This window comes from Microtus oregoni, unplaced genomic scaffold (genome assembly GCF_018167655.1).
Source record: "Microtus oregoni isolate MIOR12 unplaced genomic scaffold, Mior012 000080F_ref0000499, whole genome shotgun sequence".
NCBI classification, from domain to species: Eukaryota; Metazoa; Chordata; class Mammalia; order Rodentia; family Cricetidae; genus Microtus; species Microtus oregoni.
Window position 1 is genome coordinate 1549221 of NW_024544538.1, and position 569804 is coordinate 2119024.

Consider the following 569804-nt stretch of genomic DNA (forward strand, 5'->3'; position numbering starts at 1 on the left):
CAAGTACACTATGGTTCTTCACCTATGCAGAGGTGGAATTTATTCTCCTAAGCCCCCGAGCATGCACTATCCTGTAAGTGTTTCAATCAAATGAAAAGAATACAAGTTTCTTCAAACCAATTCCAAACTCAGGCTTTTTCTGCTTCCTATTCTTCAAATGCTCCTGGTGGGAACCATGTGGCCAATGAACAGAAATCTAAGCAAAAGATAGAGGGCTGATTTAGATCTTTTAGTCAAGGTTCCTTCTGAACTCCTACATGATACCTAGCATGAACTGCCAATGACTGTAAATCTAGCTCCATCTTACTATAGCTTCATGAGGAAAATGAAATGAGCATTTCTCATATGTCCCCACCCAATTCATAGAAGTGTGAAATATAATAATGATTTGTTGTCTGCAAACACAAAGGCTTGGTGTCATCTACTAGATGACACCAAAATCTAGGCACTTTACTATTGTATATCTTTGTACCACATGCACGCTTAGTGTTATTTGAGGCCAGAAGAGAGTGTCAGCTGTGAGCTGCCATGTGGGTGCTGGGAATCAAACCTTGGTCCTCTAAAAGAGCAGCCAGTGCTCTTAACCACTGAGTCATATCTCCAGCCCCACTTGCTGCTCTTGTAAAGGACCCAGGCTCCATTTCTGGAACCTGCATCAGGTAGCTCACATTGCCTGTAACTCCAGTTCAGTTGATCAGATGCCCTCTTCTGGCCTCTTTGGACACCAGGTATACATGTGGCACAAACGTACACATGCAGGCACTCATACATACACACAAAATAGAAACAAAAAACCCTTTTAAAATATATGTTTTTACAATAGCTCCAAAGAAAATGAAGTGCTTACATATGCAAAATTAAACAGGAACTGCATTCTGAATAAATCTTTAATGTGACTAAAACAATCTTTTTTGAAGTAATTGGAAAGATACACTTTAGAAGATTCAACATAATAAAATAATGTCAATTTCCCTCTAAAATTACTTGTAGGGTATGGCAATCCCCATAAAAATATCTGCAAGGCAGCTTGTAGACACAAATGGACTTTTTCTAAATTTTATTGAAGAAGGAGAAGACCCTCTAACAGCTAAAGCAATCTTGAGCAAAGAAAACTGAAGAGTTATCCCTCCTCAGTACTGTCTGCCCAATATTGAAGGTTACTCTATAAGCACAGCAATCAAGGGCATACAATATTGACAGAAGGGTAGACACACAGATCAATAGAAAACTAAATAAAGATGCCAGGAAAAACCCACACACATACATCCACCTGATTTTTGACACAGAGACCAAACTATTTCAAAGGAAGAGGAGAACACCTTAAATAAATGGTACTAGAGCCAGTTAAAATTCACTTTAATATTTTAAAATGGATTATGAACTTCAAATGTAAGAGGTGAAATTAGAAAACTTTTTTGAAAGGGAGAAATTATTCAGGGTCCATAGATACGTTGCACTTGACACCAAAAGTGCAATCCACGAAATTTGGTAAGATATCAACAAAATAAAAATACTATTGCTCTGAAAAATGATATTATGGCAAAGCTAAAGAATAAGAGACAATATTTGCAGAGTGCATAGCTCATAAAGGATGCTACTTAATACATACAAGTACCTCACAAAACCCAATAGTTTCAAAAATAACAATGAAATAATAGGCATTTAATGCATGTGTTAGCCAGTTTTTCACCAGTGTGGCAAATACCCGAGAGAAACTATTTTAAATAGAAAACAATTTCCTTTTGCTTTCAGTTTCATAGACTTACAGTCCAGGGCCATTTGGATGTATTATTTCTGAACTTGCCACGAGGCAGGACATCCTCCCAAAGAGCATGTGGGAGAACAAAGCTGCTTACTTTATGGTGTCCAGGAAACAAGAAGACACAAAGGGACAAAGGGCAGGATCTTTCCAGGACATACCCTCAGTACCCTTTTTCCCAGCAAGGAGTCCCTACTTCCTAGTCTCTACAACACTCAGAAAGGCCATCATATTATGAATCTTTCATTGGATGAATCCACTGATTAAGAGCCCAATGACAGGATCCAATGGCATCCCTTCAAACTCCACATTTTGACACTACTACATTGGAATCCAAGCCACACATGAGAATTTGAGAGGACATCTCATATCTAGACCTTCCAAAAATGAACAAACAATGCACTAATACATAGATGAGAAAGGTACACGAGAACATGCTCAGAGTCATTAACTACTAGTCAAAAGAAAATAAAAATAAAATCAGAAGAGCTAAAAATTTAAAAATAGTAGTGATACCTAACTCCAAGAAAATGTGAAAAACTGAATATTATAGATGGCAATGTAAAATTATGTGGCTCCTATGGAAAAGCTTGCTAGTTTTTCAAATGTTAAATCTAATTTCTGTGTGGTCCATTGTTTTTTTTTTATTTCTATTACCCACTTTTTAAAAAGATTTATTTATTTATTGTGTATACAACATTCTGCCTCGATGTATGCCCGCACGCCAGAGGAGGGCGCCAGATCTCAGTACAGATGGTTGTGAGCCACCATGTGGTCACTGGGAATTGAACTCAGGACCCCTGGAAGAGCAGCCAGTGCTCTTAACCTTTGAGCCATCTCTCCAGCCCCATGGTCCATTGTTATATTAATGAGCCAAATACATTCTGTATATTGGTCCCCTGTTGTATACTTCTTCACAGCAGGCCAGGACCTGATAGCAAAGCCCTCCAGCATCCATCTCAAGTTTTCACATACGCTATTGTTTTCAATGTAGCACAGAAAAGGAATATTTTTATCTATTAAGACCCTTGCCTGCTGTAAGTATTCCACAAAACTGCCTCCAACATCTGATGAGTATGGGTAAGATAAACCATGGAGTTCTAAAGACCGTAAGCATCTGTTGCCTTTTGAAGGATTCTGAATCAAAGACAGTTTCATGATGCTGAGGAACATTACCTAGATATTTAACCTGTCTCTCTAATACCTATCTTTTCAGGGAATGCCTATGACTATTTTCTCATTAAAATAAAAAGCCATAAAAGCCATATATATATATATATATGGTATATATGTATATATGTATATATACCATCTATCTATGAATGTATGTAACCATCCATCTATCTATCTATATATCTATCATCTATGTAATCTATGGATTATGCATCTATCTATCTATTATCTATCTATATCATCTATCTAGTGGGGAGCTGTGCCATGACACACATGTGGAAGTCAAAAGAAAACTTGTGGAAATCAGTTCTCTCTTTATGTCATATGTGTTCCATGGATGGAATTCAAGTGTCAGGCTTGATGGCTAGCACCTCTACCCATAGAGCAAACTAACCTGCCCCCCTCATCTCCTCTTAATCCCTTACAAGGGGAAATTTGTTCCCAGAGATAGGCACATACATAGCAATGGTGTAACAATGGGCCTTTGATGATGGAGTGGAAACTGGAATAAAGACAGTTGCAGACCAAAGATTTCCAACTACCACCAGAAGGTAGAGATAGTAAACAATAATTTCTACTAAATTGGAGTCTCAGAGGGAGCTGACACTTTGATTTTGGATGTCAAGTCTCTAGAACTATGAACCAGCCAGTCTGGCACTTTGTCATGCCAATCTTGCCAAGATAGCATATCATGGAATAATAATAGTAAGAGAATTGTATGTCCTGGTTAGAGTTACTATTGCTATGATAAAACATAACCAAAGCAACTTGAGGATGAAAGGGATTATTCGGCTTATACCTCCATATCATTGTTCATTATCAGGACAGGAACTCAAGCAGGGCAGGAACCTGGAGCCAGGAATAGACAAAGAAGCCATGGAGGAATGATGCTTACTGGCTTGCTTCTCATGACTTGCTCAGCCTGTTTTCTTATAGAATTTAAAACCACTAACCCAGGGATGGTATCACCCAAAATAGGCTGGGCACTTCCTCATCCGTCACTAATTACTAAAATGCCCTACAGGCTTGCCTACAGGTTTGTCGACAGCCAGATCTTAAGTAGGCATTTTCTAAAACTGAGGTTCCCTGGTGTGGGAAGTCCTTCTGTATATGTGTTGCTTTTATTGGTTAATGAATAAAGAATCTGTTTCAGCCAGTGGCTTAGCCGAGTAGAGCTAGGCAGGAAAACTAAACTGAATGCAGGCAGAATCAAGAGATACCATGTAGCTTCCAGAGGGGCAAGATGCGAGCTGCCAGCTGGAACCTTTCTGGTAGGCCACAAGCCTCATGATAAAATATAAAATAATAGAAATGGGTTAATTTAATATGTAAGAGCTTGCTAGGAATATGCTATAGTGATTGGTCAAGAAGTGATTTAAGTAATACAGCTTTTGTGTGGTTATTTCAGGAGTCTGGGCAGCCAGGAAATGAACAAGCAGCCTCCTACAACAGATCCCTTTCCTCGGATGACTTTACCTTGCGTCAAGTTGACATAAAACTATCCAGCACATCACACTATTGATAAACATAACAATTTTGAGATGTACACTGAATTTTTAAAACATTCGATTTCAGAGAGCAGGGAAATGGCCCAGTTGGGAAATGGCTTACTGTGAAAGCGTGAGGATCTGAGTTTGGCACCTCAGTTCTCGAGTAAAAAGCCAGACTCCTCAATGCACACTCGTAATTCCAGTATTGAAAAGTTAGACACAAGTGAATTCCTGGAGCTTGCAGACTAGCTGATCTAGTCCAATAAATGAGATCTAGGTTCAATAAAAACACTTTCTTAAAAATAGAGGGACCATACATATGGCCTGCCATTCAAGTTGATAACCTTAGTGTGGTCCCTAGAACGCATGTAAAAGGTTGGATGTAGCAATGTGCATCTGTATCCTTAGCACTCCTATGGTAAGAAGGAAGGTGAAGACAGGCAGTGCAGGACCAGCTAGCATTGAGTATTCTATGCAACAGCAGAAATAACAAAGAGAGACTCTGTCTCAGCAAAGTAGAAAACAAGAACCAACACCTGAAAGTTGTCCTCTAACCTCCACATAAAATCTGTAACACACACACACACACACACACACACACACAAAACCAAGCACAAATAAAAAGAAAAATAAGTAAATGTAAAAATTAATAAAATGGAGAGCTCCCCGCAGATCAGCTCCACTGTCTCAGTGGGTGGATGCACGCCTCGTGGTCCCGAATTCTTTGCTCATGTTCTCCCTCCTTCCGCTCCTCCTTGGGACCTTGGGAGCTCAGTCCAGTGCTCCTGTGTGGGTCTCTGTCTCTATCTCTATCCATCACCAGATGAAGATTCTATGATGATATGCAAGATATTCGTCAGTATTGCTCTAGGATAGGGTCATTTCAGGTTCCCAATCCTCAGCTGCCCAAGGAACCAACTGGGAACCTCATCTTGGGCGCTAGGGAGCCCCTCTAGGGTCAAGTCTCTTGCCCACCCTAAACTGGCTCCCTTAACCAAGAAGTGTGGTTCCGTGCTCCCCTATCCACCTTTCCTTTATCCCAATTCTCCTGTTTCCCAGGTCCCCCCTCCTTCCCTTCTACCTTTTCTCTCCCCATCTCCCTTTACCCCCATCCCACCCCATCCCCAAGATCCCATTTTCTCCCCGGAAATTTGGTCTACTTCCCTTAGCCAAGAGGACAACTATATAGCTCACCAAGGCCAGCTGGACTGTGACCGAAAAAGCATGGGATAAAACCGGACTCTCTGAACATGGCGAACAATGAGGGCTGATGAGACACCAAGGACAATGGCAGGGGGTTTTGATCCTACTTAATGTGCTGGCTTTGTGGGAGCCTGGCCAGTTTGGATGTTCACCTTCCTAGATATGGACGGAGGGGGGAGGACCTGGGACTTGCCACAGGGCAGGGAACCCGGACTGCTCTGTGGACTGGAGAGGGAGGGGGGGAGAGGAGTGGGGGGAGGGGGAGAGGGGTGGGAGGAGGGGGAGAGGGGTGGGAGGAGGGGGAGAAGGGTGGGAGGAGGGGAGGGGAGGTGGGGGGCTGGGAGGAGGTGGAAACTTGTTTTTTAGTTTATGTTTTTTTTTCTTCTTTTCGCAATAAAAAAAAATAAAATAAAATGGAGAGCATTTGAGGAAGCTATCTGGCATCAATCACTGGCCTCCACATATACATGCCTATGCACACATGTGTACACACAAACACATGTACACATGTATTAGTAGCTTATCTTGCTGCTCCAACAAAATACACGACACAAGCAATTCAAGAAAATTGCAATGGTTAAATTTTTTCAACTCGACACCAGCCTGAAGCTTAATGAGGGATTCTCTTTATTGGTTTGGCCTATAAACACATCTGTGTGGGATTGTCTTAATTATTGATGTAGGAAGAACCAGTCCACTGTGAGCAACACCATTCCCCAGGCATGGGGTCCTGAACTATATAAGGGTGGAGAAATGAAGCAACTAAAAGGCAAGTGAGCATGTATGCATGCATTTACCTCTGCTCTTGACTGTAAATATGATGTGACCAGCTGTTTGTACTTCCAGTCTTTACTTCCCCTCAATGATGAACTGTAACCTGAAATTTTGAGCTAAAATAAACCCTTTCTTTACTAAGTTGTTTTTATCAAGATATTATGTCACAGAAACAGAATGAAAGTATACTAGAGGGGTTTGTGTGGGCTCCAAATTTGAGGATACATCCATTGTGAGTGGAAAAGCACCACAGTAAGAGCTTAAGGTCAGGTCACAGTGTATCTGCTGCCAGAAAGCAGACAGTAATGAACATTAGTGCTTAGCTCATTTTATTCTGTTTATTCACTCTGGGACTCTAACCTATGGCATAGTGCTTCTTACATTTAGGATGGATCTTTCCACTTCAATCAACCTAACTTAAAAGATCCCTCAACGACATGCTTTGAGATTTGTTTCCATGGTGAGTCTAAGTGGTGGCAATCTGACAACCTTCACAACTTTACCTTTTGCCAACTTGACAACTGAATACATTAAAGTCATAGCATTCCACCTTAACCCCATAGGCTCATGGCCATCTCATAACGTAAAATCCACTTAACAAACTTGAAAATCCTCAAGATTGTCACACAGTTCCATGCTGCTTAAAAGTTCAAAGTCAAAATCTCAGCTGAAACTCAAGGCAATGTGTTAACTGTGAGTGCCCACAAAATTAAGAAAAAAACCAACAAGTTACATTTATGTGGTTGTTTGAATGAGAGATACCCCTATAGGATCAGGCATTTGAGCATGTGATCCCTGGATGCCACTGTTTGGCAAGGTTTATGATGTGAAATCTTACTAGACAAAGTATGATACTAGGGGCAAATTTTGAGAGTATATAGCCTCTCCTTCCATATTTTTCTCTCTGTTTCATGTTAGTTTTGCTTGAGGATGCAATCTCTCAGTATCCTGCTCACCATGCCTTCCTGATTTGATGACTCTTATCTCTCTGGAACCCTATATATATTTGAATGGGAATGGCCCTCATAGGCTTATATTTTAGAATATTTGATTCCCAGTTTGTGGAACTAGCTGGGAAGGGATTAAGAGATATATCCTTGTGGAATAAGGTATGTCACTGGGGGTGGGCATTGAAGTTTCTCTCTGTCTCTCTCTCTGTCTCTCTCTCTGTCTGTCTCTCTCTCTGTCTCTCTCTCTCTCTGTCTCTCTCTCTCTCTCTCTCTCTCTCTCTCTCTCTCTCTCTCTCTCTCTCTCTCTCTCTCTGCCTCACAGTTGTGGATCAAGATATAAGTTCTCAGCTACTGCTCCACTGCCATGTCTGCCAGTCTTTTGTTATGTTCTTCACCATGATGACCATGAACTCACCCTCTGAAACTTTAAGAAAGTCCCCAATTAAATGTCGTCTTTTATAAGTTGATCTGGTCATAATGTTTTTTTTTCACAGCAATTGAAAAGTAACTAGAGAAACCATAAGTCCAAATATTCAGACATTTTCTTCTCTAAGTTACCTTCAATTGGGAAGTTTCATCACAGCAACAGAAAGGGGGCTAATAAAATCTTCCTAATATACAATGACACAGAATAAACATTCCCATTCAAAAAGGGAATGTAGGGATAAGTCCCGCCCCTTAGGGGGCGTGTTCGCCTCGGGCTAATGTCTGCCTATAAATTTGGCGAGCAAGCTCCGAGCGCTTGCTTCTGCTTTCCTGGTCTCCACGGGAACGGTGGTTCTGTAAGTCTATTTCTACATTAAAGCTATATATATATTTTTACACTCTGTCTGCATTCATTTACGCCGTTACATTTTGGCGTCCAACGTCGGGCTATTTTGCCCCCGACTCAAGCGGGTAGCCGCTAGCTAACACAGCACCCTCCCGGGTGCTGTTTTTCAGTTCGTGACTCCGGCCCCAGTGCCGAGTCCGAGACACACTCGCGACACAGGCCCATTCTGCCTGCCTTGGCTAAGTTTTGCAGCGGAACCCCACTGCCTGAATTAGCAGAAGCTCAAGTACTTGCGGTTTTGCAACAAAAGCTGCCACAGCGTCAGATTTGGTCTGTTACAAAGTGACTTGGCCGGTTGTGGTGGCGCACGCCGGTAGGATTTGCTGAAGGAGGCAGAGGCAGGAGGATCACAAGTTTGAGGCCGGCCAGGCAGTGGTAGAGCACGCCTTTAATCCCAGCACTTGGGAAGCAGAGGCAGGCAGATCTCTGTGAGTTTGAGGCCTGCCCGGCCTTGGTAGTGCACGCCTTCAATCCCAGCACTTGGGAGGCAGAGACAGGCGGATCTCTGTGAGTTCAAGGCCAGCCTGGTCTACAAGAGCTAGTTCTAGGACAGGCTCCAAAAACACAGAGACCACCACTGGCAGGAACCGATCTTTGCAGGTAAAAAAATTTTCTTTTATAAATAAAATGTCTGAACACATTACTATTCAAGAATTTAATGATTTTTTTAATTGTACCATGTGGGAGATTTTACAAGAGGTGTCTATCACCCCACATATATGGATCCTTCTGGGATTCGTAGTTTTCATTGGCACCAAATGGTTTGATAATAGAAATATGATAAAGTCTTTACGAGACGAATCCAGGATTCTTAAGGTAGAGATTGAACGCTTAAAAACAATTGAGAACGATAACAATCTTCTCAAGAATCAGTTTGAAGTTCTCCAGGCTGATAACAATCTTCTCAAGAATCAGGTTGAAGTTCTCCAGACTGATAACAATCTTTTCGAGAATCGGTTTGAAGTTCTCCAGGCTGATAACAATCTTCTCAAGAATCAGGTTGAAGTTCTTCAGGCTGATGTTAAGGAGAAATTCATTACTATGGAAGAGGGAACTGCTGATCTGGACCATAAGATTCAGTCCCTTTCTGTAGGAAATGAAACATTAACTGAGAGAATCAAAACTGCTGAATGTGACAATCGGATTTTGTCTAAAGCTTATGACAGATTGACGGAAAGATTGTCAATACAAGAAGGCACGGTTTATGCCATAAAAATTATGTCCAAAGATGAGATGTTATCTCTAACGGACAAACTTCATATTTTAGAATCCTCAATGAAGGCTTTGGAACATAATTCTGGACAGGAGATTCAGACATTGCAGAAAGCAATGGTGAATAGAATTGAAAAGATTGAGGAATTTCTAAATTCTGATGAGGAAGAGCAAAGGGTAGAAAGGAAAATTTTAACTACATCTGTGGGTAAGTCTCTCCGGGACAATTTCCACAAAGCTCTCCCTACAGCTCTACCTGCCTTTCCAGTAATAACAACAGAGAAGGTGATTGGTTCCAAAAACCCTAGGGTCATCAAGCAGGATACATGGGAACCTGTGCGTATGAATGATCTCAAGGAAATAAAACAGGCTGTCATGACTTTTGGGATGCAAGCCTCTTTTGTTAAGGAGATGCTAAGATCTTGGGCCACGACAAGCAGAGCAACCCCCTCAGACTGGCTCCAGCTGAGCTCTGCGGTACTGGAGAGTGGACCGCAATTGAAATGGAAATGCTTATTCAGGCAAGAGGCTAGACTCTTAGAACAGCAGGAAAAAGCGAAGGGAATTGACATTTCCCTAGATCAAATTCTAGGTGAAGGGCTCTTTTCCGATCCTCAGGAACAAGCTAATTTGGATGAAAACACACGCTCCATGTGTACTACAGCAGCCTTAAGGGCTTGGGACAGGGTACAAGACCCAGGACAGAGAATGGAATCATTTGTCAGAGTTAAAAAGGGTCAGAGAGAACCCTTTAGTGACTTTTTACAAAGATTAACTAAGGCTGTACAAATAGGAATATCTGACCCAGAAGCAAGACGTATAATGATTGAGTCTTTGGCTTATGAAAATGCAAATGTGGAATGCAAAAGGATTTTGGGTCCTTTAAAGCTCAGATCAGCGCCGTTGGAAGAATGGGTTTTGCATACACTCAATGTTGATACATTTGATTATGGCACTGAAGCATGGGTAGAAGAAGCAATTTCCAATGGTAAAAGGAGACACCAGAATACCAGATGTTTTAATTGTGGCAAAATGGGTCATATGAAAAGGAATTGTAGACAACGGATTTACAGAAATAATAATAATAATAACAATAATGCATCTTTCAGAAATAATAATAATGCAACTTCTAGAAATAACAGAAATAGGAGGACTCAGCCTTCAGGTTTATGTAGAAGATGTGGAAAGGGCAGACATTGGACGAATGAATGCAGGTCTACAAGAGATAGACAAGGCAACCTGATACAGTCGGGAAACGTGAGAGGAGGGGCCTCACAGGCCCCCATGGCAAACATGGTTCAGTCATATCCAGTTTCTGCAGAGAACGTGCCTCATCAGGACAATTAGGAAGCCCCATGCCTACTGTTACAAGCAATAATGATCAGAAAGATAAGTTACGTGTGTTTTGGCAAACTTCTATAAATGATCAAAGACCTAAACTGAGAGTGTGTGTAAATGGCATTTTTATTACTGGCCTGCTGGACACAGGTGCTGATGTAAGTATCATTACCCCAGAATCTTGGCATCCGTGTTGGCCTCTTCAGAATGTAAATGTTCAGCTCCTGGGAATTGGAACCCTATCTCGAGTAAGGCAGAGCACGAGATGGGTTGAATGTATAGGGCCAGAGGGACAAATAGGAAAATTAAAGCCATATGTAGCCAATATCGCAATGAATTTATGGGGTCGTGACCTATTACAACAATGGAATACACAAATTAACATTCCTGCTAAATCTAGAGCCTATATTTCTGAGAATAATATTAAAAGATATTACAAACGGAGAAAACCGGCCATTCGGGCTGTACAAGAACAAGCAATTGATGTCCCTTCAGAGATACCAACAGCCTTGCCTCTAAAATGGTTGACTGAGAAACCAATATGGACAAAGCAATGGCCTTTAGCTGAGGAAAAGTTACAGGCTTTAGAACAGCTGGTACAAGAACAATTAGATGCTGGACATATAGAAGAATCTACCAGCCCTTGGAATTCTCCTGTATTTGTGGTTAAGAAAAAATCAGGTAAATGGAGAATGGTGACAGATCTCAGGGCCATCAACAAGGTTATTCAACCTATGGGCCCTCTGCAATCTGGAATTCCTTTGCCCTCTTTATTACCAAAAAGATGGCCTCTCATAGTTATTGATTTAAAGGATTGTTTTTTCACTATACCTTTGCAAAAAGAAGATAGAGAAAAATTTGCCTTCACAGTGCCTACTTATAACAATTCTCAACCTTCGAGGAGGTACCACTGGACCGTCCTCCCCCAGGGTATGTTAAATAGCCCCTCCCTGTGCCAATATTTTGTGAACCAACCATTGCAAATAATACGCAAGAAATTTCCCAGATCTATAGTATACCATTACATGGATGACATCTTGTTATCCGATTCAAACATGGATACCTTGAACAGACTGTTTGAAGAAATAAAGATACTTTTACCTAAATGGGGATTGCAAATAGCTCCTGAAAAGATTCAGAAGGGAGATTCTGTTAATTATTTAGGTTATAAAATAGGTTTGCAAAAAATTAAGACACAAAAAGCACAAATTAGGAGAGATCGCTTACGGACTCTTAATGACTTTCAAAGACTGTTAGGAGACATTTCCAGTCTACGACCAGCTATTGGAATAACACCTGATCTAATAATTCATTTGAACAAAACCTTGGATGGTGATAAGGATTTGAACAGTCCCAGAGAATTAACAGCTGAAGCAGAAAAGGAACTGACAATGATTGAGGAAAAATTACAACAGGCACATGTGGACAGGGTGAATCCAGAGCTCGATTGTATTCTCGTCATACTACCATCAAAAATTTCTCCTACAGGAATTTTAATGCAGAGAGATGATATTATTTTGGAATGGATCTTTTTACCACATAAACCAAGTAAGAAACTGAAAACTTATGTGGAAAAAGTCTCTGAGTTAATTATAAAAGGCAAGCTGAGACTTCGTCAACTAGCAGGCATAGACCCAGCAGAAATTATAGTGCCTTTCACTGCTGAAGAACTAAAGAAATTATGGGAAGATAATGAACCATGGCAAAGAGCTTGTGCTAATTTTTTGGGAGACATTAATAAAAACTATCCAAAAAGCAAGCGGCTTAACTTCATAAAGAGAACTTCTTGGATTCTTCTTCGAATCGTCCGTGATGCTCCAATAACTGGAGCCCGTACATTCTATACTGATGCCAATAAATCAGGGAAGGCAGGTTACAAATCAGAAGACTTGGATAAGGTGGAACAAAGTCCGTATACTTCTGTCCAGAAGGCGGAATTATATGCCATTCTTATGGTGCTAAGGGATTTTAAAGAACCTATTAATATAGTTACAGATTCACAATACGCAGAAAGAGTTATTTTACATATTGAAACTGCTGAATTTATACCTGATGATACTGAACTAACCTCATTGTTCCTCCAGGTTCAAGATTTGATCAGGAACAGGCTTTGCCCTATGTACATAACACACATCCGATCCCATACGGGTCTGCCAGGTCCTCTAGCACAAGGTAATGCAGAAATTGATCAATTATTGATTGGTAGTGTGCTACAAGCCTCTGAATTTCATAAAAAACATCATGTTAATAGCAAAGGTTTGAAGAAAGAATTTTCAATTACATGGCAACAAGCTAAGGAGATTGTAAAGAAATGCCCTACTTGCTCTTTCTATAACCAAATGCCACTGCCTGCAGGGGCTAATCCAAAGGGCACCCAAAGGAATGAAATCTGGCAGATGGATGTGTTCCACTTTGCAGAATTTGGCAAATTAAAATATGTACACCACACCATAGACACGTATTCAGGTTTTCAATGGGCTACTGCCCTGAGCTCAGAAAAGGCTGATTCAGTAATCACACATTTATTGGAAGTTATGGCCATCATGGGTATACCTGCGCAAATAAAGACAGATAATGGTCCAGCATATGTATCTAAGAAAATGAAACGCTTTTTTGATTATTATAATATAAAACACATTACAGGTATACCAAATAATCCTACAGGTCAGGCAGTTATAGAAACATCAAATCGTACTATAAAGGATATGCTGAACAAACAGAAAGGGACTGAAAATACCCCCAGAAATAGATTACATAATGCTTTACTAACCTTGAATTTTCTTAACGCTAATGAGAAAGGAACGACAGCAGCAGAAAGACATTGGATAATGGAAAAGTCTGCTGAACTAAATCAACCGATTTATTTCAAAGATGTGCTGACCTCTCAGTGGAAGCCAGGAGATGTGCTACGTTGGGGAAGGGGTTTTGCTCTTGTTTCCACAGGAGAAGAAAAATTGTGGATACCATCAAAATTAATAAAGTTTCGATTTGAAGAGGAGAAACCTCTTGGAAAGGAGAAATGACAACTCATCCACAACGATGATATTCATACAGGTGGTAAGAAAAACATATAGAATGGGGGCAGGGTTCTGTTCTTATCTCCACAGGAAAACACTCATCTTTGAGAAATTCAAGGGACCCTGGATGTTTGGATACTGACAGATGGAAAAATACCTGCCCAATAGGAAATATCAAGACAACTGAATGGGTTGTGTAAGTAATATTAAACCATATTTCTAAATTTATAAAGCTGGTTTTGAAGTTGGACTCTGGCTCAGTCCCTCTCCAATTCCAAGCCTGTTAGTAAGAGAAAAACCCAGAGTTTCTGGAGTTTCTGTCTCATGTCAAGAGCCATGATATGGGACAGAAAGAAATATGAGTTTAGAAAACATCTTTGCTTTTCTTCATATCTATCATACTTTTCATTGAATATATCTATCATGTCTTTCATTGAATATAATATGTATGTCTATATGATTAATGTTTAAGTTTTTCACAATGAACAATGAGTTTTTCCTGAAGTGACATTTGAAGTTTCCAGGAAGAAGATGGGGCCCCATAACAACAACTCCACCTGGTTGATATGACGTCATGATACTGATAGCGCTACTACAAGACCTGCTTTGGGTACCAGCTGCACAAGACAGTTCCAACTTGGTTAGCTGAATTGGTGCACATCTTATACAACATTTTGGCCAGACCTGCACGAAAATACTCAGAGACTATTTGCAATTTTAAAAGACATTATCTTGAAATTTAACCATCATTTTACTTTCACAGGATCCCCCAGAAAGAACGTCGCCCCTATGACAGCTGGAAGTAATTCTAGAGAACGACGTCCCCTCTCCCAGTAAAGTTTGCCCTTGGGTTTAGGGACATCATTTAGGGGTTGATTATAATTAGTATATGATTGAGGGTTGGGGGAGGAATTTTATAAGCTCAGGGATCATTTTGAAAAAAAAAAGAGGGATGATGGGATAATAGACAAATATATTGGTATAGATTCTTGTATATTGATACAAAGTTAAATTATATTGACTATTGTACGCATGCATGTTTCTACCTCTGTTTAAAACATTTTTATGTATTGACATATATTGTATTGATATATATATATATATATTGTATATATTTACCATATTGCAGTGTACATTTCTACCTCTGATTAAGATGCCTTATATAATATTTGTGTATTGATATATATTTACCTACTGCAATGTATATTTGTACATTGTTTATATTTGGAGGTCATTGTCCTCATTTGTTTCACAGTCGTTTATTGTCTTAGTCTTTAAGTTAGATAGATATTGAGAATTATATAGACTAATTGTCATCTAAGTTTGTCATTTATAATTAGACTAATCAGGTTCTTTAGATATATAGAGATTATACTCAGTATAGATAGATAATCTTCAACCTCTTCAAAGAGCTGTAGAATATGGCCTTTAATCTAACTCAGAGTTTCGTGATAGTGAGACACAATTGCTCCTGGCAACACCGCTCTATTCCAGAGAGAATGTTGAGCACCAAAAACACTCCACCTGGAGCCTTTCTATTTTGGCAGAACTGGCCTTTGGGCAAAGAAATGCCCATACCTCAACCACTGACACAGATACAGAGCATGCATCAATGGATAAAACAGGACTGTCATATCCTGCCAAGACAGGGTAAGATAGTTTTGAAAAGTTCCTTGCCTTTAATAATGGTATGTCAGTTATGTTAGGCCTTAGCCAAAATTGGTTGACTCAACGTTGCAAACGAGACTTTGGGTGATTGCCCAGGTAGTCAGTTGTCTCTGTCAATTGTTGCACATTTTGGATATATCTCGTTTGTTGAGTAGTGTTTATTCCCTTCTCAGATCTTTGACTGAGTTGAAGATTATATAATTGTAGTTACTCTTTACATTATTTGGACTCCTTGAGATAGAATGTTTAGCAAAGCTTTTGTTCTCAATATTGTTTGTTATATTTATTATTTGTTGTTATTGTATGTAGTTGTATTTGGTTTAGTTCTGTCTTATTTAGACAAAAAGGGGAGATGTAGGGATAAGTCCCGCCCCTTAGGGGGCGTGTTCGCCTCGGGCTAATGTCTGCCTATAAATTTGGCGAGCAAGCTCCGAGCGCTTGCTTCTGCTTTCCTGGTCTCCGCGGGAACGGTGGTTCTGTAAGTCTATTTCTACATTAAAGCTATATATATATTTTTACACTCTGTCTGCATTCATTTACGCCGTTACAAGGGAAGAAGTGGGACATACTAATAATAGTATCAAAGCAAGACTGAAAGTGAACATGGAAAACACCAACATCTAAATCACTGTGGCGGACCTCTCGACCGGCGAGAAAGAACAACCACCACATCAGGATTCCACTCAGATCACGCTTTACTGGAGTACCCTTGATTGATGGGGAGCATGAAACAAGGGGGGCAGGAAAACAAGGGGCAAGAAGGGAAGGGCAGGGAGAGCATGAAGCGAAGGGGCAGGGAGCGAAGGGGCAGAGAGCTAAGGGGAGAGACAGCATGAAGCGAAGGGGCCAAGGGCTCTTAGGCAGCTGCTTAAATAGGGAAGTGGCACACTGGTCACCCTGTGATTGGCTGCCACCAACAGCTGACACCAGACCGCATTGGGATAGGCTCAAGGATCCTCATCCACCGCAAATGCGGGAAGCGGGTGACACGCAGCTCTCAAAGGCATAGCCAAATATGGAGTTGTTTATCTCCAACAAGACAGGATGTCGGTGCCATCTTGTAATGGCGATCCTGTCCGGCTCACTACAAATCACCATGCCCTGTATCTAAAGATAATGATAGAATCATGTGGATACCAAGGATCTCTAATATTCTCTTCTCTCCAAGTCTGCCTCCTCCAACACAGAGAACATCACTATTGGACTGGTGCCAGCACTTACATCAGAAGGTGCCCTCCAATCTTACTATCTCCCAAATCTTGTGGCTTCCACTAAAACTCAGACTTGACCTTTACATCTTCATACTGTGCCCTCTAACAACCTCCTTGCAGGAACTCCAACTCTGCTATACATCGCCTTGTCTCAATGGTTCTGTGGAACTACTGTGCAGGACCCTATGACCCAGTTCTCAATAGATTGTATGTATAATCCTATTTACACAGTAGTTTTGAAATGATTAAATCTTAGAAATAGAAGGCAGGTTGGGATTTGGGCCGGGATCATGAATAGGGCAGGGAGATGAGGAATGTAGTTACAAAAGAGCAAAACAAATGAGTCCTTTGGAAATGCTCTGAAACTTGACTGAGGTCCTGAATATATAAACATATATGTACATGATATGATTGTGTAAGACATAAAACATGAATGTATAAATAAAACTGAAGTTATAATCAAACCAGTGAATTACATGTCAGTATACTGGATGTAATATTATGGTTTACTCTCACAATTGACCATTTAAGAAACTGAGCAAAAGCATCAGTGAGCCTACAGATTATGCCTAACAACCAAATAATCCCACAACTACCATAATAAACAAATTCATTTTAAAGACCATCATAAAACTATTTGCTTTTAAAAAAATTAAATGACCAAAGTGGAAGCAAGGAGAACAGTCAGGATTGTAGCAGGAGAGACAAGGAGAAATGACTGGATTTCAGAGGGAAAGGATTTTGAAAACAGAACTGGAGTAAAGGGGTCAAGACCACGATGGGGAAACCCAAGGAAACAGCTTACCTGAGCTAGTGAGAGCTCACTGACTCTAGACTGAGAGTGGGAGAACCTGCATAGGACCAAACTAGGCCCACTGAATGTGGGGAACAGTTCTGAGGCTTGGGCAGTCTGTGGGACCACTGGCAGTAGGACCAAGATTTATCCTTAGTGCTTGAGCTGGTATGTAAGAGCACATTCTTTTTGGAAGGATATCATGCTCAGCCTACATATAGGGGGAAGGCCTTGATCTTGCCTGGAAGTGAAGTAAAGTGTCAGACTTTGTTGACTCCCCATGGGAAGCCTTACCCTTTCTGAGGAGTAGATGGGAGTGGGGTGGCGGAAGGGTGGAGTGGGAGAAGGGGTAGGAGTGGGAATGGAATAGCTATGTAAAAATGAGAAATGATTGCATTAAAAATTCTTAAAAAATTGAAAATTATCAATACTCAAAAAAGGGAAAAATTTTGCTGAGGGTTGCATGCAGGGTGGAAAAGAGGAGTAAGTAGCATTGGAATTTTAAGCTAGAGGTATCTGCTGATGGAGGAGGTTTGGTAGGAGGGGAAGAGGGAGAGGTTAAAATGCTAACATGTAAGGCCAGGATAAGATCCTCAAATCTACAAAAAAAAAAGAAGAAGAAAAAGAAAAAAAGAAAGAAAGAAAGAAAAAAGAAAAAGAAAAGAAAGCCTAAAAACCTAGACTTCAAGAAAGATTCTCAAAGACTGGCCCCCAAAATGCATCCCTCAAACTTTGCTACTCAGTTGTGAGACTATTCCTTGTTCAGATGATTCACCGTCTAGCTGCTATAAGGAATTTTTAATCTGCAGGTAGTGTCCTGGGGAGCATGAGCCTCAGGACTTGAGGTCATGTCACATCCCACAAATCTAGAAGAAAACATTCCCCCTTTCCCAGCAAACAAAACAATGGCTGCTAGTGCATGATGCAAAAGTGTCTGAGGGTAGATATTTTCTGGTAAATACTGTATAAAGAATGACTTCAGTATGCCTCTTGAATACATTTTTCCACTGAGGGCTTGCTTGCTTCCCCCAGGTCCAGCCTGTCAGTCTTATATTTGATAAGAGACTTCAGGAGAAATGGCCCTGGCTGCCACCTTCTCCATCATGTTGCTACCCCCATTTGTTGTCTCATTCTTGATTCTCTGCACTTGTATTAGAATTCTCTTTGGGGAACCCAATTAGGGCAAACTCATCAAGTAAAACAGATGTGCCCTCTGTATGAAGTACATATAGCAATGTTAAATGTGTTGGTATTGAGAAACACAAACAAAAAACTGGCACTGCTCCCATAACACCTGTCACTTCTGGACAGGACCACATAGGGGAGTGGAAAGGAGGGAGGAAGAGAAGAGGATTGGAACATTTGGGAACATAGCTGTCTCCCATGGCTGCTTTTCCATGACTGGAAAACCCATGAAAGCTAACGGCAAAAACTCCGTTTCCTAGGCCCCTAGTGAGGCAATGAGAGCTCTATGCCAATTAGTTTCACAGAGAATGAGAACGTTGCTCAGTTTGGAGAAACGAAGCATGGAAGGGGCTAAGATGGAGACAGGAGTTATTTCCAGTGGTGAGAGTATAGCTGTCAGTACTGGTGGCACGAAAATGACGGAGGGAATTGCTTTCTTTAGTTTGACTTCAATACTCAAACCTAATGATACTAGCGAGTTAAGAGAGACAAAGGAAGTAGTTTTAGGTGGGGACAGATCTTTTGATAGCCAGTCTTTTTGACTATCAACCTGGCTCAACCTGTTTGTGGTCTGGGACGCACTGAAACATTTAAAAACACTCTGTTGATCTTTGAACTTTTTTAGCCTTATACTGTGGTGCAAAGTCTAACCTCCTTGAGTCCACACAAAATACCTTCTCTAAATCATACTCAGTAGATTCCTTCCTGTCTCAGGGAGCTAAAGAAGAAAACTAGAAAGAGGACAAGGTTCTTCAATATATAAGTGAATTTTTAAAGATTTACTTACTTTATGCGCATAGGTGTTTTATCTGCATGTATGTCTGGGTACTATGCGAGTGCCTGGTGCCCACAGGGACAAGAAAAGGACACTAGTTCCTCTAGAACTGGAGTTACAGATGGTTGTGAGCCACTACGTGGGTGCTGGGAATCAAACCCAGTACTTCTGAAAGAGCAGCCTGTACTCTTAAGTAGCAAGCCACCTCCAGTCACAAATTGTTTTTAAAAGAAAAATTTATGGAGTCATCTCATTTCTCTCTCTTCTTCTGAGGATTCCTACTATGCACATAATTGTGGAATATTCCTTTATATTATATAAATATATGTCGCTGTGACTGGTTTAATAAAGAAGCTGACTGGCCGATATCTAGACAGGATGAGGTGGGAGACCCAGACTAAGGACACTGAGAAGAAGAAGATTGGAGTCAGAGGAGTCACCAGTGAGATACAGAGAAGAAGCAAGAGGTATAAGGTGAAAGAGAGATAATGCCACATGGAAGAATGCAGATAAATAGAAATGGGTTAAGTTGTAAGTGCTAATTAGTAAAAACCCTGAGCTATTGACTGAGCATTTATAATTAATATCAAGTCTCTGAATGGTTATTTGGGAGCACTTGCCAAGACACAGGAATAACTCTGCTTACAAATGATGGCCAAATATCTAGCACCTACATCCACATAAAACTTGAGAGAGCTTTAAAAAGGTTCTAAACACACAAAAGTTGAGCCAAATAGAGCTTCCTAGTCTCATGTCTCTCATGCTGCCCGCAATGCGTGATAAATCTTAAAAATAATCATAAGGGAAAAAGGCCTCAGCAGGGACATTTTAAACTGTAAAATATAAGGTTAATAGTTTACCCAAAGTCACATACTTAGTTTAGTCAAGTCACTAAATAAAATAAGTGTTAACATCAAGACACAGAGAAGAGATACATCTCTAGATTTTATATGATACTTTATTTAAAATGTCTAGTTGTCAATGAAAAAAAACAAATATAATGCATAGAAACAAGAAAGTATAATCTATATACCAAAAAGGCAGTCAATGAAAAATCTCTCTACATGTGCTATGCCTAATCTAAGCAATCCAGCTTCAAAGCAGTTATTATAAGTATGTTCAAAGAACTGAACAAAACCATATTTCAAAAGCTAAAAAAAACTATCACAATGAATTCTCATCAAATAAAGTAAATCAATAAGAAATATTAGAAAAAGAATACAATAGAAATTTGACAGTTGAAAAGCATAATCACTGAAATGAAAAATTTAATAGAATGGCTCAACAGCAAACTCAAAGGTAGATGATTTTTGGGCAGTCTGATAAACAGAAATAAGTAGCCAAAAGACAAACAACACTTGAAAGTCTTGTGAAATAGCCATACATACACCACTATATGTTGACTCACTTTTTCTGTGTCTCAGGAGTCACTCCCAAATAACCATTCAGAGACATGATATTAATTATAAATGTGTGGCCAATAGCTCAGGCTTATTACTCACTAGCTCTTAGAACTTAAATTAACCCATTTCTATTAATCTGCATGCTACCATGTGGTGTTGTCTCTCTTTCATATTATACCCCCTTTTCCTCTGTGTGTCTTTCTGGCAACCCTCTTACTCCACTCTTTTTCTTCCCAGTATTCTCAGACTGGTTCTCCCACCTAACTTTATTCTGTCCAGCAATTAGCCAGTCAGCTTGTTTACTAAACCAATCACAGTGACATATATTTACACAGTAGTGAGGAATATTCCACAATCCCCCTTTTGTCTAAATAAAAAGCAAAGTTTTAACATAGTAAAATTATATACAACAAAACAGTTAAAAAAAGTAAGACTTTCAGTTACAATATGCAATTCATTTGTATTTGGTAAATTTAGAAAAAATTCTACCTATCTTTGTGAGTCTAAAGTTTTATAACTAATTTACCTTTTACTCATAACTAAGGAAAACTTTAAGTTTAATTATTTAGTCTTTTACTCTATTAAGACCACAAAATGGTGAAATATTACCTAATGACAGGAACATCTGGCTGCCTGAACAGTCACCCAAAGTTCTTCTGTAATTTTAGAACATCCATCTTTGACCCACAGGACTAATATATCTGACAAACATTTTTGAGAAGCAGGGACTTTTGAAGGACTGTCTAACTTTGTCTTGGAAAAATTTGACAGTCACTTTCTTTTGCATCCTGTTGGTTCACTTGGGATAGTACACTTTCAGCAATTGAGGCAAGGGGCAGTTTCTTTGTCTAAATGGCTAGCTTTTGCCATAAAGAAAACAAACTCCAAATGGAGGTTCTTTGATGTCCATCATCATCTTTTGTAGTAATAAGGGGCGGCAGAGCTGCGTCCCCAGCACCCCGGCTGCCTGCTCGGCTAGCTTATGCCCCGAAATAACAACACACAAACTGTATTCATTTAAACACTGCTTGGCCCATTCTCTTCTAGGCTAATTCTCACTTATTAATTTAGCCCATTTCTAATCATCTGTGTGTAGCACCCCAAGGTGCGATTACCAGGGAGATTCTAGCCTAGTCCATCCTGGGTCGGAGCTTCATCCCAGGAGTGGGGCATGGCGTCTCTCTCTGAGGCGTCTGCTCCCGAGAGAGCTGTGGAGTCTCTGAGCTCACTTCCTCTTCCTCCCAGCGTTCTGTTCTGTTTACTCCTCCCAACTATCCTCTAACCAATAAAATGGGCCAGGGAAGTTCCTTTATTAGCCAATGACCTTCCTCCATCATTTCCCCTTTTTCGGTTTAAACAAAAAAAAAAAAAGGCTTTAACTTTAACATAGCAAAATTACATATAACAAAACAGTTATCAAGTAAAAGTTACAATAATCTTTATCATAACTAAGGAAAACTATAACTATAACTAACTATTCTTAACTCCATCAAAGACTCCAGAAAGATATAATATTACCTAAGTAAACAAGAACTAAGAAACTTCAAACTCTAGAAATGACAAAGACATCTCGCTGCCTGGACAGTCACCCAAAGTTCTTTTGTACCGTTGGGGCATCCATCTTCAGCCTTCAGGCCCATGGTATCCAGCAGACATTTCCATAAAGCAGGAAAATTCAAAGTCAGTTCAGTCATTATCTGTTGTGTCCTGCAGAATGTCTCGCAAACTCTTTCATGAATCAGGAACCCCGAAAGATCATCTCACCTTAGGCAAGTTCAGTAGTCCTCTCTCTGCGGGTTCTCTGTGTCCAGTTTATGGAATAGTCCAGGCAAGAGCAGTTTCTTGCCCAAATGGCTATCAAACTCCATAAGGTGCCTCTTCGATGCCCATCTTCCTCTTGAAGTACATTGGTGCTGCCAGGAGCAGAGTGTCTCATTGTCATGAAAAGTCCTCAGTTATTAAAACATTAAATGTCCTATTCTGTAATCTTTGAAAGACATGAAGAATGTCTATCTAAAATATATCTCTATATATCTAGAAAATCTAACTAACATGACTACAAGCTTTACTATTATCGATGATTATCCATTAACAACCTATATTTCTTAATTATACAGTACATATTTAAATGAACTACACAATCACAATACCTTAATCAAAATCAGAAACACTTATACATATAACAAAATTGACCTTAAATCTCTATCAATAAAGCAAAATCTATACTAATGCAAATTATTCATATCTATATCATATCCCCCTTTAAATGTAAAAGAACATTTATAACCATTTTTTGGGAATATGGGCGCAGTTATTTCTCTCCGAACTGCTTCCTGCTGAATGGGGGCGTTGTTAATTAGGTCTTTCATGGTATAACCTGTGTGCTAGTTTCATCTCAGTTGGCAGTTGAGCGAAGCAATTTTTTGAAGGCGTTCACACCAACCCTTCAGGAGGGCGTGGTCCATCATACCAAATCGGAATAGAAGAAATGAACAGTGTCTCATCCTCTGTGAAAACAAAATAAGAAACTCCTTTCCAAAGTATCATGTCCTTAGATCCAAATTTCAAAGTCAAGGCATCAAAATATCTATGTCGGATTAGTTCAGAAGCATTTATAAACAAATATCTTTTAGTAGCTTTAGCTCTTTCCTCAGCATTCAAACAATTCAAAGAGAGCACAATAGCATACAGTATCAAAATTCTCTGTGTATTTTCCATCTTTGTTCGTTTTATTTTAACCTCTATTTTGTTTATTTTTACTTTTAACTTTTTGCTTTTTGAGATAGGTTCTCTGTATCTTTGACCTGAAGTAACTCTGTAAACCAGGCTGTCTTTGAACTCTCAGAGATCCGCCTGTCTCTGCCTCCCAGGCATTCGGGATTAAAGGTGTACGCTACTACACCTTGAACTCACAGAGATCTGTTTGTCTCTGCCTTCTAGGCACTGGGATTAAAGGCGTGTGCTACCACACACAACAACTCTCTTCCTTTTTTTTTGTTTTTTACTTTAAGAACTTCAACTTTTAGTCTGTATATATTTTTAACACACTTTAAACCATTCAGAAATTTTCTTTGTCTTTGAATCTCTCCTTACTGTATATCTCTCTTTTTCTGACCACATGAATCTTTAATTTACCAAGCAATATCAGTAGGATTAAAGGCGTGGCTTTGCCAGCTGGATCCAGCCCATTCCTTAGCTTTCCAGCCTCATGGCTGAGGTACTGGCTGTAGCCAGCAAGCGAGCTTCAGCAGCCTGTGTTTGCAAACCGCAGGGACCGCCTGCATAAAAGAGTCAGAGTTTGTCCTGGCAGGACAGCCCAGAAAGCCAGCATTTTTAAACGGCGCAGCTTTTTTCTTGCTACGGCTGAAAACTGAAAAGCATGCGTTCAGCTTTTCTTCAACACCGTTTAAGTGTTTCGTGGCAGGACCTCTTAATGAGCTGCAGGCTTTGCAGCTAAAGCTGAGTCAGGAAGCCTCTCTTAGATGAGGCGCTTGCTTGCCTCTAGCAAGCAGAGTAGAACCGAGAAATTGCTGCTACCAAGAAACCAGGCACAATGCTTTCATTTTGTTCAAGAATTACTTCCCAAGCTGTCTCAGGCTTTATGTGGAAGCAGTTGTCCACATGGGTGCCATATGTAGTTATAGGGGCAGCGCCCCTAATACTACAATCTTTGAAGTAAATTGGTGGTGTCAAGAAAAGCTTTGTGTTATTAAAACATATTAAATGCCATATTCTGTTGGTCATTGAATTGTCTGAAGAACATCTATTTATCTAACTGTATCTGTTTAAACTTGAAATCATATCTAATATGACTATAAGTTTGATTATTGTAGATGACAACTAACGTATATTTCTTAAATATACCTTATATTTTTAAAAGATTTGCATGAACACACTATCCCACACGAGAGTAGAAACATATATATAGTTCAGAAAAATAACTTTAGATCTGTATCAATAAAATCCATATCAGCCAGGCGGTGGTGGCACATGCCTTTAATCCCAGCACTCGGGAGGCAGAGGCAGGCGGATCTCTGGGAGTTCGAGGCCAGCCTGGTCTACAAGAGCTAGTTCCGGGCCAGGCACCAAAGCTACAGAGAAGCCCTGTCTCGAAAAACCAAAAAAAAAAAAAAATCCATATCAATGTAAAATATTTAAGACTAGTAGTTGCTTTTTAGGTTTAAAAGTAGATTCAGTAATCTACTATTTTATTGCATCATTTCTTTTTTTTATTGCATCATTTCTATATTCTCCATTTTTCTTTTCAGAACAAGATCATTGAATCTAATCTGATTTGTTCAGCTTTTTTTCTTGATAATTACCAATAACAACTTGTAACCAATCACACTTAAATGATAATAAGCATCCATACGCCATCTTTTGGGAATATGTTTGTTGTTTTCTAGACAACTTCTTCTTTAGGGGTGCTGGTATCTTTGGACCCTGAGAAAAATTTGGATAATGATTAAGCCTTGGTTGCAGTAGTCTGTGAGGCTGGATCATCTCAACCAGCAGCTGTGAAGTTTTTCTGGATGTAGAAATCTGAGGAAACTGCAACAGAGGCATTCTTAGATGTTGGATCACCTGAGCCATCTGTTTTCATTGGTGTCTCATTTCCTTGTTATGAAAATACATAAACGTTTAAAGGTAACATACATATATCTGTGTTAATATAAGTATAGACTGTGTGGTACACAAAAAGTCAAAGATGATTTTTTGTTTTATATTTGAGAAGGTAATACAAGAATATGTTTGTTAGGTTTTTTTAAAGGTTTGTTTCTTTGTGTTTATAGTCTGGACTTCCAAGGGATCTTCCTTGATCAAACCTGGTCCATATCAACCTGGAATGAATCCACAGCCTCTCATTTTCTGTGGAAATAAAAGCAAAACCCCTTCCCCAAAGTAACTAATCTTCTGGCTTCCATTTTAAAATCATAATTTTTTTTTTAAAATATAGAGGTTGGTTTAATCTAGCATTTTTCATAATCCATTATGTTTTAGCAACTAACATTTTATTATTAACAATCAGAAAATCTAAAGACAACATAACATACAGAGTCCAGACTATGTATTTTCATCTTTATGTGGCTTATTTTCTTTTTTTTTACTCTATTCCTTTTTGAAGGAGTGCATTGTTATTTTTAAATCTATGATTATTTCTATCCTTTCTCTTTTTTTCTCCCAAGCCCATGTATATTTTTAAACACACTGTAATCCATTTAGAGGTTTTTTTCCATGTAGATCTGTCTTTACTCAGCATCTGTACTGTTTTTGTGATCACATGAGATGAATGTTATACTGCCATGTCAGTGCCCACCAGTGAAACTTACCTTAGTGCATGGCACCTGGTGACTGACTCCTCCCACAGACAGTTGCTATGAGATGCATCTCAGTATTGCATCACGCATTAGTCACCATAGTTGGAGGTCAGAGACTAACTGGTTATAAGTTGCATGTTTTAACGTTTTCACCCTTACCTTTAAATGGATATGTATCTGAGAGATTGCAAGTCCAGGTCAATGGAAAACTTTTTCAGGAACTAGTGTTTTCAGCTCTCTAATATTTCTGAGTTAATTATATTCTGTGGCATAGGATTCTTTCTTTTTATCTGAGATGAGTGTAAATTTAGCAGGACCCCTTTAACCTGTCTTTTCCATGATATTTTAAGGTTATAGCTGATTTATCTCTATCAGTATCTCTGATCAGTTCACTTCCTGATGCTATTTTAGTGTATATGTGTGCACACACACATGCATGCATGCATATGTGTGTGTTCAAAAACTTTCCAGGGCATGAGTTTCTCTAGCCTCTAATCAAAAACATCTTCCCCATCATTCTTTGCATCTTGACCACTTCTCTCATGAATAATATTACTTCCAGGATACCTCAACTACTTCTCTACCTAGATCCTTTCTATGGATTGAATGCTGTTGCCACTCATCAGTGAAATTTCTGCAGTATGGAGGTGGGAAAAGAGGATCTACTGATACTAAGCAACTTCTATTACCTTTCCAATATACTAATAGATCTTTCACACTAGGGACCTGGGAAAAATACAAGAGTTGCCTTCTTGGCTACAATTGTGCAGGTAGGGTTGTTCAGTCTGCTGAGAGAGTACATCTACACACAGCACTTTGGGGCATGGTGGGTGCCATCTCTGGCTCCTCAGATGCTATGTAATAGAAGTCTTTCAATTTTGGTTCATCCCCAAAGACTTGAATGTGTTTTGTTTGCAAATTTTAACTAGTTTCACAGTTGTCTCTCTACAGGAATAGATTACTTGAACTGCTCACACCAGGAAAGAAATTGTACAAACTTCTTATGCAAGACTGAGATTAAAATTACAGTTGAGGTCTTATGATTGAGAACCGGAACCAAAGTTGGATAGAGAAAGCAAAAGCTGTCATCATTATTAGTCTGGATCAATAGAGAAGTAGACAGGAGGAAAATTCAGCCATGTCATGCAAAATATATGTGTTATAGCCATCTTTGAGCTGGGTTTGCTTCTATTTTATCCTCACAAAATGTCACAAATGGCTGTTTGCATAACTGACAACAGATTTATAACCCATCCAACTGAAAATGCATCTGTCTACTCTGAAGCAGGATGCTTCCTCTGTATTCACTCCCATTCCCTCAGTAAATACTTTCCTGGCCAACACTGGAAGGAGGAAAAAAACCCTTAGTGGTTCCTTAGTCTGGTGTTTTGGGGGATTTTCCCCCACTTGGTTGGAGTATAAAATTGAAAACCACCTTGTAGAAATCAACAGAATGACATTGTGTTGCATGGAGCACAAGAGAGGATGAGACAAAACAAGAATTAGCTCAGGGCCTTGATACATATGTCCAAGTTCATCTTTTTTCTCTTAGAACACCACAATCTTGAGCAAGACATTTAACTTTTCATTTTCATCTTTTATCCTCTATAAAATGAGGTTAATGATGATTTAACAGTATTCCAGAGGTGATAAAAAATAATCTTGCCTCTGCTTATCTCTTTAACACATCTCAAAACTAATACCTTTTTTCATTCAATACACTCAAAACACACTGATTTTTTTGTGCTACTTGTACACATCAAGTTCTTTGTACCCTTGTTAACTTTTATAATATATTCTCTCATCTACAGTTTATCTTTGAAGTCCTTCATAACTTTAGTTTTTGATAACAGCTTAAATATAATTTCTGAAGAGTGTCATCTGCTGTGGGACAATTGTCTGTACCCTGTCACTTGTATTTTAAATAAACACTGATTGACCAGTAACCAGGCAAGAAGTATAGGTGGGTAACCAGGCAGGAAGTAGAGGTGGGGTGACAAGAATTCTGGGAAGAGGAAAGAGTCAGTCTGCATTCATCAAGCAGACACAGAGGAAGCCAGACACAGAGCAAGCAAGATATGATTGCCTCAGCAAAAAAGGTACCAAGCCATGTGGCTAACACAGACAAGAATAATGGGCTAATATAAGATGTAAAAAATAAGGTTAATAAAAAGCCTGATTTCTTTAGGACTTAATGACTGCAGAAGCCAGGCAGGAGAGAAACCTCAGTCAACAGAAAGGTGCCCAACATGTGGACAACTGTATCCACAGAAAACCTGAGAGAGCTTGGGAAGCAATTCTAGATGCAAAATAACAACATTAAGCACAGCTTCTTGGTAGCAATTTCTTGTGTTTTCTCTCTTTGCTAGAGGCAAGGATTCACATTTAAGAGAGGCTTCCTGACTCAGTTTTAGCTGTAAAACCTTGCAGCTCTTTTAAGAGGTTCTGCCATGAAACACTTAAATAGTGTTGATGAAAAGCTGACTGTGTACTTTTTGGTGGTGGCAAGGACCTTGAAATGCCATAGAATTGTGGCAATAAACATGGCTCTGAGGCTAGACTCAGAAAAAAAGCTAAGGAATGGGCTGGATCCAGCTGTCAAAGCCACAGTTTTAATCCTAGCCATATTGATTAGCATATTAAAGACTTGTGTGGTCAGAAAAATAGAGATATACAGCAAAGATAGATTCAGACGATGTAAACCTCTAAATGTTTTATAGTGTGTTAAAAAATATATGTAGGCTTGGGAGAGAAAAGAAAAAATGATAAAGTCCTTAAAATAAAAAAGAAATAAAGAGAGTCATTGGGTGGGGTGGCACACCCCTTTAATCCCAATACTTGGGAGACAGAGGCAGGCAGACCTCTGTGAGTTCAAGGTGTGATGACACACACCTTTAATCCCAGCACTTGGGAGATAGAGGCAGGCAGTTCTCTGTGAGTTCAAGGACAGCCTAGTTTACAGGGTGAATTCCAAGACAGCCAAAAATACACAAACACTGTCTCAAAAAGACAAAAACTAAAAATAAAAATAAAAGAAATACAGTTTAAAATAAAGCCATGTAAACATGAATATACACAAAGAGTATGGATACTGTATGTTATTGTGTTGTCTTTAAATGGTTTGATGGCTGAGGAAGGAACAAGAGTTGCTAAAAGACATTTGATTACAAATGCTGCTGGATTAATAAAACCTGTATATTTTAAAAATGCTTTGACTTCAAAATTTAAGTCAAAAGATATGTTACTTTTAAGAAGAGGTTTTGTTTTTGTTTCCACAGGAAGTGAGAGGCTGTGGATTCATTCTGGGTTAAGAAAAATCAGGTTTGATCAAGGAAGACCCCCTGAGAAATCTCTGATAGGAGGAATGGCCCAGATGTCTGAGTTCTACGTCCAGAACAGTTCAAAGACTGCTGCCTGAGATGATCAAGGCTCACAGAATACTCCAGTCAGGACTTGATCATAATTCTAAATTTTCTTTAGGTACCCATAAGATTATCAGCACCCCAATCAGCAGGAAGTAGCCTAGAAAACTATGTACACATTCCCAAAAATGGATTAGAGATTTTTGCCTTTGTTTAGATTGTTGGTTACAAGTTGTTATGGATAATGATCAGTAGAAAAGCTAAACAAAGGAGATTTGATTTAGAGTTTTTGTTTTTAAAAGTGTGGGGGGGGGAGTGTTGTGGGACAATGGTCTGTACCCTGTCACTTGTATTTTAAATAAATGCTGATTATCCAGTAGCCAGGCAGGAAGTATAGGTGGAGTGACCATGCAGGAAGTAGAGGTGGGGCAATGAGAATTTTGGGAAGAGGAGTCTGCATTCATCAACCAGACACAGAGGAAATGAGACACAGAGCAAGCAAGATGTGACTTCCTCACCAAAAAAGGTACCAAGCTACATGGCTAACACAGACAAGAATGATGGGCTAATATAAAATGCAAGAAAGAGTTCATAAGAAGCATGAGATACTAAGCCAATCACTTTATAATTAATGTAGACCTCTGTGTGATTTCTTTGGGACTTAATGACTATAGGAACCATGAAGGACAGAAACCTCAGTCAACAGAAATGACAATTCAATTTAAAATAAAACCAATCAAAAAATTGTACGTTGTGCTCATTCCATCTCATTTTATTTTTTTCAGGACACTTACCAATACCCAAACATAGAGACAATATAACTTAATTGGATAGTCCCAAATGCCCTAGATATAAATCCTGTTTCTATAAGTGTTTGCTTACAGTTTTAGAGGGTTAATTTATGATCATCATGGCAGGAAGCAATCAGGCATGATGATGAAGCAGTAGCTGAGAGCATTACATCATAATCTTTAGGAAACAGGCAGAGAAAGACAGAATGGGTCTGGTGTGAGCTTTTAAAAACCTCAAAGCCAACCTCCAGTGACATACCTCCTCCAACAAGGACCAAATTCAACAAGGCTATGACTCCTAAATCTTCTCAAACAGTTCAACTGGAGACTAAGAATACACATGAGCCTTATATTATCCTATTATACATATAATAATTATGCAAATTAGAAATCATTTTGTGTACTGCTATTAATCAGATTCCAGGATCTACTGTTGGGTTCAAAAAGCAAAGTTCAGAATAGTGTTTACAGTATGCTCTCTTGTACCTGGGTTGGGGGAAAGGTAAGACTAGGAATGTGGAGTTCTTTTTCTATTTGAAGATACCACTACAGTGACTTTGACAAGTTATTTAAACCACCCTTAGCTTCAGCTCCCTTGTCTATAAAGTAGGAACAATAACATTGTCTGCCTCAAAGTTCTGTGAGTTGGTATCTGTGAAGTTCTCAGCATGGAATGTGGAACATAATAAGGCTTTCTGTCAGTGCTAGCTCTTGTGGTGCCAGGATATAAGGTTGTGATCCCAACCTTATGGTAGTGATCCCTCTAGTCATCCCTGCCATATGATACTTACATACTGTTTAGTCCATGAGAGAGGACTGAAGTCATGGCATTGCCCCATCTGAGACAAGGTATAAAAGATATCATCTCCCTACTTCCCCCCACCCCCATGCTCCCAATCTTGTTAAGCGATTCTGCCTATTTCCCTCTTCCAGGTGGATCTATGTATGTTCTTCGGGTTGACTTTGTTACCCAGCTTCTCTAGGATCATGAACTATAGGCTCAATAGTCTTTGTTTTACAGCTAGTATCCACTTATGAGTGAGTATATACCATGTTCATCTTTCTGGGTCTGGGTTACCTCACTCAGGATGTTTTTTTTCTACTTTCATTCATCTGCATACAAATTTCAAGATGTCATTGTTTTTACTGCTAGGTATTAGTCCAATGTGCAAATGTGCTATACAACCTTTATTCATTCCTTGGTCAAGGGGCATCTAGGTTGTTTCTAGGTTCTGGCTATACAAATAATGCTGCTATAAACATAGTTCAACAAATGTCCTTGTAATAGGATAAAAGGGGAAGAGGAGGGGAGAACAAGAAGGGGAAGAGCACTTGAGGGAACAGAATAGTTGAGATGGGGGAAGGACAGAGGTGAGAGTAAGGAAAGATATATTTTAATTGAGGGAGCCATTATGGCGCTAGCAAGAAACCTGGCTCTAAAGAAATTCCCAGGAATCCACAAGGATGATCCCAGCTAAGATCCTAAGCAATACAGGAGAGGATGCTCAAACTGGCCTTGCCCTGTAGTCAGACTGATAAATATCTTAAATATCACCGTGGAACCTTCATCCAGCAACCAATGAAAACAGAGACAGAGACCAGCATCAAAGCTCTGGACTGAGATCCCAAAGTCCAGTTGAAGAGTGAGAGGAGTGAGGTTATGAGCAAAGAGGTCAAGGCCATGATGGGTACACCCACTGAAACAGTTTACCTGAGCTGATGGGAGCTCACCAACTTCAGCTGCACAGGGAAAGAAACAACATAGGTCCAAACTAGTCCCTCTGAATGTGGGTGACAGTTGTATGACTAGGGCAGACTGCGGGGCCACTGCCAGTGGCCCCAGGATTTATCCCTACTGCTTGTACTGGCTCTTTTGAAACCTATTCTCTTTGGATATATACCTTGCTCTGGTGTGGGACAATTCTGTATTCTGTCCATTATGTTTTAAATAAATGCTGATTGGCCAGTAGCCAGGCAGGAAGTATAGGCGGGAGGTGGGGCAACGAGAACAGGAGTATTCTGGGAAGAAGGAAGTTCTTTCCCGCAGTCCTGCCTAGACCATGGAAGAAGCAAGCTGTGACCTACCCCACCAAAAAAGGTACCAAGCCATGTGGCTAACATAGATAAGAATAATGGGCTGGTATACATTATAAGAGCTAATATGAAGCCTGAGCTAATGGGCCAATCAGTTTATATCTAATGTAGACTTCTGTGTGATTCTTTGGGGCTAAACGGCTGTGGGCACTGGGGAGGACAGAAACCCCAACAAGCAGGCCAACATGTTACATTGCTCAGCCTAGATATAGTGGGGAGGGCTTTGGACTTTCCCCAAAGCAATGTGCCTTACCCTCTCTGAGGAGTGGATGGGGGTCGGGTGGTAAGTGAAGGGAATGGGAGGAGGGGAGGGAGAGGGAACTAAGATTGTTATATATAATGAAAAAAGATTGTTTTCTTTTAAAAAAGTAAAATTAAAAAATAAAAAGACTTCATCTTTCATCCTTGGTAATTACCCTTAGGAAAGGGCAGTCATATCATATTGCCTTATGAAGCTATGAGATGATCACACACACACACACACACACACACACACACACACACACACACACACACAGAGAGAGAGAGAGAGAGAGAGAGAGAGAGAGAGAGAGAGAGAGAGGTAGAAACGATATAAAATCAAATGACTGGACTTGACAGTAGATTTGCTAGCCCTCATTGCTTCACTTCAACCTCATGAAAAATCTTTATCCAGAATTATTAAGCTAATCTACTCCAGAATTCCTGACTTCCAGAAGTGATTTATACTAATAAATATTTTAAAGTGATTTCTTCTGAACCAACAGAGTATTAATATAGCCATTAAATGACATTGTTGGTTTACCTCATTATTAATCATTACTGTTTGCTCTATCCCTAGGCCTTCTTTAGTGGATTTCCAATTTGAAAATGAGCATATGCAGTAAGTATGGCTCAAAATTTAACTGAAAGGCTTAAATAAGCCTTGCTTTATTGTTATTTTACTTATTGTGCTATAATGTAGACTACTGGACTAGGAATGACAACTGTGCTTACTGCGCTTGATATCTGAGTGATCTTAGATAAGTCATTTCATATCCTGGAACATTCTCATATCTCGAACAAACAAACTAATATCTTTCCTACCCACTGAAATGAATAATTATGAAGATGAAATGAGATGATAGATGGAAAACTGGTGACAGAATAAGCAAGTAAGGACAACATCAAATTTCCTCTAACACTTGTGTTGTTCTTGTCCTTCACAGCTATGTGAACAAACATCTTCTAAAATTTTAAAAACTTATTAGTATTATTAATTTCTATATGATATACGGAATTAGACTCTGCTGTAGTTTTTAATATAATTTAATATAACAATTTTTCATTCAATCCTCCCCAATTTTCCAATTCTGTAACTAGCAATTATTATGTCAAAGCAAAGATTTTTCCTCCTAATGTACCAAAACATTACTCTCTTCAAATAGTTGTGATTTCCCCCATCGTATTAATTCCTTTCAATTTAGGTTTGAGTATTCAACCCCTGTCACAAATGGATCAGTCCTGAAATGATGAATTCACCATTTGTGAAATTTTCTTGTGGTACAAGTACCTGCCCATAATTTGAAATAGATAGTTTCCCTTAATTCTCTGCTTGCCACATTCCCAGGCATGGTGCATGACACTGTTTCTTTTAAAGCTTACACCTTTAATCCCAGCACTCAAAAGGCAAAAGCAACTGGATCTTTGTGAGTTCAAGGCCACCCTGGTCTACAAGAGCTAGTTCCATGACAGACCTAAACTAGAGAGAAACCCTGTCTCAAAAAACTGAAAAAGAAAGGAAGGAAGGAAGGAAGGAAGGAAGGAAGGAAGGAAGGAAGGAAGGAAGGAAGGAAGGAAGGAAGGAAGGAAGGAAGGAAGGAAGGAAGGAAGGAAAAAGAAAAGAAAGAACTATCTTCAGGGACAGATTGAAGCATCAACTTTTTTCATTGCTTTTTATTGAGCTCTGTATTTTTCTCTGCTCCCCTCCCTTTTAGTCACACAGTGAAGAACTATGTAGCAAAGTTCTATATAAAGGGATTAGAAATCATTTTGTGTACTGCTTTTAATTTGATTCCAGGATCTACTGTTAGGTTAAAAAACAAAGCTCAGAATAGTGTTTACAATATTCTCTCTTTATATAGGGTGTGAGGGAAAATAAGAATATGAGTGTGGAATTATTTTTCTATTTAATAAGAATCCTGAAAAGATAAACAAAAACTTAAAAAATGGCTACCTATAAAAGGAAGGAGAGATTAGCTTAAGAATAGAGGAACATTTACTAATATAAACGTAACTCTTTTGCATGTTTGTCTTTGAAGCATTGTAGCTTTCATATAAATTATCAAAAATTTACATAAAACAAAATAGCAATGCAGTCACTACAATTAAAACAAAAATTAAATAGATATACTTAATTCCATACTGAGATGGAAACTTACCTTATTCATGTAAATAGAATCATTTTAGCCAGGTGGTAGTGGCACATGCCTTTAATCCCAGCACTTGGGAGGCAGAAGCAGGTGGATCTCTGTGAGTTTTGGGTCAGCCTAATCTACAAGACAGCCAGGACTGTTACACAGAGAAACCCTGTCTCAAAAACAAAACAACTGAAAGAGAGAGAAAGAATTGATGTGGGATTCCCCTCTCCACACTGTGAATATACTTTATTATCATCAGTTAATTGGTTAATAAAGAAGTTGCTTTGGCCTATGGCAGGGCAGAATAAAGTCAGGTGGGAAATCTGAACCAAGATTTATATAGATATAGATATAGATATAGATATAGATATAGATATAGATATAGATATAGATATAGATATAGATATAGATATAGATATAGATATAGATAGAGATATAGAGATATAGAGATATAGAGATATAGATATATAGATATATAGATATAGAAAGAGAGTAGGCAGAGTCAGGAAGAAGCCATGTAGCTGCCAAAGGAGGCAGATGCCATGTAGCTGCCCAAAAAGCAAGCGTTAACAAACTACAGGCCTTGTGATAATATATAACATAATAGAAATGGGTTAATTTAAGATATAAGAGCTAGCTAGAAATATGCCTGTGACATCGGTCAAACAATGTTACAATTAATATAGTTTCTGTCTGATTATTTGGGTCTTCGCAGCTGGGAAAGAAAGAGCAGTCTTCATCTACAGAGAATCATTTCAAGTGATTTCAAAATGTAATTTGTTTATAAATCCCTTAATGTATATACTTCAGGGACAAAAGCAGTTGTAAATATATTTTGAGATATTTTCAGTAACCATATTCCTTATAGTAATATTGATAATATTATGAAACTCTATGTCTTAGTCAGATAGCTATAAGAAAATATCAGAAACTAGGTAATTATAAAGACCAGACATTTATTACTAACAGTTTTGTTCTGGGAACATTATTATTAATATCAGTTATGGGGACAGATGGCGATCAGGATGTTAACATGACCTAGGTTTTGGTGAAGGGTCACTTATGTGTTGTAGACTAACAACTATTTGCTGTGGTATCCACAGCAGAAGGAGCTCTAGCTATCCATTTATCTGACTTATTATAAGTGAGATCATCCTGTTATTCTTCCATACTTCCTTCCTTCTTTCTTTCCTTCCTTTCTTTCTTTTTTTATTTCTTTTGTGGTTTTTTTAAAGACAGGGTTTCTCTGTGTAACAGCCATGGATATCCTGGAACTAGCTCTGTAGAACAGGCTGGCCTCGAACTCGCAGAGATCTAGTTGCTTCTGCCTTTCAAGTGCTGGAATTAAAGGCCTGTGCCACCACCACCCAGGGAGCTCATCTCATTTTCACAGCTTCACTGGAATGATCTAATTTTCTACCAAAGCCATCTCGATGGAAATTGGTATTTCAACATATGTGTTTCACAGAATATAATTTGTCAGTCATAATACCACAATAAATGTTTTAGGATAAAGTAAGCAAATAATTTTATTACTTTTATTAGAAACCAAAGTTTTGAGTATTTAAAACTTTTCCAGTCAGGCCTCACTCATAATCTATAGCCTTAGCTCGAAGGACAGGAAATTGTTACTAGATGGTATCTGTTAAACATGACAGTGATGCTGCACCCACTAGATCTTAACAATATGGTTGACTAAACAAGACCTTCATAATGATATCACCACTCCACATGACAATATGAATCAGAAAAATTTTGCAAGGCTCCACCCCTAAATAAATGACTCTTATGAGAGTGAGAATCAATGTTCTCCAGGGATGAGGTCTAATGTCAAGTACTCAGCAATAAACACATGAACATAAGAACATTAAATGGACTCAGTAAATAGTGTGTGTGTTGTGTAAAACAATAATAATGAATTTGAGAGAGAGTTGAGAGCATGGGTGGACTTAGAGAGGAAGTTGGAGGGTGGAGATGATGTAAGTGTATGAAATTCTAAAAAAAAAAAAAAATTTAAAAAAGATTTATCCACCCTTGCCAGGTTATCATGAAGCTCTCCAAACTCAACCATCCTGGCAGCACCAGAGGAGGCTGAGGCTTTCATCTTCTGCGCTCAGCAGTGATCTCATCCCATGCTCCATCACTGTCTACACAACCATGTGTGCACTTGGACTCCCACATGAAAGCCAGAAGAGACGGGCAAAACGTTCTTTAGCCCTGAAACAAAAGAACTGTTGTCTCGGGATCCTATATCCATAGGAAGCATGCTTCAGCTTTGAAGAGAGAATCAAGATATTTTCACTAGAAGGAAAATTGAGAATTTGTCTTTAAATTTAATAATTTTTAAGATTTATTTTCTTTTTAGTTACCTATATATCTTTGTGTAGGTATATGCATGTGTTCATGCAGGTGTCTGTGGAGCCTAAAAGGTGTGTGATTTCCTGGAACTGGAATAATAGGTGGTTGTGAGCTGCCCAGTGTCAGTGCTGGAAACCAATCTTGTGCCCTCTACAAAAGCAGTGTGCACTCTTGATCACACTGCCTTCTCTCCAGACCCTTGAACTTCAAATTGAAGGTATCAAAACTACCCTAGAAGAACAATCTTAAAAAGTTCTTTAAATGGAAAAGGAAATGACAAAGGAGAAATATCTTGGAAAATCAACAAAGAAACCACAAATGGGAAAGTGTGGATAAATATAAGAAAATTTTCTTATTCCTTTTAATTTTTAGATATGTGTAACATGTGATGGAAACTTTATAGCTGCATGATAGAACTTTAAATATGCATAAAATTATAACATTTGCATACCAGAGTAAGGAAATGACAAAGGAGAAATATCTTGGAAAATCAAAAAAGAAACCACAACTGGGAAAGTGTGGATAAATATAAGAAAATTTTCTTATTCCTTTCAATTTTTAGATATGTGTAACATGTGATGGAAACTTTATAGCTGCATGATAGAACTTTAAATATGCATAAAATTATAACATTTGCATACCAGAGTAAGGAAATGAACCAGCAAGAAAGATGGACAACAGAAGATATTGGGGGTTAAGTATTACCAAATTACATAATATACACATATGAAAGCATCATAATGAAGGCACATTAACACATCAGCAAAAATACAAAGACAATTATGTCATGAATTAAGGAGGACCTAGGAACAAAAGGGGAGCAAATTTTCTACAGTTCACCTGAACTGATTAAACTGTGGCGCGTGATCATGAAATTTACAATCAATTTTATGGTCTATAAAGTTACATTTAACATTGAATTCACAAATACAGGAACAATATTTATATTTAAACAAATTAAACTATGTATTTATAGCATGGAATTCTCTATGTTGCTAGATTTGATTGGCTGAAACATTTTAGGATTCTTTAATTTATTTCTGAAACAGGTGTTAGTTTGTAATTATCCTTTATTTATAATTTCTGCTGTAATTTTTTTTTTAGATTTATTTATTTATGTATACAGTACCCTGCCTGCAGGCCAGAAGGGGGCACCAGATCTTCAGTTTATGTTAGAACTCCATAAAAGCAAGTTCTAATACCAGTGGGAAAATGGCTCATCAATGGGGTGGATGAATTTGCCAATGAGAGTGAAGGCAAGCAGGTAAAAAAGGAAAGCTTCCTTCTTCCATGTCCTTTTATATAGACTGCACCAGAAGGTGTGGTTCAGATTTAGGGTGGGTTTTGTGGCTTCAAATAATCTGATTAAGAAAATCCCTCACAGCAATGTTCAAAGTCTTGGATTTTAGTGGATTCCAGATGTTGTCAAGTTGACAACCAAGAATAGCCACCTCACGGTTAAAAATACTTAAGATCATTTTGAAAACTGAATGTAATAACCATACCATTTAACATGGTTCCTTGTAGGGATAGGTCCCGCCCCCTGGGGGGCGTGTTTGCCTCGGGCTAATGTCTGCCTATAAATTTGGCAAGCGTGCTCCCAGCCTTCGCTTCTGCTTTCCTGGTCTCCGCGGGAACGGCGGTTCTGTAAGTCTATTTCTACATTAAAGCTATAGATATATATATTTTTACAATCTGTCTGCATTTGTTTATGCCGTTACATTTTGGCGTCCAACGTGGGCTATTTTGCCCCCGACTCAAGCGGGTAGCCCGCTAGCTAACACAGCACCCTCCTGGGTGCTGTTTTTTAGTTCGTGACTCCGGCTCCAGTGCCGAGTCCAAGACATACTCGGCCACACAGGCCCATTCTGCCTGCCTTGGCTAAGTTTGCAGGGGAACCCCACTGCCTGAATTAGCAGAAGATCAAGTACCTGCAGTTTTGCAACAAAAGCTGCCACAGTGGCAGATTTGGTCTGATACAAAGTGACTTGGCCCAGCAGTGGTGGCACAAGCCTTTGATACCAGCACTTGGGAGGCAAAGGCAGGCGGATCTCTGTGAGTTTGAGGCCGTCCAGGCAGAGGTAGCGCACGCCTTTAATCCCAGCACTTGGGAAACAGAGGCAGGCGGATCTCTGTGAGTTCGAGACCAGCCAGGCGGTAGTTGTGCACGCCTTTCATCTCAGCACTCGAGAGGCAGAGATAGGCGGATCTCTGTGAGTTAGAGGCCAGCCTGGTCTACAAGAGCTAGTTCTAGGACAGGCTCCAAAAACACAGAGACCACCAATGGCAGGAAACGATCATTGCAGGTAAAAAATTTTTCTTTTATAAATAAAATTTCTGAACACATTAGTATTCAAGAATTTAACAGTTTTTTTTAATTGTACCATGTGGGAGATTTTACAAGAGGTGTCTATCACCCCACATCTATGGATCCTTCTGGGATTCGTAGTTTTCATTGGCACCAAATGGTTTGATAATAGAAATATGATAAAGTCTTTACGAGACGAATCCAGGATTCTTAAGGCAGAGATTGAACACTTAAAAACAATTGAGAATGACAACAATCTTCTCAAGAATCAGTTTGAAGTTCTCCAGGCTGATAACAATCTTCTCAAGAATCAGTTTGAAGTTCTCCAGGCTGATGTTAAGGAGAAATTCATTACTATGGAAGAGGGAACAGCTGATCTGGATCATAAGCTTCAGTCCCTTTCTGGAGGAACTGAAACATTAGTGGCTGATATTAAGGAGAAATTCATTACTATAGAAGAGGGAACAGCTGATTTGGACCATAAGATTCAGTCCCTTTCTGTAGGAAATGAAACATTAACTGAGAGAATCAAAACTGCTGAATGTGACAATTGGATTTTGTCTAAAGCTTATGACAGATTGGCGGAAAGATTGTCAATACAAGAAGGCACGGTTTATGCCATAAAAATTATGTCCAAAGATGAGATGTTTTCTCTAACGGACAAACTTCATACTTTAGAATCCTCAATGAAGGCTTTGGAACATAATTCTGGACAGGAGATTCAGACATTGCAGAAGGCAATGGTGAATAGAATTGAAAAGATTGAGGAATTTCTAAATTCTGAAGAAGAAGAGCAAAGGGTAAAAAGGCAACTTTTAACTACATCGGTGGGTAAATCTCTCCAGGACAATTTCCACAAAGCTCTACCTACAGCTCTACCTGCCTTTCCAGTAATAACAACAGAGAAGGTGATTGGTTCCAGAAACCCTAGGGTCATCAAGGAGGATACATGGGAGCCTGTCCGTATGAATGACCTCAAGGAAATTAAACAGGCAGTCATGACTTTTGGGATGCAAGCCTCTTTTGTTAAAGAGATGCTAAGATCTTGGGCCACAACAAGCAGAGCAAGCCCCTCGGACTGGCTCCAGCTGAGCTCTGCGGTACTTGAGAGTGGACCACAATTGAAATGGAAATGCTTATTCAGGCAAGAGGCTAGACTCTTAGAACAGCAGGAAAAAGAAAAGGGAATTGACATTTCCCTAGATCAAATTCTAGGTGAAGGGCTCTTTTCCGACCCTCAGGAACAAGCTAATTTAGATGAAAACACACTCTCCATGTGTACTACAGCAGCCTTAAGGGCTTGGGACAGGGTACAAGACCCAGGACAGAGAATGGAATCATTTGTCAGAGTTGAATAGGGTCAGAGAGAACCCTTTAGTGACTTTTTGCAAAGATTAACTAAGGCTGTACAAATAGGGATATCTGACCCAGAAGCAAGACGTATAATAATTGAGTCTTTGGCTTATGAAAATGAAAATGTGGAATGCAAAAGGATTTGGGGGCCTTTAAAGCTCAGATCAGCGCCCTTGGAAGAACGGGTCTTGCATACTCTCAATGTTGATACATTTGATTATGGCACTGAAGCATGGGTAGAAGAAGCAATTTCCAATGGTAAAAGGAGACACCAGAATACCAAATGTTTTAATTGTGGCAAAAATGGGTCATATGAAAAGGAATTGTAGACAACGGATTTTCAGAAATAATACTACTACTACTAATAATAATAATGCATCTTCTAGAAATAACAGAAATAGGAGGACTCAGTCTTCAGGTTTATGTAGAAGATATGGAAAAGGCAGACATTGGACGAATGAATGCAGGTCTTCAAGAGATAGACAAGGCAACCTGATACAGTCAGGAAACATGAGAGGAGGGGCCTCACAGGCCCCCATGGCAAACATGGTTCAGTCATTTCCAGTTTCTGCAGAGAACGTGCCTCATCAGGACAATTAGGAAGCCCCATGACTACTGTTACAAGCAATAATGATCAGAAAGATAAGTTACGTGTGTTTTGGCAAACTTCTAAAAATGATCAAAGACCTAAACTGAGAGTGTGTGTAAATGGCATTTTTATTACTGGCCTGCTGGACACAGGTGCTGATGTAAGTATCATTACCCCAGAATCTTGGCATCCGTATTGGCCTCTTCAGAATGTAAATGTTCAGCTCCTGGGAATTGGAACCCTATCTCGAGTAAGGCAGAGCACGAGATGGGTTGAATGTATAGGGCCAGAGGGACAAATAGGAAAATTAAAGCCATATGTAGCCAATATTGCAATGAATTTATGGGGTCGTGACCTATTACAACAATGGAATACTGAAATTAACATTCCTGCTACTTCTAGAGCTTATATTTCTGAGAATAATATTAAAAGATATTACAAACAGAGAAAACCGGCCATTCGGGCTGTACAAGAACAAGCAATTGATGTCCCTTCAGAGATACCAACAGCCTTGCCTCTAAAATGGTTGACTGAGAAACCAATATGGACAAAGCAATGGCCTTTAGCTGAGGAAAAGTTACAGGCTTTAGAACAGCTGGTACAAAAACAATTAGATGCTGGACATATAGAAGAATCTACCAGCCCTTGGAATTCTCCTGTATTTGTGGTTAAGAAAAAATCAGGTAAATGGAGAATGGTGACAGATCTCAGGGCCATCAACAAGGTTATTCAACCTATGGGCCCTCTGCAATCTGGAATTCCTTTGCCCTCTTTATTACCAAAACGATGGCCTCTCATAGTTATTGATTTAAAGGATTGTTTTTCACTATACCTTTGCAAAAAGAAGATAGAGAAAAATTTGCCTTCACAGTGCCTACTTATAACAATTCTCAACCTTCGAGGAGGTACCACTGGACCGTCCTCCCCGAGGGTATGTTAAATAGCCCCTCCCTGTGCCAATATTTTGTGAACCAACCATTGCAAATAATACGCAAGAAATTTCCCAAATCTATAGTATACCATTACATGGAAGACATTTTGTTATCCGATTCAAACATGGGTACCTTGAACAGACTGTTTGAAGAAATAAAGATACTTTTACCTAAATGGGGATTGCAAATCACTCCTGAAAAGATTCAGAAGGGAGATTATTTTAATTATTTAGGTTATAAAATAGGTTTGCAAAAAATTAAGACACAAAAAGCACAAATTAGGAGAGATCGCCTACGGACTCTTAATGACTTTCAAAGACTGTTAGGAGACATTTCCAGTCTACGACCAGATATTGGGATAACACCTGATCTAATAATTCATTTGAACAAAACCTTGGATGGTGATAAAGATTTAAACAGTCCCAGAGAATTAACAGCTGAAGCAGAAAAGGAACTGACAATGATTGAGGAAAAATTACAACAGGCACATGTGGACAGGGTAAATCCAGAGCTCGATTGTATTCTCGTCATACTACCATCAAAAATTTCTCCTACAGGAATTTTAATGCAGAGAGATGATATTATTTTGGAATGGATCTTTTTACCACATAAACCAAGTTAGAAACTGAAAATTTGTGTGGCGAAAGTCTCTGAGTTAATTATAAAAGGCAAGCTGAGACTTCGTCAACTAGCAGGCATAGACCCAGCAGAAATTATAGTGCCTTTCACTGCTGATGAACTAAAAAAATTATGGGAAGATAATGAACCATGGCAAAGAGCTTGTGCTAATTTTTTGGGAGACATTAATAATAGCTATCCAAAAAGCAAGAGGCTTAACTTCATAAAGAGAACTTCTTGGATTCTTCCTCGAATCGTCCGTGATGCTCCAGTAACTGGACCCCGTACATTCTATACTGATGCCAATAAATCAGGGAAGGCAGGTTACAAATCCGAAGACTTGGGTAAGGTGGAACAAAGTCCACATAATTCTGTCCAGAAGGCGAAATTATATGCCATTCTTATGGTGCTAAGGGATTTTAAAGAACCTATTAATATAGTTACAGATTCACAATACCCAGAAAGAGTTATTTTACATATTGAAACTGCTGAATTTATACCTGATGATACAGAACTAACCTCATTGTTTCTCCAGGTTCAAGATTTGATCAGGAACAGGTTTTGCCCTATGTACATAACACACATCCAATCCCATACGGGTCTGCCAGGTCCTCTAGCACAAGGTAATGCAGAAATTGATCAATTATTGATTGGCAGTGTGCTACAAGCCTCTGAATTTCATAAAAAACATCATGTTAATAGCAAAGGTTTGAAGAAAGAATTTTCAATTACATGGCAACAAGCTAAGGAGATTGTAAAGAAATGCCCTACTTGCTCTTTCTATAACCAAATGCCACTGCCTGCAGGGGCTAATCCAAAGGGCACCCAAAGGAATAAAATCTGGCAGATGGATGTGTTCCACTTTGCAGAATTTGGCAAATTAAAATATGTTCATCACACCATTGACACTTATTCAGGCTTTCAGTGGGCAACTGCTTTAATTTCAGAAAAAGCTGATTCAGTAATCACTCATTTACTAGAAGTCATGGCTATCATGGGTATACCTACACAAATAAAAACGGATAATGGTCCTGCTTATGTCTCTAGGAAAATGAAACGGTTTTTTGATTATTACAATATCAAGCATGTTACAGGTATACCATACAATCCTACAGGTCAAGCAGTCATAGAAAGATCAAATCGAACTATAAAGGATATGTTGAACAAACAGAAAGGGGTGGAAAACACCCCCAGAAATAGGTTACATAATGCTTTGTTAACCTTGAATTTCCTCAACGCTAATGAGAAGGGAACAGCGGCTGCAGAAAGACATTGGATAATGGAAAAGTCTACTGAACTAAATCAACCAGTTTATTTCAAGGATGTGCTGACCTCACAATGGAAGCCAGGAGATGTGCTACGTTGGGGAAGGGGTTTTGCTCTTATCTCCACAGGTGAGGAAAAATTATGGATACCATCAAAATTAATAAAGGTTCGGTTTGAAGAAGAGAAGCCACTTGGAAAAGATAAATAACAATTCTTTCATAAGGATGGCGAACATACTGATGGTAAGAAATACAGACAGGTTGAAGGCAGGGTTCTTTTCTTATCTCCACAGGAAAATACTCATCTTCAAAGAAATTGAGGGACCCTGAATATTTAATTACTGATGGATGGACACATTTTGTAAGTATTAATTTATATATATATATATGTCTTATTAAACATTTCTTTATAAATATATAGAGCTGGTTTTGAAGTTGGACTCTGGCTCAGTCCCTCTCCAATTCCAAGCCTGTTAGTAAGATAAAAACCCAGAGTTTCTGGAGTTTCTGTCTCATGTCAAGAGCCATGATATGGGACAGAAAGAAATATGAGTTTAGAAAACATCTTTGCTTTTCTTCATATCTATCATACTTTTCATTGAATATATCTATCATGTCTTTCATTGAATATAATATGTATGTCTATATGATTAATGTTTAAGTTTTTCACAATGAACAATGAGTTTTTCCTGATGTGACATTTGAAGTTTCCAGGAAGAAGATGGGGCCCCACAACAACAACTCTACCTGGTTGATATGACGTCATGATACTGATAGCGCTACTACAAGACCTGTTTTGGATACCAGCTGCACAAGACGATCCCAACTTGGTTAGCTGAAATGGTGCACATCTTGTACAACATTCTAGCCAGACCTCCACAAAATACTCAGAGACTATTTGCAATTTAAAAGACATTGATCTTGAAATTTAACCATCATTTTACTTTCATAGGATCCCCCAGAAAGAACGTCGACCCCATGACAGCTGGAAGTAATTCTAGAGGACGACGTCCCCTCACCCAGGAAAATTTATCCCTGGGTTTAGGGACATCATTTAGGGGTTGGGAGGTTGGGGGAGGAATTTTATAAGCTCAGGGATCATTTTGAAAAAAAAAATGAGGGAATGATGGGATAATAGATTTATAATTGTGAGTTACTGCTTTTAGACAAGTATATTGGTATCGATTCTTGTATATTGATACAAAGTTAAATTATATTGACTATTGTATGCATGCATGTTTCTATCTCTGTTTAAAACATTTTTTATGTATTGACATATATTGTATTGATAAATATATATTGTATATATTTACCATATTGCAGTGTACATTTCTACCTCTGATTAAGAAACTTATATAATGTTTGTGTATTGATATATATTTACCATATTGCAATGTATATTTGTACAATGTTTATATTTGGAGGTCATTATCCTCATTTGTTACACAGTTGTTTATTGTCTTTGTCTTTAAGTTAGATAGATATTGAGAATTATATAGATAAATAGTCATCTAAGTTTGTCATTTATAATTAGACTAATCAGGTTCTCTAGATATATAGAGATTATACTCAGTATAGATAGATAATCTTCGACGTCTTCAAAGAGCTGTAGAAAATGGCCTTTAATCTAACTCAGAGTTTTGTGATAGTGAGACACAATTGCTCCTGGCAACACAGCTCTATTCCCGAGAGAATGTTGAGCACCAAAGACACTCCATCTGGAGCCTTTCTATTTGGCAGAACTGGCCTTTGGGCAAAGAAATGCCCATACCTCAACCACTGACAGAGATACAGAGCGTGCATCAATGGATAAAACAGGACTGTCATATCCTGCCAAGACAGGGTAAGATAGTTTTGAAAAGTTCCTTGCCTTTAATAATGGTATGTCAGTTATGTTAGGCCTTAGCCAAAATTGGTTGACTCAACATTGCAAACGAGGTTTTGGGTGATTGCCCAGGTGGTCAGTTGTCTCTGTCAATTGTTGCACATTTTGGATATATCTTGTTTGTTGAGTAGTGTTTATTCCCTTCTCAGATCTTTGATGGAGTTGAAGATTATATAATTGTAGTTACTCTCTACATTATTTGGACTCCTTGAGATAGAATGTTTAGCAAAGATTTTGTTCTCAATATTTTTTGTTATATTTATTATTTTGTTGTTATTGTATATAGTTGTATTTGGTTTGGTTCTGTCTTATTTAGACAAAAAGGGGAGATGTAGGGATAGGTCCCGCCCCCTGGGGGGCGTGTTTGCCTCGGGCTAATGTCTGCCTATAAATTTGGCTAGCCTGCTCCCAGCCATCGCTTCTGCTTTCCTGGTCTCCACAGGAACGGTGGTTCTGTAAGTCTATTTCTCCATTAAATCGATAGATATATATATTTTTACAATCTGTCTGCATTTGTTTACGCCGTTACAGTTCCTATCACATTATAAAGACATTAATAAACTGTGGTTGTTATTTCAAATGGATATTTTAAATCTTTGCAAATGGCAAGCAATTATTCAGTATAAAGGCTTATTCTTCTAGATATAATTGTTCCAGTTATTAAAATATGGGCTTTTGTCTTTAAATACTTTTTCTGAGATTTGGCTTCAAAATATAGGATTGAACCTTGGCCAAACATATTTTCATCATGTTGACAGTTCTCTGCTGCTTTCCCGTTCCTAGTCTTGTGGCAAGAGTCTTAATAAAGCTTTTATATTTCCTCAATACTGAATAGGATTCTTCACTAGTATTCTAATTTTATAGTGTTGGTTTACATAAATTATATTTTTAAATTATTTTTCTGCTTTCTATAAAAATTTAAAGTTATTGGAAAAAGTTCTTTGTAATATCCCATTATATTTTCTAATATAAAGAGTGCATATAGTGATTACCTATTCTTTTATTCATGAAATAGACAATTTTCTCTTTATTTACTTGGTAAGTCATGCTGGTGATTTATCTATATTCATTTTCTTGCTTTATGAATGAACATATTCTTATTTATTTATTTATTCCTCTTTTGCAATCCTATATAGGGTTATTTGATATATATCACATATATATGTGCTCATATATATGTTTTAGAGATAGATAGATAGATACATACATACATAGATACATAGATACATAGATGATAGACAGTTTCCCATAAATACTCTTTGACAGTGTTCCATTAATTTTAATCAAAACATCTTTTAAATGTAGTTATAGTTTAGAAAGTAACATTACACTGTTTTGATGAATTTTAATGAATTGCCGCAAGTGTCATCAAAACCACTATAAAAACAGAGGAAGATAATTGTGGTGATGCATACCTGTGATGCCAGCACTCAGGAATATGATACAGGAGGATCAAACATTTAAGGCTAGACTGGGCTACTTAGCAAGACAGTATGTATTAAGAAAATTTCATAGCCTGCTACATTCATCAATGAGTTTCCCTCAACTTCTACAACAGTTATAGTCTACTCTTAGCCAGATGAAATAAAAATCCCGAACCATACTCAATTATGTAAATACATCATAGGTTTCTTATGCATGACACCTTTTTGAGACAGTGTCATAGACATGAACCACCATGCTTGGCTGAATTATACTTTTGATAGATATTTAAATTGTTATTCATGTTCAGTTATTCTGAACAATGATTTAATGATTGCTCTGAGGATGTCTTGAGGTTTTATGCCTCCATGCATTAATTAACTAGGAGTGGATTGATAAATGATACATTAAGTATTTGTGATGGTCAATTTTATATGCCAATTTGACTAGATTACAAGTTGACCATATATTTGTCTAGACATTGCTTCTAGTTATTTATGGGGATATCTATGAATTAGACCAGCATTTGAGTCAATAGTTTGAGCAAGGCATCACCTTTAGTTGGACTGAGCCCCATACCATCTGCTAAGTACACAAATAGAAGAAAAATGTAGAGGGTTAATTCCTTCCTCTCTCCTCTTAAGACATTTGTCATCTCTTTCTCTTCAGGGGAGCTCTTGGATCTTAGATCTTTAGAATATTGAAACTTCATCAGCAGACCATTTTCCTCTGCCCATTTCTATGAGTCTCCGGCTTCCAGTCTGAGATGGAATTACATCAGTAACTCTGCTGGTTATCCAACCTGCAGATGGCATACTGTAGGACTTCTGAACCTCCTACAGCACATGAACTAGTTCTCATAAGGAATCATCTCCCTACTTATTTACAAATATGTCCTATTGGTTCTTTTTCCCTGGGGAATGCTAACATATGTCTAAAGTTGTAAGAAATAAAAAAGAAAAGAAAAGTGATTTCAACCATGTTTCACCAGCAATATATGAGATACAGTTTCTCTACAATCTCGGGAAATTTTGGCACTGACAATATTTTTAGCAATACCTGTATTGTTGTATGTAGAAACCTATAGTTATTACTTTAACTCAAGGGCTGATATTATTGAACAATTTTATGAACCCTTTACATTGCCTGCAAGCCACCCATAGGCCAGTTATTCGGTTGCTGTTCATAGGTTAAGACAGAATCTTACTATAGTGCCCAGACCAGCCTTGAAGTCATTAAGTTCTTGAGATAAACACATTTGTATATGATATATTTTTGAAGAATACTTCCTGGATTTAGTTTAGTAATATTTTATTACAGATTACTTTGTGTTGTGTTCATAATGAACGTTGGTTTGAAATTTATAATTCTTATAATGCTCTTGCCAAATCAAAGTTTGATGCATAATGTGAGGCCAAGCACAAATAAAACAGTTTCTGTACAGAAATACAGAAAACATACTAAAATAGCAACATTATTCTTTGTAATGTTGTACTGCACATAAAACATATTAATGATGAAGATGTTAAAGATTCATAAATAATACTATAAACTTACAAAGTAAAAAATGATATAAGATGTGTATATTGATACAATAATAAATAATGACAGCTTAGTTTTAATGGTATTGCTATGTAATAAAGTATAACTTCAAACTCAACCTTTCTGCCTCTGTTTCATAAACACAGGAATTAAAAGTGTGCATCACCATGCCTGCTTCTCTCTCTTCTTTCAGTTATGAGCTTTTTAAGTTACTTTTCTGAAAAATCATTTATTGCATTGCCAAAATGTGTACTTTTGGCAACCACATTACCTTTTTGATAATTAAAATATGTTTTATTCACCAATGATAGCCTTTGCTGCAGAGGTTGTGGAGGAAGGGGTACCCTCATCCATTGCTGGTGGGAATGCAAACTTGTGCAACCACTTTGGAAAGCAGTGTGGTGGTTTTTCAGGAAATTCGGGATCAACCTACCCCTGGACCCAGCAATACCACTTTTGGGAATATACCCAAGAGATGCCCTATCATATGACAAGGGCATTTGTTCAACTATGTTCCTAGCAGCATTATTTGTAATAGCCAGAACCTGGAAACAACCTAGATGTCCTTCAAAGGAAGAATGGATGAAGAAAGTGTGGAATATATACACATTAGAGTACTACGCTGCGGTAAAAAACAATGACTTCTCGAATTTTGCATGCAAATGGATGGAAATAGAAAACACTATCCTGAGTGAGGTAACCCAGACCCAAAAAGATGAACATGGGATGTGTTCACTCATAATTGGGTTCTAGCCATAAATAAAGGTCAGTGAGTCTATAATTTGATATCCTAAAGAAGCTAAATAAAAAGGTGAACCCAAAGAAAAACATATAGCTATCCTCCTGGTTATGGGAAGTAGACAAGATTGCCGGGCAAAAAGTTGGGATCTTGGGGGTGGAGTGGGAGGGGGGTAAGGGGAGATGGGGAGAGAAAGTGAGAAGGGGAGGATGGGGGGAACTTGGGGAAATGGGATTATTGGGATAAAGGAAGGTTGGATAGATGAGCAGGGAAGCACATATCTTAATTAAGGGAGCCATCTTAGGGTTGGCAAGAGACTTAGACCTAGAGGGGCTCCCAGGAGCCCAGGGTGATGTCCCCAGTTAGTTCCTGGGGCAGCTGAGGATAGGGAACCTGAAATGACCCTATCCTATAGCCATACTGATGAATATCTTACATATCACCATAGAACCTTCATCTGGGGATGGATGGAGATAGAGACAGAGACCCACACTGGAACACCGGACTAAGCTGCCAATGTCCCAATGAGAAGCAGAAGGAGGGAGAACATGAGCAAAGAAGTCAGGACCACAAGGCGTGCACCCACCCACGGAGACAGTAGGGCTGAACTATTGGGAGCTCAACAAGGCCAGCTGGACTGGGACTGAAAAAGCATGGGATAAAACGGGACTCTCTGAATATGGCGGACAATGAGGGCTGCTGAGAAGCCAAGGACAATGGCACTGGGTCTTGATCCTACTTCATGTTCTGGCTTTGTGGGAGCCTAGCCAGTTTGGATGCTCAACTTCCTAGACCAGGATGGAGGGGGGAGGACTTTGGACTTTCCACAATGCAGGGAACCCTAACTGCTCTTCAAACTGGAGAGGGAGGGGGAGAGGAGTGGGGGGAGGGGGAATGAAGTGGGAGGAGGGGGAAGGAAATGGGAGGCTGGGAGGAGGCGGAAATTTTTTTTCAATAAAAAAATATAAAAAAACCAAAAATTAAAAAATATGTTTATTAACTCTTTCTTCCCCCTTTATTGAAAATAGAATTATCATACAACATTATATATTCTGATTATAGTCTCCTTTCCCTCTAGTCCTCCCAGGTTCTCCCCACCTCTGCTTTCATCTGGATCCACTCTCTTTCGATCTCCAATTAGAAAAGAACAGGCTTCTAAGAGATAACAACCAAACACGACACAATAATATATAATAAGATAAAAGAAAAATCTTTGCATCAAAGTTGGACAAGGTAAACCAACAGAAGGAAAAGTACCGGAGAGCATGCACAGAATCAGAGAATGATTCTTTCATAAACTCAGGAATTCCATAAAAATACTAAACTGACCGGTGCTCCCATGTGGGACTCTGTCTCTGTCTCCTTTCATCGCCTGATGAAGGTTAATATTCATGAGGATGCCTATGTGTTTGTCTTTGGATTCACCTTCTTATTTAGCTTCTCTAGGAACATGAATTATAAGCTCAATGTCCTTTATTTATGGCTAGAAAACAAATATGAGTGAGTACATCCCATGTTCCTCTTTTTGGTTCTGGCTTACCTCACTCAGGATAGTGTTTTCTATTTCCATCCATTTGTATGCAAAATTCAAGAAGTCCTTGTTTTTTACTGCTGAGCAATACTCTAATATGTATATATTCCATACTTTCTTCATCCATTCTTCCATTGAAGGGCATCTAGGTTGTTTCCAGGTTCTGGCTATTACAAACAATGCTGCCATGAACATAGTTGAGCATATACTTTTGTTGTATGATAGGGCCTCTCTTGGGTATATTCCCAAGAGTGGTATTGCTGGATCCAGGGGTAGGTTGATCCCGAATTTCCTGAGAAACCGAAACACTGCTTTCCAGAGTGGTTGCACAAGTTTGCATTCCCACCAGCAATGGGTGACTGTACCCCTTTCTCCACAACCTCTCCAGCAAAGGCTATCATTGGTGTTTTTTATTTTAGCCATTCTGGCAGGTGTAAGGTGGAATCTCAAGGTCCAAATCAGGAGCAGAAGGAGACGGAGCACGAGCAAGGAACTCAGGACCACGAGGGGTGCACCCACACACTAAGACAATGGGGATGTTCTATTGAGAACTCACCAAGGCCAGCTGGCCTAGGTCTGAAAAAGCATGGGATAAATCCGGACTAGCTGAACATAGCGGACAATGAGGAATACTGAGAATTCAAGAACAATGGCAATGGGTTTTTGATCCTACTGCACGTACTGGCTTTGTGGGAGCCTAGGCAGTTAGGATGCTCACCTTACTAGACCTGGATAGAGGTGGGCAGTCCTTGGGCTTCCACAGGTCAGGGAACCCTGATTGCTCTTCGAGCAGATGAGGGAGGGGGACTTGATCGGGGGAGGGGGAGGGGAATGGGAAGTGGTTGCGGGGACGAGGCAGAAATCCTTAATAAATAAATAAATTTAAAAATAAAAAAAAATAAAAAAAATACTAAACTGAAAGCTATAATATATACACAGAGGAGCCATAATATATACACCTGGGGCAGACTTGAGTCGGCCCCATGCTTGCAACCACATTTTCAATTGATATAATGAAAACATCATGTATTTCTATGCCATGATAGTTCTGCAATACATTTTGATGTATTATTTTGAAATATAAATGATGATTCCCGAAAAACAATTTGTGTTTGACTATGTGTTGGTCTATATGTATGTAGATGTGTGTGTACATGTTTGCACATGTATATGAATGTCAGAGGTCAACATCAGGTGACATACCTCAGGAAACATCCACCTTGTTTGTTAAAACAAGGTCTATGATGACCTGTGAACTAGGCTGACTAAATAGACTGGCTGAGGATCTGCCTCCTCAGCCCCTGAATTGCAGGCATGTGTCACCATATCTATCTTTTTACCACGGGTTCTGGGGATGAAATTCTGGTCCACATGCTTGTATGGAAAGCCAGTGCTATCTCCCCAACTCCAAGACAGTATTTTGAGGTAGAGATTGTGTCATATTCCAGACTGGAATCAAACTCATAGTAGTACCCTGCCCCAGATCACCAGGTACTGGGATTACAGTTGTGAGTCACCAAGCCAATCACAGATCTGGTCTGTAAAAATCTAGTTCTTCATATGAATTAGCTTTTTTAAGTTTAAACACACACACACACACACATATGAAATGATGTGCTAGGTAGGGTTTTTAAATGGTCCCTAAAATATCAATGCTTTAACCCCAGAACCTCTGTCAATAAGTATGATATGGTGAGATATATTTATTATGGTTATGTCTTGTTCTATAGGACAGATGATCTTCAAATCACAAGATTATTCAGGTGAACCTAATAAAATTCTGTGAGCATTGTTGGAGGTAGCAATTTTTCTCAAGCTAGTAGGAGAATTGGAAGGTAAAGGTGTAGTCAGAGGCAGCTCATTCATTCCTGGTTGCCCTTACCTGAAATAATCATACAAAAACTATATTATTTGCAGTGCTATATGGCCAATAGCTTAAATATATTTCTAGATAGTTCTTATATCATAAACTAACCCATTTCCATTAATCTGTTCATCACCATGAGGTTGTGGCCTACTGGCAAAGTTCCAGAGGGCTCCGGTGTGGGTGTCTGTCTCCTGCAGAGGCTACATGGCTTATCACTGACTCCACCTACTTTCTCTCATTCAGTTTAGTTTTCCCACCTAGCTCTATTCTGCCCTATCACAGATCAAAGTATCTTCTTTTTTCATTAACCAATAAAAGCAACACCTATTCAGAAGGATTTCCCATATCATCTCCCCTTTTCTGTCTAAATAAAAAGGAAGGTTTTCACTTTATTTTTCTAAAAAAAATATTTATTTATTTATTTATTTATTATGTATACAATATTCTGTCTGTGTCTATGCCTGCAGGCCAGAAGAGGGCACCAGATCCCATTACAGATGGTTGTGAGCCACCATGTGGTTGCTGGAAATTGAACTCAGGACTTTTGGTAGAGCAGGCAATGCTCTTAACCTCTGAGCCATCTCTCCAGCCCAAGGTTTTCACTTTAACATAGTAAAATTACATATAACAAAACAATTATCAAGCAAGAATTACAGTTAACAATATTTATATTTACTTTATCTGTTATCATAAGTAAGGAAAACTATAATTATAATTATCTATTCTTCAACTCCATCAAAGACTCCAGAAGGCTATAATATTACCTAAGTTAATAGGAAGTGCATTGTAAGCAACTTCCAAAGCTCTAGAATTGACAGAGACATCTCACTGCCTGGACAGTCACCCAAAGTCTTCTGTATCATTGGAGCATCTATCTTCAGGCCCATATTACCCAGCAGATTTTTCCACTAAGCAGGAAATTTGAAGATCTATTTTGCCTTGTAATGGTAAAGATTGTCAGTTGCTTTCTTCTGTGTTCTGCAAAATGTCTGGCAGTTCTTTCATGAAGCAGAAACCAGTAAGGATCATCTCACTTTTTGGCAAGTTCAGCAGTTATTTTTCTGTGGGTCCTGTATGTCCAGTTCATATAGCATACCTTAAAGCAGTCCAGGCAAGAGCAATTTCTTGCCCAAATGGCTAGCAAACTTTACAAGAACCCTCTTCCATGCCCATCTTCCTCTTGAAGCAGACTGATTCTGCCAGGAGCAGATTGTCTTATTGTCCTGAAGTTCTTAAAACATTTTAAATGCCATATTCTGAAGGTCTCTGAAAGATTTGAAAAATACTGATCTAACTGAAATATATCTCTCTCTATATAGAAAACCTAATTAACATGACTACAAATTTGACTGGTACAGATAATTACATCTAGAAAACCTAATTAACATGACTACAAGTTTCACCATTATAGATAATTATCTATTAACCTGTATTTATTAATTTATACATTACATTTTAAAATGAGAAGCACAAACATAATACCTTAATCAAGAGTAGAAATATATAATATATAACAAGATTAACCTTAAATTTGTATCAATAAAACAAGAACCATAACAATGTAAATCTCTATAGCATATCTCCCTTTAAATGAAAACAAACAATTATAAACAATATTCTCGAATTTGGGTGTAGTTCTTTCCAAATTGCTTTCTGCTTTTTGTTGGGTGAAGTGATTTTTTAGGGGTATTCATGGCAACTTTTCAAGGAATCTTGGTCCATCAAACCACATTAGTCTGGAAGGAATCCACAGGTTCTCATCCTCTTTGGAAACAAAAGAGGTACCTCTTTTACAAAGCAACATATTCTTAGACCCAAATTTTGAAGTCAACATACACTTAAAACCTATATATTGGTTTATCTTAACAGCCCATACAACAAAATGTCTCTCTGTGCTTAGCTCATTCACAGTCAAAAACCTCAAAGAAAACATAATAACATATATAATCCAGACTCTCTGTGTATAGTCCATTTTTGTGTGGCTTATTTTTCTTTATTCCTTTCATCTTTGACAGTCTGTACTCTGTCTCTTTAAAGACTTTGTTTTGTTATTTTTAATAATTTACTTCTTTTTATAACTCTCTATATTCTTTTCTCCTCTCTCCCAAGCCTACATATATTTTTAAACACATTGTGACCCATTCAGAGGTTTATTTCTGTCTGAATCTCTTATTGCATATCTGTAATTATTTTTTTTTTGCCAAGAGCACTTTTTTTAAATGTTAAGTGGGCTTGGCTAGGACCAACTCCATGGTCCTGCCTGTTGGCTTTGCACAATAAAACATGTTGTAGGCGTGTTTGCTATCTCTGAGAGCCATGCACATTGCCCCATTTTCAGGTACACAGCAGGTCTATGTTGTCATTAAGCAAGTTGTAGCACTCTGTTCACAAACACCATTTAAATGTTCCATAGCCAGACCTTCTGAAAGAGTCAGAGCCATTTGTGCTGGTGAACTAGGGAACCACCATTTTTAAAGAAGCCACACAGATTTTACTGCACTTCCCTTAAAGGATCCATGGCACCCCTTGCAATACTGTTTGGCCAATAGTTTAAGTGTATTTCTAGCTAGCACTTATACCATAAACTAACCCATCTCCATTAATTTGTGCATCACTATGAGGTCATGGCCTACTGGCAAAGTTCCAGTGGGCTCCAGTGGGGGCGACTGTCTCATGTGGCAGCTACATGGCTTCTTACTGACTCCACCTACTTTCTCCCAGCATTCAGTTAAGTTTTCCCACCTATCTCTATTCTTCCCTATCACAGGTCAAAGAAACTTTATCCATTAACCAATAAAAGCAACACATATACAGAAGGACTTCCCATATCATAAAGGCATTTGAAATATGTGTGATGGCGAATTGACAGAAGGAATCCTGCTGTGGGGTATAATGCTCTGTGAAGGCTTCTGCACTCTAAAGTTGATTTGTCCCCATTTAGATGCAATTCACTAAGTCTTATCCACACTCACAGGGATAGAGGTAGCAATAACTAAGATCTATCTCCTGGAAAAATGAGTCCCTAAAAATTAAATTACATAGAACTATTTTATAAAGATGAATTGTCCCCACTCTTCTACTCATTTACTTAAATGTTTAGTTATACAAATAAAGACACAAATGTATTCACTTTGCATTTTAGACAATAATCTAGTAATTCTTTTTCTCAGAAGTTTCCATCTCTGGAAAATTGGAAGTTTGTTTTTTATTAGTCTCTGTGGTTCTTTGACATGAAGTCTTTTGTTGATCTTCCTTACTTTCTGGTACTACAAGATACTTTACATTGGTCTTGTACTTTCCTTCAACCATTTTTAAATGTAAAGTTAACCTACTCATGTTATTGATATAGGTGATCTGTTTATTTTCAAGTTTGTCATATAATTTTATTTTTCACTCAATGTGTGTTCAGCCATGTTAAACCAAAGAAGAAAAAGAATGGGTCCGTGGGAGTATGTATATACATTTGTTACAAGACATGGCTTATGCAGCTGTAAAGGCTAGATAAACAATCCTTGAATTTTTTTTTTACTTTTTTGTTGATTTTATTGAGCTCTATATTTTTCTCTGCTCCCCTTTCTTTCTCTCCCGTCCCCTTCAACCCTCTCCCAAGGTCCTCATGCTCCCAATTTACTCAGGAGATCTTGTCTTTTTATACTCCCTTGTAGATTAGATTCTTTTGTGTCTCTCTTAGGGTCCTCATTGTTGTCTAGGCTCTCTGGGATTGTGATTTGTAGGCTGGAAATCTTAAGTGTTTCATAAGAATAGCAATGATAGGCAGGTAGAGACTGATGTGGATGTTCAGAGTAGCTCCTTGTTTCTTAGAGAAATTTTAAGCTCAATTTACATTCATAAGTGATTTTAGTTAGGCTCACTGCATTTATCCATAGTAATCTCCTTTACTTGAAGCCAGTGGGTTAAAAGGTTAATTGCATGTGAAAGATTTTTTTAGCAACAACATCTAGATTAGTGTTTGAAAGAACAATAGGACTGCAGGTTATACAAATTGATACATCACAATCACGCTCTGCCTATTTTGTATTTACAGTGCCTATTTACTGGGAGCCCGTCTTTGTATTTAAGCTAATTTTTTCATTTTGTACCAGTGGATACCTTGATGCCAGTGCCTTCTGTAGTGCCCTGCTATTCTCTTCCTGCTTAATCTTCTATTATCCAAAATTTCAGACTCAGTGTTTGTTATTTTTTTATCCATGAATTCACTATGCAATAATAAAAGAAAGCTATTTAAAAGTACAATGAAAACAATTTTATTCAAGAAATTTGGCATGTAAATATCTGTAATCCCAATTCTTAGGAAATTGAACTAGAGAATGATAGATGATATGTTTAATGATAACCTGAGCTACATAATAAGACTATGTCTTAACATTCACTTTATTTTATTTTTTTAATTTACATGTTATGCCTGAATATACATGCTATACAAATATTACTCATGTTCTTTTATGCACATGTGTTCCTGATGCACTTAGAGGCAAGAAGGGGACATCGGATCCCCTGGAACTGGAGTTATGAGCCACCACATGGATTCTAGAATCCAAATCTGGGTCCTCTGAAAGACTATCAACTTTTCTTAACCAGTAAGCCACCCAAGGCTCAGGGATCTATGGAGAAGAGAAGCCACAATGATTTGTAAAAGCCAGAGGTAATATGCAACTCCAAGTGAATACTGTCTTCAAGACAACAGGGATATCATGTAAAATCACAGAGATGGACAGAATGTATAGGGCTTGCACAGGTTCAAACCAGACAGAATCCCAGGTCAAGAAGGATAAGTGGACACAATGACACACCCATAAACCAAGAAGCTATTTTATCTAATGGACTGACACTGTGTATCAACCACACTTGTGCTCAGGCCTCATTCTCAGGAGCAGTTGAATAACACAAAGCAAACTTCATGGCTTTTTTCTGTGCTCTGGTGTGTGTGTGTGTGTGTGTGTGTGTGTGTGTGTGTGTGTGTGTGTGTTTGAGAGAGAGAGAGAGAGAGAGAGAGAGAGAGAGAGAGAGAGAGAGAGAGAGAGAGAGAGAGAGAGAGAGAGTTATTTGGTTTGGTTTAGTTTGCTTTTGGTTTTTCTCTTTATTTTTTAATTTCTTTTTTTAAAGAAAACAAACTATATTTTTTATTTTACATACCAATCCCATTTACCACTCCCTCCCCTCCTCCAATTCCTTCCACCTAAGCCCTTCCCACCCTCGATCTACACCTCAGAGAGGGTAAGGCATATTGCTTTGAGGAAGGAAGGTCCAAAGCCCTCCCTACTATATCTAGTCTGAGCAAAGTTAGCCATCCAAAAGGAATGGCTTTCCAAAATTCCAGTACAAGCAATAGGAATAAATCTACCCCAGCCATACAACTGTCACCCACATTCAAAGGGCCTAGTTTGGAACTATGCTGGTACCTTCCCAGTCCTGCTGGATTTGGTGAGCTCACATTAACTCAGGTAGACTGTTTCAGTGGGTGAACCCATCATAGTCTTGACCTCTTTGCTCATATTCTCACTCCTCCCACTCTTCAACTGAACTTTGGGAGTTCAGTCCAGTGCTCCACTGCCTCTGTTTCCATGGGTTGCTCGGTGAAGGTTCTATGATGATATTTAAGATATTCATCAATCTGACTACAAGGCAAGGCCAGTTCAGGCACTCTCTCCTCTATTGCTTAGGGTCTTAGCTGGGGTCACCCATGTGGGTTCCTGGAATTTCTCTAGTGTCAGGTTTCTTGCGAGCCCCATAATGGCTCTCTCAATCAAAATATCTCTTTCCTTGCTCTCATCTCTGTCTTTCTTCCTTCTCAACTATCCTATTCCCTCAAGTTCTCTTCTCCCCTTCCCTTCTCCCCTCTTCTTCCCCTTTCACTTTCCCTTCTTTCTCACCCACCAACATGCTTCCAATTTTGTCAGGCGATCTTGTCTATTTCCCCTTTCTGGGAGGATCTGTGTCTGTTTTTCTTAGGATTCATCTTGTTTCTTAGCTTCTCTAGGATCAGGAACTATAGGCTCATAATCCTTTGCTTTACAGCTAGAATCCACTTATGAGTGAGTACATACTACGCTCATCTTTCTGGGTCTGGGTTACCTCACCCAGGATAGTTTTTTCTAGCTCCATTCATTTGCATACAAATTTCAAGAAGTCATTGTTTTTTACCTCTGAGTAGTACTCCAATGTGTAAATGTGCCACATTTTCTTTATCCATTCTTAGGCTGTTTCCAGGTTCTGGCTATTACAAATGATGCTGCTATGAATGCAATAAAACAAGTATCCTTGTAGTATGATTGGGCATCTTGTGGATATCTGCCCAAGAGTCCTGGGTCCTGAGGTTGGTTGATTCCCAATTTTTCGAGAAACCGCCATACTGATTTCCAGAGTGGTTGTGCAATTTTGCATTCCCACCAGCCATGGATGAATGTCCCCCTTACTCCACATCCTCTCCAGCATAAGCTATCATTGGTGTTTTTGATCTTAGCCATTATGACATGTGTAATACCCCATTTTTAAGTTGGATTGTTTGGAATTTTGATGTCTAATTTCTTGAGTTTTTATATATTTTGGAGATCAGTCCTCTGCCTGATGTGGGGTTGGTGAAGATCTTTTTCCCATTCTACTAGTAGGCTGCCTTTTTGTCTTATTGACTGTGTCTTTTGCTTTACAGAAGTTTCTCAGTTTCAAGACTACCCATTTATTTGTTGTTGCTCTCAGTGTCCGTGCTACAGGGGTTATATGTAGGAAGTGGTCTCCTGTGCCCATGTGTTGCAGACTACATCCCACTTTCTCTTCTATCAATTTCAGTGTGGTCGAATTTATATTGGGTCTTGAATCCATTTGGACTTGAGTTTTATGCATGGGGATAGAATTGGATCTATTTTCATTCTTCTACATGTTGACATTCAGTTATGCCAGCACCATTTGTTAAATATGCTTTCATTTTTTCCATTGTATAATTTTAGCTTCTTTGATTTGATTCCATTGGTCAATCTGTCTGTTTTTATGCCAATACCAAGCTGTTTTCATTACTGTAGTTCTATAATAGAGCTTTGATGTCAGTGATGCCTCTGGAAGTTCCTTTATTGTACAGGACTGTTTTGGCTATCTTGGGCTTTTTTTTCCATATGAAGTTGAGTATTGATATTTCAAGGTCTGTGAAGAATAATTTTGGGATTTTGATACGGATTGCATTGAATCTATAGATTACTTTTGGTAGGATTGCCATTGTTATACTGATTCTACCTATCCAGCAGCATGGGAGATCTTTTCATTTTCTGGTATCTTCTTCAAATTCTTTTCTTCAAATACTTGGACGTTCTTGTCAAACAGGTCTTTTGTTTCTTTGGTTAATGTTATCCCAAGATATTTTATGTTATTTATGGCTATCGTGAAGGGTGATATTTATCTGATTTCTTTATCAGCTTCTTTATCATTTGTATATAGGAAGGCTACTTATTTTTTTAGTTGACCTTATATCCTGCCACATTACTGAAGGGGTTTATCAGCTGTAGGGGTTACCTAGTAGAGTTTTTAGGATCACTTATGTATACTATCATATCATCTCCAAATAGTGAAAATTTGACTTCTTCCTTTCCAATTTGAATCCTTTTGATTCCCTTTTTTGTTTTATTGCTGTAGCCAGAACTTCAAGAACTATGTTGAATAGATATGGAAAGAGTCGACAGCCTTGTCTTGTTCCTTATTTTAGTGGACTCGCTTTGAGTTTCTCTCTGTTTAATTTGATGTTGGTTGCCGGCTTGCTGTATATTGCTTTTATTATGTTTAGATATGTTCCTTGTATCCTTAATCTCTCCAAGACCTTTATCATGAAGTGGTGCTGGATTTTGTTGAATGCTTTTTCAGAATCTAATGAGATAATATTATGTTTTTTCTTTCAGTTTATTTATATGGTTGATTACATTGATAAGTTTTCATATGTTGAACCATCCCTGCAGCTCTTGAATAAAGCCAACTCGGTTGTGGTGAATGATTTTTTTTATGGACTCAACAGACATCTATAGATTATTCCACCCAAAGAGGAAAGAATATACCTTCTTCTCTGCAGCTCATGAAACCTTCTCGAAAATTGACCACATACTCGATAAAAAGCTAACTTACACAATTACAAAAAAATATTAGTAACCACCTGTGTCTTATCAGATCACCATGGATTAAAGTTAGAATTCAACAACAATGCTACCCCCAGAAAGCCTACAAACTCATGGAAACTGAACAGTCAACTACTGAACCATACCTGAATTAAGAAAGAAATAAAGAAAGAAATGAAAGTCTTCCTTGAATTCAATGAAAATAAAGAAACAACATACTAAAACTTATGGGACACTATGAAAGAAAGTTCATAGCATTAAGTGCCCACTTAAAGAAAACAGAGAAAGCACATATTGGAGACTTAACAACCCACCTGAAAGCTCTAGAAAAAAAAAAAGAAGCCGACTCACCTAGGAGGAGTAGAAGACTGGAAATAATCAAATTGAGGGCTGAAATCAACAAAATAGAAACACAGAAAACAATCCAAAGAATCAATGAAACAAAAAGCTGGCTCCTGGAGAAAATCAACAAGATAGATAAACCCCTATCCAAACTAATCAAACGAAAGAGAGAGAACACGCAAATTAATAAGATCAGAAATGAAAAGGGGGACATAACCACAGACACAGAGGAAATTCAGAGAGTCATTAGATCTTACTACAAAAGCCTATATGCCACAAAACTGGAAAATGTAAAAGAAATGGACGCTTTTTTAGATAAATACCATTTACCAAAACTAAACCAGGACCAGGTGAACAATCTAAACAGACCTGTTAGTCGCGAAGAATTAGAAGCTGTTATCAAAAACCTCCCTACCAAAAAAAGCCCAGGACCAGATGGTTTCAATGCAGAATTCTACCAGAACTTCCAAGAAGACCTAATACCTATACTCCTTAATGTATTCCACAATATAGAATCAGAGGGGTCATTACCAAATTCCTTTTATGAAGCCACAATTACTCTGATACCAAAACCACTCAAAGACTCAACCAGGAAAGAGAACTACAGGCCAATCTCACTCATGAATATCGACGCAAAAATCCTCAACAAAATACTGGCAAATAGAATCCAAGAACACATCCGAAAAATTATCCATTATGATCAAGTAGGCTTCATTCCTCAGATGCAGGGCTGGTTCAACATACGAAAATCTATCAATGTAATCCAGCATATAAATAAACTGAAAGAAAAAACCCATATGATCATTTCATTAGATGCTGAAAAAGCATTTGACAAAATTCAACATCCATTTATGTTAAAAGTCTTGGAGAGATTAGGGATAAAAGGGTCATACCTAAATATAATAAAAGCTATATACAGCAAGCCGACAGCTAACATCAAATTAAACGGAGAGAAACTCAAAGCCATCCCGCTTAACTCAGGAACACGGCAAGGCTGTCCACTCTCACCATACCTCTTCAATATAGTGCTTGAAGTTCTAGCAATAGCAATAAGACAACATAATGGGATCAAGGGGATTCAAATTGGAAAGGAAGAAGTTAAACTTTCGTTATTTGCAGATGATATGATAGTGTACATAAGCGACCCCCAAAACTCCACCAAAGAACTTATACAGCTGATAAACAGCTTTAGTAAGGTGGCAGGATACAAGATCAACTCCAAAAAATCAGTTGCCCTCTTATACACAAAGGATAGGGAAGCAGAGAGGGAAATCAGAGAAGCTTCACCATTCACGATAGCCACAAACAGCATAAAATATCTGGGGGTAAATCTAACCAAGGAAGTGAAAGATGTATTTGACAAGAACTTTAAGGCATTGAAGAAAGAAATTGAAGAGGATACCAAAAAATGGATGGACCTCCCTTGCTCTTGGATTGGGAGGATCAACATAGTAAAAATGGCAATTCTACCAAAGGCAATTTATAGATTCAATGCAATCCCCATCAAGATCCCATCAAAATTCTTCACAGATCTGGAGAAGACAATAATCAACTTTATATGGAAAAACAAAAAACCCAGGATAGCCAAAACAATCCTATACAATAAAGGATCTTCTGGAGGCATTACCATCCCTGACTTCAAACTCTATTACTGAGCTACAGTAATGAAAACAGTGTGGTACTGGCATAAAAACAGAGAAGTCGACCAATGGAATCGTATAGAAGACCCGGATTTTATCCCACAAACCTATGAACACCTCATTTTCGATAAAGGAGCTAAAAGTATGCAATGGAAGAAAGAAAGCATCTTCAACAAATGGTGCTGGCACAACTGGATGTCAACCTGTAGAAGAATGAAAATAGACCCATATCTCTCACCGTGCACAAAACTCAAGTCCAAATGGATTAAAGACCTCAATATCAGTCCGAACACACTGAACCTGATAGAAGAGAAAGTGGGAAATACCCTACAACAGATGGGCACAGGAGATCGCTTCCTATGTATAACCCCAGAAGCACTGACATTAAGGGCAACATTGAATTAATGGGACCTACTTAAACTAAGAAGCTTCTGTAAAGCAAAGGACACTGTCACTAAGACACAAAGGCAGCCTACTTACTGGGAGAAGATCTTCACCAACCCCGCAACAGACAAAGGTCTGATCTCCAAAATATATAGAGAACTCAAGAAACTAGACTTTAAAATGCTAATTAACCCAATTAAAAAATGGGGCACTGAACTGAACAGAGAATTCTCAACAGAAGAAGTTCAAATGGCCAAAAGACACTTAAGGTCGTGCTCAACTTCCGTAGCAATCAGGGAAATGCAAATCAAAACAACTTTGAGATATCATCTTACACCTGTCAGAATGGCTAAACTCAAAAACACCAAGGATAACCTTTGCTGGAGAGGCTGTGGAAGAACGGGTACCCTCATCCATTGCTGGTGGGAATGCAATCTTGTGCAACCACTGTGGAAGTCAGTGTTTCGGTTTCTCAGGAAATTCGGGATCAACTTACCCCTGGACCCAGCAATACCACTCTTGGGAATATACCCAAGAGATGCTCTATCAAATGACAAAAGCATTTGTTCAACTATGTTCATAGCAATATTATTTGTAATAGCCAGAACCTGGAAACAACCTAGATGCCCTTCAATGGAAGAATGGATGAAGAAAGTATGGAATATATACACGCTAGAGTACTACGCTGCGGTAAAAAACAATGACTTCTCGAATTTTGCATGCAAATGGATGGAAATAGAAAACACTATCCTGAGTGAGGTGTCCCAGACCCAAAAAGATGAATATGGGATGTACTCACTCATAATTGGTTTCTAGCCATAAATAAGGACCACGGAGTCTACAATAGGTGAACCTAAAGAAGCTAAGGAAGAAGGTGAACCGAAGGAAAAACATATAGTTGTCCTCTTCGCTAAGGGAAGTAGACCAAATTTCCGGGGAGAAAATGGGATCTTGGGGGGGGGGTGGGATGGGGGTAAGGGGAGATGGGGAGAGAAAAGGTAGAAGGGAAGGAGGGGGGACCTGGGAAACAGGAGAATTGGGATAAAGGAAAGGTGGATAGGGGAGCACGGAACCACAATTCTTAGTTAAGGGAGCCACTTTATGGTGGGCAAGCGACTTGACCCTAGAGGGGCTCCCTAGTGCCCAAGATGAGGTTCCCAGTTAGTTCCTTGGGCAGCTGAGGATTGGGAACCTGAAATGACCCTATCCTAGAGCAATACTGACGAATATCTTGCATATCATCATAGAATCTTCATCTGGTGATGGATAGAGATCGAGACAGTGACCCACACAGGAGCACTGGACTGAGCTCCCAAGGTCCCAAGGAGGAGCAGAAGGAGGGAGAACATGAGCAAAGAATTCGGGACCACGAGGCGTGCATCCACCCACTGAGACAGAGGAGCTGATCTACGGGGAGCTCACCAAGGCCAGCTGGACTGTGACCGAAAAAGCATGGGATAAAACCGGACTCTCTGAACATGGCGAACAATGAGGGCTGATGAGACACCAAGGACAATGGCAGGGGGTTTTGATCCTACTTAATGTGCTGGCTTTGTGGGAGCCTAGCCAGTTTGGATGTTCACCTTCCTAGATATGGACGGAGGGGGGAGGACCTAGGACTTAACACAGGGCAGGGAACCCGGACTGCTCTGTGGACTGGAGAGGGAGGGGGAGAGGAGTGGGGGGAGGGGGAGAAGGGTGGGAGGAGGGGGAGAAGGGTGGGAGGAGGGGGAGAAGGGTGGGAGGAGGGGAAGGGAAATGGGAGGCTGGGAGGAGGTGGAAACTTGTTTTTTGTTTATGTTTTTTTTTCTTCTTTTCGCAATAAAAAATAAAAAAAAAAAGTTGGGTATTTTGGGTAGGGCTGATGGTGATGACCTTAGTCATGTTTATGTATTTTTAAGTTACTTTTCTGTTTTTCTTCTTTCTGTTGCTTAAATCGCTCCCCAGTACACCCTTTTTTCTCTTCAACAGTCTCTAAAATGTCCTTTTCTCTTTTGCTTGTCATGGTTTCCCAGAAGCTTTCATGCAGCTTCCTCCTGTGTTCCCATGAGCATTGTGATTCAATTTTCATTTTTGAGATAACACACGCCTTTAATCCCAGCACTCGAAAGGCAGATGAATCTCTATGAGTTTGAGGCCAGCCTGGTCTACAAGAGATAGTTCAGGACAGGCTCCAAAGCTACAGAGAAACCCTGTCTCGAAAAATAAAACAAAACAAAAAAATATATACTTTCATATGTCTGTGTTAGAAGTAATCATGAAGAATCCTGTGTGCCCTTTACCCAGCTTTCTTCAATGTTAATGAAGTATTAATGTTTTTAAAAAAAAAAAAAACTATTGAAAACAGACTAATTAGTACAGTCACATAGACACAGTCAAGGTACACAACATTTGTATCATCATGATTGGTCATGTTGTACTTTTATATTCGCCGTCTCTTCTCCTCCCACCACCCCATGTTTAATCCTTCCTAATCCTTAATTTTTGTATATATACATATATATGTGAATGAAATGATGTGGCATGTAATTTTGACTGGTTTAGTATGATTCTTTGGAGCTCTCTATGGAGTTTATTGTGTATACCAACACTTTGTTCTTTACTATTTTATTGTTTTGTTTTATATATATACAATAGCTTGCCAATTCACTCATTGACTATTATCTGAGTTCTTTCCAATTTTTAGCCATTACTAATAAAGTTTTTATGAGTATTTATGCGGTTGTTTCTGTGTGAAAATAAGGGTATGTCCAGGTGTGTGATTCCCAGTAATATGGCAAATGTTTAATTTATTTTCTACATACTATATGTTTTTATTGATTTGAATAAATACAACCAGCTGGACATCCTTAAGAGCATACCCATGCTTTAAAATAACATGATTTTTGTGAAACATGATCCTAATTAGTCTCACCAATAAAAACCAGGAGTCAGATATTGGGTAAAAACATGGAAGATCAAAGAACCGAGAACAGCTGCCAGACCCTGTCTCTGCTGTACCTTATTATTTCCCGGGATTAAAGGCCCATAAACCTCCCAAGTTAAACACTGCCTGGCCCATTATATCTAGCCTCTTCTTGGCTAAATCTCCTATCTTGCTTAACCCATTTCTATTGATGTATGTAGCACCATGAGGTGGTGGCTTACCGGGAAAGATTCTAGCCTACATCCATCTCGGGTCAGAGAATAAGGGTGACTGCCTCATTGCCTTCTTCCTCCCAGAATTCAGTTCTGTCTACTCCACCCACCTAAGGGCTGGCCTATCAAAGGCCAAGGCAGTTTCTTTATTAACCAATTAAAGTAACACATAGACACATGACACTCCTACATCACCAGACAAATTTCCTGTGGGGCTAAGGAGATGTGAGCACAACATCCCACTACTAGCCAAGAAGCTATTTGCAATTGTTGCTTTCACACAAGGAAAATTGATTTTTGTCAGTGAAGTGACACTGGGTATATCAACCAAATTTCAGAGCAAGCCCCAGGTTCAGGAGTGGTTGACAAACATAAATCAGACTACATGTTTGTTTGTTTGTGCTTCTTTTTGTAGTTGTGATTTCATTTTTTAAAAATTACAAAAGACGGTTGTCTGCCCAAAGAGCAATCAGGGTTCCCTTCCCTGTGGGAAGTCCAAGGACCACCTACCTCCATCCAGGTCTAGTAAGAAAAACAGAATCCCGAGGGCAACCTAGCAGGAGGGAGCTCCTTTGTTTCAATAGCCTGCCTGCAGCAAGCATGGTAGGAGCTTTGTTTATGAGCTACCCAAAGAGCACAGAGATCTGATCTCAACACCAGGAGAGACAACACTCGAGCACCAGGAGAGCCATCACTAGGGAGTGCCATCACTGGGAAGGTACATCAGTAGGCAAGGAGATCTGATCCTGTAAAAGAAGATACATAGGGAAGCATTCGGAGGAAGAGATGGGCAGGCGCCAATGCAAGAATTCACCCAACAATCTGAAGAACAACATGAAACCACCAGAACCCAGCGACCTCACAACAGGAGGACAGGAACACCTTAATCAAGAAGAAGTAGAAAAAATTGACTTTATGAAAGTGATTGATACCCTTAAACAGCATGTAAAAAATGCCCTTATAGAAATGAATGAGAAGTATAACAGAAAGTTTGAAGAATTGAATAAATCAGTGAATGATACCCTAGGAAACCAAGGAAAAACAATTAAACAGATAATGGAAACAGTTCAAGACTTGAAAACTGAAATGGAGGCAAAGTAGAAAACACAAACAGAGGGCCGGCTGGACATGGAAAATCTAGGTAAATGAATAGAGAATACAGAAACAAGCATTACCAGCAGAATACAAGAGATAGAAGAAAGAATCTCAGATTCTGAAGATAACATAGAGAAAATAAACACACTGATCAAAGAAAACAGCAACTCCAACAAACTCTCATCACAAAACATTCAGGAAATATGGGACACAATAAAAAAGAAAAAACTAAGAATAATTGGAGTAGAAGAAGGAGAAGAAGTGCAGCTCAACGGTACAGAAAATATATTTAATAAAACTATAGAAGAAAACTTTCCCAACCTAAAGAAAGATGTACCTATGAAGGTTCAAGAAGCATACAGAACACCAAATAGGCTGGTTCAAAAAAAAAATCCCCTCACCATATAATAATCAAAACACAAAATATACAGAATAAAGAAAGAATATTAAGAGCCGCAAAGGAAAAAGGCCAAGTTACTTATAAAGGTAAACCTATCAGACTTACACCTGACTTCTCTATGGAAACCATGAAAGCCAGAAGGTCCTGGATAGATGTACTGCAAAAACTAAAAGACCATGGATGCAAGCCTAGACTACTATACCCAGCCAAGCTTTCGTTCACTATAAATGGAGAAAACAAAATTTTCCAGGATAAAAACAAGTTTAAACAATACGTAGCCACAAATCCAGCCTTACAGAAAGTAATAGAAGGAAAATCACTAACCAAGGAGTCCAACAATGACCACAATAACTCAGACATCTAGAGACCCTTCACCAGCGCAACTCAAAAAAGGGAAACACACAAACTCTACTACTAAAAAAGTGACCGGAGTTAACAACTACTGGTCATTAATATCACTTAATGTCAATGGGCTCCAACTCACCTATAAAAAGGCACAGACTGAGAGATTGGATACGAAAACAGGATCCAACATTCTGCTGTTTACAAGAAACACACCTCAACCACAAAGAGAGGCACCTACTCAGAGTAAAGGGCTGGGGAAAGGCTTATCAAGAAAATGGACCTAAGAAACAAGCAGGTGTGGCCATACTAATTTCTAACAAAGTTGACTTCAAACTTAAATCAATCAGAAGAGATGGAGAGGGACATTTTATACTCATAACAGGAACAATTCATCAGGAAGAAGTCTCAATCCTGAATATCTATGCCCCTAATATAAAAGCACCCACGTACGTAAAAGAAACATTACTAAAACTCAAAGCAGCCATCAAACCGCACACACAAATAGTAGGAGACTTCAACACTCCTCTCACACCAATGGACAGGTCAATCAGACAGAAACCTAACAGAGAAATTAGAGAATTAATGGAGGTAATGAAGCAAATGGACTCAACAGACATCTATAGATTATTCCACCCAAAGAGGAAAGAATATACCTTCTTCTCTGCAGCTCATGGAACCTTCTCGAAAATTGACCACATACTCGATAAAAAGCTAACTTACACAATTACAAAAAAATATTAGTAACCACCTGTGTCTTATCAGATCACCATGGATTAAAGTTAGAATTCAACAACAATGCTACCCCCAGAAAGCCTACAAACTCATGGAAACTGAACAGTCAACTACTGAACCATACCTGAATTAAGAAAGAAATAAAGAAAGAAATGAAAGTCTTCCTTGAATTCAATGAAAATAAAGAAACAACATACTAAAACTTATGGGACACTATGAAAGAAAGTTCATAGCATTAAGTGCCCACTTAAAGAAAACAGAGAAAGCACATATTGGAGACTTAACAACCCACCTGAAAGCTCTAGAAAAAAAAAAAGAAGCCGACTCACCTAGGAGGAGTAGAAGACTGGAAATAATCAAACTGAGGGCTGAAATCAACAAAATAGAAACACAGAAAACAATCCAAAGAATCAATGAAACAAAAAGCTGGTTCCTGGAGAAAATCAACAAGATTGATAAACCCCTATCCAAACTAATCAAACGGCAGAGAGAGAATGTGCAAATTAATAAGATCAGAAATGAAAAGGGGGACATAACCACAGACACAGAGGAAATTCAGAGAATCATTAGATCTTACTACAAAAGCCTGTATGCCATGAAACTGGAAAATGTAAAAGACATGGACACATTTTTAGATAAATACCATATACCAAAGTTAAACCAGGACCAGATGAACAATCTAAATTGACCTGTTAGTCGCGAAGAATTAGAAGCTGTTATCAAAACCCTCCCTAACAAAAAAATCCCAGGACCAGATGGTTTCAATGCGGAATTCTACCAGAAATTCCAAGAAGACCTAATACCTTTAATCCTTAATGTATTTCACAATATAGAAACAGAAGAGTCATTACCAATTTCCTTTTATGAAGCTACAGTTACTCTGATACCAAAACCACTCAAAGACTCAACCAGGAAAGAGAATTACAGGCCAATCTCACTCATGAACATTGACGCAAAAATCCTCAACAAAATACTGGCAAACCGAATCCAAGAACACATTAGAAAAATTATCCATTATGATCAAATAGGCTTCATCCCAGAGATGCAGGGCTGGTTCAACATACGAAAATCTATCAATGTAATCCATCATATAAATAAACTTAAAGAAAAAAACCATATGATCATTTCATTAGATGCTGAAAAAGCATTTGACAAAATTCAACATCCCTTTATAATATAAGTATTGGAGAGATTAGGGATACAAGGGTCATTCCTAAATATAATAAAAGCTATATACAGCAAGCCGACAGCTAACATCAATTTAAATGGAGAGAAACTCAAAGCCATCCCACTAAACTCAGGAACACGGCAAGGCTGTCCACTCTCGCCATACCTCTTGAATATAGTGCTTGAAGTTCTAGCAATAGCAATAAGACAACATAATGGGATCAAGGGGATTCGAATTGGAAAGGAAGAAGTTAAACTTTTGTTATTTGCAGATGATATGATAGTGTACATAAGCGACCCCCAAAACTCCACCAAACAACTTTTACAGCTGATAAACATTTTAGTAATGTGGCAGGATACAAGATCAACTCCAAAAAATCAGTCGCCCTCTTATACACAAAGGATATGGAGGCAGAGAGGGAAATCAGAGAAGCTTCACCTTTCACGATAGCCACAAACAGCATAAAATATCTTGGGGTAACTCTAACCAAGGAAGTAAAAGATCTATTTGACAAGAACTTTAAGGCATTGAAGAAACAAATTGAGTAGGATACCAGAAAATGGAAGGACCTCCCTTGCTCTTGGATTGGGAGGATCAACATAGTAAAAACGGCAATTCTACCAAAGGCAATTTATAGATTCAATGCAATCCCCATCAAGGTCCCATCAAAATTCTTCACTGATCTTGTGAGGACAATAATCAACTTTATATGGAAAAACAAAAAAACCCAGGATAGCCAAAACAATCCTGTACAATAAAGGATCTTCTGGTTTCATTACCATCCCTAACTTCAAACTCTATTACAGAGCTACAGTAATGAAAACAGTGTGGTACTGGCATAAAAACAGAGCAGTCGACCAATGGAATCGTATAGAAGACCAGAATTATATCCCACAAACCTATGATCACCTCATTTTCGATAAAGGAGCTAAAAGTATACAATGGAAGAAAGAAAGCATCTTCAACAAATGGTGCTGGCACAACTGGATGTCAACCTGTAGAAGAATGAAAATAGAACCATATCTATCATTATGCACAAAACTCAAGTCCAAATGGATCAAAGACCTCAATATCAGTCTGAACACACTGAACCTGATAGAAGAGAAAGTGGGAAGTACCCTACAACAGATGGGCACAGGCGATCACTTCCTATGTATAACCTTGTAGCACAGACATTAAGTACAACATTGAATAAATGGTCCCTCCTAAAACTGAGAAGCTTCTCTAAAGCAAAGGACACTGTCACTAAGACAAAAGGGCAACCTACTGACTGGGAGAAGATCTTCACCAACCCCGCAACAGACAAAGGTCTGATTTCCAAAATATATAGAGAACACAAGAAACTAGACTTTAAAATGCTAATTAACCCAATTAAAAAATGGGGCACTGTACTGAACAGAGAATTCTCAACAGAAGAAGTTCAAATGGCCAAAAGACACTTAAGGTCATGCTCAGCCTCCTTTGCGATCAGGGAAATGTAAATCAAAACAACTTTGAGATATCATCTTACACCTGTCAGAATGGCTAAAATCAAAAACACCAATGATAGCCTTTGCTGGAGAGGCAGTGGAGGAAGGGGTACACTCATCCATTGCTGGTGGGAATGCAATCTTGTGCAACCACTTTGGAAATCAGTGTTTTGGTTTCTCAGGAAATTCAGGATCAACCTACCCCTGGACCCAGCAATACCACTCTTGGGAATATACCCAAGAGATGCCCTGTCATATAACAAAAGCATTTGTTCAACTATGTTCATAGCAGCATTATTTGTAATAGCCAGAACCTGGAAACAACCTAGATGCCCTTCAATGGAAGAATGGATGAAGAAAGTACTACGCTGCGGTAAAAAACAATGACTTCTCGAATTTTGCATGCAAATGGATGGAAATAGAAAACACTATCCTGAGTGAGGTAACCCAGACCCAAAAAGATGAACATGGGATGTACTCATTCATAATTGGTTTCTAGCCATAAATAAAGGTCACAGAGTCTATAATTGGTGAACCTAAAGAAGCTAAGTAAGAAGGTGAACCCAAGGAAAAACATATAGTTATCCTCTTGCCTATGGGAAGTAGACAAAATTGCCGGGGAGAAAATTGGGATCTTGGGGGTGGGGTGGGATGGGGGTAAGGGGAGATGGGGAGAGAAAAGTGAGAAGGGGAGGATGGGGGGAACTTGGGAAAACAGGATGATTGGGATAAAGGAAGGTTGGATAGGGGAGCAAGGAAGCACAATTCTTAGTTAAGGGAGCCACCTTAGGGATGGCAAGAGACTTGGACCTAGAGTGGCTCCCAGAAGCCCAAGGCAATGTCCCCAGTTAGTTTCTTGGGCAGCTGAGGATAGGGAAACTGAAATGACCCTATCCTATCGCAATACTGAAGAATATCTTTCATATCACCATAGAACCTTCATCTAGTGATGGATGGAGATAGAGACAGAGACCCACACTGGAGCACTGGACTGAGCTCCCAAGGTCCCAAGGAAGAGCAGAAGGAGGGAGAACATGAGCAAGGAAGTCAGAACCACGAGGGGTGCACCCATCCACTGAGACAGTGGGGCTGATCTATTGGGAGCTCACCAAGGCCAGCTGGACTGTGACTGAAAAAGCATGGGATAAAACCGGACTCTCTGAATATGGCGAACAATGAGGGCTGATGAGAAGCCAAGGACAATGGCACGGGGTTTTGATCCTACTTCATGTTCTGGCTTTGTGGGAGCCTAGCCAGTTTGGATGTTCACCTTCCTAGACATGGACGGAGGGGGGAGAACCTTGGACTTTCCACAGGGCAGGGAATCCTGATTGCTCTTTGGACTGGAGGAGAAGAGGAGAGGGAGGAGGGGGAGATGGGTGGGAGGAGGGGGAGGGAAATGGGAGGCTGGGAGGAGGCAGAAATTTTTTTTTCCTTTTCTCAATAAAAAAAATTTAAAAAAATAAATAAAATAAAAAAATTACAATAACCCTGAGGTTAGGTGGGTGTTGAGGTGAGAAGAATGTGTGAAGCATTGAGGGAGAGAAAAAAAATTTTACCAAAATTTTTGAAATTCTCAAAAATAAATAAAAACATTAAGAATTGACCCAATTTCTGGGCAGTGGTGACACGCGCATCTAATCACAGCACTCAGGAGGCAGAGGCAGGCAAAGTCTGAGTTCGATACCAGTCTGGTCTATTGACCGCATTTCAGACCAGCCAGGACTGTTACATAGAAAAACTCTGTCTCATAAAAAAAAGGGTCCAACAATGAGAAATCACAATAGCAAATGTCAACATGGAAGTGGAAGAGGTGGAACTTAAATATATTGTTGATGTGAATGAAAGTTACTGTATCCACTTCGGGGAAGCATTTGGTAAAATGTTCTAAAATAACCCTACACCATGATGCAGTAATTACACTTCTAATAGATTTCCAAGAAAAAAATGAGGTACATTGCTCTCATACAAATGAATAACCACCTACCTATGTTCATGCAGGCAACACTAATTGAATGTGGCAGGACACACAGACACACACAATGGAAATTTGAGGGGAACTTGGGGAAAAGGGGAGAGTTCAGTGTGGGGGAAAGGGGATATAATATAATAATGTAGTGACTATTTATAGTCAACTAACATTTTGTCTGTATGAAATGGTGAAAGAATACATTTTTAAAAGAAATGAATGCATATATAAAATTACACATTTAAGAATTATTTCTGTTGCTCTACTCATAAGAATCTCAAACTGAAAAAAAGAAAATTCCATTAACATATTAACAGTAATGGGACAAACATTAAAGTCACATGGTAGACTGTTATTGAATATTTGTTTAACCAGGCAAATATGTGTTACATTTTATTTATGCTGAAGAATATTACTTTAACTACGTAAAGGTGTGTTGTTTTTATTTATGCTGCATTTGTTTAACTATGTAAGGATGTGTGTTTAATGATATAAAGATGTGTTGCACATATACCCAAAAGTGGTATTACTGGGTCTTGAGAAAGGTTGTTTCTAATTTTCTGATAAATCGCCACACTGACATCCAAAGGGGCTGTCCCAGCTTGCATGCTCACCAGCAATGCAGAAGTGTTCCCTTTACCTCACAACCTCTCCAGCATAAGTTGTCATCAGTGTTTTTTATGACTGGGCCATAAGGACATGTGCTCAACTATGTTCATAGAAACATTATTTGACTTAGCCAGAACCTGGAAACAACCTAAATGCCCCTCGACTGAAGAATGGATAAAGATAATGTGTTACATTTACACAATGGAGTACTACACAGTAGAAAACAAATGACGACATTGTGAATTTTGCAGGAAAATGGATGGAGCTAGAAAACATTATTTTGAATGAGGTAACCTGATAGAGGAGGGTCATATGCCTATTGGTTAATAAAGAAACTGCCTTGGCCCTTTTGATAGGACACAGAAAGACAATTATTACATGTACTCATGCATATGTGGTTATTAAACATAAAGCAAAGAAAACCAGCCCACAAATCACAATCCCAGAGAACCTAGACAACAATGAGGACCCTAAGAGAGACATACATGGATCTAATCTACATGGGAAGTAGAAAAAGACAAGATCTCCTGAGTAAATTGGGAGCATGGTAACCTTGGGAGAGGATTGAAGGGGGGAGGGTAGAGGCAGGTAGGGGAGCAGAGAAAAATGTAGAGATCAATAAATATCAAAAATAAATAAAAATAAAGATATGTTGCATCTGTTTCACCTTGCCTGACTTGCATCTGTTTCACCTTGCCTGACTAAGGCATCTTATTCGTCCAATAAAGAGCTGAATGCCCAATAGCTAGGCAGGAGAAAGGATAGGCTGGGTTGGCTGGCAGAGAATAAATAGGATGAGAAATCTAGGCTCAGGAGGAAGGAGGAGAGCATAAGGGACATATTCAGGACAAAAAGCCAGGCAGATGCCAGCTAGCCAGACAAAAAGAAGCAGTAAAAGTAAGATATACAGAAGTAAGAACAGTAATAAGACCCAAGGCAAAGGGTAGATAATGAGAAACAGATTAATTTAAGTTTAAAGAATTAGCCAGAAATGTGCCTAAGCTACTCCAAGCATTCAAAACTTATAATAAGTCTCTGTGCCATGATTTGGGAACTAGCAGCAGCCCGTCAGCAAGCAAGTCTCCTGTGGCCAGGCCACTCCACCACCATCCCCAGCTGCATCAGAGGACCCTGGAGGCACACCCTCATGTGCACCAACTGAAGGAAGAGTAGCATCAGAGAGCCCCAGAGGCACAGCCCCAACTGCACCGATTGGAGGATGATTTGGGAGTTGGTTGGTGGTCCAAAAGAAAAAGCCTGCTACAATGGACTGTTACCCAGAATTTTTAAAACGTGATCGAATTGCACTGAAATGGAGAAAACTATGAAAAACTAATAAATATAATTTAGATAATTTGGAATAATTCTTTGAAAAACATTACTCACTAATAATAGTATTAGAAGAAATGGGAAATGTTTTTAGTCTTTTCTATTAAGTAATTCTGTTATTAAAATGCTTTCCACAAAAAACTTTCAGCCCCAAATGGTTTTGTACATAAATTTAATTTATGTTGATCTCTATGGGTATTCATATGATGAAGGAAATATCATTTTAAAACATACTCTCTTCAAAGCCAGAGGAGGAAATAACCTTTCTCAATTCACATTATGAAGTCAGTATTATTCTAATATTATAAGTAGATAAAGATATTATACAAGAAGTTCTCAACCTTCCTAATGGTGCAACCCTTTAATACAGTTCCCCATATTGTGGTGACCCCAACCATAAAATATTTCATTGCTACTTTATAACTGTAATTTTGCTCTTGTTATTAATTGTAATGTAAATATCTGATATTCGGGATATCAGATACGCAACACCTTCAGAGGGTCAAAACACACAGGTTGAAAACCACAGACATAGAGATACATGCAAGTTAATTCCAGAATTTGGTAGGGTGAGGTAGGAAAATAGTGAGTTTGAGGTAATTTTGGATGAAATAGGGACCTACTTCAAAAAAGCAGCAATAACAAAAAGATAATGTAATAAAATATTAAATCATTATTCTAAGAAAAGTCTTACAATTTTTCTTCTAGCAATATACCAAAGAATTCAAAGTAATAATAAGTCTCTATGTCGTGATTTGGGAGCTGGTTGGTGGCCCAAAAGAAAAGCCCTGGTACTGTAGACCAGGGAGTGGTCTTCCATGCTCCAGTTGATGGTCCTACACCCAAGTACAAGCACATGTGCAAAGCTCTAATTGAAATCACTGGGTTATCAAGATAAGAAAGAGGATGTGAAACTGGGAGTGGGATGTGGGGAGGTCTTGGAGAAGTTGAAGGGTTAATAATATATATATGGAGTTAATAACATACATACATACATACACACACACACACACACACACACACACACACACATACACACATACAAGTGGGGTGTCTTAGTTTCTTTTCAATTGCTCTAACAAAGCACCATGACCAAATCAATTCTTAAAAGAAAGTATTTAATGTGGGACTCACAGTTCCAGGGGGATAGAGTCCATGACTATCATGGTGGGGATCATGACAGCAGGCAGACAGGTATGACACTGGAGCCGAGACAACAACCAAACACGAGGCACTCTCATTCAGACCACCACATGGGTTTTATCCCATGAGTACAAGAGTATTTTAACATTTGAGAGGCAGTGTCATTTGCCATAATGGATTAAAAGAGAAAAATCTGTATAAAAAAATCTACCTAAACTTTTGCAGAAAAATGCTTGATCAAACTTGTAAAACTTATCTGAGCAATTCGGAGAAGGCAACTTCTTTAGCTTCATGAAGGACACACAGAGAGAGAAGAGGGAGAGGGAGAGAGTGTGTGTGTGTGTTTTTTAATTGAAGAAGGAATGCTTTCTTCCTATTATCAAGAAAAAGCAATGATGTTTACTAGCAGTGTTTTGTTGAGTATTGTACTCGTTGTCAGTCAGAGAGTGACAACAACATGAAATGAAAGGAATATATATTAGAAAGGAAGATGTTATTTGTGCACATTATAATAGTGGTCATAGAAAATTTGAAGCAATCTAAAGAAAAAACTAGTCAATCTACTTATGTGAATATAACAAGATCAACATATAAAATGCCAATATGAAACTATCATTCGTAATTCTATATAATAGCAATGAAAATGTAGAAGTGATCTTAGAAACAATTCCATTTACAATAGTATCTGAATATATATGGAAACATGAACAAATATTATAGAAATATTTTATAGGATCTATACAGTGAAAACTATAAAACATGGTCAAGAGAAACTCAAGCAAAACTAAATGAATGTAAAAGATTCCAGTTGAATGCATGAGAAGACTCAAAATTGTAAATATGTAAATTATTTCCCATCTTATTCACATTAGTCAAGAAAAAAGAAATTGATAATGTTAAAATGGATATTAGAATAGGGCCTGAGAAACATACTTTCTCATACAGTAACTTGTTTATTACAGACACCACTACCACTCAGGGGTGGACAGATAGTGCTAGGCGAAGTGAACCCTCATGTGGAAAAAAATGGCTCTAACAGCTCCCTTGCATTATAAACAAACATCAGTTTGTTCTAAGAAAAATAGAATAATGTTTTTATTTTATTCAAGAAAACATATTTCTTAAGAAGAACACAGAAAGTACCAAGAAAAAGTTAAAGATGGGCCAGACAGATTGATGGAGGTGGGTCTTGTATCTATTTGTTGTTTTCATTGGTTAATTAATAAAGAAACTGCTTGGCCCTCTGATGGGGTAGAATTTAGATAGGTGGAGTAAAGAGAACAGAATGCTGGGAGAAAGAAGCCGAGTCAGGAGTCGCCATGGTTCTCCCACTCCAGACAGACGCAGATTAAGATCTTCCCTGGTAAGCCACCTCGTGGGCTACACAGATTATTAGAAATGGGTTAGATCAATATGTAATAGCTAGCCAATAAGAGGCTGGAACTAATGGGCCAGGCAGTGTTTAAAAGAATACAATTTCCGTGTAATTATTTTGGGGCATAAGCTAGCTGGCTGCAAGGAGCCAGCGGCAGGAATGCAGCCCGCAGCTCCTGCTCCTTCTACAACAGATGGTTCAGTATTTAAGAGCAGTTTTTATTCCAGAGGACCTGGGTTCAATTTTCAGCTCATAGTGCCTCATACAGGTCTGTAATTCTAATTCCAGTGGACGTACTGCCCTCTTCTGGACCCTATGGGCACTGTATGCACGTGGTACACAAACATTAATACAGACCAAATACCAGTACACATAAAATAAAAATAAATAAATCTTTAAAAATAAATAAGAATTCAGTTTCGGGCTGGAGAGATGGCTCAGTGGTTAAGAGCATTGCCTGCTCTTCCAAAGGTCCTGAGTTCAATTCCCAGCAACCACATGGTGGCTCACAACCATCTATAAAGAGGTCTGGCGCCCTCTTCTGGCCTTCAGGCATACAGACAGAATATTGTATACATAATAAATAAATAAATAAATATTTTTTTTAATTGGGAAAAGAAGAAAAAAAACATAAACAAAAAACAAGTTTCCACCTCCTCCCAGCCTCCCATTTCCCTTCCCCTCCTCCCACCCTTCTCCCCCTCCTCCCACCCTTCTCCCCCTCCTCCCACCCTTCTCCCCCTCCCCCCACTCCTCTCCCCCTCCCTCTCCAGTCCACAGAGCAGTCCGGGTTCCCTGCCCTGTGTTAAGTCCTAGGTCCTCCCCCCTCCGTCCATATCTAGGAAGGTGAACATCCAAACTGGCTAGGCTCCCACAAAGCCAGCACATTAAGTAGGATCAAAACCCCCTGCCATTGTCCTTGGTGTCTCATCAGCCCTCATTGTTCGCCATGTTCAGAGAGTCCGGTTTTATCCCATGCTTTTTCGGTCACAGTCCAGCTGGCCTTGGTGAGCTCCCAATAGATCAGCTCCACTGTCTCAGTGGGTGGATGCACGTCTCGTGGTCCCGAATTCTTTGCTCATGTTCTCCCTCCTTCTGCTCCTCCTTGGGACCTTGGGAGCTCAGTCCAGTGCTCTTGTGTGGGTCTCTGTCTCTATCTCTATCCATCAGCAGATGAAGATTCTATGATGATATGCAAGATATTCGTCAGTATTGCTCTAGGATAGGGTCATTTCAGGTTCCCAATCCTCAGCTGCCCAAGGAACTAACTGGGAACCTCATCTTGGGCTCTAGGGAGCCCCTCTAGGGTCAAGTCTCTTGCCCACCCTAAAGTGGCTCCCTTAACTAAGAATTGTGGTTCCGTGCTCCCCTATCCACCTTTCCTTTATCCCAATTCTCCTGTTTCCCAGGTCCCCCCTCCTTCCCTTCTACCTTTTCTCTCCCCATCTCCCCTTACCCCAATCCCACCCCACCCCCAAGATCCCATTTTCTCCCTGGAAATTTGGTCTACTTCCCTTAGCCAAGAGGACAACTATATGTTTTTCCTTGGGTTCACCTTCTTACTTAGCTTCTTTAGGTTCACCTATTGTAGACTCCGTGGTCCTTATTTATGGCTAGAAACCAATTATGAGTGAGTACATCCCATATTCATCTTTTTGGGTCTGGGACACCTCACTCAGGATAGTGTTTTCTATTTCCATCCATTTGCATGCAAAATTCGAGAAGTCATTGTTTTTTACCGCAGCGTAGTACTCTAGCGTGTATATATTCCATACTTTCTTCATCCATTCTTCCATTGAAGGGCATCTAGGTTGTTTCCAGGTTCTGGCTATTACAAATAATACTGCTATGAACATAGTTGAACAAATGCTTTTGTCATTTGATAGAGCATCTCTTGGGTATATTCCCAAGAGTGGTAATGCTGGGTCCAGGGGTAAGTTGATCCCGAATTTTCTGAGAAACCGAAACACTGACTTCCACAGTGGTTGCACAAGATTGCATTCCCACCAGCAATGGATGAGGGTACCCGTTCCTCCACAGCCTCTCCAGCAAAGGTTATCCTTGGTGTTTTTGACTTTAGCCATTCTGACAAGTGTAAGATGATATCTCAAAGTTGTTTTGATTTGCATTTCCCTGATTGCTAAGGAAGTTGAGCACGACCTTAAGTGTCTTTTGGCCATTTGAACTTCTTCTGTTGAGAATTCTCTGTTCAGTTCAGTGCCCCATTTTTTAATTGGGTTAATTAGCATTTTAAAGTCTAGTTTCTTGAGTTCTCTATATATTTTGGAGATCAGACCTTTGTCTGTTGCGGGGTTGGTGAAGATCTTCTCCCAGTCAGTAGGTTGCCTTTGTGTCTTAGTGACCACGTCCATTGCTTTACAGAAGCTTCTCAGTTTAAGTAGGTCCCATTTATTCAATGTTGCCCTTAATGTCTGTGCTACTGGGGTTATACATAGGAAGCGATCTCCTGTGCCCATCTGTTGTAGGGTATTTCCCACTTTCTCTTCTATCAGGTTCAGTGTGTTCGGACTGATATTGAGGTCTTTAATCCATTTGGACTTGAGTTTTGTGCACGGAGAGAGATATGGGTCTATTTTCATTCTTCTACAGGTTGACATCCAGTTGTGCCAGCACCATTTGTTGAAGATGCTTTCTTTCTTCCATTGTATACTTTTAACTCCTTTATCGAAAATGAGGTGTTCATAGGTTTGTGGGATAAAATCCGGGTCTTCTATACGATTCCATTGGTCGACTTCTCTGTTTTTATGCCAGTACCACACTGTTTTCATTACTGTAGCTCTGTAATAGAGTTTGAAGTCAGGGATGGTAATGCCTCCAGAAGATCCTTTATTGTATAGGATTGTTTTGGCTATCCTGGGTTTTTTGTTTTTCCATATAAAGTTGATTATTGTCCTCTCCAGATCTGTGAAGAATTTTGATGGGATCTTGATGGGGATTGCATTGAATCTATAAATTGCCTTTGGTAGAATTGCCATTTTTACTATGTTGATCCTCCCAATCCAAGAGCAAGGGAGGTCCATCCATTTTTTGGTATCCTCTTCAATTTCTTTCTTCAATGCCTTAAAGTTCTTGTCAAATACATCTTTCACTTCCTTGGTTAGATTTACCCCAAGATATTTTATGCTGTATGTGGCTATCGTGAATGGTGAAGCTTCTCTGATTTCCCTCTCTGCTTCCATATCCTTTGTGTATAAGAGGGCAACTGATTTTTTGGAGTTGATCTTGTATCCTGCCACATTACTAAAGCTGTTTATCAGCTGTATAAGTTCTTTGGTGGAGTTTTGGGGGTCGCTTATGTACACTATCATATCATCTGCAAATAACAAAAGTTTAACTTCTTCCTTTCCAATTCGAATCCCCTTGATCCCATTATGTTGTCTTATTGCTATTGCTAGAACTTCAAGCACTATATTCAAGAGGTATGGCGAGAGTGGACAGCCTTGCCGTTTTCCTGAGTTAAGCGGGATGGCTTTGAGTTTCTCTCCGTTTAATTTGATGTTAGCTGTCGGCTTGCTGTATATAGCTTTTATTATATTTAGGTATGACCCCTGTATCCCTAATCTCTCCAAGACTTTTAACATAAATGGATGTTGAATTTTGTCAAATGCTTTTTCAGCATCTAATGAAATGATCATATGGGTTTTTTCTTTCAGTTTATTTATATGCTGGATTACATTGATAGATTTTCGTATGTTGAACCAGCCCTGCATCTGAGGAATGAAGCCTACTTGATCATAATGGATAATTTTTCGGATGTGTTCTTGGATTCTATTTGCCAGTATTTTGTTGAGGATTTTTGCATCGATATTCATGAGTGAGATTGGCCTGTAGTTCTCTTTCCTGTTTGAGTCTTTGAGTGGTTTTGGTATCAGAGTAATTGTGGCTTCATAAAAGGAATTTGGTAATGACCCTTCTGTTTCTATATTGTGGAATACATTAAGGAGTATAGGTATTAGGTCTTCTTGGAAGTTCTGGTAGAATTCTGCATTGAAACCATCTGGTCCTGGGCTTTTTTTGGTAGGGAGGTTTTTGATAACAGCTTCTAATTCTTCGCGACTAACAGGTCTGTTTAGATTGTTCACCTGGTCCTGGTTTAGTTTTGGTAAATGGTATTTATCTAAAAAAGCGTCCATTTCTTTTACATTTTCCAGTTTTGTGGCATACAGGCTTTTGTAGTAAGATCTAATGACTCTCTGAATTTCCTCTGTGTCTGTGGTTATGTCCCCCTTTTCATTTCTGATCTTATTAATTTGCGTGTTCTCTCTCTGTCGTTTGATTAGTTTGGATAGGGGTTTATCAATCTTGTTGATTTTCTCCAGGAACCAGCTTTTTGTTTCATTGATTCTTTGGATTGTTTTCTGTGTTTCTATTTTGTTGATTTCAGCCCTCAATTTGATTATTTCCAGTCTTCTACTCCTCCTAGGTGAGTCTGCTTCTTTTTTTTCTAGAGCTTTCAAGTGGGCTGTTAATTCTCCAATATGTGCTTTCTCTGTTTTCTTTAGGTGGGCACTTAGTGCTATGAACTTTCCTCTCAGGACTGCTTTCATAGTGTCCCATAAGTTCGAGTATGTTGTTTCTTTATTTTCATTGAATTCAAGGAAGACTTTAATTTCTTTCTTTATTTCTTTCTTAATCCAGGTATGGTTCAGTAGTTGACTGTTCAGTTTCCATGAGTTTGTAGGCTTTCTGGGGGTAGCATTGTTGTTGAATTCTAACTTTAATCCATGGTGATCTGATAAGACACAGGTGGTTACTAATATTTTTTTGTAACTGTGTAGGTTAGCTTTGTTACCAAGTATGTGGTCAATTTTCGAGAAGGTTCCATGAGCTGCAGAGAAGAAGGTATATTCTTTCCTCTTTGGGTGGAATAATCTATAGATGTCTGTTAAGTCCATTTGATTCATTACCTCCATTAATTCTCTAATTTCTCTATTAGGTTTCTGTCTGATTGACCTGTCCATTGGTGAGAGAGGAGTGTTGAAGTCTCCTACTATTAGTGTGTGCAGTTTGATGGCTGCCTTGAGTTTTAGTAATGTTTCTTTTACGTACGTGGGTGCTTTTATATTAGGGGCATAGATATTCAGGATTGAGACTTCTTCCTGATGAATTGTTCCTGTTATGAGTATAAAATGTCCCTCTCCATCTCTTCTGATTGATTTAAGTTTGAAGTCAACTTTGTTAGAAATTAGTATGGCCACACCTGCTTGTTTCTTAGGTCCATTTTCTTGATAAGCCTTTCCCCAGCCCTTTACTCTGAGTAGGTGCCTCTCTTTGTGGTTGAGGTGTGTTTCTTGTAGACAGCAGAATGTTGGATCCTGTTTTCTTATCCAATCTCTTAGCCTGTGCCTTTTTATAGGTGAGTTGAGCCCATTGATATTAAGTGATATTAATGACCAGTGGTTGTTAACTCCGGTCACTTTTTTAGTAGTAGGGTTTGTGTGTTTTCCTTCTTTGATTTGCGCTGGTGAAGAGTCTCTAGATGTCTGAGTTATTGTGGTCATTGTTGGACTCCTTGGTTAGTGATTTTCCTTCTATTATTTTCTGTAAGGCTGGATTTGTGGCTACATATTGTTTAAATTTGTTTTTATCCTGGAAAATTTTGTTTTCTCCATTTATAGTGAATGAAAGTTTGGCTGGATATAGTAGTCTGGGCTTGCATCCGTGGTCTCTTAGTTTTTGGAGAACATCTATCCAGGACCTTCTGGCTTTCATGGTTTCCATAGAGAAGTCAGGTGTAAGTCTGATAGGTTTACCTTTATAAGTAACTTGGCCTTTTTCCTTTGCGGCTCTTAATATTCTTTCTTTATTCTGTATATTTTGTGTTTTGATTATTATATGGCGAGGGGATGTTTTCTTTTGATCCACCCTATTTGGTGTTCTGTATGCTTCTTGAACCTTCATAGGTACATCTGTCTTCAGGTTGGGAAAGTTTTCTTCTATAATTTTATTAAGTATATTTTCTGTACCGTTGAGCTGCACTTCTTCTCCTTCTTCTACTCCAATTATTCTTAGGTTTGGTCTTTTTATTGTATCCCATATTTCCTGAATGTTTTGTGATGAGAGTTTGTTGGACTTTCTGTTTTCGTTGATCAGGGTGTTTATTTTCTCTATGTTATCCTCAGAATCTGAGATTCTTTATTCTATCTCTTGTATTCTGCTGGTTACACTTGATTCTGTAGTCTCTATTCGTTTACCTAGATTTTCCATGTCCAGCCGGCCCTCTGTGTTTTCTTCTTTGCCTCCATTTCAGTTTTCAAGTCATGAACTGTTTCCTTTATCTGCTTGATTGTTTTTCCTTGGTTTCCTAGGGTATCATTCACTGATTTACTCAATTCCTCGAACTTTCTATTATACTTCTCATCCATTTCTATAAGGGCGTTTTTTATATGCTGTTTAAGGGTGTCAATCACTTTCATGAAGTCAGTTTTTTCTACTTCTTCTTGATTAAGGTGTTCATGTCCTCCTGATGTGGGGTCACTGGCTTCTGGTGGTTTCGTGTTGTTTTTCAGATTGTTGGGAGAATTCCTGCATTGGCGTCTGCCCATCTCTTCCTCCCAATACTCCCCTTTGGATCTTCTTTTATAGGATCAGGTCTTCTTGCCCACTGATGTACCTTCCCAGTGATGTCACTCCCCAGAGATGTTTCTCCACAATGATGTTTCACTCGGTGCCCAGATCGAAACTCCGCACTGCTTGGTTAGCTCGCGAACAAAGGGCCCACCCTGCTCGCTGCGGGCAGGCTATGGGAACAAAGGAGCTACCGGCCACCCCTTGTCCTCCCGGTTCGGATTCGGTCCCAGCACCCTAGCAGGCTGAGCAGGGAGGTGCAACCACATGGTGGCTCACAACCATCTGTAAAGAGGTCTGGCGCCCTCTTCTGGCCTTCAGGCATACAGACAGAATATTGTATACATAATAAATAAATAAATATTTTTTAAAAAAAGAATTCAGTTTCATTTCAGGTAAGAATACTTTTTAATTCAAATAAAAATAAAAACACCAAATTGTTATAAAAGCTTAACAATGTTATTTTAAAAAAAAAAACCTGTCTTTCAACAGGCTGAAGTTTAACAAAATGCAAGAATAAAAAATGCAGAAATCATGATTTGTAAACTTGAAAGTAACTTATATGGTGTTACAGGTTCCAAAGCTGAAGGGGGGAAGCATAACAGCATGGATACAAGTATGGAATCGTTATGCTAAGTGACATTAGCCAGGCACAGAGAGACAAGTATCGTGGGGCCTAAAAATGGAGAATGCAGTCAGGAAATGATAGGCAGAGGTGATGAATGATCAAGAAATTACAGTTAAGAGTAAGAAGTTCTGGTGTACTACTGGACAATAGTGGCTACAGGTGATAATTGTGAATAAAGATGGCAAAACAGAATGAAGGATGTTGAGGATTTGTTGGAAGCTGCAGACCCCTGGCCCCTTGACTTTCTTTGCCGGCCTCAGACCCTTTGCCTGCTGGAGTGAACGGAGTAAACAGCTTGTTTTCCTGTGCCTGCAGCTGCTCTGAGCATGAGACCCTCATGGGTTCCTGATGGCAGGAAAGTGGGTTTCACAGCAGAAAATCCCAAGAGCTGGGGCGTGGCTATCTCTTAAGGATCCCTATATAAGCTTCCCTGGAACACAATAAAGTTGACATTCTTGTTTCAAGGATGACCTATGTCCCTGTGTCTCTGTCTCTGTGTGCATGTGTTTAAATCTCCAGCCCCTTTCCTGGCTCGCAAACAGTCCTGTAGTGCAGACACTACAAGTGTTCTCACTACGAAGAGTGGACAAACATTTAAGGAGATAAATAGGCTTAGCCTAGTTTAACCATTGCACACTGGGTACATATGCAAAATGTTACCCAGTATCCCATTAATAAGTGTATTTTTATGACTTTTTTTGCCTTCACTAGAAATATTATAGCATTTAAAACATGAAGACCAAAAGGTCTAGCCATAAACTAGAAGACATATAATCTGCTATGTATCCAGAGCATAGAAAAACAAAATATATGACCACACTAGAAAAAAATTGGTTATAAAGATGTATACCCATGTAATAAATCTGTCAAGGGCTATATATGAAATGTATGCATTCTCCATAAATAAGATACATATCAAGAAATAAGAAGAGGAATTATTTGAAATGATAGTGTTTTCATAGAAACTGTATATTAAGGAATATAAAATTATTGCAATCAATTTTGTAGAAGTGGTGAAAAGCATCATTCTGTTAAAATTCTGTAGTTTTTAGAAATGCTTTCTGAATTTGCTTAAAATAATTCAGCTTGGTGGAACAGGGTAGAAGAGAGGACATATGAAACAAGATTGACTCTGTGTGAATAATAATTACAAATTGATGAGTAAAAGAAATTTCATTATGTTATTATCTTCACTTCTCATTTAACTGAACATTTTCCATAATAAGGAAACCTTTCATCATTTGAAAAGAATCACGGGTTTTTGTGGCCACAGAGAGACCCTCTACTGATCAGCTTTGTTAGTAAAGAGAACAATCAGTGGTCTAACCTACTTGTCTCCATTCATGCCTCCGAATCTAGGACAGCTCCATACGACTCCGGGGTTGAGCACTCAGTGTGAGAGCTAGCTGGAGTACACCAGGTGCTCAATACTGACTGAGTGCCTTGTCCCCATTCCCTTCACCCAAGCTTTCCCCTATTTCTCCAGTTGGTCTTTGGTTTCCTAAAGAACACTGTGTTCTAAGGTGTATACCAATGTACTCTCCCACGTAAGGACTTGAGAGGGTGTAATGTATAGTTTGATAAAACACGATAACACTGTATGCTGGTTCTGGTTCTGTGCTGTGGGATGGCGATGCCCTTGTCACACAAGCTGTGGGGAGAGTAGCTGGTTCAAATGTACCTCCTGGCTAAAGAACTAGGTGCCTCTACGCAGATCACCTTTTCCTTTGGTCCTAGGTTTGAAGGTAGAGATGTCCAAGTCAATAGTATGGTGACACTTCTCCCTCCCTTTTCCACCACTCCATAGCCTCCTGGACTCAAAGTACCCAAGGTACCTTCTTACTGTCTTAAAGTTCATCATGTCATCACAAGTGTGATGGACAGCAGCTACAATCTATAGCGTAGTGATTAAAACCTCTAACAGCCTGCTACCAAATAACTCCAGAAGTTATTTAGCCATTCTGGGTCTCATTTTACATATTTGAAAAGTGGAGATTGTGTGCTAAGCGGTTGGTTGGTAGACTCAAATGGGAAGAACTGCATATAAAGTTCTTAGCACAATATTGGCATGGTGCAAGCAGCAAATATGAGCTTATAGACAAGGAACATTCCACATTCCTTGGGTCGTTTTCCTTATACACCTGCCTTTTGGGGTCCCTAGTTAATCCTAACACTCACTTACCCTCTGAGTGCCTGACCCCCGACTGCTTACCCACCCTGGGCCAACTTCATATTCCACCTTCCCCTGCAAACTTAACTATATCCTGACGCACTGCCTCTTTTCTCCACTAGGTGGCGCCAGAGAATGTCACAAACCCATCAGCTCCTCGTGAAACTTTGCGGAATGGTATGAATTTGGAGGTGGGCTTCCTAGAGGAGTAAATAGTACTTTCTTCCCTAAGGATATTTTAGGACTTTTGTTTAAGGCTCGCCTGAACTTGTGTTTCACTCTGTGGACCGTCTTAGCCCACAAATTAAGTTTCCGCCCTGCCTGGACTGTTCATTTATGTTGCTTCCTTTTTCATTTTCTTGGGTCCAGAGAGGCCTTTCATTTAGAGCAAGCACCCTTCCCCTTGAATGCTTTCAAAGGCTGCCTAAATTCCCCTCAGATCTCTTAAAGTACTTTCCCCAGGATCCGGCTATTCTGCCTGCACTTCTAACCATCTGCCCTCTTTCCCTAAGCCACTCACTCACTGCTGGCTGCCTGTAATGGATGGGGGTGGCATGGGAGAGGAAGTGTTTCCTTTAAGAAGTGTTTGAGAAAGACAATCAGTTAGCCCTGGTTGGCTACCTTTGTAGGGTGGTCCCTTGTTGGACAATATTATTTTAAGGTGTATTACTTTTGTTTATGCTGTGGAACATTTGCTTAATGATGTAAAGATGTGTTGCTTTTGTTGATGGTGCATTTGTTTAACTCTGTGAAGCTGTGATTCTTTGCCTGTCTAAAACACCTGATGACCTAATAAGGAGCTAAACGGCCAATAGCGAGGCAGGAGAAAGGATAGGCTGGGCTGGCAGCCAGAGAATATAAATAGAAGGAGACCCGAGGAAGAAGGGAACATCGGGGGCCAGCTACGGAGCAAACCATGAAGAAAGAAATAAAGAAAGGTATACAGAAATAGGAAAAGATAAAAGCCCAGAGGCAAAAGGCAGTCGGAATAATTTGTTAAGCAAAACTGGCAAGGAACAAGCCAAGTTAAGGCCAGGCATTCCTAAGAATAAGCCTCTGTGTATGTGATTTATTTGGGAACTGGGTGGTGGGCCCCTCAAAAGGTCCAAAGAATAAAGTATCACATGACAGTGCCTGACTCTCGAATACTCAAAATATTAGAAAGAGTGTTTTAGCTGACGTACAGGAAGCTCTTTTTAAAAACTCAATACTATCCGCATGTGGGACCCATCATTAGAAAGGCTCCAGGTAGGCTGAGAGAATCCCGAGGAAACAGATTCTACAATGTTTCACTTGTTACCATTTCTACAGCTATCCAGTGGGAACCGTTGCAGTTCCAGCCATGTAAGATTATTATAAAGAAAATCGGTATTGTTTGTAAAGTACTTGTAACAGTGCCTGGTGTGTAGCAAACGTTGTCCTTCATTTGCTAACAGCAATGCTACCAAACATGGAGTTAACATGTTTGTTTCTTTGAGAGACTTTAGGTTTTGCAAGGATGAGGATTATGGTTCTAGCCAACTAGCATGTTGTCTAGTAGACCAAAAAATCAGCATGTTTCCTGCAAAATAGGATCCACTGTCCTCTCATCTCCAGTACCAGCTGTGGGCCATATTTTGTGGAAGATATAAAGACAGCATGCAGGCTTGAAGCAGGCTGAGTACTTCCAAACCTGCCCTCTATCCTGCTTTCCATAAGTCTTTCCATCTTTACCTTTCCAGACTCATTAAATCCGCCTCAAAACTGAGATTATAGGCTGAAACTGCAATTAGGGGTCTTTGTAGCACCTCCCCCATGCAGTAAGAGTCCCCCACTACTTCTATTTTATTGTTTACTATCACACACTCAGAGCATGTGTCCGGCACAATTCTTTGGTGAGAGTGGGAGGCAAATCTCCAATTCCACTGTCCTTGTGATGCTGTCAATGATGTTCTCTACTGTCCATGACTGGTCGTACAATCTGACTGGCGCACCCTGCACACCTCTCGCTTCCTGTCTGTGTGTATCAGCATACTATGTGCTTCAGTCGGACAGCCCTATTAATTATCTTCCTCGCCACATAGTCAAATCCCCACCACACCGATGTCTTCCCAACTACACACACCTCCAGGAAGATTATGATGCCAACTCTCTGTGAATGTCTATGGTCTGTCCTGTTGCCTGAAGCCATGTTGTTCTCCATTCATGCTGCCTCCAAGGGCCACATTGATGTGAGTGTCCTGCAGTGCCACCTGGGACCAGGTTGGTGTCCATGGTCCCAGCTGCCTTTGAGGGCCTTATCTGGGTCTGTGGTCCTACTGCATCTGGTGGCCATGTTCATGGTCCATGCTATAGCCAAAAAATGGAGAAGCCCATGATCCGTGTTCTTCCCAACTGTAAAGAGCAAGAAAGAAGCTTTTTTATTTATTTTTATTATTTAATTAAAATTTTCTACCTCCTCCGCTCCTCCCATTTCCCTCCCGCTCCCCAAGGATCTCACGCCCAAGGACCTAGCTGGGGACATCTCCATGGAAACCTGGGAACACCTCTAGCGTCAAGACTCTTGCCAACCCTAAAATAGCTCCCTTAATTAAGATATATACTTCCCTACTCCCATATCCACGTTGCCTCCATCCCAACCATCCCATCCCCAAGCTCTCCCCATCCTCTTCTTGTCACTTTTTTCTCCCCATTTCCCCTTACCTCACCCCATCCCCACCCCCAAGTTTCCAATTTTTCCTGGCAATCTTGTCTCCTTCCAATATCAGGAAGATAACTTTATGTTTTTCTTTGGGATCACCTTCTTATTTAGCTTCTCTGGGATCTCATATTATAGGCTTAATGTCCTTTATTTTATGCCTAGAATCCACTTATGAGTGAGTACATACCATATTCATCTTTTAGGGTCTGGGTTTCTTCACGCAGGATAGTGTTTTCTATTTCCATCCATTTGCATGCAAAATTCAAGAAGTCATTGTTTTTTACCGCTGAGTAGTACTCTAATGCGTACATATTCCACACTTTCTTTATCCATTCTTCCGTTGAGGGGCATCTAGATTGTTTCCAGGTTCAGGCTATTACAAATAATGCTCCTATGAACATAGTTGAACAAATGCTTTTGTAGTATGATAGGGCATCTCTTGGGTATATTCCCAAGAGTGGTATTGCTGGATCCTGGAGTAGGTTGATCCCGAATTTCCTGAAAAACCACCACACTGATTTCCAAAGTGGTTGCACAAGTTTGCATTCCCACCAGCAATGGATGAGTGTACCCCTTACTCCACAACCTCTCCAACAAAGGCTATCATTGGAGTTTTTGATTCTAGCCATTCTGACAGGTGTAGGATGGTATCTCAAAGTTGTTTTGATTTGCATTTCCCTGATCGGTAAGGAGTTATTGAGCATGACCTTAAGTGTCTTTTGGCCATTTGAACTTCTTCTGTTGAGAATTCTCTGTTCAGTTCAGTGCCCCATTTTTAATTGGGTTAATTAGCATTTTAAAATCTAGTTTCTTGAGTTCTTTATATGTTTTGGAGATCAGACCTTTGTTTGTTACGGGGTTGGTGAAGATCTTTTCCCAGTCAGTAGGTTGCCTTTTTGTATTAATGACAGTGTCCTTTGCTTTACAAAAGCTTCTCAGTTTTAGGAGGTCCCATTTATTCAATGTTGCCCTTATTGTCTGTTCTACTGGGGTTATACATAGGAAGTGGTCTCCTGTGTCCATGTGTTGTAGAGTACTTTCCACTTTCTCTTCTATCAGGTTCAGTGTGTTCAGATTAATATTGAGGTCTTTAATCCATTTGGACTTGAGTTTTGTGCATGGTGATAGACATGGATCTATTTTCATTCTTCTACAGGTTGACACCCAATTCTGCCAGCACCATTTGTTGAAGATGCTTTCTTTCTTCCATTGTATACTTTTAGCTCCTTTGTCAAAAATCAGGTGTTCATAGGTTTGTGGGTTAAAATCCGAGTCTTCTATTGAATCCCATTGGTCAACATCTCTTTTTGTGTGCCAATATCAAGCTGTTTTCATTACTGTAGCTCTGTAATAGAGTCTGAAGTCAGGGATGGTAATGCCACCGGAAGTACCTTTATTGTACAGGATTGTTTTGGCTATCCTGGGTTTTTTGTTTTTCCATATAAAGTTGAGTATTGTTCTCTCAAGGTCTGTGAAGAATTTTGTTGGTGATTGCATTGAATCTATAGATTGCTTTTGGTAGAACTGTCATTTTAACTATGTTGATCCTCCCAATCCAAGAGCAAGGAAGATCCTTTCATTTTCTGGTATCCTCTTCAATTTCTTTCTTCAAAGACTTAAAGTTCTTGTCAAATAAATCTTTCACTTCCTTGGTTAGAGTTACCCCAAGATATTTTATGCAGGAAGATGCTCTTTGCAGTGATATCGATGACTACAGGTGCCCAGTTGAGAAAGAGGGACATGAAAAGCTTCTGTGACAATACCTATCCCCACTTCAACTTCAACCCCCCAAAAAGTAACAGCCTAAACAAGAAATGATCAAAAAGAGCTTTTAAAAACCGTGATGGGGATGCTGAAGTTAGCTCTCCACAATTGGTGGTTTCTGGCATGGGTGCAGGAGTGGAAGGACTCATTTCTATTTAAGAGGCAGACCACTGAGAATTCAATCACGCTCCAGTCGAAAAGTTATAGATAACTAGGTTTCAGTTATATATAACACAAATTGGACTTGAGTTGTTTTTATTTTAATTTTAATTTGGGGGGTAGTGTTGACAGAGATCTCTGTCCCACCAGGTCCCACAGCTGTTCAGTCCCAAACACACAGAAGTCTATATTAATTATAAACTGGTTGGCCTAATAGCTCAAGCTTGCTTATTAACTAATTCTTACATCTTAAATTAGAAAATAATTCTTGTCTGTGCTAGCCACATGGCTTGGTATCTTTTATCAGTGAGTCATTCTCATCTTGCTTTTTCTTGCTCTGCATAACAAGTGCAGACTGAGACTTTCCTCTTCCTAGAATTATTCTATTCTGGTTGCTCCACCTATATTTCCTTCCTTCCTAGTCACCCTGCCTATACTTCCTGCCTGGCTACTGGCCAATCAGCATTTTATTAAAGCAATACAACTAACAAACCTTTACAGGGTACAAGACCATCTTTACAGGGAACAAGTCCCACAGCAGGGGAGGTCAAAAAGGTAGGGGGCAGATATGGAAGGACAGGGAAATGAGGGTGACCGGGAACATGATGTGAAATTCCCAAAGAATAATAAAATATTTTTTAAAAAATTATCTCCCTGAACATGTTTCCCCAATTGTATAAAACAGATAATAATAATACAAGCCATCTTTTCAAAGCTGTAAACATAAAATGTGACACAATAAAGTCAAAGTAAGATATAAATCTCATATATATGATACAGAGAAAATAATATCGTATGAAGACATAGAGGCTTGGAGACTGAATAGCACTGGATTTTCAATCTGGTTCTGTATCACCCCCTTCAAGCTTCTTAGCTAGATTAACAAGTTTTCTTATCTCTATGATAGAGATAATACCACTCAAGTAAATGTCTTGAAGCTACAATGGGAGAATGTGAGTGAAAATAGGAGCTAGCAGAGTGGGATTATGAACATGTATCCCTGCCACTTGGGAGGCTGGGACAAGAGGATTATAATTTCAAAACTAGCCTGGCTGCAACATGAAAACCCTTTCAAAAAAGTGAAAACAATCAAACAAGAAAGAAAACAAGCATTTGTGCTATACTGGCTAGTCTATGTCAACTTGATACAAGTTGAAATCATCTGAGAGATGATTTCCTTGATTGGAAATATGCCTCCATAAGATTTGGGTATAAGGTATTTTCTTAATCAGAGATTGATGGGAGAGGGCCCAGTGTTGTGGAATATTAATTGAAGATGTATTACATTTATTTATGCTGTGAAACATTTGCTTAATGATGCAAAGGTGTGTTGTATTCTTTTATGTTGCATTTGTTTAACACTGTGAAGCTGTGTTACTTTGCCTGTCTAAAATACCTGATTGAGCTAATAAAGAGTTGAACAGCTATGAAGCATTTCAATGGCATTTGTGGGCCCTGGTGTTTGTGTGTTCACTCGAGGTCAGGAAGAAAGTAGCTGAGACCATGCCCATGGCTCAGCGTTCCCTGCCTGGGCAGGTGGTGGGATCAGATCTACTAGGCATGCACAAGCAGGAGAGCATGGCGATTCCTACTGCCATACACAGAGATGTTTCCAGGCTGTGCCGTGCTCTGCATAGCAGATTTGGCTGTTATTCAGACAAAAAGGGTTTATGTGCTGAGTGTAGCTTCTGCCTTGCCCCGGTGCTAGCACTGGTGGTGATTCCACCATTTTAAAAGTGGAGAGTGAGACAGAGCCAGCCTCCAGAGCAGCTGCAACCAAGCTGCTTATCATTTAAAAAAGCTTTTCAAGACAGTAGAGAATTACAGATTGGCACCCACATGGCCAACTAAACCCACTTAATACCCAAGAGAGTTTAAAAAGGAATTCTAGACATAAAAATACAGAGTTTAACACAGCTTTTTGCTGTTTGCTGGTGGTGTGCTGCAGCTCCTTTAAGAGAGATTTTCATGATTTAGCCCTAGCAGGAAAAACCCATGGCCGTTTTAAAATGTCAGCTTTCAGGGCTATGCTGCCAGTGGAGTGACCTCTGGCTCTTTTGGGAGATGGAGCATTTGAGTGGGGTTTGTGAGCAGCATGCTGCAACTTGCTTGATGGCAGCATGGGCCAGCTTTGTGCCTGGAAGTATGGCAGTGTGCATGGCTCAGAGGTGCAAGCAGCTCTGCCATGCTGGACTGGGTGGGGCAAGCAGGCAGTACCAGTACTGTATGTAGCCTAGTAACGTCACAGCTTAGATTCTTAAGTGCTTAGTATTTTAAGAAGGATTTCTTCTGGTCAGAAAATAATTACAGATATGTAATAAAGACAAATCAATGGATCATAATCTTGGATAAATGTACCATAGACTTGGAAGAGAAAAGAAGAGTATAGAGTCATAAAATAAAGTTAATGCTTTAAAAAGGGTAAAGTCTTTAAAGAGACAGAGTACAGATGGTCACAGATAGAAGTAAAGAAAAATAAGCCATGTAAAGATGGAAAATTCACAGAGAACCTGGATTATGTATATTATTGTGTTTTCTTTGAATTTTTTGATTGTGAAGGAGGTAAGTACAGAGAGACATTTTATTGTATGGGCTGCTAAGCTAAGCCAGGATGTATATTATAAAGGTATCTTGACTTCAGAATAAGGATAAGTTGCTTTAGAAAAGAGGTTCTTCTTTTGTTTCCACAGAGGATGAAAACCTGTGGATTGCTTCCAGACTGGTATGGTTTGATAGACCACACCCCCTGAAAGGTTGCTGGGAACACTCTCAAAATATCACTTCGCCCAACTGCTGTCTGAGATGAACCTAGCACACAGGATACACCATGAAAGACCTGATTAACAGCACTGGTGTAGGAGGTCCTTCTATATTTGTATTGATTTCATTGGTCGAATAAAGAAGCTGCCTTGGCCTTTTGATAGGGCAGCTCTTAGGTGGGCAGAGTAGACAGAACACGAGGCTGGGAATAAGGGAAGTGTGGCAGACGCCATGCTTCTCCTGCCCAAGACAGACGTTGGTTAAACTCATGCTGGTAAGCCATGACCTCATGGTGAACACAGATTAATAGAAATGGGTTAATCAATATGTGAGAGTTAGCCAATAAGAGGTTAGAGCTAATGGGCCAGGCAGTATTTAAATGAATACAGTTTCTGTGTAATTATTTCACTGCTAAGCTAGGCAGGTGGTGAGACACAGCCCACTGCTCTTCTTACAACACAGCACCCCCCAAACAGCAGGAAAGAATATGAACGAATCTATGCCCATATTCCCAAATGCTGTCTTTAATTGTTTACTTACATTAGAGAGGGATATGATATAAATATGAATAAATTGCGTTGGTATGGATCTTGGTTTATTGATTAAAAACTTAAGGTCAATTTTGTTACGTGTATATTTCTGATCTTGATTAAGGTATTATGATTGTGTATCTCATTTAACAAATGTAATGTATAATTAAGAAATATAGCTTAATAGATAATCATTTATAATAGTCAAGATTGTAGTCGTGTTAGTTAGATTTTCTAGATGTGTAGAGATATATTTCAGTTAGTTAGATATTCTTCAAATCTTTCAGAGACCTTCAGAATATGGCATTTAAAATGATTTAAGAACTTAGGACTTTTCATGACAATGAGACACGTCTGCTCCTGGCAGCACCAATTACTTCAAGAAGAAGATGGGCATCGAAGAGTCTCCTTAGCCATTTGGACACGAAACTACTCTGGCTTGAACTGCTTGACTGGAAATGCAGAACCCACAGAGAAATGACTGCTGAACTTGCCTAAAGGTGTGATGGTTCTTTGGGGTTCATGCTTCATAAAAGACTCTAGTAGACATTCTGCAGGACACAGAAGAAAGTGACTGGCAAACTGCCAATATAGGCTGAACTGTCAATGAAATTTCCTGCTTCATGGAAAAGTTTGCTGAATACTATGGGCCTGGGGGCTGAAGATGGATACTCCAATGATACAGAAGAACTTTGAGAGCCCGCCCACACTTCCTGGCCATCCTACAGGGGCTATACTGCCCAAACCCCCTCTCTCTTCCTATCCCACTCAGCTTACATCCAGATCCCCACACCCCCTGTCTCCCTCCCTCCTTTGGGGCATAGCGCCTCCTTGCCTAGCCTGCTAGGGAGCTGGGACCGAATCTGAACCAGGAGGACATAGGGGTGGCCGGTAGCTCCTTTGTTCCCATAGCCTGCCCGCAGCGAGCGGGGTGGGCCCTTTGTTCGCGAGCTAACCAAGCAGCGCAGAGTTTCGATCTGGGCACCAAGTGAAACATCATTGTGGTGAGTGAGTGCTGCGGCAGCTGGGATCATACCTCAGCCCACCCACACTTCCTGGCCATCCTACAGGGGCTATACTGCCCAAACCCCCTCTCTCTTCCTATCCCACTCAGCTTACATCCAGATCCCCACACCCCCTGTCTCCCTCCCTCCTTTGGGGCATAGCGCCTCCCTGCCCAGCCTGCTAGGGCGCAGGGACCGAATCTGAACCGGGAGGACATAGGGGTGGCCGGTAGCTCCTTTGTTCCCATAGCCTACCCGCAGCAAGCGGGGTGGGCCCTTTGTTCGCGAGCTAACCAAGCAGCGCAGAGTTTCGATCTGGGCACCGAGTGAAACATCATTGTGGTGAGTGAGTGCTGCGGCAGCTGGGATCATACCTCAGCCCGCCCACACTTCCTGGCCATCCTACAGGGGCTATACTGCCCCAACCCCCTCTCTCTTCCTATCCCACTCAGCTTACATCCAGATCCCCACACCCCCTGTCTCCCTCCCTCCTTTGGGGCATAACGCCTCCCTGCCCAGCCTGCTAGGGCGCTGGGACCGAATCTGAACCGGGAGGACATAGGGGTGGCCGGTAGCTCCTTTGTTCCCATAGCCTGCCCGCAGCGAGCGGGGTGGGCCCTTTGTTCGCGAGCTAACCAAGCAGCGTGGAGTTTCGTTCTGGGCACCGAGTGAAACATCATTGTGGAGAAACATCTCTGGGGAGTGACATCACTGGGAAGGTACATCAGTGGGCAAGAAGACCTGATCCTATAAAAGAAGATCCAAAGGGGAGTATTGGGAGGAAGAGATGGGCAGACGCCAATGCAGGAATTCTCCCAACAATCGGAAAAACAACACGAAACCACCAGAAGCCAGTGACCCCACAACAGGAGGACATGAACACCTTAATCAAGAAGAAGTAGAAAAAACTGACTTCATGAAAGTGATTGACACCCTTAAACAGCATATAAAAAACGCCCTTATAGAAATGGATGAGAAGTATAATAGAAAGTTCGAGGAATTGAGTAAATCAGTGAATGATACCCTAGGAAACCAAGGAAAAACAATCAAGCAGATAAGGGAAACAGTTCATGACTTGAAAACTGAAATGGAGGCAAAGAAGAAAACAAAAACAGAGGGACGGATGGACATGGAAAATCTAGGTAAACGAATAGAGACTACAGAATCAAGTGTAACCAGCAGAATACAAGAGATAGAAGAAAGAATCTCAGATTCTGAGGATACCATAGAGAAAATAAACACTCTGATCAAAGAAAACAGCAAGTCCAACAAACTCTCATCACAAAACATTCAGGAAATATGGGACACAATAAAAAGACCAAACCTAAGAATAATTGGAGTAGAAGAAGGAGAAGAAGTACAGCTCAACGGTACAGAAAATATACTTAATAAAATTATAGAAGAAAACTTTCCCAACCTGAAGACAGATGTACCTATGAAGGTTCAAGAAGCATACAGAACACCAAATAGGGTGGATCAAAAGAAAACATCCCCTCGCCATATAATAATCAAAACACAAAATATACAGAATAAAGAAAGAATATTAAGAGCCGCAAAGGAAAAAGGCCAAGTTACTTATAAAGGTAAACCTATCAGACTTACACCTGACTTCTCTATGGAAACCATGAAAGCCAGAAGGTCCTGGATAGATGTTCTCCAAAAACTAAGAGACCACGGATGCAAGCCCAGACTACTATATCCAGCCAAACTTTCATTCACTATAAATGGAGAAAACAAAATTTTCCAGGATAAAAACAAATTTAAACAATATGTAGCCACAAATCCAGCCTTACAGAAAATAATAGAAGGAAAATCACTAACCAAGGAGTCCAACAATGACCACAATAACTCAGACATCTAGAGACTCTTCACCAGCGCAAATCAAAGAAGGAAAACACACAAACCCTACTACTTAAAAAGTGACCAGAGTTAACAACCACTGGTCATTAATATCACTTAATATCAATGGGCTCAACTCACCTATAAAAAGGCACAGGCTAAGAGATTGGATAAGAAAACAGGATCCAACATTCTGCTGTCTACAAGAAACACACCTCAACCACAAAGAGAGGCACCTACTCAGAGTAAAGGGCTGGGAAAAGGCTTATCAAGCAAATGGACCTAAGAAACAAGCAGGTGTGGCCATACTAATTTCTAACAAAGTTGACTTCAAACTTAAATCAATCAGAAGAGATGGAGAGGGACATTTTATACTCATAACAGGAACAATTCATCAGGAAGAAGTCTCAATCCTGAATATCTATGCCCCTAATATAAAAGCACCCACGTACGTAAAAGAAACATTACTAAAACTCAAGGCAGCCATCAAACTGCACACACTAATAGTAGGAGACTTCAACACTCCTCTCTCACCAATGGACAGGTCAATCAGACAGAAACCTAACAGAGAAATTAGAGATTTAATGGAGGTAATGAAGCAAATGGACTTAACAGACATCTATAGATTATTCCACCCAAAGAGGAAAGAATATACCTTCTTCTCTGCAGCTCATGGAACCTTCTCGAAAATTGACCACATACTTGGTAACAAAGCGAACTTACACAGTTACAAAAAAATATTAGTAACCACCTGTGTCTTATCAGATCACCATGGATTAAAGTTAGAATTCAACAACAATGCTACCCCCAGAAAGCCTACAAACTCATGGAAACTGAACAGTCATCTACTGAACCATACCTGGATTAAGGAAGAAATAAAGAAAGAAATTAAAGTCTTCCTTGAATTCAATGAAAATAAAGAAACAACATACTCGAACTTATGGGACACTATGAAAGCAGTCCTGAGAGGAAAGTTCATAGCACTAAGTGCCCACCTAAAGAAAACAGAGAAAGCACATATTGGAGACTTAACAGCCCACTTGAAAGCTCTAGAAAAAAAAGAAGCAGACTCACCTAGGAGGAGTAGAAGACTGGAAATAATCAAATTGAGGGCTGAAATCAACAAAATAGAAACACAGAAAACAATCCAAAGAATCAATGAAACAAAAAGCTGGTTCCTGGAGAAAATCAACAAGATAGATAAACCCCTATCCAAACTAATCAAACGAAAGAGAGAGAACACGCAAATTAATAAGATCAGAAATGAAAAGGAGGACATAACCACAGACACAGAGGAAATTCAGAGAGTCATTAGATCTTACTACAAAAGCCTATATGCCACGAAACTGGAAAATGTAAAAGAAATGGACGCTTTTTTAGATAAATACCATTTACCAAAACTAAACCAGGACCAGGTGAACAATCTAAACAGACCTGTAAGTCGCGAAGAATTAGAAGCTGTTATCAAAAACCTCCCTACCAAAAAAAGCCCAGGACCAGATGGTTTCAATGCAGAATTCTACCAGAACTTCCAAGAAGACCTAATACCTATACTCCTTAATGTATTCCACAATATAGAATCAGAAGGGTCATTACCAAATTCCTTTTATGAAGCCACAATTACTCTGATACCAAAACCACTCAAAGACTCAACCAGGAAAGAGAACTACAGGCCAATCTCACTCATGAATATCGACGCAAAAATCCTCAACAAAATACTGGCAAATCGAATCCAAGAACACATCCGAAAAATTATCCATTATGATCAAGTAGGCTTCATTCCTCAGATGCAGGGCTGGTTCAACATACGAAAATCTATCAATGTAATCCAGCATATAAATAAACTGAAAGAAAAAACCCATATGATCATTTCATTAGATGCTGAAAAAGCATTTGACAAAATTCAACATCCATTTATGTTAAAAGTCTTGGAGAGATTAGGGATACAAGGGTCATACCTAAATATAATAAAAGCTATATACAGCAAGCCGACAGCTAACATCAAATTAAACGGAGAGAAACTCAAAGCCATCCCGCTTAACTCAGGAACACGGCAAGGCTGTCCACTCTCACCATACCTCTTCAATATAGTGCTTGAAGTTCTAGCAATAGCAATAAGACAACATAATGGGATCAAGGGGATTCGAATTGGAAAGGAAGAAGTTAAACTTTCGTTATTTGCAGATGATATGATAGTGTACATAAGCGACCCCCAAAACTCCACCAAAGAACTTATACAGCTGATAAACAGCTTTAGTAAGGTGGCAGGATACAAGATCAACTCCAAAAAATCAGTTGCCCTCTTATACACAAAGGATAGGGAAGCAGAGAGGGAAATCAGAGAAGCTTCACCATTCACGATAGCCACAAACAGCATAAAATATCTGGGGGTAAATCTAACCAAGGAAGTGAAAGATGTATTTGACAAGAACTTTAAGGCATTGAAGAAAGAAATTGAAGAGGATACCAAAAAATGGATGGACCTCCCTTGCTCTTGGATTGGGAGGATCAACATAGTAAAAATGGCAATTCTACCAAAGGCAATTTATAGATTCAATGCAATCCCCATCAAGATCCCATCAAAATTCTTCACAGATCTGGAGAGGACAATAATCAACTTTATATGGAAAAACAAAAAACCCAGGATAGCCAAAACAATCCTATACAATAAAGGATCTTCTGGAGGCATTACCATCCCTGACTTCAAACTCTATTACTGAGCTACAGTAATGAAAACAGTGTGGTACTGGCATAAAAACAGAGCAGTCGACCAATGGAATCGTATAGAAGACCCGGATTTTATCCCACAAACCTATGAACACCTCATTTTCGATAAAGGAGCTAAAAGTATGCAATGGAAGAAAGAAAGCATCTTCAACAAATGGTGCTGGCACAACTGGATGTCAACCTGTAGAAGAATGAAAATAGACCCATATCTCTCACCGTGCACAAAACTCAAGTCCAAATGGATTAAAGACCTCAATATCAGTCCGAACACACTGAACCTGATAGAAGAGAAAATGGGAAATACCCTACAACAGATGGGCACAGGAGATCGCTTCCTATGTATAACCCCAGAAGCACAGACATTAAGGGCAACATTGAATAAATGGGACCTACTTAAACTGAGAAGCTTCTGTAAAGCAAAGGACACTGTCACTAAGACACAATGGCAACCTACTGACTGGGAGAAGATCTTCACCAACCCCGCAACAGACAAAGGTCTGATCTCCAAAATATATAGAGAACTCAAGAAACTAGACTTTAAAATGCTAATTAACCCAATTAAAAAATGGGGCACTGAACTGAACAGAGAATTCTCAACAGAAGAAGTTCAAATGGCCAAAAGACACTTAAGGTCGTGCTCAACTTCCTTAGCAATCAGGGAAATGCAAATCAAAACAACTTTGAGATATCATCTTACACCTGTCAGAATGGCTAAACTCAAAAACACCAAGGATAACCTTTGCTGGAGAGGCTGTGGAAGAACGGGTACCCTCATCCATTGCTGGTGGGAATGCAATCTTGTGCAACCACTGTGGAAGTCAGTGTTTCGGTTTCTCAGGAAATTCGGGATCAACTTACCCCTGGACCCAGCAATACCACTCTTGGGAATATACCCAAGAGATGCTCTATCAAATGACAAAAGCATTTGTTCAACTATGTTCATAGCAGTATTATTTGTAATAGCCAGAACCTGGAAACAACCTAGATGCCCTTCAATGGAAGAATGGATGAAGAAAGTATGGAATATATACACGCTAGAGTACTATGCTGCGGTAAAAAACAATGACTTCTCGAATTTTGCATGCAAATGGATGGAAATAGAAAACACTATCCTGAGTGAGGTGTCCCAGACCCAAAAAGATGAATATGGGATGTACTCACTCATAATTGGTTTCTAGCCATAAATAAGGACCAAGGTGTCTACAATAGGTGAACCTAAAGAAGCTAAGGAAGAAGGTGAACCGAAGGAAAAACATATAGTTGTCCTCTTCGCTAAGGGAAGTAGACCAAATTTCCGGGGAGAAAATGGGATCTTGGGGGGGGGTGGGATGGGGGTAAGGGGAGATGGGGAGAGAAAAGGTAGAAGGGAAGGAGGGGGGACCTGGGAAACGGGAGAATTGGGATAAAGGAAAGGTGGATAGGGGAGCACGGAACCACAATTCTTAGTTAAGGGAGCCACTTTAGGGTGGGCAAGCGACTTGACCCTAGAGGGGCTCCCTAGTGCCCAAGATGAGGTTCCCAGTTAGTTCCTTGGGCAGCTGAGGATTGGGAACCTGAAATGACCCTATCCTAGAGCAATACTGACGAATATCTTGCATATCATCATAGAATCTTCATCTGGTGATGGATAGAGATCAAGACAGTGACCCACACAGGAGCACTGGACTGAGCTCCCAAGGTCCCAAGGAGGAGCAGAAGGAGGGAGAACATGAGCAAAGAATTCGGGACCACGAGGCGTGCATCCACCCACTGAGACAGAGGAGCTGATCTACGGGGAGCTCACCAAGGCCAGCTGGACTGTGACCGAAAAAGCATAGGATAAAACCGGACTCTCTGAACATGGCGAACAATGAGGGCTGATGAGACACCAAGGACAATGGCAGGGGGTTTTGATCCTACTTAATGTGCTGGCTTTGTGGGAGCCTAGCCAGTTTGGATGTTCACCTTCCTAGATATGGACGGAGAGGACCTAGGACTTACCACAGGGCAGGGAACCCGGACTGCTCTGTGGACTGGAGAGGGAGGGGGAGAGGAGTGGGGGGAGGGGGAGAAGTGTGGGAGGAGGGGGAGAAGGGTGGGAGGAGGGGGAGAAGGGTGGGAGGAGGGGAAGGGAAATGGGAGGCTGGGAGGAGGTGGAAACTTGTTTTTTGTTTATGTTTTTTTTTCTTCTTTTCGCAATAAAAAAAAAGAAATAAAAAAAAAAAAAGAACTTTGAGTGACTGTCCAGGCAGCGAGATGTCTCTGTCATTTCTAGAGTTTTGTAAGTTGCTTACAATGTACTTCCTGTTTACTTAGGTAATATTATATCCTTTTGAAGTCTTTGAACTTCAGAAGTTGGAGTTGAAGAATAGATAGTTATAGTTATGGTTTTTCTTAGTTATGATAAAAGATAAAGTAAATAGACATATTGTAACTGTAATTCGTGCTTGATACCTGTTTTGTTTCATGTAATTTTACTATGTTAAAGCTAAAGCCTTCCTTTTTATTTAAACAGAAAAGGGGAAATGGTGTGGATCGTCCTTCTGTCTATGTGTTGTTTTGATTGGTTAATGAATAAAGGAACTGCTTTGTGCCCATAGCAGAGCTCTAAGGGAACAGAGCTAAGGTGGGGGGATTAAACAGAATGTTGGGAGGAAGAAGGTGGAGTCAGGAGACACTATGGAGCCGCTGCCAGTGTCAGACATGCTGGAACTTTGCTAGTAGGCCACCACATCATGGTGATATATAGATTAATAGAAATGGGTTAAATTAAGATGTAAGAGTTAGCCAATAAGAAGTTAGAGCTAATGAGCCAAGCAGTGTTTTAATTAATACAGTTTTCTGTGTGGTTATTTCAGGGCTAAGCTAGCCAGGAGGCCAGGACAAACAAGCAGGCCCTCCTCCCAGAGTTGTAGAATATTAATTGAAGATGTGTTACATTTGTTTATGCTGTGGAACACTTTTTAGTGATGCCTAGATGTGTTGTATCCTTTTATGTTGCATTTGTTTAACACTATGAAGCTGTGTTACTTTGCCTGTCTAAAATACATGATTGAGCTAATAAAGAGCTAAACAGGACATAGCTAGATAGGATAGGGATGGGTAGGGCTGACAGGCAGAGAGAATAAACAGAAGGAGAAAAAGATTAGAGGAAGAAATAAGAAAGGAGAAGGCAAGGAAGACATCATGGGCAAGCCACACAACCACAGCCAGATATGGAGTAAGAAGGAAAGAAAAGATATACAGAAATAGAGAACGGTAAAAGACCAGAGGCAAAAGGTAGAGGGGATAATTTACAAAAAGCTGGCTAGATATAAGTCAAGCCAAGGCTGGGCATTTATAAGAAAGTCTTCATATGATTATTTGGGAGCAGGGTCCCCCCCAGAATAAAAATAGTAAAGAAACAAAAACCAACAACATTTTGGCAAACCAACATGGGGCTCAAATTTCCATGGGGCATAATAAAGCTTTAAATCTCTGAAGAAACTCTGTCTTACAACAGAGCACTTAAACAGCCTTTTCCACACCGAATATAAATAAATAAATAAATAAATAAATAAATAAACTAAGTAAAAACCACTTGCCACAGTGCAGGACACTACCATTCCAGAGTTGGGGGTTGAATGCAGTCCTGGTCAAACACGCCTCCACTCAGGCCATGAGCTTTAGGCTTGGATCTCATGACTGCAAAGTGGGCAGAGCCAGCTGCCAAAGCTGCACGATGTCCTACCCATGCCACTTAGCAGTTTCTGATCACACAGACAAGAAGACTACAGATACACAGTAAAGAAAGATCGAGATAGGGAGAAAAAAAACCCTCTAAACAGGTTCCAGTGTGTTTTACAATGTGCATACGCTTGAGAAAGAAAAAGGCTATAGGTAGTCATAGAAAGAAATGAATATTTAAGAAATAATAGTAAAGTCTTTAAAGACAGTAAAAAGTAATATAAAAGAAAAATCCATGCAACAATGGAAAATAGACAGGGAGTCTGGGTGTTGTATAGTATCGTGTTGATTTTGAATTTTTGAATGCTGATAGAGCAAATGACAACCTCTGACAGACATGGGATTGTGAACTGGACTACTAAATTAAGCCAGACTATATGCTTTAGGAATGCCTTAACTTTAAAATGGAAATAAAAAGACACATTTGTAAAATGGAAACTAAAAAAAAAAATGCATTGCTTTGGAGAAGAGGTTTAGCTTTTGTTTTCACATGAAACAAGAGGTTGTGGATTCCTTCAGAGTTGATATGGATCAGGTTTGATGGGGGAAGACCTCCTGAAACTTAATACTTGCTATCTATCAACAAAGGTTACTGCTGGTCTTCCCAAGACTTGGCCATTATCTCTATTTTCTCAAGGACCCCTAAAGATGCCTTCACCCACAAACAACAGGAAGCAGTTTCAAGAAAATGGCACCCACATTACCAAGAGATGGGGTTTCCAGGCAGAGGGAATAAATAGGATGAGAAAAAGAGAAGAGGGAGGAGCAAGAAAAAGAAGAGGAGGATGTCAGCAGCCAGCCATCCAGCAACACAGTCAGACATGGAATAAGAAGGAAAAAAAAGATATATGGAAATAGAGAAATGTAAAAGCTCAGAGGCAAAAGGTAGATGGGATAATTTAAGTTAAGAAAAACTGGCTAAAAATAAGCCAGACGAAGGCCAGGATTTATAAGAAAGTGTTAGTCTCTGTGTGATTATTTAGAAGCTAAGTGGTGGACCCTCCCTCCCAAAAAAGTAAAAAAGAGTAAAAAAAGAAAGAAAGAAAGAAAGAAAGAAAGAAAGAAAGAAAGAAAGAAAGAAAGAAAGAAAGAAAGAAAGAAAGAAAAAGCTCAACCCATGGTGGTTGGGGTCATCCTGGACAGGTGTTCCTGGGTTCCATAGGAAAACAGACTGAGCCAGTCAGTAGGTAGCACTCCTTCATGGCCTCTGCATCAGGTCCTGCCTCCAGATTCCTTTCCTATTTGAGTTCTTGTCCTCACTTCCTTCAGTGACGAGCAGTGATATGGAAACTTAAGCCACATAAATCTTTTTCACCCAAGTCATTTTTGGTCATGAAGTTTCATCACAGCAATTATATCACCAACTAAACCCAGATCTTGATGAATAGTAACAGCAAGAGCACTGGTGGAGCATATTTCCCTGTGTTAGGATACAGATCAATATAGCATGGAGAGACATGGAAAAGAAGCTAGAAAGGATGCTCAGGAAAGGTCCATAACTGGCAAAAAGAGCACTTAACAAACAGCCGTTTCCATCCATTACAATTCTGTTTCCATTTTACCTTACTCCTACCTAGACAATGTGTAGAGAATTCTGTCCTTCAAGAAGCTTCCATCTTCTTTCCCAGGGTGGATATTCTCAACCCATCAGTTCTATGATTTCCCTTCAATGTTCTATGTGTGACTTACTACTACCTTAGCATACTTTTCTGAGACACCCAAGACATTCGTGGTCCAGATTCATATGTCTGTCTTTCAGTAATGAATGCCAGCACTTGGGAAGCTAAGGTAGGTGGGTTGCAAATTCCAGGTCAGCTTTGGCTACATTGCATTCTTCAGAGCAGCCTGGACAGATTGAGACTTTGAAAGAAAAAAAAAAGGTAAGGAAGGGAGTAAAGGAAGGAAGAAGGGAAGAAGTAGGAATCATCCTACTGTTTAAGTTGTAGAAATGTGATTCTTAAAACATTTCAATGACAACCTTATTGAAATGCAATTAATATAGCAGTACAGATAAAGTAGCAAGTTTCCTAAGCTGGATCATAGGCCACCCAGGCAGCCTCAAATAGAGGCCCTGTTTAACTCTGGCCACCAACCCTATACAGAATCCAAGATCTTTGCTTGGGTTCTAGATGTAGATAGACTTCTGATTCTAGACATAGAGATTTAATTTAAGTTTCGAAAAATCTCTCAAGCTAGCCAAAGATAGATACCTTAACTCTAACCATAAAATGAATCTCTTTTTTGGCCACACTCCAAATTTTTAACCCTGAGAAAATTGAGTTCTTAGACCTAGTCACATACAAACTACCAAAATGTGACCCACTTACATCTGTAACTGCTGAAGACAAAATTTCTAACCCTCACCTAATTGTAATCTAACTATTGTCATCAAATCTGAATCCAATGTAGTATCAGACATAGCCCCTAAACTTGCCCCCTGGCTTAATGACTACTTAAGTTACAGATTGACCTAACTTTGGAGTATAGTCAACATTACACACACACACACACACACACACACACACACACACACACACACACACACACACACACAAAGTGAGGGCTCAGTATGATACTGAGTGAGAGCTACCCTGAGCACACACTGACTTTCTAACTCAGTCACATCCTGAGATCTGATCCTGGAAACTAAACCAGCTACAATTTCCACAGACTTAGCACTAACGAGAACATAACTCCAACCTTGGCAAGAGAATGACTGACTACTAAACTTGGACTCAGACAGTGAGGAAAACATGTACAGAAACCAAACTCTAAACTTGGCCTAAGACTGCTATGATGATTGCCAAGAAGTGTAACTCAATCTTCTATAAAATCTAACGATATATTCTGACTCACACAACGCTTGAATATGGCTGCAGACTCAGAGTTAACCTTATTCAAAGAGAAAACTCAAACCTAGTTATAAAGGAGATAGTAAATCTGACCATGAAACAATTGACTTAGGGTAGTCTGAGCCCTATCCCTGGCCACTGATTTGTCTCCTAAACATTAAAGTCTCAAACTGCTCATAGGCTGGATTCCAAACTTTGACCACAGGCTGAATATGTAACTCTTATCATAGACTGAATTTATAATCTTACTTTCCAACCTGATCTTTCAACCTGAAAGTAAATCTAACTCTCACTCTCATCCCACCCCACCCCACATTCATAAAATAGCTAATGAGCAATCTTGCCTCTTTAAGATGGAAAGAACCCTATTTCTGGATAAATATTTGTTCCAGAGTCGATCTGAACTTTAACAAGCCATAGCTTTAACCTTGACCCTACTCATAGAAAAAAGAGTAGCAGAATCTAAATTGCTTGTCAGAACTGGGATGAGATGAACCAAAACTTTAAACATGACTTAAGTACAAACCTGACCAAGATAGACAAACATGTCTCATAATCTGAGCCTGAAACCTACCAACAGATCCTATTCTGTACCTGACTACTAAGCTCTATCACTGGCTGCATTCAGAGCACTGACCTGAGATGAAGCCTTTAAACCCTGCCCATAGTTGGAGACCTAAAAATCAAGCTCCATTTGTGGCTATAGAATGATTGCTAACACTAGTAGGCTAAATCAAAACCTGCTTCACACTACTAAAATGGCCAAGACTGACTGCTAATATTCATTGTAGAGTTTTAGGTCCGTAAATAAAAGTCATCCTATTTGTGGCCACAGACTAAGTTCTAGCACTAGTTAAAGATTGAGCAATCTGTCTGGCTACAAACCTGTCCCTAAATTGGGGATAGAAGCACTCATGAGAACCATCAGCACAAACTGAACTCTAATACTGATACCTGCATTCCTGCTACACTGATGAGAGCTTAAGTTTGTAACTGACAATGGGGCATGAATACTGTGAACTCTTACCAAGCCAGTAGGTTGATTCCCAAAACCTCACTATAGCAAAGTTTCTCAACTTGAATTCAAGCTGTACCCTATGGCTTTTAAATTCTTATTCCAGCCTTCCCCATAGACTGACATGAAACGTCACTGTGCTGAAAAAACAAACAAACAAACCGCTGACTCCTTTAGCTCTTAAAGTCTTCTACACATACACCTTACCCTGAGTATTGCTAACTCCAGAATCCTGGTGAAAGTTTAAATAGATAGCATGACCTTTAGCACTCAGTAAACAAAACTATAGATAATGTCAAAGTGGAGGCACTACCTCCACAGTCTAGAGGCCTGTGACTCTTAGAGTTGTTAACTTGACAGAATGAGTTCCTAGGCATGCCTGTGGGACATTGTCTTAATTTTATTAGTAGAAATGGGAAGACTTGCCCACTATTCCCTACTTGGGATCCTGGATAACACATAGGTGGAGAAAGAGGACTGAGCACTATGCACAGTTTCATCCATTTCTGCTTCCTGATTATTAGTGTGATTTGATCAGGATCTTTAAACTTTTGTTGCCTTGACTTCACCTGAACAGTGAGCCACAATAAATATCCTTTCTCCCTTGAATTGTTTTTATCAGAGCCACAGAAAAAGAGACTAACTCAAAGACCAAATAGAAATGAAAGAGGTCATAGTTATGAAGTCATACTTTGTCCACTGAATGAAGACCAATACTAGCCACTGAAACACTATTCCTGATGGGTGTAAAATCTTAACACTGACTAAATTCAGAAATCATAATTTGAACATAGCCAAATATGTACTTCCAATCTTGTTCATATTCACATTTGATATCCTGGTCACAAACTCATGTAGTCCATAGATAAAACATTAGCTGTGATTTAAGAACTCCAGGACACTCCTTTGGTTTTGGTGTAATTTGTCATCTAAAAGTCCAAATGTAAAAGGTGTGATTTCCCCAAAGTGACAGTACAGGGAGTTGAGGTCTTATGAGAGGTCCTTGGTGCTCTGTACAAAGCTGGTCTACAGACTGAGTCCTGGTGACAATCTAAGAATCATGGCTTTTACAATGAGGTGTAACCCAGACCATTCTGGAGTACTGTTCATCTCAGAATGAGGTTTAACATTAATCAAAAATGCATCTTGGTTCATGGGCTGAAATATGATCATAACTTTGGAGCCTAATATTGGTATCGAGTTGAATAGTAATATTTGCTTTATGGCTCACTACCATGGATCCACACTAACCTATAAATATAGCTGTAGTTCAACAACAACTCATACTGAGGCAAAATTTATGTCAAACACATTCCACATTATAAACCTAAATCTAACTCTGACCTGATGAGGTTTATACTGGCTCTGTCTGTAAAATTTTGAAAATTTCCATATTAACTGATCTCTGAATCCATTCAGCATTATTTGGCAGTATTTCAGAAATGGGCCACTATTTCATAAATTTTCACTGTTATACACCAATAGGTCAAAGAGTATCCTAACAATGAGCCAAAGTCTATCAGCTTTCAACATATGAATAGTCAAGCAGGAAGTGTAGGTATGGTGACCAATGAGGATGATGGGAAGGAAAAGCATGGAGTTAGGACTCACCAGCCAGACACTGAGGAAGCAGGAGATTAGCATGCCATGCTAATAAAGGTATCGTCATGTGGCAGAGAGCAAAAAAGAAATATGGGTTAACTTAAAGTGTAAGAGCTAGTAACAAGCCTGAGCTATCGGCTGAGCATTTATAAGAAATATTAAGCCTCTAAATGCTTGGCGGGTAGGAGAGAAACTTCTGTTTACATATATATGTATAATATATACATATTATATATAATATATGTATACATATACTTAGGCCAAGTAGTATTTATGTGCATATGTACATATATGCAAGTATATATACACTATATACCTACACCTATACATATTCTAGATGTGTCTACCATATCTCTATTTATATATGTCCATATGTAAATCATATTATATATATATGTGTGTGTGTGTGTGTGTGTGTGTATGTGTATGTATATCCATTGATTTTGCTCCTTTACAGAGCCCTAACTAATATACTGTCCTATTTGTATCCCCTTTATCCACCTCTCTTGTCTTATTCTTATTGCTCAAACTAAGATTCCAAGAATAGGGGGTGCATGAACATCCTTGTCTGTTGTATTACTTTTGTGGAAATGCTTCCAGTTTTCTCTGATTAGCATGATGTTGACTGCAGGTTTGTTGTTATTACCTTTATTATGTTGATATATATTTGGTAGATTCTCCAGGAATTTTATCGGATGTTGGTTTTATCAAAGGTCTTTTTTGTTTCTAATGAATCAATTATGTGGTTTCCGCCCTTGAGTCTATTTATGTCGTGGGTTACATTTATTGATTTACATATAATGAACACACCTATATCTTTGGGATGAGGCCAGCTGGATGGTAATGGATGAACATTTTGGTGTGTTCTTAAATTTGGTTTGTAAGTACTTTATTGGGTTTTTTCATCTATGTTCATTAGGGAGATTGGCCTGGATTTACTTTTCCTTCCTTCCTTCCTTCCTTCCTTCCTTCCTTCCTTCCTTCCTTCCTTCCTTCCTTCCTTCCTTCCTTCCTTCCTTCCTTCCTTCTTTCTTCATTTCTTCCCTTTCTTTTTTTGGTAAGGGATATTTATCTGGTTTTAGTATACTGTTAATATTGATTTTATAAAAATAATTTAGTAGTGTTCTTTCCCTTTCTATTTTATGGAATGATGTGAGGAGTATTGACATTAGTTTTTCTTTGATGGTCAGGTAACATTCTATGTTGAATCCATCTGGTCTTGGACATTTTTTATCTGGGAATTTTATTATTACTGCTTATATCTTGTTTGCTACTATGGGCCTCTTTATATTATTTCATCATGGCTTAAGTTTGGTAGGTCATATCTGTCTAGAAGTTCATCCATTTCTTTTAGATGTTTCTTTTTCGTGGAATATGAATTTTTAATGTCCTCATGATTCTCTGAATTTCCTCATTGTCCCTTGAACTGTCTCCCCCTTCTTCTCTAATTTTATTAATTTGGGTCTTATTTCTCTTTCAGTTGATTAATTTGCAATCCCACAAAGTTTGTTGGTTTTGAAACAGGTCACAATATGTGCTCTTAACTGGCTTGGGACTCACTATGTAAACCAGGCATGCTTTGAATTCCTAGAAGCCAACCTGCCTCTGTAATCTGAGTCCTGGGGAAGGTGTGCACCACCACACACCTGGCTTTCAGTTTTCTTTTGCTTTAAATATAGGCCCTTAGCACTATAAAATTTCTTCTTAGACTTCCTTTCATTGTGTGCTATTGATTTTAATATATTGTATTTTCATTTTCAATCAATTTTAATAATTTTCAATTTTTCTTCTTGAGTTTTTTTTCTTGACCTAATTATCATTCAATAGTGTATTTACTTTCCATGAGTTTGTGTGATTTTTATTGCTATTGATAGCTAACCTTATTACACTGTGGTTCAATAAAATACAGTATGTTATTTCGATTTTCCTTTTTTAAGACTTGTTAACATCTAAAATGTTAATTTTGGAATAATATCCATGGGCTGCTGGAAAGAATATGTAATCTTTAGTCTCTGAGTGTAATATTCTGTAGGAATCTGTTTGGTCTACTTGATTTCTGGTATCATTTAAACTCGAGTTTCTCTATTTCATTTTTGTCTTGATGAACTGTCTATTGGTGAGAAGTCACCCACCATGGAAGCATTGGCATTAATCTGTGATTTTAGATCTAGTGTGTGTTTTATGAAGTTGTGTCTACCTTTGTTTATCCACCCATTTATTTATTGCCCTCTTGTCACATAGTTTTACTTAAATGATATTTTCTTAAAGATAGATAAATTACTTACTATTGCAGATGTATTGTGTGTGTTAGAACCTATAGCTTTATATCAGTACATGGCACGCCCACTGAGTTTTGCCGCCAGAATGCAGGTTCACTGCCTATTAGTTTAAGAGATTGGTTTTTTCTGGGCTATCCCATATCACATTTTCATATTTAGTTATGACAAGTTCTAAGGGAAAATATAATTCCCAATTCGAAGTATGCAGTTTTTTATACTTTACTGTTTTAATTTAGTCATACATTTTCCCTTCTTCCCCTCTCTCCTTTCACCTTCTACCCTGTCCCACATGCTCCAAATTTACTCAGAAGTTCTTATCTGTTTCTCCTTCCTAGGTGGATCCTTTTATTTCTCTCTTAGGGTCTTCTTTGTTGTCTAGGTTCTCTGGGCTTGTTATTTGTTGCTCTCAGTGTCTGAGAAGTACACAATTTTTTTAAAAAATGACTCTAATAAATGGCAAACTTTGACAGGTATTTAATTTTAATTAATTAATTTGGTTTTTCGAGACGGGGTTTCTCAGTGTAGCTTTGGAGCCTGTCCTGGAACTAGTTCTTGAAGACCAAGGTGGCCTCGAACTCACAGAGATCTGTCTGCCTCTGCCTCCCGAGTGCTGGGATTAAAGGTGTGCACCACCACAGCTTAGCTTTAATTTTTATTTTTGAGACAGCCCTGACTGTCCTGGAACCACTCTCTAAATCAGGCTGGTCTTTAACTCACAGTCATCTGTCTGCTTCTGCCTCCCAAGTCCTGGGATAGAAGGTGTGAACCACCAATGCCCAGAGTTAAAATTTTAAGCTTAAAAAACAGAATATATATATAATTATTATATATCATTTATATTTATAATATTCATTTATATATATTTATATTATATTTATTTATATATATTTATATTATATTTATATATATTCTATATATTATTATATATTATATATAGAATTCTATATATAATATAGAATATATATATATATATATATATACACACACACACACACACACACACACACATTTGGTAGCACATGTGTTTAAATATGTGTCTCAAGAGGCTTAGGCAGTAGGATCCTTAACGGCTTCTTCTAGGCTAGATAGTAGCGTTTTGCCTGAAAAACAAAACAGAACAAAAAAAATCAACCATACTTAGACTTCAGTGAGAATGTCAAATCATAACACAATGTGAACTTAGACTTTCTTCAAAACATAAGCATTTTAAAAGCATTCAAAAGAGTCTAGAACATTAGTTTGCCTCAGCAAGCACTTTATACTCTAAGCTAGTCTGAGGGGCCAGGCACATTAAACTACAATACCCAGACTACTCTCTTGTAGCTGACCTCAAGGAATTAGCGGAAGCTTGGTGTTAGAAGAATTATGGGTGTCTCGAAGAACTATATTGACTTCATCTCCCACAATCCACTGGCATCCTTTGACTCTTTCCACCAATGCCAAGATTGCATGGTTGCAAGAAAGAATAGGATCCAGTTACTTTAAACTACATTTCCCATGAAGACATGCGCTTAGGCCTTAGACTTTCCTGTGATCAGTAGCCAATGGGAAAGGCCTCTGTAGCCACCCAGTAGATTAGAGTCCAGCCATTGGGTCCCATTGCTTGGCCTAGGCCGGTTAGCAGAAGGTACTGAGTTGGGAAGACAGTTGTGGGGCTTGCGGTGCTGCAAGGGCACTCCGGGTTCAGGAGCTTCCGAGCGGACCCGATTTTCCGCGGATGTTTAAGGAGTAGAGCTTCCGTAGCCGGGGAGCTGGAGGTCAGCGAGGCAGAAAGCCCGAGTGGCAGTGGCCGGGGACTGTGGGACCGAGGGGGCCTTGGGAGGAGGGTGCTTCCGGGGCTGCCGTCTTTGGCGCCTAACTCCGCCCAGCTCTGCCACTTCAGGAGTGGGGGATGTCCGTGGGAGTCAGGGAGTGGGCACCAGGTGGTGGAGCAGCCAGGAGAAAAACACGAACCCCACCCCCCTCTTTTGTTTTAGTTCCTACCACCACCCGCCCCTCTCTCACACACCTCTCAGCATGCGCTCCTTCATAGCTGTTTGGACTGAGAGAGTCTTCATTAAGTGGCAGCTGGTCTCTCTCTCTCTCTCTCTCTCCCTCCCTCCCCCGCCCCTCCCTCCCCCTCCCCCCTCCCTCCCTCCCCCCCCTCCCTCCCTCCCTCCCTCCCTCCCTTTCCCTCCCTTTCCCTCCCTCTCCCTCCCCCTCGCGGGCGCGGAAATTCCTTGCTATACCTAAAGCTTGATTTTTCTGTCCGTTTCAGCTTCCTGATGATGAGATTTTTAAAAAATCGACCTATCTCTCTTACTGGTCCTCTTCAACCAGTCATTGGAGTAGAAAATGTGTTCAATTTCCAGAAGGGATAGGGAGCAGAAGGAAAGAACCTTATTTTTGATGAATGTATAATTAAGGTTCAGTCCAGTGTTCTGGCGAGAGTTCTGGAGAGAGTTCTGGGCAATTGGACCTATTAAAAAACGTGGAGCATTTTAAAAGTTTCCAACGAAGACTAGTTAGCACCAGTGTTGCTAAACATTTAATGGGTTCACTGTCTACAAACACAGTAGACTGTGAAACACACTGCATTAATTATTGCATATTACAAATGCGTGCAAAAAGTGCTCAGGGCTTAGTGGAAAGGCATATAGATAGGAGGGAGTGGTTGATTTGTGAAAGTTAGAGCCTAACTCAGAACTTGTTGGAGTCTTGACATTTACCCTTCTTTTAGAACAATCCTAGTAAGCTTTGTGGAGGGGGTCACCTTTAATTTGGGCTCCCATGGAATAAAGGAAATTTGAAATGAGCAAAGGTGGAAAGATGCTTTCTAATACAGGGGTTGGCAACTAAGAAGGCATAGAAAAGGGGGGACTGTATGACGGGCACATCTGATTATATAAGAGCTATCAGCAGGGATATATCGGGAGATAGTTTTTGGGATCGTAGTAACATGAGAGGCTGAAGGATGTACAGAGTTTGAATTTTATTCTGTATTGAATAAAATTAAGATTGAAAAATTAAGACTGGGTGATTTTCCTTTTCATCCTAGGGGAACCTGATTTGAGGTCAATTCTCGGAGAACACAAAGAAGTGTGGTGGTATGTTCCAGGTGTGACTTTAATGTAACTAGAAGGAGAAACTTTTGTCTTGCAGATGTTTTGTTTATGACTATTCTTAGCCACAACCTGTACTTGTCAATTAGAAGGCAAAGTGCCATAAATATTTTCTTAAGAGATGAGTTTGCTGTCCTTGTACAGCAGATTATCTGGATTGCAATTTCTGATTAGATAATAGTAATGACTCTTTATTGAGCTCACATAATATCCCAGGCTTCATCATAAGCCCTTTGTTACATTATCTGAGTGTCTTATAAAGTGTACAATTTTTCCATTTTTTTCTCTAGAAGAAGAAACTAAAATGCAGATTTTAAGCCCATAGATTGGAGGTAATTGAGGTAGGGTTTCAGTGTCCAGACTTCTGACTTGAAAAGCCATGCTCTGTCCCCCGTGGCTTCCAAGTCCTCATGTGCATTTTTGTTCTTGATTTTCCAATTGTGGCAAGGGAAGATTACTGTAAGGTACAATTGGCCATCCTGGAAGAAACCCAAATGAGTCATTTTGCATTTCTATATCAGTGTTTTTGTTGTAAAATAGTTGCCAATACCAAATTTGCTTAACTGCTGTTATAACCATAGTTGATTATGTCTGCCAAAATTATAGTCAATATATCATTTTCTAAATTAGATGATTCTGTACGAAAGCTATGTCCTACCTCTAAGCCATTCAATTCTAGACAGTTTTTTGCATTGTATTTTATTTCAGCTTTTTCAAAGGGGAGCCAGGATACTAGATGTCCTTTGTGACCTGAGCACACATTAAGTGTAGAAGATGCAAGAAAATACAAGGTCCTGAACCCTCACTGGGTCTAGGGGACCACAATTCTGAGATACCATAGAGTAAAAAATTGTGGGAGAACAGAAACAGGTACAGCATTGTAGTAGGATAGAGGAAAGAGTGGCTAACCAGAGAAAGAGAGAGAGAGCTGGGAATTTTGTGAGGAGGTGACATGATAAATAATTCTTGAAGGGTAATGAATTTGGCAGGCAAAGAAAGGTAGAGAGAAGCCATTGGAGATATAGGAATCAGTCTGTAAGAGATGTGTTTATGGTAGAGTGGGCGTGGCTTTTTCTAATGTGAGCAGTTCATCCTAGCAGGGTCCTGAGACTGAGACAAGGAAGGTTCAAGCAAAGTATGTTGCAGAATTTTGAGAGTGCTTTTTGGAGAATCAACTGCAATACTAAGAAATATGAATGTGTTCCCACAGGCCCACTGATTCAAAATACCGAGCATGGACCAGCGGTAGTTACATTGTGCTTCCACTCACAGTTGAAGTTTCATTAGTTGCATAGTTGGATGTATCTGATAAAAAAAACTATTATTCATCAAACCTAAGGTTACGTAGGATTTAATAAAAATACAAAATACACTAGTCTTAAGTTGGTTTAAAGACAAATACTAAGTAATAGTATGAATATATTAAATATGTCCAGGTTATGTCCTCTTACACTTGGGTGTAAGAAATAAAGTTGTAGGCAATAGGAAAAAAAAGTCAACATTTTTAGGAAAAGAGAACCATGAGCAGATTTTCCCATTTGTAAGATAACAGTGGAAAGGATGCACTGGAGGGAGGCTTGATCAGTAGGGTGTTTCCTTCAGGGAGCTCATAAGTAGTGACGTGGGAGAGGAGGAAACAAACTTGAGAGATATTTTTTTTTTTGTTAGGATTAGTAGTAATGGGTACATGTAAATATTATTTTATTAGTATTTCCACTTGCTTGTTCTTTGTCTTTTATGATGAGCATAACATTGCCAGAGCCTGCTATTGCCTACATTAAGGTGGCAATGTAGGGGAACTGGTACTGTTCAGGAGAGTGGATTTGGGGAATTGGTACTGTTCAGGAGAGTGGGTTTGGGGAATTGGTACTGTTCAGGAGAGTGGGTTTGGGGAAGTGGTACTGTTCAGGAGAGTGGATTTGGGGAATTGGTACTGTTCAGGAGAGTGGGTTTGGGGAATTGGTACTGTTCAGGAGAGTGGGTTTGGGGAATTGGTACTGTTCAGGAGAGTGGGTTTGGGGAATTGGTACTGTTCAGGAGAGTGGGTTTGGGGAATTGGTACTGTTCAGGAGAGTGGATTTGGGGAATTGGTTCTGTTCAAGAGAGTGGATTTGGGTTATGCAAAAGCACCCCTTTTGCCTCACTGAGTGTTCCTAGAACGCTCAAAGTTCAATTAAAACATGAGTGTCTCTGGGAAGCCTTTCGAATAAACACTCCATATTTGCATGAATGCACACACAAGGCAAGGTTAGTATTTTCACTTCTGTAGGACCCATGCTACCTCTATTCCAGATGAGATCATACTGTAGTATGCCAGTGGTTGTTTCTTTCTTAGTAGATTGTGAGCTCGTTGAGGGCAGGAATCACATCTCGTTCATCTCTATATTTAGAGTACTTGGGACAGTAGACATCTAATAGTCGGTCATTATATGATGAAACGTAACAAATATTCACATGGATGCAGCTATGGAACTTGGTAGTACAGGATATTAACATTTTTTTGTTTATTGGCCGGGTGGTGGTGGTGTATGCCTTTAATCCCAGCACTTGGGAAGCAGAGGCAGGTGGATCTCTGTGAGTTTGAGGCCAGCCTGGCCTACAAGAACTAGTTCTAGGACAGGCTCCAAAGCTACAGAGAAACCCTGTCCTTTAAAAAACAAAAATACAATCAATCAATCAATAAAATGTAAATTGACAGATATAGCAGTTTACCGAGTGTGCTACCTTTACTGAATATCACAATTCAAATGCTCACACTTTCACCATGTGTTCATTTTTAGACATTCATGTTATCTTTTTCTTTCTCATAGTTTAAACCTGTTAGGCCTGCTTTACTTCTCTTGACAGGATTTCTCCTTTCTTATTACTTTCTTAGGAAACATCTTCCTCTCTAGCTACCTGGTCCTTTTGATTATCTTTGGCATTAGTCTTAAATGCATCTTCTCTTGGTTAGGCACATTGGTAGTGGACTGATAATTTTAGTCAGCTCTTTTTTGAAAGGGATTTGTCAATATGAGTCAGCAATCCTAAAACTGAACATAGTCTTTAACCGATTCTCAACTTCTAGTGCTGTATTCTGAGGAAGCAATCATGTTTCCTAAAATTTAGCTCCCTGATACCCTAGAGCTGTTTATTATAATGACAAAAAGAGGGGAAAATGGCACCATAAATACCCAGTACGGGAAGTTGGAATGAAATCAATTGTGGATCATTAAGTAGCCACATCATTGGATGTTACCAAAGTGTATTTCATGATGTGGAAACTTGTTTGTGATATATCCAGAGAAAATTCAGGCCATAAAACACCCAATATAGTGCAGCAGATTCCAGCTTAAACATATGCACAGATCTTATACATGCCACATAAATCTTTGTACGCACACAAAGGAAAATTACTGTACTGTTAAGTACACAATAGGGGTTTGCTACAAATGATAAGATTACACAATGACTTCTACTTTTTATCTTTTATGGTTATTGTCCTATATTTTCCAGGGGTACATTTGTTCCTTATTTTTAAAGATAATTCCATCATACTTTATTTTTTAATTTGGTAAGTTTATTTTAAAATAGTTATTCCTTGTCTACCACTATTGCCATTCCTTTGCCTTGGGGTGTGCTTACTAGCCAGCACAAATGCATCATTTCTAGCCTAGATTTCTATTGCCTCTACACCAGCTCTCTTCCCATCTGTTTTACATAGAAAGGATTTTTTTTAATGAATCACAAATATGATTCTATTCAGCCTTCATAGACATAGTTCAAAGGTCGCTTATTTTTTTTTAGAATAATATCCAGATGATGAAAGCTTTGCAAATCAGGTGTACTTGGATTCATTTTCTCCTATAACTTGCTTGGATTTATAATCTTGGGATTATAGGCTACTGTCAGGCAGATGTGAACTGTTTATAGTTGACCAAATGCTGATGTGGATTACATAGGCTGGTTGTTGTCAAACACACAAACTATTGGTATTTTATCATCAGAGCAAATATTAAATACATTCAGTAGTTGTTATTATTTTAAGCTGGGTGTAACAGGCAGAATTCTGTGAGTTAGAGTCCAGCCTGATCTACATAGCAAGTCCCTGTCTCAAAAAAATTACTACTATTTTACAGATGGGGAAGACTAAGTGAAAGAAGAAAAGTTATCATAATAAGGGACTTTGTTAAGAAAAACCATTAACACCTTGCAGTGGCTCAGTGCTGTGTACTTTCCTGAAATACCTGTTGATTTTCTCACTCTTTGTAGACTTAAAGTCCCTTGGCACATTACATGTGATCACAGCACAGCAAGAGCAGTCCAAAACTGACATAATTTTACTATGCAATGTTTCACATTGTGTTAATTATAGAGTTTTTCTTACTCACATAACACTCCATGGAAGGGAGTTGGAATAGTTCCAGTTTCTCTGTGTTTCTTTCTTGAAAGTCTGTGCCTTTGGGAATGGGGATCCCAGCAGGAGGCTAGAGAAAATTGTGGTAGAATTGAGTGTACAAGAAGCAGAGCATGTCATGGGGGCCAATGTCATTGGCTATATTTTTTAAGTGCCATGTAAATGCATTTTTCAGCAGTCTATCTCTAGGGAAGACCTTGGTTGAATTATACAGTTAATCCCATTTACAGAATATAACCCATGAATGCACTATATTCTTGTGTTAAGTGATTTTAGGCATATGTAAGGGATTACCATAACGACATTTGTATGAATGTTGATTATCAAAATTTTCCTTACAAAAGTAGAGAAAAAAAGTTGTCATACAGTCACGTAGTATCTTGTAGTGTGATTTCTTCTTCATTTTTCTTACAAATAATAAGCATTGCGCAAAAATGATCTTTAGGGACAGAAGTTAAGAGTACCAATCATCTGGGAATGGAATAATATTACTTTGCATAGACTACTATAACCCTTTTAAACCCATTAGTTTTACAATTAACATGCCTATATACTAATAAAAAAGAATCTGTAATTCTCCAGTTCAACATTGAAATTATAGTTAGGAATTCAAACTATTCGCTGAATTATTGCAGGCTTATTATGTACAATTACTGTGCTAGACTCTGTACCAGACACTCATAAATACTCCTTTTAATGCCTTTGGAGTGTGTGTGTGTGTGTGTGTGTGAGAGAGAGAGAGAGAGTGTGAGAGAGTGTGTGTGTGTGTGTGTGTGTGTGTGTGTGTGTGTGAGAGAGAGAGAGAGAGAGAGAGAGAGAGAGAGAGAGAGAGAGAGATTAGAGAACGAACATTCAAGAACTGCTGAAAGAGAACACTGCAACGAGCAAGCCCATCATCTAAATGAAAATTTTACCCAGCTGATAATGGGGCTGTGTGCCAAAAGGGGGTTATTTTTCTTTCCTTCTCTTCCCTCTGTGGGATCTAGGCAAAAGTGAGCTACCAGATAGCCGATAAGCAAACGATGTATTTGCCTGTCTCTAAACAGTATTACCTACGGAAGGGTGGGTTCCCGCGGCTCCAGCGCAGCACAGGCTTGCTGGTGCTGTGAGAATTATGATTGTGTCAGCTTTTCCAGGGTTCCTTTCTCTGCTGCACAGATTTGGCAGACACCTCAGACAAATTTTATGTCTCTTAAATCTTCCTCAAGCAAGGCTTGGCCCTTAGATTTATATGTACAAAAAAAAAAAAAAAACAAAAACCCAAGTGTTTACCAGTTTGACATTTTTGAAGATCAAAACAGACTCAGTTGTTTTTCTTTTTCTTTTTTTTTTTTACTTCTGCAAACCACCTCAGTTTAGTCTAAAGAAAAGGCTAATTGCTTTGTCCTACTTTTAAGAAGTAGCCCCAAGTATTCTTTAGCAGTGGCTGCTAATCATATACCTAAAGATTTACATTCCAGTCTTCAGCTTTGTTTCTTCTGTTTCTTCCCTACAAAGTATGGCATTTTGCTGGCCTTTTGTTTCCTTTCTACACTTTACTGATAACAGCATATAAAGATTTGTAAGATGGAGACATAGTGAAATGCACTGCTGATATAAGGGATATAGGAGGGACAAAGTCGGTGTTTTGTTTTTCTAGCTCTGTTTCTCTTCCATTTGTGATGTTTTCTTTAGTGGTCTCTTAAAAAAATACCATTCCCTGGCATAATAATGATAGGTGAGAATAAAAATTGGAGAACATTCAATGACTATCCATTAACAGGGCTGGTCCAAAGACATCTGTAGGCACAAATGAAAGTTTGGCTGTAATTCAGAGAAGCTGAAGCATTATATGGAGCATGTTATAGTAACAATATTGCTTCAGTGGTGGACTGCATAACAAAGATGGGGAACTCCCTGGTAAGACCCCCTCTCATCTGCTCCAGCTGCTCTTTTTAGCAACAACAACTGCCAGTGAGAATTGCCTGGGATGGAAACAATCCCACAAGAAGACCTCATGATATGTCCTTCTGCTCTTTCCTCTTCAGTTGTGTCCTCGGACACACTTCACTACTATTACATGGGCCGCATGGTGTTCCAATTTTCACATTTCAGGCGATGTCAAGGGCTGTGAAATAAATGTGTCATGAAAGCAGAAGGGGGACTGTTTGGGGACATGAGGAAGGGGACTGGCAAGGAAAGGAGATAAGCCAGCTAGTGAGCAAAGAATAAAGTATAATAATGCCACAATAATACCCATTTATTTCTCTGCTAACAAAACATTAATTTTTGAAAAGATGCTGAATTTGAAATCAAAGAACTTCTGATTTTCAAAGTCATTCATTTGATAAACATTTGATCACTTATAAAGGTCTGGACCGTATGCTAAGCACTGGAAATACAATATGTAATTATATGTAATTCCTGCCCACCTTAATGAGCTCACAGTCTAGCAGAGGGGATCGAACTCAGAGCAGTGACTATATTCTAATATACACAGGGTACTCAAAAAGAGAGATGTACACAAGGCTTCCTAGAAACACAGCTAAAGGAACTACTGCAGGGTATGGGCAACCTGTAGATCAAAACCTCGACTTGGCTGAGTCATAAGGAATAAATGGGAGCTGCCTATATTCTAAGTAGATAAAGAAGTTGCTAGCAAGCAGTCTTAGCAGGACAACCAACATGTAAAAAGAAGTTTGGATAAACTTGGAAAGTTTTGGTAAAGGTATGATGCTGTATGAAATCTACTAGGAATGTGACAGGATATAGACTAGGAATTTTGGAAGGTGTCCTGCGGTAAGTTAATGGGAGAAATCGGTTGCTACTAAGTGTGGTCATTGCCTCATAAGCATGCAGGGGTGAGACAGTGGAGGGGAGTAATGCAACTGGGTTAGAGGGCAGGGGGAGGCAGAGAAAGTTCACTTTGTAATGTAGCGGTTTTAAAGAACTGGTATTCTGATCACTTACCCCTGTCCAACAGTGCCACCACCATTAAGCTTTCTTTCAGTATATAGAGTAATATTGTTGCTTTGTACACACAGGACATATATTCCTGTACCCCTTTGTATGTCACTTAGTTGAATATTCAGTTTTTTCACCTCAAATCAGTGATCCTTGCAGCAATTGGTGTTTTTTTTTTTTTTTTTTTTTTTTTTTTGGTTTTTCGAGACAGGGTTTCTCTGTGGCTTTGGAGCCTGTCCTGGAACTAGCTCTGTAGACCAGGCTGGTCTCGAACTCACAGAGATCCGCCTGCCTCTGCCTCCCGAGTGCTGGGATTAAAGGCGTGCGCCACCACCGCCCGGCAGCAATTGGTGTTTGATTATCACAAAGGAAATCAGTTTCAGAGCCCAGCAGCTTCATTTCAAAAACATTATGTGAAGCTTATTTATTGCTGGCTGACTCAGCAACACTGAGGCAAGTTGAAGGCACAAGGAGAGAAAGGGACATAGGCTGAATATATGTAAGGAAAAGGCTGCCTGAAAAGTCGCCAGTGTCCACAGCGCTGGAAGTCTCTAAAGTCCATGTGGGAAATACAAGAGCCAGAGGTATATAGATATAAGCCAAGTGCATGTTGAAGGTACATTTGCCTAAACAAATTGTACTATTTAGCTAATCAGTTTTAGTTAATTTTCTTTCCCTGACTCAGAAACCATAAATAGCTTCCTGTTATCCTTAGGAGGAAGGCCAGATTTTCCAGCCTGGCATTTGCTGCAACTTGGCTCTAGTCTGTTTCCAATATTTATACTTCTCTCTTACAGAACTCTGCTCCAGCCAGTTACCCTTTCAGACAGCACTTTGGCATTCCTTTATCTATATTGTTAGCTGGCTCACGCAGGGACTATTAAAAACAAACTAAAACAAAACAAAACTCTGAGTCCCCTACAGTATCTTGAATATGGTATCTTGAATACTCTAGTGCATCTGTGTCTTTTCTGTTGGTTGATGATGATTATTCTCCTATCCTTGCTCCATTCTTTTCAATATCTACCACCATAGGCCTCTACTAAAATGGTTGCTGAAGCAGGCAAGTGTCATATATGTGTGAATTTAGCATTTGGGAGATTGAAGTGTAGTGATCACCATGACTCTATGGCCACGTGGTCACATAGTGAGTTCTCTGGCCAACTTGGCATGCATAATGGGATACTGTCTCAAAAAATAAAAAAGCAAATCAATCAACCAGTCAGTAAATACATGAGTAAAATTTTTGAAATGACAACTGAGCAACTGTAACTAAATGAAAGGGATCACCGCTCAACAAACTTTCAACTTTGTAGTGTGTATGCATGTGTGTCTGTGTATGTGTTGCACACGTTTGTACTGATGAGCGTACCTGTTTGCATGTGTCGAGACCAGAAGAAGGTGCCACTTATTCTCTTGCATCACTCTCTGCCTTATTACTTTGAGGCAGGGTCTCTCCCTTAACTTGGAATTCACATTTCCCAGCTATACCTGTAGGCAGAAAGCCCCAGTGAGCCTCCGAGTTTTACCCCACTCCCAAATCTATGGCCCCTGACACAAGCCATCTCTCCAGTCCTTTTAAGCACTTTTAAATATGGAGAAAATCAACCATATAATAATTCTTACCTACCATTCATTCAGAATCACCAATTTTGGTCTAATTGACTCATGCTTTTATAATGTATGACTATTTCCTTTTGAAAGTTTGAGGTTTAGTAAGCTACGCTCTTTATCCTTAACCTCTAATTATGAAAACTTTCAAATGTAACAGAAAAGTTGAAAAAAACTATGCAGTGAACACTCAGCATGTTATTGTATTTGGCTTTTGTGTTTATATAGTGCATGTGTGTGCATGCGTGTACGTGTGCACGTGTGTGTGCACACATTCATGAGCACATGTGTGCCAATGCACATGTATACAGGTCAGAGGACAACTTGTGGGAGACTATTTTCTTCTTCCACCATGTGGATTTCAGAGATCAGACTCTGGTCATCAGATTTGGTGGCAAGTACCTTTACCTGCTAAGCCATCTTGCCAGTCCCTGTATTTCTTTTTATTGCCTGCATTACCACCTATCTGTCCCTTTCAAACTAAGTTTTGTCATCAGTACAGATTTTCTAAATTCTTCAGTGTTTGTATCATTAACTACATAAAAAAATGTTTTTGTGCTCTGAAATCAATCAAACCTTCAATTATACCTTCATTTGCTATGCTGCCAAAACTCTAATCAGCCTGTGTGTCTTAGACCTGTGTTTCAATGGAGCATGTATCTCTGATTAATTTTGAGATGTCCCTCTCTTTCATCTAGTGGCAGTGTCAGGTGCATAGTCCATAAATATCACTTGATGTACTTGAGCCGAGACAGCGCTAGGCTAGGGCAAAGAATACTAAAAGTCAGCATACACGGAGGAAGGGAGGGGCAAAGGAGAGTCTGAGAAGGCCACAGTTGAATGGGAGGTGGTCCATGAGGACTTGAATTATTATGGGAAGAAGGATGCTCAAGTTCCCTAAGTAATCCTCCAAGTGGAGCCTCTATTTTCTTCCCTCTCTCTTTAGAAGCAGTAGTTCTAGGAAATGAGACACAATTGTTGCTTAGTGTAGCACATGGCAAGTCTCTTTGTTGTTTAAATACTACCAATTAATACATTCATTTTGCTCTCATTTATCATATGATGCAACTTAATTTTGGAGGTTGTAGGTGGACTACTGCTTTCATATTCTACCTGTGCTATGCCTAAGCACATCTGGGCTCCATAAACCTAGTTTTCTTTTTCTTTGTAACATTTCCCTTTTTTGCTGTGTTACTTAAAATACAAAGAGACCTCTAATCTGCTTTTATTGAGCAGAAATTTTGTGCCAAGTATTGTGCTAGCTGCCATCACATGTGACACTTTACAAAAACCAGACAACACACTTCTTTCTCCATTCACCAGACAAGGGAACTTGAGACTTAGCACTGCCAGGTCCATAAGCCAGGTCCATAAGCCAGAAGAAGAAACTCAAGTCTGTCTGCCTGGAGAACCTACATCATCAGATGACATTTTAAAACAGCAACAAAACAAGGGACCAGAGAGATGGCTTAATGGGTAAAGGTACTTGCTGTCAATCCTGATGACCTGAGTTCAATTCCTGGACCCCACATAGTGGAATGAGACAATCACCTCCCTCTGATCCCCACTTGTGCCGTGGTATTTGTCCTCCTATTCTCTCCTTCTTCCCCTCCCTCCCTCCCTCCCTCCCTCCCTCCCTCCCTCCCTCCTTCCCTCTCCTCCCTCCCCTACCTCCCCTTTTGTGTGTGTGTGTGCACGCGCGTGCACACACACACACACAGACAATAAAAAAGGTTAAAAAAGACAAATAAAAATACAAGGAAGTCTCTCTTTACTAGATGGGCTCAGCATGTGATTTATTCATTAGGTATTCAGTTGTATGATTGACTTAGGAAGTATGCCTTAATCATTAAGGTGTTGGTATAGTAAAGAATTCTGGTTGCTTGAGTTAAAAATCTTATAGCAGTTGAGTGACTAAGTAGTCAATCAATATAAGCTGTCCAATTTTCTTGCTTAGAAAAATGTATATAATACCTGAGTAACACTGGGTTGTGGGTACTGACTTGTGTAAGATACCTTGTTATGTCTAGCATACAATAGGTGATCACCATATTTTAGGTTGCTCTCCTCTCTTCATATTTTTGTTGGGACCAGACTGTTCACTTATAACTTTGACCTGAGGATAAGAAAGTAAGAAAGTGTGTCTAAATTATTTTTTAGAGTATACATATTTTAAAACAAAGACTGTTAGGGTGTTTTTTCTTGAGTCTGAACAAGACAAGCGACTAACTCTCATGTAAAACATACTTCAAAATAAGCTAGAGGTGTAAACTCATAAGAGAGTTGTGATCAGTGAGTGTCTCTGCTTCTTAACACTCCTGGCCAAATTGTGATGTCATTTAATTTTTCCCGCTAGACTAAATTTCATAGTTGGCAGCAACTATTAGGTTTGGGATGTTGGCAATTTCAGCGTAGGCATTTCCAAGCCAACAAAGTAAGGCTAAGAGAACAGAAGTGTCTTGAACAAGGTCAGACGGTTAAAAAAAGTAAAATGGCAGAGTCTGCCTATTCTGATTATCTTGTTTGTTTGTGTGTTTTTGCCTCTAAGCCAGCCTGTAAAGTTGCTCCTTACAGGACTTTCACTCTTGGTTCTCTCAGGGTTTTGGTGAAGTGCGAAGCATTCAGAAAACATGAAACTTGGTTTTGGTTCAAATTAGTTCATTACTTTTTACTTTGATTACACTCTTAACATTTTCAAGGTTTTGCAAATTAGTGTTGCTCCTCCCTGCTGAGGTCCGTGGTTTGGTTCAAACCCTTGGTTCTTTGAAATCTTCCCTGGGACTTTTGTTTTTGACAGATATACCTAGAATCCCAAATGATTAATGACCCTAGTTCATTTGAAAAGAACAGGCAGGCATGGGTGTGACTGCTGAGGGGAAGCAGCTTAGGATGCCCTTTATGCTTAGATTTTAAAACGTGAAGTCAGGAAGAAAGCCTTGCAGTAGGTTTTGATATTTCTTCTCCTCAGGATGTTTTTATGGTTTCAATTCCATTCTTGCTCACGTGGGTTGAAGGTGCTGCCCCCACCCCACCTCTTTTCTTTGGAATACTTTGTCAGTCGTCTTATAGATAGGGTCTTTACATTTTGACTTAAGGACCAATGCTGACAAACCGTTTTCCTAGTCCTTTCCCTTTTACTTTGTGTGGAACTTCTGAGGAACTTGAGGGGTTCGAATTTCAAACTTGGGTTTGTGGGAGTTACTTACAGTGTCCAAAGGTGTATCACCCTGATTCTAAAATAGACATTCTTTCTTTCCCCCTTGTGGAACCCAAAGTTTGGCTGATACCTTTCTTTGCAGCCATGCCAGAGGTGAGGCTGTGGTGGACAGTTATAGGTGGGAGGCCTCTGGAGGTCTGTATTCCACATGCTTGCTTTTCTGCATGCCAGGGGAAGTAAGCTTTGGTGTTGGAACCTCCAGTGCCTTTGCATCTTGTTTATCCACATAAGCAGACGGAAGGCGAGGTTACAGCTTCAGTTATAGAAACTGTCATTCCCAGTGCTTTAAAAGGGAAGCAGAAGAGATTTGCTCTGACCCAGTGTGTGATTAGGATGCTCACTTCTCTCTCTTCCTTTCTCCCTCTGCTGTTTCTTCTAGCTTTTCCTTCCCTTGCCCTTTAAATGGCTCATGGGGCCTTAGCTACTAGTTAGGTAACCCTTTGTGATTCATCTTTTCTACTTCCCCCATTGATTTAAAATAGATTTCAGATAAATATTTTACTGGCATTTTCAGCAATGGCAATGGTATTCGAAAGAGCAATGAGGAAGTTTTCTTTCTTATTTTAAGAGTTGGTCTAAACACTTGTTTGAAGACACAGATGGCACTGGAGGGGGCCAAGATGAGCTGACATCTGATATTTCTGCTTTTTTTTTTTGGCTGTTTCACATTTGTCCCATGTGGACAGACACACACTTGGGTAACTACCATACAGATGGAAATCAGGACATGTGGGATTTGGCTGAACTGGAGGTCCCCAAACATTGCCTGGATCATTTAGTACCCCAGGTGTGGCCACCCCAGGACTTCATGTGCTAAAATTGTGTCCCAGTATAAGCCAGCTGGTCACTGTATATATAGTATTAAGGCAGCTTGGAGCCTTAGAAAGCATGACTTTGGATTTTTACCTTGTAGATTTAGACTTAGTCTTTTCCCATATGCTGGGCATAGAGAATGAACCAGATAGATAGAAAGATTGAGCAAAAGGAGATGTTTATTTGTCAATAGTTAGCATTCTAGATGGAACATGAACTCAGATCCTATGAAGGAAAATGGACAGACTTTCTAGAAAGAGAGAATTAGGGGGCTCCAGTTTCTTTGACAAACTTCTAATGTACTATGGATATCACTTTAAAATGATTTTTTTTAAATCCCCTTTCTGGGGACTTCTGAGGATAAACAATGATTCTAATTTGAAGAATAAATAATGATTTAAAAATCATATTTGTCCTTTCTTTTTATTTTCCTTACGTGAGAGAGGTGCTTCACTTAAGTCATTGAAGCAGGAACTGGCTCATAGTGCGGTGATAATAACGTCATACAAGTGCCTGTCCCTGTACAGTTTGCAGAAGAACCATTATCTCATTAGCTTCATATGATACTCTTGTGAAGCAGTCATGACGTGTACCATCATCTCCTGTTTAGACATCCGGAAGCTCAGGTGCAGAGAAGTTATGTTCCTCATCTGGTGTCACCAGGCTGTAGAAATGGCACCCAGGTTCCCAGAAACCCGAGGGGTTCCTTCACGTGGCTCACATTTTCCCCATAAGAATGTACTTCCTTACTGTTTCTATTCATATATAATTTTAAAAATCAGTCTAAAGAAGTGTGCTTCACTTTAGCCGATGAAGAAATCAGACCACTTTCAGATAGTGTTTTCTTAAGGTCCCTTACCAATTGAGTCCTGCACATAGCTCTTGGCTTTTCAGCTTTATTTTAAATAAATTAGTTTTAGATAGCCATTTTTTGGGGGTTAAATAGATGCGCAGAAGTTGTTTGATCAATTGATTATAGGTGTGGAAGCTGCACCTGGAGAATGGGAGTAGCGATGGGAAGTTGGCTTAAAATAATTAGCTTCTTGTCTTTTTGTTAAGAGATGTCATGTTCAATAGAATTTAATTTCTTTATACTTCCCTTGCTCTCAGCCTTTTAAATATAATTCTTTAGGGAAAATGAGCAAATACTCATTCAGAATGTTGATTTGTCAGGAACAAGGGTAGCCAGAGGAAAGAGAAAGTAGAGAGGCGACTTTCCATACCCTGGAAGTGTGGCTAAGTGTTATTTTGTTTGGAGCTGCGAGCTAAGATTTCTTTTAAGGCATGCAAATCGTAAAGTTCTGATTTGTCAACTGCATGCTGTTTCTTTAGGCACTGATGTATGAAATCCCGAACGAATTCTCCAATGAACATACTGCTAATTGCTTCTCCACCTGCTCTCCAGCCTCCCCCACCCCACCCCCTCCACTCCCAATTCAGCCTATAAGTGTCCGTCATTGGAGATGGATGGTGACACATGCAGTAAGAGCAATTCATAAAAGGCAGCTCCAGCCCTTGTCTTCAAGGCTCCTGGATTTTCCACTGCCTGCTTTTGTGTAAGTGAAGTGGATGGAAGTGCCACTGGCATCAGAATCCACCTCCCCGTGCTCCGTTGCTAGAGCTCAGTTGCTCGGCTGGAGCTGAGCTTAACAGAAGCATCGGATCTGAGCGGAACTGTGGCTGTGGGGTTTTTTTCCCCCTCCATGGGGGGGTGGGTTAGGGATAGTGTGTAGTGGGGGCTTAGGGTGTTTTGGCTTTTCTTTTTGAGGAGAGAAGAGGGTCAGGAGTGAATAACTCACAGTAGGATACAGCGTGAAACAGTTCCCCGAAGAGTGTCACAATGTTCCTGGTACAATATACAGGTATAGTATGTTTTATTTTCTCTGAAATTTCCCTTTGGTTTCAAAGTGAATTTCTTTCTCTTATTTCTCGTCCTGTTCTACTAGCCTGAAAGATAAATGGGATTCTAACAAGCTAAACAAAATAGCTGCATAAAACTCACTAGCTATGCGTGTGGTAGATTGCTGTGTGAAATCTGGGTTTTCTGTTAAATTGGTAGTCGCGATCCCTTAATTGTTCACGCTTCTCTGCTGTATTCTTGTATTGAATTTCCCAAGTCTTACGTCTGCAACTGGTAGTATGTGATAATGCCTACACTGTTAGCACACAAGACAGTGTTTTGGAAGCAAAAAGCAATTTTGAAACTCTCAGTATGTTGTTTTGCTCTTGAGTTTTTAAGCTCCTGTATTTTTTTAATTGGTTGTATGGATTTCCATGTAGTTAAGAGTAAGGAAACTTCTAATGGGAAGCATTCCGGAGCACATCTTTTCCGTCAATTTCTTTTTCTTTCAGTATTGAACTCAGGCTGATTAATATCATGTATTATTGTTGTTTATTTTCATGGTGCTGAAAAAAAAGTGCTGGAAACAGCAAAGCTTAAAATGCCATCCAAAGCCATCGTATTGTAACATATCATCGGATCTAAAATGTTCCTTAAGTGCTTGCTTAAGCTTTCAGAAAAATATTGGTGCATAATAATGCAAACGCTGGGGCTCTGATCAGCCACTTATGCGTGCTGTTTCAAAGGCTTGTTATACAGCTGTTAGGCAAGAAGGACCCTTGCAAATAAGAAACCTTGAGAAAGTTTCACTTTCCCACTGAACAGACCAGGGGTTTTGAGTACTTTGGATATCATTTATTGCCAAGGATTTGCATCTACATTCTTGTTTCATTCTTTTTTTTTTCTTTTTTTTTTTTATTGCGAAAAGAAGAAAAAAAAACATAAACAAAAAACAAGTTTCCACCTCCTCCCAGCCTCCCATTTCCCTTCCCCTCCTCCCATCCTTCTCCCCCTCCTCCCACCCTTCTCCCCCTCCTCCCACCCTTCTCCCCCTCCCCCCACTCCTCTCCCCCCCCTCCCTCTCCAGTCCACAGAGCAGTCCGGGTTCCCTGCCCTGTGGTAAGTCCTAGGTCCTCCCCCCTCCGTCCATATCTAGGAAGGTGAACATCCAAACTGGCTAGGCTCCCACAAAGCCAGCACATTAAGTAGGATCAAAACCCCCTGCCATTGTCCTTGGTGTCTCATCAGCCCTCATTGTTCGCCATGTTCAGAGAGTCCGGTTTTATCCCATGCTTTTTCGGTCACAGTCCAGCTGGCCTTGGTGAGCTCCCCGTAGATCAGCTCCACTGTCTCAGTGGGTGGATGCACGCCTCGTGGTCCCGAATTCTTTGCTCATGTTCTCCCTCCTTCTGCTCCTCCTTGGGACCTAGATTCTATGATGATATGCAAGATATTCGTCAGTATTGCTCTAGGATAGGGTCATTTCAGGTTCCCAATCCTCAGCTGCCCAAGGAACTAACTGGGAACCTCATCTTGGGCACTAGGGAGCCCCTCTAGGGTCAAGTCTCTTGCCCACCCTAAAGTGGCTCCCTTAACTAAGAATTGTGGTTCCGTGCTCCCCTATCCACCTTTCCTTTATTCCAATTCTCCTGTTTCCCCAGGTCCCCCCTCCTTCCCTTCTACCTTTTCTCTCCCCATCTCCCCTTACCCCCATCCCACCCCACCCCCAAGATCCCATTTTCTCCCCGGCAATTTGGTCTACTTCCCTTAGCCAAGAGGATAACTATATGTTTTTCCTTGGGTTCACATTCTTACTTGGCTTCTTTAGGTTCACCTATTGTAGACTCCGTGGTCCTTATTTATGGCTAGAAACCAATTATGAGTGAGTACATCCCATGTTCATCTTTTTGGGTCTGGGACACCTCACTCAGGATAGTGTTTTCTATTTCCATCCATTTGCATGCAAAATTCGAGAAGTCATTGTTTTTTACCGCAGCGTAGTACTCTAGCGTGTATATATTCCATACTTTCTTCATCCATTCTTCCATTGAAGGGCATCTAGGTTGTTTCCAGGTTCTGGCTATTACAAATAATACTGCTATGAACATAGTTGAACAAATGCTTTTGTCATTCTTAAAAGAACATCTCCTGTGCTGAACAGCTAAAAGATCACATTCTGTTTTGATGCGTGGTTTGACAGTTGATTTTGCTCCTCATTAATGGGGCAGCATGCAGATGATGTGGAGAAGGGAGTGAGTAACAGTGTTTCAAGGCTACATTGAGGAGCATACAGTGAACCTTAGTCCCTGGACCAACAGCTGCTGAATTGAATTGTCTGCAGTTAAAGCAACAGCAGGTTTGTGTAGTCTCCCTGCCGCCCATTTCTTTGAATTTATGGCTTTGGTTTCCTTCCTGGCTATCAGCTGGTTTGTTTCTGGAAGTGTTGGAAAGTTGTGCTTGCTAGGTGTTTTCTCCATCTACCAGTGCAGGCACAACTCCCAAGGAACTGTATCTGGACATTTTAATGTGACAAGTTGCTGAGGTTGTTTTCCTCTGGTTAAATTCAGAGATGTCTTATTTTGTCATTATAAATTAGGTAGCTATATTCTCATGGAAAACATTGCTTTGCTCAATACATAGATGTTTCTTGCGTGCTGATAATGCTGGTGTAGATGTCTGGCAGTGAAAAATACTGGACTTTGTTATGCTCCTGGAATTGCTGTATCTGGGAACACTTCTTTTTTTTTTCTTTTTTTTTAAATTTATTTATTTATTAAAGATTTCTGCCTCCTCCCCGCCACCGCCTCCCATTTCCCTCCCCCTCCCCCGATCAAGTCCCCCTCCCTCATCAGCTCGAAGAGCAATCAGGGTTCTGGGAACACTTCTTTGTGTTAGTACAATGTTTACATTAAAAGAAATGGTGGCATCCCCTTACTCTCTCTCAATTCAAGGTGAGCACATGAATAATGCCAAATTCAACCAGGTGGCCTTAATGGCTACATTTGATTGGTGTGTTAGTAATGGATATGTTTAACTCTTTAATGGTTTTATTCTATTAAGGTTATATTACAGTTGTTAATTGTTAGGGTTACAGTGGATATGTAAAACATTTCTACAGTGATTTAAATCATACTCTCAGTTTAAGCTCGTAACAATTCTATGTGGCAACGGTAGTGATGTGATTTGTATTTTATAGGTAAGAAAGCCGATACCGAGACTCAGAGGATAAGTAACTGGCCTGAGGTCTTACACCTACTGAGTGGCAGAGCCTGAACTCATAGATTAAATCATCTGATTTAAAAAAAAAATGTATGCTTATTTTTTCTCCCTTATAGCACACTATCTCTTTAATAATAGGTTTCAGGTAAATTGGACTATGCTACAAGTTGAGAAGACTACATTTAGTTATTTCCAGAAACAGTCTATTCTTTTGTAACACACTAGTGTTCTGGCAAATTTATATACCAATATGAATGAAAGTAAAAATTGAAGTTTTGAGGAAACAAATCTTGTCTGATTTAAAGGTTAATGTAAAATATTTTTCCACCCAATAAGATAATTTGTTGTAATATTTTGCTCAGTGGACTTATAAATGGTTTTCATAAGTATGTATTTGAAAATATCCTGGCTATGAATGTGAACTGTTATGTTTTCAAAATGAGAATATTTTTGCACAGATAACAGAAAAAATATGTAGCTCACTCTTCCTTCCTCTTCCTCCTCCCTCCCTGCGCTCCTCACTTCTCTCTCATCAGTCTTTTAAAGTTCTCAAATAGATTTTTCAATTTGTTCGTTTTAATGAAAAGTCAGACTTTGTGTACCACCAAAGAAGGGAATGCTGTTTAAAGTTGCGTTCTAAATTCAGCAAAGGGACGCAGACATTGAGTAATTCACACTAGCTCTAGCTCTCGTCTCTGATCAAACTCTTCTTTCAAAGCCTTTCAGGAGACATTGCTCGTGGGGTCATTCTTACATCAGTTTATTGGAGCTCTCATGTCCTGGGGAAATGACTGCACTCATGCCATGCACAGTTTCCCAGCATCTGGCAGTGTTCAAGAGTGTTGTTGCAGCAGAAATGAGGAAAGCCAGGCATGGTGGCAGCACACACCTGCAATCCCTGTACTTCTGATGCAGAGTCAAAGGCAGAGGCAGGTGGAGAGGCAGAGAGGCAGAGGCAGGAGGAGTACCACATGTTCAAGGTTAGCCTGAAGTATAGAGTGAGACCCTTCCTCAAAGACTAAAAAACAAGAGAAAAGAGATAGGACAAATATTGTTATAATGTGTTCTTTCAACTTTTAGAAAAATAACATATGAGGATGGTAATGACTATATTGCCTCAGCCACCATGTGGTTAGAATTTATCTTCATCCAAAATTATGTCTTTAATATATATTAAAGTAAAGTAAAGCAGTACTTCCTCTATTTAAGGGAAAGGAGGACTATATGAAGCCTATTCATCTTTCTTTAAGCTTAAGTGAGATTTGGTAATTAAAAAAGGAGTTGTAGGTCAAGTTTGCAGAAAGGAGACATGGGGAATTGTAAACATGTGATTGGAAGCTCCGTATTAAAAAACGTCTTGATTTTTCAGTGGACAATTTCTCATGCCGTTAGAAGCTTTGAACAAAACCCCCTTCTTCACCTCCAATTCACACTAATTCCTTTTCGTGGGAACAAGCGCACTGAATTTAAATGAAAAGGAACTTATTGGAGGCTTTTAAAAGAAATTGGTATTTTTTTTTAAATTGGAGAAGGAAAAAGAGTCTTTGATCTGTATAACGTTCCCTTTCCTGTACTGGGTCCAAGCAAAACTACAAAGTCAGTTTCTGGGCTTCAGCTCTTCAGGGCTGTAAAGCTGGGGACACCTGTTAACTGTGTTCAGTGAAGAAGAAGGCAGGCCCAGCCTACTCGAGAAGATCACGGAGAATATTTACAAATGGAAATCCTTATTAAAAATGACTTAATATCCTCATTAAGAATAATACTCAAGGGGTGGCAACATGACTCAGCAGGTGAAGGCACTTGCCACCAAGCCTAATGAATTGAGTTAGATCCCTGGGACCCATATGACCGAAGGAGAAAATCTCCTGCAGGCTGTCCTCTGATCACCACATACTCCATGTGGCAATGTGGCATGCCTTCCCCCTCAAAGAAAAATAGAAATCTTTTTAAAAGGAATAATAATTAAGGCATGCTGTTTATGCAGGACAGTATACTTCAGGTGCTCCTTGGACTCCTGAACAGAAATATGACATCCTAGAGATAAAATACTCATGCATAGTATAACTCAATGTGTGTTCATCACTCATATATACATAGATGAGCTAACATTTTTTGATTCCTATTCTGTAGCAGGTTGTTATTTTAAATAAATAACTTGTATGTATGGGTTCATCAACATCCATAATAATTCCCTTAGGTAGATAGTAGTATTTCCATTTAAACATTTAAAAAACTGAGGCACATTCCTTTTTCTTGGATTGTTTGGGCGATTTCCATGGGAGCCCTTTGGTTAATAGCTCAATTGGATGGAACCCAGCACAGACTATTAAGTAACCTGCTTATCAGGTCTTAAAATTACTAGGCTTCAGAATTGTGGCCTTTTTTTTTAAATTGCTCTTTGAGACATAGTCTTACTATGTATCTCTCAGGCTGACCTCAGATGTTCTATGTAACACAAACTAGCCTAGATTTTATAATTTTCCTTTCCCCCCTCTCAAGTACAGTGTTTATCAGGTAGGCACCACCATATATACCAGTACTACTAGCCCCAAGATTTGATCACCGAAAGTTTGCCCCAGAGCCCTTGTTCTTAACCACATGCAATATGCAGGGAGTCTCCATATACTCCACTGAAGAAGCTGCGTGTGCACGAGTTAAAAGCTGATATTCAGTTGTCTGTGACTTCAGAAGGCCTAGGCAGTGCAGAGGCATCTGCTCACTAGACCATTGACACTTTGTTTTTAGTTTCTTTCTGATCCCCATTGTGGATCTTCTATGGACAGAGTCAAGAAGGACCACTGAATTCCCAGCAGTTTTGAAATGCTGCCACTCTTCGTGGTTTTCTTAAGATTTTCAGCTTTGTTTTAAAAAAGTCTTTCCTATTCTGTTGCTTTTCTCTTGATATTTAGCTTTTTGCAGTAAGAAACATTGCAAGTAGAGTCTATTTTTGCTTCCATGCAGCCAAATGACTAATCATAGCACATCATCTCTGCTTCTCCTACCTGCCCAGTACCTTTTATGCCCAGCTAGTACAGTGTTTCCCTAAATACAGATCTAATACTTAGCTGTGCTTCTCATTTTTTTTTTTTTTGCTAAAGGTTTTTTTTTTTTTTAACCAGAGACATTTAGGATGATCTGTAGTTATATCCCAGCCCCCCAGAATGCTTTTCTACCCGATGTTACAGCATACAACTATGTATATCCTATGTATTTATGAATTAGACTACTTCTGGGTCACCTGGTACCCTCTGCATTTTAAAGCTCTTATGCTTCTTCCATGCTATTCTCTATATTTAAATTACCACCTTTCACATCTTCAGCGACTGAGAATCACTTGACACTTAAGATTCAGCTCCAATCACACCTGCTACTGCATTATAGTACTTATCCTTGCTCTGTCTTCCTCTAGTAGACTGAGTTCTTGAAGTCATTAACTGTATTTTTACCCATCTCTCAGCCCACAGTCTAGTGTCTCACACAAAAGTATTGACTTATAATATTAGGCCACCTGCAGCGGTAACAAGATTTTTCTCCTCTCCTACTATCTCAAGTTTCAGAATCATTTCAGAGAGTTCCAGAAAGTGGGTTGATAGATACTTCTGCTTTGCACAGATATTCTGGGATATTCTGTTCAACAGATTTGTTCCTATTGCTTGATTTTTTTCTATGCTTAATATTTTCACAGATCCATTGTATCTTGAATGTTCCATTGTCTTTGGTGAACATTTTGTAATTTTACATAGAGGGAAAGTCTGTATTATGTATATATAGTAATATATATATATATACACTTGAAAATAAATTGATACGTATAATATATATGTACTTATAGGAAATAATACACACACACATAAAATGATAATTGGAATTTTCCCCATGGTATTATGTCAGGTAAAAACTTTAAATATTTAAATTACATTTATTTTTAAATTACTATATAAAAGCCATCCAAAAATGTTACCTACTAATGGGGTATTATCTAAGTAGTGTTAACACATCCATACATTGTGTAATGTCCAAATTATATTAAATATTTCTATTTCCACAAACATTTATCTTATCTTTCCTTTTAGGCAGAGGCGAGAGTGGGTTGCTATATAACCCAGAATGACCTGTAACTTGCTGTGTAGTCCAGAGTGACTTGTAACTCATTGTTTTCCTGTGTCAACCTACCAGGTGATGGGATTACAAGTTTAGGCACCATGCCTTGGCTCATTTATCATTTCTCTGTGCTGAAAACTCCTTCCATTTTTTTTTCTTCCAGACATTTCAGATATACAACACAGTTGTTACCTTTGGCCTCTTTATTATGCAACAGCACACACGGTGAAGTGTCTTTATCCCTGCTTATCACTTATCACTCACCAACCAATCCTCCCTGTCCTTTGCTCTGCTCTTCCTAGAATTGCTTGGTAACAAACATTCCATCCGAAACTTCAGTAAGATCAACTATTTTAGATCCCACATGTGAGTGAGATTATGCAGAACTTGTATTTTTTTGTCTGAATTTTTGTGCTTAACAAAAGGAACAAAAGGAAATCTTCAATTTCGTTCATATTATTGGAGACGAGAGCATTTTATTCTTGTTTGTAGCTGCATAGTATTCCACTGTATGTATGTACCACATTTTCTTTATCCACCAGTTGACAGAATCAGTTGGAATATTTTGATGTATAATCATAACATTTCTCAAAATGCAGAAATACATATTCCTAGATCCAGACCTACAGAATCATTCTTTTAGTAATAATAAAACCCCTCAAATGGTTCTTCTGCAAAATTGATTTTTGATAACCACTCTTCAAAGTGAAGCATAAAATGTTAGTGCAGATCTGTATTCTCTATGAATATGAATACTAATTACATTGTTTAAAACTGTAATTGAAATGGTTTGATTTTTGGTTTATCATTTAGTCTCTGATAACTAACCCAATACTATCTGAGAAAACTGTCTATGATGATAAAATATTCTGACCCATCCCTTCCTAACACAGTAGCCACTAAATGACATTTGACTAGTCAGCTTGGAAAGATGGCTATTTCAAATGATCACATTATTTTATTGGATTTTAATTCAATTGAAGTTTAAATAGTCCCATCTATTGAGTATGGTATTAGGAGTGAAACTGGAGAATTTTTGGTGATGGCCCCACTGATAATTGTATCAATGGTCAATCAAACAGAGATATTTGTTCCTTTGACATATAGGGAATTGCATTTCTCTTGATGGATAATTTAAATTTTAAATATGGCCTAAAATGCATTTTTTTCAGAAGTGATTTGACAAATTATGATCTCAATTAAATTTAAATGAGAGCTCTACTCTGCATTTCTCATCAGTACTGTTTTTCTCATCATACTGGGTGCTGTTGAGATCTGGCTGTAAGCCCTGATTTCTAAGCTAAAGTGTAGTTAATCAGAAGAAAGAGCTCCTGGCTCCGCTGCTTAGGTCATGGATTCTTGTATGCATTTTAGCTTTCACAGACCTTTCCACTTTCCTCTACTAGATTATTCCACCTTTCATATACTCATGACTCACTACTTTCCTGGTTCCATTTCTTCCCTGACAAACTTTCCTTGAACATGTATGCCCTTTCCAGATCATTTCACTACTTAAAATCTCATTAAAAGTTTGGAAGACTTTGAATGAGAAACACTGCTGTCTCTACGCAGACATGATATCTCTCTGTTTTTATTATTATGTGAGTTCATGCATATTAGTTGTTCTTGGTGGCTTTAAAAAAGAGCCCAGCTTCTAATCCATAGTTTTACAAAAACACACGGGTAATATACTTGAATATTGCTGCCTACTAAACTATATGGTAACAATTATGCCTGCTTGACCTGCCCTCTGTTGCCTGGATCCTAGTTCTTTATATTCTTTTTAATTGCAAAAAAATTTTGCACATCCTTAAATTCCCATTCTGTCCCTTGGCATTCTTTTTTTTTTTTTTTTTTTTTAGTTTTTCCGAGACAGGGTTTCTCTGTAGCTTTGGAGCCTGTTCTGGCACTAGCTCTTGTAGACTGTCCCTTGGCATTCTTCACTTTCTTTGTGGGCTTTCAGTTTTCAATGAACAGAAGATCTCGTCTCCTTTTTTGGTAACATTTAAATTCATTCACAGAATTTATTGTTGTTTCTGTCCTTACTGGGTTAGCCTAGGGAGGTTCAAACTAGTTCATCTTAAGGCTTTAAAGCATCACCCAAGACTCCCTACAATACTCATAAGTAAGTCCCTTTGTTTTGAGGACCAAAAAGACCAGCTCAGCTACAGTTTTGAGAAACTGTAAAATCAAAATACATTTAAATCTATAGGAAAATTTTAATCCCTTCTCTCTCCCTTCCCCTACACTACAACCCTAATTTCCAGTGACTTAAATAAAGATACTATGTTAAGGAATCAAGACCTTGGTTCTTTTACTTTAAAAAAGTTCTTTCCGACCAAGCACTTCCATGACTGAACCGAGTAGACAAGCAGCGTTTCTCAAAGGTATACTATAGGGCTTTGCTAGGATTCCTTCACAAATCATTTTTATTTACTCCTCAGCATTCCCAACTAATAATAGTTGTTCTTCTCATTCAAGGTTGTTAGAACACTAACTTGTTAACACCTCTGACTTTAAACTCCCCAAACTGTATTTCTTTCTTGATGACTCACTTAAATGACTCATTTAAATGTGAATGGTTGTGCTCTCTCCTGTGTGTATGCATTCCTAGGGAAGAGAAGGAGAAAGGGGGTAGGGGTGGGAGGAGGGTGGGGGATGGGGAGGAGGGGGAGGAGAAGGTGGAGGATGTGTTTCCTTGTGAAAAGCCCAGATGGGTTAAGGTGAGAAATGTAAAGAAAGCACTCTATTTAGCTGTCATCGAAGCAAATTTGGGATGTGTTCAGTCAGTGCCTCTGAGAGGTTGTAAAGAACATTTTGTTTAGATTCTTTATATAGTCTCCTCATTGCCACTCTGATCCTCTATCCTAGACTGCCAACTCTTCCCCCATAAAACTGTTGGCATTTTCTCAAACTCTGTCACATTTGGGTTTGGAGGTGGAAGAAGAGCTACAAAGAATGTCAATCTTTATATACTTGACTGAATCATAGAAATTTGCCCAGAGTATTCAGTGGAAGTTGTACAGTCTGAATTCACCTCAATTTGTGCTAGAGAATGAGAAGAATATAAAATAATTGTGATAATGCATATTTAATATTCAGAGAAGTTTCTGGAAGAGTTTTTTGACTTGTATGTTACATTTTATCTTAATTATTAAATATCAAATGAATTGATTTCAATCAGGTCACTGAAGATGCTTTTAGTAAGTCTGTGGGTAACAGACTTAGTATATCAGAGGTATGTAGTCAATTATAGCCAATATGCATTTTAATAACTGACATGGCCATAGATAGACAACTTCCTAGGGCCAAGTAATGAGAATCCCATTTTAAATCATAATAAGACCGTGCTGTGTAACATGAACGGGCCTGGCTTGTTTGTTTGTTGGGGTTTTTGTCTTGCCCGGTACCCCACAACTGTTTAGCCCCAAAGAAAATCACACATAGATCTCTATAAGTTATAAAGCTGATTGGCTCATTAGCTCTAGCCTCTCACTGGCTAACTCTCACATCTTGATTAACCCATTTTTCTAATCTATGTTAGCCATGTGGCTCAGTACCTTTTTCAGTGGTTGCAGATCACATCTTGCTTCTTCGGTGGTCTGGGCAGAAGTTGGAGGAATCAGCTTCCTCCTTCCCAGAATTCTCCTGTTCTCATTACTTCATTTCTATTTCCTGTCTGGTTTTCCCGCCTATATTTCCTTCCTGACCATTCAGCATTTATTTATAACATGATTGACAGAATACAGACAATTCTTCCACACCAATGCTGAACTTTGCTTTTTCTACAACTGATTCTTGAAATGAAAAAACAATAATTGGAATGCTTAAGATATCTAAGGAAAATAGTTTATAAGGGTGGGACACAAAGTAAATACAATAAATATAGCTTGTGTAATTAATGAATATTGGTGCTTATGGCTGTTTTTAATGATATGAGCAACAAAGAACACAATCTGGCAGAAAAGGGGATAAGCTTGGGCAGAAACATGATCATTGGTAAAATAAGCCTGGAATTCTAATAATATGTCTTATCTCTCTCAAATAATGTTCCCTGAGTGCCCTACCGATTGGCCCTTTGAACTTTTAACAAGAAGAAAACAAATGGGTTGGGACCGAAATGAGAAAGGCATACTTTTTGTCAAGTATTTCTATCTAGGGGCTGACAGTGTAGCTTAGTGGTAGAGTGCTTGACTAACGTGTGTGTAGCCCTGGATTCCATCCCCAGCACTTGCAAAGCAGCCCAACAAATCACCAAATATATCAGAATTGACACTCATACACAGGAGATGTTTTCTGTGGTATACAGTAGGTTAAGAGTATGTAAGTCATGTTCTGTATGTTTCAAATTAGGTACAAGAAAGGATTCGGAATGTTTTTACACTGAGAAGTAATAAATATTGGAGGAACTAAATATGATATAATATTCTGATCTAAACATTACACAAGGTATACATGTGTTGAACATTTAAATGTCTATTTTTAATTTTATCAATTAGTATCTGAGAAAGTACATCTATTTAAAATGAAAAGAATACTAACCCAACAACAAACTCTGTGGAACATTTTTTTGGCTGTCCTCTCATAGAGAAAAGCTGTAGAGAAGATCCTCACTCTAGCATGAAATATGATCTAAGGCAATGCCCTTCTTGGACCTTCTCCATGGAGATTTATTACTGGAAGGAAGAGAAGGGCTATGTCAGAACATTAGAACATAGTTCCAAGGCATGAACTTCAAGGTTGACAGTGAGTACAATTTCACTGTAGATGTTTTTCATTTCAAAATTTTGATATAGAATTTTTGTACCTGCCTAAGTTGTCAGTAAGCTAGGATAAGTCAGTACTACTTAACACCTATTATCTATGTTGATGCTCCTTGACCAATCTAGTGACAGAAATACTTGAAGCTGGTTTGTCATTTATAGTTCCCTAGGCTATTAGTCGGCTTTCTACTGGAACACTAAATTATCCATTGGTATTGAAAAACATGATAATTATATAAGCAGATTTCTCATGGTATCTGGATTTGAATTTTCTTTTTTCTTTTCTTTTTTTGAATTTTTTTAACAGAGAACAATTCTAAGGACTTTTAAAGAATAAAGTGGAGTAGAAATTGCTGCCCCATGAGTTTTTAAGTCTAGATATAGCTGCCAAATGATTTCCCTTCATGATCTCAAGTTAAAGTTCTCAACAGAGAATAAAAGCATTGCAGGAGGACCAAATGCCAGTTTCTTATGGCATTTGTGGCTTTCTGTCAAAAGATTTGAAATGCTCATACAAATAGTTCATTCTAGAGCTTTAGAAGCAACTTATAAAAATCAACAACTTGCATGTTCCATATCTGGGGAAAGGCCAGGAGTTGGTAGAAATGAAGGACATAATCCAGAGTGCTTTGCATTCATTAACTGTTATTAGTGTTAAGTACAGGGTAGGATGTTTTTCTTGTTGAAATTCACGTTACCTTTAAAGCTGCAGACTAAAAAGTAAGTGTAATTGAGTACATACCTTCTTTAAGAAATAACTGACCCGGAGACAACTTGTGTAGATTGGAGAAGGCTAAACCACAAGATCAAGTTTTATTATCTTATAAGAAATCATTATTGAGACTTATGTCTGGTATAAAAATATACAAGCATTCATTGTCTTTTGGCTATTGTTAAAATTATTCCATGGGGAAAATCTTACAGATGCAAGTTTTGATGGACTTTGTAATGTGTGAATTTTAATAAAATTGTAGGATTTTAAGAAACCTTTGAATTTTATTAAATTGTCTCTCCCTATCTATAATATATATACACAACGTATTACATGCACCCATCCACTTCATCCTTAATAGGTTAATACTGTTTATATCTGGAAACTTCTAATAATTGTGTTCTCCCTACTCTAAGATGAGAAATTTGATTTTTGAGTAGCTCTAGTTACTGAATATTTACATAAGTGAATCAAAATCTTTCCCTTTTCTTAAGCAAAGCCACACAAAATACAACATGAACTGATTACTCCGCTGTGTAGTGTAGCTCTGCTTCAGCTCGTCCCTAGGGACTGCACCAGACAGCCCTGCTGTGCTTTCGTACGGTATCCCTTGTGATGGATAGTGTTCATTGTTCATTTGGTGAACTCTAGAATCACTTGGAAGTTTGGTCTTAGGCATGGTTGTGGGGAATTGTTTTGATTGTCTTCATTGAATTGGAAAGATCTGCCCACTGTGGGTGTCACTCTTCCCTGAGTAGGATCCTGAGTCTCTAAGTGGAGCAACGGAATTAAGTAGTAGCATGCATTCATTACTTTTTGACTATGGAATTTCCTTTTGCCCTGACTTCCCTGCAGTTATGTTCAGTATTTTGGAACTGTGAACTAGAAGAAGCCCCTTTCCCTATAAGTTGCATTTGAAGCAATAGGAAAAGAAACTAAGACTTCCATCAGATGTTGGGAAAGAATTATGTATATGCTCCCCAAGTTACTGATTCTTTTGTTTTGAAAGCTTTGTTGAGGTTTCATTGACATACCAGACCATTCACCCTTTTAATTGTATAATTTAATCAGCGATCTTTAGTTTGTTCATAGTCGCCTAACTGTCACCACAATTATTTTTTATATATGTATTTGTGTATGTGTTGTCTGGTGTGTGTGCGCACACATGCATGAACTTGCCGTGGAGCATGGATGGAGGTCAGAGAGCAACTTTCAGGAGTTCTCTGCTTCTACCATGTAGATTTCTGGGAAATAAAAAGTTGTCAGGCTTGGCAGAAAATTCCTTTACCTTACTGAATCATTCCACTGAGCCCCCAAACTCTTACTTTTTGAACATTTCATCATTGTACAACGAAGTAAACCATGATCTCCTTTAACTATTACCTCCTAGCCCTCTATATCTCCCTGCTACCTGAATGGTAAGCAACCACTATCCCAATATGTTTGAATACAATTGCCTATTTTAGTTATCCCACATGAATTAAATCACGAATATGTGGCCCTGGCCTTATTTGTCTAGCTTGAGGTTTATCAATTTTTTTTTTTTTCAAACAGAGCCACTTCTATGCTGAGTTCTGGTTTTGATATTGGGATGTTAGCCTTCTAGAAAGTGTTTGAAGATTTCTTTCCTCTTTTGTTCTTTTGGAACAATTTAAGGAGAATACGTATCATTTCTTTAATATTTGGTAGAATTCAGGAGTGAAGGTCCTGGGTGTTCTTTTGATTGTGACTTTCCATTACTAACTCAAACATATTACTTGGGATTGGTCCATTTGGGTTTTCTGTTCCTTCATGATTCAGTCTTGCTAAGGTATGTATGTCTAGGAACTTTTTCATTTATCCTAGATTATTAGATTTGTGGACACATAGTTGACCATAATAATCTTTAATGCTGTTTTTCATTTCTCTGATGTCAGTTGTAATTTTTTCTTTAAATTTTTTTCTCCATTTTGTTCTCGTTTGACTAGCTAAAATTTTGTCTATTTCTTTTCAAAGAACCGGCTCTATGTTTCCTTGATCTTATATATTATTCTTTTAGCTCTATTTGATTTATATCTTCCCTGATCATTACTATTTTTTTTCCTTCTACTCACTTTGGGCTTAATTTATTTTGTTTTGATATTTCTTGTGATAGTTTATCTGAAATCTTTTACTCTCTTGTTATGGGCATTGATTCATAGAAATTCCTTCCTTATTACTTTTTTGCTATGCTCCACATGTTTTGGTAAGTCTTATCTCCATTTTCTTTTTAGTTAAAGTAATTTCTAAACTTCATTGTTGATATTTTTCTCCATTGGTTATTCAAAAGTAAGTTGATTTGATATTAATATATGAAATTCTCAAACAATAAAAAACTATAGAGCTATAGACATTACTTAAAAATATTTTTTAAAGTAATTACTAATTTACATGTATTTGTATAGTTTTCTGTTTTTCTTCTGTTCTAGATTTATTGCATTGTGGTCAGAAATATACTAAATATAATCAGTAATTTCTCTGTTGGCACCATCTCTCCTAAGTCTCTCTAATACACACACACACACACACACACACACACACACACACACACACACACACACTGTGCTGGGGACAATGTAGACACTGACACTTGCCTCATTTAAAAGATTATTGAGAATTGTTTTGTGTCCTATCATATGATATCCTCTGGATAATATTCCATATGTTGAGAAAAATGTGTTCTTCAGCTGTTGGATGAGGTGTAATTTAACTCTGATGTTTCTTTGTTGATTTTTCTGCCTTGGTGATCTGTTCATTGCTGAACATGGAATGGTAAAGTCCCCCGCTGTTTTTATGTTCAAGTCTCTCAGTTTCTTTAGGTCATTAATATTTGCTTTATGTATTTGCATGCTCTTATGTGTGTTAGATGCATATTTAGTCTTTTATTTCCCTTTGCTATATTGAGCCCTTATCATTCTATACTGAACTTCCTAGTATCTTTTTATTGCTTTTGATATGAATGCTATTTTGTCTTAGTACAGCTGCATTCTTGCTTTCTTTCAGTTCCCTTTGCATGAATCCTTCCACCCATTCACTTTGTACCGCTTCATTTTTAGTCCTTACCTAATTCCTTAGTTCTGGTGCTGCCAGTTAGTCATGTGGAGAGCTATTCAACTTGGTGTGTCTGTGGGGAGAGATCATTGGAGTGTCTTGGCGTCATATTTGTCAAGTTCCACTAAAACTATTTCTAGTGCTGATTTATGACTGCCCTTGTGTTAGTATCATCCCGTCTTGACTATTAGCCTTTGTCATAATATTTGAATTCAGGAAGTGGGAGTCCTTCAGCTTCTTTGTCAAGAATCTATCTTTCATTTCTCTGCTTTTCTTCTTCTGTATCTCATCCCTTTGTTTGAAAGTAGTTTCTGCATTTCTTTGCTTCTGTCTCGTAGCATTTCTATGAATACACACCCCTCCACCCCCAACACACATAACTTTACTGTTTGTTCTTCCAGTCTTGAGCTGCTGGGTTGCTGACCCTCTCCACACTCACACTTTAAAAACAAGGATTCAGTTGTTTTACAGAAACTTTCTAATTCTTTCATACCTCATGCTTCTGAGGGCACCAAATTCATCAGGTCATGTGTTCCCTAATTAGATATGACTTTTCTGGGAAAAGTCCAGGCTATAGCAAACAATACACTTATTAGAGACTAGAGAAAAGAGAACCAATCCCTACAAATGAACAGCATTCACTCAGTACTTTGGACCTTACTTACCTGTAAACCTGGAGTTGTGTTACTACCTTTAGCTTTTAAAAATCGCCTTGGCTTTCTTCTTCCTCTCCCCTACCCCCTTTCCTTCGTTGTTTCTATTAGAATTATAATCTACCATTCAAAGGAAGATTAAAATGAAAGTTCATAATAGTTTACAAGTATTAAGTCTAGACTAATGCTGAAATTATGTAGAAGAGACATGCCACCTTGGGAAAATATAGAAGTTGAGAAGACATAGCTTGAAAAATGCTTCCAAAAGATTCTTATATGCTCATTGGTAAGTACTATGTCATCCTGTTTGAGAATCATTTCAAAAATAAAAATGACTTTCTATTTCTAATGAGAAGTTTATATTCTTAGCAATATGCCATAGCTTGATATACATTAGTAAACACATTTGCCTTATAAAATAAAACAGAACAAACCTACTTTGGTCATTTCCACTCTTTGCAATTAATAATATCCACCAATTGTGATGCATCAATTGAAGGTTAAAATATTCTTACAAATAAGAGGAAATGATCATGCATTTCATTAATTCTAGCTAATAAAATAGCGAAGAAACACATTTGCCTCAGATAGCTAAAGAGCAGAAAAATGCATTGGAAGACCTCCCCTAGTATCCAATTCTTTTCCCACATAATTTCACCAACCGGTTGATGCTCTCTCTTTTTCTCTCTCTACTTTGATCTCATTCTTGTTCTAATATGCAAATGTTTCATGGAAAGTTTAAGTCGCAATCATATTTTAGCACTTATCACTTTAATCAAATATTCAGATCAAGTTCTATGAAAGTTTTCTGTTCCCGATCAGGTTAAAAAGGATACTGCACATTTTGTTTTCTTCTTTATCTGTTGGGGAGTACTTGGTGTGGGACTTTCAGAATGCTTCCTGATGTGAAGAACTCATTTCGGCCTGGGGAGATGGTTAGTAAACCGATTGCCGTGAAAGCATGAAGACCCAAGTTCTGTTCCCAGGCCCCTTTTAAAAATGCAATGTGGTAGCAGGTACTTGTAATCCCAGAGCCGGGGAGGTGGAGACAAGTGGACCTCTGCCAGCAAACTTGGTGACCTCCAGGCCAGTGAGAGAAACTTTCTCAAAACACAAGATACATGAGAAAATGACAAGATGACAGCCGAGCCATTTCTGACCTACATACACACACACACACAGACAGAGAGAGAGAGACAGGGGGACAGAGCGGTAAAGGGAGAGAAAGAGAGAGATGGTGCTCACAAACATAAGTCAAGAGTTGGGATAGGGTTAGTGTATATGATGTTGATTAGTTTGATCATTGGCCACCTTCTTCAGCTTTCTAAATCCCAACCACTTGACCTAACTCAAATCCTATACATCATAGAAAAGTCTCCCTTTCTTCTGATAGTCTACTTTAATTTCCCCCTTCGCTGAACTGTAATAGATTTATTTGCTGTTTGTACCCCCAGTCCAATATTTAATTGAGTATTATATTCTCCTGTTCTTTAGTAGGCTTATATGTGCTGAGCTTGTTCTTCTTTATATGAGACTGATGGTAGATTTGCAGTATAACTTACTGTTGGAGAAATTGAAAATAGATTTTAATATATTCTGATTATGGTTTCCCCTCCCCCAACTCCTCCCAGATCCTTCCCACTTCTCCACCCGCAAAATCCATACCCTTTCATTAAAATACAAGCAGACATCTTAAAAAATAATAAAACATAATTAGATGAAGTAAAAACAAACCAGAATAGGACAAAGCAAGCAAACAGAAGAAAAAGAGCCAAAGAGAAAGCTCTAGAAACATATACAGACATGGAGAGACAAACACTTGCATACATAGAAATACCATAAGAATACAAAATTGGAAACCATAATATATATGAAAAGGATGTGTAAAGGGGAACAAGCCCAGACAAAGCATTATGAGACAAAGAACCTCCAAAAATGCCACTGAGATAGCTTTGTGTTGGCCATCTACTGCTGGGACTAGGACTTGGCCTTAAAAGGATGGTTGGTATCTGTAGTAAGGAGGCCGCTAGTTAGTTTCTGGCCACTTAGCCCCAAAATAATCATACAGAAACTATATTACTTAAATCACTGCTTGGCCCCTTAGCTCTAGCTTCTTATTGGCTAACTCTTACATATTAGTTTAACCCATCTCCATTAATATGTGCATCACCACGAGGTTGTGGCCTACCAGCAAAGTTTCAGCCTGTCTGTCTCTGAAGGCAGCTCCATGACTTCTCCTCCTGCCTTTGTTCTCCCAGCATTCTTTTTTTCCATTTTTTATTGAGAAGGAGAAAAAAAAACAAGTTTCCACCTCCTCCCAGCCTCCCATTTCCCTCCCCCTCCTCCCACCCTTCTTCCCCTCCCCCCACTCCTCTCCCCCTCCCTCTCCAGTCTAAAGAGCAGTCAGGGTTCCCTGCCCTGTGGTAAGTCCTAGGTCCTCCCCTCTCCGTCCATTTCTAGGAAGGTGAACATCCAAACTGGCTAGGCTCCCACAAAGCCAGCACATTACGTAGGTTCAAAACCCCTTGCCATTGTCCTTGGCTTCTCATCAGCCCTCATTGTTCGCCATGCTCAGAGAGTCCAGTTTTATCCCATGCTTTTTCAGTCACAGTCCAGCTGGCCTTGGTGAGCTCCCAATAGATCAGCTCCACTGTCTCAGTGGGTGGGTGCACCCCTCGTGGTCCCGACTTCTTTGCTGATGTTCTCCCTCCTTCTGCTCCTCATTGGGACCTTGGGAGCTCAGTCCAGTGCTCCAGTGTGGGTCTCTGTCTCTATCTCCATCCATCACCAAATGAAGTTTCTATGATGATATGCAAGATATTCGTCAGTATTGCTATAGGATAGGGTCATTTCAGGTTCCCTATCCTCAGCCTCCCAAGGAACTAACTGGGGACCTTGGCTTGGGCATCTGGGAGCCACTCTAGGTTCAAGTCTCTTGCCAACTCTAAGGTGGCTCCCTTAACTAAGAATTGTGCTTCCGTGCTCCCCTATCCAACCTTCCTTTATCCCAATCCTCCTTTTTCCCCAAGTTCGCCCCATTCTCCCCTTCTCCCTTTTCTCTCCCCATCTCCCCTTACCCCCATCCCACCCCACCCCCAAGATCTCAGTTTTCTCCCCGGCCATTTTGTCTACTTCCCATAGCCAAGACGACAACTATATGTTTTTCCTTTGGTTCACCTTCTTACTTAGCTTCTTTGGGATCACCAATTGTAGACTCCGTGACCCTTGTTTATGGCTAGAAACCAATTATGAGTGAGTACATCCCATATTCATCTTTTTGGGTCTGGGTTACCTCACTCAGGATAGTGTTTTCTATTTCCATCCATTTGCATGCAAAATTTGAGAAGTCATTGTTTTTTACCGCAGCGTAGTACTCTAATGTGTAGATATTCCACACATTCTTCATCCATTCTTCCATTGAAGGGCATCTAGGTTGTTTCCAGGTTCTGGCTATTACAAATAATACTGCTATGAACATAGTTGAACAAATGCTTTTGTCATATGATAGAGCATCTCTTGGGTATATTCCCAGGAGTGGTATTGCTGGGTCCAGGGGTAAGTTGATCCCGAATTTCCTGAGAAACCGAAACACTGACTTCCACAGTGGTTGCACAAGATTGCATTCCCACCAGCAATGGATGAGGGTACCCCTTCCTCCACAGCCTCTCCAGCAAAGGTTATCCTTGGTGTTTTTGACTTTAGCCATTCTGACAGGTGTAAGATGATATCTCAAAGTTGTTTTGATTTGCATTTCCCTGATTGCTAAGGAAGTTGAGCACGACTTTAAGTGTCTTTTGGCCATTTGAACTTCCTCTGCTGAGAATTCTCTGTTCAGTTCAGTGCCCCATTTTTTAATTGGGTTAATTAGCATTTTAAAGTCTAGTTTCCTGAGTTCTCTATATATTTTGGAGATCAGACCTTTGTCTGTTGTGGGGTTGGTGAAGATCTTCTCCCAGTCAGTAGGTTGCCTTTTTGTCTTGGTGACAATGTCCTTTGCTTTACAGAAGCTTCTCAGTTTAAGTAGGTCCCATTTATTCAATGTTGCCCTTAATGTCTGTGCTGTTGGGGTTACACATACGAAGCCATCTCCTGTGCCCATCTGCTGTAGGGTACTTCCCACTTTCTCTTCTATCAGGTTCAATGTGTTCTGACTGATAGTGAGGTCTTTAATCCATTTGGACTTGAGTTTTGTGCATGGTGATAGATATGGGTCTATTTTCATTCTTCTACAGGTTGACATCCAGTTGTGCCAGCACCATTTGTTGAAGATGCTTTCTTTCTTCCATTGTATACTTTTTGCTCCTTTATCAAAAATGAGGTGTTCATAGGTTTGTGGGTTAAAATTCGGGTCTTCTATATGATTCCATTGGTCGACTTCTCTGTTTTTATGCCAGTACCACACTGTTTTCATCACTGTAGCTCTGTAATAGAGTTTGAAGTCAGGGATGGTAATGCCTCCAGACAATCCTTTATTGTATAGAATTGTTTTGGCTATCCTGGGTTTTTTGTTTTTCCATATAAAGTTGATTATTGTCTTCTCCAGATCTGTGAAGAATTTTGATGGGACCTTGATGGGGATTGCATTGAATCTATAAATTGCCTTTGGTAGAATTTCCATTTTTACTATGTTGATCCTCCCAATCCAAGAGCAAGGGAGGTCCTTCCATTTTCTCGTATACTCCTCAGTTTCTTTCTTCAATGCCTTAAAGTTCTTGTCAAATAGATCTTTCACTTCCTTGGTTAGATTAACCCCAAGATATTTAATGCTGTTTGTGGCTATCGTGAATGGTGAAGCTTCTCTGATTTCCCTCTCTGCTTCCATATCCTTTGAGTATAAGAGGGCGACTGATTTTTTGGAGTTGATGTTGTATTCTGCCACATTGCTAAAGGTGTTTATCAGCTGTAAAAGTTCTTTGGTGGAATTTTGGGGGTCGCTTATACACTATCATATCATCTGCAAATAACGAAAGTTTCACTTCTTCCTTTCCAATTCGAATCCCCTTGATCCCCTTATGTTGTCTTATTGCTATTGGTAGAACTTCAAGCACTATATTGAAGAGGTATGGAGAGAGTGGACATCCTTGTCGTGTTCCTGAGTTAAGCGGGATGGCTTTGAGTTTCTCTCTATTTAATTTGATGTTAGCTGTCGGCTTGCTGTATATAGGTTTTATTATATTTAGGTATGACCCTTGTATCCTTAATCTCTCCAATACTTTTATCATAAAGGGATATTGAATTTTGTCAAATGCTTTTTCAGCATCTAATGAAATGATCATATGGTTTTTTTCTTTCAGTTTATTTATATGCTGGATTACATTGATAGATTTTCGTATGTTGAACCAGCCCTGTATCCCTGGGATGAAGCCTACTTGATCATAATGGATAATTTTTCTAATGTGTTCTTGGATACGGTTTGCCAGTATTTTGTTGAGGATTTTTGCGTCGATGTTCATGAGTGAGATTGGCCTGTAATTCTCTTTCTTGGTTGAGTCTTTGTGTGGTTTTGGTATCAGAGTGAATGTAGCTTCATAAAAGGAATTTGGCAATGACTCTTCTGTTTCTATATTGTGAAATACTTTAAGGAGTATAGGTATTAGTTCTTGGAAGTTCTGGTAGAATTCCGCATTGAAACCATCTGGTCCTGGGCTTTTTTTTGGTAGGGAGGTTTTTGATAACCTCTTCTAATTCTTCGCGACTAACAGGGCTATTTAGATTGTTCACCTGGTCCTGGTTTAACTTTGGTATATGGTATTTATCTAAAAAAGTGTCCATTTCCTTTACATTTTCCAGTTTTGTGGCATATAGGCTTGTAGTAAAATCTAATGATTCTCTGAATTTCCTCTGTGTCTGTGGTTATGTCCCCCTTTTCATTTCTGATCTTATTAATTTGCACATTCTCTCTCTGCCGTTTGATTAGTTTGGATAAGGGTTTGTCAATCTTGTTGATTTTCTCTAGGAACCAGCTTTTTGTTTCATTGATTCTTTGTATTGTTTTCTGTGTTTCTATTTTGTTGATTTCAGCCCTCAGTTTGATTATTTCCAGTCTTCTACTCCTCCTAGGTGAGTCTGCTTCTTTTTTTCTAGAGCTTTCAGGTGAGCTGTTAAGTCTCCAATGTGAGCTTTCTCTGTTTTCTTATGAACTTTCCTCTCAGGACTGCTTTCATAGTGTCCCATAAGTTTAAATATGTTGTTTCTTTATTTTCATTGAATTCCAGGAAGACTTTAATTTCTTTCTTAATTTCTTCCTTAATCCAGGTATGGTTCAGTAGTTGACTGTTCAGTTTCCATGAGTTTGTAGGCTTTCTGGGGGTAGCATTGTTGTTGAATTCTAACTTTAATCCATGGTGATCTGATAAGACACAGGTGGTTACTAATTTTTTTTGTAACTGTGGATGTTTGCTTTGTTACCGACTATGTGGTCGATTTTTCAGAAGGTTCCATGAGCTGCAGAGAAGAAGGTATATTCTTTCCTATTTGGGTGGAAAGTTCTATAGATGTCTGTTAAGTCCATTTGATTCATTACCTCCATTAATTCTCTTATTTCTCTGTTAGGTTTCTGTCTGATTGACTGTCCATTGGTGAGAGAGGAGTGTTGAAGTCTCCTACTATTAGTGTGTGCAGTTTGATGGCTGCCTTGAGTTTTAGCAATGTTTCTTTTATGTACGTGGGTGCTTTTATATTAGGGGCATAGATGTTCAGGATTGAGACTTCATCCTGCTGAACTGTTCCTGTTATGAGTATAAAATGCCCCTCTCCATCTCTTCTGATTGGTTTAAGTTTGAAGTCTACTTTGTTAGAGATTAGTATGGCCACACCTGCTTGTTTCTTAGGTCCATTTGCTTGATAAGCCTTTCCCAGACCTTTTCTCTGAGTAGGTGCCTCTCTTTGTGGTTGAGATGTGTTTCTTGTAAACAGCAGAATGTTGGATCCTGTTTTCGTATCCTATCTCTTAGCCTGTGCCTTTTAATAGGTGAGTTAAGTCCATTGACATTAAGTGATATTAATGACCAGTGGTTGTTAACTCCGGTCATTTTTTTAGTAGTAGAGTTTGTGTGTTTCCCTTCTTTGATTTGTGTTTGTGAATGGTCTCTAGATGTCTGAGTTATTGTGGTCATTGTTGGACTCCTTGGTTAGTGATTTTCCTTCTATTACTTTCTGTAAAGCTGGATTTGTGGCTACGTATTGTTTAAATTTGTTTTTATCGTGGAAAGTTTTATTTTCTCCATTTATAGTGAACGAAAGCTTGGCTGGGTATAGTAATCTGGGCTTGCATCCATGGTCTCTTAGTTTCTGCAGTACATCTATCCAGGACCTTCTGGCTTTCATGGTTTCCATGGAGAAGTCAGGTGTAAGTCTGATAGGTTTACCTTTATAAGTAATTTGGCCTTTTTCCTTTGCAGCTCTTAATATTCTTTCCTTATTCTGTATGCTTTGTGTTTTGATAATTATATGGCGAGGCGATGTTTTTTTTTTTTATCCAGCCTATTTGGTGTTCTGTATGCTTCTTGCACCTTCATAGGTATATCTTTCTTTAGGTTGGGAAAGTTTTCTTCTATAATTTTATTAAATATATTTTCTGGACCATTGAGCTGCACTTTTTCTCCTTCTTCTACTCCTATTATTCTTAGGTTTGGTCTTTTTATTGTGTCCCATATTTCCTGAATATTTCGTGATGAGAGTTTGTTGGACTTGCTGTTTTCTTTGATCAGTGTGTTTATTTTCTCTATGGTATCTTCAGAATCTGAGATTCTTTCTTCTAATTCTTGTTTTCTGTTGGTTATCCTTGTTTCTGTAGACTCTGTTTGTTTACTTAAATTTTCCATGTCCAGCCTGCCCTCTGTTTGTGTTTTCTTCTTTGCCTCCATTTCAGTTTTCAAGTCTTGAACTGTTTCCATTATCTGTTTGATTGTTTTTCCTTGGTTTTCTAGGGTATCATTCACTGATTTATTCAATTCTTCAAACTTTCTGTTATATTTCTCATCCATTTCTATGAGGGCGTTTTTTACATGCTGTTTAAGGGCATCAATTACTTTCATGAAGTCAAACTTTTCTACTTCTTCTTGATTAAGGTGTTGATGTCCTCCCGTTGTGAGTTCGCTGGTTTCTGGTGGCTTCAATTTGCTTTTCAGCTTGTTGGGCGAATTCTTGCCTTGGCGTCTGCCCATCTCTTCTTCCAAATGCTCCCTTATGAATCTTCTTTTACTGGATCAGGTCTCCTTGCCTACTCAACGCTGGCTCTCCCCAACGTTGGCTCTCCCCAATGCTGTCTCTCCTGGCGCTAAGAGTTCAGGCCTCTGTGCTGGTGGGCAGGTCGCAAACAAAGCGCCTACCCTGCTTGGTGCAGGCAGGTGATAGAAACAAAGGGAGTCCCGCCCGCTTGAGTGTCCCGAGGATTTGGACCCAGTGCCCAGACAGGCTGGGCTGGGTGATGTTATGTGTAGAAAGAGGGCAGTGGGGCAGAAGTGGGAAGGGTTCTGGATGGGAGCTGGGTGGGTTAGGAAGAAAGAGGCGGTATGCAGGGAGTGGAGGCCCTGCAGAGAGCCCAAGAAGGATAGGGGGCCAGGGAACCTCTGAGCTCCCCTTCCGAGGCTGGCCTCCCAGCATTCTGTTCAGTTTTCCCCACCTACCTAAGTTCTGCTTTATCAGCAGGCCAAGCCAGTTTCTTTATTCATTAATGGCAATTGCAGCATACAGAGGGAAATCCCACATCAGGTATCCCCAGTGCGACTCTGTTAGAACAAACTAGTTTTTCATGGGGGAGGGGTGGTTATGGATTGGAAATAGCTTCTGGGTTAGGGATCTGGGCTTGTGTCCATTTCCGTCTCTTAGTTTTGGGACCCTGTCAGGCTCAGACCTATATAGGCCCTTTGAATGCTGCTTATACCTAACACTGTTTGGGTGACTAAATAGACTGGGTACTTAGGGTAAACCAAATGATACTTTTCTGCTAAAAGAACAAAGCAATCAAATGATTCCAAAGGCATTCTCATATATACATAGATCTGTGCCTCACTCAGCCATCATCAGAGAACCTTCCTCTTGCAGTAGATAGGAACTAATACATGATTATAAATTCTTGCAAGCTCTAGAGAGGTATCTTTCTTTCTGCTTTGATATTCGTCGTTACATGCCAATCAATACATTTAGATCTATGGAAAAAAAACAACAAACTACCGATGTAATTAATGTAATTCATTCAGTGCTGTTTTCCCCCTTAAAATGTAACTACATTTGCAAGAAGGTGCTATGAGTATGCTGTACAGAAATGCCTGTAGTCACTGCCTAAGTTGGCAACATTGTTTTATCCTATTGTTGTAAGCTTTTTGTAGTAAAGTGGGAAGTAGCTTTTCCTGCTACTAGCCATTTCTTGTGGCCTTGCTATTGGCTCCTCCTCACAGTGACAACTGGAAACACTTAGAAGGACCACCTAGTAGCTTCACATAATAGGGTAGGGACACTGAAAAAAAATCCAACACTCTTTTCATGTTTCCCAGATTTCTAAGATCTATAAGCAGACTTTTTATTTTGTCGTTCTTATTTCTTAAATTCTGTCTGTAGAACGCAAAGAAAACTGTTGACTTAGAATCATTTTAATTTTTTGACATAAATTCAAGAGAGCAAAATAAGAGTATCTTTCTAGAGAGCTATAGCGCCTCTTAATTTTCAGCAGTTGGTGGAGCAGTGAAGCACAGTAGCCATTGTCAGAGTGTGTGTTAAAGGAATTTATATATTTAATTAGTTTCCCTCCGCACTTCCCTACTTCTTCCTTTAACAGCAGGTAGAATACAGTGCTGATGATTGCTCCCCCCCCCGCCGTTGAAATTTAAAATTATGAGTGTTGTATAATGAAATGGTGATTTTTATTCTGTCCTGGTGGCAAAAAGGGATTTGCTGATGTGTAAAATGAGACAAAGATAAATAACAAACAGATGTTCTCACAAAATGTTCATTAAATCCCTGCCTAGTGGAAGATACTGGATTACATGTGTTCAAACTCTAAATGTGTTAGAGAATAAGGAGCTTTTATACCTTAATGCTCAATTTAGGAAAGACTATATAGCTTTCTCAGTAAAAATCATAGTAATCAGTGTCTTACAGTCTCTTCCTCATTTCAGTGAAGCTTGTCATCACTGTTTTTAAACTTTTCTCATTGCTTTTCATAGGTTCAATTATACAAGCAGACATCACTTTATTGGGGATTATGAAGCGGGGTTAAGTTTTTATTTGGCCCCACATAAGGGTATTTCACAGGTGGAAATTGCAGCTCACCCTTGGACCACCTGTAAATGATTAGGTGATGTGGCTATATAATAATGGTTTTAGGGGGATGGGGTTGCAAAGGGAGAATAGCAATAAAATTCTATTCTTTCCCTCGTTCTTCCATAGTCGTAGCAAATATAAGGGTTTCTGTCATTTTAAGTGATGGGTTGTCTTGCCATCCTAGGCAGATCAGGTAGTTCTTTTTCTTTTCTTCTTTAAAAATATTTATTATATTTAATTGTGTATATGCAGGTGGAGGGGTATGTGCACATGAGTATAAGTGTCTGCAGAGGCCAGAGGGATTGGCTTTCCCTGGAGCCAGATTTACAGACAGTTATAAGCTACCTGACATAGATAATTGGAACCAAACTCCGATCTGCTGCAAGAATAGTACATATTCTTTACTGCTGAGGCATATCCAGCCCAGAGTAGATAGTTCTTGCTGCATTGTATTGCTTATAGCAAGTCCTACTGGACACGGTTAAGTCATTGTTCTGATGTGTTAAGTATTAGGTAGTTGTTTTCTTCTGGTAAGTTTTAATATTAATTTTATGTTCCAGTGCCAATAAGGAACCCCTAGTTTTACCTGGGGAAGGTAGTGCTAGAGAAGAGATAATAGTCGGTCCTATTGTTGAGGAATGGTAAAAGTTCATTAGGAAAGGGAACAAAAAGTATTCCATCCGACGGAAACAGCATATACAAAAACGCAGACTCTGAAACAATATGAGAAACTTTTGAACTCTCAGTGATTCAGTTTGCTTTTGTGTCTCGGTTTCCTCATCTACAAATAGATGTAGCAATAAAACCTATCTTGTATATCTATAATGATCAAGAATATGTAGTTTAGAATAGTTTCTCATATATAAATGATAAAAAACCTTAGTTCTTATGACTTTGATTTCTGTTGTTTGTTATGTGGTTGGGAAAGTGGAGAAATGTCAAGTTAAAGTAATTAGTATGAGTAGAGGGCAAATTATTTACTTATACTATGCTAAGGATGGACACTTTCCCTTTTAGGTGATGGAGAACTATTATGGCCTTTGTTCAGGACTTGAAATATGTCCAGACTCGAGTTTTAGAAAGACTATTCTGTTCGCCTTCTGAATGATAAAACTGGATAGGAAGAGAACGGAGAAAGATTGGAAAAATGGAGTCAGAGAGGTTAGTTATAAGACTGTTTGCAGCCATAGATGTAAAAGATGGTGGAGGATCAACTCAGAAAAGTGGTGGTCAACATAAACGATAGGTAGAAAGTCTGAATGGAATGTCACAAATATGTTTTATTTTGCCTATAGTGTTGAAATTTGAATTGTTTTCTATGGAATGTATGGTCTCCCATTTGACCTGGACTCCCTATCTTATTACATCACGGATTTACAATGCCTGACTGGCCCTTTTGTGAGAGGGGAAGAAGAAAAAAAATTAAGAATGACCCCTAAAATAAAAAAAGGGAATGTACAATTGGGAAGGAAATGTACCAGGGGCTGGTATAGGGTAGCTGTAGAGAAGGAACAAAGGATAGATATGACCAAGATATACTCTGTATGTGTATGACATATTCAGAATGCTTAAAATGAGTCCTACAAATGCAAATTAAAACTACTTTGATATGCCATGGCCGGTTAATATCCATGGGAGGCCTGCCTCTGTCTGAAGGGAAATGGAGGAGGAGTAGATGGGGGTGGGGTGGTACTGGAAGGAGAGGAGAGGGGAAACTGACGTTGGGATGTAAATAAATAAATAAACAAACAAATAAGAAATGAAAGCAAAAAATAAAACAAAACTCTACTCTGAGATTCTTTATCCCAGTCAGAATGACTATCATGAAAACCAATGATGGGTGGGGATGTAGTTCACTTAGAAGATTCCTTGTTTAGCATTCATGAAGCCTTTGGATTTTGTCAACAGCACCCTATAAAACCAGATATTGTAACACTCCTTAAGTGGAAACCAGGGGATCATAAGTTCAAGGTGAGTTTCAAAACAAAATAAACAGGAAAGAAGAGATAAAGAAAGAGATGAGGAGGAAAGGCTACCATGTGACATTGACCTATGCCTTTCCTGGGTACATACCCAAAGAACTTCAAGCTTCTGCCACAGAGATACCTGCTCATTACTGTACTATACACAGTAGCAATGATGTGGAATCAACCCAAGTGTTCATCAGTGGATGAATAGATCATGAAAAATGTGGTACATCCATATAATGGAATGTTGTTCATCAAGAAAGAAAAATAAAATCATGGCATTTACAAGAAAATAGATGAAAGTAGAAATCATCTTAAGTATCCCAGACTCAGGGTGATAAGTTTATGATTTTTTCATATGTGTATCCTAGGTTTTTATTTAGATACAGATATACATGTGTGTGTATGTATGTGATATATGTCTTGAAACTAGAAAGAAAAGCATGAGAGGTGTCTTCGTCAGTGTTCTTTTGCTGTGAAGAGACACCATGACCATGGCAACTCTTAGGAAAGAAAACATTTAATTGGTCTCCCGCAGCAGGCTTACTTACAGTTTCAGAGGGTTAGTCCATTATCTTCATGGTGGGAAACGTGATGGCACACAGGCAGGCATGGTGCTGGAGAAGTAACTGAGAGTTCTCCACTTGGATCCACAGGGAACAGGAAGAGAGAGACAGAGACAGAGAAAGAGACAGACAGAGAGAGTCTGGAACTGTCTTGGGCTTTTGAAACCTCAAAGCCCACCCCAGTGACACACTTCCTCTAACAAGGCCACATCTCTTAATCCTTTCAAATAGTGACACTCTATGGTAACTAAGCATTCAAATCTACCAATCTATTTGGGCATTCTTATTCAAATCACCACAGAGGGGTAAGGATTTTCTTTACTTTTTATTTATTATTATTATTATTATTATTGTGTTTATTGGTGCTCTTGCACTATTATCACAGCAAACATGCAGGTCAACAGACAGCCTCCATAAGTTGGTTCTTCTATGTTTACATGGATTTCAGAGGTTGAAATAAGGTCATCAGTCTTATATATGTGTATATCTGTGTCATCTCACCAGTCTGAAAAAGATTTTAAGGGAAGATTGGGAATGGGGAAGGTAACGGTAATAGCATATGTATGGAATGGAAGAGGAGGGGTGGATGGGTAGAGAGAACTAGCAGGAGGAAGTGCAAGGATGGTGGATGGTAGGATCAGGGGAGGAGGAGAAGCAAAACAAATTTGAATGGAAAGTTTGTCTATTATATTTATAGATACCAGAAACAGGTCCGAAGTTGAAGAGCTAAATCTGCACTAAAGGTATAGATTTAGGTATCATTTCTTAGCTTATACATGATAGCTGAAATAATTTTGGCCAACCATATAATTTCCAGTTTACTAGATATATGCATTTATTTAATTTTGCGTGTATAGGCATACCCTTGCCATGGTTCATGTTTGGCAGTCAGAGTACAACTTCCGTGTGTCTGTTCTTTCTTTCCACCATAATGGTCCTATGGATTGAACTCAGGTCATCAGGTTTAGTGGCAAGTGCCTTAACCCACTGAGCCATGTCACTGGTAGCTCAGTATTATTCACAGAGTATTATAATTGGGACAGAAACTGTCTGCCTGAGGTACTTGACACATAGCTGGTGGTGCTCTTTTTGTAAGTTGTGGCCCCCTTTGCACATTGGGCCTGCTTGGCAGTCACAAGGTTGAAGTGCTCTAGAGGCAGGGCATATGCATTCCAGCTTGCCTTGGTGCTAGCCCAAGTCTCTTTGGTTCTTTGTTCATCAAAAATATGAACTGTTCCAACCACTTGCTCCCATCATCATGAACTTCCCCACTATGGACTGAAACCTCAAATAATGAGCCACATAAATTCTTCCTTCTTTAAGTTCATTCAGCTGTTTTCTCACTGCAATAAGAAAAGTAATGAACACCCAACAGATGTTTGAGCTCAGTAACAAACCAGTGAAGTTCCCAGAAGTAATGCTAAATGAAGAAAGAATTAGAGACATAATATAGACTATTTGTTCTCAAAAGTGTGGTTTATGGGTCCCTGGGATTCCCTAAGATTGTCCACAGACTTTGAAATGTCAAAACAATTTTCAAAATAATTTTAAAGTGCTTCTTGCCTTATTTTTTTATGTTTACAATTCACTGATGGTGCAAAAGCACACGTGAATAAAAGTGTTTGTGACCTGGCAAGAATCAAGGGATTAACACAAAACTGCATTATTTAGTAATTTTATTCTTGGCTATTGTGTATTCAAAATTAGGAAAGCAAAACTATGTTTACTTAGTTATATTGCTTTTTATAATCAACAGATACTGATATTATTAATTTTAACTTTATGTAGTTTTAATATCCTGTATATAAAAAATGAGAAGTACTTCTGATGCTTTGATGCATATTAGAAGATGATGGTGTCTCTGAGTGTAAATCACTTGCATGATTGAGTTAAAAACGCAGCTCACAGCTTTTTACTTGGGACTCCAGCTTCAGTTAAAACTGACAAAGCATGTTTATTGTGTGTTACTGGGTATTTGGCAGGCATCAAACCCAAAATAAAGTGGGAGTGTTATTTTTCAGGATAGCAACAAACAGTATTTATTTCTTGCCAATTTCAAATATAAACATTTAAGTGCAAGTTAGAGTTTTGTCACTTGTTATCTGCCATCTTGAACGTGACAGTTTCCCAATATGCTATGACTTTTTTGATGAGGCCAGTGATAATATTAAATAATATGATTTACAAATCTTGCATAATTAAATGTGCCACCATCTGAAAAATTTTCATAACTCAGCACATCAATAGTTGTCAAATGATCAATACATGCTGATATAAAATCATGCTTTGGAAAAATCTATTAAAGTGCAGAAATGACCAATGATTTTAATATAGCTAAGCCTTAAAAGTTCATTAATATAGATTCAGATTCTCCATTGCTCTAAAAGAAACTATTGTCAAATCTTCATGTAGTAACAGATAATACCAAAATTATATGAAAAATATCTTTAAATAGTTCTTTATTTTCTAATTATATATTTGTTTGAGGCTAGATTTTCTTTGCACATGTCAACCAAAGACCACAGAATAGGCTGAATGCCAATACATTAAATACATATATGAAATGTCATTATAAACAAATGTATATTAATGTATACTAATAAAAGCTTTTTAAGAATCATTAAAAGAGAATCTCATTGTTTTCAATAAACTTGAAACATTGTAAAACAGTTTATAGTTATTGTCCAGTGACTACTTGTGTTGAAAAACAAGTTATTTTTTATTTTATTTTATTTTTTTTTACACTCCCATTTTATTTTATTTATTTATTTTTAATTTTTTAATTTATTTATTTATTAAAGATTTCTGTCTCACCCCGCCACCGCCTCCCATTTCCCTCCCCCTCCCCCAATTAAGTCCCCCCGCCTCAGCCCGAAAAGCAATCAGGGTTCCCTGTCCTGTGGGAAGTCCAAGGAACCCCTACCTCCATCCAGGTCTAGTAAGTTGAGCATCCAAACTGCCTAGGCTCCCACAAAGTCAGTGTGTGCAGTAGGATCAGAAACCCCTTGCCATTGTTCTTGAGTTCTCAGTAGTCCTCATTGTCCCCTATGTTCAGAGAGTCCGGTTTTATCCCAGGCTTTTCCAGACTCAGGCCAGCTGGTCTTGGTGAGTTCCCAGTAGAACATCCCCATTATCTAAGTGTGTGGGTGCACCCCTCACGGTCCTGAGTTCCTTGCACATGCTCTCCCTCCTTCTGCTCCTGATTTGGACCTTGAGATTTCAGTCCTGTGCTACAATGTGGGTCTCTGTCTCTGTCTCCTTTCATCGCTTGCTGAAGGTTAATATTCAGGAGGATGCCTATATGTTTTACTTTGGGTTCTCCTTATTTAGCTTCTCTAGGATCACTAATTATAAGCTCAATGTCCTTGGTTTATGGCTAGAAACCAAATATGAGTGAGGACATCCCATGTTCCTCTTTTTGGGTCTGGCTTACCTCACTCAGGATAGTGTTTTCTATTTCCATCCATTTGTATGCAAAATTCAAGAAGTCCTTGTTTCTTACTGCTGAGTAGTACTCTAATATGTATATATTCCATACTTTCTTCATCCATTCTTCCATTGAAGGGCATCTAGGTTGTTTCCAGGTTCTGGCTATCACAAACAATGCTGCTATGAACATCGTAGAGCATATACTTTTGTTGTATGATAAGGCCTCTCTTGGGTATATTCCCAAGAGTGGTATTGCTGGGTCCAGGGGTAAGTTGGTCCCGAATTTCCTGAGAAACCGCCATACTGCTTTCCAAAGTGGTTGCACAAGTTTGCATTCCCACCAGCAATGGATGAGTGTACCCCTTTCTCCACAACCTCTCCAACAAAGGCTATCATTGGTGTTTTTTATTTTAGCCATTCTGACAGGTGTAAGATGGTATCTTAAAGTTGTCTTGATTTGCATTTCCCTGATCGCTAAGGAAGTTGAGCATGACCTTAAGTGTCTTTTAGCCATTTGAAGTTCTTCTGTTGAGAATTCTCTGTTCAGCTCAATGCCCCATTTTATAATTGGGTTGATTAGAGTTTTACGGTCTAGTTTCTTGAGTTCTTTATATATTTTGGAGATCAGACCTTTGTCAGTTGCGGGGTTGGTGAAGATCAGTGGGTTGCCTTTGTTTCTTAGTGACAGTGTCCTTTGCTTTACAGAAGCTTCTCAGTCTCAGGAGGTCCCATTTATTCAATGAGGTCCTTAATGTCTGTGCTGCTGGGGTTGTACGTAAGAAGTGGTCTCCTGTGCCCATGTGTTGTAGAGTACTTCCTACTTTCTCTTCTATCAGGTTCAGTGTGTTCGGACTGATATTGAGGTCTTTAATCCATTTGGACTTGAGTTTTGTGCATGGTGATAGATATGGATCTATTTTCATTCTTCTACAGGTTGACATCCAGTTTTGCCAGCACAATTTGTTGAAGATGCTCTCTTTTTTCCATTGTATACTTTTAGCTCCTTTATTGAAAATCAGGTGTTCATATGTTTGTGGGTTAATATCAGGGTCTTCTATTCGATTCCATTGGTCGACTTCTCTGTTTTTATGCCAAAACCAAGCTGTTTTCAATACTGTAGCTCTGTAGTAGAGTTTGAAGTCAGGGATGGTAATGCCTCCAGATGCTCCTTTGTTGTATAAGATTGTTTTGGCTATCCTGGGTTTTTTGTTTTTCCATATAAAGTTGATTATTGTCTTCTCCAGATCTGTGAAGAATTTTGATGGGATTTTGATGGGGATTGCATTGAATCTATAGATTGCTTTTGGTAGAATTGCCATTTTTACTATGTTGATCCTCCCAATCCAGGAGCAAGGGAGATCCTTCCATTTTATGGTGTCCTCTTCAATTTCTTTTTTCAAAGACTTAAAGTTCTTGTCAAATAAATCTTTCACATCCTTGGTCAGAGTTACGCCAAGATATTTTATGCTATTTGTGGCTATCGTGAAAGGTGATGCTTCTCTGATTTCCCTCTCTGCTTCCATATCCTTTGTGTATAAGAGGGCGACTGATTTTTTGGAGTTGATCTTGTATCCTGCCACATTACTAAAGGTGTTTATCAGCTGTAGGAGTTCTTTGGTAGAGTTTTTGGGGTCGCTTATATATACTATCATATCATCTGCAAGTAATGAAAGCTTAACTTCTTCCTTTCCAATACGAATCCCCTTGATCTCCTTATGTCGTCTTATTGCTATTGCTAGAACTTCAAGCACTATATTGAAGAGGTATGGAGAGAGTGGACATCCTTGTCGTGTTCCTGATTTTAGTGGGATGGCTTTGAGTTTCTCTCCGTTTAATTTAATGTTAGCTGTTGGCTTGCTGTAAATAGCTTTTATTATATTTAGGTAGGACCATTTAACTTAGAACTATAAAAAAATTTCCGCCTCCTCCCAATTCTCTCCCCCTCCCCCCATTCCTCTCCCCCTCCCTTTCCAGTCCAAAGAGCATTCAGGGTTCCCTGCCCTGTGGGAAGTCCAAGGTCCTCCCTCCTCCATCCAGGTCTAAGAAGGTGAGCATCCAAACAGGCTAGACTCCCACAAAGCCAGTACATGCAGCAGGATCAAAACCCAGTGCCATTGTCCTTGGCCTCTCATCTGCCCTCATTGTCTGCCAAGCTCAGAGCATCTGGTTTTATCCCATGCTTTTTCAGTCCCAGTCCAGCTGGCCTTGGTGAGCTCCCAAAAGATCAGCCCCACCGTCTCAGTGGGTGGGTGCCCCCCTCGTGGTCCTGACTTCTTTGCTGATGTTCTCCCTCCTTCTGCTCCTCATTTGGACCTTGGGAGCTCAGTCCGGTGCTCCAATGTGGGTCTCTGTCTCTATCTCCATCCATCGCCAGATGAAGATTCTAAGGTGATATGCAAGATATTCATCAGTGTGGCTATAGGATAGGGCCATTTCAGGTTCCCTCTCCTCAGCTGCCCAAGGAACTGGCTGGGGACATCTCCCTGGACACCTGGGAACTCCTCTAGAGTCAAGTCTCTTGCCAGCCCTAAAGTGGCTCTCTTAATTAAAATATATACTATTTATAAGCAATTTATGTTAACATGTACTGCATTTGTTGTATTTTAAGTAAATGAATACTTAAAATTTTGTGGATATAATTCATATAGAGTAAGTAGTAATAAATATAACTACCAAAACCCAAAGTATTTTTAAAAAATGTTTTGGAGCAGGGTGTGCAACAGCAGAAATTTGGAGGTCAGAGGACAACTTGCAGGAGTCTCTGCTTGCCTTTTACCATGTGGGTCTCAGGAATTGAACTTAGGTTATCAGTCACGGGCCATCCTATTTGGCTCCCCCAAACATTTATTTTGTGTATCCTTCATATTCTTGAAATATTAAAAGGGGTATCAGTATGAAAAAAGCTTTGGAAGTGCACCATTGTTATAGAATGCTGAAAGTCACAAGGAAAATTAGTGGGAAAGCTCTCTCATTGTTAGCCTCATTTTCTGTAAGGAAATGGAGATAATGTAAAATCAGAATGTGGAAAAATATCACTAGCCCTAGACAGCATTAAAGTAGAAAGTAGTGTGAACTAGAATGCTTAAGAGATCTGTTAGACATACAGACTTGAGCAATCTAGGACTTTGTAGCACAAGATAGTAGGGGATATGTTCTGATCATGATGATCAACATGTGCAAAATTCCAGAAATTAAGTTAGACACAACACTTGGGAAGAGCAAGTAAACTGTCTCTGAAGGAATAGTTTATGTTGGTGAACAGTGATAGTTTAGTTGAATAAAGAGTATAAAGCCGATTATTATCTTCTCCAGATCTGTGAAGAATTTTGATGGGATCTTGATGGGGATTGCATTGAATCTATAAATTGCCTTAGGTAGAATTGCCATTTTTACTATGTTGATCCTCCCAATCCAAGAGCAAGTGAGGTCCATCCATTTTTTGGTATCCTCTTCAATTTCTTTCTTCAATGCCTTAAAGTTCTTGTCAAATACATCTTTCACTTCCTTGGTTAGATTTACCCCCAGATATTTTATGCTGTTTGTGGCTATCGTGAATGGTGAAGCTTCTCTGATTTCCCTCTCTGCTTCCCTATCCTTTGTGTATAAGAGGGCAACTGATTTTTTGGAGTTGATCTTGTATCCTGCCACCTTACTAAAGCTGTTTATCAGCTGTATAAGTTCTTTGGTGGAGTTTTGGGGGTCGCTTATGTACACTATCATATCATCTGCAAATAACGAAAGTTTAACTTCTTCCTTTCCAATTTGAATCCCCTTGATCCCATTATGTTGTCTTATTGCTATTGCTAGAACTTCAAGCACTATATTGAAGAGGTATGGTGAGAGTGGACAGCCTTGCCGTGTTCCTGAGTTAAGCGGGATGGCTTTGAGTTTCTCTCCGTTTAATTTGATGTTAGCTGTCGGCTTGCTGTATATAGCTTTTATTATATTTAGGTATGACCCTTTTATCCCTAATCTCTCCAAGACTTTTAACATAAATGGATGTTGAATTTTGTCAAATGCTTTTTCAGCATCTAATGAAATGATCATATGGGTTTTTTCTTTCAGTTTATTTATATGCTGGATTACATTGATAGATTTTCGTATGTTGAACCAGCCCTGCATCTGAGGAATGAAGCCTACTTGATCATAATGGATAATTTTTCGGATGTGTTCTTGGATTCTATTTGCCAGTATTTTGTTGAGGATTTTTGCGTCGATATTCATGAGTGAGATTGGCCTGTAGTTCTCTTTCCTGGTTGAGTCTTTGAGTGGTTTTGGTATCAGAGTAATTGTGGCTTCATAAAAGGAATTTGGTAATGACCCCTCTGATTCTATATTGTGGAATACATTAAGGAGTATAGGTATTAGGTCTTCTTGGAAGTTCTGGTAGAATTCTGCATTGAAACCATCTGGTCCTGGGCTTTTTTTGGTAGGGAGGTTTTTGATAACAGCTTCTAATTCTTCGCGACTAACAGGTCTGTTTAGATTGTTCACCTGGTCCTGGTTTAGTTTTGGTAAATGGTATTTATCTAAAAAAGCGTCCATTTCTTTTACATTTTCCAGTTTTGTGGCATATAGGCTTTTGTAGTAAGATCTAATGACTCTCTGAATTTCCTCTGTGTCTGTGGTTATGTCCCCCTTTTCATTTCTGATCTTATTAATTTGCGTGTTCTCTCTCTTTCGTTTGATTAGTTTGGATAGGGGTTTATCTATCTTGTTGATTTTCTCCAGGAGCCAGCTTTTTGTTTCATTGATTCTTTGGATTGTTTTCTGTGTTTCTATTTTGTTGATTTCAGCCCTCAATTTGATTATTTCCAGTCTTCTACTCCTCCTAGGTGAGTCGGCTTCTTTTTTTTTTTCTAGAGCTTTCAGGTGGGTTGTTAAGTCTCCAATATGTGCTTTCTCTGTTTTCTTTAAGTGGGCACTTAATGCTATGAACTTTCTTTCATAGTGTCCCATAAGTTTTAGTATGTTGTTTCTTTATTTTCATTGAATTCAAGGAAGACTTTCATTTCTTTCTTTATTTCTTTCTTAATTCAGGTATGGTTCAGTAGTTGACTGTTCAGTTTCCATGAGTTTGTAGGCTTTCTGGGGGTAGCATTGTTGTTGAATTCTAACTTTAATCCATGGTGATCTGATAAGACACAGGTGGTTACTAATATTTTTTTGTAATTGTGTAAGTTAGCTTTTTATCGAGTATGTGGTCAATTTTCGAGAAGGTTTCATGAGCTGCAGAGAAGAAGGTATATTCTTTCCTCTTTGGGTGGAATAATCTATAGATGTCTGTTGAGTCCATAAAAAAAATCATTCACCACAACCGAGTTGGCTTTATTCAAGAGCTGCAGGGATGGTTCAACATATGAAAACTTATCAATGTAATCAACCATATAAATAAACTGAAAGAAAAAACATAATATTATCTCATTAGATTCTGAAAAAGCATTCAACAAAATCCAGCACCACTTCATGATAAAGGTCTTGGAGAGATTAAGGATACAAGGAACATATCTAAACATAATAAAAGCAATATACAGCAAGCCGGCAACCAACATCAAATTAAACAGAGAGAAACTCAAAGCGAGTCCACTAAAATAAGGAACAAGACAAGGCTGTCGACTCTTTCCATATCTATTCAACATAGTTCTTGAAGTTCTGGCTACAGCAATAAAACAAAAAAGGGAATCAAAAGGATTCAAATTGGAAAGGAAGAAGTCAAATTTTCACTATTTGGAGATGATATGATAGTATACATAAGTGATCCTAAAAACTCTACTAGGTAACCCCTACAGCTGATAAACCCCTTCAGTAATGTGGCAGGATATAAGGTCAACTAAAAAAATAAGTAGCCTTCCTATATACAAATGATAAAGAAGCTGATAAAGAAATCAGATAAATATCACCCTTCACGATAGCCATAAATAACATAAAATATCTTGGGATAACATTAACCAAAGAAACAAAAGACCTGTTTGACAAGAACGTCCAAGTATTTGAAGAAAAGAATTTGAAGAAGATACCAGAAAATGAAAAGATCTCCCATGCTGCTGGATAGGTAGAATCAGTATAACAATGGCAATCCTACCAAAAGTAATCTATAGATTCAATGCAATCCGTATCAAAATCCCAAAATTATTCTTCACAGACCTTGAAATATCAATACTCAACTTCATATGGAAAAAAAAGCCCAAGATAGCCAAAACAGTCCTGTACAATAAAGGAACTTCCAGAGGCATCACTGACATCAAAGCTCTATTATAGAACTACAGTAATGAAAACAGCTTGGTATTGGCATAAAAACAGACAGATTGACCAATGGAATCAAATCAAAGAAGCTAAAATTATACAATGGAAAAAATGAAAGCATATTTAACAAATGGTGCTGGCATAACTGAATGTCAACATGTAGAAGAATGAAAATAGATCCAATTCTATCCCCATGCATAAAACTCAAGTCCAAATGGATTCAAGACCCAATATAAATTCGACCACACTGAAATTGATAGAAGAGAAAGTGGGATGTAGTCTGCAACACATGGGCACAGGAGACCACTTCCTACATATAACCCCTGTAGCACGGACACTGAGAGCAACAACAAATAAATGGGTAGTCTTGAAACTGAGAAACTTCTGTAAAGCAAAAGACACAGTCAATAAGACAAAAAGGCAGCCTACTAGTAGAATGGGAAAAAGATCTTCACCAACCCCACATCAGGCAGAGGACTGATCTCCAAAATATATAAAAACTCAAGAAATTAGACATCAAAATTCCAAACAATCCAACTTAAAAATGGGGTATTACACATGTCATAATGGCTAAGATCAAAAACACCAATGATAGCTTATGCTGGAGAGGATGTGGAGTAAGGGGGACATTCATCCATGGCTGGTGGGAATGCAAAATTGCACAACCACTCTGGAAATCAGTATGGCGGTTTCTCGAAAAATTGGGAATCAACCAACCTCAGGACCCAGGACTCTTGGGCAGATATCCACAAGATGCCCAATCATACTACAAGGATACTTGTTTTATTGCATTCATAGCAGCATCATTTGTAATAGCCAGAACCTGGAAACAGCCTAAGAATGGATAAAGAAAATGTGGCACATTTACACATTGGAGTACTACTCAGAGGTAAAAAACAATGACTTCTTGAAATTTGTATGCAAATGAATGGAGCTAGAAAAAACTATCCTGGGTGAGGTAACCCAGACCCAGAAAGATGAGCGTAGTATGTACTCACTCATAAGTGGATTCTAGCTGTAAAGCAAAGGATTATGAGCCTATAGTTCCTGATCCTAGAGAAGCTAAGAAACAAGATGAATCCTAAGAAAAACAGACACAGATCCTCCCAGAAAGGGGAAATAGACAAGATCGCCTGACAAAATTGGAAGCATGTTGGTGGGTGAGAAAGAAGGGAAAGTGAAAGGGGAAGAAGAGGGGAGAAGGGAAGGGGAGAAGAGAACTTGAGGGAATAGGATAGTTGAGAAGGAAGAAAGACAGAGATGAGAGCAAGGAAAGAGATATTTTGATTGAGAGAGCCATTATGGGGCTCGCAAGAAACCTGACACTAGAGAAATTCCAGGAACCCACATGGGTGACCCCAGCTAAGACCCTAAGCAATAGAGGAGAGAGTGCCTGAACTGGCCTTGCCTTGTAGTCAGATTGATGAATATCTTAAATATCATCATAGAACCTTCACCGAGCAACCCATGGAAACAGAGGCAGTGGAGCACTGGACTGAACTCCCAAAGTTCAGTTGAAGAGTGGGAGGAGTGAGAATATGAGCAAAGAGGTCAAGACTATGATGGGTTCACCCACTGAAACAGTCTACCTGAGTTAATGTGAGCTCACCAAATCCAGCAGGACTGGGAAGGTACCAGCATAGTTCCAAACTAGGCCCTTTGAATGTGGGTGACAGTTGTATGGCTGGGGTAGATTTATTCCTATTGCTTGTACTGGAATTTTGGAAAGCCATTCCTTTTGGATGGCTAACTTTGCTCAGACTAGATATAGTAGGGAGGGCTTTGGACCTTCCTTCCTCAAAGCAATATGCCTTACCCTCTCTGAGGTGTAGATCGAGGGTGGGAAGGGCTTAGGTGGAAGGAATTGGAGGAGGGGAGGGAGTGGTAAATGGGATTGGTATGTAAAATAAAAAATATAGTTTGTTTTCTTTAAAAAAAGAAATTAAAAAATAAAGAGAAAAACCAAAAGCAAACTAAACCAAACCAAATAACTCTCTCTCTCTCTCTCTCTCTCTCTCTCTCTCTCTCTCTCTCTCTCTCTCTCTCTCTCTCTCAAACACACACACACACACACACACACACACACACACACACACACACACACCAGAGCACAGAAAAAAGCCATGAAGTTTGCTTTGTGTTATTCAACTGCTCCTGAGAATGAGGCCTGAGCACAAGTGTGGTTGATACACAGTGTCAGTCCATTAGATAAAATAGCTTCTTGGTTTATGGGTGTGTCATTGTGTCCACTTATCCTTCTTGACCTGGGATTCTGTCTGGTTTGAACCTGTGCAAGCCCTATACATTCTGTCCATCTCTGTGATTTTACATGATATCCCTGTTGTCTTGAAGACAGTATTCACTTGGAGTTGCATATTACCTCTGGCTTTTACAAATCATTGTGGCTTCTCTTCTCCATAGATCCCTGAGCCTTGGGTGGCTTACTGGTTAAGAAAAGTTGATAGTCTTTCAGAGGACCCAGATTTGGATTCTAGAATCCATGTGGTGGCTCATAACTCCAGTTCCAGGGGATCCGATGTCCCCTTCTTGCCTCTAAGTGCATCAGGAACACATGTGCATAAAAGAACATGAGTAATATTTGTATAGCATGTATATTCAGGCATAACATGTAAATTAAAAAAATAAAATAAAGTGAATGTTAAGACATAGTCTTATTATGTAGCTCAGGTTATCATTAAACATATCATCTATCATTCTCTAGTTCAATTTCCTAAGAATTGGGATTACAGATATTTACATGCCAAATTTCTTGAATAAAATTGTTTTCATTGTACTTTTAAATAGCTTTCTTTTATTATTGCATAGTGAATTCATGGATAAAAAAATAACAAACACTGAGTCTGAAATTTTGGATAATAGAAGATTAAGCAGGAAGAGAATAGCAGGGCACTACAGAAGGCACTGGCATCAAGGTATCCACTGGTACAAAATGAAAAAATTAGCTTAAATACAAAGACGGGCTCCCAGTAAATAGGCACTGTAAATACAAAATAGGCAGAGCGTGATTGTGATGTATCAATTTGTATAACCTGCAGTCCTATTGTTCTTTCAAACACTAATCTAGATGTTGTTGCTAAAAAAATCTTTCACATGCAATTAACCTTTTAACCCACTGGCTTCAAGTAAAGGAGATTACTATGGATAAATGCAGTGAGCCTAACTAAAATCACTTATGAATGTAAATTGAGCTTAAAATTTCTCTAAGAAACAAGGAGCTACTCTGAACATCCACATCAGTCTCTACCTGCCTATCATTGCTATTCTTATGAAACACTTAAGATTTCCAGCCTACAAATCACAATCCCAGAGAGCCTAGACAACAATGAGGACCCTAAGAGAGACACAAAAGAATCTAATCTACAAGGGAGTATAAAAAGACAAGATCTCCTGAGTAAATTGGGAGCATGAGGACCTTGGGAGAGGGTTGAAGGGGACGGGAGAGAAAGAAAGGGGAGCAGAGAAAAATATAGAGCTCAATAAAATCAACAAAAAAGTAAAAAAAAAATTCAAGGATTGTTTATCTAGCCTTTACAGCTGCATAAGCCATGTCTTGTAACAAATGTATATACATACTCCCACGGACCCATTCTTTTTCTTCTTTGGTTTAACATGGCTGAACACACATTGAGTGAAAAATAAAATTATATGACAAACTTGAAAATAAACAGATCACCTATATCAATAACATGAGTAGGTTAACTTTACATTTAAAAATGGTTGAAGGAAAGTACAAGACCAATGTAAAGTATCTTGTAGTACCAGAAAGTAAGGAAGATCAACAAAAGACTTCATGTCAAAGAACCACAGAGACTAATAAAAAACAAACTTCCAATTTTCCAGAGATGGAAACTTCTGAGAAAAAGAATTACTAGATTATTGTCTAAAATGCAAAGTGAATACATTTGTGTCTTTATTTGTATAACTAAACATTTAAGTAAATGAGTAGAAGAGTGGGGACAATTCATCTTTATAAAATAGTTCTATGTAATTTAATTTTTAGGGACTCATTTTTCCAGGAGATAGATCTTAGTTATTGCTACCTCTATCCCTGTGAGTGTGGATAAGACTTAGTGAATTGCATCTAAATGGGGACAAATCAACTTTAGAGTGCAGAAGCCTTCACAGAGCATTATACCCCACAGCAGGATTCCTTCTGTCAATTCGCCATCACACATATTTCAAATGCCTTTATGATATGGGAAGTCCTTCTGTATATGTGTTGCTTTTATTGGTTAATGGATAAAGTTTCTTTGACCTGTGATAGGGAAGAATAGAGATAGGTGGGAAAACTTAACTGAATGCTGGGAGAAAGTAGGTGGAGTCAGTAAGAAGCCATGTAGCTGCCACATGAGACAGTCGCCCCCACTGGAGCCCACTGGAACTTTGCCAGTAGGCCATGACCTCATAGTGATGCACAAATTAATGGAGATGGGTTAGTTTATGGTATAAGTGCTAGCTAGAAATACACTTAAACTATTGGCCAAACAGTATTGCAAGGGGTGCCATGGATCCTTTAAGGGAAGTGCAGTAAAATCTGTGTGGCTTCTTTAAAAATGGTGGTTCCCTAGTTCACCAGCACAAATGGCTCTGACTCTTTCAGAAGGTCTGGCTATGGAACATTTAAATGGTGTTTGTGAACAGAGTGCTACAACTTGCTTAATGACAACATAGACCTGCTGTGTACCTGAAAATGGGGCAATGTGCATGGCTCTCAGAGATAGCAAACACGCCTACAACATGTTTTATTGTGCAAAGCCAACAGGCAGGACCATGGAGTTGGTCCTAGCCAAGCCCACTTAACATTTAAAAAAAGTGCTCTTGGCAAAAAAAAAATAATTACAGATATGCAATAAGAGATTCAGACAGAAATAAACCTCTGAATGGGTCACAATGTGTTTAAAAATATATGTAGGCTTGGGAGAGAGGAGAAAAGAATATAGAGAGTTATAAAAAGAAGTAAATTATTAAAAATAACAAAACAAAGTCTTTAAAGAGACAGAGTACAGACTGTCAAAGATGAAAGGAATAAAGAAAAATAAGCCACACAAAAATGGACTATACACAGAGAGTCTGGATTATATATGTTATTATGTTTTCTTTGAGGTTTTTGACTGTGAATGAGCTAAGCACAGAGAGACATTTTGTTGTATGGGCTGTTAAGATAAACCAATATATAGGTTTTAAGTGTATGTTGACTTCAAAATTTGGGTCTAAGAATATGTTGCTTTGTAAAAGAGGTACCTCTTTTGTTTCCAAAGAGGATGAGAACCTGTGGATTCCTTCCAGACTAATGTGGTTTGATGGACCAAGATTCCTTGAAAAGTTGCCATGAATACCCCTAAAAAATCACTTCACCCAACAAAAAGCAGAAAGCAATTTGGAAAGAACTACACCCAAATTCGAGAATATTGTTTATAATTGTTTGTTTTCATTTAAAGGGAGATATGCTATAGAGATTTACATTGTTATGGTTCTTGTTTTATTGATACAAATTTAAGGTTAATCTTGTTATATATTATATATTTCTACTCTTGATTAAGGTATTATGTTTGTGCTTCTCATTTTAAAATGTAATGTATAAATTAATAAATACAGGTTAATAGATAATTATCTATAATGGTGAAACTTGTAGTCATGTTAATTAGGTTTTCTAGATGTAATTATCTGTACCAGTCAAATTTGTAGTCATGTTAATTAGGTTTTCTATATAGAGAGAGATATATTTCAGTTAGATCAGTATTTTTCAAATCTTTCAGAGACCTTCAGAATATGGCATTTAAAATGTTTTAAGAACTTCAGGACAATAAGACAATCTGCTCCTGGCAGAATCAGTCTGCTTCAAGAGGAAGATGGGCATGGAAGAGGGTTCTTGTAAAGTTTGCTAGCCATTTGGGCAAGAAATTGCTCTTGCCTGGACTGCTTTAAGGTATGCTATATGAACTGGACATACAGGACCCACAGAAAAATAACTGCTGAACTTGCCAAAAAGTGAGATGATCCTTACTGGTTTCTGCTTCATGAAAGAACTGCCAGACATTTTGCAGAACACAGAAGAAAGCAACTGACAATCTTTACCATTACAAGGCAAAATAGATCTTCAAATTTCCTGCTTAGTGGAAAAATCTGCTGGGTAATATGGGCCTGAAGATAGATGCTCCAATGATACAGAAGACTTTGGGTGACTGTCCAGGCAGTGAGATGTCTCTGTCAATTCTAGAGCTTTGGAAGTTGCTTACAATGCACTTCCTATTAACTTAGGTAATATTATAGCCTTCTGGAGTCTTTGATGGAGTTGAAGAATAGATAATTATAATTATAGTTTTCCTTACTTATGATAACAGATAAAGTAAATATAAATATTGTTAACTGTAATTCTTGCTTGATAATTGTTTTGTTATATGTAATTTTACTATGTTAAAGTGAAAACCTTGGGCTGGAGAGATGGCTCAGAGGTTAAGAGCATTGCCTGCTCTACCAAAAGTCCTGAGTTCAATTTCCAGCAACCACATGGTGGCTCACAACCATCTGTAATGGGATCTGGTGCCCTCTTCTGGCCTGCAGGCATAGACACAGACAGAATATTGTATACATAATAAATAAATAAATAAATAAATATTTTTTTTAGAAAAATAAAGTGAAAACCTTCCTTTTTATTTAGACAGAAAAGGGGAGATGATATGGGAAATCCTTCTGAATAGGTGTTGCTTTTATTGGTTAATGAAAAAAGAAGATACTTTGATCTGTGATAGGGCAGAATAGAGCTAGGTGGGAAAACTAAACTGAATGAGAGAAAGTAGGTGGAGTCAGTGATAAGCCATGTAGCCTCTGCAGGAGACAGACACCCACACCGGAGCCCTCTGGAACTTTGCCAGTAGGCCACAACCTCATGGTGATGAACAGATTAATGGAAATGGGTTAGTTTATGATATAAGAACTATCTAGAAATATATTTAAGCTATTGGCCATATAGCACTGCAAATAATATAGTTTTTGTATGATTATTTCAGGTAAGGGCAACCAGGAATGAATGAGCTGCCTCTGACTACACCTTTACCTTCCAATTCTCCTACTAGCTTGAGAAAAATTGCTACCTCCAACAATGCTCACAGAATTTTATTAGGTTCACCTGAATAATCTTGTGATTTGAAGATCATCTGTCCTATAGAACAAGACATAACCATAATAAATATATCTCACCATATCATACTTATTGACAGAGGTTCTGGGGTTAAAGCATTGATATTTTAGGGACCATTTAAAAACCCTACCTAGCACATCATTTCATATGTGTGTGTGTGTGTGTGTTTAAACTTAAAAAAGCTAATTCATATGAAGAACTAGATTTTTACAGACCAGATCTGTGATTGGCTTGGTGACTCACAACTGTAATCCCAGTACCTGGTGATCTGGGGCAGGGTACTACTATGAGTTTGATTCCAGTCTGGAATATGACACAATCTCTACCTCAAAATACTGTCTTGGAGTTGGGGAGATAGCACTGGCTTTCCATACAAGCATGTGGACCAGAATTTCATCCCCAGAACCCGTGGTAAAAAGATAGATATGGTGACACATGCCTGCAATTCAGGGGCTGAGGAGGCAGATCCTCAGCCAGTCTATTTAGTCAGCCTAGTTCACAGGTCATCATAGACCTTGTTTTAACAAACAAGGTGGATGTTTCCTGAGGTATGTCACCTGATGTTGACCTCTGACATTCATATACATGTGCAAACATGTACACACACATCTACATACATATAGACCAACACATAGTCAAACACAAATTGTTTTTCGGGAATCATCATTTATATTTCAAAATAATACATCAAAATGTATTGCAGAATTATCATGGCATAGAAATACATGATGTTTTCATTATATCAATTGAAAATGTGGTTGCAAGCATGGGGCCGACTCAAGTCTGCCCCAGGTGTATATATTATGGCTCCTCTGTGTATATATTATAGCTTTCAGTTTAGTATTTTTTTTATTTTTTTTTATTTTTAAATTTATTTATTTATTAAGGATTTCTGCCTCGTCCCCGCAACCACTTCCCATTCCCCTCCCCCTCCCCCGATCAAGTCCCCCTCCCTCATCTGCTCGAAGAGCAATCAGGGTTCCCTGACCTGTGGAAGCCCAAGGACTGCCCACCTCTATCCAGGTCTAGTAAGGTGAGCATCCTAACTGCCTAGGCTCCCACAAAGCCAGTACGTGCAGTAGGATCAAAAACCCATTGCCATTGTTCTTGAATTCTCAGTATTCCTCATTGTCCGCTATGTTCAGCTAGTCCGGATTTATCCCATGCTTTTTCAGACCTAGGCCAGCTGGCCTTGGTGAGTTCTCAATAGAACATCCCCATTGTCTTAGTGTGTGGGTGCACCCCTCGTGGTCCTGAGTTCCTTGCTCGTGCTCCGTCTCCTTCTGCTCCTGATTTGGACCTTGAGATTCCACCTTACACCTGCCAGAATGGCTAAAATAAAAAACACCAATGATAGCCTTTGCTGGAGAGGTTGTGGAGAAAGGGGTACAGTCACCCATTGCTGGTGGGAATGCAAACTTGTGCAACCACTCTGGAAAGCAGTGTTTCGGTTTCTCAGGAAATTCGGGATCAACCTACCCCTGGATCCAGCAATACCACTCTTGGGAATATACCCAAGAGAGGCCCTATCATACAACAAAAGTATATGCTCAACTATGTTCATGGCAGCATTGTTTGTAATAGCCGGAACCTGGAAACAACCTAGATGCCCTTCAATGGAAGAATGGATGAAGAAAGTATGGAATATATACATATTAGAGTATTGCTCAGCAGTAAAAAACAAGGACTTCTTGAATTTTGCATACAAATGGATGGAAATAGAAAACACTATCCTGAGTGAGGTAAGCCAGAACCAAAAAGAGGAACATGGGATGTACTCACTCATATTTGTTTTCTAGCCATAAATAAAGGACATTGAGCTTATAATTCATGTTCCTAGAGAAGCTAAATAAGAAGGTGAATCCAAAGACAAACACATAGGCATCCTCATGAATATTAACCTTCATCAGGCGATGAAAGGAGACAGAGACAGAGTCCCACATGGGAGCACCGGTCAGTTTAGTATTTTTATGGAATTCCTGAGTTTATGAAAGAATCATTCTCTGATTCTGTGCATGCTCTCCGGTACTTTTCCTTCTGTTGGTTTACCTTGTCCAACTTTGATGCAAAGATTTTTCTTTTATCTTATTATATATTATTGTGTCGTGTTTGGTTGTTATCTCTTAGAAGCCTGTTCTTTTCTAATTGGAGATCGAAAGAGAGTGGATCCAGATGAAAGCAGAGGTGGGGAGAACCTGGGAGGACTAGAGGGAAAGGAGACTATAATCAGAATATATAATGTTGTATGATAATTCTATTTTCAATAAAGGGGGAAGAAAGAGTTAATAAACATATTTTTTAATTTTTGGTTTTTTTATATTTTTTTATTGAAAAAAAATTTCCGCCTCCTCCCAGCCTCCCATTTCCTTCCCCCTCCTCCCACTTCATTCCCCCTCCCCCCACTCCTCTCCCCCTCCCTCTCCAGTTTGAAGAGCAGTTAGGGTTCCCTGCATTGTGGAAAGTCCAAAGTCCTCCCCCCTCCATCCTGGTCTAGGAAGTTGAGCATCCAAACTGGCTAGGCTCCCACAAAGCCAGAACATGAAGTAGGATCAAGACCCAGTGCCATTGTCCTTGGCTTCTCAGCAGCCCTCATTGTCCGCCATATTCAGAGAGTCCCGTTTTATCCCATGCTTTTTCAGTCCCAGTCCAGCTGGCCTTGTTGAGCTCCCAATAGTTCAGCCCTACTGTCTCCGTGGGTGGGTGCACGCCTTGTGGTCCTGACTTCTTTGCTCATGTTCTCCCTCCTTCTGCTTCTCATTGGGACATTGGCAGCTTAGTCCGGTGTTCCAGTGTGGGTCTCTGTCTCTATCTCCATCCATCCCCAGATGAAGGTTCTATGGTGATATGTAAGATATTCATCAGTATGGCTATAGGATAGGGTCATTTCAGGTTCCCTATCCTCAGCTGCCCCAGGAACTAACTGGGGACATCACCCTGGGCTCCTGGGAGCCCCTCTAGGTCTAAGTCTCTTGCCAACCCTAAGATGGCTCCCTTAATTAAGATATGTGCTTCCCTGCTCATCTATCCAACCTTCCTTTATCCCAATAATCCCATTTCCCCAAGTTCCCCCCATCCTCCCCTTCTCACTTTCTCTCCCCATCTCCCCTTACCCCCCTCCCACTCCACCCCCAAGATCCCAACTTTTTGCCCGGCAATCTTGTCTACTTCCCATAACCAGGAGGATAGCTATATGTTTTTCTTTGGGTTCACCTTTTTATTTAGCTTCTTTAGGATATCAAATTATAGACTCACTGACCTTTATTTATGGCTAGAACCCAATTATGAGTGAACACATCCCATGTTCATCTTTTTGGGTCTGGGTTACCTCACTCAGGATAGTGTTTTCTATTTCCATCCATTTGCATGCAAAATTCGAGAAGTCATTGTTTTTTACCGCAGCGTAGTACTCTAATGTGTATATATTCCACACTTTCTTCATCCATTCTTCCTTTGAAGGACATCTAGGTTGTTTCCAGGTTCTGGCTATTACAAATAATGCTGCTAGGAACATAGTTGAACAAATGCCCTTGTCATATGATAGGGCATCTCTTGGGTATATTCCCAAAAGTGGTATTGCTGGGTCCAGGGGTAGGTTGATCCCGAATTTCCTGAAAAACCACCACACTGCTTTCCAAAGTGGTTGCACAAGTTTGCATTCCCACCAGCAATGGATGAGGGTACCCCTTCCTCCACAACCTCTGCAGCAAAGGCTATCATTGGTGAATAAAACATATTTTAATTATCAAAAAGGTAATGTGGTTGCCAAAAGTACACATTTTGGCAATGCAATAAATGATTTTTCAGAAAAGTAACTTAAAAAGCTCATAACTGAAAGAAGAGAGAGAAGCAGGCATGGTGATGCACACTTTTAATTCCTGTGTTTATGAAACAGAGGCAGAAAGGTTGAGTTTGAAGTTATACTTTATTACATAGCAATACCATTAAAACTAAGCTGTCATTATTTATTATTGTATCAATATACACATCTTATATCATTTTTTACTTTGTAAGTTTATAGTATTATTTATGAATCTTTAACATCTTCATCATTAATATGTTTTATGTGCAGTACAACATTACAAAGAATAATGTTGCTATTTTAGTATGTTTTCTGTATTTCTGTACAGAAACTGTTTTATTTGTGCTTGGCCTCACATTATGCATCAAACTTTGATTTGGCAAGAGCATTATAAGAATTATAAATTTCAAACCAACGTTCATTATGAACACAACACAAAGTAATCTGTAATAAAATATTACTAAACTAAATCCAGGAAGTATTCTTCAAAAATATATCATATACAAATGTGTTTATCTCAAGAACTTAATGACTTCAAGGCTGGTCTGGGCACTATAGTAAGATTCTGTCTTAACCTATGAACAGCAACCGAATAACTGGCCTATGGGTGGCTTGCAGGCAATGTAAAGGGTTCATAAAATTGTTCAATAATATCAGCCCTTGAGTTAAAGTAATAACTATAGGTTTCTACATACAACAATACAGGTATTGCTAAAAATATTGTCAGTGCCAAAATTTCCCGAGATTGTAGAGAAACTGTATCTCATATATTGCTGGTGAAACATGGTTGAAATCACTTTTCTTTTCTTTTTTATTTCTTACAACTTTAGACATATGTTAGCATTCCCCAGGGAAAAAGAACCAATAGGACATATTTGTAAATAAGTAGGGAGATGATTCCTTATGAGAACTAGTTCATGTGCTGTAGGAGGTTCAGAAGTCCTACAGTATGCCATCTGCAGGTTGGATAACCAGCAGAGTTACTGATGTAATTCCATCTCAGACTGGAAGCCGGAGACTCATAGAAATGGGCAGAGGAAAATGGTCTGCTGATGAAGTTTCAATATTCTAAAGATCTAAGATCCAAGAGCTCCCCTGAAGAGAAAGAGATGACAAATGTCTTAAGAGGAGAGAGGAAGGAATTAACCCTCTACATTTTTCTTCTATTTGTGTACTTAGCAGATGGTATGGGGCTCAGTCCAACTAAAGGTGATGCCTTGCTCAAACTATTGACTCAAATGCTGGTCTAATTCATAGATATCCCCATAAATAACTAGAAGCAATGTCTAGACAAATATATGGTCAACTTGTAATCTAGTCAAATTGGCATATAAAATTGACCATCACAAATACTTAATGTATCATTTATCAATCCACTCCTAGTTAATTAATGCATGGAGGCATAAAACCTCAAGACATCCTCAGAGCAATCATTAAATCATTGTTCAGAATAACTGAACATGAATAACAATTTAAATATCTATCAAAAGTATAATTCAGCCAAGCATGGTGGTTCATGTCTATGACACTGTCTCAAAAAGGTGTCATGCATAAGAAACCTATGATGTATTTACATAATTGAGTATGGTTCGGGATTTTTATTTCATCTGGCTAAGAGTAGACTATAACTGTTGTAGAAGTTGAGGGAAACTCATTGATGAATGTAGCAGGCTATGAAATTTTCTTAATACATACTGTCTTGCTAAGTAGCCCAGTCTAGCCTTAAATGTTTGATCCTCCTGTATCATATTCCTGAGTGCTGGCATCACAGGTATGCATCACCACAATTATCTTCCTCTGTTTTTATAGTGGTTTTGATGACACTTGCGGCAATTCATTAAAATTCATCAAAACAGTGTAATGTTACTTTCTAAACTATAACTACATTTAAAAGATGTTTTGATTAAAATTAATGGAACACTGTCAAAGAGTATTTATGGGAAACTGTCTATCATCTATGTATCTATGTATCTATGTATGTATGTATCTATCTATCTATCTCTAAAACATATATATGAGCACATATATATGTGATATATATCAAATAACCCTATATAGGATTGCAAAAGAGGAATAAATAAATAAATAAGAATATGTTCATTCATAAAGCAAGAAAATGAATATAGATAAATCACCAGCATGACTTACCAAGTAAATAAAGAGAAAATTGTCTATTTCATGAATAAAAGAATAGGTAATCACTATATGCACTCTTTATATTAGAAAATATAATGGGATATTACAAAGAACTTTTTCCAATAACTTTAAATTTTTATAGAAAGCAGAAAAATAATTTAAAAATATAATTTATGTAAACCAACACTATAAAATTAGAATACTAGTGAAGAATCCTATTCAGTATTGAGGAAATATAAAAGCTTTATTAAGACTCTTGCCACAAGACTAGGAACGGGAAAGCAGCAGAGAACTGTCAACATGATGAAAATATGTTTGGCCAAGGTTCAATCCTATATTTTGAAGCCAAATCTCAGAAAAAGTATTTAAAGACAAAAGCCCATATTTTAATAACTGGAACAATTATATCTAGAAGAATAAGCCTTTATACTGAATAATTGCTTGCCATTTGCAAAGATTTAAAATATCCATTTGAAATAACAACCACAGTTTATTAATGTCTTTATAATGTGATAGGAACTGTAACGGCGTAAACAAATGCAGACAGATTGTAAAAATATATATATCTATCGATTTAATGGAGAAATAGACTTACAGAACCACCGTTCCTGTGGAGACCAGGAAAGCAGAAGCGATGGCTGGGAGCAGGCTAGCCAAATTTATAGGCAGACATTAGCCCGAGGCAAACACGCCCCCCAGGGGGCGGGACCTATCCCTACATCTCCCCTTTTTGTCTAAATAAGACAGAACCAAACCAAATACAACTATATACAATAACAACAAAATAATAAATATAACAAAAAATATTGAGAACAAAATCTTTGCTAAACATTCTATCTCAAGGAGTCCAAATAATGTAGAGAGTAACTACAATTATATAATCTTCAACTCCATCAAAGATCTGAGAAGGGAATAAACACTACTCAACAAACAAGATATATCCAAAATGTGCAACAATTGACAGAGACAACTGACCACCTGGGCAATCACCCAAAACCTCGTTTGCAATGTTGAGTCAACCAATTTTGGCTAAGGCCTAACATAACTGACATACCATTATTAAAGGCAAGGAACTTTTCAAAACTATCTTACCCTGTCTTGGCAGGATATGACAGTCCTGTTTTATCCATTGATGCACGCTCTGTATCTCTGTCAGTGGTTGAGGTATGGGCATTTCTTTGCCCAAAGGCCAGTTCTGCCAAATAGAAAGGCTCCAGATGGAGTGTCTTTGGTGCTCAACATTCTCTCGGGAATAGAGCTGTGTTGCCAGGAGCAATTGTGTCTCACTATCACAAAACTCTGAGTTAGATTAAAGGCCATTTTCTACAGCTCTTTGAAGACGTCGAAGATTATCTATCTATACTGAGTATAATCTCTATATATCTAGAGAACCTGATTAGTCTAATTATAAATGACAAACTTAGATGACTATTTATCTATATAATTCTCAATATCTATCTAACTTAAAGACAAAGACAATAAACAACTGTGTAACAAATGAGGATAATGACCTCCAAATATAAACATTGTACAAATATACATTGCAATATGGTAAATATATATCAATACACAAACATTATATAAGTTTCTTAATCAGAGGTAGAAATGTACACTGCAATATGGTAAATATATACAATATATATTTATCAATACAATATATGTCAATACATAAAAAATGTTTTAAACAGAGATAGAAACATGCATGCATACAATAGTCAATATAATTTAACTTTGTATCAATATACAAGAATCGATACCAATATACTTGTCTAAAAGCAGTAACTCACAATTATAAATCTATTATCCCATCATTCCCTCATTTTTTTTTTCAAAATGATCCCTGAGCTTATAAAATTCCTCCCCCAACCTCCCAACCCCTAAATGATGTCCCTAAACCCAGGGATAAATTTTCCTGGGTGAGGGGACGTCGTCCTCTAGAATTACTTCCAGCTGTCATGGGGTCGACGTTCTTTCTGGGGGATCCTATGAAAGTAAAATGATGGTTAAATTTCAAGATCAATGTCTTTTAAATTGCAAATAGTCTCTGAGTATTTTGTGGAGGTCTGGCTAGAATGTTGTACAAGATGTGCACCATTTCAGCTAACCAAGTTGGGATCGTCTTGTGCAGCTGGTATCCAAAACAGGTCTTGTAGTAGCGCTATCAGTATCATGACGTCATATCAACCAGGTAGAGTTGTTGTTGTGGGGCCCCATCTTCTTCCTGGAAACTTCAAATGTCACATCAGGAAAAACTCATTGTTCATTGTGAAAAACTTAAACATTAATCATATAGACATACATATTATATTCAATGAAAGACATGATAGATATATTCAATGAAAAGTATGATAGATATGAAGAAAAGCAAAGATGTTTTCTAAACTCATATTTCTTTCTGTCCCATATCATGGCTCTTGACATGAGACAGAAACTCCAGAAACTCTGGGTTTTTATCTTACTAACAGGCTTGGAATTGGAGAGGGACTGAGCCAGAGTCCAACTTCAAAACCAGCTCTATATATTTATAAAGAAATGTTTAATAAGACATATATATATATATAAATTAATACTTACAAAATGTGTCCATCCATCAGTAATTAAATATTCAGGGTCCCTCAATTTCTTTGAAGATGAGTATTTTCCTGTGGAGATAAGAAAAGAACCCTGCCTTCAACCTGTCTGTATTTCTTACCATCAGTATGTTCGCCATCCTTATGAAAGAATTGTTATTTATCTTTTCCAAGTGGCTTCTCTTCTTCAAACCGAACCTTTATTAATTTTGATGGTATCCATAATTTTTCCTCACCTGTGGAGATAAGAGCAAAACCCCTTCCCCAACGTAGCACATCTCCTGGCTTCCATTGTGAGGTCAGCACATCCTTGAAATAAACTGGTTGATTTAGTTCAGTAGACTTTTCCATTATCCAATGTCTTTCTGCAGCCGCTGTTCCCTTCTCATTAGCGTTGAGGAAATTCAAGGTTAACAAAGCATTATGTAACCTATTTCTGGGGGTGTTTTCCACCCCTTTCTGTTTGTTCAACATATCCTTTATAGTTCGATTTGATCTTTCTATGACTGCTTGACCTGTAGGATTGTATGGTATACCTGTAACATGCTTGATATTGTAATAATCAAAAAACCGTTTCATTTTCCTAGAGACATAAGCAGGACCATTATCCGTTTTTATTTGTGTAGGTATACCCATGATAGCCATGACTTCTAGTAAATGAGTGATTACTGAATCAGCTTTTTCTGAAATTAAAGCAGTTGCCCACTGAAAGCCTGAATAAGTGTCAATGGTGTGATGAACATATTTTAATTTGCCAAATTCTGCAAAGTGGAACACATCCATCTGCCAGATTTTATTCCTTTGGGTGCCCTTTGGATTAGCCCCTGCAGGCAGTGGCATTTGGTTATAGAAAGAGCAAGTAGGGCATTTCTTTACAATCTCCTTAGCTTGTTGCCATGTAATTGAAAATTCTTTCTTCAAACCTTTGCTATTAACATGATGTTTTTTATGAAATTCAGAGGCTTGTAGCACACTGCCAATCAATAATTGATCAATTTCTGCATTACCTTGTGCTAGAGGACCTGGCAGACCCGTATGGGATTGGATGTGTGTTATGTACATAGGGCAAAACCTGTTCCTGATCAAATCTTGAACCTGGAGAAACAATGAGGTTAGTTCTGTATCATCAGGTATAAATTCAGCAGTTTCAATATGTAAAATAACTCTTTCTGGGTATTGTGAATCTGTAACTATATTAATAGGTTCTTTAAAATCCCTTAGCACCATAAGAATGGCATATAATTTCGCCTTCTGGACAGAATTATGTGGACTTTGTTCCACCTTACCCAAGTCTTCGGATTTGTAACCTGCCTTCCCTGATTTATTGGCATCAGTATAGAATGTACGGGGTCCAGTTACTGGAGCATCACGGACGATTCGAGGAAGAATCCAAGAAGTTCTCTTTATGAAGTTAAGCCTCTTGCTTTTTGGATAGCTATTATTAATGTCTCCCAAAAAATTAGCACAAGCTCTTTGCCATGGTTCATTATCTTCCCATAATTTTTTTAGTTCATCAGCAGTGAAAGGCACTATAATTTCTGCTGGGTCTATGCCTGCTAGTTGACGAAGTCTCAGCTTGCCTTTTATAATTAACTCAGAGACTTTCGCCACACAAATTTTCAGTTTCTAACTTGGTTTATGTGGTAAAAAGATCCATTCCAAAATAATATCATCTCTCTGCATTAAAATTCCTGTAGGAGAAATTTTTGATGGTAGTATGACGAGAATACAATCGAGCTCTGGATTTACCCTGTCCACATGTGCCTGTTGTAATTTTTCCTCAATCATTGTCAGTTCCTTTTCTGCTTCAGCTGTTAATTCTCTGGGACTGTTTAAATCTTTATCACCATCCAAGGTTTTGTTCAAATGAATTATTAGATCAGGTGTTATCCCAATATCTGGTCGTAGACTGGAAATGTCTCCTAACAGTCTTTGAAAGTCATTAAGAGTCCGTAGGCGATCTCTCCTAATTTGTGCTTTTTGTGTCTTAATTTTTTGCAAACCTATTTTATAACCTAAATAATTAAAATAATCTCCCTTCTGAATCTTTTCAGGAGTGATTTGCAATCCCCATTTAGGTAAAAGTATCTTTATTTCTTCAAACAGTCTGTTCAAGGTACCCATGTTTGAATCGGATAACAAAATGTCTTCCATGTAATGGTATACTATAGATTTGGGAAATTTCTTGCGTATTATTTGCAATGGTTGGTTCACAAAATATTGGCACAGGGAGGGGCTATTTAACATACCCTCGGGGAGGACGGTCCAGTGGTACCTCCTCGAAGGTTGAGAATTGTTATAAGTAGGCACTGTGAAGGCAAATTTTTCTCTATCTTCTTTTTGCAAAGGTATAGTGAAAAACAATCCTTTAAATCAATAACTATGAGAGGCCATCGTTTTGGTAATAAAGAGGGCAAAGGAATTCCAGATTGCAGAGGGCCCATAGGTTGAATAACCTTGTTGATGGCCCTGAGATCTGTCACCATTCTCCATTTACCTGATTTTTTCTTAACCACAAATACAGGAGAATTCCAAGGGCTGGTAGATTCTTCTATATGTCCAGCATCTAATTGTTTTTGTACCAGCTGTTCTAAAGCCTGTAACTTTTCCTCAGCTAAAGGCCATTGCTTTGTCCATATTGGTTTCTCAGTCAACCATTTTAGAGGCAAGGCTGTTGGTATCTCTGAAGGGACATCAATTGCTTGTTCTTGTACAGCCCGAATGGCCGGTTTTCTCTGTTTGTAATATCTTTTAATATTATTCTCAGAAATATAAGCTCTAGAAGTAGCAGGAATGTTAATTTCAGTATTCCATTGTTGTAATAGGTCACGACCCCATAAATTCATTGCAATATTGGCTACATATGGCTTTAATTTTCCTATTTGTCCCTCTGGCCCTATACATTCAACCCATCTCGTGCTCTGCCTTACTCGAGATAGGGTTCCAATTCCCAGGAGCTGAACATTTACATTCTGAAGAGGCCAATACGGATGCCAAGATTCTGGGGTAATGATACTTACATCAGCACCTGTGTCCAGCAGGCCAGTAATAAAAATGCCATTTACACACACTCTCAGTTTAGGTCTTTGATCATTTTTAGAAGTTTGCCAAAACACACGTAACTTATCTTTCTGATCATTATTGCTTGTAACAGTAGTCATGGGGCTTCCTAATTGTCCTGATGAGGCACGTTCTCTGCAGAAACTGGAAATGACTGAACCATGTTTGCCATGGGGGCCTGTGAGGCCCCTCCTCTCATGTTTCCTGACTGTATCAGGTTGCCTTGTCTATCTCTTGAAGACCTGCATTCATTCGTCCAATGTCTGCCTTTTCCATATCTTCTACATAAACCTGAAGACTGAGTCCTCCTATTTCTGTTATTTCTAGAAGATGCATTATTATTATTAGTAGTAGTAGTATTATTTCTGAAAATCCGTTGTCTACAATTCCTTTTCATATGACCCATTTTTGCCACAATTAAAACATTTGGTATTCTGGTGTCTCCTTTTACCATTGGAAATTGCTTCTTCTACCCATGCTTCAGTGCCATAATCAAATGTATCAACATTGAGAGTATGCAAGACCCGTTCTTCCAAGGGCGCTGATCTGAGCTTTAAAGGCCCCCAAATCCTTTTGCATTCCACATTTTCATTTTCATAAGCCAAAGACTCAATTATTATACGTCTTGCTTCTGGGTCAGATATCCCTATTTGTACAGCCTTAGTTAATCTTTGCAAAAAGTCACTAAAGGGTTCTCTCTGACCCTATTCAACTCTGACAAATGATTCCATTCTCTGTCCTGGGTCTTGTACCCTGTCCCAAGCCCTTAAGGCTGCTGTAGTACACATGGAGAGTGTGTTTTCATCTAAATTAGCTTGTTCCTGAGGGTCGGAAAAGAGCCCTTCACCTAGAATTTGATCTAGGGAAATGTCAATTCCCTTTTCTTTTTCCTGCTGTTCTAAGAGTCTAGCCTCTTGCCTGAATAAGCATTTCCATTTCAATTGTGGTCCACTCTCAAGTACCGCAGAGCTCAGCTGGAGCCAGTCCGAGGGGCTTGCTCTGCTTGTTGTGGCCCAAGATCTTAGCATCTCTTTAACAAAAGAGGCTTGCATCCCAAAAGTCATGACTGCCTGTTTAATTTCCTTGAGGTCATTCATACGGACAGGCTCCCATGTATCCTCCTTGATGACCCTAGGGTTTCTGGAACCAATCACCTTCTCTGTTGTTATTACTGGAAAGGCAGGTAGAGCTGTAGGTAGAGCTTTGTGGAAATTGTCCTGGAGAGATTTACCCACCGATGTAGTTAAAAGTTGCCTTTTTACCCTTTGCTCTTCTTCTTCAGAATTTAGAAATTCCTCAATCTTTTCAATTCTATTCACCATTGCCTTCTGCAATGTCTGAATCTCCTGTCCAGAATTATGTTCCAAAGCCTTCATTGAGGATTCTAAAGTATGAAGTTTGTCCGTTAGAGAAAACATCTCATCTTTGGACATAATTTTTATGGCATAAACCGTGCCTTCTTGTATTGACAATCTTTCCGCCAATCTGTCATAAGCTTTAGACAAAATCCAATTGTCACATTCAGCAGTTTTGATTCTCTCAGTTAATGTTTCATTTCCTACAGAAAGGGACTGAATCTTATGGTCCAAATCAGCTGTTCCCTCTTCTATAGTAATGAATTTCTCCTTAATATCAGCCACTAATGTTTCAGTTCCTCCAGAAAGGGACTGAAGCTTATGATCCAGATCAGCTGTTCCCTCTTCCATAGTAATGAATTTCTCCTTAACATCAGCCTGGAGAACTTCAAACTGATTCTTGAGAAGATTGTTATCAGCCTGGAGAACTTCAAACTGATTCTTGAGAAGATTGTTGTCATTCTCAATTGTTTTTAAGTGTTCAATCTCTGCCTTAAGAATCCTGGATTCGTCTCGTAAAGACTTTATCATATTTCTATTATCAAACCATTTGGTGCCAATGAAAACTACGAATCCCAGAAGGATCCATAGATGTGGGGTGATAGACACCTCTTGTAAAATCTCCCACATGGTACAATTAAAAAAAACTGTTAAATTCTTGAATACTAATGTGTTCAGAAATTTTATTTATAAAAGAAAAATTTTTTACCTGCAATGATCGTTTCCTGCCATTGGTGGTCTCTGTGTTTTTGGAGCCTGTCCTAGAACTAGCTCTTGTAGACCAGGCTGGCCTCTAACTCACAGAGATCCGCCTATCTCTGCCTCTCGAGTGCTGAGATGAAAGGCGTGCACAACTACCGCCTGGCTGGTCTCGAACTCACAGAGATCCGCCTGCCTCTGTTTCCCAAGTGCTGGGATTAAAGGCGTGCGCTACCTCTGCCTGGACGGCCTCAAACTCACAGAGATCCGCCTGCCTTTGCCTCCCAAGTGCTGGTATCAAAGGCTTGTGCCACCACTGCTGGGCCAAGTCACTTTGTATCAGACCAAATCTGCCACTGTGGCAGCTTTTGTTGCAAAACTGCAGGTACTTGATCTTCTGCTAATTCAGGCAGTGGGGTTCCCCTGCAAACTTAGCCAAGGCAGGCAGAATGGGCCTGTGTGGCCGAGTATGTCTTGGACTCGGCACTGGAGCCGGAGTCACGAACTAAAAAACAGCACCCAGGAGGGTGCTGTGTTAGCTAGCGGGCTACCCGCTTGAGTCGGGGGCAAAATAGCCCACGTTGGACGCCAAAATGTAACGGCATAAACAAATGCAGACAGATTGTAAAAATATATATATCTATAGCTTTAATGTAGAAATAGACTTACAGAACCGCCGTTCCCGCGGAGACCAGGAAAGCAGAAGCGAAGGCTGGGAGCATGCTTGCCAAATTTATAGGCAGACATTAGCCCGAGGCAAACACGCCCCCCAGGGGGCGGGACCTATCCCTACAAGGAACCATGTTAAATGGTATGGTTATTACATTCAGTTTTCAAAATGATCTTAAGTATTTTTAACCGTGAGGTGGCTATTCTTGGTTGTCAACTTGACAACATCTGGAATCCACTAAAATCCAAGACTTTGAACATTGCTGTGAGGGATTTTCTTAATCAGATTATTTGAAGCCACAAAACCCACCCTAAATCTGAACCACACCTTCTGGTGCAGTCTATATAAAAGGACATGGAAGAAGGAAGCTTTCCTTTTTTACCTGCTTGCCTTCACTCTCATTGGCAAATTCATCCACCCCATTGATGAGCCATTTTCCCACTGGTATTAGAACTTGCTTTTATGGAGTTCTAACATAAACTGAAGATCTGGTGCCCCCTTCTGGCCTGCAGGCAGGGTACTGTATACATAAATAAATAAATCTAAAAAAAAAATTACAGCAGAAATTATAAATAAAGGATAATTACAAACTAACACCTGTTTCAGAAATAAATTAAAGAATCCTAAAATGTTTCAGCCAATCAAATCTAGCAACATAGAGAATTCCATGCTATAAATACATAGTTTAATTTGTTTAAATATAAATATTGTTCCTGTATTTGTGAATTCAATGTTAAATGTAACTTTATAGACCATAAAATTGATTGTAAATTTCATGATCACGCGCCACAGTTTAATCAGTTCAGGTGAACTGTAGAAAATTTGCTCCCCTTTTGTTCCTAGGTCCTCCTTAATTCATGACATAATTGTCTTTGTATTTTTGCTGATGTGTTAATGTGCCTTCATTATGATGCTTTCATATGTGTATATTATGTAATTTGGTAATACTTAACCCCCAATATCTTCTGTTGTCCATCTTTCTTGCTGGTTCATTTCCTTACTCTGGTATGCAAATGTTATAATTTTATGCATATTTAAAGTTCTATCATGCAGCTATAAAGTTTCCATCACATGTTACACATATCTAAAAATTGAAAGGAATAAGAAAATTTTCTTATATTTATCCACACTTTCCCAGTTGTGGTTTCTTTTTTGATTTTCCAAGATATTTCTCCTTTGTCATTTCCTTACTCTGGTATGCAAATGTTATAATTTTATGCATATTTAAAGTTCTATCATGCAGCTATAAAGTTTCCATCACATGTTACACATATCTAAAAATTAAAAGGAATAAGAAAATTTTCTTATATTTATCCACACTTTCCCATTTGTGGTTTCTTTGTTGATTTTCCAAGATATTTCTCCTTTGTCATTTCCTTTTCCATTTAAAGAACTTTTTAAGATTGTTCTTCTAGGGTAGTTTTGATACCTTCAATTTGAAGTTCAAGGGTCTGGAGAGAAGGCAGTGTGATCAAGAGTGCACACTGCTTTTGTAGAGGGCACAAGATTGGTTTCCAGCACTGACACTGGGCAGCTCACAACCACCTATTATTCCAGTTCCAGGAAATCACACACCTTTTAGGCTCCACAGACACCTGCATGAACACATGCATATACCTACACAAAGATATATAGGTAACTAAAAAGAAAATAAATCTTAAAAATTATTAAATTTAAAGACAAATTCTCAATTTTCCTTCTAGTGAAAATATCTTGATTCTCTCTTCAAAGCTGAAGCATGCTTCCTATGGATATAGGATCCCGAGACAACAGTTCTTTTGTTTCAGGGCTAAAGAACGTTTTGCCCGTCTCTTCTGGCTTTCATGTGGGAGTCCAAGTGCACACATGGTTGTGTAGACAGTGATGGAGCATGGGATGAGATCACTGCTGAGCGCAGAAGATGAAAGCCTCAGCCTCCTCTGGTGCTGCCAGGATGGTTGAGTTTGGAGAGCTTCATGATAACCTGGCAAGGGTGGATAAATCTTTTTTAAATTTTTTTTTTTTTTAGAATTTCATACACTTACATCATCTCCACCCTCCAACTTCCTCTCTAAGTCCACCCATGCTCTCAACTCTCTCTCAAATTCATTATTATTGTTTTACACAACACACACACTATTTACTGAGTCCATTTAATGTTCTTATGTTCATGTGTTTATTGCTGAGTACTTGACATTAGACCTCATCCCTGGAGAACATTGATTCTCACTCTCATAAGAGTCATTTATTTAGGGGTGGAGCCTTGCAAAATTTTTCTGATTCATATTGTCATGTGGAGTGGTGATATCATTATGAAGGTCTTGTTTAGTCAACCATATTGTTAAGATCTAGTGGGTGCAGCATCACTGTCATGTTTAACAGATACCATCTAGTAACAATTTCCTGTCCTTCGAGCTAAGGCTATAGATTATGAGTGAGGCCTGACTGGAAAAGTTTTAAATACTCAAAACTTTGGTTTCTAATAAAAGTAATAAAATTATTTGCTTACTTTATCCTAAAACATTTATTGTGGTATTATGACTGACAAATTATATTCTGTGAAACACATATGTTGAAATACCAATTTCCATCGAGATGGCTTTGGTAGAAAATTAGATCATTCCAGTGAAGCTGTGAAAATGAGATGAGCTCCCTGGGTGGTGGTGGCACAGGCCTTTAATCCCAGCACTTGAAAGGCAGAAGCAACTAGATCTCTGCGAGTTCGAGGCCAGCCTGTTCTACAGAGCTAGTTCCAGGATATCCATGGCTGTTACACAGAGAAACCCTGTCTTTAAAAAAACCACAAAAGAAATAAAAAAAGAAAGAAAGGAAGGAAAGAAAGAAGGAAGGAAGTATGGAAGAATAACAGGATGATCTCACTTATAATAAGTCAGATAAATGGATAGCTAGAGCTCCTTCTGCTGTGGATACCACAGCAAATAGTTGTTAGTCTACAACACATAAGTGACCCTTCACCAAAACCTAGGTCATGTTAACATCCTGATCGCCATCTGTCCCCATAACTGATATTAATAATAATGTTCCCAGAACAAAACTGTTAGTAATAAATGTCTGGTCTTTATAATTACCTAGTTTCTGATATTTTCTTATAGCTATCTGACTAAGACATAGAGTTTCATAATATTATCAATATTACTATAAGGAATATGGTTACTGAAAATATCTCAAAATATATTTACAACTGCTTTTGTCCCTGAAGTATATACATTAAGGGATTTATAAACAAATTACATTTTGAAATCACTTGAAATGATTCTCTGTAGATGAAGACTGCTCTTCCAAGAAGACCTAATACCTATACTCCTTAATGTATTCCACAATATAGAATCAGAAGGGTCATTACCAAATTCCTTTTATGAAGCCACAATTACTCTGATACCAAAACCACTCAAAGACTCAACCAGGAAAGAGAACTACAGGCCAATCTCACTCATGAATATCGACGCAAAAATCCTCAACAAAATACTGGCAAATCGAATCCAAGAACACATCCGAAAAATTATCCATTATGATCAAGTAGGCTTCATTCCTCAGATGCAGGGCTGGTTCAACATACGAAAATCTATCAATGTAATCCAGCATATAAATAAACTGAAAGAAAAAACCCATATGATCATTTCATTAGATGCTGAAAAAGCATTTGACAAAATTCAACATCCATTTATGTTAAAAGTCTTGGAGAGATTAGGGATACAAGGGTCATACCTAAATATAATAAAAGCTATATACAGCAAGCCGACAGCTAACATCAAATTAAACGGAGAGAAACTCAAAGCCATCCCGCTTAACTCAGGAACACGGCAAGGCTGTCCACTCTCACCATACCTCTTCAATATAGTGCTTGAAGTTCTAGCAATAGCAATAAGACAACATAATGGGATCAAGGGGATTCGAATTGGAAAGGAAGAAGTTAAACTTTCGTTATTTGCAGATGATATGATAGTGTACATAAGCGACCCCCAAAACTCCACCAAAGAACTTATACAGCTGATAAACAGCTTTAGTAAGGTGGCAGGATACAAGATCAACTCCAAAAAATCAGTTGCCCTCTTATACACAAAGGATAGGGAAGCAGAGAGGGAAATCAGAGAAGCTTCACCATTCACGATAGCCACAAACAGCATAAAATATCTGGGGGTAAATCTAACCAAGGAAGTGAAAGATGTATTTGACAAGAACTTTAAGGCATTGAAGAAAGAAATTGAAGAGGATACCAAAAAATGGATGGACCTCCCTTGCTCTTGGATTGGGAGGATCAACATAGTAAAAATGGCAATTCTACCAAAGGCAATTTATAGATTCAATGCAATCCCCATCAAGATCCCATCAAAATTCTTCACAGATCTGGAGAGGACAATAATCAACTTTATATGGAAAAACAAAAAACCCAGGATAGCCAAAACAATCCTATACAATAAAGGATCTTCTGGAGGCATTACCATCCCTGACTTCAAACTCTATTACTGAGCTACAGTAATGAAAACAGTGTGGTACTGGCATAAAAACAGAGAAGTCGACCAATGGAATCGTATAGAAGACCCGGATTTTATCCCACAAACCTATGAACACCTCATTTTCGATAAAGGAGCTAAAAGTATACAATGGAAGAAAGAAAGCACCTTCAACAAATGGTGCTGGCACAACTGGATGTCAACCTGTAGAAGAATGAAAATAGACCCATATCTCTCACCGTGCACAAAACTCAAGTCCAAATGGATTAAAGACCTCAATATCAGCCCGAACACACTGAACCTGATAGAGGAGAAAGTGGGAAATACACTACAACAGATGGGCACAGGAGATCGCTTCCTATGTATAACCCCAGAAGCACAGACATTAAGGGCAACATTGAATAATTGGGACCTACTTAAACTGAGAAGCTTCTGTAAAGCAAAGGACATGGTCACTAAGACACAAAGGCAACCTACTGACTGGGAGAAGATTTTCACCAACCCCACAACAGACAAAGGTCTGATCTCCAAAATATATAGAGAACTCAAGAAACTAGACTTTAAAATGCTAATTAACCCAATTAAAAAATGGGGTACTGAACTGAACAGAGAATTCTCAACAGAAGAAGTTCAAATGGCCAAAAGACACTTAAGGTCGTGTTCAACTTCCTTAGCAATCAGGGAAATGCAAATCAAAACAACTTTGAGATATCATCTTACACCTGTCAGAATGGCTAAAGTCAAAAACACCAAGGATAACCTTTGCTGGAGAGGCTGTGGAGGAACGGGTACCCTCATCCATTGCTGGTGGGAATGCAATCTTGTGCAACCACTGTGGAAGTCAGTGTTTCGGTTTCTCAGGAAATTCGGGATCAACTTACCCCTGGACCCAGCAATACCACTCTTGGGAATATACCCAAGAGATGCTTTATCAAATGACAAAAGCATTTGTTCAACTATGTTCATAGCAGTATTATTTGTAATAGCCAGAACCTGGAAACAACCTAGATGCCCTTTAATGGAAGAATGGATGAAGAAAGTATGGAATATATACACGCTAGAGTACTACGCTGCGGTAAAAAACAATGACTTCTCGAATTTTGCATGCAAATGGATGGAAATAGAAAACACTATCCTGAGTGAGGTGTCCCAGACCCAAAAAGATGAATATGGGATGTACTCACTCATAATTGGTTTCTAGCCATAAATAAGGACCATGGAGTCTACAAGAGGTGAACCTAAAGAAGCTAAGTAAGAAGGTGAACCCAAGGAAAAACATATAGTTGTCCTCTTGGCTAAGGGAAGTAGACCAAATTTCCGGGGAGAAAATGGGATCTTGGGGATGGGGTGGGATGGGGGTAAAGGGAGATGGGGAGAGAAAAGGTAGAATGGAAGGAGGGGGGACCTGGGAAACAGGAGAATTGGGATAAAGGAAAGGTGGATAGGGGAGCAAGGAACCACAATTCTTAGTTAAGGGAGCCAGTTTAGGGTGGGCAAGAGACTTGACCCTAGAGGGGCTCCCAAGTGCCCAAGATGAGGTTCCCAGTTAGTTCCTTGGGCAGCTGAGGATTGGGAACCTGAAATGACCCTATCCTAGAGCAATACTGACGAATATCTTGCATATCATCATAGAATCTTCATCTGGTGATGGATAGAGATAGAGACAGAGACCCACACAGGAGCACTGGACTGAGCTCCCAAGGTCCCAAGGAGGAGCAGAAGGAGGGAGAACATGAGCAAAGAATTCGGGACCACGAGGCGTGCATCCACCCACTGAGACAGTGGAGCTGATCTATGGGGAGCTCACCAAGGCCAGCTGGACTGTGACCGAAAAAGCATGGGATAAAACCGGACTCTCTGAACATGGCGAACAATGAGGGCTGATGAGACACCAAGGACAATGGCAGGGGGTTTTGATCCTACTTAATGTGCTGGCTTTGTGGGAGCCTAGCCAGTTTGGATGTTCACCTTCCTAGATATGGACGGAGGGGGGAGGACCTAGGACTTACCACAGGGCAGGGAACCAGGACTGCTCTGTGGACTGGAGAGGGTGGGGGGGGGGAGAGGAGTGGGGGGAGGGGGAGAAGGGTGGGAGGAGGGGGAGAAGGGTGGGAGGAGGGGAAGGGAAATGGGAGGCTGGGAGGAGGTGGAAACTTGTTTTTTTGTTTATGTTTTTTTTCTTCTTTTCGCAATAAAAAAAAAAGAGTATAAAGCCAAATTATAAAACTTTACATGCCAACATAAGAAATTAACTTCTTACTGCTAATAGGAATGTCTTAAATGTCCATGATTCAGCATGAGGGTACTATGCAAATGATATTTTATGAAAATTAATCCAGAAATAACATAAAGGTGAGATTGTAAAGAAAAAGATTAGAAATCAGTTAAGGGAGTATTATAGTCATTTATACAGTCAATGATTAGGATCTAGTAGTTGGAATGGAAATAAATAGTGGATATGAAAGATATTAGAATAGCCTTATGGACAGAACTTGATTGATTGGAAAGAGGATTAATTTTAGACTCTCCAACTGAGAGGTTAGTGATGCAGTCAATAAAAAAATGAAAGAACATTTGTAGACTTAAGTAGTTAATGATGACTGGCTTGTGATTTTATTTGTTATAAATCTGGGATTATTTTAGTAGAAATATGAATACTTAGGGTGTAATCATAGAGAGGTGATCATTGGATTTGAGAAAATGAATTAATTGTATGAGGAGCAAATTATGTAAATCAGGAGCCTACGAAATAAGTCATTATCTCATTAGGTTTTGATAGGGGCAGCCAGTGAAGAAGGCTAAAAACATGATTGGAGATTTTTAGAACAAAATAAAATTATATTGCAGATACCAATAGGAGAATTTCAAGAAGATTGTATGAGCTGTGTCAGGTTCTATACAGAATAGAATGTTTAACCTATGATATAAGGTCTCTGAAAGTTGTCTTAATATATCCTCTGTTTCACTCAATGATATTTCCAAAATGCCTGATTTGATACATGTAGTAGATTTGGTATGTGATAGATAATGAGAAAATAAATATATTTGGCTATCAAATGCTAATTTTTAAGCAAAACTTACAAACACATTAAAGAAAATTAATTGGGAATATCTTCAGATGCAGTCCTCTGTAGACACATTGATTGTGTCTGTTTGCTTATCAGGGCCTATTAGTGTAATCCAGAAGAGTGTCATTGAAATGCCCAGTGAATCTAAGGTAGATCATTCAGGTCTGTTGACTCCTATATAAGGCAACAGGAAGATGACTGCAAAACTCCACAGACTGCAGCACAGTCGGTGGTCTTACATTCGAGTCCTTCTAAGTTGTGCTCTTCATCCAGGTCTGGCATAACCTTATTCTTATGATGTCTTATGCATATATTATCCTACATCAAAGTGAAGAATGCCTTAGGCTTCAAACAGTTGTAATTACATTCATTAAGACATTTGATTTTAGCCTAAACTTCTTTTGATAACAGTTCATAGATTCTAGTTGTAAATTGTTCAGAAAACCAGTGTGTTGCTTGGGTTAAAAATGAATGTCTAATTTTTTTATTTCAGTTTTCATATTAATAACCATAATAAATATGAAAGGAAAATAAAATTTTTAGTAGAAAATAGAAGTTATCTGACTTTTTTTAATTTATAAGCCAATGATATGAGAATTAATGTTTTGAACTTGGATTTTATATTAGCTATCAACTGTTCTGTGACAAATAATGCCAAAGTGCAGTAGGTTAAAGCTGTAAACATTATTAATGTTTTTAAGGGTTAAGAATCTAGCCGGGCGGTGGTGGCGCAAGCCTTTAATCCCAGCACTTGGGAGGCAGAGTCAGGTTGATCTCTGTGAGTTCGAGGCCAGCCTGGTCTACAAGAGCTAGTTCTAGGACAGGCTCCAAAACCACAGAGAAACTCTGTCTCGAAAATCAAAAAAAAAAAAAAAAAAAAAAAGAATCTAGAAACAGTTTGGAAAAATGGTCATGTCCCAAGATCTCTCACGAGGATGTTGTAAACTGAATGCCATGGTTCTGATCTCATCTTGAAGGTTAACTGGGGCTGGAGAGATGGCTCAGCAGTTAAGAGCACGGGCTGCCCTTCCAGAGGTCCTGTGTTCAGTTCCCAGCAACCACATGGTGGCCCACAACCATCTGTAATGAAATCTGGTGCCCTCTTGAGGAAGAGATCTGGTTAGTTGTCCTTATCAACTTAGACTATAAAACCCAATATGAACAAGTTCAACACCACCGTATATGGGCTGCCCATGCATGCTTCAGTGTTGCTAGGGCATAAATTTCAATTTATTTAAAGGTTAGCTGGCTATGCTTTTAAAACTCAGAGCTGTGCTCCCTATAGTTCCTTATCCATGAACTTTTTCACAGGGTTGCTCAAAACATGGCAGGTATCACTTTAGAGACCATAACCCAAGAAAGAATACCCAAATTTCAAAATCTAGTCCCAGAAATGATATACTGTTACTTTGAAGTAAATCAAAGATTAGTTAATACAAACAAATTAGTTAATACTAGGAGGTGGGGATTATTGGTGGCCACCGTAGAAGTTGCCCAGTATAGGTTTACTTTTAAAGCACATAACTAGAGTTATAGAAAAGAAAACAGCTACAGACCCATTTTCTTTAGTAAATCCTTTTAAAGCCATTCTACCCTTTTCATTATTTTTAATTAGCATACAAAATAATAGGTTTTATTATGGATCTTTAGTAATGAAACCAGTACATATCCCGTGTGCTGAAGCATGAAATGTGGAATCCTCTGCTATAAAGAAAATAGAACTTAGAAAATTGCCAGATGCTCATATATATGTATGTATATAATTATATGTATGTATAGATATCAATATTTATATACACAAAGATATATGCACATGAATAACAACACATAGGCAGACTTTATATATATATATGTATATGTATATATAATTTTGTTTTATTGCTGTGTTAGAAATTGACCAGTAGTCTTCAGACACACTACACAAATGATTTACCACAGATCTATACATAAATTCTGTATCCAGTCTTTATAAAGGTAACTTGTATTTACTAAAATAGACTCAGAAGAGACTGAAAACAGAAAGAGATCATAATTATTTTTAATTTACTTCTGTACTTACAGTTCCCCCAAACACATCAGAAATGATTTAACAGCATTTGTAATTAAATTTTAATACTATTACTGAATTTATGTAAGTAAGCATGGACTAAGGTACAGACCACAGTTAAGTGTATCCATTGCATGCTGCTTTTAGTGGGTATTTGAATACAGAGACAGAGAAAAGTAGAAGGAAGTTACAAAAAGTTGAATTTTATACGGATATAGATTTGCTCACAGTTTGTATCTTTTCCTCTTACCTTTTCTTATGTTATATTTTAGCTTAATAACTGGAATTGTTAAATGCACATTTTTGATGATGGGATGGTAATTTGGAAGGAAGCAGAACAATGCTGTCTTTCAAAAGCAGATCTTTAAATCCAATTTTCAACTAAATTAATTTCGCTAGGACTAGGCTGTTCTTTCTCAATCCAGAAATTATAGGTATTAATTTATATTCACAAACTATATGCCATTTATTCCAAATAAAAGATATAACCCTGTACTTGTCTACAGAGAAAAGGAAAGGATTAAGGGAAGTAAAAAGTGTCTTATTAATCATAAAACCTATCTGTTTGAATCTGAGGAAGAAATTATGTGTAATTTCTAGAGCATGTATTTGTATATGTGCATTTCAAAAGAGATGTACTTTTGAATTGGTCATTCCTTATTTGGAAATACAGACATATGTGATATCATAAAGGAAAATAATAAGTGAAAATGGAAGAGTTTTGAATTTGGTTATCTCTAGTGGATCCTAGACTTAACATTCAGAATCCATGTTCAATTTAGATATTTGAGGATGATTCTTCGTTATTTGTGCTTAGGAGAATGTATAATTAAATATATATATATATATCTTTGTGTTTAAATTTTTTCCATATGAACATTCTTTTCAAATATGCTTATGTTATTTTTGAAAAAAGTTTGATGTGTTTTAAAACTGTTTTACTATATTATTTGAGAATTTCATACAATATAATTTGATTGTGATCATATTCTCTCCTCTCCCCAACTCTCCCCAGATCCTCCCCTACCTTCCCACCCAGCAAACTTCATGTCCTTTTCTCTCTTCAAATAGTCTGGTTTGTTGTGTTGTGCTCTTGGATATGGGATCGGCCCTGGAGTGGTTGTTAAACCCAGTGTCATTCCATCGAAGAACCTGATTTTCTTTCTCCCAGTAGCTGTCAATTGCCAATAACTAGTTATGCAGAAGTGGGACTTCTCGCCTCCTCTATGATGGGACTTTGTCATGTTTGAACATGTGTAGGTCCTGTGCGTGCTGTCACAGTCTCTACAAGTTTATAGTTACAACTTCACTGATGTGTCTGAAAGCACTGTTTTCTTAGAACTTATCCCTCTTCCATATAAATCCCAACTTTTGGGTGGAAGGGATGTGATATAGATATCCATTTAGGGATGGGTAGTCCAGTGTCTCTCACTCTCTGTGCATTGTCTGGTTGTAGGTCTGTGTAGCTCTTAATTAACAACTACTACAAGAAGCTTCTCTGATGAGATTTGAGCCATTCACTGATCTATGGTTCAGAAATACATTCTCAAATTTTCTTCAACTTCTCAGTTATAACTAAGATAGCTGTTCCATATTCTCTCATCTCCTATAGGTTTTGTACTTATCCTTTAAGTGATCATATATTTACTTTGTGCTAGGGACTATTTTATGTACTGTAAATATATATGGTCATCAAAAAAACCCCTAATTTATTTCTTAGGTTCTGAAAATGATAAAAGTTGAAAATATTACTCATATCCATACACAGAAACTCACATGTAGTCTTAAGTTTTTTATATATATATATATGCATATATATAATTGTAAGATGATAATTATATATGCTGGTTTTGTATATATAATTGGAAGAAACAGAGCAGACTTAGAGAAATTGAGAGCAATGGTAGGTGTACAGGTTATAATTTTAAGATGTCTGAGGTTGCTTCATTGGAAGGAACATTAAGCAGTTATTTGGGGGAGGTTGGAAGAGAATAGCTATCTGAGGGAAGAACAGTGAATCCAAGGACATACCCAGCAGAGACAGTCAAAGGACGTCCATTCAAGGAGCTGGTGTGAGTAAATCAGTGTGAGAAAGGGGAATATTAGGAGCTGAATTTGAAAGTCTGTATTTAAAGGAGCAGCTAGATTTGCCTTTTAATTTGAGTAAAACTTATAAGTAAGTCTGTGATGAATCTTGTGCAAGGAGTGATGTAATTTAGATTTAAAAGGAGTTTGGGGGAACTTTGAACAGTGGCTTGATAGGTAAGAGCAGTTGCTCTTGCAGTTTAATCATTAAGTGCTGAGTTTGCATCCATGTGGCCACATATGGGCCTGACCCCAGAACTCTGGGACTTGGAGACAGGAGGATTGCTGAGGCTTGTTGGTTGCCAACCTCCAGGTTTAGTGACAAATGGTGATAGCAGGCCATCCGAAGTCCTCCCTTCCCTCAGGCATATACTCAGTGCGCATACTCAAGAACACATACTGCCACACACATGTGTATACTCACACATTTACTCCACCCAACACACAATCCTGGTGGCTATTATTTATGTTGCTTAAGTCAAATAATTGAAGTGCAATTGATGAATAAAATGTTGCATGTATTCAATGTATACATCTTGATGATATTGGAGATAATTATATGCCATAAAATCATGTCAGTTTGTGCTATGAGCCTATCAATTATCCCTCAAAGTTCCCTTTTTATATTTATATGTGTGATAAGAATACTTACTAAAAGATACACTGTCTTAGCAAACTTTTAAGTCATTATTACAGTATTTTTAACAATTAATGCTATACTGGATCTCTAAGACTTACCCAATATTGTAGTACTGAAACTCTACCCTTGAGTTAATACCTCCTTTCTTCATCCTTCCCTCAGTCCCTAACTACCATCTTCTATTCTCTGCTTCTATGGGTTTTGCTAATTTTGAATCATCATAAAGCTGCTACCATGTGGTATTTGCCCTTCTTTGTCTGGTTCATTCATTTAGTATAATATTTTACAGGTCTGTTCATTTTGTTGCAAATGCTTGTATCCTTTTAAGACTGAATACTATTTCTGCTATTTTTCATCTATACAAATATAATATATATAGTCATAGTATATATGTACATTTTCTTGATTCATTCGTTCATATATGGGCATTGTGTTTTTTTCCAAGTCTTATCATTTGGGAAGACTATTTCAGAGATCCTAGCAGTATAGATATCTCTTTAAAGTGCTTATTTTAGCTCTTTTTTATGTATGTATAGAAATGGGACCAGTGAATCATAGCAGTTCTATTTTAATTGAGTGGGATTGTGACTCCATAGTATTTTCCATAGAGACTGTACCAATTTATATTTTAACTAGCAATATAAAGCTATTTCTCCTCCCCGTTATTCTTGATAACAGTTTTTATCTTTTCAAAATTATAACCATCCCTGTGGCTATGAGGTAATAACTTTATTGTGGTTTTGATTTGCATATTCCAAATGATCAGTGGTGTGAGTGAGCCCCATTTAGATATACCTGCTGTCCATTTTACCTTTTTTGGAGAAGTGTTTATTCAGGTTTCTTTTTATTTCCAGTTTTTAAGTCTCTTTTTAATTGTTGTTACTAGGCTGTAGGAGTTCTTTTTGTGTTTTGAATAATAATGTTTGTCAGATAGATGTTTGGTTTGCATATATTTTCTCTCATTCCATGGGTTGCTTTTTCATTTTATTGTTTCCCTTTTTTTTTCTTTCCCTTTTTTTGTGCAAAAGCTTTGGCCAGCTAAAGAAGAGATCATTAATGCCTTTGCAAGGTAGAAGCCAGGATACCAAATACAAAACCACTAAAATAATTTAGGCAAGAATTGATGGTTATAGGTGCTGTAGCAGGGAGGCTGCTTGTTTGTCCCAGCCACCTGACTAGCTCAGTCAATAGAGCATGAGACTCTTAATCTCAGGGTTATGGGTTCATGCCCCATGTTGGGCTCCAATTGTTGTAAGGGAGAGGACTGCTTGTTTGTCCGGGCTGCCCAGAACCGAAATAAGCACACAGAAACTATATTAATTAAAACACTGCTTGGCCCATTAGCTCTACCTTCTTATTGGCTAGCTCTTACATCTTAATTTAACCCATTTTTATTAATCTGTATATTGCCACATGATTGTAGCCTACTGGCAAGGTTCTGTCTCTGACTCTGGTGGCGGATCCATGGTGTCTCTCTGACTCTGCATTCTTTCTCCCAGAATTCACTTTTGTCTTCCCCACCTACCTACGTTCTGCCCTATCAGCAGGCCAGGGCAGTTTCTTTATTCATTAACCACTACAAGCAACACACAGAGGGGACTCCCACATCATAGGTGCAGGACTGAAACAACTTTTGATGTTACAACATGTAAGATTTGTTGGTATATTGGCTAGGGGATATTAAATGGTGATGCTAAGGATGAATCCTATAGCTTGTTCCTGAGGAAGAAGGTGACATTTACTAAAGTAAGAAAGACTGTAGGTAGATTAAGCTTAGCATGAAGGAGTTCACTTTTAGATGTGCCACTTTCAAATCCTTTCTAGATATCTAAGTGGCAATTAGGCAGTGTTTACATCTGGAGTATGGAGAAGAGGTCTATATTGGTACTATGCACTTAGCGGATTCATCATATACATGATTAAAGCCAAGAGTGTGAAGGCAAAAGAAGCTGTAAGGACTGACCCTGTATTAGTGTACTGTTAAAATCTTGTGAGCTAGAGGAAGAACCAGCAACGAATACTGAAAAGAAGTGGCCGACAAGGAATGTGACGACAATCAGTTGTATTTTGAAATTAAGTAAGTTGAATTATGGACAACTCTTCTATCTTGTATGTCACCAGTGCTTTATTCCTTGTTCATCAGCACTGTCATTACTTGTCTGACCTGCAACAGTCTCTTACCTGGTCATCTTGTCACCATTCTGTTTCCTCTACTGCATCCATACTGCCAGTCTTTTCCATCTAAAACATGAATTTAATCTTGTCACTCTTTTGCTTCACAGTAATCTATTTGTAGTTTATGTATATTCTGATGCTTTCTCTTTCACACCTCCATTTCTTCATGTAGGTCATTGTACCTTCCCTCTACATCCCTGATCAGCTGGCTAACTCCAAAGCAGTTTGATCCTTTAAGATTCAGTTTAGATTCTGTCTTATTTGTATAGGCTTCTCCAATCTTCCTTTTGTACTTTTAGTTTGCTTTCTGCATATTGTAATTCTTGCTATGATCTTTTAAAAATTAAATTAAAACTCTTTAAGAATGTTATGTGTAAACACTGTATCTACATCACTCCTATCCTTTCCTTCAATACTCCCCATCCTGTTCTCCCCTCCTCATTTCATATTTTTTTGTAATTATATATAATTATAATGCATATATGTGTGCATTTATATGCACACAATCATATACTACCTACTAAGTCCATTTAGCATTGTTCATAGGTACATGTGTCCAGGGTGAACTACTTGTGATTGGACAACCTATGCTGGAGCTTGTCTCAGGAGGAAGCTGGTTCTCCCTCTCTCAATAGCCATGGACCACCTGTAGCTCTTTATCTAGGGATATAGTTATCTGTGATCTGTTTCTTGTATTTTAGGTTGTTATTTCATGTAGTACAGTTACCATATTTTATTCATCTTTAAATGTTTGGCTCCTAGCTAAGAAAGTGAGTAGTTACTCCAGTGATGTTCATGCCACTGTTGTGCCATTGGACATGTCTTGTCAGACTAGTCTTTTTTGTAGCTTGCAAGATTCACAGTTAGGTAAGATTGATTGCCTCTTTTCTCGTACTATGCATTGCGCCTTTCAACTTCATGAAAGCTAGCCCATAAGAATGAAGCTTTCGGGTCAGTACCAGCTGGCTGTTTCCATGTCTCACCAGCACTTACCCATCGGATCATCCTCTACAAATATCTTTATTTTCCTCTCAAATTCTAATATTTTCAACTTATTGCACTTAGCAGATCTTCCAGTACTATATATATTGAATATTAGATAAATTGTGACAAGAGATACTGTTTCTTTATTAAGTCCTATTAACTATTCAGTGATTAACCTTTATATAAGATGTTAATAGGAGCTTTTTATAGATATCCTTTAACATGTGGAGAAAATTCTTTCAGTGTTCCTTTGTTTTTTAAGGCTTTTAAATAATGTATTAGTGATGAATTCTTCAAATGCTTTTTCTATATCAATTACTATAATTATATGTTTTTTTTCCATTTAGTCTTTTAGTATGGTGGGCTCACTGATTTGAGTTTTTAATATTGAACCAACCTTATATCTCTGGAACAAAAACTCCTTGGATAGGATACATATTTTTTTTCCATTTTCCCTTTTATTGAAAATAGATTCTTTTCTCATGCATTATATCCTGATTATGGTGTCCCCTTCTTCTGTTCCTCCCAGATCCTCCCCACCTCCTCTTATATCCAGATCCATCTCCTTTCTGTCTCTCATTAGAAACTAATAGGCTTATAGTAGACAACAAGCAGACATGACAAAATAAAACATGAGATAAAATAAAAAACATCACATTGAGATATGACTAAACAATCCAACAGAAGGAAAGAGCCCCAACAGTATGCACAAGAATCAGAGACCCATACACAGGAGTCCCATAAAAATACTAAACTAAAGCTATAATACATGCACAGAGGATCTGCTGCTGACCCATGTAAGCCCTGTGCATGCTGCTTCCGTCTCTGTGAGCTCATTTGTTCCTTGATTAGTTGATTCAGAAGGCCTTGTTCGCATGTGTCTCCATTCTGTCTGGCTCTTACAATCTTTCTTTATACTGTTCCTTGGGATTCCCTGAGCTCCAAGGGGAGATATTTGATGAAGACCGGCCCTTTGGACTCTGTATAATGTCTGGCTGTGAATATCTGCATCTATTCCTATCTGCTGCCAGAGGGGCCATCTCTGATGATGATGATATAGAATTTTACAAGGAATTTAATTTTAAGCTGGGTCTGGCCTTTCAGAGTTCAGGGCAGGAAAATTGCCATAATTTTGATAACTATCCCCCCCCCAAAAAAAAACTAAAATAGATTCTACTTCAAAAAATAAAAAAAGTATAAGGAGAGGGGAAGAGAATGTGTTGTGTGTCTCTGTGTGTGTGTGTGTATGTGTGGTGAAAGACTAGGAGGAGTGGAGGCTGCGGCCAGCATATGTTGTATGAGAAAAGAATAAATAAAAAGAAAAATGCATTATTTTTTATATTGGCATATATTCATTGCACATAGTATGGGGTTTCATAAAAATAGCATCTTTCAGTTGAATCTTGTAATTTGACCACATTCATCCCTTCTACTCCTTTCCCTTAGTTCTTCTTCTTCCCTTTCTGCTAGCCATCTTCTTTCTTCCAGTCTTTCTTCTGCTTTCCTGTTGTATATGTATATGTAGTTTTGTCTCTATATAAAGAATTCTAGTATCCACAAATGAATGAATACGTGGTATTTTTAATCTTTCTGCACTGGCTAATTTACTTAGTGTTATCTCTAATTATATCAAATTTCTAGCAAATGGTATCAATTTATGCTTCTTTGTGGATAATAAAACCACACACACACACACACACACACACACACACACACACACCTACTTACTGATTATAGTTAGTTTTTATCAATTTGACACAGACGTAGACATACCTATGAAAAGAATCTCAGTTGAAAAACTGTCTCCATCTGATTGGCCTTTGGGCATGTCTGTGGGGGAATTTTCTTGATTGCTGATTGATGTGAAATGGCCAGCCCATTGTGGACAGTATTATTCCAGGACTGGGGGTCCTGAGTTTCAAAAGGGAAGGTAGCTGAGCAAGCTAAGGAAGCAAGCCAGTAAGTAGCATCCCACCATGATCTCTGCCTCAGTTCCACCTTCAGCTCCTGTCCTGGCTTCCCTTGATTTCAGACTAACCTACAAAACCTTTTCCTCTGCAAATCACTTTGGATCATGGTGTTTATCATAAAAACAGAAAGCAAATAAGGACAGTGCTGTATTTCTTTATTCATCTGTTAGTGGACAAATAGGCTGATTTCATAGCTTGGCTATTAAGAATACTGCTGCAGTCAACACTGATGTACAGGTATGTCTATAGTATTTTCTCTTATAGTCCTTTGGATATATACCCAGAAATAGGATAACTCAGTTATATGATAATTCTATTTTTGTTTTTATGAGGAAGTACCTTATTGATTTCCACAGTGACTGGACGAATTTGCATTCCCTGGAACAATATATGAGTTTCTTTCCACAGTATTCTTATGAGTATTTGTTGTTGGTCTTTTCATGATGTTGGACATGGGGTGTTTTGACATCTCAGTATAATTTTTATTTGCATTTCCCTGATGGTTAAGGATATTTAACCTTTTTCGTATGTTAATTCACCTTTTGTACTTCATCTATTAAGAACTATTTGCTCATTTCATTAGCACATTTATTGATTGTGTTGTTTGAATTTGTGTTGTTCAACTTTTATGAATTTGTTATATATTCTAGGTAGTGATATTGTATCAGGTGTACAACTGGCAAAGACTTTCTCCTGCTATGCATGCTAACTCTTCTCTTGATTAATTCCTTTGTTGTACATAGTTCTTTAAATGTCATGTTATCTCATTTGTCAATGCTTGATATTATTGAAGAGTCTTGGCCAGAAATTTCTACATTTTGCTCAGAAGATAGGAGCATGTAACAATTTGGCCAGTTGCCACGGCTGCATTATAACATGTGATCCTTTGAGTAGCTGGACCCATTCCAAATGTAAGTCTCCCAAATGAAGCTCAAGACCTTGGATCACATTTGTATTTGGGTACTGTGAAAATTAATAAGAGGAGTCATAGATGTCATTTTTGTGAACTTGCCTACTCACTTTATTTCCCCCCAATATAACTTGGTGGCAGGTACGTTGATAGCAGGTACTTATAGGTGTCTCCGTAGACTGAAATCTCTATATTTGCCACAGTAGATGTAGAAGTGCAACATTTCCCATCAGATATCATTGGACCTTGGAGAAAAATGAGAAAGTGTTGAACATTTTTAATTTAATCTGTTAATTTGATAACTCTCCAAAGTTCTCTGTTACCAGACAGGGATAATAGATTTTTTTTAAAAAAAAAAAAACCCAGAACTGTTTTATACCCTCTGTTTATAAAAATATGTCTATATATATGACATATTCAAAATACTAAGATTATGCTAAAACAAAAAAAAATGGAATTTAAATTTGCCTCAGTCTCCTTTCAAGCATAGTAGCCTTAAAGGAAAGCATAATTGAGATTTGAAAGCATTGGTTATATACAACACTTGTCCTTGATAACTTATATCACCTGAGCCATAAAAGTTTAGAGCCATCTGTCCCTTTCCTGAAAGATTTCCTCAAGAACTGATATTGTGCTTTGAATGGGAAAAACTTTTACTTAAATGATCTGTCTCCAGTAAACTCTCAATCAAATTCCCTGCCATTGGTTCTGTTGTCTTAATTTTATTTAGGTGCTGGGTTGCTGATTTTGAATCCAGAGACCAAAAAAAAAGTTATTATTGGGATGAATTTAAGCTTCAGAGGAAAAGAAAACCAGTTGCCTTCTGCTTGACCTTCCTGCCTTTTTCCCACTGCTAACGGAGATGAGAGGGAGGAGAGAGAAATGCTCCTCATTTCTAACTTGATTTAACTACTTTGGAGACTTGCAGCATACGAAAGACTTCCAAATAAACAGGCTATTTGTAGGACGGAATTCCTGTTAAAGCAAAAGTCAGTCTTGCTTCAACAAAATGATATTTCAAATGACAAGGACTCATTTTTTATTTAGTTACTTCAATAACTAAAATAGAGGGGCTAACATGATTGGGTAGAATTTTTTGCTTTGTTTTTATTCTAATAAAATATCACTATTGTGATTATTATACTAGAATGAATAAATGGGGAAATGTGGTTATTTTTCCTGGCACCCTGTACATATATGAAAGAAAATATGGAATGTACTTTAAAATCTTGACTGTTTTGGATGAATTTCAGGGAATGTAGATGATCATTCATTTACTTATTCAATATTGATTTGAGTGCTTGTTTTTCAGGCAATACCATCAAAATAAGAAAGATATAGAACTAGACCTTTACTCCAGTGGCCCTTGATATTATCCTGTTCCTTGAAATCTCTTTTGAAGGCCTTCCTCATAGTCTTGATTTTGATTTCCCCAACAAGATAGAAAGCTCTTTTAAGGTAGAAATCTTATTTCATGTTTTCTTTGCTACTGTATAGTCAACAAATACTTACCAGACTTGATACAGCAAAGACTTTGGAAGATGTAGGTGGGAATATTTTAGTTTCTTATAGATTATGAGCATTGGAGGGAACCTTAAAAATTATGTGGCAAATAAATTTTCAGTGTTCCCAATCTGTGTAAGAATCTTTCAGGCTGTTTCCAGGGAGAAGGGGAGACCCAGTGAAGAAGGGGACATGAGATTGTTATGAAGACACTGTGGTTCAAGCATAAGAGTTCTTCTTTTAACTCTTTCAGAGGTAGGAGATTTCTTTTTCAAAAAACATTGAGCTAGATGTGATAGTACACTCAACATTTTGAGACAAGCTGGTGGATCTCTTTAAGTTCAAGGCCGGTGTACTTTACCTAGTGAGTTCCAGACTAGTCCAACCTTCAGAGACTCTACCTAAAAAAAGAAAAAGAAAAAAATTGAATAGTTCAACATCTTTATTCAGTCATCCACTGGTGTCAAAGTTTGTTGTATATTTTAGCTATACTCGGCAGTGCTGTAGTGCACATGGGGGCACATGTCTCTTTTCAGTATGATGACTTAATTTCTTTTAGGTATCATACATAGTATTTGTATCTCAACATCTTTACTTTTTAGATATCCCTAAGAATGTGAGTGATTTGTCCAAGGTCATGGATATAGTTCATAATATTGTTAAAACTACATGTTAGAATTAATATTTTGTGTTTTTCCCTTGATTATCTGTTGAGTAGTAGTTTTTACTTACTATGAAGAGATACCGTGACCAAGGCAACTCTTAGAAAAGGAAACATTTAATTAGGGGCTTGCTTACAGTTTCAGAGGGTTACTCTTTGATCACTGTAGGAAGCAGGCAGGTGTGGTGCTGGAGCAGTGGATCCGAGCTTTATGTGCTAACATGCAGACAGCAGGCAAAGAGAAAGTACAACTAGACCTGGCATGGGTTTTGAAATCTCAAACCCAGTACTAGTAATATTCCTCCTCCAACAAGGCCACACCTCTTAACCCTTCCCAAGTAGTTCCACCCCTTGGTGATGAAGCATTCAGATATGTGGAACTATGGGGACATTCTCATCAACCACCACAGTGCTTGTGTTCAATTTTGATATCCTGACTTGATTCCTGGGATCCGCATGTTAGGAGAATAAACTTGCTCATGCACATTTTCCTCTGACCTCCACATGTTTGTTACAACACTTCTGCATTCTCGGACATAGAATAGTATTTTAAGATTGTAGAGCCTTCATTTGACTTAATTGTCTCACCTTATTTCTACAGATAAATATTTAATTTTAGCCTTTTAGCTCTTTGGTATGGTTTCTCCTTTAGTTTGGCTGTTTAGTTTATTTCTTCTTCCTTCCCTCCCCTGTTGCTTATCTTCTCTGTATTACAGTTGGATAAACTCTCAGTCTAGCTTACCTGGTATTATTAACAAGGACTTTGAGATTTCCTCAAGGGAATGTCCTTTAATATCTCAGTTTCTCACATCTTGTAGATGGATCCTTAAGGAGTAGTTTGCAAGAATATTTTCTTTTGGACACAGATATAAGACTGCTTTAGGTAGGGGGCATTGTCATCAGCCTCTGCTGATAATACTTCTGCTAGTAAAATAGGAGAGAGGAAATAGGCTCTTTGAACTGACAAAACTGGATTTTTTTTCTAGAATATTCTTGAATATTCTTGATTGGGGATGCTTATTAGTGTTGTAGTACTAGAGAAAAATATTAGAATTCATAGATGAAACTTGTTTCCAGTTAGATAACAAAATAGGTTTCTGCTTGTTCATGCCAAGTTTGCAATCTTTAAGACTGCTTTCATAATTTTTGTTACTGCTTTTTGCTGTCACCCAGATGTTTCTGTTGTAGTAAATACTAAATATTTGCCTGTTATTTTAAACTAGATAGACTTTTTTGGTAATAGTATTTATTAACGTATAGGCTTTGATGATAGAATTGAGACTTTCTGAAAATACAGTTTATTAATTCTTTGAGAATTACATGCAATGTGTTTTGTTCATGTTTATTACCTTTCCTCCCCTAATTGTCAGATGCAGTCTTACCTCCTCATCCCCTCCCAATTTCATATTCTTTTTTAACAACCCATGGAGTCAAATTTGTACTGCCCATAATGTATTGAGAGTTTCTAATTTGGTCTTCTATAGGTGTTTATCTTTACTTCATGATATTGATAAATTATGGTTTTGTATATTCATAATGCCTTCCATATACATATACCACACACACACACACAGACACACACACACGTTATTTTTGGCATATTTAATTTTTTGAATCTCCGAGGTCCAGAGAAACCATGATCAGTGTGCTGGCTAGTTTTATGTCAACTTGACATCGGAGAGGAAGAAGCCTCACTTAAGAAAATGCTTCCATAAGATTGGGCTGCAGGCAAGTTTTATAGGGCATTTTCTTAATTAGTGACTGATGGGGGAGGGCCCAGCTCATTGTGGGTGATGCCATCCCTCAGCTGGTGTTCCTGGCTTCTATAAAAAAGCAGGCTGAGCAAGCCATGAGGAGCAAACCAGTAAGCAATTCCCCTCATGGCCTCTGTATCATGTCCTGCCTCCAGGTTTCTATTCTGACTTTTTTCTGATGTGGGATTCCCTTCTGTATATTGTGAATATCATTGTTTAATAAAGGAATTGCTTTGGGCCTATAGCAGAGCTATAGGGGAACAGAGGTAGGTGGAGAAAACTAAACAATGCTGGGAAAAAGGAGGCAGAGTAGAGAGAAGCCATGGAGCTGCCGCTGGAGATAGACGTGCTGAAACTTTGCTGGTAGGTCACAACTTCGTGGTGATACACAGAATAATAGAGATGGGTTAAATTAAGATGTAGTAGTTAGCCAATAAGAAGCGAGAGCTAACGGGCTAAGGAGTGATTTAGATAATACAGTTTCTGTGTGATTATTTTTGGGTCTAAGCTGTCAGGCGGCTAAGAAACAAGTGATCTCCTCCCTCCAACATCCTTCAGTGATGAGCTATGGATGTGGAAGTGTAAGCCAAATAAGTCCTTTCCTCCCCAATTGCTTTTTGTCATAGTGTTTCATCACAGTAATAGTAACCCAAACTAAGACTATGAGTTTAATTATTTTTCTAGACATGACAATAGATGATTTAAGTGTATGGAACTTTGACAAAATCAGTTAGAAACTTGGAATGTTCTCAAACAGAAAATTGATTTGGTAGCCCAGAATCATGCTAAAACTAGGATTTGTGCTGAATAATTCTATAGTAAATCACATAATAAAGTCTTTGAACAGTATATAACATAGGACAACAGTTGGCTTATAACATAGTGAAGAAATATTGATAGCACTATCTTAGGAATGAAGGTTATAGTTCTAAGTTAAATGGTCAGAGCTTACACTCTCTTTGAAGTTGGTATGTGTTTGGGTAAACAGAAGACCTTGCAACTTTGTCCACATTTTTGTTCTGATTTTTTTCAGGAACTTATATCTTCTGAAGGTTTTTCCTTTTTTCCTAGATGTTACCTAGTTGGTATAACTCGGCTATTTTGCCAACTTAGATATTTTTTATTAATTGTATTCAAAGCAATATTTGTCAGAAACTTAATTAATGCTTAGGTATTCAAATACTGTATTAGAATACCTAAGCATTAATTCATTTTTTTTCAAAATTGGAACTGAAGTCACCATGTGGTTTTTAGGATCTGAACCTGGGTCATTTCTCTATCCCCTCAAAAGTTTTATTTTTAATGTACATGTGAAAATACATTTTTTCCAAGTAGACAATCTGATATAGCCTTTTCAAATGATTTTAGGGCACTTTCTTACATCTTATTTCTTACAAAATCCTAAATTTGGCCTTGGGCCTGTGAGATGGTCCAAGATTATTTTCTTACCCACTTTTGTAATGAAATCCAACTTCCTTAATAGGGACTTGGTGAACAGTATCTCAGCTGGCTGATTTTGAAGTATAGATCTTTCCTCTCTGTCTAACACCCCCATCCATCCTCTATATTCCAAACATATCTTTAAGCAGAACCAGTATGCCAGAATTCAGATTTATAAAAGATAAGTGAAGGACAATTCTACATGAAGCTTATTGGTACAGGAATACTTCACTTCAGACAAAAACTCTGTAAGAAACTGAATATATAAATTCCATATTTGCAGAAGCAAATTTTACTTTAGAGTACAATATTAGCTTGACATTTTAAAAGGCTGCCATGTGGAATGGTTCTGTATTACAAATAACCTTGCCTATATTATCTGGTTTGTAGGCTGAAAAAGGGAATAATAAATCTTCTTAAAGTAGGACACACTGTATACCTATGCAGAGTTCCTATTTCGAGGAATTACTGCTTTGTTAACCCCCATTTCTTCTTCTTATCTACCCTAATACCTTGAGATTTCATTTTACTTCATTATTGTACTGATTCAGGTGGACCTTCCTAACTCCTCATCTCTGCTCAACTTAAATAAATTATATATCAAAATATAATATACATTTATATGTCAAATATAGGAAGAGTTTGTACAGGAGCCTTAAAAACATGTATCTTTCATTCTGTACAGTGCTTTCTAAAACCAATGGGAATAGTATGCATTGCTAAGATATACTTCTATAGATTGTTATTTACTCTAAATATTTTTTTTATTTTGTCTTTAACCTTTTTCATGTTATACTAGCTATTGTATCCACTAGCATCTGTGTAACTATGTTGAAAATTCTCTGACAAAGTGCCACTCTTCTTTCTTTTTTATACAGAAAGAGTTTAACCTATCTTCAGTGCTAATAAAGGATAATGGTTCTTTCGATTTGCTTTTAAAAAGGTATGCACTGGTAATCTCATTTGTTCCTCTCATTTTCCTCCTTGCTAGTTTGTTCCCTTTGCCCTACTTGCTCCTTTATGGGGAAGAATGCATCTGAGGCTTTCTTTGCTTCTACTTTTGCCATGATATGTAGACGAGTTTATGGAGAAATACATCAATTGCTTGCTGTGCATTTAAATTTTCCACTTCCTTGCTGCAATTGTGTGTTACAACTAAAAGACAAAGAGATAAATGCAGGGCCATTTTTGTCAGCATAAGTTTTTGAATGCATACTTTACCAAGCATACTTATCATTAAATATGGGAAGCAAAAATGGTAGTATTTCAACTTTGTCCCCAGAGGAACAGAAGGGTCAGTGTTTATGAGAACTAAATGGAAATGTATCTTTCCTTATCAATCAAGGAAATTAGGAGATGAGAATTGGCTTTTTAGGCCATCTGGTTCTTCCCCAGAGACTGGTAGATGATTGGTCCTTTCATTATTTTGCTCTTTGAGCTGGTTTTTGTTACATGTTTTCATAGGTTTGCAGTAACCTCCAATGATTCTATATCTATCATTTCTCCACTTGTCTTAACCAGAGAAATTCAGATTGAAGTTCATTTTGAAGGCGGTATCTCTCTTTGTTTGCAATTTTCAAGAAAGCATAGGGTACTGTGATTCAGACTTTATTTAAAAAGTAAATAAATTCTCTTGTATCTTATACTTTTTAAAAATTTACCTGTTCTGAAGTTCTCTTATATAATTTTAGTAATTTGGATATCATAAACTAATTCAACATTGTGGACTTCTTAAAATTGGACCTCAACTTCATTTTTACAAAAAAAAAATAGAATTGTTTTTATTGAGCTGTACTTTTTCTCTGCTCTGCTCCCTTCCTCCTCTCTCCTCTTCTATCCTTTCCCATGACCCCCACACTCACAAATTACTCAGGAGATCTAGTCTTTTTCACCTTCCTATGTAGATCCATATATGTCTCTTTTACAGAAGCTTCTCAGTTGTAGGAGGTCCTTTTTATCAATTGTTTCTCTCAGTGTCCGTGCTATTGGAGTTATGTTTAGGAAGTGGTTCCCTGTGCCAATGCATTCAAGTATACTTCCCACTTTCCCATCTATAAGGTTCAGTATAGCTGGCTTTATGTTGAGGTCTTTGATCCATTTGGACTTGAGTTTTCTGCATGGAGATAGATACTGATCGATTTGCAGTCTTCTACATGTTGATATCCAGTTATGCCAGCACCATTTATTGAATATGCTTTCTTTTTTCCATTCTATATTTCCAGCTTCTTTGTCAAAAATCAGGGGTTTGTAAGTGTGTGGATTGATTTCTGGGTCTTTGATTTGATACCATTCATCCTCCTGTTTGTTTTTATGCCAATACCAGGCTATTTTCATTACTATAGCTCTATAGTAGAGTTTGTTGTTGGGGATGGTGATGCCGTTGGAAGTTCCTTTTTTGTACAGTTTTGTTTTGGCTATCCTGGTTTTTTTTTTGTTTTTCCATATAAAGTTGAGTATTCTTTTGAGGTCTCTGGAGAATTTTGTTGGGATTTTGAAGCGAATACCATTGAATCTGTAGATTGCTTTTGGTAAAAGTGCCATTTTTACTATGTTAATTCTACCTACCCAAGAGCGTGGGAGATCTTTCCATTTTCTGGTGTCTTCTTCAATTTCTTTTCTTCAAAGTTTTAAAGTTCTTGCTATAAGGTCTTTCACTTGTTTGATTAGCGTTACCCCAAGATATTGTATGTTACTTGTGGCTATTGTGAAGGATGATGTTTCTCTGATTTCTTTCTCAGCCCATTTGCCATCTGTATAAAGGAGAGCTACTGATTTAAGTTAATCTCATATACTGCTACATTACTGAAGATGTTTTTGAGTTGTAGGCATTCCCTGGTAGAATTTTTTGGCATCACTTATATATGCTATTGTATCATCAGCAAATAGAGTTTGACTTCTTTTCTGATTTGTATCCACTTGATCTCCTTTTGTTGTCTTATTGCTCTAGCTAGAGTTTAAGTACTATATTGAATAGATATGGAGAGTGTGGACAACCTTATCTTGTTCCTGATTTCAGAGGGATCATAAACTATTTCAACATTGTATACTCCTTAAAACTGGACCTCAACTTCATTTTTAGAAAAGATAGAAATGCTTTCTTTAAAACACATTTCCCTCTGTCTTTATCCCACATTCCTGTGATGGTTAGTTTTAATTGTCAGCCGCCATGACTTAGAATTACCTGGGATGTGTCTCAATGAGGAATTGTCATAATCATGTTGGCCTGTGAGATATTCTTCTTCATTGGCTTAAATGAGGGAAAAAGACCCACTCTGAATTCGAGTGGAACCCTTTCATAGGCTGGTCTCTGGACTGTGTAAGAGTTAAAAATGAAAGCTGAGCAAGAAACATGAGTGCCTGCATGTGTTTCTTTCTGCTCTTAACAGTGGATGTAAACTGACTATCTGCTTCTAATTCCTCGCTTGACTTCCCTGTAATTCCAGGACTATAACCTGGAATTATAAGCTAAATAAGCCCTTGCTCCTAATATGCTTTTTGTTAGTGTATTTTGATCACAGCAACAGAAATGAAACATGCTCCCTCCCTCCTTGCCCACCTCTGTCTTTTCTTCAAAGTCTTGCTCTCTTTCTCTCATATCTATCTTTTTTCCTCTTACATGTATCCAAAGAAATATCATATGTCTTGGCTTTTACTCAACTTTTTTTTCAAACATCTATAGCAGATTATCACAGTGCTGTTATGATGACAGAAATTCAGGGTAGGAAAAGAGGGAGATGGTTTGGGAGAAGGAACTTGTATATGACAAGAAAACTGAACGTTACTGAATTTCCAAGATAGCAGGAAACATAGAGAACTTATTCTTAGTCATACAAATGAGGCTCACGAGGTCCCAATACTTCATTCCTAAGCCAGTCGACTTCTAGAATCTCTATATTTTTTCCAGTACTAGATGAAGGTAAAGGTTGTGGATATTAGGAGTGTGGTAAAAGTCTTGAATTTCCACCTGCACAGTAATTCGTTCAATTATTTATCTCATATTTGTTGGCAAACAGTGATGTGCCTGGCATTATACTGTGTCTTCTTTACCATGTAGTCCATGAGCTCCAGGAGCTGATAGTTCATCTGCCAAGCTTTAGTGGGCATCAGAAGAAAAGAAACAGGGAGTCATAATACAGCATAATGTTTGCATAGCAAGTATATGATATTATCTGAGTATATATGAGGCACTGCTATTGGAACCTTGGAGTCTAGAGATGGCTTTTTAGCAAAGGTTTCCCAAGCCGAGGTAGACAGGGTGTTTAAACCTCTTGTGATTGAGATTATATCCCAACTCCTGGAACTTAAGTGCACAGCAGGCAACTGACATATTTCTCCATAAACTGCTCTAGGCATCATGGTAAAAGTTGAAACAAAGAAAGCCTCAGGTGCATTCTTCCCCACAAAGAAGCAAATGGGGCCAAGGATTCAGCTAGAGCATGTATCGTAGTTAAGGGCTGAGTGGATTGGTAAGAGGTTGACAAGCTACAGAGTATGAACAAGCTATACAGATGAAAAGGAGCTAGGCAATGAAGGACTTTTTTTTTTTTTTTTTTTTTTTTTTTTTTTTTGCCATACCAGAGACTTTGAGGGTTTGTGGTCCAAGAACAAGAAACAAACAAGAATTTTGAAGTCAAAAGTGAGATTAATTTTTTTTTGCTTTAAAAGTATCACACTGCCTGGAACTGAGAGTTGATTGGTGACAGAAAGACATGTGAGGAGGATATTTAAATTGTTCGTCTTTGTTGACATGATGCTTACATGGAGAAAGGTCCACATTTGAAATAGAAGGGAAACATCAGAGAGTTTGGTTATTGAATGTGGTGAATGAGGTAGAAGATAGAACATATAGAAAGCAGAAACCAAGGATTCTTGAGCCACTATACCGTAAGACGTCCACATTGAGAATAATTGTGACTAAGGATACGAGTTTGGAATTATGAGCATTCATATAGAGATGATTTGAAGTTTGGGACCAATTATAGTCAGTTGGAAAATCACTTGCCCTTATTCCTTATTTTGTTTAGCACTCATTTATGAACCCGACAAACAGTATGCACCACACTCTACATAGCTACAAGAAAGTCCACAGACTCCTTGATGCAGGCCCAGGAGCCTTTGTGATGGCCAGGTCTAAAACCTCTGGATGTAGAATAAGAATAAAAGAGCCATGAAAATGCGACACGAGGAAACAGTATATAAAAAAATGGGTAGACATGGTGTTCATGAAGAAACCGACAAAGAAGTAGCGAAGAGTCAGCGTGTATTAAAGGAAGCTAGGGAAGGAAGAGTTTCAAGAAAGAAATACTGATTGATGGACTTTGGCATGACAGTTAAGAATAAGGCCTAAACGTTGATAACTGGCTTTGGCAGGCAAGTGGCAGTGACCTTTACAGGGGTGTCAGTAAAATACCGTGGACAGAATCCTGAATGCAGGCCTTAAGACATCGAGAGGAGGAAAGCAGTGGCAATAGGAAATGTGGTATTGGAGTTTGAGGGTAGGGGTGATTTTTGTTAATTTTAGACTGTATAGAGCATGCTGAATTTCTTTTGGTATTTCTTTTTTTTTTTTGGCATTTCTTTGAACTTCCTAATTTTCTGATTTCTTACCATTAAAAAGATAAGCTGCATAAGAAATGGAGGTTTATAGATGCCTACTGCTTATGTTGAATATTAATAAATGATGAATTGTGGGTTCATATTGTTACAACTGTGTATCTTTCTCAGTTTTGTTGAAGGTGTTTGTCTAGCCATAATCGATAACGCCTTGGGCTGTACTAAATTAGCTCTGTCATATGTATATCCAGGCTAGCCTGTCTGGATAAGGGAGCCAATAAGGCTGGCCTTAGACCCTAGAGTGGGGAGCCAGCTTTGTAATGCCCAGCTTAGTAATTATGGAAGCTTTATGTTTGCATGTGTGAACCTTAGTTAAGCTTTGTCATAGGTTTCCCCCAAACACCTGGGGCTTTGGTCTATGAAAACATTAATTTGTGTCTCCAGGGGCTATGCATAAATCAAACTGGGAACAAGGGTAGGAGGAAGGAATTTCTTTCTTTGTGCAAATCCCAGCTCCCTGTTAACTGTTTAATTGAGGAGAAGGAAAAAGTCCTATGGCAATTGCTGCATTCATGATGTGCTATTATCTTCTGCTTGATGTATTCTTGGTTGGTGTGTGTATACTAAGAAAGGCAGTACATACTGCCTCTCCCAAGAAGGCCCTGCTTTGTTGACCTTCAACAGAAATGTTGCCTCAGATTTCACAGTTCCTGTTCATTCAAAGGGAGGCTTAATGTGGGTTAGTGATGGTTATTAACTTAAACTTTAGTCCTCCTTTTTTACCATCTGTTGTGCAGTGGCTTGTCACTCACACATCAGGGACAATAGCAAAGCACCTACCTAGGGAAAGCTGAGTAATAACATAGGCCCTTAGGAATACTGCTGCGCCTTCCTCTCCAGCCTTGGAACAGATTATTCAGAGGTAACATACACCATCATGGAAGTAATTATCATATTAGAGTGAATTCAGGACAGGAAGTGAGCATGAGTCAGAATGCTTCGACCTTTCAAGTACCAGCCTAAAGGATATTGTTCTAATCCAAGCTGTCTCCTTCTCTCACTGCTTTGGTTGTATCTTTTAGCCACTGCATGTATCTAAGAGAATGCTAAATATTTACAACCAGGAGGAATCTTTGTTTCTGTAATTGCTGCCCTTTTAGTTTGATAGAGTAATAGATGAAACAAATAGAATACACTCTATAAAATAGACTAGGACTCCCACTCTGCAATTGTGTGTGTGCCAAACACAAGAGTAAATTCATGGAGGCAAAGCACTGTATTTTCTTATATAACATTTGTGTGATGCCACTGTAAGTGTCTAAATACTAAAATTCATATGCTATGACTTTCTATGATGTTTTCCAAATTAGAAGCCAAAAAACATCCATGGATATTTTTGTATTTTCTGGATTAATCTAAAATAATTGTAAACACCAACATTAATTCTTAGGGCTTCTATTGGGCAGTATAAGGAAAAGTGGAATGGTAATCTTAGTTAATGGACTGTTGCTGATTATATATTAAATATGTCTATTTTAGACTATTTTTCTTATAAAAATATGTACCTCCTTGTAAAAGAAAGGGTTTGAGGTAGGCTTAATACCAGTCATTGTCATTGTGTTTGTTGACTGCTTCATTACCACACCGAATCATTGATTTACATCATTTGGGTTTGTGGAGGTACATACTATGATACTGATAAATGACATCTCTTAATGCATTTCTCAGAACCTATTCCTGTTGTGAGATGAGATATGGCTGTGCTGGGTGGATAAAATGAATTTATGGAGCAAGAAAAGGGGAAAGAAAGTGACGTGTGTGTGTGTGTGTGTGTTTGTGTGTGTGTGTGTGTGTGTATGTGTGTGTAGTTAAAAGGGTTATGCTGGGTATCTTTCTCTAGGGCTGTTTACCGTATTTTTTGAGCCAAGGTCTCTTACAGAACCTGGAAATTACTGATGGGCTACACTGATTGGCCAATGAACTGTCAGGATCAACTTGCCCCTGCCTCCCAGAACAGAGATGGGTTTATGCCACCACAGTTGAATTTTTATGCGATTGCTGGGTGTTCAAACCCTGGTCATTTTACCCATGGAGTCATCTCCTCAGCCACAGAAAAGTTGATGTCCTGGGTTTTATCCTCGTACCCCCTAAAAGACTATTTAGTTTGTCCTAAGTATGAGTATTCACAACCTCCATGTATTTTTTATTTTTATTTATTTATTTATTTATTTGTTTGTTTGTTTATTTATTTATTTATTAAAGATTTCTGTCTCTTCCCTGCCACCGCCTCCCATTTCCCTCCCCCTCCCCCAATCAAGTCCCCCTCCCTCGTCAGCCCAAAGAGCAATCAGGGTTCCCTGCCCCGTGGGAAGTCCAAGGACCACCCACCTCCATCCAGGTCTAGTAAGGTGAGCATCCAAACTGCCTAGGCTCCCACAAAGCCAGTACGTGCCTATAATTAGTGATCCTAGAGAAGCTAAATAAGAAGGAGAACCCAAAGAAAAACATATAGGCATCCTCCTGAATATTAACCTTCATCAGGCGATGAAAGGAGACAGAGACCCACATTGGAGCACCGGACAGAAATCTCAAGGTCCAAATCAGGAGCAGAAGGAGAGAGAGCACGAGCAAGGAACTCAGGACCGCAAGGGGTGCACCCACACACTGAGACAATGCGGTTGTTCTATCGGGACCTCAATGTATTTTTGCAACATTTAGGTACTGTTGTCAAGCATGCTGTGAAGAGCAAGGTTAAAAGAAAAACGTCAAAGGGCTCTAACTCAGGTTGTGTGAATGAGCTGGGCATACCTGCTATGTTAGTAAGCATGTGTGCCCTTTCAAGTCAACTTGTGGGTTTACTTGAATGCTAATGATTCATCATAGACAGGCTTCATTTCTAATTTTTTTTTTATAAAAGACTGGCCTTCCCAAGTCTGAGGCTGGCTTCGAATTTTCTGTGTAGCTGAGGATGACTGAAATCCTAACGGCTCTGCTTTCACCTCTCTAGTGCTGAGATTCTAGGTGTTTAGTATCAAGCCTGGTTTATGTTGTGCCTGAGATGCAACTTAGGGCTTTGTGTGTGTTATGCACGCACTGTATCAACTTGCTACATCACCAGTTTTGATTTCATTTCTGTTACTCTGTAGATGAGCCCTTTGCATAGGGAATAAGTTAATGGAAAGAAGCCATTCCAAAGGCCTGTTGTGAGAAAAAAAATAGAGAAACCAGTGGACAATGTCAAAAGAAGTACACTGATGAAAACTGATGAGCCTCTGGGGTTCTCTTTTTTAATCACAATAATTTAAAATGAAAATGAATTAACTATCCATGTTTAAACTCCAACTCATTTTATCTTAATAATTCTTTGCATTAATTTGCCATGTATGGTGCTTCCTTTTCCAGTCCTGTGATAATGTCATATATCTATTTATTCAAGTACTTGTGTATTTTTATTAGTGGCCAGTTACAAAACCATCTGTGAAGTCATAGCATACTTGCCAAAAGCGTAAGAGTTGCATATAATTTAAAAACATGAACAACATGCTGTGAGAAAACTAACACAGAAATATGACTAAATAAATAGCTACCTCTTTTCTCCCTCTGCTTTAGTCTCTCTCCATTTTTCTTTGTCTACTTTTCTAAAATAAAATAAAGTAACTCAGGAGAAAAAAAATGAACTCTCTGGGAATTCCATCACTGTCACTGGCAAATACAAGGAGACACTATCATTAACCTCCTTTTGCTCAGTTGCTCTTTAGAGCTTTGACAAAGCAGCTACAAGTGTGGCTTATCGTTGCTTCTGTGTCAAACATGACAATAGGTAGTCACCTGGGAAGGCAACAGGCAGAGGGAAGCAAGCCAGGAACTGCTCTGGAGAGATAGGACTGTAAAATCTCAAGACTTGAACTGACTAGAGTCTCTGTAGGGAACCAATAAGTCTTGTAAATGTGTCCACTCTTTCTGATGACTCACTGATGAGTTTGATATTATGCATTATAACGGCATAAACGAATGCAGATTGTAAAAATATATATACAGCTTTAATGGCGAAATAGACTTACAGAACCACCGTTCCTGCGGAGACCAGGAAAGCAGAAGGGACAGCTGGAAGCACACTTGCCAAATTTATAGGCAAACATTAGCCCAAGGCTAACATGCCCCCTAAGTTGCGGGACTTATCCCTACATCTCCCCTTTTTGTCTAAATAAGACAGAACCAAATCAAATACAACTATATACAATAACAACAAATAATAAATATAACAAACAATATTGAGAACAAAAGCTTTGCTAAACATTCTATCTCAAGGAGCCCAAATAATGTAGAGAGTAACTACAATTATATGATCTTCAACTCCATCAAAGATCTGAGAAGGGAATAAACACTACTCAACAAACAAGATATATCCAAAATGTGCAACAATTGACAGAGACAACTGGGCAATTACCCAAAGTCTCGTTTGCAATGTTGAGTCAACCAATTTTGGCTAAGGCCTAACATAACTGACATACCATTATTAAAGGCAAGGAACTTTTCAAAACTATCTTACCCTGTCTTGGCAGGATATGACAGTCCTGTTTTATCCATTGATGCACGCTCTGTATCTCTGTCAGTGGTTGATGTATGGGCATTTCTTTGCCCAAAGGCCAGTTCTGCTAAATAGAAAGGTTCCAGGTGGAGTGTCTTTGGTGCTCAACATTCTCTCGGGAATAGAGCGGTGTTGCCAGGAGCAATTGTGTCTCACTATCACGAAACTCTGAGTTAGATTAAAGGCCATTTTCTACAGCTCTTTGAAGAGATTGAAGATTATCTATCTGTACTGAGTATAATCTCTATATATCTAGAAAACCTGATTAGTCTAATTATAAATGACAAACTTAGATGACTATTTATCTATATAATTCTCAATATCTATCTAACTTAAAGACTAAGACAATAAACAACTGTGTAACAAATGAAGATAATGACCTCCAAATATAAACACTGTACAAATATACATTGCAATATGGTAAATATATATCAATACACAAACATTATATAAGTTTCTTAATCAGAGGTAGAAATGTACTCTGCAGTATGGTAAATATATGCAATATATATTTATCAATACAATATATGTCAATACATAAAAATGTTTTCAACAGACATAGAAACATGCATGCATACAATAGTCAATATAATTTAACTTTGTATCAATATACAAGAATCGATACCAATATATTTGTCTAAAAGCAGTAACTCGCAATTATAAATCTATTATCCCATCATTCCCTCCTTTTTTTTTTTTTCAAAATGATCCCTGAGCTTATAAAATTCCTCCCCCAACCTCCCAACCCCTAAATGATGTCCCTAAACCCAGGGGCAAACTTTACTGGGAGAGGGGACGTCGTCCTCTAGAATAACTTCCAGCTGTCATGGGGGCGACATTCTTTCTGGGGGATCCTGTGAAAGTAAAATGATGGTTAAATTTCAAGATCAATGTCTTTTAAAATTGCAAATAGTCTCTGAGTATTTTGTGGAGGTCTGGCCAGAATGTTGTACAAGATGTGCACCATTTCAGCTAACCAAGTTGGGATCGTCTTGTGCAGCTGGTATCCAAAACAGGTCTTGTAGTATCATGACGTCATATCAACCAGGTAGAGTTATTGTTGTGGGGCCCCATCTTCTTCCTGGAAACTTCAAATGTCACTTCAGGAAAAACTCATTGTTCATTGAAAAAAACTTAAACATTAATCATATAGACATATATAGACATACATATATATATATTCAATGAAAGGTATGATAGATATATTCAATGAAAAGTATGATAGATATGAAGAAAAGCAAAGATGTTTTCTAAACTCATATTTCTTTCTGTCCCATATCATGGCTCTTGACATGAGACAGAAACTCCAGAAACTCTGGGTTTTTCTCTTACTAACAGGCTTGGAATTGGAGAGGGACTGAGCCAGAGTCCAACTTCAACACCAGCTCTACATATTTATAAAGAAATGTTTAATAAGACTTATATATATATATGTATATAAATTAATACTTGCAAAATGTGTCCATCCATCAGTAATTAAATATTCAGGGTCCCTTAATTTCTTTGAAAATGAGTATTTTCCTGTGGAGATAAGAAAAGAACCCTGCCTCCAACCTATTTGTCAAATTTATAGGCAAACATTAGCCCGAGGCCAACACGCCCCCCAAGGGGCTGGACTTATCCCTACAATGCATTGTATGGTCAAGAGGCTGCCATGCTGATTTTGATTCTATGTCTTATCAAAGTTAATGTGGAATTTTGCCCTGTGAAACTGAATTCTCTATAGTCTAGTTACATTTCACATAGTTTTTCTCCCAGTTCAGCTTTACTTAAATCACCAGTCGTATTTCAGAAACAATATATGAGGATTTTACATTATTAGGACCATTTTTATTGACCTAACTGAGGCCTTTGGTTTAGTCACCCATAAACACTTTCTTCAGAAATCCCATGATTCTGGGCTTAGCAGTGACCCTGTAAAATGGCTTTCTCTCCATTTAGTTCTTGCCAACTTAGTCTTGACCTGGAGGTCCAAAATCCTTGCAGACTTGTCATTTTTAGTGAAGATTAAGGGAAGTTTCTCTTTGGCTGATGGTGAAGGAGAGTTCAAAGACTGCTGCCAGCTCCATTTGCTATCACAGAAGGTTTCCCTTTTGAAATCCTTTCTCCAGCAGATGTACTGTATCGAGGGTGTATTTTATGGAGAATTTCTCTTTAGTTACTTATGGTATAAGTTATCTCCAACAGCAAACCATCTATGGTGATTCATGAGACTTACTTCATAGAACAGTAAAGTGGTGGAACCTTTACCTTGATATCTTTGTTTGATATGTGGAACAACTGAGGCCCAGAGAATTAAATGGTTCACATAATACCATGCAGTGGTTAGCTTTGGAGTTTAGATTTGAACCCAGTTCTTAAGATCCCCCACTTGGATGTTGTTTCTACTGCATTAAGCTACTTTCTGGCTAGCTAGTTTATGTCGAATTTATCTATTATACGTATGCATTTAGATGGCACAAGAATGTATGCTAGATAAAACTATTTGTTATGTCTTCTAAGGGTAGAAATATAGCTTAGCAGTTCACAGCAGACCCGGATCTGAATTCTTCTGCTTATTGTTGTATGAGTTTCTACACCTTATTTAATGTTTGACCCTCAGTTGTTTACTAAGCTAATAAGAGATGGCTCAGTGGTTAAGAGCATTGCCTGCTCTTCCAAAGGTCCTGAGTTCAATTCCCAGCAACCACATGGTAGCTCACAACCATCTGTAAAGAGGTCTGGTGCCCTCTTCTGGCCTTTGGGCATACAGACAGAATATTGTATACATAATAAATAAATAAATAAATAAATATTTTAAAAAAAGAGTATTACATATTATATGAGTATTTTATATACACTTGTCTAAATGATTGTGAATATTAAGTGAGGAAATATATGAGAAGCACTTTTCAAAGTGCCATTCAGATAGTAGGTTTTCAGTGAATGATAATTCGCTATGCTATTTAACTTTTTCATGCATGATTCATATGCACCCACTTCCCCATCTTCCGTCATTAGAATTCTCTTGGAAATATTAATTAGATTTAAAATAAAATTTGGTTTTTATTAAACTAGCAAGCTAATGTATTGAAAAGCAGCAACATTCTTTTCACTAAACCCAGTCTAGTATATCATTTTATTTTCTAAGCTAATTGCATCCCAATTTGGTTTTGTTTAGTATTGCATCTATTTCTACAAACAGGAAATTGTTTTCTGTATATATTGATTGGCAGGGAGGGATTTTATAAATGTTACTGAATTACACTAGTATTGCTGTATGGTGAGGGACACAATTTCATTATAATCCTCTGTTCCTTAGGTGCTTATCTTTTTTATAAAATTACCCTTTGGAATAAAAATTTTTCAGATGAGGTGGAAAAAATTGGAGGGTGTGAACAGCGGAGAAAATTTTTGTAACATTTCATTTGACTAATGATAATCACATTTTAAGGTTTTCCTATTTGCCCCTGTAGTTTCAAAATTTTGAAACCCCATAAATACCAAGAAATTCATAACACAGTGTTTTAAAAGAACATCTTGCAGAAATAGAAATCCCAGGGGAACGGTGTGTGTGTGTGTGTGTGTGTGTGTGTGTGTGTGTGTGTGTGTGTGTGAGAGAGAGAGAGAGAGAGAGAGAGAGAGAGAGAGAGAGAGAGATCAGTTTTGTGAAGATGTTGGAGAGAGAGAGAGAGAGAGAGAGAGAGAGAGAGAGAGAGAGAGAGAGAGAGAGAGAGAGAGAGAGAGAGACATCAGTTTTGTGAAGATGTTGTATCTGGCCCCAGAGGCTTTCTTTTTCAAATAACCTTTGACAGTACAGATTTTTTATAACAATATTTTCTTTGAAATTGGACTGTGATATTTCATATTCCCGACTATTCTTGATTTTCACTTTGTTTGAGAAGGATTTATCAGGAAGAAAAATAAATATATAGAAAGTAAACATTCTATAAAGGCTCTAGGGTTAAGGGAGACAAAAATTATAAATAGAATTGGAGGCTTACAGCTAATCAGAGACCCTCAAAATCAGAAGCCAGAGACTAGTGCCTTAGGGATTTTGATCAAATTTCTGTCGTCAGGATCTGAGAGACATGGGGTATCATTGTAATGAAAGCTCTCTTCATTAGAGCTAATCACAACTAGAGGGAATGAGAGAGATGACGCTGGCTGAAAGAGGTTATTAAGGTTAGGTATGGGGATGGAAAGAATTTAAGAAGCATCAAAAAAAAAAAACCTACACTGAGCCCTTGAGAAGCTAGAGAGTGCAATAAAAAAGAAGGGTTTCTTAATCACTTAGACTAGCTTTAGGTTATATGATGATTGCAGTTTTTAATAACTCAACTAAGCAATCCCCATTTAAAAATGTAAGCTTTGTGGCAGTCAGCCTTATTGTGTTTGCTTCCTGATGGATATCATCCGTAAGAGCCATGTGTGTGGTTTATAGATGGGCCAAGTTCATGTTTGCTGAATCTATAAATGAACTCTGTAGAAAGTCATGTTGGGGTTTCTTCTAAAATTAGATGAATTGATGACTTCACTGCCCTCGTGTATGTTTTAGAGTGAGGAGAAGAAGTTGAAGAAAGACCCTAAACCCAGTGTGGAGATCAAGCAATAATGGAGATCCTGGGCTCAGGGCAACTGAGGTTTGGGGTTCTTTAGAGAGTGTTTTATTTCTTTCAGTTTACTTGGCACAAAATTGGTTTTACTTTTAAGGTATCTGTCACTGGAGTCTGAGATATATTATGCTGGAACTAATAAGGAAGGAAGCTAAAGTGACTCCTTTTCCAATATCTCACCTGCTGTTAACAGCCTATGGCCATTTCTGTTCCCTTACATGATTAAAAACAGCAACAAAAGGTACAGCCTCTTACACATCAGAAACTTTTTGTTACGTGAGTCTATGCAGCTATTCTATGGCACTTTAATGCCAGCACCCAGTACTAAACAGGCTCTGTCTGTTGAGACTGGTGGTGGTGGCACACAGCTTTAATCCCAGCACTCTGGAGGCAGAGCCAGGTAGATCTCTTTGAGTTCAAGACCAACCTGGTCTACAGAGTGAGTTCCATGATAGCCAGGGCTGTTGAACAGAGAGACTTTTCTTGTAAAACCAAAAATAAATAAACAAACAAACAAATAAATAAATAAATGAAAAGAAAAAAGAAGAGAAATACCTGTTGAATATATGACCCTGTCTGGTCATGTGCTTTTGAAGGACACCTAGTATATTGCAGCACTTCTCATAGCCCCATTAAGAAGACAGAAGCGTATCAGAAAGAACAATTATGGAGAAATTAGAGAAGAGGAATATAAAGTAATTGCAATTTCATATGTGCTCAGATTCCTGTGTACTTTGGGAAATCTCCTAAGTGTCCCAGATGAGCTACAGCTCCATTCTGTAACAGAGTTACTTTAAATGTGCAGATGCGAAGACTCAAGAAAGTTCAGCAAATGGAGAAGAAACAGTGCTGGTGTCTGTGTCACTGTCCATGAATACTTATGCCTGAAATAACAGCATTTAAACATTCATGTCTTTTTTGAGCTCCTCTGGCCCATCAACTATAGGAGCCATACTCAAGTACATAATAAAGACTTTTCTGAGATTCAACCTCAAAATATTTGTGCATAACCAACTTTTTATTAATAAGGAATGCAGTAGAAAGGCAAATTTTCTTTCTAGATGAAATTTATGATTTGACTGCCAAATGAACTATAGGTAAGTCTGAGTTTCATGCCCTAGAAGCTAGGAAATAAACAATTATGGACAGCGTTTTTCTTAATAAGGCTAGATGTGTAGGATGCAAAACTAATACAGGAAATGGAGAACAAGAATGTCTGGCAGCTTGGTGCTTCCTGTGTAAAATGGCTCTTCTGGAACACTAGTGGGAGTCAGTAGGCTATAGTCATTGCAACAGCTTTCCTCTCAGTCTCCCATATTCCTGAATTTTCTTATGCTTTAGATTTTTGTTTGGTTTAGTTTTGCTTTTTGTTCTTACAAAGCCCACATTCCTGCCACCCCCCCCCCCCCGGGTGTGTGTGTGTACAAGGTAATGTCTGTATTTAGTTTCTGTCTTTAGGTGAATTTGTTTTCTCGAGTTACTTCTCCAACAGCTGACACGGTATTGTTTGGCAAATCGTTTATTTTGAACACTAGAAGGTTTCTGATGAGAGTTCTGTAAGCTGCAGCTCTAAATTGGTGTTGAACAATCGATAAACTACTTAGCAGAGGAATAAATGGCTTGAGGTAAAAATAACCAAGTAAAATATACCTACTACTTTCTGCTCAACTCTGGATAGTGGAGAAAGAAGACTCGATCAAAATACCTTTAGATGGGCTATAACCCTCAAGGTTCTTTTTGTCTTTGGAGTTAACTTTGAAGATTCAGCTTCTTTCTGTATGTGCCTTTCTCTGTCTCTCTCTCTCTGTTTCTCTCTCTCTCTCTCTCTCTCTCTCTCTCTCTCTCTCTCTCTCTCTCTCTCTCTTAGACAAGAAATACCATGAAAGCTGATAAGAGCATACTTGTTACCATTTATCAAAAGTTATCAATCTAAAATTACGTCTGATTCTGTTTTTAAAGAGGCCACAATTGCTTTTCTTTCTTCAGACTGTATTTAAGTAAAGTATAGTGGTAAAAGATTATAAAGTACCTTAAGAAGTGCGTCATGTGAAGTTTTTTAATGTTATAGTTTACTGGCACTAACGGACGACTCCCCTCCTCCTCTAGGTTTATTATTCTGAGTACTGTGTCTTTGTCTGCTTGACTATTGTTTCAGATACTATTCACTGAAATTTGGGAATTAGCCCATTCCTAATTCAGAAATTATTTAATGAGTACCTGTTTGGTGCCAGATGGTATATTAGACACTGTAAAAGTAACAGTAAAAAGGCATACAAGGGTCCCTTTCCTTGGTGAACTTTGAGATAGAGAGATAACATAGAAATACATAAGTACACATATAAATACGTACTGATTATAGGACATGTCAGCACAGCTGTGGTTGAGGGAAATGGGAGAACTTACTTAGTTGTCGTGGAATATTTCTCTGAAAAGATAAATTTAGGTAGAGACTTGGCAAGTAAAAATTCATTATGCACGTTTGCTATGGAGAGCAGGGAGACTGCTGTTCTGCAGAACAGAGGAAAGGGCGGCATTGTGGAGTGAACTTTCACAGCATCAGATGAAGCTAACAGAGGGGGCCACATCACACAGCGCATACAGGCACCAACATGTTAGAATTCTGCTCTAAGAGCAGTGAGAGCTCATAGAAAATTGGGAAAGCAGGGAAAGATTTGAATAACTTTTTTTTTAAAAAAAGTTCTTTTTAAAATAAAAGCTACATTGCTTTTGAGAGCAAGTTAAAGGTAAACAGGAATGGAATCACATAACCAATTACAAGGGTATTGATGGAGGAAGGTCATTGGCTAATAAAGAAACTGCCTTGGCCCTGATAGGACAGAAAATTAGGTAGGCAGAGAAAACAGAACAGAATGCTGGGAGGAAGAGGAAGAGACCTCAGACTCGATAACTCTTCTCTCTGGGCCAGACGCGATGAAGCTCTGACCCAGCATGGACGTAGGCTAGAATCTTCCTGGTAAGTGCACCTTGTGGTGCCACACAGATTATTAGAAATGGGTTAAGAGGCTGAAACTAATGGGCCAGGCAGTATTTAAAAGAATACAATTTGTGTGTTGTTATTTCGGGGCATAAGCTAGCCAGGCGACCAGGAGCTGGGGTGGCAGGAACACAGCCAGCAACTCCTACTACAGGGTATTTAATTATTGCAGGAGTCTAGGTAGGAAAGAATGATAGCCTAAATGGTATTAGCAAAGATGAAGAGAAATGGATTTAAAGTTATTTCGGGTTTGAATAAATGTTAAGATCTGCAAATGGTTATGATATACTTGGTGTTGAAAGAGTAGAGAAACCTGGGCTGTTTCATTAGAAAAGGGAGAATGGCATAGAATTCAAGAACAGATCTGAGTGGGGAATGAGGATGGTATTAAGGACTAATTTTTCCATGATGAAAACAAGAATATAGAGATGGGTAAGTGTGTAGACTTAGTGATGTGAGGATGAGAGTGCTTCTTCTTCTTATGTCCTTTATTTTTCTAATAAGTATAAAGAAAGATTATTAGTTAAAGCCTGCAAGTAAGAGTGTGTGTGTGTGTGTGTGTGTGTGAGAGAGAGAGAGAGAGAGAGAGAGAGAGAGAGAGAGAGAGAGAGAGAGAGAGAGAGAGAGAGAGAGAATGTGTGTGAGAGAGAGGAGGGGAGAGAGAGTGAGTGTGTGTGTGTATGTGTGTGTGTGTGTGAGAGAGTGTGTGGGTGTGAGAGAGAATGAGAGAGAGTGTGTGTATGTGTGTGTGCGTGAGAGAGTGTGTGTGGGTATGTGTGTGTGTGAGAGAGAGAGTGTGTGTATGCGTGTATGTGTGTGAGAGAGAGAGCAGAGAGAAAGTGTATGTGTGTGTGAGGGGGGGAAGGGAGAGAGGGGGAGTGGGGTGGGGGAGATTTAGAAATATTGAGGACAGGAGTGAAGGACCATTCACTTTGAAGCATGAGAAATCTAGTTTGATAGGAGAGTAGCATGAATGGGTAGAGATGAGTACTCAGATGAGGGGTGTTTGTGAACACTTCCAATGGAAGTGAAGGCCATCAGCTGACCTATGGGAATTTTCTCCAGTAAATTTCAGTAGCTTAATTTCTTTCTTAATTTTTTTCTTGACACAGGGGTGCTTCAGTAGTTCACTGTTCAATTTCTATGAGTTTGTGGCCTTTCTGAGAGTAGTATTGTTGTTAAATTCCAACTTTATCCATGGTGATCCGATAAGACACAGATGGTTACTTAAATTTTTTTTTTATATCTGTAGATGTTTGCTTTATTACCGAGTATGTGATCAATTTTAGAGAAAGTTTCATGAGGTGCTGTGAAGAAGGAATATTCTTTTCTGTTTGGGTTGAATGTTCTATAGATGTCTCTTAAGTCCATTTGATCCATGACATCTGTTAGTTCTCTCATTTTTCTTAAGTTTCTCTCATTTTCATTAAGTTTCTGTCTGGTTGTCCTGCCCATTGGTGACAGTGGAATGTTGAAGTCTCCTACTATTAGTGTGTGGGATTTGATGTGTGATTTAAGTTCTTAGTATGATATAATAGAACAGATACCTGACCACAGGGTCAGATGACCTGGGCTCTAATATGGGCTACTTGCAAACCATATGACCTTGGGCAAGTTGATAAGCCTTGCACTACTTCACTTGTCTCACTAAGAAGAAAGACTAAGTCTTTTAGTTTTTTTCTTTTGGGAAAATTTGTCATCTCAACCAGTTTCTTTTGTGTATCATGTTTTGGTTAAATGTATAGGACTGCAGCAACACTACTTGGATTTGATTTTATCGCTAATTGCCCAGCCATGTGACCTTGAGTAAGTTATTTCAGCATTGAGTACCAGAGTTTCTTCTTCTTTGCTATGGGCATAATAACAGAACATACTTTGGGAAGATCATTATGAAGATTAAATGAGTCAGTGTATGTGAAAATTGTAACGTCGTTCCCGTCATGTGCTATGTCATAAGTAAGTGGTAGCAATCTTCGTTACTCCTGTAAGAGGCCACAGAGGGACTGGAAGCCTGGCTTTTCTCCTACGTATGAACCTGTACCACCTGGCAGCATACTCATTTGTTTACTTTTAATTTCTTATTATTGTAATATGTGTGTGCATGCGTATGCATGGCATAAAACGTGTAGAAACCAGAGGACAACTTTTTGGAATAGGTTTTCTTTTTCCACCTTTCATATGGGTTCTTGGGATCAAACTCAGGTTTCCAGAGTACATAACAAGTGCTGTTACCTGCTGACCAATGACACCAGCCCCCTGGGACTTTTCCACCAAAAGATTTGAAATGTACTCAGTCTTGGCTTGTATCCACTGTCAGCCATTGAAATAGTGTTGAGACAGTGAGTAAATTAACCAGCTGCTACTCAGATTCCTCTTTTCTAAAATGAAGACAATAGTATAGTTTTCTGATAATGTTTGTGGCAGATTAAATGTGATGCTACAAGCACAGAATGAGATACTATAGGGTTTATGGGTTGGGTGTTTAATTACAGAAATTATTACTGTCAAAGTACTCTTTTTATTGCAACTATTGAGGAATAAGTGACTTCTGTTGTTCTTATGTTTATCCTATAGTGCAGAAAAGTAACAAATAGTCCAACTGGAAAAAATGACCTAAGCAATAAAGCAAGAACAGGTTGTAATTAGAAACTAGGGTAGAGCAGAAAGGCTAAACAAAGGGGTGTACATTGTTATTTGTTATAATAAGCATTATAAACAGTTTAGACATATAACATTGAAGTCTTATTTTAGAGATAAGACACCCACAGAGCCCTCCTGATCAGGCTTCAGGGCAGTGGCCATTCCTGTGAAATCCATGAACTTCTTAATGAAAAGGCATAAATCACATGAGGCTGAAAAATGTAAGAAAATGTCATTCTTCAAGACTGCAGTGTGAGTTGTACCTACATATATGAGTATGAAAACACCTTTCCAAGTTGGGAAGTTTAGGTTTTCCTTGTTTTTCTGGGGTGTGTGTGCATTTTTAAGCAAGGGAATTATGGTGCTGAAGAGATGACAGAGTGGTTAAGAGTACGTATTACTCTTGAAAAGTGACCAAGTTCAGTTCCCAGCACCCATGTTGGATGGTGCACAAGTGCCTGTAAATTCCAACTGTATTGAATCTGATGCCCTCTTTTGGACTCCAGGCACCTGTATTCACATGCACACACATGCATATACACATAATTAAAATAAATAAGTCATTGTGGGAATTAGCTCCTCATTTGAATGGTTTGGATAGTGTTAAACTTCATCATATGAGGCTAAATACGATCCAAATTAATATAGGTGTTTTCATTGCAACGTTACTTTTCACATGGTATTAATTACAAATATAGATTAGGCTAAAGGTGTGTTTTTTCTTCTTAATTGCATTTTAGAAAAATGTTAGTTTTAATTACTATAGTTGAGGCCTTGGCCACTCTTGTTAAATGCATTTCATTTTATTAGCCTGTTAATTTCTTCTAGTTAACTGAATGACTAATGTTAATGTAAAATTTTATCAGCTTCAAATAGAAAGTAAATGCCCATACCAGCCCTAATTTACCCTTGTATGTGCTTGTTAAGTCAGTAATTTGAACCAAGAAGCTAAATTACTTTTACTAGAGCAAAACATATTAGTCAGTATGAATTATGGGCTTTCTTTCTGTATCAGATATTTGCTCTTATCTGTTCCTCTCACTCTAAAAGGTTGTGCTAATAATTGTGATCTTACTAGGGTATACTGTTCTAGTGGCTGGAGCATCAAATTGGATATTGGGATACCATTTGCAGATGGTAAAGTTCACTTTACTTCTCAATCCATTTCCCCCTCAGAAAAATGACAGTGATAATATCTGCCCTCATGCATTTTAGTCAGAATTTGTAAAAGTAAATGAAACATGGATGGAAGCAGTTTGGGCATAAATTCATAACTGAGGGATTATTAGTCTTCTGGACTCATTTAATTATACTGACATTTATGTTCTTAAAAACCTCCCTCTCTCTTCTCATCAACACGTGCATAATTCACTCTATAATTGTAAAATTTAAGGAGACGTGCATATATAAGCCCTCATGTTACCTAATATACTTTTCCTTAACACCTTTTAAAAATGAGTGCTTTTCATTGTGTAAAATTTAGCTTTAATGCATTTTTGTCTGACCATTTATAAATCAAACCATCAGTTCATTAACATAGCCAACAGTTATTTATCACCTTCCTACTAATGTGCCAGGTGCCATTCTATGCTGAGGAAAAATTACAGTAATAAAGATTAAACAGACATTTTTTGTTCACAAGCTTATGATTGAGTAAGGAAAATCAGAAAATTACAGAAGAACTTTAAGTCCTAGAAGGGTGATTGTCGAGGGTAGAATACCTCGAAGGAATGCGGGCCTGAGATGAGAAGGTAGAAAGGCAGTTCACAGAATCGACATTCATGCTGAGCTTAAAGAATAATTGTAACCCAGCAGGGATGTGGGGAGGGACAGCCAGAGGGGACAGTATTACTGTGTGGTGCACTGGTGTGTAGATCTGATCACCTTTAGAAACCAGCCTATTTGCAGGTAACTGTGGCTCTGGCTAAACTAGAAAGAAGCTCATAGCTTTTCAAACGTTGTGGATTACTCACTTTTTGCCTAGATTCACTGAATGCATGAACAGCTTCTCTAATATGAGTTGGTTTTGTCCGTTAATTGATTTTCTGCTTCCTAAAAATCAAGCTCTCAATCTTATTATATAAGTCTTTCTTGTGATAATTTTGAAAACTGTTTATTTTTCTTATCACAACTACAGATAATTCCACATTTGCATTTAACAAATTTCTGTGCTTTTAATAAGTTTCTGCATTTTAGCTGGGTTAATTACTCTATTGGAGATTTGTGCCCATCAACACACAAGGTACAGCAAGCATATGTAATTTACTGATATTAACATAGTCTTATTAACCAATGATCTGTGTTATTTGGGCAGTGACCATTTATTTATACACCATTTTAAGACAATGCAAAAGATCATGTAATCCACTTTTTAAAACAGGTTAAAGTCACTTCCTTCCCCCAAATTTCTAGGACTTTCTGACTCACTGAGCTCTGCTTACCAAAAGTCCTTCCAATTAAATATTACAACTATTTCTTATTGACTTAAATTTTTCCTTGTATCATTTTCAAAGCGTCAAGCTAATCTCTTGTGTTTTTCTTAATCCCAAATTGTTTATCCTTAAAATTAATGCCTGGGCTCTATTCAAGAAAAGCTAAGTTCAACCGGTTTGTAGAGAATTTGGCTTGCAATTTACAAAGGCTATAAACTGAACTCTTGAGCTAATGGCTATAAAAACTATCACTGTTGTGTAACAAAATGAATGGTTTAATATTTGAACATATGCACGTGACAGTATATCTCATGAAAATGTTTAGTGCATCATTACATATGTTTATGTCTTTGGGAGCTATTTTGAAGGGCAACAAGTAGACTGAAGGCAGATCCACACCTCTTCTTCTGCTCTTCCAGTTCCAACTCCTGAACCCCAATCTCAACCCTAGCTCCATAGTAGAACACCTCCTTTTTCTCCCTGACCCCATCCTCAATGGGTCACAAAGATCTTCTCCTCCAACCTCCCTTTACCCAACTCCTCCCATTATCCCAGCCTCCAAAACCAGCAGACATTCCCTGGGAACACAGCAGCTGAGAGGACAGGAAACAGGTAAGCTAACTGAAGATGTTTGCCACTCCCTCCTCTCCTCCAAATCCCCTGCTGCAATCTCACCCTTAGTGCTGCAACAGAACCCCAGCTGCAGTCCCCCCAATGTCTCCTGTGTCTCCTACAGACCACCCATCCTAGCTTCCCTCCTCCTGTGCCTCTCACTTTATCCCAGTCCCCAACTCGAGCACACACACACCCTGCTAACACAAGGACCACTCCTTCCAAGCAACAAGTAGGATGGAGGGACTTTGGAGATTCAACCTAGGTAGGTCTTCATGCATGCCAGACAAGCATATTATTTTTGAGTGATGCCTACATCCCTGTGAGACTTGCTTTTGTCTTTTTGGTTAAGAGCCTAGTCTTTAACAGCTGAGCCATCTCTACAGTCCTTTGTGGAACTTTTAAAAGACATCAAAGCTCTAATGTTTGTACTGAATAAGCCGGTGGTTGACATAATAATGTCACTGGTTTTGTAATGTGAACCATTGATAGTTGTAGAGAAAATGCATTTCTCTGTTCTTTCATAAAACATTGTATTATGAAAAATTCAAATCAGAAAATAGGATGTGCAACTTTCCCTCTCTATTATATGTATATATGCATGAATCTAGCCATAGTTTTAATGTTTTCAAAATTTCATAATTCACTGTCTCATGGAGCAACTTGCCCTTTTCATTCCACATTGCGCGTTTCATACTTACCTGTATTACGTGCTCATTCTTTTCCTGGCCATTTTTAAAACTGCAAAGATACTTCATTTGATAAATAAGAGCTTCTCAATGCTTTATTCATTTCCTGTCCATGAAACATTTTTAGGATGTTTCTCTTTTTTTACTCTCATAAGAAGTTTTTAACTGTCTCTTGAATGTCCGTGAGGTGTCTTTTGATTTGAAGTAATATTGCTGGGTTGTGGCGTGTGCAGTTTCAATTCTACTAGCTTTCCAACTTTATACACCCACAAGTATATATTAACATTCCTGTTCTCCACATACTGTAGTCCTCAGCTGTTGCGGGAGATCCTACCTCTCCAGCCAATAGCCACTGAGATACCAGCCCATTGGGGCGTGGTCTCTCTCTTTAAAAAAAAGCAGCATCTTCCCTCCTTGCTCTTTCTTACTTCCTGCACCATTTCTGGGCGACTAGACTCCTTCCTGATTGAGCAGAGGGCTGTTGTCTGGGACGGTGATCTGTAAGTTTTTCCCCTTTAAATAAATACCACCCTATTAATCATAATTCCAAAATGCTGTGGGATTGTTTGTGACTTACGCCTTCACTCACCATTGTAAGATAGAGAAATCTTTTCAATGTTGTGGGTAAGAAATAATTAGTCATTGTGTTCTGATGTGCATTTCCTATTTATTAGTTAGGTTTAATATTCCATGTGTTTATTGAGCATATCCTTATCCTTACTCTGTTTAGTTGTTGGCCTTTTTCTATTGGCATGAAAGATATTACCCATTCTATATATTAATCCCTTACTTGAAAATATTATTTCCTACTCCTCGACATGTCTTTTAGCTTTACTTAACACTTCCTTTGACCAGGCCTTTGTTCTTTAAATATACAACTGGGTAGAAGAGAGTACATTCCCGTACAATCTACAATACTTATCATAAAAAATATAATGAAGCAACTTGAAGTAAGACAGTAGGTTATAGTAACATGATTTCACATAAAATAAATTTGGGTGTTTGGTTACAAAGGTATAAGTGTTTTCAGCAAAAAAAAAAAAATGTAACTTCAGCAGACCATTAAAGAAAAATCTAGCTGGGTGGTGGTGACACATGGCTTTAATCCCAGCACTGGAGAGGCAGAAGCAGGTTAATCTCTGTGAGTTTGAGGCAAGCCTGATCTGCAAAGTGAGCTTCAGGACAGGCAGGGCTGCACAGAGAAACCTTTCTTTAAAAAAAAAAAGAGAAAAAGAAAATATGAATATTAACATGTGCAATGTCCTGTGTTTAGTATTTAGTACTGCTCCCCAAATAAAAACTAAATAAAGGTACGGAAGGCCTGCACACAGCTAACAGTACTGTATTTTATTATTGTTTGTTTGTTGGTGTATCTGTCTGTCTGTCTGTGTCTATGTTTGAATGTCTGGATATGCACACATTTGCCACGCCACATATGCAGAGGCTTGAGGACTGCTAGTGGCAATCCATTCTTTACCTCCACTGTGTGGGTTCCAGGAACTGAACTCAGTTTATCAGGCTTGATAGTGTTTGGTTTTACCCACTGAACCATCTAGCCAGCCCGGGAATATCTTTAAAATTTTAAAGTTTTAGAAATTAGCTTTCATATTATTTGTGCTTTTTCAGTGTGAGACAAGAAATTAAGAAAAATTCAGTATATTCCCTTTAAACTAAAAGAAAATCATATCCTAAGAAATGTCAGTGTTAATACCCTTATTGATAATTTTGCACCTTGGACATGTGATTTTTTTACCTCTCCATTTTTCATATGTAAAGTGAGTAAATGTGGGCTCTAATATATATTCCACCTCCAAGTTGTGTGATATTTGAAACAGTGATGAGGGACTTGAAAGTATTCTTATTTCAAACTTTCGTTAAGAATTTCCCCAATTTCAAATCATGCAAATTCTCTCAAGAATTCCACTAGTATCTTAAGAAGGCTTCTTGGACACATCTACAATCCCACGTGAACCTCAGAAGTCCTGGGTAGTTACAAACATTCTCCATAGGTGCTTTTGAAGGCTTCTCATACACACCTACGGTCCCATGTGAACCTCGGAAGTCCTGGGTAGTTACAAACATTTCCCATGGGTGCTTTTGAAATGCCTAAGCCATGAAAAATCCTAATGTGAAAGAAAGACATGTTGGAGAGGATCACAGAGAGGATACTGAGGTTTGTTCAGGGGGGATATGTTCTGGAGTACTAGCACCATAGGTTGTTGATTTGTGTTCCCAAAACAAAGCCAGAAAAATATTTCTTTTTTAATAGGCTAGTATTTTATTCACAGAGTTTTTGTTTTGTCTTGAATTTTTTTATTTTTCGAGATTATAATAGAATTATATCATTTCTCCTTTTCATTTCCTCCTTGCAACTTCTTTCTTGTACCCCCTCCCTTGCTCTCTTTCAAATTTATGGAGTATCTTTCTTTAATTCTTAATTGTCATTAAACTTACCATGTTGGAGAGACTTCGTGGGTATCAGCACAATGTCCCAGCACAATTTCTGTTCCTCTGGCTCTTTTCATCTTTCTGCCCCTTCTTCTGCAATGATCCCTGAGCTGTAGGTACAGAAGTTGTGTTTTAGATGAACCTATTGAGACTGGACTCCACACCTCTACATTTTGGTAAGGAAGTAAGGCTTATTATGTGTGTATGGGCTTTTCAGTTATATGGTTTTCCTTGATATACATCCATCAACAATATCTGACATGCCCTTTGTATTTATAACTAGTGTGCTTGAGCTCTCTCTCTCTCTCTCTCTCTCTCTCTCTCCCTCCTTCCTTTCCCCTCCCTTCCTCTTTCCTCTCCTTCCCTTCCCCCATCCTATGCAAGACAATACAATAAATGTATAGCTGACAGACCAATAGATTAATCCACAGGAAGTGTAATGTACATGTCTACATGGAAAACCCATTTTGCAGAGCTGTAAGAAAACTTGTTTTTTGGAAAAGTCACTCGTAATCTGTAAAAACCTTGACTCTCTGAACATGGCGAACAATGAGGGTTGATGAGACACCAAGGACAATGGCACGGGGTTTTGATCCTACTTAATGTGCTGGCTTTGTGGGAGCCTAGCCAGTTTGGATGTTCACCTTCCTAGATATGGACGGAGGGGGGAGGACCTAGGACTTACCACAGGGCAGGGAACCCGGACTGCTCTGTGGACTGGAGAGGGAGGGGGAGAGGAGTGGGGGGAGGGGGAGAAGGGTGGGAAGAGGGGGAGAAGGGTGGGAAGAGGGGGAGGGAAATGGGAGGCTGGGAGGAGGTGGAAACTTGTTTTTTTGTTTATGTTTTTTTTCTTCTTTTCTCAATTAAAAAACAAACAAACAAAAAAAAAACAAACAAACCTTGTGAGGCCATGATTGTTCCCTTTGAAATGGGATTCATTCCCTGGGCAATGGAATGACCTCTTCATTCCCCAACACCATGAGGCCTAAAAGCAATAACATTCACTCTTTGTTCAACAGTCAAATTTACATGGAGACAATCCCAAAAAATTACTTGCTAGCAGACCACATTGAAATTTCTAGAAGACAGACACTGAACAGGAAGGTAGCATGCCCTGCCCTTATACCAGATATAAGCCTGGCCATGGGTGAAGTCCAGACACAGGGACATTTAGTAACTTTATCTAATGATTTGAAATGTCAGGTATTTCCCCTTGGATGCTGGTTTTTTCCTGGGTGGTGTCACCTGTTCCTGTTCCTCAGGGCTGCTATATCAGATTCTATCTACTCCTTTTTGTGATCCTGATATGCATGTGATATCATTGTTTTGACTATGGAATTTTCCAACTGTCTTTAAAAACTAAAAACCTCCTGGAGGTCACCCCTTATGCTGCTGCTTCTCCCTCTCTGCTTCTGCATTCAAAGGAATAAAGAACCTGCAGTGGTAATGTAAGTGACTTGGTTTATTTCATTTACCCTCAGATCCAACTAGCCAGTTGTCTCCTGCCATAGGGAATCTTTCTGGACCCTGAGCGGTCTAATTGGCTTAACCTCAAAAGAAACCTCGATATACAGAGATTTCTTAAACAGTTTCTCTGCTTTGTATTTTCCTAGTTCTTTCATTTTGCAGTTGTGTCGCCCTTCTATCTATTTGACAAAAGTCTGCTTTTGTTAAAGTTTAGTGGAGTGATATTCTTTGGTAAGACTTCTATGTAATGCTGCAACTGGCATCCACTTTAGGTAATTGTGAAACTGACATTCCATGTCTGGATGTAAAATACAGGATAGGAATTCCTATTACTTCACTAATACAATTTTTACAGTGGATTTAAGCTCCACAAGAACACTCCTTCTCACAGTTCCTCTTACCTGTGCTGCCCCCTCCCCTTTCCCTTCTTTCACCAGAAGAACCAGCTCATCAGACAAATGATGACTTCCCTTCAAGAATTAGTCACTTCATTCCTTTTATTTTTAAATAGTATTTATGATGGGCAAGGATTTAATGTTTTGAAATAATATACAAACATTATTTGATGACTAAATTGAGCTAATTAATTTTTGTGTGATGGAAAACACTTAAAATGTACTCTTATTTTCAAGAATATAATGTTACTTTGATAACCATGTTGAACAATGTATTTCTTGAACTTACTACTCTGTCTAACTGAAAGTGCATCCTTTGAACAAAATCTCCCAACCCTACTACCAGGCTTGATAGCTATCATTCAACTCTGTGCTTATGTGACTTTAACATTTTAGATTGCATGTGTGAGATCATGCAGCATTTGTCTTCATGCGCCTTACTATAATGTCTTCCAAGATCACTCATGGTAGCATAAATTTTAATATTTCCTTCATTTGGAAGATTGGGTGATGTTAAGTTGTTTTATAGTTACTACATCTCCTTTATACATTCATCCATTTATGGACACCGGTTATTTCTGCATCTTGGTGATTGTAACTAGTGCTACAATGATTATGACAGTGGACTTATCTGATATATTGATTTACTTTTCTTTGGATATAGATACAATAGGTGGATTACTAGATCATGCAGTAATTCTATTTTTTTGAGGAACTTCTGTGCTGTTTTACATAATGGTTATACTAATTTGCATTACCACCAACAATGTGCAAGAACTCACTTCTTTTCACACTCTAACTAATACATTTCACCTTTTTTGATATCAGATATAATTACAGATATGAGGTTATAATTTGTTGTCATTTTAATTTACATTTTCCAGATGACTGATGACATTGATCAGTGTTTTCATAAGCTAGTAAGCCAATTGCATGTTTTTTTTCTTGAGAAATGTTTTCTGTAGCAGAATAATAATAGTAGGTTCATTCTTGGTGGCAGTGAGCTCCCCAGTCATGGAATGTTGGCCATGCTTATAGTACAAAGCATGCATTTCTTTCTGTAGAGCAGACCTTAAAGCCAATCAGGACTTATTCGTGGTATTTTAAATCCTAAAGAGGAGCAAAACTGATTTTGACGGAGGGGGGTCAATTGCCAATGGCCTCCAAACTTGAAAGGATACTGACTTTTGTCAAATATATTTTTCTGTCTATTGAGATGAACTTATTTTTTTGTTAATATGGTGATTGTAGGTTTTCCTCTTAGATCCATGACTTCACCACCCCCCTGGTAATTGCCTAGATTTCCAGTACCAGGAATGTTTTCCCTTATTGAGTTGATACAAGTACAGTTAGAGAGATGCTGATTATCACAAAGATATGTATTCCACTTATGCCATGCTGGTCAATGTTGTGGATAGAACTAACTGCGTGAGCATTGCCAGCCCAGGTGTGAAACTTTTATTTAAACTGTGATACATACACACAGACTTACATGTGTTACAGATATTTTTAGGTAGATAGTTAATGATTCCTTATGACTTTTTTCAAACATCCTTATTGTTATTACATCCTTTTACTTATTCTGTATTTACCTCCTTTTCACTCTTTAATCAGAGTCACTCATTTTGCCATTTCTCCCTTTAAATCACTCGTAGCCTGCTATTTACCCCCTATCCCCACACCCGACCAGACAGCACTACTTTTTACCTTCCTGTGGCGATATACTCACATCGGAAGATTTGGAGCTAGGAGCCCCAAATAAGAGAGAAAATATAGTAAGTGTCTTTCTGAGTCTGGTTACCTCACTCAGTATGATCTTTTGCTAGTTCAGCTCATTCATCTGCAACGTTCATGATTTCTTTTTTCTTTATGGCTGAATATCATATTCCTTAGTGTATATGCACCATATTTTCATTATCTATTCATCATTGAAGGACATTTACGTTGTTTTCTATTTCTTAGCTGTTGTGAACGAGCAACTGTGAGCATGGCTGAACAAGTATCCCTATCCACAGAGTAGAATGTCAAGTCCTTTCAGCCCAGGCCAAGATGATTTATATGGAAGATTTATTTTTTAGGATTTTGCAGATTCTCTGCATCAGTTTCTAGAGTTGCTAGGCCAGTTTGCAACCCCACCAAGAGTGAATGAGGTTCCTCTTTTTCTCACACCCTCTCCAAGATTTATTGTCTGTTGTTTTGTTAATCTTTGCCCTTCTGACTTGGCAACATGAAATCAGAAAGTTGTTTTGATTTCAATTTCCCTAACTGCCAGGAACAATCAACACTTTTTGAGATGTTTTTAGCCATTTTTTTTTTATTTCTTCTTTTGTCAGCTCTCTCTTGAGATCTCAGGCCCATTTTTAATGGGTCATTTGATTGTTTCTGGGAGGGGTGATTTTTTTGAGACAGAGTTTCTCTGTAGCTTTGGAGCCTGTCCTGGAACTAGCTCTTGTAGACTAGGCTGGCCTCGAACTCACAGATTTCCGTGTCTCTGCCTCCTAAGTGCTGGGATTAAAAGTGTGCATCTCCACCGCCTGGCAAGGGTCATTGTACTTTTAACTTGGTTTTTTAGTACTTTATGTGTTCTGGACATTAATCACCTGTATGATGTGTAGCTGGCAAAGATTTTCTCCCATTCTGGACTTCCTCTTATTCAACTGATTGCTTCTTTACCTGTGCAGAAGCTTATTAGTTTTATGAAGTCTCACTTGTAACTATCGGGAAAATGGAGTCCTATTCAGAAAGTCCTTTCCTTTATGTATATCATGTAGTACACTGCCTATATTTTCCCACACTTTTATCATTTATTGCACTACCTATGTTTTCCTACACCTATATCATGCAGGACACTATGTATGTTTTCCTACACCTATACCATGTAGTACACTGCCTATGTTTTCCTACACCTCTATCATGTAGTGCACTGCATATGTTTTCCTACACCTATATCATGAGGACACTACCTATATCATGAGGACACTGCCTATGTTTTCCTACACCTCTATCATGTAGTACGCTGCCTATGTTTTCCTACACCTATATCATGAGGACACTGCCTATATCATGAGGACACTGCCTATATCATGAGGACACTACCTATATCATGAGGACACTACCTATATCATGAGGACACTGCCTATGTTTTCCCACACCTCTATCATGTAGTACGCTGCCTATGTTTTCCTACACCTATATCATGAGGACACTACCTATATCATGAGGACACTGCCTATGTTTTCCTACACCTCTATCATGTAGTGCACTGCATTTGTTTTCTTCTAGCAGCTTCAGGGTTTCAGGTTTCACATTTGTGTTTGAGTCATTTTTGGTGTTAGTTTTTGTGCAAGGTGATACATATTAGTCGAATTTCATTTTTCTGCCTTTGGAATCCAGTTTTTCTAGCACCATTTGTTCAAGGTGCTTTCTTTTCTCCAGCAGATGTTTTTAGCATCTTTTTCAAATATTAAGTGGCTAAAATTGTATACTCCTGCTCAGGCCTTTAATTTTGTTCCATTGGTCTACATGTCTGTTTTGTGACAGTTCTACGTTTTTTTATAACTATGACTGTGTTTTATAGCTTGACATCTGAAATCATAATCTCCAGCATTGTTTTGTTTGCTCAGGATTGTTTTGGCTTTCTAGGATCTTTTGTGATTCCATATAAATTTTAGGATAGTTTTTTTTTCTATTTTTATGAAGAATGAGATGGGAATTTTGATTGGGATTACACTGAATTTATAAATAGGCTTAGACAGAATGGTAATTTTCAAAATATTGTTTCTGTCAATCTTTGAGCAGGGATTTTTCCATTTTCTAGTGTGTGTCTGTGTCCCCTTTTTGCCATTTCTATCAGCCTGTGTTTGTGTTTCCTTTGGCATCACTCAGGCTTTTGTTCTGTTTAGTTCCTTCTCCTTAGTTTCATTTAGCTCTTTCTTTGTGTCTTCTTTGAACTCCTTGAATTCTTTGATGAAGTGTGTGATTGTTCTTTTTAATTCTGTTTCTTGGGGTTAATCTAGGTAATTATTTTTTAAGTTCTTTAAAATTATTATTGAAAATAGATTCTTCTTTCATACAATATATCCCAAGAAATGGCTAAGCTGTTAAAGGGTAGGCTCACAACAAAAAATATAATCTAGGTGATTCTTGTTGGCAAAAATTTCTACAGAACTGGATGATTTTAAAGGGAGGTTAGCCAGTAAGCAGTACTCTGATATGGCTTCTGCATCACCTGTTGCCTGCTTGAGTAACTATCCTGACTTCCTTCAGTGATGAACTGTGGAAGTGTAAACCAAATAAATCCCCCCCCCCAAAAAAAAGAGGAGTTACTTTTTGGATCTTTCATACTATTTGTGTTTTTTAAATAAGATCTGGGCATGTGTACTTTTGTTAGTTCTGTGTGTCATATAGGCAGAGCAGCTTGGCGTAGAAGAGAGGATGTGCAGGTCAGGTTGGGGGCTAGAGGTTAGATATGGTTTATGTAGAATGAAGTAAAGTGGACAGAGGGGACTGAGCTGATGTACAAGATGTGAGTTGTGGGCTAAGTCTGGAGTTTGGGGGTAGATATGGGGGGTATGAGGGTGGTAAAAATATGTGGAGGGTAGAATCAGGTGAACTCACTAAACACCAGAGAAGCATGTACAGAATGTTGCTGTGTGGATAGGTTAGATGTGGCATGGGAGGGACCTGTGGGTCAGGGAGGCAGGGTTGCTCCTGGTGGAAGCCTAGAGGCTGAGAGTAGTGCAGAAAGGTGGCCAGACTAGGCTGGGTCACTTGATAGGGGACCCAGGGTATCTTGAGGTTGAGGAGAGAGTTTGGAGGAAAGAATCATGTGGACTCACCTTGCTGTAAGCTGGAGAAGGATGTGCCTCTCTTCAAGTGCTTACAGAATATATAACTTTACTCTCATTAACTCTTTGTGTTTTATCTATTGTTTCACTGATTTGATTATTTATTGGCATTTTCTTTTATACTTCAAGGAACAATTATTTAAAAATCTTCACCAGGTATACTATATTTCTTCATTTCTTTGGGACCTGTTTTTGTAGTTTTATTTTCTTCCTTTTACAAGCTTGAGCTGTGAGGCAGTGTTTATATATTTGCAAAAATAGGCTTACTATACTGTTTATGATTTGAACTGTCATGGACCACCCTTCACCAATCAGTCAGTCCAAAGATTCTCGTCCTGGTATGATTAATGTGTCAGCTTGATGGAGTCCTCACGCAGGTTTGCTTGGTGTGTAGGTCAGCAGATTGATGATCTTGATTTCTGTGTCTTTGAGATTGCACTGACAGCCTGGAATCCTTGGCATAGACCATTTAGTTAGGTAGTCTTTGTAATTAAGTTGATCAGGTTCGACCTCTGTGGGCTCTAGGCTAAAGTGTAGATATATGCAAGTTGGGCCTCATATTAGGATGATTTTTATCCTGATTCTGAAAGTACCAGCTAGGTATTAGGATGAGATTTGTATTTTGATATACTACATCAAGCCAAGATCCCAAGTCCTGGGGAACTGGCTTAACGCTGAGATCTGTGTGTAACCTGCATCTGTGGGCACTGTCCCAGCTCTGATGTCTGCAAAGATGGGTCCTGGCGCCGAGTCTACTAGAGCAGATTTAGGAACCCAAGTCGTCTTTATTTCTGGGCTGTAGACGTTATCACAGAAAGTGGGAGATCAAAGACTCATTGCAGGCCTAATATGTGTGCCCAGAGTAATGATTTGATTCCCCCCATACCTGAGCTGTTGAACTAATGTTGAGGCAAGTAAAAGGCCTGGATATTTAGGGACCAAATTGGTTATGACTAGGGTCATCTGGATCTTAGAGTTAGAGAGACTGACCTGGCTGGCACAGGGCATTTGTGGATCCTGTATCTTATAGTTCTGGGCTGATGACTAGAACTTGAGTCGTGCTGGAGTAGCTCCTTGGGGGCCTTCCCGATGATGTGTTTTACTGAACCAGTCTTGATATTGGGATCTAGGGCAAAGTCTGACGCTCCCTTCTCTATCATTCCCCAGAAAAATGGTATCTTTCTCCATTCTGCTTTTGCTTGTTTAGGGGAAGGATGTTGGCAGTAATGATAATATGGTTCCTCTTATTCTCTCCAATGAACTTTTGAATTTTTGTTTTATGCTAGTTGCTATAATTTCTCATCTTATTGCCTGATTGCTTGTGTAGTTACTTTTGTATGTAGACAGTTATTCGAATTCATTATCTGCGGGGATGTGAGTGCTTAAAAGTCCTACTCACAATCCTTCTCAGGTTTCTTACTTGACCAAACTTTCAAGTGCACTGCCATTCTCTTAGAAAGAGCTCTTTCTTTCCTTTTTTTTTCCTGCGAGGTTTTTGTCTCATCTGTTCTGACGGTTGGTAAACATATACCACAGCCATTCTGTAACATTCTTGGGGTAGGGACTAAACTTGAACTTGTAATACAAGTGTACCCCTTTGCCAATTGTAGCTGTAATCTTTCTACGACTTCTCTGCTCACGGCTTTGCTATATAAAGTATGAAATGAATAGCACTAACCGAAGATATAACTTCATTGTGTCTATCAAAACAAACTCTGCTTTCATCCTATGCAAATGGCAGAAAACTTATTTGAAGGAGCATGAAAGTGAGTAACCTTAAACATATGCCTTAGCGTTGTTTAAAGGCTGTGAAACCATGAATTTTCATTGTCACTCTGGTAGAACTCAGGACAGTAGCAGTGACAGCTATCCTGGCAGATGCAGAACTGGCATTGTTACTTTGAGTAGTGTAGTGGAAACTCTGTCCTTGACAGTATTATAGACGCTGTCTGCAGTGAGTATCCCAGAATCAGCACTTAAGAAACTGGTGACTGGTTCACTGTGTTTCCAACGGCCTTACATACATCAGCTCCTCTTCTGTAATGGAATAGCTAGTTAAGCTACCAGCAAAGAGGAAACCAACTGTAATTTTCTTGATCTCCAGATAATGAAAGCATTGTATCCCTCTTAATAAACTTAATAAAACTCTCATGAACATTTTCACTTGCTCCTTTTGCCACTTTTATCACGATTTTTGATGATCATCTGGAAGAAAATAAGAACTTACTTCCAGGCCATAATATTTCAAATAAAAGTTCGACCAGCCTTAGCTAATTAAAAACAGCTAAAATTCTTCTGATTTTTATGTCACACACAAGAGCGGTCAGAAACCTCCTATAACTGTGTAATCTATGGTGTGCTAAATATATATAAAATTAGTAGGTGAGCTTCTAATTCTGTGAAGTGAGAAGCAATGTACAAAATAAGGTTGTATACATGCCACAGTTCAATAAGTAATAGGAACTTCAAGTGCTTAGAGAATACAGATTAAGGTGAGGTCTTTGTAATGTCCAGTTATTGTTGGAGGCGTTTTAGTCTTGTTATCCCATTTACCAGCTCTCCTAAATCACACTTGCCAGATCTTGCAGCATACGCTGTCTGCTACAGAAAATAGCAGATCTTTGAGAGTTTTTCACATTTACAAATTATTTTCAAAATGTGTATCTCTTGTTTTATACCTAATTGATCCAGTTTTATATGTGTTTTTTTATCAGTTCTGTGACTAAAGATTGGAACCTTTTCTTATATTAACTTAGTTCCCTAAATATATATATTTTCTGTTTTTATAAAATTATTGTTTCATAAATGCTGATTTTTTTCCATTTTGTCCACTGTCATATTTCCTTGACCTATCATATGATAATTACTCAACAAATATCAGTTAGTTGAACAAAAATAGAATCATTAAAAGTTTACTTGATAGTGTTAGCCTAGGTACTGTTGGCAGGGAAAAATGAATATCTCCTTTTCACTACTTTGCTATATATCTGATTATTTGATGATTATATTTTTCTTAGATTGTCTCATTTGGGTTCTACAAAGATTGTAAAGAAGCAACATACAAAATGAATACATATACATCATACTGTTGAACAAAATGATGGTGACTATAAGTGCATATAGACAAAAGTTGTTTGTTAGGGTATTATGTTTCTATGTTACATATTTATTAGTGAATATTCATTGAAGAAATAATTTTTTCCTTATGATATTTCTATTCATGAGTAGAAAATACTTTGTTCATACTTCACCCCCCTATTGCCCTCTCTTGCTGATCCCCTTCTTATTTTCAAATAGTCCCACTTTTCCTTCCTTTGTCATTATATATGATATATTATGTATTTATATATTTGATATATAATATATTGTATATATTTATATGTGTATGTATATAAATATTACCTTTAGATCTAGATTCTGTATGGGAGAGAAAACAAGGTATACATCTATATACATATTCATTTATATATATATTTACCTACATGTAGATATAAACATACTTATAAAATCTAGATTTGGGGCCTAGCAGATAGCTCAATAAATAAAGTACTTGCCATAGTAGCATGAGGACCTGAGTTTGGATCTCTAGCACCCATGTTAAAAGCTAGTTACACGTCCTTGGATCTTAGTCCTGAGGAGGCAAAGACAAGAATTCTTAGAGGTCCCTTGTCATCTAGCCTTGCAGAATTGATGAGTTACAGATTCAGTGAGAGACACTGTCTCAAAAAAATAAAGCGGTGGAAGTATGTTGGTACACACCTTTAATCCGCATAGTCTTGAGACAGAGTGAAGCAGAATTTTGTGGGTTCTTGGCTAGCCTGGTCTACACAGTGAGTTAAGGAGAGTCAGGGCTACATAGAAAGACCTTGTCTGAAGAATAGAAGTGGTGAGTAGTAGAGGAGGACCCTAGACAACAGCATGCACATGCATGCACACAAACTCCATCACAAGCATCTGTCCTCATCTAGATTCTATAAAGAGAACAAATATACAATAGCTATGTTCCAGAATTTGTCCTATTTCATTTAACATATCTATCTAGTCACTGAAAATGATAGAATTTCATTATTTATGGTTGAATAAAACTCTGTCATGTATATATGCCACTTTTGTGTTTAAGATATCTCAGCTGGTGTAATAACTTGACTGTTGTCAATAGTTTTGCAATGACCATGGATGTGCAAGTATCTGTGTGGAATACTGCTTTTTAGATTACTTCAGTTCTAAAGGAACCATATAAAAGGATTGCATGGAAATTTTAGTTTTTTCCTTTTCAGAGGAATCTATCTATTTCAACAGTAATTGTACTAATTTATTAATTCATGCCAGGACTGTCTCAGGATCCCTGCCCACTTCAGCCAGCATGTGGCCAGCATTTGTTGCTGTTTGTTTTCTTGATGACAGCCACTCTGACCAAAGCGAGACAGGATCTCAGTATATTTTGTTTAGTTGTTTCCTGATTTTTAAAAATATTTTCTTGGCCATTTTTACTTTTTCTTTTGAGAAGTTTCTGTTCAGTTCATTTGCCCTTAAATTTATTAGATCCCTTAATATTTTGCATGCTTATTTTTATGTTATTTATGATTTTAGATATCAATTCCTTGTGTGAATATATACCTGCCCAGTTTCCTCAGCACCATTTATGGAAGGGGTATCCCTTCTTCAATGTATGTTTTGGGTACCTTTGTTCAAAATCAGATAGCTCTAACTGTAAGAATTTATTTCTGCGTCATTTGTTCTATTCCATTGGTCAGTACATCTATTTTGTACTAGCACTGTGTTCTTTATGTTTTCGTAGTTATTGTGGCTCTGTAGTATAATTTAGATGAGCTATTGTGGTCACCTCCAGCACTGCTTCTTCAAAAAAATCTCTGTGGCATCATTCATGCTTCCAATCAAATCTTAGGGTTTTTTTTTCCTGTTTCTTAAATTTTCATGGACAATTTTATTGACTCTAAATTCAGAATTAAAACAACATTATGCAATATTTTCACTCTTAAATTACTCTTATAATACATTGTTTGTATTAATGTTTTTGCACTCCTTAGACCACTAATTGTTCTTCTTTTGCACAAGACCTTATTGAAATAGTTATATAATTAATCAGTCCTTATACACTTATTCTTAATTGCTTTTGTTTATGCATGGTCTTGTATTTGTTTGAATTTATTTTTTTCAGAAAATAATCTGTTATCCAGGCACACTTGCTCATAAAAGTGATATTCTTTAATAATAGAAAGACTTGAATGAAAAATGAAAGTGTCCAATCAGCTTCTTGGGAATTTTCCCCTTCTTTTAGTAGGTTCAGTATTAGCCAAATATTTTATCCTATATGCAGAAAGTTGCTGGTTTTGTCCATGATTCATAGCATCCTTTCTTTTTAAAAATTGTTTTTATTGAGCTATATATTTTTCTATGCTCTCCTCCCTTCCTTTTTCCTTCCTCCCTCTCCATGATTCTCATACTCCCAATTTACTCAAGAGATCTTGTCTTTTTCTACTTCCCATGTAGATTAGATCCATGTGTGTCTGTCTTAGGGTCCTTGTTGTTGTCTAGATTCTCTGGGATTGCAAACTGTTTTTCTTTGCTTTATATCTAAAAGGCACTTATGAGTGAGTACATATGATATTTGTCTTTTTGGGTCTGAGTTACCTCACATAATATGGTGTTTTCTAGATCCATCCATTTGCCCACAAATTTCAAGATGTCATTTTTTTCTACTGTGTAATACTCAATTGTGTAAATGTACCACTTTTTCGAATGAGGGGCATTTAGGTTGTTTCCAGGTTCTGTTTATGACAAATAATGCTGCTATAAACATACTTGAGCACTGGTCCTTGTGGCATGATTGAGCATCCTTTGGATATATACTCCAAAGTTGTATTGCTGGGTCTTGAGATAGGTTGTTTCCTTATTTTCTGAGAAATCTCCATACTGATATCCAAAGTGGCTGTGCCAGTTTGCACTCCCACCAGCAATGGTTGCTCAGCCATTAAAGGCTAGACTCACAACCAAAAATATAAGAGCATCCTTTCTTTAAAAGATGATGCATTATTGGATGCTTTCTTCTGGTGTCTGTGGACACATGCACAATGTGGTGCATAGACATACATGCAAACAAAACACCTCTTCACATAAAATAAAAATAAATCTTAAAGTAATTTAAGTCACTTAGCTTCTCTTACCTTTAGGGTTCTGTATTTAAACTGTTTGAGATTGTCTTCTTTGCTCACTTTAGAGAGTAGCTGTGACGTAGGTGTGAAGGAAAGTTAGAAAGATAGTAGTGATGGCTGAGCCTAAGTTGTTTTAGAATATTGTAATGAAACATCAATTTAATTGTAGCAGTGAATGAATGCTCCTACTTTTGCAGCTGCTTTGTGTTTATCCACAACTTGTATACAAGTCCCAGCATATTAGTGAATCTGACATGACAGTACATTTGATAATACAGCTCACCTCTATGCTGAAGGGCAAGAGCAGCATTTTTTTTTTTTAAATAAGGCTGCTTGCTAGAAGGTATCTGGGAAGCAGCTATAGATGTATTTATTGCCATTTGGAGCCAAATAATTTTGTTGACCACAAGGCAGAATGGTAGCAAGCTCAGATGGGAGAACTGTAGTCATTATCCAAAGGTCAGACTTGATAAGCAGAGTCTGCTGTTTCTTCCCCTAACTCGCATATGTCTGGAAGGGCCACGGGGTAGCAGAGGGAGCCAGAAATTTCACTGTCAAAAACATTTAAGAAGTTTTCTACAAACAGTCCTGGTTATATTGTGTGCTGAATAACAGAATTGTCTTCAAGGAGTTCTTAGTCTAAGGAAGTAAAGTAGCTGCAGGAGCTTCAAGCAGAGCCAACATCTGTCATGATTCTTGCCTCAATCTAAGAACTCCTTAAATGTCACTTGAATGAGTACGTGAATGAATAGGTGGACAGACATAAAATAAACGAATAATAACCTTTGAAAGGTCATTCCTCAGAATTACTTTTGTAGAAACTTGAAGTGACATCTTGAAAGCATTTAGGAATATAACTAAGTTATGCATCCTTTTCCACTTATTATATGAAATCTGAACACCCGAAACTCAGATTAACTGTGAGGAATAAATTATTTTTTCTAATTTGTATAAAAAACTAAAGCAAAACTTAAAATTAGTAATTCCATCCCTCTTATATGAAGTCATACCCAGACTAATTACTTTATTATTAAGTTATGAGTTCTAATGAATAATTTATCATGTTTTTAATCTACTTGATTTATTTCCTATCTAGATATCCTGAAGGTTGTGTTTATGCTTTCTCTTTCATCATTGGTGAACTACGCATCAGTAAAAATCATTTTTTCACAGTTCAGGCAGCATAGTACAGTAGGAACTCTCGGTCTTCTACATTTCATATCATGACCTAGTGTAAGTTGCTGAACTTCTGATCTACAGTTTTCTTCAGCAGCAAACAATTGACATTGATTTTTTCCCCCACCATAGGCATGTTGCGAAACAATTGATAAGCTCTAATGATCTATAATGATAACAGATACTTTTAGACTTAGAAATAATTTTTTCATTGCTCAACGTCTTTGGTTTATGGCATTTCAATATTGAAGGCCGTGTGCAATCCCTGAATTTTCACCACTGTTCGAAGATTTTATAGTATTAAAGTCTTGAACTCATAGTAGCTATGACTGCCTATATGATTCTTACACAATATTGGGTCCATCAATATTTCCTCGTGGAGGAGGAAGGGCTCACGAGACCCCCACCTTTGTGGAGGACTTACAAGCACTGAATGGTTGCTAAAGGGGGGAAAGGCATTTTCTTCAGTGCTGTAGCCACTAGTAAGTTGCCCAGGCTTCTGTAAGCAACCCTAATGAAAATCAGTGGACTACATAGGCACACATACATATGAACGCACACACACATACACACTCGAGTGGGGCTGGTTGAGAAGGGCATAATCAGGAAAAATGGGAAGAGTACAAGAGAGGCTAATAGGGTTTATGATCAACGTGTGTTGTATATATTTGTGGAAATTGTATAAAAACCCACCATTATGTATAATTAATGTATGTTAATAAAAATTTTTAAAAATAAAAAATTGCTCAAAATTATATTTCATATCATAGTTGACAAGATTATAAGGCATAGTTAATACTCTTTTGATTGTACTACTCAGTTGAAGACTTCTCTAAATTTCATAAATGACATATACTATGTCCTGCTCTGTGTTACACTGTTCTAAGTGGATTTGTTTCATTGATGGGCCCTCATAGCAATTGACATGTGCCCTAGTTATTAAAAGCTTTGCTGTAATATAATTGTCTCTCTTACTCAACTACAAAATGACCATTTACATTTGGAGGATCCTTGTAAACACAAATCTCTTCACTCTCCTCCAAAATATAGCTGTGTTTCAAAGCAATAAACAAGCTGCAATACTAGATGGGATTGTAAATTTGTCACCAAATGTTCAAATCAGATTGTCACAGAAGCCCAATCCCATCTCCAAGAGGAAGACAACTATTAAGAATGGGCTTTAGAAAAAGATATTATGTAGATGTGCTAAAATAGGAAACATAAGCTGATTAGGCAAAGTTCCAAAGATTCATTAGTTTATTAAACTAGATTGAAATGAATGTTTGAGAGATTTAAATAAATTAACCTTTAATGAGTATTCAGGGGCTAAGGAAAAAGAATGACAGAGGATTAGGAGTATTTTGTGTAATTTTTGCATAATGCACACTGATTAGTTTTTTTTTTCTGAACACTCATTGCTGTATAACAATACTAATAAATAAAATAGATTAAATCTAAAACATCTCTAGATTGTAATTGTTGCCTCCTCTTATGTGTACATAGATGCTGTGGTTGCCTTTAATAGCAATCCTGTAAGCTTGGCAGAGGGAAACAGGAATTTTTGTGTTTACGTCATTACATTTTGAAATGTCTCATATGTGACCAATGCTATGCTCAATTAGGATAATTTATTCCTGCTGTTCTGGACACGCTTTTAGCATTTCAGCATTAGATTCTTAATATTAATTGTGGCAAGTTAGATACAAGGTATATTAGCATTTAAACATCATTAAAAAAACTTTTTTCTTTGTACACCTTACCAAGTTCCGACTTATGATTAGCAAAATTCTTACGGATATCCTTTTTTTGAAGCTGTATTAGAATTCCTTTGATTTTTTTTTCGTAGTGTCTTAACTGTACTACCATTCAATCATGAACTGGCTGCTACGTAAGTGTTATGTAAGTGGTCATAGGACGACTTCTTAGTCCTCCTGCTCTTTCAAGCCCCTTTCACTGGAATTGATTTCAGTTTTCTATTTGTGTCTTCTGCTTAGCTTTTTTTCTAAAGTTCAGAGGTAGGAGACCCCATTTTTCATATGACAAAACTGATCAGGAATTGCTCATACTTTGTTACCCAATGAGTTGAAACAGCAGACATGAGCAGCTATTGTCCAATGAGTTGAAACAGCAGACATGAGCAGCTATGGTCCAATGAGTTGAAACAGCAGACATGAGCAGCTATTGTCCAATGAGTTGAAACAGCAGACATGAGCAGCTATTGTCCTTGTGAAGCATTCTTCCACTCTACTTCTCTTCCTCCTTTGATTTTTTTTTACCAGACTATTTTTAAAGTTCAGTGAGATCAATGAGGTAAACATATACATAAACTGTATTGCAGAGTTATTTTTATCAAGTACACTTGTAGTTTGGATGCAGTGTCTTCCAACATTTTGCATGATATTGTACGTTCAGTAAAGAAAATCAAGTTCTACTTCAAGACAGGAGGATTGATTGACCTAGAGTTGCAAAGAACATGAGATTCAAGGCCAGTTCCCAAAGGCAGCTTGGACTCTTTCCCTGGAAATGAAAACACTGACATAGTATTGCTAAAATAGTTTAGTTAATTGTCCAAGAGGAAAGGAAAAGACCTCAATCCTGAAAGCATACTTTGCCTAATTTTTCTTTGACACTTCAGTTTGTTTTGGTTTTGCCATTAATCCTTCTTTCTTTCCAAATTGCAAACTTGAAAAGCCTCATAAACTAGACAGGTTTAGGTCTAATGCGTTTATGTCAGACAACCGGTATCATCTCTTGCCTGTTGTAGGGAATGAATTAGTGAACTTCTAAGTGTTTTCTGGTTTCAACTTTAAAAGAAAATGAAAGATTGAGATCTTCATTTTCTGGCCTTAAATTAGAAAAAACATTTAGACAGGATGTTCTCATTTCTGCCTGTGCATTAGAGTCCCCTGGTGCATATTTAAGCTCCGCCCTGACCATTTTGTTGTGTGTGTGTGTGTGTGTGTGTGTGTGTGTAAATTGGTGTTCTTCAAAAAATCCCCCCAAGTGATTTTGTAGCCAGGAATGAATCATTTTGTGTTAAAGTCTAGGGACTAATGTCTGGGGACACCCCTAATAAATCTGAAGACTGGATTGAGGCAAATAAACAGGTGGCAAAAATGAAAAGATTATGGGACTTGCTTTTGTTTCTGTTTGCTTTATAATAAACCATACTTAGTCACATATGTGCCAAAGTCCACCATTGCCATTCAAAAAACCAAGGAAGTGGCCCTTAATAAAATAGATTTAATAAACATCAGCTATGATTGGCATCTGCCCAGGTTGCCACTGTAGAGTTAGGTTTTCAGAGCCTGGGTTCATTCTTACTTTATTTCCTCCTTTCCCTCCATCTTCCTAGGCAAGTGCCCAGTTTCCACAAATCTTAGCTTGTGAGTGTAACCAATCCAAATCTGTTTCCAAAGGATGTTTTCCTAAGCTTAAGGAGCAGGACTTTTTTTAAAAAAAAATAAAAATAAAAACCTAAAATGAAAATCTTAGTGGAAGATTTCAGTGGATTCTATTGAGAAGGAAATGAAAATGACCTAATACGAAGTAATGCCCTGTCTTTTGGTTCTCACTACAAGGTCCCAGTGACATTAGTTGGGCTTGGATGTTTAGGTCTTTTCAGTCACGGATGTCCTAGAGGTACTTTTGGAAAGTTTCTGTGCTTTTACAGCCAGACTTGGTTTGGTACATTAGCTTCATCTATTTAGTTGAATCAATTGTGCTGTACACCTGCTGCTTCTGGGTTACCTCACATTCTTAGGTGCAAAAAATCTAGGCAGTGTTTAAATCAATCTGCTATGATGTCTCATGATTCTAAAGCCTACCCAGTGATATTCTGTTGCAGGGGACACTCTTAAGTTGTGAGTGCTTGTGGGATTTAGTCAACCATGGTATTTTGGCATTCTGGTATTGAGTGATGTGATTCAATCCATCACTTTGCAGTCTCCTAGGAACCCCAGTGTTCTCTGTTAGTTGTCTCAGAACAGTTTCCTGACATGAATTTACTTTAAATTTAAAGATGATTACAGTACTTCTTCTTCAGTAGACAATTACATTGCTATATTCTTTGGCAGGAAGAAAATCATCATAGCATTATTTTCAAGTTATCCTTGAGTGTTATTAAAAGAAAAATTGTCAGTTTATTCCAACAGAGTATAATATCAAAAAGAACTACTATTAAAATGCTGTATTTGCTAATAAGACCATTTGGGAAGAGGAGAGAAGGAAATAGTTTGAAGAGAGAGAGAGCAAAGGAATCTATTAAGTATTACTGACCTTCAAAGACAACTTTGTTGGGGAATGCTATACACAAAATAAACCAACTCTACAACCTATTATTAAAATGCTCTTTCCTCTCCTTAGCCCAATAGTTTATCCTGCCTCTTACAATATTATACTTTTTATTCTGGATGGATTTGTGTCTTTTGACAGACTGTGTTAGGAATACATACTAAAGGTCAAGTGCAAGCCATTCCTGGTATTCTTGGCAGCCTTTATCCTATGGTAAATAAAGACTGAAAGCAGCTTTATTTTACAGCATAGTCATATAGATATGCCTCTCGATGAAATGTGCTTTTTCTCCTACTGATAGCCACACAAAGGTTGCAGCTTTTATATGTTTGAGGTATATGTATCTTTTGTGTGCATGGCAAATGCCAAGGCACATCTGTTGTTATCAGGGTTGGGTTCTTTTCTTTCCACTGTGGGTACCAGGAATCGAATTTAGTTCATCAGGTTTGAAAACCAAGCTCTTCTTCCCACAAGCCACCTTGCCAACCTAGGTTTCAATTTTTAGGATTCAAGGGTTTTTAATTGAGTCGTTCTGTCTCAAATCCAAGATCCAGTCAGTGGATTGGATGTTTCTAAAGATGATTCTTCTTTATAAATATTTCGAATCCCATTCCACTGAGTACTTGCTACTGCCATATTTCCACAATGTGACGGTTGTTTTTCAAAATTGTCTTTCTACCTCTAGTGCTTTCTAATTTTCATTACATCCTTCATCTTGGTATCAGATGGCATAGGTCCAATGTCACAGTGCCCACCTAGAACACATACAGATATCCAAAATGAAGTCAGATGGCCTGCTTTAAATGTTCTGAGAAAATACTCAGCGAAGAGAACCTTCAAGGGTGAGGGAAACTTCACCAGAGAGGTGATGTGTGGGGGGTTTAGAAAGGCAAATAACACTCTCCAAGTGGATAAAAGGGAACACTGATTTTCAGGCAGGGAATGTAAACACAGAAAAACATGGACATGAATGTGATTAGTATTTTTGAGGAATTTTGAGAAAGTTAGACATGAATGACCCAGGTTACTTAGGGAAAGGAGAAGGAGGTGAATCTAATGTACAATTCAGTCCAGATTGTATTTATGCTGGCCTTCCTTTTTGGCTCTGGTCTCCTTGAGGAAACAGACTATCTTATCATATCATAAACTCCTCAGGCCTTGCATACTGATGGACACACAGAATTGTTTTAATGAATTGGGTGAATGAGCAGGCAGACAATGGGTCCATATTAATTCATTAGCTCATTTATTCCAATACATATCGCATACCTCAATTAGACTTCAGGCAGAATAAAATTTCCCACTCTTTTATACAACAGCAGTTGTACTACTCACTTCAAAGGTAAATTGCTCTTTTTTTTTTTTTTGACAAGCTTCTCTTAATAAAGTTCTGCTTTCTTCCCAAGAATCACAGTCTAGCTTCTGCAGAAATGAATTTAACTTCAGCTCTGGCAGTGACTTCACTAAAGGAGTTATCACTTGTCAGCTCCCATATTGATGATACTCTTGAGATGAAGTAGTTCTAGGGAGGTATGGATCTCTAAAGATGCATTAGTATATTATGGGAATCTCTGTTTCTTCCTGTGTGTTTAATTCCACAGTCAACAAGAGCCATTTATTGTACATATTTGAAAAATGAATCCAAACGGTGATCAAAGATAAGGGATGCAGAAGGCATACCTCCAGAGCATCAGTGAAAGAGTATAGCAAAAGTTAATGGTGAATGTGGGGAAGATAAAACTTTTGAGAATGTAAATGAAGATTTACCATATTTATGCAGTTCTATCTTTAGGGAACGCTAAATCACAAACTCATCATTGGTTAATTAGGAGGAAATTAAAATTGTAGCATAGTGATTGGATAAATAGTTAATGACAGCCAAATATATGAGGGAAAGAAATCTGGTGAAATTCATATTTTTTTAGAAAGCAAAGATTGAGATGTTTTTCATGCAGTGCGCCTCTCATAAAGGATACCAATATCCCTCTAGCATTAACTGATGAAATGAACTCTCCAAAGATCAGAAGAGTTCCAGCTCACTTTCCCTTTCAAAGCATCTTACACTGAAATCCAGATTTATCTGACAGCAAGTTCAATTTCATTCACTCACAGGATGCGAAATTATGTTGCTGAAAGTTGTTTACAACTTATTTACTGGCATCTTAAGAATCTATTAGGGGAAGTTGGTGTTCTCTGTGTATTGTAACTGTTCCTATTGAAAGGGCTGGCTCAGCCTAGGTTCCTGACCAGATCTAGCTGATGAGCTAGTTTTCAAAACTGTCGAAGTAGGTTTTGCAGTGAAAACTCTGCTTGCTTTTGATAATTGCCTTGGCTTTATGAAATCAATCAGCCTGAAGGGAAGACCTCATTACAGATCTGACAAGGTAGACTCCAGTTCAATACCAGAACAACTCTCTTCCCTCAGGTTCAGAAATCTGCTATTATCTGTTTTATCAAACCAGAGAAACTCAAAATACAGTGGCTCTGAGCACATTAGCAAACATGAACTAAGCAGATAACCTGGTGGTCACTGTGTTAAGAACTTGCCCTTTCCTGTTACTCAGGTGGAAATTTGGTCAACAAGAATTGCTGCCTGACTTCAAGCCAGCTCAAAGCTGCACTGACGAATCACCATCATTCTGTACCAGCTCCCAAAGATGTACAGAGACCAGTGGGTACCCAAACTGTTCCCTGGGGCTAAACTACAGCAAACTTTGGACCAATGTTATCAGTTCTTCTGAGGAATGCCAGACTTTAAAGAAAATGATAGATTACCCATCTACCATCTGTCACTTTGAACTGTTCTATCAAATCAAACATTTTTTGGGCCTTGTTTTCATTGAGTAATGTGATTTTGCTGTGTTTCCCAGCATTAAATTGTATAAAGGAAAAGAGTTCTGAGGCATTCTTCTTCTGAAAGGGAGAGATCTGTCTTTGTTTTTCCTACTCAGGAAACTTAAGCACCTTAATGGATTTAGTTCAGACTCACTCAAATAATTCACCATTACCAGGCCTGTGGATGTCAGCCCCACAGGAAAAGCACAGACAATACCCCAAGTTAAGGGAAATAGGGATTTAGAGAAATTATTCTTGTCCATCACAGCTCCACTGCCACTCCAGTGTTGCATTAGTATAGCATCCTTTCTAAAGATACCACTTAATACAGCTTTGGGACAAGGCATTTTAGTTGTAATTTATTCTTACATTTTTGAAAGTCCATGGTGATGATAGGAATGATCTAAAGGTATCACAAGCCCCAAACAGTCATATTTTCAGATTCTTTACTAATGATTTGCTTTAATCACTACATATTACCTGGAAAAATTCATTAGAAGAGCACAAGACTAATATCTCTCAGTCCTTCAATAGGAATTAGTCTGGAGGTGTGACTCCACACTATACTACAAATGGATCTAATTCAATTTGTGAGGCAAATTCATATAAATTCCTGCTGATTTAAAAGACCATGTTAGTTACTTTTCTTGTTGCTGTGAGAAAATACTGGGCAAAACACAACTTAGAGGAGGAAGGCTTTACTTTGGCTAATGGTTGGTGGTTGCAGCCCATCATAATGGTGACAGCATTGAACATGAATGGAAGTGCCTGGTCTTGTTGCATGTGTAGTCAGGGGGCAGAGAGAGATGAATGCTGGCATTCTACTAAGTCTCTCATTTTTATTCAGTGCAGAGCCATGGACCATGTAATAATTATGCTCACATTTCAGGGTACGTATTCCCTCATCAGTTGAAGCTCTCTAGAAATGCTGTCACAGATATGCTCAAAGATTTGTCTTCGTGTTCTAAATCTCAAGTTAATAATCAAGATAAAGCATCATAAGAACTTTTTTAGTTTCTAATATGTACTAGACCTTAAGTGATTATTGTCCCTATAGTAGCTAATACTGATCGTCAATATCTCAGGATCTAATACCAGCAAAGTGACAAGCATGTCAGTGAGAAATTCTGTAGTAGAGAGCCCAATTGTTCATTTCCTGGCCGCCTAGACTCCATAAATAATTACACAAAACTATATTATTTAAATCACTTCTTGGCCAGTCACTTTAAGTGTATTGATTTCTAGCTCTTACATCTAGAATTAACACATCTCCATTATTTTATATTTTATCTCAAGGCTCGTGGCCTACCAGCAATGTTCCGGCTGGCTGGCTGCTTCCATCTGTCTCCTCCATGACTTCTTCTTGACTCTGCCTTCTTTCTCCCAGTATTTTGTTTAGTTTTCCCTACCTACCTCTATTCTGCCCTGAGCAGACCCAAGACAGTTCCTTCATTAACCAATGGTGTTCACAGCATATAGAGGGCAAACCCACATCAGAATTGCACAAATTAGATCAATTGAGGTAAAACCATGTACCTTAAATGTGCTTGTCAGTCAACATTTCATGGTCTGCCCTCCAGAACTATATAAAAAGGAAAAAGAAGCTGAGTCCCAGCATTCACCACTCTGTCCTGCCTGGTTGCTCATATAACTGTGAGCCAAAATAAATAATTTCTTCTTTAGGTTGTTTTTGTTTGGTCTTTTGTCCCAGCAACATATAAAATAACTAATATAGTCCCATTTAGTTTTCTTCATGTCCCAATATTGGAGAGACATTCCCGTCCCTGTATTACAGTACAGAACTAGAAGAGATAAAATGACTTCTCACGTACCTTATGAATGACACATTTAACAATTGGTAAATCCTTTAAATGTCACCAGTGCTACTGAAGTTTTCATGATATTCCATCTTAGTTAATTTAAATTTAAATTGTAATAGCTGCATGTGTCTTATGCCTACTGTATTAGAAAAACACATTTTTGTAATCTGTCTTTTTAAATTATATTTTTATAAAGTAGGGTAGGTATCTTACTGCCCATAGGAACTATTAAGAAATGATTCACATATGCTCTATTCTGTAGTGTTTTATTATATTGGTGTAATAGACAATGCAAAGACCATTTTGGCTTCCAGAAAAGAGAATGAAGTTGTGCAGAGTCATGGTCCACTAGTTAATTTTCCATCACTGTGACAAAAGAACATATCATTAACTTGAATTATGGAATGATTTGTTTTTGCTCATGGTTTTGGAGGTTTCACTCCATGGTCACTTGGTTCTATTGTTTTGGGACATGTGGCAAGAAACACATGGTAGAACAAGGCTGTATACCTAATAGCATCCTGTAGATAAAGGGGCTGTCACACCAACATCCACTTGAAATGAATCCCCCCAGTGTTGTAACTTCCTTCTTCTATTTATGATTACTCCAGCTATAGATCCATTGGTATATGCAATGAGTAACACCATTACTGTATCAAAAGAAGTATACCACAAAGAATGTTTAAAAACACACAAGTAATATACAGATTAAAATAAAAAGAAAGCTACAAGAATGTTTTGGATTTTAAAAAGCCTGTGCTCCTTTTAATATTGCTTATTAGCTGTATGACCTTTGATATTTTCCTTCAGTTCTGTAAGTCTCCCATTCCTTGTAAATGGGAATGATGACTAGGAAATAAAATAGATAATATGTGTAACTAGTGTATATAGTATACAGCCAATAATAGATTTTTATGAGTAGCTGATCTCTTTGCTTTGTATCTATTAGATTGGATATAAGCAAATGAGGAATTGCATTGCATCACCATGTAAATATAGCTACTGAAATAAACCTTAAAGTAATGTTGGTATTTTAAAGTTTGAAAATCAAAAAGAGGCAATGGAGTCTCACTGGGCATATTAACCACACTTAAGGGTAGGCCCCATCCCCAGCAGTGAATATCAAGTACAAAGTAAACTCAATGGTATTTTATATACATTTGGTCTCATATTGTTTTATCTGGACATTTTTTTGTCTTACTGACATTTTGTTTGTATATATGGTTTCTGGTTTTATGTTTTTGTGGCCTCTCTCTCTCTTTCTCTGTGTGTGTGTGTTTCACTGTGTGTGCATTTCTTTTCTTAAAATTTTATTCTACTTAGCTCATTTTGTTTTGTTAGTTTTCTGTGTGCTTTCTAAAGAGAGAGAGAAGGGTGTGCAGTTGTTGCAGGAAGATGGAAAGGATCTGGGAGGAGTTGGGGGAGGCAAACTGTAATCGGAATATATTGAAAAAAGTAGTTTTTCAATAAAAGTATTTAGCATAAAAAGTAGGCCGAGGAACATTGTATACTAAAGATATGGAGGTGTCAAAATAGATGAGATAGATTTATGTCCACAGGGACTCTATACCATCATGTTCAGCAACATCCAAGAAATTCCCAGGAAGGAAGGCCACAGTTCAGACTTACTGAATCTGAGTCCTAGGTCAACATACAATCTCCAGTGAATGCATAAACATCTCAAGCAAAGTGGGTTGGGTAAAGTTTAAGATGGGCATAGAACAGACTGCTGGGCGGTGGTGACGCATACCTTTAATCCTAGCACTCAGAAGGCAGAGGCATGCAGATCTCTGTGAGTTCCAGGACAGCCTGGTCTACAAAGTGAGTTCCAGGATAGCTACGGCTGTTACATAGAGAAACCTTATCTCGAAAAACCAAAACCAGACAATCAAAAAGCAACAACAAAGACGTGAATTGGATGGGACATTTTTATGACGATCCTAGTAACTTGACTGACTAGTTTGGGGAGTCATTAAAAGTTGAGGGACCATCTTTTATGAAAATGGCTAGTTACTTGTGTTGCACATTTGGGAAAACATGACTTTAGTGTAAATTTTGCTCTGAAAGTTATGTCCATTAGAAAGCAAGCAAGACCTTTATTTACAAGAAAAAAATATATCTCTCTCTGTCTCTGTATTTCTCTCTCTCTCTCTCTCTCTCTCTCTCTCTCTCTGTGTGTGTGTGTGTGTGTGTGTGTGTGTGTGTGTGTGTGTGTGTGTGTGTGTGTGTGTGAGTGAGTGTATGTGTGAGTGAGTGAAGATCCCTTTGGGCCTGCAGTTTCAAGTGGCTGTGACCATTCACACATGGGTACCAGAAATCAAACTCTGGTCCTCTGCAGGAGCTCAGTGTGGTCTTAACCATCTTGCTGTCTCTTAAGCTCTTCAAGGAAGACCTTTGCTTAAGAAAAGTTTGCCCTTTTTTTCCCCATCTCATCCCCATTATCTTTATTCACCAATAACTCATTAACAGCAGCCCTATTTTCATCTAAAACACACACACACACACACACACACACACACACACACACACAGCCTATTGCTTTCATAACGATTGAAAAGTAGGATTCATTTACTTGCTCTCAATTAAGCCATGGTTCTGAGAAATTGTTTTGACTGCTACCCTTGGATTGAAGAGTGATATTGAAATACAACCATTTTCAATACTGTGAATAATCCTTCAGAATTGTTAAGTAGAATGACAGGGTGGCAAAAGATATCAAATGTGGAGTCAAAGGTTTTTCTGGCCTATAAGACACAGAGAGTGAATGTATCGAGGGGATCCTATAGAAGAAGAAATATTACAAAAGGACCAGATGATTTCTTTATGGCATACCCATTATTATTTCCCACAAGTTTAAAATTAAAAACTGACTTATACAGACTGAACAAGTTATACTTAAGAATACATACATACAGGGCTGGAGAGATGGCTCAGCGGTTAAGAGCACTGACTGTTCTTCCAGAGGTTCTGAGTTCAATTCCCAGCAACCACATGGTGGCTCACAACCATCTGTAATGAGATCTGGCACCCTCTGGTCTGCAGGCATACCTGGAGGCAGACTTTCTATACATAACAAATAAATAAAATCTTTTAAAAAAAGAATACATACATACATACATATATGAATGCAGTAACAATTAAAACATGGGTCATGAATTTGAAGGAGAGCAAAAAAGGAGTATATGCAGGGTTTTGAAGGGATGGAAAAGAAAGGAGAAATGTTTTAATTTTAGCATAATCTGAAAAAAATCCCAATAATTTATAGCTAAATGTCTTGACATACAACTGTCAAGTGTGATTTCAACACTTGAGAGACAGAAGCAGAAGAATCAGAAATTTGTTCAAGGCCAGGCTATATAATGAAACCTCCATCCCAACCAATCGCATGTCTAAATGGGATTTCTAAGTAGAGCACTTGCCTATTCAATGAAAAGCCCCAGATGAAAAATAAAGAAAGCCAGCTAATTTGGAGGACCCCCTCCCAACTATCATAATGTCTCATATCTGACTTTAAACTGAAATCATATGGAAAATAGGATAAATTCACCAGGATGTTCCTGTTGCCAAAAAGCTGTTCTTTTTTTTAGCATTAATTTCTGTGTGAAGATTGCTGCCTTCAGTTAACAGATTTCACAGACCTTTAGTCATTTTCATGTAAAGTGAACTTATCCAGAGACATTTACTGTTAGTCTTTGAGCCACAGCTTTAAACAAAAAGTTGGATCCACGGGGTCACCTTTTAACCCTATAACCTAAAGCACCCATTGTAAGTATTAGAATGCATTGTGAAGAGTGTTCCAAAGTTGATCTGATAGTAGAATACTATAGACATTTCCTATATTGTACAGAATGAACTTTGTAACCTCAGAAGTTTCTTAGCATTTTCCAGTTCATCATGTCTGTTAGAATCTAGTAGAAATTGCTTTCGTAAAAGATTTGAAAGTAAACCCCATAGTTTCAGTGAGAGTTACAGTATTGTTGTTGCTAATATTTTTCTTTATATCATCATTGAAATTTAACAAGAGTCTTGGCATTAAAATTATAGATTTCATTTTAATATTTAAATAATTTTGTGATGTCTTTTCACTTAAAATATCACTTGACGTAAGTCACATATACATAGCACCGAAAAGACTCTATAGGGACCTATTGACTTACTAGTTTATTTGATGCTGTCTTTGGGGAAGACTGAAACAATACAGTAAAAATCGCTAGGAATCACAAGTGTCATAGAATTTTACTAGCTCTATAGCTCTTGCTCTCAAGCTACAAATCTTTGAAGACTATATTGGGTCCTAGATAATATAAAATGTGGATTTGTGTTGAATGAACTGGCTTACTGTGTGAAATGTCTCTGACTTTGACATGAGATCTTTCTCTATAAAAAAAAATAAGACCTGAGGTGCTGCACTAAATTTTCATGTATCTGGATCTTATAAGAGGTCAGTTCACAAAAAACTCTTGAAATCTCTGTCTTATTTGGTGTCAAAAGAGCTAGACATTAGTACGAGACATAAATCCTCCGAATCTCCGATGTTCTCTGCAACCAAATAGAACAAATGCCTATGAGCAAATACCCTCGAGTCACCAGACTTTTATTTTCTGTTGAACTCCTTAAACTTTTACAAAAATGGAAAAAGAGCAATGGAAAAGTAAATGAGGGAAGTAGGCTTGGTTTTGGATTAAGCCAAATTCAGCTTAGCTTCCCCACTTTATACTTCCTCAATATGAGAAATTAAAAGTTTAAAATCAATATTATAGTAGTTGTGGTCAATTTTATTGAGCTTACCATATCCATTCAACCCCAGCATAGAACCTACTCCCTTGACATCTCATGTGCTCCCTCCAGGAGGAAACAGATGTGTTGCTCTAGGGCGGAAGCAAGAAATAGGAAGGCAGTGCCATAAATTAGGCAATCAAGAATATATTTTTGAATATATTTGATTAAAATACATTTTAATGATCAATATGTGTTTATTGATCATTAGCTATGGGTCAGGTGTGATAGTGAATGTCTCACATCCATGATCTGGTTTTATATTTATATCAGTCCCAGGAGTTAGGTGTTTTCACTAGCGCCCACTGAAAGATTATGCCTCAGAAGTCCTAACCTACTTCATAAACAGGGAAATGGACTAATACATTATTCTTCAAATTATCAAGTGCAAGGCAAAATTAAAAGCTCTTATGATTAACAGTCATTAATCAGAACGTCCTAATCTCTGAGAATTTCTTTTAATCAGTATTTTACCCATCCTGTAGTATGTTACTCAAATGGTGGAGATGCGTTTAAAATCAAATTCTTTTAAATAATATTGCTCCAATCAGCATTAGAACTTTTCAGTTGTGGCATTATTCTTGGCTATCATCTGTCAAGACTTTAATCACATGACAATATAATGAACTTACCCCCACTAATAAGTTAATTTATTCAATATTCACTATGTATTACTGTGGTGCTAGGTAAAAAGGGATACAATTTTGGGGTGCAGAGTTTCCTTCAGAAGAACTTAACAAGTTTATGAGGAAAATCCTGTTTTAATTCACTTACAATAAAAATAATTATCACAAACATCTTTTTCTTAATCTCTGCAGCCACCCTGTGTAGTATTATCACTTATTATACACTTTATGAGACTAGGGATAAAAGAGATTATATGGTTAGCCAATCAGCTCTAGCTACTAAAGGAAACCAAAGATTTGCATTCTCAATGTATTGTGCATTTTCCTGTACAAGCATTCTGTTTTCTCTGGAACTTGATCTGATCAGAATGATAATGCAGAAGGAAATGCTAAGAAAGTTTTGAAATTGTTAAATCACTTTGGAGTGATTGAGATCCACACCACTGTGTCTACTTTGTTTGTTATTTTTAGTTCTAGTTATGATACATAATTAATGGGATGTAGCTAGGATATAAGTGAACAGTTGACTTAAGAAAAAAAGCAAGTTTGATCATTTCATGTACTTACATGTTGTAAACGAAGAATATTTGATAAGTCCCAAAGGCCATTTAATGGAGGTGTTCCTAGTGGAGTCTAGTTGCTAGGGAAAAAATATTACCTTTGATGTGGTCTGCAAACATTAACCTAAGGATATTTAATAGAAACAATAATGCAAAGCATTTTGCTCAGCATTCATATTACTGAGATTTGACTGACATTCACCTATCTTCCAAGCTCGTCATTGATGTTTTGTAACATTGTCTTAAGAATTGTACAGTTGTGGGTCATAGAAAATTAGAGATTAAAAAAATGAACCATGTTAGACCAGCCTGATTCCCCTTTAAATAGGAAGTAGTGGATAAAAGGCTTGGAAGAAATATGTTCACAAAGCTTTTCTTTCTGTATTTCATGACATTTTAATTGAAACACTTGAAATTCTGCATGCTGCTGCCAGAGTGAGAACTTAACTGTACTCGCCTCTTTAGGTGTGTCTAAGCTCGGTTTCTGGGCCACTAGCTTGAATGCAGCACAATATAGAATTGTCAATTTACTTAAAATATTAAGGATTTCTGTGATCTTTTCTGTAAGTTTTACAAATGATAGCATCCCTTCTTAGTGTCAAAGATTTTGACACAGCTCTAAGACTTAGCGAGTGGAAAACACCTTTTGGCATCCTGTGTGGTGCAGCAATGAATAGTTAAGTATCCATGCCTCTGAGAGCATTTGAACGTGATGAGAGAAATGCCAGCAAACCTGGCCTAGAGGCCCCCATTATTCTAGCAAGTAAACAACTCCCCACAATGTCCATATCTTTCTTTTTTTTTCATTTGCCATGAGCTTACAGTTTTGTTATTAGAGACCTTTGTGTTATCACTGGAGATGACTAACACCAGAAGTATCTAATGCTTGTATCTGCATCAATTCAGCAAGCCTCATAACAAAATAATAGAGAAGGTCTTAAGGGATAATTCAAAAATTCAAAGCTAACCTTTTTCAAAGAAAAGTAGGTCCAGCTACAGAAACATCTAAAAAAAAAAAAACAACTTCTATATTTTTTGTTTGAGATGAAGTCTTACTATGAAGTTGGTGGTAACAAACTTCTGTACTTACATGAAAGTACAGTATAAATATTGCCTTAGCCTCTTGAGTAGCTAGGCCTATCAGCACAAATCACTCCATCTAGGTAGTTCTGTCATTTAATAGAAGAAGTATAAAACAAAAGTGGGAGGATTCTTAACCAATGACAGTCACCATCTTATATTTTAATTTTGAACTTGTTAACAAATCTGCAAAAATTACAGAAGGCAACTGTCTTGAAGGATTTATCTTTTTACACCAAGACTCTGTTAAGACCTACAAGATTCCCCCCCCCCCCCCCCCACTAGTAGCTTCTATAATAAAGTCTGGGGATGATCCCAGTCCTTAATGGAGTCTGGACTTGGCTTTCTTTTTCTTCTTTAGGATTGAACCAGCTGCCCTTTGACCCTGCCAACAACAATGAACCCCTGCAGTTTGCTAGTGCCAGTGGCCCTCTGGTTGCAAATGGCCTCATTGAGAATGGAGGGGATTCAAGCAAGAAAAGAAAGAGAACAAATGCTCCTTCAGGTAAGCTAGGTGAAAATGCACTGTCTTAAATCAGTGCTATCCAGGCAATTTTTCCCCATAACCTGCTAGGTTGTGGGCACTGCGCCAGGCAGTGTAGGGATTGCAGAAGCAAGTCAGAGGTCCATGCCTTTTCATCTGATAGTGGGGCCACATATATGAATAGCTAGTATTATCATCAGTGCTGCAGTTGAATGTGTTCAAGGGAGACAAGCTGAAAAAAGGGATATTTTGATTTACCTTTAGAGATTATGGAGCGCTTCATACCGCATGTGACATTTTTAGCAGATCCTCGAAGAATAGGTAGATTTGAAGCAGGAAGAATAAGTAAAGAGTTTTGGTTTTTATAGAAAAGAAATTATGTGAGTAACTATTTCACTACACACTTGTCTTTTTATGAACATGGAACACTTTATCTCTAAATCAGGTAATTGCATACATTTCCATCTCTCCAACTCCCAGTATCTCTGCAATGTATATCATGTCCACACGAATACTGTTATTTTAAGACAGTATTTCACTATGTAGCCCGAGCTGGCCTCAACATTATCTGTCATTGTGACTGAGTTGTATGATCAGAGGTTTCACCACCATAGCAGGCCCCACATGTGTTTTATACCCTTAGAATTAATTAGAATACCCGAGAAACAGATTCTCCATACTCCTCTAAAACAGCACAATGGGTTGTTAGCATTCCCTGAAATCCTTTCCTCATTCCTCCTGTCTCGTCAGCATATTCTCATCTTAAATCTCTCCAAACTCAATGAGAAAACAGCAAAACCAAATATTAACTGATCATTTGATATTCAGGTTTCATCATTTATGTCAGACATCAACTTGAGATATTGGGGTGGGCTTGCCTAATAGACATGTTCATAGGTTTGTTTTTTTTTTACTATTACTTTTATTTGCATCTTCCAAAACCAAGTATGTTTATGAACACAGTATCATTTTCTGTCTTTTAGATCATAGTATATATTTGGAAAATGAAAGTACAGTATAAATATTGCCTTATGGAATCCTTAATATAAGACAGAGTTCTTTTTTGTAGAGTTTGGAAAGGTAAGGCGGATAGCCCAGGAGCTGTCTTGAGTTCTAACTCTGGAGATCTCTCTCTCTCTCTCTCTCTCTCTCTCTCTCTCTCTCTCTCTCTCTCTCTCTTTCTCTCTTTCTCTCTCTGTGTGTGTATTTGTCTTTCTCCTTCATTCTTTCTCTCAGCTTAGAGTGAGTTCCTTAGCTTCTCTGAGGTTCCCTTTTCTTCATGTGAAGCAGAAATGATGCTAAAGCTCTCTACAAGGGATTGTTAGGCAAAGTAGTTGAAATGATATAGGTGGTAGTTAACATCATAGCTGCATACAATGACCACTTAATGAATTCTTTTCTTATTACATATGAGCCTCATTGTTTTTTTTTTTTTGAGCCTCATTGTTTTAAGCATCAATATATTTCACTTTTTTTTCAACAGGAAATTGAAGTTTATTTAATATACACAAGTCACATCTGACACTGAAAAAATGAAAATGCTATTTACATAAAACAACAAGGTTATCTATTGTTGACACAAATTTGCCTCATCGTGTACGTGTGCTTGTGAATGTATTTGCCTTTTGAAACCACATTTCACATAGTTCAACTTGGATCAGTTAGGGACGTCATTGGTTATTTACTACACTTTAATAATTCTATTATAATTTTCAGAATTTACCAGGGAAGATTATACAACTTTACCTGTATACTAACTTGCCCTGGATTGTGTTGGTTTTCTAGTTATCACAGCTACATTTTATACAAGGCCTGTTCCCTTTCTGCAGTCTGCTGTCACTTAGTCTTCTCAGTGTTCTTTTTTAAAAAAAATATTTTACATACCAACCACAATTGCCCCTCTTTTCTCTCCTCCCATTTCCTCCCCCATCTCCCCTACATGTTGTTTAGCAATTCTTTTCCTTTTTCCAATTAGTTAATAAACTTTGAAACTATCAAACAAAAACAATCCTTAAAAAAACCTATCCAGCTTTCCAAGTGCGTTTCTAATGTATGTATGTTAAATAAGGGCAGAACTGACTGTCAGTAGAACCTGCCATGGAGAGTGTTCTCATGATTTATAACATCAACTTTAAACGTTGCTTTTGGCTGCAGGCTTTTTCATCACTTGTTTGTTTTTGCACTATAATCATAAGTGATGGACTAGCTTCAGGCAGTACCTTTCTAACTGTGGCTAACTCAAGGGGGTGGGTAAAAGGGATATGTATTAATTTGAATTGAGAACCAGCTTTAAAGAATTGACATTTCATTTCTAATGAGCTTATTCAATGCGAGCCAAGTTAACTGTTGCAGATAAAGGATTTTAACAGTAGATTACACTAATCTATAATTAGCAGAATCAATTTGCATTCAAATAATGAATATTCTGAAGTTCCTTAAAAACAGTGTATTCTTTAAAATACGTGGAATAAGCTCCTAGAAGGCTAAATTAACTTTCTTGAAATCCTGTTCACACTATTTGTTTAGTGAGCCCTTTCTTTGTTAAGTAGCACAAAGGTAACACCAACCTGGGTAAATGACCACAAATTCCAAATTGGTGTAGTCTAAATTAACGAGATTTTGCTATAGAAAAAGTCTCTAATAATAGTCCAGCTGGCAATACTGTGATATTTAGTGGGTGAGTTGCTTCATAATTTTATTTCTTTCTTGTGCGGGAGTAGACAAAAGGAAGGACGATGGTTTGTGAATAGGAACTTCTCCTTTTTGTCACTGTTTACTACCACATGCCAAAGAGGGAAGCTGGGGTTTGATGTTCTCATAGGAGCTACCAGACATTTCAGTTCTGAGCTACTACCTGTCTATCCTTTATATCCATAGCTATGAGACAAAGCTGACTCTTTCTTCTTCTCTGCAAATGAAGTGATGCTGAAAATCGACTTCACCTCCAGGCCCTCCTTATGCCTTTTCTTTCCTTTCTTTCTCATTCGAACTACATTGCCCCCTTTCAGCAAACTGTTGGTCTCCTTTTGTACTGAACCCAATGTCTTGAAAGTTACTGATGATTTCTGCTGTCGTTCTATTCTCTCAAAGATTCCTGTGGTTTGTTCCCCCAAAGGTTCCTATGCGAGAAGCTTGGTACCAAATATGGTACTGCTCAAATGATGAAATCTTTAAGAGCTGGACCATAGTGAAAGGTATTTAGGTCCTGAGAGCTCCCTCCCTGGTAAATGGATCGATACTGGCCTCTTAGAGTGGTCTTGCAGGAATAGATTGATTTCCACAAGACTATATTTTTATAGACGGGCATGCCTGGCCTCTTCCTGTTGTCTTGTTTTCTTGTTTGTACATACACCCCATCTCCACATGGCTGATTCATTTTCAGACTCTCTGAAATGTAATGATCTAGTCTGATGGAGTCACAGTACAGTTTGGACTTCCCAATCATCAGAATTATAAACCAAATAAACATATTGACAAGGTACCCAACCTTGACTATTTTGTCATTATGACACAAAAGGAATGGAGACAACCTCAGCAACTTTGAAGTTAATGTACTTCAGGCAGTTTTTGAAGGACATTTTTAAAGTTGATATTATTGATCTATACATTTTTCTCTGCTCCCCTCCCTGCCTCTCCCCTCCCCTTCAACACTCTCCCGTGGTCCCCATGCTCCCAATTTACTCAGGAGATCTTGTTTTTTACTACTTCCCATGTAGATTAGATCCATGTATGTCTCTCTTAGGGTCCTAATTGTTGTCTAGGTTCTCTGGGATTGTGGTTTGTAGGCTGTTTTTCTTTGTTCATGTTTAAAAACCACTTATGAGTGAGTACATATGATATTTGTCTTTCTGGGTCTGGGTTACCTCACTCAAAATGATGTTTTCTAGCTCCATCCATTTGCCTGCAAATTTTAAGATGTCATTTTTTTCTGCTGTGTAGTACTCCATTGTGTAAATGTGCCACATTTTCCTTATCCATTCTTCGGCCAAGGGGCATTTAGGTTGTTTCCAGGCTCTATCTATGACAAACAATAAACATAGTTGGGCATTTGTCCTTGTGACACGATTGAGCATCCTTTGGGTATCTACCCAAAAGTGGTATTGCTGGGTCTTGAGGAAGGTTGTTTCAACATTGCCATACTGGTATTCAAAGGGGTTGTATCAGCTTACACTCCCACCAGCAATGCAGGAGTGTTCCGTTTATCCTACAACATCTCCAGCATAAGTTATCATCAGTGTTTTTGATCTTGGCCATTCTTATAGGTGTAAGATGGAATTTCAGAGAGTTGTTTTAATTTGCATTTCTCTGATGACTAAGGATGTTGAGCATTTCCTTAAGTGTCTTTTGACCAATTTACATTCCTCTGTAGAGAGTTCTCTGTATATGTTTGTACTCCATTTTTTCCCTCTATCTGATGTGGAGTTGGTGAAGATCTTTTTCCATTTTGCAAGCTGCCATTTTGTCTTGTTGACCATGTTTTTTGCTTTACAGAAGCTTTTCAGTTTCAGGATGTCCCATTTATTAATTGTTTCTCTCAATGTCTGTGTGACTGGGGTGGTATTTAGGAAGTGTTCTCCCATACCAATGCGTTCAAGTGTACATCCCACTTTCTCTACTATGAGGTGCAGTGTGGCTGGCTTTATGTTGAGGTCTGATCCATTTGGACTTGAGTTTTGTGCATTGAGATAGATATGGATCTATTTTCATTCTTCTACATGTTGATATCCAGTTATGCCAGCACCATTTGTTAAATATGCTTTCTTTTTTCCATTTGATATTTTTCTTCTTTGTCAAAAGTCAGGTGTTTGTAGGTGTGTGGATTAATATCCGGGTCTTCAATTCGGTTCCATTGGTCCTCCTGTGAACGACATTTCTCAATGTATTTATGTACTGAAAGGTCAAGTCTGTACACTTAACCCCATTTGGTAGCATGTTCATTGACTTTTTTTCTCCCATTTTCAATGTGAGCCACAGTTTTAAGATCCAGGATGCTAACTCCCCATTGAGAATGAATCTCATCTTATCTGTTGCTGTAATTTGTTCTGGTAGCTTTTTACCAGCTTAGCCAGGGTGCCTTTGTCTTCCAAATTAAGCTGTGAAGGCAACAGTTTTACTGGTCTTCCTCTAGACCAGCCATCCTAGCCTGGTCTTCTCCTTGATGATGTAACAGGGTACCCTCATTTTGTGATACAAGGAAGACCCTCCCACCTTATGTTTCTCCACCAAGATAGTGACATTATAGACCCCCTGCTTGACGATCAGGAGGTCTCTTAGTGAGGGGACCCTTTTGCCAGAAACTTTTTCCTCAGCCCATGTCAACAGCTTCTAGTTTTCTCCTGATTTGTCTCTGGCCTCCTCTTATAGTCAAGTTTAAACAAGGCCTCTGTGAACTGGTTATCACAGGAAGATGAGGATGGGAGGCTGATATTTGAAAAATCAGATGAGCTTCCTTTGGGGATGGATGCCAGAGTTAAGGTGTATAAAAAGAGAGATCTCTACCCGTTTTCCACTTGCAATAATGATTGAATCCCAAGCGTCAGTTCCTTCAGAAAAATACTTCAGTTTATTAATGATCCATATCAGTGTGGTGATTCTCTCAAAGAAATTGCATATTCTATTAGTTTATACAGATGAGATACTAATACCCAGAAAGGAAAACCAACTTTGACCAACATATACTAGCATCACTAGAAATGTTTCATTAAGATAAGGACCCCACCCCCATCCAAGTACTAAACAAATCCAACCCTGCTTAGCTTCTGAGATTAGAGTTGACTGAGCATTCAAGGTAGCCTTAATCCCCAGGGCTTTCCTAGGGGATAGCACATTGGGGATTTTAAGTGAGTGTGCTATCTGCCTATTCTGCAGCCCCACGATTCAGGGCCATCAGACACGATAGGGACTCAAGTCAAAGCAGGAACTCAGTTTATTACTGTGAGTGTCAGTTTATATAGGTTAAGTGACATCGTGTGATGTGGGGGTACCTCTAGCCAAAGAGAGAAAGCCAAGCCCTCCCTCTGGCTGGAGGGGTGTCTACCTAGATGTTGCTGTCTAATCCTCACTCGGTAGCTTTGAGACTATCCTTCAAACTCGAGCCGGGCTTTTCTCTGTCCTACAGGCCATGATGTACAGGCCCTGAGATAATTTTGGCCCAACAGTAGTGTAGCCAGATGTTAACACAGTGGGACATAGGAACCCTGATCCTGACTGACCACTGTAGCAGAAGACCTGGTCCCATCCCTTACCATGGGCATGGGAAAGCTGGGCATCGAAGAGCTGACTTTGCTCTTTACCTCAGTGGTGGGTCCTAGCACCCAGGACTGACCAAATCAGTTACAACTACCCAGACACATATCCAAGGGCCTTTGAGTTGGCCCACCCCAAAATCTACCCTATCTCTGATCTACCAGAATACGTGAAAAGACCAGTCCTGTGGAACCATAGCCGTGGGGAATCACCATGACTCAGAGCAACAGCAAGATATCCAAGAGGTCCAGTATTGATGGGTATACCAGAAGCCAGAGGACTTTAACCAGACCAATAACTCATTGCAATGAACATTTGCAAATAAAGCTGAGTGGACAAAAGGGTCCACTGTGTGACACACTGCAGCTCCCAATGCACTAAGATGAATGAAGAGGTGTTGGAGAGGCGGGAAAAATGGAGGAGTGAAGCAATTATTTTGATTGTTCTATTTTGTTTTCACTTGATAGTTTTTAACTTTTATTTTGAGGGGACACTATGGGGGTGAAGGGTAGATTTGGAAAGATTGGTAAATGAGTAGAATTAGGGTGCATGATGTAAAATTCTGAAAGAATCAATTAAAAATTATGTCTAAAAGGTATGTATCTAATCCTGATCATAGATAGCCTACTATTCCAGCTTGTTGTGATAAACGTCATAACCAAAAGCAGTTTGGGGGAGGAAAAGATTTATTTGACTTGAATTTTGTGTCCTAGTTTATTGTTGAGGGAAGTTGGGGCAGGAACTCCAGCAGGAACCTAGAAATTGGAACTGAAGCTGAAATCAGGGAGGAACACTCATTAGTAGCTTGTTCCCAGGCTGACATTCACCTTCCTTTCTTATATAGCCCAAGGCCACTTGCCTAGGGTTAGTACTGTACACAATGGGCTGGGCCTTCCTATTTCCTCACAAATATGTCCCTAGGCCAGTCTGATGGAGGCAGTTCTTCACATGAGTTTCCCTCTTCCCAGCGTGTCAAGTTGACAATCATGATGAGCCATCACATTAATTTATCAAAAATTTCTGTTATAATTTCTGACAATCAAAGCAAGAATTCATGATGTGAAGAAAGTAAACATTTCCATCAATGGCAAATCTATAATAATACAAGGAAGTGAGCCTGCCGAGCAGCAAGAAAGAGCTTCCGTCAGATATAGAGAAGAACTGTATTGGAATGAGTTATCAAGGAAGTTGCTCAAGCTCACTTGGAAGGGAAATACAAAATTTGATGAAACACCTGTCTGCCTGGTAGTGTTTTTATTTCCTTTCTTCTCTAGAAAAAGAGCAACAAACCAGGGAACTTTTCAGTGACACTAAAGCCCTTTGATTTACCTCAGACTCACAAGGTTGAGACTTTTATTTCATATGGAGTTTGAAGTTCACAAATGAAAACATTGATTGTTTTTAAAGAGGGAGAATGTTACTACTTTTTGGCTGGGAGTGTGGTATTTCTAGCATGTCAGCTGAGTTATTATAGTGCCAAAGGCAAGAAGAGCCTATTGTTCCTTCCAGTGGAATTAAAATACAGAAAAGAATAGATTAATCGCCCAACTCAGTTTCTTTAGTCCTTTGGACATTTTTATCTGATTATAGTTTCAAAAAATAAACCCATTATCTTGATAACTGAAGGGATAAAAAAGTAACTAGACCACTTGCTTTCTCAGGTCTGATAGAATCTCAGTGTGAAAGTTTTTGTCTTCAAGGACTATCTTGAGGGGAGAATGAAGATGGCACAGAAAAGGCAGGGGAGAAAAATGCAAATATATCTCTTAAATTCTCTCAATTATTATACCAGCTTTGGAATGATTTTGTAATTTCATTGCATCAAAGTCTTTAGACTTTATAATTTCATTGCATCAAAGTCTTTAGACTTTGTAGCTTAGCAGACAGTGGTCAACTTCGTATGCTGATGATAAAAAAGCTAGTGGTAAAAACTGAATCATACTACTTTAGACTTGAAAACAACTTTGAATCCATTTTTACAAGTAAAGAATTGAGACCTGGAGAAGGCCTGAGGTCACATGGTTAATTCTGAGACCTGGATGTAATTATAGCCAAACTTATGTAAATATTTCAGTTTGGCTCACACTATGTGTTTTATTGTTGTTAGAAAACATAAAGTGCTGACTTCTATGCTAATACCCTTATATGATTTGTAACAAACTAAGCTAGTGGCATGAGAGACCCCACATCTCTTATGCTGCTACCCAGGGGAAAGCTCTTTGATTTTCAGATAGAGAAAGACTTTGTGATTAGGAAACACTTGTGAGGGAATTACTTCTGTCAAGATGGTACATGTGCAGCTTAGCAAATCACAGAAGAAATCCATGATATTTGCTTACTTTTGTGTCCCCACTGCCATCCCACCCTAAAGTCCCCTTCATCTATATAAAAACCATTTATAGGTATGATTTATCTGTAGGTTCAACTTTGTCGAATAATGTTGTCTAGAGCAGTGGTTCTCAACCTTCCTAAATGCTGTGATCCTTTAATACAGTTCCTCATGTTGTGGTGAGCCCCAACTATAACATTATTTCATTGCTACTTCATAACTATAATTTTGCCACTGTTATGAATTATAATGTAAATATCTGATATGCAGGATATCTGATATTTGATACCTAAGCAAGTTGTGACTCACAGGTTGACAACTGCTGGTCTATAGGCATCTCTTAACTTTTTAAAATCATTTTTGGAGAATTTTATATAGGTATTGTATTTATAGTATTTGCACCTCTCCCTCTCTCCCCTTCAACTTTTCCTATGGCCAAAAAATTCATGATCCCTTCTTTGATTGTTGTATATACATATATGTATATTATATTATGCCTGCATATGTATGTATAAACACAGCCTTCTGTGCCCATTGGTGATATTCATATGTATGTGTGTTTATGTCTGACTGCTTGGGATTGGATAACCTATGATTGGGTTCATCCCTGGCGAAGACTTGTTTGCCTTCTCTTAATTGTCTGTAGCTCCTACATCCTGGCAGATGACCTTCCACCCACCTTGGCATTTCCTTGTGCAAGGCTTAATTAGGCAGCCATATGTTTGAGATTTCATAGGTGTCGCTTTCCAGTCATATGTAGAAGTTACTAGCTCACACTAACAGTCCTGGCCCCTTGTGTCTTGCCATCTTTCTGGTTCCTCTTCTGCAATGTTCCCTGAGTGTTTGGTTTAGAAGTTATGTTATAGATGTATCAATTATGGATGGATATTCCCTCTGTTATAAAAAAAAATCATTGATGAGGTTGAGAGCTACACTCACCTGTAGGTATAAGGATGTGTATTTAGGATACAGTTAGAGGGCCACTTGATACATGTTTGGTTCGCTGAACATACTCAGCTACCCATGGCCAGTGAGGTCCTGGACCCTAGGAGAGAAACTACTACCCCTACTTTCAAATTTCTTGAGTTTTAGTCAGACTTGTTAAAAAAAAAGTCTTAGGTCAGTGAATCTCAATTTTAGCATAAAAGGGTTCTTACATTTTGGGAGGTTCTGTTCCTTTCTATTAGCTCTGCAAAGTTAAGATCTTTTTTCTTGCCTTTTGGGCCTGTAAGGATCTGATAAGCAAAAGGAACATACATAGATATTCAGTGAAAATTAGTTTGGGTACTGAATTTGTCACTAACTAGTCTTTTAACCTTGAATAGGTCATGGAAGCCATTTCTAAGTATCACTTTTTAAATCTATTTAATATGAAAAGCATCTTTAAAGGTGTCAAATACTTTTGTGGTTACTGCTCCGAACATAAGAGTTTGAGAGCCTAAAGGTACCATATTGTTTTTCTTTATTATTTTATGAATTAAACCAAGGAAAATAAAGAAACTTTGCAATAAACCAAAATATACTCCCTTAGTCTCATTATACCCAACCCATTCTGAGGAATGTAGCTTGAGCCAGAGGCTCAGTGAAGCCTTTAAACCCATCTAGTTCCAAATGTGTCCTTCAGTAGGAATCAGTATGCTCCTTGCCATCTCAGTGTCCTTGAGAATGGTTGCATGTACCACACTTAAATAGAAACTAGAAATTATTTGCAAGGTGGGCCTATGGGCATTTCTCTATATCCATGGTAGGGTGAAATTCTGGAGACTTTTCTCTGGCATTTTCTTTACTCCCTTACAAACAACTTGGAAGTTTCCTCCTCCCCATGAAATGATAACAAATGGGATAAAAGCCTCCATATCCCTAAAAAACAGACATTTACCTTAAGAATAACATGATTTGATTTTCTAAAACCTATCCTTAGGATTCTTTTATACAATGGGTTACTGACAATGACAGTCTATTGTGTTAGAAAAAAGAAATAGTGTTGTTCTAGTATACCTTTATTACATTTAGATTTTTTTCTAACTTGTGTCAAGACAAATTCTAGGTGAAACCAGCCTCTTATTAGTTCCACACAGTGAAGAGATTTCATTTTTATGAATTTCAAATACAGAACATTTCTGATGCCTTTTTAACATAATCGTTCATATGAGGTTGCAAATTTTAAAAGTCTCAACTACCTCTTCTAACAGATAACAATAAAAATACTTTGTAGAGGGCTGGTAATGTGACTTAACTTATAAAATCACTTGCTGCCACGACTGATAATCTGTTTGATCCCTAGGAAAATCTGAGTTTGATCCCCAGGACCTCTCACCACTTTAGAGGCAGTAGGACCTGGGAGAATGGAGCAGATCAATGAGGTAGACTAAAGTTTCATGCAGCATCCAACTTTATTCATAGCTTCAGACAATTGTACCCTGAGGGTTAAGGTCATACAAGTAAAGTTCTCAGGATTTCAAGCTGTATATAATCACAAGAACAAGCCATATGTGTCAAAAACTTGTTTTTCCATAGAGGCATAAAAAGGAATAACAATAGCCAGTTGCAATAAGTAATTGGAAGTAAATCAGTAAATTTTAGTCATCAGAAGTAAAGTCACTCCTACCTACTACACCTGGGAGGGGCATGAAAATACATTTCAAGAATAATTCCATGCTTTGCAGAAACTGAAATTGCCATACTCTGTCTTGTTTTCTTGACATGTTCTCATAAGCACTCAGAACTCAACAATCTCCTCACACGACTCAGTTATTGGACCATGTCCCTTCAAGGACCCACACAGTGGAAATAGAAAACCAATTCCTGCTAATGTTCTCTCTGACCCTCCACCTGCACCATGACACATGGAGCACTGGAGTAAGTAGGTATGCCTAGACAACTGTGCTTCAAAATACAAAAAGTATGCAAAGTAAGGCCTCGAGAAACTAAAATGCTTCTGTAGAGAAAAAAAAAATATTTATTTGAGTGAAGAGGTAGCCTACAGAGTGGGAAAAAATCGTTACTAGCTACATATCTGTCAGTGGGTTAGTGTCTAGAATATACAAAAAACACACAAAAACTTCAGCACCAAGAAAATAAAGAATCCAATTTAAAAATGGAGTTTGTAATTAAACAGAGTTCTCAAAGAAATAGAGATGCCTGAGAAGTGTTATTTTTAAATGTCCAATAGCACTAGCCAACAGGGAAATGCAAATTAAAGTCCTATATATGCCAAAAACTATATATCTCATACACATGAAATAAAATAAACAAATATTTTCAAAGTAATTATTCTGAGTGAGGTATCCGAGATCCAGAAAGATAGCCCGTACATATTCTCTCTCAAATGTGGTTGCTAGCTTTGAGTCTTTAGATAAATGCATTTTAATTGGAGTTTCCATAGAAATCAGCAAACTAGTAAAGGGGCATGGGAGCATTTCAAGGGAAAGGGTAAAAACACAAGTGGCATGATGGGAAAAAGGAATATAATGGAACATGGGGGATTAAATAGGGTGGGGCATGATAGAGAAACAAGTGGTATGAGGGATAGCTAACCCTAGAGACTTTTTGAAAAACCATTGTAACCCCATTACTATTAGAGCGTCCTTACATGCAGATTTATATGCATGTATGTTTGTTTGTTTGTTTGTATATAGGTGTGTGTGTGGTAATTTAAGTAATTATTCAAAAAGAGGGAGATCGTGCCACTCACAGGTACCAGAGTCTTAGCAAATAAAAATCCCAGTAACTGGTATCAGTTAGCTCTTTCTAAATTGTTGGTTAGTCGAATCCCACCCCATCCCCCAGGCATTATAGGTTCTTGCCATTGTTTTACCCTCTAAAACTTGATGGTAAGACCCTATTGCTGAAGACACCACATACATGAGACATAGGATATGGAGAAATCGTGCTGGTACTGACTCAGAAATATCACCCTTACTGGCTAACTTTCACAGAGCTGGAAGATGCTATGCAAATTTGTGGAAAGAAAATAATCATCCACCTTACCTGTCAATAAAAATTGGCATATCACGATATATTCACTGTTGCAATAGTGGCACAAATGTTATGGTAGTCACAAACTACTTTTTAATTGGATTTAAAGCCTACTCTACAAGAGGGACCTCATTCCTAGTAGTCATTAAATGAACCAAAATTCCATAACTGGCTTGGTCCTAGAACCTAGAGAGAACTAAAAACTATTATTCTGCTAAATAGATACAATAATAAGCTGCCTTCTATGTTCTTCATATCCATAGATTAGTGCATAGCTCAACCCTTATCAGAGACTCTTCTTTTAGCGAAGATGGCGATTAATGCAGTTGGTCAACATGCAGAGAATAAGAGACTGTCGAGTATTCAACTCTAAATATTTATCTCATCCCTTCCACCATGGCTCAGGTATCCTTAGAAGAGAAGCAATTGGAATACTGTAAGAGCAAGAGGCAGTGGGTGTCTGCAAGCGAAACAGTATTTGCTTGACATGACAATGCTTTTCCATACATGAACTTACCGCATCTTTGACTGCATGTTCAAGACGTGCACAAATTAGAGACAGCCAGTATACCAGCATGTATTGTAGAGGGAAGCAGGAAATCCCACCATGAATGACTCTTGGCATTCGGGGTATGGATAGTCCATTTTCTTCAGGGATGTGGATACTAAGAGTCTAGCCAGCTACTATAGGCTATCCTACAAACACACAAACACACACACACACACACACACACACACACACACACACACACACACAGAGAGAGAGAGAGAGAGAGAGAGAGAGAGAGAGAGAGAGAGAGAGAGAGACACTAAGCAGTGTTATGTCTCTATGTTTTTGTTTTAATTTATTTATTTATTAAAGATTTCTGTCTCTTCCCCACCATGGCCTCCCATTTCCCTCCCCCTCCCCCAATCAAGTCTCCCTCCCTCCTCAGCCCAAAGAGCAATCAGGGTTCCTTGCCCTGTGGGAAGTCCAAGGAACTCCCACCTCCATCCAGGTCTAGTAAGGTGGGCATCCAAACTGCCTAGGCTCCCACAAAGCCAGTACCTGCAGTAGGATCAGAAACCCATTGCCATTGTTCTTGAGTTCTCAGTAGTCCTCATTGTCAGCTATGTTCAGCGAGTCCGGTTTTATCCCAGGCTTTTTCAGACCCAGGCCAGCTGGCCTTGGTGAGTTCCCAATAGAACATCCCCATTGTCTCAGTGTGTGGGTACACCCCTTGTGGTCCTGAGTTCCTTGCTCGTGCTCTCTCTCCTTCTGCTCCTGATTTGGACCTTGAGATTTCTGTCTGGTGCTCCAATATGGGTTTCTGTCTCTGTCTCCTTTCATCGCCTGATGAAGGTTAATATTCAGGAGGATGCCTATATGTTTTTCTTTGGGTTCTCCTTATTTAGCTTCTCTAGGATCACTAATTATAGGCTCAATGTCCTTTGTTTAATGGCTAGAAACCAAATATGAGTGAGTACATCCCATGCTCCTCTTTTTGGGTCTGGCTTACCTCACTCAGGATAGTGTTTTCTATTTCCATCCATTTCCATGCAAAATTCAAGAAGCCCTTGTTTTTTTTACTGCTGAGTAGTACTCTAATATGTATATATTCCATACTTTCTTCATCCATTCTTCCATTGAAGGGCATCTAGGTTGTTTCCAGGTTCTGGCTCTTACAAACAATGCTGCTATAAACATCGTAGAGCATATACTTTTGTTGTATGATAAGGCCTCTCTTGGGTATATTCCCAAGAGTGGTATTGCTGGGTCCAGGGGTTAGTTGATCCTGAATTTCCTGAGAAACCGCCACACTGCTTTCCAAAGTGGTTGCACAAGTTTGCCGAGCTATAGAGATTGCTCAGTGACTCCCAGTGGACACTGCTCTTGCAGAAGATCAGAGTTTAGTACTATCTCCCAGATCAGTTGGCTGACAACCTGTAACTGCCACTTGACAGCATTCTATGTGTGTCTCCTTCCAGAGCACCCACACAAATGTGCACATAACCCCACTCAGGCACACACAAATACACAACACATAACTAAGTATAGAAAATACTTTAGATAAAACATGTAAATTTCATTAGGAAATGTGATATAATAAAAATCAGTTTTAATGAAAAAGAACATATGCAGTTGGTAGGAAAAGTCGGGGGGATAGAGGAGGAATTAAGAGGGAGAGAATATGGGTAGGTTTAACTAAAACATATATGTATGTATGAAATCATCAAGCAATAAATAAAATCATTAGTTATGTGGACGATTCTAGGACTGAATATGTTGAGAATGTTCTGTTAGAAACTAAGGTGGCAGAAAAAGAAATGATAAAAAATAAAGTAGTGTGTAAATATTGCCCTTTCTGTGCATCTGAACACAGAACAAAGAGACCACTGTATTTACAATTTTTTTCTCTGCTCTGTTTCCTGATATCCACTGCTTCTTTACTAGAATCCATTAAGATGAAATTCTTTGTAACTATAAGCAAAAGGACATTTGTGATTTTTCTTTAATTTTGAATTTCCTTAATAGTGTAAACTGTTGAGTTTAATATTTGTAGCCTAATTTTAAAATATTCCTCATATTCCATTTTGTATTTTAACCAAAAAGGAGATCTGTGCAAGTTGTATTATGAAACGCTGTGAGTGTTGATGAGAGTTACACACTAATCCAGTAGAGACATGCCCAACTGCAGAAACAAGTGCCCTGATTCACAGGGTGTGGCAATGCTTAGCAGGTGGCTTCCGCTGACTGCAGTCACTTTTCCTGCATACTGGCGTTAGTAATAATAGTAATAGCAGCAGCAGCAGCAACAGCAGCAGCAGTAGCTTATATTAAATCTCGATTCTATGCCAACCACTCTGGCCAAGTCCCTTACATATATAAACTCAAGTAGTCATTACAACAAACCTGTGAGATAGACCTTCATTCCTTTATTTGGGGGTATTTTTTTAATTTCAGGCTTGGACAGTGTCAAACATCCTCTGGACTTTAGAGGAGGCATGTTACCAGAGCATGTTCCGGGGTCTGGCTCTGCCCCTAGACAAGTTGCTGCAGGCTTTCTTAGTTTCCTTACCAGAAAATACCAGTAATCCAGGTGGGAAGCTATTTTAGAATTCCTTCAGAAATTAAAGAGTGTTTTGTACATTGCAGTTTTGTTCAATTAATATTTATTTAGTCTTAATAAGTGTGAGTCATTTGGTAGGCACTATGCTATTACAGTAAGCTGTGAATAAGACAGACGTTGTCCCTTGCCTTGTGACATCGCCTAATAAGGAAGACAGTCATTAAGCAAATAATTATTTGCACTCATGCTTAGTGCTATGAAAGAAGGACTACTAAAATAAATACATAGTAAATAAGAGTAAATATTTGCTGAGTGGGTATTGCATGCTGGGATCTATGCCAGGCAAAGAATTGAGTGGAAGTCCATAGTCATTTGGAGAGAGAAGGCCATCTCAAGAGCTTGTATATTAGTTTAAGGTGGGCTCAAAGGAACTTTGAGAGGATGAAGTAAAATCTATGAAGATGCTTGGTTCATATCACTGGCAAGCAAAGAAAACAAATTGTAAGTGTGCTTTCTTTCCACAGGACTAATTCCTGAAGGTCACGTAAGTCTTGAAATGTAAGGGGCATCCCCAGCATGAGAGTGTATGAGAGAAATGTTAGGAGGCTCCAGCCTTTCCTTCTCCAGTAAATACTAGGGTTTGAGTTTGCATCGGGATTTGGCATAAAGGTGTGAACGTGACAAGTCACAGCTATCCGCAGTTTTGGGATTTTTAGTTAAATGTCATTTCATGCAAATATAGCGGTTCTTCTGGCAAGCTGTTTTCTAATCTTGCTGTTTTTATTCTTCTCCATAATTAGCCTGATGTACAATGAACAGCCTGAGAAACATTGACTAATGCATCTGAAATTATCTCAGCAGGGGAGCCACAAGATTTCAGCTTCTCTTGATTTTGTGCCAGGTCTCTGTTAAGCCGCTCTTCCCACATTAGGTATTTGAAGGGAGAACTCCAGATCATTCAATCTGGGGCTTGCCATCAATTAAGACTGTTGTCCTTGGCTGTGGGATGCCACTCTCTGTGGCACAGCCTATAGAGAAGGATATGCCGTGACTCTCTGCTCTCCTGTCAAATGGCTTATTGGTTGATTGGGAAGCTGTGAGCTCCTGCTCAGATGGCTTAGAAGTGGTTTCTTCCTTGATTGGTGTGAGTCAAGTTGTAGGAGCTGAAGAACTTGACTCCTTGCTTTCTTCTTAAGTCCCTAGCTAGTAAAATTAAGGGTGGTTTAGGACGGCATGCACCGAAAGGTTAAAGTCGTTTCACTGTGACTCTGTGATGTCAGGTTCTGCACCCTTAGATTCAGTCAACCATGGATCAGAAATATTGACAAAAAGTATGTTAGGCTTCCAATATTGTTCAGTTTTAGAATGCTTGCCTAGAATGTGTGAGACCCTAAGTGCAATTCCTAGTACCTTACCTATGAAATACTGTCTGTACCGAATGACAGACTTCTTACTATTCTCTAAGCACTAGAGTATAACAACCATTTACACTGTATTACATACTAGAAATAATGTCATTGGCTTAATTGTCTATGAGGGCATGTGTAAGTCATATTCTAACATTGCACCATTTTGTTAGGAAATGGAACATGCTTTGGCATCAGTGGGGATCCTAGAACTAATCACCCTGCAGATCCCAAGAGAAGATACTGTTGCCGCTTTACACTCAGTGGAGTGAAGATACAGAAGCTCATGGAAGAACCATCGAGCAATAATAACCTTCAAAGCCAATATTTTAGTTGGCAGTTTTTATGTGTAGGTGGATTTGTCTTTGGGCTGCCTGTTCACATAAAATGACATGGAGACTTATTATTAATTATGCATACTTGGCCTTGGCTTAGGCTTTTCCCACTAGCTATTATAACTTAAATTAGCTCATATTTTTAAATGCACATTCCTCCATGTGCTTATTACCCCATCTCCATTTTGCCCATCTTGCTTCCTCTGTGTCTGGCTGGTGACTCTGCCTGTCTTCTTCCCAGTGCTCTCTCTATTCAGAAGTCCCTGCTATACCTCTTTCCTAGCTATTGGCCATTTAGGTTTTTATTAAACCAATCACAGTAACATATCTTTACACAGTGTAAAGGAATATTCCACAACACCTATGGGCATTGCACTGTGATTTATTGCTTTCCAAGGAATGTGATATTGTAAACCTAAGCTGTATTTTCAGAAAATACCCTAAACTACTTTTGAAGTAGATTGCAATGACAGACTAGTGTTGGGGTAACAACACTTGAAACCTCCAAAGCAAATACTGTGTGGACCTCAGTAAATATATTGGCGTAGGATTGGAGGAGATGGAGTAGGTACAAGAAATTTAGTAGATTGTTAGAGCTTGAAAAGTCAGAAAGCATAGAAATGGAAAGTATTTTGTCGGGTGGTGGTGGTGCACGCCTTTAATCTCAGCACTTGGGAGGCAGAGGCAGGTGGCTCTCTGAATTCAAGACAAGCCTGTAGTTCCAGGACAGCTAGAGCTCTTACACAGAGAAATCCTGTCTCAAAACACCAGAGAAAGAAAGAAAGAAAGAAAGAAAGAAAGAAAGAAAGAAAGAAAGAAAGAAAGAAAGAAAGAAAGAAAGAAAGAAAGAAAGAAAGAAAGAAAGAAAGAGAAAGAAGGAAGGAAGAAAGGAAGGAAGGAATAAATGGAAAGTATTAAAATTCTCTCAATTATCTATCTTTAAGTAGAGTATAATTATCCCACTTTTATACATAAGTCAGTTGTGATGCAGTATGGATAACTTTCCCAGGGTTAAAAAGAAGTTACTACTGCTACTGTTACTGCTACTGCTAACACACACACACACACACACACACACACACACACACACTGCTACACCTACATATGTAACAACAATTAATGAAAAGAGAGGCCATGCATTTGAAAGAAAGCAAGAGGGGTATATGGGATGGTTTGGCAGGAAGAAAGGGAAGGAGAAGATAATTTAATTATGCTATAATCTCAGCGTAAAAGGAATTAAAGAAAATGAATGCAACTCAGTTTTTCTTCTTTGTAGTGAAACCCTTTTTTCATTAAAGCATGGGTATTGCAAATCTGATTTTAACTTTAAAGTATTTATTGAGGTAAATCAAGTACATAAATCATATATGTGAACCAGTGAATTTTCACAACCAGCTTCTTCATGTAGCCAATGCCTGATACAAGCACAGATCTTTTGTGGCCTCAAGACTACCGTACCTTTTCTAGCTCACTTCCTCACAACTTGCACCCTTATCTCCATATTTTTAATTACTGTATTACCATGTTTGGGGGTGGGACATTCGTGGCTGGTATACTCAGTGAGATTGATCATTTGGACTCATGAGCAAATATGAGTGTACAGCCCAAGAAGTAAGATTGCAGAGTTCAAAGGCTAAGGGCTTAGTACATTTGGTGACTACAGTTCCCCTAATTGCTTTTGCAAAGCCTTCACCACATCATCCTCCAAACCTTGGTATCTTGGATTCTATGAATCTGGCCAGTTTGAGAAATGGTAGCTGCTCTTTTGCTTAATTCTTGTCTCTCTGATGAATAGTGAATTTCATCATATTTTTAAATGTTTACTAGCATTTGTGTTTCTTTTAGAACTCATTTGTGATCCCTTTTGCCATTTTCTATAGTTATTTGGCTTTTTAGTTTATAGATTTGTCTTTTATGTCATAACAATCAATGCTTTTTGTTAAATATGTTTCTAAAAGTCTTTCATTTTTTGTCACCTTTTATACACTAAGCCCTAACTCAGTTCTCTTCTATAAAGGTATTTTTTGTTGATACTTTTGTCATCCCTAAGTATGGTAAACCACATCCTCCAGATATTTGAGAGTACTCTGATCCCATTGACCCCAGAAGTCTACTAAGTACATAGATCAAATTATGTTTTCTGTGCTATTGAGTCATCTGGCCTGTGGTAGTTGGCAGAGAAGCTCCTTTACCAGACTAGTTCCAGATGCTCTTTGAGAGGAAAAATAGGGTAGCAGGACACACCTGCCATTAAAGCTTTGGAATTTGCTATGTGCTGAAGAGAATGTGACCAAGCATTCTAACATCATATACCCAGCTGTTTTGTGCTACAGTTCTCAGATGTGTACTTGCTGCTTGGAAGTTTGTGGTTACACAGAATGAGGTCTGGAAGAGCTATCTGGTATCTATTAAAGGAAGCTGGACTGCTTTAGGCACAGGGGACGTTCTCCTAAATTCTCATCCATATTCTTAAGGAGTAGAATATTATTGTACAAGATCATAAAAAAATCACAGCCAATACATAAAAAATTTGTGAAGAAAAGAATTTAAACCTGCCAGTCTAATATTTAGAAACTTACGTAAACAATTTAGAACTATACATAGAAGTAGGCAGTTAGAAACAAAGAATATAACTTATGTGTATTTGGTCAACATTACTATATGCCTCCTATGTGTCAGGTAATGCCTGATAGAAGAATAAATGAATGTGACAATTTCTAACGGCAAGTGAGAGATGAGTAAGATCTGGCTTCTGTATTCAAAGTATTTACACTTAGTAAATAGAAACTGTCCTCATCTGCTGATGAAAAATCTTTCCCTAGTAATTCTAAAGGGTCCACATTTGTTAGTGTTTTTGGAATTAGCGAGGTTATGCAAGAATAATAAAAGTAAATTCTCATGCCTTTAATAAGTACAAGTGTATTATATCTGTATTTTTCTCTCAGAAAGTCCATTAGTATGCCATTTTCAGGAAAATCAATGTGAGCATTCAGCTAAGTAAAAAAGATGCCTTGTCCCTTTTTAAAATTTTCTTTGACCAAGTGCTAGTGACATCTTTAAGCTGTGAAAGGGAAAGTGATGTTCATTTGGATTGATGGGTGCTCAGATGGTAAAAATAAGAAAACTGCGATATGACATTAAGCATTACAGAATGACAGATTTTTCACTGAGAAATGTTCTGGGGTGATAATTAGCTTCCTGTTGCTGAAGGACCATGGTTTGAGAAGAAAATATTCCCCTAGACTATGAAAAAGGTAGTGTTGATATTTTATTTTTAAAATTAATTCAGTAAACATTCGTTCCAATAATCAGGCTCTATAGAGTTTCATGCCAAGGGCATTTTTTCATTTTTAGTGTAATTTAAAACTTTCATAAGGATAGAGCAGCTTAAAAAGCAGCTGAATATTAGACTGACCATCTTCTTCCCCTCTCTGCCCCATTCTTTTGCCTCCATCCTAGCTGTATTTGGTGTCTTGATCTAGTGGGGAATTCTAAAAGTCAGACCTTCAAGAATAGCTTTATAATTCAGAATTTCATCTTCTGTGCACCCTGACTCCAGCCTCCCACCTATGTTTTTCTCAACTGTTCTTTGAAAGGATCAGGCTGCTCCTGCTTCCTACTGAACCCCAGAGTTATTTTTGCAAGTTAGCACTGGCATGGTAACTCAATCCCCTTCTTTGTGGAGCAGGTGCTCAGGTCTTTCAAATTTCACTGGCCGCTAGCGGTCAATTTTCTTCCAGGGCAAGATTTTATAGCCCCGAGCACCTCCAGAAGGGCCAAGTATTCCCCCGAGAGGCCCATATTAAATGGAAAGCTTAGCTGGGAGTAAGAAAAGAGCCAAAGCATACGAAAAGTTGCTGTAAGGGGCAGGACAGGGTGTTGGGAAAGACAGATGACTTAGAGATCATCTTTCAGTGATTCAGAGCCAACATGGCAAGGGGTGTAGTCAAGTATGTAAATATTTGTCATTGTAGCAGTGATAAAACAGTGAGTGGGGGGGAGTGCCTGAAGCAGAGACTCTTATTGGATACACTTATAAAAAATATTTCCAACAACTTTTGTGTGTGCAGTGTTAGGAACCTGCCCCCCTCCCCCAGTGTTAACTGAGCTGCAGTCCAAGTATCACATATAGTGCAGTGGCAGCACTGAATTGATCCCACATCTCTGGAGTCCTTACTCTCCCTTATTTTTCATCATTTACAAATATGGGCAGAAAAGAAGACAAAGAAAACAAATGGCCTGAGATTGAATACCTGCCTCCATTCTCACATCTTACCCTCAATATTTCAAATGTGTTGAATCCTCATATTCAAATACAAGTCACTCTTGTCTTCTGCTAGACATTTTGAACATTTCTTCTTTGAGTCCTGATTCAATACTGGATTTCTTGCCAAGAGTGTCCTATGTTTTCAGTTCAATCTAAATAAAAATCTCCTGGATTCAAATTCACATTTTCTCCTCTTACAACACATGGTGTTTTTCATGTATTGTTGACATGTATATACACATTTAAGCTCCAACTATCTTGTTTATAGTGAATATCTTCACAATATAGTAAATAAAGGTAAAAGTTTTTAGAATCTAAGAAAGTTTCAAGGAGGAGACTCCTGCAAATATGAAGCATGAGTGTCCTTATACAGGACACAGATAGCATATAAGAATAATAGAAAATATAAAAGAGTATTTAATAAGTGGAAGTGGGAAATAGTTTAGTTCATCACAGTTCAAGGGACTAGGAAGTCCATGATCTAGGACTGTATCTGATGAGGGCTCTCCACCAGGCAAAAACCACAAGAGAAAGGGGGAAGGACAGGAAGAGAAGAAGCGAGGCTGAATTGATCCATCTGTTCAGGCACTTGATTCTACCAACCTACACCTAAAATAACATTAATTCATTCAGGAGAGCAGAGCCCTCGTGATTTAGTCACCTCTCAAAATTACCAACTTCAAATAATGTTGCAATGTCAATTCAACATGTGCTCTTGATGGCATTCAAGCAATATTAAATACAAAATTTAAAGACTAAATTTTAAAAGCCTCAGTAGAAGAATGCTATTGAATATCTCACTAACTTTAGAAATCTGAATGTGATTTAAGGCACAAGACTTAAGGGTATTAAAATATTTGGAAAGGTCAGCAAGATGGTTGAGTTGATAATGGTGCTTGCAGCCAAGCCTGATGAGTTAAGTCAGTCTTTGGGACCCATACCGTGGAAGGAAAGAATCGATTCCTGTAGGTTGCCTTCTGATCACCAAAGGTGCACAAGGGCATGGACATGTCAACACACATACACAATTATTTTTGCAATTAAAAAATTTTGTTCACCATATTATGTCAGATATATCTTGATCTGTATAAAAAAGCAAGATACAGACTAAGAAAACATGCAAAACCAAAACTGATGAGATATTATGGAGTATATGTTAAGATGTTAAAAATTTATTAAGGGGGCTGGAGAGATGGCTCATTGGTTAAGAGCATTGCCTGCTCTTCCAAAGGTCCTGAGTTCAATTCCCAGCAACCACATGGTGGTTCATAACCATCTGTAATGAGGTCTGGTGCCCTCTTCTGGCCTGCAGGCATACATGTAGACAGAATATTGTATATATAATAAATAAATATTTTTAAAAAATTATTAATGGAAGCTGGAGAGATGCTTCTTACAAAGGACTAGGTTTCAATTTGCAGCGCCCATACTGGGTATCTTGACAACTGCCCATATCTCCAGTTCCAGAGAGATCAATATGGCCTCTGCTGGAACATGAACTCAGGTGCACACACCCACAGACAGACACATAATACCTACCCATAAATTTTAAAAAATATAGTAACAATAGATTATTTTTAAAAAGAAAGCACATGGCCGGGTGATGGTGGCACACGCCTATAATCCCAGCACTTGGCAGGCAGAGGCAGGCGGATCTCTGTGAGTTCGAGGCCAGCCTGGTCTACAAGAGCTAGTTCCAGGACAGGAACCAAAAAGCTATGGAGAAACCCTGTCTCGAAAAAAAAAAAAGAAAGCACAGGCAGGAAAATGGACACAAAACATAGATGTTCCACAGAATCTGGCTAGTTAACTTGTGCAGGGAGATTCAGCATCATTACTAGTCTGGGAAATATGCTTAAAATAATACTAAAATATTATTTTAAAACCAATTGGTTAAAATAATAATTAAAATGCGAGAATATCAACAGTGATTCCTGGCAAAAACAAAGTGCTAATGCCCTAAAGCATTTATTGTTTAGAAAGTATTAACTTCTCTGTTTATCTACAATGGTACTAACTACTTTCCACCCTTAAGAAAATTGAAGAATTTTCTGATTTTCATGGTTTAGAGGAGAAATTTCAGCTGAGAAAGGCAAGTATTAGAACTTTGCAATTTTGCTAATGAAATAGGAAGCCCAGAAATAAGGTGCCACAGGAATATGTATGTATGCATGCTTGCATGTATGTGTATTTGTATGTGTGTAAAAATATATAAAATTGCAAATTGCTGCAAAACCATTTAAAGAAGTTTTTGGCGTTGTCTCTGAAAGTTCAGCACTCATATACTAAGACCCAAATATTATACATCTTCATATATATACAGAAACTTTTCTTCATGTAAATCAGAATATATGAAACATTATGTTTATAGCAGCCCAGTTCATCTCACAACAGTCTAGAAGCCACCTAAATTCTCATCACCATTAATCTATTTATTATTTAATGGCATTTTGTATAGCCTTCATATGACACCCGCCCATAAAATATGGATCAATCTTATAACACTTCATGAAAAATAAGCTCTAAAATATTACATAGAGCATGCTATCATTTTATATCTTAGAAATTATGATACAGGGCACAGGAGACCACTTCTTACATACAACCCCAGCAGCACAGACATTAAGGACCTCATTGAATAAATGGGACCTCCTGAGACTGAGAAGCTTCTGTAAAGCAAAGGACACTGTTGCTAAGACACAAAGGCAACCCACTAACTGGGAGAAGATCTTCACCAACCCCGCAACTGACAAAGGTCTGATCTCCAAAATATATAAAGAACTCAAGAAACTAGACTGTAAAAGGCTAACCAACCCAATTATAAAATGGGGCATTGAGCTGAACAGAGAATTCTCAACAGAAGAACTTCAAATGGCCAAAAGACACTTAAGGTCATGCTCAACTTCCTTAGCGATCAGGGAAATGCAAATCAAGACAACTTTAAGATACCATCTTACACCTGTCAGAATGGCGAAAATCAAAAACACCAATGATAGCCTTTGTTGGAGAGGTTGTGGAGAAAGGGGTACACTCATCCATTGCTGGTGGGAATGCAAACTTGTGCAACCACTTTGGAAAGCAGTGTGGCGGTTTCTCAGGAAATTCGGGATCAACTTACCCCTGGACCCAGCAATACCACTCTTGGGAATATACCCAAGAGAGGCCTTATCATACAACAAAAGTATATGCTCTACTATGTTCATAGCAGCATTGTTTGTGATAGCCAGAACCTGGAAACAACCTAGATGCCCTTCAATGGAAGAATGGATGAAGAAAGTATGGAATATATACATATTAGAGTATTATTCAGCAGTAAGAAACAAGGACTTCTTGAATTTTGCATACAAATGGATGGAAATAGAAAACACTATCCTGAGTGAGGTAAGCCAGACCCAAAAAGAGGAACATGGGATGTACTCACTCATATTTGGTTTCTAGCCATAAACCAAGGACATTGAGCCTATAATTAGTGATCCTAGAGAAGCTAAATAAGGAGAACCCAAAGAAAAACATATAGGCATCCTCCTGAATATTAACCTTCAGCAAGCGATGAAAGGAGACAGAGACAGAGACCCACATTGGAGCACAGGACTGAATTCTCAAGGTCCAAATCAGGAGCAGAAGGAGAGAGAGCACGAGCAAGGAACTCAGGACCATGAGGGGTGCACCCACACACTGAGACAATGGGGATGTTCTACTGGGAACTCACCAAGACCAGCTGGCCTGGGTCTGGAAAAGCCTGGGATAAAACCGGACTCTCTGAACATAACGGACAATGAGGACTACTGAGAACTCAAGAACAATGGCACTGGGTTTCTGATCCTACTGCACGTACTGGCTTTGTGGGAGCCTAGGCAGTTTGGATGCTCAACTTACTAGACCTGGATGGAGGTGGGGGGTTCCTTGGACTTCCCACAGGACAGGGAACCCTGATTGCTTTTCGGGCTGAGGGGGGGGGACTTAATTAGGGGAGGGGGAGGGAAATGGGAGGCGGTGGCTGGGAAGAGACAGAAATCTTTAATAAATAAATAAATTAAAAAAAAAGAAATTATGATACAGGCAGCAGGATGAAGTAAGAGGAACTTGCCACAAGTTTGAGATAGCTTGTGCTTTGTAGTGAGTGCCAGGACAATATAGACTACAAAGTGAGGAAACCTATATCAGAGAACTCCCAGCCAAATTAATAAAAACATAATTTCAATGGTACATGTAGACTTAGTAGAACTATATAAAAAGAAAGGGAGTTAAAATGAATGTGGGTTTGGTATGGTTATATTGTCAATGAAAGAGGGTATATAGGATTGGAGAGAAGGAAACCTTATGCTTTGCTGTTGGATATTGATTGGCCAAATCTTAGATTTCATTCTGGATTGTTAGATTATGGGTATGTATTACCTTATTTAAAACAATTAGCTCAAGAAGGGACCAGTGATGACATGTCACAAACCAAGTGTTCTATTTCGTGAACTTGAAACCTTGAAATAAAATATAAATAAAAAAAAATGTGCTTAATAACCCAGTGCTTTTGATAAAAAAAAGGCTAGGTAAATGATGGTTTACATTAGTAACTTTTATTATTTCTCTTCCTATTTTTCTTCTTTTCTCAGTCATTCATTATCTTCCTATTGTGTCTGAGAATTAATGATTCTGAGAAATATTAATTTGCCCAAGAAAGTCCCAAATAACTGAGAAAACTGCGTTTAAAATTTAATATGTTCTAAATTGTCAAGCATTAGTAAAATCCATTAAGTCTCATTACTTGCGTTTTCCCAATTCTGAAAGTACCCTGCACACATACTTTTAAAATCTTACACCTCCCAAATCTTTAACCTTTGCATATTCTGACTGTAATACTCCGAGTCAGTAATAATGCGATAGTCTAATAGTGCTAGATGGTACTGAATTAGTGCACTTTGCTAGATTATGGCTTGTTGGGAAAAAAATACAAGAGAGTAAAAGCCTGTGCTCTTAGTCTAAATCTCTTAAGTCTGCTAAATAAGTTTATTTATTAGACTTCCTGAGTGCTTCTGTCCATTCTTGTCACATATTCTTCTATCTTTCCATCAGAGAGCTGAAATTTGAATGCCTCAAGGGGGAGATGAATTAGAGGTAGTTATTTTAGTGTAATATTTTGGTGTTGAGCTTCAGTGCATAAAAGGAAAAAGAAAACTGATTAAGAGAAGAAATGAAAGACCTGGTTGTGCTGTCATGTATGAGTATCTTTAAGGTTAACACAAACAGGAAGGCTTCTTTTCCCAGGTGAATGGAGTTGTTGATGTGCTCTTACTATTTTTAAAGTTTCTAGTGGAATTTAATCCAAATATATACAATAACATGTATGGGTTTTGAAGCATAAAAAATATTTCCAGATTTTTAATTCTGTATTATTTACATAAAGAATAAAGTACACACATGTTACTGAGAAGCCCACACAGGCAAACTTTTTCATCCATTGAAATTGGAATGAATATAGTACAGTCTCCAAGAGCCATATTATAAGAACCATGCTCCTTCTCCCAATGGGCAGGGTGATGATCTAATGAATCATGGTGTCATAGTGCTAAAAGGCATGATATTCCAAAAGATTTAATAATGGCTCCTATATCCTGGAGTTAAGCAACTCCTGTCTATTTGGAAGTAAGACCTGCTAAATAGGAGGGAATTAATGTCTGATGGAACTGTAGCTTTACTACTTGTGTGTGATTGAGCCAAGGAACATAGGAGAACCTACCCCCACTTTTGCTCATTATTTACACAGCTTAGTTATTTATTGGGTGCATGGTAAAGTTGTATTATAGTCATATCTTGATATCCTAACCATCAATAATGAGATCAAAGTTCTCATACATCAGCAGCATGGAAGAATTTCCACAAAATTACAGAATGTAAAAAAGCAGTTATATGTTATATTATTTTATTCATATTGCATTCTTCCCATGACATGAATGTAGAAATAGAACACACCGTTGCCAGAGATTAGGAGCTGCATGGTAGGAAGTAGGATTATTGTAAAGGGCACAAAGGATCTTTCTGGTGATGAAAATATTCTTCCATGATCAAAAAGCTCTCTTGTTTTGTGATATTATGATATTGTACGAAGCTACCATTGGAGGGGATGGGTAAAGAATATATAGTGTCTCCATATATTATTTATTATACTTGCAGGTTAGTCTGTGGTTACCTTACATTAAAACTTTCTTTAAAATGAAACTAAATAAAACAAATGAATCACCTCTCAAGGACTGGGATACTTAAGTACAACTGAGTTCCCATTCTGCAAGGCAATATTAGATAACTGAAACAATGGGAACTGGCCAGGACTGCGTCTGCATTGACAACCTTTTAACTTCCTTTCTGGCCATTCAAGACACACACACACACACACACACACACACACACACACACACACACAAACACACACACACACACACACTTCAACCACAAAATATAGTTTTCTCTGCTGCTGCTGCCTGTCAGGCCTTATTGTAGATAGTACAAAAGTGCAGAACATAGCTAAGGATATCTCTTAGGAGTACACTATGTACATTTTGTGGGGATCTGCCCCTAATCTTTGGTTATATAGTCTTGTTTTACCTGTACTGCTTGGGCAAAATGGATTCTGAATGGTTCCAGTGTGAGAAAATAAATTTGCACGGAAGCAAGCTGATCCTAGCAAGATTAGGAGAGTAAGGACATAACAGGTATTACACAGAGATGGATATTTCTAAATCCCCACAGATAATTTGATGTCCTTATTCCAAAGAATTTTGAAGAAAGCAAAGAGTGAGTAATTTAGATCTGAGAATTCTCCCAGGATGTGTGTAAATTGGTGCTTTTGTCACAGAATATATTCTAATATTTAGTATTTAGCTTTGTGCTTCCAAAGATGAAACTTAACTAACCACAGAGAAACATACATTATGCTAAGACATGTGGAAGTAACAGCTTTTGCCTGAGTAAATACCTTTTGTGTTTCCACAGACTTCTCCTTTTTTAAAGACAGTCATTGCCATTAGCCTAACCAACTCATGAGGCTGAATTTTTATGCTATGAGCTAAGGGCATACTGCTCTTCCATGTTTCTTCTTTTCTCGTAATCAGCCCCACATCCAAACAACCCATTCAAAAAATGAGAAGAGCACGCTGAAAGACTATGTTAACTAATATAATTTCTGTGTGTGCCAATGTGTATATGTTCCTGTGTGTGCAGGTGCACATGCGGATGTGTGTGCCTCCAAATGGAGACCAGAAGACAATTTTAAGTGTCGTTACTTATGTCTGATTTACCTTTTGTTTTCTCTTTTGAGGCAGCATTACTCACTGACCTTAAATTCAACAAATATGTCAGAGAGCCTCAGGAATCCTCTTGTCTACACCTCCAAGCACTGGAGTTATAATCATATTCCATCAAGCACACAATTTTATATGTGGGTTCTGGTGGTAAATCCCAAGCCCTTGTGTTTGTATGGCAAGCACAGATATCTCCTCAGCCATACAGTGGATATATTTTTGAATAGTATGGATGGTCCCTTCAGGATTTACAGCAGGCAGGGAAACAATATACCAAGAGACAAGACTGAAACTCCGTTCAGCCCAATTTAGGTACCAGTGCTGAGTCAAGCCTTTGAGAGTCTAACACTAGTTTATTTACTGTAGCCATATTTAAACACAGCACAATTTTGAGGAAAGAACGTTTTCTGATAGCAATTAACTCAGCCCAGTGAATACAACAAAGCTTAAGACATGTTTACATTGAAGCTCTTTGCAAAGTACCCATGACTCTGTCCAGAAGATGGATTCTTGTGGACACAGAAATAGTGCTTAGGATAAGGGTCTAGGGAGAATGACTGAGGGAGTCAAGATTTGACCTGGCCTTAAGAAAACATAGAAGTCACATAGGTTGTTATAAAGTACAGATGACATCTGTCATAATGATGAGTTTTGTTACCTAGAAGTAACATTCAAGGTTTTAGGGGGGGTGAGCTCTAGGATAAACAAACAAAATTGGGGGATATGGGTGGAACTTGGCCAAAAAGGTAGCAAAGGATTGCCAGGTTGTTAAACGATATCCATTCCCACCTTTCCAGGAGAAGGACATGTTACAGACCCCTTTCCTTTGAAGCATGCCTGTTTGTTTAACTTTCCTGACTTCTTAAGTGCTTATCTGTGTGCACAAGGACATGTTGCCTCCTACAGAAGAGAGTTTTGGCATGATATCCATTCAGTCTATAGAAAGTAGTAATCAGTTTGTCAATAGTCCATGTACACACACAAGATTACCAGAAACATATTTTCTGATGTCCTTTGTAAACTGCACAGGAGAAACAACTTTGAGAACAAAACAAAGCTTTGAAGGTTCAACAAATGATACTATAGATTTCCTCAGATAGGTAGATGATTTCACCCCACAGAGCATCCAAAGTAAAGTGCACGATCCATGGACTTAGAGGCAAGATACATATCTACAAACAGAATTTCCAGGTACTTCTCATACAGGTATTAATTTAAAGCGAAATACAACACATCTGTTTCATTCATTCATTCATTCATTCATTCATTCTTTGTGTGTATGCATGTGAATGTTTCTGTGGCATGGTGTGTTTGTAGAGGTCAGAGGATTACTGAGAGAGTTAGTTCTCTCCTTCTATGATGTGAATCCTATGAACTGATCTCAGTTCCTCTTGCTCATGGGTCCAGCTTTATGAGAGAAAACTGGAAACAGACAACTTATGAACTTCCGTTTAGGATTCCAGGACTTGGTAGCCAGTGTCAGTACCCACTGAGCTATCTTTCTGGCCCAACATCTCTTTTTTTAAAAAAATAAGGCATGTTAGCTCATCACAGTTTTAAGTCTATGTTTTATTTCAAGGTGTGTGTGTGTGTGTGTGTGTGTGTGTGTGTGTGTGTGTATGCAAATGTATAACCTGTCTCAACTATCCAATGTGGGAAGCATTGAAGAAAAAGATTTAGAATGGATGTTGTTTGCAAATTCATGTTGTTTTTCACTGCATAAGATGTGAATATGTCAACAAAATCACATAGATTTATACATATCAGGTCTGCTTTACAAGTAGTTGAAAATCAAAACTCTACTCTCACTTTTTTCTTGTCTTTGTAACTTTCAGTCCAGACATACTACTGAGAATAGAGAAATGTGCCTTAGAATTCATCTAAAACATGATCTCAGATAGCTAGACAACCAGAGTCAAATGACATTCTAAAACCATCAAACCATAAAGATCTTAGTGGTACGTCTTCATTCTTTAGACAAGAAAACTGTATGGACAGACTTTCCCAGAGTCACATAACCCTCTAGATACCACTCCAGTACTGCTTAGATAACTGTAAGGATGTCAGTTACAGAAGGTGTATAGTCACATGTCTTGTAACAATGGATATATTTGTTGTTGTTGTTTGTTTTGTTATAGTTAGAAATATTTTGTTGCTATGTAGTCCAGACTGACTTTGAACTAAATATCTTCCTGACTCAGCCTCCTGAGTGCTAGTAGTAGAGGCATGTGCCACCATAGAAGGACTGTATGGAAATATGCTTTGAGATGTGTCATTTGTCTATTTCGTCATTGTGTGACCATGATAGAATGTACTTACTCTGTCTAACATGGGTACAGTGTCATTAGGTAGTACACTCTCATGTCACTGCTGTTGTGTGCCATTTGTCATTAATATGAACAATATAATGTAGCACACGATTATAATGAGGTAACATTTGAATCAGGGGGCTTCTGCTGTACCAGGTAGTGCAACATTCTGAAAGCTTTGTTCAGATGTCTCCTTTAATTCTCTTAACAACTGTGTGAGCTCATTTATTTTCATTTTGTGGACAAAGCAACTGAAACACAAAGATATTAAATGACTCTGTTCCATAATGCAAGTAATTATTTATTTGTTATCAAGGACTTGAGGCTTAAGAATACTGGACTGTCAGGTAAAAAGCCAGTGATTATTCTGATAGTAATCAGAAAAATATCTTGATTGCCTGGTGCTTCACTGGTGGTGTAAATTCTAAGGACAATCCATTCCGTGTCTATATTAGCTATAGTCCATCCTTTAATTCCTATTTCCCTCAGAAGAGTTTCTCAATCTTAGTTGTCTTCTGGAAGCTTAATTAAGATGTAAATTCAGTGAAATGTTTACAATATATATTTTGATACATACATTATTCCACTAAAGGACAGCTGAATAACCACATTTGAAACATTAAAATTTGTATATTTCCATGTTTTAAAGTATCCAGTTGACATATTAGATTTATATTTCAGAAATCTATAGACTCCATTCATTTTTTGCAAGCCAAAGCCTGTCATTCCATTCTCTAAGATGCATGTGTTTAGCTGTCACCAGTTAAGAAGTAATTTATACTTCTGCTGTTAAAAATGCTACTGTCATTCAGATCAATCTCTATAGACCTTTCAAAATAGAGTACCACAGAGAGGCAGACACGCTGATATAGAAGAAGGAATGGACCATATAGACAGGGTCAGAAATAGACAGACAGGTAAAGATAGACCCAGAATAAGAGATAAACAGGCTGATGGAGGAAAAGTAAGAGGAAAACAGATATATGGAGAATCGAGCAGCAGGAATCAAGAGAGATAGAGGTATATCAAGAGAGATACAGAGGCAAAGACAGGGGTCCTGGCAGGAAGACAGACTAGTGGAATGCCACAGAGACAGAAAAAAAAAGATGGGTACAGACATAGAACAATGAGAGGTTGGATGCTGGTTGCTAATCTTGGTTGTTAATTTGACTGTATTTTGAATCAACTAAAACCCAAGATGCTGGACACATCTGTGAGTTTCCTTGATCAGATTATTTGAAGCAAGAATACCCAGCCTAAGTCTAGACAGCACTTTCTGTTGGCAGCCTAGATAAAAAGACACAGAAGGACACTTTGCTTTTTGCCTACTTGTCCTCACTGTCTATTTTGCTAGTATCAGAACCAGATTCTTCATGATTCCAGTGCAGACTGAAGATCATCAGCTGTCCAGAAAACCTCCAGGACTCTAGTGCTATACTGGGACTTCTGAGCCATCCAGCCTCATGGACTGAATAGATTTTCAGCCTTCCCAGGATGGGACAGCCATTTTTGGACTGTCCAGACTGCATCCTATATTGTATATATATTTATTCTCTCGGGTTTTGTTTTGTCTTTAGAGAATCTTGACTAATATGGAGTAGGGCAAGACACAGACAGTCAGGAGTAGCCCGAAATGGCAGGGTCCGCAATAGAGATAAATGAGCACAAAAGGAAAGAGACACAGACTGCAATAGCTCAAAATCTAGAGAGAGATGTAAGAGGTAGAAGACAAGGAAGGAAAATGAAGAAGAAATGGATAGAAGAGAATATGGAAAAGGAGGGCAGAGGAACAGTGATTTACACCCACATTGATAGACAGAACTTCAAATGAGAAGCAGAGGACACAGGAACACAGACTAGGTAATGAAAAGAAGAGAGGAGTTGGGTGTCAGGAGGGACACACAGAGCCAGGACACAGACAAACATAGAACCAGAAATTACCAAGAGAGAAGAGCAAGTGGTGAGGAAAGATCCTGAACACAGAATGTCAGAGATAGTTATGTAGGACAAGTAAAGAAAAGAGAGAGGGAAGGAGGGAGGGAGGGAGGGAGGGAGGGAGGGAGGGAGGGAGGGAGGGAGGGAGAGGGGGAATGAGGAATTGTCTAGAGAACCATAAAGAACATAATAGATACAGGCTCAAATTGAGGGACAGAGTAAGACACACACCTAGAGAAACATAGAAGAAAGCAGATAGCAAGACAGACCAAAAGAAACATTTACCGAGAGAGAGAGAGAGACAGAGAGAGATTTCCCATAACAAAAAGCTAACCCAGAGAGGGTGGAACAGACATAGAGTAAGACAGAAGTAGGGAATGAATGAACCGAGATAGATGGATGAAGAGACTGAAGAGATGACTAGAATGGGAATAGAAGTCAAGAAAACAAATGGAGGAAAGAACAACTAAAATGGAGGGAAGATGACGATGGGGTGCTGTGTAAGTATAAAAGAGAAATCATGGAGACTTACATATATATGCCAAGGGTCTGGAATCAAAAAACTCTTAGAGCTCAAAGACGAAAGTCTGCAGTTCTGTAAGCAGCTGTACCAAGGGTAAGAGTCTGGAAAGAAACGTGCATTATCTAATTACAGGGATCCATTATCCTCTCCTTTAGTATGCTTTAAGGTGGATCCCCCTTCCCGAAGAGTGTTCCTGCCTTCCTGAGCTGTGTGATCTTTTATCTGGGCAATTACCAACCCAACTGGAATGCTACTAGGTTTTTACTCAGGCCAGAGATTACATGCTCTTGACCAGAAGGAATTAGATTTCCCTGAATGAGTTTTCAGTACTGCTGTGGCAAAACAAGGCTAAGGACTTGTGCAGACATTTTTTGGGGGAAAATAATACATTCAAATTGCTAGTAGGCACATAAAGACTTGCCCAATGTCATTGATCATTAGCAAAATACAAATGAAAAATCACATTGAGATACTACTTTATACTCATTACAATGGCTAGACTCTAAAAGATGATACTCAGCTGTTTTGGAGGATATGAAGCACTGCTAAATCTCTAATATAAATTGTTTCAGTCATTTGCAAAACAATTTTATGTTTCCTTAAAAAAGGAACTTAGAATTGCCACATGACTTAACAATTCCACTCCTGTATTTCTAACCAAAAGATGAACACAGGTTCTCAATCAAGTAAATATAAGTGTGTGTTTACAGTGGCTCTATTGCCAATAGCCAGAACATTGGAAAAAGCCCTAATGTCTGTCAGTGGGTGAACAGATGATAAAGTTATATATTCATACAATGGCATATTATTTAGTCATAAAAAGAAATGAAATGTTGACACATGCTATATGGCAAACAAAACTTATCATACATAATTCTAAGTTATATAGCAGCCAGACACACAATTGCACATTCTATATGATTCCATTTATATGAAATAGCCAGAATCAGTAAATCCCCAGGCTAAAAGAAGATTGGTGGTTGCCAGTAGTTGGGAACAGGAAGGGAGAAACAAGCATTTCATGAGTGCAGGCTTTCCTTTGCAAGTGATGAAAATGTTGGAGGATTAGAGAGAGGTTGTCACCCTACAGCCTTGGGAATGTCCCTTAAAATGCTTCAGTTTCTGCTTGCGAATGAAGGTGGGTGATGGTCAAAACAGGAGGAAAACCAGCAAAGAGAAGTTAATGAACCAACTAGGAAACTGCTAAGAAAACAAGGAAAAACAACCCCTAGCATGCTGACATCGAAATAGGTTGATGAAAATGCAGATAGAGAAATTGCACAATACATGGAGAGTCCCCTCCTCCATCCCCAGTTTTGCTCTCCCTGCTACCGCTACTACAAATGTCTTTGCTTGTTGAGCGCTGGGTGAGGAACAGCAGGGAAAAGTTTTGACATTATAGGTGGATCATGGAAGATATTTAGGGAAAAGTGGGGCTGGCAAAAAATTGTTCAGACCCCACTTTTTTTCGTGCTGCACAGAAACTAAGTATGAACGTCTTTGCTTTTTGGAAATATTCCAGAACTCATGTGCTATTAATGTAGGGGAGTTCTTGTCCTATGTCAATACGATGAGTCTTTTTTCTTTGTCAATATTGTGGGGCTTGCCTTGTTTTTTTTTTTTTGGTTTCTGAGTAAACACATGAAATCTCTTAGAAGTCCATTGTTTGCAGATTTCCCATCATGCTCCCTTCTTCCCTAGAGGAAAACTCTTTGATTCTTTGATAAAGCAAACTTATTGCTTTTCTTTTTTACAGTCTTCTACTTAGTGTCTTGTTTTCATAGTTTAGAATTCATACAACTCTCAGGCAAGGTTCTCTAAGATTTTTCTATTTAATATTCGGCTGCTGCACAAAGAAGTTTATCATTGTCTTCATTTTTTAAAATAAAAATCGAGGGAAATATCTCTTCTTCCCATAGGCATTTTGTCTTAATGTTGTTGAGGGACGTTTAGTTTTTAAATAATTATGACTGGCACCTGAGAGTTGCCACGCCTTACTATACAAAGAATGTGTCAATAAATAAAAAATGGGGTCCAGAGGTTCGTATTTGCTGCCAGACCCTGAAGTGGTGGTAGGCAGGCCAACTGTGACCAGGAATAGAATCTTAAGCAGTAGGGTGTTTGCTACTTATCCTCTGGGAACTAGAAAGTGAGGTTGAGTCTCTAGTCTTAGGGATTTGTAAGGGTGGGACCTCCTGTCCTGCCACGTTCTTCAATGTGCTTTATAGAGGTTGTGCCATTCTCAAAAGCATTGTACAGGAAAGTCAGTACCCCAGAGAATCAAGAACCTCACATTCTCAAGAGCTAAACCTCACACAGCCTATTAAGAATCTAGTGAGAATTCTATATACTGAAACTTTATCCACACTTGTCTAAAGAAAACAAAGCTTGCCCCACACTCTTTGTGGAATTATTGTTATTTTAGCACTAGAGAGTTGGGAGGTTATCCAGCCTAAAAGTGTCTCCAGTAAGTGAAGCAATGAATGAAGCAGAAACCTCACTTAGTAAATTGTAAACCCAAGGCCAGAAAACTTAAGAACTTATTCAGCTTCTGTATAGTCCGCATTGTGCTAGATACATAGCTAACCTCTCTGTGCAGAGATAAGAGCGCTTACAAATGGTCGTAATGAAATAAATGAGACAATGTCATGACACAGTTTCTGATGCATGAGTAAGTGTTTAATGTGTCACTTTTTATTATCTAAGAAAGAAGTGACTTGGAGTTATAGCCTCTTGCTTGCTTGTCCAATTCCCTTTGAAAACCAAGATCCACTGAATATGTAGCAGCTATTCCTTTGAAGCACAGACCTCCTATGCCCTTAGTTGTTGCTTTTCTGAATTTGCATAACTTTGGGAGAAACAAGAGCCTAATGAGCATTTTCCTCAAACCACATCCCTCCACATTTGCTACTAATCTTTGTTATTGTCTCCAGGCCTTCTTCAGTGGTAGCAGCAGCCTGAGCTACAATCTGAATTGTCCACAGGCCTCCGCATGTTGAATAAACACATCTGTCCAAAGACCCCCACTTCTATCCTCTGTAATGCTGCAAGTCTGGTATGCAGTGCTGGAAATCTTTATTTCTGTAGCAAGTATAAGCTGAGGAGCTGTTTGCTACTGGTTGGGCCTAATTACTGTGTGCAAAGAGCTTGCTTGGCAAAGCAGCTCTTTGAAAAGCCCTATTTTGGGGGCACAGGGCCCATACATCAAGCTAGCATTGTGTGTGAAAACAGGTTTTCGGCGCATTGTTTCTTGAGTTGCCTGAGAAATAACATTCCAAACTCAGCCCGGGGAAATAGGATTAACTCTCTGCAAAACTTAGACTTCGCTGAGGCTCCATTTATCTACATGGATAATTACCAACTTGAACCGGGAAGTAAAGTCTGAAAGGAAGTTGGAACTATTGGTATTGAAAGGGTCTTAAGCTGAATAATTGATTCCAGCTTCTTATCATTCATTTTCATTTGATAATCATAAAAAGGATTATGGGAAATCAAAGTTTCTATTTGGTGCTAATGTCCATCTTGAGTATATGGGGGGAAACTTGTCTCCTGTCTTCGAGTAGAGTGCTAAAGCCTTATTATGTAACACTCATGGGCTTCGTTTGCAGGTCCCGTTTAAGTGATGAGTCACATATTTTTTATGCCTTGATCATCTGTCTCCCCATGCAAAGTAGATGTCTCAAATCATTCTTGCACCTTAACTTAAAAATTCAGGCTTGGTAGTCCTAGCTGCTATCATTAAACAACTTGGATTGAGGTCCAAATCAGGAGCAGGAGAGAGAGCACGAGCAAGGAACTCAGGACCACGAGGGGTGCACCCACACACTGAGACAATGGGGATGTTCTATCGGGAACTCACCAAGGCCAGCTGGCCTGGGTCTGAAAAAGCCTGGGATAAAACCGGACTTGCTAAACATAGCAGACAATGAGGACTACTGAGAACTCAAGAACAATGGCACTGGGTTTTTGATCCTACTGCAAGTACTGGCTTGTGGGAGCCTAGGCTGTTTGGATGCTCAACTTCCTAGACCTGGAAGGAGGTGGGAGGTCCTTGGACTTCCCACAGGGCAGGAAACATGGTCTGCTCTTTGGGCTGATGAGGGAGGGGGACTTGATTAGGGGAAGGGGAGGGAAATGGGAGGCGGTGGCGGGGAGGAGGCAGAAATCTTTAATAAACAAATAAATTAATAAACAACTTGGATTGATTCCATGCATGGTCCAGGCCCCTTCTTCACATTCCAGTTAGTATCTAAGAGTAAGAAATAAATGTAGGTAGCCCTCCTTGCCCATTTTCATTGTTTATAGCCCATGCTACACTCCTAATACTCTGAGTCTCTCTGTCTCTCTGTTGTTACAGATAAAAGACATAGCTATTTGCCCATTTCTTTTCTTTATCTGTTATTTTCTTGATCTTGTTTTCCATTATACTTACTTGAATTTAAAATATCAACTTTCACTTTGTAGTATTTGAATTTTTCTTTTTTTCTAAAATCATCTTTGTCCTGTGATTTAATTTTAAAACATTAATCTTTTTTATTATTTCCTTGCTTTTTTTGTGTTTCGAGACAGGGTTTTTCAGTATCTTTGGAGCCTGGCCTGGAACTAGCTCTTGTAGATCAGCTTGGCCTCAAACTCACAGAGATCCACCTGTCTCTGCCTCCTGAGTGCTGGGATTAAAGGCATGCGCCACCACCACCCAGCCTTCTTTGCTATTTTGAATGTGTTTTTTCGTGAGCATATATTCCCTGTTCATAATACTGGGTTTCATAAACAATTTCTTTTAAGTATACCATGCAATTTAACCATATTTACACGCTATGACCTCTTCTTTCTCCCCTCTCCTCCTCTCTCCCAATGTTTTCTTTCATTCCCACAGCCTCTTCTGCTTTCATGTTGGGTGTGTGTGTGTGTAGACAGATTTATGTGTATCTCTATAAAATCTAGAATCTAAAAATGAGAAAAAGCATATAATATTTGTTTCTTTTTTTAAATATTTATTTATTTATTATGTATACAATATTCTGACTGTGTGCATGTCTGCAGTCCAGAAGAGGGCACCAGACCTCTTTACAGATGGTTGTGAGCCACCATGTGGTTGCCGGGAATTGAACTCAGGACCTTTGGAAGAGCAGGCAATGCTCTTAACCACTGAGCCATCTCTCCAGCCCCATTAACTTAATTTTAATCATTTCCAGTTGGATCCTTTTTCTGTAAATGATATGACTTTTTTATGGCTGAACAAAACTTCATTGTGTATATATACATTTTCTTTTCTCATTCATCTGTTGATGTGCACCTTGTTTGATCCTAAGTTGCTTATTCCCAATAGTACTTTTAGTATCTCTTGGGATGTTGATTTGCTTCCTCAGGGTATATGCTAGCTTCCTGGACTCCAGATGTTTCTTCATTGCTGACATGCACATGATTGATCTCCTATAATGAAGACAGGAAAAGATCCTTTTTGTAGCCCGCGTTCTGGCTGTCAGTAGATGCTGTGCACAGACACAGCTCTCCTGCTTTGTTTGAGGCTTGAGATTGTACAACAAAATGCAACCCTCTTTTGCGTGCTTCCTTGATTAGATACTAGATTCACTTCCACAGTTCCCATCATGGAGTATGAGATTACCTTGTGCTTAAAGACTAGCTTAATTGTTTGATCTTTCTCTCATGGTAAGTAGTTCTGAACGTGGCAAGTCATGTTGAAAAGAAATAGAGATTTCTAGTCCATGTCAAGTTGGAGATGAATGCAAGGATATTTAGAAAATCTTGCCAATCACAGTTTCCGATAAACACATAGAACTGGTTTGCAGCTGCTGTTATACTAACCTCCATACCTAAAGCAAGGAGGCTCAACTCAAGCATAAAAGAAAGCAAAAGTAAGGTTCAAATAAAAGGGAGAATGGGGCCAAGTTTATGAGGACTCTTGTATGTGAAGTAATAACACAGTAATACCCCAGAAAAATGAAACTGGACAGGGCAACAAATACACCACTAGTTCATGGTTTTGTAAGCGTTCTTCAAGTGTCCAAGGGTTAGAAAAATGGGGAATACAAGCAATGGTTTCTGGGAAGACCATTGCTTTCACAGGAAGCTTAAGAGGAATGCAGTAGCTGGGGGAATGCACTGGCCTTTCATCCAATGTTCAGATTGTCACAGAAGCAGTTTCTGCTTGTTCTCGGAATAACTTTTCAGAAGCATGAACTTGTGATGTGTTTGATGCAAAGGCTATGTAATTCATCACAGGCTATGGAGAAATGTCAGGTTCAGACCAAAAACTTAATATTTGAAGTGACCTACCAAATTTTTCCTGGAAATATTTAGTACTTCATTATCAACTATTGTCTCTTTTCCTTTCAATTCTTTTATTCCATTCTGTTTACTTTCTTCTAAAAATATTTTTAATTATTTGAGAGTTTCACACAATATGTTTTGATTATATTCTGCTCCTTCTGACTCCTCTCAGATCCCCCCTTTTCCCTACCTGCCCACCTTCTTGTGCATACTGTCACAATCACCATGAATTCTTATGTGCAGCTGCCCTGTTGTGTCTAAGAAACACTGTAGCGATCCAATGCCTTTTGTTCTTACAGTTTTTCTACTCTCACCCCTTCCTCAATGGACCCTGGGCCTTGTGCAGAGGGTATGATATATTCTCTGCATATCGATCCATTAGGCTTCTATGTTGATTGCCATCTACTGCAGTAAGTTTCTCTAAGAAGGTTTGAGAGGTGTGCTAATCTATGGATTATTGCGGGAACTCCTTCCGCTCCTTCAGCCAATAGCTGTGGAGATGCCCATTGGGGCGTGGTCTCTCTTTCTTTAAAAAAGCAGCAACTGCCCTCTCTCACTCTCTGGCTTCCGGCTCCCCTTCCAGCTACTAGGCTCCCTTCCTGATTGAGCAGAGGGCTGTTGTCTGGGACGGTGATCTGTAAGTTTTTCCCCCTTAAATAAACAACCTCTATATTAATCATAATTCCAAACTGGTGTGGGATTGTTTGTGACTTACACCTTTAATGGATCCAATTTTAACCAGTCATTTCATTACTATGTCCATTTAATAGCACATTTAGTAGGTTCTCCCCTAAAGTTCATAACCTTTTTAGCCAGAAGTACTTGGCAGAGATAATAGTGTCTGGTATGATGCCATCTAGTGCAAAAGGTCTTAAATCCAATTATAAGTATTTGGTTACTCCTATAACATTCAGGCCACTCTTGCACAATAGGCATTTTTTATCAGGACAGTCATTTTTTGTAATTCATAGGGTTCACAGCTAGGTAAGCTTGATGATTACTTTTCTCTTTCAGTTAAGCTATAATGGGAACAATACCCCTACTCGACACCACATGTTATAAATAAGCCTCCAGTATCAGGAATAAGTTACTGTTTAGTTAGTTGTAAGCCCTTGTGGTTTCACAGAACTCCCCCTCAAAACAGTACAGCCTATTTCTGTTGTTCTTGGTCACCCTCTAGAACATGGCAGAAAGACCCTGGTACTGAAGACACTGTATACTTGAGTAATAAATCATGGAAAAATCCAGCTTGCATTGTCCCGATGACTCAACTTCCTATCTAGCCCTCATAGTTTCTTTACATTCTTAACCAGGATCCAGTAGAACCAAAGAATTTTTCTAAACTTTAATAATTTATTCTAAAGGAAGGAGGTGGGGTGTTCCATTAAGGAAGTTCCTTAAGAACATAACTGTCCTTCTAGCAGATCTTAGACTGGTCAGAAAATTCATCCATTGCTTTACAGTCTTCATTAAAGGTACACTTAATCTGAGAGCTCACCCGTGGAGAAATCTAGATCTTCTTCCTTCTTTATCTGAATCATCATAAATCACTGTTGCAGGGTTCTGCTCATGGTGAGCAATATTTGGGTGATATCACATCAGCTGTTTAGTCTCCTATATTTCTGATCTCTTAACAATTTTCAATCTTGATTAGGAAAACAGTGGAAAACCTATATATTTCTATGCCTCTGTCCTGCAATATTTCTTCAAGAATATTCTTCTTGTCTTACAGTCATACCTAGAGAAGAAGGCAGGAACCTCCAGATGCATCACTGTGTGTGCTAAAATGCTTAGGCTTTCCATTAGAATTATTCGTTTTAGGGAGTTGGAAACGTAGCTTAGCAGCTAAGAGAATGCTGGGATGTTTCAACTGTGTGAACTTTAATTAGTGACTTCTCTTGTTGGCCTGAGCTGTACATGGAAATAGTATCTTCCCATTGATATTCTAAAGTCCTTGCGTGGTTTAGATATGGTAATCTGATGGAGGAAGGTCATTGGCTAATAAAGGAACTGCCTTGGCCCATTTTATTAGTTAGAAGATAGGTGGGAGGAGTAAACAGAACTATTTTCTTCTATTTTCTTCTATTCCGATTTGGTATGATGGACCACGCCCTCCTGAAGGGTTGCAGTGAACATCTTCAGAAAATTGCTTCAGAAAACTGCCAACTGAGATGAAACTAGCACACAGGTTATACCATGAAAGACCTAATTAACGACGCCCCCATTCAGCAGGAAGCAGTTTGGAGAGAAAAAACTGCACCCATGTTCCCAAATATGGTTTATAAACGTCCTTTTACATTTAAAGGGGGATATGATATAGATATGAATAATTTACATTAGTATAGATTTTGCTTAATTGATAGAGATTTAAGGTCAATTTTGTTATATGTATAAGTGTTTCTGATTTTGATTACGGTATTGTGATTGTGTAGTTCATTTAAATATGTACTGTATAATTAAGAAATATAGGTTGTTAATGGATAATCATCGATAATAGTAAAGCTTGTAGTCATGTTATGTCATATGTAATTTTGCTATGTTAAAGTTAAAGCCTTTTTTTTGTTTAAACAGAAAAAGGGGAAATGATGGAGGAAGGTCATTGGCTAATAAAGGAACTGCCTTGGCCCATTTTATTGGTTAGAAGATAGGTGGGAGGAGTAAACAGAACAGAACGCTGGGAGGAAGAGGAAGTGAGCTCAGACTCCACAGCTCTCCTCTCGGGAGCAGATGCCTGAGAGAGACGCCATGCCCCACTCCCGGGCAGACACATGCCATGAATCTCCGACCCAGGATGGACTAGGCTAGAATCTTCCCGGTAAGACCGGTTCTCACAGATTATTAGAGATGGGTTGATCGGGATATCAGAATTAGCCAGTAAGGGCTAGAGCTAAAGGGCCAAGCAGTGTTTAAATGAATACAGTTTATGTGTTGTTATTTCGGGGCATAAGCTAGCCAGGCGGCTGGGGTGCCAGGGACGTAGCCCCACCGCCTCCAATTACTACAATAATCTACTTAAATATTGTAACATAGTGATGGAAACCAAGTTGAAAATAAGGCTTTGTAAATTATTATGTCTATGTGCCTCAACATAATCATCATCATGTGATTCAACCATTAAGATGAATTGATTTGGAAGTTTACATTTTTGTACTTCTTGATTAATACATTATCGTGAGGATTCAAAATTATTTCTTGCTTTCTTATATCCAGATGGTATTCTTATCTATCTTTTTGAATCCTTGGCATGTGTATGATTTTCAGAAATGTTTCTGCATGTCTGCATGTGCACATATATGCACAGAGATAAAGAGTTAAAAATTCTGTGTTTGGAGCATCTGCACTGATCTCTGTTTAATCTTCCTTAAATTAAAAGCAAGCAAGGATGATTTTTTGTCTTATGTTAACAGGTGTCATGACTCATCTAATTCAATTCTACCATTACCTCACTATAAAATTCTTTGTGGTACATTTAGGTCAAGTTTTCATCTAGCATGCGTCTAAATATTCCATGTAACTTGAAGAACACTGCAGTAGAACTACTCCTGTCTCCTTGGCCCTCATGCAGTCCTTATGGGGATTCCATTAGCTGCTATATTGACAGTAGACCATAGTTCTCATCATTTAGTAAACACTCACTTACTAAATGCAACTTATCATCCTTATCATTCAATGATTGTATTTCTGTAATTATTAAACATTTCTTTCTTATACAGTGCTGGATAGTTTTATATCAACTTGACACATTTGAGAACCATTTAGAAAGAGCGAACCTCTTTTGAGGAAAATGCCCCACAAAATTGACCTATGAACAAGCCTATGGGACATTTTCTTGATTTATGATTGATATGGGAGAACTCAGCTTACCTCTGGGGTGATAGTTCTGGATGCTATAAGAAAACAGAATGAGCAAGCTATGAGGAACAAGCCAGTAAGCAACTAAGTTCCTCCATGGCTTCTGCTTCAATTTCTACCACTAGTTTCCTGGCCTGACCTCCCTCAGAGATGGACTGTTATATGGAAGTATAAGCAAGTGTAATGTAAGTATACCTTTTCCTTTCCAAGTTGCTTTCATTGTATTGTATTACAGAAAACTAAACCTTAAGTAAGACTTACTTAACCATAAACTATTTCTTTTTTTTTTTGTGTGTGTGGGGGGGTTTGAGACAGAGTTTCTCTGTGGCTTTGGAGCCTGTCCTGGAACTAGCTCTGTAGACCAGGCTGGTCTTGAACTCACAGAGATCCGCCTGCCTCTGCCTCCCTAGTGCTGGGATTAAAGGCATGCGTCACCACCGCCTGGCCATAAACTATTTCCTATGTCAAAGCTTTGTGATATAAAACACATGGCAACAAGTCTAGTCTGTTCTTGTTTTTTAACGTGATGATCCTTGAAATACATACAATTCCCACAAACTCACATCTTTCCCACGGAAGCTAAAGATTCTGTTTACTTTAAATAGGGCACGTAGGAAATAGATTTCAAACACTTCTCACCAGTTAGTTTCCCCTAGTCGTGTTCCTCTTGCTCCTTTTGCTATCTGCTGCAATAGAATCCCGTGGCCAGTAGCAGAAAACAGTGGTTCTGCTCCTCAGGTTCTGGAGTTTACTGATGGTTTTATTTACTTATTTATTTATTTTTATTTGTCTTACTTTTTTGAGGCTCAAGCACAGTGTTGTTAGAGCTTAAGAAGAGAAAACCAGATCAAATAAACTGTAAATCTCAAAAACTGCCCAAAGAAGACAAATGGAATAGAAAAAGAGAGAAAAGGCCATGCCACTTTAGTTAAGCCAACATGGAGGTCAGCCACGTGGCAGGAAGGGAAGCATTAGAGAAAGAGTGAACAAGCCCAAAGCACCAGAGCAAGCATAGCTAGGCTCTGGCCAGCATCGAAAGCATTTATTGGCTTTTATTAACATAATCAAAGTTGTACCTGTTTTTAGAAACTGTTTTATAATATTGGCTCTTATTAACTTGGCAAACTGAATGACCTGTGTCTTTGTAACACAAGCTATGGTACCATAATATTTTCTTCATTTCATTCTTGGATGATCTGCTTTATTTTTCATTTTCATAGTTTCAGGCCCATTAGTTCAGCCATTCTGCCTCATAAAAATAGAGATATAATAATAAACCAAAAAGTTGAAATATTCCCTGTCTTCTGGTTCGGAATAGTTTTAGTATGCCATTAGTTCATGTGCTTGTTTTCTTAGCTTTACTCTGATCCTTAAGGAAGCCATAGGCAATAAACTTGATTTCCTGTGGACTCATTCTGTTTCCCATAGCCTTCAACCTCTGCTCAGTTCTGCTGTATCTTCTGAAGAAAGGATATTGCAGTGTAGTTGTCAAGACAGTGTGAGTAGTAACTACAAGTGTAATGTGTTTTCTAAAAACCACTGACTTAGTAGAAAGCACACTTGCCTTGAAGTACAGATGTTGCCACTTACTAACTCTGTAGCTTTGGATAAGTAATAGTAAATTAGTAATAACAATCTCTCTGAGCTCTGTGTCTCCTAACTTTACAATTTTCAAACTAGATAGTTTATGTACATACAGTAGTTGTGAAATGCTAATAAATAGTGGTAATAATTATTACTGAAACTCAGTAATGTCATCAAAAAAGTTTTCTCCCAATCTTTGTCTTATCTACCATTAGGATAAGCCTGCTTTTAATACTGTCATTCCAATAAAGCCATGCATTAAAATACTGAGCACAACATGGGCAAGTAGAGAGTACTATAAAACTATTGGAGACGAGATACGAAGTTATCAGTCCATACAGTCACTGCTTGAACACAGTTTGTAACAAGAATCTGAGTAACGAAGTTATATGATCTGCATTGCTCTGTCTTTTAAAGTAAGGTAGCTTTGCTGCAAAGCTGTCATTCTAGTAATCCTTTCAAAGAAAAAAGAATTAAAGAAAATCATCTTTCCTTAAAGTCATCCTCTTACACTAGCTTCACTGGTCAGCACTTACTTTCATAAGTGTTTGTATATCATCTATTTAATAAGTCATTCTTCAAGTGGTGACAGCCAACAAGCTCAGCAATTTTAGAACCCGAATTTCCCTCTGTTTGCAAACAAAGTTGTTATTTTTTGTCATAACCAATGGCTTTCTAGACTTTCTTTAATTCAAAATCAAAACTATAGCCCTGGGCAAAGGACAATTATCTATAAAGACTATTTTGATGATAATACTTTATTTACTCTAAATTTTTCCTTTTTCTGAAAGTAGAGGGTTTTTTTTTTTGCACATTATATATCCTGATTATGCTTTTCTCTCCCTTTGTTCCTCCCAGCTCCTCACCCCCTCACTCCACACATCCAGATCCGCCCTCTTTCTGTCTCTTAGAAAACAACCAGTCATCTCTTTTCCTCCTAATAGGTGGCCTTGCCCAGCCTCCATATTGTTGCATGAAGCTGCTTGTTTGTTCCTGGCTGCTCACCTAGCTTAGACCTGAAATAATCACATAGAAACTGTTTTAATAAAATCACTACTTGGCCCATTAGCTCTAGCTTCTTATTGGGTAAGTCTTACATTAATTTAACCCATTTGTAGTAATCTGTGTATCGCCACATGTCTATGGCTTACCAGCTAAAATTTCGGCATGTCTGACTCTGGTGACTTCATGGTGTCTCTCTCTGCCTTCCTTCTCCCAGCATTCAGTCCAGTTTTTCCTGCCTACCTATGTTCTTCGCTATCAGCAGGCCAAGGCAGTTTCTTTATCCATTAACCAGTAAAAGTAACACATAGACAGAAAGACCACCCACACCACCCTACGAGAACTTTTGCCTTGTCTTGGTATATCTTGTTTTGTCCTGTTTGGCTGTAGTCTCTTGGAGGCCTCCTCTTTTCTGAAGAGAAAATGAAGGGGTGGGTCTGTAGGAAGATGAGAGGTAGGGGGAACCTGGGAGAATGGAGGAAGGGATGTATTATATGAGAGAAGAATCTAATTTCAATTAAAAAGAAAACAAACAGGTTTCTAAGGGCTAAAAACGTAAAGTAAATCATTGTTAATGATTATAAGATAAGACAAAATAAGATTAAAAGTAAAACAATAAGATAAAAGAAAACTAACACATTGGAATTGGACAAAACATGGAGAAGGTAAAGAGCTCATAAGAAGGAGCAAAAAATAAAGGTTCACTCATTCCCACACTCAAGAAATCCATAGAAATACTAAACTGGAGGCAATAATATGTATGCAAAGAATCTGTAGGGGAAAAAAGAAGAAAACTATGTAAAGAAAATAAAAATAAGATCATTTTTAAAAAAGAAGATGAATTTTGGCACAGTATTATGAGACAAGGATCTGCCAAAGATGCCATTTTCCATTGGTGATCTCCTGGGTATACAACCTACCCTTAAATGTAATTTGTTTCTCCAGTGGAATGTCCTTTGAGGAAACTAATTTTTTATTTGCAAGTGGTTATCAATCTGAGGTTGCTTTCAGTTTAGGAATGGGGCTTGTGTCCATGTCTCCTTTCAGCTCTAGGAACCCAACTGGTGTGGGCATGTGCAGTTACTCTGAGTGCTGCCTCAGTCTCTGAGTTCATTTGTGTGTCAGTCATATTGATTTAAAGGCATCTCCTTTTTTTGGTGTCCTCCATCCCCTCTGGCTCTTACTCTTTTTCCAACATTCCTGTTAGGACTGAGTGTTTGTTTCAAGATCTCTCATTTTCTGCATAATATCGTGCTCTTGATCTCTGTGTTTGTTCCCATCTGCTGCAGGAGAAAGCTTCTCAGACCTATGAGAAAACCAGAATATCATTTTTTTGCTTTTATTACTTTGTTTTAGGGATTTGGGAGGGGCTTTTTGTTTGTTTGTCTTTTTCCCTTTTTTAAAATTAAAAAAAAAATTTCCATTCAAAAATTTATACTTCCTCCCCTCCTGCTCCCCTAGTCACCCTCCTCCCACCCCCTCCCTCCTTAAGAGAGTGCAGGGAACCCTGCCCTGTGGGAAGTCCAAGCCTCCCCCCCACACACACATCCAGGCCTAGAAAGCTTTGCATCCAAATAGACTAGGGTCCCAAAAAGCCAGTACAGGCAGTAGAAACAAGTCCCAGTGCCTTTATCAATGGCTTCTCAGTCAGCCCCCATTGTCAGCCACATTCAGAGAGTCCAGTTTGATCACATACTCGTTCAGTGCCAGTCCAGCTGGATTTGATGAGCTCCCAATAGAACAGGCACACTGTCTCAGTGAGTGAACGAACCCCTCGCAGTTCAGACTTCCTTGCTCATCTTCTCCCTCCTTCTGTTCTTCAACTGGACCTTGGGAGCTCAGTCCGTTGCTCTGATGAGGGTCTCTGTCTCTATCTCCATCCATTGCTGGATGAAGATTCTATGGTGATATTCGAGATAATCATCAGTGTGATAGTGGGGCAAGGCCAGTTCAGGCACCCTCTACTCAGCTGCCCAAGGACCTAGCTGGGGACATCCCCATGGACACCTGGGATCCCCTCTAGAGCCAAGTATCTTGCTTGCCTATCCTAAAATGGCTCACTTAATGTACATATCTTCTTCCCTGCTCCTATATTAGTCCTTCCTACATCTCTACCCTCCCACTCCCCCAAGCTCTCTCCAGTCTTTCCTTTCTCCCTTCTCTCTCCCCCTCTCCCCATCCCCTAACCTCACCCCCACCCTTATGCCCACCCCCATGCTCCCAACTTTTGCCTGGCAATCTTGTTTGCTTCCAATTTCCAGGAGGATCTATATATGTTTTTCTTTGGGTTCACCTTGTTATTTAGCTTCTCTAGGCTTGCAAACTATAGGCTTAATGTCCTTTGTTTATGGCTAGAGTCCACTAATGAGTGAGTACATACCATATTCATCTTTTTGGATCTGGGTTATCTCACTCAGAATAGTGTTTTCTATTTCCATCCATTTGCATGCAAAATTCAAAATGTCATTATTTTTTACCGCTGAGTAGTACACTAATGTGTATATATTCTCCACTTTCTTTATCTATTCTTCCATTGAGGGTCATCTAGGTTGTTCCCAGGTTCTGGCTATTACAAGTAATGCTGCTATGAACATAGTTGAACAAATTCTTTTGTAGTATGATTGGGCATGTCTTGGGTATATTCCCAAGAGTGGTATTGCTGGATCTTAGAATAGTAGTATTTGTTTTAGTCCTAGGTACCTCAGGGACAGGTCACCCAAGCCATGTTGCATCTGGGTTCCATCTTGTGGAGTGGAAGCAAACGTCTTAGCCAAGTGGAGAGACACCATTACCATAACAAGTTTTACAAAGGAAAACATTTAATTGGGCCTGGCTTACAGATTCAAAGGTTTAGTATGTTTATCATCGTCATGGGAAGCATGGCAGCATGCAAGTAGGCATGGTGCTGGCAAAGGAGCTGAGAGTTCTACGTCTGGAAAAGAGAGAGAGAGTAGGCCTTGCTTGGGCCTTTGAAACCTCAAAGTTCAACCCCAGCAACACACTTCCTCCAACAAGGCCACGCATACTCTAACAAAGCCACATCTGCTAATCCCAGTCAAGCACCACTCCCTAACGAGCAAACATTCAATTATAGGAGCCTGTGGAGGGCATTTTTTATTTAAACCACTACATCACATATTGGCTAGTTATTCCAACAGGCTTTGTGACACCTTTGCACTAGCACATCTTGCAGACAGGACCCCATTGTAGACACATTGGTTTGTGGCTGAGTTGGCGCTTTTGTTTCTCCTTTGGTAGCATATGAAATACCTTCCTGTACCAAAGACACTAACACATTAGAGTGAAGGCTTTATGTAGGCACCAGGTAGACTTCTCTATGTTCAATGACTTGTGTAGGTGTGGGGCCTTGACATCAGTTTCTGGAGAGCTACCTAGAGTCTTGGCAACAGCCTGGGTTGTTTGGCGGTTCTCATGGGACTCCTTTGGCTGAAAACTGAAGTAGATGATTTACTCTATATTTCATTGATGGTTAGAACTATGGAGCTTAACACGATGATTTTCTTATTTGGAAACAGTTTGTCTCTCTTGAGTTCCTCACATTTAAATATTACATTGTTCACTGTCCCTTCCCCCTTTTAATTAGTGTATCCATCTGTTTTTCTAGTACCAGAGGGAGGCTCATTGGTTGGTAATTACAGCAGTGTCCCTGGGCTCCTATTTTGAAAATGTGTTCCACATTCATGACCTTCCAGGCTCAGGTAACAGTTGCTGTCTTCCAGGATTCTCTTGCCTATCACTCTTGGTACCTGTCATTTCCTTCAGTTTCACTCTCGCACACCAGGGACTTACTTCCTTGGAATTTCTCAGGCACTCCTTAGAATATGTGACTCTTTGCCTGGATGTCTCTGACCTCTTAGGAGAAAGTGATTTATGCCCAGGGTCCTAAAGATAAAATGTCAGTTGGAATTTGTCATCCAGTAGAAAGAATGTGGGGGAAAGCTAGTATGCCAAGCATGCCGTCCCTTTAAGAAATGCTCCCTTGAAAAGCTGAGTGTCCAGTGCATGCAGAGAAGGATGAACAGTTCCCAGGGTTCAGCCACTTTTGCTATCTGTTAAGTTTCCTTCAACTGATTCCTGTGCCTCTTTCTCCACGGTTGGAAGACATATGTAGTTCCCTTAGGGCAGTCTCCTCAGACCAAGCATGAAGGTTCTGTGGAATCTGACCTTAACTTTCCTTGTCAACACTTTCCCCAACAGCTGTGATTATAGTAGGCTCCACATTACAGCCCCAGTGTACAGCGAAGGAAACTAATCCCCTAAGAGGTTAATTAAGGACCCCGTCTTCCAGAGAGTTAGTAGTATTCCTAGTACCCAGTCCCATATATCTGCTGATTTCAGAGCCTAGGCTCTTAGCCATTATTAAGCATACCTTCAATGTCATTTTATTGATGAGTGAAGAAAATGTGCAAAGAATGCCATCTTTCTGAACACTTCAGAATGTGGCTCGGCCAGACACTGTCCCACTTCCTCCGTTCACACCAGCATCCTCAGATGTTCATCCTTGTGCTTTATCTCATGATCTCTGAGCACTCTTTGGTCGCCTCTTCCTCTGCCAGTTAAGTTCACCCATGCCCTTCAGTGCCAAGTCTAATTCCATTTATTCCATGAAATACTTCTCTCTTTCCCATGACATTGTTATATTTATTGTTATGACTGCAGTGTTAATCACTTCATCACACACTGTTTGAATCTTACAAATTTCCTTGTGGTCAAGAATCACATTTTACATTTTTGCAAATCCCCACAGTACTTGTACAGAATCAGTTAAATGGATGTCCTATAAATATTTTTCTTTGATTATTTTTTTTTATTTTTTTTTTTAAAGATTTATTTATTTATTAAGTATACAGTGTTCTGTCTGTATGCATTCCTGCAGGCCAGAAGAGGGCACCAGATCTCATTACAGATGGCTGTGAGCCACCATGTGGTTGCTGGGAATTGAACTCAGGACCTTTGGAAGAGCAGGCAGTGCTCTTAACCACTGAGCCATCTCTCCAGCCCTCTTTGATTATTTTTATACATATGTAATGATCAATTTAAATTGAAGTCATCAAGCAATATGTATTTTTTTCAGAGTCCTCCTAGCCAATGATCCTAGTATGAGAAATGAAGCAAATGTAGTTACTCTTGAAATGAATGTAAACTACTATCCACTATCTAGATCTAGCACTTTAAATCTCTCATCTCCAACTGGCACTCTTGACAGCCCATAACAGGACGGCTGGGAAATGTATTGGTAAATTAGCCAAACCAATTAAATTGTCAGTTCTATTATCATTAAACTTGAAACATGTTATTGACTGTTCTAAGCCTTAGTTTTTTTGTCTGGTAAATGGAGATACTGTCTAGTCTCCTAACTTTATTGGATTCTTAAGAAAAATATAATTGAGAAAATATATTTATTGGCACATTAAAAGATGTACAGCACCATGCAGATCTGGTTATTTTAATTAGTATAGTTTCTAAGAATTTTAACATTGTTGAAAAAAAGAACCCCAATTGTCAATTATTTGTGAGAAATTCCATGAGTTTACTGTGAATGGGGCTCCAGCTTAGTCCTTTCTGCCAGTGTTAGGCTGGGCACACACAGCCTTTCACTGAGTTGGCTGGAATCCCTTCCGTGATAGAATCATATGTTCCTGATCTAAAAATTGACCAGCTCCAGCAACAAAGAGGAAAGCACTTTGTTTTCACTAGGCAATAGGGCAGCTCTCTGTGGATGCACAGTTGGGGCCTTTTGTAATCACAGTCACTTGCTGTGCTTCCCATGAGGTGAGTTAATGAACCACTAGAGAGCTGTTCTGAATTGAAAAGGTCATACCTGACGTGAGCCATTTCAGTGCTGGCATCCTGTTCCTTTCCCCTCTTCAAGGGGAAGATTTTATTTAAGACCATCTGCAATTTGCCAAAGACGTGAACTGTGTGAATGGCAAGATGACCCTTGCAAATACATGTCAGGGGAGAAGACTCACTAGGAATTATAGACTCATAAAAGATCACTCTGAGGTTAGAGAGTAAACTCTTCTCATCTAATAGATGAAGAAGCTCACATCCAAAGAAAGGAAGTGACCTAACCAAGAACATGCAGTAAGAGATGACACTTGGAAACAAGTTTCCCTAGGTCCTCATACTTCTTGTTGACTATACTTTCCTCCCCGTCGGTCATTTAAGTTACACATTTGAAGTGCTGTAAGTTGTTATGGTTTTGGTCCCTTTAAGAGACAAGCCACACCCATTCCCCTCCCCATCCGCTGAGGCAGGCTGATCTTCAGCTTCCATCCTGAGCTCGCTCTCTTTTCCATCTTCCTCTCGGAGAGGCAGCTTTGCTTCTGCCTCTCTCCCCACTTCTCTCTTCCCCCTTCTCTGTCTCTTTCTCCTCTTCTCTCTCTCTCTCTCTCTCTCTCTCTCTCTCTCTCTCTCTCTCTCTCTCTCTCTCTCTCTCTCCCTCTCTCTCTGTCCCCCCCTTCACCCTTTCTCCTCCATAACCCCCTGAATAAACATTCAACCTCACCCTGCATGTCGTGTCTATCCATCTATCCATGTTTCTGTCTTCTGCCCGCCCGCCATGTGTCTCCCTGCCTGGAACCAGCCATTGCTCAGGGACCAGCAGCCTACTCTGCCTGGGGCCCACTGCCTGCTGCCACTTGGCCTGCCACCACTGCTCTGGGACCAGCAGCTGTCTCTGCCTGGGACTGGCTGCTCCCAGGGCCCGCTGTCTGCCACCACATGGCCGGCCACCACTGCTCGGGCCGCCGCTCTGGGACCAGCAGCTGTCTCTGCCTGGGACTGGCTGCTCCCAGGGCCTGCTGTCTGCTGCCACATGGCCCGACACCACCGCTCAGGCCACCACTCTGGGACCGGCAGCCATTTCTGCCTGGGACTGGCTGCTCCCAGAGCCCGCTGCCTGCCACCACATGGCCCGCTGCCACCATTTGGGACCTATAGCATTTCTGCTGCCTACTGCTGCGGGGATCTTGGAGCAGTTTTAAAAAAAGAACAACATAAGTAGCCACATCCATTTTACTGGCCTTCTCTAAAATGGAAAGACGTCCTCAAAGCCACTAACCAGGAACAGTTAGAATGTCACGCCTGCATTCATTCAGAATCTGTCGTTTATAGGTCTGAAAGCTGTCAGTTGGATATCTTTTTTAAAATTTATTTATTTATTCATTCATTCATTCATTTATTTATTTATTTATTAAAGATTTCTGTCTCTTCCCCGCCACCGCCTCCCATTTCCCTCCCCCTCCCCCAATCAGGGTTCCCTGCCCTGTGGGAAGTCCAAGGACCACCCACCTCCATCCAGGTCTAGTAAGGTGAGCATCCAAATTGCCTAGGCTCCCACAAAGCCAGTACTTAAAAGCACTGCCATCGCCACAAAGAATTCAGCCACCCCTTCATTCACATTTATATACTGTACAATGTTTCTAGACTGTGTTCAGCAGTTCTCAAACTGTGAGTTGCAACCCTTTTGGAGGTCGCATATCAGATATCCTGCATAGCAGATATTTACATTACAGTTCATAATAGTAGAAAATTACAATTGTCAAGTAGCAATGAAAATAACTTTATGGTTGGGGGGGGTCACTAAAACATGAGGAACTATATTAAAGGGTTGCAGCATTAGGGAGCTTGAGAAACACTGGTTTAAGTTGCCAGGAAAATGTATAGGTACCAGCTTCATGAACAGTTGGATGGCATTAGGGATATATTACAATAAAAACTGTTATAGTAAATTTACATTTCAAGATAAATGCTGAGAAGCAACCCTGATGAAGCTCACTGGGTTACTATATTAGTCTCTAAAGGAACAGAACCAAAAATGAACGTATATTAAAAGAAGATTTATCAGGTTGGCAGAAATGATATGATCTGGATATTCTTTCTTCACAATGGGAAGGCTGAGAACTAGTAGTTACCCAGTCTACTGAAAGACCTGGATAAATCCAGACCCCCCCTAGCTGGAAAAAATAGAGCCAAAAATCTAAGCAGGGAGAGAAGAATCAGAAATCTAGGATTAGCCAGTTCAGTGAACTAGCTGAAGATAAAGTTAGATTGTAATCTTGAGAATAATCTTGAGAAACAGGGAGTTGCCCCCTTGTGATCATCACTGGATTTTTGGAATTTTCTATGACACCCTCCTTACCCCCTTTGGATTACTGGGCTATGGTTTCTTCCCTTAAAAACCCCTTCTCCCAGTTACTCGGGGTTGAACTCCTCCCCTGCATGGGTTATGAGTCTCGGCCCCAGTGCACTGGTTCCTGTCTTGTTGAATAAACCTCGTGTGATTGCAAAAAGGATGATCTCTTGTGAGTTACTGGGGGGGGGGGGGGGGTCGTGTTATCCCGAGACATGAGTGAGAATCTCCCCACACCGGGGTTCTTTCACTCCAGGTCTGGATGCCCAAATATCCTGATCTGGTACTGAAGGCCTAGAACTTTCTCAAGAGCTGCTGGTCTTTGGTTTATGTTGGAAGGCCAAAGACATTTTAAAAGTTTTATTGAAGCACATTTATATCTGTTCTTTTCATAGTATCCATGGCTGCTTTGACATGAGAAAGGAAGAGTTAAATCACTATAGCAAGAAACTGTGGACTACAAAACTTGGAACACCAAGGATTTGGCTCTTTGGGTAGAAGGTTGTCAACATCTCTATATTAGAAACTGAGACTTGAATGGAAACATGAAGTGTTTACAATTTTTAATAATATATGCAAGCATATAGCTATGATCCCATATTATCTCTTAAGATCTTTTTGGATCTATCTATCTATCCTATCTATCTATCTATCTATCTATCTATCTATCTATCTATCTATCTATCTATCTATCTATCTATCTATCTATCTAGAGAGTGTAGCACAGCATACATAAGGAAATCAGGACAATATGCAGGAGTCATCTCTCTTCTTCTACCATGTGGGTTCTGGGTATTGAACTTAGGTTGTCAGTCTTGGCGGCAAGCACCCTTACCCACTGAGGTATCCCACCAGTCCTTCTACAATATCTTTAACAAAATATTATGAATGCATTTTAGTGAAAAAAGGTGTTAAAAAATCATTCAGCCACAATACCTAGAAAGGCCTTGTATTAATAATATTTTGATGTATATTTTTTCTGGTGGTTTTTACTTCTCCATATATTTTTTCCTAAAATTAAATGAGTTATATTGTACACTTTATTTTGTAGCTTGCTTTTTTTCCACACCTGTAAACATAGATCCCCATCCTCATTTGCACTGGCTACAAAATACACTGTTGTGTAAATGCTTAATTATTGAATTAATCCTCTTTAATTAGATTTTGAGTTATTTTTCTTTTATGGCACTGCCTTAGTTGACAGCCATCATATGTACAGTTTTTTATACTTGCATTTGTATGTTCTTTTCCATTTTTTTTGAAATTATCAGTTAATGTAGAAAGAGAGCTAGAGAGAATAGAAGCTCACGTGCCTTCATGGGTAGGTTGAATTGGTGTAAGCGTCTGGATTAACATTAATTAACAGCATGTGCGTTGCAGTATATTTTCTGAAGTTTCCAGTTCACATTAAATACCAATGACAGGCAGTAATTCCCCCCTTCATGGGAATGTAATCACCCAAGCAATACTGAAAAGGGTGTGTCCACTTAAAAAAGAGAATACCCACAGTACTTATAGCAAGGTCAAATTTTCTGTTGGAGATGGCAGCTAGAAGAGAAGGGGGACACCAGGACGGGACAGTGCTCTCTGGAAATGGGCTGAACACAAAAATGAGTGTGAAAGTCTACACTTCTTAAGGCGGCCTCTGGAACACTTATAGCAAATGGGAAATGATGCAGAAGCAGGACAAAACTGCCTGTGCAGCACCCATGAGACAGCCAGATCCCAATGGCTGTAGCAGACCTTCTCCTGAGAGCTTTTCGGTTAAACTAATTCAGCCATGCTACATGTTCACTTAACCTCAAGGAACACTGCTGAGTGTAGTCACCTGCCTTCGTGTTTTCCCATAGATTTTGGAAACATGGAGGTAGTGTGTGGGAAGGCCTGAAATTTGGTGTTAATCAGGAAACAGAGGAGAGCAAAAAGAAAAAGTATTGTGTCTGAACAAACTCTGCCAAAGGTATGAAGCATTCTCCCCATCAGCTACATTAGAAGCGGCTGGTGTTTCCTCTTCTGCACACTCATCCATGTGTGAACAGTTAGCCTTTAAGACCAGATGCCAGCAGTGAGTTAGTGTTTCCTCAATCCTTCCACAGAACCTCTCCATGATAGTAAATTGATGCCCAATTACCCAGACATGTGGAGACAGACGTTCTGCTTTGTTTGTTTTGTTTTTCAAGTCAGGGTTCTCCTTAGCTTTGGAGCCTGTCCTGGAACTCACTCTGTAGACTAGGCTGCCTCTGCCTCCCCCTGCCTCTGCCTCCCCTTCCCGAGGGCTGAGATTAAAGACTTGTGCCACCAATGACCAGCTGCTTTGGCTTGTTTTGTTTTTTGTCAAAGTTGTGATTCTCAGTTTTCTCTCCATCCTCCCTTTTTATTCTCCACCTTGTATTCAGGTACAGAGCTGCCATATGTCCTGCTCCCCGCGGCCTGTCCTCTCCATAGGCCATGCCAATGAATACACCTTTTCCACCCTGAGACCCTCTCTGCTGAATTATCTCAAAGGAGATTTGGAAGTAGCAGCCAGGGTTGCAACAGCAGTGCTGCTTGGAGGATTTTTAGGAACTCTCCACATTGTGACTATGCCTGAGCTTCTTAACCTGCATTAATTATGTAATACACCCCACAGTTTCCAAATTTGTAAGAACTGTGGCTAATACCCCAGTGAGAGGAGGAAGTGCTGTCTCTGCGTGAAAACTCTGCTTTGCTTTCCTACCCCAGGGGATGTCTGCAGCACAGTGGATTAGCCTGGCAGGCTGGAAGCCTGGGAAGCTGGACCAGACGTCTGACCTGAGCTGCAAATGGGTTTCTGCTCTGCTCTGTCCTTGCACGCACGCTTTGCTCCCTTCAATTTTTTTTTTAAACTAAACTTTTAAAATTTGAGATGAAGACTCACATGCAGCTGTAAGAAATAGTACAGATTCCATATACCTTTTACCAATTCCTATCTTGCAACACAACCAGCATATTGGTGTTGTTGAGAGCCAAAATGCAGAACGCACCCCTCTCCATAAGGATCCCTTGTTCTGCCTCCCTCCACCTCACTGTCTACTAAACCTTCCATTTTCCAGAATTTTGGCATTTCGGAAATGCCATATGAATTATAATCTTCCTAGTTTTGTTTGTTTCGTTGGTTTGTTGGTTGCTTTGGTTTTGCTCAGCTTAATCTCCTTGATATTCATTTGGGTAACTGTGTGTGTCAGGAGTTGATTTTATTATGTTGTATTTTATTGCATGCATATGCTTCAGTTCAACCATTCACCTATTGAGGCTATCAGGATTTTTTTCAATATTTGCTATTATGAAGAAAGCTACTATACAGAACTACATGGAGATATTTTATTGAGGGCCTTGAGGATGCCTATGGCAAGCAAAGATCTGAGGGTAAAAAATTAACTCAAGTAGGTTACCTCTGCTTGTTCTTTTTTCTTTTTCCATGCTAGGGAAAAAGGTGAAATGAAGGGGCTATCTCTAGGAGGTTTTTAGTTTTAACAGACTTAGTTGGGAATTTCCATAGACAAAGACAATGATAATGTGCATATCAAAATCACAAAAGGGCAGGTAGAACCTGATAAAGCAGCAGTTCTGAATAGGTGACACCAGCCAGCATTCAAGGGGAAATAGCTGACATTCCAAACCATTAGATAAGGTTACTAAACCTCCCTGAATCCTGAATTTACCCGTTCTCCTCCCCCAATCTCTGTTGTGATAACCAACTTTGGGGACGCCCAGATTTGTTAGCAAAGGTGGCTCATGCTGCCTTTCTGCTCCGTGCCTGTCTTCTTTAGAAATTTCTACGCGGTCTGTTAGCAGGTAATTTTGTGAAATTGTCTATATATGTAAATTTGACTGCTAGAATAAGGAGTGAATGTTGTCTCTCTAAGGCCTCATAGGCATTTGATGTTGCTCTATTTTTTTTAAATTTAGTCTGGGAATTTAGTGCAGTTGCAGAGTGCTTGCCGAGCAGACCCAAGGCCCAGGGTTTGATCTCCAGCATCACACCAAAAGTATTCTGAGAGGTATCCTGTTGTTTCTTACTGTGATTGCGATTTGAATTTCCCTAATGGTTAACCATCCTGAAGTGCTATCCATTTGTATGCCTTCTTTGAAGCAATGTTTCATCCTGTTCATTGTTGATGTTCATCCTCTGTTGTAAAGAAAATTAGTGTTTTCCATTTGATGGAATCCAATTTTTTAAAATATGTTTTTGATACCTGGGTTTTAGGTGTCTTATCTGTGAAACCATTGCCTGGCCAAACATCAAGAAGCAATTCTCTTCTTCTCTTGTAGGAGTTTGATGGTTTCAGATCTTACATTTAAATCTTTAATTCATTTCTAATTTATTTTTGTGTTTTATTCAAATTACGAGTTCAATCTCCTGGTTTTTGCATGTAGCTTTTCCGTAATCCCAACACTGTCTTTAAAAAATATCATTTCTACATTGTGTGTTCTTAGTACGCTGTCAAAACTGCTTGACTATATAGATGCACAGGTTTATTTCTAGAATTTCTTTTGTGTTCCACTGGTCTGGATATCTGCCTTTGTTGTTGATGCTGTACATTTTTTGATTGGTTTAACTTTGTAATGTGTTTTGAAATGAAGAGATTTGATCCCTCAAATGTTGTTCTTTTTCAAGAGTGATCTATTAATAGTGCTATATAGTCTTTTACAATTCTATATGAATTATTTTCTGTTCCCATAAAAGATGCTGTTTGGGATTTTGGTAGAATTTCATTGAGTTTAGAGATTGATATCTGTGCTGTGAAAATGTTTACCATATTATCATTCCATTTGTATTTACCTTATTTAGTTCCTTTCATCAAAATTTTGCCACCTTGTTACATTTATTCCTACATATTTAATGCTTTTGATGCTATTTTAATAGTAATTGTTCTGCCAGTTCTCCTTTTTCATAGTTCATTGTGAGTGTACAAAAATATAACCAACTTTAATGTCAGTTTGGTATCCTTTAACTTTAATATATATGTTCATTAGTTCTAATGTGTAGGTTTTAGGACCTTCTACATGTACCATGTCCTGTGCAAATAAGGATAATTCTTTCCTTCCTTTTCTATTTGAGTACTCGTTTGTTTGTTTCTGGCTAGGATTTCCACTATTGTGTTGACCAAGAATTTTCAGAGTGGACATTCTTACTTATATACAGGAAACACTTTGGGTTTTCAGCAGTGGGTATAGTGAAGGCTGTAGACATGTCATATGTGTCCTTGATTATGTTGAGTTTCTTTTTGTTCTGTTCTGAGTTTATTCATAGTTTTTAAGATTTCTACTCTCTCTTTCTGTGTGTGTGTGTGTGTGTGTGTGTGTCTGACACACACACAGGCTCTAGCACACCCAGGTGCGAGAGGCACATGCATGCCACCCCATACATGTGAAGTCAGAGAATTTTTGCATCTACACTATCAAGGATACCATATTTCATTTTTAATTAATTTTTGTGTAAGACATATATGTTAATTGAGAAACAAGCACCAATATCTGGGGTTGGAGAGATAGATCAACAGGTAAGAGCACATGTTGCTCTTGTAGAGAACCCAGGTTCAGTCTCCAGCATCCACATGGTGTAGGAGGAGGTCTCGCTTGCTGTCCTGGCCCCCTGGCTAGCTTAGCCATGAAATAACCACACAGAAACTATATTAATTGAAACACTGCTTGGCCCATTAACTCTAGCCTTTTATTGGCTAATTCTCACATCTTGATTTAACCCAGCCAACAGAGACTCACAACTAGTCAAAGTGTTAAGGAGTATTCAATTCTCAGCCCTAAATTGGGTGCCTATACAATCTATTCCAGGGAACATTGCAAAAGAGGGGGCAGAATACTGTAAGAGTCTGAAGATGGGAAGAAGCACTATAAGATGCTTTCATGTGGTTATAACATAGCCTCTGCAAGCATGAACAACAGCAACAGTAACTGTCTGCCTAAGGCCTGTACAGAAAAACAATTAAAAGGCATGAGAATGGGAGGTGGCCTAGTTGGGAAGAAGGCTGTTAGCAAAAGTAACAATAATAAAAGAAGATAATGCAAAATGAATACGCCCACAGTACTTTGTATTTAAGTATGGAATTTTTAATTAAGCCAAAGAAAGTGATGCAGCAGAAATTTTGTAAGTTTGTATTTTTCAGTCAAAAATACTTTTCTTTGTGGGTTTTGTTTGTTTGTTTGTTTGTTTTTGGTGGGTTTTTTTTTTTTTTTTTTTTTTTTTTTGGTTTTTCGAGACAGGGTTTCTCTTTGACTTTGGAGCCTGTCCTGGAACTAGCTCTTGTAGACCATTCTGGCCTCGAACTCACAGAGATCTGCCTGCCTCTGCCTCCCTAGTGCTGGGATTAAAGGCGTCAAAAATACTTTTAAATGAATAGTAGTTAACACACATAGAGTATTTGCTATTCTTTTATTCCTTTAAAAGCTTTATTATGCTACTATACTTATAACATATATTATTATCATCATTTTACAAATGAGAAAATTAACCCAAAGAGGTTAAAGTCTTGTTCATTGATAGGAGTAAATCTAGGTGCTAAGCACAGAGGGAATTTTTGTTATTTTTGTTTTTAGAGACAGTCTTAATATATAGCCTTGGCTGGCCTGAAGCTTTCTATATAGACCAGGTTTTCCTTGAACTCACTAACTCTGTAGTGCTAGAATTACAGGCATGCATTACCACACCCATAGAAAATTATGGAATTCCCAGGTGATGGTGGCCCACACCTTTAATGCCAGCACTCAGGAGGCAGAGACAGGCAGATTTCTGTGAGTTCGAAGCCAGCCTGGTCTATAAGAGCTAGTTCTAGTTCCTGGACAGCGAAGGCTGTTAGACAGAAAAACACTGTCTCAAAAAAAAAAAAAAAAAAAAAAAAGAAACAGAGAAAAACTATGAAATTGATCTCAAGGCATATATGCCTTAATTGTAGGCTACTCTTTATGTTAATGCCATTTTCTCTGTTTCAGTCCACCTAGCCATTTGTGGAAACAATTTATAGTGGATTGAATTAGAACATCCCCTGTGTTCTATTACTGCAATAAAACACCATGACTATAAAAGAAAGTGTTATATTTGGGTATTGGATTCAGAGGGTTAGAGTCTCTGACCATCATGGCAGGAAGCATGGCAGCAGACAGTCATGCTTGCTGCTGATGCAGTCACTGTGAGCTCACATTTTGCGACACACCCATGAAGCAGAGTAAGAAAGAGAATTGTGGAATGGTGTGAGTCTTTTGAAAACTCAAAGCCTGCCCAGTGACACACCTCCTCCAACAAGCCCTCCCTTCCTAGATTTTCCCAAATAGTTCTACCAATGGTGTGGGGAGGGCATCTCAAATACTCACAGATAGGAGCTGGTGAAAGCCATTCTTATTCAGACCGCTGCACCTCCCCCCCCCCCAAGGTTCAGATGTTTGGATACTTGGTCCCTATTTAGTGGTACTGTTTGGGTAGGTTTAGAAAGTGTGGCCTTGCAGGAAGAAGTGTGTTATTTGGCAGACGTTGAGGTTTCAAAGCCACATTCCATTCCTCATGTGCACTCTTGGTGTTTTGTGCATGTGTTTTGAAATATGAGCTCTCAGCTTCAAGCTCCAGCCGCCATATCTGACTACCTGTTGCCACACTTCCCTGCCATTGTGACAATAGACTTTCATGTCAATGGAATCATATTCCTTCTATAAGTTACCTTGATCGTGATGTTTTATCACACCAGTAGAAAAATAACTACTTCACAGTTGGCTCTCTTCTATGTAGTCATGATAATGGCACCATCAAAGGCTTTAATTTTAAAGGGAGGGCACTATGTTAAGGGGAAACAGGGCTACACTGGTTTTCAGCAATATCAGTGAGTTGCTGAGGCTTTACAAAGAAGTCCAAACTGGAGCACTAAACTCCTACATGTCACTTATTCTCCCTGTCCCCACCTGCTCTTTCAGTATAAACTCAAGGTGCCCTGAAGCAGTATTCTTTGTCCCACTCCATATTTGGATCTGTGATCTCTCTGCCTGCACCAATATGGGATGAAAGAGGAAAAAGCCAATAAAGGTTTCCTGGAACTGGGATCAGAGTCAAGGTTGGAATGAGCAGAATCTGGAGGAGAAGCAGAGACTATAGCTTCACTGAATTTCTGGAATCCAGTGGGTTAGTGTTCTAGGAGGAGAGGAATACTATGCAGAATAGTTCCAAGTTCTCTCCTTCATCTGTGCTGATCAGGACCTTCACCTGCACACAAAAAGCCATGGAAATCTCTAAACTATCAGGATTCATAAGTACTCTGTCTAAACAACCTTTAGTGGAAGCTGCTGTGGCTTCCAAATGGCAGTTGTTTTTACTGTGAGGCCCATAACACATGGAGTGTGTATCACAAATGTTCTGGTGATTGAACATGCTGATTAACTATGAAGCTTTCTGTGTGTTTGAATTTGATCTGGGCCAGTACTTCGTAAATACTCCAGGGATTGATTTGTATCACATATGGGGAACATTGTAGCTGACTACCAGACCTTGAGATTTACAATTCCTTATTCATATCTATTTAATTAGTTCCTTCCATTTTTGCATTTGTTGAGCTTTGAGGAGGCAGAATTGTTGTATAAGTTAGTCTGAGCAGGGACACATAAAGAATATAAAAATAGATAGGTAGTGGTTAATTACTAAGTGTTTTAGAAAATGTTTTATGCAAAAAAGAATTCAGCTGTACAAATCCATGAGTAATATAAAAATTATGATGGTGATTTGTTACTGGTGAAAAACGGTTTTCCTCATAATACTTGCAAAAGATGCTGTCATGCAAACTCTGAACAGCTAACCTCTATGCTAAATGTTCAGACGTTTTTTCCCAACAGTCATGATACTTTCTGTTGTGTAAACATTGTTATATGTTTCTAAGTGAAGGCCAGGCGTAAGAAAAATGAAAGTAATTGATCTCTTGAATTGGAGAGAAGAAGCCTTGAGCTTTGAAAAGGAGTCCTGTCAGTCCTCAAGGATTCAGCTATTACAGATTCTGAATTCAGTCCTGGTCATTTTACTACAGATAGCAATATTTTTAGGTTGTCATAACACATACTTAGTTGGTGTAGAAAACTTGACCTGTGTAACTTCAGGTATTACTGCAATTGGTAGGGGACCATAAAGCACCTGAGTGCTATTGTCCTTGAGTTCCTCTGACTCTGCTTGTCTTTCCAATCTAGCAAGTTTTTTCAGCTTCATTGCATAAGTTCCAGCACCAAAGAAACCACACATGTTGTAACTAGGTTTATTTTCTCAGAAAGCAGAACAGTCTCCAGCCCTTCCTAGGGTAGGCAGGATGGAAACACTAGTTCCTTATTTTGTCTGTGAACCTCGTCTCTAGGAACAGATCTCTGTCCCTATCCACACTCTCCTAGAACCGTCTTTGCCCTAGGAATAATGAACATTGAGAGGCAGGGGAAGGAAGTCTTTACATTGGCCTGGAAAATTCATAGAGAAACCACACAGTATTTTGAATAACACAGGTTTAGCATAAATGTTGGCTTCGACAGAGGACTGTTAAGAATCAAAGATATCTACAAACATTATGCAATCAGTGGATGTAAGGCACAACCCCTATTGCTACAGTTGAACTAGAATATCTAGGATGAACCTCCCCTCCCCCCGTTAAGATCTAGATCTTATAAGAAAGCACAGTCAAGGCTCACTGGTTGGCGGCAGAATTGCTATAGCACTGCTTCAGCAAGACATTCTCGAATTGTGCGCTATAAGACTTCTGGGAAATCCATCCTCCATATACTAACTAGGAAAGTTGCTCATAGGGAGGTATCCCACTATAGGTATTCTGACATTGAACCCTCCGATTGAAGAGTCTTAGGAGAAGCATTTGGCTACTGGGTGCCCTGATCACCATCACCACAGGAGCTACGTGCTTGAGAAGTTTTTTGCGCTGCAGAAATTGGTACTTTTTGAGCTATTGTAAATGGCCACTGAAGATACTGAGTGCTTCCATTACAGAAACCAAAAGGAAAAGTCCTTTCCTTTCAAAAAGAATCTGTCTAGCACCCTCTACTGAAAAATCTTAAAGCTCTGCCAGATGGGAAAGGGGATGGATTTAGAGGGCTCATAATAGTTCTTCACCAAGCAGTCAAAGTGATTTTGGAGATGAGAGCAACAGTACTGAGATAAAAGTGATTCTCATATAGTATTATTCCATTAATTCTCGTTTGTGTTCTGAATGATCTCTCAATCTCTTGTAGATTTGGGACAAAGGGATAAACGTTAGTTACTCCTTATCTTTCTGTGTCTTTTTCACCCTTTCTGTAATGTTATCCTTGAGAGAAAATAGAATATAATTCACCTATGCAATCTCTCATGTTTTTATTGTCAAATCTCCAGGTTACTCTCAACTCTTCCAGCCACCTACCTGTACCAGTTGATTAATATTGGAACATTATCAAATTCCAATAGACATGGCAGAATTCATAGGTTAATTATATGCTCTGTGTGTGTGTGTCTGTCTGTCTGTTTCTCTGTGTTGAGTTTGGTGTGGGTGTGGGCACATGCATGACATGGCAAGCATATGTAAGTCAGAAGACAACCTTGGGTGTCAGTCATTTCCTTACACTTTACTTGACTCTTGTTTGCTGCTGTATGCGTGAAGTTAGCTGGCCCACAGCTTCTGAGGATTTCTGTTTCCACCTTTCATCTTGCTGTAGGAGTGCTGGGATTGCTAAAATATGCTGCAGTATCTAGCTGTATGTGGGTTCTAGGGATCCAAACTGAAGTCCTCATACATCTGCAGCAAGCGCCTTACCCACTAAGCCAAACAGTATGAACTTTTTAAACACAAGCTTGGGTTATAATTCTTTGTTTGCCATTTACTCCTATGCAGTCTTGAACATGTGACTTAACCAATTAAAATCCCCCCCATTAAACACACACAAACACACACACACCCCTAAATCACTACCTATAACTATAAATAGAAATAAAGTTTACATACAAATCAAGAGTGCCATGAGATTTCAGCATAACTAATCTACCAAACACAGTTCCTGGCACATGAGGCCAAATGAAAGAACTAGCTTCATCTTTTACTAATTTTTGAGCCTATGTTCAAATTACTTAAACTTGAGAGACTTAGTTTGCTTCCCCCATGAAATTAGAATCATAGTACTATCTACCTTACGAAGTTGCCATAATGGTTAGATGCATACAGAAAGCTTGCTACCATAATGGGTGCACATGAAGCACTTGGTAAGTGCTATATCTAAAGCTGTATGCAGAGGTATGCACATCATATTGTGCCATATATTTTGTTTTCATTGTCTTTCCTTCACCCACTCTAGCCTCCCTCTTGTGATGCCTCTATCTAGTGAGTAGAAGATAAGCATTATTCTTGGCCCAGTGACTGCCTGCTGGTTCAGTGAGCAATCCTCCCCACTACCATACACCCATCTCAACCCAGAGGCCCTTATCTTGAAGTGGAGGCAAAAGGTGGAATTCTTCATTCTGGCTTATGACAAAAAGGTCTCCATCCCTTTGAAAAGAATTAATTTCCTCAGTAATTATACTATTGCTTCTTTGAAGTATGTTACATGCCAAAGAAAGAAACAACCCACAGACCTCTAAATCGTCATAAAATCGAACTCTTCTACCAGTTATTAGAGAGAGACTGGGAGAAAAGAGGAAATGAGACTAAAACATATTGAAAGAATACATTTTTTTTCTAGTGTCAGCAGCATGAAATACCTCTGACAAACTTCAGACCAACTTAAAGGTTCAAATTTCTCCTTTACTGGAAAGGTCATTTATATTCATGTAATAAGCATTCCCATTGGTCTGTTGCATAAGTAAAATCTCCTGCATGACATTTTTGCAACTGAAGCTGATGCAGCTTAGCAAGAGGTAGATGTAGGCATGAGAATTGGAGAGGCCTGTAACTTCCCTATCACTCTCTTCCACTGGGCATGCATGTCAGAGCTCTTAAGTGTCATGTGAGCCCTGTGCAGGCATTGATCCTTTACATGAAACCTCAGCTTTACGAGGAAATCCCATAGGGAAAGAGCTTCGCTTCAGTGGAGTTCTTTTATTGCAGTTGATGGAGGGTAAAGAAGTTGTTTCTGGGGTATTTTCTTAAAATTCACTAATGAAGACTTTTGATGGTTCTTCCCCCTCTGCACCATGCTGTGGCATGCCATGTGAAGCTATTAATTAGTGTGTCCTCTAATTTCTTTTTGTGCGTGCAGCTTGCAACCTGAGAAGTATCCTATATAGTAAGATAATGTGATACAGTAACATAATGCTTCTGACTTTTTCCTTAATACCCACATGACAATTACTACATCACTTTCTTAAGTACCTTTTGGTATTTCTTTGAGAATTTTGGGAGTACTGTACATCATTTTCACCTGTCTCTCTCCCCACTTTAATTCTTCCTGTGCCTCCCACTCCCTCTCACATTCATGGCCTCTTCTTTAATCATCACTGTTACACACACACACACACACACATACACACGTTGAAAAGAATACATTTTATGTGCACAGCTTCTCTGTCATGTCTAGAATATACTGTCTGTCAGTAGGCATTCTGGTTCTATGGCTTTTACAATTGTTGCTCCTCCATTTCTGTTAGGTTTCCTGAACCTTGTGTGTAGGAGTTCTGCCATAGACGTATCAACTGAAGATTGATATATGGCCAATTATTCTTTACATTTTGACTGGTTATGAATCTCTGTAGTGGTCTCTGTTTGTTGCAAAATGAAGCTTCTTTGATGAGTGGCAAGAGCTATAATAATCTGGGGGTATAAGAACAAATACTTATAATGTAGTTAGAAGGTATATTGGTTTAGGAAAACAGTAGTAATAGCTTCTCCTCTAGGGCCTATGATCTCTCCAGCCATGGGTAATTGCCTATATTTATAGTACTAGGCATGAATCCCTTTCTACTGAATAGGCCTTAAGTTCGATTAAATAGGTATTACTTACCACCAAGAATAAAAGTGCCACTGCTCTACTATTGAACATCTTGCTAGACCTGTCATTATTGTCCTTGTAGGCTTTATAACTGGATAGGACTTTCAATGATTTTTCTCCCTTGGCTAGTCCTCAGAGAGGAGGCGACAAGGTCTGTTCCAGCTTAGTTCCTCCAGGTCCTGTGTCCAAACTGTGTGGTATCTTCAACGACAGGGTCTTTCCTCAAGTTCTGAGAGACAAATAAGTACAATGACAATAGCCTATATTGTTTGTTGGGTTTCTTAGCCACGCCCCACCCCTCAGAGACAGCTAAATGGTCTCCTCCAGAACCAGTGAGCTTGATTCCTAACACCCACAAGAACCTGTAACTCAAGCTCTTGGGGCTCCAACTGGCCTTGGGCACCTGCACTCACATGTACTACTTCTACACAGACACATCATCATAATTTAAAGTAAATAATAGATTTTTAAATATATTGAAAGACTTTCCATACTGGTTGTTAACTCAGCACATCTGAGTGTCCTCTAAATGATTCCTGTCACCAAGTGCATCATGCTATATCTCCAGGTTGCCTCATGTTACATTAACATCATAGTAACAGTATCTTCCAGATCCATATCTAGTGATAAAGTGTGCCTATTTATGTTTGGTTGCCAATGTCATCCTGATGTTCCAGTGTTTTACAATTTATTTCTGATTTCCCTGTTATTAACCATAATTTTTTGTGAACATGTTTTAGGCAAAATTAACCAACTTGTCAGGAGATTCCTTATAGCTGACTAATTCTTTTTTTTTCTCTATTCCAGTTTATTACTTTTTTTTTAATTTTTTTTATTGTGAAAAGAAGAAAAAAAAACATAAACAAAAAACAAGTTTCCACCTCCTCCCAGCCTCCCATTTCCCTTCCCCTCCTCCCACCCTTCTCCCCCTCCTCCCACCCTTCTCCCCCTCCCCCCACTCCTCTCCCCCTCCCTCTCCAGTCCACAGAGCAGTCCGGGTTCCCTGCCCTGTGTTAAGTCCTAGGTCCTCCCCCCTCCGTCCATATCTAGGAAGGTGAACATCCAAACTGGCTAGGCTCCCACAAAGCCAGCACATTAAGTAGGATCAAAACCCCATACCATTGTCCTTGGTGTCTCATCAGCCCTCATTGTTCGCCATGTTCAGAGAGTCCGGTTTTATCCCATGCTTTTTCAGTCACAGTCCAGCTGGCCTTGGTGAGCTACCCATAGATCAGCTCCACTGTCTCAGTGGGTGGATGCACGCCTCGTGGTCCCGAATTCTTTGCTCATGTTCTCCCTCCTTCTGCTCCTCCTTGGGACCTTGGGAGCTCAGTCCAGTGCTCCAGTGTGGGTCTCTGTCTCTATCTCTATCCATCACCAGATGAAGATTCTATGATGATATGCAAGATATTCGTCAGTATTGCTCTAGGATAGGGTCATTTCAGGTTCCCAATCCTCAGCTGCCCAAGGAACTAACTGGGAACCTCATCTTGGGCACTTGGGAGCCCCTCTAGGGTCAAGTCTCTTGCCCACCCTAAAGTGGCTCCCTTAACTAAGAATTGTGGTTCCGTGCTCCCCTATCCACCTTTCCTTTATCCCAATTCTCCCGTTTCCCAGGTCCCCCCTCCTTCCCTTCTACCTTTTCTCTCCCCATCTCCCCTTACCCCTATCCCACCCCACCCCCAAGATCCCATTTTCTCCCCGGCAATTTGGTCTACTTCCCTTAGCCAAGAGGATAACTATATGTTTTTCCTTGGGTTCACCTTCTTACTTAGCTTCTTTAGGTTCACCTATTGTAGACTCCGTGGTCCTTATTTATGGCTAGAAACCAATTATGAGTGAGTACATCCCATATTCATCTTTTTGGGTCTGGGACACCTCACTCAGGATAGTGTTTTCTATTTCCATCCATTTGCATGCAAAATTCGAGAAGTCATTGTTTTTTACCGCAGCGTAGTACTCTAGCGTGTATATATTCCATACTTTCTTCATCCATTCTTCCATTGAAGGGCATCTAGGTTGTTTCCAGGTTCTGGCTATTACAAATAATACTGCTATGAACATAGTTGAACAAATGCTTTTGTCATTTGATAGAGCATCTCTTGGGTATATTCCCAAGAGTGGTATTGCTGGGTCCAGGGGTAAGTTGATCCCGAATTTCCTGAGAAACCGAAACACTGACTTCCACAGTGGTTGCACAAGATTGCATTCCCACCAGCAATGGATGAGGGTACCCCTTCCTCCACAGCCTCTCCAGCAAAGGTTATCCTTGGTGTTTTTGAGTTTAGCCATTCTGACAGGTGTAAGATGATATCTCAAAGTTGTTTTGATTTGCATTTCCCTGATTGCTAAGGAAGTTGAGCACGACCTTAAGTGTCTTTTGGCCATTTGAACTTCTTCTGTTGAGAATTCTCTGTTCAGTTCAGTGCCCCATTTTTTAATTGGTTTAATTAGCATTTTAAAGTCTAGTTTCTTGAGTTCTCTATATATTTTGGAGATCAGACCTTTGTCTGTTGCGGGGTTGGTGAAGATCTTCTCCCAGTCAGTAGGTTGCCTTTGTGTCTTAGTGACCATGTCCTTTGCTTTACAGAAGCTTCTCAGTTTTAGTAGGTCCCATTTATTCAATGTTGCCCTTAATGTCTGTGCTTCTGGGGTTATACCTAGGAAGCGATCTCCTGTGCCCATCTGTTGTAGGGTATTTCCCACTTTCTCTTCTATCAGGTTCAGTGTGTTCGGACTGATATTGAGGTCTTTAATCCATTTGGACTTGAGTTTTGTGCACGGTGAGAGATATGGGTCTATTTTCATTCTTCTACAGGTTGACATCCAGTTGTGCCAGCACCATTTGTTGAAGATGCTTTCTTTCTTCCATTGTATACTTTTAGCTACTTTATCGAAAATGAGGTGTTCATAGGTTTGTGGGATAAAATCCGGGTCTTCTATACGATTCTGTTGGTCGACTTCTCTGTTTTTATGCCAGTACTACACTGTTTTCATTCTGTAGCTCTGTAATAGAGTTTGAAGTCAGGGATGGTAATGCCTCCAGAAGATCCTTTATTGTATAGGATTGTTTTGGCTATCCTGGGTTTTTTGTTTTTCCATATAAAGTTGATTATTGTCTTCTCCAGATCTGTGAATAATTTTGATGGGATCTTGATGGGGATTGCATTGAATCTATAAATTGCCTTTGGTAGAATTGCCATTTTTACTATATTGATCCTCCCAATCCAAGAGCAAGGGAGGTCCATCCATTTTTTTGGTATCCTCTTCAATTTCTTTCTTCAATGCCTTAAATTTCTTGTCAAATAGATCTTTCACTTCCTTGGTTAGATTTACCCCAAGATATTTTATGCTGTTTGTGGCTATCGTGAATGGTGAAGCTTCTCTGATTTCCCTCTCTGCTTCCATATCCTTTGTGTATAAGAGGGCGACTGATTTTTTGGAGTTGATCTTGTATCCTGCCACATGACTAAAGCTGTTTATCAGCTGTATAAGTTCTTTGGTGGATTTTTGGGGGTCGCTTATGTTCACTATCATATCATCTGCAAATAACGAAAGTTTAACTTCTTCCTTTCCAATTCGAATCCCCTTGATCCCATTATGTTGTCTTATTGCTATTGCTAGAACTTCAAGCACTATATTGAAGAGGTATGGCGAGAGTGGACAGCCTTGCCGTGTTCCTGAGTTAAGTGGGATGGCTTTGAGTTTCTCTCCGTTTAATTTGATGTTAGCTGTCGGCTTGCTGTATATAGCTTTTATTATATTTAGGTATGACCCTTGTATCCCTAATCTCTCCAAGACTTTTATCATTAAGGGATGTTGAATTTTGTCAAATGCTTTTTCAGCATCTAATGAAATGATCATATGGTTTTTTTCTTTCAGTTTATTTATATTCTGGATTACATTGATAGATTTTCGTATGTTGAACCAGCCCTGCATCTCAGGAATGAAGCCTACTTGATCATAATGGATAATTTTTCGGATGTGTTCTTGGATTCGATTTGCCAGTATTTTGTTGAGGATTTTTGCATCGATATTCATGAGTGAGATTGGCCTGTAGTTCTCTTTCCTGGTTGAGTCTTTGAGTGGTTTTGGTATCAGAGTAATTGTGGCTTCATAAAAGGAATTTGGTAATGACCCTTCTGTTTCTATATTGTGGAATACATTAAGGAATATAGGTATTAGGTCTTCTTGGAAGTTCTGGTAGAATTCTGCATTGAAACCATCTGGTCCTGGGCTTTTTTTGGTAGGGAGGTTTTTGATAACAGCTTCTAATTCTTCGCGACTGACAGGTCTGTTTAGATTGTTTACCTGGTCCTGGTTTAGTTTTGGTAAATGGTATTTATCTAAAAAAGCGTCCATTTCTTTTACATTTTCCAGTTTTGTGGCATACAGGCTTTTGTAGTAAGATCTAATGACTTTCTGAATTTCCTCTGTGTCTGTGGTTATGTCCCCCTTTTCATTTCTGATCTTATTAATTTGCGTGTTCTCTCTCTGTCGTTTGATTAGTTTGGATAGGGGTTTATCAATCTTGTTGATTTTCTCCAGGAACCAGCTTTTTGTTTCATCGATTCTTTGGATTGTTTTCTGTGTTTCTATTTTGTTGATTTCAGCCCTCAGTTTGATTATTTCCAGTCTTCTACTCCTCCTAGGTGAGTCTGCTTCTTTTTTTTCTAGAGCTTTCAAGTGGGCTGTTAAGTCTCCAATATGTGCTTTCTCTGTTTTCTTTAGGTGGGCACTTAGTGCTATGAACTTTCCTCTCAGGACTGCTTTCATAGTGTCCCATAAGTTCGAGTATGTTGTTTCTTTATTTTCATTGAATTCAAGGAAGACTTTAATTTCTTTCTTTATTTCTTCCTTAATCCAGGTATGGTTCAGTAGATGACTGTTCAGTTTCCATGAGTTTGTAGGCTTTCTGGGGGTAGCATTGTTGTTGAATTCTAACTTTAATCCATGGTGATCTGATAAGACACAGGTGGTTACTAATATTTTTTTGTAACTGTGTAAGTTAGCTTTGTTACCAAGTATGTGGTCAATTTTCGAGAAGGTTCCATGAACTGCAGAGAAGAAGGTATATTCTTTCCTCTTTGGGTGGAATAATCTATAGATGTCTGTTAAGTCCATTTGCTTCATTACCTCCATTAATTCTCTAATTTCTCTGTTAGGTTTCTGTCTGATTGACCTGTCCATTCGTGAGAGAGGAGTGTTGAAGTCTCCTACTATTAGTGTGTGCGGTTTGATGGCTGCCTTGAGTTTTAGTAATGTTTCTTTTACGTACGTGGGTGCTTTTATATTAGGGGCATAGATATTCAGGATTGAGACTTCTTCCTGATGAATTGTTCCTGTTATGAGTATAAAATGTCCCTCTCCATCTCTTCTGATTGATTTAAGTTTGAAGTCAACTTTGTTAGAAATTAGTATGGCCACACCTGCTTGTTTCTTAGGTCCATTTGCTTGATAAGCCTTTTCCCAGCCCTTTACTCTGAGTAGGTGCCTGTCTTTGTGGTTGAGGTGTGTTTCTTGTAGACAGCAGAATGTTGGATCCTGTTTTCTTATCCAATCTCTTAGCCTGTGCCTTTTTATAGGTGAGTTGAGCCCATTGATATTAAGTGATATTAATGACCAGTGGTTGTTAACTCCGGTCACTTTTTTAGTAGTAGGGTTTGTGTGTTTTCCTTCTTTGATTTGCGCTGGTGAAGAGTCTCTAGATGTCTGAGTTATTGTGGTCATTGTTGGACTCCTTGGTTAGTGATTTTCCTTCTATTATTTTCTGTAAGGCTGGATTTGTGGCTACATATTGTTTAAATTTGTTTTTATCCTGGAAAATTTTTGGAAAATTTTGTTTTCTCCATTTATAGTGAATGAAAGTTTGGCTGGATATAATAGTCTGGGCTTGCTTCCGTGGTCTCTTAGTTTTTGGAGTACATCTATCCAGGACCTTCTGGCTTTCATGGTTTCCATAGAGAAGTCAGGTGTAAGTCTGATAGGTTTACCTTTATAAGTAACTTGGCCTTTTTTCCTTTGCGGCTCTTAATATTCTTTCTTTATTCTGTATATTTTGTGTTTTGATTATTATATGGCGAGGGGATGTTTTCTTTTGATCCAGCCTATTTGTTGTTCTGTATGCTTCTTGAACCTTCATAGGTACATCTGTCTTCAGGTTGGGAAAGTTTTCTTCTATAATTTTATTAAGTATATTTTCTGTACCGTTGAGCTGCACTTCTTCTCCTTCTTCTACTCCAATTATTCTTAGGTTTGGTCTTTTTATTGTGTCCCATATTTCCTGAATGTTTTGTGATGAGAATTTGTTGGACTTGCTGTTTTCTTTGATCAGAGTGTTTATTTTCTCTATGTTATCCTCAGAATCTGAGATTCTTTCTTCTATCTCTTGTATTCTGCTGGTTATACTTGATTCTGTAGTCTCTATTCGTTTACCTAGATTTTCCATGTCCATCCGTCCCTCTGTTTGTGTTTTCTTCTTTGCCTCCATTTCAGTTTTCAAGTCATGTACTGTTTCCTTTATCTGCTTGATTGTTTTTCCTTGGTTTCCTAGGGTATCATTCACTGATTTACTCAATTCCTCGAACTTTCTGTTATACTTCTCATCCATTTCTATAAGTGCGTTTTTTATATGCTGTTTAAGTGTGTCAATCACTTTCATGAAGTCAGTTTTTTTCTACTTCTTCTTGATTAAGGTGTTCATGTCCTCCTGTTGTGGGGTCACTGGCTTCTGGTGGTTTCGTGTTGTTTTTCAGATTGTTGGGAGAATTCCTGCATTGGCGTCTGCCCATCTCTTCCTCCCAATACTCCCCTTTGGATCTTCTTTTACAGGATCAGGTCTTCTTGCCCACTGATGTACCTTCCCAGTGATGTCACTCCCCAGAGATGTTTCTCCACAATGATGTTTCACTCGGTGCCCAGATCGAAACTCCGGGCTGCTTGGTTAGCTAGCGAACAAAGGGCCCACCCTGCTCGCTGTGGGCAGGCTATGGGAACAAAGGAGCTACCGGCCACCCCTTTGTCCTCCCTGTTCGGGTTCGGTCCCGGCACCCTAGCAGGCTGAGCAGGGAGGTGCTATGCCCCAAAGAAGGGAGGGAGGGAGGGAGACAGGGGGTGTGGGGATCTGGATGTAAGCTGAATGGGATAGGAAGAGAGAGGCGGTTTGGGCAGTACAGCCCCTGTAGGATGGCCAGGAAGTGTGGGCGGGCTGAGGTATGTTCCCAGCTGCCGCAGCACTCACTCACCACAATGATGTTTCACTCAGTGCCCAGATCGAAACTCCTTGCTGCTTGGTTAGCTCGCGAACAAAGGGCCCACCCTGCTTGCTTCGGGCTGGCACAATGATGTTTCACTCAGTGCCCAGATCGAAACTCCGTGCAGCTTGGTTAACTCGCGAACAAAGGGCCCACCCCGCTTGCTGTGGTCAGGCTATGGGAACAAAGGAGCTACCGGCCACCCCTTTGTCCTCCCCTAGCTGACTAATTCTTATATAAACCAAGTATAATTAGTGATAGAAGAAGTAAACATGGGAAGTAGTAGCAAGATTAACTTGAAGAAAAAAACAAATTTTCCCAATAGCACTTCTACTTTTTAAGAATCAACAAAGATTGAGAGCCACAATTATGGTTATGCATTCCACATAGTCAATAGTGCCATCATCTTGAAAGAGAAAAATACAAGCAAATTGTGATGACTATTTGTTTATTATATGGTGGGAGGGGTGGCATAATTGAAGGGTCTATTTCATACCTCCCCTGTCATTAGGAACTTTTACAACCTAGCAGGGGAAATCTTTCAGGTACCTACTTGGCTATTCATGTAAGGCAAAATCCAAATTGCCATTTAGAAAATCAGACTAATGGCGAATATCTCTTAGAAAGGTAGGAAAACAGCACTTTTTCTGTGCTACAAAAATACTCCCAGTCTGAGAAATGCTCAGTTCCTGGGAAACAAATGAGAAGGGTCTCTTACTCAAAAATGGATTATCTCTGTAATGTTAAATGTGTACTGACTCCACGATGATAAATGAGACTTAATGCCATAAAACTTAACTGTTAAAAATAATCTTACTGACATGAATAGAGTAATATTAAAAACAGACCATTGCATTGAAGGTGGCCTTTTCTCCTGTGATGGAAACGAATTGGGTAATTTTTATTTCGTTATCATCCTCTATGAATTATATTTGCTAATAGAATATAAATATCATTGGTAAAGAAAAAAGAGTAGAGTGAATCTTTGTAATGAATGTGCAAATAAAGAGCACCGGATTCAGAAAGCTCCATTAATGTATTGCCTAAGTCAAGTCAACCAGGCTTTCCCACTCTGTGTCTAGTCATAGGCCTTTGTGTATATAATACACTTGTTAGAACACAATGACTGGACAGCTAATTCCTCCTGGGTAGTACTTTATTAGTGCTGCTCTTGCAGAGGTTTTCCGGAGACCCTACAGAGCTCGCCTGTGGAGAGTCTCTAAGCTTGTTTGAAGATGATGCATCCTCCCCTGTATGTTACTATCCCTCGTGCTTCTTAACTTTTGAATAATAGACTCCTGCTACAGACTCACTACCATAAGCTGGCATAAGAAAGATCATGCAGAAGGGTGTCATGTTTGTACCATTCCCCAACCTACACACCTAAGTTTGAAGTTGCATCTCTATGGAATAGAGAAGAGGTTGGCTAGTTATCAAACACTGAATTCATCTTACTCATTATCCTTATTCCCTAAATCATCAGTTCTGACTAGGTACTTAATATATGCCAAGTATATATACTAAGTGTAGCCTCTTATACTTTATTCCTAGAAGTCTGTAGCTCCTTTCCCACGTAGTTCTGTCAGTGCACTGGTATCCTGAAATACATCAACCTCAATTCTCCCTCTGATGAGCTTAAGTGGACTTTAATAATCGCTCCTAAATTGCCTTGTGACACTGTCATGTGAATAAACACTAGGGACTCTAGGTTAGATTATAAGCATCAAATTAATTTTATTGCAAAGGTCAGGGTGCTCACCTAGTGTTCTGTTGTGCTTGAAGGTTAGTCCCTGCATGCTTGGCCAAAACCTCCCTTTCTGAATTGTATTCAAAACAGATTTCAAGATACAAAAGGCTGTGGACTCTAACCCCTTGGAAATAGCAAGCAGCTGCAGTGATTTCATGTGTGTATATAATATACCATAATCTCCAGGAGATTATGGGCAGTGAGCTCAGCACCTTTTGCTCCCGAAGCAAATGTCTGCTCATCCTTTCCACCTAGCTGCTCGTGTCAGAGTTAAGAGATATTTCTTACCAAATGACTTCTAAGCTTGCTTGTCTCTAAGACGTGATGCCCCTGGGAAAGCAAGACCTATCGGTGAAGTTTGACTCAGAAAAGATATAATCACATTCAGATAATGCCAGACACCTCCATCCTGGTTCCCCTTAACCTTCATCTGTCTTCCCAATTTAACAGAGGGTTAGTCTTTACAGCTCAACTCCTTTGGCCAACCCTGTTATAATTCCATGTTCTCTGATGTATGTGTCCAATATATTCATCAGTTCAAGTTCTACAAGAAGCATTAATGTAGTGTCTTGTCATTTATACCCCCATAAAAATCTACTTAGGCTTTTTATGGAGTCTTGTTTGGCCTTGACTTTGTGCAAGAATTTGCCTACTCCTTCCTTATAAGTTTGCTTACGGAAGGATTTCTTTCTTCTGAGAGGCTCCTGTTTTTCCTGTCTCAGCCATTAGAAAGCAGCAGTCGAAAGGCTCGATAAGTATACGTTAGTTTATTTCTAACTAGGGAACACAATCCAAATGGATTACACTGGATTCAGAACTCAGATGTACCATTCTGTTCTTAGAAGTAAAAGTTTACCTCTGAGGTTACACTGTACTCTTCAGAAGTAAAAACACACTCCACAGTTCTGTGCTACAAGCTATAATACAATTTTGCCAAGTGTGGTGGTTAAGGATTATGTGCTTTTCACTGGAGTTGAGAGGGGACTCAAAACCAGCACTCATTGCATTCCCTAAATTATGCCCTCTCGAAATTACAGCCCCAAAGCCCATATGTCGGCTCTCTTCATAACCCAAATCCTGTTTTGGGATGCTGATGCCATCTCTTTTCATTTTCACTTAAATTCTCCATACCTTTCTGTTTTCCTCAGCAAAGCTCATCAATATCGATCTGCTTTCCAGGGATGCTTTGAGGACACAGTGCTGATAAGAAAACATTCTATGAGAGAATATTGATGACAGTTGTTTTGTAGGCAGAAAAGGAGAGGGCACTCAGTAGTAATTGGGGGCCATGTTTAGCTACACGACCACCCATTATCGTTAGTACTCAGATTGAATCTAATGCCTTGTAATAATGCAGCATGGGCTACACATGGAGAAGAGGAATTTATTCTCATGTGATTGTTAGCAATGACAAGCTGTTTGAACATACTCTGAACATAGTTGTATATGTGTCTTTTGTTTCTCTTCCTTTCTTTGTTTGGAAATATAATATTTATCATTTGCTTATCCTACTTTCTCCTTTTATGTTGCATGCTAAAATATTGTTTTTATTCCCTTTTTTAAAGCCTTATTTCTCAATGAACAGTTTAACCACAGAGGACGGATTTAGAAAAGCAGGTTAAGCAGCAAAGTCCAGTTTAAGCATTGTGGTAGATGTTATCACTGGGCTTTATTAATGGACCCCATTCTGGCTACATTGCACTTCTTTTCCTATGCATTTGTATAAAAGCCCTTGGCTGTCTCATTAACCCCTTTGACTGTGCTAACTCATTCCTGGGCATTTGTTGCCATAACTGCAGCTGTCCTTCAGCTGGAACCCCAATGCTGGCTCCTTTGTGGGCCTGTTTGTTCCAGGCGTCAGCTGTTAGGCGGAGGGCAAGAAACTGACAACCTCTGAGGTCAAACAGCCTGTCCTGTTTGCTTAAGCCCTGTCTGGTTTTTTTTGTTTTGTTTTTTTTTTGTTTTGTTTTGTTTTGTTTTTTTTCTCCCCGCAGCAGATGGGCATGTGGCTGTCTGGCCCCAGGGCTGGGAAACACGTGTGGGTACATGACCAGAGTTCATCCTCTCTCACCCACTCTGGGCACCAAAGCAGGTAGCCTAGCTCCATGTTCAAAAATATGATCAATAGTTCTTCTCAGTTGTCCAAATCTCTTCCTTCCACACCTAAGGCAGCTGTGGGGAATTGTTTGAAACTTATGTCTGTTCATAGAAATAATTGCCCGCAGTTTTATGGAGTGTCTCTTATGTGTGTTTCTGCCCATTTACAGATTTGATTATACCTTTTGGAGAAGCTTACCACTGCTTGCTCTCTTTCTCATAGATCTTCCTGGAGACACCCTTCTTTTTAAAGCAAATTGGAAATGTTGTGCAAATGGCTATATCCGTATCCCACTGGCAAAAGTTAGGAGTTGCAAAGGTTCCTTGGGCACAAAGTGATCAAGTGATAAACACATCTTACATTCATTTGTTTGAGATAGCAGCACTGTCCTATGAGAAATGATTACAATGAGAAAAGGCTTACATACTTGTAAGGTGCAATTACCTTTTGTCCTAGTACTAATGAAGACCAGAGCCAACACAACTTTCACACACAGAGACTGAGCAGGTATAGTAGGGACTGTAGGAAATATGAAGATGGAAAATTTCCACACAGACTGGGAACACAGCACTGGAGAAGAAATTTTAATTTTGTCCATGTTGTGCCAGTTTTGCTAAAAAGCCCATGAAAAATAACCTACCAATTGCCCGTGCTCATAAAATTCCAGTATAGCCTTTTACCTCTGTATAGCCTTTCACCCTGACCTTAATGGAATTGATAATATACCATCAGTAGCGGCAGCACAACTAACATCTAACATTCCCACGGTATATCACAGCTTTCCAAGTCTATTTACAGTTGACAACTCTTGTTTAACTATCTCAACAACCCTGTAAGATTGTTTTCAATGTTGCCGGTGCTTTTATGATGAAAAAAAAAAATCCCAGGCCCAGAGACACAGACAAGTGAGTTGTCTCAAGGTTATATAGCTAGTAAATAGCATTGTCTTCTGCCGCCAGACCTCTGAGGCACGCATGGTAGGCAAGGTACACTGCCTTGTCGCCATGCGATCCAGTCCACTGCTTCCTCTGCATTTCCAAATCTGCACTGAAATTCTGGGTAAAGGAATTCAGGCCCTGCAGGGATTCACTTTAAAAGCAAAGGGAAAGTAGCCACATTACTGGGGAATTAGTGCCTTCACATGTGGATTTGCTGCTAAATGATATCTTTGGCACTTGTGTTTGTTCCTAGATCACAAACTACTGATGTAGCTAAGAAAGGAAGGTTGGAGAGTGAAGAAGTAGGCAGAGCTTGAGAACAGAACAACTAACTGCGCTGGCTAGTTTTATGTCAGTTTGACACAGGCTAGTCATCTGGGGAGAGGGAGGCTCAATTGAGAAAATTCTCCCATTAAATTGGCCTGTGAGCAAGCCTGGGTGCATTTTCTTGTTTGATGATTGATGTGGGAGGGCCCAGCTCTCTATAGGTGGTGCCACCCAAGACCGGTTTTCTGGGTGCTATAAGCAGACTTAGCAAGCCATTCTAGTAAGCCGCACTCCCCCGTGACTTGTGCTAGAGTTCCTGTCTCCAGGTTCCTGCTCTGTTCAAGTTCCTGCCCTGACTTCCATTGACAGTGGACCTGTAAACTGAAATAAACCCCTTCCTCCCCAAGGTGCTTTTCACCATGGTCTTTATTTAAAGCAATAGAAACCCTAAGAGAAGCTGTAAGCTCTTGACAACTAAAGAAATTTTTAGAAATTAAGATATTTTTGAAGTTATACATTTGAGACACATAGTAGAACTGTGAAGATCAGCAAGGAATGATTAACACAAAATCCTAGTCATTTTTTTCTTAAACCACATGTTGGGTGCAGTTTTCACAATATTTTTTATAATATATACATATATATGTGTGTGTATATATATATATATATTCTAAATTTTCTTTTGTAACTGCTCAGTCTTTGATTAAAAGCTAGAATTCAGCACCAGTTGTACTCAGTGGGTTTTATTTTGTCTTTTAAGAAAGTAAAAACAAACCTAAAGTTAGGAGGAGGCTATACAGGAGATACTGAAATGAGTTGGAGAGAGTGGAAGTAGACGTGATCTAAATAATTATGTTCACATACCACAGAATAGATAATAAAAAACAGAAAAAGACAATGTGAGGCAGTAGAAACTAGGCTTTGATACACAGAAATAGATTTACTGCTCCTGAAAACGAGATGCATGTTGATAAAAAGCTTGGCCGGTTTACTCTGGCAGTGTCCCCAGTAACATACCAGGCAGATTCTCAGAAGTGCTGATATGTATGGACAGTATGATTTCCCAGAACAGTCTGAGTATTTACATGGCCCTGCCTCTTACTTTCTCTTTTTTCTCACAATGAACTTCTAGCTTCGGTGAGATAAGAACAGTTGCATGGTCCTTTGGGGATTGGAAGTTGAATGCCTTAACTGTAACCATGAATTAATACATTGTTTCCTAAAATCTGGTGGCTTTTCTTGGTCTTGGACCTGATAGAGAATGCAGTAAGTGGGTGGGCTTGTCTATTTATTTTCATTCTGGGTTGGTTTCTCTCTGGCCAATCTAGGCAACATGTGAGCATGAACTGTCAGAAATTACAGCTTTTCTTCCAGGTGGAAATAAGTGGATAAGAAATGCTCCCAGGCTGATTTTCTTTCCGAGTCATCATTTACAGGGAATTCACGCTTTGTTGTCAGTTTGGAATCAGATTTACTCTACCAGTCTCTATAAGGTTTGCTCCGGAGTTCATTGCCAAATTAGATGCCTTGTATTTTTTAATACCTTATGTCTCCTCCACATTGATGCCATTAAACAGAGAGAGAGAGAGAGAGAGAGAGAGAGAGAGAGAGAGAGAGAGAGAGATTTAAAAATGATGTCACTATTGGCCTAGAGATTCACTCAGGAAGAAATTTGGAGTTAACTTTAGAAATGCGTACAAAGAAAGTAAGAAAGTTAATAACTTGCATCCTTTGCTGTTTGAACTGCTGTTGCTGCATTAAAATATTAAAAACATATAAAATAGTTTTCAGGAAGGAAACAATTAGTATAGCTGTCTCAGAGTCATACACTAACAAACTAACAATGAAATTTCCTTGCATACAAATTGTTCCTAAAGTAGACTAATACAATGGGCTTCCTCTGCCCAGCTGTCAGGGAGGTCAAGGATCCGCCCTTAACCTCCCCTTAGCTTTGTTAGAAAGTTGGAAATAAAGAACAGTCCTTGCCAGCACTCTTCCAAGCATTGTCATGGATAATTAAGATGCAGGGTCAGAAAAGAAAGTGTGGATACAAATGCTACCCAAATTTTTTGAGGAATTTGAGCTTTGGAAATTATTCTGGTGAGGTTGGGGTGTAAGCTGGAGTAGAAGGTAACACTGGAAAGTGTTCACAGGATAAGCAGTACTTTTCTGAAATGTGTCAGCTGGGACTATTAAGGCAGCCCAGCATGTAAAGCACTCACTGCACCAGCCTGATGAACTGAGCTTCATCCCCAGAACCCATATGAAGAGAAAACCAACTCCACAAAGTTATACTCTGCTGCCGATACATGTGCACCTCCATACCTCTCACACACAATAATAATAATAGTACCTAGAGTTAAAATAAATAATAAATTAAAATGCATCAATAGGATGGGAAAATTTAAGTTAGTCTTGTTCTTGGGCAGTATAAAGACAAAAAGAGAAGCCATCCTGTTCTTTTGTTGATGTTGCTGTTGTAACCATATTCCCTAGTGTTATTGATGAGTGGTTCCTTCGTGTCGCTTTGCCATGAAGGAATCAAAGTAGTCTTCCTCTCCTCACCTCTGACACCCATTTTTCATAAGATAGCAAAGGCCAAGCTCACAACTATTACTACATTAGTAATCACTCATATTCTGCAACCACCTTATTGAGCTGAATACTACGGCACACCTTTTCACATATTTTCTTCTTTCATTTTCACTCCCCCTCTATGAGACAAGTACCACTGTCATCCTCATTTTTCAACTTATAATAAAGTGCAGAGACTGTAACTTACTTCGCAAGCCTTACACAGCTAATTAGTGGTAGGTCAGGATTAGAATTCAATTGTAATCCAAAGACTAATCGTAATCGCTGTTATAGCTGGAGTTTTCTTCAATCAGGGTCATACTGTATTAAGGATTGAGAGATCTCTTTTACTTTTTAAATTCATTCTTCTGTAATTTGATACATACATAGACAAAGTATTTCAGATATAGTTACCCCTCACTACTCCTTCTAATTCCCCAGAGTCACCCCTCAATCCCATATCCCCTCCTGACTTCATATCCTCTTATATATATACACACACACACACACACACACACACACACACATATACACACACACACACACACACACACACACACACACACATATATATATATATATATGCCACTGTGTACAATTTGTACTTCCCTTATATATAGGCATGGGTTTGGGGCCGTCCACTGGATAATAATGATCCTACAAGTGAGCATACCCCTAAAAAAAGACAAACTGTCTCCCCTAGAAGCTTTAAACTATGAATAGTTTAAAGTAGCCCCAGGCTCTTGAAACCCTCCCCTGTCCATATTATAATGTTAACTGGCTTCCCTTAGTACCTGTTTTGGACAGGCAACCCACAGCTACTATGAGCTCATGGGTGCAGGTTTCCTATCCTATCCAGAAGACACTATTTCACTGCAGTCTTCCCTGACCTCCATCTCCTATGATCTTTCGTTTCTCTTTTTTGTGTTAGTGTCTACGCCTTGGGAAGGAGGTATGGTATAGCTGTCTCATTTGTAGCTGATCCTTCCACTGACACTTATTTTCTGCAATTTGGTCATTGTCCAGTGCACAAAGAAACTTCACTAATGAAGTCTTTTTTTTTTTTTTTTTTTTTGATTTTTCGAGACAGGGTTTCTCAGTGGTTTTGGAGCCTGTCTTGGAACTAGCTCTTGTAGACCAGGCTGGTCTCGAACTCACAGAGATCCGCCTGCCTCTGCCTCCCGAGTGCTGGGATTAAAGGCGTGCGCCACCACTGCCCGGCTCTGATGAAGTCTTTTTAGCTAAATTAATCTTTAGATATAGAGATACTTATTTAGAGGGCAGTTTGATATTAAGTGCACGTTACAAACTAATAGCAATACGCCTAAGAGTTCCCTAAGCTTGGATTGTTGGCCAGATTTATAGTACCAGGCATGTGTTTCCTCCTGTGAAGAGGTCCTTACCACATAGCATTCATGCCACTATTGCACCCTTGGGCATATCTCACTAAGCTGATCATTTTATCTCCCAGTGTAGACAACTAGATACGGTTATTGACGACCCTTTTCCTACAGCAGCTTACATAGCACCTTAATGTACTGTGAAAGCTGGCCGGTAGAGAGGAAGCTTTCCCGTCAGTTTGAGCTTGATCTTTACATCCTGTAACCAAATTATGTGGTGTCTCCAGCAGTAGGGTCTTACTATCAAAATCTGGCATGATACCGAAGGCCAATAGCCTAGAGTCAGGTATGGGTATTCCTCCTTGAGTAATTAATTGGTCAGGGATGTCTGGAGATCCCCCAAACAATACAGTGTTAAGAGTTTTCTAGTTGCCCTGGCCAATTGCATGTTGATAGCTGATGAAAGGTATTCGTTTTCAGAGAAACAAAATGAGTTATTTTGACACATGAAAGGAGATAAGAGTGATGTGAACATCTGAACAGCAAAGGCTATCGCTTTCAGATTATTTGTCAAATGGGAGTAAAGTTTAGAAATTCCGTTTCTGCTGTTTGTGGAGGGAAAGGGGAAAAAGAAGTTCAGAAGGAGCCAGAGCTGCTGGCCCAACACAAATCCTACCATTAGTCACTGCCTCCCGTGGCTGTTTGTGTATATATAGCATTGCCCTTCATAGTTGAGAACGACACTGCTGAGGCAGCTAGTTCTCAAGCCAAAGTTCCCATTATCACTAGGATTTAACACTACACTTGTTTATAGTTATCATGGCTAAGGTCCCACCTCCCTGACCTAGACCATGGCCCTATGGTTAGTGGCCTTGCCCAGCAAATCAACAATATAGTCTCAGAGACAACCAACTGAAGAATAGAAAATAACCCCATTTGTTCAGCATTCTTCTTTTAGTGTAGAAGCATAGAGTCAGGTGTGGCCAACACATACTAACTACTCATGTTATTTTCAGCACAGCACTATGGAAGAAATGATTTTCAGTCTCATTATTAAATGAAAAAAATTAAACTCTGTGTTTCTCAGGAAGAGTTACCTAGGCTACTTAATCACAAGGCAGATTCTCCATCACCACCAAGATGAAAATCTCAGCAGTGGACCCTAGAAATCTCCACATTTAGCTCACAGTCCCATGTGTTCTGTTCCAAGCATTGGACTCGACATTCTTAGTGGTAGTGTAAAGCTCAGTGTTTAAACGTGTATGCTCTGGAAGCATACTTTCCCAAGATGGAATTTCACCTCCAGAATTATATATATATGTGCTGACCTAGGCAATTTCCTAACTTATTTGTATTTTGTTTTCCTTATCTGTAAAATTGGCATAATTGATAAATATTACCTGTGTTATTTGGTCCTTGAGAATAATATGTAATGAGCATAGGGCCGGAAATACATTTTTTTCTTTATTAAAGAATTTCTACTTTAAAAAATCATTAGCTATAAAACTATTTTTGCACAATTACCCCTTATTCAATATTAGAAATCAAAATAATTATCATTGGGGCTGGAGGATTGCTCAGTGGTTAATACACTTTCTTCATAAACATGGGAACCAAAATTCAGATCCTCATGTCCCATATAACTGCTGAAAGGGTATAGTGGGCATTGTGATCCACCTATACCTCCAGCCACAGATATGCAAACCAAGCAAGCTTACTAGCAAGAATAGTCAGGAGATGGAGACAGGGATAGCTGATTAGCAAAAATCGTCTATTTCTAGGTTTGACTGAGAGACCCTGCCTGAATGAAGAAGATGCTTTCCAACACCACCATTGGGCATCCACACGCGCACACACAAGTATGCATATCCACAGGCATTTACACACACACATGCAAAACATGTACATATAGGCACACAAACCATACACACATTTGAAAATGGGAGGGACGGTGACTGAATAATTGCCATTGTCTTTGTACCCGAAAGATTATCAGTATGTTCAGCTATAGGTGGATAACCTGATTAAAAAGTTTATCAATCTGTAAATTCACACAAGTAGTAAATATCAGAACTATGGTTAGAATATTTGATTCTGTCTGCCTCCAAGGTCTGTTGCTTCCACTCCACTGTGTTGTCTTCATAGATACAGCGTATAGGCTATGAATTCCCAACTGGGTGTGGGCCAAAACCTGTGGCCTGTTTCCTTACTACCACCACCCTACTCTCACTATAACTGTTGCCGGAGCACTTGCATACAAATATGAGTTTTGCTCAAACCCAACCCCTTCCCTCTTTTTCAGATCTTTCAATATCCCCCACCACTTCTACCTCCCAACCACATGCACTGTGCTTTCTTATGCCACTGAGTCCAGTTGGTGTTGCCAGTATGTACATGGATATAGGGCCCCCATCCACTAGCATGTGGACAACCTATCAGGGGCTGCATCCCTGAAGAAAACTGACCCTCCCCAAGAAGCCATCAGCCTCCAATATCTCCTTAACTGTGGGTAGGACTTCCTGAACTCTTGTCCCATTTATGCTGGAATTTTGGCTGGCTTTATTCTGTGCATGTCTAATAGAATTAGTTTAAAACCTGCTTCTCATAACTGTTCCAATACTATCTCTAGGACTATCCTGCTTGTTCATAAGAATATTGAATCACTGAGATGCTGTTTAGTTTGTGGAAGTACCTTATAGCCTAAAGTTCTTATCTGTATGTTTTAAGAATTATCCTATCTCTCACCATCCTGCTCCACTCACAACTGATGTGAGAATGGTTACTTACTGTAGAGACTAACATTAAGACCCTTTGCTCAACAAAAAAGACCCTTTTCTCCCCCCTTTTTCTTTCCTCATCCCCTCCCTCTCATTCCCCTCCTTTCCCTTCCCTCCTCATCCCCTCCCTCTCATTCCCCTCCTCTCCCCTTCCCTTTCTAGTAAGAATAAGTTGTGACATCCTAGTTCTCTTGAGTGGCTCTTTGATCCATCCTAGATAATACTCACAGGGAGTCAAAGCCCCTGGTTGTCTAATAGCGTCATCTGTCTTTGCTGTCTCAGAGCTTTGCCTTACAGAATTTATTGTCAGCTCTTTCAACCTGCATAACCATGATGCAAGCTGTGGCGTCACTGCCAGTGACATCTGCAACAGGAGAATAGGTACCTGGGGCTTCGGTGCATTGTTCACAAACAATGATGGATTGGTAATTTTCAAAGAAAATGAACAAGGACTCAAAATAACACTTGCAAAGCACAATATATTGCTTCATGAGCAATAAATACCAAGCAGAAGATAAATCCTTGAGCCTTAGGCTTAATGCAATTCGAAAACATGATTTATTCTGCTGCTTCCTTTCTATTAGCCAAAGAACTGAAAGCACAATGTTATTCAGTGCTGGGATACACAATCCTATCCTTACACCATAATCTATCAAAGGAAATATTTCTGTGTGCCTATTATGTACAGGGATCTGTGTGATGTGCCAAAAAATTGAGGTTTCCTCTGTGTTCTATGCAAACATTTTCTAAAGTTTCTCTCGCTTCCTTTCATCATAGTGGGATTCCTAATGCTATTTCCAGTACCACTCTCTAAACAGCAGTCTATCCGCCATCCATAATGCCTGTTCCCACCGCCACCACAGTAATGATTTCTTTGATGTATCACAGAGAAAGGGACAAACACTTTAATAGATTCCTGGGTGTCCAACCAGACTAGATTTAGTATTTATTGTATAGTAGCATGAGAGAGTAGGGCAAGAACTGTGGACATGGGATTGACTGTGCAAGTGATAAATGATTCAGGGTTGCAAAGAAACCAGGAGTATGGACCACTCTTCATTAAGAAACCACAAAATTGTGAACTATGGGGATGGCTCAGTGGGTAAATATGCTAATCACACAAGTAAGCAGAGTGACCCAAGTTCAGTAATGACCCTGGTTCAATCCCTGGAGCTTGCCTGGAACAAAGGTGCTAGATGAGGTGGCATACATCTGTGAGTCTGCCATGTCTACCACAAATAATAAATACATATTTTTTAAGGAACATACAAAATAGCTGCCATAGAGAAAAGTCTCTCAAAGTTGATACAATAGACATTTGGAGCCAGATAATTCTTAACTTTAGCAGACTGTCCCAAAAGACAAAAGATGATTCTTAGCTTCTCTGCCTCTATCCACTCACTAGACAGATCTCAGTAGCAACTTCCTGACTTCAAATGGTACAAACAAAAATGTCTCCAGATATTGTCAAGCTTTCATTGAGAACCACTAGAATAGAAGATGTGAGTTATACCGAATTGTCCAACCTCAAATTGTGTATAATTTCTTTGACTATCCTGGCTTAGTATAGCTTAGTAGGTAAGAGCAGAACTAGTGGAGTCAGGCTGTGTAAGTTTGTATTCCAGTTCCACTGAAAGCTCACTGTCTAGCCTCTCTTCCTATTAATTCATCAATACGATGGGATAATGAAAAGTTCTCTCATAGAGTTGCTTTGAGTTTTAAATTAATATACTTTTTTATAAAACGTCAGAACAATGCCTGACATACTAAGCATGATCAAAGTGTTAGGTGTGGTGATATTTTGTTTGTGTTTTAACAAATAAACTTTGTCTGAAGATCAGAGTGCAGCGCTAAGCCCCTGGAGGCCAGGGAGTGGCCTTTCATCCCAGGACTCAGGAGACAGGCAGATGGATCTCTGTTACATGAAATTGAATCAGTCTAAAAGAGAAACAGAGCTCACACAAAGGTGATCGCAGCACTTGGGATCACGGGCCTTTAATCCCAACACTAGGGAGGTGAAGACAGGAGTGATACTGAGAAGGCTGGGCAGAGAAAGGAATGTAAGGTGGGAGGAGACGGGAGAGCAGTGCAGTCTGAGGAGTCAGTCTGAGGACAGTCAGCCCATTTGGTCTGAGGATTCAGTAGAGGTAAAATGTCTCTCCAGTGGCTGGCTGCACTGCTTCAACGATCTGTTAGCTTTTACCCCCTAATATCTGACTCCAGGTTTTTATTAAGAGCAATTAGAATTTGTTTTATACTTAGGCCTATTATGGTTTCTGTTATATTATTTGTCATTTTTATAAGTACTGGTATGGTTCGATTATCTGGGGTCTCCTCTGTTTTGTACTATTTTCCTTCTGCAGACTAGAGAGCTAAGTCCACAGGCCAGAATCACACAGTATAAAAATATTTTGGATATCTTTAGACCTGTTAAGTAGACAATGCAGGTAATCCTCACATTGAACATTGCAGAGTTCTCTTATTTAAAAGTAGATTTATTGGTAGAAGTAACAAAAGTAAATGAGATTTATGTCCACTGACCAACTTCCACAAGTCATACTCTGACCTCCGTGAATGCATGGCATGTGCTTTTCCACACACAAACACAAGATAAATAAATACTATTATTTTAAAAAAAAAAGTATTGGAGAAGAGTAAATTGCCAAGAAAGTTTTTATTTGAATAAAAATATAGCTGAGCTGGGCAGTGGTGGCACACACCTTTAATCGCAGCACTCAGGAGGCAGAGGCAGGTGGATTTCTGTGACTTCTTGGCCAGCCTGGTCTATATGAGCTAGTTCCAAGACAGCCAGAACTATTTTGTAGAGAAACCCTATCTCAAAAAAAAAAAAAAAGAATATACATAAAGAGATGGTACCAACATATTCTACTTATTCCAAAAGAAAAAAAAGAGAAACATTTATAGCCATAAACTCCTCTATGATAGAATGTGTAATCTTCGTTTTCAAATAACTTTTACAGAATTGGGTAATCAGTGGTTCATAAACAGACACTGACTTGTTAGTTCTAGAGAGACATCAAGTTAGAGTGGGCAATCACTTCAAAAGCTTTCATTCCTTTGATACTTTCGCGCTCTTATTCCAAAGTGCTATATCTTCAATCCAGTCACCCCGAAGGCACTTATGAACAACTACTCTGTAACTTCTGATCTTGAGGAGTTGTCACACAGCAATGTAGAACTAGGGAAGATATTTTGAAGAGCATTTTTGCATCACTGGCATTTGCCTTCTCTCTAGCCTTTCTGTGTATTCTTGGCTGCTACTAGTAATTTATAGGAGTCAGAGGAAACAGAGCGACATCCCCCTCTGTGATGTGAATATTCCTTTCTTTTCTTTTTGGAGACAATTTGTGTGTGTGTGTGTGTGTGTGTGTGTGTGTGTGTGTGTGTGTACATATGTGCACATATGTATGCAAGTATATTTGCCTGTGCACATGCATAGAAGCCAGGAGAGAGCCACGTTTTTCCTCTTCTGTCATTCTCTGCCAGTTGTTTTGAAGCAGGGTGTCTCCATGGACTTGGGAATTGTGTTATCTTAGGCTGGAATTCAGCAAAAACCAGTAACCCCTTCCTTTCCACCCACGTTAGAACTGAAGATATAGGGGTACTCAGATGTTATGTGTGTGCTGGGATCTGAACTTTTGTTCTCAAAATTGCATGCTAAACACTCTTAGACAGTGAGCCACCTCTAGCCCTTTCTGTTCTTCTTGGGTGCTAATAGTAAATTATAGGAGTCAGAAAAAATGGCGGCATCCTCCTCTGTGATGTGAGACTAATTTGATAAGATACTTAAAGAAATTTCCAGATATCCATATTAGGCTTGAAAGAGAATTAGATTAAAGCTCAACTTTTCCACCACTTAGTGATAATTCTACAGATATATTTAGCATAGCGTGCTTTGTTAATGTGAACCATTAATCTGGATAGCTGGGAAGCAAAAGATCACCTAAAATTTGTCTTTGAATGAAAACTTTTGCAATCTTGCTTACATAAATGATTGTGCTGATATAGGCACATGGTTATAGGTAATAAGATCAGACTAAATTATTAGTTGCATAGATCTATCTCTGGTTGTAACTCTAAGCAAATTCCTACATATATTTAGTTGCTATTGAGAATTGGCTGCCACGCACCTGTAACCCAGTACTTACAAGACAAAAGCAGACAAATCTCTATCAGCTCCAAACAAGCCAGGGCAATGTAACGAGACTCTGTCTCAAAAACATTATTAAAAAGATCCCTCATCTCTTAAACCCCATCTCTGACCTAAAGGAGTGACTAGCTAGAAGATAGAAGTATAGCCAAGAGCTATAATTCAAGACAATCAGTAGTAAATATTGAGTTCTTGATTCCTACGCTTTTCTAACCTGATGATCTTCCAATTCATTATCTGGAAGAAAATCATAGCCTTTCTTAAGGACACATTGAAATGATCTTTTCCAGCAAAAGTTTCTCTGGCAACTCATCTCCATCCTTCCCAGCTCCAGATACGTATACCTAAACCCATTCCTGTAGCATTAACTATTCTCCTGGAGTCCATAGCACTCTACTCATTGTAATGCTTAATACAATAATTGATATCTGGTTCTTTGTGTATCTGTGCCTCCCACTGTACTGCAAGCTCTTCCAGTAACCAGGTTTTGTTCATCTCTGTATCCTAGTCGCTAGCTCAGAACCTGCTGTATAGCAAGACTCACCAAAAACTGGATTTGAGGAGGAGGGTTCTAAGAATAAGCAAACATATAAAAATCACATACAAGATAAAATGTAATGAGAACACATAGGAAGGAATAATTCATTCCAGTGAAGCGGCTTCACAGGAAAGGTTACGATATTTAAGATAACCCATGGAAAATGAGTAGGATTTGACAAGGTGGGGCTTAGGTGCTCCGAGAAGTGAGGAAGATGAGAAGAACATTTAAAACACACATGGGAATTTAGGAATGACAGTCATTGTGGCAAAATAATGCTACTAGTTCCACAGGGTCCTTATCTGTCCTTATAAACAAGTTTTTCCGGGAACTGTGCTCTCGAACATCTTAACAGGCTCTTTGATTAGTAGACATTTTGAAAAGAAGACTACTGTATTGTCCTTTAAAACTGACAGTTTAGATCATTATCCTTCTCTCCCTGGCCCCCAGATTTGTTCAGTTTAGAGAGGTTGGTATGTTGTAAGTTCCATTATTGGATTTCACATCCCATGTTGAGAAGCGTTCCCGAGTTGTTAGTTTTTCTTTTTCACAGGAAGACATAGCCATGCTGGGGATAAATAAAAGAGGCAAAATAAAAGCATTTTTGACACTGGGACCTAGCTCCTGGGGAACTGCCTGTATTCCCTGGGAGCCATTCTGCAGTCTCAAATCAGAGATCCCCTAAACACTTGCTGCCTGGAAATTGGAAATCCAGCTGGACCTAATTATTGCTTCTGTAAACTCTGGACCCAAAGGATGTTCGATGATATATGTTTGTTTTCTTACTAATATTTCCAGAGGAGCTATGTTTAGCCTTAAGTTATGTCTTCATAAGAGAGCACTGAACATGGGTGTGAGGACTAGATAGAGTTCTGCAGGCAGGGCAGTCAGCAGCTCAGGCTGTAATGTGGGATACTTATGGTCCTCTTCTTCTCTCTCCCCCTTCCCCCCCCTCTGTATGTGTGTGGGTGTTGTTGGAGGGAAGGCAAATTCAACACAGAAGAATGACAAAAACTGGAATCTCAAAACTAATGTCTTTGGACGTTTACTTGTTCTCACCAGGACTAAAATAGCACAAATATAAATAACGCAGCCAAGGACCATCCTGATGTTGCCAGCTTAGACGGACATGATGGACATTAATAAGCTACACTTAGAACAGAGTTGCCTTCAGGGGTCTGAGTGGCAGATGTTCATATTGGGCTGTAGTAGAAAGGCTGTGTGTTTTTCTTTTACCTGGAGGCTATCAGCTATCAGGGGGAAAATTCCCAAATTAAAACCCTTTTGTACTCAGATAACTTATTGACTATATCTTACCCAACTCAGTTATCACATGCCCTTGTATATATAACCCACTTCAGTGTCTTTTCTGGGGTGTCCTTTCCTTTTCTTTACTAGTTAATAGCGAGCTATCATTCAAAATTTACTCCATACAATTCTGTACTACTCTTTTAACATCCATTCTCTATAATTTCTACCTACTCAGACCACAGAACCTCTTTATTCCTTAATCTTGAGTAATCTAGTCTATACCACTCAAGTATTTCCTTGGCTCTTAATTGTTTCATTAGGGATAAGTAGACCATAGTGACTAAAATGTATGTATTTTGTACAACCTTGGGTAAAAGAGATAATCTTTAGAAACTTCTCATTTGTTACATGCAGATACAAATCCTCCCCACCTCATAGCTTCGTCCCAAAAGTTCAATGACAATGCCGCATGCCAGCTGCTTTAGTTGACATATGGTAAGCACGCAATAATGAGTAGTAGTGGAAGGCTGAGGTGGTGCTAGTCCTAACAGTCATTATCATTATCATCGTCATCTGTCTCCAACTAGACTTGCAGTCTTCATGGATAGGAGCCACGTGGACTGTCTGTGTTTTCATTGGTTCTCCCCTAACCCCCAGAATATTCTATTAGCTGATGATATATATGCTCAGCTCTTTCGATTGTACTACTGCAAGGACCTAAAATCTCATCAGGAATGTAATTTTCATATTTTATTGCCAACTACAGAAGCCCTTGGATGATTTTATTTTCTTGGTTTGTATTTCTGAGGAGTTTGAATAGAATCTGCTGAAGTAATATGCTAGTAGACAAAGGATAAGAAAATTCTTAATTATTCCAATCTCCTTTGATGTATACATTTGTGATTGGGAGAGACGGGGGAAAGGGTAGAAAGGAAATACACTAAAATGCCATCTGGTAAATTGTTTTCAAATTTCATGACTTCCTGCTACTTCAAGCTGTATTATTTCAATCCTTGTAAGAAAAGTAGCATTGCATTGAGGCCTTATCCACCACTTGTCCATTCACCATTTTTGTAAAGTGTTTGCCACAGTTTTCTCTGATAGCTAAACTAGATACTGGAACCTCAACACAACAAATTATTTGCCTTGTCATTTCATTTCAGCTGATAATACTAGAACTCTGAATGTAGATTCTGCTGCAATGACGCTGCCTGTGTCTGATCCAACTGCATGGGCCACAGCAATGAATAATCTTGGAATGGCGCCACTGGGAATTGCTGGACAACCAATTTTACCTGGTATGTTATTTTTAATTACAAGTACTTCTTTTTATTGAACATGTGGTAGTAAATATAATGGCTCGACACATCTTATTTTGAAGTTGACATTTTCTAGATTCTGCCCTGAGCAATTTTGTACTATAAGCTTTATAGGCTAGACGGCCAGTATGATGGCACTTTTTGTATATCTAGGGGTATATCTGATGCATGTTAGGGTTATTGAACTTGTAATGAAATAAAAGGCAACAGAATTTTGGCAAGTATTAACAAAGCTTGTCTAATTTTATAGACTTCTTACAGAAAACAAACATAGGCATAGAACAAGAACTTACTGAAACAGATCTTAAATCCTAGATTCCTAAAGGGAAGAACAGAAAGTGATAGGTACATTGGCTCCAAAATAATTTTGACAATAAATAACACTTTTTATACATATGTATACAAAAACGCATACATGTGTACAACAGTGGCCATGATGGACTAACTATATCTCCACTAAGTGTGAAGACAAAGACCAGTAAAATAGCTCAGAAGGTGAAAATGACTTTGTCCCAAAGTGTGATAGCTTGACATTGATTCCCAGAACCCACATGGTGGAAGGAGAGAATCAACGCTTGCAAGTTGTCCTCGTCACTTCCATATGCATGCCACATGCACACAAAACAGTAAACAAATGCTTTTTAAATGTTTATTATAAAAAAACAAAATCAGAAGAAAAACATCACAATATATAAAGGGGTTCATGTAGACACAAAAGTGACTTCCTGGCTAGTAAGAGCTAATTAATGCCATTTCAGGGAGCCTGGGGTGGCTTTTGAAACAGCATAAACATTAATCTCCTTAGATTTATTTAATTGTGGCCCTACATAAATGCACAACAAGACCTAATCAAGCTAGATGCTTGCTGCTCAAATGTGTTTTTGTATAGTCCTAGGATAGTTTTGATTCCTAAAATATGAGGTCCCATCCCAGACCTACTGAAGCAGAAACTGCAGTTTTACACGATGCCCAGACAGTTCATAGGCATGAGCATAACCATGATGATACCCTTTGCCGGATAATTAGTTCCTCCTTCAATTTCACAATTCCAGCCTGAATTTTCAATCTTTATGGATTAAAATGGAATTGATGACAATATTAGAAATAAATTAAAAGGTACTATTATGCTAACCACTGCAAAACAAATACAAAAGAGGTCAGTCAGGGAAAAACAAGATGTCTGAATAAGAAATTGATACCAAACCAGAAACTTCATTAATATTTGATAACTTTAATAGTTCCAGGAGATTGTATTTATGCTACAAGGAAAGAAAAATATTCAACAATCTTGCCCCATTGTGAACCCTGAAAACCACAGTAACCAATGACCTGGCAAGATGTGCGCACTGTTGCAATATTTATGTTATAAGGGTAACCGATGGATTCCAAACCTACTCTACAATACTGAACTCATGACTTGTACTGTTGTCTGGCTAAGTCATAGGCCCTAAATGCGAACATAATACTGTATTAGTCTGTTTAATGGGCATAGTATTAAACTACCCTGTGTTCTTACCTTCAGATTCAAAAGTTTGTGTGTACATTATCCCTCATCAGAGAAGAATTTTGTTTTTCTTTTTGTTTTTGTTTCTCAGTTTTTTGAGATAGGGATTCTCTGTGTGTTGCTCTGGCTGTCTGGAACTAACTCTGTAGACTCACAGAGATCATCCTGCCTCTGCATCCTGAGTTTTGGGATTAAAACCATGTGCCACCATTGCCTGGAAAATCTTTTTTTTTTAATTAGATAGCCATTAATAAAGAGACCCACGACCGTTCAGTGTACAGAGGGTGAGGGATCATGTAGTGCTCATCTCTAAATGGGATATATATATATATATATATATATATATATATATATATATATATATATCATAACTGCCCAAGGCTCAGGGATCATTGCAGGGGCAGGAAGATTCAAAGGTAGTGGATAGCCACATGCTTACTAGAAATGACAGAAGAATAGCACACATGAATACACTGAAGTGCTGACTTGTACAAGCTCAGGTAAGACAAAATTCCAACATGAATTGGATTGAGCGATATGTACTGGATTTGGACTGAGAGATTTGTACTGGATTGGACTGATATGTGTACTGGATTGGACTGAGAGGTGTGTACTGTACTGGACTGAGATATATACTGGAATGGACTGAGAGATGTGTTCTGGATTGGACTGACAGATGTGGACTGGATTGGACTGAGATGTGTCCTGGATTTGACCCCAGAGATGTGTACTAGATTGGACCAAGAGATGTGTACTGGTTTATACTGACTGATGTGTACTCATTTGGACCTAGATGTGTACTAGATTGGAATGAGAGATGTGTACTGGATTGAAATGAGATGTGTACTGGATTGAAATGAGATGTGTACTGGATTGAAATGAGATGTGTACTGGATTGGAATGAGATGTGTACTGGATTTGACTGAGATGTGTACTGGATTGAAATGAGATGTGTACTGGATTGGACTGAGATGTGTACTGGATTGGACTGAGATGTGTACTGGATTGGACTGAGATGTGTACTGGATTGGAATGAGATGTGTACTGGATTGGAATGAGATGTGTACTGGATTGGACTGAGATGTGTACTGGATTGGACTGAGATGTGTACTGGATTGGAATGAGATGTGTACTGGATTGGACTGAGATGTGTACTGGATTGGACTGAGATGTGTACTGGATTGGAATGAGATGTGTACTGGATTGGACTGAGATGTGTACTGGATTGGACTGAGATGTGTACTGGATTTGACTGAGATGTGTACTGGATTGGACTGAGATGTGTACTGGATTTGACTGAGATGTGTACTGGATTGGAATGAGATGTGTACTGGATTGAACTGGGAGGTGTGTACTGGATTGAACTAAGAGATGTATACTGGATTGGAATGAGATATGTACTGGAATGGATTGAGATGTGTTCTGGATTGGACTGACAGATGTGTACTGGATTAGATTGAGAGATGTGTACTGGATTGGACTGAGATGTGTCCTGGATTTGACCTGACAGATGTGTACTGCATTGGACGAGAGATGTGTACTGGTTTACACTGACTGATGCTTTCTGAATTTCACCGAGATGTGTACTGGATTGGACTGAGTAAGTGTACTAGATTGGACTGAGAGTTGTGTATTGGATTTTGCTGAGAGATGTGTACTGGTTTGGGCTGAGATTGGTACTGGATTGGACTGAGAGATGTCTACTGGATTGGAATGAGATCTGTAGTGGATTAGAATGAGAGATGTTTATTGGATTGGACTGAGAGGTGCGTACTGGATTGGACTGAGTGATGTGTACGTGATTGGACTGAGAGATGTGTACTGAATTAGACTGAGAGTTGTGTACTAGCTTGGAATGAGATGTGTACTGGATTCGTCTGAAATATGTACTAGATTGGATGGAAATGTGTACTAGATTGAAATGATACGTGTACTGGGTTGGACTGAGACCTGTGTACTGTATTAGTCAGAGAGATGTGGACTTGATTGGACTGGGAGGTGTGTACTGGATTGGAACGAGGTATGTACTGGAATGGACTGAGATGTGTACTGTATTGGACTGAGTTGTGTACTGGATTAGACTGAAAGAAATGTAATGGATTGGAATGAGATGTATGTTGGATTGGACTGAGAGATGTTTACTGGATTGAACCAAGATTTGTACGGGATTGGACTGAGGGATTTGTACTAGATTGGACTGAGAGATGTATACTCAATTGGACTGAGATGTGTAATGGATTGGACTAAGATGTGTACTGGAATGGCCTGAGATGCATACTTATTGGACTGAGAGTTGTGTACTGGATTGGACTGAGAGATATGTACTGCATTGTACTGAATGATGTGTACTGGATTGGTCTGAAATGTGTACTGTATTGGACTCATAGATGTGTACTGGACTCATCTGAGATGTGTACTTGATTGGACTAAGATATGGACTGGATTGGATTGAGAAATGTACTGGATTGGACTGAGATGGACTGGATTGGACTGAGATGGGTACTGGACTCATCTGAGATGTGTTCTGGATTGGACTGAGATATGTACTGGATTAGAATGAAAGATGTGTCCTAGATTGGACTGCCAAGTGTAGTGGATTGGACTATGTTATGTACTGGATTGTATTGACAAATGTCTAAGTGATTAGCAGAGCACACCACTGGATACATCTTTGATGGTTTTCACAGAGATGATTGACATGCAGGAGAGCTACTGAGGAGGTAATACCCATAATTAACATGGGCAGCACCATCCAATAAGCTGGAGGCCATTTGAAATAAAAGCAGACAAATCAAAATTCAGCCAGCAGTTGCAAATTCACTTTTCTGAGTGAGCCTACCTCATACTGTTGTCCAAGCACATTGGAATACTACCACTTTAGCATCTTAATATGGGTTTTTACTACTTACTCTCTAGGAATCTTCTGGCCTCTTCAGTCTTCAGCCGGGACCACATCATTGATCCTCCCTCTTTTTCTGCAGCTCAGTTTCTTTCATAGAATAGTTACTAGTTAACATATGTAATTTTTCCCCAAGCCTCTAGAAAGTGGACCAGTGAGAGGGGAAAGTGATAGAAAATGTGGTAAAATCACTGTCTTTAATTGCATGTATGGAAATGTTATAATGATCAAAGTGTTATAATGAAAACCCCTATATTTTTGCAACTATTTATACACTAAATAAAATGACTCTTATGGAACTGTTCTCTAAAGTACCCTTATTAATGGTTTAGTAATTCAGCTACCTTTCTTCCACGTAGGCATTTTCCTGCTGAGCCAGAATTCTGTGGTTTAGCCTGTCTCATCTGGCCTTTCTATGGTAATAGAATACACTTCGTCATAGATAAAAATCAGATGATACATAAGCTTTCTTGACATCCTCCTGAGAGTTCAAATCTCTACTGTCATGGATGTTGATGGATACATACTTGTCATTGAAGACAATGACTGACATAATTATATTCTTCAAGTGGGGAGCAGAAATAGGCCATCTCAAGTTTGGAGTGGATCTGCCTTCCATCTGCCTTGCTGTTTTGTGCAGCTGCTTTTCAATAAAATTAATTTACAGGGATGACAGGTCAGGATCACTTCCTAACACCTGTTTTCTGCAACAGCATTTGTTTTGCCAAAACATTCCAAAAAGACTCTTTATTTGTCCCAAGAATGAGGCAACCAGAAATGTCATAGCTTCTGGGGGAAAAAAAACAGTGTTCTAGTTCAGTCATGCCAGATAGAACCAACGATGAACCAATTGAAAATTACTCAGTGATTATTATTTGCCCCTGCTTAGTATTTCCATCTTAATTCAAATACTTTTAGCAGCTTCATAATGATCTGTGAAGTATGAAAGTAGGAGAAGAATTTCATTACGACGTCTTCTCTGGGAGAATATGGGAAAGAATGGAAAATGTGGGTCATGGATCTTACTCCCAGAGCAAGTTCAGGCCCCACCGTGGGTATTGTCGTCCAAAAAAAAAAAAAAAAAAAAAAAACAGTTATCCTTGAAATTGCCAGGTTAACTATAAGAGAAACAAAAAGAAGAATGGGATTGCCTGTCTCATGGCTAGTTCCATCTCTGACAAATCCTGAAAATGACTGGACTTACCTTTGTATTAATGTTTACATCTCCAACAGGTATAGGATGCTTTCAGTGACAAATGGGGTGAGATCCTGGGAAAGATTCCTTTACCAAGAGCCAATGATACATATGACAGTGTTCCAAATAGAATTAATATTTTTCCAAAACAAACTCAGAATCCTTCCGGTAATGGTAATCCTAAGACAACTCATGAAGTATATTTACACCTGGAGATGTTTAGTTATTCTCCAAGAGGCCATGCGTGTTCCCATGATTACACAGTAACTGGCAGGGACATCAAGGAAAAGCAAGTTGTCATCATTTGGGTTAGACATGACTGAAGTTCTATAGAACATAATGGAAAATATTTAAAATGTGTAGTTATTTGCTTGTATAAATAAAGAGGTACCCAACTTTAACAAAATCTGTAAGCTGTATGATCCATGTACTGTCATAGTTTTCCTCAGAAACAACCACATCATGATTGACTTGGGAGCCGATGAGAATATCAAGATCCACTAGGGCATAGGGGACAAAACGTAGATGGCACTGTAGAAGTTGAGTATTGAGACAACCACCAAAGCTGAAGCCTGGACAAACGTCCCTAGGACTGCTCCACAAGAACAGATAGTCATTTCACATCACAATATGTGTGGATAAATGCTATGGAACCGTTTTCAGACAGAAGTGTTCTAAACTATTTATAACCTTTAGAAAAATATCCAAAGATCATGAGCTTCAGAAACTTCAAAATAAAGATCATGGTCTTACATGCCTTTAATCCCAGGACTCAGGAGGCAGAGGCAGGTCAATCTCTGTAAATTTGAGACCAGCCTGGCCTACAGAGCGAGTTCCAGGACAGTGAGGGCAACACAGAGAAACCCTGCCTCGAAAAACCAAAGAGATAAAAGATCACAGTCTTAACTCGCTGAAATACATAAATGCACAATCAATCATAAGAAAAAAACATCTTTTTTTTTTTAAGAGACTCCCTACTGGAAACTATTAGGAAGGATCTGAGTGATACTGTTCGTTTATTTATTCACTTATAGAATAAATATTTACTAAAGCCTGCTATATGCAAAGTACTATTAGGAGCCCTAGAGAGAAAGCAGGTGAACTCAAAGATCCCTGCTCTGAAGTTGGCAGAATCACATTTTCTTCACCCAGTAAAATGTGTTTGCAGGTATAAGCTGCCTCTTGATTGGCAGTAGCTCAAAAACTTTCCATCTATTTTATTAGTTTGTTCTTTCACTTCTGCATTCATTTATTAATTCAGATACTGAGCTCAGTCCAAGTAGAGATTCAAACGGTTCAGTCCTTGCCTTCAGATCAGACTTTATTGGTAGGGGCAATAAAATGAATACCACTGTTGTACAATGTAGAAAGAGTCAGAGTAAAATATTGTACACAACTAGATAAATAGTGCTGGTCAGGGAAGATTCACGAAGGAGGTGACTTTTGCATCAGAGTTAACTAGGAGCATCTTGGGGACTGAGAACTAGAGAAGAGTCTGGACAGAGGAAATGGTGTCCATCATCAGAAATGAAGCAAGAGAAGGTAGTATGGAGATAGTAGTGAACTATCGAGTTTGAGTAGATCACCTCCTTCCACAAAGACCTTGACCCAGCTCATGGAAAAGATGACAGTATAAGAAAAATAACACTTCTACAAATAAAGTGAATCCTCACCTGGGAAAATATAAATAAGAATGGGAAGAGAAGACAGTGCAAGAAGGTTAGTTAAAAGTCGTATACATTAAATCCTAGGACTGCACTGTCTCCAAAGTTGAGAAAAAAAACTGACCAGGCAAACTGAATGAAAAAAAAGAGGAATGAGGGACCTGGTCGGTTATAAAGATAAAATACACCAATATTCCAGTACTTGAGGAAAAGGCAACATTTATGTGTATGTATGTGTGCATGTATATGTCTTTGTGGTATAGGAAAATTAGGGTGCACATGCTTGTGTGCTGTACAGAGGCCAGAGGAGATTATTGGGTGTTCTGCTCTATTGCCTTGTGTAATATGTAGGGGTTCATAATAAGTGAAATGCTTGAGTGCTTTCAGAGAACTGGCACATAGCCCCAGACTAGTAAATATTACTTTCACTAGTCTGCTGCAAAATATAAAACTGAGAAATATAATGAGTTTTTGTGAAGCTGAATTTGATTGACTGAAAAGAATGTTTTTTATTCCAAGAGTGTCGATTTCTTAAATTTTGTGTTTTAAAATGTTCTATCCCCTATGAGCTATGTGATTCACTTAGATTCCCTGTTATTTTTTCCCACATATCTTTTCTTGGCAAATTCAGAAGTTAGCAATATTAAATATATATGCATATATAATATTTTTATTCATCTCTAAAACCAAGATATTTATAAACTGTGCATAGAGTAGGAAATGCCCTCATTAGTTCTCCAAAGGTGTGCAAAACATCCTTGATTGAGAGTTTAAAGCATAATTTGTAAGGCATCAAATTTTCTAGAAAGACAAGCACACAGTGCAATTGAATTGGAAGGACTAGAGGAAAGATGGCTAGAAGGATAGTGTTTATAAACCTTGAACTACAAGAATGAAATCCCATAATAGGATATGTGGGACCAGAGCAAAAATGTAGGAATGAAAAGATCGCTCAGTGAGTGTGGTGATTTGAATTCATATGGTCCCCATAGACTCATGTGGTTAAATGCTCAATCCATAGGGATTGGTTGTTAGGTGTGTCCTTATTGGAGTAGGTGTGGCCTCATTAGAGGAAGTGTTTCACTGTGGGGGTGAGCTTTGAGGTCTCATATATGCTCAACCTATGCTCAGTATATGGTCTTTCCTTCTGCTGCCCGAGGATCAAGAGGTAGAACCTTTCAGCTCCTTCTCCAGTACCATGTCTGCCTACATGCTACCTTACTTCCCACCATGACAATGATTCACTAAACCTATGAAATTGTAAGCCAGTCCCAATTAAATATTTTCCTTTATAAGAGTTGTCATGGTCATGGTGTCTCTTCACAGCGATAGAAAACCAAACTAATGCAGTGAGTATAAGGCATTTGCCACATAATCCTAACCTAAGTTCAATAGCCCGAACCATGTTCTGGAAGGAAAGAACTGACTCCACAAAGTTGTCCTCTGATTTCATCATATGCACCATAGTAAGCCCCCACATAAATATTTGCAAATGCACATGTACACACACATTTTTTTTAACAAAAGAAACCCAAACCAGTCTGCTAGCTTATTTTCCATTGGCCATGAACCAGGCCTTATTCTACCTCATCTTGCCTAATGGGCTGAAATAGATATCCAGTGATCTACAAAGTCATGGTAGGTGCTGGTGGAATTTTGTATGCATTAAGCAGAACTTTGGGAATGTGTGCCTATATGAGGTCTAATAATTATTCCAGGAGAGTCCAGAATCATCTTACAATTTAGCCAGGCTGCTCTTAGAGATCTAAATTCTTTCTTTCTATTAGCTGCCTGCAAAAATATTGCAAAGGATCTGTATAGAAAGTCCGGACTAGAATCAGAAAATATCAACTATTATACCATAAAATGGGCATGTGTAATGCCTTTGTTTCCATCAAAGATGGGAAACTTATAAGATTTCTAGGATTTTATAAACAGGCCTAGTCCAAGAGTGTCAGTCACCCAGGTTTATACCAATAGACTCTTCCACAGAGCAAAAGTGCCGTGACGACAGTTGCCCTATAAGATCTTAGACATGATTACAATACTCTGAAAAAGTTCATTGTCAGTCTAATGCGAGGGTTTGATGCCTTTCTAGTTTTTGTCCTTTAAAAAATAAATAATTCTATTAACCCATCACACCCCACACCAACCAGACTGGATACTCTCCTTGTCTTTTTGGGGGTGAGATTATAGAAAATGTTTAACATGGTGCCTAGGATATTATAAGCATCCAGTCAATAACCATGTTAATGATAATTATTAATGGCAGTATTCTGTTTACATGGTTGTTTCCAATTTAGAATATGATTTTGCCATATTTATTTCGCCAATGTTTGCCACAAGACCTGACACCAAAATTTAGACAATGTAAAACAAATTAGAGAGAGACCGCTTCTCCCTAGGTAATCAAGATAGGATTCTGCTTGAGCATTGTCGAATGATGTTCAAGTGCTGTTGATGTTAATATAAGCCCTCCTTTCATCTTTATTTCCTTTACAAAGTTAAGGTATTACGGAGGAACATTTGTCTTCAGATTGACAGCTATTAGACCATATCTGGTGCCGTGGCTTCTTTGAGCAAAGAAACACCCACCAAGCAGCCAAAGTGCCCTCATATCATTAGCTGTTTCATAAACTCCATGGACACTTGAAGAAACTTCAAGGCAGTTATAGATGTTTGCTGCTTAAGCACAACTCTGGTCCAGAGAGGAATATCCCTATCAAGTTTGTTTTAAACAGCCTGCAGTAGGCTTTTTTCCACCCAAGAAGGAAGAGGCACACTTTCCATAGATGCCCAGGAGAAGGCCTGTAATTCGTACAAACACATTCATTAAATTGAATGAGAGACTCTTGTGATTAGGATAAGCATGGTTCCATATTTGCTTAAGTGCTAATGTCACTACTGGTCCTAGCACAGCCCCTTCATTTCCATGAAAGTGTACTTTGATTAATGCAAACTTCCATGACACATCCCCTTTCCAGTTATATAAGTGGATTGTTTGACTCACTTTTCTAGTAAGCCTGGAGACACCCTCCTATGCTGGTGTTTCAGCATTCAGCCCAATAAAGGCTTCCCTTGAGTTGTGGGGTTTTTTTTTTTTTGTTTTGTTTTGTTTTGTTTTTTTTTTTGACCCAATAGTCTTCATCAATAGTGAAGGCAAAGGAGAGGACAGGGCAGCAGCAGCAACATCAACAGCAATGGGAGAGCAACTGAAGAGTTCCACAGAGTCATGAAAACAGAAACACTAGAGCACAGAGACATCAAAGAAAAGCCGAAGATGAGAACCGGAGGGCTCTGATCATTAGAAGAGTACCAGAGAGCTACCAGCCTTTAAGGGCTAAGGACCTTGGATACCCTGAACCCAAGAGCTTCGTATAGGCCACTGTCAAAGCCTGGAGATCCCAACTCTCTGGACCAGAGAGTTCTAACAGTTGTCAGTGCAGAGCTGTGGGTCCTAGCACCTGAGATCCATGTGAGAGATTTAAAACTAGAAGGTACTGTCTGCTTCTGCTATCTGCTCTCACCCCCACCCAGTGCTGCTGTTAACCAAAGATTACAATAGCTGCATGTGTTAAAGGCCATGGGTGGCTGAATGCAGCGTAATAAGCTTCAATTTATGGCTAGAACCATAAGTGTATAGTTTCTAAAGCCTGGATCAGTGTTTCCTAACTCACAGTGATTATATCTCTAAATTTTGGTCTTCTACTCCAGCCCCTGGGCTATGGAAGCTCAAGGGCTCAGAACTACCAGCCAGAAAAATTTTCTCCTCACCTACCTACTATCTCTATCCTGGTAGAGCAAAGGACCCCCAGCCAACTGATTGGTAACAGATTGACAATTGGATGATTGGATAACAGCATAGACCTGACTCTGTGTCCATTCCCCCTCAATGGCTCATACATGTACAAAGTATCACTTAATATTACCAAATTTGGGAAATAAAAGTTGCTAAGTAGCAGGAAAACTAAATCTACACTGAAAAGTTACTTGAAAATGTGATGGATCTACAACTCTTAATCTGAGCAGAAAGCTTGCCCAACTAGCTCAGAATCGGCAGAATTTCAAATAGGGTGGGACTTTGAAAATTGCTTGACTCAAAAGGCGGTATACAAACCAATATTTTATGGCCTACCCAGCAGTAGCTGTGCCAAGAGTCAAGAAGGCTATAGGAAATGAGTGGCCAAAGAAGAAATAATAAAGGCAAAATTGAACAGTGAAATTTTTGTCAAATGAACTTTGGAGGTATACTTTGCCCTTTTGTGTGATTTCAAATCTCTTTCAGGTGTTGAAATTCCAAATAATAGGTGGCAATAATACATATGTTGGCAGTACTCCTCAATCCAGGCTAGAAGCCAGAAAAGGAGAAGGAATTTCTTTTCTGTTCTACTCCCAATGTGTTTTAAATTTCCCTTTGAGTTTTCAGATTCTGTAATACTCATATAAAAGCCTGTATCTCCTTGCTTTTCCCCAGTGGCATTGGAAATCTAGGTCCATTTTGTGTCTTAATGGTTAAATATAAACAAAATAATAAGTAATTGGATGGGAGTCTTTGAAATGTCATGCACAAATGCCCTCTAGCAAAGCCCACTTTGGCAGTTTAGCCTATGGAACTCGACGTATTGAATTAAAAGGAGGTTATCTATTCTATCTATAGCCAGATGTCATGAATACATTTGCTTTTAAATGAATTCATAAAATATTAATGTAATCCTACCAAACTGCAGAGTGGTGACTTCATCAGTCAGGAGTTATATTATCCTATATATTTGTTTGTCTCCATCTATTAGTAGACAGTCATGAAGACAGGCATTTCCTTCTCAGTGGAAGCAGCAGAACTTGTTTAATGAAGTGATGTGTCTGTAATCTGTGGAAAGGTAGAGTTGTGAGTGACAGAGCTATATGAATACCAATGAGGAGGCAAGCAGAACAATAAGAGGAAGACAAACATTTCAATGGCTGGGGAAATAGATGGAATTGTTTAGGTGGCATAGAGTCTAATCTGATCTCTTCCTAAAGAAAATTAACAGTTTGTAAATGGGTGAGATGATGTTAGCAATCTCTCCAAAATCTTCTGCACAAGGAATCAGATTTTACAAACGCACAAATGGCATTCTGAATCATGGTGCTCTTACTTGCTGTAGGCACAGCAAGACAGAGGGCCAGAGACCTAAAGTTCTCCAAGATGAAAAGGGAAACTAGACACCTTTCCCAGCCCCTGCGTAGGGTGTAACTTAAAGAAACCTTATCATAAATGTTTGTGGACTATAATAGTGAATGTCTGAATTAGTAAGTTTATCAGTATGTGTCTCACAACTGGCACAGAAGAAAGAAAAGTTGTCTATGCCAGGGGTCTTAATACCTAATTTGTTCTTTCATTGTTTGAGCTGAATTTCATTATGTGCCCCTATTGTTTACCAAAAAGAAAATGAAAGCATAGAGACATTAAGAAACTTTCCTCAAGGTCACATACTATTGAGTGCAAAATAATAAAATTATGAGAACCTCTGGAGACAGTTATATATAGGTGTGCATGCATGTTGAGTAGGTTAACCTATGAGAATTGAACCTAAGTGTTTCTATAAAATAAAAGAGCTCTTGAGAGAATCTTTTTTCTTCCTAAACCTCTCTAGATATTAGCACCTAAGGGAGACAGACATTAGAAGACGTGATGACCTAGCTTGCTTGGATTGTCCTTGCATAAGGGGATGTCCATGTGGTATTCACTTCCCTGTCTGCCCAGACACGGGGTTCCTTCAATTTTTGGCATAGTAGGACTAAAGTTCTGCCCCTTTTGGAACCACAGAGTCCCTCTGCTCTTTATATCTGCCTCCTCCAGCATCTTCAAGAACCACCCAAGATCCTTAGGGCCACCTTAAGGACAACCTTACAAACATTATTCCACTTAGCTCTGTGGCTAGCATGATGAAATCTTAGGGAGTAGGGTTCACCACTGCTAATGCAACTGTCCCTTCATCACCAGCACAACCTTTCACAGTGTCTCTTTGATTACAGTACACTGTATGCATATCTATACTGAGATAAGTATTGTAATGGGAAGTCAAAGAAACTTGAAGTCCCTTTTCTCAATATTTTTTTTACAAATCTCCAAGATTTTTTTTTTACAAAACCAATTTAGACAATGAAATTAGGACTACTCTTATATCCAAATGAAGCCCTTGTTCTGAGCCTGTACTGCACTCAGGGGTCATGCCAGGCTTTCAAAGGCTTATCTTGCCATCTTCTAAGTCTCTCTAGTGCTGAACACTGGCTAGGAGGTCAGTGCCGTAAAATCAGTACCAATCCAGAGTAGGATCTGTTTATTCTACCCACCAGAAGTACCTTTCTTGAAAATTATAAATTCCTCTTCCATATCAGGGATTGATCAGAACTGACAGTGTACCTGAGTGCAGAGTCCTAATTTCATTCTAGGTTCCTATGGGCCCCAGTTTCTATTTATCCCATTTGGGGGTACTCTCCAATTTTCTTGGTGTGAGAGAATTGTCTGTATTCTGTCAATCATGTTATAAATAAACGCTGATTGGCCAGGCAGGAAATATAGGTGGGAAAACCAGACAGGAAGTAGAAATGATGTAATGAGAACAGGAGAATTCTGGGAAGGAGGAAGTTGATTTCTCCCACTCCTGCCCAGATCACCCAAACAAGCAGGATGTGATCTGCACCACTGAAAAAAGGTGCTGAGCCACATGGCTAACATAGATCAGAAAAATGGGTTAATCAAGATGTGAGAGTTAGCCACTGAGAGGCTAGAGCTAATGGGCCAATCAGCTTTATAATTTATGGAGACCTATGTGAGATTTTCTTTGGGGCTAAACAGTTGGGGGTTACTGGACAGGACAGAAAACCCAAGCAAGCAGGCCTGGCCCTTCATGTTACATTTTCTATACTATATATGGAATCAACTAGATACCTCTAGAAGCTTCAGGCCATATACCTATGGAATCCTTCTAGATTCTGGTAAAGAAATCAATCCAGGGGCCAAAGTTGTATGTTTTGCAATGTATCACAAGAGATTGTGCCATCAGAATGATGTTGCTATTGATGTTGTTGTTGATTTGGATTCACATATATAAACCTCACAAAAATTGTTTGGGTACTGTCTTAGGGCTTCTATTGCTGCGATGAATCATAACCAAAAAGCAAGTTGAGGAGGAAAGGTTTATTTGGCTTACACTTCAATATTGCTGTTCATCACTAAAGGAAGACAAGAGAGGAACTCAAACAGGACAGGATCCTGGAGGCAGGAACTGATGCAGAGGCCATGGAGGGGAGCTGCTTACTGGTTTGCATCCTCTGGCTTTCTCAGCCTGCTTTCCTGTAGAACCCAGGACCACTAGCCCAGGGGTGGCCCCATCCACCATGGTCCGGCTCTCCCCATTGATCACTAATTGAGAAAATTCCTCACAGCTGAATGCAATGGAGGCATTTCCTCAACTGAGGCTCCTTTCTCTGATGGCTCTAGCTTGTGTCAAGTTGACACAACCAGCCAGTGCAGGTAATGCCATACTTCCTAGAGTCACACCTCTTTGTAAAACAAAAGCAATGGAAAGTAAAAAAAATTCAGTGGCAAAAAGTTTGAACAGATTTTAGACACAGAGTTAAGAATGCACCAGAATAATCTACAAAGGACACTTCAAGTGTGTAAGACTTAAACTTTGAAGCACAGGGAAAATTCAGAGACCTTCAGACCCTTCCAGCCAGGGAAAACAGCATGGAGAAAGACACACAGAGTAGTTATCTGTTGAGCCACTTCATGTTGTGCATTATGCTCAGCACATTTCATTCTTCATTCTCTTTACACCTCATGGCTCCCTGGAAGGTAGGAGATATAAACCATATTGCTGCTGAATGACAGAAAGGAGAACCTAAGTATGCCCCATCCCCACAAAGTGTATACTGTTATCACTATACTCGAAAAAGACAGTAAAGGTACAAGGGACAACAAGAAGCCTTGTCAGAATGGAGCCAAAGATGTGTACTGGAAACTGATGGATTACACAAGGCAGAGCAATGTTATAGACGATGCTGAATATCAAACAGACATGTCGAGACTATTTACATAGGCTGGGATCAAACAAAACAACTCCTACATCGTGAAAGAAAAGTGTACAGATACATGGTAATTAAGACTGAGAATGTTAACCAGAAAGAGGCATTTGTTTGTTTTGCCCTTGTCTTACAAAGACCTTTTGACTTGATATTTATAACATAACATTCTGCCTCCATTTGACTTTGTCTGCTATCATTTATTTATTTATTTATTTATTTATTTATTTTGTCTCCTTTTTCAGACTTCGATCCTGCCCTTGGAATGATGACTGGAATACCACCGATAACTCCAATGATGCCCGGTTTGGGAATAGTGCCTCCGCCAATTCCTCCAGACATGCCTGTAGTAAAGGAGATCATACACTGCAAAAGCTGCACTCTCTTCCCTCCCAACCCAAGTACTAGCCTGCTTTTTCTTTCTGTTGTTGTTGTTGTTTAGTTCCGCCTATTTAAGCCACAGTGTTTTAGAGTTCTTTTTCCAAAAAATACCTAAGGGCTTCATGGGTGTAGATACAGAAGCTTCACCTAGAAAGAGAAATGGAAAGTTGTTCTCTTACTGGGAGAGGCTGAATTTTATGTACAGATCAGTAGATGTTTGTATGCTAGCTGCAATACAACATTGTACAAGTGGTGCAGTGTGCTTAATGCCATGTGACAGGGAATTCAGGTGTTAGTACAGAAGGAGGCGCCCAACCCAAAGTGCTCACCACTGTCATTTGTAGGCTTTTCTTTTTATAACTGATCCACACACTAGTGATGGCAGAGACTGAGTATGGTCTGAGCCTACTTGAAGCCCTTGCCTTGAGAATGAGTCTAGTGCTACACTGGCCCCATTGCTGCCAGGTAGTCCCACGTCATTCCACGGACTGCTAGTCACCTTCTATACTACACTATACAGTGAGGTGAAATTCAGTTTTGTGGAAGGGCAAGGAATGTTGAGACTAAGTCAGGCTACTTGTAGCCATGTACTCATCTAACCCAATAGAAATGATCCAGAGAGTCCAGCTTGCTGGTGAAGAATAGGCTTCTCTCTAGACTTAACTTACATGTCTATAGTATTCAGATGGCTGTTTCAAGTCAAATTTAACACCGCCAATCCACTCTTTCTCCAGATCCATATTTTAAATGATTAAACGCTATCCCTAAATGTGATTCAAGCCTTATTAATAATGTTTTTCCTAGAGTCCTTGTATACTGCATGGACTGTCAAGGAAGCTGCTGCTGTGTTGCTCAGATTTGAGTTGTTGGTTTGAAAATCCATCTAGCTGTTTAGACCATAGAGCAAATGAACTTGCCTCTTCAAGACAAATAGGAACCTTTAACGTGTGTCTTCAGACAAATGCTTCATCGACTACCATAAATAGGAGTCAGTTCATCATGAATCAGATGCTGCCAGGGACCCTAATTCTATTTAGTGTGACTTGCTCATAACTGAGAGGGCTTTAGAATCAGTCAGAGGGCTTTAGAATGTGTCTTGTGTCTTGACAGGTCCCCTTGGCCACTTTTGCTAGTGAAAAATGATCTTAGTGCCTTCTGGGCTTTAACTGAGTTGTTAACAGGATACATCTTTTCAGACCACTAAGAAACCTAGGAGACCAGCATCCAAGAAGACTATTTAGAAATGAGTATTTTGTTTCAAAGAGAATTAGGGAATAAAGAAGAAAAGTCTTTTGTAGCCCTTTCTTGACAACTCACATAGCCATTCCTGGATTTTGGTTTTATGCATAGCAATGTCATTAAACCTTACGTCTTTCTTTTATTTCCACTGTCCTAACATATGCAATGTCCCTTTTCTCCCTTTCTTCCAGCATTTTGTGTTCAAATTATAGAAAGATGCACATCCCTAATAGTTCCTTTATCATGTAAAAACAACCCCTGAATGTAGGCATTGTGAGCATTAAAACTAAAAAGGCAGAGTCCTGCTGATTTAATCATTCATGTATTATGTGAGCAGCCTGTGCTAGACTTTCATTATTTTTATCAAGTCTAAGCTAACAGGATGGTTCATAACCTGTGATGTCCAGGGTGGATACAATAGATATTCAGTTTAAGGGTCCAGTTTCTAAGTCTCCAAAGGATAGCACAAGTGTCCTGATTTTTGGTTTTCTTTAACACAGAGACCACATTATTTGTCAGTGCATGCCTTAAAGAGATTGTAACTTCATATTCTGTAGTAAAAGAAATAAGTAAATTTCTCAAACACATTTTTTACCTTTCTCTTCATGCAGCCATGATTCCTCTGTTCTGAGTTGGAAGAGCCACAGAGTAAGAAGGCAGCATTTACCCAAAGGCCCAATCATTTAGTTCTTCATCGTTGTACTAAGGAAGGCTGATAGGGCAATTAATGCCAGTAAATGAGTGGCTTCTGGGGATGAATCTGCTTTAGAATTGAGTTCAAAAATAACAAACCCGTGAAGCTTAAATCAGACTGGCTTTTTTTATTTGCTTTTTAGAAATGGAAATTTTGTTTAAAGAGAGATACTCAGTTTAGTCATGTACAAAAACTCGGGCATCTCTTTCTTAATTCTTTGCTGAAAGTGTGGCAATTCCGCCATTTTTATTAACAGTGAGAACTTGTTTTGTAAAGGCACGACAGGAAAGCAGGCAGTTGATATAGCTTGAAGCCCTGATCATCTCTAGGGCCCACCAAGCCTAATTTATTATAAGGCCTTGATGAAAAGCCCCACTACTTCCTCATGCCTATCTAGGATATTCAAAGTCACCCTCAGCACTAAGATCCTAGTATTCATCTCTGTGTCTTTAGTCACCGCCCAGTCACCCTTCTAAATGCTTGCTCTTGGCCTTCCTAATGGTGTGACCCTTTAATACATCTCCTCATGGTGTGCTGACCCCCAACCCTAACATTATTTTTGTCACTACTTCAAAACTGTATTTTTGCTACTGTTATCGATTGTGATGTAGCTATCTTGTTTTCCGACTTCTTAGACGACCCCTGTGAAAGGGAGGGGTGACCCCGCAAAGGGGTCCCGACCCACAGGTTGAGAACCACTCTGCCTCATTACTGTTTGCAATTCTTCTTTTCCACTTGCCACACACCCACCCTTTAGTCAGGTTCCAGTGCTTCCTTAGCTCACAGCCTCACTCACCTCCCGTCCAGCTCCAAGTATGCTCTCCTCTTCTGGAGTACTTCAGCGTGGGAGGTGCTGAGATTAAATCTGTGGTAAACCCTTCTGAGACATTTCTATCTAGATCCTAAATCCAATGGAAACACTGGATTTTTTTTCCTTACTTTATCTCTCTGTTGTATTTAATACTGTTGCCCCACTTATCCTTCTTGAAAGCCTAACTGATTTAAAGGAGTAAGAATGACTCAGACCAACCAGAGATAAAAATCAAAAATAAATAGTAAAATGCAACATGATGAGGATTCCCAACATTTCAAAATGTAAAAAAGAAACAGCGGGCTAGGTTCTGTGGGTAACATGCTTGCCATGCGAGCCCGAGGACCTTAGTTCAGATGACCAGTACCTCATGAAAGCTGAATGATGTGTGACCTGACCAGAAGCAGGCAGATTCTGGAGGTTTGCTAGCCAACCAGTGTAGCCAATCAAGGAGCTTCAGGTTCCGTGAAAGCCCCTGTTTCCACAGACGTTAATAGAGGCGCATGTACCATTAAACCACGCTACCTGGTGTCTCAGTTTCTTTACCCGTAAACTATGATATTGGGTTAGATTAGCCTAGATACCTACATCTTCACTCAGCAGTAAAGCTATGACTACTACATTTTAAAAAATCTACCACAGCAAATATGTCTCTAGGTAAAACTCCTCAAAATATACTAGAAAATCAAAAGAGGGTTGGCTTGTAATAGATGGGGCTTTTTACATTTGCTGGAGCAGGCAGAATACCTTAACAGTTAAGTACTTGGTCTCGGAACTAACACAGGCCTTATTGCATAGCCCAGTTTTCCACCTCTTTTCAGCCATGAGATGTTGGTAAGTAACTGAACCTCTCCGATCTAGAGTAGGCAACGTAAGACGTAATCGAAAACTTCAGTAGAATTTACTAACGGGGAGAAGACTAAGCACTGGGCTCCTATTCCCAGGATTTGGAGTATAGCAAAAAGAGAGCTGCCTACAGCAAGCATACTTTCTCTACAGGATAGCTCTCAATGATTTACTGATTCTCTATCAGTGGGGCTCTCCGATGAGAGAACAGAGCTCCATCTCTCTAGCAAAGTCAGTTCTGTCAAGATTTTCACTTCCACTGTAACACCTTCTGAGGGCAGGTTACATTTTGAATCTATTGGAAGTAACAGTGAATGAGGGATGAATGATGACTTGTCACTTGCTGCCTGTGTGCACACACATGTGAAAACACCCAAGAACCAGAAAAGGCATTTTTTTTTCATTTTACCGTATCAAAAGAGACAGAACCCATTTTGCCTCTGAAGGCTGGACTCTATAAAGAGAATTAAAAATAAACGAGTAAATTGGGCATTAATAACAATTTTCCAGCCTTCTGATTGTTTCCAATTAGCTGGGATTACATTAAAAATGCATCTGACCTCCACTGATTGTCTGTAAGGCCTTCGCTCTTGGGCTGTCTAATAAAATCGACTCACAGACTTTGCATTGTATACGTTCTGACAAACCAACCAAGTATTCGCTGATGTTCCTCTGAAAAGTAGGATGTTATGCAAATGGTATTTACATCCTTTGTGCTGCTCTCTGCCTCCTTTCTCAAAGACCGTCAATGGATTCCCATCCTAATACTGATAATCTTAACACACTCCCCAGAGTGGCTGCTTGGATGTAATTAGAATTACTGGAAGCTCCTCCTTTTCCATCACCAAAGACTAGTTCTTTATTCTTCCAGTTATCTTGCATCTTTACATGAACCTTTCTCTGTCACCACACTGAGTGATGATTTAGGCACTACAGGGCCTACCCCATTACCTGGTGAATAAGGAGAGTTTAAATGTGTTCTCCTGTGGGATTCTCATTGCTGTGTACTGATCAGTGTATTCCAGTGGGTTTAGAAAATCGGGCCTGGACAACAAAGACATTGAACTGTTAATTAAAGAAGAGATACTATACTATCCATGAATAAAGACAGTGCAGCCTTTTCCCTGCTTACAGGGATACACCTAAATCCCGGCGACTGCTCTCAAAGAGGTAGTCTGCATTTACTTAAAGAGAGCAGATGCATCCCTGTCATCCTTCACATTATTCTTAGTGGATTTTATGCTCCATTATTTAACTGAAGTCACCACAAAAGAATCGCAGCATCTGAATAATGACTTCATCACAAAATGTTAAACCCCACAAATGTAGTCTGGGGATGGGCATTTGCATTTGGGGCATTATATGTAACTTCCAGAACAACTGCATATTCCTTAGTCTGTCAGTGGGCATAAACTAAATTCAGGTTGTGTAATGAAGGTGACTTTTGCTTCATAAAAGAATTATTTACCATGCAGATCCTTTAAAAGTAAGTTCCAGAAGCCTTTTTTATTCTAAAATAGGACTTCCAAAGCTTTTTGTTTAAAAGCAACTCATCTAAACAGATGGTCTTGAAAATTCTTTGCCTGTGTATACAGTGGCTTGGTTCTATTCTATGGTCAAAACTACAGGCATCTTCATGGCCATAAATTCCTCAAACTCAGATTTATCTGGGTAAATCAAGGGGGTTTGTATTTCACAGGTTCAGGTCCTCGCTAACACTGTACTCCAGTCATATGCTAGAGTTTTAAAAAGCACCAGATTGGGAGTTAAGACACCTGTGAATATTGACACTGTAATGACTACTATTTATTAGGAAGCTAAGAAGTGCTAGGGTTTGTACAACATGCAATATGGTCAATGTAGTATCAATAGTCATACAAAAAGAAGTTTAAGATAGGAAATAGTATCCCGATTTAATAGATTGAAAAGGGAATTTTCACAGGTTGGGTAACTTCCCCATGGTCACACAGATATTGAGTAAGACTTAAATGTGGGATTTCCTATTCCAAGTTTATGATATCTTTATCTGATGTGATGTCTTTGAATGAGACACTTCATTTAGTCAAGAATTTTCCTCTTTAATATCAGAAGTTCAGAATACTCAGTAACTTTCAACACTAAGTACATACTAAGTCTGCCTGAGAAACTTAAAAGAAAAAAAGCACAAGCAGCACCCTGAACCCTGATCAGCTGTTGGTATGGGGCCAGGCATTATGTGTTCAACTCCCAAGTGGATTCTTTCATGCTACCATAATTAAGAATAACTGGAATTAGGATGGCAATAGTATTTTCCAGTTGTTAAAAACCCCAAAGCCTAAGTCTTAAGCAATTGTCAACCCCTTTCTTCCAGAATTGCTAAATGTCATCACTTAGTAGTCCTAAGTAAGATAATTCAGACTCCTGCCCACTCTAACTTGTTCTCTTCCCCTCTAAACTTCTCATAGGGAACACACAAGCGAAAACTAAAGCAGTGATTTCTGAAAATTACAGACTTCAAAACTTAGCAGTTTGTAAGTTCTCCCATTGTCCACTTTATCAACTAAATAAGGGAGGAATGTCATCATGAAAACCTTTGTCTTCTCAGCACCCCAGTAAGACAGGCAGCAGTAGCAAAGCTAGGTACATAGAGAAACTGCTAACCAAGGAAGCTCTCAAATCAGCTGTTTGCCAGCTTGGATAAGACTCAGGTGGAGGCTTCATTCTCCTCTGTGAAAGAAACTCATTTATTTTCACAGGGGAGCTATAATCCCTGATTGTTGAGCTTCCAAATATTGAGCTGGGAGAATTGTTGAGAGCTGAATCAGAAGAATGGATTACACAAAATAAATCCTTGCAGACACAAACCAACACTAGGAAGAAGAAAGAAAAAAAACATAGCCAGGATGCTTTGTTTTGTTGGGCTTTGAACTGTAGGGTTTCGCTTTTAAAAATGCTTTTACACATATAAAGAGTAACGAGGAGCTGACAGATCCAACAAGCCGTATAAATACAGAGAGTGGAACGCACTTTTTATGCAGAGGAAGAATCATCTCATTAGAGGTTTTTTTTTTTTGAGGTTGGATATTTATTTAGTGAGTTATGAGGGAAAAGGAGAGAAGAGCAGAAAGAGAGGTAGGGAGAGAGAGAGAGACAGACAGACAGACAGACAGAGGGAGGAAGGGGAGAAGTGGGGAGAAGGGAGAGACAGAAGCTGTCTCTTAGAGAGGGAGATGGAAAAGCATTAGGGATGTTTTTAATGACTCTCTATGGCAAGATTTATCTCATTTTAGTTAATGGTTTTCCAGGCAAGTTTAGAGTTTCTGCACCTTTAAATGCTATAGGATTGGCTTTGGAACTCACTACTCCAACAAGAAATTAGAGAAAAGGTTTATTTGTATTTATATTTAAAAGTCCCTAAGAATATAAAAGTAATACTTTGTACTCTAATTTGTTTAACCAAACCCTTCTAACAGCTATAAATACTTTTGTAAATATTCACCTTGTAATTGTCAAATTAGTCACGAACCACCTCTTTCAATAAACATAAATAGAATGTAGAATCCACCATCTGAACTAAGCCGACTCTATCAGGGACTGTAGGTTTACAGGCTCGAATGTAATTAGTGAAGCTAAGGGAAATTTCCCCTACTTACTCCTCTTAATACAGATAACCAAAAAATTAACAGTACAGGCTTATCACAGCAAAAGTAAGGAACAAAACTAAAGCTCTCTAGATGGATCAGACAGAATGGGTCTTCATTCCGTAGCAACCACAGTCACAAAAATCATTGGATAAAATGCTTTTCAGGTTCATACAATAAATTTTCTGTGGAGCAGAGACAAGGCTAAAGTTTTTGAGGAGACAATATGACCATCTCTGAAAAAAATCCGATTTCAAAGAGGTCTGTCCCAAGCAAATATTTTTATTTCCAATTATTTTACCTTTTAATTTAGATCTCCCACCACCTGCAACACGAGAGAGGCCTCCAGGATGTAAGACAGTATTTGTGGGTGGCCTGCCTGAGAATGGGACCGAACAGATCATTGTGGAAGTATTCGAGCAGTGTGGAGAGATCATTGCTATCCGGAAGAGCAAAAAGAACTTCTGTCACATTCGCTTTGCTGAGGAGTTTATGGTGGACAAAGCCCTTTATCTGTCTGGTAAGTGTTGATATGTATTGATTGTACTCACCAGGCACAATGCAGAGATCTGAGAGCAGAGTATTTGGGTCATTAGCAGAAGTGTGTTAATTAAAAGGGATTCCCTCTACCATAAAAGACGGAAAAGGCATATTACCTTCTATCCAGCCTTCCTCCTTAAAGCCATCAGAAGTTCCAAACTGTCTGGGAAATAACTAGACTTTACATGTGGCATTAGAGATGTGGATGGTAGACTCTGCTCAGTGTGACATCCCAATTCTTCCTGCACACATGTCCCAAATACACAGTAAATTCTAGATCCCAGAATGCGCCACAATGTTTTATATCTTTGCCCATGCCAACCCAACACACACTCATACCCCAATGCTGCAGCTCAAATATAAACTCTCTGGAAACCTTTCTCTAATTTATCTGTCCAGTCTGTCCCAGGTTGGGGCACCCTTTCTGAGTGCTCCCACAGCACCTGGTACTGTATTCTAACATGACATCTATTACACCATTCTAGAACTCATGCTTCTACCTCCATCTGATAAGGCTCACTCATTACTGATAATGATGACTGATTTACAATTGCCATAGGGAAGGGAAAGATAATGGAAAGGGGAGTGAAAGAGGGATGGAAAGAATATGACTATTTCTGAATCCTAATAGAAATATCCAGAAAGGTCAGTTTTGAAATTGTATTTTACATTTATCTGTGGTTGTGGTCATGGTGGTAGTGGTGGCGGCGATGGTGGTGGTGGTGTGTGTCATGGCCTTCGTTTCGAGGCCAGATAACAGTTTACAGGAGTCAGTTTTCTCCTTCTATCACAACTCAGTCCCTTTGCAGCAAGTGCCTTTACTTATGGAACCATCTTTTAGGCACAAAAAGACTAATGACAAAGAGAAAGCATTTGCTGGCGAACTACTTTTGTGGTGGCTTGAATGAAATTGACCCCCATAGGCTCATATGTTTGAATAGTTGGTCCCCAATCAGTGGAAATATTTGAGAAGGATTAGAAAGTGTGGCCTTGTTGGAGTTTATATGTAATAGGAGGCAGGCATTGAGGTTTGAAAAGTCCATGACCTCCCAGTTAGCTCACCCTACCTCCTACTTAGAGATAAGACTGTAAACTCTCAGTTACTGTTCCATGCCTGCCGGCCTACCTGCCTGCCTGCTGCCATGCTGGCATCGTGATGGTCATGGCCTATAACCCTCTGAGACTGTAAGCCCCAGTAAACTGTTCTCTAAGTTTCATTGTCATGTCTTATCATAGCAATAGAAAAGTAACCGAGACAGCAGTGGAACAAAGAATCACATGAGCAGAATTAGAAAAGTAGAAAGTTATGGCAAACATTCAAGAGACTTAAGAGTGGGTGGTTTGTATATTAAGCAGGCATGAGAGACGGTTGGAAAACCTAAGTTGTTAGCCTACATTGAAAGGTTTAGAAACTGGGTTTTTACTCCCCAGGTACTAGGGAGTAAGGAAGACAATTTTGAACAAGGAGACTGGTTGTCTCAAGAAGATTAATCTGACATTTCTGTGTAAAAGTGGATTAGAGGGAAGAAGAGAAAAGAACGGAGGTTAGTTTGAAGTCTGCTGCAATAGGCCAGGGAAAAGGTATATAGAATTTGTAAAAGTAGGCTAGTAGCATGGGGAAAAGAGGGGGGCGGTAGATGCAGGATGCTCTTAGTACAGTTGCTAAGTGCTACAGAATCCAACTACTAAAGATTAGGCAGCACTTAGCAACAATAACAGAGCAGGCCACAATAGCCTATTTTAATAAGAATGTAAAGGTTTCGAAACACCCTAAATAGTTAGACATAAAAGAAAACATACTGTTTGGGAGGCACCCATCTGAACATGACTGAAATCTAGTCTCTGTTTACAGTCACTTCCTACAAACATCCGCACGACTGCCAAATGAAAGGAGATGACTGGCAATCAGTGTTGTGGAAAGAACTAAATTTTGCCCTTTAAATTTGAGCATTCTCCTGGGGAAGGTCACAGGTGCCACTAATCTCTTGAATTCTTCTTTTATTATAAATTATAAAAGAATGTGGTGAAAAGAATCAAAACATAAAAACCTTTTCTAGAAGATGTTGCAGGAATGTAGGAAGAATCATTTCCTTTTTTTGTGGGGGGGATCAAAACACCTTTGGATCTACTTGACCCACAACATCATAGCATCTTTGCTGTGGCTTCTAGGGCCTGAATATCCTCATCTCTTTTGTAATTCATTTGCAGCTCCACTTTTCTGATGGCTTAGATGATCAGTAAAATGAATGGGCATGCGAGTACCGCACCAAACAGGAAAGGGTCTTAAGTTGCTTGATAAAATATGGTTATTGTTTTTCTAAAAGAAACATGTGGCACCCTTTGTGTTACTAGGGGTCATCTATTATAACACTAATCGAAACATATAAGTATGATCATGGATACACATAATTCAAAATACAATTATATAATGTGTGATATGATACAGATATAAAATCATCACCATTAAAAGAATTAGCATACCCTCCACTGCCTAAAGCTTCCTTTGTCCCTCGTTTGTGATTCTTTCTCCCCTCCTATTTCATCTCAGGCAGTCACTTATCTGCTCTTTATCAGATTACTATGCATTTCTTGGAACTTCCTGTAAGTGGGATTATACATTATGTATGTTCTTCTTTCCCTTGCAGAGTCAGATTTCCATTTGGTATCATTTCCCACTGCTTGAATTTCCTTTAACATTTTTCATAGCACAAGTCAGTTCCGATGACCTCTTTCAGAATTGTATGTTTCAGAAAGAATTAATCTTAGCATTCAGGATACTAGGGGAAGAAAATTGGGAGTTTCAGCCCAGCCTGGGCTACATACCAAGAACCTATCTCGAAAGGGAAAAAAAAATGACTATTTTTCTTTGAGAAAGATGTGTTAATTATTTCTTTTGTTTTTGAGATTAGAATTATCTCATTTCCCCTTTCTTTTCTCTAAACACCCCATATACCTTTCTTTGCTCTCAGAGTCATGGCCTCTTTTTCACTAATTGTAGTTACATGCATATATGTATATACAAGTATTTTCTAAATTCAACTTGCTTTATATGCATAATGTTACTTGTATGTATGTTTTCACTTCATATTGGATAACCAACTGGTGGAAATACACACTTTTATACTCTTATAAATAATACTTTTGAGCTTTGCTCTAAGATGAAAGTATGAAGCCTGAGAAACTTTAGCCTTTTAAAGGTTGCTTTTTAAACACTTTCAGTAGGACCAAAGCAAACCTAGTGCTATCCTTCCCCCCCCCCCACGATTAAGGTAAATGTTTCTAATTACCCAGTACTCTGTTCTTTTATGAGTTTTTGTCCTCTGTCTGGTAGAGAAAGGGGTTATTTCCAGACTTATGTGAGCTCCAGAGATTGCGACTTCTAGCGTTCAGATGGTTTCCACTTTTGATAAATTATTGTGGTGGTCTTTGAAGATCTCTCCTACAGATACCTTAAGATTTTTTAATGTGCAGATTCCTTCCTTCTGATATTCTGCTTTATGAACTCTGTTTACCGTATTCTTCATAGAATCCCAGGGAAGAACAGTGGGCTGTATCAGAACTTCGCCTTCTGCATTAAGACCTGGAAACCTCTGGAATGTGGCTTGGGGCAATCACAGGGACTATCTCATGGGATCCTCTCCCACCACTCACTGTCTTCATTGTCCAGTATCTTAAACACTGTTGTTTCATGTGTTTACCTTTTTTCCAAGACAGGGTTTCTCTGTGTACCCCTGGCTGTCTTGGAACTTGCTCTGTAGACCAGCCTGGCTGGCCTTGAACTCACAGATCTGCCTGCCTCAGCCTCCCGTGCTGTAATTAAAGGTTATGCCACTGCCACCACCTGGCATGTGTTTCTTTTTTAAGGAGGAAGATAAATATGACCCCCTATTGCTTATCAAAGAACAAATTCTATATTGGGCCTTACTCAGCAGAATAGAAGAAAGCTCAATAGCTTTGCAAATCTAACTTTCTAGATTCAAGTTCTGATTCTGGCCTTTGCACTCCACTCCCTACCCCCACCCCCAGGGCAAACTGCTTAACCTCTCTACCTTCTCTGATGCTTGTCTTTCTCATTGGTAAAATGTTTGCTGAGAATGAAAATGAAGAATATTTTTCTGAGCTCCTGAATCACAAAATGTACTAAACAACATCTTAACTGTTTGTCAAGAAATTTTGCCTGGGTGATATAACTGGCACAAAAAAAAATAGGAGGAAGTTGGTCCTGATTTTCTAAATCCAAATTCTGTATGAATATTCTGATTACATCAACATCTTTTATTATCCCAAGCTATGAACCGCTGCATTGTATCCCCCCCCCCCCCCATCTATTTAATTCTCTCCTAGAAAGGAAAGTAGTCTAGAGTTACCAATTACATCCAGGAAACAATTTTTAAAAGTTAAATTACAAGCAAATATATTTATATTTCACTAAAATTCTATGGAATGATATAACTTTCATTCTTGAAGTTGTCCAAGAACATCATAATAGGGAAATGCCATTTTCATTCTTCCCAGTCCTTGGTACAATAGAAGGCTCATTCTTTCCTTGGTGGTGCTTTGTTTTAGCTTACCTTGTGTCTATTTGGAAATGTGTGATGTGGTGCTTGAGGACATTTGTGTGTGTGTGAATGTGAGCATGTGTGTCAGTCCTTATCCTCTACCTCGTTTGAGACAGGATCTCTTGGTCACTGCCATTTTCGCTTGCAGTTGAGCTCCTGAGGATTCGCAATGTTCCCCGCCCCATCTCCATCTCCCATCTCATCATAAGAGCATTTGGATTACAGACATTTGCTACCCTGCCTGGTTTTTATGGTGATTCTAAGATATGGGGATTTGACTCAGTTCTTCTTAGTTATGCAATGAGTACTTTACTCACTGAGCCATATCCCTGAGCTCTGATGCTCATGCTTAATGTCTTGTCAGGTGGCAAAGTAGAGAAAAGGAATCCTAAAAACAAGATCATCCAAACCCATAGAATAGAAAACTGTTACTAAACATGTGTTCTGCATGGTCTGGAAAATGATCTGTGATAGCCATACTTTCTGTTTTTAATCAATTAGTTTATTGAGTACATAATGAGTCAAAATAAAAGAAGAACAAATACCACCAAATTAAGTACTCAAAATATCCAACGGAAGTCCACTGGGAAAGCTCCATTGAGGCAAGTCAGCAGGAATTACTGATTGAGAGAGTCCCAGGCAGAGCAGAATGTTCTCTTAGAAAAGGACTTCAAGTAAAAGAACCACAGCACTAAGGTAACATGCTAAAAATGGAGTGTTACAAACATCAGCGGAGACAGACTGGGGAAACCCTCATAAGGCAGCCAGCTGAAGTTCCCAAATAAGATTCCTGGGGAGAGCATTAAAGTTCCGTGAGTGAGGCTTCCAAGATATATATATATATATATATATATATATATATATATATATATATATATATATATATATGCAACAGATAGAGATAACATCATCAAATTAGGCCCTCATAGCATCCATCAGAAACCAACTGGGGAAACTGGACCGTCAGCTGGAGTTCCCAGTTGACCTTTGTCTCCATGGATGAGCTTTCTGTGCTGCACTTATAGATCTTCTTTCTCACTGTAGATACTTTTATATCTTGGGATAAATAATAGTAACATTTGCTGGAAATCATTTACCTTCTAGCTGCTCTCAAGGGTATGTTGCTTTTTACTCTTGGACTGTTTGGCACTTCTTTTCCCCTCCCTATCATGGAGTAGAAGTGAACAGCCCAGCCCCAGACAAGAGTCTTTGGAGGACACTTTGAGACACATAGAGTTAGGTCTGAAATGGGGGAAAGAGAGGCAACTCCATTTCCAACTCCATCTTCTCACTAAGTTCAAACGACACAGTGTACATTACAAAACGAGGTTGCAACCTAAGTCTTGCTGATTCACCTTGATCCCACTAAGAGAGAATTTGGTATTATGTGACCACTTGGAACTACTCAAACCATCTCTAAGACACTGAACTTGAAAAAGTACATATAGTTGTTGGCTTACTAGTCTCTTCTTGCTTCCTCCACTTCCCATTTAATGTAGGTTACCGAATTCGCCTGGGCTCCAGTACTGATAAGAAGGACACCGGCCGGCTGCATGTTGATTTTGCCCAGGCTCGGGATGACTTGTATGAGTGGGAGTGTAAGCAGCGCATGCTAGCGAGAGAGGAGCGGCACCGTAGACGGATGGAAGAAGAAAGACTGCGTCCACCTTCCCCACCCCCAGTGGTCCACTATTCAGATCATGAGTGCAGCATTGTTGCTGAAAAACTGAAAGGTATAGAAGGCATTCAAGCTCCGTGATTGAGTTAACTTTTTCTTGGGGGATTGTAATAAATATCATTGTGCTGTTCAGAGTTACCCTTTCAATTTCTGGCTAATAGATTCTGCATTTCTTGTATTGGAAGGTTGCTAATAGTACCAAGTAACTTTAGAACCAACAAATGTGTCCATCCCATGCATGCCTCTGTTCCTTCATTGTCTCAAAGGCTGATACCTTTCAATTCAGACATCAGATAGCTAAGAAGAAATATTTTCCCATTTGCCACACTGGAAAATTTGAGGTGTGACTCATGGTTTAGGACCTACATGTGCCCCCTTTCTTAATGGGTACTAGCAACGTTTGAACTTTCAATCAGTGAGTACATCACCATGATAGAACTGGATCTAACCCTGGGAAATTCTAGTGAAGTCCTCATTTTAGAGATGTCAAAAGGAGCTGGTATAGTGGAGCATGCTTGTAATCCCAACACTCTGGAGGCTGAGGCAGGAGGATAACCAAGAATTCCAGGCCAGCCCGGGTTACAGAATGAATCCCTATCTCAAAATAAATAGACAAAAACAAACCAAGATGGCAAAATAGAGACCCAGAAATTAGTCACCATGTGTATGCATTGAAGACTTAGCTACTACCCAAGAAAGGAAGTCTTTACTATTGTTAAAGGCCAAGTTATTCCACAAAGCAGCTATGGAGACGTCTAGATATTGTTAAGGCAAACTCGTTTTTCTTTAGTTTTGCTCCCTACTCTTGCTTAAATCTTAGAGCCACTTTGCTAATTTGACATTAATCACCTTTCCTGTCCGCTTGTCTTAGTAACTCAAATCCAGTCTCTGCTTTTCCAAGTATAGTTGATTTCATTGATTGAATGCTGCTGTCCCATTGATCTTACTGATGACACTGACCCAGCGCGAATGTGTGGTGTGAATTTGCCCTGCTTCTGTGCTTTTCTCTTCAGCAAAAGATCCTGCTAATTCTACTTTCTAAATAAATAGGTTGCACTTGCCAAACTTGTTTACACCACATGTAAGAAACCTGTTTGGACTGACTTTGACTTTCTGCAAGGGAAAAACAGAAAGCGTAACATCCCGAACTGAACAGAAATAATGGTACATTTTGAAACACTAGAGAAGCTTTCACGTTGGTGGGATGCCAGTTTCCAAGACTTGTCTATTCACATGACACCAAACAAGAAACCTTACATTAAAAAAAAAAAAAAGGTTCCATGGCCCTCAAGAGAAGCACAAGCAGTGTCGACATAAAAGACGGTATCCAAGTAATGAAATGGAAAGCTGCTACACAGGGAAGACTCATCTACCGCTGTGTCTGCACCGAAAAATAAAGGGCAGGGGGCAAGCAAAGAAAATTGCAGAGCCAGATATTTCTGCTCGACTAAGAGCTTCTAGCCAGTGAGGGACATGAAGCTGTAGAATGTGGCTTCGCTTGGATGCTCTTAGAGTCTGTCTCACAAGTCTGTAAGAACAGAACATGTGAGTAGCTTGGGAGGGAGGCCTGGAAGGTATAGATGAGCTGTGCTCCTCTAACATTACAGGCTGACCCCTGGGGAACTGCAGACATCTACTGGAAGGCAGGGGACAAAGGATATGAGGACACATGCAAACAAAAGGATCAAAATAGATCATGACTGGGACTGAGTAGGAGTGCAGAGCTCTGAATTGGATGCCACAATGCTTTTCAAAATGGTCGAAGATTTAAGTGCTTACACATAAAGAGCTACATACTGAACTCATTCCTGAAGCTCTTTCCATAACTATAATTCCATGGATCCAGGGTAAAAGTCCTGACCTGTCCAACTTACATGCAACAATCTCACTGGCTTTTCCTTATTAAAATGCAAGATTATAGAATTGTGAGATTCCCCCATTGTTAATCCCCCAATGTGTATCTATGCGTGTGCCTGCATGCATGCTTGTGTGGCTCTGTCTCTCTCTTCCTCTCTCTCTCTCCCCATCTCCTTACCTCCCTCTCTCAAATAATCAGATAAATTAAGAAATTCTCAATACATTAAAACTATTGTATCATAAATATGTCTTTATTTAAGGGAGTGTGTGTGTGCGCGTGTGTGTGTGTGTGTGTGTGTGTGTGTGTGTGTGTGTGTGTGTGTGTACTGGGGATGGAAACTAGGGCCTCACACACACTGACTTACAGCCCGAGAAATTTTAGAAAGGAAAGAAGCCACCCTCTTTCTGAAACTCTTCTTAAGCCATAAACAGTCTTCCTAGGCTTTCATTATTTCTTTCTTCCCACTTTCTGCCTGTGTGTGCATGTGTGTACATGTATGTACATGTGTGTACATGTGGGCTTCCTTCCCGTCATTAATTCATTGAACTATAGTTGCCAAAATCTCTGATGCCCTCTTTGCCAGAATGTTGTAAAAACAGATCGAGATTTGTTCACTGCCCATCGTTTGTTTTCAGAATAAATTCTTTTGTTTCAGATGATTCCAAATTCTCGGAAGCTGTGCAGACCTTGCTCACCTGGATAGAGAGAGGAGAGGTGAACCGCCGCAGTGCCAACCACTTCTACTCCATGATCCAATCGGCCAACAGCCACATCCGCCGCCTGGTGAATGAGAAAGTCGCCCATGAGAAAGAGATGGAAGAAGCAAAAGAAAAGTTCAAGCAGGCCCTTTCTGGAATTCTTATTCAGTGTAAGTGGAAGGTGAAGTTGTGCTGAAAGCCTGAGAGAGCCCTCCGCTTAATGGCCACATGCCCTCCATAGGCCCCAAGGCCTTGCAAAGCTATCTATTTCTAGTGGCTAGGGAAACCTTCCTAGCTGCCTTCTGCTCTCCTTATATCAGCGGTTCTCAGCCTTGCTAACAACACTGCAACCCTTTAATACAGTTCCTCATGTTGTGGTGACCCCCCCAACCATAACATTATTTTTGTTGCTACCTCATAACTGTTCTTTTTCTGCCATTATGAATTATAATGTAAATATCTGATATGCAACTCCCGTGAAAGGCTCATCTGATCCCCCAAAAGGGTCACGACCCACGTGTTGAGAACCACTACCTCATATTGTCAAATGCCAAAGCTCTAACTTCACAGGATACATATCAGTACCTGTTCCCATTTTCTCTGGTTTAGCTTCTTCGGCTCTCTAGAAGCACTGAGATGTAGGTAGGCAACAGTTCATCCTTTTACAACCCTGGTCCTCAGTAGAGGATTAGAGACTTTATTGCTGAAGTTAGAATATGATGTTAGGATTTTATGGCTGTGTTTCTTCAGATTTACATGATTATCATCATGTAATATGCTGTTTAAGAACTTATAATAAATAAGATTATATTTTCCCAAGATGATTGCATAAAAAATAAATTAGCTACTTCTACATTTTCAGTTTAGTTTTCTTTATCTTCACTAGATATGATAGGCACCATAGAGGTGAGAAGCCATTCAAATGGCCACTTTTAAAAATTAGACCACTTCAGATCTATCCAAATTCTTAAATGAGATAGATCCGATAAACGCTCAAGTAATTTTTTTTTGTTCACCCTGTAGCAAAATTATATGATCACATCTTTTCAATAAGGAGCTATATTCACCTTAAGAATCAGGGCAGTTTTATGATTTTGCTTTTAAGCAATTATGGTCCACTCTTCCTACACTTTTCTCTTTGTACTTGACTCATACATAACTGTGTTTAAGGATTTCCTCCGCTTCCACTCATACTTTGGAAGTATAGCTAGCCATAAAATCCAAGAGGGGAAAACACATATCTCCAGGACTACAGGAGAAGTAGAAAAAGAAAGCAGCGAGATTCCTGAAGTCGTTAGAACACAATGAGAACATGACTGGAAAGAGAAATCCTGTCTCTGGATTTGTCTGCTGTGAGAAGCAGGGGTTCTTCTGCTTTTGTTTCTCCCAAATACTCATATCCAAGATCCTCTTCCTGTGAGCCAGAGAGATGGCCCCGCAGGGTAAAGTGGACGCCTCCAAGTCTAACAGTTCAAGCCACAGAACCAACATGGTGGAATGAGAAGACTAACTCTGGCAGCTTGTCCTCTGACACACACGCACTAAATAGCGGAATATCTCCACAGATTGGTGTGTGTTTCTCCTTTTAACATTTTAAGGGACCTTGAAAGATATTCTCTAGGACTGCATTCACAAAGATTTCTTTCATAATTTTTTCTCTAGTCAACAAGCCTATGTAGGTGTACTTAATACAGACTCAACCGTTTTATATTTTGATTTGATGCTTCTGGTTAAACATAACTTGGAATAGCAAAAAACAAATTTTCCTTGAAGTTAAACATTCCCCTTTATTTTAGAAGGCAACTTAATAAACAGAGACAGTGAATAGGAGTAACACATAATCATATATATGTATGAAAATGTTATAATGAAGCCCACTGTTTTATGTTATCTACAAATTAATTTACAATGAAAAGGACCCAGTAGTATAGTTTGTATCCATGCTTTGCAGAGTTCATAGCACTCAGCTAAATGTAAAATCTGAACTTAAAACACATTTATTTTGACTCTTGCTTTCTTTTTCCATAAATGAATACACAATTTTTGTATGAAAAACTTTGCTCATCATCTCACCCCAAACTGGGAATTTCTTCTTCCTGTATATTGATGTCTCTTTCCTTGAGTCTCATTTAAAATCATAGTACCTCTCCTGATTTGAATGAGAACTGTCCCCATAAGCTCATGTTTGTGAACTCTTGGTCCCCAGTTGGTGGTACTATTTTGAAGGTTGTGAACTTTTAGGAGATACAGCCTCACCAGAGGTAGACGACCACTGATAGCACTTGTGAGGTTCTCTAGTCCTGCCTCATTTCCCGTCTACTCTGTGCTCCCTGACTGACATGCACTGACCGCCTCACACTCCTTCTGCCATGCCTTCCCTGCCATTATTAAACTATGAGCCACAATAGGCCCTTCCTCCCTCCTTCCTTTCTTAAGTTGCTTCATAATTTTTCACAGCCATGAGAAAAGTAATAAAGTACATTGGCCCGTGTGATCTTATCTGAGTACAGTCACAGCCTGCTTTGTGTCCTAAGAACTTGATGAAACAAGCCTCATGTTTCTCTTTATTTCTCTCTCTCTCTCTTTCCATCCCTGGATGTTGATTTGGCCCGATCTGACTGCTGATTTGATGCTGCAGTTGAACAGATAGTAGCTGTGTACCATTCTGCTTCCAAACAGAAGGCATGGGACCACTTCACAAAAGCCCAGCGTAAGAACATCAGTGTCTGGTGCAAACAAGCTGAGGTTGGTAACTTTCTACTCTGGCACTTCCTCATGGGGACAGTTTCCTTCCTTAACAAGGTATTGATTTGGGGGTTTAACCAGAATTAAATAGTGCCAAGCTCCCATGGTCACAACAAGGCCCTAGTGAAACACTGAAATGTGTTCTATACCCTGTCAACATCCAGACCACCTACTGGCAAAAGGGTAATAAATATGCATGTGTTGTCTTAAGTGCATCCTGCTGGATAGAAATCTCGGTGAAAATGCAGCTGGGATAGTTGTAAGTTTACTTCTCCACACTAGCTGGTCTTGAGTACAGTAATAATTACTGACCTATCCATCTAGCATTAGTAATATTAGGGCTGTCTTCCATTTAGTAAAAGTGCATTGACAGTCGAGGCTAGCAGCTGTCTGCTGGTACTCTGGAGCAAAGACATTTCTGAGCTGCTTTTATCAGATCTGTCCAGCTGTCTTGTATATGCGGGAGATTTAAAAGGAAGAAAGGACTGTGATTTCAGATCAAGGTCGACACATACCCTTCTGCTTGTGCTCAACGAAATCTTTAGCAAAACACTACAATATGTGTAATATGATTAGGTTAATAGCCTGCGTCTAACGATAAAGTAGATGGGAGGTTTTGTTTCCACTGAACTACCTGTGGAAATAGTTTCATGAGTATCTCTGTGCCCATAGGAAGCCTCCTTCCCTCGGCTTGATTTTGTGTGTGTGTGTGTGTGTGTGTGTGTGTGTGTGTGTGTGTGTGTGTATACAGCAGCTTTTTCGACTTCACCTATGTTTTATTTGGTCATTCTAGTAAGAAATTCTATATTGTATTCATAGTTCAACTTCTCATGTTCATTGTTCTCCGTGCTGACAGTTGAACTTAGGGTCTTGTGTATTTTAGACAGACACTTTCCCACAGAGCTATAGCCTCAGTACCCAACACTTAACATCCATAAAGCACTGTACACTGGTTATATCGCCCAACTGTAAACCTTACAGTCAATGTCGTGGATACAGGCTACTTATGGATTGAGAGTCTAACAAGAATTCAAGTGTCAGCTTTTGTTACGTTTGTAGCTTGGTGGAATGAGCAAGTTATACAGCATCTCTTGATCCCCATTTCTTTGCCCATTAATTGGTGATGATAATATGAAACCACTTTTATAAGATTAAATGTTTAAGAAATGTATAAGCAGTTTGAAAATGTAAATGGTGTTATTTCAATTTATTATTAAACAACTCAATACAGGATATTGAGTAGGTGTAGAACCCATGCTTTGCATGTAGCAAAACTGAAATGCAGAAATGTTAAATGATTTCACAAAATTAAACAAGTAGGAAGTGAGTAGAAATTATTCTTCTCTGAGCTCTGCTACAGACTTCCATGTAGTTTTGGACAGATCTTCTAATCTCTGTGAGACTTAGTTTGCTAACCTTTGACAAGTCGGCAATATTCTCTCCACACTTTCCTTTTATGAATAGGTAAGCAATTTGTATGGGAACAGCTTCAAATCTTGACAACATTTAACGAAAAATAAACCAAACTCTGGTCCTAAACTTGTATCTGTAAGGCTTCAGTTCTAGCTCAGCAGAGAGAACTGGGAATCACTGGGAAATCTCTTGAAGACATCTATCCAGTGAGTGTTATAGAATTATAAAAGGCTAATAGCATTTTCATTAATTTTTGATCTCTAGTATCATGTTGGCACTCAAACATTTTCAATTTCAGAAACATTTTAGATTTTGAATTTGGTGGATTAGTAATTCTTAACCTACATTAAATATCTCCCTTCCCTTTAATACACATAAGCCTGCATACCTTTTAGATGGTCTAAGATCTAAGGCCCCCAGAATTTTTAAGGAAAGCCCTACAGAGAAGAAAGGGATTCACTTCCCAAGGCAACAGCTATCAGGCAATTAAATAGTCCCCAAAGTAGATGTGGTAGCACACACTTGAAATCAATCCCAGCAGGCTGAGGCAGGAGGATCAGACATTCAGTGCCATCCTAAACTATATAGTGAACCCTTATCTCAAAAAGTTTCCCCTAAGCCTGACTACCTAGGGAGTATATACGTTATACTTAAGCTAAATTAGGGTCACAGTAAAGATGGCTGTGGTGGTGAACTGGACATTTCTCCAGAGAGCTAGAGAATTGAGAATCATTGAGCCCATTATACAGTACTGTAAAACCTCCTAGGCAGGGGTGGTGGTGATAAGATGCTTGGGCATCATGATTTGCCAAGAGCTACACATTCCATCTGTGCCTTGTTGGTCCAACCTGCTTCCTGTGTATTTGATTAAGTTAACTCAAGGCCTACCTTCCTTAGTCCTGGTAACTAGAACTGATAGTGACTCATAGCTGGCTCATGACGTTCCTCTGCTTTTACATTCAACAGTGAGACATATCTCATGGCTTTCCTTTGAGATTGCCTTCCCTAAACCTCAAAGCATTCTTCCACTTTGCATTGCTGTCCCTTGAACTGTGGTTTGGTGCTATTATTTTCGTTTTTGCTTTCAACTCCACAAATTCTCTGCTGATAGCAGACCACTGAGAAGATTTAAGAGATATATCCTATGGGAAGTGAAAAAAGCTATCTTCTTCAGATGCAACTGCCTTTTAGCACCTCCACTGAAAATCAGAACAACTCAAAAGTCAGGTGTTTCATCAAGTTAGAAGTTTTGACAACTCCTTCTTAGTCGCCTCAGGGAACAAATCAGCTGGTGGAAGGCTCATGTCAGAAGGTACCCATTCCTTGTCTCACTGTCATGCATCTACCTGCATTTCTTATCCTGCTGAGTGAGGGATAGAGAAAGCATGAACTTAGGGGGAAAAAACCGTCTGTGAAGAACTTAGATACCGTGAAAGTCCGTGCCAAGCTGACGGGTTTGGAAATGAGTCTTTTTAATTGCATTTGCTTTCCTGGTTTGGCTCCTAGAAGTGAAATGCTAAGAAAAAGATGCTAAGAGGGCTGAAGCCCTCCTCTTCCTGTGAGTTAATGCCTACAGTCACAGTTGTATTTACGAAGGGGACTCCTTCCAACAGAATCATTTGAAAATCTGTGGTTTGCTCAAACTGACCCACACTCGGTGCTACAGCTTGGATAATGTATAGAAACTAGAATCATAGCCATAAACATTAAGATGACAGCTTCTTGCATCCTTCCTCGCAGACGATTTTACACCACTGAGCAGAAAGAAGAGGGCTTTGATGATTGTAATTGACAAAATACCCTTTTCCATTTACTTCCATTTCATAGTGTGAAGAACTGTTTGCAGATAGATAATGAAGTCATCTGTGCACCCTTGGTTTAGTACTCACTTGCATTAAGACTGGCTGTTGGCCTTCAGCCATCCAATGCACACTAACTCAATTTTGCATCAACCTAATTTGTATTTCCATTATTTGCCATACAGGAGGCAAACCTGTGTTTGTAAGTTGCTTCATTTTATTAAATGATATCTCAGAATCACATTGTTCTGTGAGTACATGCTACTTATTTTCCTAGCCTCTGTTCTTTCCAATCCCTCCTGACTCTTTTCCTACCATGGTTCTTATTAATACTGAGAAAATATAGGTTAGTAGGGTCTTGTTACACATTTAATAAGGAGTGTTGATATTCTGGTAATAATGTTCCTATCATAAAGCATGAGTAAGATCAATTAAAGTCCACATAAATTCTTGTGAAACTATGCTTAAATAATTAATATGTAATGATTTATGATTTGCTTACTTTGTAATAAATCAAAGATGTCAGTTGGCACAAAGTGGTTCTTTGCATGCATTTCCTTCTGTCTCTGGTTCATTTCATTCTATATGAAAGTGCTTTTTTTTTTTCTCCATTGTGGAGCAGTCAAAAAATCTAAGTTTCAGAAAGGGTTGCCACCATTAGAGCAGACTCTAAATTATTACAATGCCATTTCAGAAATCACTACCTGTTCAGAATGAGATGCGCCACATATTTACAGTGGGCAAGAGGGTGGCTTAGAAACTCTAGGACCACTTAGTTGTAAAAAATATTCTGCATGTCTCAGAAAATTCCGTGTAGTGACTAACACCTGCAAATTACTGAAAATGTTTTAGCATATCATTCCCACATTTTGGTTGCTGTACTATATCAAGATGTCAGAACGGAAAATGGAGCAAAACTGAGATACAGCTATTACTTTTGATGTCTGAGGTTCAGTTAGGAATCCACTCCCTACCCAGTCTTATATCTAAGCTATTTAGAAGGTCTTTGGGGGTGCATTCCACCTTGTAGTCTGTTACTCTGAAAGCATTTGTAAGGATTTCATTCTCAAAGCTTTTCTGATCCACCAGAAAATACAGAAAATGGATGCAGAGTACTTTAACAGTAAAGGTTTCCAAGAATTAACAAAGTCTCGCTTTTCTTAGAAGTAGCCTGTCATTTATCAAATGGGCCTTCTAAATTTTCTTTAATATGGTACCCCATAGCCTCTGCTGTTCTCTTTGCTTCTACTCCAATTGTATGACTTAGTATTGGGTATTTGTAGAAAAATAATGATATGAGCTTTAGGGGTTTTTTTTTTTTTGTAGCCAAGAATTGTATAGTGTACAGAGCAGTCCACTGAGTAACTTAGAAAATGTTTCCCTGAGTTTTTCATTATTCTCATTTCATTATTAGCTAAAATAACAGACGATTCTTGTCCCTGAGGTATTTTGAAGCATTTAGGTAAAATTTGCCCCAGGTGTGTTGTTATTTTTCTACGGGCATTTTGAAACTGTAAAAGATCTCTAGGTAAGACATATCATGTAGTTATTGACGTATTTGTATTTCTAAGATCTTAAGCTGTCTTGCCAAACTGGAAGCAAAAAGATGCTTTGTGGATGCTGGGAAGCTACAGGACCTGTCTTAGTTGTAAGATCTTGCTGCCCTGGGATATTTCCCTAGAATGAACACAATTTACTCTCATGAGAAATGTAATAACTTTATCAGCGTTAGTGACATGTGTGTGAGTTGAGAGTTGGTATCTGATTATACCCTGTGACAGCCTATGTTTTTATTAGAAATCAAGAAAGGACACAGCTTTTCATGATGCAGTAAACTGTACAATATTTGAATTTGCCAGTGTCAAACTTTATTATGATCACCTTCCAGTAACAGCCCTGCTGCTAACTGAAACTAAATCCTATGAGGTAGAGTGCTTTCAGAGGAATGAGATTCCCTTATTGTTCTTCATGCAGTGAGTCTGAATAAGACATAGCACATCTTTTTCATGACACACCCCTCTAAAGTTCACTTATCACAAGCAAGTCACTGTTTTCTTCTATTTTAAGTAAAGTCCCTGCAGTACATGGGAGGTGCTATATGAACATCTGATTTTTTTGTTACTTCTTAACAATCAGTGATGATACTAAATGACTCGCTTTGTAAAGAATCCATTTAGTGTTAATGGAAACTTAACTGGAACTAGAAATCATTTTTTTTCCTGATAAAGGAATGAAAAAATAGGATAGTGACAAACTATGACATAATAAATCCATTTGAAGGCCAGGTGTGGGTGGCACACGCCTTTAATCCCAGCACCCCGGAAGCAGAGACAAATGAATCTCTTGAGTTCAAGACCAAACTGATCCAGAGTGAGTTCCAAGACAGCCAGGACTACTTCGTGAGACCTTGACTCAAAAAGAAAAAGAAAAGAAAAAAGAAATGTATATAATGCTTATAAATGAAATAATTTATACCAGACAGCTATAAGTGTTTCTGATATTACAACCCAATAGGAGTTAACCTAGGTAGGGTAGTCTCAGCTTAAAATCAAGGAAATTAATACAATCAAGTGATGTCTAAATGATTTCAAATTGCTCTGATATTCATAGTTCTCATTCTTGTTTTGGTATAATGCGTATGTGTGTGTATGTATGTGTGTACGTGTTCACATGTATGTACATTTGTGGGTAAGAATGTGTTCGATCACAAGCATATATTTGAAGACCAGAGGTCTACACTGAATGTCTTTCTGAATTGTTTCTCTTTTCTACACAGTGGATTGCAATCCATTTCTGATGACTGAGCTTTCTAGTCTTAGAAGTGTAGTGTCAACAAGAGCTTCTTTGCCTTGGGCTAGTATGCGCGCGCGCGTGTGTGTGTGTGTGTGTGTGTGTGTGTGTGTGTGTGTGTGTGTGTGTCTAAGTAGTAGGTTTCTTGTTCTTATCACATCTTAGGTATCCTAGCTGTTCTTGTATGTGCTGTTTTATTATATTGTAGAGTGATTTTTTTATCACCTTCTAATCAATCCCTCATTATTCCACTCCTTTCTGTGGTTAAAAAAAAACTTCACATTAAGTATTTCTTGATTAAATTTTGTTATGCTGATTGAATTCTATCACCAAATGTTAATTCATTTCATTAAAAATTTTACTGTACAAAGATATGTGGAAGGAAATGGTAATAACATCATAAAGGTCTACAGTAAGAACTTTGTTTAATGTTGAAAATAAAGTAAGTTTTCATTTCTTAGTTCATTATTTCTGAATAGAAGAACTCTTGTCTTTTATTTTAAGCTAAATTAATCTGAGTTATTTTTAAAGTATCTGACCTTTTGATATAATTTCCTATCTTTTTTTTAATATGAGTACAATTTCTTTATGCCAGGAGGATAGTTAAATAGATACTTGATTATTTGTTTGCTGAGTACCACATCTGAATCACTTCAAGGTTGTTCTCTGTCATTCTTTTTCTGAAAAATGTAATCTTAACCTAGTTCCTGAGATATCCAATGATTTTGGTGGTTATCCTAGATATGAGTATTATAGTGTAAAAATTATGGACTCTTCTACGTTCTTCCAAAATGTTCACTTTGTGTTGTTTTGCTTAAATGATCATTTTCATTGTTTGTATTCAAGCTAGAGGTTTCTTGGATAGAAGTTCCAGTAACAGTTTAGCACCTTTAGCCTTAGCTAGGCTGCTTAGACTCTCTTGTGCTTTCTTGGTTAAAAAAGCATGCAAAACTTTGAAAGGATTTTAGATACAGAGTGTAAACAATCTCTCTGTGTGTGTCTTCCTTTCTCCCTTCTCCTTACCTTCCTCTGTGCTCTCCTTCCCCGACACATTTCTTCTTTCTCAGATTCCCTCCTTACTCTCCAGTGGCTGTTTTTCTTTTAACCACTCTCTTGTAATTATTTAGGCCACAAAGGCTAGGTTTTCTACTAGAAATTTAGCTGCCCTGTGACTAACTCTGATCTGCTCTCAAACCAAGAGGCTTTTGAAAACCTGGGAAACGTGTCCATAGATTGTTTTTTGTTTTTTGGGTTGTTTTTTTTTTTTTATTTTTGCTTCTTCCAAATGCCAGTTCCTCTTCATGATATACCTACTTTGTTCACTGTCTATTGACATCAAGTAGTTATGTATTTTGGTTTGTCCAAACATTATAGCTATTGTCCATGAAAAAGTTAGTCTTGTAGAAGGTTACTCTTAGCAGCTCATTTTTGCTGTATCTTCTAAAACTACAAAATCTTGGTTTAGAGTTCTGTTCAGGAAAGCTGTTCATGGAGGGGAAATAAGAAGCAGCAAAATTAAAGAACCCAACGTGGGAAGGTATAATGACAAAACTCTAAAGGGAAATTTCAGAACTCTACACAAGAGCCAAGTGTGCCTTTTAGCGAGACTGTGTAGTCTCAGTGTGCTGTTGCCTTTTTGTTTAAGAGCACCCTGAGAGTTTTTAAAATGTCCCCATACTTCCATCCATTTCCTCAACATTTTCTAAGTTTTCCGCCTAAAATACATATCTTTTAACCTTAGGAAATTCGCAACATTCATAATGATGAATTAATGGGAATCAGGAGAGAAGAAGAAATGGAAATGTCTGACGATGAAATAGAAGAAACGACAGAAACAAAAGGAACGGAGGAGTCAGGTAATGATCATTCTGGTTTGTTATATGTAATAAACATTAACTTGCAGTGGCAGTATTTTCAAACCTTTAAAACAAGGTAAGATGATATATACATCAACCCACCAGACTGGACACCAGATAGAAAACAAATTGATGGGGCTATATAAGTAAACACTGGCTAAATATCGAACCTCTGTATACAGGGTTTTCTGTTCTTCATGTATTTCCTTTTCATTTGAAGTGCCTAATTTAACATATGCACTTTTTTCCAAAAAAAATTAAACTCCCACTTGATGGAGGAAGGTCATTGGTTAAATAAAAAGAAACTGCTTGGCCCTCATTGGTTAGAAGATAGGTGGGAGGAGTAAACAGAACAGAACACTGGGAGGAAGAGGAAGTGAGCTCAGACTCCACAGCTCTCCTCTCGGGAGCAGACGCCTCAGAGAGATGCCATGCTCTGCTCTCCCAGGCAGACGTACGCGATGAAGCAGGCCGCCAGGTTAGACATGCTGAATCTTTCCCGGTAAGACTGGTGCTCACAGGTAATTAGAGATGGTTTGATCGGGATGTGAGAATTAGCCTGTAAGGGCTAGAGCTAAAGGGCCAAGCAGTGTTTAAATGAATACAGTTTGTGTGTTGTTATTTCGGAGCATAAGCTAGCCATGTGGGCAGCCGGGGTGCTGGGGACGCAGCCCCGCCGCCCATATTACTACACCCACTGGACATTTAGGTATCATTGTTCCATATTTGATTTGGATTTATTGATATTCTCTTCAACTGTAAGAAAACATCTGCCTAAATGCTAGATTACTTATACATTCTACCCAAACAAGTAACAGATAGATACATGACTTAAGTGTTAAATATATATATATATATATATATATATATATATATAGCGCAAAGGACATAAAGAAAAATACGCAGTTGATTATATAATTTAGGAGAAACTGTCAAGATTTTTTAAAGGCTTAGTCAGTGCTTAACATGCAACGTGAAGACCTGAGTTCAGATCTCTAGCATCTATATAAAAAATTAAAAGCTGGAACAGTGGCACACACTTGGGATTCAGATGCTGAGGAGTTGAAAACGAAAAGATCCCTGGAACCTGCTGGGCAGCCAATCAGTAAGCTTCACGTTTAGCAAGAGACCCTGTTTCAAACACAAGGTGGAGTGTGATGGCGCAAGAAACCCAGCATTAATATCTACTTACATATGTCCATGCACGTGCGCATCACGTACGCATGCACACCCCGAAACACACAGTTTAGAGAAGATTTTGGATTAGTGCATAGAAAATTAAATATTTCCATAATGTTCAAAAATTGAAACCTACCAAGTAATAAATAACCATCACAGTTACTTAGTAAATATATTGGGTACCAAATAGGAGTCCACAAAAGGTTGTCTGGGTGAAGGCTTTTATTCTAGTCAAGTTTTAGCAGGAGCTCACAGAAGCTACGGTGTTGATACCCAGTGGGACTATAGAGTAAGCTTCATGAACAATAAGACAACACTTTACCCATTAGTTCATCATAAATGACTCTGGATGGAAGATCATCACAAGACTGAATACCTGCCACCAGACCAGTGTTTCCGGTAAACCACTGCAAACAATATTAGGACTTTAATTATATGGAATACAGTTTTAAAAAAAGCATTAGGCTAGGGGGATGGCTCAGTTTATAAAAGCTTTTCCTTTGGCAAACACGAGGACCTGAGTTCAAATCCCCAACAACTACATACAAAGCCAGGCATGGCCTTGGATGCCTGTAACCCCAGCACTGTTTGGGGGCACAGAAGATCACTGGAAAATGATAGAGCTAAACACCCAACATCATTCTTCTCTGGTGTCTATGTATGCATGTGGCTGTGCACATCTGCACACACAGGTCATATATACATATACATTTTTAATAAAAAAAAAAAGCACTAGGCCTGAATTTCAAATATCTGAAGTGTAGTCTCAGATCTGGGAGAGAATTTCCCTCCCTGCCAATCATCTGCCATGTCATAACAACTAACTTGGATTTTGTGGTGGTCAGATTAATTCATCCAGTCATTTCATAGCTGTTGCATGCCAAGCAAGTTGTAAACATTAGAAATATAATAATTTAGTGTCTTTAATTTAATTTGTCATGTAGGAGTACATATCAATTGACCGAAACTCAAATCTGCATTTGGTCTCATGTAAGGGGTCTTAGAATCTTCACTCCATAAACAGAAATACTTACAGAAAAGAAAAAAACATCAAGCCAGACTTTTTAAAGCTATCCATTAGCTATTGTAATGAAATTTTCTCTATTTTTGTGATATACTTGATCCATAAACATAAAAACTATTGTCTGTGCTCAATACTTTCTATAAGCAGTGGTTAGCATTTTCAGAATATTGAATTGCTGCAAATAAATACTACAAACCTATAGCCAAAATAAAGAAAAGTCTGTAATAATAATGAAGCTATTCAACTTATTTAAGTGCTTCCCTAAGACGTGTTAGAGCAGATTAATTATGACTTATAGTGTTGCCTCCACTTCAGTATCTCCAGCATCACAGACACTACTTATACGTTGTTATAGTGGGATAGATGCAACCTAATTTTGAGCATCCACTTGATGGATTGCAGTTGAGTTAGTATGGGAGGAGAGGGGTATGTGGGAAATTCATACTGAATGCACTTACTAGGGATATATAATTGCATTTTGTTTCTGTATCTCTTCTGAGTTAAAAGCTGTATTGGCTACTGCACAGAATCTTATTCGTTCAGAGACTGGAAACTCCCTGACAGATCATCTTATAGCTATTTTCTTTCCTGTTCCACATGCCAGGATGCTGCTTTGTCAAATAAAGCTATCTACAATAGACTTAATGGAGCTTACCAAATAGCTTTTCTCCCAGAAGGTTTCAATTCATTTTAATTCAAGGACTTTTGTGCATTTTTCTTCCCCTCGATCGTATCTAATTCTGTTATCTCACTTCTGTAGTACTCTGCTGCAGAAATCCTGCTCTACGTGAGCCAGCACGAGTCTCCTTGGTTTTTATCTAAATCAGCTACATGTTTTAGCTATCACATGTTTCCAATTAAAAGCTTAAGCAAGTCGATCTCCACGTTGTTGCTTTCTCTCACTGTGCTTCCCAGACTTGAATTCCAGGGGCCCGTGGCGCATCCCTGGTTATCTTTTCCTTCTCAAACTTAGTAAAACTAGTCACATTATGTAGTGTCACAGAATTTCTGCTCTTCCAGAGACTCTGTATTACCCCATATCTGCGACACAGTCCTTGCAAAAAAAGAAAGGACTGCTTTGCTGAAAGCAGTCTTTTAAATGGGGAAATCAAATCAAATTGGATATTGTGAAATTGTTTCATTCTTTTGTTAATTGTGTGCCCAGTAAACAGAAGAGCCGAAAGGGACTGTTCTCTACATATCCCTTTTCCCTTCTTCAGATTAGATTAGTGCTCACCAAGACTGGTGCCCCTGAAAATCATTTTAGGTATCCTAAAGGGTACAAGCTGTCAGTCAGGAGGTACACATTCTAGAGATCCAGGGTGTACTACTCTCACTACAGTAAATCATGTATTTATATGTGAAATTTGCTGTGAGAGGAGACATTAAATGTTAGCAACTCCCCAGGAACTTTGTTCACAAGTGAGTATGTTAATTAGAACATACAAATCATTGTTCAAACCTTACTTCTCTGGAAAAGAAACATTGTAAACCTTGAGTATATACAGTTCTTTATCAGTCATACCTCAATAAAGCTGAAGAAAATTAAAATTAAAAATATTTATAAGATGCAGAGAGTCTGACCCAGAAGGTCTTTAATGGTGTTTCAGATGCTTCAATTATTTAGATTCTGGTGGTCTGGGGACCATTTGGGAAACAGTGAAATAGACTAAATCTCATTGATTGTTCTAGCCAAAATATTCTCTTCCTGGTTTCTTCTCATCATCTAGCTTCCATTATTCTCACTTTAAGAATTTGATCAATCGAGGCAGGTAGTGTTGGCACACGCCTTTAATCCCAGCACTCGGGAGGCAGAGGCAGGCGGATCTCTGTGAGTTCTAGGCCAGCCTGGTCTACAAGAGCTAGTTCCAGGACAGGCTCCAAAGCTACAGAGAAACCCTGTCTCAAAAAAACAAAACAAAAAAGAAATTGACCAATTAATTATTACAATGTCCTGCAAGCTAAGAGAAATATTAATGTAAATATAAATAAATCTGCATAAATTTAAAATAGTACTTGGTGCTAACCTAGAAAGTACTGAATAGAATCTAACCAGGGCAAGAGATATCAGTGTGATCCCAAGTAGTCACAGCCAGCAACAATTGCTCAGGCCTGTGAAAGGGGAACAGGTTTATATAGGAAGAACAGAAGTGAGAGACCATCCTAATGGTGTGGGCGCATAGAAGGAATAGGGAGTCAGTGATGGAAAGAGGCATAATGTCTGCTGGGGGATAAAAGACAATGGCACAATGGGTCTAAAGTCTGGAGGAGAATACATGCCAGGCTCAAGTTTAGCATAGTAAGCTCGATGGCACCATGAGCACTTGAGACCATAACACTACTATGATGAAAACATCATGAAATCTACATTGTAGGAGATAAGTTTGGAAAAAGGGAGACCAGCCTGATTCTGTTTTACAAATAGAGTCGTGAAATGATGAACACTTGGGCTCGAGTGATGGCACTAGGAAGGAGCAAAATGACAAAGAAAAGACAAGAATAGAAATATGAGATTAAAGATGCTAGGGTCATTCATAAAGGAATGGACTCCAAAGGCTTTAGTGTAAGGCTGGTGTATAGATGAAGAAAAGTAAAGATCACTCAGTGAGCTTCTAGTCTGGGAGACCAGGGAATAGTAGATGGATGTATTTGATCACTAGAGCCAGAATAGCAAAATACCATCCCGTGGTTGACTTAAACAGTCATTTTATTTTGTGTGTATACATGTGTTTTGCCTGCCCAACATGTATGCAGTGTCCATGGAGGCCAGAAGAGGGTGTTGGTTTCCCTGGAACTGGAGCTGCAGTTCGTTGTAAGTTGCTACGTGAGTACCAGGAATTGAACCCAAGCTCTCTGCCAGAGCAGCCCGTGATCTTAACTGCTAAGCCATCTCTCCTGCTCTATAGTAGTGACTCTCAACCTGTGGGTCTCAACCCCTCTGGGGGATCAAATGACCCTTCCACAAGGGTTGCATATCAGAAATCCTGCATACCAGAAATTTACATTATCATTCATAACAGCAAAATTACAGTTAGGACATAGCAATAAAATAATTTTATGGTTGGGGGTCACCAAAACATGAACCATATAAAGGGCCACAGCTTTAGGAAGATTGACAACCACTGTCCTATAGAGTTGTGTTTTATTTTTTTTTATTTATTATTATTATTTTTTTTTTTTTTTTGGTTTTTCGAGACAGGGTTTCTCTGTGGTTTTGGAGCCTATCCCGGAACTAGCTCTTGTAGACCAGGCTGGTCTCGAACTCACAGAGATCCACCTACCTCTGCCTCCCGAGTGCTGGGATTAAAGGCGTGCGCCACCACCGCCCGGCTAGAGTTGTGTTTTATAACATTTATTGTATTAATTTTATTAACACTAGGAACTCAAGGTGGAAGTATCAGCAGAGTTAGTTCCATCTGAAGGCTGTGGGAGATAATCTTTGTAGCCTCCTCCCAGTTTCTGCTGTTTGGCAGCAATCATTGGCATTCATTGACATATAGGTTTATTACCCCAATCTCTGCCTTTATGCTCACATGAAGTATGTCTTATCTCCCTGCCCAAAATTCTCCTTTCTGGAAGGGCACCAGTCATAAGATTAGGACCCACCATAATGACTACACTCTAACTTGATTACTTCTGTAAATGTCCTATTAGTAAGCAAGATCCCATTCTTAGAGCTTCAACATCTTTGGGATGACAGGGAGGAACACAGTGCGATCCTCAGAACAGAGCTTATATAGATGGACTGAAATTGAAGTATTTGTGTTGTTGGTATGGCTTACGTTGATGGGGAGGAGGCATGGGATTGGCAGGGTCTTGCTGAGTAGCCCAAACTGCTCTGGACACTGTGTAGCCCAAGTTGATCTTAAACCTGATGGGCTCTTCCTGTCTCTTTCTTCTGAGTTCTGGGATTACAAATGTGCCCTTTAAAATTAATTTTTGATGTTCAATAAAAGGGAAGGAAGTCATGAAGAATGTGACTTCTTCAGTACTTGAAGATGTGGCAACGTTTATGGGAAATTGTGGAAATGAAGTCCTAGATAAAAGAACAAAAGGGGAATCAAAGTTAGAAGATGATGAAAGTGGGGGAAGCTGAAAGTTATGTATGCAACCCAGACTTCTGTATATAGTAAGAGACTGGTCATTCATTAATCACATAGGCTATTTAGAAGTAAGACCATGGAGAGGGAGCGATAGATATTGAGTACATACTGTGGAAGCATGGAAGGAAGAAAAAGGAGCTGAGAGATCCCATCAGCTAGGACCAACATGATTCCATATTAATCTATCTGCCTAATTCCACAACTTCCTTTAAAAGTGCTCTGAGGCCCAAGAGAAAGAGCAGAGAGAGTTGAGTCAGGTTGTAGTAATATGAGCGGCGGGGCTGCGTCCCCGGCACCCAGCCGCCCCCATGGCTAGTTTTACCCGAAATAATTACACAGAAACTGTATTCTTTTAAACACTGCTTGGCCCTTTAAACTCTAACCCTTACTGGCTAATTCTGATATCCCGATCAACCCATCTCTAAAAATCTGTGAGAACCGGTCTTACCGGGAAGATTCTAGCCTAGTCCATCCTGGGTCGGAGCTTCATGGCGTGTGTCTGCCCGGGAGTGGGGCATGGCGTCCCTCTCAGGCATCTGCTCCTGAGATGAGAGCTGTGGAGTCTGAGCTCACTTCCTCTTCCTCCCAGCGTTCTGTTCTGTTTACTCCTCCCACCTATCTTCTAACCAATAAAATGGGCCAAGGCAGTTCCTTTATTAGCCAATGACCTTCCTCCATCATTTCCCCTTTTTCGGTTTAAACAACTAAAAAAGGCTTTAACTTTAACTTGGCAAAATTACATATAACAAAACAGTTATCAAGTAAAAGTTACAATAATCTTTATCATAACTAAGGAAAACTATAACCATAACTAACTATTCTTAACTCCATCAAAGACTCCAGAAAGATACAATACTACCTAAGCAAACAAGAAAAAAGCAACTTTTAAAACTCTAGAAATGACAGAGACATCTCGCTGCCTGGACAGTCACCCGAAGTTCCTCTGTACCGTTGGGGCATCCATCTTCAGCCTTCAGGCCCATGGTATCCAGCAGACATTTCCATAAAGCAGGAAAATTCAAAGTCAGTTCAGCCACTATCTGTTGTGTCCTGCAGAATGTCTTGCAGACTCTTTCATGAATCAGGAACCCTGAAAGATCATCTCACCTTAGGCAAGTTCAGTAGTCCTCTCTCTGTGGGTTCTCTGTGTCCAGTTTATGCAATAGTCCAGGCAAGAGCAGTTTCTTGCCCAAATGGCTATCAAACTTCATAACGAGCCTCTTCGATGCCCATCTTCCTCTTGAAGTAGATTGGTGCTGCCAGGAGCAGAGTGTCTCATTGTCATGAAAAGTCCTAAGTTATTAAAACATTTAAAATGCCATATTCTATAATCTTTGAAAGATATGATGAATGCCTATCTAAAATATATCTATGTACATCTAGAAAATCTTAACTAACATGACTACAAACTTGACTATTATGATTATCTATTAACAATCTATATTTCTAATTATACATTACATTTTTAAATGAACTACACAATCACAGTTCCTTAATCAAGATCAGAAACACATATACATATAACAAAATTGACCTTAAATTTAAATCACTAAAACAAAATCCATATCAATGTAAATTATTCATATCTCTATCATATCCCCCTTTAAATGTAAAAGAACGTTTATAAACCATATTTGGGAACATGGGCACAGTTTTTTCTCTCCAAACTGCTTCCTGCTGAATGGGGGCGTCGTTAATTAGGTCTTTCATGGTATAACCTGTGTGCTAGTTTCATCTCAGTTGGCAGTTGAGCGAAGCAATTTTTTGAAGGCGTGCACAGTAACCATTCAGGAGGACTTGGTCTATCCTACCACACTGGGATGGAAGCAATCCACAGACTCTCACCCTCAGTGAAAACAAAATAAGAAACTCCTTTCCAAAGTATCATATCCTTAGATCCAAATTCAAAATATCTATGTTGGATTAGTTCAGCAGCATTTATAAATAAATATCTTTTAGCATCTGTTGCTCCTTCCTCAGCATTTAAATAATTTAAAGAGAGCATAATAGCATACAGTATCAAAATTCTCTGTGTATTTTCCATCTTTGTGCAGCTTTGTTTTAAGCTCTATTTTGTTTATTTTTACTTTTAACTCTTTGCTTTTTGAGATAGGTTCTCTGTATCTTTGACCTGAAGTAACTCTGTAGACCAGGCTGTCTTTGAACTCTCAGAGATCCACCCGTCTCTGCCTCCCAGGCATTCTGGATTAAAGGTGTACACTACTACACCTTGAACTCACAGAGATCTGTTTGTCTCTGCCTTCTAGGCACTGGGATTAAAGGCATGTGCTACCACACCTTGAAGTCACAGAGGTCAGTCTCCCTCTGCCTTCCAAGTGTTGGGATTAAAGGTGTGTACTACCACACACAACAACTCTCTTCCTTTTTTTATGTTTTTTACTTTAAGAACTTCAACTTTTAGTCTGCATTTATTTTTAACACACTGTAAACCATTTAAAAATTTTTTTTGTCTTTGACGCTCTCTTTACTGTATCTCTCTCTGTTGTTCTGACCACATGAGTCTTTAATTTACCAAGCAATATCAGTAGGATTAAAGGTGTGGCTTTACTGGCTAGATGTAACCCATTCCTTAGCTTTCCAGCCTCATGGCTGAGGTACTGGCTATAGCCATGTTTACTGCCACAACTCTATGGCATTTCAAGGTCCCTGCCAGCAAGCGAGCTTCAGCAGCCTGTGCTTGCAAACCGCACGAACCGCCTGCATAAAAGAGTCAGAGTTTTCCCTGGCAGGACAGCCCAGAAAGCCGGCATTTTAAAACGGCACAGCTTTTTTCCTGCTACGGCTGAAAACTGAAAAGCATGCGTTCAGCTTTTCGTCAACACCATTTAAGTGTTTCGTGGCAGGACCTCTTAATGAGCTGCAGGGTTTTGCAGCTAAAGCTGAGTCAGGGAGCCTCTATTAAATTGCAGCTACCAAGAAAACATGCTCTTCTCTTACCCAAGCTTTCTCAGGCTTTCAGTGGATTCAGTTGTCCACACGTCTGGGTGCCAATCTCTAGTAATATGAGCGGCGGGGCTGCGTCCCCGGCACCCGGCCGCCCCCATGGCTAGTTTTACCCGAAATAATTACACGGAAACTGCATTCTTTTAAACACTGCTTGGCCCTTTAAGCTCTAGCCCTTACTGTCTAATTCTGATATCCCGATCAACCCATCTCTAATAATCTGTGAGAACCGGTCTTACCGGGAAGATTCTAGCCTAGTCCATCCTGGGTCGGAGCTTCATGGCGTGTGTCTGCCCGGGAGCGGGGCATGGCGTCCCTCTCAGGCATCTGCTCCCGAGAGGAGAGCTGTGGAGTCTGAGCTCACTTCTGCTTCCTCCCAGCGTTCTGTTCTGTTTACTCCTCCCACCTATCTTCTAACCAATAAAATGGGCCAAGGCAGTTCCTTTATTAGCCAATGACCTTCCTCCATCATCAGGTGACCATGAGTTACAGACTGGGATGGTCAGCTTGGTCAAAGTTTTTCAGGAGACTGAAGAAATATTGGGTGCTGAGGAGTTTGCAGTACAGTCTATCCAAAAGCAATTAACTGACTGAATGGAGTTGGCCACTCCAAGAGATTAAGGATTTAAGAAGGAGAACAGAATCTTGGAGTGATGAAGGGCTAAGAGGCAACTAACCAATGAGGATGAATTGTTTACTTGGCAGAGGGATATAGGTGTTATAGAAGGGAACCATGATGCCCCCGATGCATCCATGCTGGTAGAAGTCTGGTTAGAGAGAAATAATGACATGTAGAGGCAAAGAGAATAAGACTTTGTGAGATCAGAGAAACCACTTGAGATTTTGCCTGAACCACTTTACAGCCACCTCTATAGGTTGTACTTGCATCATCTCCCTGTCTGTTGTTTTTAGCTTTTAACCCTTTGAGAACTGCTAAGGCTTAGATTTTTCATGAACCTTGAGAAAAATGTTGCACATTTTCTTTCTATCTTCTTGTAGCATTTTTTTAACTTCTCCAGTAATAAAGTTTTCCAGGAATAGCTTAATAACTGAATGACCTTAGCATTATTTTTGGCTTTGTTTGTTTCCTTTACACCATTGAATATTTTTAATGGCACCAAGTCTGTTTTAGTTCTTCATTGTACAGAGACGTGTCTGAGATTCTGCTCTCAAAGGCTCCTCTAGGAGGATATGTTCACAGCTGCCTTCATATTTTCATATTGTCATGAGAACCTGGCAGCCTTCAGATCTAAGCAGCAATCGGCATAAAGAAAAACATTCTCCATGTAGGGAATAGTCAGAAAAGAGAAGCTGAAAGCTAACGATGGCAGAATAAGAATGCATCCACTGTACTATGCTCTACAATGTCAAGACTGGTGGGTTCACTTGCTCAAACATAGTATTCAAATTCAAAGGTAATATTGAACTTTTCAGTGTTCTGGCCATGTACAAAAGACTCCAACTTCAGGAACAGGCCCAATTAATATTAAGTCTTTGAAAAGAAAGACTTTGTGTTCTCATTAAAATGACACCTTAACTTTAGAGAGTAGAAGTTACATTTTATCAAGAATCCCTCCCCCCAGCAGTAGATGGTTACCTTGTTTGTTTGGTTGGGTTTTTTTCTCAGTAGCAGGTATAAACTGAGGAGATTATTATCTGCTCCTGCTTCTGTTAGTACCCGTCACTCTGCCCTTTCCCCCGGACAGTATACAAGCACTCTCTCCTCCTCATTTTCTTAAAGAGAATTTTTTTTTCACATTTAAAATTGAGATTATGCCTCTAAGTATTGTCCTGCATCTGCCTTTCCCTCAGTTGTGACACGTGAGCCTACACTGGCCTGTAGGACTGTAGTATGTGAAGAAACAAAAGGAGGAAGATGGAATGTTGCTATTTTGTTTTGAGCCATGTAGATCACCAAATGACATTCAAACCACAGTAGAAACAACTGTCCATCTATAGGAATCCCGATTTAGAGAGGAACCTGTATGCCCATGAGGAGGATGCTATGAGCTTGAGGTGCTGTCCTAGGTGCTGATTCAGCAAACAAACCAAATATTGCTTCCTCTGTTAAAAGGAAGCATTATTAACAGGTGGTTTATGTCCCTTTTCCTATAGCATTTTGTTCGTGTTCATACATGAATCACTTGTATCATATTTCTCTGGTGCTGTGAATGCCCGATGAAAAGTATCTCATGCCCCTGTGGGATGGCATAATAATGGATAAATAATATTTAGAAATCTAGAAATGCAAATCTCTACATAATGACTTTCTCTTCAAAGACATAAAATCTGTGTGGATACAGAAGTAATTAAAATCAGTTAGAAAAATCACACACAAAAAATGAATGTGCCCTCAGAAAGGGCTTTTGTAATTGATTAATTGAAATGTGAGCTCTAAAACTACTATATCAAGATAATTACATCACCATGCATTGAAAACAAATGTGGACACTAAGAAATTCTTTCTATTGCAGTGCCACCCTCTGCGTTTGGTAGACAATCTGACCATAGTAGCCTAATAACTTTAGGAAGACTCCTAGGCTCAAGACATTTAATTAAACTCAATTCTCCCTAAAGGCAGATTGTTTTTAGGAATGAGATGTGTCTTAGTTCTCTTTAAATCCAGACATGGTATAATATGCCTCTAATTTCAGCATTTGGGAGGAGGGGCAAGAGAAACGAGTTCAAGAACATAGGTGATTACATAATGAGGCCATTCCAGACTTCCTGAGATTCTGTGTGAAAACAATACGTTTCTTTCTATATAGAACTCATCTTTTAGTGTGGTAGAGATTGCGTTTTGGTCAAGTTTTTAGAGGTTTGGGTTCATCATGACAAAGAAGGCATAGCTGAGCTGTTCATGTCATGGTAAACAGGAAGCAGAGAGAGGAATGCTTGAATTGTGCCTTTCTTCTCTTGTGACTTCATGAGAGCAACCAGTCTACAGGAAGATGCTATTTCTACTAAGAGCAGAAAGGAGAGATATGACCAAAAGGAGCAAAATCCAACAGGACAGACATTAAATTCTGCCATTGGCAGCCCACACAGTCACTCTCGTGGGCTGTAGTTTTCCAAAATGAGCACTCCATGTTCATGACTTCTCAAACCACCTGCCATCTACTTTGCATCTTCACCTCCACTCTCATAGCTTCAAGCCTTTACAGGGGCTGCTGAACTCATCTTGACTGCCACATACTTCCGCTTCTCAAAAGCTTTTCTTTGAAATCTAGATTCTTCCATCATTTATTATACTAGATAACTTTAATTGTTTGATTTTATTGTTTTTCTTTTACTTTCTACCAAGCAAAACTACTTTTCCATAGATAACTGAAAAAAATTCACATCTTTGTCAAGTTGGCTTTTAACCTAGTTATACATGAAGTAATAAGAGTGGCGGGGGGCTGCGTCCCTGGCACCCCAGCCGCCTGCTCGGCTAGCTTATGCCCGAAATAATTACACGGAAACTGTATTCATTTAATCACTGCTTGGCCCATTCTCTTCTAGGCTAATTCTCACATATTAATTTAGCCCATTTCTAATCATCTGTGTGTAGCACCCCAAGGTGCGCTTACCGGGGAGATTCTAGCCTATGTCCATCCTGGGTCAGAGCTTCATGCTGGGAGCGGTGCATGGCGTCTCTCTCAGGCATCTGCTCCTGAGATGAGAGCTGTGGCGTCTCTGACCTCACTTCCTCTTCCTCCCAGCGTTCTGTTCTGTTTACTCCTCCCACCTATCCTCTAACCAATAAAATGGGCCAGGGCAGTTCCTTTATTAGCCAATGACCTTCCTCCATCATATACACTTAATGTACAGTTTTTTAGTTTGGTTCCAACTTGCTATCTCCTTTTCCAGATTTTATGTTTTATTGGCATTTGTAAGAGGTAGAATGGGAATATAGCTCAGTGGTGAAACTCTAGCCTAACAAATGCATGGTCCTAGGTCTGTTCCCTAACACCATAAAAAAGGAAAATGTTTCCTTTTATGTAGTAGGAAAACAGTAGAGGTTAATAGAATCACCTATTTTTACCATAGTCATGAGCCTGGAGTACAGAGAGTACTCAATAAATGTTTGTTGGAGTAATGAAAAATCCTCTAATTATTGCACATAGACTTTATAATTTTATCCTTGAAATTTTGCACAAACTAATAAATAATGAAGTTTCATATATGTATCACAATTACTAAGTGGCTGGCTCTATATAGGAGTAAGTTGTGTGGCTAATACTTTTGGTGATTGTATTTCAACCACAAATGGCTTGCAGGCACACTAAGCACATCATCGGTTTAGTTTACATGTATGGCTATTCTATACTTTTTATTTATTTACAGTGTGGGGTTAAATAACGCCAAGTCCTGAATACAGTGTGGATTCTTAGAAAGTATTCTATAAAGTGCTTACCTTGTCAATTAAATTGGGATATGGGCCACTCATTAAAAATAAATTGCTATGTAGACCAAACTGACCTCAACTTGAAGCCATCCTCCTGCCTCATGAGTCCTGAGAATGTAGATATATATGTACACTCATGCATGGCTAGGAACTTTTTTGATTTTCTGTAGTGACAATCTGTGTCTTAACTGGTGTATTTAGAGCAATGACATTTGAAGTGATTATCGGTATGATTGGATAAATGCCTACTATATTTGCTGACGTTTTCTTTGGAGTGTCCTTGTTCCCTCCTCCTAATTTGTACTCCATACTTTTTCTTCTTCACATGGTTTTAAGCATTTCCTATTATTTTTTCTCTTTCCTCAGTATATCAGTTATACATTTTCTATATGGTTTGAGATTATGCAAGTATCCTACAATAACAAAATATTTCCAATTTTTCTCTCATCCCATGCATCGTTGCTATTGTTCATTTCACATGTACAGAAGCATCCATAAGTGTGTGCACTGTTACTGCCACAATTTTGAACTTTATACTGTAAACCACTTAATAAGAAAACATAAAAGGTTTTATTTTGTCATCACAAACTCATCTTTTATGTTCTACTTTCCTGTGAATTTCTGAACTATGTCATTTTTGTTGCTTCGAACAGCTTCTTTAATATTTCTTTCAGGGTAGATTTTCTGTCAAAACTCACCCTCAGTTTTTATTTAGCTGAAGAAATCTTTATTTATTCTTAATTCCATTCGAACATAATTTTCACAGGGCAAAAAATTCTACACTGGTAACATTTTTTTTGCTAAAATATTTTCCTCCATTCTCTTGATTTGTGTAGTTCTGAGAAGTTCTATGTAATGTTTTTGTTTACTCCTCTCTACAGCTTTGTTCTGGCCTCTTTAAATAATTTCTTTATTTTGATTTGCTGAACTTTGAGTAGATTTGAGGGCATTTATCATTAATGCTCTATGAACTTCATGGATCTGTATGTAGTTTCATGTGTGACACAAGTTTGGGGAAATGTTTAGTCATGGTTGTTTCAAATGTTGCTTTTTCTCTTCTCTTTTGACTTTGCCATTTGTGAATGCTTACACTGTCTGTGTTTGTACCAGCTTGCTGGATATCCTATTATTTTCTTTTAGTCATTTTTTTTCTCCCTGCTTTTGTTGTCACCTCAATGCTTGTGTAGACCAAAATTCATATGCTGAAATGTACTCACCACTTAGCTAGTGGAATCTTATGTAACCCTGGCTGGCTAGGTCTACTCAAAGTTCTAATCCCCCTGCCTCCACCTCTTGGGTGCTGGGATTAAAGCTGTATGCTACAATACCAAGTTATATGTGGCACTGGGGATTGAACCCACGGCTTCTTGAATGCTAAGTAAGCCCTCTACCACTGAAATGCATCCCAGCCCTAAGTCTCAGTCCTTTGGTAACCCTGTGCCCATGGACAGTGAAATTCACCAGTGCTTCTCAAATTTGTTCCTATGCCCTTAACTGGAACAAGATGTCTGTAAGGGTCTAGAGCAGTGCTTCTCAACCTTCCTAATGCTGTGATCCTTTAACACAGTTCCTCATGTTGTGGTGACTCCCTACCATAACAGTATTTTCATTGCTACTTCATACTGTAATTTTGCCACTGTTATGAATTGTACAGTAAGTATCTGATATGCAGGATGTCTGATATGTGACCCCTGTGGGATCATGACCCATCTCTAGTTAAGTATCTCTCTTTCTTCAATTCATCACTGCTCTTTTAAAACTGTCAAAGGTTCTGATCAAAGTTTTTCTTGGGGATAGGTCTAGTTAAAAATAGAATGTTCTGGCATTTCAAACTTTAAAACTGTTCCTTCCCTGCTGTGACGCAGAAAGGTTTTTCTCTGCTATTCACTATGTGGACCTGGTAGAGCTCCTGGAGGGGAAACTCACGAAAGTGTACCCAGTACACACTTGTGGAGCTTTTAACTCATGGGCTTGTCCATACTAACCTTCAGTAATTCAGTTTGTTTCTCTACCCTAGTGCTGGTTCCCATGAGGGTTTCTGCTCATGGCTTTGCGGTTCTATATGATTTGATTTGTTGTGTTCAATGTTTCTCTCTAGTTTGAAGAGTTAATTTGTTGAATAATATCAGTTCTCTGAAGACAATAAGAAGAGTTGTTAAGACAGTCTTGGCAGCGCACGCCTTTAATCGCAGCCCTTGGGAGGCAGAGACAGACCCCTCTATGTTTTCAAGGCTAACCTGGTCTATATAGCTCCAGGCCAGCCAAGGCTGGCCAGCCTGGTCTATGTAGCAAGTTCTGGGCCAGTCTGGGCTATGATGAAAGACCCTGTATTAAACAAACAAAAGAACCAAAAAGAGTTGTTTGGTTTGGGTTTGTCCAGCTTCTTACTCACTGTCAAGATGCAGGGGAGGTGTCTTCATATACAGAATGTGGAAATGTCATCTTAGTTCATGTGCTTACTTCTCTTTTATGATATTAGTGAATCTAGGGTTTTAGTTACAGTGTTTCTCTTTCATCAAAGTTTTTGTGTAGGCAATTATCTGTTCAAGGCAACCAGTCCTGTATTTGGTCGCTACAGTGCTCTTATCACTTGCTCCATTTCAGTGAAAGTAATGGGTGGTACTTGCAAATAGTTACCTTTGGTTTGGAGAATGTGAACCACAATGAAAATAGTTGTGTATTGAAATCCTGTTAAATTTGTGAAAGCAAGACTGTCTTGCTTTTTGTGTCCATCTTTCACTACCATGAACAACTAAACTTGACCTAAAATTCCTTATGAAGCAGCTTTGTCTACACATTAATTAAAAGTACCAAGTTTTCATAGCACTCAGATGGACCACAAAACATCAAGACACAAGGTTTAACATTTTCCTTTTTCCATTGACTGTTTAGCCTTAGTCACACAGGCCGAAGCTCTGAAGGAGGAAAATGACAGCCTCCGTTGGCAGCTAGATGCCTACCGGAATGAGGTGGAACTGCTCAAGCAAGAGCAAGGCAAAGCCCAGCGGGAAGATGACCCAAACAAGGAGCAGCAGCTGAAGCTCCTGCAGCAGGCCCTGCAAGGAATGCAACAGGTATGGGCAGTTGGTTTTCCTGCACCGTCTAGAAGGATAGCATCAGTTCTTTGTTTGCAAAAAGATATGAAATTACTTCAGGCTATATATAGTACCGGGGGGGGGGGGTCTTTATGAAAAAAACATCAGTTACTTACATATGATAAAATGCTGATCAGTAAGTATTAAAACAAAAAAAATATAGTCTTTTAGAAAAAACAGCAAACATCTCACTCTTGATTTCCATGGAAATGGGGACCTTGTAGTAAGTATCAGTGCTTTGGGATTATAATACCAGTTTGATTTTTATTTTATTTTTACACTAATTTATGTGAGTTTACAAGCACATAATCCCAAGTACAGAAGTTAAGGTAGAGGGCCAGAGACAAGACTCCACGATTAAGAGCACTTGCTGTTCTTACAGAGTATCAGTATTTGGTTCCCATTACCCACTCTGGTCAACTAACCACCCACGCTGGTCAGCTTCCTGGTATCTGATGGCCTCTTTTGGCCTCCATGGGTTCATGTGTAATAAAAAATAAAATGGCAGTCAGGATGTAAAAAATAAATAAATAAATAAATAAATAAATAAATAAATAAATAAATAAATAGAATGAGCACTAAAGAATCATTTGAATAAAAAGAAATATAAATAATTAAATCCAGTGGAAACTACATTCAAATGAAAGCTTGTTAATAATAACCTTGTGGTCAGTATCTCAATGTTTGTTGTGGCCATCACCACAGTGAGCCTCCAATTTCAAATCTATCAACACCTTTGACTATAGAGAAGGACTGGTGCTTTTGAGAAAGGGTATGATCACATTCTGTCTTGACAGTCTACCAACCATCTTCCGTACATTTTAAATTGTGCAATACATTTCAACTCTATGCCTGGAAGTTATCTAGGGCAAACTAATTGCTGGTGGGAAATTATAAATGACGAATGGGGAGTCTCTTCTGGCACTAGCATCCCTGTGTTATTACTTCTGTCACCATTGTCGTCCTGTGTGACAAGTATTATCACATTAATATTTCACCTTTCCCATTAGCAAAATATGGGAAGTAATGCTTACCTTCCTTTTATTGTCAACACAGAGTTTAATTAGGATACATAAATTTTATCAGGAATCTTTCTACCGAAAACTGTGTCCCTGTAGCTGCCCTTCAGAAGGCTTTGACAACATCCATTGTACCTTGGTTTTTAGCTGATGGTCTTTTGCAAGTCTAAAATAAGACCTTAAACATTTTTATCATTGTTTCTCTCTGCTTATGTTGCTTTTGAAACCATTACAAATAAGAACAGTTCTGTTGCTTACATGCAAAGATCTCAGCAAGAAGTCTCTGCCTCCTAAAAATTAATTTCATTCATTTTGATTTTTTCCATTGGGAAAATAGTACTGTAGCCAATGAACAGCATTTTCCCATTCTATCTCAAAAGATTTATAGTAAATATAGATTTTGCCTAAGTAAAGGAGTGTCAGGGTTGCCTGGCCTGGCTTTAAATCTAATTCCGCTACTTTCTATCTGCCAATGGCCTTAGGAAAGGTCACATGAATTAATGCACATGAGTCCCTTAGCACAATGCTTACTTAGTTCATACTGGGAATTCAATAAATCGTATTTGTTGCCATTACCGATAACAATAAATCCAATTCCTTGGCTACTAGTATGGAAACTGACATGTGAAATTTGGACTCATGACTGTCTTACCTACACAAATCAAAGTTGGCATACCAAATGACATCACAAAAAAAAATGTTTTCCAACATTAAGTTCATGTCTCCGCAATAATTAAAATGCAGTTTGTACAGGTAACATGCTATGCTTACCTATGGCCAGGACACAGAAGAAGCTAAGCAATTGTGTTTATTAATTTCTATGGTCCTTGAAAAATACGAACAAGTTCAGAAGAAATATATAAGAACCAGATTTTTAAAGAGAGAAAAGTATCTTGATTTTCCCAAGATTCTTTTTCTCTACACGGAAAAAGTACTGCTTGTAGAGGGGGAAGTGGGCTGGTCTACCTGACACCTAACCTCAGGCAGGGAGTGTGCATGAAGTGTAGCCTAAGTGAGTGACGTCATTACCTGTAATCCCTCATGAAGCATCTGCTCCAAGTCCAAGAGGAATACAAAAAGAAAGAAGCTGAACTTGACAAAATCAAAGATGACAAGTTCCAGGTGGAAAAAATGTTGGAAAATCTTCAAGACCAGGTATGTGAGACCTACATCAATCTTTCCCTCTCCCCTGACCCCCTTTCAGTGATAATGAAAATGCCCTAGAAGTTTCCGTAAATACTGTTGGTTGGGAATTAAAAGTCCCTCTCTGTGGTAATTCTTCTATCAAGGTTTCTGCTTTTAAGTACTTAGCATTTCTAAAGGGTTCTAGTTAGGAGACCATAGGGAAATGATGCTTCCTGGCTTGCTTCTCCTGGCTAACTCAGTTTGCCTTTAATACAACATTAGGATCACCTGCCCAAAGGTAGGCACCACCCTCAGTGTGCTGGGCCCCCTTCCATCAATCAATCACTAATCAGGAAAAAGTGCCCTACAATTTTTCCTACAGGGCAGTCCCATAGAGGCAATTCCTCCTTTGAAGTTCCATCTTCCCAAATGAGCACACCTTTAACTGATCATTTAATTAAAGCGGAAACACAGCTAGAGCATTGACCCTTCTTTCCACCCACTCTACGTGATTGTGAGCTGCCACTGCTCAGCGGAACAGCCAACACCAAGTCAGGCTTGATGGGACACACCTGAATCCCAAAGCGTATGACATGGAGGCAGGGGAATCAGTTCAGTGTCATCCTCACCTACATAGCGAGCTAGGAGCCAGCTTGGGGTACATGAGACGTTATGCAGTAGAAAACAAATGACTCATTAACCAGAACTCCCTGCTGTGGATATTTGAGAAGGAAAAGAAAACGTAGGGCTTGGACCAAGGTCCAACATCAGCAATGGTACAGTTCCACAAGAGCTCTGCTGTTGGTCTTCCTTGCTCAGCGCAGGAAGCACATACAGGCCCGGGTGTGTTTACCAGCATGGGGATGTGCCCCAGAGAGCCATTAGGAACTGGCAAACTTGGTGTAGTTGAAACAAATGATTGAAAATGTTTTCTTTCAGAGGCCATTTGCAATATGCTTTTAATCCTTCCACATCATAAAATCAACTCCCTTTCTACTTTTCTGGGTGCTATTAAAGAAATGAGCACAATCCCAAAGAAATTCATTTATCAAGCATTTAATTGAAAAGTGCCAAAGCTGCTGCGCTATCAGGACTTTGCTCATGCTATCAGGCTTTCTAAATTGTCCCAGAGCTGCAACATAGCTCTATTTCTCTTCCTGTATAAAATGCACTGTGCAGCCAGAAGACCCTCGATAGACTAGGGGCTACGCCGCTCCTATCATGCTTCCCATTCCTCTTTAGATTGCCATTTCAAATTGACTTAAGCACATTTTTAGTATAGGCTCCTTTCCGCTTTGTGGGGAATTTTGTCTAAAGAAACAGGAGGTCAGTTGGCACAGAAGAAACTGGTCATATTGTGCTTAACTACAAGTGTTTCTCATCTTGAACTTAATATACCACAAAATAACAGTTAAAAAGATGAGAGAGAGCCAGCTGATAATCAGGAAACAATGGGTCAGATTTTCTTCTGTGATTCATGCAAAGCTTCTGTTAGAAGAATTCGTGACAAATCATTACAAAATGATGTTCTCTGTGAAACTGCTTTGTGGCCAAATATTTCAACCTGAAACAATTAGGAAGCAAAAGACCATCACATTGGACTACAAAAATAATTTCAGGTTGAAAGACAAGCAGTAAGTTTTAGTGATGAGGGCTCTGTTTGCTGCTTTTCTTTGGGTTTCCTGACAGTAAGCTGCAGTATGAGCTATTTGTTTTTGCAATGTAACGGTGTGACTTATTTCTCTTATACTGGGGGAAAGAATGACCTCCTCAAATCTGCTAGTGAATTTCAAAGAAATCAGTGTCTTCTGATATCCCTTCTAATTTGTTAAATGCCAGCATGATAAGTTTGAAATCAGGTTCAGTTGAGGACCTGAACTTAGCCATTCAAGATGGTTAAAACTTCTTAGAAAATCTGAATATTTTAAATCAAACTCAATCTGTTAAGTGTCCACACTTAAGAAATGGCTTCCTGGCTCACTTAAGGTTGCCAGGGCCTTAAAAGTAGATGCAGAGCCCCTGCCTTCAGAATAAGCCAGTGCTTCCAACCAGATGTGGCATAAAACAGATGTCTCGCAGCATTCATAGACCATTCACTTCATCCCGAGGCGGTATATAGCAAGCTTTGAAGACACCTTTAAAGAACACAGCAGTGCAGCCCCTGCTGAGAGCTTGTGGAAGGGAAGGAGTGCCGGAGTGTCCGAATCAAGCATGATGGCCCCCACCCCTGCCCAGCGTTCCCCCAGCGTTTTCTTTTACAGCAGTACAAGACCAAAACAGTGAGATTGATGCAGGAATTTCTTTCTTTCCTTCCTCTGAATGCCCTTACTTCATTTGTGCAGTATAGAAAGGTATTTTTTCTACACCCAAAGATAGAAAGATCCATAAGCAGTATAGGGACACTTTTCAGATTCATTACCTGCTGGGTATGGATTTTACCTGAGTGTTCCATAAAACCAAACTGCTACCCTCAGAGAAAGTTTCCACAACAAAAAAGGCAACTGACAATTGATACTTTTATATATTCATGGACATCTCTGACTATAAAGGCAAAAATATTTTAAGTGATAACAGAGAAGAGAAACAGTCTCTAGTCTATAAATAAAGGTTCTAATTTCTAGTCCAAAGCCTGCAGATACCAGAATAGATTGGACACATCACAGATTTTCTAAGCAGATGTGGGCCTTTCAGAGTATGGATCGACCGTGGAGAAAGAGGAGGCTATGAAAGAATATAACCTGATATGAAATGCTAACTCTCCCATTTCCATTTCCTAACTATACAATCAGAGCAAACTTATCCAATTTATCCTTTCATGTGTGATGGAGGTGATACATGTTTAACAATATCTAGTATGTATTACACAAAGTTGTTGAGTCTCCTTCCCAAGGTTACTTGTATAGAGCTAAGAATGATGGAGCCAGGAGAACACACTGGTCAAAATAAATATTTACATCTTTCTGCATTTTGAAATCATATAAAGATGCTTTGAAACAAGTGAGATGGCTCAGCTGGTAATGGTACTTGCTGCCAAGCCTGAAGAACTGCGTTCAGTTCCCAGGACCTACATGGTAAAAGGAGAGAATCAACAAGCTTTCTTTTGACCTCCACAGGTGTACCATGGTATACACACACACACACACACACACACACACACACACACACACCAAATAAATGTTTTGAAAGGGTAATTTGGATTATCTGGTGTTTTTATAATTTGAATTTTCAGTAATTCAAATTAGACTATGTTGTTTTGGTGATACTGTGTTGTTCTTTGGGCCTATTACTGGGCACAGTGTAATACACCTGTCATTCTAGCTACTCAGAGAGCTGAGGTGGAAGGATCACTTATGTCTGAGAGTTTCAGAACAGACTGGACAACATAGTGCGAATGCATCTCATCTTTCAATAAAAGTTATCTGTTGCGCAATTAATTGAAACCAACTCTTTGGCCAAATAAGGTGAACTGACCCAGAAAGCATGTTGTTCCTGCAGGAAAGCTGTGGTTCTAAACTGTGTGCATCAAGCCAGGAAAGTGACGTACCTCTTGAGAAGACGTTGGTTGGCACGCCTGTTAAATCTGAACGTGAAGCACTGCTAGTGGGTAAGGATGCCAACACACACACACACACAAAAATAAGGCACAGAGAAAGACAGAAGGGGGTTATTTAAGATTAATGTGTCTGCCAAGTAGAATGAAGTAGGATGGTGCAAGAACACAGAGTTCTAAAGGTGTTAGGGAAAGATCAAGGAAAATTTTCCTAAAAATTCTAAGAACAGCTCCAAGGCACTTCTGGCTCCTTGTTGCCACTGTCATGCCAAGCGTGTTGATGGCAGCATTATACTAAGAGTGGGGTCAACTGGAGAAGCACATTGTCTCTACAAGGAGACAGGCCCCTTTCCCATTCATTCAGCAGGCTAGTATAGACACTGCTGAAAGCTTTTCCAGATGAGCCTCTGTAGCAAGTGTCTGCCTTTCAATTTTTGTGCTATTGACTGAGCCATTTTTATTTACGAGGGATATTTGTTTTTACTTCTTGACACAGCCTATACTCTTTCCAATACTGCTTTTCCAGCACCAAGTATGGATCTGACCGCTTTATTCAGTTCTGATACCAACTATTCCATTCCACAGGTTTAAAGACCCAGTCTTCCATATCAGCCCTCACTTTAGATACCAGGCTCAAACATCAGATCCCAAATGTATTGGTCAACTTTCCTTTATAAAAGAGAAGGCTTATTTAGGTAGACAGTTTTAGAGTTTCACTGCATTATTGGTTGGCGCCATTGGTGCTCTGGGGCCTGTATTTAGGCAGCACATCATAATCCAAACATGAAGCAAAATTATTTATCTCATGGCCAGGACATATGAGAGACAAGAGGGAGGGAAGCACCAAGAACCCACGGCCCTTTCAAAAAGCATGCTTTCAAGGGTGTCCCACTAGGCTCCACCTCTTAAGAGTGTCCCACTAGGCACCACCTCCCTGTAGTGCCACAGGATGGAGACATGCCCTTTATCACATGAGCCTTTGGGCGTCGCTCTAATCCAGACCACAAGTTACATGCTCAGTCCTGTCTGGTTACAAAGTCGGAACCTTCCCAGCACCCCACCAGCCAAATTCTATAACTTGTTAGAACAGCTAGAACTCCCAGGAAGTACTTGGCTTAACTATTGCCAGCACGTAGGAGAGCATAGTTCGCACCCTGTGAGCCTCAATCCTTTGGGGGTTGAATTGGAAAACACAGATATTTATATTATGATTCATAACAGTAGCAAAATTACAGCTATGAAAAAGCAATGAGCTAGGTGGTGGTGGCACACGCCTTTAATCCCAGCACTCAGGAGGCAGAGGCAGGTGGATCTTTGTGTGTTCGAGGCCAGCCTGGTCTACAGAGTGAGTTCCAGAACAGCCAGCTGTCAGGGCTACACAGAGAAACCCTGCCTCAAAAAAAGAAGGAAAAGAAATAACAGCAAAAATAATTTTGTGATTGGGGGTGGCCACAACATGAGGATCTATATTAAAGGGTCGCAGCGCTAGGAATATTGAGAACCACTGGTGTAGAGAGTGAAACCCAGGAATGGAGAGTTGGAAGAGATACATTGGCTAAGAAACTAAGGGGAAAAGAGTCAAGCTTCTGAACCCTTTCTGAGCTTGCTATGCTACCTTCTCAGCACTTTTACGTGTTCCACATTTGGAAGGCTCTCTGATTTCCATCATGTCTTTATGGAGGTTTCATTATGTATGTGTGACTTGGGAGTGGGGAACCTAAAAACTCCATACTCTTGTTACATCTTAGCCTAACTGTTGTGTTGGCCAGTCCCCACCATGACACAAGTAAAGGGCTTCCAGCCACCACTACTATCTCAAGTAACCAGGCTAGCGGCATATGCTGTAATCTCAGCACTCAGAAGGCAGAGTCAGGGGGATTGCAAATTCAAGGCCAATCTCAGAAAACAAATTACACTGAGGTCAGCAAGGTGACTTGGTAGGTAAGGGAACCTCCTGCCAAGCTTTACCACCTGAATGTACTCCCAGGGATTTACAGGATAGAAAGAGAGAAGTGACTCTTGCAAGTTGTTTGTGGCCTCCACTTACATACGGTGGCTCAGCCCACATACACACAATGAGTAAACTATTAAATAAATAAATGAATAAACAATAAATAAATGTGCAATTAAATGAGTTTTTTAAAGGATCTGTGTACCAAAAACTGGGGAGAAACTATTAATTTTGTCATTATGTCATATTGACAAATAAGTCAGGAAACTGTCAATAATGTGTTAGACTCTGGTATGCTATAATTGCTCTTACTATCTTAGAAATTCCAAATTGTACAGTTAAAGAACTGGGCAGCCATAGTTGCCCATCTTGATACCTATATCTGTTTGCTAAGATTCAGCTCCTCCATCTTCAACCTGAACTTACCTCGAAGGTCAGTTCTGAGTACTAACATGATACCTATCCCAGATCACTTCCCACAGGACAGTAGTCAGCTACAAGGAAAGCAGCCAACACTTGCAGTACTAATCACAAATGCTTGTTGACTTCATGTTACATTTAGGAGCTAATGGAAAACTGGGGTTCAAATTATTTGGTCCTTTAGCAAGGGTTGGTTAATCGAAGCTTATTTTAAGGAAGTGAGCCATGTCCAAAACCCTCCATGATGACTGGCTTCTGGATATTTTGAAGGGATACCTGTCTTCTTTGGTAGTGGGTGTTAGACTCTGATAGAAGGTTTTGATATGTTAATAAAGATGCACATGAGGGATCTGCCATCGAGACTTTAAAAAGAATGACAACTTTTTAACATTTTCCAGCTTAAAAGTTTTTAACTAATTGTCATGGTAACAGAGAGGTATTGGGGAGAGAGGGTCTTCTCTGTAAATGGATAGCCCAAGAGAGAAGAAAAAAAGATTCCTTCAAGTGACTACCTCTTGCTTGACTTTTTAAAGAATGTAGCCTCGCTGATAGAGAAATCTGCTTTTTAAAATAAGTTCTTTGAGTGTTAGCTCACAAAACCTTATTAGTGTTTTTAAACCTCTGAACTTATTTCTTAGCATTTAATACTTTTGCTTAGCTATGACATTTAGGCTTTCTTTGAATATGGACTTTTTTTCTTCAGAACTGAAGTTTTCAACTCAAATTGGAGCTTAGAAATTCAATTTACCTGGTCATTTAAGAATAAAGTAATGATAAAAGTAATGATATCCCTTATGAACAGATTTTGTGTCTCACCCCGATTCCTCCCAGATTTTCCCAGCCACCCTTCGCCATCTAACATTTGAAAGGTTTTCATGAAAAATAATTGAATTTCAAGCTATAATTTAAACTTGTACTATGTCAGCCTCTGAAAGGACAGAAAAGTTGCACTTTCTAAACCAAGTCAATGCCCACTCCTATTTCCTGGCAGTTTTTAAGCTCAATTCTAGAAGATCTGATAAAAGGAAGTGAATTCACAAGCATTTAAAGCTGCATCTATACAATTTTTGAACAATTTTTTCAGTTGTTGCCAGTTAAGTGTTAGAACAATTAACGTGACATCCATGAGAATGAAGACACTGCTTGCAGCTGCCTCTCACCCCAGAATCAGGCATTTCTGAGAGCTGGAGGCTGCTGGGAGAACTCTGTTAGAGGAACACATCTGGGACCCTCAGCACACAATGGCAGTGACCACTCATGTCAGTGGGAAGAAAATGGGTGCCTTTCTTGATAGAGCAACTCACAAAATAAGGCCCCATGCAATCAGCAGATTCTTCTGTGAGAGGAGCTAGATTAATAGAGCAAAGTACGTGATATGTGTTTCCCACGAGACAGTCTTAATTCCTAAGAGCATGAAGTCGTATTTAATGACTGCTAACACACCCGTCATCATCAAATTGTTCTCAGTGATGACAAGTGCTGGGAGTGGCCTCACATGCCAGCTTCACTGTGTGACACAGCACAGTGAAAGGCAATGAGTGATAAGAACCACGGAGTTCACATGCCTGCTCTACCGCTTGTCAGCTGTATGCTGAAACTTTGTCTTGGTGCTGACATCTGTGAAGTGGGAGTTGGCAGTACCTATGCCACAGGTTGTTATAAAGATTAAATAAATAAAATATATGCAAACATAAAATACTGCCCAGTGTATGGATAGTGTGCATATGTACATTTTGTCTGTATGCATTCATTCACTGTGGAATCTCAAGGAATTTCATGCTGTAATGTAACCTCTGGGCTTTGTCTCTACAGGGATCATCTCCACATTCCTTCATGTTCACCCATTTGGAGCAAGCATTGAATACATCTGTTCCTACTTGCACCGTCTTGATAGTAAGGTATGTGGGGGACTCAAATGGAGACAGAAGGATGAAGAGTTCTTTCTGTGTAGGTAACCTTACTCCGTTCAAGCGTTAGCAATCCATATTACACTCTAAGCAAGTTCCCCTTTCTTTGTCTTATTGTGATTCATTGTCTGACATCCCTCTTAGAAATAGTGGCTTTCTGTTCTACTTTGCTAAAACTGAGACATTTCCTGAGTCTTGAAACTTTTGGTGCCAAGACCAAGGAAATCCCATGCAACTAGAATTAACTGGCTAGCCTACTCCTAACATATATTTTAGAATTTCTGGCTGTTCTTTATTTCCATGCACGCTACCGAATAGCCAGCAAATTAACCACTACTTTCTCTCTTAGCCATTGGACAATTGTTCTGGACCTCTAGCCATCAGCAAATTTTGATTTATAAAATTGTAAATCTTACTCCAGCTACCACTCCCACCATCACTACTGCCATTATCTGATCTGAAACAGTTGAGAAAAGTTCAAAACTGATGGAACAATATGCTGAGGGCTTCTGGAATGCCGATTGGGTAGCTGCTCATAACTGATCTGTGGGCCATTTATCTGCGTGTTATCCACAACGGAGGATCTCACGGATCATGTGAAGTGAGGGCAAGTGTTAATTCCCTAGAAAGTCAAGGGGACTTCATAGCAGCAGGGGTAGACTCTCAACTCTTCCTTGGAACAAATAAGCTCACAATATAATTTTTTTTCAAAGGTAGCATTTAATTAAGCTTCCCTGTAGACTGTCACCAAACTGGGCCTCCTGGGAAGTGCCGTTCAGTGTAGGTTCCTAACATTATGTTGTCTAAAATGTTAAATCAGAGAAACCTTTGTCCTCTTAGCAAAGGCACTGACCATTTGGGAACCTAATTGCTCTAAGCATATTCTGACTTCAGTGATACACTTTCCTCTATGACCTTTGTGTTAGTTCTAGACTGCATTACCTCCTTGTTTCCCTCTAGGAAGTAATTCTAGTTGGTATCCATATACCCGATTGGCAGTTAAAAGGATGCTGAAACAGCAGTATCGGGCATGTGTGTTCAGTTACAGCAGCAGGATATTGAGCTATATGTCAATAAAACTTATCTCAGGTTTTTAATATTTAAAAATAATATACATTGTTTTTGAATGCAAGCAATATAAAAACACAGTGAAGAAAAAGTAACATTTTCTATAGTTTCAATTCAGGGATAACCCCTGTTAGTGGTTTATCCTGTAATTTCAGACCCTTTTCCATAGCTATACTGTATCTGTATGTATATCGCTAGATCCATTATCTAGTCACATGTTTTGAAACGGGAGTTCTACTCTGCGGCCCTTCAATGTGCTTCTTTCACTTAAGTGGATCTACTTAAGCAGAAGCATTGCTGGGAGACGGCCACAGCTTCACTCCTAGCTTGGGCCCGACTATGCCCTAGCAGCTTTCTGCCAGAATAATGTCAAGACCTCCCAGCCAGGGCTTTGAAGGGTACCTAAGTTCTGTCTGGCAGTAACTCCAGGTGGTCATCAGCCAAGCCCTGTGCCAAGCTCACAATTACGAAGGTTGTTATGATTTTTAAAAATGACTACCAGAAGAGAAGCCCTTAAAGAGTCCACAGACTTGATTTTGTATGGAGGGTGTGTGTGTGTGTGTGTGTGTGTGCGAGAGAGAGAGAGAGAGAGAGAGAGAGAGAGAGAGAGAGAGAGAGCGTGCATTGGGGAAAAGAAAGAAATGATGTGTCAGAGTAGCAAGAGAGAGCATTCTTCACTCCTATTACTCTTCCTTTGTGGGATGATGCGTATGTGGAAGATTCTACTCCACTGACAGGCATTTCTGCCTCTGTCCCCTCCAAAAAGACTTTGTCGCTTCAGTGGGCCTAGACGTGCATCCACAGCACTGGGCTGCCCTCATTCCATTGGCTACATGCCCAAACTTCTCCATACAACTGCCATCAGCTCTTGTCAAAAGCAGTTCCATGGACCATATGTGGTGGTCCGGGCAGATGAACACTGGTGTCCAAAACCACTCTTAACAACACACAAATGCACAAGGTCAGGTGGATTCCCCTGCCACCGCCCTCAGCACACACACACATCAGCAGATGACCAGGGATGCAAAGCTGGTTCTGATTTGAGGGTGTCCTCTCTGTCCCACAGATCTGCACCAGTGACGTGGAATGTCTGATGACTAGACTCGGGCATACCTTCAGACAGGAAATGACCGGAGTTGGAGCCAGCCTAGAGAAGAGGTGGAAATTCTGTGGCTTTGAGGGCTTGAAGCTGACCTGAATCTCTTTGCCTAGCAGTTTAGGATCCTGAAAATAAATTTGTGCTGGACAAGTTTAGGATGTGATTTTGTATTCTCAGTGGTTGTCATGTGGACATTGCTTTCAATTTGTCGGTTCATTCCTGAGTATCTTTCAAGTTAAAGTAAGGATTCTAGAACAGCACCTCAAGCTACAGGTCCGAAAAAGAAATTGCCTCAAACCTCAAGTGGTGTAACTTCCTCCTAGTTCTGGCAATTGGTTATCTTTTCCTATAAGTAGTATTGAAAAATTCCTGAGGCTAAAAAGTATTTGGAATGTTTTCAGTGTCCGTTACTACTGTTGTAGACCTTGTACTTTTCAACACTGTTACCTGGTGACTTGTGTGTGGCTTGTGTTTCCAGACTTCTCTTCACGTGTTATTTACTACTTGTAAAAAGGAATAAGAAGAGTGTTAGAACTCTCTGCAACTGCCATTGTCTTTCCAATCCACAGTAAACAGTGAATGAAGAATCCATTCGAGTCTTCTACAGGGTGCTTCACCAGTTCACCTTTAAAACAAAAAAAGCATGAACTGTGGCTTTTTGTAAAAATATTATGAACCAAAAGTTGACTAACGTTCCAAAGTTATTTTCTCTAATAGATAAAAGGTCTATTTCAGAATTTTCAAACAAGAACTCAAGGTGGATTCGCGGAAAATCTCCAGTGTGACTGCTATTGTGTTTTTGCGTTTTGCAGCTACTTGTAAATAACCTGCTTTTAAAAGAGGGCATGTTTAGTTTTCTATGAATTAAAGTGCAGTCAGGTGTGGGCACGCGTGCACATATGGGCAGAAGGGATTTATTTTACTAGTCCTTCCCCTCTGGCCTTCTTCAAGTCTGTTGGTCCCTTTCTTCCTGCTGTTAATGTGTTGACTTGCAAACTGTGTGCTGCTGTAAATGCTGTTTACTTCATGCTAACTGTTTGTGAAGATCTGACATGAATATTGAACATAGTGAACTAATGAATAAATAACAAGTGGGGTGTGTGAGGCTTCCTGCACGTTCGTCAGCTCCACTCAGAATGCTGACTGACAGGAATACCTCTGGCTCAGCTGTGCCCATCTCTCCATTGCAATGGCCTTGCCAAGTTTAAGTGGACCATTCAGGAAGTCCTGCTTGATGGAAAAAGAAAAGAGCATAATTGAGGCTATTATCCTAAGGTAGAGATGGCCTTTCTTCTTTTTGTGGTGATGGTGATACTTCTAATTCCACAAGCATCCTCCCTGGAGTTAAGTTGAAGGTAAAAAAATAAAAAAAGCAAGAGTAAGCACAGGCAATGGGAGTATTTCCTGAAAATACCTTGCAAATTAGATGTGGGTGGCGTTCAAAGATGTTTTTTTTTAAATACAAATATTCCCTTTTATACCTCAGCTTTGTGTTATGTTTTGAATGATTTGCATCCTATGGGATTCTTTAGATCCTCTCAGGTTCCCTTTGAGTTACCAGGATGTTGGAAGAAGATGCCAAACTTGCTTGATGACTAGAAATAGCATTCCACAGCAGCCCATTCATCCTGAAAGTTGGCTTGCCCCACAAGCACCCCACTGTGGCCCCAGCAGGAAGCTAGAGTTATTTTTATATTAGCTTCCTCACTGGAGCTTCTCTGTCATCCAGGCTGCTGCTCAAGAAAGCTTTGATTCGTCCGCCTCAGGGGTTCCTGAAGTACCTTCTTTTTGACCATATCTGTAAAATCAAGAGAAAGTTTCCACTCGCCACTTGTTTCTTTAATAAGTTAAATAAAATTAAATTTCAAGGCAACAGCTTCCGATATGTGCTTATCTTCATTTAATCTCCTTTTCCCCTTGTTTCTCTTCTTTTTTATTGAGTCAGGGGTCTCACTATGTAACTCAGTCTGGCCTAGAATTTGCAGTCCTTCCACTTCAGCCTTCCGACACCTGAAATTCCAGGCATGCATCATTATGCCCATCCAAACTGTTTCAGTTACACATTCTAGCTTGGTCCAGGCATAATTCCTAGCATGCTTCCACATACTTGTTGTGATGGTAAACCAATAATCTTTAAGTAGTGTAGCTTTCTCACCAAAATCTCCTCACTGAATTCATTCACAACCTCAAGTGTTGGCTAAGAGGTACCCAAGGAAGGCCATCTACTTCCAGGCCACCCTCCCTTGGAGTTAAAACTGCAACATCAGCTCTTGTCAGAAGTTCTTGCCTGTTGATAGCTCTACAAATCTCAGCCCTCACATTTACTTAAGCCAGTTCCTGGAAATCTCGGGTGGTTTCTGTCTTTATTTTAGTCCATCCCATGAGTTATCTTTTCTGGAAAGTTCTGACAGCTATAGTACTATACAGCTGTTATAATATAGAGTACAATTGAGCATGGTGGTGCAATCTGTAATCCCAGCACTTGGGAGGGTGGAAGAGTGATTTAATTAATACAGTTTCCTTGTGATTATTTCGGGTCTAAGCTAGCTGTGTGGTCAGGAACCAATGAACAGCCCCTCCAACAAATTGGCCCCCAACACAAGAGGGCCCCAAATTCAAGGCTGTATGCCTTATATTCTTCAGCTATATGCCAAGTTTGAGGCCACCCTGGGCTACCTGAGACTCGGTCTTTAATCAAGAAACTAGAGAATAAAGTATACTTTCATAATCAAAATGCAGCACACACTACCACCACCACTACAATCCTTTCTGTTCATTATAGAAATTTATTAATGAAACTATTTTCTTTAAAATGTCTCAGTGCCATTTATGATTGTGTTGTTCCTCAAATATTTTGGAATATTGTCTTATTCTTTCATGAGAAACAGTATTTCTGAGTAATAATGAACATGAGATTTCTTTTAGATTTTCAAATGGATGTTTCATCTCCCTCCCTTGTCCTGTGACATCTCTAGTTCAGATTTTTAAATATTACCAAATTGTTTGTGTCGATACAAATGGAAAACGTTATTGTTCAGAAAAAAATAGATACATCTGTGTACAAGTTATATAGAATTTGAAAAATTTTTGCCCCCCAAATGTACGATTTGGATGTAGTTCACAGTGAACTGCATTATTTGAAGAGATTGTAGCTGACCCTCTCTTATGAACTTGCTTTGCACAAAACCACCTCCTACCCACATCTCTATTTTACTATTATTATTTATTTATTTTACTTACTGACCACAGTTTCCACTTGCTTCCTCTCCTCCTGTGTCCTCCCCTGCCTCCCTTCCACACATCCCCATCCATGCCTCCTCCTTTCCTACTCAGAAAATGACAGGCCTCCCATTGATATCAACAAGACATGGCATATCAATTATAGTAAGATTAAGCACCTCCCCTTGTATTAAGGCTGATGTCCTTGACCCCCTGGTTCCTACAATCCTTCCTCCCTCTCTTCTAAAGCACTCCCTGAGTTCGGCCTAAGGTTTGATTGTGATTTTCTGCATCTGTTTTCATCAGTTGCTGGATGAAACCTCTATGATTGCTATCAGGCTAGGCACCAATCTATGAGTATAGCAGAATATCACTAGGCATCGTTATATTGACATATTCCCTCCAGGAGTGTTTGGTTCCATCCTAGGTATCTGGGCCATCCAGCTTCTGAGTCCTGGTGCTCCAGGTAGTGTCAGAAGTGGGCTTAACTCTCCTGGCATGAGTTTTAAGCTAGACTAGTTGTTGGCTGGGCACTCTCTCTGTCTCTAAGCCACCCTTACCCCCAGCATATCCCATGGGCAGGACAGTCTTTATGTCAACGTTTATGCTGCTGGGTTGGTGTCTCAATCCCTCCACTGGAAGTATTGCCTGACCACAAGAGATGATCAGTTCAGTCTATATATCCCTCACTGCTAGGAGTCTTAGCTGAGGTTATCCTTGGAGATTCCTAGTAGATTCCCATTGAGCCAGGTTTTTACCTGACCCCAAAAGACTCCCCTTTCCAGTAGTCTCTTTCAGTGCTCTCCCCCTTCATGCCCCCCCCCAACCTGATCACACATGATCCCATCCCCACCCACCTGCAATACCCTCATGAAATCTCTTTCATTTCCCCTTCCCAGGGAAATCCAAGCATCCCCCTTGAACCCTCCTTGTTACCTAGTGGTGCGGGAGAATTGTCTGTAATCTGTCAATCATGTTTTAAATAAATGCTGATTGGCCAGGCAGGAAGTATAGGCGGGAAAACCAGACTGGAAGTAGAAATGATGCAATCAGAATAGGAGAATTCTGGGAAGGAGGAAGTTGATTCCTCTCACTCCTGCCCAGACCACCAAAGCAGCAGAATGTGATCTGCCTCACTAAAATGGGTACTGAGCCACATGGCTAACATAGATCAGAATAATGGGTTAATGTAAGCTACAAGAGCTAATGAGTAGCCTGATCTAATGGGCCAATCAGCTTTATAACTTATAGAGATCTCTGTGTGATTTTCTTTGGAGCTTGCTGGCTGTGTGGTACCAGGCGGGACAGAAACCCCAATAAGCCAGACCCCTCATGTTACAACCTAGTCTCTTGGTCTATGGACTGTAGCATGGTTATCCTTTATTTCAGAGCTAAGAACCACTTATGAGTGAGTACATGCCATGTTTGTCTTTCTGTGTCTGGGTTACCTCACTCAAGATGATTTTTTTTGAACTTTCAAGTCATTCTATCTTTAATAACCTGGCATTAATTTAAAGCATGAAAAACAAAAGTTAAGATTGTTCCTTTTACGGGACATGCCCATTACGATAGACTCAGTCACGTGGTGAGATAGGATTCCAAACAGTGCGGGAAGGCGTCCCTGCTCACGGATTGATGCATTTGGTTACTGATAATCAGCCTGCGGGCGGGCAGCACAGGAAATTAACGAACTCTCAGAGAACAGGACGCGGTTGCTGGGTCATGAGCACCTTGAAGCGTTTCTTGATGGTGATTCGGTGTCTTGAGTATTTGTCGTCAGGGGAAAAGCGAGCAGGATGGGCAGAGCAAGTCTGTTGTCCCATCGGGTCAAATTTCTTTAACGTATAGACGCGATCTCCCTGTTCGTTCAGGTAATACTGGAGAAACATGACTGCACTTCAGCAGGAAAACGCCAACTTGTCTGCAGTCAGTCGCCTTTGCCAGGAGTCTCAAGATGATTTTTTTTTTAATTCCATCCATTTGCCTTCAAATTTCATGATACCATTGTTTTTAGCAGCTGAGTAATACTCCGTTGTGTGATATACCACATTTTCTTCATTTATTCTTCAGTTGAGGGACATTTAGGTTGTTTCCAGGTTCTGAGTATTATGAGTAAAACTGCTATGAACATGCTTGAGCAAATATCCTTGTGGTAGCATGGAGCATCCTTTGGATATATGTCCAAGATTGGTATAGTTGGGTCTTGTGGTGAATTGATTCCCTGTTTTCTGAGAAACTACCGTATTGATTTCCAAGGTGGCTATATGAGTTTTTATTCCCACCAGCAGCAGAGAAGTGTTCCTCTTATTCTACATCCTCTCCAGCATGAGCTGTCACTTGTGGTTTTGATCTTAGCCATTCTGACAAATATAAGGTTGAATCTCTGAGTCATTTTGATTTGTATTTCCCTGATGGATAAGGACATTGAGCAATTCCTTAAGTCTTTTTGGCCATTTGAGATTCTTCTGTTGAGAATTCCGTTTAGATCTGTACCATTTTTTTTATTTTGTTTTTTGATGTCTAGTTTCTTAAGTTCTTTATATATTTTGGAGATCAGTCCTCTGTCAGATGTGGGGATGGTGAAGATCCTTTCCCATTCTGTAGGCTGCCAATTTCTCTTATTGGCAATGTCCATTACCTTACAGAAGCGTCTCAGTTTCCTAAGGGCCCATTTATTCATTGTCAATCTTAGTGTCTGTGCTATTGGTGTTATATTCAGGAAGTCGTCTCCTGTTCCAATGTATTCAAGGCTATTTCCCAATTTTGCTTCTATCAGCTTCAGTGTAACTGGATTTATGTTGAGGTCTTTGATCCACTTGAACGTGAGTTTTGTGCAGGGTGACATATATGGATCAGTTTGCATTCTTCTATATGCCAGCATATGTTTGGGACTTCAATTCAATTCCATTGATCAGTATGTCTGTTTTCATGCCAATACCATGTGGTTTTTATTACTATAGCTCTTTTTTTTATTACTATAGCTCTTGTAATACAGCTTGAGATTAGTGGTGGTGATACCTCCAGAAGTTCTTTTACTGTACGGGACTGTTTTGGCTATACTGGGTTTTTTGTTCTTCCATATGAAGTTGAATATTTTTTTCAATATAAATAATTGTGTTGGGATTTTAATGGGGATTGCATTGAATCTATAGACTGCTTTTGGAAAGATGGCCATTTTTACTATGTTAATCCTACTGATCCATGAGTATGGGAAATCTTTCCATCTTCTGATATCTTCCTCAATTTCTTTCCTTAATGATTTGAAGTTCTTGTCATACATGTCTCTCAGTTGTTTGGTTAGAGTTACACCAAGATATTTTGCATTATTTTTGGCTATTGTGAAGTCTATTCTTTCCTTGATTTCTTTCTCAGCCTGTTTATCATTTATATATAGGAGGGCTAGTGATTTTTTTGAGTTAATCTTATATCTAGCCAATTTACTGAAGGTGTTTATCAGATGTAGGAGTTCCCTGGTAGAATTTTTGAGTTTGCTTATGTATACTATCATATTATCTGCAAATAATGATACTTTGGCTTCTTCCTTTCCAGTTTGTATCCCCTTGATCTCATTTAGTTGTCTTATTGCTCTAGCTAGAGCTTCCAGAGCTATATTGAATAGATATGGAGAGAGTGGACAGCCTTATCTTGTTCCTGATTTTAGTGGAATCCCTTTGAGTTTCTCTCTATTTAATTTAATGTTGGCTGTTGGCTTGCACTATATTGCCTTTATTGTATTTAGGTATATTCCTTGTATCCCCGATATCTCCAAGACTTTCTTTTATCATGAAGGGGTATTGGATTGTCAAAGACTTTTTCAGCATGTAATGAGATGACCATGTTTTCTTTTTCTTTCAGTCTGTTTATATGCTATATTATATTGACAGATTTTTGTATGGTAAATAATCCCTGCATCTCTGGGGTGAAGCCCACTTGATCATGGTAGATGATCTTTTTGTTGGGATCTTGGATTCAGTTTGCAAGTATTGTATTGAGTATTTTTTCATCTATGCTTATGAGGGAAATTGGTCTATTATTCTCTCTTTTTGTTGAGTCTTTGTGTGGTTTGTGTATTAGGGTGACTGCCCACATTTCTTTAGGAAAAATGTGAACACAATGGGAGCGTCATCTCTCTCTCTCTCTCCCTCCCTCCCTACCTACCTACCTCCCTTCCCTCCTTTATTCCTTCCCTCTCTGTTTTTTTGAGACAGGGTTTCTCTGTGTAACAACTCTGGCTATCTTGAAACTCACATTGTACGAAGTTGCCTCGAACACACAGAGATCTTCCTACCTCTGCCTCTCACGTGCTGGGATTCAGGCATGCACTACCAACTACCTGGGCTGTGCTTCATCTTTTTATAGACAAAATAATAAGAATTAATACTTACCTCACTGGATAATAGTAAAGATTTAGCATCTACCAGTCTCCCAGCAAGTGCATGGTCCACAGTGAGTTCTCAATGGAGTAATAAATACAGTTGTGATTCTATCAAATTTCATACCTTCCCCTATATATTTTATTTTAATTTTATGTCCTTGATTCAAATAATAGGGCAGGCCATGTCATGTCACCTGACCATAACAAAGGAAATTCACTTGCTTGAACATATTCCAAACAAGTACATGTCCCACACATTTGCCATGCACTGTTGGATACCAAAGGAGCATGAATGACCCTTACATCAGGATGACAGAAAGGAGCCGTGCCTGGTGAAGCAGGGAAGTTGAGCAGGATGGTCATGAGTTCAAGGTCTTTCCTAGCCTACATAGCAAGTTCATGTAGTTCAAGTACATGGGCAGTTTAATGAGTTCCTGACTCAAAACAAAAAGTAAAAAAAAAAAAAAAAAAAAAAAAAAAAAAAAAAAGGCTGTGGATATAGCTCTGTGATAAAAGACTAGTCTTGCATTTGCAAAAGCCCTCAGTTCAAACCCACCAGTACTACAAGGAAAAGAAGAGGAGATGATGATAATGGACAGATAGCTTTTAAGTATGACGCCTTAAGTGGTTTACCAGAAGCCACATAATCTCAGTGGAATAAGTGCATGAATGGTGCAAAGTGGTAACAACGAATTATGACTGAAACCTGAATTTTCTGCACCTCTGTTCAACCAAAAGAATGCAAGTTCCATGGGAAGACGATGATCTGTATAGGTCCTATTCACTGCCATATCTATTGTTCTGATGTATTTCCAGTTTTCAGAAAATACCTAGTAAATAAGCACTTGCATATCATTTTTAATCCCCCAAATAATAGTGGTACGATTAAAAGCTAGCATTATTTAGTGATTTTGAAGCAGGGTATAAATAGATGGTACATTGATAGGGGAGGTGTGGCAGCGCACATGACACACCTGGGCGCATGGTACCTGCAGTCAGGCAACGGAGAGAAACAAATGCTGGTACTCTGCTGGCTTCCTCATTTTCCCCATTTGATTTTTTCTGGGTCCCCATCAAGCCCATTGGTGGTGCCACTCATATTCACACTTAGCTCATAAAATTGCAGGGGATTTCAGTGCTAGTCAGTGCTCCATCAAAGGTAGGTAATGCTGAGTGGCCTTACCATCTTCTAAACCTCAAGATCTATGATGTCATTGCAGTCTTCTAGTTTAACAGTAAGTTTTGAAGATCTCAGCTTGCCTAAGCATTATTTTTATCTGTAAGGAACATCGCAAAGGCACACTGGAGCAATTAATTATTGGAGCAACGGAAGGAAAGGAAAGAAATTGATTATTCGCAGGTATGAGCCCTCTAGGCTGGACAGCCTTATGGAGATGCTATTAGATCTTAAGTGGAAAATGACATGTATAACACATTAAAGAGCATTCTACCCAACTGTGTTCGTACTGAGTATATTGGAGCATTGTAATGCCCTAAAATTAATAGTCCTCTTTAGCACTAGACTTCTGAAATCTTAATTCACTAGAATTCCTCAATAAAAGCCATATATGATGCTTTAAAGGGTTAAAGCAATAGATGCATAGGTATTATGCCATTTGATCTTCACAGTGTTCTGTAAGACATCAGGCAGTTAGCTCTCTCACTGTTAAGGCAGCTGAGGAAAACCATTCTCTAAGAGCTGGAGACTTTAACATGGGTTGCACAGCCAAGTGGGGATGAGAACTTAGGATTGAAAACTGTCCCAACTCTCTATCCTACCTCAGCTCCAGCCTCAGCCTTAAGTGGCTAAAAGAAAGAATGCAAAATAGGGGGTCTTAAAAGTACTTATGGTACCATGGATCCCCCATCAGAGTGATCATAAAGGCATGAAATAAAATACATTAGAATGCAAAGGAAAACACCTACATTTGAGAAATACAGTTCTCAAAAATTTAAAGTGTGGACTTCATTTCATCACACATGTCAATATGTATCAATTACTTAGAAAAAAATCCTATTGCATAACAAACTAAATAAATGTTTATTGGGTAAAATAACCTCAACAATAAGGTTTATAACTGAATGAGATGCTGTTTCTGTACACAGTGGGAAATTCTTAGTCAGTGCGTAACTGGCAGGAGGCTCCCTCAAGCTTGTGTTTGTGTGAAAAGTGACAGATGAGCTCCAGTATGAGCAAGTCGAAAGCCCTGCGTTTAGGGGAAAATGAGCCAAATGCTATTCACAAGATGTTAGTCTGCAAACCATCAGTGCTAGGACAGATAAGGGATGTGGGAGCTGCCCGAGAGAAGTCCCTAAAGACATCTGCCCAGTGTGGGCTTGGAATCATAATAAGGCAACACATTCTAAATACAGGTTGTTTTTTTTTTTTTAAAAAAAAAAAAAAGGAAAGAAACAAAGCATGAGACTTTTTTTTTTATCCTCTCTTTTAAAACCTAAGTTTGAATCCACACAGTGCAGTTCATATGGCTGGGCCTCAAACATGGAATTCAGCATTTCAACTCACATGTTATTCAAGAGCTTATTCTGTCCAAAGCATTCTGGCAACCAGTGAGGAATGGAGAGATGGCTCTGACATGGACTTGGCCTTGAAGAGAGATCAAAAGATCAAGGATGTGTGTAGTTTTTAATATATTCATGAAACGTTTTCTGCCTCCTCTGAAACAGAGCCATTTACCTGGGAAGGAAAAAAAAAACTGTATTGTTCAATCCAGTGGAAAAAACTGTTCAATATGGTTCAGTGGGTAAAGGACTTGTCACGCAAGCATAAGAACCTGAGTTTGAATCTCCAGAACCCATTTAAAGCCAGATATGATAGTATATCTGTAATCCAGTATTACTATGAGATGGGAGGTGGACACAGGAGAATTCCACGAAGCTCATAGACCTGCTAGCCTGGTATACACAGAGGCCAAAACCAAAGAAACTTTGTCTCAAACAAGGTGGATGATGAGGACTGATGCATCAGGTTATGATTTGACCTCCCTGCGTGGACTATGGTGCATACACATCCCTTCCCCTACAAGCACGTGTCAGACACACAAAATAAACTAAAAAAAAAAAAAATGCTCCTCAGGTTATAGTAAGAGCTTATATCCTGCTAAGCTCATCATGAACTAAAACTACCAGTAAGTAAAATGCATGTGATCCCCTTTACCCACTGAACCCCCGACTAAGCCATACAGCTCACCACAGAGATTGGTTGTCGTTGACTCTCATGATAGCATTGTTGACTAGGATCTATAGCAACCACTGCCTGGCATCACAAGAGAGGATCCTGTTACCTGGCCTGTTACCAGCCATGAAAAGGCCAAAAGTCAAAATACCAATATAGTTTCTACTGAATATATATTGCTTAGACACTATCATAAAATGAAATATGGTTGCATTGGACTTTTGCTACATTGAAGACTACACAGTTTAGTCTTCTGAGCATGTGAGTTCTATGTGCAGCGTATACACACAAATCAATTTGTACAAATCTTCGTAAGACCAGCATTAAAACAATGCCTTGTTATTCATCAGAAAATGACATATTGGCATTTCACACACATATATTTACCAGGTACCTACACCACGACCCTTGCAGTACTGTTCTAAATGAAGAGATGTCTATTCTAAACGAAGACATGTCTGAGGTACTTGGTGTCTTTTCTATGTTGTTAAACAGAGAGGTCCAGACTTGTCCTGATTGTTCTATGAGAACTCTCTGTTGTGGCTAAGAGGATCCCTTCATAGATTACATGGTGACAAATGCTCTAATCTAACCTTGCAGTTTTCATATTCACCCTTGGCAGCAAGAAGTCACCTAGTTCTTTCCCTAAAGGGGCATCTGCTTTTATATTCAAAATCTCCTCCCTCTTGTCCCTAGAGAACTTGGGGTTCTTACCTGAGACATTAATTGAGGGAAAAATGTAAATTCGATGCTATCATTAATGGCTCATGTTTTTACAGCCAGTTCTGTAAACCTGCATACCCACTGTACTTTAGACCACACCTAAAGACAAAGCTTGAATATGGCATTCAAGAACTATCGCTATTGCTTCCCAGGCTTCACTGTAGTCTTAGTTTCTACTTCTATTACCCACACGTCCTACTTCAAACTGACTGAACTCCTTATTTTGCCCTAGCCCCGAGTCCAAATCTTACACTTCCTGCATGGCAACTATTCAATAAAATTTTCCTAGCTCCCCTCTCCCCCACCCATCTCTTAACTGGGCTCCTAGAGCCCCTTATCTGTATCATAAAATGCAACTACTCTGTGCATTGTAGCATACTCACACACGTGCTCTCTTCCTGGTACTCACCATATCTGATTCATTCATGCATGCATTCACTTGAGAAATAATTACAGGGACCTACAGTGTGGTAGAGAGCTATTTTTGGCATTGGGGATATAGCAGAAAGCAATAAACATCTTTGTCCTTGAGGTTTATCTATAACGAAAGACCTTATGTTAATCTGTCTGACCTGCTGTGATGACTTAGACTGTGTGACTTCTGGAGGCTAGAAAGTCCAAGATGAAGTTTCTGGCTAATTTGATTCTCTAGTGAAGGTTTTCTCCTGGATTGTAGAGAGCTGCATGTTTCACTGCATCACAGTTTCATGATGGGTGGGGGATGAGAATTAATGAATCTAAAATTAGGCTTTCAGACAACAAATTCACTAGGATTATGTTAATCTTTGAGTCCCTCCCAGATTCAAAACTATAAGACACAAATTTCTCTTGTTTATAAGCCTGTGGTATTTTGTCATATCATCTCAAGTGGACTAATATGCTTGCCAATATGGAAGCTAATTAGAATTCCAAGTTGTAGCACAGAGAGAAAGCAGCTGGGAGGCAAGGAGTCAAACAGAAAGATAATTTTTGCCAGACATGACAGTCAATGCTTGAACCACTGTAATGGAAATAGGACTTAAGAGGAAGAGGCAGATTTGAGAGAAAGTCTAGGGAAAAAGTAAATGGAGAAATGGTTCAGAAGCACAATTCAGTTTATCCTAAAGAAAGAAGTTGAGAATGTTTAAAACAACAGTAAAGTGATTACCAATATAAAGTACAGCAAAACTGAGAAAAAAATAGAATTGTTAAGCACAAAAAATAAACTTCTTGCAACTGGTAGCCATGCTAAGGAAAATAAGGGATTCCATAGCAAGTACAGGAATACGAAGAAAGTATTAGCCAGCATCCTCCTGAGAAACCAATAATATTCCATAGATGGAGGGATCTATCAATGTACAGATGTGAGGGAAAAATAGAATTGGTTCACATTATTTTGAAGATTAAAAATGCTGTCAATATTTGGAATTGGAAAGCAGAATGTCAGGAAAGCTGGTAGTATAGTTGTAAACCAAATTTTAATGCCCCAAAGCCAAGATAATTGATGGTTTCAGTTCTAGTCTGAGGACAGGAGCAGGACAGTGTCCCAGATAAGGAGACAGGGAGGGATAGCTAAGTCTCCGTCTATCTCTTTTTATTCCATTCACACCCTCAATGGGTTTGATAAAGCCCTTCCACATTGGGGAGGGTCTTCTGCTTACCCTGTCTCCTAATTGTTAATTTTGTTTGGACACATACACAGACACTTTTAGAAATAATGCTTAAACAAATATATAGCTACCACATGGCCTAAGTTAACACATAAAAGAAACTATTATAGTTTCACTGTAACTTCACACTTTCTAAGTACAGAGGCACTGGGACATATTGATGCTATTTATTTCAAATCTTTATTTAACATAAACATATATAATACATATTATAGTAACAAATATATTCTTGTTCTTCTGTTATCTGAACTAAACAAATACTAGGAAACATAACCTCTAGATTGAGTGCTGTGTGGCTTTTACTGGGAGATATCAACAACTGTCTGTGCACTCTAGCCACCCAAATCTAGCCTGGTAAACCAATGCCTAGTGGAGTTACAAGTGTGATGGAAAAATTAAAATGCTGCAGGATCACCAGTGGCAGCAGGCAGCAGAAACACTGCAGCTTCCCAAGCGGTGGCAGCAGGCCCTGAGAGCAGCCAGTCCCCGGCAGGGATGGCTGCAGGTCCCTGAGCAGTGGCTGGTCCAGGACAGGGAGACACATGGCGGCGACAGTGGATGAGAGACAGAGACATGGATAGGCATGCCATGCAGAGTGAGGTTGGATATTTATTTAGTGGTTATGGAAGGGAGGGGAGAAGGGGAGAAGAGCAGAGAGGGAGAGAGAGAGAGAGAGAGAGAGAGAGAGAGAGAGAGAGGTGGAAGCTGCCTCTTTAAGAGGGAGACAGAAAGGAGAGAGAGACTAAGGCTGCAAGCAAAAAGGAGGGACCTGCCTGCCTCAGCAGATGGGGGAGGGGTGGGCATGGCTTGTCTCTTAAAGAGACAGAAGAACAATTACATTCCCATCTTTTTTTATAATGAAAAGGCAGGAGGTTAGGCACCACAGGTTAAAGGAATTGGGGCCGCAGATTCTTAAGACTTCTTCTGGCTTGTTTGTGGGCATAGTCTTTGGGGGGAAGCTGAGAAGGCGGGGTGCTGGTTACATCCTGGCATAGTTGGTCTCTTTGCTCCTGTCTGGTATTTGTAGTATGGAAATATCTGGTGACTCTTACACCTGTTTAAGGTATTAGCAGAACAGAGGACAAAGTTAAATTAAGGAAAAAAAATTTAGGTATAACACGAACGGAAGCCTGCTTGTTGGGATTTTTGTTCAGCCCGGTACCCCACAACTGCTTAGTCCCAAACAAAATCACACATAGGTCTCTATAAGTTATAAAGTTGATTGGCCCATTAGCTCTAGCCTCTCACTAGCTAACTCCCACATCTTGATTAACCCATTTTTCTGATCTATGTTAGCCATGTGGCTCAGTACCTTTTTCAGTGGAGCAGATCACATCCTGCTGCTTCCTGGTCTGGGCAAGAGTGGGAGGAAACAACTTCCTCCTTCCCAGAATTCTCCTGTTCTCATTACATCATTTCTACTTCCTGTCTGGTTTTCCCACCTATATTTCCTGCCTGGCCAATCAGCATTTATTTATAACATGATTGACAGAATACAGACAATTCTCCTGCACCATTTAGGACCAGGGAATTGAGGGGGGTGTACCTGACCTGTTTAAGATGGATCTTTGAATTCGGCTCCCTAGAACTCACAAGAATTCTTTGGGTTTGTGAAAACAAGTTTTAGACATATACATTGTATAAACCGTAGCACATTTATGTCAGAATGACTGTGACAAATATTTTTGCACAATGAAAAGTATTCTTTTTTTTTTTGTCTTTTTTTTGTCTTTTTTTTTTTTTTTTTTTTTTTTAGTTTTTCGAGACAGGGTTTCTATGTGGTTTTGGAGCCTGTCCTGGGACACCACTGCCTGGCCTATGAAAAGTATTCTTAAGACTATGGAAGGCACAATGAGAGAGAAGTTTGATAACTTGTATTTGTCCTCACACCTTTATAACTTGCAGGTCTTGTATTTTGTTAAATATGTTTGGTGAGGTTGTCCTTTTAAAATGACAAAACCTCTCAGCTGTCAAATTACATCAGAGATCTTTGAGAAGGATAAAATTTTACTTGAGTTACTGTTTTAAAAATGACAGAGAACTTAGTTGGTTGGCACCTAGAGCTATTCTTCAGGTTCCTCTATGGTCGCTGAGGGTCACATTTGACTTTTGCTGTTTAGCACAGGTCCTGCCAGGCTCCAGAAGATCCTGTGGGCTAAGAAATTTGTAAGAAGACAATCCTACCTTGACCTGAGCATCTAGGCTGTCAATTTTAGTGATTCTGTCCACATCTGGAGATCTTCAGTTTACATGAAAGGCAGTTTCACCCAGTGGTCAGTGCTTGGCAATTGAAGCGAATTGCAGATGGACATTGTTATGTGCCCATTTGTCTTCTGTCTTCTTTGGAAGAAATAGAGTGGTGCTGCTAGGAGCCAACCTGTATCTTTTTGTTATGACGTCTTTAATGATTAAATATTTAAATGTCATATTTCCCAGATCTCTGAGCAGTTGAGGGCTGTTTATTAGGTATAACTACTGTACAGAATCTGCCTGGAGGGCTGGGTCTGAGCTTGACTGTACTGGCTCTTAACAGGTAAGATTTACACTCATAAAAAGACAGAAAGAAGAAAAAACTGCTTGCAATAGACAAGAACTGACAATAGTAGAGAACAGCTTAATATATTTTAAATGAGGGTTAGATTAAATATAAAGTATTTTTGTAAGAGACTTAAAAGTACATACCAGTTTAAAACATGAGACTTATTGTTTTTATAGTCTGAAATGAGATAGAATAAACAATTATAACATTAAGCATAGGTGCATTTAAGTTACATGTATGAACACACAAACAGAAAGTGAACAGGAATTGGGCAAAATGGATTCTCTTGGTGGGCCCTACTAGAGGCATGCCACTACCCAAAACACATATGCAACAGATTCAACAAGAGGAATTTAGTGGAAAAAATAAGTAAACTTGGGGACAAGGCAGGGTATACTTCAGTAAAGATGGGAGAACTTGGTCATCTGACCTGGCTCTCAGACAAGATGGTGGTAAGGTCACCCATGCAATAGAGCTAACACTGGGGAACCAGGCAGGGAGCACCTCAGTAAAGATGGCAGAACTTGGTCACCTGACCTGGCTCTTAGTCAAGATGGCGACAAAGTCACCTGACCCCATCAAAATGGCAGTGGTCACATGTTTCATGAAAAAAGCCACTCAGTTAAGATGGCAGTGAAGTCACCTAACTTCAGTTAAGATGGTGTTAAGGTCACATGACCTCAGTCAAAATGGCAGCACTCACATGTGGTATGGAAAAGCCACTCAGTTAAAATGGCAGTGAAGTCACACGTTGTATGGAAAAGCCACAATTTTTGAGCTGCAGGGATTTTAAGCTTAATAAGAGAGACTTAGAGGTGTGATCTGCCCTGTGGCTAAGCCACCATGCCATGCCATAAGCCACAGCAGGGAGCAAAAGGCTGGAATTGAAAAAAGCCTCCTCGTGGATCCGACCAAACTTGTTGGCAGCATTAACCATGGCAGGGCCCATTTGCCTGTGCACTGACAGTAGTTAGAAAGCTCCAACAGACAGTAATCAGAAAACTCCCATAAAAGTGGAGCTAGCGGGACACCAGTGGAGTGAAGATTAGAGCTGAAGAAGTAGGGCATTAAGGCCTGGGAATTTTGGGCCTCTAAAAGGCTTCCATCTCGGGGTGGGGGAGAATAGACATGGATGGCTTGCTACTCACAGCTGAAATTGTGAAATCCTGCAAAATGGCGCCACCACAAGGCCTATAACGAGACGTCTCCCCCATAGGTGGAGTGCAAATTGGAACAAACACTGCAGGGCTGGTGGCCGGGATCCCCTGGCCCAGGGTGGGGTGTTATGGCCTGGTTAGATCCGGTCAGGGTGACTCAGAAGTCAGAGAGGCCAGAGGCCGCTCCAAGCAGCCTTTTACAGCAGGGAAAAGAAAAGAAAAAAATGAAATGAAATGGAAAAGAGAAAGAAGAATCTGAGGGACCCTGGGTCCCCAGTCGAATGCACCACACAGAGTGTGCAGTGCTAGTGTACACGGACTGACCCTGGGTCAGTCCAAACACAACCATAGCAGAATGGGTGAAATTCACCAATCAAAGCCGGTGGTATGAGTAGAAATCAGGCTCAGGCATATGGAATACATGGTTGTGGGGAAAAAAAAATACCTGGTTCAGGATCCCGACTCTGGGAGAGGGATTCAGGTCAAGAGAGCCTCCCGAGTCTTGTGGCATCAATGTAATGGAAAAACTAAAAATGCTGCAGGATCCCTGGTGGCAGCAGGCAGCAGAAACACTGCAGATCCCCCAAGCAGTGGCAGCGGGCCATGTGGTGGCAGGCAGCAGGCCCTGAGAGCAGCCAGTCCCAGGAAGGGATGGCTGCAGATCCCTGAGCAGTGGCTGGTCCAGGACAGGAAGACACATGGTGGTGGCAGTGGGCGAGAGACATGGACAGGCACGCCATGCAGAATGAGGTTGGATATTGATTTAGTGGTTATGGAAGGGAGGGGAGAGGGGAGAAGAGCAGAGAGGGGGAGAGAGAGAGAGAGAGAGAGAGAGAGAGAGAGAGGCTGCCTCTTTAAGAGGGAGACAGAAAGGAGAGAGAGAGACTAAGGCTGCAAGCAAAAAGGAAGACCTGCCTGCCTCAGCAGATGAGAGAGGGAGTGGGCATGGCTTGTCTCTTAAAGAGACAAAACAACCATTACAACAGGAGCATGAGTGACCCAGAGGCAGCTGCATCACCAAAAAGCCCAGTGTAAGATGGATAATGACTCCTAAAATCTGCATCCTTGAAGGCCCCTGAACAACTTGAAGTCATTCTCCAACAGAGACTGTTTATATAAGCTTGGAGATGGGACCTTTGAATTGTATAACTTTCTTAGCTTCTTTCACCTGGTAAATATCTTGAGTTGCCTGGGCTGTGGGAATTTGATGAACTTCCTCCCTCCCTCCAGGATGACTATTTCAGTTCTGAGGAAGTAGTTACATAACAGTGGGTCACTAATCCCACATTCCTATAAATCCAATTACCTTTCTTCTCTGTGTTGTCTCATGGATTGTCTCTGTATTGCCTGGATAGCAGGCAGTGATCATTTGAGCTTGGCTGATGTTATTTAATTATTTATAAGGTACTTGTCTGTGGTATGTTGTTATAGCCCAAGAAAATGGACTACGAGAATGATATTTAAAGACAACACCCTGGACCAAATCACAAAAGAACTTCAAGAGCTAAAATTCCCAATACTAAGGATTTGGGGAAGTGGATAGGATATCACAAAAAGACACTGAAAAGAAGCAGACTGAAATGTATGGGGGGGGGGCATTTCAAGGGGAAGTGTTTGACTCTTACCAAAGTCTATGAAAAGCAGCTGATCCACAGTACTTATTTGCCTGCAAAATGAGCAAGCTGAGATAGAAACCAAAAGAGGCATGCAAGCCATCCTTTGTGTCCACCCCACTCTTACTCAGTACCTCCCTCATTCGAGATTTCTGGGTATACAGGTCTTAGTTTGTATTTGTCCTATTTGATCCATCTCTTTATTAGCTTTCACCATATTCAATACCCAATGCTGGCTTGGGAAATTAGTTCACTCAGAAATATTTAGGGAAATTCTTACTGAGCTTGTTTTTCAGCTACTGAGCCTGATGGAACTCACAGATATGTGAACGAAAAAATCAACTGTGACAGTCCTAGAAATAGAAATGTTATTAGCAGCCCCTATTAGCAGTCTGTGCGTATGTGTTTGTGTGTCTAAGCAGTAGAACACAGGTGGTTTACCTGAATAACAATTACAAAAACAACCCAGGACAAAGAAAAAGGATAGGGCTTTATTTTCCTCCACTCATTACATTTCCACTTTTCTAACAGCTAAGACACATTAGTGATTCAAACACCTCTGAATAAGAGCCTGGAGCGAAATGGCCAAGAGCTCTTCAAACAGTGTCTGAGTCTCTAGATATCTACATGTGAGAATATTAGCTTGGATAGTGACCTGGGATGCTTCCATCATTATGGGATATAGCCTGTAGAAAATTTGAATTCTCAAATCCCACCCTCAGAAAAAGAAAGACAGAGAAAAGTAATGCCAGTATCACAGGCTTTTTTGGTAGGACAAGAAGCCTCCTGAAACAAATTTAATTAAAACTGCAGAACGTCGGTGGAGGAGAGGTTCATCACACCTACCCAGTTCAAGCCTTTCTTTAAGAAGATGGGGAAACTGAGTCAAAGAGAAGGCAGATGGCCTACCTACGATCAGTTATAAAATGATTTTCAATCTCTCATCTCTAGACAATGGCTTTTTATTTTCTGACACACTTGAGCATGTACTAATGGGAAACAAATTAAAGTAGAAGATTGCAAAAGGGTTAGAAAACCTGAAATTGCTCATAAAGGATTGCTATTCTCTCAACTGGCTTTTGGCAGCACCGGAAATCTAAGTGAGGTAATCCAAAAAGCAAACTGAGTGGTGGCAGTAAAATCCTAATTACTACTCTCATTTGAGAGTGTTGTGTTTACAGCATTTTCTCTTCACATGGCAAAGCCCCGGATATCTAGAAACCATCTTTAATGCCTATTGAAAGTTTGTTTTAATAATTGCTGTGAAACATGAGTGATTCATGGTCCCCCCAGGCACACCCACTATGCCATCCAATAGTTAAAATTCCTTGCCAATAAAGCCAGCATAGGTGAAACCCAAAGGGTCAATTTTTGAAAGCATACACATGCGCATACACACACACACATGCAAGATCAGATTAAATCACTGATGATGTCAGTATGGAATTTTATGAAAAAAGAAGAGAAAGACATGACCTAAGAGACTAATTGTGTGTGTGTGTGGGGGGGGAACCAAGGCCATGGAGTCAAATGCCATCTCTGTTGAGCTCTCTAGGGAGGATCTAGGAGCCACCTAGAGTGTACTACCTTCAAGAGCTCCCCTGAGAGCCTTTCGCAGAAGATGCAGTTAGCACAGGGAGGCAGCAGTGCATTTCTTTGCATGCTTTTCTCCTTCTGTGTGCATTTAAGAAATGATAATTGTAAGGTTTTTTTTTTTTTTTGCATTAAGTTCCCCTTTTACTTATTAAAGCTTGGGTGTAGCGGTTACTACTGTTCCTTGAAAAAGAGTCATTTTTTTTTTTTTTTTTTTTTTGCCTTGGCTGGGGCAATCAAGACTAAATGAGAGGTTAGGCACTTGCCTTTTCCTGGTGTCTGACAGAGAATTCTTCAGCCAGCCGTCTCTGTCTTCCTAGTTTACCTCTAGCCATGAATTAGAGAATACTGGTTTCCAGTGCAGTGCCAAACTCAAGAGAGCATCCAGAAGGTGAATATGCAATTGCCACCGTGGCTTTCATAGAAGCCCTCTGTCAATCCATGAGAAGAGACATGTCAACACCAGCAGCTGAAATGAAAGACAGCCCCCAAAGTAGTTACCTTTTATTTCAAGCCAACATTAACACTAATCACACACACACACACACACACACACACACACACACACACACACACACACACACACACGGCGAGGAATACTAAACAAGCCAGAAGAGCATTTCTGTTCTGAACATTGACGGGGATAGGAGAGTAGGCGATCCAGTCTCTAAACTCACACAGCCAATATTCCAGTGTGGAGGGCAAGTGGTACACATTCAGTAATAGTGAACAATACAAGAAAATACACAGGCAGACTGGAGCCCATGATTCCCAATAGAAAGAGAACGATGAGTCCTGACTGTAGAGGAAGGGGCACATGTGCAGAGACAAGAAAACGGGATGGATGACATGCAAAGGAGCACAGAAGAATACAGACTGCCTAGGGGAAAGTGAGAACACCAAATCAGTGGAAAATTTAAACTCTAGAGGTTAGGTCTTGAGAGACAAACTGCAGAATCTAGACCAGAAGGGGCTGGAGAATAGAGTGCAGTTAAGGTCTGCACTTAAGACTAAATTAGGGAAAGCAACATTGCAACCAAAACAGGCTAGCAGAATGAATTTAGGACAGAAGCTGACTGCACTGGACATGGTACACCAAACTAAAGTTCGCAAGTTAAAACATGGAAACCAAGGGGGAGAAAGTGTAGGCAATTTAGAGCTAAACTAATTGTGCAACTAGTTGAGTAGCTATTGTGATGTTTTCCCACTATTCTTAGACCAACAGCAGAGACTCTGACTCCCCCTACATGTACTTGTCTCTTTGTTTCTCTCTGTGTGTCTGTCTCTCTCTTTCTCTCTCTCTCCTTGTCTTACTATCTCTGTGTATATCTCTCTGTCTATGTCTATTTGTGTGTGTGTGTGTCTCTCTCTGTATATTTGTGTTATGTAATTGCAGAGTCTTACAGACTTAAATTAATTCCCCTACACCTTCTATTCTTTTGAATCAAAATACTACAAGAAAAAATAAGTAGGAAGTCATAGAAATAATATATGTAAATACTTGTTGTATGTAAGTTAATGACAATTTAAAGTTACATTTATTTAGTTACTTGAAGGGTAGCATGCTACAGCACACATGTGGAGGTCAGTGGACAGTGTTCAGAGTTGGTTCTCCCGTTCCACCATGTGGGTTCCAAGAATCAAAAGTAGATCATGAAGCTTGGCAGCAAGCGCTTTTACCAGCAGAGCCATTTTGCTGGCCCAGGTTAATGACATTATATTATTTATTATTTCACATACTACTTAGTCCAAAAGTACAGAAGACTCCAAGAACACTCCAATAAATTTCTGGAATAATTATCCAACAATGTGATACAATATAAATTCAGCCTTTACTTCATAATATATAATAAACTAGCTCAAATGATATTCACAGTGCAAACATCTCCCACAGGAATTTTATACAAAATATATCAAAAACTCAAAGATAAAATGACAAATTAAATTTTTAATTGGATTGGATAACAGCTTTAAATAAACAGTTCACACACACACACACACACACACACACATTCATGTCTTCTGCTTGATTCGTTCTATTTGTAAAACATTGAGTTTTCTAGCTGGGTTATTGCCTTTTTCAGTCCCAACCTCATTTCATCTTGAGTCCTCTTCAATGTTTCTTTTTTATTGTTTTATTGAGCTATACATCTTTCTCCACTTCCCTCCTTTCTTCCCCTCTCCCCTTCTAACCCTGCCATGAGCCCCATGCTCCCAATTTACTTAAGAGGTCATGTCTTTTTCTCCTTTCTATGTAGATTCATTTATGTCTCTCTTAGAATCCTCTTTGTTGTTTAGGATTTCATTACTAAATTCTACTTTCAAATCCCAGATGAATTTAAAAGAAAACAAAGTGGGGTATATAGGGGGTTTGGAGAGAAGAAAGGGGAGAGGTAAATGATGTAATTATATTATAATCTCAAAAATTTTAAAAATTACTGGAAAATACAAACAATAACTGAGTATACATGAGATCAGAACAAAATAATCCTATGTGGGAGTTGTGAAGATGAATGAGTAAATACAGAAGTCAATTAAATATTACTACATAATAAAACATGTATAGAAATGGTCAATTGTCACGTTAAAGGATACGCAACATCATGACCTTAATTGTCAGTAGCAACAAAATGCCAAATATAAGCCGCTACTATGAGTTATCAGTGTGCCGTCATTCTAAAATTTAAGTAAAGGTTGGTGGCCATGTATATCAGCGAAAACTCCCATATATTGCTGACAAAAGTGGTAGAAGCTCTTTGCGGTGGGGGGGGTGGGGTCGGAGGCATGGTGTCATTCACTAAAAGTTGATGTGGGAGTGTCATATATCAATCTGTTGATTTTATTGGCTAAGTAATAAACAAAATGCTTGGGCTCATATCTTAGAACATAGGTGGGTGGAGTAAACAGAATAGAATGCTGGGAGGAAGAGGAAGTGAGCTCAGAGACTCGACAGCTCTCCTCTCAGGGGCAGACGCCTCAGAGAGACGCCATGCTCCCGGCTCCTGGGCAGACACACGCGATGAAGCTCCAACCCAGGATGGACGTAGGCTAGAATCTTCCCGGTAAGACCGGTGCCCACAGATTATTAGAGATGGGTTGATCGGGATATCAGAATTAGCCAGTAAGGGCTAGAGCTAAAGGGCCAAGCAGTGTTTAAAAGAATACAGTTTCCGTGTAATTATTTCGGGGCATAAAGCTAGCCGTGGGGGCAGCCGGGTGCCCGGGATGCAGCCCTCCGCTCGTACTACTACAGAGTGGTGCCCAGACGTGATGGGCTAAATCCACTTAAAAACCTGAGAGAGCTTAATTTTAAACATAGAAAAAACAGTTTAACACAGCTTTTGGCTGTTAGTTGGTGGCGTGCTGTAGAGAGATTTCCTGATTCGGCATCAGCAGCAAAAAAAAACGCTACGTCATTTTAAAGCATGGCTTCTTGGGGCTGTGCTGCCAGCGTGAACTCTGGCTTTAAAGCATTTCAATGGATTTTATGGGACTGGATGTTTGTGTTCCCACTTGGGATTGGAAGGAGAGTGCTCTGAGACTGTGCTGATGGCTCCACACTCCCTGCCTGCACCTGGGCAGACGGACGAATCAGGCTTAGGCAGGTGGGAGAGCATGGTGGATTAGGACTGCGCAGTGCTCTGCCTGTCAGATTTGGCTGTAACTTGGATGAAAAGAATTTCTGTGCTGCACGCTCAGTCTCAGAATTAAAGTGCTGAGTGCCGCTCCTACCTGGCGGCCCCAGAGCTAGCACAAAATGGTACGTCCTCCATTTTGAAATTTTCCTGACTCAGCAGCAGGAAAAAAACTGGCTGTTTTAATATGCTGGCTTTCTGGGCTGTGCCACCATTGCAATCTCTGTCTGGCTCCTGCGGGAGACAGAGCTTTTGAATGGAACATTTGGAGTAAACTGCTACGATTTGTTTGATGGCAACTAGACTGCTATGTGCCTAAAAGGGGGACATTGCGTGCCGCAGCTCAGAGGCACAAGCAGCTCTGCCATGCTAGTGGTGCAATGTGCAAGGATCAGAGGCACGAGCGGCTCCGCCATGTTGGACTGGGCGGGGCCAGCAGGCAGTACCTGTTTTTGACCTAGGAATGTCACAGCTTAGATTCTTAAGCTCTTAGTGATTTAAAGGCGCAAAATAAAGTGCTCCTGGATAGTAAAAAAATTGCAGATTCACAATAGAACAGAATTCAGACATAAAAGACCTTTATGGATCACAGTGTTGGATGAATATTCGTAGGCTTGGGAGAGAGAAGAAAACGAATATAGAGAATAAAGTTAATGGTTTTTTAAAAAAAGGTAAAGTCTTAAAAGAGACAGAATACAGATAGTTAAGAGATTAAAAGAAATAAAGAAAAATAAGCCACGTAAAAATGGAAAATTCACAGAGAGTCTGGATTATGTACATTGTGTTTTCTTTAAAATTTTTGACTGTAAAGGAGCTAAGTACAGACAGACATTTTATTACATGGGCTGCCAAGCTAAACCAGAATGGATATAAGGGTATTATTATTTCAAAATTTGGGTCTAAGGATATGATGCTTTGGAGAGGGTCTTCTTTTGTTTTCACAGAGGACCAGACCCTGTGGATTGCATCTATCCCGATATGATATGATAGACCACGACCTCCCAAAAAGTTCCTGTGAACACCCTCAAAAAAAAATTACTTCACTCAACTGCCAACTGAGATAAACCTGGCACACAGGTTACACCCTAAATGATCTGATTAACAGCGCCCCCATTCAGCAGGAAGTAGTTTGGAGAGAAAAAACTGTGCCCATGTTCCCAAATATTGTTTATAAATGTTCTTTTACATTTAAAGGGGGATATGATATAGTTATGAATAATTTACATTGGTATGGATTTTAAGGTCAATTTTGTTATATGTATGTGTATTTCTGCTCTTGATTAAGGTATTGTGATTGTGTAGTTCATTTAAAAATGTAATGTATAATTAGGAAATATAGATTGTTGATGGATAATCATAAATAATAGTCAAGTTTGTAGTCATGTTACTTAGATTTTCTAGATATATAGAGATATATTTCAGATAGGCATTCTTCATGTCTCTCAAAGGCTGCAGAATATGGCATTTAAAATATTTTAATAACTGAGGACTTTTCATGACAATGAGACACTCTGCTCCTGGCAGCACCAATCTACTTCAAGAAGAAGATGGGCATCGAAGAGGCACCTTATGGAGTTTGATAGCCATTTGGGCAAGAAACTGTTCTTGCCTGGACTATTGCATAAACTGGACACAGAGAACCCACAGAGAGAAGACTGCTAAACTTGCCTAAAGGTGAGATGGTCTTTCGGGGTTCCTGATTCATGAAAGAGTCTGCAAGACATTCTGCAGGACATAGCAGATAGGGACTGCCTTTGAAATTTCCTGCTTTGTGGAAATGTCTGCTGGAAACTATGGGCCTGTAGGCCGAAGATGGATGCCCCAGCAGTACAGAGGAACTTTGGGTGACTGTCCAGGCAGCGAGATGTCTCTGTCATTTCTAGAGTTTTGAAAATTGCTTACTTTTTGTTAGCTTAGGTAATATTGTATTCTTCTGGAGTCTTTGATAGAGTTGCAGAATAGATAGATAGTTATAGTTTTCCATTGTTATGATAAAAGATAAAATAGATATAAATATTGTAACTGTAATTCTTGCTTGATAACTGTTTTGTTATATGTAATTTTGCTATGTTAAGGTTAAAGCCTTCCTTTTTTGTTTAAACAGAAAAAGGGGGAGTGATGTGGGAGTGTCATATATCAATCTGTTGATTTTATTGGCTAAGTAATAAACAAACTGCTTGGGCTCATAGCTTAGAACATAGGTGGGTGGAGTAAACAGAACAGAATGCTGGGAGGAAGAGGAAGTGAGCTCAGAGACTCGACAGCTCTCCTCTCAGGGGCAGACGCCTCAGAGAGACGCCATGCTCCCGGCTCCTGGGCAGACACACGTGATGAAGCTCCAACCCAGGATGGACGTAGGCTAGAATCTTCCTGGTAAGACCGGTGCCCACAGATTATTAGAGATGGGTTGATCGGGATATCAGAATTAGCCAGTAAGGGCTAGAGCTAAAGGGCCAAGCAGTGTTTAAAAGAATACAGTTTCCGTGTAATTATTTCGGGGCATAAAGCTAGCCGTGGGGGCAGCCAGGTGCCGGGGATGCAGCCCGCCGCTCGTACTACTACAAAAAGTAACCATGTATTCAACCTTTGTTTCAGAAATTCTAGTCATTGTTGTTTACCCAAATGGAAACCTCTATCTACAAAAAGTCTTGTCTATAACTCTACCTTTATTCATAATAGCCCAAATCAAGAAACAGACTAGCTGCCTAATAAGAGAATAATAGACAAATGAATAATATCCATACAATGAAATACTATTCAGCAACACAACAGGACATGTGAGATACACACTTATTAACATGTGTGAATCTCAAAAGAATATAGCAAACCAAAAATGAACCTACTGTGTGACTATCATACAACTTTCTGTCAAGTATGAACATGCTCTATAGTAACATACAGGATATCCATGACTAAGGTCCAGAGATGGTGGGACTGGTGTAAAGATGCATGAGAATATTGGGGGGGATATTCTACATATTGATTATGGTTATGAAGTCATGAATGTACATATTTCTCAAAACAAATCCAATTGTACAGTTTAGAGCTGCAGTTATGGCTTTAGCTAATAGGTAAACTGTTTGCTTAATATTCATGAAGCCCTGGATTCCATGAACTACTACACAAAAAAATTAAGTGTGCAAGTTATGACTCCTAGTGACATGTTACTATGGCCATAGATTAGTGCTTCCTTCAAGCTGTATCAGAGAAATTTTTTTTTCAGTAGGAGATAATTATCAGAAGCCCACAACTGGACAGTGTGCAGAGGGTTAGAGACTTTGGAGCACTCAGTCCTAAATGGCATATCTTCCACAAACCGCTGAAGTCAATCTTGTCAAAAATGTAGATAGTATATTAGAATGACAAATGAATGAAAATCCAAAACCTCCTTTTATTAAAAATAGTAAACTAGGAAAACTATAAGCATATAAGTTATAGAAAATAATACAGCAGATGCTCTAGTGGCTATCATTAAGACTGCTCACCTTCCTAGTCCTGGATGGAGGGGAGAGGACCTTGGACTTTCCACAGGGCAGGGAACCCTGACTGCTCTTCGGACTGGAGAGGGAGGGGGAAAGGAGTGGGGGGAGGGGGAAAGGAGTGGGAGGAAGGGGAGGGAAATGGGAGGCTGGGAGGAGGTGGAAATTTTTTTTTCAATAATAAATAAATAAATAAATAAAAGACAAAGCAAGTGCAAATACTTTATCTTCCAGAATGCTAAACAAAGGAATAAAACAGATAAAACACTACTAGTACAGGTAATGGCCCACTTACATCTTTGCTCTCCATCACCTCTTCCCTGACAGAATAATTTTCTGGGTGCTGATGCTTATTAATCAGGTGCTTGGTTTTGTGCATCAACTATAAAGATGTATGTCCATAAATAATGCACAATATTGTTTTGGCTATTTTGAGTGTATATAAACAGAATCCATTGCATGCAGATTCTTCATATACCATGTTTTTGATTATGGATACAGATGAATCTAACACATTTAGTGCATTTTTTCAACTTTTTAACTTGTATACACAGTATTGCAATAAACATCATCTCATATATCTATATTTATCTCTCTATATATATCTTAGTCATACATAAAAGAATTTGTCTGGTGTAGATATTTAGATGAGGAAGTTCTATATTGAAAATGTGATATTTATTTATGCTGTACAACAAACCATCTCTGGATAGGAGCAATCACTTATCTTGGTTCATAAATTTGCAATTCGTATGAAGATAGTTCATCTCTGCTATATACAATGTCACACAGATGACTCACTTAGAACAGCAGTGTGTACTTCTGAAAAGGACTGTTCTCGTTATTGATTAATTGTTGTTGTGTGTCAGCAGGAGTCACAGGTAAGGCTACCAGCTGAAGACCTTAACCCTTGTCTGTGTGTCCCTTCCACGTAGGTCTTTGGGTTGTCTCACAGCATGCCGAGGGAATTTCGAGAAGTCCTAGGTGGAATATCAGTGTTTTTCTGACATGACTAGAATCTTATACCATAACTTCTACTACATTTTATCAGTCACGCTATCCTAGATTAAATACAAGTGACAAGGAATTTGCAACCATTTTAAAGTCTACCACATTCTCCCCTCTCACCATATATTGCTAAGAACACAAACAGCAAACAACATGACCACAATCGCCACAGATTTGTCAATAATAACTTGAAATATTAAAGGCGTAAATATCCCACAATCAAAAGACACGGGTACCCAAAACTCAGGAAGCAGAGGCAGGCAGATCTGAGTTTGAGGCCAGCCTGGTCTACAGACAGAGTTCCAGGACAGCCAAGGCTGAAACCCTGTTTCAGAAAAATAAAAAAAGACACAAGTTAGCTGAATGGATTAAGAAAAAAAATCCACCTTGAAGTTTTGCAGGCCTTGTGCAAGTGTCAGTCTCTGTGAGCCCATATGTTTTTCCTTCCAGGTGGGTCTAGAAGAGTCCCTAGAAGTCATCTGTCACTTCTCACAATCCCTCTGCCTACATTCCCACATTCATCCCTGAGCCTCAAGGGGAAAGGCTTGTTGAAGATAAGCCATTTAGGACCGAGTACTCCAAAGCCTCTCACTCTCTGAACACTGTCCAGTTGTGGGCTTCTGTTAATTACCACCAACTGAAAAAAGAAATTTCTCTGATACGGCTTGAAAGAAGCATTGATCTCTGGCCATAGCAACATGTCACTTGGAGTCATTTTGTTGCTATGTTTATTTAGCAGAATAATATTAGTAGAGTTTTCCCTAGACTCTCAGGTCCTGACCTCATTAGGAGTATCAGATATAGTTGCGAGTTCAACCCAAACAAAATACCAGAATTAGAAGGGAAAGTGGCCACAAAGTCCCACTCCTAACTTAGAAGCTATTGGCAATCAATACCTGCTGGGAGAGAGAACGTCAGAGTTACCCTGGGTGTATCAACCACATTCCAGAATGGGCCTCAGGCTCAGGAACAGTTGGCCATTTTATCTACTTAAGGATGATTCAGGATGTAAAATCACGATTTCAAAGGCTGGAGTCAAGAGCTGTGGAAAAGCAGTCCAACAGTACTAAATCCTGTCCAACACGACTTCAGAATCGCTATGTGGCTTTTGTTCCCCAATGAATGAAAGTATCTGGTGTGGAAATTGAATTTCTTTTATAAATGATTTGTTTATTTCTGTTTTATGTGTACGAGTGTTTTTCCTGTATTATATGTGTTCACCACATGTGAGCCTGGTGCCTAAGAAGGAAAGTAGGGACTGTTGAGTCCCCAGAAATTAGAGTTAATGAGTGATTGTAATATAACTAAGCCTGGGTCCTCTGGATGAGGAGTAAGTACTTTTAGACATGGAGTCATCTATCTAGTCCCCACATTTTCTCAGGTTTAATTTTAATTAAAATTTTATCATAAAATGTACCTTGATCATATTCTTCTCCCTCCTCCAACTCTCCCCAGATCTTCCACCCACCTACCCAACTTCATTTTATTTCTCTTTCAACAAACAAATGAACAAAACCACCCCCCCAAAAAAAACAAACAAACAGATTTTAAAAGTACATACACACACACACACACACACACACACACACACAAACCAAACAAACAATGGAGTCTATTGCCTATAACTCTAGTTCCAGGGGACCCAACATGCATACATGAAAGATGTTCACACACATAATATAAAAATAAATAAATAATTTATAAAACAAATTCAATTTCTACACCAGATACTCACTCTCATTCACGGGGAACAGAAAGTCACATAGCAATTATGAAGTCCTTTTGGACATATGCCACTAAAATTCTTTCATTCTTTCATTAGGATTCAGTATTGTTCTCTTGAACTGATTCTCCACAGTTCTTGACTCCACCCTCTGAAATCATGACTTTACACCCTGAATCATCTTTAAATAGATGAAGTGGATTATGGTCGAGATATTTCTGGAATGGTGTTGAGAGTTCATTCAACACTTTTCTTAATGAACTAGCTAACCATTTAACTACTAAAATTACTTTCTAAACCAATTAATCGCTGGACATTGTCATAAGGATGGAAGCAAATGAAGAAATGTATTCAAGAAGTTTTACTAAATCTTAAGATCAGTAAATATTTCTGGTATTTGAGCCATGATATGCTCCAACAACATCCCATCCAACTCTGCAATGAAATTTCTACACTGGGCAAGTGTAGACACAAAGACAGGTACTTCTTTGCCTACAACTCCTATTTTAGGGCTTAAATCTTGCTTCAAAATGCCCTGGTTGCTAGAATTCTATTTCTGACAGGAAAGCCTTAGAGCACTGCATCTTTATTTTATTAATAGGGCAAGGATGCTACCCGAATCACAAGAAACCCAGAAACCTGGCATCCAATAGGCCCACTGGCTTATTCGGGGCACAGAAGTTCTGTTAAGAATCAAGCCACTTAGCTGGGTAGTGGTGGCACACGCCTTTAATCCCAGCATTTGGGAGGCAGAGGCAGGCGGATCTCTGTGAGGTCAGAGCCAGCCTGGTCTCCTAGAGCTAGTTCCAGAACAGGCTCCAAAGCTACAGAGAAACCCTGTCTCAAAAACAAACAAACAAACAAACAAAACAAAACAAACAAAAAAAGAATCAATCCACTTGAGAAGATCAAGGCCTACCATCATCTGTGGTGCCCACTGGAAAACTAGAAATGTCCCCACAGAAGACGCAAGTCATCTTGCCTATTCTTATCTCCAATGCAATGGTATAGAATTTCTGCCCAAGAGAAGAACAGGGCTTAAGATCTGAGAGCCCCTCAGTTCTTCCTGAGATGTTGGAGTTTCCTAAGGGCACTATCATAAATGAGGAAGATTTTTGGTGGCAAGTAAGGAAAAGAGGATAGAAGCCACACAAGACTGGTAGTAATAAGCAAAATGTCAGACCAATAAAAAGGCCAGCAAAGAGAATCAGGAAAAGACACATAAGAAACATTCTCTTGGGATGCATCACATACCCAGCCAAGGGTATTTCTGACAAGACAAGGATAATGTACTTTGCTTCCTGAAGCATGGTTTATGTCAGTCCTTTGACTGTATGAATAATAGCTGCTCCAAAGCATGTGTCTTCCTGCCATTATGTTACATCTAAAGAGACACAACACTTTGAGACACAACAGTTTGTTCCATCATTCCAATTATCAGTGTTGATCATTTGACACCTTCGTTAAGATAGTGTCCCTTGGACCTCAGCACTTAACAGCATCTTTTGTCCTTTGTAAACAACATGAAAATTGTCCTAGATTGACCAGTTTAAATCAATTCTTATGTAACTCTTGTCTTCTCCCCCTAGTGTTTGAGCAATTCAGCTAAGGATGGAGGCTCATGAGTACCTCCTGATTTTGTGCTGGAAAGTTGACTGGTTTGTTCTTGTGCAGGCAGCCACTGCTGCTGTGCTTTAGTGAGTCCATTGACCCTATCGTGTGCAAGAGACACAGTTTCTTCTGATTCTCCTAGACTTCTTGCTTTTATATTCTTTCTGTTGCTTAAATCTCTCCCATTTATGGGATGTTATGCTTGTCAGGGAAATTTTAAGCTATCTGATATACCAAGTCAACTCGATTTATGATTACAGTTGGGATTATTCAGCATCTAAGAAAATTCAGACAGTTCTATTTACTTCCTTTTTTTCTAAATGGTTTCATGAATTAGGTTAATGGTGCATAAAAAAGTCTAAGAGCCCCATCTGAGTCCTAAGCCATTCTCTATGCTTGTTTCATTACTTCAATGCCCCAAGCTCTCAGCTATGTTTCATCTCCTTGCCACAATTACTATATCCCCTGTGCTCTCCTACAGTTATGATATGATAGCTAATACTGATTGTCAATGGGATCAAGAATCACCTAGTAGGCAAGCTTCTAGGAATGTCTCTGAGGGGTAATCTAGATTAGATTAACCTCTGGGCATGTCTATGACAGGATGATATTGATAAGTTAATTAAGGGGGGAATACCAACTTAATGACAGACAGTATTATTCTATGGGCTGGGGTCCTGGACTGAATAAAAAGATGAAAATTAACTAAATAACATCATTAATTTGTCTCTGTTTTCTGATGGTAGATGCAATGTGACCAGCTGCTCCAAGTTTTTGTTGCCATAACTTCCGCTCATGATGTATTGTTTCCTACAACTGTGAACAAAACTAAACCTCACCTTGCGTAAGTTGCTTTTGTCAGGATTTTTTTGTCACAGCAACAAGACAAATATGTAGTGATATTTCATTTTTATTTCAATACATTAAGTTTACCTAAGGATCAGAAAAGTAAAACAGCCACACTGGCCAGCCGTACAGACCAGGCAGCAATGACATACACCTTTAATCTCAGCGCCACAATGACACAAATCTTTAATCCCAGTAGCCCACTACCTTGCCATGGAAACCAGTCAGTAGTGGTGCATGTGCTTAATACCAGAACTAGTGAGATAAAACAGGAGGAGACAGCTCTCAGTCACAGTCTCATTCTGAGGTTCCTAGAGGCAGGCTCACCATTTCAAACTGAGATAGAGGTTAAGAGCCAGTGGCTGGCTATTTTGCTTTTCTGAACTTCAGGTTGAACCCCAATTTCTGTTTCTGAGTTTTTATTAATCATGCTTCATCTTGGTACCCAACTTTTAGGGCACAAATTTACAAAAAAAAAAAAAATCCATTTGCCTGAGGCTTTTTAGCTACCAGCTTAGGCCAGAACTGGGATTGGAATTTCAGCTCTAGGAATTGGAACCCAGGCTACCTGGGTTCTGGAGAAGCTCTAGTGCTCCCAGCTCCCATCCACCCCAGCTTAGATTCCTCTCCTGTCATGTCTTCCTTGTTGCCACCCCAATGGGCACCTGATCCCCCCCCAGCTTCCTGTGGCTTCCATGGTCTTGAGGCTTGCACCTAGCCCCACATGCGTGTGGCTCCCACATGCTCCCACAGCTTCCCCTGACTCCTGCAAACCGTGCACAACTGCTGCATGGCTACCCTGACCAGCAACTCTTTAACAAAATTATGTTCAGTTTGGTTTTGAGTTCTGCTTAGAAAATCCACAGGTAACCATATCCCACATTGTTATTACACTGTAAAAGTCTCAACCAAACCAGGATTTGAACAGAGGTAAGTCATCTGTTTTTTTTGTTTTGTTTTGCTTTGTTTTTTGTTTTTGCAATTGGTAAACCACTCCTAAGGTAATGGCAGATAATATCACAATCCAAGAATTTAATAACCTTTTCATTTATATTATGGATAAAATTCTAAGAGAGGTAAATGACCTCACTGGGATCTATATATTCTTAGCCATAGCTTCTATCAGTTTGATAATTCATATAATATCTTTAAAAAATGGTTTGATAACAGAGTCAAGAATGAGAAACTTTTAGAAATGATGCAATCTTTACAGACTAGTAATGAGAAGTTAGCAGAAAGGACTCATAGCATTGAAAATGATAACCTTAATTTTACAGGCAAAATTCAATCCATGTCAATGGGTTATGAAACCTTACAAAGTGATACTGAGAGATTATCTGAAAGAATTCATACTGTTGAAATTGACAATAAAAAATCTGTTAAAAAGTTATGAAAAGCTAACAGATAAAACATCACTCCTGAAAGGCAATCTATATGGCATCCAAATAATCCAAATAATTGAGAAAATATCATTAATAGAAAAAGTTTAAAACTTGGAATCATATGTACATGATGAGAACAAGAAATTAATTGATTTGATAAAATCATTAGAAATATTCACAGGTCAAGTAATTCAGACTTTACAAAAGACAGAGATAAAAATATTTGAATTGATTGGGGAACTTGTCAGAACTGATAAGCAAGGAGATGAGGTATAGGCAAAAGTCAATAGTAAAGATTTAGAATTGCCAGTACCTCTCAGAGTCAAAGATGACTTAACAAGTGTTTTAACTACTTATCCTGTTACTACTTCTCAAAAGCCAGCAAATACTACATACCCAAAGGGATATACAGAATGTAAATGGGAGCCTATAAGTATGAAAGATATAAAAGCTATTAAGCAAGCAGTAGTATCTAATGGCATGCTTTCGCCACACATAAGGGAGTTGGTAAAGAAATAAGTTACTCCACATGAATGGCTTCAGCTAGTCTCAGCTGTACTAGACCATGGTCCGCAGCTTCAGTGGAAGAGTTATTGGAGAGAGGAAGCTAAGGACCTTAAACATCAAGGTAGAGTCAGAGGTTTTGAGGCCTCCCAAGATCAAATTCTTGGTGAGGGCCCTTATGCTGATCTGAATAGTCAAGCTACATACAATGAACACATATTGTCAGTAAACAGAACAGAACGCTGGGAGGAAGAGGAAGTGAGCTCAGACTCCACAGCTCTCCTCTTGGGAGCAGACGCCTCAGAGAGATGCCACGCTCCGCTCTCCCGGGCAGACACACACGATGAAGCAAGCCGCCAGGTTAGACATACTGAACCTTTCCCGGTAAGACTGGTGCTCACAGATTATTAGAGATGGGTTGATCGGGATGTGAGAATTAGCCTGTAAGGGCTAGAGCTAAAGGGCCAAGCAGTGTTTAAATGAATACAGTTTGTGTGTTGTTATTTTGGAGCATAAGCTAGCCATGTGGGCAGCCGGGGTGCTGGGGACGCAGCCCCGCTGCCCTTATTACTACAGAGTGGTGCCCAACGTGATGGACTAAACTCACTTAAAAAACCTGAGAAGGCTTAAAAATAAGGGGGAGAGAGTTTAACACAGATTTTTGCTGTTTGTTGGTGGCGTGCTGTAGAGAGATTTCCTGATTCGGCAACAGTAGCAGAAAAAACGCTGTGTCATTTTAAAGCGCGACTTCCTGGGGCTGTGCCACCATTGCGATCTCTGTCTGGCTCCTACGGGAGACAGAGCTTTTGAATAGAGCATTTGGAGTAAAGTGCTACGATTTGTTTGATGGCAACTAGACTCGCTGTGTTCTCAGGTCTGCTCTGCTTGTTAGAGGCAAGCAAGCGCTCTCATCTAAGAAAGGCTTCCTGACTCAGCTTTAGCTGCAAAGCTTGCAGCTCTTTTAAGTGGTCCTGCCACCAAACACTTAAACAGTATTGACAAAAAGCTGAACGCATGCTTTTCGGTTTTCAACCGTAGCAGGAAAAAAGCTGCGCCATTTAAAAACGCCAGCTTTCTGGGCTGTCCTGCCAGGGCAAACTCTGACTCTTTTACGCAGGTGGTATGTGCAGTTTGCAAGCACAGGCTGCTGAAGTTCGCTTGCTGGCAGGGACCTTGAAATGCCATAGAGTTGTGGCAGTAAACATGGCTACAGCCAGTACCTCAGCCATGAGGCTGGAAAGCTAAGGAATGGACTACATCTAGCTGGCAAAGCCACACCTTTAATCCTACTGATATTGCTTGGTAAATTAAAGACTCATGTGGTCAGAAAAAGAGAGCTATACAGTAAAGAGAGATTCAAAGACAAAGAAAATTTTTTAAATGGTTTACAGTGTGTTAAAAATAAATGCAGACTAAAATTTAAAGTTCTTAAAGTAACAAACAAAAAAAAAGGAAGAGAGTTGTTGTGTGTGATAGTACATACCTTTAATCCCAACACTTGGAAGGCAGAGGGAGATTGACCTCTGTGACTTCAAGGTGTGGTAGCACATGCCTTTAATCCCAGTGCCTAGAAGGCAGAGACAAACAGATCTCTGTGAGTTCAAGGTGTAGTAGTGTACACCTTTAATCCCGAATGCCTGGGAGGCAGAGACGGGTGGATCTCTGAGAGTTCAAAGATAGCCTGGTCTACAGAGTTAATTCAGGTCAAAGATACAGAGAACCTATCTCAAAAAGCAAAGAGTTAAAAGTAAAAATAAACAAAATAGAGGTTAAAACAAAGCTGCACAAAGATGGAAAACACACAGAGAATTTTGATACTGTATGCTATTATGCTCTCTTTAAATTATTTAAAGGCTGAGGAAGGAGCAACAGATGTTAAAAGATATTTATTTATAAATGCTGCTGAACTAATCCAACATAGATATTTTGATGCCTTGACTTTGAAATTTGGATCTAAGGATATGATACTTTGGAAAAGAGATTCTTCTTTTGTTTTCACAGAGGATCAGACCTTGTGGATTGCATTTATCCCGATATGGTATGATGGACCACACCCTCCTGAAGGGTTGTGAACATCTTCAGAAAATTGCTTCGCCGTGCGGTGGTGGCGCACGCCTTTAATCCCAGCACTCGGGAGGCAGAGGCAGGCGGATCTCTGTGAGTTCGTGACCAGCCTGGTCTACAAGAGCTAGTTCCAGGACAGGCTCCAAAGCCACAGAGAAACCCTGTCTCGAAAAACCAAAAAAAGAAAAAAGAAAATTGCTTCGCTCAACTGCCAACTGATATGAAACTAGCACACAGGTTATACCATGAAAGACCTAATTAATGATGCCCCCATTCAGCAGGAAGCAGTTTGGAGAGAAAAAACTGCGCCCATGTTCCCAAATATGGTTTATAAACGTTCTTTTACATTCACAGGGGGATATGATATAGGTATGAATAATTTGCATTAGTATAGATTTTGCCTTATTGATAGAGATTTCAGGTCAATTTTGTTATATGTATATATATTTCTGATCTTTATTAAGGTATTGTGATTGTGTAGTTCATTTAAAAATGTAATGTATATAGGTAGTTAATAGATAATCATAATAGTCAAGTTTGTAGTCATGTTAATTAATATTTTCTAGATATATAGAGATATATTTTAGATAGACATTCTTCATGTCTTTCAAAGATTACAGAATAGGACATTTAATGTTTTAATAACTGAGGACTTTTCATGACAATGAGACACTCTGCTCCTGGCAGCACCAATCTACTTCAAGAGGAAGATGGGCATCGAAGAGGCACCTTATGGTGTTTGATAGCCATATGGGCAAGAAACTGCTCTTGCCTGGACTATTGCATAAACTGGACACAGAGAACCCACAGAGAGAGGACTACTGAACTTGCCTAAGGTGAGATGATCTTTCGGGGTTCCTGATTCATGAAAGAGTCTGTGAGACATTCTGCAGGACACAACAGATAGTGACTGAACTGACTTTGAATTTTCCTGCTTTATGGAAATGTCTGCTGGATACCATGGGCCTGAAGGCTGAAGATGGATGCCCCAACGGTGCAGAGGAACTTCGGGTGACTGTCCAGGCAGCGAGATGTCTCTGTCATTTCTAGAGTTTTAAAAGTTGCTTTTTTCTTGTTTGCTTAGGTAGTATTGTATCTTTCTGGAGTCTTTGATGGAGTTAAGAATAGTTAGTTATAGTTATAGTTTTCCTTAGTTATGATAAAGATTATTGTTACTTTTACTTGATTACTGTTTTGTTATATGTAATTTTGCTATGTTAAAGTTAAAGCCTTTTTTTTTTAAACTGAAAAAGGGGAAATGATGGAGGAAGGTCATTGGTTAAATAAAAAGAAACTGCTTGGCCCTCATTGGTTAGAAGATAGGTGGGAGGAGTAAACAGAACAGAACACTGGGAGGAAGAGGAAGTGAGCTCAGACTCCACAGCTCTCCTCTTGGGAGCAGACGCCTCAGAGAGATGCCATGCTCCGCTCTCCCGGGCAGACACACACGATGAAGCAAGCCGCCAGGTTAGACATGCTGAACCTTTCCCGGTAAGACCGGTGCTCACAGATTATTAGAGATGGGTTGATCGGGATGTGAGAATTAGCCTGTAAGGGCTAGAGCTAAAGGGCCAAGCAGTGTTTAAATGAATACAGTTTGTGTGTTGTTATTTTGGAGCATAAGCTAGCCATGTGGGCAGCCGGGGTGCTGGGGACACAGCCCCGCCACCCTAATTACTACAATTGTCCTTATGCTGTACACCAGCTTTGAATGACTGGGACAAGATCCAAGAACTAGGAAAAAATTGAATCATATACTAAGGTTATACAAGATCCCAGAAAACCCTTTAGTGACTTTTTGCAAAGATTTACTAAAGCTGATCTCTCCAAGACCTTTATCAGGAAGGTATGTTGTATTTTGTCACAGGCTTTTCAGAATCTAATGAAATGATCATGTGGCTTTTATTTTTCAGTTTGTTTATATGGTGGATTATATTGACAGATTTTCATATGTTGAACCATCCCTGCATCTCTGGAATGAAGCCAACTTGATCATGGTAGATGATGGTTCTGATGTGTTCTTGGATTCAGTTTGCCAGTATTTTATTTACTATCTTTTGCATCAATGTTCGTGAGTGAGATTGTTTTGTAATTCCCTTTCTTAGTGATGCCTTTATGTGGTTTGGGTATCAGAGTAATTATAGCCTCATAAAAAGAGTTTGTTAAGGTTCCTTCTATTTCTATTTTGTGGAACAATTTGATGAGTATTGGTAATAGTTTTTTGGCTTGTAGAATTCTGAGCTGAAACCATCTGGTCCTGAGTTTAAAAAAAAAACAAAGTCCTGACAAATTGGACTCTTTTTAATATTTATTTATTTATTTATTATGTATGCAATATTCTGTCTGTGTGTATGTCTGCAGGCCAGAAGAGAGCACCAGATCTCATTACAAATGGTTATGAGCCACCATGTGGTTGCCGGGAATTGAACTCAGGACCTTTGGAAGAGCAGGCAATGCTCTTAACCACTGAGCCATCTCTACAGACCCACCCTGGGCTTTTTATGTTGGAAGATTTTTGATGACTGTTTCTATTTCTTCAGCAGCTATAGTTCTGTTTAATTTGCTTATCTGGTCTTGATTTAATTTTGGTAAGTGATATTTATCCAGAAAGTTGTCCATTTCCTTTATGTTATCCTATTTTGTGGAGTACAGGTTTTCAAAATATGACCTAATAATTCTCTGTATTTTCTCCATTTCTATTGTTAATTCCCCAATATTGCAGAGGAACTTTGAGTGACTATCCAAAGAGCCAGCTTTTTCTGTCATTACTCACATTTTTTGGAAGTCACTTGCTGTTGCACTTCCTGCTTACTCAGTTAATATTATTTCTTTCTTGGGTCTGAGGGAGTTGAAGACTAGATAGTTATGTTTATAATTTTTCTTGCTTACCTAATATAGAAAGCAAGTTATGATAGAAAGTATATTAAATTAAAGATTTTGGACTCACCAAGACAGGATAGATATGGAGTATTTTCTCTGAATTTGTCAGATGCAAATGGATTAGGTATCATTGATGTATTTACTGCCTGTAAATATTATATATAGTTATTGTACTTATTTTGTGTATAGTTTTTCTTGTATTAATTATAGCCTTCTTTTTATTTTACTCAAAAAGGGAAATGTAGAGGTATTTTATTTGTATTTTAATAAGTAAAGCTGCCTGAGTATCTGAAAAGTAAAACAGTAATACTAGCTAGCCTTAAAGATAAGGCAGCAATGACACATACTTTAATCCCAGTACCTACACTTTCTTGTCATAGAAACTAGGCAGTAGTGGTGCATACCCTTAATCCCAGAACTAGAGAGGATTCTTGAATGGGAAGAGACAGCGCTCATACACAGTCTCATTCTGAGATTCCTGGAGGCAGGATTGCCATTTCAGACTGAGGTAGAGGTAAAAGACAGTAGCTGGCTGTTTTGTTTTTCTGACCTTCAGGTTGAACCCCAATTTCCATCTCTGAGTTTTTATTAATCATGCTTCACAATAACTAATATTTGTCATTATTCAAAGGGCTGTAATCTTCAGAGCTTTCCTCTCCCTGAAGGTTCCAGGAAAACACCTTCATTTAAACCCTTCTTCTTTTAAAAGCTTTACTGTTCATCACATGAAGAAACATGCAAAAGTGAGCAAAAAAAGAAAAGAGAGAAATTCTTTGAGATCTATTGTCTGTTAACCTTCAATACAAGGTGGGGATACTCAATGTATGTTTATCAAATTCTTAGGAACAGTGAACAATACCCCAGAGAATAAACTTAGTTTTAAATCTCTGAATCTGTTGCTCTTGGCATCACTCTGTATCACTTCCTACTCAGTGAATGATGATTCTGCTAATAAGGGACCTTGGGTTAATCCTACTGATCGAGAAGACCACTCCCATAGTTTAAAGCCCAATTTGAAGGAAGCTTTAATTAAATATGTGCCAGGTGAGTGGGCTCTGGTGAAGTCCATGCACAGCTTCCCAGGAAATGGCCCAGAATCACAAGTTTGCAGTGACTTTAAAAGGAAAACCCATAATTCATTGCTTTTCCCATGAGGTCCAATCAGGGACAAGTATACATCCTGAAGTACCCACAGCCTATGTATAATCAGGGGCAAGTAATATATTCTGATGCATTTCCTGCCTGTGAACATCCCATTAACATATGATCAGGTACATCTGGTGCAGATGAGTCAAACTTGTTTAGCAGAGTAAAAACATGTAGCTTGATATCTCCCACAAAGAATAGATAGATAGGAACTATCTATCCTTGGACAAGGGGCTTGCAGATCAAAAGCATTTTCATTTCACGGATTTCTAAGGCATAGTAATTAAAACTTAAAATGTAACTTAGGTTCTCATATTAGCCCCATTTAAGATGTATCCTGAGTCAAATCGTTGTCTCTTTGATGGGTACTGATTTATATTTGTATCTAATAACCATCAGCTTAATGGTACCCACACAGGAATTATCATTTAGTTAAGGCATCAATGATGCAAGAACCAACAGTAATTAACAGAATCTAAAGGACCTAAGGCTCTGTGATGGCTGATATCAGAGTTACTATCTAGAAGGAACCTGGAAATGAGAATGGGACCAGTTATTTACTTCATCTTAGGTCCAGTTTTTGTAACTGTTTTCTTCTGAGAACAGTCGGATTATTTCTAATGATTCCTGAATAGTTTATATAAAAGCAATTTTCTTTTAAAGCTATATAATAACAATTCTGCTTTACACAGAGCAAGTTGAGTGCCTATCATATTATAGAACTATTTTCTAATGAATCTACCTGTTGATATATATCTGGGTCTATTTTGTTTCAACAAAATGGTATACCATTATAGATAGCTATTTTGTCTCCTACACAAGGGAGTTTTCTTTTGACCTAACATTCTAGTTTGGTGAGGGACAAGGGTGACATACTTTCTTCTATAACTACTTCCTGCTGAATGTAGGACATTGTCATCAGGGCTCAGGAATCCTGAAATCCTAGTCAAAAGCAAGGAGGAAACTCAGGAAATGGGGATCCATCAGAAGCATCTTGTTTGCTGACCCAGCTGAAGAGAAAATGAACATTTACATAGGCTAGACTGGTCCACATCAGTGTTCAGCAAGTCCAGGACATGCATGAAGCTTGTTGTAGTCAGAAGTTGATGCTTGGATGTATCTGTTAGCCAAGTGGAAATCTGTTGAGACAGATATAGACGAGGGACAGAAGTTAAAATTTAAGAACTTAAAGGAAAAATCTTACATTTAGACCGTTCAGGACCATAGTCCTAGTATTTGGGAAAGGAAGGAGTCTCAAGATGAAGAGAGAGAGAAATACCATCCTCAAGAATGGGGTGGAGGGTACGAGGATTTAGGCTGCACTTATCTGGAGTCCGTAAAACAACTAGAGTAGATTAACACCTTTGAGTTCTAGCAAAAGCCATATATTTGGTTTTAAAAGCATGAACATTTTTCCTTTGTTCAGAGAGCTAGATATAGATTGGACAGTGATGTCTTTAGTCTGATGAGAAGCACCTTTTATGTCTATACTTAGAAGACAACTAAAGGAAATTGAGAACATTGAGCTTATGACTAAACAGTAGTCATTGCTCTATCAGCTTATCAGAACTCCATTGATCAATGTTAAAACTCCAATCTTTTGAAATCTTAGTGTAAACGTAGCATAAAAAAGTAAAAAAAGAATCTGGAACATTTTCCATTTTCACATACCTTAAATCACTTTATATTTTATAACTTGCATTTACATTTTAAATAATTTTTAAGAACCTCAAAACTTAAGCTTTTATATCCTCAGACCTTCATATATGTTAGACCTTCAGAACTTACATAGACTCTCATATACTTAGACCTTTATAAAGCTTAGAACATTTTTAGACCCTCAAAACTTGCATAGACTTTAACACTCTTTCCATTAATCATTTACCAGAGACACAAGTAGTTATTACCAAGAACAGCCATCACAAAGCATGTTCCTTTAGTGGAGAGTTATATCTGAAATGTGTTTATCTTTCAATTTGAAGCCTATTAGCACCTTTTCTCAACAAGATACCTAGCAGCTCTTGAAAAAGAAATGCTTAATTTCTACATATGAAGTGAACTAACAAACTGGCTGCAGCCTTGGGGAAGAACCTGTGTGCCTGCTGCAGCTAAGCTGACAAAGATATATTTAGTCCAGCCATCAATACCATCAGTGATTTGAGGAGAATAAATTATAACACAAAGTATAATCCAAATGGCCTATGTATCAATTAAAAGAACAGAGACCAGTCCATTACCTAGACATTTATCCTAGACCATCTCCATGGCATTGGGGGCAGAGGTACCAGAAAAACATCAGTCTTTGGCTGTTAAGATCAGGAGGTGAGAGGCTTTCCTTTAGAGGAGGAACATGGAACAGACTGACATTACTTAGTCTAGGAAAAGTAGAGTAATCACCTCTTCAGTGTCCTGCTTGTCCACAGTTTGGTCAGTGTCTTGGCAGTGGTACTGCATTAGGGGCAGTCTAGTCCAGTGGTCAGTGTAACTACAATCCAGGTGGAGACATCATGGTGCCCATTCTCTTATTTGGAGATGTTGGGATCACTGCTAGAATTTATTATCTACTAGAGTAAGCCTTTTCCATTAAACATTTTAAATGCCATATTCATCAGATCTCTGACAAGTTTGAGGATCATTATCTATTAAGTATATTTGAGCTAAAGAAATCTAGGATTAACTTTGAAAACACACATATAACATGAAACTTTAGAAGTTTTAAACTAAAAAAAACAACTACTAGTATCAAATATTTCACATTGGTATGGATTTTTATATATTGATATAAATTTAAGGTTATTTTGTTATACTATATATATTTTTCTACTCTTGTTTAAGGTATTGTACCTATATTTTTAATTATACATTATATTTTTAATGAGCTGCATAGGTTTAAAAGTAGATTCAATAATCTACTGTTTAATTCTATCGATTTTATTTTAAAAGTAGCTTCAACAATTTATGCTTTCCTATGTCCCCCCTTTTTTGGAAAAGAAATCCCCGAATCTAACCTTTGTTGTCTAGTTTCCTCCCTGATAATTACCAATAATAATTTTTGACCACCCCCTCTAACCAATGACAAACATCCACTGAATGACTAGAAATCATCTACCCCACTTCTTGGGAATGTGGATGTCATGTTCACTAGATTGTTTCCTGTTGTCTGGAGCTGATAGCATCTCTAGGAGATCCCTAGAAAATTGAGATAATGGTCAAGTCTTCAGAGAGCTAGTTGCATTATTTTTTGTTTAGTCTCTGCGTGATGGGAAAAGTGTCGAGCTTATCTGAAGTCTTGACTGGAGTAGTCTGTGAGGTTAGACCGACCATCTCAGCTAGCAGCTTTGAAGATGTTCTGGATGTAGATTTTTGAGGAAAATGTAACTGGGGAATTCTGAGAAGCTGTATCATTTGGGATACCTGTCTTTATTCATGTTAGGTCCTTTTGTTCTGAAAATGTACAAACTTTTAAAGGTAATGTTCATATCTGTATTGTTACAAGTATGAAATGTGCAGTGTGCACAAGTCATCTAAAGGTGATTTGTTTTATGCTTGAGCAGGTAAAAGACATCTGTCAACCTTATGAGTCTGTTTGGACTGTATAACCAAACTGTTATGAGGACTCTGTAGCCAACAAGATTTATCATGCTTCATCCAGTCTCAGAACTGTTCTCACATAGAGGAATCAGTATATATGTCACCTGTTGTATACTCTTTCCTGGCTTCCTCCTTCACATATGCAGCCAAGATCCTCAAGAGGTCTCCCCTGGTCAAATCTGATCTTTATTTATTTTGAAGAAATCTATAGATTTTCATTTCCTGTGGAAACAAATGCACAACCTCTCCCCCAATACAACACATTTTCTGACTTTCATTCTGAAGCCAAGACATCCCTAAAGTATATAGGCTGGTTTAATTCAGCAATTCTTTTCACAACCCAGTTTCTCTTAGCAGCTGCCCTTCACTCACCAGCATTTGAAAAAATCAAAATCAACAAAGCAACATAAAGGATCCCGGTGCCCTGTGTACTTCCCATCTTTCTGTCTGTCTGTCTGTCTGTCTGTCTGTCTGTCTCTCTCTCTCTCTCTCTCTCTCTCTCTCTCTCTCACACACACACACACACACACACACACACACACACACAAAAAAACCTTTACCATTTCTTTGAAGACTTTATTGTTTTTTAAATTATTTACTATTTTCTATGACTGTCTATACCTATTTTCTTTTCTTTCTTAAGCCTACACACACTTTAAAATACATTGTAACCTGTTTAGAGGATTTTTCCAATCTGGATCTGTCTTCACTGTGTCTAGCCTTTTCTTACCACATGAGCTAAAGCTTAGACTATTAGGTGGTGGCTAGGCCCTCTGTCATGTAGCTCTAGTGGCTGGCTCTACTCACCCAGTTCTCTGAAAGTCTAGCTATAAGCTGGCAGATACGGGTGGGTACTTTATTTACAGCCCCAACAATGGGAAGTTTTTGAGCTCACTCTCTGAAGTCCCTGCAAGTGACAGCTGACTGCTGTGAGTGCTTTTGGAGAGGCCCATGTGGTGACTCTAACAGCTCTGACTGGCATGACTTCTCCATCTGCATGGTCATGCCATGCTTTGGACACCAAATATAGTCAGATTTTTTTCTTAATTATCTATAATAATTTACAATAACTTATTAACTTTCATAAGACTAGGACTTTCTGGGGTAGGACATGTGAGCAGGGACTGGGGGAGCCTAAAGAATAGCATTGGCCTTGACAACTTAATAAACACCACAACCATATGTTAATGAAATGGCCACAAGTTCCTTTTGCCAGAGATAAGGACAATGATTTACTTTTTAGCAAGCAGGAACTTTAGTCAAACCCGTAGGGAATGAAGGCTTTTTTTAAAAATGATCTTGGGAAAAAAACTTTATAGCTTTACCTCTGTTGAATTTGAGCCTTAAAATATAATTTCTGAATTAAAATTCATGTAGTACCAAAATAAACCTTTTAACTCATAAACATGGTCCACAGAGAGACTGGGAAATTTCCTGATCCTTTTATAGTACACCGTTACAAACCATAACAGTTTCTTATATTACTCAGTTTATCAAAATAGTTTAAGCTTAACCAAGTTAGCAAAGACAAGGAGGCTAGACATGCATTCTTAAGCATGCAAAGACCTTGGATAAGAAGAGACACTCTCTAAGTCAGCGTTTCTCAATTTTCCAAGTTGTGGTGACTCCTCCCAACCACAAAATCCTTCCCATTCCTATTTTATGACTGCAGTTTTGCCCCTTTTAAGAATCTCAATGCAAACATCCTGCATGCAGGTGGTCTTTGGCTACCCCTTCTAAAGGTCTTTCAGCCTCTAAAGGATCAAGAATGATTGGCTGAGAGCTGCTCCAAACCCTTTGCCAGGATGTTTAGATCATTGTCTTGCTGTATGATCAGATAGGAACATCCCAATTTCTGGTATTTAATACTTGGTGCTCATAACTGTGGCCTTAATTTTTAACCTTTTACTTATTTTTAAGTTCAAATATTATAAATATAAAACATTTTATAAACTTAAAATGCTCCATAGCCTTATACATCTAAATATTTTAAAAACTGTTTCTTAAAAATATCCTGCTTTTCAATTTTCTGTAAAACTTTAAAATTTCCTCTTAAAAAGTTTAAAATCTCTCAAGTGTGTGCTCCGGCAATATCAAATGAGTACTTTTCTTTTTACTTCAAGAGGGATAAAACAGGGCACAACCCTAATTAACATAACCACACCCAAGCTCCAATAGTACAAAAAATTCAGAGCTTAATATCTGGGATTCATTCAGGATTCTTTTGGGTTTGTTGAGAGTCTTGTATCACCAAACCTCTTTGGCCACACCCTCAGAAACATATACATAATCTCCCTTTTAGATCTCAGCCTGCCCCCAATTCATTGTGGCTGGTGCTTCTGGTGACTATCATATGACACCAGCATTTCAAAAACTGCTAAAGTCCACCATTGCAACTCTTTAGGAACTCTAGCCCTGCCATATTTGCAAACTTCAGCTGTCTCCCATGATCCCTTCATGTCTTTAAAACCACTATCACTTGGGTGATTCTTAAATTACAACGTTTAGCTGCCAAAGCAAGGTACATTCTTGCATATAAAAGCATGAAGATACAGATTTAATACCATATTTAAAAAAACATTGTTCTTAAATACTTTCTTTCATAAACCTTGTTTTTCGGACAAGAATTATAATACAAAAATCGAATGTAATTCAAATTATTTTGGAGACCTATTGTTATCTTCATGGTAGGTCCACTTCACGTGGTCACCTTTAATCGAGATGGCAGTAAAATCACATGGCATCTGCCTTCTCTAACCCTAGCAAAGATACCTGCCAGACACATGGCTGCTGCTCAGAGGTGGTGAAATCATGTAACATCCTTCTCCAACCCTAGCAAAGATGCCAACCAGCCATGTGGCTACCTAAATATGGTGGCAATCAAAAATGGAACCATGCCTGTGGTTCCTTTAAAATTATCCATTTGTGAGTTTTTAATTATCAACTTACAGTGTTAATAATTTTAACTTTTCTCAGATTTTACAGACTTTTTAACCATATCCAACAAAATAAACTTATTAATCTTGAGATAGAGAATGTTCACATAAACCAAGTCTAATTTTTTTTGGCTGCTCTGTTTTTCTTTCCTGTCCCTGTCACTTTACCAGGTGACACAAATGGCACAGTCACATAGAAGAAACCTTTATAGATGCCTGAGTCTAGCGGAGGGAGAGCCACAATCCAACTCTAAAGACAGATTGAGAAAAAAGAGAAACAGCATAAGACAACTTCATTGTTATTCACACCCAAAAGACAACTGAACTCTTACTAACCAAAGTCCAGTGACCAAAAAGCTCAGAGATTAATTCTGAGTCCTAGCCATAGATGCAGCCAGGGCAGCAGTAGTGGCTGACTACTGTTGGCAGCACAGACAGCAAAACTATCTGACCTGTTTCTGTCGCAGTTCCATGCTTGCAACAATACTTTTGGACACACCAGAAAACACAGACAAAACTTTCCAACAAAACAAGGATACACAACTCTCTCAAGAAACAGAGAAAACTTTCTAACATGACAATGCAACAAAACTTACCAACAAAACAAACAGACACAACTTTCTCTAGAAATAGGCAAACAATACTTTTCCAACAAGACAAACAAAACTTTTTGTAGGAAACAAAATCTTTCCAACCAGAACCAGAACCAGAATGGGCAGGTGGTCTCTCTATATGGCCTGGACAGGAGAATATTGGGGTTCCATCAAACTTTCTTCACATGCCAGATAGGGATCCCACAAAACAGAAACAGACTATGACTCACCAGGAGGCCCACACAAATGCCTGCTGCATTTCTCAGCATTAAAGTTCACTAATAGTTCGAGAACTGGCAGCAGTCTCAGAGCTTTGGAAGCTCTCAAGGCACCTGCCTCCTGAAGCACCTCAGAGCTCTGGAATGAAGGCACAGCTTTAACATTTGTGTGGCTGGTCTGAATCTCACTGAGGACTCCAGAAAATGGTAACCCTGCTAGCAGGAAATAAGACCACTACCACAGTGTAAGCAAAATTTGAAGCAAACTTCAATTAAATGCTGGTCAGGTGGATGAGCTCTGGCCAGGCCCATACCCAGGTTCCCAGGAAATGGTCCAGAGTCATAGTTTGCAGTAGCTTAAGAAGGAAAACCCATAATTCATTGCATTTCCCGTCAGGTTCAATTAGGGGCAAGCACATATCCTGATGTATTTTCTGCCTGTGGACTTCCCGCCCACATGTGATCAAGCACATCTGTTGTAGATGGAAAAAAACAAACTTGTTGAAGGAGTGGAAACTTGTGGCTTCTTATCTTCCATAAACAATAGCCTCCAACATTTCAAGAATTTTCTGTCCTGGGGCAAGGAGCTTGCAGATCAAAGACATTTTCATTTCATGGATCTTTAAGGCATAGTAATTAAAACTTAAAATGTAACTTTGACTCTCACAATTGACTTTTTTGAGACAGGTTCTCACTGTGTATCCTTGGTTGTCCTGGAACTCACTACACAGATCAGATTGGCCTCGAACTCACAGAGATCCACCTGCCACTGCCTCCTGGGTGCTGAGATTAAAGGTGGACACCATCGTGCCTAACTGGGACATTGACATTTTAAAGTTATTTGATTATATCAATATCAGTAGGGTAAGTGCACACATCTACACGAGCAGAAAGCAATGGCATTCTGATTTGATAGCAAAAAATTTTTTTTTTAAAAACAACTTATGGAAAAAATGCCAGAGGTGTTGTCTCTTTCTTTGTGAGAATGAGCTACAAAGGAATTTGCTCCTCATATAGCTAGTGTTAAATAATTACATCTTTTTTCTTTATTATTTATTATGTGTACAGTGTTCTGCCTGCATATACACCTGCAGGCCAGAAGACGGCATCAGATCTCATTACAGATGGTGGTGAGCCACCATGTGGTTGCTAGGAATTGAACTCAGGACCTTTGGAAGAGCAGTCAGTGCTCTTAACCTCTGAGCCATCTATCCAGCCCACATCTTTTTCTTTTTAACAGTTTGAACATTATGAATTTATTCTTCATCCTAAGGAAGAGCTGCCACCTGATGACTCTAGAAGAACAATATACATAAAGGTAATTCCCACCATGTCGAAAAGTACAATATTTTACTGTAATATAAAAGATGCTTCTGGATGACCTGTCTTTTCAATACTGTGGATTGTTCCAGACAAAAAGACCCTAGCCTTGAAAACGTTCTTGCATCTTTCGTATATTCTTTTTTACAGAAATTCACTTGCCAGTCCACTTCTAAGATTTAAGTGAAAATTGACTCAACTGTAAGAGTAACAACCCGGGAAGTTAACATGCGCAATACAAATAGAATTTTATGCTAATAAAGAATTTTTTTTGATGATTACAGAAAGCAAATGATAATGGTTTGAGCATGCTATGGAGAAGGTAAAAAGTGGGCATTAAAGGAACCACTTATCTTTGATAAGCAAATGATTACAATATAAACTCCAATACCACTAATTGCAAATAAATATTAGATATGCCAGAGTCTACTAAACCAAAAGGGCTGGAGTTTTCATTCTTCAAATAAATAAATCATCTGTCTGGAATAAAGAAAGATATCACTTTTCTTCTGCTAACCACACTGAAAACCAAACTAATACAAGAATTTCCTAGGGCTGGAGAGATGGCTGAGAGGTTAAGAGCACTGGCTGCTCTTCCAGAGGTCCTGAGTTCAATTCCCAGCAACCACATGGTGGCTCACAACCATCTGTAATGAGATCTGGCGACCTCCTCTGGCGCGCGGGCATACACTGAGGCAGAATGTTGTATGCATAATAAATAAGTAAATCTTAAAAAAAAAAAGAATTTCCTAGAAACCATTACCTGCTAATTGCACTATAAACAGTATAAAGTCACAGGCCTGAGGCAGAAAATATCAGTTCTTCACCACATGCTAACAGATTACCAAATAGAAGTCTGCAATAAGAGGTACAGTTATACAAGGTTTACAATGACACAGGTATGTTACTGGATGATGCTTGGCTTTGGAAAAAAAAAAAGGCAAGTTCACATGCCAAGAAGGAGCTGCAGTTATTCATGGTTTTCCCTTTATCATTTTCACTCTGAACTGCTAACAAAAAAACCCAAATACATATATGGGCCAGCAACACAGTTCAAGGGATCAGAACACTTGCCTTGCAAGCCTAATGACCCGAGGTCCATCCCAGAAAACACAAGTCACAAGTGTCTGACATATATAATCCCAGCACCGCTAAATCCAATTGAAGCCTGAGAGCATAAGAACAGCTCTGAAACTCACAAGTCAGCCAGACTGGAACACACTGAGCAGCAAAAACAGTGAGAGACCCTGTTTCAACCAGGGAAGGGGGAAGCCAGCTCCTGAATGTTGTTTTCTGGTTTACACACACACACACACACACACACACACACACACACACACACACACACACACACACACATACCAGCAGCAGCAGCAGCACCACCCCCACCACCAGCATAACACACACACAAGCACACAAACAAACAACACACACACACACACACACACACACACACACACATGTACGGCCATCCACAGTGACGTATCTGCAACATCTTAAGTCATTCTCTTGGAATGTCATCTTTTCCTTGAGACTTTTTTGTGCTAGAGAATTATTAAAAGTATTCACTCAGTCTAGTTTGTATAGATTAGACATTTTGTTTTAACCCTTGAAACCAAGCCTTTTGATGGACTCTCATGTGTATCTTCATGAAAAAAAAAGAAAGAAAAGAAAATTTAAAAAATATATGAGTCTATAAATTTATTGCCCATATATCCTGAAGCCAAGCATGAAGAGCTCTACGGTTAAAAAAAAATCACATAATCAAAAACCCAATTGAAAATCCAGTCCTCTCTCACTAATCCACAGATTGTCATCTTACTGATTATAGATTTCAGGAGCAGGGGTATAGTAGACTTTCTGAAGACTTTGAACTTTCCCAAATAGTATAGTAAACTGTGGAAGGAGTGGAACATTAGTACTTAAGTGCATTAAGAGAAGGGAATGCTGGGTTTTATTATACTCTCAAAGACATTCAGAATCCTTAACAAAATAGTTGGCCTGGCAGATAAAAGTGATTAAACTTCTGGTCCTGTGTACAAATGTCTTGGGTTGGCCCCATGTGAGCCAAAAGACTTTCTAAGTAGCTAAAATTCTTAAAGAAGCAGTGGCTGTAAATAGAGCCTGACTGCCAAATGATATCCCAAGTAACGTGTGGTAGGTGCAGGACTTACCAAAAGAATCGTGATGTTTACAATATGCTGAACATGAACACTGATAAACAAGGATGGATGAACAGAGGTCTCTCTTTCCCTCTGCAAAGCCCTGGTGCAACACTTTGTGTACCAGCTCTGCAAATTAGTAGCCCGGAGGCCATTTATCTGTTGTGATGCTGACATGGGTTACCAAATTTCAAAGAAAAAAATTTATATCATCATCTCGTGTCTTTCTATTAAATATTTAGTCTGTACTAAGCATTGTGTTCAATGTTTTATATATTTACTGTGTTATATTTATGTGTATGCGTGTGTATTTACTGTGTTACTATGAAATTGATGGTATTAGCACCATTTTACTGATAAAAAAATTGAGTCTTGGACCGGGCAGTGGTGGTGCACGCCTTTAATCCCAGCACTCGGGAGGCAGAGGCAGGTGGATCTCTATGAATTCGAGACCAGCCTGGTCTACAAGAGTTAGTTCTAGGACAGGCTCCAAAACACTGTCTCGAAAAACCAAAAATAAATAAATAAATAAATATAAAAAAATAAAAATTAGTCTTGCAAAAGAACTTGTGAGATGCCCAATATCATATAGCTGATAATAGCTGTGTCAGTGTTCATGAAGTTTAAACATTTCTAGACATATTTCCTCCTTAGGTCCCAATGCCTTTTCCTACACTTACCCAGTGCCGTCAATATCCTCTGCAGGTACTGGTAACCACAGAAAAATAGACAAAATATTATTACTTACTATAGGGGCTTAACATGTTGTTTAATTGTCAAGAGCATCGTCTGCTCTTGCAGAGAATGGGGGTTCAACTCTTAGCACCCACGTGGTGGCTCAAAACTGTCTAACTCCAGTTCCAGAGGATCCAGCTCCCTCTTCTGACATCCATAGGGACCAGACATGCTCATTGTGCACACACATGCATTCAGGCAAACATTCATACAGATAAAATAAAATAAATAAATATGGCAAAAATACTTACTAGGAACTAGGTACCATACCAAATGTTTTTCGCATATCGTTTACTCTCAACCATAAAACTCAATACCCTATCACATGGTATACAAATGAAGCAACATGATCAGTAGTTAAGACATAGTATTTAGACAGAGTCCAACTGTTGTTGTTTTATGCATGAGGATTCCAATTCCTTACCAAGGCCAAACAGCTAGTAGTAAAACTGATAAATCAACTTGAAATTACCTGAATCAAATGACTATGATCTTAAATATAAGAAAAATATTTTTCAAAATATTTTGGTACTTTAAAACCCAGTCATCAAAATATGTGCTGTTTTAACGAGGTGAACTCCGGCTTCTTTTTCCCTGTCCTGTGACATTTTCTCTTTCCCATGTACCTTTCCTTTGTTAGCACAAATTCCTGCATGTGAGAGAGACCCTGTCACCTCATGTATAGTAATTTGTACCGGCATAAGCATAATGAGATAGTGCCTAGGTACTTTGTGTATATAAGCCTAACAATGCACAGAAGTCCCAATCAATTAAATCAGTTTTGCTGAATTTATGAAGAGAAAGGGAAAGGGCAGAAAACGTGTCCGAAATACCCACTCACCGCAAAGCACTTGGTATTCACGCCATGCCCTGCTTTATTGCCTTGTTAAACAAGAATTACGGCATAAAGTACACGGCTTATATCTCAAGCAGGTCACATGTGCTGCTGGTGACCTACAGCTCTTATCTACCCCTAGCAGATTCCCTTTGAGCCCTCTTCTGTCTCTGAACACTTGCCTGAATTTAAACGTGCTCGCTAAGTAGGCTGCACTATGTTCGGTTCTTTCCCTGCACTTGCCTTGAGTAGCAAACACACAGAATTCTGAGACCCGCCATGAAGATCCTTTAGCGACACAATGGTCTTAGTTTTAGCAAAAAGGAGGAGGGCTCTTCGGTCTCTGCAAGAGATGGCATTAAGGGAGGAGGAGAAGTAGTCAGAATATTCAATTGCCTTTCTTTGTATGCATGGTCAGATTTCCTACTCAGAATTCAAAAAGCTGGGAGAGTGAGAGCTGTGCGCTGCCTCCAGGCTTGGCAGCTCTTCCTTTTCTGTTGGGATGACTGCCTGTTCTCGCGGAATGTTTCCTTTCGATGTCAGCTACACATTTTTTCCCAGACAAATCTTCCAACAACCTGACTTATTCCGAAAAACTCCCATCACAACTGAGAGGTTATTATATTAGCAGGTTAGATGGCAGGTAGACTGAGCTGCATCCGCAGAAAGAGAAAGAAAGAGACATGGCATACTGTTGGTAGATGCTTTACAAGTTAGAAAACGCCATCGAGGCTCGTGTTAGAATAATCGTATGCTCTTTTCACCATGGTGGCACGAGTGTCTGCATTGAAGTTAGCCTTTGCACAATTCCTTAACTCCAGATTTTAGTGTTCCGGGAAAAATAGGCTCCTTAGGAAAGACTGGAACCTTTCCAGCATGCTACTTATTGACCACATTATAAGACAGTCCACATAAAGACATCAGCATGACCACTATGAAGTTTCGCTCATTTGCACAATCCTTCAACCCATATTGCAGAAATAGCTCATGTTTATAGAAAACAGTGTTTCCTAAGCACTTTAACAGGACTTACTTTATCAGATAAAGGTCTAACTGTGCTGTATTTTGCAGGGTAATGGATGAAAATACATTTATTGTGAGACTACTGCACACATAGGATTCGCATTTCACACTAGTGGGTAAATGAGTAATGAAGTTACCAGCTCTTGTACTTCGTTAAAAGTTAATGGAATATGTAGTTAACACAACGTTTAAGGGTTTAAGACTAGGACTTTCTTGACTTTTAGGCCTCTCTCTGCCTCTTACAATGTAACTTTCAGTAGATTGCTCAAACTCCTCTGACTCAGTCTCTGGATCTATACAGCAAAAATTCTAAGAATTTCATGGAGTTGTGTGTATAAAATGAGATGAGATGTAGAAATGCTTGGCACTGCATCTATCATCCATCATGAATGTACGAATGGTGGTCCTGGGAGATCACAATGTCTTCCCCACTCACAGTGGGGAAAGCCATATGGACATTGTCTTTGCCTTTGAAGGGTTCTCTGGATAACTGAGGAAATACATGGTTCACATGTGGGGAAAATATCACAAACACCAGTAGTATTTATTAAGTGCGAAAAGAGTGCTAAAGAAGAACATACTGTTCATTAGTTTTAAAAAATACAGCCTGGTAATTAAATTGTAAAAAGAGCATCAATAGACATTTCTCTGAGGGAGATATGTCAGTGGTCAGTAAGCTCAATGGTTAACATTATTAGTAATTAAGGGAATTCAAACAGAAGCTATACAATGAACACTTACAGGTAAAGATGTATGGACTGAAGGGTTTACTGTGTGCCTCACTGGGCTACACAACAGCTTCCCATGCCAAGATTTTTTTTATTTGTTTGTTTGGTTTTGGTTTTTGCCTTTTTTGTGGTTTGGTTTTACTTTTAAATTTTGAGGTTTTTTTTGGGGGGGGGGGGGAGGGTTGCCAGGTCTGAGAGAGGAAGTAAGGGGATGAGGAAATGAGTGAGATAAGGATGATGATGTGGAATCCACAAAGAATCAATAAAAAAGTTTTAAAAAGAACTCTAACACATCACTTCACAGTCAATAATATAGATGGTTAGAATTTAAAAAATAAAAACGGAGAATCCAAGTCCCCATCTCTAGTCTCTGCTACTCAAGGAGTCACAGTAGAAGGACTGCTTGAAGCTGGGAATTAAAACTAGCCTGGATAACTTGGAAAGACACTATCTTAAAAAATGTAAATAAATAAAAAATAAGAACAAGATAAAAAACATATATGATAGAAGCTGTTAGACTGTGAAACAATTAAAACTTTCTCACTATTAGTAAGAATATAACATGGTGTAGACACTGTGGGACAGTCTTTTAGTTCTTAAAAAGAGTGACATGTGGAGTTGCATACAAATTATTAATTCCCCTCATATATATGGTAGTTAACATATAAATTCAAAGGGGCTGGGGAGAAGGCTTAGGCAGCGAACTGATTACTGTGTAAACATGAAGATTAGAGTTTGGATCCTTAGCAATCACGTTTTAAAAATCTGGACACAGCAACACACCTATAAGCCTAGCCTAATCAGTGCATTGCAGATTCTCCAGGTTCAGTGAGAGACTCCGTCTCAAAGATGGAAGATCTCTAAGAAAACATACTACAAAGACTTCTGGGCTTCTCTTTCTCCTCTCTCTCTCTCTCTCTCTCTCTCTCTCTCTCTCTCTCTCTCTCTCTCTCTCCCTCTCTTTCTTTCTCTCATTCTTTCATGTATGCATACATTTATAATCAGCATCATTCATAATAAGAAAAAGTGAAAACGCTCCTGTATTTATCCCCAATGGGTTGTATATCTCATGATAGAGATATTTGCTCATTAACACTTCTTGATGTACTTATTCATGATAGCTGAGAAATGGAGCCAGCCTAAATGTTTATTAGCAGAAGAATGGATGAAGAAAATAGAGTACATATACAACAGTATGTGAACGCCGTGATGAACCCTATTACTATCTATGCTAATTTTTTTTAATAAAAGGACACACTTACAAAAGAACACTATTTGGCATTTTAAAAAATGAAGCATTGGCACACAATACAATGTCACTGGATCTCCTAAAGGAAGTCAGATGCAAAAGATCACATGCTGTATGATTCCATTCTTATGGGATGTTGTGAACAGGCAAATGCTCAACTACAAATTTGAGGACTTGTGTTGCTGGTGGGATGATGTTGTTTGAGCAAATGATGTGCTAGGGTATGGGTTTTTCTGTAGGAATAGGATGAGTGCTCTGGAATCTTATGTACATCTCTAGGACTATATTAAAAGCCTTTGCATTGTGCACTTCAAATAGGAAAATAGTTGATATGTAAATTATCTTAGCACACAAAAGTTTCATCAATCACACATCTTTGATTACTTACATTGTATCTCCTCACATGCCTTTGGTTCAAGTAAGTCCAAAGGTCAAGCTCAAAGGCTTCAGAATCTCATAGAAAGTGGAAAAACACAGAGATGAACACAACATTAGGATCATTAATAATCCAATCAAATAAAGTATTCCAGGTAGAGCAACCATTCTTCCAACATTTACTCTCTACTATATGTAGTAATATGAGTGGCGGGACTGCGTCCCCAGCACCCCAGCCTCCTGCTAGCTTATGCCTCGAAATAATTACACGGACACTGTATTCTTTTATACACTGCTTGGCCCATTAACTCTAGCCCTTACAGGCTAATTCTCATATCCCGATCAACCCATATCTAATAATCTGTGTAGCATCAGTCTTACCGGGAAAGATTCTAGCCTATGTCCATCCTGGGTCGGAGCTTCATCAATTGCGCCTGCCCGGGAAAGGGGAGCATGGCGTCTCTGAGCTCACTTCCTCTTCCTCCCAGCATTCTGTTCTGTTTACTCCTCCCACCTATGTTTTAACCTATCAGGGCCAAGCAGTTTCTTTATTGCTTAACCAATAAAATCAATAGATTGATATATGACACTCCCACATCAACTATATGCAAAATAATTCTGAGAGCCAGAATACAAAATGAAACAAAACATGTGCCCACCTTAGTGCAGATAACAGTAGTCAACGATGCCCAGATACAGACTTGCATACTAAAATCAACAAATTCAAATTCCCAGACTTGTGAGGCAAATTACTTCTTTTTTTAATTTTTATTGAGCTCTACATTTTTCTCTGCTCCCTTCCCTGCCTCTCCCCTCTCCCTTCAACCCTCCCCCAAGGTCCCCATGCTCCCGATTTACTCAGGAGATCTTGTCTTTTTCTGCTACCCATGTAGATTAGATCTATGTATGTTTCTCTTAGGGTTTTAATTGTTGTCTAGGTTCTCTGGGATTGTGATTTGTGGGCTGATTTTCTTTCTTTTATGCTTAAAAACCACGTATGAGTGAGTACATGTGATACTTGTCTTCCTGTGTCTGGGTTACCTCACTCAAAATGATGTTTTCTAACTCCATCCATTTGCCTGCAAAATTCAAGATGCCATTATTTTTTCTGCTGTGTAGTACTCCATTGTGTAAATGTGCCACATTTTTCTTATCCATTCTTTGGTCAAGGGGCATTTAGGTTGTTTCCAGCTTCTGGGTATGACAAACAATGCTGCTATGAACATATATTGTGAATCCTTTGGATATATACCCAAAAGTGGTATTACTGGGTCTTGAGGAAGGTTGTTTCCTAATTTCTTAGAAATCGCCACACTTACATCCAAAGAGGCTGTATCAGCTTGCACTCCCACCAGAAATGCAGAAATTTTCCTTTTCCCCCATAACCTCTCCAGCATACGTTGTCATCAGTGTTTTTGATCTTGGCCATTCTGACAAATGTAAGATGGAATCTCAGAGTTGTTTTGATTTGCATTTCTCTGATGACTAGGGATGTTGAACATTTCCTTAATTGTCTTTCAGCCATTTTAGATACCTCTGTTGACAGTTCTCTGTTTAGGTCTGTACTCCATTTTTTTTTTTTTTGGTTTTTCGAGACAGGGTTTCTCTGTGGTTTTTAGAGCCTGTCCTGGAATTAGCTCTGTAAACCAGGCTGGTCTCGAACTAACAGAGATCCGCCTGCCTCTGCCTCCCGAGTGCTGGGATTAAAGGCGTGCGCCACCACCGCCCGGCTTGTACTCCATTTTTTATTGGATTATTTGTTCTTTTGATGACCAATTTCTTGAGTTCTTTGTATATTTTGGAGATCAGACCTCCGTCTGATGTGGGATTAGTGAAGATCTTTTCCCAGTCTGTAGGCTGAGCAAATGACTTTTAACACAGAAGACTGAATAGAATACAAATGAAGATTAGAAGAGACAGCTACTACTCAGCTCCAGGTGACTGAAGCCAAAAGGAAGCATGAGTTTAGTCCAAATGTTCTTCACATAATAAACTCTATAATACAAGCTAAGCAAAACTCATGAGAATAGGATGTGACCTAGGAGCCACAAGTTTATTGACCTCTGTGAAAAAGTATTTTGGATAATATATGCTGCTATATATAATGGAAATCCATGTGATGTTCAGTAGAAATGAAAAGAAAGGTCCCTGTTACTGCCCCTGCTTGGGGAACTCTATGAAGGTAAAAAGGAAAAGGAGACATCTATGAGAACTCTCTTGGCAGTAGTAAGCTAAGTCAGTTAAAGAATAGTATATGTAGGTGGAGGCTGCTCATTAGTTCCGAGCCACCCAGACCTGAATAGTCATATAGATTAGAACACTGCTTGGCCTACTAGCTCAGGCTTCTTATTAAATGAGGAAGTGAGTCCAGGATGAGACTGGTGTAGCTTGAGGATGACCAGAGGTGAGACTTAAGCTAGGATAACCATAGAGGTCAACATCTAGTCATATACCAAAGAAGAACAGGATAGGAGAGCTCATGGTATCGCTGGTATCAAAGTTCTAAATGGAATTATGAGGAATAAACACATCAGTGCCAGTGAAGACCCAGGCACTGGGCATCTCTAAAGCTGGGTGGCATTAGTATCATGCTCTCTCAACCACATTCTGTCACTGAATTTTTAGGACCTATCAGTTAAAAAAACATAGAATCTACAGTCAGATTACTGGTGTTCTAATCCCAGCTCCTCTTCCTTCCTAGATGTGCAATCTTAGAAAAATTACTTAGCCTACTTAATAAGAGATAACTAAACTGTTCTCATAGAATTGTCAAAAGAGTAAAAGATACAGTGTGTGAAATACCTGGTATGCAGTCAATAAATGTTACCTGTATTTTCCAAATGTTAGTAAAAGGCAACTCCTGTTTCTCCACTGAACTTATATAGTAAACAGGATTCTTTTTGGATCACCTTTTAGATCCTTCTCAGCTAACTTCAGTTATCTAACACTTTGCTAATGACTTTCCTCATCCAGTCTCATCACCACTCCCCATTTCACCATATTATAAATTCACCCAGCCTATCCCCAATCAGAAATTTAGATATGGTTTTTCATTATTCCATAGATTAGTTCACATATCAAATTGACTCCTGCCATTTTTATTTCCTAAGTAACATTCAAGTCTGACCATGTTGTTTCATCTTCACTACCACAAATTTATCTGTGAGCCTGAGAATGATCCAAGATTCTTTTCTCAGTACCCATCATTGTCAAGTTCCTTTAATGCTACAACCTAATTATATCTCTATTAATTTTTAAGCCTTTAATAATGATGTATGTATCATACATAGAAAAAAACCATATGGAACATGCATGCAATGTAGGGACTATTTACCAAATGCACACCCATTTACCACCACCCAGGTCAGCATTTCTATCACTTTAGAAGTACCTTACTCATGGCTTGGGATATAGCTCAGTGGTAGAGCACTCACCTAGCATGTGGTTTGCATTGCCAAGACCACAAAAAATATGATAGTGATACAATATAATAACATGCATGCAAAGCACATGTTTTCTTTCTGTTGATGTTTGCTTTAAAAATACTGTGTGAACATAGTTGAACAAATGCTTTTGTATTATGATTGGGCATCTCTTGGGTATATTCCCAAGAGTGGTATTGCTGAATCCTGAGGTAGATTGATTCCCAATTTCCTGAGAAACCACCACACTGATTTCCAAAGTAGTTGCACTAGTTTGCATTCCCACCAACAATGGATGAGTGTTCCTCTTACTCCACATCCTTTCCAGCAAAGGCTATCATTGGTGTTTTTGATTTTAGCCATTCTGACAGGTGTAAGATGGTATCTAAAGTTGTTTTGATTTGCATTTCCCTGATCGCTAAGGAAGTTGAGCATGACCTTAAATGTCTTTTGGCCATTTGAACTTTGTCTGATGAGAGTTCTCTTTTCAGTTCAGTACCCCATTTTTTAAATTGGGTTAATTAGAATTTTCATGTCCATTTCTTGAGTTCTTTATATATTTTGGAGATCAGACCTTTGTCTCATGCGGGGTTGGTGAAGATCTTCTCCCATTCAGTAGGATACCTTTTTGTCTTAATGACAATGTTCTTTGCTTTACAGAAGCTTCTCAGTTTCAGGAGGTCCCATTTATTCACTGTTGCTCTTGCTGTCTGTGTTACTGGGGTTATAAACGGATGGAAATAGAAAAAAAACTATCCTGAGTGAGATAACCCAGACCCAAAAAGATGAATATGGTATGTACTCACACATTAGTGGACTCTATCCATAAACAAAGGACATTAAGCCTATAGTTCGCAAGCCTAGAGAAGCCAAATAACAAGGTGAACTCCCCCAAAACATATATAAATCCTCCTGGAAATTGGAAGCAAACAAGATTGCCGGGGAAAAGTTGGGAGCATGAGGGTGGGGGTAGGGATGGGGGTGGGGTTTGGGGAAGGGGAGAGGGGGAGAGAAAAGGGAGAAAGGAAAGACTAGAAAGAGCTTGGGGGAGTGGGGGGTGGAGATGGAGGAAGGGCGGATATAGGAGCAGGGAAGAAGATGTCTACATTAAGAGAGCTATTTTAGAGTTGGCAAGAGACTTGGCTCTAGAGGGGATCCCAGGTGTCCATGGGTATGTCCCCAGCTAGGTCCTTGGGCAGCAGAGCAGAGGATGCCTGAACTGGCCTTGCCCCACTATCACACTGATGATTATCTTGAATATTACCATAGAATCTTCGTCTGGTTGGATGAAGATAGAGACAGAGACCCTCATCAGAGCAACGGACTGAGCTCCCAAGGTCCAGATGAAGAGCAGAAGGAGGGAGAAGATGAGCAAGGAAGTCTGGACTGTGAGGGGTTGGTCCACCCACTGAGACTGTGCCTGTTCTAATGGGAGCTCATCAAATCCAGCTGGACTGGCACTGAATGAGCATGCTATCAAACTGGACTCTCTGAATGTGGCTGACAATGGGGGCTGACTGAGAAGCCATTGATAAAGGCACTGGGACTTGTTTCTACTGCATGTACTGGCTTTTTGGGACCCTAGTCTATTTGGATGCAAAGCTTCTTAGGCCTGGATATAGAAGGGAGGGGGGAAGAGGGGGGCGGGACCCTAGTCTATTTGGATGCAAAGCTTCCTAGGCCTGGATATAGAAGGGAGGGGGGAAGAGGGGGGCGGGAGGAGGGAAAGAAGTATAAATTTTTGAATGCAAAAAAATAAAAAAATTTAAAAAAATAAAAATACTGTGTGTGTGTTCATACAAATACAATCAAAGTACACCATGGACATGTATGAAAATATCGTGCTATTATTTTTTACAAATAATTTTTGCTGCCTCAAAAAGAAATGTCTTTGTGCTATGTTGCCTCTTCATTCGATTATTCCTCTTTCCCTTATGATGATTACTGCTCTACATTGTTTAACAAATCCTTTGCTTTTGTTCATGACTGCTCTATGTACATAGTAATCTTTAAATAACATTGTCTAGTTATAACTTTATTTCATGTGATCTTAGCCAAAAAGCTGAGAAGCTATTTTTATGCCTTAGTTTCATAGACATGGATCATCTTTGTACATTCCTTGGCTGCTTCCTTATTATACTTAATGTATTGTGAGACACATTTATGTTGGCGTGTATAAATTTAGTAAGCTTGTTTCCTTTGCAAGATTGCATTTCATTACATAAGTATATTATTGATTCATTTTTCTCTATTCTCTTTGGGCATTTGCTTTTTTCCAACTTTAAAGTATCACAGTGTAGCCATGAACATATATAGCAATTGTTCTAGGTTACATACAGTAATTAAACCAGTGGATCATGAGATATGAGGATTTTCTATTTGTTAAAACAGTATTTTCAATTTATGTTGTTATTGACATGTTGTTAAGCAACAATTTATGTTGTTATTAACAGTGTCTAAGATGGGTCATTACACTTTTCTCCTGAACTTAAAACAAGCATTCCATTTTCGCCATGGTGGACCTTTTTGTTGATAGCTTTTTACTAAGTTAAGAAGTTCTGTTCTCTTCCTTGTTTGTTCCATCATAGATTATATTGACATCTATCAAGTTTTTCAGTGTCTCTTAGCATGGTTGTATGGGTTTTGTCCTTTATTTTATTACTGTGCTATATAACATTAATGGATCTTCAGATCTTAGGCCAATATAACATTACCAGAATAAATTTCATAGTATCATAGTGCATAATCCTTTTTATACGTTGCTGAATTTGGTTTGCTAATTATGTTAGCTTTCTAGTGCTGCATAACAAAATACCACAAACTCAGAAGCTTTATTAACTCTCAGCTGTGTAAGTATAAAGCAATAACTGAGTTCTCTGCTCAGACTATCACAAGACTAAAATCTTGGTGCTGTAGACTCTGGGGACAATTTGCTTTTAAGCTGTTATTGAGAAAAATGAGTTCCTTGGCATTGCTGCCCTGAGGTACTCATTCTCTTGATGGTTAATGTTTGGGGACTGATTGTAGTTGCAATAGCATGTGATATATTCTGTATCTCCATATTCAAGCAGCAATAGCATGTCAAACTTTTGTCTGACTTCTTTTTTATTTTTTAAGGTTTTTTTTATTATTGATTTTTGTTGAGCTCTACATTTTTTCTCTGCTCCCTTCCTGCCTCTCCTCTCCCCTTTGACCCTCTCCCAAGCCCCCAAGCTCCCAATTAACTCAGGAGATCTTGTCTTTTTCTACTTCCCCTGTAGATTTTATCTATGTATGTAGTGTTCTCATTGTTGTCTAAGTTCTCTGTGGTTGTGATTTGTAAGCTGGTTTTCTCTGCTTTATGTTTAAAGACCATTTATGAGTGAGTACATGTGATAATTGTTTGTGTTGGAGAGATAGCTCAGCCATTAAAGGCTAGGCTCACAACTGCCTTCCTTTAGAAACCAGCTAGAGAGCTCTCTCTGCTTGCAAAGAGCTAATGTCACACCCACCCACATATTTCCTTACCTGTCACCTGACTTAGGAACCAATTATATCAGTAAAACCCCTTCACAATAATACATAGATTAGTGATTCATGAAATAATTGATAAGAGGTATGTGTGGATCAAAGGTCAGGATCTTTGGAGATCATGTTACAATTTTACCTGTCACATTAATATTATTTAAGGTTATCCGTGTCCGTACTCACAAGAGATAGCAGTATCTGACTTTGGAATCATGTATTTTTTGCCACAAAGAATAGGTTGCAAAGTAATCATTTTCTCTTGATCTCTGTATATATTTGATGGAATTTACCAGTGTTTGGATATGGACTAATTTAAATTTCTATTTTGATTTCTTTGCTTATTAAAGACTTATTCAGATACCCTTCCCCCGACAGACTCATATAACCCAGGCTGGCCTCAAATTTGTGATCTTCCTACCTCCATATTCCAAATATTGGAATTACAAGCATATTCTACCAAGTCTGACATATCATTCAGATTTTCTATTTCTTTCTGATTTTATTTCATTCATCGGACTTTCTATAAATGTGCTCATCTAAGCTATCTAATTTGTTAACACAAAGCATTTCCTGGATGTGATTTAATAGTGTTCCCCAAATATACAGGTCTACCCAAAATCTTAGAATGTGATCGTATTTGTAAATATTGTCTTTACATATGTAACTAGTGAAGATGATGTCTAACAACTGCTGTCCTTATAAGAAGCTCATAGAAGAAACTAAAGGGACACACATAACGGAGAAGGCGATGTAAAGATAAAAGGTTGTATTTGTGCCACCACAAACAAAAGAATATTAAAACTGTCAGCAATCATCAAAGACCAAAGGATTTAGGACATAGTCTCCCAGAAGAATAGTATTTCTCAGCCAGTTTAGGTGTCAAATGGCCCTTACACAGGGGTTGCCTAGGACCATAAGAAAACACATATATCACAGTCATGATGTAGAAACAAAAGTAATTTTATGGTTTGGTTGGGGGTCACCACAACATGAAGAATGTATTAAAGGGACACAGCATTAGGAAGGTTGAGAGCCATTGCTGTAGGGCCTTTAGAGAAACTGTGGCTCTCCCACAACTTTCATATTAAATTTATAGCCACCAGATCTATGAGAGAGCAACTGTCTATTGTTCTTTGCCATGCAGCTCTTCTTATCTATACAACTTAGAAGTTAAAGGAAGTTAACACATGCCTGTGTAGTCTGTTTCGTTTCTACAGGCTTAACAGTAGTACTCACTTTCATTCATGACAGTGGTAACATGTGGCTTTCATTTATTTTCCTCTTTGTTGTTGTTGTTGATACTGGGAATGCGTATAAAACTGGTTAATTCTAATAGTCTTTCAAAAGATCAAATTTTAATTTTATTAAATGTTTTTCTATTACTTTTCTGATTGATGTTTCACTGATTTCCACTCTGATTATTTGTTCCTTTCATTTGCCTTGAATGCCATTTGCTTCTATTTTTCTAGATTCTTATGGTAGGAGTTTAGTTTACTTTGACTCTTTTATACACATTTAGAAACTTTTCTTTGTTTGTTTTTCAAGAAAGGGTTTCTGTGTGTGGCCCTGGCTGTCCTGGCGCTCACTCTGTAGACCAGGCTGGCCTCAAACTCAGTCTTCCTAAAACACAGTGCTTGGGCTGCATTTCAGAATCTTTCTTTCTTCTCAATTCATAATACTTTCCAATTTCCATTGAGAAGTCTTTTCTCGACCATGGAGAGTTTGTAAGTGTTTTAAACATCCAAATGTTTGTAATTTCCAAGTTTTAACTATTGATTTTTTTTTGTTTTTAGTTATACTGTAATCAGAGAACATACTTTGTATGATTTCACTCCCTCACAATGTGCTGAGGCTTCTTTTATGAACTAACATCTGTTCTATGTTGGCGAATGTTCCATGTGCTCCTTAAAATATGTTGCAATTGTTGGAAGCTGTATTATATACCAGTTAGGTTAAGTTGGTGGATAGGATTATTCACAGCTTCTGTTTCAGAAATTTTCTGCTTGTCTGTGCTATCTGTTACTGCAGGTATTGAGCTCTCCAACTACAGTGAATCTCCTATTTCCTCTAAATAGCTCATTTAAGGGTACGCGTGCATGTGCGTGTGTGCATGTAAATGTTATATATTCCTTTTGCATCGACTTTTATCCTCATAAAATGTCTATTTTTAAAAAATACTCTTTATCATCAACTCTGTTTCGTCTGATATTAATATTGACACTCCACTTTGTATTTGGGTTGCTTTTTGCATGGTGTAAAGTTTTACAGTCTTTGATTTGCCTTTGAATCTAAAGTCTGTCTTTTGAAAGCAGCACATAGTTGGACCTTTTATTTTTAACTCACTCTGACAATCTCTGTCCTTTGATTGGCTATTTTTACATTACATGATTAATTTAAATCTTGTTATAGCTTAATCATATCTGGGATTATCATTTCTTTCATATAACTCTAGCCTTTGTTTTTCCTCATTGTCTGCCATCTTTGGTGTTAAATTGTTTTAGTGTACCACATTAATTCCTCTGTTGGTTATTATTATATTTTTTCATTGTTTTGTTAGTGGTTGCCTTAGAGATATGAATCATAATACAAACTCATATGAACTTAATTCTGGGTAATTACGGAGCTTTTACTCTTATAAAGCTCCATTATGCCTCCCCTCTTTTTGCTATTATTTTAATGGCACACATATTACATCTCTATATTTTAAGGCCAGCAATACAACATTATAACTGTTGCTTTATACAGTTTTGTTTCTCTTTAAAAAGAGATGAAAAAGTCTTTACCCTTTATATTAACCATTTGTGGCACACTTTCTGTCACCTTATAAATTCTAGTTACCACCTGTAGTCCCTTCCTTTCGATGTGAAGGGCTTCCTTAAATCCTTAAGGATGCTTCCTAAGTCAGATGTGCTACAAAATGATCATAATCTTTGTTTATCTGGAAATGCATTTATTTTAGTTTTCAAATGGTTGTTTATGAGAAATAAACTTTTTACTAAACAATTTTAGTCAACATTTTGAACATATGCATAATTCCTTTTCCCCTTGACCTACATTGTATCTGATTCTAAAACTCATAATTGTGTTAATGCTCCAATAAATATAATGCACCTTCTCTGATACGCCTTCACACATTTTGTTTTAAGTAGTTTGACTATGACTTTAGGTGTGGCACTCTGTACTTATCTTCCTTAGATTGTTAGAGATTTTCAGAATAGTATGTTAAGATACTTTATCAATGCTGGAAGATTTTTGTTCATATGTTCTCAAATTGTTTTACCCTTTCCTATTCTACTTTTTCTATCTCCCACCATTAATTCTCACTGAATGCTTTTTTTTTATAGGCATAACATTGTACTACTGGTCTCTAACACTCTCTGTATTGGTTGTTCTTCTACTGTTATGATAAAATGTCATTACAAAGACAATTTATAGAATGAAGGTTTTACCTGGGCTTAAAGTTCCAGGGAGATAAGAGCCCATCATAATCACAATAGCTGAGAGTGGCCCAAGGTAGGCATAATGGCTGGAGCAGGAAGCTAAGAGCTCAGTCATTAAACCACAAGCAGGAAGCAGAGAGTTAAATAGAGAGTTAAATAGGAATGTTGCTTGATCCTCCTCCTCCTCCTCCTCCTCCTCCTCCTCCTCCTCCTCCTCCTCCTCCTCCTTGTCTCTGTCTCCTGCCTGCCCACCATGTGTCTGGGCGATGGTGGTGCACGCCTTTAATCCCAGCACTCGGGAGGCAGAGGCGGGCGGATTTCTGTGAGTTCAAGACCAGCCTGGTCTACAGAGCTAGTTCCAGGACAGGCTCCAAAGCCACAGAGAAACCCTGTCTCGAAAAACAAAAAACAAACAAACAAACAAAAAAATAAAATAAAATATCATAAACTTGGTGCCGTGTGACTCGGATATCCTGAACCAGGTTCTTTTTCCACTCCCACCACCAGCTTCCTGGTTCACTTCAATTGGTGAGTCTCCCCATCCTTTACCAGAATCATGTTTGGACTGATCCCGGGGGTCAGTCTGAGGGCGCGTTTGGCACTCCACATGCAGTACATTCGACTGGGGACCCAGGGTCCTAAGTTTCTTTATCTTTTTTTTTCATTTCTTCTTTTTCCTTTTTCTCTTCTCCCTGTCGTCGTAAATGCTGCTTGGAGTGGCCGATTTGCATCCCACCTATGTTGCCTTGGAAGACATTCCGATATAGGCCTTGGATACCGTTGTTTGCACGGGTTTTCACGATTTTGGCTCTGGATAGCTCTTTTAAATTCTAGCCGGCCTTTTCAATTCCAGCCATGGCATGGTGCAGTTTTTTCGGTTCCAGCCTTTTGCCCCCCCCCCCCCCTTTGCTGTTTATGGTATGGCATAGTGGCTCAGCAGCTGAGCAGATCATGCCTTTAGGTCCCTCTTATTAAGCTTAAAATCCTTGCAGCTCAAAAATTGTAACTTTTTTCATACAACATATGGTTGCTGCCATGTTGTCTGGGGTCAGGTGACTTTTTTGCCATCTTGGCTGAAAGCCAGGTCAGGTGACTAAGCTCTCCCAGTTTTATTTATGTATACCCTGCCTTCCCCCCCCCCCCCCGCCCAGTTTTCACTAAAATCCTCCTGTTAACTCTGTTACACGTGCTTTGCACAATGGCATCTCTTTGATAGTGCCCATCAAAAGCATCCACGTTGCCCAATTCCTGTTCATTCTTTCTGTGTATAATAATTGTTCATTACATTTCATTTCAGACTACAAAATCATAAGTTTCATATTTTAAACTGATATGTACTTTTAAGTCTCTTAAAATACATTAAGCTGTTCTCTACCATTGTCAGTTCTGCTATTAACCTTCTATTGCAAGAAGTTTCTTCTTTCTGCCTTTTTGTGAGTGTAAATCTTATTTGTTAAGAGCCAGTACAGTCAAGCTCTTACCCAACCTTCCAGACAGATTCTATACTGCAGCTATACCTAATAAACAGCTCTCAACTGCTCAGAGATCTGGGGAATGTGATATTTAAATATTTAATTATTAAAAAACTTTTCATAACAAAAAGAGACAGGTGGGTTCCTAGCAGCAACATTCTTATTTCCTCCAAAGAAGACAGAAGACAAATGGGCACAAAGAACAACATCCTTCTGCAGTTCACTTCGACTGCCGAGTGCTGACCATTGGGCAGAACTGCCTTTCATCTAAACTAAAGACCTCTAGACATGGACGGAATCGCTGGAATCGACAGCCTAGATGCTCAGGTCAAGGTAGGCCTGTCTTCCTACAGATTTCTTAGCCCACAGGGTCTTCTGGAGCCTGGCAGGCCCTGTGCTAAACAGCAAAGATCAAGTGAAACCTTCAGCGACCATGGAGGACCCAAAAAAAGAGTAGCTCTGGGTGCCAACCAAGTAAGTTCTCTGTCATTTTTTAAATCAGTAACTCAAGTAAATCTTATCCTTCTCAAAGATCTCTGACAGTTTGATAGCTGAGAGGTTTTGCCAGGTTACCTCACCCAAAATAAATAAATAAATAAATTTCAAATCAAATTTCTCCCTTATGCTGCCTTCCATAGTCTTAAAAAATACCTTTCATTGAACAAAAATATGCCACAGTCATTATGTGTCTAAAACTTCTGTTTTCACAAATTCAAGGAATTCTTTCTTGAGAGTTCCAGGGAGCCGAATTAAAGAATCCACCTTAAACAGGTCAGATACATCCCCCTCAATTCCCTGATACTAAAATTTTTTTCCTTAATTTAACTTTGTTCTTTGTTCTGCCAATACCTTAAACAGGATAAGAGACACCAGACATTTCCCTGCCACAGACACCTGTCGGGAGCAAAGAAACCAGCTATACCAATACATAGCCAGCACACAGCCTTCTCAGGTTCCCAGCACACTGCCTTCTCAGGTTCTCCCCTCCCAAAGACGACATCCACAAATCAGCTGGAAGCAGTTTTGAGAATCTCCTGCCCCAATTCTGTCAAACTGGGGTGTCTAATCTCCTGTTTTTTTATTATAAAAAAGACCGGGAATTTTACGGTTTTAGTCCCTGGTCCCTTTAAGAGACAAGCCACGCCCATTCCTGGTGACCCCTGACCTCTTATCACCATCTTGGATTTCTCTCTGTCCCTCCTGGGCCCTTCTCTCTGTCTCTCTCCTTTCTCTTTTCCTTCTCTTCCTACTCTCTCTCTCTCCTCTCTCTCTCTCTCTCTCTCTCTCTCTCTCTCTCTCTCTCTCTCTCTCTCTCTCTCTCTCTCTCTCTCGCTCTCTCTCTCTCTCTCTCCTCTAAGTAATAAATGTCCAGTTCTGATCCATACAATGTGTGTGTTACATGTCCCTACCCACGTGCCTGCTCGCCTTTGGGAACCTACTCAGTCGCTCACCGCATAGCGAGCAGCCCACCCCGCTGCTCTGTGAACTTGCCTTCTGCTCACACTGGCCTGCTTGGGTGGTTCTCCTGGGACCCATGAGTCTCTGCCTGGGACTGGCTGCTCTGTGGGCCTGCCTGCTCTGGGGACCAGCCAGCATTTCCCGCCTCCAGCTGCAGGGATCTTGTCAGCATTTTTTAAAAAAATCATAAAAACTATAACACTTCAACTTCATAAATATCATTTGAATTTTTGTTTTTGTTAGCTTGTTTTATATGCTAATCAATTGTATAAAAAGTCTGGTCCTGCTTATGTGATGTTCTATACCTTTTTTGTATTTGGAAGGGCATTTCTTTCTGCAGATTTGGCAAATTTTCTGCTATAATTTTATTGGAAGTATTATCCATGCTTTTGACCCATAGTACTTATATACCCGTAATTCATTGATTTGATCTTTTTCTTTTTTAAAATTTTATTTCTTTCCTCTCATTGAAAATGGATTTTTAAAATCACATAATATATCCTGATTATGACTTTCCCCTCTACTCCTTCCAGTTCCTTTCTACCTCCCCTCCCATCAGGTCTACCTAAAAAATGATAAGATGAAAAAATTTAAAGGTAGAAAGTTGTGACACTTCATTATGAGACAGAGAGCCTCCAAGGATGCCACTGAGTTTGTTTTTGGTTTGCCATCTACTACTGGGAATACAGCCTACCCTTAAGAGTAGTTTGTTTCCCCAACTAGTAGTGAGACCCCCTTGGAGAAAATTAAATTTTTACTTGTAAATGGTTGTCTATTGGAGATTGCTTCAGTGTAAGCAATTAGATCATGTGTCCACATTTCCTTTTGTTATGCCCAAATCTGCAAAGTTCCCCAAAAGCCAACAAGCAGACCGAGTCCTGTATGTAAAAGCAAAGAGCCTTCATTTTATGCAAATTTGCAAACTTGGTCTCTCTACATGTCCAACGTATTGCAATAAACAGAGGGCCCCAAGCTCAGTTAGAGTAGGGTTTTTATAGTAGTAAAGGTGGGGGTGAGAGGTTTCTGAGGTTCAGGATCCCTGATTGGCTGATATTTATCTAGGGGTGTCCTGGGGTGATCCTCTGTACAGGGGTTGGAATGTTAGGCAATTCCTTTGGGTGGTCTGTTCTTGGGTGGTGCTTGGGTAATCACAGTTTGTGGTTCTTCCAGCAACCAGGTATTGCTGCAGGGTAAACTGCTAAGACTCAAGCCTCTATTAAACTTGTCGATGATTGAGTCTTAGTCTGGCAGGTGATAATGGTTGGAAGTAAAGAACTTCCTTTGGGTGATCTGTTCATAAATTTAGCTTATTGTGGCTGGCTCCTACACTTTCAGCTCTAAGACCCTATCAGGTGCAGATCCATGCAGGCCCCGAACATGCTAGTCTCAGTCTCTGTGAGTTTGTCTGTGCCTTGATCTTGACTTAGCGGGCCTTGGTTTTTTGGTGTCCTCCATCTTTGCTGACTCTTACACTCTTTCCACCTCCTCTTCTGAAGGATTTCCTGAGCTCTGGAGGAGGCCTTTGATAGGGACATCCCTCTTATAGCTGAGTGCTCCAAGGTCCCTCACTCTCTGCATAATGTCTTGCTGTGGCTCTCTGTTATTTCTTCCCATCTGTCTGCCATAGGAGGAGGCTTCTGGTGATGGTTGAGCAAGGAGTATATCCAGGAGTATAGCAGGATGTCATTAGGAGTTATTTTATTGTTACATTTTTAGAACAGGAGCATTTGACTTTATCTTTGGTCCCTAGGCTAGCTAGTTTCAGGTTCTTGATAACCCAATCAGTGTCACGTGTGAGTTCCATCTCACGGAGTGGGCCTTATGTCAAATCAGATACTGGCTAGTTAATCTCACAAGCTTTGTGCCCCTGGTGCTCAGCATATGTTTCAGGGGGTACACGATTGTAGATAAAAGGGTTTGTGGCTGGCTCGGTATTTGAATTTCTCCTTCGGTAGAGTACAGAGTATCTTCCTGTAAGGAAGAAGCTAGACCATAGGGATAAAGGCTCTATATAGGCACCAGTTCAGCTTCTCTGTGTTCAGTGAGTTGTGTAGGTATTATTTTAAGCAATGGGGCCTTGCCTTCAATTTGTAGAGAGTCACCTATACTTGGCAACAGTCTGTGTTATTTAGAGGTTCCCATGGGACGCCTTTAATATAATATTTTTATTAATTCTTTGAGATTATCATATATGCATACACTGAATTTTGTTCATATTTACCACTACTCCTCCTAGTTTTTCCCAGACTTACTACCTATGCCCTACTTCCTCCAGCTTTCATGTAAAACCCAGTTTGTGCTGCTGTGGAGTATGGAACTAGACACAATGGCATGGGATTTACCAGTTTCCACACAGAGAAAAACAGTCTCTTCTCCCAGAATTCGTAAATTTGTCATCATAACTCTTCAGCTAAGGGCTCAGCAATCAAAAACAGAGGGTCCAAGTTTGGTTCCAAGTGCCTCACAAGAGCCTTTAATTCCAGATCCAAGGGAATCTGATCCCTCAAACCTCTGCAGGAACCTGCACTCGTGAGCACATATCTATTATGCTGGTCAATTTTTTTTTTTCAATTTGATACAGTCTAGGGTCATCTGGGGAGAAGGAACTTCAGTTGGGCAAACACCTCCATTAGATTGGCCTATAGGAAATTTTATGGGGAACTGTCTTGATTAATGAGTGATATGGGAGGGCTCAGCCCACTGTTGGTGGTGACACTCCAAGGCTGGTGGTCCTGGGTGTGTGAGAAAGCAAGCTGAGCAAACCATGGAGAACAAGTAACTAAACAGTGTTTTTCCATGGTCTCTGCTTCAGTTCCTGCCTCCAGGTTCCTTGTTGAATTCCTGTCCTGACTTTCCTTCATTATGGACAGTGGTTGGGACATGTAAGCCAAATAAACCCCTTTACCCACACCCCAAATATTACTTTTGTCATGGAGTTTTATAAAAGTAATAGAAACCCTAGGACACCCAAATATACACATAATATTTTTAAAAGTAGTTTAAAAAAATAATTCCCTGGCTCTTATGGAGACTGTGGTTGTTGAATAATTGTTCTCTTTCTTGAAGTTAATAATTTCAACAAGGTTTCCTCTAAGTTTTTGCACATATTTATTAACAGATGCTTTGAATTCTTTAGCCATTAATTCAACTGTTGTGTACACTCAGGTAGTTTCCATATATGTATATTTTCCCGTGTATGAATTGTACTTTTCTGCTTATTTATTGCTTTGTGACTTTTTCTTGAAAACTTAACATTTTCGATCAATTTTGTGACCACTTTGTATTATTATACTTCTCCTCCAAATGCTGTGGTGGTTATCTTTTTGGTTGATTGATTGATTGAGTTTAATCTGATAAATTGACATGTCAGTCCTGCACTGTGCAAATATGTGATATCTAATGTCCTGCTATTGTCTCTGCTTAGTTGTTTTTCAAGATCCACCTCTTGATTTTTAAGCCTGACCTTCTCCCTCTCACTGTTTTTCCTCTCTGTGTCTCTCTGGTCAGACATGCTGAAATATCTTAAATCAGTGTCCTCTGGGGATCTGTAGCTTTATGGGAGACTGCTTCACAGTTTGAACTGCTCTCAAGATGTGCCTCTGGTTTTCCTTTCTGACAGACCCTTTGCATCTATCCACACAACCTCCAAACAAGTCAATAATGGGTCACTAGCTGGATACCTCACGGACTCTCCACTGATATATGAGCAGTCTCAGTAAGAAGTGCATTTGGCACAGACACAGCAATAACCACAAATTTAAGGTAGCAAAGACAAGTTGTGGATCTTTTCTCAGTGGGCCAGCTTCTCACAAGTCAACTCCCTTGACAGCTATGCTACGTGATTGTTCCTTTATCAAAAGAAAAGGTGGTCCTCCCCTTCTCCTTGGCAGAGAAACTTCCAAGTCACAATGTAATGCAACCCCCACACCAATAGTACTATAATGAGACAAAAGCATCCATAAACCAGAGTGCTGTTCCTGCTGGATGTTTTAATTAAATGTAAACAGTTTTTTTTTAACACAAATGTGCTTCAAAATGTTGTATGCATTTGGTTAATTTCTAGACTGCTGAAATTGGTTATTTTGTCATGGTTTCCAACTTTCCAGTTGCTTTTGAAAGCAAGGATTTGTCGATCACTCTCTTAGCCTCAACAGCTCCTGATTTTAAAATTATTTTTACCTGCCAAATGGGTATGTAATGGTTTCTCATTATATTTTTAATTTGCATTTTCATAATTACTATCCAATTTGTGCATATTTTGTGATTATTGTCAGGTGTTTTCGCTTTTGAATATTTAACTGAAATTTTTTAAAAATCAGGCTGCCTTTCTTTTTCCTATTGATTTTTAGGTGCTGCCTACATACTTTGGACATGAGTTAACTACTGGTTTCTAAGTATTACAACACTCTCTAACCTTTATGACCAGCCTTCTTAGTCTATTAGGAAGCCTATATCTCTTGATAAGCTAAAGCACTTAATTTTGATGTAGTTAAATTGATCAACATTTCCCTTTCTGTTTGTTACTTTATTCTTGTTTTATAAGGCCTTGCTTACTCAGAAATTATAAAAGCCATCATCTACATTAATTTCTTTATCCATTAGTAGCTTTTTAAATTAGCATGCAAAGTAATGGGTTTCATTAGAGCATTTTCATAGAGTTTTTGCTGTTCCCCCTCCTATATTCTTCTTCCTTGTCCCCATAACCATACCCTACCAGTCCCCTTTCTCCCCCAAAATGTCTACATGCTTTCAGCCCACACTAGCACTGAAAATTAATTTTTGTATGTTTTGAGTTTGTAATATATTTGTATAATTTACTCCTTCGCTTTCCTTCCTTAAACCCTCCTGTGAACCCTGCCCCTTGCTCTCTTTCAAATTCATGACCTCTTTTTACTTAATTGTTGTATGTATACATACATACATATATTCCCAAATGCATAAATACAACCTACTCAGTGCATAAAATGTTACTTGTATGTATGTTTTCAGGGCTAATCATTTGGTTTTGGATAACCTATTGGTGGTAGCTTCCTCGAGGAAAATTCTTTCTCCTGATCTCAGCATTTGTTAGTTACCTGTAGCTCTTTGTATAGGCTTCAGATCTTGTGAGCACCTCACCTCAAATTAACTTTTAAAAGCATTCCTTTTCACATTGAGGTCTTATATCTGGATGTGGTGGCACACGTCTTTAGGCAGGCCCAGTACTCAGGAGGCAGAGGTGGGTGGATATCTGTGAGTTTCTGGCCAGCCTGGTTTACATAGTGAGTTCCAGGCCAGTAGGGTTACACAGAGAAATCCTGTATCAAAATAAAAATAATAAAAAAAACATGTAATCATTTTCCCTGTCATAGTTTACTTTTATATATAATATGTTGTATGGATCATTTTCATTTTTCCTCAGTGGATAAACATTATAGCACTGCTTTTCTTAGATATGACAAAATAAAAACAAAAGAGAAAACAAAAATCATCACATTAAATCTGAAGAAGTCAACCCAATGGAAGGAAGAGTCCCTAGAACATGCACAAAAATCAGAGATCCACTTATTCAAGCACTCAGGAAACCCATAAAAATACTAAGCTGAAAACTGTAATATCTACTCAGAGGACCCTTGTAGGCCTTATGCTTGCGACTCCAGTCTTGTGAGTTCTTATGAGCCTTGTGTAGTTGATTCAGAGAGCTCTGTTCTCTTGGTGTCTTTCATCCCTTCTGACTTTCAAAGTCTTTTTACCTCCATCTTCCACGGGGTTTCCTGAGTGCTAAAAGGAGGGATTTGATGAAGACAATCCATGTGGAGCTGTGTGATCCAAGGACTCTCTCTCCACTAAAAGTCTGGCTGTGGGTCTCTACACTTGTTCCTGTTTGCTGCCGGAGAAAGCTTCTCTGGTGATGACTGAATAAGATACTTATCTCTAAGTATAACAGAATATCATGAGGAGTCATTTTATCAATACTTTTGTAGATGAATAGTGTTAGGCTTTTCCCTAAGACTCTAGGCTATCTAGTCTCTGTTCCATGGTTACCCAAGAGGTGCTGGGTATGGTTTCCATCTTGTGGAGAAGACCTTAAGTCAAATCAGACATTGGTTGGCTTATTTCATAAGTTCTGTGCCCCTATTGTCTTAGCATATCTTGTGAATGGGAAAGATTGTAGGTCAAACATTTTGTGGCTGACTTGCTTTTCATGTTTCTCTTGTCTTAGTAATCCATTGTCTTAGCAGCAGCCTGGGTTGTTTAGAGTTTTCCACAGGACTCCCTCCCCTTGGCCAACAACTCAAGTGAGTGCAACCAGTCCCTCTATCAAAAAGCCTGGTGTGGTGATAAGAGATGGCCAATTGAGACTCTGTTCCCCCATTGTGGTGGTTTGAAAGAAAATGCCCTCCCCCCCCCAAATGGAGTGGCAGTGTTAGGAAATGTGGCCCTGTTGGAGTAGGTGTGGTCTTGTTAGAGGAAGTGTGTCACTGGGGAGACAGGCTTTGAGGTCTCATATATGCTCAAGCAATGCCCAGTTTGCTTCCTGTAGCCTTTAGATCAAGATGTAGGAGTCTCAGCTACTTCTTCATCATCATGTATGCCTGCATGCTGCCTCGCTTCTCACCGTGAGGATAAAGGACTAAACCTCTGAAGAGTAAACGAACCGCCCCAATTAAATGTTTTCATTTACAAGAGCTGCTATGGTCATGGTATCTCTTCACAATAGAAACCCGAAGACAGAAGTTGATACCAGGGACTGGGGTATTATTGTGACAGGCTAAACCATGTTTTTGTATGAACCTTGGGACTATGAATTAGAAAAAAATCCATTTCTAAAGCGCACTTTAAATGCTGTTTAATGGGCCATACTAGTAGAAGCAAGGAAGGCGGTGGTGCTGAGGGTGATTTGAACTGTGGGGGATTGGCTCGGAAGGTTTCAGAGGAGAAGAATATTAATATGTGGCTTAGTGATCATTCTTGTGAAACTTTGGTGAAGAGAGTGACTGTTTTTTGCCCTTGTCCAAAAAAGTCTGCCTGTGACTAAAGTGAAGAGATTTGGATTAATTCCTTTGGCAGAGGAACTCTCAAAACATCCTAGCAAAGACTCTGCTATGTGGTTATTAGCGTTCATGCTTATTAAGATTTATAAGGAAAAGGAGCAAGCTGAGGAGGAAAGGAGCATGAGGAAGTGGAATAGCGCTGAATCCCTGTTCAAGGAGATAAATAGATTAAGAAATGGACTAAAGGGAGTGGAGACCTCAGGACAAGATCCCACCCAGATAAATTTCCAGTTTGTGAAGAGGCATTAAAGAAAAGCATGCCTTTAATTCCAGCACTCAGAAAATAGAGACAGGCAGATCTCTGAGACTGAGGCCAGCCTGGTTCTTTTTTAATTTTATTTTTATTGAGCTCTACATTTTCTCTGCTCCCCTCCCTGCCACTCGACTCCCCCTTTCAACCCTCTCCCAAAGTCCCCATGCTCCCAATTTACTCAGGAGATCTTGTCTTTTTCTACTTCCCATGTAGATTAGATCGATATATGTCTCTCTCAGGGTCTTCATTTGTCTAAATTCTCTGGGATTGAGATTTGTGGGCTGGTTTTCTTTGCTTTATGTTTAAAAACCACTTATGAGTGAGTACATGTGATACTTGTCTTCCTGTGTCTGGGTTACCTCACTCAAAATGATGTTTTTTAGCTCCATCCATTTTCCTGCAAAATTTAAGATGTCATTATTTTTTTCTGCTGTGTAACACTCCATTGTGTAAATGTACCACATTTTCTTTATCCATTCTTTAGTCAAGAGGCATTTAGGCTGTTTCCAGATCCTGGATATGAGAAACAATGCTGCTATGAACATAGATGAACACATGTCCTTGTGACAGGATTGAGCATCCTTTGAATATATACCCAAAAGTGGTATTACTGGGTCTTGAGGAAGGTTGTTTCCTAATTTTCTGAGAAATCGCCACACTGACATCCAATGGGGCTGTACCAGATTGCATTCCCACCAGCAATGCAGGAGTGTTCCCTTCACCTCACTATCTCTCCAGAATCAGTTGTCATCAGTGTTTTTGATCTTGGCCATTCTGACAGGTGTAAGATGGAATCTCAGAATTGTTTTGATTTGCATTTCTCTGATGACTGGGATGTTTAACATTTGCTTAAGTGTCTTTCAGTCATTTTGGATTCCTCTGTTGAGGTTCTCTGTTTAGGTCTGTACTTCATTTTTTATTGGATTATTTGTTCTTTTGAGTTCTTTGTATATTTTGGAGATCAGACCTCTGCCTGATGTGGGGTTAGTGAAGATCTTTTCCTATTCTGTCGTTTCATCTTGTTGACCATGTCCTTTGCTTTACAGAAGCTTTTCAATTTCAGGAGGTCCCATTTATTAATGGTTTCTCTCAGTTTCTGTGCTGCTGGGGTTCTTTTTAGGAAGTAGTCTCCTGTGCCAATGCGTTCAAGTGTATTTCCCACTTTCTCTTCTGTAAGGTTCAGTGTGTCTGGCTTTATGTTGAAGTCTTTGATCCATTTGGACTTGAGTTTTGTGCAAGGTGATAGATATGGATCTATTTTCATTCTTACACATGTTGATATCCAGTTATGCCAGCACCATTTGTTAAATATGCATTCTTTTTTCCATTTGATATTATTTGCTTCTTTGTCAAAGATCAGGTGTTCGAAGATGTGTTGTTGAAATACAGAGCGGCGAGGCTGTGTCCCGCCACCCGGCTAGCTTTACCCGAAATAATTACACGGAAACTGTATTCTTTTAAACACTGCCTGACCCATTAGTTTCAGTTTCATATTGGCTAGCTTTTACATATTGATCTAACCCATTTCTATTAATCTGTGTAGCCCACGAGCTGGCTTACCAGGAATGATCTTAACCTGCGTCTGTCTGGAGTGGGAGAATCATGGCGACTCCCTGACTCAGCTTCTTTCTCCCAGCATTCCATTCTGTTTACTCCGCCTACCTAAGGGTTGGCCTATCAAATGGGTCTAGGCAGTTTCTTTATTAATAAGAAATCACTCCCACATCATTTCCCCTTTTTCTGTTTAAACAAAAAAGAAAGGCTTTAACTTTAACATAGTAAAATTACATATAGCAAAACAGTTATCAAGCAAGAATTACAGTTACAATATTTATATCTATTTTATCTTTTATCATAACTAAGGAAAACTATAACTATCTATTCATTCTTCAACTCCATCAAAGACTCCAGAAGGATATAATACTACCTAAGTAAACAAGAAATAAGAAAACTCTAGAAATGACAGAGACATCTTGCTGCCTGGATAGTCACCCAAAGTTTTTTTGTATGGTTGGGGCATCCATCTTCAGCCTTCAGGCCCATAGTATCCAGCAGACATTTCCATGAAGCAGGAAATTTCAAAGACAGTTCAGTCACTATCTGCTGTGTCCTGCAGAATGTCTCGCAGACTCTTTCATGAGTCATGAACCCCAAAAGACCATCTCACCTTTAGGCAAGTTCAGCAGTCCTCTCTCTGCGGGTTCTCTGTGTCCATTTTATGCAACAGTCCAGGCAAGAGCAGTTTCTTGCCCAAATGGCTATCAAACTCCATAAGGATCCTCTTCGATGCCCATCTTCCTCTCGAAGTAGATTGGTGCCACCAGGAGCAGATATGTCTCATTGTCATGAAAAGTCCTAAGTTATTAAAACATTAAATGCCATATCCTGCAGTCTTTGAAAGATATGAAGAATGTCTCTCTAACTGAAATGTATCTCTATATATTTAGAAAATCTAACTAACATGACTACAAGCTTGACTATTATTGATGATTAACCATTAACCTATAGTTCTTAATTATACATTACATTTTTAAATGAACTACACAATCACAATACCTTAATCAAGATCAGAAATACATATACATATAACAAAATTGACTGTAAAATCCACACCAATGCAAATTACTCATACCTATATCATTTCCCCCTTTAAATGTAAAAGAACATTTACAAACAATATTTTGGGAACATGGGCGCAGTTTTTTCTCTCCAAACTGCTTCCTGCTGAATGGGGGCGTCGTTAATGAGGTCTTTCATGGTATAACCTGTGTGCTAGTTTCATCTCAGTTGGCAGTTGAGCGAAGTAATTTTTTGAGGGTGTTACAGCAACCTTTCAGGAGGGCGTGGTCTATCATACCATATCAGGATAGATGCAATCCATAGGGTCTGGTCCTCTGTGAAAACAAAAGAAGACCCTTTCCAAAGCATCATATCCTTAGACCCAAATTTTGAAATTGTAATACCCTTATATCCATTTTGGTTTAGCTTGGCAGCCCATGTAATGAAATGTCTGTCTGTACTTAGCTCCTTTACAGTCAAAAATTTTAAAGAAAACACAATGTACATAATCCAGACTCTCTGTGAATTTTCCATTTTTACGTGGCTTATTTTTCTTTATTTCTTTTAATCTCTTAACTATCTGTACTCTGTCTCTTTAAAGACTTTACCCTTTTTTTAAGACATTTGCTTTATTCTCTATATTCTTATTCTTCTCTCTCTCAAGCCTATGTACATTCATCCAACTCTGTGATCCACTGAGGTCTGTTATGTCTGAATCTGTTTTATTGTGAATCTGTAATATTTTTACTATCCAGGAGCATTTCTTAAAATGTTAAGCACTTCTTAAAAACTTAAGTTGCACCATGTACAGGTAATAGGTACCACCTGTGTCCTGCCCAGTCTAAACCTTAACTGTGCTGTTATTATGGTAATTACGGTAGTTCCTGCCAACCAGCACAGTTCAGCAAGGAGCAGCAGCTCCTGCCTCAGATCCATTTGGTGCCCCTGAGCTGTGCACAGTTCCAGGCACACAGCAAGTCCTCATTGGAGCTGCACTCAGTAGTTTAATTTTGAGACTGAGCATGCAGCACAGAAACTCTTTTTATCCAAGTTACAACCAAATCTGACACGCAGAGCACTGCGCAGTCTGAAAACACGTCTCTTCCACCATGCTCTTCCGCCTGCCTAAGCCTGATTCTGCCATCTGCCCAGGTGCAGGCGGGGAGCGCTGAGAGCACTCTCCTTCTGATCCCAAGCGGGAACACAAACATCCAGTCCCATAAAATCCATTGAAATGCTTTAAAGCCAGAGTTTGCATTGGCGGCACAGTCCCAAGAAGCCGCACTTTAAAATGACGCAGCTTTTTTTTCTGCTGCTGTTGCCGAATCAGGAAATCTCTCTACAGCACGCCACCAACAAACAGCAAAAATCTGTGTTAAAGTCTCTCTCCCTTATTTTTAAGCCTTCTCAGGTTTTTAAGTGGATTTAGTCCATCACGTCGGGCGCCATTCTGTTGAAATACAGAGCGGCGAGGCTGTGTCCCGCCACCCGGCTAGCTTTACCCGAAATAATTACACGGAAACTGTATTCTTTTAAACACTGCCTGACCCATTAGTTTCAGTTTCATATTGGCTAGCTTTTACATATTGATCTAACCCATTTCTATTAATCTGTGTAGCCCACGAGCTGGCTTACCAGGAATGATCTTAACCTGCGTCTGTCTGGAGTGGGAGAATCATGGCGACTCCCTGACTCAGCTTCTTTCTCCCAGCATTCCATTCTGTTTACTCCGCCTACCTAAGGGTTGGCCTATCAAATGGGTCTAGGCAGTTTCTTTATTAATAAGAAATCACTCCCACATCAATGTGTGGTTTAATATTCAGTTCCATTGGTCCTCTTGTTCGTTCTTATGCCAATACCAGGCTATTTTCAGCACTGTAACTCTGTAGTAGAGTTTGAAGTCAGGGATTGTGATGCCTCCAGAAGTTCTTTTATTGTACAGGATTGTTTTGGCTATCCTGGGTTTTTTGCTTTTCCCTATGAAGTTGAGCAGCTTGGGCCACGTGGTTCTGGATTTAGAGTTAAGGATAGAAGAAAGGGGTTATGGAAACTTCCTCTGCAACTAAGGAAAGTCACTGTGGCCAGGTATGTGTCAGGGGTGTCCCTGAATGGAGGCCTAGAGAGGCCATTTCATGAAGCTGTGAAGCTAAAACCTGAATTTCCTTGGAGACCCCAAGATGTTGGAGATGCCAGAGCCATGGGATACCTGCAAAGGAGAGCTGCTAAGAGGGAGTGGAACCAGCCCAAGAGAGAGAAGAATGTGGCAGTCAACAGGGTGAAAGGAGTTGGAGATCTGAAGAGACATGAAAATGCAGAATTTAGAGTTTACCCAGCTGGTTTTTGGTCTTGCTTTGGTCCAGTATTTCCTCACTCTGCTCCCCTCCCTGTGTTTTGGACGTATGTGCAAATTTCGTGATGCCATTTTTTAAGCAGCTGAGTAAATTTACCATTGTGTAAATGTATCACATTTTCTTTATCCATTCTTCAACTGGGGGACATCTAAGTTGTTTCCAGCTTCTGGCTATTATGAATAAAGCCACTGTGAACATAGCTGAGCAAATACCTTTATGGTAGGCTGGATCGCCTTTTGTGTATATGCCCAAGAGTGGTCTTGGATACATTGATTCCCAATTTTCTGAGCAACCACCATATTGATTTCCCTGGTGGAATTTTTAGGACCACTTATTTATACTATCATATCATCTATGAATAACAGTACTTTGACTTCTTCCTTTCCAATTTGTATCTATAGACACTATGACTAGGGCAACTCTTATAAGGAAATCAATTAATTGGGGTGACTTGCTTACAGTTTTAGAGGAACTGTCTACCACACAGTGACACATTTCTTCCAACAAGACCACCCTACTCCAGCAAAGCCATGCTTCCAAATAGTACTATTCCCTTTGGGCATCATTTTCTTTCAAACCACTACAGGTGTGATTACTTTTTGTTCAAGAGCTTTAAAGTGTGCTGTGATGTGCTAGCGTGAGATCTCTTGTAATCAGGGGATTTTCTGTCCTGCCCCATCCCACGGTCTTTTCAAAATAATCCCTTGAGTCTTAGTACTAATTACAGAATGTTTGGCCTATAGTTTAGGCTTATTACTAACTAACTCTTACATTTAAATTAACCCATTTCTATTCATCTATGTATTGCCACATAGCCATGGCATTACTAATCTGTTGGCATCTTGTTTCTTGGGGAGCTGACTCACCTCTCCCTTGACTCTGCCCTTCTTTTCTCCCTGTATTCAGTTTAGTTTTCCCACCTAGCTATATTCTGCCTTGCTATAGGTTAAATAAACTTTTATTATCAGCCAATAAGATCAACATATATTCAGAGCATACAGAAGGGTTTTCACACAGCAATATCTGTATTGTTTTTTCTGTGGGCACTTAGTGCTATGAACTTTCTTCTTAGCACTGCTTTTATAGTGTCTCATAAGTTTGGGCATGCCTTATTCTCCTTTTCATTGAATTTTAGAACATCTTTAATTTCTTCCTCTCTTTTTTATTTTCTTTTTTACCAATTTTTCATTCACTAAGTGTTGCTTTGTTTCTAATTGGTCTTAATAATAAAAACCCCGAGTCAGGCATAGGAGAAAATATTGAAAGATCAGAGAAACAGAGAAGCCAGACATTAGTTCTTACCTCTACTGAATCTTGAGACCAAATGGGCGATCCTGTCTCTAGGAATCCACAGGCTGAATATTTTGAGCTCCTGTCTCCTCCTACTTTATATTCCTGTCTCCACCTCCTTAGTGTTGAAATTAAAGGTATGTCACTCCCAAGTACTGGAATTAAAGGTGTGAGCTACTACTGCCTGTCTTTTTTTTTTCTTTGAGACCGGATCAATCTAGTATAGCCCAGGCTGGCCCTGAACTCACAAAGATGTGTCTACCTCTGGTTCCTGAGTGCTGGGATTAAAGGTGTGTGCCATCGTTGCCTGGACTCTATGGATAACTAGTTGCTTATCTCCATACTCTGATCCTCAGGCAAGCTTTATTTGTTATAGTACAAACAAATACCACTACACTAGAAAGTTGTTCACTTTCCCCGAGTTTGTAAGCTTTCTGTTGTTGATATTTAGCTTTAATTCATGATGGTCTAATAGGATGCAAGGAGTTATTTGAATTTTCTTGTATCTGTTGAGACTTGTTTTGTGACCAAGAATGTGGTCAGTTTTGAAGAAAGTTCCATGAGGCGCCAAGAAGAAGGTATATTCTTTGTGTTTGGGTGAATGATTTGTAAATATCTATTGTATCCATTTGGTTTATAACATTTGCTAGTGTCAGTATTTCTCTATTTAGTTTTTGTCTAGATGATATGTCTGTTAGTGAGAGTGGAGTGTTGATGTCTCCAACTGTCAGTTGGTGGGAATTAATATGCGATTTAAGCCCTAGTAGTGTTTCTTTTACAAATGTGGTGCCCTTGTGTTTGGGACAAAAATATTAAAAATTGAAATGTCACCTTGGTGGGTTTTTCCTTTGATGAATATGTAGTATCTTTCTCTCCCTGTCTCTTTTAGTTAGTTTTGGTTTGAAGTCTATTTTATTAGATATTAAAATGGCTACATCATCTTGTTTCTTAGGTCCATTTGCTTGAAATGTCTTTTCCCAACCCTTTACTCTGAGGTAATGTCTAACCTTGATGTTAAAGTATGTTTCTAGAATGGAGCAGAAGGATGGATCCTGTTTTCACATAGATTCTGTTAGTCTATGGCTTTTTATTGGGGAATTGAGATCATTGATGTTGAGAGATATCAATCACCAATGGTTCTTGACTCCTGTTACTTTGTTGTTTCTGCTGCTGTTATTGTTGGTGGTGGTGGCGTGTTTCCCTTTTAATTTTTCTGATGTGAGATTATTTATTTCATGTGTTTTCGTGGGTGTTATTAACCTCCTTATTCTTGAGTTTTCCTACTAGGACCTTCTGTAGGGCTGAGCTTGTAGATAGATATTGATTAAATTTTGCTTTACCATGGAACATCTTATTTTCATCATCCATGGTGATTGAAATTTTGCTGGGTATAGTAGTCTGGATAAGTATCTGTGGTCTCCTATAATCTGCAGTACATTTATCCATGACTTTCTAGCCTTTAGATTCTCCATTAAGAAGTCAGGTGTGTCAGGTGTAATTCTAATAGGTCTGCCTTTATATGTTACTTGGTCTTTTTCCCTTGCAGCTTTTAATATTCTTTGATCTGTATGTTTGCTTTGTTTTGTTTTTTAAGTATTATGTGTGGAGAGGACTTTGATTTCTGCTTCAATCTATTTGGTTCTCTGTATGCTTTCCTGTGCCTTTATAGGCATGTCTTTTAGGCTAGAAAATTTGTCTTCTAAGATTTTGTTGAAAATATTTTCTGTGCCTTTGTGCTGTAATTCTTCTTCTTACTCTATACTTAATATTCTTCAGTTTAGTCTTTTCATAGTGTCCCAGAATTCCTGGAAGCTTTGTATCAGTTTTTTTTTAAAGATTTAACAGTTTCTTTGACTGATGTATCCGTTTTTTCTATTGTGTTTTCAATGCCTAAGGTTCTTTCTTCCAAATCTTGTATTTTGTTGGTAAAATTTACCTCTGTAGTTCCTATTTGAATTCCCAAATTTTTTTTTATTTCCAGAATTCCCACAGTTTGGGTTTTCTTTATTGAGTCTATTTCCAATTTTAGGTCAGGTCTTGAACAGTTTTATTCTCTCTCTCTCTCTCTCTCTCTCTCTCTCTCTCTCTCTCTCTCTCTCTCTCTCTCTCTCCCTGTGTGTGTGTGTGTGTGTGTGTGTGTGTGTGTGTGTGTGTGTGTGTGTGTGTGTGTTTTCCTGTATTTTTTAAAGGATACACTAATTTCATCTTTAAGTCTCCACTGGGTCCCTCCCTCTCAGAGATCAGGGAACTCTATGAAATAGGGGGAAAAATTGTAGGAGTCAGAGGGGATGGAGGACACCAGAAGAACATGAGCTACTGAATCAAATAAGCAGGGCGCACACAGCCTCCTAGAGAATGAAACAGCAAGCATGGGGCCTGCATGTGTATGCAATAGGGCTTCTGTGGTGTTCTTGTGAGACTCCTAACAGTGGTAGCAGATTTATCCTATGTTTTCTGTTTCATTATTTTCACTCACATCTTCGTTCTCTTTACTTATTTTATAATCCTCATGCCCTTACCCTGGTAAGTGGTATTTTTGTCAAAGTTGGTCTCTGACATTTGAACACTATTTCTAAAGTAGATTCCTCTAATTTTTCCACTGCAGCACTTAGTTATAATTTGTATTGCTAATTGCTTTCTTAATTATTCATCTAGCCTCTATTTCTTTAAAAGGTAAAGCTGTTGAGGCCTTAGATGTGGGCTGTCTTGTTTATTGTCATGCTCCTAGTATCCAGAGAAGTACTTGGAGCATGGTTAAGCACTCAGTACTCTTTAATAAATAAGTCTAATCAGAGCTAAGACATAGAAGGGACATAGCTTTGTTAGGGTTGAATCAGATTATAAGAAAACTGCTCCTAAGGCATTAGTAAACTGAAATCAGGAGCATTTCAGTGGACTTAATGTCAAGAAGCGTAAGCAATCTGGAAATGAAAGAGTCCTTGAACATGAGCCTAAGGAACTTTAATCATGTTAAAGTCAGTTGAGAACCACTAAAATTAAACAAGGTGCCAGACTCTGAAGTCCAGGAGGTCACATGCCACTATCAGGGAGGCTGGGATGAGAGGATAACTTTTAAGCCTAGGTGTTATAAACCAGCCTGGATAACATAGAGTCTACCATATGAAAAAGAAAGGAAAGCAGGGACTGAGATGGAAACAAGAGCAAGCGGTGGGTGTAAAGGGGGGAAGAGAAGACAGATGAGTATTCTTTCATCCCAAAAGAACCATCTTATCTCATTTTGGGGGACGCGGTGATTGAGAATTGAGAATGAATGAGATATTCTTATGGAATCCCACCAATGAAATCACCTTGTATCTCCTGAACATCTCCTGGAACAAGACTAGAAGTGGTAAAGCTCAGGGTGTATCTAGAGCCCAGTTTTTTAAAAATTTTAATCACTGACATTTACAATGCTGGGAAGGAAGGGAAGATTTAAATTAAATTTTTCCAATAACAAAATTTCCAAATTTCTCCTCATTCCTTTGTTAAAGTGGGTAAGATGCATGAAATACTGAAAGGTCACCAGCTAAAGAATTAACTTACAACCTGCCTGGAGCTTCAATTTCATACTCAGTTCCTCTTACCTTCAAGATCCAAGAAAAAAAAATTCAACAGTAAATCACTACTTATAGATTGGTGTCACTTCAATTTGCTTTGTGTTTCTCAAGTGTAAATAGAGCAGGAAGGTGGAAAAATCCCCCTCAAATTGAGACTCTGCACATGAGCATCTTTGTTTGCTGAGCTTCAGTGCCCATGATGGCCTAGCACACGTATAAACCACATCAGCCCGTTGCCTTCTGTCCCCTGCCTATGAGGTTGCAAATTTCCAGGGTTGAGTGGCCTAGATATAGTCTAAGTGACAACTTCGTGACCTGTGAGCTATAGGAGGTCCAGGTACTCACTGAAATTTTATGCCCATTTTGGTGTGTATGCTTTCATCAGATTTCCCAAGGACCTTGTGTCCCCAAAGCAGGCACTGCTCTGACAGATGTGGCTTTACATCTATCGCTGTTATAATTTATAAGTACAAAGAACCGAACCTTTATGTACTGCGTTTTTAAAGCCATTAGAATGAGGAGAGCCTGCATCATGGTTTAGAGAGCCAAGTAAATGGTTTAAGTGGAGAGACTTTGAAAAGGTCTCTTACCTTAAATAGATAGCTTCCATTGGTTTACTGGGGTGCACAATTTTTTCCATTAGCATAACCATGTAAGGACCTCTTTGATTAGGTTCAAAAGCTTCTAGGGACTTCTATTTCCTTTAATGGCAGACTGGGCTATTTGGATGGGCCCTCCTGCCCTAAGCAACCAAATATACTAGATAAAATAAAAGGCATTCCCTTAAAATATTTACATGATTAAAAAATAGAGTGGGAAGTGCCAGGTCAAATTTTCAGGAGGAAGTCTGATTCTAGAGAAGTAAATTTAATATCAGAACACCACAAGCACTTGTTACAGACTGGATATTTATGTCTCCTCCAAATTTATATACTGAAATTTTTTCTCTAAATGTATTGGCATTACAAGGTGGGGTCTTTGGGAGGTAATTGTATCACAAGGGTGAAGCCCTCAGAAATGGAAAGCACCATTATTAGAGAGCTATTTCTCTCTCTGTATATTAGGTGGAGACAGAAGAAGTTAGCAGTCTAACCCAGAGGAGGACCCTCACCCATACCCACCATTCCTCTCATCCTGATTCCAGACTACTACTCTGCAGAACTGTATTCAATAAATGTTTGTTGTGTAAGATGAGCCAGTGTCACTTTGTTATTGCAGGCCAAACTGACAGTAACATCACTTCAGTCTGCAAGTGTTTATTGGCAGTACATCCTTTAAGCATCAGCTCCGCAGTTTCAAGGGACAGGGTGCACAGAAGTCAAGGCTCAAGGCTTTCCGAAGATGAGGAGTCTTAGGGGAAAACCAACCTATATAAAGCTAAGACTCAAAGGGGTCTACATCATATCATGGTTAAAGTGAAGCGCAACTAAAATAAACCCCTCTGCTAGATTTTGTGCAGAAAACAAGCATTGCCTTGTACACCAAAGCAGATAACCCTGAAGTGTTCACATGAAAACACTGTGGTTCTCAAAAAGCACTGTGTCACTTCTCTCAATATCACTTCTCTCTCTTTTTCCCTCCCTCCTTCCCTCCCTCCTTCCCCCCCCCCCCCGCTTAGAAAATTTCAGTTCCTGACAGTGAGAAAGTGAGAATATACCCACTCTTTTCATTCTATGATTTATATTTGGGTGCCTCAAAATGAAAACATCATTTAAAAAGTCCTAATGAAAGTGGGCTGAAAATATTTACCTTGTAATTTACCTTGTATATAAAATGTAAATCTTTGAATATGTAGCAAAACTCTGCTGGAGCCATCTAGGCTGCGGATTTTTCTTCATGGAAAATATTCTTGTAATTTTCCAAAAATGTTAAAGTTATTGTACAATTCATTCCCACAACCCTCTATGGAGACCTTAAAGTCATTAACATTTTGCTCCACTTGATTTACCTAAACAAATAAATGGTAGATGTACACATTTTACTTTTGCTGAACTACTTAAAAGCAAGTTGAAGAAATCGTGTGAGATCATCTCTAAACTCAGCATGCATTTCCTGAAAATAAGAACATCCTCGTGCAAATCAACATTCTGCTTGAAATTTCAAGAATAATTTTTCCTTCTTAAGCTCGGTACAAGAAAAGAGCTCAACAAATTATCTGAAATACAAATAAGAGGGATCAAAGCATATTATGTGAAGGCTTAAGGAGAAAAACTAGTTGCGACTAAAGTTTGAGTGAAATTTGAATTTGAACATTTAGGGCTGGCTGCTTCAAGCAGTTACCCACCTGTGGTGTTCAGGGAGTAGGTTCTGAGAATCTGAGATCTCACACTAGAGTGTGGTGTTGTGACAGGTTTTCCAGGGCTGTCCCCCATTTTATAGCCTCACACACGTAAAGCAGAAAAAGTGAAGCCCAAGCGCACACTCTAGAAGATGTGAGAAGACCACCTCAGGAGAGTGGACTCCGCTGAGGCCCTTGTTTTCCTCACTTACAGAGATTTTTCTTAGCTCTACAATTCAGTTTTTTTTTTTTGATGACACTCTTGGGTTCATTGCTATGTCTCAAATAATTTGAAATGGATTTTAATTTTAAACATAATTTGAAAGATATTTTTTTTTTTTTTTTGGTTTTTCGAGACAGGGTTTCTCTGTGGTTACTATCAAAGAGAACAACCCAGTCAATTCTTTCTGTCTCATATAATCTTATAGAGGGTGGCACCTCACAAAAGCTCCTGGAACCTTAATCCTCATGATGCCCAAGAGCCTCTCTCTTTTTTTCCCTCAAGATGCTCTGACTCAAGATGGCAACAATCACACCCAACCCAAAAGAAACAGTTCTGTAACACAGTCATACTTTCCACAATCATTGGAGAAAAACTATGACCAAATAAAATCACACATACAAAAAAGCTGTGGAGTCCATTGTATGTTGACCAACTATTCCTGAACATGCGGCTTCCCCTTGAGTGGCTGATATACCCAGGGCCATTGCAGAAAATTGACTTTCCCTCTCCCAGCAGGTATAAATGACAGTTCACCTTTATTCTAGTGGCTGGGTATTCATTCATTCACTCATTCATTCTTAAACTGTAAAAAGGTATAAGATAAAATGTAAACTATCATATTGAAGTTGGACAAGACAAGCCTACTGAAGGAAAGAGTCCAAGAGAAGGCACAAGAATCAGAGACCAGTCATTTGCACACTCAGGAATCCCATAGAAACAATAAACAAGAAGCCATAATAAAAGTGCAGAGGACCTGGTGTAGACCTATGTTGGCCCTGTGTATGCTGCTTCTGACTCTCTGAGCTCATATGAGTTTTGCGTATGTTGATTTAGAGGGCCTTTCTTTCTTGGTGTCCTCCATCACCTCTGGCTCTTACACTCTCTATGCCTCCTTTTCTGCAGAGTTCTCTGGGCTCTGTGGGGGAGGCATTTAATGGAGACATCCCATTTAAGACTGAGTGTTCCAAGTTTTCTCACTCTGCATAATGTCTGGTTGTAGGTCTTTATATTTGTTCCCATTTTCTGCAAGAGGAAGTGTCTCTCCTGATGGCCGAATAAGGCACTGATCTATGAGTATAGCAGAATATCATTAGAAGTCATTTCATCACTACATTTTTTCTTTTTTGGACTAGTATTTGATTTTGTGAATCATGAAAAATAAAAACCCAGAGACAGATAATGGGGTTCAAACTGAAGATCAGAAAAGCAAAGCAGCTAACCCCTGGCTCTTTCCTCTACCTCAGACAGAAATGAATCCTCAAACTGAAGACTGAGCCTGAGACCTGTCTTCTCCCATCTTATATTTCTCTCTAGTGCTGGAACTAAAGGCGTGCACCACTCTCTGGCCTGTATGGCTTACTAGTGTTGCTACTTTGCCCTCTGAAGTTCAGGCAAGCTTTGTTTATTAAAAGACAAATATTATACCACTATAATTTTCTCCTATGTTCCTGTTCTGTCTAGTCTCAGTTTCTTGGTCACCCACGCAGTGTCAGGTATGGGTTCCATGTTGAGGAATGGGCCTTAAGTCAAATCAGTTAGTGGTTGGTTACTCCCACAGCTTTGTGCCTTCATTGTCATAGCATACATTGCAGATGATACAGCATTATAGGTAAAAGGTTTTGTGGCTGGCTTTGTGTTTACATTTCTCTTTTGACAGCATACAGAGTATGTTCCTATAACAAAGATACTGGAATATAGGGGGACAGTTCTATGTAGGCACCATCTAGACATCTCCATGTTCAATGAGCATTGTTTTCAGCAATGGTACCTTGCCATCAGTTTGTGGAGAGCAGCCTATAGTCATGACAATAGCCTGGGTTGTTTGGGGATTCTTATGGAGCCCCTTTGGTAAACAATTCAATTCTATATAACCTAATCCTAATACTGGAAGCTCTATTTGGTGACAAGAAATAGCCAGCTAGGACTCTGTGTCCCCTATTATTTGGCAATTTCACTTAGAACACCTTCATACATGTATATATTTTAGGAGGTCTATACTGTATTAGGTTTCTAAATTTCCCCCTCATGTGCCACATGTTTTGTCATCTCTTTCCACATTCCCTCCCACTATCCCCTCTCCCCCACCTCACCACTTGATCCTCCAATTTCAGATTCTTCTCATTCCCCTGTAACTATCTATCCCATTTCCCTTTCCTAATGAGATCTATCTGTTCCTCCTAGTCCCTTACTCTATACCTACCCTCTGTGGTTCTTTGGATTGTAGCTTGGTTATCCTTTACTTAACAGCTAATGTCCCTGTACAAGCAAACACATACCATATTTCTCTTTCTGTTTCTGAGATACCTCACTCTGAATGATTTTTTTCTAGTTCCATCCATTTGCCTGCGAATTTTATGATGTCATTTTCTTAGCAGCTGAGTAATACTACATTGTATAACAATATACCGCATTTTCTGTTGTGGTACATTTAGATTATTTCCAATTTCTGGTTACTAGGAATAGAACAGCAAAGGACATGGTTGAGCAAGTGGTAGGATGAAGAGTCATTTAGATACACGCTAAAGAGCGGTATAGCTGGATTAATCCCCATTTTCCTGAGGAAGCCGTCACACTGATTTCCACAGTGGCTATAAGAGTTTGCAGTCCCACCAGCAATGGATGAGTGTTCCCCTTACTCCACATCCTCTCCAGCATGAACTGTCACTTGTTTTATTGATTTTAGCCATTCTGACAGGTGTAAGATGAAATCTCAAAGTAGTTTTGATTTACAGTTCCCTAATGACTAAGGATGTTAAACATTTCTTTAAATGTTCCTTGGTTATTTGTGTTTCCTTTATTGAAGAATTCTCTGTTTATATCTGTACCCCATTTTTAATTAGGTTATGGTATAACCTTTCTCCCACATTCATTTCAGCATTTGTTGTTATTGGTATTTTGATGGGAACCATTCTGACGGGGGTAAGCTGTTTCTGGTATTTGGGTCTTATATAAGGTCCTTAATTCATTTAAAGTTTAATCATGTGTAATGTGAGGAATAAGAGACTGGTTTCATTATTTTATTATTTAATGACATCCAAGTTTCCTGGCTATTTTTGTTGATAATGATGCCATTTACCCAATATGTATTTTTTGCATCTTTGTCAAAAATCAGGTAGCCGCTGTTGCGTAGACTTATATCTGGGTCTTCTATTCTATTCCTCTGATCTATGTGTCTGGTTTGTGCCAATATCATGCTATTTTATAACTATGTATAGATACTTGACACTAAGCTTGGCAATACCTCCTCTGCGAATGCTTTTGCAACCCTTGGTCACTTGTGTTTTAAGATTGAATGTATTACTGCATCTGGAACCACAGTGACCATGTGGAGCAGCTATGGTGCACAGGCCCACAGCTAGAGGGTTTGGAGGGCTAAGATGGGAGTGAGGTCTCTTACCAAGTTGGAGCCATGGCCACAGTGACCTTGTAGAGTGTCGGGGGTACATGGTTTTGGAATCCAAACTGGGCTGGAATCACTTACTGATTCTAGAGACCACAGCCCAGCCATTCTTTATTCTGAGTGGCAGGCCAGCCTTGTGCTCCTGGTCTTGTATTGGCCTAACTAGAGAGTTCTAGGCTCAGCTCAGGTTCACTTCATAGATCTAGATGTTGATTGGTTTCCAGCTAAGGTTACTGGGTAGCAGGGTCAAAGACTTCTTGCTTAGTAAACGTTTAGCCTATCTTCAAACGTACATGAAATAGTCATTCCATAAATAAGGATTGGGAAAAGACAAGATCTCCTGAGTAAATTGGGAACATGGGGACCTTGGGAGAGGGTTGAAGGGGAGGGGAGAGGCAGGGATGGAAGCAGAGAAAACTGTAGGGCTCAATAAAAAAATAAGGAATTGGGATTTCTGCCTCCTGCCCACTACCGCCTCCCATTTCCCTCCCCCTCCCCCAATCATGTCCCCCTTCCTCATCAGCCCGAAGAGCAATCAGGGTTCCCTGCCCTGTGGGAAGTCCAAGGATCATCCACCTCCTTCCAGGTCTAGTAAGGTGAGCATCCAAACTACCTAGGCTCCCACAAAGCCAGTACGTGCAGTAGGATCAAAACCCAGTGCCATTGTTCTTGACTTCTCAGTAGTCCTCATTGTCCACTATGTTCAGCGAGTCCGGTTTTATCCCAGGATTTTTCAGACCCAGGCCAGCTGGCCTTGGTGAGCTCCCGATAGAATATCCCCATTGTCTTAGTGTGCGGGTGCATCCCTCGCGGTCCTGAGTTCCTTGCTCATGCTCTCTCTCCTTCTGCTCCTGATTTGGACCTTGAGATTTCAGTCTGGTGCTCCAATGTGGGTCTCTGTCTCTGTCTCCTTTCATCGCCTGATGAAGGTTAATATCCAGGAGGATGACTATATGTTTTTCTTTTTTTGGGGGGGAGGGGTTCACCTTCTTATTTAGCTTCTCTAGGATCACGAATTATAGGCTCAATGTCCTTTATTTATGGCTAGAAACCAATTACATATTAGAGTACTACTCAGCAGTAAAAAACAATGACTTCTTGAATTTTGCAAATGGACGGAAATAGAAAACACTATCCTGAGTGAGGAAAGCCAGACCCAAAAAGAGGAACATGAGGATCCACAATTCTTAGAATGCAATGAGAACATTATATATATATATATATATATACACACACACACACACACACACATATATATATATATATATATATATATATATATGCTTTCCTGTTATGATAAACTGTATTTCCTATTGATATACTCCAAAATAAAATCAGGTGGCTCTTCTGCTTAGAATCCTTCATTTGTTAACTATCTCTTTCAGAAATAAAAGGGCAAGTCTCTCAGTGGGCCATAAAGATAGACCTTCAAAGACATACTCCTCCCTGTGTCTCTAGCTTCATTTCCAAAAGCATTTGCAGTTATCCAAATTGGCCTTATCACTTCAAACTTCCACACTTTGGCTGCTGACTGAAATAGCCTCCTCTTTACCCCATCTGCCTGTCTAGACAGCACCTACTCCCATCGCTGTGAAGGTTTTCCTGCATCTCTGTGGCAGAGCTGACCCTTTATTCACCTGTAATCCTGCTAGACATTAAGATACATTGCATCACTTACATACTTCCTACCAGCTCTCTATGAGCTCCTGAAGGGAAAAGAATGGGTCTTTTCATCTCTGTATCCCCAGTGCCTGGCACACAGCAAATGACTAAATTAATCAATTTTGAGGTTGGTTGTAAAAGGAATTCCATAACTGTTTTTTAACATCATTTAAATGATGACACAATCCCACAGTGAGTACTTTGAAGACAAGAACATTAATTTAGGGATTGTAAATTCTAGCAAGTTGTTAAAAATCAGTCACATTAACTTTATCCTCACTTTTATACTGTGTCCTCAAAGACACCACTAAGTATTAAATTAAGAGACACTTTGCCTCCACATTTTAAGACATATAAATCAAGACAGGTCAGGTTAGACTACAGAACCACATGATTTCAAGATTGAAGTACATTACCACTTCCTGAACTTTTTACCCACACCAACAACTGCAGATCTGGGTGCCTGTTTGGGAAGCTGTAGTCCATTTATGGCAGATAATATACCCCTATTAAGAAAGGTAGAGAAGATATGCTCTAGGGAGCTGAGAATTAACAAATGTTCCACTTAAAAGCATTTTCACATTTCATCTGCCAGTGACAGCCCTGTGATATTTAACTTCAAGACAGAATAAAATGGAGTCCTACTTTGTGCCTAACAGAAAAAAAGGGCCAGCAATAGTAGTATACTAATACCATCTAAAGCAGGTTGCTATTAGGCCCAATCTGGGTAAGGAACAATAAATACTCTTATCCTTCTCTCATACATTACATCCTGACTGCAGTTTCCCCTCACCCACTCTTCCCTCTCCCTCCCTGCACCTCCCCTCTCTCCCAGATCAACCCCTCTTCTGTTTCCCTTCAAAAATAAAGAACACCCCTTCCAGGGATAGCCACTGAACATGGCCTAACAAGATGCAATGAGAGTAGGCAAAAACTGCCACATCAAGGCTGGGCAAGGCAACCCAGTAGGAGGAAAGTTTTCCCAAGCACAGGCAAAAGAGAAAGAGACACCCCACACTCGCACTGTTGGAAGTTCCACAAGAACATCAATCTACATAACCATAAGGCATATGCAGAGGACCTAGCTCAGACCCATGTCTGAGGGTCTGTGTTTGGAACAATAGTTCTTAACCTATCATTTGAATTATTAATTTAGTTTATATATGATAACTAGTTTCACATCTCTTAATATATCTATATTTTCCTTCACTGTACCTTCATTAACTACCTACTAAGGCATCTTAGGAAGATTTGGTAGGGTATTACCTCAAATTAAAGATAGCTGAAAGACAGAGTTCTTTCTCTCTGGGGAACTAGTTTCTTTTCTCTGAAAGCCTTTAAAGGATGCCCACACTGTGGAGGACATTGTTCTTCACACAAATTCTACCAATGGGCTTTTTTTTTGTCTGCAGGGTCTTTCGACCTCCAAGAGTCCTGTCCCTGTGCTGAGGACAGCCTTTCAGACTGGTGAGTGGGTGCCATCCCGGGGCGGGGCGAAACATACGGGAAAGGAGCACTGGGCCCATTCAGCTCCAGCTGCAGGGACTTCTGTGTTCCACACATTCCCGACCCCCCCCCCCCCCCCAGTTCCTGCTCCTGCACTGAGGCTACCCACCCAGAGGGGTGAGTGTGCACCCGCCCGGCCAGAGGGGAGTGCACGGCACCTCCAGCTCCTGTTGCAGGGGCTTCTTGGCTCCGCACAACTCTCCTCTCTCCCCAAGTTTGCCCTTTTGTCTGCGGGGTCCTTTGACCTCCAAGAGGCCTGTCCCTGTGCTGAGGACAACCTTTCAGACCGGAACAGTGCCTGCTCCTGCACTGAGGCTATCCACCTAAAGGGGAACAGTTCCTGATTCTGCACTGAGGAAATCCACCCAGAGTAAATCACAGCATAGTTTGGACCAAAACGCCAAGACTCTCTTGGCTGAATTTGAAGGAAGAGATGGACAGGCGTCAATGCAAGAATTTCTCCAACAACCTGAAAGGCAACATGACAAAACCAGATTCCAGGGATCACACAACATGAAGATATGAACACCCTATTCCAGAAGAAGTAGAAGAAATCGACTTCAATCGATTATGACATTATAAAAATGATAGAAAATCTTTTTTTTTATGGTTTGTGGCTGAGCAAATTTTTTTTCCATTTTTTTTATTGAGAAGAGGAGAAAAAAAACAAGTTTCCACCACCTCCCAGCCTCCCATTTCCCTCCCCCTCCTCCCACCCTTCTCCCCCTCCTCCCATCCTTCTTCCCCTCCCCCCCACTCCTCTCCCCCTCCCTCTCCAGTCCAAAGAGCAGTCAGGGTTTCCTGCCCTTTGGTAAGTCCTGGGTCCTCCCCTCTCCGTCCATTTCTAGGAAGGTGAACATCCAAACTGGCTAGGCTCCCACAAAGCCAGCACATTACGTAGGTTCAAAACCCCATGCCATTGTCCTTGGCTTCTCATCAGCCCTCATTGTTCGCCATGCTCAGAGAGTCCAGTTTTATCCCATGCTTGTTCAGTCACAGTCCAGCTGGCCTTGGTGAGCTCCCAATAGATCAGCTCCACTGTCTCAGTGGGTGGGTGCACCCCTCGTGGTCCCGACTTCTTTGCTCATGTTCTCCCTCCTTCTGCTCCTCATTGGGACCTTGGGAGCTCAGTCCAGTGCTCCAGTGTGGGTCTCTGTCTCTATCTCCATCCATCACCAGATGAAGGTTCTATGATGATATGCAAGATATTCGTCAGTATTGCTATAGAATAGCAGCATTATTTGTAATAGCCAGAACCTGGAAACAACCTAGATGTCCTTCAATGGAAGAATGGATGAAGAAAGTGTGGAATATCTACACATTAGAGTACTACGCTGCGGTAAAAAACAATGACTTCTCGAATTTTGCATGCAAATGGATGGAAATAGAAAACACTATCCTGAGTGAGGTAACCCAGACCCAAAAAGATGAATATGGGATGTACTCACTCATAATTGGTTTCTAGCCATAAACAAGGGTCACGGAGTCTACAATTGGTGATCCCAAAGAAGCTAAGTAAGAAGGTGAACCAAAGGAAAAACATATAGTTGTCCTCTTGGCTATGGGAAGTAGACAAAATGGCCGGGGAGAAAATTGAGATCTTGGGGGTGGGGTGGGATGGGGGTAAGGGGAGATGGGGAGGGAAAAGGGAGAAGGGGAGAATGGGGGGAACTTGGGGAAAAAGGAGGATTGGGATAAAGGAAGGTTGGATAGGGGAGCACGGAAGCACAATTCTTAGTTAAGGGAGCCACCTTAGAGTTGGCAAGAGACTTGAACCTAGAGTGGCTCCCAGATGCCCAAGCCATGATAGAAAATCTTAATCAGGATGTGAAAAACTGCTGTAAAGAAGTGGAGAAGACAAACAAAAAGGTAGAAGAAATGAATAAATCTCTCAAAGATACCCAAGAAAACCATGATAAAGCAATCAAACAGGTAATGGAAACAGTTCAAGTCTTGAAAAATGAAATGGAGGTAATGAAGAAAACACAAACCGAGGGAAGGCTGGATATGGAAAATCTGGGTAACCGATGAGGAACTACAGAGTCAAGCATGACCAACAGAATACAAGAGATAGAAAAAAGAATCTCAGACACTGAAGATACTATAGAGGAAATAAACTCATTGATTAAAGAGAATAACAAATCCAACAAATTCTTAACACAAAACATACAGGAATTCTGGGACACCATGAAAAGACCAAACTAAGAATAATAGGCATGGAAGAATGAAAAGAATTACAGTTCAAAGGCCCAGAAAATATATTCAACAAAATTATAGAAGAAAACTTTCCCAATCTAAAAAAGGATATTCCTATGAAGGCACAAGAAGCATACAGAGCACCAAATAGACTGGATCAAAAAAAAAAGCATCCCCTCACCATATAATAATCAAAACACAAAACATACAGAATAAAGAGCAAATATTAAGAGCTGCAAGGGAAAATGGTCAAGTAACATATAAAGGGAAACCTATCAGTATTACACCTGACTTCTCAATGAAAACCATGAAAGCCAGAAGGTCTTGGATAGATGTGCTGCAGACACTAAGAGATCATGGATGCAAGCCCAGACTACTATATCCAGCAAAGCTCGCATTCACCATCGATGGAGAAAACAAGATATTTCAAGACAAAAACAGATTTAAACAATACTTAATCACAAACCCAGCCTTACAGAAAATACTAGAAGGAAACCACAAACCAAGGAAGCCAACAATACCCATAATAACACAAGCATCTAACAATCCTCCACTAGCACAACTTAAAGAAGGGAAACACACAAACACTACCACCAGGAAAAATAACTTGAGTAAGCAAACACTGGTCATTAATATCACTTAATATCAAGGGACTCAATTCACCTATAAAAAGACCCAGGTTAAGAGAATGGATATGAAAACAGGATCCAACATTCTGCTGTTTACAAGAAACACACCTCAAACTCAAAGACAGATACTACCTCAGAGTAAAGGGTTAGGAAAAGGCTTTCCAATCAAATGGTCCAATGAAACAAGCGGGTGTGGCTAAACTAATATCTAACAAAATTGACCTCAAACTAAAATCAATAATAAGAGATGGAGAAGGACACTTTATTCTCATAACAGGAATAATTCATCAGGAGGAAGTCTCAATCATGAATATCTAAACCCCTAATATAAAATAGTACCCACATATGTAAAAGAAACATTACTAGAACTCAAAGAATACATCAAACCCCATACTCTAATAGTAGGAGATTTCAACACTCCGATCTCACCAATGGACAGGCCAACCAGACAGAAACTTAACAGAGAAATAAGAGAACTAATAATGAACCAAACGGACTTAACAGACATCTCTAGAACATTCCACCCAAACAGAAAAGAATATACCTTCTTCTCAGCATCTCATGGAACCTTCTCAAAAATTGATCACTTAACTGGTAACACAGCAAACATCCATAGATACAAAGAAATTGTAGTAACCACACGTGTACTATAGGATCACCATAGAATAAAGTTAGAATTCAACAACAATTCTATCCCCAGAAAGCCTACAAACTCATGGAAATTGAACAGTCAACTACTGAACCACCCCTGGGTCAAGGAAGAAATAAAGAAAGAAAACAAAGTCTTCCTTGAATTTAATGAAAATAAAGACACAACATACTCAAACCTATGGGACCCTATGAAAGCAGAGCTAAGAGGAAAGGTCATAGCACTAAGTGCCCACAAAAAGAAAATGGAGAAAGCACACAAGAGAGACTTAACAGCACACCTGAATGCACTAGTAAAAAAAAAGAAGCAGACTCACCCAGGAGGAGTAGAAGACTGGAAATAATCAAACTGAGGGCTGAAATCAACAAAATAGAAACACAGAAAATAATCCAAAGAATCAATGAAACAAAAAGCTGGTTCTTGGAGAAAATCAACAAGATTGACAAACCCCTATCCAAAATAATCAAACAGAAGAGAGAGAACATGCAAATTATTAAGATCAGAAATGAAAAAGGGGACATAACCACAGACACAGAGGAAATTCAGAGAATCATTAGATCTTACTACAAAAGCCTGTATGCCACAAAATTGGAAAATGTAAAAGAAATGAGCATTTTTTTAGATAAGTACCATAAACCAAAGTTAAATCAAGACCAGGTGAACAATTTCAATAAACCTGTAAGTCATGAAGAATTAGAAGCTGTTATCAAGAACCTCCCTACCAAAAAAAAAAAAAAAAAAAAAAAAAAAAAAAGCCCAGGACCAGAGAATTTCAATGCAGAATTCTACCAGAACTTCCAAGAAGACCTAATACCTATACTCCTTAATGTGTTTCACAAAATAGAAACAGAAGAGTCATTGCCAAACTCCTTTTATGAAGCTACAGTTACCCTGATACCAAAACCACACAAAGACTCAACCAAGAAAGATAATTACAGGCCAATCTCACTCATGAACATCAATGCAAAAAGTCTCAATGAAATACTGGCAAACCGAATCCAAGAACACATTAGAAAAATTATCCATTATGATCAAGTAGGCTTTATCCCAGAGATGCAGGGCTGGTTCAACATACGAAAATCTATCAATGTACTCCATCATATAAATAAACTGAAAGAAAAAAACCATATGATCATTTCATTAGATGCTGAAAAAGCATTTGACAAAATTCAATACCCCTTTATGATAAAGGTCTTGGAGAGATTAGGGATACAAGGTTCATACCTAAATATAATAAAAGCTATATACAACAAGCTGACAGCTATCATCAAATTAAATGGAGAGAAACTCAAAGCCATTCCACTAAAATCAGGAACAAGACAAGGCTGTCCATTTTCTCCATACCTCTTCGTTAGAGTGCTTGAAGTTTTAGCAATAGCAATAAGACAACATAAAGAGATCAAGGAGATTCGAATCGGAAAGGAAGAAGTTAAACTTTCGTTATTTGCAGATGATATGATAGTGTACATAAGCGAACCCAAAACTCTACCAAAGAACTCCTACAGCTGATAAATACCTTTAGTAATGTGGCAGGATACAAGATCAACTCCAAAAAAATCAGCTGCCTTCCTATGCACAAAGGATAAAGAAGGAGAGAGAGAAATCAGAGAAGCATCACCTTTCATGATAGCCACAAATAGCATAAAATATCTTGGGGTAACTCTAACCAAGGAAGTGAAAGATCTATTTGACAAGAATTTTGTCTTTGAAGAAAAAATTTGGAGAGGATACCAGAAAATGGAAGGATTTCCCTTGCTCTTGGATTGGGAGGATCAACATAGTAAAAATGGCAATTCTTCCAAAAGCAATCTATAGATTCAATGCAATCCCCATCAAAATCCCAACAAAATTCTTCACAGACCTTGAGAGAACAATAATCAACTTTATATGGAAAAACAAAAGCCCAGGATAGCCAAAACAATCCTATACAATAAAAGTACTTCTGGAGGCATTTCCATCCCTGACTTCAAACTCTATTACAGAGCTACAGTAATGAAAACAGCCTGGTATTGTCATAAAAACAGAGATGTTGACCAATGGAATCAAATCGAAGACTCAGATATTAACCCACAAACTTATGAACACCTGATTTTCAACAAAGGAGCTAAAATTATAAAGTGAAAGAAAGAAAGCATCTTTAACAAATGGTGCTGGCATAACTGGATTTAAAACTGTAGAAGAATAAAAATAGATCCATATCTATCACCATGCACAAAACTCAAGTCCAAATGGATTAAAGACCTCAATATAAATCTGACCACACTGAAGCTGATAGAAGAGAAAGTGGGAAGTAGTCTGCAACACATGGGCACCGGAGATCAATTCCAATGTATAACCCCAGTAGCACAGACAATTAGAGCAACAATGAATAAATGGGACCTCCTGAAACTGAGAAGCTTCTCTAATGCAAAGGACACTGTTATTAAGACAAAAAGGAAATCTACTGAATGGGAGAAGATCTTCACCAACCCCGCATGAGACAAAGGTCTGATCTCCAAAATATATAAAGAACTCAAGAAACTAGACATTAAAACTCTAATTAACCCAATTAAAAAATAGGGTACTGAACTGAACAGAGAATTTTCAACAGAAGTTCAAATAGCCAAAAAACACTTAAGATCATGCTCAACCTCCTTAGTGCTCAGGGAAATGCAAATCAAAACAACTTTGAGATACCATCTTACACCTGCCAGAATGGCTAAAATCCAAAAACATCAATGATAGCCTATGCTGGAGAGGTTGTGGAGTAAGAGGAACACTCATCCATTGTAGGTGGGAATGCAAACTTGTGCAACCACTTTGGAAATCAGTGTGAAGCTTTCTCAGGAAACTGGGAGTCAACCTATTTTAGCATCCAGCAATTCCACTCTTGGGAATATACCCAAGAGATGCCCAGTCATACTACAAAAGCATTTGTTCGACTATGCTCACAGCATCACTATATGTAATAGCCAGAACCTGGAAACAACCAACTTGCCCCTCAATAGAAGAATGGATAAAGAAGGTGTGGCAATATATACTTTAGAGTTCTATTCAGCGGTAAAAAAACAATGATATCTTGAACTTTGCATGCAAATGGATGGAAATGAAAACACTATCCTAAGTGAGATAACTCAGACCCAAAAAGAGGAATATGGTATGTACTCACTCATAATCGGATTCTAGCCATAAACAAAGGACATTGAGCCTATAGTTCATGATCCTAGAGAAGCTAAATAAGAAGGTGAACCCAAAGAAAAACATATATTTATCCACTGGATATTGGAAGTTGACAAGATCATCGACCAAACGTTGGGACCAGGGGGATGGGGGTGGATTGGGGGAATGGGAGATGGAGAGAAAGAAGGGAGAAGGGGAGGGTTGGGGAGAGCTTGGGGGAATGGGAAAATTGAGATGGAGGAAGGGTAGATATGGGAGCAGCGAAGAAGTTATACCAACCAAGGGAGCCATTTTAGGTTAGCTAGAGTCTTGGCTCTAGAGCGGTTCCCAAGTGTCCAAGGGGATTTCTCCAACTAGTTCTGTGGGCAGCAGAGGAGAGGGTGCCTGTACTGGCCTTATCCTATAGCTACACTGATGAATATCTTGCATATCACCATAGAACCTTCATTCTGTGATGGATGGAGATAGAGACAGAGACCCACATTAGAACACTGGACTGAGCTCACAAGGTCCAAATGAGGAGCAGAAGGATGGAGATCATAAACAAGGAAGTCAGGACCGTGAGGGGTGCACCCACCCACTGAGACAATGGGACTGATCTAATGGGAGCTCACCAAGGCCAGCTGGACTGGAACTGATGGAGCATGTGATCAAACTGGACTCTCTGAATGTGGCTGACAATGAGGGCTGACTGAGAAGCCAATGACAATGGCACTGAGTTTTGATTCTACTGCATGGACTGGCCTTGTGGGAGACTAGTCTGTTTGGATGGTCCCCTTCCTAGACCTGGATGGAGGGGGGAGGACCTTGGACTTCCCACAGGGCAGGAAACCCTGACTGCTCTTAGGACTGGAGAGGAAGGGGGAGAGGGAGGGGGGAGTGGGAAGGGAAATGGGAGGAAGGGATGAGGTGGGTATTTTTCAATAAATAAATAAAAAAACATATTACCAATAGAAATGTTAATTTCATTCAAAAATAACTTCATAGACACATTCAGAATGAGGTTTACCTAAATCTCTGGGCACCATGGCCTAACAAAGCCATAAAATCAGCCATTACACACAGCAAATGTGTACTGAGCACTCATTTGAGGGACTAACTAGGCATTGTTTTAAAAATTGTGAAGTCTGTGAGAAGCCTAGCAAATTTCTGGCAGATTCTAATTTATATTTAATAAATAGAAATACCACCCATGACTTTCCTAAAAAGGCCACTTTGAAATCCTTTTGTCAGATATATTAATTAACCCCTGTAATCTGAGTCTCTATCAATGCTCGCCATTTCAGAAGCAATTTTTACTTTCACTACATCTAGATTTTTTGAAATCTCATTACTAATTGTGTTGAATGAGTATATAGTGGACCTTATTAGAGCATCAGGGCTGGGTCACAGAGGATATAATATGCTTGAAGAAGGCTATAATTGTATTTATAATATGCAGCAATATATTTTACAACTTGTTAGTGAATTCATTTGGTTGTAATGGTCTTCTTTCTTTTTTAGAGCATTTTTAATATTGTATCTTTTAAAATAATTGGGGGAATTCATATCATATTTGTAAAATCACATAGAATTCAGACTTAATTCTAAGAAATACCAAAGCCTATCATGTTTTCCTTCTGCCCCATGATACCCATTGGTAATGCCATCCTGTGAAGTTAGACTAATTTCCATTTGCTTTAATCATAGCTCAATATCTCATTTCTTATCTTTGACCTCAGCACAGCCTTCGCAGTAAACTGTCAGCCATCTAACTCTCAGCAGCACTACAAACACACATCTTTAAGAGGATTAAAGGCAAAGATCCCTATTTATGAAAATTTCTAAACATCTGTCATGAAGTCTGGTCAGGATATTTCCCAGTATATGTTAGCACTCCATGTTTATTTGACAATTACTGTCATCGATGTCAGGAGGGAGGAGAGGAGAGTTATTAATAGGAGTTTCTTGGCTTTGGTGATTAGCAAAAGTCAGTCCTGTATCTTGTCACTGTTCTATGAGATTGCCATGAGAGCTGTATCACCATGACAATAATGTAAAGCCTGAGCCTCAGGCTAGCAGGGCTCAGATTCATTGGTCTGAAAGCAGAAGAGGGAGCAAAGGTATGTCTGCAGAGTTTCGTACAAGTAAAGAATTAACACAATTCTCAAAAACTATAACTATACCTGGAGGAAGACTGTTGGCCAGCATACACACCCAATGTAGCCTCCCACAAAAGCACTTTTTAAAAATTCTCAAATCCTAGAAGAAGTATCTGCAACAAAATCAACTGACAGACTCAGTGGGAAATGTAATAGCTAATTTTTATTTGTCAATTTGAAAAGGCTAAAGGATGCCCAGCTAACTGATAAAAAATCTTTTCTCAGAATGTCTGTATCGATGGTTGCAGAATGAGTAAAAACGACCACGTTTAGCACTAAGACAGAAAAAAGGCAGAGGAAGGGAAAAATTGTTCTCTCTTTTTGAGATAGGGCACCCATTTTCTCCCTACATTGGTCATCAGTTACCCTGGTCCTCCCGTCTTGAGAAACCCTGATTGAATCATATCACTGGCTTCCTGGTCCACAAACTCACAGAGAGCAGCATATAACTTCACAGCTTTCATAATCATGCCACCCAATTCCTCAAATCAACTTGTCTCTAAAACAGACAGATCTTGTTTTCTAGACCTCTGACTCTTTTGGCAAACTTTTATAGATCTATTTGGATCTTTCTTTGGAGTTATAATAGTGCTGATTATGATTGGTGTATTAGTTTCCTAGTTACCATAGCAAAATGACATGAATTGGTTCCCTTCAAACAAGAGAAATTTATTATTTCACAGTTGTGCACTCTGGAAGTCCAGATTCAAGACTCAGCAAAAATGTATTTTCTGGTGGCTTTAAGAAAGGCTTCTTCCTTACTTCTTCCAGTTTCTAATATTTGCTGCCATTATATGTGTGATGTGTTCTTGTGTTATCTTAGGTGTCTGTCATTGAGTCCAAATTTCCCTTTTAGATACAGATACCAGTAATATTAGAAAAAGGTCCATTCCCTGACTTCAAACTCTACTACATAGCTACAGTACTAAAAAGCAGCCCAATATTGGCATAAAACCAGACAGGAGGACCAATGGAACTGAGTCGAAGACCCAGATATCAATCTACACACTTATGAATGCTTGATTTTTGACACAGAAGCAAAAAATATAAAAAGGAAGAAAGAAAACATATTCAAGAAATGGTGCCACTTCCTAAATATAACCTCAATAGCATAGACACTGAGAGAAACAATTAATAAATGAGACCTCCTGGAACTGAAAAGCTTCTGTAAAGCAAAGGACAAGGTCAACAAAACAAAATGGCGGCCTACAGAATGGGAAAAAAATCTTCACCAACACCACATCAAATAGAGGGATGATCTCCAAAATTTACAAAGAACTCAAGACATTGGTCTTCAAAAGAACAAATAATCCAATAAAAAAAATGGAGTACAGACCTAAACAGAGAACTCTCAACAGAAGAATCTATAATGGTGAAAGTTACTTAATGAAATGTTCAACATCCTTAGCCATCAGAGAAATGCAAATCAAAACAACTCTGATATTCCATCTTACATCTGTAAGAATGGCCAAGATCAAAAAGACTGATGATAACTTATAGTGGAGAGGTTGTGGGTTAAAGGGAACACTTCCGCATTGCTGGTGTGAATGCAAGCTGGTACAGCCACTTTGAATTTCAGAATGGCGATTTCTCAGAATATTAGGGAAAAAGCTACCTCAAGACCTAGCAATAATAGTTTTGGGTATATACCCAAAGGATGCTCATCATACCACAAGGACATGTGCTCAACTATGTTCATAACAGCATTGTTTGTCACAGCTAGAACCTGGAAACAAGCTATATGCCCCTCGGCCAAAGAATGGATAAAGAAAATATGGTACATTTACACAAAGAGTACTACAGAGCAAAATAAAAAAAAATGATATCTTGAAATTTGCAGGCAAATGGATGGATCTAGAAAACATCATATTGAGTGAGGTAACTCAGACCCAGAAAGACAAATATCATATGTACTCGCTCATACATGGCATTTAGACATAAAGCAAAAAATAAGCAGTCTACAATTCACAATCCCAGAGAACCTAGACATCGAAAAGGACCCTAAGGGAGACATACATGGATCAATGTACATGGGAAGTAGAAAAAGACAAGATCTCCTGCGTAAATTGGGAGCATGGGGACCATGGGAGAGGGTTGAGGGGGAAGGGAGAGGCAGGGAAGGGAGCAGAAAAAAAATATGTGGCTCAGTAAAAACAATATTTAAAAAAGAAAAAGACCCATCAAATATCCCCCCACTGAAACTTAATTACCCCTTAAAAGAATATTGTGCTTTAAGGTAATATTGAATGCAAGTTTATAATAATGACTTTTTAATTTATTTTTAAATGTTTTTGATCGAAATACAATTACATCATCTCTCCTTTGCTTTCCTCCCATCAGCCCTACCCAGTTATTCTCTCTTGAACCCCATCTCTATTCCCCACTCTCAAGTTGATAACCTATTTTTGATTATATATATTTAAATATGTGTGTATGCAGAAACATATAAAATTAGAGCCTGATATGTCTGGTCTTGTTGTTTTGTGTATATGGTTTCAAGGCTGACCACTCTGCATTGAACAACCAATAAAAGGTCTCATCCCTGGGAAAGGCTAATTCTCCTCCTCCCAGCAGTCAATGAGTTGCCTGTAGTTCCTTGTCTATGAGTGGGACCCTGCAAATTTTTTTTGCCTTCCACATTAACATGTCCACTGATATTGGAATTGTTCTGATCTTGTTTATGCAGCCATTTCTAGGGGAGACTGTTGCATGGCAGAGGCCCTGGTATTCTATTATATTCTTTCTGCCTCACCCCTTTTGTGATATTTCCATATATATTTTTGATTCTGCCTTTGGTTACTCCTCAGAGATTGAGTGTGAGCCCCTATTGCTGAACGTACCACACTCTTAGGTCATGTGACTTGAATGACTTGCGCTGGATCTGAATAAAAATGCTATACAAGATGCCAAGGGAGGGAAGCAGTTTAACAGTCTGACCCGATGTAACATCTGTGAACTTGGCAAGGTATGCATAAAGGTGCAAGAAGTGGCACTTATGTGTTAGTTGCAACCAGCAACTATCGAGTTGGGCTTAAGGCCCACTTTATAGAAGGGAATTTATGTCTGGTACTGGAGAACCTAGCCTTCTTCCCACAGATAGAGAAGCCATGGACCTTAGATTAGAATCTAGTACCATCATGTTCCTAGGCCAGCATAACTTCTCACTACATTTTGAATCTTATTCTTATACCCACAGATAAATGAAGTTACCACCCCTCCTTTTGTTACAGCAAAAGGAGACCATCACAGAACACCCAGAACTGGATACAATGCAGAGATCAATGGACCATGTGGAGCCCAGTCCCAACAAATACATATGCATCACAGCTCCTGAATGCCATTTTTGAGGGACATAATTCAACCCCCTAATAGTGAGATAGCTAAACTAATAAAAATAACAAAATGGAATACTTTATGATAGATAAAAGGAACAAAATAGCTTGTAACTTACATTTTAAAAATGAGGCTCTAAATGGTTCTACAGTGTGCTACAGATGGACGAGCACTTACGTACATCAGGGACTTGACCCCTAACCCCAGCTCTGTCTGAATCATATCCCTGGCCTTTAACAATAAGTTTACATCTTGAAGCTTTAATTTTCTTAACTTGAAAATGAATGACTTTCACTTATATCTCTAAATGTCTCCTCAAATGCTGATATAATTTTTTAACTACAGAAAAGTCAGGTCAAATAAAAAATAGTTAATGTATATGATGATCACCATAGCAATATGGCATGTGTTTAGCATCTTTCTAACCTTGAATTTTATGTAGGGTTAGAAGAGCAATAATGAGAAAAGAATTAAAGCTGAATAATTGCCAAGATATGGAGGCATACATGCAGTGATATGATGGGACAAAACATGAGCTGGCAGTATATCTCAGTGGCAGAGCACTCACCTAACATGCTCTGGGCCCCATGCCCAGCATGGAATAATGAAACATTGGTACGAGTTAACATAATAAGTATTTACAGAAATGATCCCAAGCCAATAAAGTGGCAATAACACAGGGCCTTGTACGGGAACAGTAGGACATGTTTTCAGTTGTACTTACTAGCACAAAACAACCACACTGGAAACAATTGACCAGTTGGATTAATGTAAGAGAGACCAATTTGAGAAATTCTTCAATTCTTGCCTTTAAATCCAAAGCTTTTTCTTTCTCCATTCTATTTATTTATTTATTAAAGATTTCTGTCTCTTCCCTGCCACTGCCTCCCATATCCCTCCCTTTCCCCCAATCAACTCCCCCTCTCTCATCAGCCCAAAGAACAGACCAGGTTTCCTACCCTGTGGGGAGTGCAAGGACCTCCCACCTCCTTCCAGGTCTAGTAAGGTGAGCATCCAAACAGCCTAGGCTCCCACAAAGCCAGTACGTGCAGTAGGATCAAAACCCAGTGCCATTGTTCTTGACTTCTCAGTAGTCCTCATTGTCTGCTATGTTCAGCGAGTCCGGTGTTATCCCATGCTTTTTCAGACTCAGGCCAGCTGGCCTTGGTGAGTTCCCGAAAGGACATCCCCACTGTCTCAGTGTGTGGGTGCACCCCTAGTGGTCCTGACTTCCTTGCTCGTGCTCTCTCAGAATCCTTCTGCTTTTGATTTGGACCTTGGGGTTGTAGTCCGGTGCTCCAATGTGGGACCCTGTTTTCCTTTAAAAAGCAAATGAGAGAAAAAAAATGTGTGAAGAGGGAAGAAGCAGCAGAAGCAGGCTCAGCTGCCTTGTCCTGCTTGTCAGTGTCACCGGCACCTCCGCTTTGCCAGAGCCCCCAGGCCAGCATGTCGTCTGCACATTTCAATCGAGGTCCTGCCTATGGCCTGTCTGCTGAAGTCAAGAACAAGCTGGCCCAGAAATACGACCATCAGCGTGAGCAGGAGCTGAGAGAGTGGATTGAGGGGGTGACGGGTCGCCGCATCGGGAACAACTTCATGGATGGCCTCAAAAATGGGATCATTCTCTGCGAATTCATCAACAAGCTCCAGTCAGGTTCTGTGAAGAAGGTAAACGAGTCCACCCAAAACTGGCACCAGCTGGAGAATATAGGTAATTTCATTAAAGCCATTACCAAGTATGGAGTGAAGCCCCATGACATCTTTGAGGCCAATGACCTGTTTGAGAACACCAACCATACCCAGGTTCAGTCCACTCTCCTGGCTCTGGCCAGCATGGCCAAGACAAAAGGAAATAAGGTCAATGTTGGGGTCAAATATGCAGAGAAACAAGAGCGGAGATTTGAGCCGGAGAAGCTGAGAGAAGGTCGGAACATCATTGGGCTACAGATGGGTACCAACAAGTTTGCCAGTCAGCAGGGCATGACAGCCTATGGTACTCGGCGTCACCTCTACGACCCCAAACTGGGGACAGATCATCCCCTGGACCAGGCCACCATCAGCCTGCAAATGGGCACCAACAAGGGCGCCAGCCAGGCTGGCATGACTGCCACCGGGCACCAAGCGGCAGATCTTTGAGCCAGGACTGGGCATGGAACACTGTGACACGCTCAACGTCAGCCTGCAGATGGGCAGCAACAAGGGGGCCTCACAGAGGGGCATGACAGTGTATGGGCTGCCCCGTCAGGTGTACGATCCTAAATACTGCCTGACTCCGGAATGCCCAGAGCTGGGAGAACCCACCCACAATCACCACACACACAACTACTATAACTCTGCCTAGGGGCCCCCAGGGGGCTGGCTGCTGCTCTTGGCTGGAGCCAGCTGGCCCAGCCAACCCCATCTCCTGAATGGCGTCCCCCAGCCCCCTGGCATCTGTCTATAGGGTTACAGTTTGGGGAGATCAGGCAGAGGGGGGCGGCGGGAAGAAGGGGGCCCCTTATCCCTGTAGCTCTTGAAGGGCCCAACACAGAATTGGGTGTCCCCGACAGCACCCAAAGGACGCTGCCCCCTTTTACTCCCTCACAAGCGAGTACCTCCCAGAACCAGAAACCCTCCAAGCGAAGCTCCCAAAACCCAGGCTTGGCCTGACCCCTGCCCCATTCCCGCAGTGGGAGCAGAATGCATGCCCGAAATGCAGCGGACACACACAGTTTGGTTTTGCGGTGACTGGCGTTTGTGGATGTGACAGTGGCGTTTGTAACTCGAGCACTTTCCTTTTCTATTTCACTGGAGCACAATAAATGGCTGTGACGTCAAAAAAAAAAAGCAAATGAGATGGGTGAATTGTACAACTCTCTGGCTTCCATTCTAAGTTATGTGTGCATATTATCTCATTAAAACAAAACCCCTTATTGTTATATATGGGAGGCAGATAATTACAGATATACCAAATGACATTGCATGTGTATACATATCCTTTTGATGGAAAAAGTCAATGCAAAATCAGCAGTAGATACTGAAGTCATGTTCTCCCTTTAGGGAAAGGAATATTGGAGCAGAACATGTCCCTATAAGAAAGAAGCAAAAACATCTTAAGCAGACTGATATCGAGAGGTCTTTTTATCCTATGGAAATGCCCTTTGATCAGGATGCATAATCACCATATTGCATCCAATTACAAGTTGAATAAGGAACATGATTGCTTCTGTCGTATTTATATCTAATCAGAAGCTGGGAGACAATTATGGTAATAAAGTATGATGCCATGAAGAAGAGTCTATGTCAGAAAAAGAGGGCAACCTTGGCTGAAAGACTAATCCCTGCCCTGTAGGAGGGAAATAGAGATGTTCACATGCTCCAAAGCGATGTCATTCAAGTGTAGTAGAGCAGATGGAGACTAGAGGATTGAGAATTCAAAGTCAACCTCAGATACACGGTGAGCTCGAGGTCAGCCTGGCCTACACAAGATCCTATAAAAATGTAAAAGTAGATAGATAGATAGATAGATAGATAGATAGATAGATAGATAGATAGATAGATAGATAGATAGACGAAGGCAAGAGGGAAGAAAGAAATCAAGCAAGGAATCTATGCCAACTAGAGAGTACAGAGTAGCAAATGGATCTCAGTATACAAACTAGTTTTAGTTAGTTTGACATCTGGGATGTCCAGGAGTGGCATCAGGGAATGCTGAGTTTTACCAATACATTATTTTTTTACTTCGGACTTGAAGTCTTGGGGTCTGTTGCCAGTAGTGTTTATGGATTTCAGGCCCCATTCCTATCTTCCTGAGCTTAAATTTCTGAGGATAAAAATCAAAGTGACACCATTATTAAAGTACAGGTAGTTGCTAATATTTCAGATGCACACATCAAAAAGCACTGAGTCAAAAATAAACAAGATGTACACATTTTATCCAGGTACCAGCACTTGATACATTCATTGCAAAACCACATAAGGTCACCAATATTATATTATTAATACCCATGTTATTTGTGATGGGTAACGAACATAGTTCACAATAATCTTGCTCCTGACATAAACATCTGCTTTCATATTGGTCATTTCTTATTGAGACTTGCTCAGTAAGAAGGAATTCGTGACAGGTATTATAAACCCAGTTAAAAACTAATGATTGAGGTTGGGATTGGTGATTCACACCTTTGATCCCAGCACTCAGGAAGCAGAGGTAGATGATATGATGTGAGGTCAAAGTCAACATGGTTTATATAGTGAGTTCTAGGCCAGACAGGACAACATAGTGAGACCTTGTCTCAAAAGTAGGGTGATGTGAGATATCCTTCTGTACATGTGTTGCTCTTGTTGGTTAATGAATAAAGCTGTTTTGGTCGATGGCAGGGCAGTATATAGCCAGGTTAGAAGAGATAGATAAAGAAAGAGTAGGTAGAGTCAAGGAGATGCTATGTAGCTACCAAAGAGAAAGACTCCACCACTGGAACTTTTCTGGTAAGCCACAGCCTTGTGGTGTACACAGATTAATAGAAATGTGTTAATTTAAGATATAAGAGCTAGGTAGGAATATACCTAAGCTATTAGCCAAATACTATTGTAATTAATATAGTTTCTGTGTGATTATATGGGTCTTAGTAGCCAGGAACAAATGAATAGTCTCTGCCTAAATATGGCACCAACATGAGCCAACTACAGCTCAATATAACCTGAGAGAGCTTAGGAAGTAATTCTAGACTGAACAGAACACAGTTAAGCATGGCTTCTTGGTACAGCATTTTCTTGGATGGGCTCTGTCTGTTAGAGGTAAGCAGAGGTGAAATTCCTTTAAGAGAAGGCTTCCTAACTCAGCATTAGCAACAAAAACTGCTTTACTCCTTTTAGAGCCAGCTTCCTGGTTCATGCTAGTGTGGATACACAGCACTTAAATGGGGACTGTGAGCATAATGTTACAAACTGTTTACTGGTGACATAAACTTAATGTGTCCCTGGAGTTGGGGCAGTGAACATGCCTCTGCCATGTTGGACTGGGTTGAGCAAACAGACAGGGCCACAGAGTTGGTCCTAGCCACGCCTGCTTAGCAATTAGAAAAAAAAGGTGCTCCTGGTGAGAAAACGATTATAGATATGCAATAAAGACAGATTCAGACAAAAATAAAGCTCTGAATGAGTCACAGTATTAGATAAATGTCTGTAGGCTTTGGAGAGAGATAGTTATAAAAAGAAATAAATAGTTTTAAAAACAAAACAAAGTAAAGAGACAGTAAAAGTAATATAAAAGAGTACAGACAGACATAGATTAAAGGAGTAATAAAAAATAAGCCATATAAAGATGGAATATGCATAGAGAGTCTAGATTATGTGTATTATTGCATTAACTTTGAATTTTTTTTTCTTGACTGAAGAGAGACTTTTGATTCTGGGGGCTGCTAAGCGAAACCAATATAAAGGTATCTTGACTTCAAGATCTAAGGATATGTTGTTTTGGAAAAGAGGTTCTGCTTTTGGTTCCACAGAAGATGAGAATCTGTGGATTCCTTCCATGCTAATATGGTTTGATGAAACAAGACCCCCCCCCCCAAAAGTCTCTGTAAACTTTAAAAATACTTTGCCCAACAATCAGCAGGAAGCAGTTTGGAGAAAACTGTTGGCATACAAAAGAGTTCCACAATAGCCCAGAATGGAATATATTTATTTAGGGATAAACTCACAGAAAAGGTAGCAATCCACAGTCCTCTGTGTTCTCTGGAAACTGGATCTGAATACAGCAGTCAAGAGACTTGCACAGAGTTTTTGTATGCATTTATAGTACATCAGACCCTGTCCAAAGTGGGCTGGTATTGTAAAGACTATTGGTTGAAGGAGTTCCCACAGCACGTCTCCCTATTGTCTAAATAAGAGAGTTATAAGCCTAAGACAAAATTATATACAATAAGAACAAATATCAAATATTGTCCAGAGAAAAGAAGAAGCAAAATAATATATAAAAGTTAGAATTACAACCAGCATTGTTGTAGTAAGAAGACCACTTGTTTGTTTCCTGGCCGCCCGGCAGCTCAATCCAGAAAAAAAAAACACACACACACACACAGAAACTATATTAATTAAATCACTGCCTGGCCCATTAGTTCTAACTTCTTATTGGTTAATTCTTAAATATTAATTTAACCCATTTCTATTGATCTGTGTATCGCCACAAGGCTGTGGCTTACCAGGAAAAATTTAGGCATCTATCTCTGGTGGGGCTATATGGCTTCTTCTCTGACTCCACCTCTTTCTTCCCAGCATTCAGTTTAGTTTTCCCCAACTAACTCTGTTCTACCCTATCAGGCCAAGCCAGTTTTCTTTATTCATTAATGGTAATCACAGCATACAGAGAGGAATCCCATATCACAGCATGAATAACATCAATATCAAGTAAGTAATATATGCTAAATGTTATAATAGTTATCCTATACTAAGGAGTTTAAGTCTTATATTAAAAATGGCTTGGCTAAGTTATGAGAGGGAAGTAACTATGACTATCTAGTCTTCAACCCCATCAAAGACCTGAGAAGGAAAATAATATTACTTGAATCAATAGGAAGTACAAACAACTTATACAAGGTACAAGAAATGACAGAGACAACTGAATACCTAAGCCATTACCCAAAGTCTCATTTATAACACTGGGACAACATAATACTTGCTTGATATTATTTGTTTTGTTATATATAATTTTACTATGTTCAAGTTAAAACCTTTCTTTTATTTAGAGAAAAAAGGGGAGATAATGTGGGATATTCTTCTGTATATGTGTTCCTCTTATTGGTTAATAAAACAAGCTTCTTCAGCCTATGACAGGGAAGAATATAGCCAGGCTGGAAGAGATTAAAGAAAACTTAGGAAGAGTCAAGAAAACCCTATATAGCTGCCAAGGAGAAAGAAAACAATGCTGGGACCTTTTCAGTAAACCACAGCCTCGTGACAATACACAGATTAACAGAAATGAGTTAATTTAAGATATAGGAGCTAGGTAGGAATACACCTAAACAATTGAACAAACACTATTGGAATTAATATACTTTCTGTGTGCTTATTCGGGTCTGGGCAGGCAGTAACAAACGAGCAGTTTCTGCTTAAAGTGAGGTAGGTCTTTAGGAGATATTAAGCCCCAGGGAGATGTTTAATACTGCTGTCTAGGTAAATTGGCATGACTCCAAGCTGCCTTTTAAATATGTATGTTTATAACCATGGGGAGGATGCTACTCTCAGCACAGCAGTAAATACAAAGATGCATGGCTGTTATATGTGCTGAGAATAAGTGTGCTTAGCCCTAGACAGGACATTTTGACTACTTCTTCTGAGGCTCAGAAAACATTGTGGAAGAGGGATAGGAAGAATGTAAGAGCTAAAAGAGAGGAACAGAAATTATAAATGTTTTTCCTGGACATGACAATGAAATGGTGATGTCTCAGGAACTGAACCACCTTCAATGAGCATGAACAAGATTTGGTAGACAACAAAGAACCATGGACCCTGGACCCATCACTGGGTGTTTGTTGTTGTTGCTGCTGTTACTGCTGCTATTTTCCTCCTCCTCCTATTCCTCCTCGTTTTTCTTCTTGTCAAGAACAGAAAAAAAGGAGTTTTTCAATGTGGCCACATCAGGACGATGGACAATGAGGTTCTACCTTCAGAATCCCAAAGTGAGATTATAGTCTAAATAGAGGGCCAGGGATGTGTAACATTATTGATCGCCACTGTCTGAGCTTCACACTCCTCTGTCAAGGTAGTGTGTTCTGACAAGTTGTTAGGACTGTGAAATCTGCTTTCTGGAAGACAAGTTCCTTTTCTGTCTACCACCAGGCTTCAGTGTTTTCCTTCACTTAGTGTGAGATTCTTAGGGAAATTTCTGTTTCTTCAGGCTGACTTTTTTCTTTGTTGTTTGTCTTATTTTTGGAGAATATAAGTATATTTCTCCCTTTCCCTTTGTCTCTCCAAACTCTCCCATATACCCCTCCTTTCTCTCTTTTAAATTCATGAGCTCTGTTTTCATTAATTATTCTTAAATGCATATTTGTACATATACATATAAGTTCCTAAATGTAACGCACTCAATCTGTATAATGATAAATGTGTATATGTTTTCAGGAATGATCATTTGGTATTGGACAACCAAATGGTGTGCTTTTCCCTAAAGAAGACTATTTCTCCCACTCTTAGCATTCCTCAGATGCCTGTAGTTCTTTGTGTAGAGTTGAAACCTTATGGGCTTGCCCCATCGACTTTGGCAAGTCCATTGGTGTTGTCCTTGTTCAGCTCATGTTCAGGTAGTCACGTTGGCGAGACTTTATTAGTGCAGCTTCTGTCATCACTAGGAGACACAGTCTCCCAGCAAATTCCCAATCCTCTGGCTTATCCAGTCTTCTAGTCGTTGACTCTTAAGTACAGGAATATTTTATAAATACATCCACAGGAAATGTGATCTCCAGTTGTTGCAAAGAGAAATTTACTTGATAAGGGGCAAAGACTATACTTACCAGGCTAAAAGCTAGAAGGGAACACAGGAAGACTGGGTGTGGAATGGGTTGGTGGCAACAGCACAAAAGGCCTGTGGGTAGCTTTCCGTACAGGGGTCCTTAGCCAACCTAGAGCTGGGCTGAAGTGCAGGTAGCAGTTGTCCAACTAGGCCCTGTGCTGGGACACAGGATGTGGGATACTGATTTTTTTGAGGGAGATTCAGCCATTGTCTTCAATTGTGTAGTCATTGTTTAGCCCAACAAGCTCCAGTGGATAGTTCCAAACCTATGGTCACCTAGACAGCCTTAGCTAAACCCAGTGGGTAACAAGACAAAACAAAGAAGTCTAAATGTATGGAAAGGAGCTTGAGAGGAAGAAGGTGGGTTTACAAATATCAGTATATATATATATATATATATATATATATATATATATATATATATATATGAAATTGTCAAAGAATAGATTCAATAAAAGTCAGGACTTGTTCTTGATTTAAGATCTTAATTATAACATCCTCAAATGTAAAGAAAATAAAAGCCAGCACTATATATTTCCATACTTAGTTAGATATTAGTTTTTCAGAACCCCTTTATTGGGGACAAATAAAATGAAACAACCCTCAAGTTTCAACAACACATCCAATTTACTTTGTATTTTCTTTCAATGGCTGCTATTGTATCATTAAACAATGCTACTTCTTTTAGTGCCTATTCTGTATGTCTGTTGTGTTAATTACTCCAAATGTATTGCTTCACTAAACATTCATGACAATCCTCAGGTGAGTACCGTTATTACCTCCCTCTTGCCCAGAAAATCTATTGCTTGGAGAAGTTAGATAATGCAGCCAAGGCCACAGAGCTGTGAGGACCAGGATAATGAGCTCCTCTCTGCCTCATCTTGTATGAAGGAAGGAAGGAGGTGATACAGATGGCAGCAAACAATACAAAGTCCACCAACTCACTGGGCACAGCTGTATCACCGCTGTAATCCTGGCACTTAGAATGATGAGGCAAGAGAATCTCAAATTCAAGGCATTCTGGGCTGCATAGCAAGACCCTGTTTCAAAAAAGCAACAGTAAAATGAAAACAAAAATCCCTGTGTCCTTTACATTTGGTTTTGGAAAGCACTAGTTGGCAACAGAACAGCTTCCCTAATTAAATTTGTTTAGGAAATTAGTCTGTTGGCAACAACCTCTTGTTAGCTGGGGCCACAAAAAAGGAAGACCTGAACATGTTTGAAAAGAACCAATGAGTAATGCCAACTTGACAGTATCTCGAGGGGTAGGAAGTGCCATGAGGTTAGCGTCTGAGCAGTCCACAGAGTGCTTTGATGTTCCGGTCTTGAATGGAAATTCTCCTTGAAATCCTCTACTTCTAGCCAATTTATGGCTTTTGTCTTTGTGCTCCCCATAGAGTTCCTCTTTAGAGTAATATCCATGCCATGTAATGACAAGGCTGCTCCTGACTCTTAATATTCCCACACTGAAACTCAATTAGATTCCACATTGGCAGCCCCTCCTTACTCCAATCTACCAGCTTCTCCCTGCATCAAAGAATCTAAGGTCTCTCAAGAGCAAAGCAATTTATTTAAGTAACACAGTTAAGTGGACGGGAAACTGTATTGCATTCAAAAAGTCCCGACTCTTCTGCAGAAAGAAAATGGCCCAGTGTGGCCACTCCTGATGTGTGGGGTGACTGACCCTCAGCCCTCTCAAGCCTACTCCAGCCCTTTTACTGGGTCATTCTCAGTTCGTTTGAGTAGAACAACCGAAATTAGTTTTCCAACCATGTGGTGGCTATAGCCTTTGTATGAGGCAAAACTCAGACTCTGGCTAACTGTGCTCAGAACCCAGAGACCTTACTTGGTCTAGAGGAAGAACAGACACTGAGAAACTGGCATGTTTGTCTAGAATCTAGATGGATGCAAAAGAAAAAAATTCCTGGGATTCCTACTGTTAAAAAACTGCTTGAACTCCTTTCTGTTCTGAAAAAGATGAAAAGATCTCTTGCCCCCTAAACACTGAGGAAGGGCTTTAGGGATACACACACCTTGCTTTGAGAAAACAAAGGAGGCTACTGCACTGAATGTCATGTTTTTATTCTCCCCTCACAGGAGTGGAAACCCCTAGACTGTAAGATTGTAGCACACAAGACTGTGGAAGTGCAAAATTGACTCAACCTGTCCTGGAACTGCCATTGAGTCCTTTCAAGCAATGACTGTTCAGTTGATTGGTGAAACTGTAGCCTGTTCTCAGGGGAAAACCATTTATACTGTGTTTGGAGCCTACCAAAAAATGGTACCAATTCACCACAAGAAGGTCTGAGCTAGAGCCTACAGACATGGTTCATTGGTTAGGAGCGCTATCTGCTCTTCTAATGGCCACAGGTCTGAGTCCCAACACCAACATGGTGTCTGGTGAGTCACAACTATCTGTAACTCTAGCTCTGTAGAATCTGATGCCCTTTTCTGGCGTCCAAGGCACACATGGGGTAGACAGTATATGCAAGCAAACTACCCATTCAATTAAAAAAAATTAATGGTCTGAGGGAATTGGTCAGGTTGTTTCTGACTGAAGCTGAAAAGAATCAGGATATAAATCTTGAGGAATTAATGTGGATAACAGAAAAGCATTGAGAAGTATGCTTAGTGTACTCACTGAGATAGCAAGGCTCTATATGTAGGGCTAATCAAGCTTCTCCTACATGTTCCCTTCCTGTGACTTATTAACTTCCTCCAGTCATTTCTATTCATCTCTCTTTCTTTGGCCCCAACTCTGGCAAAGAAAAGATTCTACTTTCTAATGAAAATTCTCCACTGACTCTCATCTTGGCCTCGATTTTCACTATGACTCAGCAAGTCATGTTCAATGTCTCCCTCTCCTCAGGACATTTCTTCTCCAGCTTCAAAGTTGTTCAAGGCTCCATAGGCCATTTTTTTGAGACAGAGTCTCATGCAGACCAGCAGGCCTTAAACTCTTGACCCCTTTGCTTTAGGCTCCCTCCGATTGCTGGTATTACAAGATGAGCCATCAGGACCAGCCGTCCCTAAGCTTTTCTTACGGACCTCTTCTTTGCTCTGAGGATTGCTGTACTTTGTTCATCTCCCCTCCACTCATATGACCATTCTTTTAAATCTTTGAAATCCAGCTTCCAACCAACAAGTCTACCAAAACTATTTTGTTTCAAGAATTTGAGTGTATCTAATCACTAAGTAGAATAGCCTTTGTCTTCAAATTCACTTCCTTGACCTTTTTCCAACTATTTTTTTTTAAACAACTGGCCATCAGTTCTGCCATTGGAGGCACTTTAGAAAATAAATCCACATCATCTTTCACTGTTTTAATACACTTTGTTTTTTCTCTACAAGCATTTCATACATATATAAAATGCATTTTGATTAGATCCACCCTAATTCTTCTCCTTCTATCTCCTCCCAAACTCCCCCATCATGTCCACCTCCCAACTTCATGTCCTTTTTTTTTTTTAATTCACTGAGTCCAGTTATTGATGGCTATATGTGCTTGGGTGTGTAACCATATATGGGAGTATGGGCAACCTAGAAGGGGTGACAATCCTGAAGAAATCTGCTCCCCAGCAAGGGGTGCCATGTCATCCTTCCCATGTGCAACAGTCTTCAATAACTTCTTATCACCTAACTATCAAAGAGTCTTCAGTCTGGCATCCTAGACCAGGATCTTGCTCATCTTTATGCCTTTTGGATGTACATCATCTATACATCATCTATTCTGGCCTACATCACTTCCTATTCTCAATATCCCTGCTTCCATTCTTGTCTCTGCAACATTTGCTCCCATCATTCCATCAACTTATCCTTGTCATATTTTCCTGTCTGGTGCCCATTTAATAAACATTTATTGGGTACCTGGTTTGTATCAGAGCAAGATTATATATCACTGCCTCTGTGAGTCTTTCCTTTATCCTAAAGACATTTGCCAACATTTTTGTAATGGGGGTTGTCTTTATGGAATTTGAAACTCTAAAAGAAGTTAACGGTTTGTTTGTTTGGTTGGTTGGTTTTTTAGCTCTGTACTAATCCATTTTCTCCACAAGAGAAGAAAGCAGATCTCTGTATTCCTGCAGTATTCAGTACAACACTTCCTTCATAATTCACATTCAATAATGTTCTGTCAAATAAATTCAAGCTGTGTTGTTTATGATGATTCTCACTCACAATTTCAATAATATTTCAGAGTTATTAATCTTACCAAATCTTTGCCCTCTTTAAGATGAATGAGATAAATGTGCCCCTTTCACCCTTCTGCTGGGTAAGAAAAATCAAACTCTAGGAACACCTTATTCCACTAGTACCAAGTGGGATGTGTGTGAGCAGCAGCTAAAAGGGTATGCTATTGAAAATCAAACCAAACCAAACCAACACACACACACAGCAACACCAAAGCTGTGAAGAGTTCTAAGGCCAGAGACAGCAATGCCAGATGCCAAAAAGATCAAGCCAAGGTTGTGAGTGCAAATCATTGAAGAGGAGAGGGCGCGAATCTGAAAGTGTGCTGTCCAGAAGCCTGAATATGCTCTAACCCGGCATGCACGCAGAAGCCTGGATATGCTCTAACCTGGTATGCAATCCTCTCAAAGGCACTGAGACTCCAGGAAGTACTAACATCCAAGGCCCTTGTATTTGGGACAGTCAGAATCCACCTGAAAAGAAAGAGCTGCCAAGCAGTCGATGTTTAGTGGAAGATGAAAAGGCTGAAACATCAGAAACACCTTTGTTTCATCAAAATAATACTAATTTAGTGCAAAGAGGCAGCTAGCCTTGGAGAAGCAACAAAAATGGAGGCTCTTGAAACCAGAAACAACAAACAGCCTCTTTCCTGCATTTGAAAGCCAGTGGGACGGGCAGGGAGAGCACTGCAAGAACTGAGGACCATGTCTGAGGTTGGTTCCTGCTATTATATTTTCATTGTCTTTGTGCTTCTCATTTCTGAGCAACACCATGGAGTGCTAGAAAGATCACAGGCTCTGGGAAAGATCTCAGCTCAAATTCTCTCCTTTAGCTGTCTCTGATCCACAGGCAAGCCATCTAGCCCCTCTAAGCCTCAGCTTGCTCAATTGGAAACTAAAAGCAGATAGATTTGCTTTGAAGGGTAACTGAAAGGTGGATGATAACGAGAGCAACACTTATTGGATGGCAGGCATGGTGCGGATAATTTTCACATATAATCTCCATGTGTTATTAGATGACAATCTGACCTAAGCTCTATTAGCTCTGCTGTTACACAGACGAGAAAATGGGGTGTCAGAATAAGGAATTTATCCAAAGTCATTTGGCTTGTGAGTGTACAGCTAGCAAGGATTGGAGTCCAAATATGTGTGCCCTTGCTGCCGTAGTCGGCCTTCCTAGAGACCATCTTCCCATCTTCAAAATCAGTCACATAGTATATAAGGCACACATGTATAATCCCTGACCTGCTCTTGGGAGGCTGAGGCATGAAGATCATGTGTCTGAGGCCAGCTTGGGCTATGTACTAACTTCTACCCAGCATAGGCTACATATTAAGACCTTGTCTCAAAACAAAACAAAACATTACCTTATCTTATCCTTTGAATGGAGTGGGGACAGCTTATTTCTTATGTCTTCCTTCATCTGTTGCTTCTAGAGCATTATTATTCTGCAGCACCATGAGAATTGCAACACCCTGCCCAGCTATGTTTGTGCATGCAGCTGGATTTTTCACCGGTGTACCCCGTACTTTGCTTTTCAAAGGTATTGGTTGTACCCATCCCATTTACTCAAGAGTGACTCACCCATACCAGCTTTCTGGGATGGGAATTGCTATTAAATAAGTTAATGTATAGTGATGCAGTGATGCCCAACTCAGTGAGCATAATGATTGACAGTTTTCATAATGGTATTATTTTTCAGTCAAGCTGCAAAAGGCAAAATCCCAATAGAGGGGAAAAAGATGTTAAGAAAAACTGGCCAACAGCAGGTAAAAACAAAAGAACAGTGAAGCTAACCGCTAACCTTTTATTCAAGACAGGGTTTCTCTGTAGCTTTGGAGCCTGTTCTGGAACTAGCTCTTATAGACCAGGCTGGCCTTTAACTCACAGAGATCCACCTGCCTCTGCCTCCCAAGTGCTGGAATTAAAGGCATCCACAACCCCCGCGTGGCTGAAGCTAACTTTTATGAGCAAGAATTAAAAGAAATCGCATCAAGTTGCTTTTCTAATAAAAGCAAATCTTCATCTAATATATAAAATTGCACAAAGAAAACTTAGTTTATATCTAAATAATGAAGAAAGAACTAAGGGAAAGGAAGAGGCTTAAAGAAGGAGAAAATCCTCAAAAGAGAGGGCTCTGTAGGTGTCTGTTGAGGGGTCTTAGGTTCAAGAGGCAGAGTAAAGGGGAGATTCAACTCTCAGGCTTTGGGGTTCTGACTTTGACAGTGGAGACTTCTTATAAAAGATAAGTGGGTCCTTTCCTGCACTGCATTTCTGAGGCGTTCACAGCCTCTCTAAATCCCATCTCTGGCACTTATATCCCAGGAAGGGGGTGGAACAAAGAGAAACCAAACAGGATAAAAGGAGAGAATGGGAGAATAAATGGGGCAGGAGGTGTAATAACAACAGCCATTATTCCCTGCCTGACAGTCTCATCAGCCACAGTTCTCAGGAGCTTTTACCTCTACTTTCTTCTAGTTTTGCTGCCTTCATGTCAGTCCCTGTAGTAATAAGGGTGGTGGGGCTGCGTCCCCAGCACCCCAGCCGCCCGCACGGCTAGCTTATGTCCGAAATAACAACACACAAACTGTATTCATTTAAACACTGCTTGGCCCATTCTTTTCTAGGCTAATTCTCACATATTAATTTAGCCCATTTCTAATCATCTGTGTTGCGCCCCTAGGTGCGCTTACCGGGAAGATTCTAGCCTATGTCCATCCTGGGTCGGAGCTTCATCCCGGGAGCAGGGCATGGCATCTCTCTCAGGCAACTGCTCCCGAGAGGAGAGCTGTCGAGACTGAGCTCACTTCCTCTTCCTCCCAGCGTTCTGTTCTGTTTACTCCTCCCACCTATCCTCTAACCAATAAAATGGGCCAAGGCAGTTCCTTTATTAGCCAATGACCTTCCTCCATCATTTCCGCTTTTTCGGTTTAAACAAAAAAAAAAGGCTTTAACTTTAACATAGCAAAATTACATATAACAAAACAGTTATCAAGTAAAAATTACAGTTACAATATTTATATCTATTTTATCTTTTTTCATAACAATGGAAAACTAGAACTATAACTATCTATCTATTCTTCAACAGCATCAAAGATTCCAGAAGGATATAATATTACCTAAGTAAACAAGAAGTCCAAAATTCTAGAAATGACAGAGACATCTCGCTGCCTGGACAGTCACCCAAAGTTCTTTTGTACCGCTGGGGCATCAATCTTCAGCCTTCAGGCCCATGGTATCCAGCAGACATTACCATGAAGCAGGAAAATTCAAAGTCTGTTCAGTCACTATCTGTTGTGTCCTGCAGAATGTCTTGCAGACTCCTTCACGATCAGGAACCCCGAAAGATCATCTCACCTTTAGACAAGTTCAGTAGTCCTCTCTCTGCGGGTTCTCTGTTTCCAGTTTATGCAATAGTCCAGGCAAGAGCAGTTTCTTGCCCAAATGGCTATCAAACTCCATAACGAGCCTCTTCGATGCCCATCTTCCTCTTGAAGTAGATTGGTGCTGCCAGGAGCAGAGTGTCTCATTGTCATGAAAAGTCCTCAGTTATTAAAACATTAAATGTCCTATTCTGTAATCTTTGAAAGACATGAAGAATGTCTATCTAAAATGTATCTCTATATATCTAGAAAATCTAATTAACATGACTACAAGCTTTACTATTATCGATGATTATCCATTAACAACCTATATTTCTTAATTATACAGTACATATTTAAATGAACTACACAATCACAATACCTTAATCAAAATCAGAAACACTTATACATATAACAAAATTGACCTTAAATCTCTATCAATAAAGCAAAATCTATACTAATGCAAATTATTCATATCTATATCATATCCCCCTTTAAATGTAAAAGAACATTTATAAACATATTTTGGGAATATGGGCGCAGTTATTTCTCTCCAAACTGCTTCCTGCTGAATGGGGACATCGTTAATTAGGTCTTTCACGGTATAACCTGTGTGCTAGTTTCATCTCAGTTGGCAGTTGAGCGAAGCAATTTTCTGAAGATGTTCACAACAACCCTTCAGGAGGGTGTGGTCCATCATACCAAATCAGAATAGAAGAAATGAACAGCGTCTCATCCTCTGTGAAAACAAAATAAGAATCTCTTTTCCAAAGTATCATATCCTTAGATCCAAATTCAAAATATCTATGTTGGATTAGTTCAGCAGTATTTATAAACAAATATCTTTTAGCAGCTGTTGTTCCTTCCTCAGCATTCAAACAATTCAAAGAGAGCACAATAGCATACAGTATCAAAATTCTCTGTCTATTTTCCATCTTTGTACAGCTTTGTTTTGACCTCTATTTTGTTTATTTTTACTTTTAACTTTTTGCTTTTTGAGACAGGTTCTCTGTATCTTTGACCTGAAGTAACTCTGTAGACCAGGCTATCTTTGAACTCTCAGAGATCCGCCTATCTCTGCCTCCCAGGCATTCTGGATTAAAGGTGTACACTACTACACCTTGAACTCACAGAGATCTGTTTGTCTCTGCCTTCTAGGCACTGAGATTAAAGGCGTGTGTTACCACACACAACAACTCTCTTCCTTTTTTTTGTTTTTTACTTTAAGAACTTCAACTTTTAGTCTGCATATATTTTTAACACACTTTAAACCATGCAGAAATTTTCTCTGTCTTTGAATCTCTCTTTACTGTATATCTCTCTTTTTCTGACCACATGAATCTTTAATTTACCAAGCAATTTCAGTAGGACTAAAGGCGTGGCTTTGCCAGCTAGATCCTGTCCATTCCTTAGCTTTCCAGCCTCATGGCGGATATACAGGCTGTAGCCATGTTTACTGCAACAACTGTATGGCATTTCAAGGTCCCTGCCAGCAAGCGAGCTTCAGCAGCCTGTGCTTGCAAACTGCACGAACCGCCTGAGTAAAAGAGTCAGAGTTTGCCCTGGCAGGACAGCCCAGAAAGCTGGCATTTTTAAACGGCGCAGCTTTTTTCCTGCTACGGCTGAAAACCGAAAAGCATTCATTCAGCTTTTCGTCAACACCGTTTAAGTATTTCGTGGCAGGACCTCTTAATGAGCTGCAGGGTTTTGCAGCTAAAGCTGAGTCAAGAAGCCTCTCTTAGATGAGGCGCTTGCTTGCCTCTAGCAAGCAGAGTAGACCCGAGAAATTGTCACTATCAAGAAAACACGCTTTACTCTTTCCCAAGTTTTCTCAGGCTTTCAGTGGGTTCAGTTGTCCACACATCTGGGCACACACCATGAAGCTCCGACCCAGGATGGACTAGGCTAGAATCTTCCCGGTAAGACCGGTTCTCACAGATTATTAGAGATGGGTTGATCGGGATATCAGAATTAGCCAGTAAGGGCTAGAGCTAAAGGGCCAAGCAGTGATTAAATGAATACAGTTTGTGTGTTGTTATTTTGGGGCATAAGCTAGCTGAGCAGGCGGCTGGGGTGCTGGGAACGCAGCCCCGCCGCCCTTACTACTACAAGTCCCCAACTGATATTCAGCAAGCTTGGTGTATTCCAAATTGTCAACCCCATGCCTTCATTAACTTTCTCCCAAACTCAACAAGATGGAGTAGTTGCCTCTACCTCCTCCCCAAGAAAACTAGATCGATCTTGCTCCCTCCTTCCTCTCCTTTCCTTCTTCCTTCCCTCCATCCCTTTTCCTGCTTTCTTCCCTATCTCCTCTCTCATTCTCTCTCTCCTCCTTTCCTCCCTCTTTCCTTCTCTCCTTCTCCCTATCTCTTCCTTTCTCCCTCCTCTCTCAGACAACTTTTTTATGCTCAGATATCTCTGCTGAACTCACATAGTATCCACATTGGACTCAATTCCACATACTGTCTGTTTCCATGTATAGCTGTGCATAGTGAGAAATGGGTAAGTACCTCAAAAAATTGCTTCAAGTTTTACCATGTTAAGCCTAGGGTCACATCCAAATAATAGATCAAAGATTTCTTATCTTTGCACTACAGTATAAAAAAAAAATAGCTTCTCCCTCTTGGTCTCAATTCTTCTCTTTGGCAGCGGCAATAGAATTATTTTTCTCAATCTCTATTTTCAATTCAAGGCTTTGGCACATAACCTGCTTCCCTTTCTCAATACCATGATGCAGTCCCAGACTTCTAGGACCCCAAGCATCAGAATTCAAGTGTTCTTGCAGTTCACTGATGAAGAACAGAAGCAGGTGAATATTTATAATCCATATTTGCAAAACGAATACTACCAATCAGAAGATCAAAGTCATGAATTGTTTCAGAGAAATCCGTTGCCTTACTGCCTGTGCAATATTCACAATAAAAGGTGAACTTGTTTTTCATTGAAATGTCTCATTTAGTCAGAAGGAGCATCTGCTAGCTTGGTAATTTTCTAGAAGAAATGGAATTTTACACCTGTCACTGAGACCATTCTCTGTTAGGCCTTTTAAATGAGAAAAGGTTAATTATTTCAAGTCTGGTTATAACAGCTTCATTGAGACTTCATGCACTAGCTGATTAGGAGGGTATTACAGCAAATATCTGATTGTTGGTGTGACAGGGATCATGACTGTGGCAGTGTGACTCAGCTGACAGAAGACCACATGTGGCGCTTTGTAATGAAGAGTAGCTGGTTGTCATTAAATAGCCTGAAAACTTGGCATTAATCAAACATACATTACTGAGGTTTATGTTTTTTCTCTAATGACTCAAAAAAAGGAGAAAATCTTGGAGTATTTTAATTTCAGGCGTGATTTAAAAAAAAAAGTCTTTGTTGAATGTCTAGCCTTAAACTGGACGTCTGTATTCATGCCCCTGTGAGAATGACAGTACATTGTCGAAGAAAGAAGAGAAAGAAACAAGAATCAGAGGAAGTGGGAGAAGCAGGGAGGAACACTGTCTCCTGGGAATGACATGGCAGCTGCACTCTAGAGTCCATGGCTGGTGTGATTACCAGGTCTATTAACCATGAGTTGTGGGAAGGGGAGAGGCTCCAGGGCCCCACCCCTCCCTTGGGAATTATAGCCAGGTAGTGACTGATAGGGAGGGGAAGAAATTTTCTCCAGTGATGTAGACCCCAGTAAGGTGCCCACGTTTCTATAAATAACCCTAACAAAACTCCTTTGGGACGTATGCACGCACACACATGCATGCACACGTGCACACACACACACACACACACACACACACACACACACAGAATATGAAAGTAGAAAAAAGGATGCTTGGAAATATAAAGGGATTAATGAGGGTAAGGAAGGATAAATGATATCTAATATGATTATGCATTGTGTGCATGTATGAAAATGACATAAATGAAGCTCATTATTATGGATAGTTAGTATGTGCCAATGAAACACTAAAGGAAAATATAAGGGCTAGTGAGATGGCTCGGCAGATAGAAGGACTTTTGCACAAGCCTGATGATCTGAGTTTGGTGCCCAGATCCCATGAAGTGGAAAAAACCAATACACCAGAGTCGATTTCTGGCCTCCATATGCATGCGACAGCATGGGCGTGCCTGCATTCACACAGGGTTGTGAACACACACAATTTTTAATAAAATAGAAAACACAGATGTATTTAGACCCTATCAGTATATTTTTTCAAATGTTTCTTTATATTTATTCCATTTGCAACTGAGTTTAAATGGTTATAAAATTCTATGTGTTGCTTCCATTTTTCTGAATAACAGTACATTGCCAAATGCTGCACATTGCCCTAGAGGATATGCTTCCCACAGCCCATCAACTTGCAAACATGTTCTTCATGCCAGCTGTTTAGTTGGCCACTACATTCAACTTTGGCCTCACATCTACAATATACGCAAATGGGCCTCCCTTCAAGAACTTCATTAATAGCCCTCAGCATCTGCTCACATGTCAAGCATTGGGTACTAAATCCAGAGAGGAACTGGCGTACGGCTGAATTTTTTTTCACTTTCAACTGTAAACTTCCAACCACTCTGGGCTTAGAACAATAAACAAGCAGTGTGTGTGTGCAATGTGTGTGTGTGTGTGTATGAGAGGGGGGGGGGAGAGGGAGAGGGAGAGGGAGAGAGAGAATTGGTAAATACACAGAAAAGAACTTGAAAATATTTACACCAGTATGTGAGTAGTTCATCCTATGGTCTGGAGTTGGAAAGTAGGGTATAAGGAACTTTTATTCTGATTATGCACTGTCTGAATTCTTGCATTCATTACACAATTGCTCTATTACTAAAAACCAAATTTCAGATGTCTCAGTCATTAACAGCACTTGATCCAGGTATGAGGACCAGAGTTTGGATCCAAGCACCCACATAAGGAGCTAATGTTCCCCATAAATGCCCATGACCCCAGCATCAAAGGAAGCAGAGACAAGAGGACTCAGGCTCCATTTCCAACACCCTACAGGGTGGTTCACAGCCATCTATAACTCCAGTTCCAGGAGATATGATGCCCTCTTCTGGCCTCCACGGGCATTGCATGCATGTGGCACACAAATATCCATGCAGGCAAAAGAACCATACGCACACTAAAATTTAAAGAGATGCAATAAAATTAATTTGAGAGGACCTGAAGTAATAGAAAAGTATCCTGTACCTCAGGGATTTTGTTAATACTTATTTTTCAAGTGCTCATTTGCTATTTCGATGCATTGGTGGTATGATTTTTAAATTGAACAGTTAATGCTTTGCTTCTCTATCATTACTAAAGGATTTGGAATTATAAACAAATGCACTGTTACCTGGGCCTTTGTCACACTGGAGAAAGTTAAGGAATCCAGTGCATACTTTCTTTGCATTGAATAGAATGGAAGCCTTGCAAGGTCATCCAAGGCCAAAGATTCTGTATTATTTGTTCACCTCTATAGACATGACATTTTTTTTTTGCCTGGAAAATGAATGACTAGATGAGGCAAAGACAAAATTAACTACCCAGTGGTCTATATGGTGAAAGAACTGAGGATGTGGATATCAGAGACGAGGGCACTGGAGCTGCTCAACAACAACACACCTGCTAAGCAGGTGTGGTCCCTAGGTGCCACCCCTAGTGTGTGTGTATGTGTGTGTGTTTCAGGGTGGAGGGTGGTAACTGAGAAGTCAATAAATTTAGGCTTAATAGCCTGAATGAGTGACCTTGAACCAATCTTATTCTTTCTCTTGAATGTAATTTCCTTGTTTGCAAAGAAGATTGGAATAAATCTATAGCACTGAAATCATTTGCAATAATAAAAAAAACACTTTTAACGAAGCTTGGGGTCCTACAAAGTAGCTACAAGTGTAAAAAAAATGCATAGGTATGTCTGAGACAGTGCTCGCCCTGTGTTAATGAGTTATTGGAGTTTCTCGGAATTTCTCATTATGCTTTCCTCCATTCCTTAAATATTTGATAATAATCATGTATCATTTCTACAAAACAAATATGAGTATACAATTTTAAAGTCATGAATAGACTAAGCAAACAAAAGCGACTAGCTGGGCATGAAGATTCTGGCCTGCAGTCCCAGCTACTTGAGAGACTGGAGCTGGAGGTCCTCTGGTGCACAGAAGTTCACCAGCTTGGACAATATTCAAGACCCTGTTCTTCCCACATACAGGAAGAAAGGGACTGGACAGGATGGGATGGAAGAGACAAGGAGTGACAGGACAGGGAAAGATTCCAACTGCTCAATAGAATTGACAGGACAGCCAGACATAGCCTGTGTGACCTATCAAGTCTTCTCTTGACACATGGCTTAAGAAGGTCACATGTTCCTGGGGACAACACCATTCTCCCTCCTCCATTATCAAACACTGTTTGCTACAGAAGGCACCAGCCTCAAGATGATGCCACCTGTTAGAATTGACCGTCTGCCTCCAGAAGATGATGTCAGGATTTGACATGCTCTAAACGCATTATTAACTTCACTCATTGAAAAAGGTTTACACACCTTAAAGCATCCATTATCACTCACAAAGAAATGAATTCCTCTAATTTTCTTCAACCTCTTAAAAGCTTAGCTTTCTGTCCCTTTCTCTGAAAACCTCCTCAACTTCAACATAAAGGCTATTTGTATTTCTAGCAGACTCAGAGGCAGAACACATGTCACAATGCCCTTCTCTTTAATTCTTGTCCAGAATCCCTTGCCTTAGCTCATTACATCACTTTCTTTTCTTGCTATACCCTCTATTGCATCTCACTGATGCTGTCTACCCTCTTCCTATTGCTGCTATCCACCCTCCTCCTGAACAGGGAAACCATTATTATTGATGGCTTTAGTTTATGGTTCACTTTTTGTTTTTACAACTCCAGACATCATTCTTAGTGGTTTCAATATCTGGATGGAATCTACACTCATATATACAGTCTTTATTTCAAAAAAACATAATCCATGTAACATCATGCCCCTCAGTTATTTGAACTCCTATACTACAAAAAGTTGTCCTCTGGCTAGTGTTAGCTACCAACACCCCTGCTAGCCTTGAACTCATGGAGATCCGCCTGTTCTGCATCCCTAATACTGGAATTAATGGCGTGCACCATCACTACCCATCAAAAGCCACAATTTAAGCATCCGGCTCTTTTTCTCCCTTATTCCATCTACCGTCTTCCACATATAACAATCTTTTTGCTCCCTTGTAGTGGCATTTCAAATGTATTTTAATAAATAAAGACTGCCAAAAGATCTGAGAGAAAAGAGTCCCACTGGTCAGCCTTACAGGCAAGATTATGATAACACACACCTTTACATCTCAGTAGCAACAATGACATGCACCTTTAATCCTAATAGCCATCATGACACACACCTTTAATCCCAGAAGCCACCCTAGTTGCCATAGAAATCAGGTGCTGCATGGCTTTAATCCCAGTGGTGCATGCTTTTGATCCCAGCCCTAGAGAGGAGTGTTAGTCAGGGTGGGGGGAGATACAGCTCTCAGACGCAGTCTCCTTCTGAGATTCCTGAAGGCAGGATCACCATTTCAGACTGAGGTCAAGGTAAGAGCCAATAGCTGGCTGTTTTGCCTTTTGGATCTTCAGGTTGAACCCCAATTTCTTATTCTGAGCTTTTATTAATCACGCTTCACTCCCAACAGCATCCTCTTACCCTTACTTCCATGTTTATGTGAGTCAAATCCCGTGGCCATAATTATAACCACTCTTGGCTTCCATCCTTGGCTCTCTCCATTCCCCTCCTCCAATCATTTTTACCAGGAATATTCTGAACTGAGAACAATTCAACTCCTCAGCCTCACTATATGTACACCCAACAATCAATCGTGACCAGAGCTTTATGGCCCAAATCACAAATAAGCTCTCGGTTCTCCGAGAGTCACTCTAGACCCATTGTTTCCTCGAGCCCAGCCTCATATATGTCACTGTTTGGTGGACGTTTCAAATGTCATTTGCTCAAAATTGAACTACGAGTTTCCCTAAATCTTCCCCTCCATTTACCACTTGTTGCTAACTTTTTCCCCCCTAGTTCCTCTGTCCAAACACCTTAGGGACATTTTTGATTGTTCCCTTTCTTGTAGGCATGCTCCTGGTTGTCATCCAAGATGCTGGGTTCTAACTTGATACATATTCAAACTAGGTCGATTCTCTCTACCGCTCTTGCAGTCACTAAAACTCAAACTCCCCTTATCTCTGATTCAAATTACTACAACAATCTCCTATTGTGATTTAAATTGTGCTCCCCGTTGAATATTGTTTATGTTGGTTACTTTTAGCATTGCTGACCCAAATTTTTGACAAGAGCAATTTCCAAGAGGAAGGGTTTATTCTGGCTCACAGTTTTAATTCCTATTAACGAGGAAGACACTGGAGAGTGGCTCTATCTGTATTGGTAAGAGTTGATGGAAACAAGAATTCACATGGTGGCAGACAAGGAACAGAAACTAGGGATAGGTATGACCTTCAAAGATCTGCGTGTCATGAGCTATTTTGGCTGGCTAGGACACACATCCTAGGGGCTTGACAGCTTCAAAATAGTGCCACGTTCTTGGGAGCAAGCACACAAAATAGGCACGTGTGCAGAATATATAGGGTACTTACTTTAAGAGTCACAGCCTTCCAATACATAAGAATATGAGCTTCTTTAGAATGAGCGGTAAACAGGGAAGTTAGAACGAGTTACACTGGAGTCATATCAGAGCAGGGTCAGCCCTTAATCCAGTATGAGTGTTGTCGTTATGGAAACGACGCCAAGAGGATACAGCCTTGTGAACACACAGGAAAGAAGCTATATGAA

At 39.1% G+C, this 569804-nt stretch overlaps 2 protein-coding genes and 1 pseudogene across 8 annotated transcripts; 2 read left to right on the top strand and 1 right to left on the bottom strand.

Moving 5' to 3' along the window:
* Positions 1–114304: 114304 nt before the first annotated feature.
* On the top strand, positions 114305–439198 carry Enox2 (ecto-NOX disulfide-thiol exchanger 2). 7 transcript variants are annotated; one of them, XM_041642908.1, is made up of 15 exons: positions 114305–114440; positions 115721–115780; positions 271684–271827; positions 365426–365560; positions 381156–381311; positions 388815–389021; positions 395100–395333; positions 397792–398004; positions 400473–400579; positions 408323–408437; positions 424990–425171; positions 427259–427366; positions 430832–430940; positions 435070–435155; positions 437299–439198. In XM_041642908.1, exons 4-15 carry the CDS (start codon positions 365464–365466, stop codon positions 437428–437430), a joined length of 1746 nt encoding a protein of 581 aa, XP_041498842.1. In that variant the 5' UTR covers positions 114305–114440; positions 115721–115780; positions 271684–271827; positions 365426–365463; the 3' UTR covers positions 437431–439198. The 7 variants fall into 7 exon arrangements, with proteins under 7 accessions (XP_041498842.1, XP_041498844.1, XP_041498846.1 ...); XM_041642910.1 differs by having other exon boundaries at positions 115721–115769; XM_041642912.1 differs by lacking the exon at positions 271684–271827.
* Positions 439199–442031: 2833 nt separating this feature from the next.
* Positions 442032–442470, bottom strand: LOC121441700 (H/ACA ribonucleoprotein complex subunit 3). The gene has a single exon (XM_041642932.1). It carries the CDS (start codon positions 442437–442439, stop codon positions 442245–442247), a length of 195 nt encoding a protein of 64 aa, XP_041498866.1. The 5' UTR covers positions 442440–442470; the 3' UTR covers positions 442032–442244.
* Positions 442471–546382: 103912 nt separating this feature from the next.
* LOC121441693 lies at positions 546383–547295 on the top strand (annotated as a pseudogene).
* Positions 547296–569804: the final 22509 nt, after the last annotated feature.

Excerpts from the sequence above, each read along its gene's own strand:
- Enox2 (XM_041642906.1), top strand. The coding sequence starts at position 130,605 with ATGTTCCTGGTACAATATACAG. Across the intron at positions 408,438-424,989 it reads AAAAGGAACGGAGGAGTCAG|CCTTAGTCACACAGGCCGAA; the intron begins GTAATGATCATT and ends TTGACTGTTTAG. Across the intron at positions 427,367-430,831 it reads TGGAAAATCTTCAAGACCAG|GAAAGCTGTGGTTCTAAACT; the intron begins GTATGTGAGACC and ends TTGTTCCTGCAG.
- LOC121441700 (XM_041642932.1), bottom strand. The coding sequence starts at position 442,439 with ATGTTTCTCCAGTATTACCTGAACGAACAGGGAGATCGCGTCTATACG.